We start from the raw sequence: 546,650 nt of genomic DNA on the forward strand, positions 1-546,650 counted from the left end.
ACATCACTCTCTTGCATTACGCCCACGATATTATTCAACCGCGTGGCGCGTTAAACTGTCAAAAATTGTCTCCAATTTTTTTTATTGCTCCAAAATAATAAATACAATATTTTTTAACTTACTTAAACTCCAATTAAATTTATTGCACGCGTTATTTATAAACTTGTGATCAAACTGGATTACTCTTAGTTTTAAGTTAATAGTTACGTAAAAAAGTGCAAGTGATAATTTTATAATCAATAAATTAATATTATGAATTTAAATTCATTTTAATTTAATTATTATTTTTTTTTAATCATTTTTAATAATTAAAAAAATGTCTAAGGGTTTTAATTTATTAAAATGTGCCGGGAGTGGATTTTATCGTGAAGATTTTAATTTTAAAAGTTGAAAAAAACAAGAAAAAAATTTTTTTTTATTTAAAAAATTAAATTATAAAAATTTAATTAGTTTTTATATTTAAAGTAATATTATTAAGTAATAATGGAAGCGGCTAAAGAAGCATTTGCATCTCGCAATTACGGCCTGGCGGTAGAAATGTACGAACGAAGTATTAAGCAGCATACGAATACTCCAAATCTGGAGCTCCTGATTGGATACGGCGACTCGCTGGCGCGATCTGGCCGGACAAGGGATGCTGTGGACGTGTTCGCGAGGTGTATGACCCTGGCGCCCTTGCCGATAGAGCGATTAAAGCACCTGACCTCCGCGCTACTGGAGGATCTCGCGGGAGGCGCTGCAATATCCCCCGCTTTGCCCTCGGGGAATAATAATAAGTCCTTCTCCTGTCCCACGTGTGAAGGGGCTTTGAGTCACCCCGTCACCGGAGGGTGCGGACACACGTACTGCAGGAGCTGCTACGAGATAGGGAAGCCTTGTCGCGCTTGCGGACAAAAGCTCGGCCCCCTCGCGGAGACCAATGTTCTGGTGCAGAGACTCGTCGAGAAGTGGTGGCCTAGAGAGACCGAGGCCTCCAGGGCGAGGCACGAAGGTGATGTCCTTTTGAAGGATGGACATCCTGCTGAGGCACTTGAACGTTATGATCTTGCTATTCGACTTGGTGAATATTTTCTTTGATTTTTTTATTTTATTTAGGAGCATAATTTTTTTTTAATTATTTTTAATCGTGAGACTAATTTTTAAGATTATTTATTATTTAAAAATTATCAAATTTTTTATTTTTTATTTTTTATTATTAAAATTTAGCCAGTAATTGCAAAGGATACTTCAGAAGTATAAAAAAAAATTATTTCTAATTTATTTAATGGAAATTCTGGTTAAATGATAAAACTTATTAAAAATTAGACAATAAGCCTTTTGTAAAAAAATTAAATTTTTTGATTTTTATTTTCTACGTTTTAATCAAATTTGAATTAATTCAAATATTATAAATTATATTATTCAAAAATTATCAAGTTAAAAATAGGAAATTTTTATTTTTTATTATTAAAATTTAGCCAGTAATTGCAAAAGATACTTCAGAAGTATAAAAAAAAATTATTTCTAATTTATTTAATGAAAATTCTGGTTAAATAATAAGAAATATTAAAAATTAGGCAATAAATCTTTTGTAAAAAAATTAAAATTCATTACTCGATTTTTATTTTCTACGTTTTAATCAAATTTTAATTAATTCAAATATTACAAATTATATTATTCAAAAATTATCAAGTTAAAAATAGAAAATTTTTATTTTTTATTATCAAAATTTAGCCAGTAATTACAAAAGATACTTTAGAAGTATAAAAAAAATTATTTCTTGTTTATTTAATGAAAATTCTGGATAAAAATTAATAAAAATTTGACAATAAGCCTTTTGTAAAAAAATTAGAATTAATTTTTCGATTTTTTTTATAACTTATAAACAAAAAATATAAGAAAGTAAGAAAATGAATAAATTTAGTTTCAATAACACCATTCAAGAATAAAATAATAATCTACTCAATAAATTTAAATAATAACAATAATAAAGTCAATCAAAAATATATCGCATATCTCATCAGTCCGAAAAAAGTTATTTCAATGTCAAGAGCATCGAGATATTTATTTTAGTGTGTATAAAAATACATAAATAATATTAAAGAAAACAAAAAAAAAAGAGGAAAAATAAAAAAGACTGACAATAAAATTTAAATGTTATTTTTTATACGTCTGATTAATTCGAGGCCGTTAGGCCAGTGTTTTTTGCATCGCGGAGGTCGTGGACCTCGATGCACAACCTATCGTTCTTTGTCTTAGTATAACTCGTCTTATACTACTTACTCTAATCGGGCGTCCACTATATACTACTTGCCGCTGACACTAACTGCAAATTGCAATTTCAATACCTCGGTATTATATTGCAAGTCGGGGACAAGTTAAGCCCGTCGTGGTCTGCGAAGTGAATTAAAGAAAATAAAAAAATACTTTACTCAGAGTTAAGTAGGAATTTTAAATAAAATAAGAGCAATCAAGTTGACCAGTGACGTTTAATATGCGCATGGGCAGTAAACCACGTGGATATGTCATTTAGATAGACAATCACTGCGCACTCCATACAATTTAAATTATTTTATTCATTTAATATTATTGTTAATATTGATGTTTTGCATCTTTGTATCTTATCGTGACAAATAAATTACATATACACTCTTATTTATTTATTAATTTATCGAGACATTGCGTCGTAATCTATATTAATGAAAGCGCATTTTATTATTCTGATATCGCAAATTTTAAGTATTCAATTTATTTAATTATGCTATTTATTCTTTCTGAATTTTACTCACGCATTTTAGTTTATTTAAATAATACTAATTTAAAAAAAGTTCCGCAAATTTTTAGATTTTTTTGATAACTTGCTGGTACTTTAATTTTCTTTTTAATTACCAAAAAAATTTTTTTTATCAATGTACGACACTAAATGAATTTTAATAAAAAAGCGACTTTATATTTTTAATTTTCTTCAACTGTTGATAAATAAATGAAAAAAAAAAAAAAAAAATAAATAAATAAATAAAACATAGTAGCGTGTAAAGCAAGTTCAACGTACTTGCAATATTCATCTGATAATCGTTAAACTCCTATTAATAAATAAACCGCACGGTGCATAGTGTAAAATACGAAAAGTTCCACTGCTGACACATTACGGAAAATTTATTTTTGTTTAAAAATATCGTGTTGAATAAAAGATTATTTTGTTAAAAAAAAAACGTCCCAATAGTTCATTATCATTTCGACACTCATGGTTTCAAATAGAATTTTTTTTAATTAATCAGTTTTTAATTAATCACGTATCAACAAATCGATAAGGATTATTTGTTGAAAAATTAACCTACACTACTTTATTTAACTGTAGTATAAATTGAACGCAATAAATCAACTGAAGGTAAATAAGCGATTGTAAAATACCTCGAGTTTTGCGCTTGAGTGTGCAATAGAGTCATTAGAGTCTAATTAAGTATTTTCATAAATTTTTTTCTCTTTCTAATTTCAGCTTTATCTATTTTTTAATAAAAAAAAAATTTAAAAACTTCTTTGTCTTATTTGTCAACCGAGATTATTAAAAATTCACGCAAATTCCTTGTCTAAAACGAAACCCATGCAATAAATCTTTTATAATGGATTTTTTTAATATTCTAAAAAGCATCCGAAGGAATGTCGAAGAAAAATTTCTCTCTGGAGCCGAGACGGGTTCGAATACAAAAAAAGTTAAAAGAAGCTAAATGCCGGATTGCAATCCCGTCTTCTGAAATAGTGCAGCCGCCGAAAATATAGCTCCGTAATTTAGTGTCGAGCGTTGTTCAGGTTTGTAGTATAAAAAGAATGCGTGTGTAAGTTTAAGTATGGGGATAAAAATAAAAATAAGGGCAAAAAGCAGAACTGAGCAAAAGAGAAAAATAAAAGGGCTGCAGCTGCTCTTAGCGTCGTTCGGTCGGCGCTTAAGTTCACGGCCAGTCTGACTAGCGAGCCAGTCTTATATTATGTAACTTGACGGGAGACGGGAGAGACTACATACTATACAGCATAAGCAATACACCAGCTACGTATAAAGCACAATACACACATACAACCTTACAACCGGACAGGATAGAGTTTATATTATTATTATTTTGATATTATGGAAGTACAGTATTCCGTGTTCTGTACTCTGCAGTATACCATTAACATTATATATATATATATATATATATATATATATATATATATATATATATATATATATATATATATATATATATATATATATATATATATATAGATTAAAGTAGAGAGTATAAGACCGGATAGTAAGCGAGAGATGAAACTTTTGATTGTATCCCCAATTTAATCCCCAATCCTCGATCCCTTTTATGTTCAACATAACAGAGAGACGTTTCACAGTCACAAATTTTAACTTAACTTTTATTATTATTTGTTGGATAGTATTAACTGCAATGTGTATGTACATTACGCTACATTGTAATAAGACACGGTTGGTCGCGCACCAAAGAACAAAGAGGCTCGTACAACGAACTCGTTATTTTCTTGTATTGTCTTTACTTGCTGAGAATTCATTTATCGCAGTATGTGTTTGTGTAATTGTAATTAATTATTGCATTACTATTGATGGTTGATGCTGATGTCTGATGCTGAAACAATAGATGTCACGCGTTAATGCATCTGTTACATAAATTTTTATTCACGAAATTTGTAATGTGTCTGAAATTATTTTTAATAATCACTTCACCTGTACACAGAAAAAAAGGTTCACTTGAGCCAAGAAAATATTTTTCTTCCTAATTATTTTCTTGAGAAAAAAAAATTTTTTTTGATAAGAAATTTCACTTATTCCAACAAAATTAATTCTCTTGCTTCAAGAAATACGTATCTTGATCCAAGAAAAATTTTTTTCTCAGCTGAAGTAGGTGACACTGCTTCCCTAAAGTATCTAAAAATCTTGATCAAGTATAAAAATTTATTGTATCAAGTATTTATGACAATTTTAATTAAGAAAAAATGACTTTCACCAAGAATAGAATTTCTAGAAAAATTTTTACTTCGGCCTTCCTTCAGGCACACTAAAATTTTCTTGAGCCAAGAATTTTGTTCTCCAGTCAAGAAATTTTTCTTTCTGTGTATCATCGCCTTTTTTTGCCATTGAGTCATTTTCACTTTGATTAATCGGTTATTATTGTATTAAAAGTTTTACAACTGAGTCATTGGGTTTAAATTTTACTTTTATTTATGCATGATTGCAATGTAAAGTCTTATTTTTATAGACTCGGGTTTTTTAGTGAATATTTAAAAAATAATTCTTATTTTTTACGATTTAAAAATTTTTTTTATAAGAAACTAAGTAAAAAAAAAATGTCTTCATAAAAATTGGAGAAATTAAAATTAAAATATATTTTTTATGAATTTTTAAGAATTTATTTCAAAATATAAAAGATTAATAATCAGAGAATCAAATATAAAAATGATAAAAATTCTTTCTAACCAATAATAGAAAAAATGTCTCACAGTATACCCAGGATAACGGATTGCTCATTAGTATGACGTTTCGCGTCATCGTCCTCTATCGTTTATCATTTTCTCAGAAGTAAATCTAGTGACTCGGCATTAATAAAAATTAAAAGGAGGTAAAATTATCAGCATTCTCTATAAATAATAATTAACTAATAAATAACGGAATATAAATATTAATATTTAATAAAATCCTTGAATAACAATATGTTAAATAAATAACTAATAACTTATATCAAATCGACCTTTTTAACAATCAGGGCATTTAATTAACCTACTTTGTTTCATAACAAACTTAACGTGACCTTCGAATACCCGATTATATCACTAGTTTCTTTTATTATTATTAAAAATTTTTTCTTCAATTTTAATATTATATCACACACATCTTCGTCGATTCTTTTCATCTCGAGTCATGTAACTCTTTACGTTACACCGCTGACCACGTTAAAAGTTACATAATCGCCTTTTCTCTCTCTCTTTTCTTCACTTCGTCATAGTACACTTTCTGATGTACATTACACATATTTAGCCATAAAAAATATTCAGAAAAACACAAAGGGTTTGAATTTAAAAAGCATTATTACATAACAGGTATTTAAAAAAAAATTACCGGCATCTGCATGAAAGTTTCGTCAAAAAACCACCTGCGCTCATGTAACCGAAATTAATTTATTGCGTACGAATATACTAATAGTTAAATTAATTACTCATGTAATTTCAAACAATAAAATGAATTATATTTATTAAGTAATAACTGCGTGATGTTCGATAATTGTTGTGTAAAGTAAATTAAACGAAAAATTCATTATTATTACATGATTTGATTATGATTATATTACATAAAAGAGAGCAAATTTAAAAAGATACTTCAAACATTTGCAATTGTGATATAAATACCGGTCTGTTGTCTCTAAGTGCCGTCGGAATGCCTTCGATTACAATGTATACGGATATAATTAGCCTGGTGCAAGAAATAAAATATACTCGACTTTTGATTATGATGACAAAGAAAATTAACTGATGATTCATGCTTTGTTTTATTTCTATGCATATTTATTGTTTGATAGAATTTTTAACCAACTAAACAAATGCACTGCTCAGTATTTCATTTCTTTGTTGTTACATAATTAAATTTATCGTGGGGTCCATATGCAAGATTACATATCTTTAATTGCGACTTTGTTACGTAGGATGTTACGAAAAAAATCGCAACCTTGATTTAGGATCGATATTTAATTAAATATTTAATGGCTTGCATAATATCCTTTATGCATTTATTTATTTTTTTTACTAAGTTTGTGTAAAAAAATTAAATTAAAAAAATTATTTTTTAATTTCGAGGAAAGTTATAAATTATAACGCGTGTTTATCAAGATCTTGTTTGAAACGCACAATAATTTTCAATTTCAAAATATTAGTGTTAATTTTTTTCTTAAAAAATTTCTTTTTAATTATTACTATTGTTAAATTTATACTTAAAAAATTTTCTACGAATTTCTTAATTTTTTTAACAAAAAATTTTTAATTTAAATAATTTCTATTGCCACAAAATTAATTTATTTATTAAAAAAAAAATAAAAGTTTAAGCGTCACATTTCCATTTAAAATTTAACAACCCTGCAGATAAATCCAACAGAGTACTAGTATACATTACATGTCTTGGAAGTAATAACACACATATAAATACATAACAGTGGTAGTGTTTCGGAAATAAAAACATGGAGAAGGAGAATAACCAGGAGGTTTAAATCGCGAGGAGAACGAGAGCAACGTGTCATGGCCACAAAAACAGAGGCGGAGGTCATTTTGTTGTATTTTTTTTATTATTATATTTAAATCCCGCATCATTAACTTCAATGAATTTACAGTAGACACATATATTGCTGCGTAAAAATATTATAATCAATAAAAAAAAAAATTAAAAATTCCGTGACTTGTTAAGTATAAATATAATTGTCGACCTAGATATTTTTATTGAATAGTGTGCGCTAAGAAAGCTTCCGTATCTCATTTAACTGCGTTTGTTTAATTTCTTGCAGTAAGCATGGAACTTAACTGTATAGACGAGGTATAAACATGAACTGACCTACTAGTCTCAGTCCAACTGGGTTTAATCTACCGCAACAATTAATCAAAACGTGTATAATACCATCGCCAATTTACCGCATTTTTACACTTGTTTTTTAATCGCCTCGCGTTGGCATTTTTATTTCCTTAGCTTCTTTATTTTGTAACGCGATTTATTGCCCAACTTTATTATATTTATATTTATATTTAATAATTCACAATCAATTATCACGTATCCTAATCCACGGGTTAATTAATAGAGCCTGTGATTAAGATCATAAATTTAATTTATATTTCAGTCATAAAGCATGACATTAAGTATCAGAATGTTAACGTGACAGTTGTTAACAGATTGAATCTTAATCCGAGGAATCCCCAGCGAGCAAATTCGCAGTTGCTTTATTTATCTGTGAAAATTACGTAAGAAAATAACCGAAACAAATTCTGATGGTTTTATGGACGACACAATCCATGTCACGGCGAAAAAAAACCTTACCTCGGACCCGCTTTTGCGCAAAATCCATTCCGCCCCTCAACTTCAGGACTTTGGATCAAGGACAACGTCTACATTCTGTGAAATCAATGAGCCATGTTCGAAGGCCATTTACACATTTGTTTAACTAAATAAATATTAGAAATATAATTTATTAATTATTAGATTAAAAAAAAAATAAACATTTTTATTAATTAAATTTCTTAATCCTTGACGATTCAAGTAAAAATTTTTCTATTAGTTATAATTATAATTTAAATAATAATAATAATAATTATTATTATTATTATTATTATTAAAATAATAATAATTATTATAATTTCAGAAAAAAAAAAATTACTTAGAATAAAAATAATTTTCATAAAAAAATTTCTTAAACAAAATAAAATTTTATTATTATTATTATTTAAATTATAATTACAAATAACAGAAAAAATTATTTCTTTATCACTTAAAAGTTTTTTGAATAAGAAAAAAAATTTTTTCTATTATAAAAATTTTATAACATAAAAAAATTTATTGATGAATTTTTGATGAAATTATTTATGAGTAAGGTTGACGTAAAAGCTTATCGGCAAAACTTGAAAGTAAATCCAAACGGTACATAAAATATTTATTTTACCAGAATTGTTTATTATTTAACATTTATATTTTTCCTTTTAGTAGTTTCTGAGAATGTGAATAATGTTCTTTAAAATAAATCACCAAATTTTATTTTATAGCATATTGTTATAAAGTTACCTGGCAAATTGCCAATAAGAGCAGTTTTAATAGCATGTAATAAATAAAATATTTGTAATGACAGAAGAGTTAGCGTCTGAGAAATACCGTATTATTTACCGACTACAAAGTAACACTATTTTTTTCCATATACCGAAATAATTAACCACGTAATTTCGTTATTGATAATTACCAGTGTTATAATCATCAATTATAATTAACATTAAAATTATCATAAATAAAAATGATGTAATAAAATTATTTCAATAAATATTACGTATAAATTCATTGAAGGACATGTAATAATTACGAAATTATCAATACGTAACTCCGTCTGAGAAAAGTAACACACATAAAAATTACCTAAAATATTTATATAAATAAATATATATTTGTAAATTCGGCATATAAAATAATACATTAGATTTTATATCTAATTATATAAAAATAAACTACAAATTACTTTGATAAACTGTATCGGGTTATATAAATGACACTTGAATTCACATGAGCCCTAATTGATTCAATCGATATGAGATGTGACTTAAGCTTATATTAATATGAGGTAGATATTAAAATCGAACCGTGGTATGGGTACATGATTATCAATGTTTATGTATATATGTACATAATATTGATATATGTGTGTATATTTAATATAATACACGCAAGATTATAAATGAAAAGTAACTTTGCGTTAATGCAGATAAGATAAGACAGTCACGTGTTTCTTATACTCACTGTCAAACTCTGTTATGTAAACTATGTTAGATCCTGGCGAAATGCCATCTATCACACTAAGATCTAGTTCCTTCTTACGCTTTATCTAATATACTAATATACACTTTTTATTATTAATTACCGAGTTTTGTTGATACAAGACAATTTGAAATCTGTAAGCAAATGCCAAAGTAAATTTCCGGTTGCTCGGAAGTTTCAAATTATATTTTTTTTTTTTCATAACTAAAAATTCAATTTTTGAGCAAACTACTAATTTTTCCAATAATTTTCTTATTTAATAAAAAATTATTTTAAATCGTAATTTTTAAGATAAATAATTCTCAACATAAATTACTATAATTTTTAATGAAAAAATTCAAAATAAACAAAATCAATAATAAATTTCTTTTTATATAAAAAAAAATAAAGTCTTTAATTTAAAATAATTTTTACTTATCAATCATAAACTTAATTTAATGTTATTTTATTTAAAATATTTTAATAAATTAAAATAAAATAATTTTTACTTATCAATCATAAACTTAATGAAATAAAATAATTATTTCTATTTAATTAGAAGACAATAATCATAATAAAGAATAAAAATTGAATCATACGAGCAAGTACAATGAAATGTAAGCTATCAATTGCGATTAATACAGTAGAGAGACCATAATAGTATATACACATTACACCGACGAATGACGGAGATTAATACCGTGTACAAAAGAGAGTGATAAAGCCAAGTGAGATGAAAATAATAAAACACACATGCACTAATGGACATGATCCACACTCTTAAATCTGTCAGTATCTACGTATGATCCTACATATGATATATGCTAACTCCTAGCTAAGTTATACCTATACACATATACACCTATTAACAAGATGCGAATATAAAAGTAATTCGGTGTGCGTGAAATTGAATTTAAGCTGGATATATAATAAGTTGATGTGACTCGAGTCGAGATTGTATAAATGGCGAGTATGCTATACCACCGAGACTCCGGCCTTATGAATCATACTCCAATCATTCTCGATTCAGTTATGCAATCTCTTACTCTGCCTATTTATATCCTATCCCGCTTTATTATAGTTTCAATTGTTATTGTTAATTTATTATTAAACACATAGACATTCCTACCCTCGGACACAAGCCTTTTATACATCATACATCTTATATTAATTGTCAAAAAGCTACTGGACTCGATACAGTCGCCAATAATTGTACTTTTTCACTATTTTCACCAGACAATCCAATTAAATCCCGAATTACCGCGACCAAAAAGCAAATCTTTGCTATCTCTTTCTAGTTATCGTTTTACAGCATAAATTTATATATGTATATGTATATATTGCGTAATGATAGATTTATATAAATGGTTACGTTGACACTAAAGTCCCAGCCGAGCGAATAGAAGCGCGTGCTGAGTAGTTACTCGTCCACGCCGCTCTGCTATGCTTGTTATTATCTAATGAAACATCCACGAAACTAAAATTTAGGAATTAAATAAAAAATTTATTTAATTAATTGGCTGGTAACGTTTTGTTTTAAATATTGCGGGAATTATCCGTTCAATAATTGTCATTAATTAATTTGAATAAATTAAATTTTTATTAAATAACAAAATTATTAAATTAAATTTTTAAGAGAAGAAAGTATGAGGAAAAATAGTTTTTAGGTAGATAAGTGTTGGGCAATAGTTCCCGGTAAATTTTGCCCACTAAACGGTCCTCCGAATGGCCCGCATTGGTCGCCGTTGTCTCAATTACATAATAAAAACGCTTATGTAAGATTAGAGAAGTATAGAAGTATAGTTTATATCTATAGAGTTAACTGTTGTATTGAATAATATAAAGAGTCTAGTATAGGGTATATAATACACCAGAATAGTACATAGCAGAATGTTAGGTATATAAAATATATAATAGCGTAGAGGAGGCAAACGTCGCCACGCATGAACGTGGTGGCCGGTGGCCCGTAACTACAACTCGTCACTTGGATAAACATTTGATCTATTATGTTATGTTACACATTGAATTCGTCACTTGTACGCGTCAATTCACTGTTAAAATATACTTTCAATAATATTTACCTAATTTTTTTTTTTTTTGGTAATTTATTTATAATACTTTTTGGTAAAGAATTAATTTTATGAGATTGATCATTTTTATTCCACAAATAATTTAATTTCTAATACAAAAATTAAATTGTAGATTTAAATAATTTATTTGTGTAAATATTAATTTAATTTACTACTTGTGATAAAAAAAATTTGTAATTTAGATTTTTAAAATCGGTAATATATTTTTATTCCTTCAAAAAAACAATTTTAAGTTTTTGTTATTATGATTTTTTAAACTGAAAAAAAATTACGAAATTTTTTTTAGTAAAAGTAAATTAAGTAATTTAAGTTTTTTTAATTAAATTATCTAAAAAAAAAAAACTAGGCTATAACAATATAATCATGTAACAATGAGTAATGATATAACGTACCATTAAAATTCAGGTATTCGAATTTGACGAGCCAAAACATTAAGTAGGAAGTCAATGGACTTGAATAAAGTGTTCTATAATAGCAGTATAATTAAACCAAGAATTAAGTACTTGAATAATAAATTTTCCTTATTCTTTGTATTATTTTAATTCGAATTATTTATTAATCTCAATCTTGTTACTTAGTATATAATTTGTTTTTTTTTTTACGAGTGGAAAAAACTTGAGATTGAGACGTATAAAATAAAAGAGAATCGATTGAGTCGGTATCAAGGGAACTAAATATATTTATACTTTTAATTCGTGATACAAAAAAACCAAGCAAATAATACCGCCTGAAAGAAAGAAACTTGAACGAGATTCGAGAATATTGAGGTCAAGGAGTAGACGAGTGTCATCGAGAAAGCTGGTGGACGTGCTCGTGAGTAGAATAGATCAACGAGTGGGGCCTTCATAGAACTAAGGCTGAGGTACTTGACCGTGAAAAAAAAATCATGACTAAACAAAGCTAGCCTCTGGTTTTTATACCATCATCTGATTAAATTTTATTCGATATCATTTTTAGTTTAAAAATAAAAATAAGACATTTATGACTAATTATTTAATTCATTTATTTTTTAATTGCTGTTGTTGTTATTAATTAGATTTATGTTAAGTTTTATTTAAAGAATGTCGTTGTTTTTATTTAACCACGTCCGGTTTCCTGCTGTGATAACTCCGTATGTCAATAGAATGCGACAAAAGGAGGCAAAAATAGTTTAATATAATAATAATAAACTCTAACCGCGTATGGAGATTAGTTTTACTTCTAGGACATATTTTTTTTTCCAGTTTGTAACATTTATAAAAACTAGGTAATGGGATTTTTGCAATTTAAATTTTTTATAAAAAAAATAAAAATGTTCTTTGCAGTCGGGGTTAAATGGAGTAGAGTATTATTTTAATTTGCATTTTATGCAGTCTCTAAAAAATATTTTAATCAGATTTTATAATTAAAAAATAAAAAATTCTAGTGTTTTAGTAATTTGAAAAATATTTAAAAGGTAAGAAAAAAATGAATAGTAAAGTTATTGCAGCTGCAATGATACAGATCGCATCGTGATTCTATGTAAGTGCATGTGGAAGAAGCATATATAGTATCATATAATATAAATACTTATAATAGTATACGAGAGTACAAACTAAACAGACTAACGTTACGTAAAGGTCGGTTACCCGCGGCCACGTACATTCTGATGGCATGCCTACTCTTCTCACTTGCTCATCCAATCGTTCTCTACACTTTATTACTCTTCACGTATAATAATGATAATAATAATAATGACGATACTAATAATAATGATCCTCCATATATAATACCACTTCAGTTGAGGTTCAGTGTAATGTAGACGATCCCTTTATTGCAAATTACTGGGCCGTTAACTCGAGCTCTGGGATTCTTAGCCGACGAAGGTCGATTTAGTTGTACTTTTGTACAATGTATGACAGCAAAAATACTTCAAAGATCGTATAGTACTAAAATGTAAGGCTTTACTGCATTATTTTCTGTTACCACTTAACTATATACTATAAGAGCTTCTGCTTTTCTTTAGATTTATGATATCGTAACTTGACAAATAAATCTTTATTCTTGAGACATAATTTAGTTAGTTATTTCACTTTTAAGACACGGGAATTTGTTTTAATTGACATAAATTTTTCTTTTAATTATTTGTTTGTCATTTATTTTTTTTGGGGTTAATTTTAAAAAAATTATTTATTTTACAAAAAAAAAAATAATTTTCTTAAATCTGATAAAAATTTATTATTATTATTATTTTATAAACAATAAAGAATTTTTTTTTCTCGGGGTTAATTTTTAAAAAATTATTTATTTTACATAAAAAAAATAATAATTTTCTCAAATATGATAAAAAATTATTATTATTATTTTATAAACAATAAAGAATTTTTTTTTATTTGCATATAAATATGAGGTAATAAATAAATATATGTTTAAGCAAGATGTCTAATGATACAACACTATAAAATTAACTAGCGAATAGTATACATATATATTGTACTAAAAGAGTATAAAATAATGACACGTATAATTTGCACGAGAACGTCAATTTAACGCTTCGATAATATCGACCTCGACATTCGCTTGAAAGCTACTTAAGTTCGATGTACTCGGTGTCAATGTAATTTAAACTTCACTATTTCTCACAATCTCTTTTATTATATTGGCAAACACAAATTTAAAAAAATAAAATATTCGGGTATCATATATATATATATATATATATATAAATAAAGATTTATTGCTAAATTAATACCAACCCAGACTTAAATAAATTTCGAACAATTAGATTTAATGAAATCCTAATAGTTTATGACGAAATATTGTGATTGGTATATAACAGTTAATGTAATTGGTAACCAGTTATATATTAGTAGATAAAAGTATCTTGTGAAATACCTGGACCAGTGGAACGATAAGTAACAGTTTGTTACGCAAAGTTACAAGAGATATTATGAAAGTTGGTTTACTATTAAAACCGAACAGGATAATAATAAAACAATGCATTGTATCGCCCCCATCAATTCGTTTTATTGCAGCATTGTTTAATTTTCATTTTTATTTAATATGTTTTTTTTTTTTTTTTTTCAATAAAAACTAAAATTTCTGCAATAGCTATTAAATAAATAAAATGTATGTTTAATAAATCTTATAAATATGTTAATTATGCTGAAAAATTTCTATCATTTCCCAGTGACATTTCAAATCATAAACTTTATTTTATTTTATATTAATTAACAGTGTAAATATTTATTAACAGTTAGATTAATTGAGCAATATATCTAAGTAATTAATTTTATTTCTTCAACTACTTAAAAATTTTACCTACAAATTTTTCAAGAAAAAAAAACGACTATTAAAAACCAATTAATCAATTACTAAAGAGATTTGTTTCTGCTATCAAAACCAGAAGCTAAATCCCACACAATTATAATTACCATAATAATAATATTGAAAACAAATGACTGCATTAACGAGGACTAATTAATTTCCGTAATTACGTTCTAGCACCAAACAGCCCACTTCACTTTAGCAATCGAGCTAACGTTCTGCTCATCCTAAACAGGCCGCAGGCATCATTGAACGATGCCGATCACGCTGTGCGCCTACGACCCGACTGGGGAAAGGTAATTAAAACTTGGCATTACATTATATTATTTATAATCATAAATAAAACTAAACACTATCACACCCTCAACGAAATTCTAATCCTCAAAATTAAACTAAAGTCCTTAAATATTTATGTCTTTAATATTTATGACAGAATTAAAGATATCCGGTTTTATAACAGTTATACAACTTCCGTCATCATAATCAGTACTGGGTAACCTTAGTCATACTCTATTGACGCGATTAATTTGAAGCTGTACGTGTAATTGAAGATATTTATTGCCGTATGAATAAACTATTTATCAAGCATGTTGATTCAATATTTTATAACTCAATTCCAATCCATAACTTTGTTTCAACCTCAAAATGTTCACCTCATAAATTCATTCCTTATATTCTTAACTTAGTTATAAGTTTAGTTATATTATATCCATGCAATAGAAGGCGTGCAATATTTTTTTTTTGCTTCAAAAAGTCTTCCCACAGATAAATTATCATTTTGCATTTATACCCCCGATTCAGTATCTGCGAAATAGTTGGTGAAAAATTTTATTAAATTGCTCTTTCATCATCTAAATCGTTACTCACTCAAGATAAAAATCAATAAATGACGTAATGAGTATGCATAAAGCAATAACATTCGCGTGGTAACGACAATAGTCTACTGTACAACATATTACGTACATGTATATCAACTAACAACACACAATTCTATGCTATATATCGTTGCTCCATATTTTATCAACATTACAGTAAAAAAAAATCTAGATTGTAAGAGACATTTTAAATGCATTAATAATTAATTTTTTTTTTGTATATTTAATCAAATATAGGGTCATTACAGAAGAGGTGTAGCTCTGTCAGCTCTAGGAAGACATGAAGAAGCTTTTGTAGCTTTTTGTACTAGTGTAGCAATTGATAAAAATACTCAAAATATTCGCCATGAATTAACCAGAGTGAGTTTTATTTCTTATTAATCATTTTTGTTTTTAAAATTGAAATTCATTGGGAAAAAAAAATAGTTTTGTTAAGAAAAATTAATTGAATTATTAAGAATATTTTTTTTTTTTTTGAAGAATTGATTTAAATATTTTTTAATTAATTTAAAAAAATGTAATGAAGATTTTTATTTATTTATTTATTTATTTATTTATTTATAGGTACTACATCGTGTGTTATTAAATTTACGACGAAGTACAGTATCGCGAGGACCATACGTTTTTACTGAAAGCAATGTAAGATTAAGAAGAACCCGTGACCATCATCATAATCATCACTATCATTACCGCGCATCACGGATTTTGAATTCAAGTCAACGACACCGACGTCCGGCCCTTAATTCATCAGACTGCGAAGATAATAGTAGTAGCGAAGAAGAATTTACCCAGGTAATAATAAATTACAAGTTACAAAACATAACTAACAACAAATAGATCAATAAAATAACATCTATGATTAAATAATTGATAACCAGGTAAACAATTAAAATTCATGTCAATGATTAATAAAGTTAAGTCTCGTGCGCGGCTGCGAGATTATCGATTTCAGTAGAGTATACCGTGTCACATTATTCTGTCTCTCTTTATTTTTTGCTCTCTGATATCAATCACCATTTCGTCCGACTACATGTTTTTTTTTTATTATTATTTATAATTTATAATATGGTAATAATTGTTGTATTTTTATTTTACAGGCAATATGCCGGAGGGTGAGCAACAATGTACCTCAAGGCAATGTTAAATTACATATTTTACTAGACCGTATTTATCAGGAAGTTGAAAAATTAAAAAGTAAGATTCGATGCTTTTAATTGTTGATAAAAAAATGAATTTAAATAAAAGAAAATTAATAATGATTTTTTTATTTTGTTTTTTAAATAGGAGTTGAACGAATGCCAGCTGAAATTCTACTTCCGCCATTGTCAGGAAGTAGTACCGTAGCTACAGGTGATTTGGATTGCATTTTGTGTTGCCGTTTATTATGGAAACCTGTTACAACACCTTGCGGACATACGTATTGTTGGATGTGTTTAGATCGCTGTCTCGATTACTCATCAGCATGTCCACTTTGTGTTACATCTCTCGCTGATGTAATATTTACTCATTAATTGATTTTTAATTGTGGCTTGTATTGTGTTATGTGAAAAATTTATGGTCTCTATTTTTAATTATTTGGAGCAAAAATTATTAATTTAAAAAAATTTACCAAAAAAAAATTAGAGTTGGTAAAATTGATAAAGCATTACACGGGAAAAAGTAAACTGTAAATTCACTTGGATTTCGGTTAATTATTGTAGTTTCAAACAGTACAGCGGACATCGGGGTGGGACAAATCTAAATATTACAAAACAATGTAGAAAGAGTAAAAGCCACAATTTATAATTTAATATCGAAAATGTAATTAGTAGCTGTTACTATAGTAAATAACAACTCTCTCATCTTAAAAAATTACAGTTTCAAACAGTTAAAATTGCCGTTTTAATATACAGTCTATACTATTCTCCTATGAGGAGAAGGGGAAGGTCTCACACTCGAAGAATTTAATATTTGAAACAGTATAAATTCTACTCTTAAAATATATATTTTACCAGTCCAAGCAAATCAATAATTATAGTTTGATTTTTAGCGTTGTGTTTAAAATTTATCATTTTACTTTGTAAATATTGACGTTGCTTGTATAGAAATTTAGTAACTGTAGTTTATATTTTTTACATATCATGCGATCATTTTTTAGGTACCAAATGATAAATATCAAAGTCAAAATTCTTAATTATTATACTTTAACATTTTCGACTTTTACATAGCGAATATTACTGTTTGAAATAGTATTTTCTTCCATGTAAATAATAAATAGTAGCATTTAAATAATAAATATTATAATGTGATTGTTAAAATCACGATTTTATTGTTTGAAATGGTAATTTTTTCCAGTTGATCATTACTTATTATAAATCGAATATTATTTAATACAGTTTACTTTTTTCCGTGTAATTATAAAAGTTTTAAATTTAAACTCTGGGTTAAATATTCAAGATATAAAAAAATCATATCGGCGGTCTAATTAGCAATTTGTCTGACTCCTTATTTTTTAAAGGATGATTTTTTAACATTTTGATGTAGCAATAATCCAATTATAAATTATTTAAATGATTCAAACCTAAATATTATATCTCTATTAGATAATAATGATATTAAATGGTTTTTTAAAGTAATAATAAATTTTTAACTAATTATTTTTTTCGTACAAATAGAAGATTCTCTAGAATGGAGTTAGACAATTTGCTAATTAGAACGTCGATATGATAAATTTTTTTGTAAAAAATTAAATTTCCTACAAAAAAAAAATCTTATCACTTTTTCCGTATCTCTTATCATTTAACCAGAATTTTAATTTAATTAAAAAAAAAATGAATTGAAAATTTTACATATAATTTTTCACAACAAAGTGCTGATTTTTGTAATCGTGTATTAATTGGATTAAAATTTAATAATTGCAGTACTTGGCAAGTAATCAAAAAACGGTAACCGAATTTGTGGAGAAAGCACTCAAGACTATAGCACCGACGGAGTACTCATCGCGAGCAACAAATCACCGACTCGAGCTAATCCAGGGTTCAGGACTTTTGGGAAATAATCAGCACAACATCGCGGTATTCGTGTGTACGACGGCGTTCCCCTGTGTCGCATGCCCGCTGTTTGTTTACGAGCCGCGATACAGGCTGATGGTACGCCGTTGTGTTGAGAGTGGGGTCAGGCACTTTGGCATTGCCGCTTGCCTCAATCGCGAAGCCACAGGTAGCAAAAGGTCAGTGATTATTTTTAACTCTTTTATTTTATTATAAGACTTGCTACTTGTTTAATTGCTTCTTTGTCTAGCTAGTTTTTTTTTTTTTTAATTTCAAGTAATTTTTATCATTAATTAAATTAATTGGCACGAAAATTTTTGGTTTAATAAATTTTTTATTTTATTTTGCAGATACGCGGAATACGGGACCGTTTTGGAGATAAGAGATAGAGTTTTAATGAAAGATGGATGTAGTATTTTAAGCACCGTGGGTGGTAGAAGATTCCGAGTGCTCTCTGGCGGTGAAAGAGACGGTTATGATACTGCGGAAGTTGAACTTATTCGTGATTCACCGATTCCATTAGAATGTTTGTCAACTGTTAGAGAACTTCATGACAAGGTTCGTTAATTTTTTTTTAGTGGGAAAAAATTGATCTGTATTAAAAAAAAATACAATCAATTGAAAAAAAAAACTAATTTTTTAAAAATTAAATTTAAAAGATTTTTATCAATAATTATTATTGGTGTGAAAAATATTTAAAATTTTGAATTTTATAGAGAAAAATTAAAAAAATGGATAAAAAATAATGAAATTAATTAAAAATATAACAAATATATATATATATATATATATATATATATATATATATATATATATATATATATATATATATATATATATATAATCAATTGAAGAAAAATTAATATTTAAAAAATTAAATTTAAAAGATTGTTATTAATAATTATTATTGGTATGAAAAATATTTAAAATTTTGAATTTTATAGAAGAAAATTAAGAAAATGAATAAAAAATAATTAAATTAATTAAAAAAAAAAAAATATAATCAATTGAAGGAAAACTAATTTTTTTAAAATCAAATTTAAAAGATTGTTATCAATAATTATTATTGGTGTAATAAATATTTAAAATTTTGAATTTTATAGAGAAAAATTAAAAAAATGGATAAAAAATAATGAAATTAATTAAAAAAAAATTGTAGGTATGGTCAAAAGGTAAAAAGTGGTGGTCAAGTGTATCACCAATCCAACAAGAAGAAATAGAGCGAGTATTTGGCGAAATGCCAACGCCGGAAGAAGACTGGATCCGTTTACCAGACGGTCCCTCGTGGACGTGGTGGATTCTCGCGATATTACCTCTCGGACCACAACTGCAGGTCGGGATTTTGGGGACCACCAGCCTGGAAAAACGTCTCAGGGCCATTGAAAAGACTTTGAACCACATGGAAAAGCGGCAGCTGACGATAACGGCAGCCCCTGCCGAAGATACGACCACGTCCTCGAGCATTTGCCAAGACGACAATGATCTTACTCACTCTTCCGTTTCAGTCATGCACTCATAATCTACCACCATATTAATATTTAATCACTCTCACAATCATTACTTTTAATAAGAAAAAAAAATTAGATATGTAATTAATTAATAATTATTGATTATATGTTATAAATTATAATACTTCATTCTGTCACCGACCAGCAGAATCCATTTTTTGTCACAATATTTACAAGCGATAATCAGACTGACAATAGCTTCGATATTGAATTAAAATTTACTATTTACTATTTAATATTATCTATCGCCATAAACAATAAGGACTAATATTTTACTCTCTTTAATATTAATTAATAATAATTAATAATTAATTAAAGAAATTGAACTGCTATCTATCATAAATTTTTCATACTCGAAAAACAATAATATATTTATTATTATATTAAATGTTTTAAAAATAAATTAAATCGCGCGACAATTGTTGATAATTAAAGCGTTAATTAATTAATAAGATTAATAAAAAAAATTATGAGAATTAATAAGTGGATGGTACAAATATAGTGAAACATATCGAAAGTAATAATTTATTTTTAAAACATTTAATATATAAAAAAAAATAATAATAATAAAGTAAACTGCTAATGCAATGTGCAAATCTGTTCTTCCATAATTAAATATTTACATTTACAATTTATTACTATACTCAATAATAATATCTTTATTATGTCTTTAAGATTATAAATAAATAATAATAATATTTAAAATTATTATTATTAATTTTATTATTGCTATTAAATTTATGCATACAAGTACTTGCGCTTGTGACCATTAAAATCAATAATTTTCATTTTCAATTATAAATAAATATATATAGATAGATACATATAAATTTATTTTTAATAATGACATTCGATGAAAGTTTTAGATTTAAAGTGACTAAATAATTTTTTACTTTATTTAACGGCTAGTTTATTAAAAAGTGAACAAATAAAATAATTTAATAAGACTTATGGTTCGTTTAAAAAAAAAAAAAAAATAAAGCCAGTAATTAATGTCTACTATTAAAAAAATTTTTTTTAAATTAAAAATGAATGAAAATGATAAATAATTCCATCGAGATACAACGATATGCTTAAAGAGCATTTTAATTTTTATTAATTAATAAATAAGTGATTAAATATTTTATATTCGATTAAAAAATAATTCCATCAATAAGACTTTGCATGTACACTAGTGCATACTATTTATTCTTCATTTTCATTACTATTGTTATTGTCAATCACTAGCACGCCTAGACATCATATCAATTAATTTAAACGTGCAATTTTAAAATTGTTTTTTACTAAAATAAAATTAGAAAAAAAACTGCAATGTCTTTAAATAAATAAAATAAATTGCACATTAAAAATACCAATGTGCATTCGTCCATTTGTTTGCCAAATATTTTTACTCTGCAATTTTTAATAAAACAATACTTTTTCACGTTTAATAAATAATTGTAGACGCACTTGACATTTTCATACTGTTTAAAAACAACAAACCAATTTACAAAGTTACGAATCATGCATTGTGATATTACTCTATAGCCTTCCTTGTATATTGTTACAACTATTATTATTATTACTACTATATTATATGATAAAATTATATTATATTATATAATATTATATATACATGTATATTAATATTAATTATTAATTATTATTATTATATGATGCCATCTGACTTTCCATTTTTACTTCGAAAACATTTATATATTTATCTTCATCTTCATATCGATTGAAATAAAATATGTGAAGCCAACTTTCTTTTGTTTATTTAAAAAAATTGATGCTTATTTTTTTTTTTTTTAATTAATTAATTATATAATAATCACTATCAAACCTAATGTCTATTTATTTAGAAATATATACTGTTGCTCCTGCACCTTCCAGGGATTACTACGGTATTAAAGTTTTAAACGACGAGGTACTGCTATTATATTTTTTAATTATTGATAATTTTTTTTGTATTATTATTTAAGATTAAAATTTTTCATTGGAAAATTTCTAATGGACCACATAAATATCCAGGAGTAATAAGTATTAATTTTAGCGAGTGGAGTGAAAAGTCTAGAGATATTAGATTTATTTTTGGTAATTGTTATTTTTTTTTACCTTAGACGTGATTCATAATTTTCTCATAAATGTATGAAAATTAATTTAGCCGACATCTAAAAATTTTTATTATTTTTTTTATCAAAGAATTATTACAAAAAAATAAAAAAACAATTTTCATTTGTTAAAAACTTCAAAAACTATTAGTGCAATTTTTTGAAAATATTTTTAGTTATAATTTAATAAATTAAGCAAAATAAAAAAATCAAAAATGTCGGCTAACTTTATTATTATTGAAAATTAAGTTAGCCGACATCTAAAAATTTTTAGAATTTTTTTTTATTAAAAAAATTATTACAAAAAAATAATAAAAAATTTTATTTGTAAAAAACTGTAAGTGCAATTTTAAAAAAACATTTTTTTTTTCTAATTTAATTATTAAAAAAAAATTAAGAACGTCGGCTAACTTTAGTATTGTCATAAATGTTTAAAAATTTATTTATTTATTTTTGTGCTAAATTAATTTTTTATAAATTAAATTTCAGGTGAATCAACAGTAGACTGTATTGATAAAATAGTAAATAAAAAATACCTATTAACATTGCCAATAAATTTTATAAATAATTTACTCAAGTATCTGTCGATAAATGATTTAAAAAATTTTTGTTTAGTATCACGAGCTGCTTATCAGGTAATTTTTTAAATTAATTAATTTGATTTATTATTAAAATAATTTAATGAAAAATATTTTTAACCAGATAATAAAAAATCAAGTAGTCAAAGAATTGATAATTAAAAAATTAAGACCCAGTCTTAAAAATAAAACCAATAAATTTAATAAAAAAAATATGGCATATAATTGGAACGGATTATCGAAAGAAACTAATGATATTGATAAGCGATTGCAAATAAACCAAAAGATTATAGGATCGAGTGATAAAAATTCTTATCAAAAATCATTGAAGCTTCAATTGGAACCAGCGCGATCAGTGAATTGGAATAAAAATATCAGAAGCTCAGTATCTGATAATTCTATAAAAAATAAACCGACAAAACGAGTTAATGTCATAAATGTACCTTCCCTCGAAGAAATAATGAGTAAAAATATTTTGACTAATGTTAGCAAAGAACCTGATCAAGAAACGCTTAAATTGAGGAACAAGGTGAAGATTAAAAGCCAAGATGTTAAATTTTTAAGGAGCAATAGAAATATTACTCCTGATTTGACTTCTGATTTATCGAGATTGAAGGCTAACGACATTGACCTGGATGCTTTGGTTCGAAAAACTATGGATGAATACGCAAAATCTAAAGAGTTGATAGACAGCAAGTTTAACTGGACCAATGACTTGGAAACTCCTAGGTTTCTAAAAAACAGGCCTGATACGCGTGATTTGACTGGGAGTTTGGATCAAAGATCAACGTCGAGATCTTCAACTTCGGTGGATTTTATGATGGATCAATTAATGTCGACAATTAATACTGAAGATAAGGTTGATAAAATTACACCCTGGGAGCGGGTTAAATTACGTGGGTTTAAATCACGCGAAGGGAAGCTAAGAAGCGAGACGAAATCTAAATTTGATCTTAGACGTGAAATTAATTGAATTATACTCGGTAATTAATGATTCAATAAAATGAATTATTTTGAAAAATTTTGTGATTTTTTTTTATCAAGAAATATATTTTTTCCTTGGAAATATTAATTAAAAAATTGATCGGATAGAAATATTAATGAATCAAGGTAAAAAAAATTAATGAAAATTAAATTAACCGGCATCTGAAAATTTTTATAATTTTTTTTAATGAAAAAATTATTACAAAAAAAATTTCACATGTAGAAGATTGGAAAAATGATGCGTGCAATTTGCTTTAAGTATATTTTTACTTGCAATTAAATTGTTTAAAAAAAAAATAAAAATTATTGAACGTCGGCTAATTTTAGTATTATAAAAAATTAATGAAAATATTTTAGGACTCACCACCTGAAGCATCAGCATCAGCATCTGAAAACTTCTAACTTGCTGTAATCTTGAAAAAAAAAAAAAAAATATAAATTTATTATTAATTAATTGTACCTGTAGTGAAAATATAATTATATTTTAAAATTTACCTTTGATGAGAGCTTGGAATTGATCTTTAGCGCAGGAACCAGCACCACTTTCATTTTTATCATCACACTAACTATAAACATATTCCTACACTACTAACACTGGCTAAACTAGACACTACTTATATCATTACTGATGAGCTATGAACTATCCTGATATCTAGACTTTTAAAACTTGAAAACTATCATTATGAACTGTTAAACATCATTACACTAATTATACTGGCTACTAGACATGAATAATTAAAACTGATTAACTATTATAATACTTGGAGTACGAAAAAAAAAAATTGTTTTTTTGTTAAAGACTTGGAAGATATTTAAAAATGACTCGCGGAACCGAGATGAAAACTTAGACTGACATCAAGCTCGAGTACAGTAAATTTTGATGAAAATTAATTTAGTAGATATTTAATAATTTTAAAAATTTTTGTAACAAATAAATTATGACCCGAAAAAAATTATTAAAAAAATTGGTTTGTAGAAATTAAAAAAATTAAAAATGCAATTTTTTTTAAATAATTTTTCGGAACAAATTTGTCTGTTAAAAAAAAAATTGAAAAATTGTTTAGTGGCTGTTAACTTCAATATCATAAATAAAATAATTTATCTAAATTAAATTAGCTAACATCTGAATATTTTTTTATTAAAAAAATTGACGTATAGAAAATTTTATTAATTTGAAGTGCAACTTTTAAAAAATATTTTTTTTCTCATAATTTTTATTCAAAAAATCAAAAACTGTCAAATGTCTGCTTTTAAATCATGACAGCTAATTTTAATGTCATTAAATTTTGTATTTACTAGTTAAATTATTTAAAATAATTGATAATTTATTTATTTAGATGCTTGATAAAAAAAAATTGACTATTTATAATAGAAATATTTATACACGAGCTTGATTGATAAATAATTGACAGATTTGACTGCAAAATGTCACTGAAGTATGACCTTAGATCATTTATTCTTATTTAAATATATAGACATGAAATAATTAATCAAATTTGCTATTTAACTCGATACTTACGATCCTTGGAACAATAATTATGCTTAAATAAATTATTAATTATCATAATATACATTTATAAAATATAAAAGAGCCAAAAGTTGCCGCGGGACAGTACCGTGCCAGAGCTGGAGCCGGTCTAAGGTGTGTCGTGTGCAAAACCGCGGGAACGGGTGGCGTTATTTGCGCGCGCATAGTTTTACCACTGCGCAACTTTCCGCGCAGCAACCGTCGGAGTTTGAATTTCCGGGATTAATTTTTATATTTTCTTAATAATAATTAATTATAAAATTAATTAATTTTATTATTATTACGAATTAATTAATTTAATAAAATTGATAAAAAGTTTTTTAATAATAAATAATAAAAGATTTTTGTTGAGAGAAAATTCGGCGCGAACTTGGTGCGCGGAAGTCAGCGGGGGTTCGCTTCGAGGTCGTTCGTGTTTGCAAACATCCAACCATAACATGGCCGGTCGCGGTGGACAATGGAAGTGAATAATCCGATGATATGAGGGGTTTGTAATTGTTATTTTAGTTTTTTTGACATAACACGGAGGTAATCAATAAAAAAAGTAAATAAATGCGTACTGAATAATATTAAAAGATATTTTTAATAGAAAATTATTAAATTAAATGTCGATAGAATGGAAATGAAGCTATATAGCAGACATTTAATTATTCTGTTGGACATTTTAAATAATTTTCATTCTCGTTTTTTGTAATTATTTATTTAAAATACAGTTTTTTTTTCTCTGAAGTATTGCGATAGAAATAAAAAAATTTTTCAGTCTGCTATTTTCAATATTATAAATTTAATAATTTTTTTAATATACAAAATTAATTCGTATAAGAAAAATAATACTAAATTTAGCCGGCATTGTTAATTTTTTTTAGTTCTTTTTTAATTACTAAACTAAAACTAAATATTATTTTCAAAAAATTGCACTTATAATTTTTCAAGTTTTTTACAAATGATATTTTGAAAAAATTTTTTTATAATAATTTTTTTAATAAAAAAAATTCTAAAAATTTTTAGATGTCGGCTAACTTAATTTTCATATAAGAAAATTAAGCGAAAAGTTGATGACAATTATTTTTAGGAGTACTTTAAGTATGAAAACCAAGTTAACCGACATCTAAAAATTTTTATAATTTTTCTTATTGAAAAAATTATTAAAAACAAAAATTCATTTGTAAAAAACTTGGAAAATTTTAAGTGCAATTAAAAAAAAATTTTTTTGTTCCAATTTAATAAATAAAAAAAATTAGAAACGTCGGCTAATTTTAGTATCATCTTTAAATCAGTATTTATATCAATAAATATATAAATGAAGTGATTAAAGTGGTAGGAATAAGCATGAAGTGTATTTATGGTGTAGTAAAGATTATTTCATAAAAAATTTTAGCTTGAAGTGGTGAAAATTAAATTAGCTGAGATTTGAAAATTTTTGTAATTTATTTTATTGAAAAATAATTTTTAAAAAATTAAAACAAAAATTTTCATCTGTAGAAAATTTTAAAAGTTATACGTCGAATTTTTTAAAAATAGTTTTTTAGTTCTAATTTTTAATTAATAAAAAAAATCAAAAATTGTTGAGTGTCGGCTAACTTAATTTTCATTTTGAAGTGATGTGAAAAGTGAAGTGATGAATTTTATAATAGTGAAAAGTGAGGGGTGGGTTGATTGTGAATAATGAAAAAAGCAGATGAACAATGACTTTTACATAAAATCAATGTTGATGAAGAAAAAATAGTCAACCTAAGGACTGACAAGGTAAAGAGACAAATTATTTATGGTTAAATTATTTTTATAAGAAAGATTGAATTTTTTAATTAATTAATTTTATTATTTTTTAGGAGTAGCAGAAGCTGAGCATCCTGACGTTCATCCTGGTGAGTGGAAATTAAATACCATGCTTGTATTTCGGCTGCTCATAATTTCAAAATTCAGTAACTGACAATTTTAAGATTTTAAAAAATTCTTCTTATTAAAATTTGCGCTCCAAATTGATAAAAAATTGAATTTATTAATAGAAAATACTTGAATATAAATATTTTTAAGAAAAATTAAGATCTAAAAGCTATAAAAAATGCAGCAATATTGAAAAAAATCAACTATAAAAATTTTGCAGTTACTTTGTTTTAAAATTGGGCAGCCGATTTTTTTTTCAAGATTTTCATAATTTCAAAATTTTTTTTCTTATGTATTTCCCGATAATTCAAATTGAATTTTCAAACAATTTCTCCTCCTCACCGAGATATTCGCGACATTTATTTTCCGCGTTTGTCCTTGATAAGATTCGCAACTGCGCTGTAAGTAATTTCTCGAACAGCGTAGCTGACGTCAAGGTCTATATATACCCAGGCGTATTGTGACCGCGACTCGGCAAAAAAGCGCATACCGTGTTAAGTAATAGTAAGAGTAAAAGTAACTGGTGTATCTAGTGATTTTGGTGCTCCAAAAATTTCACCAACCCAGTCTACAAGCATAGAATCTAAAAATATACAAATAAATACATTCCAACATCTAACAAGTGTCTTGGCAATAAGTACTTTTTTTACTAGCCATTAATTTGTCGGTATTCCTTGCCATTGCATCATTAAAATTGCGTCAGTAGTGCACGCCGTCTGACCGGATAAAATTTAACTTCTTCTATTTGAAAGCTTCTATACAAGCAAACATTCATGTATTTATTGGCTATACACACATGTACTGATTATATACAACACGGTGGTGATAATGTGACGAAAAAAAAATAATCACACGTAAATATTGAATTATGTAATGGTTGTAAACAAAAAGTTAACAATCAAGTGCTCTAGTGAGGTCTATAACTAATTACAAATACAAATAATAACTAATACAATAATCTAAATTGTGTGTAACATAACTGCCGCCATTAGGCGTATTTTAATATAATTACGCAAGTACTGTGTTATTAAAAAAAGCAACAATGGCTAGTTATGTCACTATGAGTTCAACAGGACAATCAGAGTAAGTATTACCTAAGTTTACTATTTTATTTAATCGTTTATTATTAAAAATATTTATTTTGTTATTTTTCAACTACTATCGTTCATTCAATTCAATTATTTCTTGAATTATTCCATAATTTTGTCGCGATTATTGATTGACGTAATCATTTTCTGTTTACTTTTCATTTTTAATTAATTAATCTTCTAGTCAATCGCTACTAAATTCAAGTAACTCAATGTTAAAATTAAAAAAAAAACTTTCATTTGTCTGAAAATTTTTAAAAGATATTATTACTAGACTTTCAAAAGATCCACGTGACTGACAAGTGTCAGTAATAATAAACATGCGCGCGTTTTTACTCCTTATTCAGAATTATATTTTCTACTTTTAAAATTAGTAGTTTAAAAAATTCAATTTATTTTTTTTTTCTTTAGTGAAACTATGGACGATGATATTGATGACAAAGATGACACAAAGAGGTGAGTCATATTTTGTAAATTAATTCTTCAAATGGGCTGATTGTTTTAATTAATCGAAATTTCTCGAATTTTCTTTTTTAGATGTAAATAAAAATTGCTTTTTCATATAAATTTTTTTTTTTTTTTTTTTTTTTTCAGAAAATCAAGAAATTTAAGTGAGAAAAAAAGACGAGATCAATTTAATATGCTGGTCAATGAGTTGGGCAGTATGGTCAGTACCAACACACGTAAAATGGATAAATCCACGGTATTAAAATCGACAATATCGTTTTTAAAAAATCATAATGGTAATTATCATAACTGATTATTTAAAAATTATAATCTATGTTATTAAGAGAATAATTAAGAAATTACCTTGTATCTCGTGAACTATTGACATTTTTAAAGATATAAGCTCATCTCGATGTTACACTTATCAAGACCTTTCATTTGATTACCCACATCAATTTTTCATATATTTATATATATATTATAAATGAAAGCTCTTGATGAGTGTAACATTGGGATGAGCTTACATCTTTAAAAATATCGATAATTAAGAAATGACTTTGTATCTTGTGAACTATTGACATTTTTAAAGATATAAGCTCATCCCGTTATTACATTCATCAAGAGCTTTCATTTGAGTACCCACATGCATTTTGATGTATTTTTCATGTATACATATATATAAATATTATATTATATCTTTAAAAATATTATATTATATCTTTAAAAATATCAATAATTAAGAAATGATGTTATATCTTGTGAATTATTGACATTTTAAAAGATATAAGCTCATTCCGATGTTACACTCATCGAAATCTTTCATTTGAGTACCCACATCAATTTTTCATATATTTATATATATGTATACATGAAAAATATATCAAAAATGCATGTGGGTACTCAAATGAAAGCATTTGATGAGTATAATATCAGGATGAGCTTATATCTTTAAAAACGTCAATAGTTAAGAAAGTACCTTAAAAAAATTTCCAGAGTCATCAGTACGATCTCGCGTCCACGAGATCCAAGAAGACTGGAAACCGTCCTTCCTTTCCAACGAAGAATTCACGCATCTAATCCTCGAAGCTTTGGACGGTTTTATAATGATCTTCTCCTCAAATGGTCGCATTTATTACGCATCTGAGAGCGTGACTTCCCTATTGGGCTACCTTCCCAGCGAGCTGGCCAACTCGACAATCTACGAGATAACTTACGAAGAAGACCAATCTCTTCTTTACAACGTCCTCCTCAACCCCAGTCCAATTATAGACCACCAACAAATCAAAGAAGAGCACCAAGTCTCCTTCACTTGCCACATAAAACGTGGTAACCTCAATCTCCAAGAAGAACCTACCTACGAACTGATCCGCTTCGTCGGATACTTTCGTTCCAGCTCTGACATCGAGTCTCTTTTGCCCAGCAGCCGTTATTCCACAAACCCCAGCGACTCTAAAGTAATTTTCATTGGCACTGGTCGCCTCCTAACTCCCCATCTAATCCAATATATGTCATTAATCGACAACACCAAGCTAGAGTTCACTTCTCGTCACAGTTTGGAGTGGAAATTTCTCTTCCTGGACCACCGAGCGCCTCCAATAATCGGGTACTTACCTTTTGAGGTTCTTGGAACTTCTGGATACGATTACTACCACGTAGACGACCTGGACAAAGTTGTCTCTTGCCACGAATCTCTGATGCAAAAAGGCGAAGGGACTTCTTGCCACTACAGATTTCTCACCAAAGGACAACAATGGATCTGGCTTCAAACGCGATTTTATATTGATTACAACCAATGGAATTCTAAACCGGAATTCATCGCTTGCACTCACAAAGTCGTCAGCTACGCTGAAGTTTTGAAGCAGTTGAAGAAACTGAAGGATCTTCCGAGCCAAGAAGCTGCTGAGTCGACAACTGCACCAATTATTGCACCCTCTACAAGACAAACAAGATCAACTTGGTCTCCAAAATCTGGAAGAAATAAAATTTCACAGAATATTTATAGAGGGACTGAATCAGATACTACTTCTCTGTCTGTTGGGTCTCAGAGTTCTAGACAATCGGTTTCGACGTCTCATAGCCCGAAAACTAAAATTCCACTTACTGCTAAGATTACGCTGCTTAATGATCAAGGATCTGGAATGGTTAGTGGACAAGGACCTGGACCTGGACCAGGACCTGGACCTGGTCAAGGACAAAGAAAGCAAGCTCCTGGAATTGGAGTTAATTCTGTTAACTCTGGAAGGCAAGGCGTAGAATTAAGAAGAGAAGACATGAGCAATAATTATATTGAACCTCATTATGTGGAACCGATGATTTCTGTGCTACCTACGACGAGTTTCGTAACACCGGCGCCGGTAACAGTGACTTTACCCAGCGCGATGATAGTCGACCCTCAGTCAATAAATTCGACGATATCGCAGAATCAAATGCAGACAGAGTTGCAGAGGAAACATGAAGAGCTTCAGCAGCTGATAGTACATCAGCAGGAAGAACTGAGGCGAGTTTCCGAGCAATTGTTGATCGCTAGATACGGAATTTTGTCCCCGTTGATCAATGTTAGTGTATCGGCTTACAACGCGGTCGGTGGGGTAGGGAGTGTTAATGTGAGTGGTGGTTCTTGTCAAGTTGAAGAAGAAAGAACTGAGGATACTGGTGTTCTCGATGTGAGCATGAATGTTCTTCCGGTACCGGTTAGTGTACCAGTTCCTATTCTACCGATGACGACTTTTCCCCACTCACCGGCAGTGATACCCGTCGCGCCGATTGTTATTCCCTCCCAGGTACCAGAAGCAGCAGGTAGGCCCTTTATTGGTCAACAAAAAACGCAAAGACAAGAAGGAATCCCTCAAACGCAAACTCAAGGCCTGACTGATACTGAAATGATGAATTTTTCGATTCAGCCGGATATTATTTATAATAATGTTGAGCCGAGAAGTTCTCATAGGTCTATGATTAATCAATGATTTTAATTATTATTTTAAGTGGTTTATTGAATTTATGGCCAAATTTTTTGGAGACTGTGGCCTTAGTCAAGAACAAAAATGATAAATTTTTAAAGACTATTTTTGAAGATAATTAATTTTTTTTATAATTCATAAATCATTTTGAATTTAAAGTATTTCAATTGGGACCAAAATATTGAGATAAATTTTTTATTTACTTAAGGAAATTATTTTAAGTAAAATAAATATTATTTTTGTATGTGAATGTGTGGTAATCGGTAACCGGGCTCTATATTCGCGGACAAAAAATCCCCGACAAAATATCCTTAAGAGAAAAAATCCGCGGGATAAAATATCCATGGATAAAAAATACGCAGACAAAATATTTTTAAGTTCAATAATATTTTGAATATTAAAAATGAGTTAAAATAACCTTCAATTATTTATTAAAAATCTGCTAAATTTACCCCCTCAATTATTTATTAAATATCTGTTAAATTGACCCCCTTAATTATTTATTCAAAATCTGTCAAATTGAACTCCTTAATCATTTTTTAAGAATGTGTTGAATTGATTAGTGTCCGGTCCATTTTGTCGGGAATATTTTGTCCGTGGATATAGAGTCATAGAACTGTGGTAATCCATGGTATAGAGATAAATTAGTACAAAGTATATTCAATGTGATCTCTGATATTTAGAGTAGTTTTAACAAATATATGTATAGATTGTATAAGTATATATTTATCTATAAGTATTTATGTATTTTAAACTTTATACTACACTCGTATTATATCTAACTAAAATTGTTACCATTATTTTTGAAATGTTTATATTTTATTTGTAAATAATTTATGTATAAGTTTATTTAATAATATTATTATAATTTGCAATTAATGATAATTAATAACATATGAATATATATATATATATATATATATATATATATATATATATATATATATATATATATATATATAAAATAAATTCATAAACAATGAAAAAATGTATTTCTTTTGTTACTGTACCACCAACAATATTGAATTTTGTATTATATATTATTTATGGTAAAAAATTATTGTACTCTTGGAAAAGTCCTCAAAATAATGCTTTATTTTAATATTAATTAATAATTTATAGTAAAAAAAAACTTGATCAATTTTTCAATTTTTTAAACGCGTCCATCAGAATTTCCATTTCTTGATTGACGTTGATTATCAGCTCTTCAATCTGATATTTGCTGTCAATGATGTTGATGCTCTGAGTGTATGGGTCGTATCGTACTCCGAATTTTTTGGGAATTGTCTGCGCGAATTTCCTAAAAATTTTAATTGGATTATTCAGTGAGCCTTAAAATTATAAATACTTGAAAATAAAAAAAAATTTTAGAATGAATATAAAATACTTACAACATTTTTTCTTTGCCATCCTCGAAGTCTTCAGCCACAAAATAAACAGGCTGATATTCGGTTATTGGATATTTCTGTAGTCCAGTTTTAGCGGGATCAAAAGTTCGGAGCTCCGGTTTCCCACTGAGAGCATACTCGAGTTCGCCAAAGGAAGAGAGAAGACCAGCCCCGTAAGCTTTTAGTTCTCCGTGTTGTCGGCACAGCCCAAATTCAACCGTGAACCAGAAGCACTGTCAACAGTGCGACAACAAATATAATTACATTAATGAATTAAATATTTGCTATTAACACTACTATTATTTTTCTTATCACTAGCAACCTTGCAGACATTATGTAACTGCCGTGACTTGTGAACTAAATTCAAATTTTGTTTTATTAAATAATGAATTTTGTTAAATTTCACTGTACTTTCTTGAATATTGACATTTTTTAAGATATAAGTTCATCCCGATGATATACTCATCAAGAGCTTTCATTTGAGTACCCACATGGCATTTTGATATATTTTTCATATATACATATATATATAATATATATATGAATATATGAAAAATTGATGTGAGTACTCAAATGAAAGGTCTCGATGAGTCTAACATCGGGATGAGCTTATATCTTTGAAAATGTCAATATTTCACAAGATAAATGGTAATTTCTTAATTATTTAAATTTTTAAAGATGTAAGCTCATTCTGATGTAACGCTCATCAAGAGCTTTCATTTGAGTACCCACATCAATTTTTCATATATTTTATATATTTATATATTTCACAAATACCATATATATAGAATATATAAAAAATCCCATGTGGATACTCAAATGAAAGGTCTCGATGAGTGTAACAACGGGATGAGCTTATATCTTTACAAATGTCAATAATAAACCAAGTAAAGGACATTTTAACAATTATCTTGTCAATTATTGACATTTTTGAAGATTTAAGCTCACCCCGACATTACACTTATCAATACTTTTCATTTGAGTACCCACATCAATTTTTCATATATTTTATATATTTATATATTTCACAAATACCATATATATAAAATAAATAAAAAATTCTATGTGGGTACTCAAATGAAAGGTCTCGATAAGTATAACATCGGGATGAGCTTATATCTTAAAAAACGTCATAATTAAGAAAGTACAGTGCAATTTAACAAAATTCATTATTTAATAAAGCAAAATTTTAATTTTTTTTTAGTTCACAAGTCAAGGCAGTCACAAAGTGACTGCAAGGTTGCTAGTGATTATTATTATTATTATAATTAATCAAATTTAAAAATTTAAAAATACTTAAAAAAAAAAGATATGTCCATAATTTTCCAAATGATCTTCATAAATCCGCTATAATGAAGAATAAAATGAAAAAAAAAAAATTAATCAAGATTTTCTACGGTCAAAATCTGTAGACCTCTCAATCTAAGCAACTACCGATCAATTTTTCTGTCAGTGACACCCATAGAAAAAATGTTGTCTTCTATAATTTTCTTTTAATCATAATTTATCCAAGAAAAAAAAATAAACAATTGATTATGTTTTAAAAGAAGCACCCGAATGTTTATGTTTGCGCTTGAAGATATAAAATCACAAGCTTGCGGTTCAAAGATCACAAATATAAAAGTATAAAAAGTAATTATCACTTGTAAATAATAAATCATTTAAAAAACTAGTTGCTGGTCGCTTAGCTCGGTTGCAACGAAAACAGATAACAACTTTGTTGACATCTAAAGAGGGGAGAGTAATAAACAGAATGTAATATAACAAAATAATCGATGACTTACAGTGGCAAGTTTTTCAATGTACTCATCTGGAGCTCCGAGAGATGCCAATCCAATAACTTGAGAAAATTGAGCAAATGCCGGATCAGCGAGCATCGGTACGTGACCTAGAACTTCATGACAGACGTCGGGCTCCGGTGTGTACAATGGTTTACTGCTGTGTCTGATATATTGAGTACTATGGAACACTCTGAATGCTAGTCCGGCTAAAAAGTCACGTGAGGACAATAATCCAGCTACTGGTCGTAAAGAAAATCCGGTGCAATCTATATTTAAAAAACAACAACAATACATAAATAAATCCGGCGTCCGTATTGCTATCAAGCATTTTATAACTACTAAACCCACTTTAATATTATTTTTAACCACCCTGTTTTATATTCATCCGAGTCATTAAACACCAGGTGAAATTAAAGAGTTATTAATAAAAAAGGCGGGTGAAAATAATCAATGTTCAGCTAAAAAATGATTTCGTTACAAACTTTGATGAAATTGTCAGTCACAATTTAATTTAATTTATTAGTTCATAGTTTAAGTCAAAGTTCTTAGGCAAAATAAATTAATTACCTTTCAAGAAACGAGATATGTCTTCAAGCTGCGGTATATTGTCGGCTCGGTACGCGCAATTTTCAATCAACAATGGAAATACGTGATTGTGTTCGCGACACGCGTATTTTGGGTACAATTCAGTTAGTTTGTTAAACACAACACCCCAAGTGGCGATTTCCTCCTCTGTGTATTCCACTCGTGGAATAGGTTCTCCGCTGTAATTGTGAGATATAATTATTATTAACTTTTGCTATAAAGAATTAACCCAAATATGTACAAACTTCAATGAAGAATTTTACACTAATAAAATAAATTAACTTCACGGAAAAAAGAAAACTCGAAAAATTACAATATATAATGCAACGTGGCGCTTCGTGATGAAAACTGGAAAAATTACAGTTTCAGATTGTAATTATTACAGGTTTTATAAGAATTACATTGTAAAATTTAATGTTTACATTGAAAGCTCTGAATATTAAATTAAAAAATTGAATTTAGAAAAATGTTATTTCAAACTGTCATTTTTCTAGTTTTGATTACGACGAGACCGATTTTACATTTTATAAGATGTTACAATTTTATAAGATTTAAGAAGAAAAATTTTAATTTTTTCAAGTTAAATTCTCATTATTTAGTCATCAGTTTATCAAAATAATTAATAGGATGATTGGGTTAATCACTTTTTAAGTGCTTGATAATAAAAATTTATTTCTCGTCATAAAAAAATGATTTATTTTATGTAAGGAATTTTTTAAATATACTTCATTAATTTATAAAAATTTTTGGTTAGGGTAAATAATTGTTTTAAGTGTGTATAATTAAGAAATATCAAGTTACTAACCACTTATCAGTGTGATTAAAGTATTAGGTAAAAAAAACTCACTGTTTGTAATTATAAGCAATGTCTGCAAAATACTTTCTCCTTGCACGGTAAACGGGGTCCGTAAAACCGGGATGATCGGCATCTAATTCAGCCCCATAAGTCAATATTTGATTGGCAAATTTATCGAGATCGCGAATTCTTCGCGGAAACCAGGGCACTGAGTCCATATTATTCTTATGATTCCTTCGAAAAAAAGAAAAAATTTAATCAGCGACAGTAATCTTCTATTAAAAAATAAAAAAGATAAAAATTCTATTGAATATTAAATTTATAGATTAAAAAATTAAAATTACTTTGCTTCACTGATAGAAGGATTTATTTGTATTAAAAAATATTTGTTAATAGTTAACAAATCATTTATTAGAGACCACTTTTTATTATTAAACAAATATTTCTTAGTATTTAAAATGATTTGTTTGTATTTAATAAATCTGATATTCATTTATTAAATATTAATAAATCTTTTTAAATGCTAAGAAATATTTATCAAGGACTAAAAAGTGGTCTCTAATAAATTATTTGTTAAATATTAACAAATATTTTTAACTATAAACAAATCTTTCTATCAGTATTAGTAATATTTTACTCCAATAAATTCACATTAAAAATTGAACCTTGGTATATTTTTTTATTAAAAATAACACTTATTTAGAATCAATTCGAGTATCAAAATTTGTTTATTTATTTTTAAAACTATCGATATTTTTTAAAGTACCTGGATATGATGGAAAAATAACTGCATTGTGCCTTGACAGCTTCGATAGCAGCTCCAAGATTTCCCCCAGGTGCACACTCGACCACAAATTCATACCCGTTAACTTTTCGTAAAGAGCTACGTGATTCAATATACAGCAGATTAACTTTATGTTCCTGTAAATATTTGCCATTAATCATTTAGCGGTACGTCTATCGGTAGATAGATAAAATTGCAAGTAGCGAGCGATGAAGCGTCAAAAACAAGTGATAATATTTCGAAGTTCGATACTGAGGTTTGTATGAAAAAGGTTTAATTAATTACAGAAACATTTTAATTAGCGAAAAATTCAATTAAACGGGAATAAAATAAAATAAATAAAATACATATTGAAAAAGTAGAGTAAAAAATGCCGCGGGGCTTAAATCCGCAGAGATGATGGATAGAATGCATACAAATAAAAAGAATATATATATGCGTATGTATACAAATAAAGTCTGCATTAAATATTTATAGAGTGCAATACTTACACTGAATATCTGTAGATATTTCCCAAGAGCACCGACTTCGTCTTCTTCATTCGGTGAAAATATTAAACACGTACTACGAGCTGAATCTCGTCCTTCTTTTATATAATTGCCTCCTTCCATTAGCTTTGGCTATAAATTTTATTGTTATTTAATAATAATAATAACAATAATAACAATAGTAATAATTAAATTGAAAAATTTTCTTTACGTTATAAAATAATATAACTTATTAATTAATATAAAAACTTATAATTTTATTTATTTTTTAAATATTTTCCTAAATTTTTTAATTTTATAAATTTAATTCAAAGTTCCGGTAGTGTCTCGCGCCAATTATACGTTAAATTTATCAATTATAATATTTTTAAAAATTTTTAGCTATAAAAATAGTTGAGTAATTAGAAAATAATCTATAAGTCACTTTAGACCTTGAAAGTAACACTTAAAATTTCTAAAATATTCCAAACATTTTCAAATTTTCAAACTTTCGAAATCCCAATTTCATAAAAAGTAAAACTACTTATAATCATTATCTCTACAATTATTTAGTTACAGTAAAAATTTCTTACTTCTACGGCCATCAGTTGCCAAAAGTAATCACACAAATTCAATTGATAAAAAAACTTTAGCACTAAATTTCAATAACCACCTACTCAAGCACCAAAACTTGTCATTCTTATCGTTTATTTCCAAAGTAAAAAGTCAAATAAACTCTATTTTTATTACAATTGAAATCTTTATAAAGATAAATATTGAAACTAATCTTACAATCACGGTTACCCGGCTAATTTATAGATCAATATCCCTACCAATATTATCGGTGCCCACTCTACAAACTCTTTTCCCACTTGTCACTCTATTTTCCACATACTTACACTTATATCCACACTATATATTGACTCTGTATAAATAATATACTGCGCTGACTTTCATCAGCTTATTTTCGACATCTGAGATTGATATGTATCATTAAAACATAACATCTCTGCATTTACAAACATATTATCCTTCTTAGTAAGGAAAATAATCAAGGTTATCTTGACTCGCTATTTTAAACCAACAGGAAAAACTTGCTATTATTTATTCATTTATTCGGTTAAAAAAATAATTCAATTTACCGATACTAAATTCTGTCGTAATTTTACCTAAAGTAATTATATGACCTTCATATTTATCTTTTTATGTTATTTTTTAAGAGAAATCTGCTGATGTAATTTTACAATTTTATTGAATCAGAAAAATTGAGTTTGCTTATAAAGAATTTTTTTTAATCACACTGGCAGAAGGATTTATTTATAGTTAAAAATATTTGTTAATATTAATTTAACAAATCAATTATTAGAAACCACTTTTTAGTCCTTAACAAATATTTCTTAGTATTTAAAAAGATTTATTAATATTTAATAAATTAATATCAGACTTATTAAATACAAAAAAATCATTTTAAATACTAAGAAATATTTTTTTAATATTAAAAAACGAATAAATGATTTGTTAACTATTAAGAAATATTTTTAGATACAAATAAATCCTTCTATAAGTGCACTTATTTTAAAACAAAAAATTTATTTTTATTTTTATAATGTTTTGATTATTAAAAAAAAAAAATATTAAAGTGATTAAAATTATTCTTTGAATAAGGAAAATATAAAGTGGGAATTTATTAAATTTATTGCGTCTAAACATCTATAATGTTTTCTATTTTATAATAAAAATATTCATTGAATCGATAATAAGTCATAAATAATTACAATAACAACAACAATACAAATATAAACTCACTTTATCAGGTGGTGAACTACTGAGTATTTCCTCATCATTTTCACGTTCCCTAGGTCGAATGTTAATCGGGTTATTCATTTTAACCCGTTAAATTAAAATAATCACGAAAAAAAAAATATAATTTTCAGTAATTAAAATTTTGCGTGTGACTTCGATGTGAATTCAATATAAACTAATTCCGTTCACTGGCCGGTCATTTATTTTATCCATTGCAAAAAAACAAAAAAAATTGTCAAAAAATTATGAAATTCGATATCGTATCGTGCGTAATAACAAATAAAGTAATACATATAATAATATGTTACGTTATGAGGTTAAAGATACATTATTAAAGTTATCAAGTATTATTAAAACTAAAACGAAAGCTAAAAAATTTTTTTCATTTAATTAAATGAGTTGACAATTTAGTAAAAACAAAAAGCTCTTGATAATTATTTTTTTAATTAAAAAAACATAATCTGTGGGAGTGTATTTTTAATGTTTAAAATATATGTGTGTTAAAATATTAAATGAATGCTCGGGGTTGTTGTGTCAGAAGATGAGAAGTGGAGCAGAAGGAGAAGCTGTTGTTGACCAGGAAGTGGATGTTCCTAGTACAGATACTACGCTGCTGGAGAAGGGACGATATGAGCATTGAGCAGGCGCCTGGAATACCAACAAATATATTTATGTAGATATATTGTGTATATATATGTCGTAGACTCTACTCGTTGCTGGAAAACTATCCCGAGATTCTAAACCATTCAGAGCCACGCGAGTGGCCGCGCGATACGTTTCGCGATCTTTCTACACTTTATCATTCGTTGTTAAGTAATTGTAATGATTAATAATTAATTACTGATTATTGATAATATGGGAATTTATTTTTAGACGTGATTTCAATTTTTTAAAATGGTTATCAAAAATTTACGAAATTTCTTCAGGATTTATTTATTATTATTCTTTATTCTACTTGTATTTTTCATTACCTGTGGTAAGTTTTAATATTAATTTTTTATAGATTAATTTTTATTATGATTCATTGATAATAAACTTCTATTGTTAATTTTTGTGAATTTATTATTGGAAATAAAATTTAATTGATTTTTTTTATAGTATTAAAAATATTTATAATTAAATAATTATTAGCGATAAAATTATTTTAGTTGGAATATTTATTTTTCCAAATAAATATTTTATTTATTTATTTATAAATAAATATTGAGGAATTTTAATTATAAAAATACATTTTTTTTAATTATAATTATTTAAATAATATTTTATAAAATCAAAAGAGATTATTTTATTTCCTGAAATAAATTTTGAAAATAAAAACTTTTTGCTTGATTAAAAATAAATTCAATTAGGAATAAAAATAAATTTTTTTGTGAAGTTGTGCACCGAAAAATTCTTGCTTGAAATATGCGTATAATATATAAAATTAAAAATTTTTCAAAGCATATTTTGTTCAGTAAAAATAATTCAATATAAAATTCAAAGAAATTTTTTATGTATAATTAAATATCGATAAAAAAATAAATTATTGCACTCGGTTGCATAAAAGACAAGATATTGATATTAAATAATACTTTAATAAAGTAAAAAATAAAAAACAAAAGTAGAGTATCAAGATAATATTTAATTACAGTAATTAAATTGATTGAATGAAAAAAAAAAAGTTTTATTTAAACTACAATTGAATGGTTCATCAATTAATTAAATTCAACTTTTAAAAGTAAAAACTTAACAATTAAATTCAACAAAAGATAGTTGAGTTTTAGTTTTTAGTTTTCAGTTTTAAAAATTTTTTTAGTCAGCGAATAAAATAAAATAAATAGTAGACAAAAGGTTTTTAATGAAGTTCGGAGGATTATTCCAGGGAATAAAATGAGGGAGTTTAGTCTTTGTCATTAAAGTTAAAATGGACTTAACCAGTATAGGACGGGTTATATCAGGACAATATATACATAATAGTCAAAAAGTCCGGCGCCAGTTAGCGTGCGAATGTGTGGTTGGTGTTGAGAAAGAGACTAGACAGATAAGAGAGAGAGAGAGAGAGAGCATAACAGGTAGACAATTGAAGGTGTAGGTAGCAAAAGTCGATGGGGATGGGGTTGAGCTGGTAAGGGAGCATCGGGGCCAAGAATAAGAGAAGGGTAAGGGTGAAATGCACTTGGCGTGAAACGAGCACTTTATATCAAGTTTACACGTGCAACGGTGCATCACCAATGTCCGGTGCAGAAGCACCTAAGGCTAAGCATATTCCGAATTCTAAAGTATCGGACAACGTCTGGATGAGTTTACCCATTATTGAATACACAAAAAGGGCATTTTTATCTAAATGGGCGGTGCGGTAAATCTTCTTCTTGGATAGATTCAAAGCGCTCTTTATGTTATAAAAAAAAATATATAAATTACTGAAGACATATGCAATATAAATATGAATATAATAAAGCTCGCGTTTGTATATATTTTCCATGAATATTAAAATTTTAAAAGCAGTCAGAGCATACAAATGACGAAGAATACGGTTTATAGACTGCATATATTATAATACATAAATAAAAATATAAAATAAAATTTATATAATAATGCATCGGTGGAAAAATTTAATTTAATGGAAAATAATTATTCTGAGGATGTCTTGAAGATTCTGAAAATAGAAAAGTAAAATGAATTGTGTCCACAAAAAATAATATTACGGAAATTTCCATCTAATTATTCTGCAACATTTTCAGAGAATTTAAACATTATTGAATTTGTTTTTTTTTTCTTTTGGTAAAAATTTATTTTTCGTTAAAACAGCAGAATTATTACACAGAAAGAAAAATTTCTTGACTGGAGAACAAAATTCTTGGCTCAAGAAAGTTTTCGGGTGCCTGAAGGAAGACCGAAATTATGTTGGCTGAAGTAAAAATTTTTTTTGAAATTCTATTCTTGGTGGAAGTAATTTTTTCTTAATTCAAATTATCGTAAATACTTGATACAGTATATTTTTATATTTGATCGAGATTTTTAGATACTTTAGGGAAGCAGCGCTGCTTACTTCAGCTAAGAAAAAAATTTTCTCACCTTGAGAAAATTTTTCTTCTGAATATTTGATACCCATTTTATATTATTTTAGCATGCAATTATACATATTGAAAGAAAAAAAATGATGAAATATTATTTGATCTTCCCATTTGACATGTTAATCAATAAAAATATTAATGTAAATTTACTTCTATCTTTATATTTAATTTTTTGGAGCAAGAGAGAAATTTTCTCAAGACAAGAAAATTAACTTATATCAAGAACTAAATTTTTTGGAGCAAGAGGCTGAATTTTCTCAAAACAACAAGATTTTTTTGACTTAAATAAATTTTTGTGGATCAAGATATGTATTTCTTAAAGCAAGAGAATTGATTTTGTTGGAATAAGTGAAATTTCTTGTGTCAAAAAAAAATTTTTTTTTCGCTCAAGAAAATAATTATGAAGAAAAATATTTCCTTGGCTCAAGAGAACCTTTTTTTCTGCGTAAGTAAGTTTCTAAAAAAAATGAGATTGATGCTCAACTCCATAAATTCCTTCAGAATGAATAAAAAAAAAAAAAATATTTTTAATTCGATTTTTCGCGGTGAATTTGATTGATAAAGCAACAATATATATCTGAGCCCGCGGTTGTAAACCATCAAGTTTAATGTTACGACAGCTGCACTTTACAGCAGTAATTTCGGCTCGCGATTTAATGTACAAAATTTTACTGCGTTATTTAATGTTTATTTAGGGCAGATATTTTTATCACAACTTGAAATATTTTAGGATGAGGTAAAATAATAATGATTGTTTATTTATTTATTTCTATCAATATTTTAGTGGAGATTGTGACTGTTATTGTTATTTAAGATTTGTGTACATTTACACATGACAAAATTCAACCAAAACCACAAAGAGAATGATGGAACATGGAATTGAGAAGATGAAGGCAATTTCTAAATCCACCGGAACAATCTAAACTAGAATACTACGATATACCGTTGTATATGGATGTATATAGAAGATATAGACATTTAGCAGTACATAAAGGTCCCACGGTAGTGCAGTTGTAGTTATCACCTCCGGAGAATAAATATCGGAGATTGAATCGTGGATTACAAGTACTGTCGTTAACTCAACTGAAAGCGCTCACTTGAATAAAATTACTCTGCTACTGGACCAAGATCACGTAACACAATAGATCTACATAATAAATTTCTGCATGAATAAATTTCATTTTACATTTTATATAAAACCGTGGGATGATATTTATCACTCTACTTTTTTATTTTAATATCCAACATTTATTAACGATAAATTACGCTTTCGGTGGATTCATTAGTGAAATCTTATTTATGAAATCTGTCGATAAGGTTAGATATCATTTTTATAAATTCTGACAATTTTTATATATTGATAATATTTGATAAATTTTTCCATCGAAATTTAAAATATAAAAAAAAATTAGAAAAACGGTTGACCCTGAAGGCCATCCCTGCAACTTTCCGCCAATTCTATACCTAAACGCTTGAAATTGCACTTATGACGTTTTTGAGCTTATAAATACAATTTGTGTATTTTTTGAGCTCGGAGAGCTTTTGTATGCTTTTGAGCTCTTTGAGCTCAAAAGTTTGATAGAAATTTGATAAAACACTATTTTTTGAATTTTCAAATCGCAATAACTTTTGAATGAATGAACCGATTTTCACGCGGTTGGTGGCATTCGACGCAGATTAAATTGATAGAGCAAAAAATTTCGGAGTAATTCCGAAAAAACACCTTTTTCGGTTTTCTTTCGTCAACGATAACTCACGAACGAATCATCCGATTTTGACCGGACTGGTGGCGATCGACGTGGTTTTTTGATGTTAAGAGGTGATTAGTTTTTGGAATTGATCGGTAAAGCCGTTTAAAAGTTATTCCAAAAAAACCACTTTTGAAACATTTTTTTTTTGTAGTTTTTTGCGATTTCTCAAAATACACCGGTCCGAATCGTTCCAAAGTATATTCAAAATCTAAGTTTGGTCAAGCCCTTTCGAATGGCACCAACCGTGATCAAATCGGTCAAGCCGTTCAAAAGTTATGAGAGGTTTACATACATCTACACACACACACACACACACACACACACACACACACACACACACACACACACACACACACACACCATCGCGGGAATAGTCAGGGAAGCTTCCTAGGACTTCGAAACGTCGAGATTCGATAAAAACTAAATTTTCGTAAAACGGGGTGAAAACAATAACTTCCCGATTTTTGAAAATCTTCGATTTTCTTAGCGGGAAGTTAAAAAATTTTTTTTTTGAATTAGGGGAAAAAATTTTTTTGAGTTTAAGAAAATTTGACTCAATAGATTTAATTCAATAATCTTTTACTAGCAACCCGGCAGTCACTATGTGACTGTCGTGACTTCTGAACTATAAATAAATAAAATTTTGCTTTATTAAATAATGACATTTGTTAAATTGCACTATACTTTCTTAATTACTGACGTTTTTAATGATATAAGCTCATCCCGATGTTACACTCATCAAGAGCTTTCATTTGAGTACCCACATGCATATTTATATATTTTTCATATATACATATATGTAATATATATAAATATATGAAAAATTGATGTGGGTACTCAAATGAAAGGTCTTGATAAGTGTAACATCGGGATGAGCTTATATCTTTGAAAATGTCATTATTTGACACGATACAATGTCATTTCTTAAATATTGACATTTTTAAAGATATAAGCTCATCCCGATGATACACTCATCAAGAGCTTTCATTTGAATACCCACATACATTTTTTATATATTTTTCATATATACATATATGTAATATATATATAAATATATGAAAAATTGATGTGGGTACTGAAATGAAAGGTCTTGATGAGTTTAACATCGGGATGAGCTTATATCTTTAAAAATGTCATTATTTGACACGATACAATATCATTTTATCATCTAATGATCTAATCTAATGAATGAATCATCTAATGAATGAATCATCTAATGAATAAAATCATTCTAATGATTATGATCTAATTCATTAGAATGATTTTATTGATTAAAGATTTTGGCCCTTGAGTCAGTTTAATTTTTTTTCAGTATAAAAAAAATTCAGGAAATATTTTTATGTGATAAATTTTAAGAACATTTTTTTGGCAAATCTTAGAAATTTTATAAAGAAAACAATAGATAATAAAATAAAATTAAACTTAATTTTTATGGATATCACCTCGGTGTAAAAAAATATTCATAAGACGTCCTACGACCTCGTGATTTATCGGAGTACTTGAGTGTTTTTTTTTTCTAGGATAATATATTCAAGTATAATAGAAAAATTCTCAAAGCGCTGTCTATTGAATTAAAATGAAAAGTTTGTTTAATTGTTCTGATTTTGTATAAAAGAATTTGATAAGATCGTTTATCTGAATGGGAAAAGTCTTTTCAATTAAAATAAAAGTTTATTAAAAGCGTCGAGAGCAAACTTAAGTTAAATTCATTTTTTTTCCTCTTTGTGTTGTTATTATTATTTTTTAAAGTATTATATAAGTGCATTGAGATTTAATGATGACACTTGATAGCATAAAATTAAATACTTTTTATTATAAACGGAAGTTATTACCGAACAGATGTTTAATTACTTTCTATTCTAATTATGCTAGGTTGATTTGCGGAAGAAATTATTCACTATAAACCGATAAAAATTTTCGAAAGTTTGATTGTAGAAATTATCATTACCATCATCATCATGAAATTTCGTAATTATGTGAAAATGTTCATAACAAATAATCAGTTTGTTTTTGCAACGGGTTGAGTTGTAATAAAATCGTGAAATTAGTAATAAAGACACGCCGGGAGGGATTTCTTTGAAGACAAATTCCTTTTCTAAAGATCAAAACTCTGAATTTCAAGAATCTCTGTGTGATGTGATGAAGTAGTACTATGAAGGTACCCTATAAAATTTTTTTACAGACAAAAGCCACAAAATAAAATGACTACGATTCAAATTTCAGATTAACTTTATTTAAAGTACAAACTCGCAAGCTAAAATACAAATTATAGCTTTTATTCAAGCTCTCTGTGAAAATCGATCTCATGAAATCTGACTCATAACTAACTTCAATCCACAAAAATGTAAATTCTCTTTAAACGCATTATAACAAGTAAACATTCAACCAAATCAAATAAACATTCATTTAAACCGAATGTATTCTATTTCACTCAACAAATTATTCACTCAATTCCATAAAATAACTTACTCCATAAAATATTTAATTGAATCCAATAATATTTACTCTATTCCCGCAAAAGGTTGCTCAATAATAAAACTCATCGGGTTCGTTTTCATCAAAGATTCCCGTTTTACGTCAAACCATAAATTACAACCTCGAGTATTTCCAAAAGAATTAATCTCAAGTCGAGAAAGTCAATCTTAGAATATCAGAGCTTTCATTCCATCTCGATCAAATCTGATCGTTAAATAAGAACCCTCGCTACGCATTTGATTCCTTTCATCCAAAAAATCCCTTGAGCTTTACATCTATTCCACTCTACTCTACATCTTTCACTTTTACGCTCAAATAAACTTCTGTCAAAATTACAAACCTAAACTAAAAAGCATTTAACTGTATCTGCTTTCAAAAACAAACACACTGCAGTATTTTAAATAAAATTACCATTGCTGAGTTAACAAGTGTCCTCAGTTAGTGTTTAAAATTACACAATCGATAAACCACATTTGTTAACTTAGTACATTTGAATTGAGCAAAGCTAATGTGTCGATCTTTCCGGGGTAGTTCAAAACCACTCTCAAATGTTACATACATCGTCACCAGACCATGCCGGGTTTGTATTCTATGCATCTATATGTAGATAGATATGGATGTATATCTGTAGTGTTTCTACACTATCCTCGTGTGGTTTATCGATTTATTCAACATTGTAACCAACCTCCTCAGAGAGTTGCCATCAGTGCAATCCTCCAACAAAACATTATACTTTATTTCACATCTTAACATAAATAAATATACAAGAGTAAAGCCTGCAGCAAGACGACTGTACTTTTAACTGAAATTACAGCCAAAGCCAGATAACTCCAAAAATAAATAAAAAGTTAATTGAGCGACAAGTAATTTAGAATATACATTATAATACAGGATTTATCAAAAAAGGGTTGCAAAAAAAAAGGCTGGACTAAAAAATGTTTTTCTTAGTAAAATAATGAAAGAGAAAAATAGTTTACGTTCAGACGCATGAAAAGCACCAATGAGATAACAGAAACACGGATAAACGACTTAGTTTTCATGTGGAAAAAAGATCTTGATGGAAAAGTTCCATTATGTGTTGTCAACCCATTATTTTTATTATTTTTGATAAAGTATATTTTTCACATCTATTTTTACATTTTTTTTCCAGTGTTTACTGTTGCTTAATTTGATTGAAATTTTTTGCTCTAATTTATGTTTTTTTACTTGAGATTTTTAGGCTTTAAAAAGTCGATGAACTAGTATATATGTACTAATAATCACAGTCATAAATCGAGGAATTATTGGTCTGAAGTGAATATAGTAGCTTTTGTCTTCTTTTGTAGCTCACGAAAATATATTGGAAAAAGATACAATAATTTATAAGTAAACGATACAGTGGAGTCGTTATTTTGGAATATAAGTCGATAAGCTCAAATGTTTTCGATCTCGTTGCTCTCTGGTTCTGCGCTGTTGCTGTTACTACCACTCATGATTGACTGCTCGAATAGACACATGTCTATCGCGCTGCTATCACTTTTTTATTCCTCCCAAAAACATTTGTTATTTTTTTATCCGAACGACAAGAGACTGATAAAAATATTGCTTCGGGTTTTCCGCTAAAAAATATTGTTTCAAGGGGCTATTACATTTCCAATGACATTTGAAATTTTTTTTTTAATCTTGTTCAAAATGTAGTTTTAGATTTCCATGCAATCAACTTTCGATATTTAGATATTTTATTTTTGATACTTATAATATTTTTTTCTTAGTGATAGATGAAATTTTTTTTTGATAGTTTAGTTATTTTTATAAGCATAAAAAATGTTTAATAGTCTAGTCAAATTTTTAAAAATTTAATTATTTCTCCTAGTTTTAATTTACCTAAAAAATATCTATTTATTAATTAAGAAAGGTAAAATCCTAGAAAAATAAATCAGAATTTGAAAGAGAATAATGTCAAGTGATGTAAAAAAGGTCGGTGACTAAAAGGAGGATAAACTAAACCACTAGATTTTTTTTACAGCATTAAAATGCTTAAAAAGTCATGCTTTTAACAGAGCTTAAAACTATTCGTCGAAAGTTTATCCTTCAGGGCGGCGTGTGTTAAAGAGGAAACCCGTTTTATAAGAAAAATTGCCTCGTTAGTAAAAAGAAAATCCTAAAAAAAAAGTAAATAATTGTAAGAAAGAAAAGAAAGGACACGGTAACAAGAAAGAAGGAACTAAACTAGAGAGTAAAAACTAAAAAACATAATACTTTGTTAGTTAAAAGAAATTACTATACGTGTCTTTTATAATTCTAAAAGTATTTTTTATTTCATCTTAGTCTTAACCGGGGAAAAAATACATGATCATGTATAAGTATGTGTTCAGATGTAAAAAAATATTCCTACGATATGTTGATTCATGGAAGCAAACATATTAATTATATTTATAATTTATGTTGATAAGTATTTAGGCTGTATTCGAAAATGCTCTATCTCTATAGATACATAACTAAGAAATGACCTTGTATCTTGAGAACTATTTTCGTTTTTAAAGATATAAGCTCATCCTGATGTTACACTCATCGAGACCTTTCATTTGAGTACCCACATCAATTTTTCATATATTTCATATATTTATATATATATATGAATACACAGTAAAAAATTTTTCGTCATTGTGTAAAGTGTAAAAATGTTTGTGTAGAATTTAACATGTTACTGTGTAGAATTTAACATTTTAGTATGTTGATTCAACACAAATTGTGTAAAAAAAGTCATCAACACAAATTTTTGTGTTAAATTTGACGAAAAATTTTTTACTGTGTATGTGTATATAAACTCAAATGAAAGCTCTTGACGAGTGTAACATCGGGATGAGCTTATATCTTTGAAAACATCAATAGTTAAAAAAATACAGTGCAATTTAACCACTTATTACTTAATAAAGAAAATTTTTATTTATTTATAGTTCACAAATCCCGGCAGTCACATAGTGCAAGGTTGCTAGTTTCAAATAATTTTATTGTCTTGAATAATTAAAAAAAATTGCTTCCAAATAATTTTCTCGATTCAAGATTTTTCTTTGGATCAATTTAATGTTTTTATTACCGTTTATTTAGTTTATCTGTCATACATGATTCATATATGAATATGTAATAATATATTTTTGCCTTAGTCTAATTTAAAAATCTTACTATAACATAACTCGTTGGCTATTATTCACGGTTCGCTTTCGACAATTGCTAAACTTTTAAATGATATTGATCTTAATGAGACTCTGACTAGAAATTTAGTCCTCGTCCTGCAAAATTACACCGTGACACAGTTAATCTCCAGTTGGATCTTTTTTAAATCTGCATTGCATCACTAAATTAACTTGTGTATATAAAATCCAATAATGAAAAGTTTGGTATCAAGTTTAACGAGACCCGGAGTGAATAAACTGGTGTTATATATCACAGATCTACTTCATCGTCTACTTTTCTATTAACTATAAAAGGTGTTTTACGTCATAGTCGCGATGACAAGCCTTACAGAATTCAATGGTTATAATATCGAGATTCTATTCTCTCGAATCGAACGAGCTTGCGAAACTTAAACTTGCAACTTACGGAATGTACCAAAACTTGTACGACGAGCGATCAACGATGAACGACGGAACAGGATCTAACCGGGGAAAATCACGACCAAGAGCAAGACCAATTCTCGAAGAACAAGTTCAGTTGAGGAGAAGCGCAAGAGGAAGAGGAAAATAACTAAATGAAAGATGAAAAGTTTCACGAATTGTTGTCAAGCAGGATCTTGAATACCCTGTCAGTAGTCGCTAGTTTTAAAGATTTTTCATCCCTTTTTATCTTCTATTTTTTATTCTAATTCACCCGACTCTCCTTCTTGATACCAGGGGCGGTGATCACTTAGGAATAAGTAGTATATAAAAGAACAAATCAACTTATTTTTATCTTGCTTTATTTGACTTGTTTTTCCTTTATTTTCCAGGGCTCACTCAACAGCCGGAGTACCATGATCGTGATAGCATTTCAACTGAGAAGTTTAAGCGCCTCGAAGATTTCGATGAACCGACGTAAGAATTTTATGTTTTTTGTTGTATACTTTTTTGGCTGGATTATATTGTTATCACGTGCTTGTATGTTATTATACTTGAGAAAATTATTTTTTTAATCGGTAACTAGACTCGCTGCTAAAAAAGTTTCTCGGAATTACTGTTCGGAAAAACTTTGATAATCTTCTGATGTTCTCTTGCTAGAAATCACGAACAGATTAATGTTTTTGTAGTATATAAAAAAAAAATAGAGTACACAGAAAGAAAAATTTATTGGCTGGAGAACGAAATTCTTGGCTCAAGAAAATTTTCGGGTGCCTGAAGGAAGACCGAAGTTGTGTTGGCCGAAGTAAAAATTTTTCGAGAAATTCTATTCTTGGTGGAAGTCATTTTTTCTTAATTCAAATTATCATAAATATTTGATACAATAAATTTTTATATTTGATCGAGATTTTTAGATAATTTAGGGAAGCAGCGCTGCTTACTTCAGCTGAGAAAAAAATTTTCTCACATTGAGAAAATTTTTCTTCTGAATATTTGATACCCATTTTATATTATTTTAGCATGCAATTATACATATTGAAAGAAAAAAAATGATGAAATATTATTTGATCTTTCCATTTGACATGTTAGCCAATAAAAATATTAATGAAAATTTACTTCTATCTTTATAATTAATTTTTTGGAGCAAGAGAGAAATTTTCTCAAGACAAGAAAATTTACTTCTATCAAGAACTTAATTTTTTTGAGCAAGAGGCTGAATTTTCTCAAAACAACAAGATTTTCTTGACAAATAAATTTTCTTGGATCAAAATACGTATTTCTTAAAGCAAGAGAATTAATTTTGTTGAAATTTCTTGTGTCAAAAAAATTTTTTTTTCGCTCACGAAAATAATTAGGAAGAAAAACATTTTTTTGGCTCAAGTGAACCTTTTTTTCTGTGTATTATTGACGGATTTTATTTTGATAGGGAAATTTTTAAGTTTGCCAATTTAAAAATTTTTTGTTTTAATTCAAGAGGTCTAAAAATTATTGTTTCCCTCAAAAATTCTCCCTTTTAATCCAAGTTAATTTTGTTTTTTTAGTGTAAAATTTTAGGGAATTAATTAAACTATTTGGTATGATAATATTTTAATAGTAGTATGTTACTCAGACTTAGAGCTTCTATGGTATAATTACTGCTGCAATTATTCTAACAATCGTATGCTAATTTTTAGTAGTTTTCTGCTTTGAGTAATAAAATGTTTGAAAGCAATTTTTGATAAATTACTTTTACTAAATGCAATCAATTACTATAAATGATTGTAAATAAATTTTTAATTACAGTATTTTAAAATTGCAATAAAAAAAAATTTTTTTGATATTTTTTTAAATTACCAATTAAAAAAATTTTTCTGCTTTACTAAAATCATAAATATTTTAAAATTAATTTTTTCAGTTAAAGATTTTTTTCCTTTGAGTAATTTTAATTTTTTTATCAGTGTAAATTGTAATTAAAACTATTATTTTCTCTCCGTATTAAATTCAATATAATTTTAAAATAAATAATCTAAATATTGTAGATGGAAGTTAATTCTGTCAGACGAAAAGAGAATAAAGCTAAAAAATGACACTAATAAATACATAGACGTAGTAATTAAAAATTATACGGTAACACCTCGGAAAATAATAATAATGGACAGGATCCAGCCGGGTGAGTGCATAATTTATGTATTTAGTTATTTTTATATCTGAAAGTAAATTAAAAACATAATGAAAATTGGGTTTAGTCGGTTCAGAAGCACAAGACAAGATCAAAAAGAAGTCTCGAATGAGAAATCATAAAAAATCCCGGGGGAAAATCCGGCGTTTGAAGAAGGGTAGGAAAAAAATCTACTCTGATGAATTGAAAAGGAAAAACTACCAGAGGATTTTCAAATCCGTCGATATTAAAAATTACGATGATGAAAATTTCGAGCAGCAACTGCTTAAGAATTTGCACCTGCAAGTTATCAATTCCAGGAGCTCTATCATATCTAATTACGATCAATTAAAAAATAATACTTATGATGATAATTTAAATGGTGATAATAATATTGATATTAATGTTAATAAGTCGATGATTAAAAGTGAAACTTTAGCGAATAATTCAAATGGGGACGTATCCTGTATGGAAGGTAAATTTATTCCAGCGCCAGTTGTTCCTCACGCTCTTATTAAATATGTTAAGTAAGTTTTTAATTAATATTCGGCAGTATGTTTATAATTTATTAGTAATAAATAATTAATAAGTTATTGTAATTAAAACACTGTCCGATAACAAAGGTCGTCAAAACCACACGCGGAATATTTGGAGGCAAATTATGAGTGCGCTGAGGGCTTTTTGTTGTCGTCAAATACAACAAGACTGTTGTGCAAAAACCGACAATGGATCGGAGCCTCGGCACCTTCATGTACACCCAAGAATAATAATAACTACCGTGAAATATGCTCCCGTTCATCTTGTGATCAGATTTGCAAGCAAGTCGACAATAAACCTACTTGTTTTTGTTACGAGGGCTTTTATCTTCAGGACAATAAGTGCATTGGTACGGATGCCTTTTACCTAAAACACTATATTTATTTTTTTATTTTACTCTTCGTACACTTTTTTATTTATCAATTGTCTTATTAATTCAAAATTTTTTTTTTTTATTATACTGGCGAATTTTTTTTTCGTTATATTTTAGATAAAATTTTTTATTTCTTCTAATTCTTAATTATTGCACGCCTCATAAGCGAAGCAGACGAGGTTGTGCTCTACACTCGCCTTACAAAAATCAAGCGATTTCTTGAACTAAAATTGTCTCTATTTATTTTCTATCGCACTTGTAGAACAATATTTACATATAAATGTAATGGAAAAAAACTAGTTTCAACACTTATGACATTTTTAAAAGACATTTTGCTTTTTAAATAAATAAAAAAAATGTTTAAAAAAATTATTCCGTGAACATCCGGCTGTCAAATGTATATATGAAAACTGGCGTGGTCACGATAACTGCCAAAAAACTTAACTGATCAAGTCCATTTATTTTTTATACGCTTCAGTATGATTTAAAACTAATTCCTTTCGAAGATCGCGGTCTAATTCAATGTAATTTATTTATAATTAGCAATAAACTAAAAATCCACTAATCGTTTGGATATCTATATCTATGTAAATAAGGTTCGTTTACAATTTCTTTTCTTTTCTGGGTGGACAATGGCGCAAAAGACTTAAAAGTATTTTTTGTATTTTATTTTAATTAATTTTATTATGGAAAATGAGAATATGAGGCGTGCATTTTTAGATTTTCCAAACTTTTTTTATTTTCAGTCAATGAAAAAAATTTAAGAATCCTTCACGGAGTTTTTTTTTCGTTAATAATATACATAAAATTTATCTCGGAGTTAATTTTACTACAGAGTAATTAAATCAATTGAAAATTACTCTAGATTAACTTAAGAAAATTTTTTACAGTGCAATTATCAGCAAGACATTAAATTTTTATTTATTAAAAATAAATTTCTTTAAAAAATAATTTTATTTTTACGGTATGTTTTTTTTTATAAGTATTTAATTTATTAAAAAAAATTAATTATTTTTAAATTAAAATTGTTTAATGGACTCATCACAGAGCAAAATAAAATTTTTAGATATTAACGAATGTGAAAACGCGAATGGAGACTGTCAATACGAGTGTGTGAATACTCCAGGTAGTTATCGATGCGAGTGTCCGCAAGGGATGAAATATGCACGAGACAAGTCTCACTGTGAAGGTAAAACAATTTTAATCCCCGAATTTTGAAGGAAACAAGAGAAGAGAAAGAGAATTGTACATATTTTATTGGGGTGATAAATTATTTAAAGATTTGAATGAGTGCTTGGAGAACAACGGACGGGGGCCGTGTCAAGATAGCTGTCAAAACTTGGAGCCAGGATACTCGTGTGGGTGCGAAGGCCTGCCGGGCACGATCCTTTCAACTGACAATCATACGTGCGGTAATGCGAGTCCTTGCGCGATAAACAATGCAGGATGCTCTCATACTTGTCTTTCAACAAAGGGAAGAGTTTTTTGTCTTTGTCCCGATGGATTTATGTTGCAAGACGACTGGAAAACTTGTCAAGGTTATTTACTATTTATTTTATTCTATTTCAATAAAAATGTTACAATTTTTTTGTATAAATTTGTAATTATGTATTGAAAGTCTGAAATTTATGTCCTCTAATTATTTATAAGAGGTTTAAATTTGTTGCAGACATTGATGAGTGCGCGGTTCCGGATCTGCAAAACGAAGTTTGCAAATTCGGGTGCATAAATACACCAGGCTCTTACCGGTGCGCTCAACAGGACGAACTTAATGATCAGCCAGCTGATGAGAAAATTGATCCGTGTCCCAAAGGGTATCATGAATCTACGAGATCAACCTGTGTTGGTAAATTTATTTCAGGCCAATGATTATATTAATTTTTTAATTATAAACTTTTGATATTTATTTTGTATTTCCTATCTTTTGAAATATTACTTTGAATCTTTAATTAAATTTTATTCATCAATTTTAATTGTTATTTTATTATTTCAGATTATAATTACTACAATTAAACTTCTGTTGGTACATTAACCTCTGGTTCAAATGACAAAGTATTGATTTTTTTTATTATTTTATTAATTTAAAGTATTGAAACATTTCTAATAATAGTTATAAAAAAAAATTAATTATCCCGTTGATTAAAATTTAATGCTTATTTTTTTTCCTATCAAACTCCAAAAATATATAGAAAAAATATTATTATTATTATTATTATTATTATTATTATTATTATTTATTATTATTATTATTATTATTACAGAGCATTATTATTGTAAGCCAACTTTCCCGATCCAAATGATAGTAGACTAATTCAATTTTCATTTATTAACTATTTTTACCACACTATTATCGGTATGAGCACTCATACCATCCTCGGGTGAATATATCCAATAATTAAAAATTTTTTTAAGACAATTTTAGTTAAGATTAAGTAAAGATAATATTTTGTTACTCAGTGAAACTTTTCGGTTACCGAAAAAATAATTCGGAACGCTCAGACCAGGGCTCGAACTTGGATTATTATTATTATTATTATTATTATTATTATTATTATTATTATTATTTTTATTATTATTATTATGATGATAAAAATTTGTTTTTAATTTAACAGGCGAGACCATCTTTTTCTCGCTTTGCTCTCACGGAGTTCAACGGAACTATCTCTGTCGCACTCCCAACAGCAGAGCAATTGCAGTTTCAATTGGTTTCACGAAACGAATGAAATTTTTGAAAAAAACGCTTTGTGGTAAAATAGTTTATTAAATTATCTATTATCTCTAAAAACGTTTTTTCAAAATTTCCATTCGTTTCGCTAAGCCGATTGAAACTGCAATCACTGGTCTCGGCTGTTAAACTAAGGAAATTTCTACACGGAAAAAAGTAAGCTGCAATAAACAATAGTCGATTTATAAAAAATAATGATCAAGTGGAAAAAATTACCATTTCAAACAGTAAAATCGTGATTTTAACAATCACTTTATAATATTTATTATTTAAATGCTACAATTTATTATTTACATGGAAGAAAATACTATTTCAAACAGAAATATTCGCTATGTAAAAGTCGAAAATGTTAAAGTATAATAATTAAGAATTTTGACTTTGATATTTATCATTTCGTACCTAAAAAATGATCGCATGATATGTAAAAAATATAAACTACAGTTACTAAATTTCTATACAAGCAACGTCAATATTTACACAGTAAAATGGTAAATTTTAAAAGCAACACTAAAAATCAAACTATAATTATTGATTTGCTTGGACTGGTAAAATATATATTTTAAGAGTAGAATTTTTACTGTTTCAAATGTTAAATTCTCCGAGTGCGAGACTTTCCCCTTTTCCTCATAGTATAGACTATATATTAAAACGGCAATTTTTACTGTTTGAAACTGTAATTTTTTAAGATGAGAAAGTCGTTATTCACTATAGTGACAGCTACTAATCACATTTTCGATATTAAATTGTAGCTTTTACACTTTCTACATTAAGTTTTGTAATATTTACATTTGTGCAACCCGGATGTCCGCTGTACTGTTTAAAACCATAAAAAATTAACCGGAATCCGAGTGAATGTTAGTTTACTTTTTTCCGTGTGCGTGAAATATTTTAAGGCCCAATATTCTCCGTCAGTACTTACCTTTCCCAAAGCACCCCCACTTGACAAGGGTAGCGTAATTTCAAGCGAACAGAAGGTATTCCAACAAAACCCTTCGACCTAACATCACGTGGTTTTGACAAGTCTTTTTGTTCCAACCCTTCTCCCAAAAATTTAATTATAATTATTATTTATGCTGATACTCTCTCATACGCTCACTTATTAAATTCAGGACTATTAAAAATTTTTTCTCCTCACAGCTCGACGAAAAATAAATTACATATAATTTCATTAAAATTCACAAAAAATCAAGTTTATTTCTTTAATTAAATTCCTACATCAGAAAAAAAATTTTTTTAATTGACCGTTCTTAAAAGCAATTTTTTTCCGTCATATTTTTTTGACAAAAAAACATTTATTACAGAGTTTATAGTGGATTAAATAGACTTTTTTATTTATTTAATGTTTATAAGAGAAAAAATTTTCGATAGCAAGAAAATTCAAGTGATTTATGATGTAATAATGGAGAGCCTAGAGTTGAGGTTTGTTGAGAAATTGAACAAAGATTATTGTAGCTGATGGTTAGACGACTAAGCGTCGAATGTAATAATGGGGAAGAAGAAAAATCAGTTGTGTGGAAAAAGCTTTGTCAGAAAATTCGGTTGTTATTTTTACTTTATTTTATTCCATTTCTTTTTATTCGCGAGTCTGCCGACGATTACAGTGACAGTAACAGTTTGTATTGGAAGAGATTCAATTGAAAGCCGGTTAAATAAAATAAAATAAAATAAAGAATTTAATTTAGCACCAAAAAATGGTGAAAGTATTTAAATGAATAGACAAACAAATAGATAAATAAAATGTAAATAAAAATAAAATTAACTAAATCTTTTGTTTAGACGTAAACGAATAGAATGAGCAAGAGGCGGGTGAAAAAATTTAATTAACGGTGAATCTTTTGTTTAGATGTAAACGAGTGCGAGGACAACAACGGAGGATGCAGTGAAGTCTGTGAGAACACCAATGGCAGTTATTTTTGCGCCTGCAACGGTGATGAACGGATTTTATCGCCTGATGGAAAATCGTGCACGGGTAAGTGCCCTCCTGGCTAGTCTGCTGCCCGAACGTGAAGGTTATTACGAGCACAAATTATTTTAATAGTCTCTCCAGTAACTGCATTAAACAGATTGTCTTCAAATACGCTTTCGATGATACACTTGATAATTTAATTCCCTTTTAATTTCTATTTTACCCCAATTATTCCATAAATTTATCGTCCAGCGCGATCTTTTTTTATATTATTAAATTTTTACTTTATACGGGAAATTTTAATTTATATGGAAAATTTAATTGAAAGAATTTGTTTGAAATTCCAATGAAATTTGATTATTTTTTGGTGAAACAAATTTTTTTTTATTCAAAAATTACGTCAAAGGCAAAAAGTTTTATTAAAAATAAATACTTTGTCAGTGCGATGGAAAAATTTGAATTATTCATTATTAACAATTTATTTATATTTAATTTTTTTATTTTTTTTTTTTTTTTTTTAAGTGTAACTTTTTAAATTTACACAATTTTGCGACAATAATAAAGGATAAAAACTAAAATTAGTTGATTTAGAATTTTTATGATCATTGATGTGAAATTAGTTTTAAAACGCGATTTTTTTCAGCAAAAGCCGCCTTTTTTCATTCTCTAAACTAAACGATCAATAAAATCGGAACAAATTGATGCCGAGAGATTAGAAAAAAAAAAGTTTGAGTAAAGAGTAAGCTTTTAAATTAAATGATCTCATAGAAGCTATAAAATTTTTTACCGCTGATGAAACTTACTCCAAAGAAAATGAAATTCTGTAAATTACCTTTCCGAAAATTCGTCTATTTATTGTAAAAAACAAGTCTGACAGTGTTGAAATACGGTCGCTGTCCTTGGGACGAAACCAATTTGTTTACCGCAAATAGTCCACCTGAAATAGTGTTTTAAAGTAGATTAATAGTCATTGAAACTTGAAGAGCATAAAAAGTTTAAACTTTTCGTCCCAATACTTAAGATTTTTTAAATTATCTATATTATTAAGAGAGTAAGAAAAATTTTGTGTCCCGGATAGTCATATGATAAAATCGGTTTTTTTAGTGAAATTTAGTGTCATTGCAAAGGTCTTGATTTTAATTTATGCCTTTTCAAGGTTTCATATCATTCTCACCGATAGTCAATTTATTATGATAAGTAATTAGGCTACATTTGAAAATGCTCTATCTCTAGATACATAATTAAAAAATGACCTTGTATCTTTAGAACTATTGACATTTTTAAAGATATAAGCTCATCCCGATGTTACACTCATCGAGACCTTTCATTTGAGTACCCACATCAATTTTTCATATATTTTATATATGTATATATGAAAATATATAAAAAATGCATGTGGGTATTCAAATGAAAGCTCTTGATGAGTGTAACATCTGGATGAGCTTATAATTTTTAAAATGTCAATAATTAAGAAATGGCAATGTATCGTATCAACTAATGACATTTTTAAAAATATAAGCTCACCCCGACATTACACTCATCGAGACCTTTCATTTGAGTACCCACATCAATTTTTCATATATTTTATATATTTATATATATGTATATATGAAAAATATTTTAAAATGCATGTAGGTACTCAAATGAAAGGTCTTGATTATTGTAACATCGGGATGAGCTTATATCTTTAAAAATGTCAATAATTAAGAACTGACCTTGTATCTTGTGAACTATTGACATTTTTAAAGATATAAGCTCATCCAGATGTTACACTCATCAAAAGCTTTCATTTGAGTACCTACATGCATTTTAAAATATTTTTCATATATACATATATATAAATATATAAAATATATGAAAAATATATCAAAATGCGTGTGGGTACTCAAATGAAAGCTCTTGATGAATGTACCATCGGAATGAGCTTATATCTTTAAAAATGTCAATATTTAAGAAATTATTGTGCAATTTAACAAAAGTCATTATTTAGTGACTGCAAGGTCGCTAGTTTTCTTTAAATTGCTACTAAAATAAATAAAAATATTTTTTTGCAGACATAAACGAAGTATCGTGCTCGTCTTTGGATGTACCAAAAAGAGGATCGTTAATCTGTTCACGTCAGTCATCCCATAGTGTGTGGTCAGCACACAAAGCACTTAATAATCTGCCGGGTACTAAATGCTCCTTGAGATGTCCACGAGGGTATTATATCCTCGGAGAATACGAGCTCACGTGTCGTCAAAATGGAAACTGGGACGGCATTAAGACCGGGCAGTGTACCAGTAAGTGTCTAGTCGCTTTGCACCAACTTCTTCATTTAATTACCACTTCTCTTATATTAATACTTGTACTTATCCTTGTACTTATTACTTTTACTATACTATATAATAGCCTTGCTATTAATTATAAAGAAAAAAAAATAAGATCTTGACTAATATAAGTGATTAAATTTCTAGAGTGCCCGACCGACATAAGGACAATCGAAGAAGAAATGTTCATAAAAATAAACCAGCCGACAACGAGCGTGGTGTTTAATCAGCAAATACAACCGCAGAAACAGAAGCGAGTGCGTTTAGCTGTAAATTTGGACCGCGGGCTTCACAAAATAATTTTCTTTAAAAATCCGTCTTCATCTTTGGCTTCCTCTTCATCGACTACCAACGTATACTCAAACTGTTCAATCCACACAAATATTAAAGGTTAACTAAACATGAATATTGAAACTTTAGTAATTTACATCAATTTAACGTTTAATTAAAACATTCCATCTCAGTACAATTTAATTCTGCTCAACTTGGTCACAAACTGCTTCTAATTACATCCTCTATATTTCTCATTTTACAAATTTGATATATAAATATATGATGGAGTATTTATTTACTTAAGAAGGTAATTCGAGATTAGGAGTCCACTTAATTTGAAATGATTGAATTACTAATTCAATTATTATTATTTCTAGCAACTTTGTCACTATGTGACTGCCGTAACTCGTGAACTATAAATAAATAAAATTTTGCTTTATTAAATGATGACTTTAGTTAAATTGAACTGTACTTTTTTAACTACTGTCGTTTCTAAAGATATAAGCTCATTTCGATGTTACACTCAACAAGAGCTTTCATTTGAGTACCCACATGCATTTTGATATATTTTTCATATATTTATATATATATAAATATATAAAATATATGAAAAATTGATGTGGGTACTCAAATGAAAGGTCTCGAAGAGTGTAACATCGGGATGAGCTTATACCTTTAAAAATGTCATTAATTAAAAAATTATATTGTATTTTGTCAACTGATGATATATTTTTAAAGAATAAGCTCATCATGATGTTACACTCATCAAGAGCTTTCATTTGAGTACCCACATGCATTTTGATATATTTTTCATATATACATATATATATAATATTTATAAATATATGATGTATATGAAAAATTGATGTGGGTACTCAAATGAAAGGTCTCGATGAGTGTAACATCGGGATGAGCTTATATCTTTAAAAATGTCATTAATTAAAAAATTATATTGTATTTTGTCAACTTATGATATATTTTTAAAAATATAAGCTCATCATGATGTTATACTCATCGAGACCTTTCATTTGAGTACCCACATGACATTTTTTTATATATTTTATATATATATGGTATTTGTGAAATATATAAATATATAAAATATATGAAAAATTGATGTGGGTACTCAAATGAAAGGTCTTGATGAGTGTAACATCGGGACGAGCTTATATCGTAAAAAATGTCAATAGTTCACAAGATACAAGATCATTTCTTAATTACGTATCTAGAGATAGAGCATTTCCGGATTATTATTATTTTGTTTTAATAAAAAAAATTAACTAATATAAAATTATTGATTAATAATTATACTGGTATTTTTGACTATATTTATGTTCCAGATGGCGAGTCACCAAAAATATATAATTGCCCTAACAATAACAACAGTCCATTAATGAAATGGAGCAAAGAAGTATCCGCAGATAGTATTGAAATCACTTACATCAATAATGAGGTAATGTAAATTCACTATATCACATTTTATATATTTAAATTTATATTCATCATTAACTCCGATAATAACAACAGTAATAGCGGAAATTAATTTCGATAATGAAATAAAGAAAAAAAAATGATAAATTTACCTGGCGGAAATTACGCGCGATAAATTTTCTTAGCAAAAAAATAAACACCCGTCAAGTTTATCGACATGAAAAAGCTTTTTTCGCTTTCAATGTATTTATGTATATATAGATATATTTATAATATTTATTTGTTCGCTTAGTATAATAGAATAAAAATAATTAATATGCTAGCGGGATTTATGTTGTTATCGAGCGTTTCACCCGGGAGTTATTCAGTTATTTAATTACGCGACCGTTAAATAGAATGGCATTTGTGTTCCCGGTGATGTATATCCATATCCATAAATTAATAGCTAAGATCGATCTATATATAGATATACCATGTTGTGAGCAATAAATGTTCCAAATTAATGAGCATTTCTCTAATGCCCACAGAGCCTTGATGAAAGGTCCTTTGATATTGACTGGAATACCACTTACAAGCCAATTGACGAGGATACTTGGTCATCTAATTGCACCTTTAATGTTATTATTAGTACTGAATAGTTTTCATTTTCTTAAATTTAATTACTGATAATAATTTGATAATTATTAATTTAAAAAATGGCTTTGTTCATTACAATTTTTTTTTTTATAATTCAATAATTTCTACATTTTAATTTTTTTAAATTGAAAGATCTATTGAATTAAAATACATGATCAAGAGTAAAAAAATGGAACTTGATTCTGTATTGAAGATATTAATTACCGTCGAACAATTGATGCGCATGCGCATTAAAAAATTTTGTTTTATCTTAAAAACTCGAGCGATATGTTCAATGATAAAGATTATTATTAATTCTATAAAAATATAAGAATTTTAATTAAAAATTTTTAATTACTCATAATTAAAATCAATAACTGGCAAATTAAAAATACTTATGATATATTGCCTTATTAATGCAAAAAAAACATATGAAAACTATTTCAATTTTATTTCACAAATTTCTGACTAAAATTTGAAAAAAAAAATCAAAATGTCAAAATTAACAACAAAAAAAATTTTCTTAACCAGAAATTCAAAGGTTCAATTTTTTTTTTAACGAAAAGTTAGAAAATTGAAATAAAAAATTTTTTTTTCATTTTTTCTACGGATGTATTCACTATAAAAATATAAGAATTTTAATTGAAAACTTTAATTACTTAAAATTAAAATTAATAACTGCCAAATTGAAAATAATTATGGTATACCGCTTTATTAATACAAAAAGAAGATATGAAACAAATATCAATTTTATTTCCCAAATTTCTGACTATAAAATTAAAAAAAAAATCAAAACGTCAAAATTGATAAAAAAAAATTTTATAAAAATCTAACTGAACTCAATACTTTTTCTAATTATCCAAAATTTTAATTTTCTTAACCAGAAATTCAAAAGTTCAATTTTTTAAACAAAAAGTCAGAAAATTTGAATAAAAAATTTTTTTTCTTAGCCAAAAAAAGAGTGTAAGACAGAAAAAAAATTTTTTTTATTTTTTCTACGGATTTATACACTTCACATTTTCAATTTGATCAGAAAAAAAATTTATATGCACTTTTTTGGCATTAAAAACGCGATAAAATCCTTAATTATTGAACCAGTATTAAATAAAAAAAAAAAAAGGCCATTTACTTCAAGAAATTTCAAAAATAGAAACTAAAATTCAAAATGAATAAATACAAGACAAAATATTGCTTACCCTGGCAATATATATCTGCACACTCTGTCTTGTGGAGCGAGAAATTGATCACGAATTAATCTGTGGTATCAGCAATCGCCCGACGCAATTAGCAACAGGTGTAATTGATTAAATTCAAACCCGACATCCGATAGATTGTAATAAAAGAGCAAAGAGAAGAGCGAAGAGGCCACCAGAGATTAATGAAAAACAAAAATAATTCTACCAGCTTGTTTTTATTTCTTCTTTATATTTTTTAATTTGAGTAATTTGATTCAGTTGAACTCTTGAATTGTTCGTGCGAGCGCCAGCAATTATTTGGACTCTCAACTCGTTTGCTGGGATCAAATATTACAAGATTACGGATGTAACTCAAAGAGATTTAAATTTGATGAGTCTGTTTTCGTGTTTTTGCCTTTTTCATCCGGACAAAGCGAATGAGCTGGCGCTCTAATATAATACGAACCTCGTCAGTCTTTAGTCCGCTAGACAGAGTGGACTGGAATGAGCTGATTGGTAATTAACGGAGCTATTTCGTTAATTCGGAAACTCTGGCAGTATTAACGTCATTCGATCGACTGATTCTCGGCATCAATTATTAACCGAGGCTCTAATCGATAATTTCAAATCACCGATTCTCTTTGATAACATTTTATTTAGCTTTAGATTTATTTTTATATTTATATCAACTTAATTGTTTATTAAAATTGTAATTAATATTTATTATTAATAAATAATGATAATAATAATAATAATATAGAGTTAGAATAAAATAGTAGACTATAAATGAATAATGCTTTATAAATAAATGTGTAAAATAAAATAAAATAAGAATAAAAAAATAGAAAGACTGGAAATAATAAAAAAAAAGTAGCAATTGAATTTCCTCGCCCACACATTACATTACATGTAATCCAATAATTCATGACGGAAGGAGAGAAGAAAAATAAAAGAACGTCAGCAAAAAATATACCCAGCACTTATGTGATTATTGCTCTCAAACTAAAACTCGAATTCGTATCAGGCTATTTTTAACGCTGCTTCACTTTTTTGGACACTTTACAGCGCTAATATCACTCGGACTTTGCTGATCATTTGTTATATACTTCTCATCCTCATATAATAATAATTGCTTCTTATTCTTATTTTTATAAATAAGATATATAAATTGCTTTTATCTTAAGATTAATAGAGTATATAGAAATTTATACTTGTCAAGTGGAATTTCATGGATGATAAAATTTAATATTGAATTATGAGACGGGTGTTGAGTGGGTGTTAAGTATTAAATATTGCCTCGGACAAAAAGTATTTTAACTTTCCACTTTGAAAAGCAATGATTTTTAAAAATCGGGAACATGCTCAAAAAAAAAATATTAAAAATTTTTAAATTAAATTAAATTTATTTTTTTATTTTAATAAAAATCAAATTTTTTTCTATAAGTTTTACCAAAAATAGAATTTGAGAAAATTTTTCTAAATATTAATTTTTCGAATTTTTTATCCTAAAAAAACATAAAATAATAACCGTGAAGTTAAAAAATTCTCTTAAAAATACTAAATTTTTTTTTAAATCCATTACAATTAAAAAAAATTTTCCACACAAAAAAAACAACTTTAAAAAATATTTAAAATTTTTAAATTAAATTTATTTTTAGTATTTTAAAACTTTTTTAAACAATTAGATTTTTTCTTCAGTTTACCAAAAATTAAAAAAAAAAGTTTCTAAATATTAATTTTTCGATTTTCTTATCAAAAAAAAAAAAATAAAAAGTAACCTTGAAGTTAGAAAATTATCTCTCAAAAGTATTAAACTTTTTTTTTAAATTCATTACAATTAAAAAAAATTCCAAACAAAAAAACAATTTTAAAAATTACTTTATTAATAAAAATTCCAAAAGCTTCTACTTTTTACTCTTAAATTTAGTAACTTTCAACACAGAGTACCTCCCAGACCTGGACCTTAAAAAAGGTTTCTTCTGAAGCAAACTATCTTGAGGACCTTGACAAATTTTCTCACTCTTCCCTTTCTTCCCTCCTTTAATCTTGCTCTTGCCCTTCTTATCCCTAGACCCACTGCCAGAATCCGATTGATTTTCACCAAAGCCCGGATGCTTAAGTTCCAATGGCCGATTTTGGTCTTCTTTCCCCCCAACTAAACACTCTTCATCCAGCAAATCCACAGGAACATCATAAGTCAGATCAATAATACTCTCTAGTACGGGTAAAACCGGGTCCGATTTCTTCCTAAAGAACTGTGGGTTCGCCGACCTGGGTCTCTTCAACCCCGTGGGAGTCCCTGGTTTCTTACTTTCATCCTTGCTTCTGTTTATCTTCTCCTCATTATCATCCGACCAAACTTTCCCCGAGATATCTGGAACTTCCCACGCGAACCCGCCTCCAGAAGATCGCGGTCTGGAGTTTACCTTCGGCGACAAATGCTTGAAAGCTCTTGAAAGTACTCCGCTGGATGTGTTGGGTCGCGATTGCTTTTCAACCTTTAAAGCTTCTCCCCTGGAACTCCCGTAACTTTTTGAAACCACGTCGCTCATTTTCGCCAGACATTTTTCCGCCTCGGCTTTTATTTCTTCTTTAAATTTACAATCCAAATTTTCACTTTCTCCGCATAATTTATCTTTGCTTAAAATATTTTTATCAACAATATTTTCCTCTATAAAATTATTTTTCGGCGAATTTAACTCAACAGTCGCAGAACTTATTTTTTTATTAACTTCTATTTCTTCTTCCGGCTTCAAATTTTCTCCTTCTTTATTTTTATCATCAATTATCAACGAATCGTACTTTATATCCCTAACCTCACTCAATTTCTCCTTAACCTTTAAATTCATTTTAATCTTAGATTTTCTTTCCTTTATTTTCTTAACCGGACTTCCGGGTCTTGATTTAATAATTTCATTTTTACAAATTTCTTCTTTCTTATCCAAAATTTTAGACTCTAAATTTGGATCATAAATTTCTGTCCCCTTTTCCGTAATTTCGCTCTTAACTTCCGGAATTTCGTAAATTTCTCTGTTCTTAAAAGGACTTACCGGCCGAGAATTATCAAAAGAGTCAATTTTTACCTTAAATATTTTAACATTATCACTAGAAGACTTGTCCTTTTTAATCCTAGTTTTTCTTCGGGGTAAAGAAGTTATTTTTTCCTTCAACTCGATTTCTTCTTCTTCCTTAAAATTGTGACTAACATTGCTAATAAACAAAGTCTCCGTAGACTTGTCGGCAGACTCGTACCTTCGGCTGCCCTTTCTTAAAAAATGGTCCCGAGGGTGGATGAGGGTGATCAGTTGGTCGCGCTCCTGATTGTGGTCGGAATTGGGAGCTAGCTCGAAGATACTGTGGTTGTATTTTTCGCTGAGCCTAAGACCTGTTGCGGAGTCGATGGAACTGAGATGAAGGGAATTTAGGACGACATTACCTGGGGGTTGGCTTCCGTAGTGCCGCTTTAGGTTACTTTCTATTAACTTATGGCGGTAGTACCCATAATCGTAGGCCACGGAGAAAGGGTACTCCGTGTTATGGTTGTAAGAAGAACTTATGTCCATGGTGAAGGGGCTGCCATTTATAATATCACTTTCAGTGAGGTAGGAATTTTTGAAATTCGGGGAGGAATTCACGTGGCGGACTGGAAAGAGGGTAAGACTTTCATTGGAGCCTGATGTTGAAGAAGATATTTGACGGCGCCGGGGATTTAAAAAGTTGAAGGATATCAAAGGTTCTTCTGTATAACCCTGCAAATATTTTTAGTTATTAATTAATAACCAATAGTCAATTTATGATGATAAGTATTTAGGCTGCATTCGAAAATGATCTCTAGATACGTAATTGAGAAATGACTTTGTATCTTGTGATCTATTGACATTTTTTAAGATATAAGCTCATCCCGATGTTACACTCATCAAGACCTTTCATTTGAGTACCCACATCAATTTTTCATATATTTCATATATTTATATATATGTATATATGAAAAATATATCAAAATGCATGTGGGTACGCAAATCAAAGCTCTTGATGCGTGTAACATCGAGATGAGCTTATATCTCTAAAAAATGTCAATAATTAAGAAATGACCTTTTATCTTGTGAACTATTGACATTTTTTAAGATATAAGCCCATCCCGATGTTACACTCATCAAGACCTTTCATTTGAGTACCCACATCAATTTTATATATATTTTATATATTTATATATATGAATATATGAAAAATATATCAAAATGCATGTGGGTACTCAAATGAAAGCTCGTGATGAGCTTTACATCAGGATGAGCTTATATCTTCAAAAATATCAATAGTTCACAAGATACAATATCATTTCTTAATTATTGACATTTTTAAAAATATAAGCTTATCCCGATGTTACACTCATCAAGAGCTTTCATTTGAGTACCCACATGCATTTTTGATATATTTTTCATATATACATATATATATAATATATATAAATATATAAAATATATGAAAAATTGATGTGGGTACTCAAATGAAAGGTCTCAATGAGTGTAACATCGGGATGAGCGTATATCTTTAAAAATGTCAATAGTTCACAAGATACAAGGTGATTTATTAATTATGTATCTAGAGGTAGAGTATTTTTAAATGTAGCCTAAATAGTTTTCATAATAGTATAGATTAATTTTTTTTAAGACACTGAAATCTATTTTTTAAATTTAAACTTGTAAATTGTTTTTATAAAAATTAAAAAATTGTTAATTTTAGTATCATTTTTTGAAATTAAATTAATTATTTATATAATTAAAAAGAAATTATTATGTATGATTTTTGTAAAAGTTATGGGCCCAGGCTGACTTATTATTAAAAATTGATGTAATGTTGATCTATGTATTATTAAATAAATTTTTATATATTTTTTTTTCATTACAAAGAAGTAAATAAATAATTATTAGATTTTTTAATAATTGTTGTTAATTTATTAAATTTAATGGATACTTACAAGGAAATATTGAAGTCTGGTGACCAAAGGAATTGCCAATAGTAAAGCTATTGTAATTGCAAGGACAATTTCAAGAAGAAATGGAGGCGAAGATTGGAGTGTCAGGACTATTTGCTTTGGTACTGAGTTCAACATCCCGGAATTTTATCAATTGCAATAGATTTAATAGTAGGATAAATACTGGCTTCATAATCATTATGGTTCACATTTAATTTTTGATGTTTTTTTTTATGAAGAGGTTACAGATAATTTTTATATAAATAAATTAATAGTTTGCGTGACAATTGTCTTTTGTTTTTAAGTATATAAAAAAAATTGAAATTTTTTTTAAATGACAAGAATATTTTAATATTAAAAAAATTAGCTGGAAACCTTTTTAAGTTTAAAAAAAATATAAAATAGAATACAAAAATATTAATAGATTTAAGTAATGAATAATTAATTAAAAAAATTATAAAATAAGAAAAATGAAAATAAAATTAATGTATGAACCTAAAAATAGTAATTTTTTTTTTAAATCCAAGTTTATTCTGACATTTTCAGGATGTATGGACAATTATTACATAATTTGAATATAATGAGAGATTTATTCATTTTTATTTTAATAATTTATTTATCATTATTATTATTCTTAATGTTACTTTGTAAGAGTCGTGTTTTAATTCAACATTTATTTATTTTTTTCTTCTCTTTTAAAATTCTTACACAACACTCTTTCACAAAAAATAAAATGAGACCAAAAAAAAATTATTTTCCAATTAATAATAATAATAAAAATAATAATAATATTGATCATCATCATTATCATTATTATAAATCAATAATAAAATGCGTGCGCTCCTGATTTATCATAATCAATTAAACATTTATTTTTAATATTACGATCATCATTATATTATTATCATTAATCATTATCCATTAATTATTACAATTAAAATTACGATATAACGCTATAATTTTTTCATTATTATTAATCATCATTTTTTTTTTCATTTTTTTTATTTTTTTTTTAAATATTAATATTATTATTATAATTACTTTAATTACTGATTTAATTGTTTTTTTTTTTTTTTTTATTTTTTTCATTCATTTATGATAGAAAGTACATTATGATGCAGAGTATGGGCGAATATTTATTCACAAAAAAAGGTTTTTAATTAAAATAGTTTTTAATAAAATTGAACACCGCGTGAGACGTAAGTCTTTGTAATATTAATTAAAAATTATTATTTTAAATTAAAAAAAATAATTATGTGGCAAAAAAATAAAATAATAGACCCGGAATGTTTAAAACTATTGCAAAAAAATTAGTGAATGCTTTTTGAAATATTAATTAATATTTATCGACTGCAATTAATATTTGGAATGCTGTTATAATTTTAATTTAAAATGGAAGCATACAATTATATTATTAATAGCAAATATTTGATAAATTTTGTTTACTAAACATTCAAAATAACAATATTAATTATAGTAATTAATTGCACAATTGAGTATCACAACAATTGTGCCGATATAATAATTTGTACATTTAAAATAAAAATATTGAAAGGCTGTGCGTTAATGGTATGCGTGTATTATTATGTGACTAGATTAAAATTCAATAGTTATAAAAAATAATAAATGTTAGATGGATATTTATTTTTTTTTAACTATAATATGAAGTAATTAAAATTAACAATTAAAATTAATAATACTAATTTTTTTTTAGACAACAAAAATTTTTTCAGTTAAGAATGTTTTGTGAAATGCACTTATGGCATTTTTATTACGAAATATTAATGTGAAAATGTCACGTAAAATTGACGTTAATGTTATAAATAATTATAAAATTATGAGATAATAATAAAATTTGTACGTAAATGCTTTATAAAGTTCGTCTGCAATTCAAACATAATGGTAACTGATTGTAAATTAAAAAATTAATTACATGGTAACTTTAAATGAAATAATTAGACTAGACATCAAAAGCATTTGTGTAATAATTAACGTCAATTTCAAAATTGATATTTTTAAATTAAAGTTGCTGTTTTAAAACTTTTTAAATAATAAAAACAAAATTTATTAATTTTTTAAATAAAAAAAAAAATAATTTTTTTAATAAAAAAAATTTAATAATTTAAAAAAAAAAGTTCAATAATTTTTTAAATAAAAAAATTATTTAATCATTTTTTAAAGAAAAAATTTTTAATAATTTTTAAATAAAAAATTATTCAATAATTTTTTAAATAAAAAAATTATTTAATCATTTTTTAAAGAAAAAATTTTTAATAATTTTTAAAATAAATTAAATTTTTAAATAAAATTTTAATAATTTTTTAAATAAAAAAAAAATTAATAGTTTTCTAAATAAAAAAAAAAATTTTCAAGCGACTGAATTTTACAACAAATAAATTTTAAAGCCGGCGATACTCGACGATTTAACAGACTTACGACTCGTATGGACGCGAAAAAACGTAAACAATTACATATAATGATAATATAAATAATAACGAATCCTCTCCACCGATCTAGCAAATGATGACACATGTACATCGCACACTTAAATAATCACTCATACATTTACAAGTTAAACTAGTTAATCAATTAATTAATAATATATTTTTTCTCATGTATACAGAGACCACACTCAATTATCTTTCAATATTAATTAATCAATTAATTATATATTTATATATATATAATATTTATATATTTATATATAAGTAAATAACGCAATGATCGGTAGATTCTTACAAATATATTTTTATACTTCGCCTGTTACAATTATTTATTTTGAAACAACGTATTTATTAATCGGATCCAAATCTTTCTTAAAAATGCAGGCTTTTTATTTTAATTATTATTATTGTTTTTATTTTATATTCTTTTAAGAGTTACCGTAAGTCTAAATTTCGGTAAATCGTCAAGCGTGGCAGTTGTCTATTTAAATAAACAGATTAACCAAGAAATAATTATTTAAATTTTCAGCCTGCACTCAAAATAATTCAGTTCGCTTTAATAATAATTTTATTAAAGTGCATTTTAATATTGTGCTTTTCAAGCTTTAGTTAACCGACAACCGAGTTTATTTGTACGTTTGTTCAATTAATATTGTAGAAATTATTTTAAATATTTTAGATAAAGGATTTAACGTACAATTTAATAATAATAATTTCATGCTCGTTGGCACGTATTTGGTTCATTCTTTATCACATTGTGTTTAAAGAAAATTATTATTATTATTTTATTTTAAAATAATTCAATGCCTATTAAATTTGTGCATTATGTGCGTTGATAATAAAAATATTAATTATAATGAAAATTAAGTTAGCCGACATCTAAAAATTTTTAGAATTTATTTTCGTTGAAAAAATCAATTATAAAAAATCAAAAATCATCACAAAAAAATGTTTAAAAAAATTTCATTTGTAAAAAATTTTAAAAACTATAAGTGCATTTTTTAAAAAATATTTTTTAGTTCTAATTTTACAAATAAAAAATGATCAAAAAATTAAAAACGTCGGCTAACTTTAGTATTATTAATTATGAATATAAAGTTAGCCGACATTTAAAAATTTTTATAATTTTTCTTATTAAAGAATTATTACAAAAAAATGAAAAAAAAATTTTTTCATTTATTAAAAACTTCAAAAACTATAAGTGCAATTTTTTAAAAATATTTTTTAGTTATAATTTAATAAATTAAGCAAAATAAAAAAATCAAAAATGTCGGCTGACTATTATTACTTATTAATTATAATAATCATGAAGTTAGCCGACGATTTTAATTTTTTGACTATTTTTCATTTATTAATTTAGAACTAAAAAATATTTTTAAAAAATTGCACTTATAGTTTTTCAAATTTTTTACAAATGAAAATTTTTTTTTATTTTTTTGTAGTAATTTTTTTTAATAAAACAAAATTCTAAAAATTTTTATAAGTCAGCTAACTTAATTTTCATTTAATTATAAATAAATAATTAAAAAAATAATAAAGTAAATAATAAAATTATTAATAAAAAAAAAAACTCGGTGTCAGTATATCCTTTAATGGATTAATTAGCGTTCGCTTGACAAGGATAACAAATTTATCCATTACGATTGGATCAGAAGGCGTGTATCTTATTATTTTTTTTTGTTTTAATAAAATAATTTACTCCGTATAAAGCGACGGTAAAACTCGGCTCCGATAAATCAATAATAATGCGATTGTCCTGTATATTAATTAATAGTTTTATAAATTAAAAATATAAATAATTTATTTAAAGCATTTAATAAAAGTTGTTAGTTAAATCCTTTTTCATTTTTTTAAATATTATTATTATTATTATTATTATTATTATTATTTATTATTATTATTATTATCATTATTATTATTAATTAATAATTTTAGTCACGGAGAAAAGAAGCACGAGTTACACGTGTGCATACTGTTCGGGAGCAATCCGGCTAATTACTCACGTGATGACAATTAATCGATTAGCACTGAGATAAACCGTAGCTGCTTGACGATCGATGCTTTTGTTAAAAAAAAAAAAACACTCGTCGAGTTTTTCGCGGTTAAAAGTTTTAGTACGAAATAATAGTGATAGGTATAGTTGTGGTTGTTTTAATAGTAATAGCAATAATAAAAATAATATTAATATTAATGTTAATATTAATTTTAGTATTAGTATTAGTATTAGTATTAGTATTAGTATTAGTATTAATAATAATATTAATATTAATAATAAAATTCTAATAAAGACCGCAACCGCGAAGATTATTGGCGATGATCACGTCTGTTACTGCGTCAAACACAAATTGAATGTTGTTTGTGTCCGTGGCGCAAGTCATGTGGCAGTAGATCTCCTTTGTGGTCGACTTATTTTTCGCTTCAAATTGCGCCTGTATGTACGCGGCTGCTTCACTGTACTCTTGAGCGCCTGTTATTAAAAAAGTTATTATTATTTGAATTTGTGCATTTTCGAGATTTGCTCTATCTCTAGATACATAATTAAGAAATGACCTTGTATCTTGAGAACTAATGATATTATTGAAGATATAAGCTCATCCCGACATTACACTCATCGAGACCTTTCATTTGAGTACCCACATCAATTTTTCATATATTTTATATATCTATATATTTCACAAATATCATATATATAAAATATATAAAAATTGTCATGTGGGTACTTAAATGAAAGGTCTCGATGAATGTAACATCGGAATGAGCTTATATCTTAAAAAAATGTCAATAATTAAGAAATGACCTTGTGTCTTGAGAACTATTGACATTTTTAAAGATATTAGCTCATCCCGACATTACACTAATCGAGATCTTTCGTTTGAGTACCCACATCAATTTTTCATATATTTATATATTTCACAAATACCATATATATATAATATATAAAAATTGCCATGTAGGTACTTAAATGAAAGGTCTCGATGAGTGTGACATCGGAATGAGCTTACATCTTTAAAAATGTCTATAATTAAGAAATGACCTTGTATCTTGAGAACTATTGACATTTTTAAAAATATAAGCTCATCTCAATGTTACATTCATTGAGACCTTTCACTTGAGTACCCACATCAATTCTTCATATATTTATATATATTATATATTTGTATATATGAAAAATATATCAAAATGCATGTGGGTACTCAAATGAAAGCTCTTGATGAGTGTAACATCGGGATGAGCTTATATCTTTAAAAACATCAAAAAAGTACAGTGCAATTTAACAAAAGTCATTATTTAATAATGCTAATTTTTTATTAATTGTTCACAAGTTACGGCAGTCACAAAGTGATTCCAAGGTTCTAGTTATTATTATTATTATTATTATTATTATTATTATTATTATTATTATTATTATTATTATTGTAATAATTTATAAAATATTGAATAAAAAGTAAAACGTACCATTGTATTCGGGGAAACAGATAGTGAGCGATGACTTACGAATCTTCTCTTCAAACAAATCTTTTTTGTTTAAAAATAAAATTATCGAAGTGTCCGTGAACCATTTGTTATTGCATATTGAGTCGAATAATTTAAGACTCTCTTGCATCCGATTCTAAAATCAATATTACAGATAAAACATTCTCTTTAAAATAAATATTTTCATTGAACAAGTATTTATAATTTCTGATCTCAACAAAAAATTATTTAAAAGTTACATGACTCTTCTGAACTTATTTTACTAACAAAAAGACTGTTTATTCTCTTAAATTAAAAGTTAATTATTTAAATTACATACTTAAGATTATTTTATAAAAATAAATATTTAATTTATCTGGCTGTAAATAAAAAGTTATTAAACTCTTTCGCAAGTAAATAATTACCCGACTTAAAATAATGTTGAGATTTAAAAAAAAAACTGTTGCCATTATTTTGCGGGGTGATAATAATTGCTTACAATTATACTCTTAAGAATTTTTGTTACTGTTTATAATTTACTTTTTTAAGATTATTTGATTTAATAAAATTACAAAAAATTTTTTTAATAAAAAATTATTTTCTCAATTGAAAAAATTAATTAAATATTATACATTTAAAAAATAAATTGTATGATAATTAATTTTTTTTAGCAGTTTAAAAAAATGTCTCTTGATTTATTACAACAGAAAAATATAAATAAACTTTATTAAAATGAACAATGATTTGATAATCAATCGAATATTTGTGACTTGACATTTAGACATGACACCAATTACAATTTCGAATCACCCCGAGTAAAAAATGAACGAAAAAAAAATTTACAGTGATAGCAATATCCATAAATAATTGACGGTTGATAATTGATAATAAACGTCTCAGCGGGCTGTTAAGTTACGTAACACCCAAATCAACGTTTACTACTTTATCATGTCTACTGACAGAGCCCATAATTAACTCTATCAGCGTATAATTGGCTCATAAATATAAAAGCTGAATGAAAATGGTCAATTACGGCTTAGAGCGAGCAACTGCGACTGACTTAACTGCTAACAGCTACAAGTAACATCTAATGTATAATGCTGTCAATTGATAAACTGACACCGCGTTACGTGGATTTTATCCGTGAATGAAAGTCTTCCCACACGATATGACCCGGCTGATTGATCCCTTCATTACGATTCATTTTGCTCACTCTCATTCTCCTACGTCTCACCACCTTATTTTTATTAACATCATTAAACATAAACATAATAATATTAATAACGATAATCCAGCGAATTAATTTTAAATTATCCCGATAAATTATTTACAGCCAGTAAATTCATTCATTTTTAATATTATCGACGTGTTTCACTTTTTGTAAAAGACAAATTTAGCTCTTAAGTAAAGTATGGGATCCATTGCTTGGAAAAGTGTCTCATTATTTGCAGACTATAATGTAAATTTTTTCAGATGTATAAAAAGAAAGGAAAAGTAGTAGAGTAAATCCAGAGGCATTTGCAACCTACTTTTTATCATTTATAAAAAAGACTATGGATAGTCTCTAGACAATGACGTATATCTGAGTATATAAGCCCTAATTGCTCAGAAATATTTATATTCTTAAATATAAAATCAATTTTAGATTTAATAATAAATTACCGTAGTCTCATCTTCGTGTAAAACTTGATCGTATTCAGACATAGCCACACAAAAGATAATTGCCGTGACGTCTTCAAAGCAATGTATCCATTTTTTACGCTCACTTCGTTGACCGCCCACATCAAATAATCTGGAGACAAAATAATTATTTTATTATTATTATTATTATATGTATTAAAGCCCTACTAACTAGCGTGCATACCAAACAAATTTATTAAGTAACCAATTATTCTATCTTATTTTTTATTATTCTTATACTTATACTACTTTTATATTTTATATACATAAGCAAATATTTTAATTCAGTTTCTTTCAAAGTTCTACGCGACTTTTCGGTATAAATAATTAATGAATTAATTTTTTTAAATTAAAAACTAAATTATTAAGACAATAAGAAAAATTTTGTTTCTAGGATAGTCATATGATAAAATCGGTTTTTTAGTGAAATTTAGTGTCATTGCAAAGGCCTTGATTTAAATTTGTGCCTTGTCGAGGTTTCTTATTATTTTCACCGATAGTCGATTTATTATGATAAGTATTTAGGCTGCATTCGAAAATTCTCTATCTCTAGATACATAATTAAGAAATGACCTAATATCTTATGAATTATTGACATTTTTAAAGATATAAACTCATCCCGATGTTACACTCATCGAGACCTTTCAATTGAGTACCCACATCATTTTTTCATATATTTTATATATTTATATATATATGAATATATGAAAAATATATCAAAATGCATATGGGAACTCAATTGAAAGGTCTCAATGAGTGTAACATTGGAATGAGCTTATATCTTTAAAAATGTCAATAATTAAGAAATGACCGTGTCAATTATTAACATTTTTAAAGATATAAGCTCATCCCGATGTTACGCTCATCGAGACCTTTCATTTGAGTACCCACATCAATTTTTTATATATTTATATATATTACATATATGTATATATGAAAAATATATGAAAAATTGATGTGGGTATTCAAATGAAAGCTCTTGATGAGTGTAACATCGGGATGAGCTTATATCTTTAAAAATGTCAATATTCAAGAAAGTACAGTGCAATTCAACATATCACTATTTAATAAAGCAAAATTTTGTTTATTTATAGTTCACAAGTCACAGAAGTCACATAGTGACTGCAAGGTGGTAGTTAAAATTAAAATTTTTCTTGGTAAAATCTATTAAATAAATTACCATTTACATTTTCTCTTAAATTTTTTAATAAACTAATGGATAGAAGTAATTAAAAATTTTTTTATAAGTGTCAATTACAATGTTTTTTACGAATTAATTTTTCAAAAATAATATCTTTCTTTTTCTAACACAGTAAAATACAATAGAGAGATGGCCCTTCATCAGTTCAATATATACAAAATCAATAATCATAATTATTTATTCTATCTATTGCGTACCAAATTTTTTTCCCCAAAAAAATGAAATCTAAACGATCTTAAAAGCCCCGATAACTTTCTCAAGTATGTAGATTTATACGCTCAATAAAAACTACTTAAAAAGTAAATATATACTCACTTAAAGTTAAGGTTTTTAAATGAAAAGTGTACTTCAACGATTCCTGTTGTTTTGACCCGAGTCCTCAAAATATCTTGCTCCGTTGGTTGATAATCTTTAGCCCCTAATCGATCTAAGTCATCCAGGAAACTGAAAAAAAAGTAACGTTAAACACCACTCGAAACTTTAATAATAACTTTTTAGCAAACAGGGAATCTCTTCAACAAAACTCATTCTGAAAATTTATATCCCTGAGAAGAAATAAATAAATTAAACCTCGGGTTTAAAAATTCTGAGTGAAAGTTAATCGATAAGACGACTTCAAACAATTGTTAAATTAAACAACACTTAAGTGTGATAGTCCTTAATAATAAATATGAATTTTTAAGAAGGAAAGCGCACATAATTGTTTGAAAATTTGGACAACTTTAATGAAGATCAAAATGTTTTTTTCATCAGCTAAAAAATTCGGTAAATATTTACGATTTTAATTTTAACTTTTTTGAACAAAATTTCTATTTGATTTTATTGATATTTTTTTTTAAATACATAAAAACATGAACAATTTAAAAAAAAATAGATTGTCACAATTTTAACAAATTTTGTACAAAAAAAAAAATATATCAAAAACAAGATAAATTACAAATTTTATCCAAAAATATGAGCCAAAATTTTTTCCAACTTTCAGAAATGATTTTTTAATTAAAATATTAATTTTTTGATATTTTAAATATCACCACCATAAATCCGGCGTAAAAACAAAGTTAAAAAAAAAAATTATGATGATCCATAAATTCATCTATTTTTTATGGCCAAAAATAGTTTTGACCCCACTTATAAAAATAATTACCAAAAATTCTTTAATTTAACAAGAGACTGAATCGCCGAAAATAAACCTACAATCCAATAATGTCATCGTGAAAAATCTAGAGTCTAAACTCTGGAGTGTTGAGTGAGCCTCAAACAGCAAGTAGAGCCTAAAACTCAGATATCCATGTTTGATATTATTTATCAGGATCAAAAAAGCATCAGCCGAAGAAAAAAAGGCCAGAACCCAAAGGGTAGGGCGGCGCCAGCATCAGTAACTTAACCACCACGTGACACGGGCGTGGCGTGACGTCATTCCAGATCAATACAACAGACTCCTATCCACAGTGGTGAACTCTCAACTCGTGTATATATATATGATATCATGGCTACATATACATATATCCATGGACGTAACTTAAACTACACGCTCGACATTTGTACGTGTACATGGAATATCACGGCTGTCGTTCCTCTCTTTTCACTTTATTTTATCCCGCACCTTGATCCTATCTTGGTCTTTATCCCTTGATATAATACCCCGGCACCCACACCTTCGCCTACACGAATGCTCCACATCCACCATCGGCATCTACTCAAGTAATATCTCCTCACCTCCAACTACAACTACGACTACGACTACGGCTAGTGTAGCGTAAAGTTAGTAGTACACAGTAGTGTAGCAATAGCACTTTATAGCTCAACCGTTTCTCTCACTCGAGAAGAATATTCATGTCGCACGGGATTTACCCTACTCTCCTTCCTCCAAGAGCTACATCAGCTTCAAGGGAACAAGGCCAACAAAATCCCTTGATCAACTCCTGCTACAATTCATTTATGCACCGAAAGAACAATTTCTTGACTGGAGAACAAAATTCTTGGCTCAAGAAAATTTTCGGGTGCCTGAAGGAAGACCGAAGTTGTGTTGGCTGAAGTAAAAATTTTTCGAGAAATTCTATTCATGGTGGAAGTCATTTTTTCTTAATTCAAATTATCATAAATACTTGATACAATAAATTTTTATATTTGATCAAGATTTTTAGATACTTTAGGAAAGCAGCGCTATCTACTTCAACTGAGAAAAAAATTTTCTCACCTTGAGATAATTTTTCTCTTGAATATTTGATACCCATTTTATATTATTTTGGCGTGCAATTATACATATTGAATGAAAAAAAATGATAAAATATTATTTGATCTTCCCATTTGACATGTTAATCAATAAAAATATTTATGAAAATTTATTTCTATCTTTATATTTAATTTTTTGGAGCAAGAGAGAAATTTTCTCAAGACAAGAAAATTTACTTGTATCAAGAACTAAATTTTTTGGAGCTTCGAGGCTGAATTTTCTCAAAACAACAAGATTTTCTTGACTTAAATAAATTTTCTTGGATCAAGATACGTTTTTCTTGAAATTCTATTCTTGGTGGAAGTAATTTTTTCTTAATTCAAATTATCATAAATACTTGATACAATAAATTTTTATATTTGATCAAGATTTTTAGATACTTTAGGGAAGCAGCGCCACTTACTTCAGCTGAGAAAATTTTTCTCTTGAATATTTGATACCCATTTTATATTATTTTACCGTGCAATTATAAATATTTAATGAAAAAAAATGATGCAATATTATTTGATCTTCACATTTGACATGTTAATTAATAAAAATATTAATGAAAATTTACTTCTATCTTTATATTTAATTTTTTGGAGCAAGAGGCTGAATTTTCTCAAAACAACAAGATTTTCTTGACTTAAATAAATTTTCTTGGATCAAGATACGTATTTTTTAAAGCAAGAGAATTAATTTTGTTGGAATAAGTGAAATTTCTTGTGTCAAAAAAAAATTTTTTTTCGCTCAAGAAAATAATTAGGAAGAAAAATATTTTCTTGGCTCAAGTGAACCTTTATTTCTGTGTACATATAAATATACAAATATAAATATAAATATACAAAAATATATCTCATAAATCCCAAACAGAATTCAAAAATCAAAAAATTCATAATCATAAATTAAAATTTACATTTTAATATTATAATTAATTATTCGATTGAATATATTCTTGTATCTTCTTATTTATTTTGTACCTTTATATATTTTTAAGTAATCATTGTAATAATTTGATGTATACTTATATTCATACACATTTAAAATGTAATTTAAATGCCTTGCCTGTGCCTTGGCATTAATTATTAATAAATAAATAAATAATATACTTCAAATCTATTTTTTTAAGTTAAAAGCTTTCACACATGGAGCTCATGGACCAAATTAAACCCATACATGACCTTCATGTTTATTATAAAAATAAAAAAAAATAATAATAATAATTATACGTACTATTTAGCAGAATCGTTTAATTGATATTCATTACTTCTTCCAAAACATTCTTGCACTCCATTATCAGCCCACAGCCTTTTCATAGCCGCTAATAATTCTTCGCTAAATGGTTCAGTGTCTTCCATTCGTTGAATAACGTCGAATACCATTTTACCATCAGTCTGAAAAAATATATTTCAATTAATAAATTATAATAATAATATAAATATTTTTTTTCCCCGCGATTTGATAAGTGCCTTTATTATTTTAAACTTAATCTCCCGCATGAATCCCCGTCATACGACCCAAGTGTATGTGCACTTGTATACCCACACTAAGCGGTAATTCTGTAATGTATGTATATATACATATATATATGATTGAATTGAATGCTTCATTCATAAGTTAAGATAATCGTTGGAGCGTGGCAAACCACATCCACAACGGTACTCAATGTCTTGACTCTTAGCGCCGCAATGAGTAATCATTGTAATGTGTTTTTATATAAGATTTATTCCGGTAAAAACTATTATTTTTATTCGCATTAATTTATTAAATAAAATTACTTAACAAGCTAAATTTTGACAATTTTTTAAAGACTTAAAAAATGAAACTAAAATTATTAAATAATTAATTCATTAAATTATTATAAATAAATTGAACTAAAAGCTAATAAATATTAATCATTAATAATTATAATATTATTAATATTAATAATAATATTGATTTTTTATTCATACGGATTAATTTAGCAAATTAATCTGACTTAAATATAAAGTATCAATTGATAATTAAAAGCAAACCAAAAAAATTAAAATTTTATTTATTCTATTTGTCGTATATTTTGAAATATATTTTTAAATGGTCATAGACCTTTATAACCTCGGCCATGTACTTGTTAAAGTTAATTATTTCTTCACCTGTTGCAATTACACGCTTTACTCTAATCAAATCAATTTAATTGATTTATTATTAATAAACTTTGTATTTAAATTAGAGTATTTATAAATATTTATAGTAGGATCTCCGCGACAAATTGTCGTATTAAGCTAAATAAAAAATGCAATTTAAGCTAAATAAACAAGCTATCTGTTCTATAAGGTCGCTTTGTGTGAAAAAATTTTTCACTCCCGTAGAGCGAAAAAAAAAGATAAAAAATTTCAATAATTTTTTTTTTTCGCTCTATCATGTCAAAACCGTAATTTCTAAAAAATTTTGACCTCAAGATTCAAAAACAACAGTTTTGAAGCTTTAGAATGCATTTTTTATTTTTGCTATACGATCATTTTCCGCTGAAATACAGCCCGTTAAAAATCTGATAAAAATTTGCATTTTTTTTTATTCTCTTAATTTTTGTGAGTAGTGTATTAATTTTTTATTTATTCATTCTTTATATTTATTTATTTATATTTAGTTATTTATTCTTCAAATTATAAGATATTAATTATAAATTTTTTAAATCTGAAAATTTTGGCTCGAAAATTATACACAGATAGATTTATTTGGCGATGCCAGGAGAAAATTGAAAAAAAAAAAATTCAGAGTTTAAAACAATTAACGGTGTAATTAATAATATTGCAATATATCTTTCTTGAGATTACAGCGGAAAGCCTGTATTAATTACAATAATAAAAAATAAATTGTAATTAATATTTTCAGTCTATAAAACAAAAAATTTATTTGTGTAATTTTATATAAAAAAATAATTAATAAACAAATAATTCTTCTGAGATAATTTAAGATATTATCCATTGTACTCATTACAATATCAATTCTTAGAACGCGAATGTAACATAAGCCTGAATTTTTTTAGCAAACAATTCCGCGAATTAATTTAATACAAGCTAATAAAGTAAATTATCGATTATACTAGACGATAATAAAAAAAAATCACCTGTCGTTCATTAGATGAGTAATTAATTTCCAAATTTGGCATTGCTCTTAAAATAGCGACTAATGATTGTATCGTATTGCTGTACACAACAGGCCTGTACTGCTTGAAGTCTTCTGGTGTAAATCCACTCTCGTGAATGATTCTATTAAAAAAAGAAAAAAAAATGTCAGCTTAAGTTAAGATTATTTTAAAAATAGTTGTTGAAAAAAGTTTGAGAGATTAGTCGTTAGTCATAAGTTATAACTCATAACCGATAAGTAATATGTAATGAGTATTAATAGATGGCAATTGACATTAAAAGTCATAAGTGATGTACTTAACTCGCGTGTAAAAAGTAGTAAAGACATGTAGTGACAAGAATGTTTTATAATAACGTTAGTCGAAAAATATTATTGTCGCGTGTCTCAGTACAAGCATGCTTCACTGAAACTGCTCACTACACCTCAAGTGCCAGTCTATGTCTATGCTTATATTGTAACTAAACGTGTTAATATCGATTTCTTCTTTATATTGTGATAATACTAAGAGGATGATAGAGGATGAGTCCGCAACAGTTTGTTCGTTTATTACTTCCTCTATTATCTAATATTTATTTACACTGATGAAAAAATTAATTTGGCTCCATTAATTAAGAGCCAAAATCTTGAACTAAGAATACCATTTTTAAGAACATGATTTTTTTGAGTCGAGAGAATAAATTATTGAGACAAGAAAAATTTACTTAAATCAAGAATAATTTTTTCTTAAATAAAATTACCAAACAAGCTAAATTTTGATAATTGTTTAAAGATTTTAAAAATGAAACTAAAATTATTAAATAATTAATTAATTAAATTATCTATATTATTGAAAGAATAAGCAAAATTTGTTAGGCAATATAAAGAGTTGTGCCTTTTCAAGGTTTCATATCATTCTCACCAATAGTAAATTTATGATGATAAGTATTTAGGCTGCATTTAAAAATGCTCTATCTCTAAATTCATAACTAAGAAATGATCCTGTATCTCGTGAACTATTGACATTTTTAAAGATATAAGCTCATCCCGATGTTACACTCATCAAGACCTTTCATTTGAGTACCCACATCAATTTTTCATATATTTATATATATTATATATATGTATATATGAAAAATATATCAAAAATGCATGTGGGTACTCAAATGAAAGCTCTTGATGAGTGTAACATCGGGATGGGCTTATATCTTTAAAAATGTCAATAATTAAGAAATGACCTTGTATCTTGTGAACTGTTGACATTTTTAAAGATATAAACTCATCCCGATGTTACACTCATCAAGACCTTTCATTTGAGTACCCACATCAATTTTTCATATATTTATATATATTATATATATGTATATATGAAAAATATATAAAAATACATGTGGGTACTCAAATGAAAGCTCTTGATGAGTGTAACATCGGGATGAGCTCATATCTTTAAAAATGTCAATATTTAAGAAAATACAGTGCAATTTAACAGAATTCACTATTTAATAAAGCAAAATTTTCTTTTTTTTTAGTTCACAAGTCATGGCAGTCACATAGTGACTGCAAGGCTGCTAGTTAAAAATTATTGTAAAAATTAAAAGAAACAGAGCTAATAAATATCAAGCATCAATATTGATTTTTTATCCACACGGATTAATTTCACAAGTTAATCTGACTTAAATCAAGAATAATTTTTTGACTCAAGAAAATCTTTTTTTTCATTATAGTATTCTTGGTTCAAGATTTTGGCTCTTGAGTCGTCAATTTTTTTATCAGTGCCTAAATTTTAAATCTTAAACTTTTTTTTTAATTAATAGTTTAAAAAAAAAATAAATTACTTCATCTGTTTCACGATCGTACTTTTCCCAGACTCTCCAGCTCCTAAAAAAATAAATAATCATTCATTATATGACATTCCGCCAGTATAAAAAATAAGGAAAAAAAAGTATGAATTTAAAAAAATAAATAAAAAATTCATTACTACTAGAATGTATTTTATAGGCGGATATGACGTAGAAGCGGAACTTGCTTTCCTGCTCACCGCAGTCTCCCTTTTTTTTTATTTAAAAAAGCTTGCAGTTAAGTTGCCTTCTGTAATACCCGTCTATAGATCCACCGACTTAACTATGACTATTATATGTATATGTATATAAATACATAATACATTAAGCAATATTTATCAGAGCAGTGAATCCCCAGAAATATATATATTTTTATTTTTAATTTTAATACACAATAAATTTAAACTTCATAAAAATAAAATCTAAACACGTAAACATTAAATATAAAATATGCTTTTTTTTTTCGTGTTAAAATTTATCGTCATTGTTATATTTTCATCAGTGACCTTCATAAGACTTTAATTTAGAATTAAAATTTCTATTCTTTTGCGTTTACTTGAAAATCTTCATTTTCACTTAAAAAAAATTTTTTTACCCCAATAAAAAAAAATAAAAATGATATTAATAAAAATAAATACTAGATGAGTTAACTATATGATGACAACGAAAACGAGACAACGTCGACGTCAAATAGTGTACGTCGACACATGGCAACAGCATGTTATGTATTTAAGTTTACAATTTTTTTCCCTTATTTTAAATAGTCTTTACAATTCTCGCATAATAGCTTCATACTTTCAATACCTATAGTCTATTGATAATAATGGTGAAAAAAATTTTTTTTTTAAATAAATACAAATGTAGATCATTAAAAAAACAGGACAGTCTATTGTTAAAAATTTTTCCCCAAAATATAATAATAATCTTTGTTCATTTTGAGAATAAAGACTCAATAATAATTAAGTAAAAATTCTTAATGGTTACGTTGAATACTTTTATGCATTTGAATCAATAATTAAATAATTTAATTAATAATAATTCATTAATAAATAAATATAATATTAAAGTAAGCAGTGACTAGAAAATTATTGAATTTTTTTGAACAAACAAATTTGTTCAAAAAAATTATTTTAAATAATTGCATTTTTTATTTTTTAATAATAATCTTTGCTCAATTTGAGAATAAAGACTTAATAATAATTAGGTAAAAATTTTTAAAAATTCTTAATAGTCGCGTTGAATACTTTACTGCATTTAAATCAATAATTTAATAATTAATATAATTTAATTAACAATATTTTATTAATAAATAAATATGACATTAAAGTAAAAGCAACCACTAGAGAATTTTTTAATTTTTTGTAACAAAATAATTTGTTCCAAAAAATTATTTTTAATAAATTGCATTTTTAATTTTTTAAAATTACTTCATGTCAATTTTTTTGCCATAATTTATTTGTTAAAAAAAATTCTAAAAATTATTAACTATCTAAAATTATTATCATTAAATAAATTATTAATAATTTATTTATTTATTTATTTATACTAAATTATAAAAAGTATCAGGGAAAAATTCGAGTGATTAATTAATTAAATTGTTACAAAAAAAAAAAAAAAAAAAAAAAAATTAAAAAAATCAGACCTGAATTTTTTGGCTTTTTTAAAAAAATAAAATATTTTTTAAAAATCTCATTAATTTTTTTTTTTTATTTTCTTAACACTGATTTATTTTTAACCAACCCAAAAAATGGTGAGCTATCTGTTAGATTGGGTATGATAAAAACTGATGAAAAACAGATCAATAAAATAATAAAAGTAGCAATGATAATAATAATAAATATAAAAAATACCGAGGAGTAAAAGTTTAATATCCTTGGCAGCTTGCAATCCATCTTCCTTGAGATTTTTTTCAATCTGTTTGCTGCGGGCCAAAGCGGCCCGCTCTTCAGCAGACATAGCACAGCCCATTTTACTACACGTTGCCTTCACAAACGCCACCCCCGTCTCTTTTTATTTTCACCCCTATCGCGGGACGGCAAAGCCCCCGCCACTACGTATTCCTAGTAACACCACACCACCACTATTTTATTTATTATATTATATATTATGTACTATGTACTGTATTTGATTAGATTTAGTTGTATTTATATACTTTTATATTGTATTATATCAAATGTGTGTTTTTATACTATTATTATGATAATAATATTTAATATATATACAAGACACAATATAATGAAGAATAATACAATCGCGCACGCACCTACTACACCTAACACCCGTGCTCCTTATATTACCACCCTATTCAATATATATTTATGTGTATATATATATATATATATTTTATATTATATACGTATAGTGCACCTGATTCACACTAAAATACTTGTTCAAACAATCATTTAATCACCCTTATATTTATTGATCTGCAACAAAAAAAAAATTTCATTAATTTTTATTAATTTATACTAACATTAATAAAAATAATAATGAAAATAATAATAATTTTTAATTTTTCATTGTTAATTTTATTATTATTATTATTAAAACAAAATATTATTATTTAATAAAATTAAAATAAAAAAAAGTAAATAAAAATTTTAACTTGATAATAATAATAATAATAAATTTATAATTGAAAATTATTATTTATATTATTATTATCAGGTTTTAATTTTTTTTTTTACTTTTTTTTAATTTTAATTTTATTAAATATTATTATTATTATTATTATTATTATTATTATTATTGTTTATTAATAAAATTAAAATAAAAAAAAGTAAAAAAAATTTTTAACTTAATAATAATAATAATAATTTTTAATCATAAATTTGTTATTATTATTATTATCGTTGCAATTTTTTTTATTTTAGTTTTATTAAATAATAATATTTTGTTTTAATAATAAAATTAATAATTAAAAATTATTATGATTTTTTTTTTTTTTTTTAATAAAATTAAAATACGAAAAATATTAAAATTAAAACTTGTTGCGACTTTTTAAAAAAATAAAAAAATTAACTTGAAAAAAAAATTAAAATAACCTTACGACTGTCAAAAAAATGTACTTAAACGTCTGCGTACTGTGAAATGACCTCTTGTATTCTTAAAAAAAAAAATTACTAAAATAAAAAAAGATAGTAATGGAAAAAATATAATAAGAAAGAAAGAAAGAGAAATGGTATTTAGTGCGCATGAATGCAGTCAGCGACAGTAGAACCAAGCGGAAGAAAATAAAAGAAATATATATATATATATATATATATATAGATATAAATTACACCTATATACTTAAATTTCCACGCAATGAAAATATCTTTACAATAGATGAATAAATAATAACAATAATATACCGCCTAAGTAATTAAGCTTAACAATTACAACGCAAACTTAAACCAAATTAAAACTCACTTGATAAAATCATTGGCAAGTTGGATTGGTCCACGAAACACCCTTAAAATGTCACTCAATAAAATACATTTGTACGTAGATTTAAATACACACTGCACTACTAATAAGTAATTACCGCTAGTGGTAATTATTTTTTATTATTAATAATAAAAATATAAATCGACAGCGGTGGTTTTAAACTCGGTGGTTAGTGTGCTGTATTTGATCGATAATTCAGAGGAAACTCCGGACCGGCACAGCCCCTTGACGTTTTCTCTCTTCTATCACCAATCGCTTGAATTATCTTGTGTAAACTAAAATTTATTATTAATTATTACTCAAAAAAAAAAAAAAAAATATTATTTTTAGAAAAAAGGAAGAATAAATTTTTAAACTCACGCGTAACTTTAAATGAAGAAAACTAAAACATCTCACACCGTTTCCCCACACTTGGTGATCTGATAAGCTTATCCATTTATTTATGAAGAATATATTAATATAAATATTAATATTTATGAGCGAGTTGGGTGGGTGTGTGTCGAATATTATATTTTACACCAACTTCTAGTACACTCACAAGATAAATGATACTGTACTGGTGGTTGCTGCGGTTTTGATCAGAGAATTAATAAAATTTATTATATTTCTTCTGTTGCTACGTTATTTAACAGATAATTATATTTATTATCATTACTAATAATTATTATTAGTAAAATTTATTTTTTAAACTGTGTAATTTTAAAAATGTTAATTTATAATTATTGTTGCGGGGAAACGGTAGGATATGATACAATAGGAGATAAAAAATCGACTCTTAAACTTTTGACAGCAGCAGTTGCAGCAACACCAGCAGCTAGTGCTAGACGCGTATATTCACTGGAGATCCCTCGACTGGAGCGACCTCTTACCCCACCCCACCCAGACCCCCGCTCCTGAGTACATACTCATACATTTTAAATTTAATACATGCGCACACTTCCACCGGGCTTTTGTGTAAGAGTGTGCAGATGTTCGATCACACCACTGCTTTTCTCGACGTATATATATTAATCTTGGGATTGTGTGGGTAATATTATTGTGAGCTGTGCGTGTGTCATCCCGACAACGCGGCGACGACATCGATCGATCCCCAGCCAACCCCTGTGACTAACCATCTCATGTTAGATTGGTGAACTCAATTCACTCACTCTGCTTGTGTTGGGTATATATAGATCAGTCTATATGGACATGTACGCGTGGGAGAGTATGGAAAATTTATAAACATGTAGACGAAATAGTTTTCAATAGTCAGGGCTATTTTTAGATTTTGCGGGAAATTTTTCGTTTGAATTCAAATTTACCGCGGTTTTATTTCTTCTCTAGCTGATGTTGGTAAGGAAGAAATAATTCAAACTAGTAACCTTGCAGTCACTATGTGACTGCCGGGATTTGTGAATTATAAATAAATAAAATTTTGGTTTATTAAATAATGACTTTTGTTAAATTGCACTGTACTTTTTTAACTATTGAAATTTTTAAAGATATAAGCTCATCATGATGTTACACTCATCAAGAGCTTTCATTTGAGTACCCACATGCATTTTTATATATTTTTCATATATACATATATATAATAAATATAAAATATATGAAAAATTGATGTGGGTACTCAAATGAAAGGTCTCGATGAGTGTAACATCGGGATGAGCTTATATCTTTAAAAATGTCAATAGTTCACGAAATACAATGTCATTTCTTAATTATTGACATTGTTAAAGATATAAGCTCATTCCGATGTTATACGCATTGAGACCTTTCATTTAAGTACCCACATGGCAATTTTGATATATTTTATATATATGGTATTTGTGAAATATATAAACATATAAAATATATGAAAAATTGATGTGGGTACTCAAATGAAAGGTCTCGATGAGTGTAATGACAGGATGAGCTTGTATCTTTAAAAATGTCAGTAACTGACAAGATACAAGGTCATTTCTTAATTATTGATATTTTTAAAGATTAAGCTCATCCTGATGTAACGCTCATCAAGTGCTTTCATTTGAGTACCCACATGGCAATTTTGATATATTTTATATATATGGTATTTGTGAAATATATAAACATATAAAATATATGAAAAATTGATGTGGGTATTCAAATGAAAGGTTTTGATGAGTGTAACATCAGGATAAGCTTATATCTTTAAAAATAGTCCACGAGATACAAGGTCATTTCTTGATTATGTATCTAAAGATAGAGTATTCGAATGCAGCCTAAATACTTATCATCATAAATTGACTATTTTTTTAAAATTCATTCTATTAAAAAATTGTTTTTAACAAATTAAAATAAAAAATTTAAAAATAATTTGTATATTCAATTAACAAATATAATATAAATTAAAAAAAAGTATAAACAGAAGTCTAAAAATTTAATAAAACTAAAAACTTAAAAGTTTATTTTATTTTATTTATTAAATAACTATGTACAATTATTAAATATGAATAATTTAATAATTAAATATGGCATTAACAATTTAAATATTTAAAACTTAACAATGTATGATTATTATAAAAATATGATCTTAAGATCATATTTTATTAGTATGACTGTAGTAATAAATTAGTAATGCGAATAGGATATTGAAAACAGCAGTTATCTAATTACTTTATTATAATTATAAAAAATCTATTAAATTTTATTAATTAGACGGCTGCTGTTTTCGTTATCAAAATTATTTACTTCAATAAATAAATAAATAGTTTTAGATAAAATTACACCTGAGCTTCTTCACCACACTGTGGTCAGTGATTAATTAATAAATTGTTTAATCAATCACATTTTTTTAAATAGTTCAATTAAATCCTATAATTAAGCTACTATTTACATGGATGGGTTGATCATGTATTCCTGACTTTTTCTGTCGTAATCTGATTTTTGGTCTTTTATTTCGTTCTCTTCATTTGGTTCTTCTATATCATTGCTGTCTTTTCTAAAAAAAGTATCATTAATTATTTATTCATTAATATATTAATCATAAAATAATATAAAAAATTATTACAATATTTTAAATTTTGATCCAATATCTCAAATATTAATTATTAAAATTATTAAAAATAATTAATGAGAAAAAAATAAATAATTTAATAAAATAAAAAAAAATCATAGTAAATTTAATAAAATTGATATTGAATAAAAAAAAATTATAAACTTGAGAGAAAATTAATTAAATATTTAAGTCAATTATCAATAACAATAATAATAAAAAAAAATTATAAAAATGAACTTACGTATATCGATTAGTCGAAGGTAAAAACAATGATTTAGGACAATTTTTATAATAAGGCCAGCACTCTCCGTGAATTTTTCCACGATTTTCAGCTTCTACATACTCATTCAGTAGCTCAGCAAACGGCGATTTACTTGCCCTATAAATAATTATTTTATTTATTGAACTATCCAAGTGATGTTAGAAAAGAAAATTTGCGATTGCTGGTACTTATTATAGGAAGAAAAATAAATAAAATAATACGTACGTGAAAAATAGTTTAAGCATTTCACCGACAAGCCCAAAATTACTGAGCGGGTGGCCTTGAACTTCGCAAATAGCGCGCAATAAGCAAGCCTTGCCGTCCATACCCAGCGTGGAGAGCATTTCCTCCGCGGTTACGTACAATAATGCGCGTTCTCCTCCGTGAAATGCATTTTTAGGTGGTGCTTCCTCTAAATCACGTTTATGTAATCGTCGTTTTATGAAGGAGGCTATGAAATCGGCCATCATTATACCGGCTTTTCTACTTTCCATTCCGCGGCCAAACACCGGCGGTAATGCTCCGTAAGGATTTTCGTTGTCTGTTAATCCTAATTTGTCGAAGTCAACTGAAATTAAATATTTATTTATTTAGAACAATTCATTTATACTTTTTATTATTTAATTTAAATAAAAAATTACAAATTTTTGTCCAATTTAAACCAGAGAAAAATTAATGCTTAGATTATAATAATTGCAAAATTTTATGACTAATTTTTAGAAATTTTATCAAAAAAAAAATTTAAAAAATTAACTTATTAATTTATTTTTTTAATTTTGATGAACTTATGAATTTATTATCATGAATAAATTTATGAAAAATTAGAATAAAATTTTTCTATATTTCGCTTAATTTTTATGAAAATTTAATTAAAATTTTTTTTTTTTTTTTTTTTTTTTTTTTTTTTTTATTAAGTTTATTTTAAGTCGCTATGACATCTTAGGTCCTCTGCGACTACTTTAAGTACATTATCAGGTTATTAGGTTTAAACAAAAAATGTAATACATAGATAAGGAAAAGAAAAGGGATGTTGAAATGTTGTTAATGCTTACACAAAAAATTTTTTTTTTATCTAATTATTTTAAAAAGAATTAAAAAAAAAAGACGTTTGTAAATTTTAGCTATGAAAAATCCGGAAAACACGTTTTATTTATTTTTTATAAAATCCGAAAAACAATGAGATCCATATTAGAACCTCGTAGCGCCGTAAAACCCGTAGTTTTGCCAATGACGACTTTCACTCTTCAAAAATTAACATTTCAAACAGTAAAAAGCGCCAAGTCAATAATCATAATTTTATTTTTATTATTAATATTAAAATTTACTATTTTTTATTATAAATGTTGACGTCGGCTTCATAAAAATCTAAAATTCTTCTTATAAAAATTAAAAAAACCTTTTTTTTTAACATAGTTCTTATTTGTTTATTTTATTAATCGTTTTATAGTTTGTTATAAATTATAAATATTGTGTTTATCAAATCGCTAATTGGTAATCGTAATGAAAATTATATTAACAAAAGATCGTGGATGTATTTATTTTAATTTGACAATCGTTTAGACATTCGGCTGCCCAATTTTAAAACACAGTAACTCACAATTCTAAGATTTTTCAAAATTTTTCTTATTAAAAAAGAGTTTGCCCACCAAATTGATGAAAAATTTGATTTATGAATAGAAAATACTTAAATGTAAATTTTTTTTAACCCTTCAGCACTCTCGCAAAACGATTTACAATCATTACTCGCGCGATGAAAAAAACTCTCACGCCTTTTGTGGAAGCGCACGCATGTTTATAGCCCCTTTAATTTAAAAAATCTCAAACAAGATAAATTTTTTAAAACAAAAAAAAATTGACTTATTTAATAATAATACATCCAAACGTAAATGCACTCTTACGGGAACCTCCGAACTGTACCGATCAGACCCGATTTTTTAAATTCTGACCCCCCTACTTTACTATTGCGATGAGAAAATATCTCACAGAGTTAGTAAAATTTATTTTATTTTTTTATAGTATAGAACAATTAAAATAATTATATTGCAATCTGAAATAATATTAATTTTTTGGCAGATAGAAAAAAAATCACATAGTCATTCCATTTGAAATTTGAAAGAAAATTTGAGTTATTGATGAGCGTGAGAGAAAATCTTATAGCGAGAGTGCTGAAGGGTTAAGAAAAAATACTTGAAATTAAGGTCTAAAAGTTATAAGAAATGCAGCAATACTAAAAAAAAAAAAAATCAGGCATAAAAATTTTGCAGTTACTGTGTTTTAAAATTGGGCGGCCACATTGTTGAGGCTACACTAATAGAAGGATTTATTTATATTAAAAAATATTTGTTTGGATGGAATTATAGAAAATGATCATCGATAGAAAATTTATAAAGTAGTAATATAAATTCACAAAATCATGATATGTTGATTAATTAATTACCAACTTCTTAAAGTTTCTCAAGAAAATCCGGAAATATCCTGGAAAAAATTTCGCGGAACTTAAAAAATATTTTGTTAATAGTTAATAAATCATTTATTAGAGACCACTTTTTAGTATTAAACAAATATTTCTTAGTATTTAAAATGATTTGTTTGTATTTAATAAATCTAATATTCATTTATTAAATATTAATAAATCTTTTTAAATACTAAGAAATATTTGTTAAGGACTAAAAAGTGGTCTTTAATAAATGATTTGTTAAATATTAACAAATATTTTTAACAATAAGCAAATTCTCTTATTAGTGTAATTATTTTAATAAAATATTATTATTTATCTGTCATGTTGATTAGATTTTACAAATGTTGTTAATTATTATATTATTCTCTCGAACATTTATAAAGTCTTAAAAATAAAGACAAAACGTTAAAGCAAATCAACTATTATTTAAATAGATTTAACTGTGTTTTCTAATCACCCGTAATCTTGATCGTATTGTTATTTATTTATCTGGAATTGAAACGTATTAAAAATGAATAGTTCTTATTAATAAAACAGAAATTATCAGATATCAGAAAATTTTATATAAATTTCTTAGTGAAAAAAAATTCTACATAGAAAATAAAAAAAATCTGTAATTAAAAATTTTTTAAGAACATTTTTTTCTATTTCTGATAATTTATTTAATCAATAAATACGAATTTCAGTGTTACTATTATGTTTATAGATCTAATAAAAAATACATACTTGTAAAAGGAAGACTTATAGTCATATTACTGAGAAATCCATGAGGTGGATAACGTACGAAAGGTAAAGCAATTGTAGGAGTAATGGTCAATATAGTACCAGGTGGTAGAGCTATTCTGCCATCATTGGTAATCCAAAATACTCGTTTCTGCCGATGATGCGGCTCATTTGTACTATCGGTATTTCCATTCACTCGGCAGCTCGTCAGAAGCGCTATCAATATAAATCTTAACATGATTCTGCAAAATAAAAACACCCGTATTTGTAAATAATAAATAATAAGAGAAGATATGCGCATTCTATTAAATAAAATAAAATAAAATAAAGGAAACAGGTTGTGCTCATGAGGTTGGTGGGTCGAGTCGTACGCGCCATAGTAATGATACACATGATAGGCCTACGCATGATCTTGTCACCGTCATCATCATCATCATCAAGATCGTGGTCCGGCAGTATAGGGTCTACCGGTCACGGTACTCGCGCCAATGACCAGTTTTATTTTCTTGTATCTTGTATCGTATCGATTCACCGTAACAGTTTATATACTTATATATTTATATAAACTGTAAAAGTTCGGTACACATAAAAAGCTCATCAATGAAAAAAATACTTAACTTTATAACATAACACGTGACCTCTTAATTATATTTCAATTTTATGTTTCAACTTTGTTAGTTTTTTTTTTATTTGATATTTTTATCATTATTAATTTTTTAAAAATTTTATTATTATTATTATTAATTAAAAAATTTTAATTAAATTTAAAATGACAATTTTTAATTTGTTATTTTTATCATTGTTAATTTTTTTTTTATTTTATTATTATTATTATTATTAATTAAAAAATTTTGATTAAATTAAAAATGACAATTTTTTGTCATCAAGTAAACAATTTAAAAAGTATTTAAAAATTTCTTTAAATTAATAATTTTATGTGATAAAAAAAATTAACAGGCACATTATTCTTTACTTTAATTAAAAAAAAAAAAAAATTTTTTTATTAAATAATTTTATTGAAATTTTTTTTTCTTAATTTTTCCATCTAAGATTTGCTGTTTATATAAAAAAATCTCTATTTTAAATTTTAGTATTATTATTATTTAATATAAAAATTTTGATTAAATTTGAAATGAAAATTTTTTCCAATCATATAAATAATTAAAAAAATTTTTAGAAATTTCTTTAAATTAATAGTTTTATATGATAAAAAAAATTAAAAAACACAATCTTTACTTTAATTAAAGAAAAAAATTTTTTTTTAATTTTTTCATTATAAAAACTTGTTTATATAAAAAAAAATTTATATTTTAAATTTTATTATTAAAAAAAAATTTTTTGATTAAATTTAAAGTCACAATTTTTTTTTCAACCAAATAAACAATTAAAAAAAATTTTTACAAATTTATATTTTATATGATAAAAAAATTAAGATACGATAATTTTTTATTTTAATTAAAAAAAAAAATTTTTTTTAATTTTTCCATCTAAAATTTCCTTTATAAAAACTTGTTTAAAAAAAATTATCTGATACCTCAATAATATTTTTTCATTTTTCAACCAATATTTAAATAAAAAAAACATAATCCGAAGCTGACTATGTAGAATATCTCACTATCATTACAGAATTCAATGGATAGGATATTGTTAATAATAAAGATTTGTTTAATAACCCAAAAAAAGGGAATAAATTTCTAAGATGAATCAACTGCATCCCGCAACGGCACTGTGAGATTTTTCCGATCCGTTACTACAGAGTACAGGCCAGTCCGGCGTTTTCAGAAAATTAGCCATGTGATATAACACGTAACCGTTAGTTGCTGCCGCGACTGGTTGTTTAATAGCTGTTGAATATCATGTTGAATATCAGGGACTAAAAACTCTTTTAGCCCATCACCCGTCACATTATCATGGCATTCATTTTTATGGCATTCAAATTTTGACACCAAATTGAGCTGGATAATTTTTAAATTAATTTTAAACCAGAACCTGGGCCACTGGGCAATGAGACATTTAATCTCTGCAAACTCTGCTTACTAAACTAGTTTTTTTTTTTTTTTTTTTTTTTTTTTTTTTTTTTTTCCAATACATTGCGTACGTAATCTGAAAAATTAAGCGTCTGATAATTCGGTAAGGTCATAAATGGTGACCTATTTGCCGAATTTATTTATTATAATTACTACTACTAGTAACTTCGTAAGCTTTATTAAATTTATTGTTAATTAATATGTAATATCGAATACTGGCGTCACTTTTTAATGACCGATAAAGAAAATTAAAGACTCGAATTTAATAAAATGCAAATAAGATCCGTTAGGCTTTTTAATTTATTCGAGATTCCATTTTACAATTGGGAGCGACATTTGGTATTCCCAAGTGCAACGGCACTGTCTTCACAGTCAGTATACTGTACTGTCGACGATTACGATTCGAAAAATGAGAATAAATAAGAATAAATTGATCCTTTGGTGAATAAATATTTTTTTGTGGCAAGTGCAAACTGCAGAGTATCATTTAAATAGAGGTGTTGCTAATTTAACAATTCCTATTTACTATTACTGAATTAACGAGGCTGCATATTGCCAATATAAATAAGTACGACAATTGAATTTAATTATAGTGTGTCAATTGCTGCGAGAATACTGATTATTGTCCCGTTTTTTATTCACATTTTTTTACTAGACTACTTTTTTTTTTTTTTAATCATAATATCGTAATTATTGCAATACTTGTATTGGTACCGATTTTCGGTCAGATATACATAATAAGAAATTATTATGCTTAATCCACTATTTGTCAGGATCTGTCCCACTTTTTTGTAATCCGTGTTTATGGCGGATGTTAAATAATAAAATGCTCAAATTGATTGTCGGCATTTAATTAACCGTTTACATTATACAGTAAAGTGACTTGATTTATTTTTGTCATTAAATTGCTATTAATTTTCTGCTCGCGTGCCAATTATTTTAATTTTTTTTTGCTCATTCCTTCATTTCTTTACTCTGAGATTTTTTAATAACTGTTTTAAAATTATTTAACTCATTTTTTGTATGCAATATTTTTGAATTACGAATTTATATTTTTTTTTAAAGCTCAATTTTTTTGATTTTACGTTTCATTTTTTTACTTCAAAATTTTTTCATTGAAATTAATCCAATCTAATTTTTTTTTATTTCTTATCTAAAATTCTTTTAAATAATTTGTATTAAATATTTTTTGGTTGAAATTTTTTATAAAAATGTCAATTATCTTTAAATTTTTAATTTCTGATGATAAGTATTCAGACTGCATTCGAAAATGCTTTATCTTTAGATACATAATTAAGAAATGACCTTGTATCTCGTGAACTATTGACATTTTTAAAGATATAAGCTCATCACGATGTTCCACTTATCAAGAGCTTTTATTTGAGTACTCACATCAATTTTTCATATATTTTATATATTAATATATATGAATATATATAAATATATGAAAAATTGATGTGGGTACTCAAATGAAAGCTTTTGATGAGTGAAACATCGTGATGAGCTTATATCTTTAAAAATGTCAATAGTTAAAAAATGACCTTGTATCTTGTGAACTGTTGACATTTTTAAAGATATAAGCTCATCCTAATGTTACACTTATCAAGAGCTTTCATTTGAGTACCCACATCAATTTTTCATATATTTATACATATTATATATATATATATATATATATATATATATATATATATATATATATATATATTTATACATATATATATATATATATATATATATATATATATATATATATATATATATATGTATATATGAAAAATATATAAAAAATGCATGTGGGTACTCAAATGAAAGCTCTTGATGAGTGGAATATCGAGATGAGCTTATATCTTTAAAATTGTCAATATTTAAGAAATGACATTGTATCGTGTCAACTAATGACATTTTTAAAGATACAAGCTCACCCCGACATTACACTCATCGAGACCTTTTATTTGAGTACCCACATCAATTTTTCATATATTTCATATATTTGTATATATTATATATACGTATATATGAAATATGTATCAAAAATGCATGTGGGTACTCAAATGAAAGCTCTTGAAGAGCATATCATCACGATGAGCTTATATTTTTAAAAATGTCAATATTTAAGAAAGTACAGTGCAATTTAACAAAAGTCATTATTTAATAACACAAAATTTTAATTTTATCAAAAATTTTCTCATTGCGTTAAAAGTGATTAAAAACTTTTTTTTTTAATTAAAAAAGAATTATTCTCATACATTAGTAACAAAAATAATAAAAATTACACTAATAATCACCGATAGTACATAACGAGTAAACACGTAACGCTTCTATTGGTACAGTATAGGGTGTAGAAAGTTATAAACACTCTCGATGCGCTCATACTTAACTAATTAATTCATTTCCTTGCACGTAAATCATTCTTACATATTTATATCTATAAACATAGAAGCATAAGAAAGTAACCGAAAGTCGATGTGACATTAAATCGGATAGAAATTAGTCAGGTCATTTACCTACTAACCGATTAAAAAAATCATGCCCGGACTGTATTCAAATTTTCAATGAATTATCCAAATAAAATTCCAGTCAACACACATCATTTAATAAATAATTAATAAGAAATAAATAATTAAAACAATTCACTTGAAACAATTAAGTACCAATTAACAAACTAACATAAAAAATAACAGTAAACGTGACTTAATCTTGATTATGCATTAAAATAAAATTACCACTAATATTCTTCTTGTATTTTATAATTTTTTCTTGACGCCTCGATGCATTTACAAATTTTATATCGTTATAAAATGCTACAAATGCTTAAAATTCCTGACCCAGTGACTCTTTTACAATCGATTATTTTAGCTAACGGACGTAACAACCACATCAAAATTTTTTTTACACTCAACTCCAAATATATACTCACTACAAAATTTAACCAAGTCTCTGAACTTTATAACGTGCAAGATTTATATATTATATATATTGTTGGAGGAACAGAAAATAAAAAAACGGTTTTGGTCAAGTTATAAAACTTTTGCCCGCTATAAAACAGGTCACAATTATTCATTGAAACGTGCTCTGCAAACTGATCAATGCAATAGTATCATTATTATTGTCGTTGTTATAATTATATTGAATATAAAATTTTTTTTTAATAAAAAAATAAATACTTTTATTGTCATATTTTATTTAATGTATAAAAAAGAGTTTTCTTCTTTGAAAAAAATTTTTTTTCAATCTTTCTATTGAAAAAAAATATAATTTTTTCTAAATCAAATTTTCTTGATAATTTTTTAAAGTAAATAATTTTTTTTTTAATCATAAATTAATATAATAAATATAATTTTAAATTAAAAATTAATTCTTAATCAATTTTTCAAAAAAAAAAAAAATTTTTAGTAATTTTTAATTTTATTTTTTTTTAGCTTAGTAAAATTATTATTGTCATTGTTATAATTATATTGTACGTAAAGATTTGTTTTTTTTTTTTTTTTTTTTTAATAAAAAATTAAATACTTTTATTTTCATATTTTATTTAATGTATAAAAAAAGAGTTTTCTTTGAAAAAAATTTTTTTTCAATCTTTCTATTGAAAAAAAATATAATTTTTTTTTGGTAATTTTTTAAAGTAAATAATTTTTTTTTGAATCATAAATTAATACGATAAAGTTAAAAATTACTAAAAAATATTTTTTTTGATTAAAAAATAATTTGTAATTTAAATAGAAAGATTGAAAAAAAAAAAATTTTTTTCAAAAAAGAAAACTCTTTTTTATAAATTAAATAAAATATGAAAATAAAAGTATTTACTTTTTTATTAAAAAAATGAATCTAGATTCAATATAATTATAACAATGATAATAATAATTTTACTAAGCTAAAAAAATAAAATTAAAAATTACTAAAAAAATTTTTTTTGTTTGAAAAATTGATTAAAAAATAATTCTATCTATCTACTCTTATTGTCATATTTTATTCAGTTTATAAAAAGGAGTTTTCTTCTTTGAAAAAAAAATTTTTTTTTTCCCATTGAAAAAAAATATAATTTTTTCTAGACAAAATTTTGTAAAGTAAGTAATTTTTTTTTAATTATAAATGAATATAATAAATGTCATTTTAAATAAAAAATTATTTTTTAATCAATTTTTCAAACAAAAAAAATTGTATAAAAAATTTATTAAAGATTTTTAAGAAATAAAAATAAATGTAAAGATAAAATTAAACATAACAATTGTAACGGTAAAACAAAATGATGATATATAAAGATAATAATAAAATGATTTCAATAGACAATAAAAAATCCAAAATAATATTGAATAAAACGAGTGAAATAAGTATTGAAGATGATAAAAAATAAAGTATATGATTAACGGTGATAGGACGTAGACAGAAGTTGGATATTGCATCTTAGCATAACGATGCCGGTTAAATTATTTTCTCGCCACTGGCATAGGATGTAATCCAAGTACCATTTAATAATACACTTACATACTCTTTCATCTCACACATATCTTCACATTCATATTATACATTAAATTCATCTATACATACATTAGCCTTTGTTAATAAATTACAAATAACCTTGACACAGGTCACCATTAATCAGAAAAATTATTAATCAATCTACCTGTTAAATGAAGAATCTAAATAACGGATTAGTTAATGTAATTAGTCTCTTCCTCATTAATATTCAACAAATCTGTCAATAATTATTTAAAATTGAATAGTTATAAAACTTACCGGGATATGTTTTGTTATTTCTTAGCGTGAAGAAATGAATGAGAATTAGTGCAGCGACTATGACGATCTAATATTTTTTTATACACCGTAGTTAACGAAGCTTTGCCATAATTACTTGCTTTTCATCTGTAGCTCACACTTCCTTGGTTTGTTTATTGCTATTTTTTTAACAAATTTACTTTTTTTTTATAAAAGTTTGCTCCGGCCACTTAGTTGACGGACTTTTGGATTTTTTAGGGTAGGAAAACCAAAACAGGTCAACTATTGAGAAGACATATCGGAATATGAAATTTATTTAATTATTTAATGAATAATAAAATAGAATGGTAATACTGTGATTGAAGTAACGATGAGGAGTGTAACTTGAAGACTGACCGCGTCTGATTCATGTTCATGTTACTATCTTACTCCACTGGGTTTCCCCCTTCTCTTTTTACCTTTTATGTATTATATCTTTATATGTGATCGTAAGTACCTTGTTTGGTGTAATAAAGTCATGTTTTGTTGATAATTTGTTTTATTACTCTTGTTTACTCAATGATTGTTTATTTTTTCTTAGATTCATTTGTAAAAAATTCAATTTCTTTGATTAATTTTTTTTAGGATGTAAAATCAATATTTCTTCTTTAAAATTTTTTTTTATCAGCAATTTAAAAGTTATAATTAAAGTAATATTATATTACTTTATTATTTCATTGTTAAAATTAATTAATTATCTAATTTAATTATTATTATTAGTATTATTTTTTTAGGATGTGAAATTAATATTTCTTCTTTAAAAAAATTTTTTATGTGCAATTTAAAGGTTGAAATTGAAGTAACATTGTATTATTTTATTTTTGAAATTAATTATCAAATTTAGCTTTATTAAATAATGACTTTTATTAAATTGCACTGTACTTTCTTAAATATTGACTTTTTAAAAGTTATAAGCTCATCCCGATGTTACACTCATCAAGAGCTTTTATTTGAGTACCCACATGCATTCTCATATATTTTACATATATACATATATATTAGAGTGGTCCAAAAAAAAAAAGTTTTTTGCCTATCATCTTAAAAGCTTCTCTAAGGTATAAAAAAAATTCCCTTCAAAGCGCAGCTTGATATCTCAATTCTTCATGAAGCTCAATGAATTTTTATTTTCCCATTTAAATAACACGTAAAAAAATTTTATTTACGTTTTTATCCGGCAATAATACGAAAAAAAATTTTTTTGTATTTTTCGTCAATTATTCTTGTAGGAAATTTAATTCTCTACAAAAAAGTACTGAGGTAGTTTCTTCGTAATCTTAACGAGTAAAAAGTTATTGAGCTTTAAATACTTGCACAAAAAAAATTTGAACGAAGATAGTTTCAAAGCAACTTTTCGAAAACTTTTCGGTAACTGCATGTATTTATTTCAAAATTTATCAAACTAGACTGTTTCTAATATAATTAACACATGTCTTTTGGTGAAGTATTAACTGTGAATGATGAATAATTTCTCTCATTACAATTTGGATATTTTTTCCTATGAGCAGTGATTTATTAAAATTGAACTTGAATTTCATTACGGAATCTGAATCAAGAGCAAGCTAGTACTTCCGGATGTATACCGAATTTAATTTTTTTATTTAAGAAGATGTAGGACAGGTAGAACAGGTGAATATTTAAATTTTGAACATGATGCTGGGACGCTTTTTGACCGAATGAAAAATCACGAAACTTTGCAGGAGTACGTAAATAGAAGTCCTTCGTGAATTGATTCTTTTATTTTTAAATTTAATCATTGAAAAAAAAAAAATGATAAATAAACAGGTAGAGTTAGTGCGGAAAACTGCCTTATCTCAGGAGTCATCACATATTTAAGTAAATAAGCTTGACTATAAAAAAATTGCTAATAAACATACAACCAATATAATCTTTGAGACTGATTTAATTTTTTGGTTATTTCTTATTTTAGTTTATATGACTTATAAGACATAATTATTAAAATGCAGCTAGGTTGAGGTAAAAAACTAATTGTCAACAAAAAATTTAATTTACTATATATCTTCATGTAGGCCGCAAGAGAGTGCTAAAAGTAAATTATCTAGTTTAATTTTTTTAAGCAGTGGTTAGAGTATTTACAAAGTCTGGTAATCTCCTTCGGTGCATTTAACATGTGGTTCAAATAAACAAACCGATATATTGAATTGTCATTTGTTATCACTGGTCCAGACTGAATGACCGATATCAGACTGTATACTATGTTTTTAAGAAAAAAATATAAATTACTTAATCAAATACTTTAAAACAGAAAATGTGATACAACATGGATTCTAAAATCATATCTGATTAAATTTTCTTTTATTGCGAGTATTTAAAGCTTAATAACTTTTTACTTGTTAGGATTACGAAAAAACTACCTTAGTACTTTTTTATAGAGAATTAAATTTCCTACAAGAATAATTGACGAAAAATACAAAAAAAAATTTTTTTCGTAGTTTTACCGGATGAAAACGTAAATAAAATTTTTTGATGTGTTATTTAAATGGGAAAATAAAAATTCATTGAGCTTCATGAACAATTGAGATATCAAGCTGCGCTTTGGAGAGAATTTTTTTTATACCTTAGAGAAGTTTTTGAAACAGCAGCACTTGAAAAAAAAAATAAAAATGTTTTTTTTGGACCACTCTAATATATATATAATATATATATAAATATATGAAAAATTGATGTGAGTACTCAAATGAAAGGTCTTGATGAGTGTGACATCAGGGTGAGTTTATATCTTGAAAAATGTCAATAGTTCACGAGACACAACGTCATTTCTTAATTATTGACATTTTTGAAGATATAAGCTCACTCCGATGTTACACTCATCAAGAGCTTTCATTTGAGTACCCACATGCATTTTTACATATTTTTCATATATACATATATATAATATATATAAATATAAAAAATATATTAAAAATTGATGTGGGTATTCAAATGAAAGGTCTCGATGAGCGTAACATCAGGATGAGCTTATATTTTAGAAAATGTCAATATTTTACAAGATATTTGTTAAAATGCCCTGTACTTTCTTAAATATTGACGTTTTTAAAGATATAAGCTCATTTCGATGTTACACTCATCAAGAGCTTTCATTTGAGTTCCCACATGCATTTTTGATATATTTTTCATATATACATATATATAATATATATAAATATATGAAAAATTGATGTGGGTACTCAAATGAAAGGTCTTGATGAGTGTTACATCGGGATGAGCTTATATCTTTAATAATGTCAATAGTTCACGAGACACAACGTCATTTCTTAATTATTGACATTTTTGAAGATATAAGCTCACTCCGATGTTACACTCATCAAGAGCTTTCATTTGAGTACCCACATGCATTTTTACATATTTTTCATATATACATATATATAATATATATAAATATAAAAAATATATTAAAAATTGATGTGGGTATTCAAATGAAAGGTCTCGATGAGCGTAACATCAGGATGAGCTTATATTTTAGAAAATGTCAATATTTTACAAGATATTTGTTAAAATGCCCTGTACTTTCTTAAATATTGACGTTTTTAAAGATATAAGCTCATTTCGATGTTACACTCATCAAGAGCTTTCATTTGAGTTCCCACATGCATTTTTGATATATTTTTCATATATACATATATATAATATATATAAATATATGAAAAATTGATGTGGGTACTCAAATGAAAGGTCTTGATGAGTGTTACATCGGGATGAGCTTATATCTTTAATAATGTCAATAGTTTACGAAATACAAGGTCATTTCTTAATTATGTATCTAGAGATAAAGCATTTCCGAATGCAGCCTAAATACTTATCATCATAAATTGACTATCGCTGAGAATGATATGAAACCTTGAAAAGGCACAACTTCAGGTCAAGACCTTTCTAATGATACAAAATTTAACCATAAAAACCCATTTTAACATATAAATACCCTAGCTACTAAATTTTTTTTATTCTCTTAATAATACAGATTAAGTACTTTATTATTTAATTTTTACAACTAATTAATTACCAAATTTGGCTATGTTTCTTCTTGTCGGCACAAAAAATATTTGCCTTCTGAAGAAAATATTTTTAGATTTCATCACTAAAAAATAACAGAGGATTCAATTTAAAAATACCTACAGTAAAAAGTGAATTTTATTCAATAAAGAACTACGTATAGTCCAATGTTTTCACTTATTAATTTTTATTCAAAAAGCGGTATTTGATAAATAAAAAAAAATACTAAAATAAAAAACTTAAAAACAATTATTTCATTTAAATAAACTTTTACTTAAAAATAAATTTACGGTCGAATAATTTCAATATAGAAACCGGTGGTAATAAATTAAAATTTTAAACATATCCAGTCATTTAATCACTACCTTTTTTAATTTATGGCTTCTTGAGAAGACTGGATTTTTCGTAATATTTCTTTTAAACATATAATATAGCTACAAATAATTTTTCTTCTCAATTTAATCGTCTTCAATACTTAAAAAAAATTTTCATCAATTTTATTCTTCATTAAAGCTATATAAAAAATTTATTTTTATTTCTTCTGAACACAGTAAAAAAAAATAAAAATAAAAATAAAATTCACATGCTTTATTGCAAATTCTAAACTAGCCTATTACAAACATAAAAAAAAAATAAAAAAAAAAAACATTAGTTCACTCCATAAACATTTTTTATTTAACTAAAGTCAATGAATTATTGTCACATAACAATTAAAAAACTTCATCGCTGGATACATAACAAAGTTTTCGTATAAGAAAAGAAATAATAATCTTAAGAGAAAAAAAAAAAAAAACAAATTATCCGTAAACTTAAAATGTAAAAATGAAATATTAATAATAATAATATTAATTAAATTTTTATAATCTACTATTTTTATTGAACTCAAACATTTCTCTTTCATTTAATTAATTAATTCTATAACTCATTCATACATTATATGGCACCTGTACATATATATCTGTCAACTACTCAAGCTCATCCCAAATAAATTTTAATCATACTCTTATTTTCTATTAATTACACACTAGTTGAAAAATGTAACTTCTGTAAATTTAAATCTAACATCTTATTATTAAATAATTGAGCGCAGTTCCGTGACACAATTCGTCGTATTTTATTATTTTTCCTAAAGACTATTATTAATTGCGTAAATCCGCGATATTAATAATAAAACTGCATTGTTCAATGCATTGCAATTTAACGTGAACGTTATTATAATTTTAGCCACGATAAAATATAATGCTTTAGTTTAGATAAATATTTTTTTTTTGTTAAAGTTTTATTTAAAAAAAAAAATTACGTATAAAAGGCATCGCCAAACTGTAACGACTTATTTCTATTTATTATTATTATTATTATTTTAGTCAGAGCATTTTGGTAAATAGAAAATTAAGACGACTAAAGGCACCGCGCATTAACTTAATTTTTTAATTATTTATATACTTATTATTAATTAATTATTGATAATTAAAGTATAAACGATTGAACGAAATTGGAAGCTCTAAATCATCTAAGAATTTTTTCTCTTTTATCATTAGACTAAAAAATTCTAATACAAATCCCACTGCCCCTTCAATAGTCCGGCACTTACTTTAATATCACTTTACATTTTAACGAAAAAAAAAATTTTTTTTTTTAAATATTTATAAATTAAAAAAATTAATAACTTATAAAATATTTTTTACGTATTAAAAATCATTACTATTATTATTACAATAATAATTAATAATTTATAAATGACAATTAAGTTTTAAGACACTTCGGACTTGTGGCAGTGAGTCTGGTTGTCTGCTATCGTGGAATTAATATAAATCCATAATTATAGCAACCTTTTTCACACTTTGTACAAATATTTATCATACTATTGATCCTTTCTTTTCATACATTACATTATTTCTTATATTCACCATACCAATAATTAACAATATTTTTTTTTTAATTTAAACTTGCCCAATATTAACAACAGTAACGAAAAAAAAATTTTTTTTTGTAAGAAAAAACAAAATACTTATTTTTAAAAATTCGCCTATTTATTTTTTTTAAGTCCTGCTTTTAGGCTTTATTATTAATTAATGGCAACTTTTGTTATTGTTTAACAAATTTAAGAGTGAATATTAATTTATGTTGAAAGAAAAAATATTTCTCACTCGTAGGCATAACTGATAAGTATTCCAATCTATAAAACACATCAGGTACTAAATTTTTATCTAAAAATTATTATTTTTATTTTTTTTTCTTGTTTGTATTAATTATATTGAGACACTCGTATTTAAATTTGTATTTAATTAAACAAAATATTGCAATAATTTTGAGTATTTAAATTATTGAATATTACACGGAAAAAATATGCCACTGGATATTATCTCAGATTAAACTCATTATAATCTGGGACTATACTGAGTATAATCTGGGATTATACACAGTACAATCTGGGATTATACACAGTATAATCTGGAATTATACTCATTATAATCTGGAATTATACTCATTATAATCTTGTTTTTTTTTTTTTCGTGTAATTAAAATAAAATTTTATTGCTTTTTTATAAAAAAAAAAATAAATCAAATTTAAACATCAGTGTCTATAAATTTGTTGCAATTGCAATAATTTTGTCGCTTATTTAATCCTAAGTGGAACCAGCACCTGATAATGTTGCATTATAATTATTAATAATCATTTAGCTCAATTGTTTAATTACTCACACATCATTTAATAATTATTATTCAAACAGTTAAGCGCCAAACATAATCTCGAGTATTTTTAGAAACTCAGACAGATACAGAACTAAAGAAATTACTCTGTAAATTTAAATAATTTGTACATTGACTTAATTATTTTTTTTTTTTCTGTATCAATAATCCGTAATGTAAAACAATCATCGTTATAAAAAAGTAGTTCGCTTGCTATTTAATAAATGTGAAGATCTATTTTATAATTGCTTGTAAGCTTATTTGTTTTATAAAGTCTTTGGTGTTTGTACCAATTTTTCCATGATATTCAGCAGTGTTAGTTTTATAAATTATTTATTTATTTTTTTTTTAGGCTCAAAATACTAAATAGAAAAATTTTAATATTTTTAACCAATTTATATGCTAAATTTTATTATTTTTTTTGTCCTTATAATTTAATTAAAGAATTATTAATTTTATAATTAAATTATATAATTTAAAAGAATTAAATTACACAATAATATAATAATTCAGGGGGAACCACTGTGACCACTGTGACGGTAGAAAAAAAAAGGTGAATTTTTCTTTATTTTATTAAGGGTACATTAAAGAATATTGCCCTAAATTTTTATTAAAAAATATTTATTAAAGTTATTATCAATATCTAAGAGCACTAGAAAAAATTTCCGCCTCCATGGTCGCAATGATAACTCAAAAACGAATTTGAAAATAAAAATCCAAATTGCTTTTTAATCAATAAGGATGTAGTTATTGTTGCAAATACGGAATTTTAAAAATTTTGATTTTAAAGATTTTTTTTAGCCGGATTAAAACAAAAAAAAATAAAAATAATGAGAAAATTTTCAATCAGTCGGCATTTTTTTAAAAATTGAAATTTTAAAAATTTTGATTTTAAATATTTTTTAAGCCGGGTTACAACAAAAAAAAAAAAACAGTAAAAATATTGAGAAATTTTTCAATCAGTCGGCAATTTTTTGAAAATTTTTCGTTTTGAAGATTTTCAAAATTTTTAAGTTTTGAAAATTTTTTTAATTTTCAAAATTTTTCGTTTTGAAAATTTTTTAAGTTTTGAAGATTTTCAAAATTGTTTAAGTTTTGAAAATTTTTAAAAATTTCAAAATTTGGATTTCAAATATTTTTTGAGCTAGGTTATTAAAAAAAAAAAAAAAAAAAAAAAAAAAAAAAAAAAAAAACAACAGTACAAATAATGAGAAAATTTTCAATGATTGCGCATTTTTTGGAAAATTAAAATTTTCAAAATTCTGTACGTGCAACGATAACTACATCCTTACAAATTAAAAAGCAATTTAGATTTTTATTTTCCAATGATCTGTTTTTGAGTTATCGATGCGACCATGGAGTGGGAAATTTTTTCTAGTACTCTTAGAGATTATCAATAACTCTGTAATAATAAAATATTTTTTAATAAAAATTTAAGGTAATAATCTTCAATATACCCTTAATAAAATAAAAAAAATCCCATCCCCAAATTTCTTTATTTTCCCTGTCAAAAAAATTCACCTTTTTTTCAATCCTCACAGTGCTGTTCCTCCTTAATTTTAACAATAAAAAAAGCGAAACAATTGTACTTATACTATCTTAATGGTAAATTTAAGAAAAACCCTATTCTACTTAAATAATTATGAATATAATGATAACAATAAATTGATAATCGTAATGGAAGAAAAATATAAAATCAGGGTAAGGTACAAGGAAGTTTTCTATAAGTTGAGCATACTTTCGAATTTGATTGCGAGTTTTAAAAATTACTTATGACTCAAAAAAAAAAATAATAACTTGAACACTCTTGAACATTACTTTTCAGCAATGATATAAATAAACGTATCGAATTATAATTTAATATGTTAAATATTAATATAGTAACAAAAATGCTTGAGCCATAAATAATTATTTAAACTTCTCGCTGGATACTAACATAAACATCACAAAACTATAAATATTAAAAAAAAAATTATTGTAACAACTAATTACTTAAATACGGCATTTTTTTTTTTTTATAAGAACAATTAAAAAAAAAAATACTAACAAAATAACGCTAAAAAATATTCTATCCTATTTTTAACTTATGCTTGTAATATTTATTATTATAATTGTAATTATAATTATAATCAATTGTTCATATAATTGTAATGATAAGAGCCGTGTATTACATTATACTATTTAAATTTACACACGTGCAAAGACATTTTTTTTTGCTATATATATATATTTATATCTTTGCTGACTTATTAAATTACCTTCAATTTATAAGTATATATATATATAAATGTATAATGTCAATTTTAAGATAATATAATAATATTGTATTGTATTAATTTAAAAACATTTAGGCACGTTAACGAGGACCGTGACTAAGTTACAATAATCTAATTGACGTACAAAAGGCACACGTATCGTTAATTCGTGACTGATTATTATTTTTTATTCAGATTATTGTTCTCTATCGTCTCGAATCTACATTAGCATTTTTTATGGTCATTTCTAATAATAATAATAATAATAATAATGAGATATAATAGAAATTGATAAATATTAATTAATCATACCGAAAGAGAACAATTGTTTCGGTAGGTTTGAATCGGTAAAAAAAATATTTTTACTTAATAAAAAAATGAAGTGATATTTGATATTAATTGGTTAAAAATAATCTTTTTAATGAATTTACTGAGCAGAGTTAACTTGATTTTCCCACTTATCAAGAGCAATAGCTGTGTTCACCAGCAGTACTAAGCTCGATGTCGGGATGTCTTGTGCGTACGGACCCTTGTTGTCTTTATTAGGGACCCATCCTGTCACGCTTTGGCAAATCAATTTGTCATTTATCTCGTTGAGCGAGTAAAATTTGTTATTACTGGAACTGCTTCCACAGGGCTCTCCTTGCCGTTCTGAGGATAAGTGCGCTCGCGGTGCGCTCCAGTATCCTGGTTTGTTGTCTTGACATTCCTCTCTGAAAAATTTATTAATATTTAGTATGAAAAATTTTTATGGTTGGATTATTAATTACAAAATTTTGGCTTAATGATTTTTTACACACGGTATATAGTTTGGGTACTTTTTAAATAAATTTTTGGAATAATAGAGCTATCAGTGGGTCAATTACGAATAATTTAATGGACAAATGTGATGGAACAAATTTATAGAACCAAGAGATTATTAGAAACTTGACATAAAAAATATATAAAACCAAAAGGCACTAATTCTTATTAAGACTTTTTTAATGATACCAAATAATACTATAATAATTCCTTTAAAAATAACTAGCAACTTTGCAGTCACTATGTGACTTCCGGGACTTGTGAACTATAAATAAATAAAATTTTGCTTGAATAAATTAATGACTTTTGTTAAATTGCACAGTAATTTCTTAAATATTGACATTTTTAAAGATATAAGCTCATTCCGATGGTACACTCATCAAAAGCTTTCATTTAAGTACCCACATGCATTTTTGATATATTTTTCATATATACATATATATATATATAATATACATAAATATATGAAAAATTGATGTGGGTACTCAAATTAAAAGTCTCGATGAGTGCAACATCAGAATGAGCTTATATCTTTATAAATGTTAATAATTCAGAAATTATATTATATTTTGTCAATTTATGATGTTTTTAAAGATATAAGCTCATCCCGATGTTATACTCTTCAAGAGCTTTCATTTGAGTACCCAGATGCATTTTTGTATATTTCTCATATATTTATGTATATAATATATATAAATATATGAAAAATTGATGTAGGTACTCAAATGAAAGGTCTCGATGAGTATAACATCGGGGTGAGCTTGTATCTTTAAAAATGTCAATAATTCACAAGATATTCGTTGATGTCCTGTACTTTCTTAACTATTGACATTTTTTTAAGACTTTTCCAATGATACTAAATTTAATTTAAAAAACTCATTTTTTCATATAAATATACCGGTTAAAAAATTTTCTTCATTCTCTCTTATTATATAGAGAGTGATTAAAAAAAATTTTATTTTTTTAGGTCTCTTTTTTTCCAGATATCTCGAAAATTCATATTTAATTTGACGCTAGATAAGTAAACTTCCTCAAATTTTATGTAACCTTGAAATAAAATCAGGAAATTAATATAGTTTTATGATAAAAAAAATTAAAAAAAAAAAAATTAATATTTAAATCTATTTTTAAAAAAACCTAAAAAAATGAAAATTTTGTTCAAAGTACTCTACAATTTATATTTACAGGTATATTAGCTACCGATATCGCGAAATCAGTATTGGGTAATTGAATAGAATAAAAAAAATAGAATGATAAAAAAAACAATATTTGAAGTCAAACAAAAGATAGTTGGCGCCCGAAATATTTAAAAAAAAAAAAAATCACTCTTATCGTAACTATTACGCAATTGGTTAAAAAATTCTTTCTGTTATCTAAGATATAATATTAAGTAATTGTAATTCAAAGTAGGGTTGAGTATTAATAGAATCGAATATTATTAATAACAATAAAGATAATAATTATTAAATAAATAAATAAAAAAAAAAAAAAAAATGTCCAAGCTTTCAAAAAGAGTTGAGAATAAATCTTACCCTCGTCGTGCAGGGTAATTTATTGCCTCGTCGTAATTTAATTCATTTGACGGCTCAACTTTAGTCTCTGAATATGGATATACGATAACACTTGGCCATTGTGATGATGGACGTTCTTCTTCACTATGAGAACTACTTTCATAATCATTTGGACTGTCTTCCTCACTTCTAAAATATAAAAATATATTTATATGTTTTTTTTTTTATGATTCTATTTTTTTATTCTTTCATTAAAGATACTTATTTACTTATCGTTAATTATAATATCTGATTAAGAATTGTGATTATAAATTATCAATAAAATTAGTATTGACAGCTGTCGATCTATAGCAATTAATTATTTAAATTAAAACTAATTAGAAATAGTTTGTTAGTTTGCATAATTGAGATTACTATCAGTCACTTATCAGTCAGATAACTGTGATCAAAATAATTATTTAAATTTTATTAATAAAGCAAATGAGAGCAAGTATATATATATATATATATATATATATATATATATATATATATATATATATATATATATATATTTTTTTTTTTTATATTAATAAAGAGATTTTTAAAGGAAGAAGTGAAATTATATTAAATGTGGTAATTTTTATTGGGGACTCGAGAATTGAGTATTATTATACGTATTGAAAAAGCTCACCTGTACATAACGTGATCCTCATAATCACGGCTGCGTCTGCGTGCTGTAGAGGGACTGTTAGACATTGTTGTATCCCAGCCGCGACTCGCATTGGGACTTAAACCAGCCGCCTGCTGGTGATGATGATTTCCACCTGGCATCTTTTTGCCGCGACGTGAAATTGTGTATTGCAGAGGATCCTGACCCTCACGTCTTATTATTTCCGGAAGAATACGACGCCTCGCGTTTATAAACCAGTTACACACCTGTATATAATAATTATTATTATAATAATAATTATCATTATAAATATTTTAATAAATAATTAATAATAAATAGAAATTTTGCAGTCACTACGTGACTGTCGTGATTTGTAAACTAAATAAAAAAAAATTTGTTTTATTAAATAATGAATCTTGTTAAATTGCACTGTACTTTCTTAAATATTGAAGTTTTTGAAGATATAAGCTCATCCCGATGTTAGACTCATCAAGAGCTTTCATTTGAGTACCCACATGAATTTTCATATATTTTTCATATAAACATATGTATAATATATATATAAATATATGAAAAATTGATGTGGGTACTTAAATGAAAGGTCTCGACGAGTTTAACATCGGGATGAGCTTATATCTTTAAAAATGTCAATATTTCACAAGATACAAGGTCATTTCTTAATTATATATCTAAAAATAAAACATTTTCGAATGCAACCTAAATACTTATCATAATAAATTGACTATCTTTAAATTTTATTGAAAATTTTTAACCATAATATTTTAACTACAAATTTTTTTTTTTTGTTAAATTATCAAATAAATTATAATGTAAAAACTATTCTTATACTTCACAGTCAATTTACATGATGAATTTTATAATGAATTTAACAAAAATTAAAAATATTATTGCTAAAATAATTTTATTTAAAATTTTCGATAAAAAGAAAAAAATCGTAAAATAAAAAAGATTTAATATTAAATAATTATTATTTATACATGTCGATCAAATTAATTTTTTTTCATGAAAAAAACTATTATTTTACTTATAAAATTTTTCAATAAATCAATACTAAATATTTTACCATCTACTAAGCTCAATGTTTTCTTTCCAACTAAAAATTGATTTTATTTATTAAAACAATTTTTAAAAAAATAAATTTGATAACCATAGAAAATAAAATAATATATAATTAGTAGCATACCTGAAGATTAGTCAATTTAGCTTCTTTGCTGAGGTATGTTTTTTCATTGTCACTTGGATAGGCGTTGTAACGATGCTCATACAGCCATCGCTTCAAAATTTTAACAGATTGTTTAGGTAAGTTGCCACGACGTTTACGCACTCCGTGCGCGACGGAGTGAAGCAATATTCTTTGTTTTCGACCGCGGAGTGATGAATTTTCGTGATCTATATCCGATCCACTTTGGTCGTCATCGGTGCTGCCCGAGGATTGGAATCGACCTCTCGCTGTAACATTAATGAGAAATATACATTTATTAGTTTTATGTAGTTTATAAATTACAAATTACTAATTACATAAATATTAATAAATAATAGATACAGTTGACTTAAACATTAAGTAATTAATCATTATATGTTTTATTTTTTTTGTTGATTGAGTGATTGCAAATCGTTTTGTTTGTTAAGCAATAACATGCCAATCGCATTTTATATCAGGTCAATAGTACCAACGGATCTATAGTTCAAAGCTCTGTGTTATAATTGCATCATTTTGTGTAAATAATTAATAATAATAATAACTAGTAACCTTGCAGTCACTATGTGACTGCCGTGACTTGTAAACTATAAATAAACAAAATTTTGCTTCATTAAATAATGAATTTTATTAAATTGCACTGTAATTTTTCAACTATCGACATTTTTAAAGATATAAGCTCATTCCGATATTATACTCACCAAGAGCTTTCATTTGAGTACCCACATGCATTTTTATATATTTTTCATATATTTATATATATGATATATATAAATATATGAAAAACTGATGTGGGTATTCAAATGAAAAGTCTTGATGAGTGTAACATCGAAATAAGCTTATATCTTCAAAAATATCAATAATTCTCAAGATACAAGGTCATTTTTTAATTATTGATATTTTTAAAGATATAAGCTCATCCCGATATTACACTCATCAAGAGCTTTCATTTGAGTATTCACATGCATTTTGATATATTTTTCATATATTTATATATGATATATATAAATATATGAAAAATTGATGTGGGTACTCAAATAAAAGGTCTTGATGAGTGCAACATTGGGATGAGCTTATATCTTTAAAAATGTCAATAATCCACAAGATACAAGGTCATTTCTTAATTATTGACATTTTTAAAGACATAAGCTCATCCCGATGTTACACTCATCAAGAGCTTTTATTTGATTACCCACATGCATTTTGATATATTTTTCATATATTCATATATATAGATATATAAAATATATGAAAAATTGATGTGGGTACTCAAATGAAAGGTCTTGATGAGTGTAACATCGGGGTGAGCTTATATTTTAAAAAATGTCAATAATCCACAAAATACAAGGCTATTTATTAATTATATCCTGGAAACAAAATTTTTCTTATTTTTCTAATAATATAGATAATAGTAAATTGATATAAAGATCTAAAAAAGAACCGCTTATTATTATTATTTTTTGTCTAATTTACTTAGAAGGCTAAAAATAAATTAATCTATAAAAAACTGACGTGATTTTTTTATTTCAGAATGTTTATAAAAAAAAAAAGACGATATTAGAATATTTTAATATTGAGATTTAAAGATTTTGTAAATAAAATAAAGGCGAATTTAATAATTTAAAAAAAAATTATTAAAAACCTCATAAATCATAATTATTCGTTTTTTATTCCACAATTACAGATCAACTATTTATTGAAATCCAAATATTAGTTCAAATTCACTAAATAAAATTAACAGATAATTAAAAGATAACTTGTGAAGTTATTCTTCAAATAAAGTAAATCCTAAGCCATTATTTTCTAATTTTTCACACAAATTATCAAACAAAATAGTTAAAATATTTGAAGTCGATAAGAAAAAAAAAAAAAAATAATAATTGTCTTATTTCTTCCCAGAAACTAAAAAAACAACTATTTGTTTTACAACATGTCACAAAAGAATTATGATTTATATATGACGTGTTATATATGCAATATTTAAGAATTTGAAAGAAAAACTGGAGTAGTGTGTATAGCTAGAGGGAATTTCGGTCAAAGATTAACATAAAGAGACGGTAATTTGAATACGAATCACCGAAGAGCTGTAAAAAATGAGCATTAGTCTAATACTTATATTCCGTGCGATAATGACAGAATTAACTAATGTCAGTAATAAAAATTCTTAGACTATTGGTTCAGCTAAACAAATACGTGAGAAAATATTGCCTGAGGTTAACTATTAAATAAAAATTAATAGTTTTTCAAATTTAACGTTTTGTTAAGGTGTATAAATAATTTCCTAATGTATTTTATTGTATAAATATATACATATATAGCTAGATATATTACTACATATCCATTTTTTAGAGTCAAAGTTAAGTACTCTACCTTAAGTACTCTCTCATTACGACATGGTTAAATTTAAATACCAAGGAAACAAAGTTGATAAAATATACATTTATATTTTGGAAACACGATACCTAGATAAAATTAAGTGTAAGTTTTTCCGGGAAGAGAATAAGTGGCATATATATTAAATTAAAGCTTTGACAATGAAAATTTAAATATAAATTTTTCGGCGTTTACACACAGATGAATAGAATTAATAATGAAGGCATGAATAAATTACCGTTTACCTGCTTCATCAAAAATTAACTCAACCATTCTCATTTATTGCTTTACCTTTTTGTCTATTTCTATCTATCTATCTATCTATTTTTTTTTTTTTTTTTTTTTTTTTTTTTATACATAGTAATAGATAGTATAGTATATCTATGTAGTATCTGGACCCGATGTATTAGATATTTTTCTATTTCTATTCATTTTATAGTGGAGCAACTAAATAGAGCCCGTTCTACGCCCTTGTGTATCTTGTATTCCTTTCTATTCTCTGTACCCGAAATTCTTTATTATGTCTAAAAATAAAATAAAACTACCATAGGGGAATTTTTTAGATCTTCAGGACTCTAAGGACTACTCGGAATATCCGTACAAATACTTTCTCTTGATCTACTTTTTAAATTCAATTGACTCTACTTTTTTTTAAATTAATATCTTTTCTATTTTATATTGTAATTGCAGATTGGTATTATTTTTAACTATTATAAAATAAGTGAAATTATAATTTGAGATTGGATAGTTTAAATTAATTTTCCCAAGAGTTTCTTTGTCAAAAATCTATTAATTCCAGATGTTTTAGAAGTTTCTATTTAATAAATTGTGTCAAAAGTGTCAGATGTCTGTTAAGTTAATTCCAGTATCATTAAATTACTTATCTGTCTCTATAGTTTTTTACAGTTTTTGATCTATACCGCATTTGTACGGAAATCATAAATTTTCAGGGGTTTCTTTTTTAAAGTGTAATTTCAAGATTTGAAAATTTATTTATTTTATATATTTTTTGTACTAAATCCAACAGATTTTACAAAAAAAAAAAAAATTCTCACAATGATAATAATTTTAAATAAGATAAAAATTTATTATTAATGAATTTTTGAATTCAACCTATATTAATAAGAGAATAAGAAAAATTTTGTGTCCAGGATAGTCATGTGACAAAATCGGTTTTTTTTTTAGTGAAATTTAGTGTCATTGCAAAGGTCTTGCTTTGAATTTGTGCCTTTTCAAGGTTTCATCTCATCCTCACTGATAGTCAATTTATTATGATGAGAATTTAGGCTGTATTCGAAAATTCTTTAGATACATAATTAAGAAATGACCTTGTATCTCGTGAACTATTGACATTTTTAAGGATATAAGCTCATCCTGATGTTACACTCATCAAGACCTTTCATTTGAGTACCCACGTCAATTTTTCATATATTTTATATATTTATATATTTCACAAACACCATATGTATAAAATATATAAAAAATGCCATGTGGGTACTCAAATGAAAGGTCTCGATGAGTGTAACATCGGGATGAGCTTATATTCTTAAAAACGTCAATAATTAAGAAATGACCTTTTATCTTGTGAAATATTGACATTTTTAAAGATATAAGCTCATTCCGATGTTACACTCATCAAGACCTTTCATTTGAGTACCCACATCAATATTTCACATATTTTATATATTTCACAAATACCATATATATAAAATATGTAAAAAATGCTATGTGGGTACTCAAATGAAAGCTCTCGATGAGTGTAACTTCAGGATGAGCTCATATCTTCAAAAATGTCAATAATTAAGAACTGACCTTGTATCTTGTCAATTAGTGACATTTTTAAAGATAACCTCATCCTGATATTACACTCATCGAGACCTTTCATTTGAGTACCCACATCAATTTTTCATATATTTATATATATATTATATATATGTATATATGAAAAATATATCAAAAATGCATGTGGGTACTCAAATGAAAGCTCTTGATGAATCTAACATCAGAATGAGCTTATATCTTTAAAAATGTCAATAATTAAAAAAGTACAGTGCAATTTAATGAAATTCATTATTTAATAAATTAAAATTTCATTTATTTACAGTTCACAGGTCACGGCAGTCACATAGTGACTGCAAGGTTGCTAGTTCTTATTAAAAAAATTAAATATATATAAGTAAAAAAAAAAGTAAATAAATGAAATTTGTAGTGACTTTAATTGCAACAGATGTAACGGCACGTGTACCGGATATTAAAACCTGATTTTCATTTATTTACAAAATACTGTTATTAAATAAAATAAACAACAATATTTATCCATTTAATTTAAAAAAAAAAAAAAAAAAAAAAAAAAAAAAAAACTACAGCTAAAATCAAACTATGGATGAATTAAAATGTTAATGAGAACGAAGAAAGAAATCACGGAACAGCCGGAACCGGGAGTTCTTGACATTTGACCTGATTAGAAACCGTTTCCTAAACTTTACGATTTAAAATAAATATGGTCTTATTTCTGAGATAAAAAAGAGTTCACTGAATTGTAAATAATTATTATAGTTTATAGTGTTGATATTAAAAGTACTGATATCACTTTTACTGGTCCACAAATGCTTGATTTATTTTTTATTCATTGATTTTATCGAATTATAGTAAACAAAGCGTACAGAAAATAAAGAAACTAAAAATAAAAATAAACGCGTTGAGTTGTAATATAAATATATATATATATATATATATATATATATATATATATATATATATATATATATATATATATATATATATATATATATTTTAAGTGAATTAAAATAAAAAGTATTTCATATGGTGGTGAATAAATTTACATCAGATATTGTCTTTCGTAATACCAAAAAAAGATGACGCCCGGTCTCTCTCGATCGTAAGGTAAAGACCTTGGTTCACATATAATACACGTGGGTCTCTTCTCTAATGTGTGTGACGTTTTGGTCGAGTTATATTTATTAATAAATATATATATTATATTATAATGTATATTTAACTTTGGTAAATTAAATAAAATTTGGTATAACAATATTAATATGCTACTATACTAAGTACATGTCACTTGTCGGGTGTAACTAATAAAAATTCAAATGTCTGACACCTTTTAATAATCTAATATTTACTCTACTCAATATAATTTTGTTTAAAAAAATTTATTATTATTTTTATTATTAATATTATCATCATCATCTTTAGTTACAAGAATAAGAAGCTATTGATTATTTTTTATCAATACTTTACACGTGTACGACATTATCAGATATAAATATTTGCAACTATCTTCGAAATAAGATTACCCAGAATTAACAAAAAAATTGGAATATAAATAAATAAACGAAATTCATAAAGTGCTCAAGATTTAAAAAAGTTCGAGAGTTTATCAGACTCGGATAACAATTTATCGTGGTGCTATAGACGTCTCTCTAAAACGATCTAGCTAAAAGTCTAAAGTTTTTGGCAAACATCCCAAGTGTCATTACACTCTTTTAAATTTATTTCATTCTTTTTTTTTTTAATATATTAATTCTGTGACTCAATAAATGTATAATTAAATTTATACTCGGATTTCTTAATATCGATTCTATAAAAAAGTTCCGAAAATAACTTGCAAGTTTTATTTAGCTGAGACGAATCTTTGTCAGCTTTATTGTCGATTACGGTGATTGAAATTGATAAACATTAATTAAACGGAAATTTAGGAAGTTTTTTTAATTTATTAATGATTTTTTTTTTGGATATTGGAGATTGATTTTTTTTTGTTTGAAATTTAATAAATTTTTTAAATAAATATAAATTTTTTTTATTGATAAAAATTAATTTTGAGTTTTTAAAAATATCAAAATTTGAAAAATAAAAATTTTAATTTTATATTGCAAATTTTGAAATAAATTTCAATGTATAAAAATTATAAAAAAAAAAATTTTCTAATTGTATTTTTGTCAATAAATTTTTTCCTGAATTCCAAAAAAAACCTCAAAATTAAAAAAATAAAATTTTGAACAAAATTTGGAAAATAAAAATATTTATAAATTTTAATTTTTGATTATAAATTTTGAAATAAATTTAAATGTATAAAAATTATTAAAATTATAAAAAAAAATTTTTTGTCAATAATAAATTTTTTTCTGAACTCCAAAAAAAAAAAATCTCAAAAATTCCAAAAATAAAATTCTAAACAAAAAAAATGGATTCTTAAAATAAATATCAATGATTTTTTTTTGATAAAAATAATTTAAAAATAAATTTTGATTTTCTAAAAATATCAAAATTTGAAAAATAAAATTTTTTATAAATTTTAATTTTTTATTTCAAATTTTGAAATAAATTTAAATGTCTAGAAATTAAAAAAAAAAAAATTATTTTTGTCATTAATAAATTTTTTTCTAAATTCTAAGCAAAAATTCTTAATAAATTTCATTCTGATCAATTTTTTAAATTATCCCATAGAAAAAAAGAACCTCCAAAAAAAAAAATAGAAAAAAAAGCAAGATATTGTTTAGAGTGTGTCACGTGCTTCCGGCACGTCTTTCAACAGAATCTACATACTGTTAGCCATTGGTGTGACAACAGACAGTAGACACAAGACATGAGCCATCAGTTGAGTAGACAGGAGCACAGTCAGAAGAGAATGTGTGTTATAAATACCTGGACAGTCCAGCAAAGTAATGTCCCAGTCTTGTAAAATGTTATTATATGCTATGTTGAGCAGTAGTACCAACTTCTATCGAGATGAGCATGAGCATGAGACTAGACCAGACTAGACTTTGACTTAAGCTAAAGCAAAACTCATTAGAGGCAGACAGTCTTGGAGCCAGGACAGTGCTGATCATTTTTTCAGCCGAGGGTGTACGCTAATGTGTCCGTCCAAGTCTACGTAAATATAAACGCGAAAGAAGAGTCAGGTTCGCTCTTTCCTCTCCTACTCGTTCCTCAGTGACCAACATAGACAGATAATGTCGCAAATACTAATATAAGAACACTAGTACATTAAAGATAGAGTCAAGTTAGAAATTACACAGGACCGAAATAAACTTACGCCGCTGCTACTCGTTGTTCCGTATTTAGTCCGGGATACATAACATGGAGATCTGTCTATAGACCTTTCATTACGTTCCTCGACCACGTAGTTGGTCACCAGTTTTGTTTAAAAAATTTTATATATTTATATTAAACACAACTGTCATAGGAAATAAGAATCGTTTGATGTCGATGGCCCTAAGCGATTTTTTACGTCAAATATAGCTAGCTAGTTTAATTACTCACTAATCTTAATCTCACCACCTGATATAATTAATACTCCGATATAACCGCGGGCTCTTTATTACTTTAACGGTTCTTTCAATGTCATTTTTTTATTAAACCTATCAGCACTATTCTATTATTTGATTTATTGGATTTTTTGTGATTATTGTCAGAAAATTGGAGTTAAAAATTTTTTTTTGGGTTTTTATTGCTGAAAAATTAATTAAAGATTTATCGGGCTAATTTTAAAAAATAATTTTTAAGAATTAGATTATTCTTAGATTAAGAAGAAAAATTATTTAATTGATTAGAATTTTTTTTTTGTTTTTATTGTCAATAAATTTAATATTTTTTTTTAATTTATACTAAAAAAAAATTGTTTTAATTTAAGAAAAAAAATTTTTTGATTAAAATTTTATTAACAATTTTTTTATTGTTTTTATTGTCAATAAATTTAATTTTTTTTTAATTTAAAAATTTTGAATTTATATTAAAAAAAAAATATTGTTTTAATTAGAAAAAAAATTTTTTGAGCCAATAAAATAATTTTATAACGATTAAAAAAAGATTTTAAATCCAATAATTCATTAAAAAATAAAAAAAAAATTTTTTTAATTTAAGAAGGAAAATTATTTGATTAAAATTTTATTAAGAATTTTTTTTTTTTTTTATTGTTAATAAATTTAATCTAATATTTTTTTTAATTTAAAAATTTGGAATTTATAATAAAAAATATTGTTTTAATTAAAAAAAAAAAATTTTTTTTGAGCCAATAAAATAATTTTATAACGATTAAAAAAAGATTTTAAATCCAATAATTCATTAAAAAATTAAAAAAAAATTTTTTTAATTTAAGAAGGAAAATTATTTGATTAAAATATTATTCAGAATTTTTTTTTGTTTTTATTGGCAATAAATTTAATATTTTTTTTAAATTTAAAAATTTTGAATTTAAAAAAGATTCATTAAAAAATTAAAAAAAAATTTTTTTTTCAATTTAATTAACAAGTTAAATATTAATGAAGCTAAAAATTGCTTAATGTCTAATATTTTCAGTATAGTAACATAAATTTTTTTCAATGAAACTATATTTGGCTGCATTCATCATTCAGACCCATTTAACTATAACAATTATGCACTGTAGTACTCAAAGTAATATCTCTTTGCCAAATAATAATAATAATAATAATAATAATAATAATAATAAAAAAAAAAAAAAAAAAAAATAATCATTGCCAATAAACCAAAATAAAAAATATCAAATTCATTGAATTAAACTAATTATCAAGTGAGGTAATTGTCCAAGATAATGTGATAAAAATAAATTTTTTCAATGAAATAATTTTTAGATAAAAATTCAATTTATCCGTAATTAGCGGCAAGTATACATTAAAAAAAAAAATTTGTAAATATTTATAAGTCCGGAATAATTACAGGGGAAGAAGTGTAAAAGTATTTACAAATAAAAATAATTGGGTGTAGCTTGAACAAAGACGGTTTTTATGTATGAGGCCAGGAAGTTCCTCGAGTATCAGACGGCGCCTGTGTGCGAAAAATTACGTAAGGTCCAGTAACCCTCCTGGGGTAAATTTAGTCACTAAGCTAAAGCTGTAAGCTCTCTAAGCAAGTTGCTGCCGAGCGACCGGGCAAAGCGGCTAAACCGCATCACATATGATATAAATGTATACGTACACCTAGTAACACACGTGTGCGGTTGCTGACACACTGCTGGCTGCTAAATCATACTCATACTCAATACAACTGTGGAATAACTAACACGTTTGTTGTCTACAGTCGGCATCACCAGCAAAAGCCAGTTACATCCGTCATATTCACGAGTGTCGCGTTTCGACTGACCTAAATGTTGCGTGCTAACTGTCAACGATCAATAATATATCCATACATTCACATCTATATCCATATCCATATCCATATCCATATCCATACATGTCCTAGTACTAATAATAATGGACATATTTTACTACTAAACTCTCCACCTGTATCAACTCTCTCCATCTTCCTAAAAATTCACTTATTTCTATTTTTTATTTTTAAATTAATGAGTCTAGGTTTGGATTTACAAAAAATTTATTCTTTTCAAGAGAGGAAATTTTTAATTTTTGATTAAAAAATTTTTCTCTTCAATTAAATTATTTTTTTTATGGTGCTGAAGTTAGCTGACAACTTTTAATTTTTATTACTAATAAATTACAGTAAAAAAAAATTTTTTAAACATTTCTAATGCAAGTAAACTTTTTTTTTTAGATCTAAATTTTCAAAACCAAGATTTTTAATTTTTAAGTAAAATTGAAATTTTGCTTTATTAAATAATGACTTTTGATAAATTGCACTGTACTTTCTTAAATATTGATGTTTTTAAAGATATAAGCTCATCTTGATGATATACTCATCAAGAGCTTTCATTTGAGTACCCAGATGAATTTTGATATATTTTTCATATATTCATATATATATATATATATATATATATATAAAATTGATGTGGGTACTCAAATGAAAGCTCTTGATGAGTGTAATGTCGGGGTGAGCTGATATTTTTAAAAATATCAAAAGTTCACAAGTTATTTGTTAAATTGCACTGTACTTCCTTGAATATTGACATTTTCAAAGACAAAAGCTCATCTCGATGTTACACTCATCAAGAGCTTTTATTTGAGTACCCACATGCATTTTGATATATTTTTCATATATTCATATATATAATATATATAAATAAATGAAAAATTGATGTGGGTACTCAAATGAAAGATCTTGATGAGCGTAATATCAGAATGAGCTTATATCTTTAAAAATGTCAATATTTCACAAGATAAAAGGCAATTTATTACTAATGTAATAATGAAAAATTATCATCTTTTCCCCGCGTAAATTTTAAAATTATACGAAGTAATTATTATGCGGTGAATAATTAAAATCTTACTAATAAAATATCTTTACATTGTAAAAATAAACTCATCTTTTTTTTTTCCTTATGCGAAATTATCCGCGTTAGCAGTTCTAGGAAAAAATAAAGTTAATAGTTAATATACAAGACTTTATACAAAACTTTTGAAAATCACAGATATAATTTATAATTTAATTTCGTAATTTCAAGTCAAAATTTCGTAGAAAAAATAACAGATAGAAAAAAATTGAAAGGGATTTTTTTTTTTAATTAAATTCTTTATAAAAAAAGGTCTGATATTATTTTTGGGTATTTTTAATATTTGAATTAAAAGTTTGTCCTATTTTGCAGCTAATAATTTCATTGAAAAAAATTTTTTCTCAGAGTATTGAGATTAAGCTAATTAATTAATAAAACAAATTAGGGAATCTAAAAATATCTTCATGAGAACATCAACATCTTAATTTAAAAAATTAAATTTTTTTTATTAGTATATAAATAACCTAATTCACAAATTTTCCCGCGAAATAATTTTATTATCTCATTAGAATTTATTCAATAAAAAATGGGAATATTTATAGAGAAAATAAAATTTATAAATTTATCACGCCCTAATTAAATTATTCAAATTATATTAAAACGATAAGACGAGCTTAAAGTGCAATTAGATATATTGCACATTAAATAATAATAACAAAAATAACAGAGTAGCAATAAAATGATTTAAAAAGAGTATAAACTTACTGGCATTTATCTTATAACAGCAAATAAAAATACTATAACGTACATTCTGAGTATTTAAGTTAAGTGCATACAGAGTTACGGGCACATAAAAACCCAACTATTTTTTTCCCGCCAGTTATTATATATACACACTGCAGTGTGCATTTGATAAGTGTCAAAGCGATAATAATTCTGGAGGCTCGATAATCGCCCTGTCATTCTCAACGTCACTTACGTCTCTTATTACCTTTACTTAAAATATACATATATGCAACGCGATGCATAACGTTCGACATTGCGTTTATTTGTGTAATAAAAATAGACCAGGGAAAAATAATTTCCCACATTTTTTTACATCCCATTATTTTTATCTTTTTTGAATAATAGTTCTCGATTTTTTTAATATTTCACTTGTATTGATAATTCTCAGGAAATAGACTAACGATTAGATAATTAGACTCTTAAATTAATTCTAATTTTCAATGTTACTTTTACTTTTTTTTTAATTTATTTTTGGCATTGACACTAATGAGAAAACTTTCGATTATCATTAATTAACTTGAGAAAATTTATTGATTATTCATTTGAATGAATTTATCGAAAATTTTAATCAATTATTTAGATAAAAGGTTTGTTTTTAACGATCGGAGATTATTCTTAGGAAATAAAATTAATCGTTTTAGTTATGTAAATGAGAATGTGTTAAAAATAATTTTTTTTTAATTTATATTATTAAGAGAATAAGAAAATTTTTCTTCCAGGATCGTCATATGATAAAATCGAATTTTTTAGTGTCATTTTAATGGTCTCGATTTGAATTTGTGCCCTTTCAAGGTTTCATTTCATTCTCACCGATAGTCAATTTATTATGATAGGTATTTAGACTGCATTCGAAAATGCTTTATCTCTAGATACATAATTAAGAAATGACCTGGTATCTCGTGAACTATTGACATTTTTAAAGATATAAGCTCATCCCGATGTTACACTCATCGAGACCTTTCATTTGAGTACCCACATCAATTTTTCATATATTTCATATATTTATATATATATGAATATATACAAAATATATCAAAATTCATGTAGGTACTCAAATGAAAGGTCTTGATGAGTTTAAAATCGGGATGAGCTTATATCTTTAAAAATGTCAATAATTAAGAAATGACCTTTTATCTTGTGAAATATTGACATTTTTAAACATATAAGCTCATTCTGATGTTACACTCATCGAGACCTTTTATTTGAGTACCCACATCAATTTTTCATATATTTTATATATTTATATATAATATATATGTATATATGAAAAATATATAAAAATGCATATGGGTACTCAAATGAAAGCTCTTAAAGAATGTAACATCGGGATGAGCTTATATCTTTAAAAATGTCAATAATTAAGAAATTACCTTTTATCTTGTGAAATATTGACATTTTAAAATATATAAGCTCATCCCGATGTTAGACTCATCAAGACCTTTCATTTGAGTACCCACATCAATTTTTCATATATTTTATATCTATATATATAAAAGAGGATGTTTGTATATATGTCATCGATAAACTCAGAAACTATTTGACCGATCATTATGAAAATTGGTATGCTTATGTATTTTATCACGGAGAAGGTTTATATGCTATGCCCATTGATGTAACTCGCCACCAGGCGGCGCTGTCAAGTATCGACTTCCGCCCCGTTCAACCGATTGTCATAAAAATTGGCATGACCATGTATTTTTCTATGAAGAAAACGAACATGCTATGTCCATTGATGTAACTCGCCACCAGGCGGCGATGTCAAGTATCGACTTCCGCCCAGTTCAACCGATTGTCATAAAAATTGGCATGACCATGTATTTTTCTATGAAGAAAACGAACATGCTATGTCCATTGATGTAACTCGCCACCAGGCGGCGCTGTCAAGTATCGACTTCCGCCCCGTTCAACCGATTGTCATAAAAATTGGCATGACCATGTATTTTACCGCAGAGAAAGTAAATATGATGTCCATGTTATTAAATATCACCATCATATAGCGCTTAAATGCATTAAGTTCTATAGCGATCAACTGATTTAAAATTTTATATGCGGCAATGAATGCAATAAAATGTTTTCTCATTAAATTCAATGAGTTATTTTACAACTTATCTATATATATATAAAAGAGGATGTTTGTATATATGACATCGATAAAATCAGAATCTATTTGACCGATCATTATGAAAATTGGTATGTTTATGTATTTTTTCACGGAAAAGGTTTATATGATATGCCCATTGATGTAACTCACCACCAGGCGGCGCTGTAAAGTATCGACTACCACACCGTTCAACCGATTGTCATAAAAATTGGTATGACCATGTATTTTTCCACGGAGAAAGTAAATATGATGTCCATGTCATTAAATATTACCATCAGATAGCGCTTCAATGCATTAAGTTCTATAGCGATCAACTGATTTAAAATTTTATTTGCGGCAATGAAGGCAATAAAATGTTTTCTCATTAAATTCAGTGAGTTATTTTACAACTTATATTAAATAAGAAAATGAGAGAAGTAACTAATCTTTATTTGTAAACAAAAAAATATAATTTATTTAAAAAGCAAATCAGCTAACTTCAAATAAGGTACCGGCGGGTAATAAGGCCTAGCTAAGGGAGATTTTGAAAAAAATCGAAAATATTGCATTTAATTATTGAAATGTATCATCGATTTTTATATTAATACATTAGCCATAAAATATAATGGAATAATGGTAATTTTCACCATAAACAAACAAAATTAAATGTTTTCAAAAACCTTGCGAATAGGCTTTATTTTACTACGGTAGGGTAATAAAGCCTGCGGGTTAAACATACTAGAAATAGTTATACTATACTTAATAAAATTGATATTAGAGATCAATCATCACTTAAATTTAGTAACAATACTTTCTAAGATGTTGATAAAAATTAGAACAATGATTTTAAATTATTAAATATAAAATTATAAAAAATGTTTACCATTTACCCAAACCGTTTTTTAGGAATTCTCCTGCGCTACTTTAGTATATGACGGATGATGAAATATAGATGACAGGAAACGTTGTATCGGGACTCTATAAAATTGTAGCGAAATTTCTATGCTAGACGCTTCTACTAGAGAAGTCTTTAGCGGAAGCGGTGATTTTAAATATCATTTCTATCACTTAGGCTTATTACCCGCGGGTACCTTATATCATTTGTTATTTAACATCAATATTTATCTGTCAAAACTAAACATAATTTTTAACTTCCCGCTAAAAAAAATTGAAAATTTTTTGAAATTCGGGAAGTTATTGGTTTTACCCCGTTTTGCGAAAATCGAGTTTTTATCCGATTTCGGCGTTTTAAGGTCACAAGAAGCTTCCCTGACTATTCCCGCGATGGTGTCTGTGCGGCTGTATGTATGTATGTTTTTTTTTTTTATTTTTTTTTTTTTTTTATAGAGGAGGTAAAATACATTTACGTATGCCAGAACTTGGTGCTGGTGCCAGGACTAGGTGTTGGTGCCTGGGTATATAGGACTCAGAAGTCAATATTATTTTGCAACAATACCGACTAAACATCCTCCTCTCTCCTTTCCCCATAGATGTTACAGGGAAGACTGGATCGAGACCGCGTTAGCATTACTTCGATCCAGTCCATGTTGTGTCTCACGAAACCTACTTCATGTCACTACTGGTTTCTAATCCCTTTCTGCGATTTTTTCGTTTAAAAGGCGCTGCGCGTAGGCTGCGACAGCTGACCAGTTTTCTTCTTTTGTGATCATGCAGGTTACCAAGCTCTCAGGGGAGAGCGTTGTGCCTATTGTTTCTTCGGTGCTGATTCTGTCGTCCTTCCACCGATCACACTCGAAAAACGTGTGCTCGGCGTTGTCAATTTTGTCTGGGCAGTATTTGCACGTAATAATTACCGTAACTCCTATACTTTCCCGCTTCACAGCATTATTTATATTTGTGAAAATTCTTACCGTAAGATGGACGGTGTGGCTTAATGTATATAGAATAAGCAAAAGGAAATTTAGTATAGACCGGATAGCTCAAATGGTAGAGTAGCCGACATGTCTTCGGAAGGTTCTGGGTTCGAATCCCAGTCCGAGCTATCTAATAATTTTTTCTCGCATACTCTATAAACTCACATTAAGATGATCCTCTCCACATTCCTTTCTCAATCCTTTCCTCCCAATACCCTGTTACGTGAATGTGGAACGCTTCACGTAATAATTACCGTAACTCCTATTCTTCCCTGTTTGACAGCATTATTTATATTTATATTTGTAAATGGTGTGCTGTGCAAATCTATCTTGAAAAGATAGGCATGTATGTGTGTGTGTGTGTGTGTGATGTGTGTGTGTGTGTGGGTGTGTAAACCTCTTATAACTTTTGAACGGCTTGACTGATCGGATCGAAATAGGTGGCGATCGAAAGAGTATCATTGCCATTAAATTTCGTGAAAATTTGAATCGATTCGGTTCGCTAGATTTTGAGAAATCTCAAAAATAAAATTTTCAAAAAATCGTTTTTTTGGAATAACCTAAACTGCTTTACCGATCAATTCCAAAAACTAATTAGCTCTTAAGTTTAAAAAATCACGTCGATTGCCACCAGTCCCGTCAAAATCGGTTGATTCGTTCGAGAGTTATCGAAAACGAAAAATTTCGAAAAAAGTGTTTTTTTCAAATAACTTCGACATTTCTTTTTGGATCGTTTTTGATGAAATAAAATAATTATTAGAGCCTAAAAAATCACGTCAATTGCCACCAAGAACGTGAAAATCGGTTGATTGGTTCGTGAATTATCGTTGTCGAAAAAATTCGGAATAAGTGAATTTTTCAAATTTCTCTAAGATTTTCGGTTTGATCAGTTTGTGTTTACAAGTATATCATAGATTTTGAAAAACTGCGTGGAACTCTGCCAACCGCGTGAAAATCGATTCATTCATTCAAAAATTATTGCAGTTTAAAAATTCAAAAAATACTGTTTTATTAAACTCTTATCAGACTTTTGAGCTCGAAGACTTCAAAAGCTTAGAACAGCTAACTCTATGAGCTTGGAGAGCTCGAAATAAAATAAATTATATTTTTAAGCTCGAAGAGCTCAAAAACGCCATAAGTGCAATTTTAAGACCTTATTTATAGAATTAGCGGGAAGTTCCAGGGATGGCCTTTAGGGTCAACCGTTTTCCAAATTTTTTTTATACCTGAACAAGATTTGCTGGAGTAATTTCAAATATAATTGGCTTAAGAACATCCGGAAACACAAATTATTTTATGTTTACCGTCGAGAAAAATAATGTGAACTACTTGATGATGTTAAAGGAGTATCGTGAGCTGTTCATTCTAAAATTTTATGAACATCAGGAAGAATATAAGTGAATTCGATATATTGCATACAAAGTTATAATTATAACTATAGAAAATACAAATTTGCAATCAATAACAACAATTTAAAAATTATTATCTCTTTTTTTTCTTAATTGATACGATTTTGAGGTTATCCACATTTACAACGCTCAAGCCTTGCGTCGTACTTTGATCGTCGATTTTGAGATGAGCCCGATATTTTTTTATATAGATCACAAAGTGGATGTTACACTAACTGATATGTTTATGAGTTTGGTTAGCAATTTTCACCCGCAAGAGACAAAGCTTGAAGGAAAATGAATTCGAAGATGAATGATGGTTGACATATTGCGACAATAGAATTTATTATTTACAATGTATTGAAATATATGTACTTTGTTCAATACACTAAGCTTTAGCCCGACGAAGCGGGCTGGGTTCGCTAGTATTTATATATATAAATATATGAAAAATATATGAAAATGCATGTGGGTACTCAAATGAAAGCTCTTGATGAGTATAACATCGGGATGAGCTTATATCTTCAAAAACGTCAATATTTAAGAAAGTACAGTGCAATTTAACAAGTTATTATTAAATAAAGCAAAATTTTATTTATAGATCACAAGTCACGGCAGTCACATGGTGACTGCGAGGTTGCTAATTATTATTATTATTATTAATAAGTTTTATAAATTAAAAAAAAAGTAATTCAAGGTACAATAAAAAAAAATATTTTTATAGCCCAACATTAGACATAATTTAAAATGATAGTGTTTCTACTATCAGAAACATCCTAAAGTAAAATATGTAAGAATGAAATATTTTATAAAAATTTAATCAAAGCGGATGAGAGTACAGTAACACATTTCTATCTATATGTATATATATTTGTACATAATAAAGATAGCAAGACACAAGTTAAATAACTTCCGTAGTAACCTTGCCAATTCAATGAAAAATTATTGAATGATCTCGTAAAGTATCTATACACATAATTTACCTCTTTACGTCTCCTGGCACCTCAGCAAGGCGTTATATTTTGAATCTATTACACTTTACGAAGCAACATTTGATATTAAAATAAATCACGAGACCCGCAAGTTTAACCAGTCACAAGACCGAGCAAGATTATGTCACGTAATAAAAAAAAACTAACAATAATAAAAATAAAATAAAATAACTTGAACCCGAAATTTAAGCTAACAATAAAAATTGTTTAATTAATTAAATTCATCTTTTTTTTTTTTTTCTCGAGTACTATATAAGCGTTATGTTATTAATAGTGGAATGTTATGAGTAGAGGCGAACATATTATCCATCAAAGACCTCGAGAAAGTAATTGAACTTAGTTGACTCAATAATCGCCGCTAAAGTCCAGCAATTCTATTACATTAAATTCATAAAATAATTCTTGTACTTGTGAAATAAATATTTTTTTTGACAATTCGTCATCTAATGGCTTAATCTTCCGCAGTTAATTAATAAAATAACAATTATCAAATAAACTAACCGCTTTATTTTAGTTTTTTTAATAATAAAATTAATCTCGGAAACTAGAGGTAAGATAAAAAACCTTTTGCGTTTAGTTTGTCTTTGTTGATCCAACTAAAACTTTAATTAAAGATTAAATCTTGTTTAATAACAATGACAACAAAGTACAATAACAATAAAACAAATGTGTCCAATGAAAACCGATTCTACTGACACGTATACACTAACCTCCTTGACATCTGCTTGCGCACGCGGTTAATGTTTTGCATTGAATATAACGCGGATGACATTACAACCTTAAATGTGAATGGATATGCGCTATATACATTAATCATTCGACTATTACTCTTTTTCTTAATGGACTCTTTACAATTAATAAAATAATAATAATAAAAAAAAAAATTATTATTATTATTAGCAACTTTGCAGTCATTATGAGGCTGCCGTAATTTGTGACCTATAAATAAATAAAATTTTGTTTTATTTAATAATTACATTTATTAAATTACACTGTACTTTCTTGAATATTGACATTTTTAAAGATATAAGCTCATCCCGGTCTTACACTCATAAAGAGCTTTCATTTGAGTACCCACATGCATTTTTGATATATTTTTCATATATACATATATATAATATATATTTTGAAGATATGCTCATCCCGATGTTACACTCATCAAGAGCTTTCATTTGAGTACCTACATGCATTTTTGATATATTTTTCATATATTTATATATATAATATATAAAATATATGAAAAATTGATGTGGGTACTCAAATAAAAGGTCTCGTTGAGTGTAACATCGGGATGAATTTAGATTTTTAAAAATATCATAAGTTGACAAAATACAATATAATTTCTTCATTATTGACATTTTTAAAGATATAAGCTCATCCCGATGTTACATTCATCAAGAGCTTTTATTTGAGTACCCACATGCATTTTGACATATTTTTCATATATTTATATATATAAAATATATTCATATATAAAATATATGAAAAATTGATGTGGGTACTCAAATGAAAGGTCTCGATGGGTGTAACATCAAAATGAGCTTATATCTTTACAAATGTCAATATTTTACAAGATACAGGTAATTTCTCAATCCTGTATCTAGAGATCATTTTCGAATGCAGCCTAAATACTTACAATAAATTAACTATCGGCGAGAATAAAATGAAACCTTTAAAAGGCGAAAATTCAAATCTAGACCTTTGCAATGACACTAAAAAAAACCGATTTTATCATAAATTTTTCTTATTCTCTAAATAATATAGATTATTATTATTATTATTATTATAAAAATAGTTTTTTCCAACAAAAAAAACCCAAGTGATTATTGATAAAATTTACTCCAATAGTTAAAATTGAAGTTCCATAATTTTATTAGCTATTAGCCCATTAAATTAATATATAAAATAAAAATGTCTGTAAAAGATAAATTACTTTAATGACAAATGATAAACATGTGCATCGACATACATATGTTACTACACATGTATGTATACATTAAACAATATGTGTAAAGAGTTTTAAAAATCTCAATCAACATATGTAACTTATGTCCAAATTATAACTTGTCTTCTTTAAAATACTTGAACATTTGTGTTTGTATTTTATTTTACCAAGACACAAATACGTATGAAGACATAAATACATGTGAGAGTGTATAATCGACAAGTTTAAAATTTGAATTTTCTCATGCTATCACCACGTGGCGAACGTCTGGATTTTGCCGCTGCTGGTTAGGTTCTCTACGGGGTCCACATCGGGAGTCACACGGCTCATATATATATATATATACATATATATTACACTGGTAACCAGTACGTATACATATATATGTATACATACTGGTTACCAGTGTAATGTCTCAGATCTCAGACGACTAGTAAGAGAGTATATACATGTACAACACGTACGGGCGATCCAACGGCGAATAGAACGCGCTTTTCACCACGCGGTCACGCGTTTCTCGCATCACATCGCGACCACTCTAAATTCAAACATCCTTATCTTCTATTTCTACATCTATTTTTGCTAAAATAACATCATCTACATTCTTCAGACAGTATTTATATTTATATTTTAAACTTTAAATAAAAAAATAAAAATAAATATCCTGAACTATTTCGGAGGTTTAATTACCAAGACAAATTTATCGCAAATGTCAGAATGACATTTGTCAAAACAATTGTTGCACTGATAGAAGAATTTTTTTATATTTAATAAACTTTATTAATTTTTAATAAATGATTGTTTTAAAATCAGAGAATTTAATAAATATTTATTAAATGTTAATAAATATTTATTAAGTTAACAAATATTTATTTACAATTTATTAACTGTTATTAAATATTTATTAATGGTTAATAAATATTTGTTAATTGTTAACAAATATTTATTTAAAATTAAAAGCAAAAATAGAAATTTTCTTTTGACACTTTTTATAACTTTATAGTTAATATTTAAAAATAATAAAATTTAAAAATTTATTATTTTTATTTTTAAATTTAAAATTTAAAAATAATAAAATAACTAATAGTTAAAAATATAAAAGAAAACTATTAATAAATGTACTTTCTCCCAAATAAATATTTATTGAATGTTAAAAACTATTTATTAAAATTTAATAAATTAAATTATTAATAATTAATAAATATGACACTGAAGTTAGCTAAAAATTTTTGATTTTTTTTTATTAATTAAATTACAACTAAAAAAAAATTTCTAAAAAATTGCACTTATTGTTTAATTAAAATTTTTTCAATAAAAAAATTTTGAAATGTCGGCTAACTTTATTTTCATTAATATGAAAATTAAGTTAGCCGGCATCTAAAAACATTTAGAATATTTTTTTATTGAAAAAATGATTAAAAAAAAATATTCATTTGTAAAAAACTTTAAAAACTGTAAGGGCAATTTAAAAAAAATATTTTTTTGTTCTAATTTGATTATTAAAAACGTCGGCTAACTTTAGTATTATTTATTTTAATTAATAAATCCTTTTGTGTATAATTTTAACTCTCGAAATTATCCAATTGTTTTATAAAAAAAAAAATTAATGAAAGTTAAATTCCTGATGACTGTCCTGTTTATTTTTTGCGCGGAAGTGACTGCATGCGAGTAATCTCTCTTAAAAAAAAAAAAAATACTAAAAAAAAAAAGAACCTTGCCGGGCAGAGAGAACTTTTTTTTGTCTAGGTCCGGATAAGACGTTCCCTTAGATTTTTCTTATGCAAACAGAGATAACAAAATTTTATTTATGTAAATATAGACTTATATAGATATAAATGTTATATTAAGGTATGAGTATTTTATTTATATAACTGAAGTGTGAAGTGCAAGATTACGCGGCGCTTTATCCTAGCTTGGAAAACATAGACAATTAATTATTTATTCGAGGCCGTTAAAATGTTTACTGTTTTCCGGAAAAAATTCATTTCGTATGATAATGATAAGTTATTTAAATAAGCCATGAGTTTCAGCTATTCACTATTCATTATAGTGTACTGTAATAACTATATAAAATATAAAAAGCGGTATGGGTCTAAATAAATTATACGGGCTCAAGGAATGCTCGCACATCTGTACTGGAGAACCTTCGACTTTGTATTGCTCTTAGGTAGCGAGTAAATTCGAGCTAAGTGAAGTTTACATAAGTTGAGTAAGAAGAGTATGTTGAGTCGATTTGAAGTAATGCTAAACTTGACTCAGGTGTTAATGTCATGTGAAGTCAGACCTTTAATAAAAAAAGATTCGTTAATAAACGATTACCAATAAGTGTATTATAATATCAAGACACTTTACTTTTATTTATACTTTATATACACTGTTATGTATTAAGTGTTGCCCAATCCAGTCACACGATCCTATCTACATCTATGTGTACATATCTCCCGTATTCCACGGACTAGTACGCGTCCAGGAACCGAGCTTTTTTATTTGTTATTTCATTTTTGACCGTTTCATCATAGTGCGATAAAATGTGATACTGAAAATAGCAAACATCCGATGATTTTTTTTGTAAATAAGTTATATAATAAAAATAGTTATAATAATTATTATTATTATTAATTTTTCAATTATTTTTTTTTATTGAAGAAAATTTAAAATTCCCGCTATTTTTAGTTTGCGCGAAAAATTTATGAAACAATTAAATTTATGAAAATTAAGTTAGCTGACGTTTAAAAATTTTTTATTGAAAAAATGATTTCAAAAAAAATTTTTTTTTAAATTACAGTTTTGAAAAATTGGAAAAACTATAAGTGCAATTAAAAAAAAATCTTTTTAGTTTTAATTTAATAAATTAAACAAAATCAAAAAATAAAAAATGTCGGCTAACTTTATTACTATCAATTAAATTTATGAAAATTAAGTTAGCTGGCATTCAAAAATTTTTAGAATTTTCTTTTTTAATTATTGAAAAAAAATTTTTGTTTGTAAAAAATCTTTAAAAAATGTAAGCGCAATTTTCAATAATATTCTTTTGATCTTATTTAACAATTAAAAAAAAAAAAATTAAAATTAAAATAATTACTATTAATTTTAAATTATTGTTTTATATTGTAAAAAAACTAAAGTGCCCGCTCTTTTCAGTTTGTGCGACAAAATTCCAGCGGAAAGAATTAAATTTATAAAAATTAACCCTTTAATGTTCTGGAAGCGCAATGAATCTCAGTGTGAGCTGTTAGGGGAGAGAGCCAATCATAGTCTGTTATGAGGTTGTGTGAAAGATGGTTTAGTTGTAGTAGTGTGTCCATGCGTCCCCTTCTACTACTTTTCTGGCCCCCTCTCTACGAAAAAGACTATAGCTCTCTCACTTAAAGAAAAAGATATATGACTCGAATTAAGAGTGGGGATTCAAGGCCGAACATTAAAGGGTTAAGTTAGCTGACGTTTAAAAATTTTTAGAATGTTTTTTTATTAAAAAAAATTATTAAAAAAATCTTTAAAAACTGTAAGGTAAAAGCCCCAATATATGATCATGTACCAGTCTATGATCATATATTGGGGCTTTTACCTTAAGTGCAATTTTGAAAAAATATTTTTTTGTTCTAATTTAATAATTAAAAAAAAATAAAAATAGTAATAATAATTATTTTTATTAATTTTAAATTACTTTTTTATATTTTAAAAAATCTAAAATTCCCGCTATTTTCAGTTTGCGCGACAAATTTCCAGCGGAAAAACTACAGTCGACGCTCTCTGTATTTGACCACATTCTTCCTCTGTATTTGACGATTTTACACAGCTCTTATGGACAAGGACGAGCCAAATACAGAGAATGGTCCTGTACGGGTGAGTCAAATACAGAGAGCGTTGACTGTATTAAATTTATGAAAATTAAGTTAGCTGATATTTAAAAATTCTTAGAATTTTTTTTTTATGGAATAAATTATTAAGAGCGGTTGATAGTTGATTTTCAAACGAGTTTTGCTCATGAATAAGATAAAATTTTGAAAAAAACGCTTCGCTCTTTTTTAGAAAATTTTCATTTATTTATGCATAAAATGCGTTTTAAGATTCCCTAAGTTGTACAAGTATGACAGAGATACTTTCGTTTGTCCAATAGAGGGCGAGAGAGAGAAAAAATGTAAACCCTTCTTAAAAAAAAAATTTTTATTTGTAAAAAACTTGAAACTATAAGTGCAATTTTTTAAAAATATTTTTTTTCCTAATTTAATAATTAAAAAAATTAAAATGTCGGCTAAATTTACTTTCAAATTAAATTATAAAAAAGTTATGAATGTGAATTTAGCAGAAATCTGATAATTTTTTAATAATTTATAAACAATTTATTTGTTACAGAAGAAATAGTATATAAAAATTCATATTAAAACTATTAAGTTAAAATAAATCTACAAATTCTGAAAAATTAGCTGTGAATTCACCGTCAATAAAAAGATAGCTGACATTTATAATTTTTTTTTTTTTAAATTTTTATTTATAAAAAACTGTAAATGCAATTTTTAAAAATATTATTTAGTCGAAATTTAATAATTAAAAAAAAATCAAAAAAATCGGTTAACTTAATTTTAAATTAAATTAATGATAATCAGCGTGCCGAGAGAAATTCTCAGTCAATGTGCATCATATAATCCATCGAATATTCTATAAAAAATAACGAGCTCTCAACTGTACGGGAAATTCGGATAAAAAACAATAAAAAATAAAAAAGCATCATGACAGCTGCGCGCGAGATGTGCGCACTTAAAAAAGGAAGTTAAAAAGAGGGGGTAAAACACACACCGAGTTTGGCGAGTCGTCAACGTTATACCTGCAATTTTTTTCCAGACGCTATTAACAAAATCTCTAAGCGTAATTACTCATTTGTCATTAAAACTGACGATCTATGTCTACAACATAATCAACATAACAGTCTTACCTAAAAATCAAATGAAAAATAAATTAGCGCCATTTTTCAGAATAATCATTCATCAATAATCATAATCATCACAATTAATGTTAAAATAAAAAATGGAAAAAAAAATAGACATACCTGTCCGATCCATGGCTATCCTCTGGTCAGTGTTAACAGCTGCAGACGCCAGCATAGTAGTATTATATCGATAAATAAAATAAAATGTATTATATTTATTTGAGAGAATCGGCAACCGAATTTAGTCCCACCAACACTCTCTTACTCTTGTCGCTGTGGATTTACGAAATCGTGACCGTTTTATTTCTTTGTCAGGTAGACAGCAACTTCAAGGACGCTTGGTGGGCCCTCACAACCACTTTTAACAATCACAAAAACTATTATTAATTTATTAATATAAATAAATATTCAAATAATTATTTAAACAACAGTAATTGTTATTATTAATTTTAAAACGCGCGTTAAATTAACCTCGAACGCGTGGCCGGACTCACGTGCTGTCACTTTCGTTTAAAAAAAATTATTTTGTTGAAAAAAATTTATTTATAAGTCAATAAATAATATTGCAGTCACTTGAGAACTGAAATCCGAACTGACAATGTGAAAAGCTAGAAAAATTTAAAACAAATTCACTTTGACACGGCAACACGCGGTAAAATGACGTCGGCGTCCGCTTGGCTGATAAGCGACGCAGTGTTTGACAGAACCGCACTGTTATTATTTCTCTACCACTTTTTTTAAGGTATGTTTTTTTTTAATTATTTTTATTCAGTTTTAACAAACTTAAATAATTATTATTATTTATTTTTTTAGCCAAGATATTAATATTTATTTATTTTATTTAATAAAAACTAACCGGGAAATTCACTGTCTTGAGAATAAATATCAAGAGCTAGCTAGCTGACTGACTGACTGACTGACTGACTGGGTGAACATTGAACAACAAAAAGAAATAAATAATAAAATAGTTGGTGAGGTTGTGAAACGAATGCCGAATTGCGACTGAAGCTCGAGTCTGCTCAGAGGTAGCACGCCGACGCCGGTTGACAGTAAAGCTAAAGACGACGCTGAATTGAAGCCCCCCTACTCCGCTCGGCTCTGACAGAACAGCTTATCCCTACCAATTGGAGCAGCCATTGCCAGTTGGCGGGAAAATTTATCCTATGACAGCTGCCGAGTGTACTAACACACCCAAGCTCATGTCGCCCTACTCTGTGTCAACGTAAGTACTTACAAGAGTATTATATCTTATTTCTTATTTAACTTATAATAATAATAATAATGAAAATCAAGTTAGCCGACATTGAAAAATTTTTAGAATTTTTTTTTATTGAAATAATTAAAAAAAATTTCACTTGTAAAACACTTTAAAAACTTTAAGTGCAATTTTTAAAAAATATTTTTTTGTTCTAATTTAATTATTAAAAGAAAAATCAAAAAATTTAAATCGTCGACTAACTTTATTATTGTATAATAATAATAATAAAGTTAGTTGACATTTTTGATTTTTTTATTAGACTTAATTAGTTAATTTATAACTAAAAAATATTTTTTAAAAATTGCACTTATAGTTTTTCAAGTTTTTAACAAATGAAAAAAATTTTTTTTGTAGTCATTTTTTCAATAAAAAAATTCTTTTTAATTTTTCATTTTCGGCTAACTTAATTTTCATATAATAATAAACTTAGCCGACATTTTTAATTTTTTTATTTTACTTAATTTATTAAATTATAACTAAAAAATATTTTTAAAAAATTGCACATAGTTTTTGAAGTTTTGAACAAATGACAATTTTTTTTTGTAGTAATTTTTTCAATAAAAAAATTCTTTTTAATTTTTTTATTTTATTTAATTTATTAAATTATAACTAAAAAAAAATTTTTTAAAAATTGTACTTATAGTTTTTGAAGTTATTAATAAATGAAAAAATTTATTTTTTATTTTTTTGTAACAATTCTTTATTTAAAAAAATCATAAAAATTTTAAGATGTCGGCTAACTTTATTTTCATATTTAACTTATATATATATTATATTGTCTCTATACTGTACTTATATTATGTTTGTGACACGTCTAAACTAGTTTGCCGATTTACAATTTACTTTTACTCATTACTGGGTGAAGACACTTGGCTAATTTCAGAGGACTGAATCGCCTAAGTCCTTTGTCCAGGTTAAAAGAAATTTTCGGCTTTGATGAACCTAACAAAAGGTTAATATGTTATTCCGAGAAAATCTTTTAACTATCCGGATTGTATTTTGTAGGGAAGGTAATTACTATTCTCATTTATTCGTACACTTTTATGCATCACTAGGGATTTTAAAGTTTTGGATTTAATTTATTGCACTTCGGCTTTTTTTTTTTTTTTTTCAATTGTTCTCAGGAATTTTAATTGTTAGTTAGGTAGGAGATTAGTTATTGTTTGAAGATAAGAAGGTGGATACCTAAATTAGGAAAATTTAAATGTCATTGCGTATTTTTATGAAATTGTGAAAAAGAAGAAGAGTATATAATAGTAATAACACATTCATTTTATTTCTTAAGTTTTAACAATAGAATTTGAAAATGAAATATAATAGTAAAGTTATTATGAAAATTTTAACTCTCAGAACTCTTAAATCTTAAATCTATCTTCTCTTTACAGATGTTATTTATTGTATATACTATTTGTGCTATATATTTTACTTATTGTACATTACTAAACATTCTACACATAAAATTGTAATATTTGCTTGTAAATTACCGAGGGCGTTTCTTTACAAATTAATAAATAAATAAAATTAAGTTAAACGACATCTAAAAATTTTGAGAATTTTTTTTATTGAAAAAATTATTACAAAAAAATAAAAAAAAATTCATTTGTAAAATAAAATTGAAAAACTATAAGTGCAATTATTAAAAACTATTTTTTTACTTATTTTATTTATTTATAGTTTAATGCCAAGGCAATGGTTAAATAGCCAAGTATAAACTTACTTGTATTAAGGTACACGTAATTTAGTAAAATATGAATTTAGATTATTTTATAATTTTTTTAGTTCTAATTTAATTATTAAAAAATAATCAAAAAATTAAAAACGTCGGCTAACTTTAGTATTATAGTTAGCCAAAATTGTTAATTTTTTGAGTTTTTTTTTAATTATTAAATTAGAATTAATATTTTTAAAAAATTTCACTTATAGTTTTTAGTTTTTTAAAATTGAATTTTTTTTTTAATAAAAAAAATTCTAAAAAATTTTAGATTGCTAACTTAATTTTCATAAATTAATAATAGTAAAAGTTATCCGTAATTGTTAATTTTTCGAGTTATTTTTCAATTATTAAATTAAAATTAATATTTTTAAAAAATTGCACTTATAGTTTTTAGTTTTTTAAAATTGAATTTTTTGAATAAAAAAAATTCTTAATAATTTTAGATGAAGAATTAACTTAATTTTTATAAATTAATTTAGCAGATATTTGATAATTTTTGTAACAAATAAATTATCACCCAAAAAAAATTGACATGTAGAAATAAAAAATGCAATTTTTAAAAAATAATTTTTGGGAAAAAATTTTTTTTAAATAAAATAAAAAAATTGTCAAGTGACAGCTAACTTTAATGTGATCAATAAAATTTTAAATAAAAGGGATTACTGTAAATTGAGATTGACAATAACTTTTGTCGTGATTAAATTATGCTGGGTATATATATGAGCACAATGCAAGTACTGTGTAATCATAATGTAGTTGACAATATTACAATGTAGATAATTTATAGCTAGAGACGAAATTTCAAGATCGATAAGTAACTACTTGGAACAAAATTATAATATTTTATTTTAAAAATTAATTTTTAACTTCCCGCTAAAAAAATTGAAAATTTTAAAAAATCGGGAAGTTGTTGGTTTTACCCCGTTTTTCGAAAATCGAGTTTTCATCAGATCTCGACGTTTTGAGGTTCTAGGAAGCTTTCCTGACTATTCCCGCGATGGTGTCTGTATGTCTGTATGTATGTATGTATGTATGTATGTATGTGTGTGTGTGTGTGTGTGTGGATGTATGTAAACCTCTCATAACTTTTGAAGGGCTTGATCGATTTGATCGCGGTTGGTGCCATTCGAAAGGACTTGACCAAACTTAGATTTTGAATATACTTTGAAACGATTCGGAATGATAGATTTTGAGAAATCGCAAAAAAACTACAAAAAAAAATTTTTTCAAAAGTGGTTTGTTTGGAATAACTTTTAAACGGCTTTACCGATCAATTCCAAAAAATAATCAGCTCTTAACATAAAAAAACCACGTCGATCGCCGCCAGTCCAGTCAAAATCGGTTTATTCGTTCGTGAGTTATCGTTGACGAATGAAAAGCGAAAAAAGTGTTTTTTCGTAATTACTCTAAAATTTTTCGCTCTATCAATTTAAACTTGAAGATTCTTCATGAAGCTTAAAAAACTGCGTCGAATGCCATCAACCGCGTGAAAATCGGTTCATTCATTCAAAAGTTATTGCGATTTGAAAATTCAAAAAATAGTGTTTTATCAAACTTCTATCAAGCTTTTGAGCTCGACGAGCTCAAAAGCATACAAAAGCTATTTTTTGAGCTCGGAGAGCTAAAAATAATACTCAAATTGTATTTATGAGCTCGAAGAGCTCAAAAACGTCATAAGTGCAATTTCAAGCGTTTAGGTATAGAATTGGCGGGAAGTTGCAGGGATGGCCTTCAGGGTCAACCGTTTTCCTAATTTTTTTTTTAAATTTGTTTCGTTATTTTTGATCACTGTGATTAGATATATTTAAGTTAAAAATATTGAAATAATCTTAAAGTATTAAAAGTTTACTTAAATTTTTAAAGTTAAGTTTCTAGTAACTAAAAGGCTCAACTTCACTTAAGTGCATTTTAATAGCTTCAGCGATAAGAACTTCAATTTCCTTTTTTTTAAACTTTTTTAATGGCCTTAAACATTAATTAACGTTTCGCAATTTATAAATTAACTGAGGATTTCAATGGATAAGTAAAGTTTAATTGAAGTTTGATTTTTATCTGTCAAAGTAAAAAGTATATACTTAAAAATTATAATAATGTGTCAAACAAAATCGAATGACACTTGTCTTATTGTCAATGATAATCGTTTAATTTAAAATATAATAATTAGGGTACAAAAAATAAGGGAGCGATAGACTTTTGACCGTTGTGCAATGTTGGTTACGCAACTAGAGATATGGTAAACGCAAATGGGTAATAACCCCTTCCTCGGATAATATCTATTCATACATCGAAAGTAACTAAGCATATTTAGCATCAGCGTAACTAAAGTTAGTTGAAAAAAGTAATATATGGTGACATATTAAAGAGTACGTTAGATCGAATGGAACCCTTGGGCAAAGCTGCGAGGGTCTGCATTCCCAAGTTCCCGACAGTCTCAAGAATTTTCTCCTCAGTGGGGGTCTGTCACATGTTTTACGCTAAAAAAAAAACATAATAAGTATAAATATAAATAATAAATTTTAGCAAGAAAAAAAACGTTTAATGAAGAGGAAATAAACTTTCTCATCTTTTAATTTTTTCATTGCCCGATGCGATATGATAGCAAGTCTTGTCTAGTTGAGCTCAGAAGATTAACTCATGTCCGCTTTAATGTCGATTATGTCCTTGTGGTGCACAAAGCCGTAACGTAATTTACACGCTACGTAATACTTGTTTATATGTAAGTATGTAGAAAAAAATTAGACATATGTATATGTATATTGAATCGTCTAGGCTCTAGTCTGTCCAACACCAGTATGATCCCGCGTACGCTGGAAAGTAGCGTTTTATGAATGGAGCACGCCCACGAAGCGCCGGAAGCCACTTGTTTTCCACGTTAGTCCTCTTATAGTATATAGACATGTATTTGTAAGTATATACATGTATATTAACTACTGACAAGAACCTTAGCATCGAATACAAAGCACCTCTGATCTGTTAACATAAACTCTTTTTTTTTTCATTATTTTATTTTTATTATTATTGTTATTTTTATTTTTATTTTTTATCTCACGTTTTAAACATTAGGATTAACATATTTTAGCAATTCTCGTTATTATTATTATTATTATTATTATTATTATTATTATTATTATTATTATGAGGTTAAAATTTTTTTTTATTTTTTTTTAACTTAAATTTTATTAAAAAATAGTATTGTGTTTTAATAATAACAACAATAATAATAATAATAATAATGATAATAATATTAATTTTTAATTATTAAAAATAATAATTTTATTTTATTATTATTTATTTTATTATTAACAGATTATTATTATCATTATTATTGTTGTTATTATTATTATTATTAAAACAAAATATTATTTTTTAATAAAAATTTTTTTATTTTTTTTTAAATTTTAATTTTATTAAAAAATAATATTTTGTTTTAATAACAATAACAATATATTAATAATAAAATAAAATAATTATTTTTAATAATTAGAAATTATTATTATTTTTATTTTGATTGTTGTTGTTGTTAATATTATTATTATTATTTTATATTGTCTAAGTTCATATCACGTGCGACGTAACTCATGTAACAACGACCTGTTCGGTCCTTGATTGTGTATGAAGAAATTGAGGTTACTAAGGTCATAACATCGACATCCGGACGATATTAATAATAATAATAATAATAATTTACAAATAGTACATATAAATAAAAAATAAAAGAGAAATAGAGAGGAAAAATAATAAAAATGACTGTAGCAAATTCATTTTATAAATTCAAGTACAATCATACCAATTATTTTAATTCGTGTCCTACATAAGTTTATTATTATCGCATCCTCTTACGTTAACTGTTAGGAAATTTATAAATATATTTATATGGAGAAATAAAAAAAACTAGGAGTGATAAAAATATAGAGTGAATTACCGCGAGGGAGAGAAATAAAATTGAGAGTTAATATATGAATGATTAAAATTAAAAAGGTTGGGTTTATCGTAGGTCGGCAATCGAGTTGACCTTATAAAAAAAACCTTTAGCTAAGATTGTTTAAACATTAACTATTTATATTTATATTTACTCTAATATTAACATACAACTCTTTTATCTTAATGACGTAGATTATCGCGTTGATACTCGAGCAATTTTACAAAAGAAGAAATAATAAGTTGTATACTAAATTGTACTGTAAATTATCTAAGATATTTTTTAAATTTACTTTTTTTTTAAATAGTTATCTGATAGTACACAATACTCATCTTAAACGTACGGCAAATATTGTATGTGTGTTATAACTTAAGACACTTCGTGTTCCGAATGATGAATATTGAATTTTTTTAATACACAGGTCATTACTCTTTGATATCGTTTTATCATAACTTATAGCAACATTTTTGGCCGTCTGTTCATTTAATGTACATATGTTTTTTCTACTTATATGTATTTTAATGTAGATACGTATGTAAATCTACTTGTATTGTGTGTCTTGTGTGAAGACATTCAAGAGTGAGAGAGATTAGAGAATTTTAGAAAAATTTATGAATGATTTTTTTTGCTCTGATAAAAAAATCTTCTGATATGATAGGATTCTTATTAAGACTCTGATTTTTAGAGATGGGAAAATATTAAATAGATTTTTTTTACTTTTATTATCTTATCATCAGCAAGCTGTCGTGGGATCGTATATTTCATATATTAATTTAGTACAAGACGTAGCAGAAACGTGAGTATCTTGACGATAAGATGATATACTTAACCCTCTGACAAAAAAAAATTTTTATTTATTATTTTTGTTATTTTAATATCGATATAAATATTTCAATAATTCTATTTCTTCTTTTTTATAACTTCAAAAAATTTTTTTCTACAAAATTTTTTTCCCAGGCATTAAATTTATGACTTATAGTCAGTATAGGTAATTTTTATTTTTACGGTATATTCAAGACGTTCAATAAAAGTACTAGCAAAAGTTTTTAGTATTTTAAAACGTCAAACCATCTGTCAATTTAAGTGTACTCAAAAAAAAGATTATTTGACATTTAAATTTTTTTTCAGCTGAACAACGTTCTCTTCACATTTTTTTTCTGATACAATTTTTAAATTTAAAAATAAATTGTACACAAAAAGAAAAAATTCTTGGCTCAAGAAAATTTTTGGGTGCCTGAAGAAGATCGAAGTTGTGTTGGCCGAAGTAAAAATTTTTTTTGAAATTCTATTCTTGTTGGAAGTCATTTTTTCTTAATTCAAATTATCATAAATACTTGATACAATAAATTTTTATATTTGATCAAGATTTTTAGATACTTTAGGGAAGCAGCAACACCTTTTTCAGCTGAGAAAAAAATTTTCTCACCTTGAGAAAATTTTTCTCGAGAATATTTGATACCCATTTTATATTATTTTAGCGTGCAATTATACATATTGAATGAAAAAAATGATGAAATATTATTTGATCTTCCCATTTGACATGTTAATCAATAAAAATATTAATGAAAATTTACTTCTATCTTTATATTTAATTTTTTGGAGCAAGAGAGAAATTTTCTCTAGACAAGAAAATTTACTTCTATCAAGAACTAAATTTTTTGGATCAAGAGGCTGAATTTTCTCAAAACAACAAGATTTTCTTGACTTAAATAAATTTTCTTGGATCAAGATACGTATTTCTTAAAGCAAGAGAATTAATTTTGTTGGAATAAGTGAAATTTCTTGTGTCAAAATAAAATTTTTTTTTCGCTTAAAAAAATAATTACACAGAAAGAAAAATTTCTTGACTGGAGAATAAAGTTCTTGGCTCAATAAAATTTTCGGGTGCCTAAAGGATGACCGAAGTTGTGTTGGCCGAAGTAAAAATTTTTCTTGAAATTCTATTATTGGTGGAAGTCATTTTTTCTTAATTCTATCATAAATACTTGATACAATAAATTTTTATATTTGATCAAGATTTTTAGATACTTTAGGGAAGCAGCGCCACCTACTTCAGCTGAGAAAAAAATTTTCTCACCTTGAGAAAATTTTTCTCTTGAATATTTGATACTCATTTTGTATTATTTTAGCGTGCAATCATACATATTGAATGAAAAAAAATGATGAAGTATTATTTGATCTCCCCATTTAACATGTTAATCAATAAAGATATATTTACTTCTATCAAGAACTAAATTTTTTGGAGCAAGATGCTCAATTTTCTTAAAACAACAAGATTTTCTTGACTTAAATAAATTTTCTTGAATAAAGATACTTATTTCTTAAAGCAAGAGAATTAATTTTGTTGGAATAAATGAAATTTCTCGTCAAAAAAAATTTTTTTTCTTAAGAAAATAATTAGGAAAAAAATATTTTCTTGGCTCTTGAACCTTTTTTCCTGTGCACACTGATAGAAGGATTTATTACCAAAAAATATTTCTTAATAGTAAACAAATCATTTATCAGAGACCACTTTTTAGTATTAAACAAATATTTCTTAGTATTTAAAATGACTTGTTTGTATTTAATAAATTTAATATTCATTTATTAAATATTAATATATCTTTTTAAATACTACGAAATATTTATTAAGGACTAAAAAGTGATCTCTAATATTATTTATTGTCGTGTTTTATTTGCATAACTTTACAGTTTTATACAAGTTTTTTTTTTATAATATATAAATATTAGATAGATGTTAGAAATTAACATTTTTAAGTTTTTTTTTAAAAGGTAATAATTATTGAATAAATATTAAATATTTCAAAGATTTTATAACTATTTTATTTATTTAAAAATATTATTTGTTGATAACACTTAATTTATCCTTTGGTATCCACTTTTTCCATTTTATTGCCAATCTTAAAAGTGATCTCTAATAAATGATTTGTTAAATATTAACAAATCATCTTAACTATAAACAAATCCTTCTATCACAGAGCAAGCCACGTGAAACAGATTTTTCTACAGCCAGAAAAAAAGATTGGTACATTCGACCTTACGACACTCAATAAAAGTGAAACTATAATTACCATAATTAAAAAGCTGGATGATTAAAAAGTAATCCTAGCAATCAATAAATTTTTATCACTCGAAAGAGTGTCATGACCTCATCTTAAAAATAATTTCTCGCTATCAGTGGCGTTAAAACTAAACGTGAGGTCTAAAGCAAAAGCAAGTTTATGCAAACTAGCGTTTTCGCTGAGACAAAGCAACAATTGGCTACAAAACGCTACGCGGGATAAATAAAGGAAGAAAAAAAAAAGAGAAAACAAGAAGCAGGTTAATAAATATGACAATAGTACGTAATAAGAAAAGGTATTGAATTAAATGAAATGGCGCCGGTGTCTTGGCATCAGGAGTTGTTGAATGCATCTACCAGCACAGTGTAGAGTGTCTCTAGCCTGCAGGCGTCGTCTATGTTTAGCATTCAAGCAAAAGCATTCGTAAGTCTAATTGAACAAGTGTATGTCTACATACATTTATACATAAGTGCATACATGTAATAGCTATGCCGCACCTCTTTCATTTAATTCTTTTTGTATGGTCGGTAACCGCGACCTGCATTACGCACTCGACGAGCACGTACTAATGTTTCGTTGTACTAAAGTACACCACTAAAATACGTACGTACAACAAGTACATACTGATACCCACAAGTATATTTATGTACAATACAAAAACAATGTTCGAGTAGTAACGCAAGATGAAGGAACAAAAATAGTTGCAACCTGCTAACTCTTGCCAATACAATTCATCCAAATGACTCATGTTTGGTCTGCTCATAAACTCTAAACATTTTTGTCTTACATTATTCACTCTTGGACTACTTTTTATTATTATATTATTATTCAATTACATGGAGATGTATTTCATAAAATGCTTTCGATTCATGTGCGTCTGATAAATTTTGCGTCTGAAACAAAATTGAAATTACTTTGCACAGTAAAAAATTTTGTGTTAAAAATTTTTATGTTAAATATTTAATACTTTTTTGTGTAGATTTAACAGAATAAATGTTAAATTTACACGTGAAAGTGTAAAATATTTAACACAAAAATTTTTAACACCAAGTTGTTTGACGCAAAATTTATTACTATATGAGAGAAATAATTTCTTTCGAAAAAAGTGAGGAATTTTGTGATAAAAAAATTTACTTATTCAAAATTTTCATTTCCTAGCTGAAGAAATTAAAAATTTTCCCACAGTAATTTTCTTGGGTAATTATTTACAAGTGGGATCCATATTTTTGGCCATAACTAGGTGAAAAATTAACATTTGAAAATTTTTTTTTATTCTGCTTGTTCTTACGGCGTATTTATGATAAAAAATGTCGTGAAAGAAAAAAAATAAAGATTTTGATAGATTTTTTGCATTTAAAAGTTGGAAAAAATTTTGGCTTTTATATTTTTGGATAAAATTTCTATTTTATCTTTTTTTGATGTTTTTGATATATTTTTTTTTGAAAAGTACATAAAAAAAAAATTTATAAATTTTTTTTTAAATTTGTTAAAATTGTGATAGTCAAATTTTTTTTTTAATTGTTCATTTTTTTATATTTTTCAAAAAAAAATCAATAAAATCAAATAAAAATTTCGTTAAAAAAAATAAAAATTAAAAGTGGTTGACCTCACTTGTAAATAATTACCTTTTCTTGTTGAAAAAAAATTTTTTTATTTTTAAGAAAAAAAAGTTTTTGATAAAAATTCAAAATTTGTTTTCAAAATTATTTTTTTCCAATTCAAAAATTGATTTTTTCTCTGTGTATTAACTATTTACGTCTTTTATTTTGTTTCATCGATCTTTATTAAAGTGAAATGAAAAATTTACCTTCAAGTGCCGGAGTTTAATTAGTACGTCAATACTAATTAGGCTTTAGAAAATTTTTTAAGTCTTTCAGCAAATTGTCAGTTATAAACGGGGAGAGTTTGCGTGCTTGTTAGTCCATTCGCGTCAAGTGGTTTCACGTTGAGTGTCGAGTATTTTTCTTTACTCTTACCACTGTCTGCAAATGGTAACAAGGACGAAAAAAATTTATCTATAGATTAGTACCGTCTCTCAACTTTAGAGAAATTTATTTATCTGTGCATATGTATATATTTATCATTATTATTACACATTGCTCTAGTCCTGGCCCGCTTAAAAATAGTGAACCAAACTAACATTTACTTTTAATTTAACGCTTTTAAACCGATCAAAGTTCATTTTAATTATATTTACGCGGTAACTTTCTAAAAAATTAACTATCATAAAGACAATTTAATTGACTATTGTTATTTTTAGCTACTAAAATTATTTTATAAAAAATAAATAATATCCACATACACACAGAAAGTGGAAGTAATTTTTTCTCAATTCAAATTATCCAAAATACTTGATACAATAAATTCTTATATTTGATTAAGATTTTTAGATACTTTAAGAAGCAGCGCTGCTTACTTCAGCTGAGAAAAAAATTTTTTCACTTTGAGAAAATTTTTCTCTTGAATATTTGATACCCATTTTATATTATTTTATCGTGCAATTATACATATTGAATGAAAAAAAATGATGAAATATTATTTGATCTCTCCATTTGACATGTTGACCAATAAAAATATTAATGAAAATTTACTTCTGTCTTTATATTCAATTTTTTGGAGCAAGAGAGAAATTTTCTCAAGACAAGAAAATTTACTTCTATCAAGAACTAAATTTTTTGGAGCAAGAGGCTGAATTTTCTCAAAACAACAAGATTTTTTTGACTTAAATAAATTTTCTTGGATCAAGATATGTTTTTCTTGAAATTCTATTCTTGGTGAAAGTCATTTTTTCTTTATTCAAATTATCATAAATACTTGATACAATAAATTTTTATATTTGATTAAGATTTTTAGATACTTTAAGAAGCAGCGCTGCTTACTTCAGCTGAGAAAAAAATTTTTTCACTTTGAGAAAATTTTTCTCTTGAATATTTGATACCCATTTTATATTATTTTATCGTGCAATTATACATATTGAATGAAAAAAAATGATGAAATATTATTTGATCTTCCCATTTGACATGTTAGTCAATAAAAATGTTAATGAAAATTTACTTCTGTCTTTATATTCAATTTTTTGGAGCAAGAGAGAAATTTTCTCAAGACAAGAAAATTTACTTCTATCAAGAACTAAATTTTTTGGAGCAAGAGGCTGAATTTTCTCAAAACAACAAGATTTTTTTGACTTAAATAAATTTTCTTGGATCAAGATATGTTTTTCTTGAAATTCTATTCTTGGTGGAAGTCATTTTTTCTTTATTCAAATTATCATAAATACTTGATACAATAAATTTTTATATTTGATCAAGATTTTTAGATACTTTAGGGAAGCAGCGCTGCCTACTTCAGCTGAGAAAAAAATTTTCTCACCTTGAGAAAATTTTTCTCTTGAATATTTGATACCCATTTTATATTATTTTAGCGTGCAATTATACATATTGATTGAAAAAAAAATGATGAAATAGTATTTGATCTTCCCATTTGACATGTTAATCAATAAAAATATTAATGAAAATTTACTTCTATCAAGAACTAAATTTTTTGGAGCAAGAGGCTGAATTTTCTCAAAACAAGATTTTCTTGACTTAAATAAATTTTCTTGGATCAAGATACGTATTTCTTGAAGCAAGAGAATTTGTTGGAATAAGTGAAATTTCTCGTCAAAAAATATTTTTTTTTTCTCAAGAAAATAATTAGTTAAAAAATATTTTCTTGACTCAAGTGAACCTTTTTTTCTGTCCATATACCTTCTTTGTTTATCTTTAACTGTTTTTTACGGCAAATACTTTTTATGAACTAATATTGTCATTTGAGATATCGTAAGTTCTCATAACAAAGTTTACACAAAAACATCCGTAACTTTATAAATATATTTTATATATATATATATATGACGGGCAAACGAACCCTTATGAGATATCGTTGTCAAGTGTTGTACCTGAGAATTTACCAAGATATTTATTTTTATTTGTTTATGTTTGTCAACACTCACAGAAATATATGAAAAGATACTGAAAGAAAAAAAAAAAAAAAAAAAAAAAAAAAAACTTTAGTTAGTAAGAAAATAAATAAGAAAATAAAAAAACTTAGATATAATTTTTTATTTGCACTGAAATCAGTACAAGTTCACTTAGTGCATAAAAAGTGAAAGCGTATACATATTAACACATTTATGGGGAGAGATAAAAAAAAAATAAAAAGGTTTTACGCGTAAATTAAAAACCGGAAGTTGTAATTTTATTAAAATTTAAAAATAAAGTCATTTTTATTTAAATTTATATTTTAATAAAAATGTCTTGGTTGGGTAAGTCTAATTAAATAAGGCAAAAACAAAGAATTAAGACAGCCAGAGGAATATAAAAGTTTAAGTACGAAAGTGGCGTCGACGATCGTGTTGAATATTTTTTTGGACGACTAGATAAAACAATCGGGACGGAAATCAAAGGTCATGGCATTCCTGATCGGTCAGGACAATTTTAGCTAACGGCCTGCTCGTCATTCGACGTACTTAAAACTTGTTCTAACTCCCGACTTGAGACAGATTTAAAATTGTAAAATAAAATAGAGTTGAATAAAAAAAAAAAAAAATTTCTACACCGTCAATCAGAAAATAAATCACTTTTAACCTTTCTATCACTGTTTAAGATATTTCAGGCATTTAGGTATTAAATTTTTATTTGTGATAATATATATTATATATATTTTATCACAAACTATTTACATATTTTTCTACCTACATTACACATAACATCTAAACTCACTGTTTATCGTATTACCATCTGTCAGCGTGTCACTTGTAATATAATTCTACTCTTATTTTTTTTTAGTTTAAATATTTTATGATGTACTCACTGATTCTGATCCAAGGATTCATTTTCTGTTTAAATATTTTTTTTTATTTATTTATTCATTAATTAATTAATTAATTAATTAATTTATTAATTAATTTATTAATTAATTTTTTTATTTATTTATTAATTAATTTTTTTATTAATTAATTAACTAATTTATTAATTAATTAATTAATTTTTTTATTTATTTATTTACACACTAAATAATTATTTTTAATTACTTTTTTTTTTTTTAACTGTATAAACGTCAAACAATTCTAGTTCTGGTTACGTTCTGATGCCAAATGACAGCCAAACGTCTTCTTGACGTTTGTTTTATTTTTATTATCCCGCTATATAAAGCGGGAAATTTAAAAAAAAAAACATATGAGTACTTTAATAATAATAATAAATATTTTAATTATAAACAAAAAAAATTAGCCAACATTCAGCGATATTCAAGGAGCCGAAAATGTCAGCTGTCAAAAAAATAAATTAAATAGTAATTTATTTTAAAAAGTGTATTTATTATCTTAATTAATAACTACTTATTTAATCGGCTAGTAATAAATTAACGATGTCTTTCGCCGAGTATGGATCAAGTATTTTTTTCATGGGAAAAAAACCGCTGGACCAAGGAGATGGCTTGGCTAATAATAATGATAAGTACTTTGGATGTAGATTAAAAATGATTGACTCTTGCAATGATTTACGAGCCTGGAGTTCAGATCCTTTTGAAAATTTTCGATATTTTCGGGAAATTACGGAAAATGGAGATGTATGTATTTTTTAAATCAAACTATTTTCATGGTTTATTTCTTTTTTTAATATTTTTTGGGGCTATGGAATTCAGTGTTAAGTTAGCTGTCGACAGATGAGACATCTTAAAAATTTGTAGTTAAAATTCTTCACTAATTTCTTCTTTAATAAATTTTTTTTATCCAAGTGACAAGTGTAAATTAGTTTTAGAAATTTTTATTTTAATTGTGTTGTTAATTACTAAATTAATCATTTTTTTTTTAACAATTATTATAGTGAAAGAAAAAAATTTATGACATTAAAGTAAGCAAACTAAAAGTTAGCAAATTAAAATTAGCAATTTTTAATTAAAATTTCTACATGTCAATTTTTTTTGCCATCATTTATTTGTTAAAAAATTCTTAAAATTATTAAATATCTGTTAAATTAATTTTCATGAAAATTATTTATGACTTTAAAAGCAGACATTTGACAGTTTTTAATAAAAATTATGAGAAAAAAAATATTTTTTAAAAATTGCACTTAAAATTAATAAAATTTTCTACATGTTAATTTTTTTTAATAAAAAAATTTATGATATTAAATTTAGCTGTCACTTGACAAAGTTTTAACTTTTTTAACATATAAATTTGCTCCAAAAAATTATTTTAAAAAAATTGCATTTTAAATTTCATAAAATTTCTACACGTCAATTTTTTTTTCTAATTTTTTTTTAAATTATTAAATATCTGCTAAATTAATTTTCATAATAATATGACATTAAAATTAGCAGTTTTCACCAGTTTTTAATTTTATATTAACAAAAAAATTTATTTTGAAAAATTACTTTAGAAAAAATTGCATTTTTAATTAAAATTTCTACATGTTAATTTTTTTTTCTAATTTTTTTTTGCCATAATTTATAATTAAAAAATTCTTACAATTATAAAATATCTGCTAAATTAATTTTCACAAAAATTACTCATTTTAAAAGCAGAAATTTGACAATTTTTGATTTTTAGAATAAAAATTATGAAAAAAAAAAATATTTTTTAGAAATTGCACTTAAAATTAATAAAATTTTCTACATGTCAATTTTTTTTAATAAAAAAATTTAGCTGTCACTTGACAATTATTTATTTTTTTTAACACATAAATTTGTTCCAAAAAATTATTTTTTAATTTTTTCAACACATAAATTTGCTCCAAAAAATAATTTAAAAAAAATTGCATTTTTATTCTTTCAAAATTTCTAAATGTCAATTTTTTTATAATTTATTTTTTAGAAAAATTCTTTAAATTATCAACAATCTGCTAAATAAATTTTCATAAAAACTATTCAGATGGCTAATTTAATTTTAATAAAACATTTTATTCTTATAATTTAATTTTTGTCACAGATATCTTTTTTTATCAAGTCAAGAAACTGAGATTCGCCAAAAATAAGTTAGGTCATATTTCTAACCTATGAATAGATTAATTGAGAGAATTTTTTAATTTTAGCAAGTCAAGACTAGAGAAATGGTTCCACATTTACCAGGAGGAATGAGTGTAGAAGATGTCAATAGAGTAAAAGAGTTAGAATTTTTGAGACGCGAATTAGCTAAATATAAAGCACTTAAATTAACTCCCGAACAAAAAAAACAATTAGGACAACCGGTAACTATAAATAATTATAATTTATATATTTAGTTGATTGATTAATTAATGTGTTAGGATTTCGGTGAAGAATTCTCAAAAGGAGACTGGACAATTTTTAATTTCTTCTCAAACCAACTAGACAGATTAACTAATTACGGAGGAACACTTCTGGGTACTTCTAGTCCAACTAAAATAGAAGAAATAAATAATAAAGATTTGCCGTCAGCTCGGTCAAAGCCACTAAAAAGTAAAAGTAAAAAAAAAAATATTAAACGAAAGTCCAGCACTGATATTTCGTGCTCTATTCCCAAAGACTCAACCAGCCAGTCCACTTCTTCTCAAGTAAATTTAATAATTTTTTTTTTTAACAATTTATTGTTAAATCAAATAAACAAAACATTTTTAATACTTAGTGCGGAATTGCTGATGAATGTGAAAGTGATTCAAGCTCTGGATCCAGTCGCGGTTATAATTATCAGTTTAATAAAAGAAAAGTTAATCGTAATTGTACTTATGATGATGAAAGTGAAACATCAACAGACTCGAATCGATCGTATATAATTAAATCAGAATCAATAATTATTTCATTAGAAAATGAATTGAAGGTTGTTATTTAATAATATTTTATATTGATTATTATTGAAATTAAATTTATTTTTATTTATTTATTTTTTTTTAGGCGAAAGAGTCAGAAGTCGACGAGCTGAAGAGCCTGAGCCGGGATTTAAAATACTCATTGCAGAATCGTGATATGCAGATTAAAAATCTTAAAGAAAGTCTCGCGGTAATAAATAATAAAGTTTATTGGCAAGTGCTAGAAGTAGTATGAACTTTAAATAATTTTCTTGTAGAAAACTCAATTAAATCTACAAAATACAATAGACCAGCGCAATAATGAGTTAGATGAATGGCGACAGAAATTAGAAAACAGTAGGAATTTAATAGAATTAATGAATCGTAAACTAGAGGAAAAAAGACATCAGTGTTACGAGTTAGTCCAAGAAATAAATCACCTGAAACAAGATAATAATTTGCAAGGACTGCGTACTGAACGTGATTCTTTAGCTGTATGTATTAATGAATTCATCTATTTTATTAAGAAGAAATTACCTTGTATCTTGTAAATTATTGACATTTCTAAAGATATAAGCTCATCATGATGTTCCTCTCATCGAGACCTTTCATTTGAGTACCCACATCAATTTTTCATATATTTATATATATATTATATATATGAATATATGAAAAATATATCAAAATGCATGGGTGTACTCAAATGAAAGGTCTCGATGAGTGTAACATCGGAATGAGCTTATATCTTCAAAATATGTATTATAGATACATAGATAAGAAATTACATTGTATCTCGTGAACTATTAACATTTTTAAAGATATAAGCTCATCCCGATGTTCCTCTCATCAAGACCTTTCATTTGAGTACTCACATCAATTTTTCATATATTTTATATATTTATATATTTTACAAATACCATAGATATAAAATATATGAAAAATTAATGTGGGTACTCAAATGAAAGGTCTCGATGAGTGTAACATCGGGATGATGAGCTTATATCTTTAATAAATGTCGATAATTAAGAAATGACATTGTATCTTGTTAACTAATGATATTTTTCAATATATAAGCTCACCCCGTCATTACACTCATCGAGACCTTTCATTTGAGTACCCACATGGCATTTTTCATATATTTTATATATATGGTATTTGTGAAATATATAAACATATAAAATATATGAAAAATTGATGTGGGTACTCAAATGAAAGGTCTCGTTGAGTGTAACATCGGGATGAGCTTATATCTTTAAAAATGTCAATAATTAAGAAATGACATTGTATCGTGTCAACTAATGATATTTTTAAATATATAAGCTCACCCCCACATTACACTCATTGAGACCTTTCATTTGAGTACCCACATCAATTTTTCATATATTTTATATATTTATATAAATTATAAATATGTATATATGAAAAATATACCAAAAATGCTTGTGGGTACTCAAATGAAAGCTCTTGATGAGTGTAACATCAGGAGGAATTTATATTTTTAAAAATGTCAATAGTTAAAAAAGTAAAGTGCAATTTAATAAAAGTCATTATTTAATAAAGCAAAATTTTATTTATTTATAGTTCACTAGTCACGGCAGTCACACAGTGACTGCAAGATTGCTAGTAAATTATCATTGATTTATAACGTGAATTTTCAAATTATGTTTTGATAATGAAATTGTGACCGGAGAATTGGAGTAAGAGATATTGACTCATTTTTTTTCTTACAGAAAAAATTGGACGAAGTAGCAAAACTTGTAAAAAATGCAGGAAATTATGGGGCTGGTATAGAAGGAATGAAAGCATTGATCCGCGAACGGAATGACTTGATTGAATGGAAACGGCAGTTCGAGGTGCATTACAGCGACCAGGAGTATGAAATCGATCGTCTGAATAAATTAATAAACCGTATCGAAGAAGAACGCGAGACTCAACGACTAGAAATGTCAAGAATAACCGAGGAATTGGAGGAAGAGCTCAGAAATAAGTCCGATGAAATTGATTATTATCAAGAACAAATTAATCATTACAAAGAACACACGAAACAGTTAAAGAGGGAATTAGAGAAAAATAATGAAGCCAAAGAAAAAGACTCCATGAGTGACAGAGATCTTGATAGCACCTTTGCGATGTACTTGAAAAAATCTAGCGAACAAATTGACCAGCTGTCTACTGCTCTTCATGGTAATTTATTTCCTCAAGGTCGTCAATTTAATTATTCATTTTATTAATTTTTTTTTCTAGGTGCGGGTAATGATGTTGAGAAAAGCCAAAAAGAGATAGATATTTTAAAGAAACAGATTTCACAGAGTTTGTACAATGAAAAGTTGTATCAGTCACAGTGGGAGGAATGTCAGAAGCAAATCGATAGTCAGATAAATGAAATTGAAAAATTACGCCAATATAATGATAAATTAAATAAAGATATTCAGAATAATGTTAATTTGAAGTATGAACTCAATGAAATGACGTCAAAGTAAGTTAAAAAAAATTTTTAACTTCCCGCTACACAGAAAAAAAGGTTCACTTGAGCCAAAAAAATATTTTTCTTCCTAATTATTTTCTTGAGCGAAAAAAAAAATTTTTTTTTTATAAGAAATTTCACTTATTCCAACAAAATTAATTCTCTTGCTTTAAGAAATACGTATCTTGATCCAAGAAAATTTATTTAAGTCAAGAAAATGTTGTTTTGAGAAAATTCAGCCTCTTGCTCCAAAAAATTTAGTTCTTGATAGAAGTAAATTTTCTTGTCTTGAGAAAATTTTTCTCTTGCTCCAAAAAATTGAATATAAAGACAGAAGTAAATTTTCATTAATATTTTTATTGGTCAACATGTCAAATGGAGAGATCAAATAATATTTCATCATTTTTTTTTCATTCAATATGTATAATTGCACGCTAAAATAATATAAAATGGGTATCAAATATTCAAGAGAAAAATTTTCTCAAGGTGAGAAAATTTTTTTTTCAGCTAAAGTACTTCCCTAAAGTATCTAAAAATCTTGATCAAATATAAAAATTTATTGTATCAAGTATTTATGATAATTTGAATTAAGAAAAAATTATTTCCACCATGAATAGAATTTAAAGAAATATTTTTACTTCGACCAACACAACTTCGGTCTTCCTTCGGGTACCCGAAAATTTTCTTGAACCAAGAATTTTATTCTCCAGTCAAAAAATTTTTCTTTCTGTGCCACTGTTAGAAGGATTTCTTAGCATTTAAGAAGATTTCTTTGTATATAAGAAACTATTTCTTAATCATCATTTCTTAGTATTTAAAAAATATTTTTTAGTATTTAAAAAATATTTCTTAAATACTAAGAAATACTATAAATATTAAGAAATATTTTTTAAATACTAAGAAATGATGTTTAAGAAATGATTTCTTAAATACAAAGAAATCTTCTTAAATACTAAGAAATCCTTCTATCAGTGTGTAAGAAAATTGAAAATTTTCCACTAAAAAAATTGAATTTTTATGTTTTTTTAAAATAACTTTAAAGCATGTAGAATAATCATAATAAAACCATGTATAAATTTTTTGTGCTTGAAAATCTGCGTCGAATGCATTTTCGGAAATTAAAATCGAACGACGCAATCAAAAGTTATAGCTCGAAGAGCTCAAAATCTAAAAAATGTTGTTTTGAGCTTGAAAAGCTCAAATATTAATCAAAAAACACATTTTAAGGCGCTTAAAATTCAAACTTAGCGGAAATTTCTAGGGTTGGCCTCTGCAGTTAACCGATTTCCAGATTTTTTTTAGGGAAAATAATAATTAAATTGATTTTTTTTAGAGTTGCTTCACTCCAAAAAGAACACTCGAATTTGACAAATAAATTAAAACATCTGAACGAATGTTTAAAGGCAAAAAACTACGAAGTAATTTCTCTGCAAGAGGAAAAACAAAATTTAGAAAAAAAAATCGCTAGTATTCTTGCTGAGTTGGAGGAAAAAAATAGTAAAATAAATTTACTGGAGCAAGAAAACTCCGAGATTTATAAAAAATTACAAGACACTGAGAAAGATGTGAAGGAAGTGTCTGAAGAGATACAGTCTATCAAATATAATGATGAAAAAATATTACAGATAAAGATGTTGGAGCAACAATTGATAAAACGTTCTAAAGAAAAATCTAAGCTGGAAGATGCCGTAAAAGATTTGCGGAAAGAATATACTGAGTGTAAGAATTTAAATAAACAGCTTGAAGATAACTTGACAAATAAGTCTAATCAAATAATAATTATCAAACGAGATATTAAACGATTGACTAGTGACTTAAGCGATAACATTTATTCTGATGGTAGTATTATTAAATTCCCGGATAAATTCCACGAGAGCTTGAGTATTCTGATGAAACATGACGAGTTGGACAGTTGTAATGAAAAAGGCTCCACTGATTTTAATGATATTGACTGTGATAACATCAAAGATAGAGAAGATAGTACCTCTAAGGCGTTAAATAATTCAGATACTGATCAATTAATAAACTCAATTGTGCGTGAAAATAAGGACTCGGCTATGAAAGACGACCGTGCTATGCTTGAAGAGATAAAGCAAAATTACAAAGCGGCTTTGAAGCCGATGCTAAAAAATTTATCTAGTTGCGTAGCCAAAAAATTTGATCCTCAATTATTTGACAATGAGAGTGGATTTATAAGTGAGGGTATTTCGTCAATAAAATCTCCTAATGATATCAATAATTATCATCATCATCAATTAGATAGTATACCTACTTATTTAAATACAATTAAATTAAATCAAGCTAATCAACCGGATTTTAACAATGATTTGTCCGATAATCAAAGCAAAAATAAACACGATGATAATCGACACAACATTTTATCTAAATACAATAATGATAAATCACGACAAAGGTATTTATTTATTTGTTTTAAATATCTAAAACATTTTTATAATTATTATTATTATTATTATTTATATTATTATAAATATTTAGGCTGCTTTCGAAAATTCTCTATCTCTACATAATTAAGAAATGATCCTGTATCTCGTGAACTATTGACATTTTTAAAGATATAAGCTCATCCCGATGTTATACTCATCGAGACCTTTAATTTGAGTACCCACATCAATTTTTCATATATTTTATATATTTATAAATATCATATATATGTAGATATGAAAAATATATCAAAAATGCATGGGGGTACTCAAATGAAAGCTTTTGATGAGTGTAACATCAAGATGAGCTTATATCTTTAAAAATGTCAATAATTAAGAAATGACATTGTATTTTGTCAACTTATGACATTTTTAAAGATATAAGCTCATCCTGATGTTATACTCATCAAGACCTTTCATTGGAGTACCCACATCAATTTTTCATATTTTTATATATATTATATATATGTGTATATGAAAAATATATGAAAATGCATGTGGGTACTCAAATGAAAGCTCTTGATGAGTGTTAGATCAAGATGAGCTTACATCTTAAAAAATGTCAATAATTAAAAAATTACATTTTATCTTGTGAACTATTGACATTTTTAAAGATATAAGCTCATCTCGATGTTACACTCATCAAGACCTTTCATTTGAGTACCCACATCAATTTTTCATATATTTATATATATTATATATATGTATATATGAAAAAAATATCAAAAATGCATGTGGGTACTCAAATGAAAGCTTTTGATGAGTGTACCACCGGGATGAGCTAATATTTTTAAAAACGTCAATATTTAAGAAAGTACAGTGCAATTTAACAAAAGTCATTATTTAATAAAGTTATTATTTTATTAATTATTTTTTTCAGAAACATTCAATTTATTAACAGCTGTTGCAGACGTTTAAACAAAAAGTATTGACGAATTATTGAACCGAATAATTGATAAATAAAATTATTAAGTAATATTTTAAATAAAAAATGAATTAAACACAGTAATAATTAAAACTGAGTATTTATCTGAAAGTGGTGGTATCTAGAGTCAAGCGCGTAAATCACATGGTTAAATAAAACTCTTGGTAAGTACCGACACTCTTTTCACTTAATATCTGACATTATCTCAATTTATTTACATAATTTACATGCTTATTTATTTAAGTACAACAATAATAGTATAAATAAATAAATAAATAAATGAATACAAGCAGTGTTCACTCCAGCACTGGCTAATACTGAATTGTCCATTAATTATTTTAATTAAAATATAAATATAAATAAAAGCCGGGATTTATTATTGAATTTTGGAGGATTTATTATTAATCTTTCGTAAAAAGATCTAATGCGTGGTCCCTGTCTTCAGAAGCCGCTCGAGGCGGAACAATAACGTCAATAGCTGTAAAACTCTCCAAATCTGGTGAACTACTGGTCTGAGGAATAATATCAGCAGGTGAGGGCACGCAGTCAGTAGTTTTGCGTCTGGATTGGGTTGAATCCAGCGGACGCTTCCACCGGAATATTTTTCTCTTCTTGCTGCTGCTGACCGAGCTCTGTCGTCTGACCAAAAATCTCGTCCGTGATTTTTTGGACTTTGAAGCGGCTGCAAAGTTAGACTCCTCGGAAGCTTGCTGCTTTAGAGACTTGTCAGTGTCTGGAAGATGTTCTTGGGAGAACGCCGAGTTGAAGAACCCTTGGAGGTCGTCATTAGGCTCGTCTGAGCCACAACTGACGCTAATGGAAGGTGGAGGACTCTGTAGCGACGAAGATTTGGGTGTTTCGTAGGACAAAGTACTTTCTTGGAGATTCGTTGCACTGGGCCAGGGCTGGACGCTCACTCGGCTCAGCTTTGCTAAAGGAATGAACCGCTTTCGGTTTAGCTCCAGCCACTGGAGCGACCGGGAATTTCTTTTCACCGCCCCTGTAGTATGCTGGCTCCGATCGATTGACAGCTCTGATGCCAGAGACTCTACGGGTTCTGGATTATCCAGCTGAATAATTGTTTCGGTAGTGCTTTCAGTCTTCTTTGGAGTCGCTGAAGGTGACCCAATGATCTGGCTAAAACAAGTGTTTTTAATTTTATTATTTATTATAGTTTAAATCGTTGATATATTGCCATAATATATCATGTTTATGTATTTTTTAGTTTGCCATTGGCATAAATCTTGATTAATCTATATTATTAAGATGTGCCTTTTCAAGGTTTAATATCATTCTTACCAATAGTCAATTTATAATGATAAGTATTTAGGCTGCATTCGAAAATGCTCTATCTCTAGATATATAATTAAGAAATGACCTTGTATCTTGAGAACTATTGATATTTTTAAAGATATAAGCTCATTCCGGTGTTACACTCATCAAGACCTTTCATTTGAGTACCTACATCAATTTTTCATATATTTTATATATTTATATATATTATATATATGTAAATATGAAAAATATATCAAAATGCATGTGGGTACTCAAATGAAAGCTCTTGATCAGTGTAACATCGGGATGAGCTTATATCTTTAAAAATGTCAATAATTAAGAAATGACCTTGTATCTTGTGAACTTTGTGATATTTTTTTAAATATAAGCTCACCCTGACATTACACTCCCTAAGACCTTTCATTTGAATACCCACATCAATTTTTCATATATTTTATATATTTATGTATATGAACATATGAAAAATATATCAAAATGCATGTGGGTACTCAAATGAAAGCTCTTGATGAGTGTAACATCGGGATGAGCTTATATCTTTAAAAATGTCAATAATTAAGAAATAACCTTGTATGTTGTGAACTATTAACATTTTAAAAGATATAAGCTCATCCTGATGTTGCGCTCATCGAAACCTTTCATTTGAGTACCCACATCAATTTTTCATATATTTATATATATTATATATATGTATATATGAAAAATATATAAAAATGCATGTGGGTACTCAAATGAAAGCTCTTGATGAGTGTAATGTCTCGATAAGCTTATATTTTTAACAACGCCAATAGTTAAAATAGTACAGTGCAATTTAACAAAAGTTGAATAAAAACAAATATTTAACATCGTACTGATGCTTACCGCTTATTTGTACCAGGACTTTCATTAGAATTAGTTGCTAAACTAACGGATGATGTTTTAGGTGTCGCGGGATGGGAAGTTTCATCTTCTTCTTCGATAATATCCGGTAAAAACATTGTCTGCTTCTCTTCAGGAACTCTAATTAAATAACAACATACTTATTTATTGCTAATAACTTATTTTTAAAATTATATTTCAGGTCGAAAAAAAAAAAATAAAAAATATTTACGTCATATTGGCAACACTTCCACGATAAGTTTTACGCTTGTAAGCAGCGGCAGCTTCAGTGTAAGGCAAAACAATATTTTCCGAGTCGAAATAAAAATCTTTAACAAGAGGCGGGCACCGGTTCATCAGAGTATCAACTCCCAAGTAAGACACTTTTGTATGACGGTCAATCAGCCAGTTTAGCTCAAAGTCTTCATCATCATCGCCAAAAGGATTTATCAACTGTTCAGCCACCTTTAAAATAAATTATTAATTTAAAGTTAATTATTTATTGCAATAGAATTAAAATTTAAATAAGTTGATACATACTTTAAGCAGGCCCATGTAGAAAAAAAATTGTAGGATGGTAAAAATAGGCAAGTAAGCGTCCAGAGCCATTTGAAAAGGCTTCTTGGAGCCTTCGATGTACTGGCGACCCACTAGAGCCACTACGAAGAAACTGTAGGTCGCGAGAGTCACCACCTGGGTGTAAACGAGGGGTATAGAGACCCAGTCGTAGCTCCAGAGCAACCCGCATTTAGATCTGAACTCGTTGAACTCCTCCATTATTATCTTGAGGCCCTGCGGGTCTGGTAGTCTGTGAGTCCGACGCGATTCTTTCAACAGGTTTATAAACCACGTGCAGGGAATCCAGTAAGTGTTGAATTCCAGACTCGGCACTGACTGAAAGAGCTCTAGTTCAAGAGCAGTCATGAAACCCGAGTCGACGACATGATCCAGGGTCGGGAACCGGCGCTTCACTGCTGAACTTATAGATCGTAACACTAGGATCAATGACAGGTTGAGGTATCGCATCAATGACCTACGTAACATACGCCCGTATTCATCGTTGCCTGTCACGTATAATGCTACCAAGTGCATCACCCTGAAAAAATTATTATTTTGTTAATTTTATTATTCGAAGAATTAAAAAAAAAATTTATTTGAAATTTTTTAAGAAGAAATAAAAATTTTTTTTCAGTGAATTTATTGTTAGAAAAAAATTTTCTAGATTTATAGAATAAAATTTAGAATTTATAATTAAGAAATGATCTTATATCTCGAGAACTATTGAAATTTTTTAAGATATAAGCTCATCCCGATGTTACACTCATTAAGATCTTTCATTTGAGTACCCACATCAATTTTTCATATATTTTATATATTTATGTATATGTATATATGAAAAATATATCAAAAATGCATGTGGGTACTCAAATGAAAGCTTTTAATGAGTGCAACATCAAGATGAGCTTATATCTTTAAAAATGTCAATAATTAAGAATGTATCTGGTATCTTGTGAACTATTGACATTTTTGAAGATATAAGCTCATTCTGATGTTACACTCATTAAGACCTTTCATTTGAGTACCCACATCAATTTTTCATATATTTTATATATTTATGTATATGTATATATGAAAAATATATCAAAAATGCATGTGGGTACTCAAATGAAAGCTTTTAATGAGTGCAACATCAAGATGAGCTTATATCTTTAAAAATGTCAATAATTAAGAATGTATCTGGATCTTGTGAACTATTGACATTTTTGAAGATATAATCTCATTCTGATGTTACACTCATTAAGACCTTTCATTTGAGTACCCACATCAATTCTTCATATATTTTATATATTTATATATATGAATATATGAAAAATATATGAAAATGCATGTGGGTACTCAAATGAAATCTCTTGATGAGTGTAATATCGAGATGAGCTTATATCTTATAAAATGTCAATAATTAAGAAATGACCTTGTATTTTTTAAAATATTGACATTTTTGAAGATATAAGCTCATCCTGACGTTTTACTTACCGAGACCTTTCATTTGAGTACCCACATCAATTTTTCATATATTTTATATATATATATATTATATATATGTATATATGAAAAATATATCAAAAATGTATGTGGGTACTTAAATGAAAGCTCTTGACGAGTGTAACATCGGGATGAGCTTATATTTTTAAAAACGTCAATATTTAAGAAAGTACATTGAAATTTAACAAGTCATTATTTAATAAAGCAAAATTTCATTTATTTAGAGTTCACAAATCGCGGCAGTGACATAGTGACTGCAAAGTTGCTAGTTTTAATAATTTTTTCGTTTATTTTCCATCGATTTACTCAAAAAAAAATATCAATATATAATTTAAAAAAGCATCAAGCATTAAACTGATTTATGTTCAATTTTAATCTATAAAAAAATTTTCTACTCACTTATCAGGCCAAGGAATAGCCATATATTGTTGCCACCATCGTCCAGCAACATAAGCAACATAAAATCCCAGGACGAAACTCAGCGGTATAAGACTAACGAATGTATCACAATAAATAACGATTCTCTCGAAGGCTCTAAAAAAAAAAAAAAAAAAAAAAAAAACCAACATTAGAAACTTTAAAACCAAAGAAAAAATAAAAAAACAAAGTTACCTTTTATGAGCTGTGGTTAAAGCATGTCTATAAATAACAGAAATAATCCCGAAGACAACTAAAAAGAGTAATAACTCTCGATAAATTAATTTGTAAAGAGATCCCCGCCACATAAAAAGAAGCCTGGTGAATCCACCGCTCGTCGAGCTTGCGACCTCGTACTGATACGAAACCGTCATTATTTACAATTATTAATTCTTCTTCACATGATTTATTTTTTCCATCAGAAATAATCCCGAGTTTGGATACTTGGCTCATCGTGCCATTTAATTTAGATTTTTTATTTACACCCCTTGTTGATCCATTTAAATATTAAAATACCCCCCTAACAATTATTTTAATATTATTCTATTTAATAACAATCTATAAGTTTTCTTCTTTTAATATTTTTTACTATTATTTTTGCATAAATATCGCAAACTCTTTGAGCTTTTGTAAAATACAAAACCAAGTGGGAGTCGCTGATATCACGTCATTGTCCTCCTCATCGAGTTTCATTTTCAACCCACTTTTATTCATCAACAAGTAAAACACATAATATCGTTAATATATACCGTCTATAATAACTAGAGTACATATATTTAGCCACTAAATAAATCAATTCACTTGTTCATTTACTATTTTTCACTTAAAAAAAATTTTTTTAACTCCATAAAATAATTATTATTTTAATTAAATAATCACAAGGTTAGTATAATTGCTTTAAAATAGTTGAAGGTTTTTAAAGAGGTAATTTGGCCCAGGCATCAAGAAGAAATACATATATGTATGTATAAATATAAAAAGAGACGAGACTCTCATTAAAGATCAGCCAATGTCGTATTTTTTATTTATTTAAATAAAAATTCAAACCATGTATTTGCCAAAGCACGTGTTGACACAAGAATGCCTGAAGAAATATTTCTTCTTAACTTTTCAAGCAAATAAACAAATAAATAACTAATAATTATTAAAGAAGAAATCTTGATCTTGATCTTTAATTAATAATAAAATTTTTTAATTTTATTTTTTATCCTAGATTAAGGATTGAAAGTATGTAATACAAGGCTTGGCAATCACGCCAGTATTCACACGCTGATAAATATAGCCAGAGGTGCAGACACTGTCTAAGTCTCTAATATAAATATATAAATATAAAAATAAATTATACTGTTGCATATCACACAAATAATAAATAAATATATATGTCAATTTCTGAAGAAACAAGAATTCACTTGCACTTAAATATTATGAGAAGAAATTTTAATAATAAATTTTTAACATTTGTTATGACATTTATGCCAATGTAACTGTTGCTGCTTTAAATATTATTAAATTGAGGAAATTGTTGAGGTATGAAATAATACATTTATCAATCATTTTCAAGTTTACAATAATAAATAGCGATCATTTTTAAATTCCAAATCTAGATCACTGATTTCTTCTTTTAAACTTTTTTTTCATATATGAGTTTTTTAATCACTTAAAATTTGTTTTAAATTGTTAATTTTTGTTATTTATTTCAGGTTTAAATTTAAATATATATTGCAGTGAATAAGTAGAAGACTGTGCAGCGGAGTATTCAAACAACAACTGTCTCCTTCGGGTTTCGATCACTTACCACCTCTCATGATCGTTTTAATCTTTATTCTACATTACATACTCTGCACTATATATTATTACTTACGCTAAGAACACTAGACTTCTCTGGTTAACTAGCAAGTACTTGCTCTATCTCCTATATCTTCTTAGTTAACTGTCGGATGGCAAAATCCCAAAAGTATAAATGTCAAGCTCAAATGGACATCGTGGGTGTCGCAGACTTATGCTAGAAAATAAACAAACAAAGACTACTTTTGCTTTATTGTACTTAATATTTGTCATTAATCATTTTTTATTAATTGTTTATTGTTGGGTAATATCCAATTTGGAAATTCTTATTTTAGAAGGTAATTATAAGTCGATTTTTTAAGCGATTATTGTTACTGGAAGCGAACAATCGCTCCGAGCGGTTTGATTTACTTTGCAAAGGTAATTAAAAGTTGATAAACTTTCATACGAGTTATATTATACTTCTATATTTATATATATGTATATACAGGTAAAGTAGTAAAAATTGATTGGTAAACTCGGGTTTATTCGCTTTTAAAAAAATTTTATATTCAAGATTAATCAATCAAAATTTAATAAGCCGACGGCTGAAATTTTTTTACTTTTTTTTTATTGAAAAAATATACAGATAATTTTTTATAAGTATTTTTTTTACATATTATAATTTTTTTTACATATAATAAGCCGGCGTCTGAATTTTTTATATTTTTTTTTTATTGAAAAAATATACAGATCATTTTTTATAAGTATTTTTTTACATATTGATAAAGTTAGCCGACATTTTTAATTTTTTGATTTTGTTTAATTTATTAAATTAGAACTAAAAAATATTTTTAAAAAATTGCACTTATAGTTTTTAAAGTTTTTTACAAATAAAAAAAATTTTTTTTCATTTTTTTGTAATAATTTTTTATGAAAATAAAGTTAGTCGACATCTAAAAATTTTTTTGATTTTTTTTATTAAAGAATTATTACAAAAAAATTTTTTTCATTTGTTAAAAACTTCAAAAACTACAAGTGCAATTTTTTAAAAATATTTTTTAGTTATAATTTAATAAATTAAGCAAAATAAAAAAATAAAAAATGTCGGCTATATTATTATTGATTAATTTTTTTCATAAAAAAAATTATAAAAATTTTTAGATGTCGGCTAACTTTATTTTCAATCTTTTTACTTGTAATTTAATTGTTGAAAAAATGAAGAAATATTTTTTTTTTTTAATTAATACAAAATTACATGATATTAAAGTTAGCTGTCACTTGACCATTTAAAAATTTTTTTTTAACAAACAAATTTGTTCCGAAAAGTCATTTTTAAAAAATTGCATTTTTAATTTATTAAATTTTTTAAATGTCAATTTTTTATTTAGTAATTTATTCATTAGAAGAATTATTAAAATTATTAAATATCTGTTAAATTAATTTTCGTTAAAATTAATAGTAAATTAAATAGTTAATAAATTTTTTATAACAAAATTGATAATTTTTTTTACAAAAGTGATTTTAAATATTTAATGCTAAAAATGTAAATTTAAATTTTCGCGGGCTTTTGAATTTATTCTTTAGGCCACCAGAGCGCAGAATAGTCGATTGTTATTATTATCATTATTTTTAACCGCACTTGGCACTCGGTTGGCTAGAAATAATAACAAAGAGGTTATTTGATGATTTGTTTATTCAATAAATTCCAAAAATAATATAAGGAATTAATATTACGAAGGTTGAAATATTTAAGTGTCGGTTGTTGTCATCAAGCAATAATTATTGAAAATGAACGAAGACAAGTCCATTGAAATCCAAAAACAAGTGCGCGACAATTCATCTGATTTAAGGACTGAATTTTTGGATATGAAATATTGGGAAGAAAAAATGAAAAAAGCTGAAGCTGAATTAACAAACACCGCTGATGATTCTCACCAGGTAATTTAATTTATGGCATTAAAGTTAGCAGTCACAATCATTTTTTACCAACAAATTATTTTTAAAAAGTTGCATTTTTTATTTTTTAAAATTTCTACATGTCAATTTTTTCTCTTATTATTTTTTACAATAATTTAATTGTTTGAAAAATTATTTAAATTATAAAATACCTGCTAATTTAATTTTAATCTTTTTTTTTAATAATAAATTAAGTTTAGAAAATTATTTTTAAAAAATTATTCTTATAATTTTTTATAGCCTCTAAAGTTAGAAATTTTAAATAAATATTTCTTGCTATAATTTATTAATTAAAAAATTACTATAATAATAGTAATAATTTTAATAAATCAAAGATAGTTAATATTATAAACCAGCTACCCGATCCAAATTGTTGGAGAATGACTAATTTTTCATTATTAATTGTTCACCATAATATTTTATCGGTATGAAGTCTCAATACCGTCAGAGAAAATTTAGGTGACGATAATAATTAAAATTTGTTTAGACAATTATTATTAGAGAAAGATGTTATTTTTTACTCAGTGCAACTTTTTTCAGTGACTGAAAAAATAATTCGGACAGCCCAGACCAGGACTCGAACCTGGATCTTTTGGTTACGCGGCAAATGCTCTACATCTTTCTTTCATCTACATCTTTCATCCAAAAATTACATCTTTCTCTAATAATAATTGTCTAAAAAAATTTTAATTATTATCGTCACCTAAATTTTCTCTGATGGTATTGAGACTTCATACCGATAAAATATTATGGTGAACAATTAATAATGAAAAATTAGTCATTCTCCAACAATTTGGATCGGGTAGCTGGCTTATAATATTAACTATCTTTGATTTAATAAATTTAAAACAAAATAATAATAATAATAATAAAATTATTTAATTACAATTTAATGTTACAGATTTTGCCACCGGTAAGAAAGAAGAAAAGTTCTAGAATAAAATCTAAGACTAAAGAAAATGGAACTAAAGCTAAAAGAATAAAATCTTATGATTATTCTGCTTGGGATAATTTTGACGCGGTAATTATTTTATTTATTTATTAATCAACATACGCCTATCGGCAATATACATCAATAAAGAGTATTTAAAATTAAATAACATTAATTTAAGAGAGAAATTAATTAGAATTTAAAAAGTCTTTGTAATTTATATACAAATGAGCAATTTTTTTTTTTATATTTGACATATATATTATTTTATAAATAATAAATAATAATTATTTTATTTGTAAAATATTCAAATTAAATTTTTTATTTATGGCAATTATTTAGGACAAAGCTTGTGAAGAAATAGAAAAAGAGAATGAATCTGAAGATTCTGGAGATGAAAATCTTAGCAAAGAAGAATTGGAAAAAAAATACGATGAAGCTCTTGTTCAAAAAGTACTTGGGAATAAATATGTTACTGAAAAAAAATGGGATAAAGCAATGGCTTGTTACAATGAAGCTATCAAAATATTTCCTTATGACGCTGTTTTTTATTCCAATCGTGCTCTTTGTCACCTAAAGATGGACAAGTAAATAATATATTATTTATTATTTATTTTATTTGTTACAATGTATGGCATTGGTGACTGCCCTTTACATTTTTTTCTTATATAGATAGATAGATAGATAGATAATAATTTTATTGGATTCTGGAGCCTAGGCTCCCTCAGAACCATCATCAAATATACATTTATAATTAGTGTATGAAGTACAGAGTTTTAGATACATAAAAATAAAATCAAAATAAATATAGTAAATAACAGTAATAACATGTTAATCATGCTTATAAATAATACTTGTGTTATACAAAGCTCAACAACCTTCAATAGCAGTAATAAACGTTCAATATAGCAGATCAATAATTTTGGAAATAATAATCATAGCACAGTCTACGGAATATACTATTAGATATATTAACTGCTTATTTAGCTGACATTTTAATTAATTTTTAAACTGCACTTTTTAGTTTTAACTTTTAATAAAATAAATTTATCAAGTAAATAATATATTTATTTTAAAAATAAGGTAGATAGATAAGAGTTTTATTTGTATCACATTTATGTGTTTTACAAAGCATTAACAGTTAATTAACTTTAAAATTATTTTTGAATATTTTTTAAATATTATAAATAGTATTAAAGTTATCAGTCACTTGACCATTTTTTAATTTTTTTTAATAAATAAATTTACTCCAAAAAATTATTTTAAAAAAATTTGATTTTTAATTTTCTAAAAGTCAATTTTTTTTCTTATTTTCTTTGACTTAATTTATTTCTGAAAAATTATTTTTAAAAATTTGCATTTATAATTTTTAAAAATTTCTACATGTCAATATTTTTTTCTCATTCTTTTTGCCATAATTTATTTGTTAAAAAAAATTCTTAAAATTATAAAATATCTGCTGAATTAATTTTCATATATTATAAACATTATAATTATTTTTCCTTACAAGCTACAGATACAATTTCACTTATTATTATTCTTAAAATATTAGGTATTAGTCTTTGGTAACACATCAATTTTGTGAAAAGATTTTTTTCTGTCTGTCCAGCTTTTTATGTTATTTTAATAATTATTTAATTTTTTTAAATGGGTATACTTAATATATAAAAATGATCATTATTTATTTTTTTTAGCTTGTATTCAGCAGAATCGGATTGTACAGCAGCATTACAGCATGACGAGCATTACGTCAAGGCGTATCATAGACGTGCGACAGCCAGGATGGCCTTAAAACAGTATAAAGAAGCTATAAGTGATTTGGAAAAATTGTTGACGCTGGAAAAAGATAACAAGGAAGTTAAAAAAATGCTTGAGACGGCACGAAAGTATCTTAATAAGTCTGATGTTTCTTTGATGGCTGAAGTCTCTTCGTTAGATAAAAAAAATGACGTTGAGAAAAAAGAAAAAAATAATAAAATTACTGAAAAAACATTTAAAGCTGAAAAAGAAGTCAAAAATAAAATTGAAGAAATTAAAGAAAATAAAATTGAAGTAAAAAAAGAAAATAAAATTGAAGAAAAAAAAGTGCCTGAATCTAAGTCAGTAATTAAATACCGTGAATGGTTACCAATAATTGACAAAGATGTAGATATAATTAAACCTATCAACAAACTACCTCATCAAAGAATAAAAAAACCACTTAAATCTATACCGATAAATATTACCGATTTTACTAAATGGTCTGATGGTAAAGAGTCTTCTCAATCTTCAAAAGTATCTACAGATACAGAGTCATTGAACAAAGTAGTTAATAAAAATAATGAGGCTGAAAATAAAAATATTAAAAATGAAAATAAAATCGAAGTGATTCCTGCAGTCCCACGTACTTCTGTTCAATTCTGCGTCGCTTGGCGGAAGCATAAATCACCAGAGTTTCGCTATAAGTATTTGAAACAATTATCCGCTGACAGTATTCCCACGTTATTTCAAGACTCCATGGAATCTGATACATTCAGTGAAATATTGACCATCTTAAAAACACATTTCATTGATCACGGTGATCCTGTTTATGGTTACTTGAAGTACTTGAGTGAAATAAAGCGGTTCAGAACTCTGATAATGTTTTTGGGAAAAAAAGAAAAAGAAGGTGAGTTATTTATTTATTTAATTAAAAATATACAGAAAGAAAAATTTATTGACTGGAGAGAAAAATTCTTGGTTCATGAAAAAATTCTATTCTTGGTGGAAGTAATTTTGTCTTGATTCAAATTATCATAAATATTTGATACAATACATTTTTATATTTGATCAAGATTTTTAGATACTTTAGGGAACCAGTGCCACTTATTTCAGCTGATAAAAAAATTTTCTCACCTTGAGAAAATTTTTTTCTTAATTATTTGATACTCATTTTATATTATTTTAGCGTGCAATTATACATATTGAATGAAAAAAAAATGATGAAATATTATTTGATCTTCCCATTTGACATGTTAATCAATAAAAATATTAATGAAAATTTACTTCTATCTTTATATTTAATTTTTTGGAGTAAGAGAGAAATTTTCTCAAGACAAGAAAATTTACTTCTATCAAGAACTAAATTTTTTGGAGCAAGAGGCTGAATTTTCTCAAAACAACAAGATTTTCTTGACTTAAATAAATTTTCTTGGATCAAGATACGTATTTCTTAGGGCCAGTTTTTCAATCCGAGATAAAAGTACTGCCAATATAATAATAAAAATAAATAATTCAGCACAGTGATATTGCATACGAGTAGTTCTTCCTGAATTCAGTCACTTATTTTTAATTAAAATAAATAAACATTAGCCGCATGTCATAGAAATATTAATCTCCAACTGTGACAACTTGCTGATTGTAAATAAATAAAATAAAAATTAGGAAAACGGATGACCCTGAAGGCCATCCCTGCAACTTTCCGCTAATTCCATATATAAGTGCTTGAAATTTCACTTGTAACGTTATCGAGCTCTTCGAGCTCCAAATTACAATTTATGTGTTATTTTGAGCTCTTCGAGCTCATATCTTGCGTTTGACATATCTATTATTAATCTATAATTGTGTTAATTAATTTAAAATAATTTAAATGACACAATAAGACATTATTATTATTTTTATGATATGTATATTTATTTTTTATTTAAATAAATGACCAAATTCATGGAGAACTAACTGAGAGCAATATCACGTCGCTAAATTATTTATTTATTTATTTTTTTATTATATTGACAGTACTTTTATCTCGGATAAAATTTTATCCCGGATTGAAAAACTGGCCCTTAAAGCAAGATAATTAATTTTGTTAAAATAAGTAAAATTTCTTGTCAAAAAAAAATTTTTTTTTTTCTCAAGAAAACAATTAGAAAAAAAATATTTTCTTGGCTCAAATGAACCTTTTTTTCTGCGCACACTGATAGAAGGATTTATTTGTACCAAAAAATATTTTTTAATAGTTAACAAATCATTTATCAGAGACCACTTTTTAGTGGTAAACAAATATTTCTTAGTATTTAAAATAATTTGTTGGTATTTAATAAATCTGATATTTATTTATTAAATATTAATAAATCTTTTTGAATACTAAGAAATATTTATTAAGAACTAAAAAGTGATCTCTAATATTATTTATTATTGTGTTTTATTTGCATAACTTTACAGTTTTATACAAGTTTCTTTGTTTTATAATATATAAATATTAGTTAGATGTTAGAAATTAACATTTAAAAATTTTTTTTTAAAAGGTAATAATTATTAAATAAATATTAAATATTTCAAAGATTTTTTAACTATTTTAAACATTTAAAAATATTATTTGTTGATAACACTTAATTTATCCACTTTTCTCATTTTATTTCCAATCTTAAAAGTGATTTCTAATAAATGATTTGTTAAATATTATCAAGAAAATAATTAGGAAATAAATATTTTCTTGGTTCAAATGAATTTTTTTTTCCGTAATTAAAAAATACTAATTTTTTTTCAGTTTTAACAGCTCTATTTGATTACTGCAAATCATCCGAAGGTCGAAGCAACGAGACAATTACTGACCTGCGTAAAAAATACGAACTCTAATATACCTCAACATAAAAAAAAATTTTTTTTCTTTAACAACATTATCTTTGATTTTTTTTTTTTTTACAATTCAATTTAAAAAGATTATTTTCATCATTTATATTTTCAGTTTAAAACACACACAAGTTAAAATAATATTGAACAATTGAGCTGATAAGTATTTAAATTAATTATCAAGTTAAATTATAAGAGTACGAAAGCGCATGTGCAGTGTATATGGTGTTACTGAGTCATTGGTATCTTGAAGCACATTATCGCAGCATTCCTCAAATAAACTACTAATTTAAATAAATTTATCAGTATATATTTAATTTATCTATAAAATTGTGTAAAGTTTAATTATTTTTTATCTTGTATTTTGTAATATTATTATATAGCTGAGCTTAATTATTTTATTCGCCGCATAGAGTCAGGTGGAAAGCTGTTATGTACTAGAGTATTAGTGGGGTGTCCAATAGTAGTAATGTGTAATATATATTTTTTATTACTACTTCGCGGCGTTTAAAGACACTAGTGTAAGTGCAAGTGTTTATCTCTTGACAAGGCGCGTACTCTCATTTACTTCGAATACTCCGAGTGGTAAACACTGATTTAATTGATGTTTTTTTTTTAATTATTTTATTTAAATAACAATGAAATATATTGTCGCACTTGATGTCGGCACTACGACTATTAGGTGTCATATTTTAGATAATAAAGCTGTTACAATTGCTTCTGCTGCTGAAAAGGTATTAAATTTTTTTATTCTATTTATTTTTATACTTAATTGATAAATTATTTATGAAAATAAAATCAGCCAACAGCTGATTATTTTCAGAATTTTTTTTTTTAATTAAATTATTACAAAAAAATTAAAAGAAAAAATTACACATGCAAAAAATTTGAAAAACTATACGTGCAATTTTTTTTAAATATTTTTTTATTTCTTATTCAATTAATAAAAAAAAAATTAAATTTTTTCACTGTCGGCTAATTTTAGTTTCATAATTATTTATTTTTTTATATATTTGAAAATTTTGACTATTTATTTGATTGAAAAATAATTTTTAAAAAATTAAAACAAAAATTTTCATACGTAGAAAATTTTTTAAATTATCTGTGGAATTTTTTAAAAATAGTTTTTTAGTTGTAATTTTTAATTTAAAAAACAATCAAAAATTTTTGAGTGTCGGTTAATTTAATTTTCAAAGTTAGCCGACGTTTTTAATTTTTTGATTTTTTCACATATAGTTCTTTAAATTTTCTACATGTGAAATTTTCTCTTTAAATTTTTTTAAAAATAATTTTCCAATAAAATAAATTACAGAAATTTTCAACTTAATTTTCATAATTAGCCGACATTTTTAATTTTTTTGAATAATTAAATTAGAACAAAAAAATATTTTTTAAAAATTGCACTTACAGTTTTTAAAGTTTTTTAAAAGTGAAAATTTTTTTTTATTTTTTTGTAATGATTTTTTCAATAAAAAAAATTCTAAAAATTTTTAATTGTTTAATTATTTATTTAAAAATTAAACTGCTGAATAATATTATTTTTTGATATCAAAATTTTATTTAAATTATTTAGTGACTTTTTTTTTTTTTTTGCAGAAGTTACAAAATAAAAATGAGTAATCGAAGCAATAAAACGTAACTGTTAAAATTGCTGTTATTACGACATAACAACAATAATAATATTTTTTACCTGTAATTTAAAATTATTAATGAATTTTTTATGTTAAAGGTCGAGTTACTTTATCCAAAAGCCGCGTACGTTGAAATAAATCCGGATCAGCTCTGGGAGTCAATTATTAAAGTTTTAAAAGATGCTGTTGATGGTAATTAAAATTATTTTTTAATAAAAATTTTTATTTTTATTTTTCAATATTTAATTTTTTTTTTTCATTTTAAAATTTTTATTTGCATTTATAATTTGATAAATAAATATAATTATAAAATTTTGCAATACAGATTTTTTTAAATTGATAAGAAATTTTATTGATATTAAAAAAAATCATTTATGATCCATAGTTACATAAACATAGATAATAAATGATAATACTGTACAATCATAATTAATTGGGATCATTATAAATTGCAGCGAGTAAAATAGACGTGAAATTAATAGCGTGTCTTGGAATATCAACCCAACGTAGCAGTTTTATCTCGTGGAACTTTGAAACGGGGAAAAATTACCACAGGTAATTTACACAATATATTATTACGACTTTTTTTTTTTAATAATAATAATAAATTATGAAACAGAATAATAAATAAATAAATATTTGAATTTTACCCAAATTTGTATTAAAAAATTAAAATTAATTGTACGTATTTCATTAGAATAATAACATGGAAGGACTTGAGAGCAGACTCAATGGTACGTGAATGGAATTCATCATTAACAATGAAGAGTTTAAGAATGGGTGCTCATATTCTCTATACATTGTCACGCAATAAAAGATTTCTCGCTGGCAGCGTATTAAAATTGATGAATACTCAGGTATATATTGTTAATTTATTTATTATTTATAATTTATAATAATCATTAGTCACTAAATTTTATTACGCAATAAAAAATCCAGAGCACTAATAAATTCTTAAATTAGTCTTGTAAAAAAAATTATTGAGGTAAAATTAATAAAATTTTACATGAATAAATGAATTAATAAAAATTAACTTAATTAATATTTCAATTTTCAGACGACCTTGCGCTTGATGTGGGTCTTGCAAAATATTCCTGGACTAAGAGAAGCTGCTCAGAGTGGAAAAGCTGTTTTTGGAGGCGTTGATTGCTGGCTTCTTTATAAATTAACTGGTTAATAAATTTTTTAATAATCTATATTATTAAGAGAATAAGAAAAATTTTGTGGTCAGTGTATTTATATGATAAAATAGGTTTTTATGATTGAATTTTGTATCATTAGAAAGGTCTTGTACTTGCGATGCATTCGAAAATGCTCTATCTCTAGATACATAATTAAGAAATTACCTTGTATCTCGTGAACTATTGACATTTTTAAAGATATGAGATCATCCCGATGTTACGCTCATCAAGACCTTTCATTTAAGTACCCACATCAATTTTTCATATATTTATATACATTATATATATATATATATATATATATATATATATATATATATATATATATATATATATATATATATATATATATGTATGAAAAATATATAAAAATGCATGTGGGTACTCAAATGAAAGCTCTTGATGAGTGTAACATCGGGATGAGCTTATATCTTTAAAAATGTCAATAGTTCACGAGATACAAGGTCATTTCTTAATTATTGACATTTTTAAAGATATAAGCTCATCCCGATGTTACACTCATCCAGACCTTTCATTTGAGTACCACATCAATTTTTCATATATATATATATATAAATATATATATATATATATATATATATATATATATATATATATATATATATATATATATATACATATATATTATACATGTATATTTTTCATATATACATATATATATATATATATATATATATATATATATATATATATATATATATATATATATGTATATATATATATATATATATATGTATATATGTATATATGAAAAATATATAAAAATGCATGTGGGTACTCAAATGAAAGCTCTTGATGAGTGTAACATCGGGATGAGCTTATATTTTTTAAAATGTCAATAATTAAGAAATGACCTTGTATCTCGTGAACTATTGACATTTTTAAAGATATTAGCTCATCCCGATGTTACACTCATCGAGACCTTTCATTTGAGTACCCACATCAATTTTTCATATATTTATATATATTATATATGTATATATGTATATATGTATATATGAAAAATATATAAAAATGCATGTGGGTACTCAAATGAAAGCTCTTGATGAGTGTAACATCGGGATGAGCTTATATCTTTAAAAACGTCATTACATTAAATTAAATATTTAATGTAATTACTTTATATTAAATATTTAATGAACTAATTTAATAAATTTTAGGCAAACACATAACCGATGTATCAAACGCCTCAGCAACGGGACTGTACGACCCATTTACGATGAGCTGGGCGCAATGGGCGATGAATTTATTTAAAATACCCTCGACGATGTTCCCAAAAGTCGTTGACAATGCAGGAGATTTCGGTACTATTCCAAAAGATATTTTAGGTGTATCAATACCTATTCGATGTTGTGTATGTATTATTTATCAGAATTATTCAGAAGATAATTTACTCAGTTATTGTTTATTGCAGATGGCTGACCAAGCGGCTTCGTTATTCGGGTCAACTTGTTTCGAGCCAGGTGATCTTAAAGTAACTATGGGAACCGGTAGTTTTTTAAATGTCAATACCGGCAAAGAGCCTCACGCGTCAGTTGCTGGGCTGTATCCTCTGGTGGCCTGGAAAATAAATTCTGAGATTGTTTATATGGCTGAGGGGGCTTCCAGTGATACTGGAACTGTTATCGAATGGATTAAATCGATAGGTAATTACTAATTAGCTTATATAATTACTAATTAGCTTATATAATTTATTTTCGTGAATTTACATTATTTAATATTTCATACAGGCATTATTAAGGATCCAAGTGAAATGTCTGAGTTGGCAAATTCTATTGAAGGTTCTGATATTTATTTTGTACCTGCATTTAGTGGATTACAAGTGAGTTATTTTTGAAAATAATTAAAAAATAAATTTGATTAGTTAATAAATAAACTAGCAACCTTTCAGTCCTAGCAACCTAGTAATTAATTTACTAATTTATCAAAATTTTATTAATTGAATACTAGCAAGCTTGTAGTCATTATTTGACTGTCGTGACTTGTGAACTATAAAAAAATTAAATTTTGCTTTATTAAATAATGAATTTTGTTAAATTGCATTGTACTTTTTTAAATATTGACGTTTTTAAAGATATAAGCTCATTTCGATGTTACACTTATCAAGAGCTTTCATTTGAGTACCTACATGCATTTTGACGTACTTGTCATAGATTTGCGCTCTTAAATGACTTTTATAATTTGCCTTAAATTTTACCAAAACAATCTTGTTACTAATTATCAAATAATTATTTACACCTGGTGCTGTCAAACTAACTTAGTGGCTGTATAACAGCATCACTTGGCAAAATATCAACTTAATAGTGTTAATTATGTGCAATTGCTACAACTTTTATAATTATTATTAATATTATTATTTTTTCTTTTTAATTTTATCAATTACTATTTTTTTTATTATATTTTTTACCAAATGTACAGTCTGTTCTACAAACTTTGTTACATTTTTGTTTATATAGACAATCTCATATACTTATCAAGAACTCAATAAGGGATTTATCAATTACTATTATTTTTTTTTATGGTTTGCAATTGCTAACACATCAATGGTCTACTTTTTTAGCAATCTATCTATTAAATTTATAATTAATATTAATATTTATAATATAGAATATTTATAATTAATACTAATATTAATATTCTATTAAATATGAAATCACTATGCTAGCTATAAGTCATTTTGTTATAAATCAAAATTTTTTTTTTTTTTTTTTATCTACTAACTGTTGTATTATTAACCCTGTTAATGACCCCTAGGCTGTTGGGTTTGTTTATTTAAATAAATAAATATATACATATATATAAATATATAAAATATATGAAAAATGATGTGAGTACTCAAATAAAAGGTCTCGTTAAGTTTAACATCGGGGTGAGCTTATATCTTTAAAAATTTCAATAGTTCTCAAGATACAAGGTCATTTCTTAATTATGTATTTAGAGATAGAGTATTTTTGAATGCAGCTTAAATACTTAATAATATAGATTATTAAATTATTTTTTACATTATAATAGGCACCAATAAATGACCAAGCAGCGGCTACAGGGCTAATTGGGCTAAAACCAACTTCAGGACGTGCTCATATTGTACGATCAGTACTGGAAGGCTTAGTATTTCGTATTCTACTTTTGTACGATTCATTATGCACAGAAACTAGTCGTAACTACAATAGCATTAGGTAAAAATATATTTTTGTAACTTGAATGAATTATCAGAAATAATGAGGTTGACAAACTAACGTTAGTATCAAAACAACATTTAAATTCTCATTGTTTTTAATTTATTCAGATCTTTTATTTATAGACTATAAATTATTATTTTTTTATTCAGGGTAGATGGAGGAGTATCCCAGAGTGATTTTATATTACAATTATTGGCTGACCTCACTGGTTTGCCTGTCGAGCGGGCGATGAGTCCCGAAATGTCTATACTCGGCGTTGCTTTTCTTTCCGGTCTTCAGTGTGGTAACTGTCTTTAAATTATTTTTATTTTTATTTTTATCTAGATGTTTACCTTGGTATATTTATTTTTTTTAGGTATTTGGGAGACTCGCGAAGAAGTGTGTAAATTAAGACAAGTTGATAGGGTTTTTCAGCCAGATATAAAACGAGGCAAGAATTATTTATCAGTAGTTCATCAATGGAAACTTGCTGTACAGCGATTCAAAAATTGGTATTAATTTTTGCGATCCATTTTTAAGTTTCTTTATTTTTTTAAAATAATTTTTTATAATTAATTGTTATTCATAGTCGTTAGTTTTTTATTTTGCTTATTTTTGGTCATAAAAAAATTTTTTTTTTATTTATAAATTTTTTTAAACTTTAGAAATTACATTTTTTTTATCTACAATTATAATTAATATTTAAATATATATTCATCATCCAAATATGCAGATTTTTTAATTTTCAAATATCAAAATAAAAAATTTTTATATGAAAAAAAAAATATTGAAAAAAATAATTTAAAAATTTTTATGTAAAAAAAAATATATACCAAAATTTTTATATAAAAAAAAAAATACATTAAGATTTTTATATAAAAAAAAAAAACATTAAAAAAATATATTAAAATTTTTTTATAAAAAAAAAAAACATTAAAAAAAATATTAAAATTTTTATATAGAAAAAAATATTGAAAAAAATAATTTTTTAATTTTTATATAAAAAATAATATTAAAATTATTGTTTAAAAAATAATATTTTAAACTTCTTATAAAAAAAAAAAAATATTGAAAAAAATAATTTTTAAAATTTTTATACAAAAAATAATATTAAAATTATTGTTTAAAAAAAAATATTTTAAACTTTTTATATTAACAAAAAAAAGTGACCAAAAATATTTAAAGTTGCCAAATATGATCCTTTAAAAATAAATAAAAATTCCATAATAATTAATTAAAAAAAATGGATCGTAAAAATAAAAAATAACGATAAAGTACCTGGTTAAAAAAGAATTGACCCAGGTGGTCTATATAATGTGTAATTTAAATAACAAATTTATATATTTATACACAACAAACATATATATATTTTTCAATAATTTTTACAATGTGATTTTCAGTGCCTTAAAGCAATAAGATTGACTCAAAGCTAGAATAAGATTTAAAGCGAAGAAATAAATTATTAAAAAATAATCAGTATAGTTATTTTAAGGTAAAAAAAAAATTAAAAAAATATCTAAGATCGATTAATGAGCCGAAGGTATGAGTAGTAATTAAATCAAAACACTGAGACCGGTACTCATTATACTTTACTTGGAGGATAATCAAGTGAATTGATATGTGTAAAATATATATATAACACCACCACAAAGAAATAATGTAAATAACGATGGCAACGATGAAGTTGCTGTTTTAATATTTAATATTATTAGAAATCAATTCATTGTTGCCGCGACACGCAACGACGTAATAGTGATAGTGATAGAGGCTGTGATGTGATATAATTTAACTATTTAATGGTTTGTTACATTTACTGTGCACTTCCTGGTCTTGCCTGACCGGTCTCTAAGTGCTTAAATTCATAGAATCGTTAATAAATACACCATTACTCAAAGAAAGCGAAATCAGAGTTACTTTTGGTGTGACAGAGTCTAGTTTTACAGGTTTTAGCTAACTGAAAAATCGCTGACACAAAATGGTATGTAACATTTTATTTCCGAGTGCATGAGACATGTCCCATAAGTACTACAGATATATTTTTTTTATTATTATATCTTATTGCATCTCCCTACCAACTGGTTTTTGTGGTCCAGCGGCCTTCAATCTTTTCTTCTTCTCTACTCTCTTCATATTCATTCTGTGCTTCTCTGGTTGGCTACACCAGAAATACTTGCTGTGTTTTTATTTAAATTAAAATAATTCATTTTCAAGTCCGGAAATTTTTATTTCTCAATTTTATTTTACTTAATTATTTTTTTATTGTAATTTATAATTTGTTGAAAGGTTTTTTTGGGATTTTAAAATGTCTAACTACTTGAATATTTTTAGTAATTACTTAACATGTTACAAGTTTATTGTTTATGTGATTCATTTTATATTGATCTGTGATTTTTTTTTAGGCGACTGAAATTGTGGTAGATATGGTCGCCGACCAAGAGCCGGATAATAAAGTTGATCATCCTGTGGATGATAAAGTTTCTCAAGTGAATATTAATATTGAAGAAGATACCAGTACTGCCAGTAAGTATTTTTTTATTTATTTATTTATTTATTTAATCAAACGCCAATCGGCTTTATACATTAGGTTTACATCAATTAAATTTAGTTTTAGGTGAAAAAAGAAAATAAAAAAAAAAAAGCATTAACATTTCGTTAGAATTAAACAATAATAAAGTTAGCCGAAATTTTTGATTTTTTGATTTTGCTTAATTTATTAAATTATAACAAAAATATATTTTTTTAAAATTGCACTTATGGTTTTTGAAGTTTTTAACAAATGAAAAAATTTTTTTGTAATAATTCTTTAGTAAATAAAACCATAAAAATTTTTTGATGTCGGCTAACTTTATTTTCATTAGAATTAAGTATAAATTAAATCAATTTCATTTACTTTATAAGTTTAAATTATTAAAATTATAGAAAAATGTCTTTGATTAATTATTTCAAGACGAAAAATTGCACTTTTCAAGAGACTAGTGGTCCTACTGAGGTCAAATTTAAAGATAAGCCAAATCTGTCGGTTTAGAATTGAGAGCAATTAAAAAATTTTCAAAAATCGCAAAAATTTTATGAAAATTAAGTTAGCTGACACTCAAAAATTTTTTATTTTTTTTTTTTAATTAAAAATTAGAACTAAAAAACTATTTTTTAAAAATTCCACGGATAATTTTTAAAATTTTCTACATGTGAAAATTCTTGTTTTATTTTTTTAAAAATTATTTTTCAATAAAATAAATTATCAAAATTTTCAAATGTCGGCTATTTTAATTTTCATAAAATTTTTACTTTTACTTTTAATAAGCTTCAATTTGCATACTTATTAATTTTTTTAAATTTAAAAGTTTAGGAATAACAGCAATTCAAAAATTTTCACTTTTATCGTACTTATTTCCGCGCAATAACAATTAAATACGATATTATATTAATTTTCTGTAAATTGCATCTGAAAGCTTATTTAATAAGCTTCAATTTGCATACTTAGATATTTTTTTACATTAAATATTTTAAGAATTACAAAAATTTGAATTCTTAAAAATCCTTAAAAATTGGCAATTTTACTGTTTCTTTGCAAAATAACTAATGAATGCAATAACTTGTGAAATTTTTGTAAATTGCATCTGAAAGCTCATTAAATAAACTTTAATTTGCATACCTCATTATCAGTCTAGGTCAAAAATTATCTGCTTTCTCAGACAAATTTAATGAAATTTTACTTTGGCATTCATTTTGATGTCATTTTTTTATTATAACAGAAGTTGTATATTATTATTAATATTATTTCATAAAAAATATGTTTTTTTTTTATTCAAGAAATCTACTTCCATTTCGGTTGTCGAATGGTCTTTTTTTTTTTTAATTAATTTATTTAGAAGTTAAATAAATTATTTTTTAAATTTTTAACGAAAAATTGTAAAAAAAAAAAATTTTTTTTAAATCATTTCTAAAATTTTTTATTAACTTTAAACTAAAAAAATTATTTTATGTAAGTAAATAAATTTTAATTGAAATTAAGATACAGAAATAAAATTATACTAACATTTACTTAATTTAATTTTAAGTAAAATATTTATCAGGATAATAATGATAAAAATTAATCAATAAGGTCATTAAAATTTTCTTATCATAAACAAAATTGAGTCGTAAATGATCTTTTATAATTACACTTGGATATACGTGTAATTATTTTGTCTTTTAATAATTATTAACTATCAACTATTCTAAAAAATAGGTACGTATTAAAAATTAAAAAGTATTAATTATTTTAATAAACAAACAAGGAAGTAATGTGAGGCATTTTTAAAAAGTCAATTAAATTATTGATTGTCAAGGGTGATTATTTATTGATACTCTTGTTACGTTAACTGGATAATCAATGCTAAGTAGTTAAGTGACACTTTACTTTAAGTTCTTCGCTGTTAAAATATTTAGGAATTGTCACCTTTTTATAAGAAGTAATTATACATCTGGTAGAAAATCCTTCAACAAGTTACTGCTAACTAGGAGTATCATTAAATTAAGTCAATAGTTTTTTACTCGTACATGCATAAAAATAATACCAATGTACATTGATTTATATGTTCTTCATCAAGGGTAATTGTGAAGAAATAACTTTTTTTTATTACCGTTTAACAGACGTTTGTTGATTCCCGGCGAGTTGAGTCCGCTAAACTCCGAATTTTTATTTAGTTTTTTAAGTTTTAATTCGTCAGCAAAAATGTCGAATGTTATTGCAATTGACGTTGAACCCTCAGACAAAGTAATCATCAACAATAAAATAAATGGTAACAAAATTTCATTATAGTTTTGTTTTACATTTTATGAATTATTTATTAGACATTAATTATAAAAATTAATGCAAGCTTAAAAAAAAGTAATTACACTCTGTTTAATGAGATAAATTATATAATTTTTTTTATTGGGTTATTAACAATTTATCTAGCAAGTAGTTTTCTATTACGTAAATTTTTTTTATGAGAAAAGTATTTTTTTTTTCAAACGGGTAAATTATTAGAAAAAACAATATTTTTATAAAATTGGACTTGAAATTTTTTTGAAGTGTCAGGTGATTTTAAATTTCAATGTTAATTACAATAGAATAAATTGTAATTAATTTTTAATGATTAAAAGATTAGTCATAACTATTATTACAACTTTATTAGGATGTAATTGGGAAGATCAAGGTTTTATTCCTGGCTTGGTTACATTTTTTTATATTTTTTTGAGATGTGAATTTTCGTCTTCGGTATGAATGACTAAAATATCTAAATAATTTATTAAATATAATTATCTTACAAGTAATAGACATCTGTCATTTTTTTTTGAATTTTTTCAATAAATAAATTGCTATTAAGAAGATATTTTTTTAAAAAATTATAACGATAACTTTTTGACATATTTACAAGTGGAATTTTTCAGAAAATTTTTTTAAAATTAATATTAGCAGTCACTTGATCATTTTTTAATTTTATTTCTTTACAAATTTGTTTCGGAAAATTATTTTTAAAAAAATGATACTGAAGTTAGCTGACAGCTGTCAATTTTTTAAATTCTTATAACAAATTAATTACATTACTAAAAGCGCTTCTAAAAATTTTCACTGATAATTTTCTTTAATTTTTACATGTGGAATTTTTTTATTAAATTTTTTTCATAACAATTTAATTGTTATATAATTCTAAAAAAATTTCTAATATCTTTCAACTTCAGTGTTATTTAAAAAATTACATTTTTAATTATTAAAACTTCAATTTTCATAATTTTTTTTGTAATATTTTGTTTTTTTAAAAAAAACATCAGCTAACTTCAGTATCAGTAACAATAAAGTTAGCAGTCACTTGAAAATTTTTTAATTTTACTTAATAAACAAATTTTTTCTAAAAAATTATTTTTAAAAATTTGCATTTATAATTTTTAAAAATTTCTACATGTCAATATTTTTTTCTTATTCTTTTTGCCGTAATTTATTTGTTAAAAAAAATTATTAAATATCTGCTAAATTAATTATCAATCAGTATCATATTTGAACAAAAAAAAAAAAATTGCAAAAATTCTCAAGTACTATTAATTCTAAGTACAATTAAAAAAAAATTTTTTTCTCTTATGAATTTATTTTTTAAAAACAACAAAAAATTTGACAGCTGTCAGCTGATTTCAGCTTCACTATTTCTCAACAATAGAATTTAGCTATAGTTATTAAATTAATAATAAGTTATTATAAGTAACTAAACTTAACAAATCACAGTTTATTACAAAAAAATTTCCGCAAAAAAAATTTATTACTCTATCTAATAACACAATGCCTCGAAAGCGCCAACTGTCATCAGTTAGCAATATTAAATTACATAAAACTAAAATAATAACAATTAACATTTGCATAAACTCGTGAATTACATGTATGAGGATTGTAATGAAACGAGAAAGTAAACTCCAGTGAAAACGACCGTATAAATTATTATTTTATTTTATTTTTCATTATTTCAAACAAAATAAGTGAATTAAGTGAAAGTAAAATTACACACGATACTAGTGCGACCTCTCGGTGTGTTTTAGAAATATCTCATTCTGTCACACATATATATATATATATATATATATATATATATATATATATATATATATATATATATATATATATATGTAATATATATCCATATATATGCATATATATGTAATATATATCTATATATGCATATATATGTAATATATATCTATATATGTAATATATATCCATATATATGTACATATATTTAGTGGGAGAACTCCTACTCTTTAATTTCCACCAATAAAAATATAAATTATTTCTAAATATATATATATATATAAGTTGTTATGAAACACGTAGTTTTTTTGTTATTATTTTTCATTATTTCTCCAAGTTAGATCTTGTCACTCTTCAGAGTAACATTTACATACAAGACGAGTAGGTACAGTATTTTATTCTCTATTGAATTGACAAACAAGTAAAAAATATTTTCAATTGGTTATTTTTTTAATAATAATAAAAAAGGATATTACATATTATCAACAATAGGTTGTGTCATTTTGACAGCCAGTTAATTCATACGGTATGTACTTTTTAAAAATTATCAAAAATGATTCATATTTATTTTTATCAGAGTTGTTATCTTAAGCCGAGTTGTTTTTGGGTCCAACGTCTGAGTCAGTAGTCAGAAGTGATTAAATATTTAACAGTTTCTAATAGCGAGTCTTCACAGTTTATTAAAATTTATATTAAATATTAAAAATAAAAAATACAATAATTAAAAATTATCTTTTTTTTTTTTTAGCTACCATGAACGGAAAACCTGTTTCGATAAATCATGCTGATGTAAGTGTTTATCTTATTATTTAATAAATTTTTTTATGTCAATTACTATGATAATAAACAGTGACAGTTTTTATTACAAATTATAAAAAATTTTCACTTGTAATTATTTATGAAAATTAATTTAGCAGACATTTGTTAATTTTTAGAATTTTTGTAACAAATAAATAATAGCAAAAAAAATTGACAAGTAGAAATTTATAATAATTAAAAATGCAATTTTTTTTAAATAATTTTTTTGAACAAAATTGTTTGTTAAAAAAAATTTAAAAATGACCATATAATTTTTTAATTAAAATTTTTTGATAATTAAGTTTTTAGAAAAATTAAAAAATTTTCAGCTTTTAATTTTAGTATAGTTAATTATTCATATTTTTTATGACAAAAAAAATATTTGACATCTAAAAATCTGTTTATTTTTAATGAAAATTAAGTTAGCTGACATTTAAAAATTTTTAAAACTTTTTTTTTATTAAAAAAATTATTACAAAATAATAAAAAAATTTTTATTTGTAAAAAACTCAATTTTAAAAAAGTATTTTTTAGTTCTAATTTAATAATTTAATAATTAAAAACGTCGGCTAACTTTAGTGTTATTTTTTTTAGGTATATTTTGTTAGAAATCTAACTATTGCATTAGTTCTCATGGTGGAATTTTCACCTGATTTTGCTATCATATATCATAATTAGTCAAATAAGTTCCAAAAACACCATTGGTTAAAAAAATATATATATATATATATATATATATATATATATATGCTATATATATATATATATATATATATATAAAATATATATATATTTGTCTGATATATTTTTTATCTGATCAATTCACGGTTTAAAATTCATCATAGAATTCAAAAAAACTGCATCGACTGTTGTTAACTACGTGATAATCGGTTAACTCGTTTAAAAGTTATTGCGGATTGAAAATTTAAAAATTACATAAACATTTTTTATTCAACAAATTAAATAACATGAATAAAGAAAATCTTATATTACATGAAATCTACCTTCCATTTGGGGTGAGACCGAATGGCATTTTTTTTATATTAAAATTGATTTTGTAAAAAAAAAAAATATTTATCTGAAATTTTAATACTATATTAATTTAATGTATAAATATATATTAATTTTTTTTTATTTTTTTTTATTTATTTAATTTATATGCCAAGGCAATAAGCCTAATGGCAAATACAAAAATGTAACAGTTTTATTTAATCATGTAAGTATTATAATGTATATTTAGAACATTAGGAAAATAATTCTATGTTAAGTGAACAGAAGAAGAAATAACGTAATACATAAAGGTACATAATCTAAACGATATTATGCAAGGTTAATATTAATTTATACAGATTAATAATAGGATATGTAATATTCAAACATAATAAATTGTCAAGAGTTTGCTTCTTTATTCATAAAAAATTCATATGCTTTATTTTTGAAAATTTGAAGTGACGATGAATTTGTAATTTCTGTTGGTAATAATTAAATTTTTAATATTTGTAAAATCATTAAAAAAAAAAAAAAAAAACGAAGTCGGTAATAAATAATAATTATTATGAAATATTTATCTAGTTGTATTTGCTTTCAGCTTGTTCAAAAAACGAGAGACGCATATTTCAGCGGTAAAACTCGGCCTTTGAAATGGAGAATTCATCAAATAAAACAGCTGAAAAGAATGTTGGAGGAAAACACAGAACAATTTCACTCTGCGCTCAAGTCGGATTTAAGAAGGGTATTTTATTATTATTTTTTTTTTCTACAAATTATTTACACATATAATATCAGATTTAATTAATTAAATTTCTCAATTTAATTTTTATTTAAAACTTTTAAGTAAAATTATTTCACAATAAATTTTTAAAGTATTAAAAAAAAAAATTATTAATCATTAATAAAAATAAAAAAAAAATTTGCGTTAATAAAATGTTACCTAAAAATTATAAATTAAAATCAATAGTTATAAGTCAATAAATTTTTAAAGTATTAAAAAAAATAATTTTAAAAAAATAATTTTAAAAGATTATTAATCAATAATAATAAGAATAAAAAACAATTAAAAAAAAAATTTTCGTTAATGAAATGTTACTCAAAAATTATAAATTAAAATCAATAGTTATAAGTCAAGGTCTCAAAGATAAATTTAAAAAATAATAATAAATATAATAAATTTAAATTTCAGAGTAAATTTGAAAACTGCTGCCTTGAAATAGATTACACACTGAATGAGATCATATCGATGCTCAGGAATATAAAAGAGTGGTCATCTGTCGAGAAGGTAAAAAAAAAATTTTAATATCCATTCACATAAATATAAATGACACCTTTAAACTCGCTATTATAATTATAATTATAAATATAAATATAAATATATATATATATATATATATTATCAATACTACTGTACCAACTTGTGAAATAACTTCGGAAGAAAAATAATTTAAAATTATAATTTTTAGCCTCCAAAAGATTTAGTGAACATACTAGACTCTCCAGAAATTCACAAAGACCCTTACGGAGTAGTGTTGATAATCGGATCTTGGAACTATCCTTTACAATTACTGCTTGCACCAGCTCTGGGGGCCATTGCCGCGGGCAATTGCGTCATTATGAAACCATCCGAAGTATCTCCAGCGACTGCTGATACAATCGCTCGTTTAGTACCCAAATATTTAGATACAGTACGTTTGTAATTTATATTTAACGATTACTAGGTGATTGATGACTCGACACCTTATAAAAATGCTTTTTCAAGGTCCACTTTATATTCATTAGTTAAATTTATCTTACAGGAATGCTATCATGTTGTAACCGGCGGGATTGCCGAGACTACCGAGTTATTGAAGCAGAGGTTCGATTATATTTTTTATACTGGGTCTGGTAATGTTGGAAAAATAATTCGCGAGGCTGCTAATAAATATCTTACTCCAGTGACTCTTGAGCTTGGTGGTAAAAGGTAAATATTTTGAACAAAATCTAGAAATTGGTTGACCGCGCAGATCAACTCTAGAACTTCCTGCTAAGTTTGAATTTTAAGCGTCTTAAAAAATGTTTTTTGGTTAATTTTTGAAATTTTCAAGCTCAAAGCACCGTTTTTCACATTTTGAGCTCTTCGAGCTCAAAATGTATTTATTAATGATCTATAACTTTTGAATGTGTCCCCGTGCAAAAAAAATTCTGATTCAAAATGAATTTAAGAGATCAATCCAAATTTGAAATTAATTTGTAAATATAAATAAGCATGCCTGTAGAACTTTCGATCCTGCTTCAGAATTTTAATAAATACTTAAGAATATTTTATATATAAAATTTATCCTAAATATTCTTGTCTTTATTAAAATTCTGAAGCAGGATCGAAAGTTCTACAGGCGTACTAATTTCTATCTACAAATCAATCGCAAATTTGGATTGATCTCAAAACTAATTCATATTTGTGTCAAAATATGAATTTCAATCTTAAATTCATTTTGAATCAGAATTTTTTTTTGCACGGGTTGTTCGATTTTCTTCTTTAAAGAAGCATTCAACGCAGTTTTTTAAGCACAAAAAATGTTGACATGGTTTTATTATGATTTTTTTGCACGCTTTAAATTTATTTTAAATAACATAAAAATCAATTTTTTTTTTGGTTTTTTTTTTTTTTTTAATTTCTTCGGAATGACTAGATGGATTAATTAATATTGCACTGTACTTTCTTAAATATTGACATTTTTAAACATATGAGCTCATTTGGATGTTACACTCATCAAGAGCTTTCATTTGAGTACCCACATGCATTTTGTTATATTTTTCATATATACATATATAAAATATATATAAATATATAAAATATATGAAAAATTGATGTGGGTACTCAAATAAAAGGTCTTGATGAGTGTAACATCGGAGTGATCTTATATCTTTAAAAATGTCAATAGTTCACAAGATATTGATTAAAAAGCCCTGTACTTTTTTAGCTATTGACATTTTTTAAGATATAAGCTCATCCCGGTGTCACACTCATCAAGAGCTTTCTTTTAAGTACCCACATGCATTTTCATATATTTTTCATATATACATATATAAAATATATATAAATATATAAAATATATGAAAAATTGATGTGGGTACTCAAATGAAAGGTCTTGATGAATGTAACATCGGAGTGATCTTATATCTTTAAAAATGTCAATAGTTCACAAGATATTGATTAAAAAGCCCTGTACTTTCTTAACTATTGACATTTTTCAAGATATAAGCTCATACCGGTGTTACACTCATCAAGACCTTTCATTTGAGTACCCACATCAATTTTTGATAGATTTTTCATATATAATTCTCAAATCTAATCAAATCTAAGTTTTGATAAACCCTTTTAAATGACGTTTCGTAGAATTAAATCGGTTGATTCGTTTTTGAGAAACTGTACGACAAAAATTTATTTAAAAACAAACACACGGCCGGACAGCTTGACGAGAATAGTCAGAATGGCTTCCTGGGACCTCAAAACGTGAAGATCCGATGAAAACTCGATTTTCAAAAATTGGACCGAAATCAATAACTTCCCTTTAGTAAAAAATTTTTAATTTTCTTAGCGGGAAGTTAAAAAAATTGATAGTATGAATTTATAAAATAAATTTTTATATTACAGTCCAGTGTGGATTGATAACACAGCAGATCTGGACTTGGCAGCAAAACGCATCCTCTGGGGTAAATTTCTCAATGCTGGACAGACTTGTATTGCACCGGATTATATATTGTGTACAAAAGAAGTAGAAAATAAATTTGTTGAACGAGCTAAAATATTAATTAAACAATGGTATGGAGATAATCCGAAATTAAGTACTGATTTTTGTCGTATTGTTAATCAAAATCATTACCAGTAAGTGTTTTTATTTATACAAAAAAATAAATTAATTTTAATCAAGTAAATAATTTTTAAGAACTTCATCTTTTTGATTTGAGTAAAAAAATTGTTAAATTAAAAAAATTTTCTTAATTTAAGTTAATTTTTTTTTGGTAATTATTTGCAAGTGTGGTCCAACATTTTAATTTTATTTTTTTTTTGATTTTGATAAATTTTTTTTTTTGAAAAATACGTAAAAAAATGAACAATTAAAAAAAAAATTGATTATTACAATTTTAAAAAATTAAAAAAAAAATTTATAAATTTTAACTTTTTTTTCTTTTAAATTGTTCTTTTTTTTTATGTAATTTTCAAAAAAAAAAATATATATATATATAAAAAAAGATAAAATAGAAATTTTATCCAAAAACATGAGTGCCAAAATTTTTTCCAACTTTTGAAGGCAAAAAAGTTATCGAAATTTTTATTTTTTTCTTTCACGATATTTTTGTTCATAAATGCGCCGTATAACCGAGCAGAATAACAAAAAATTTTTAACTGTTAATTTTTCACCTAGATATGGCCAAAAATAGGGTGTACCCCACTTGTAAATAATTACCGTTTTTTTTTGGTAATTTTACTGATTTAATTTTTTTTTAATTATAGACGATTGGCAAACCTGTTAATTAATAGCGGTAAAATAGCCGTAGGCGGTGATTTAGATCCCCAAGATAATTATATATCACCAACAATCCTTGTGGATGTTAAACCAAGTGACCCAATAATGCAACAAGAAATATTTGGTCCAATATTACCTATTGTTAATGTATCAAATGCATACGAAGCGATCAAGTTTATTAATGAACGGTGAATATATAAGCGTATTAATTAGGTCATTGTCATCAAACATTTAAATTACCGTGAAATTTACCTCCACTTAAAATATAAAATTAAATAACTTATTAATTTAATTTAGAAAAAATTTTTTTACTTTATAATTCACAGTTAATTTTTTTTTAATACGAACTTTAAGAAATTACTAACAATTTATTACGAAAATAATTTCCGCGTATAAAATTAATTAAGTGAACTAGATTAAAGAAATTAAAATTAATTGTTAGCTATATAATACATAAACTGACACAATAATTTGTACATACAGCGACTGCCCCCTAGTATTGTATATATTTTCCAAGGATCGAGAAACACGCGATCTGTTTATAAATCAAACGCACAGTGGTGCCATATGCTGCAATGACACAATAATGCAATATGCCGGTGAGTCTTTGATCTTAAACGGTGGAAGATTTATACTTTTGATAAAAACTTTTGTATATACAACCCGAAAAATTCATTTTTCATCTCATTAATTCATTTTAATTATTACTATTACTATTATTAATATTTGTTATAACCATAATTAATCATTTTTATTTTAAATACAAATTTATCTAAACCAGGGAGAAACCTCTAGCTTTACATTTATTTGGGACTAATCGTAAAAATTTAGAATTAGTAACTGCTTGTACATCTAGCGGTGGCGTAATACATAACGACACTTTTTTACATGCTACAGGTGATTTATTTTAATTTATATATTTTTTTCAGCTATATAAAATTTTTTTTTTTTTTGTATAGTAATCATAAGTTTTATTTATTTTTTTTAATTATTTAGAATTATGTTTTATGTGTACAGTTCATTATTTTACTCATAAATACTGTACTTATCGCTTATCACTTGCACGCTTAGTTTACTTTTTTTTTCTCATGCATTTTTTATTAATTTAAGTTATTTATTATTCACATATCACTCCATATTTAGAGAGCAAATGAATAATTAAATAAAATAATTTTTCTCAGCAATTAATTCACTAATTTATCAAAATTCAATTAATTAAATACTAACGAGCTTGTATTCACTATTTGACTGTCGTAATTTCTGAACTCTAAATAATTAAAATTTGGCGTTATTAAATAATGAATTTTGTTAAATTCCACTGTACTTTCTTAAATATTGACATTTTTAAAGATATAAGCTCATCCCGATGTTACACTTATTAAGAGCTTTCATTTGAGTACCTACATGCATTTTGATATATTTTTCATATATACATATATATAATATATATAAATATATAAATATATGAAAAATTGATGTGGGTACTTAAATGACAGGTCTCGATGAGTGTAACATCAGGGTGAGCTTATATCTTTAAAAATGTCAACAGTTCACAAAATACAAGGTCATTTCTTAATTATTGACATTTTTAAAGATAAAAGCTCATCTCGATGTTACACTCATTAAGAGCTTTCTTTTGAGTACTCACATGCATTTTCGATATATTTTTCATATATACATATATATAATATATATAAATATATAAAATATATGAAAAATTGATATGGGTACTCAAATGAAAGGTCTCGATGAGTATAATGTTCGGGTGAGCTTATATTTTAAAAAATGTCAATAGTTCACAAGATACAAGGTCATTTCTTAATTATTGATATTTTAAAAGATATAAGCTCATCCCGATGTTACACTCATTAAGAGCTTTTATTTGAGTACCCACATGCATTTTTATATATTTTTCATATATTTTATTTTCTTTATTGCATATAACCTAACAGCCTTTTAAGGCCAATAAAAAGGTTACAAAAAGATACATATAGTGATTCTGATTTGCACAAGTAGCCAAAATACAATAATATATATAAAACATTACGTTTGATATTATAAATATGTAAATTATATAAGATACAATAGTATAAAATTAAATATATATATATATATATATATGAAAAATTGATGTGGGTACTTAAATGAAAGGTCTTGATCAGTGGAACATCGGGATGAGCTTATATCTTTAAAAATGTCAATAGTTCACGAGATATTTGTTAAAATGCTCTGTATTTTCTTAAATATTGATGTTTCTAATAATATAAGCTCATCCCGTTATTACGCTCATCAAGAGCTTTCATTTGAGTACCCATTTGCATTTTTGATATATTTTTCATATATACATATATATAAATATATAAAATATATGAAAAATTGATGTGGGTACTCAAATGAAAGGTCTTGATGAGTGTAACATCGGGGTGAGCTTATACTTTTAAAAATGTCTACACTTCACAAGCTACAAGGTCATTTCTTAATTATGTGTCCACTAATTTTCACTAAAAAAAAAACAATTTTATCATATGACTCTCCTGGACACAAAATTTTTCTTATTCTCTTAATAATAAAGATTAACATATTTTTTAATAAAAAAATTTAGTTGACAATTTACCATTCGGCGGAGTTGGAGCCTCTGGAATGGGAGCTTATCACGGTAGATTGACCTACGACACATTTGCACACAAGAAAAGTGTCCTTGTGAGAGACACCAGTTCTATGGGAGAATTACTTGCGTCGTAAGTTTAATTTAATATTAAAAATTCATCTAAATTTGGAAAATTAATTATTGTTTTAATTTTCCATCAGAGGAAGGTACCCGCCGTACAGCGACAAAAAATTGAAATTCTTGTCTCTTTTGCTGGCTAAGAGACCCGACATCCCCGGAATTAAGTACCTGCCGCACTTGATAATGTTTGGGTTGGGAGTACTGGCCACTGTGGGTGTCAGGGCTGCTTTGAAGGTACAAAAATCAGCACACTAGGTTTCTCTTCGTGATCATTTTTTGCTTATTTTAATAGTTTTATCAACTTAACGCACTAACTGGACTTGGGTATTTTATACTGATTCTGATAATAATCGTAAAAAATTAGCAATAATTATTATTATCAGTATTGATTGAGTTCGGTGACTTTTTATAATCTTTCGTTAAAATTTGATTGTGAATTTATATTTTTTATATCATTTTTTATTATCACTCGTTACACTTTATTGATATAATAATTAATAATGTAATAATAAGTACAATAAATAATAAAATATAGTGCAAAATTTAGATTAAATAATTTAAACACCCATTTTTTATTATTTTAAGTCAATTTTTGTAAAAAATTTTTTTTCACTAGAATTTTTTTATTTAATTTAAATATTTTGAGACAGTCAAAAATTATAAAATAAATTTTTTTTTTTTTTAGAAAAATAATTAAAAAAATAATTTTTATTTTTTTTTAATATTTTTTGTACAGAAAAATTCTTTTTTCACTTTGTAGAATTTTTTTATTTAATTTAAATATTTTAGACAGTCAAAAATTATAAAATAATTGATATTAAATTTTTTTTTTTTAAAAATAATTTTTTATACAGAAAAAAAATTGTTTTTTACTATTTTATAATCGAGGTCTTTTTTTTAATACATTATAATTTATTATAAATTATAAATAATGCGATAAAAATGATGCATTACATTTTATATAATAAAGAATTATTAGTATGAAAATTTTTCAACTAGTGATAACAGAAAATAAATATTTTACAGGAGTATGGATCACCAGACGAGCAAATATAAAGTGATTTAGTAGCAGTACACTGAATAAAATAATTTGACACATAAAAAAAAATCAAAAAAATAAACAACGGACCACCGGATTTTTACATACATAGTACAACTAGTAAACAAATTATATAAAACTAAAATATTATTATTGTTTAGTTATCAATGTGTATAATACTTCAATTACAATTGTTTACTTTTATAAGATTAAAAATTTATTTTCAGTTACACATTACCGACTTTTTATTTCTGTTATTTTAATTCTTATCAATTACGTGACCAGGAAGTAACAATCAATTAAATGAAGAGCGAAACGTTTGTTGAATTCTCGCGTTGCTTTTTTTTGATAGCAATTAAAAAATAAGATAATGTAATAATAACAAGACAATGAGATAGAGATTCAAAAATATATAAAGCGAGAAATTTATCGAAATTTTTGTTATAAAGAAGAAATGAGTCGATTAATAACGTGCAATTTTAAAATGAAATTATTGGTAATTATTTTTTTTTTAAATTCAGCTTTTTCAAGTGAAAATATATCGTTGGAAAAACTTCCTAAAAATATATCAATATTATTGAAAAATGAACGATTATTTGATCAATATATTAATTGTATTTTTGATCGTGGTCCTTGTACTTCTTACGGCAAAAGAATTAAAGGTAATTATTTATTATTATTTTATTATAATTATTACTTACTGTTTTGGTAAATATTTACAAGTGAGGTCAAGCATTTTAATTCTCATTTTTTTTAACGAGATTTTGGTATATTTTACACAAGAATTGCAGCGAAATTTAATAACATTCTTTTAAAAATGCCAAATTTTTCGACTACAATCTACGAGAATTCATTTGTAATCTCTGCAATTCGACTCTGGAAAGAGCTACCCACTGAAGTCATAGAATCACTCAGCCTAGACTCCTTCAAAAATAAAGCTTTTGAATTTTTTGTGAAACTAGAACGAGACAATGTACTATAAATGTCAAACAGGTTATTTGAAAAATTTAAAAATTGAAAATCAAAAATTTGCATTCTAAATTACTAAAATATTATAACATGTTACCATCCCTCGCGGTTTTTGAAATACCGTAAATTTTCGGTATTGATGCGTTTACCATAAATTAACCGTTGTAATTCTGAAAAAGTTTGGAAAATCCAAAAGTGCACGCCTCATAACGCTCATTCATTTTTTAAGAAAACAATTAATTGTGTAATTGATTAAAAGAAAAAAAAAAAAAAAAAAAATTATAATTAAGTAATTTCTTACAGAGTATTTTTTATTTTTTTTTTAAACATCGGCGCCCTTTTTTCTTGTCATATGCGCACGCAGTCTAAAAAAATCTAACTTGATCAAGTGGCGCCATAGTTTTCACGTGACAAATAAGAAAAGTTCGTTTGGCTTTGTACGATTGTATCGTAGTGAATTTTAATAAAAATTCAATAAAAAAAAAAATACGTAAACTAGGCCACTGATATGAAATACGGACCCAGTTCATCGAATTCTTAAACTAATAAAAAAGGTCCGGTCTTGAAATATCAATTTGTTCGGGAGTAATCGTTGGTACATCCAAAATGAGGTGACATCCGGACGTCCACGTAAAATTTTTTTCAAAACGTTTTTTTTTTTCAAAATAGCAACTTAAAATGATTTTAGAAATTAAAAGATGGTTTAATTTAAGTGTTTTTTCGGTGTACATCTACTTATATCATTGTATAAGTGTAGTATGCTTGTGATAGAGGCATTTAAAGATCACAAAATTGCTTGAACTTGACGAGTCGAGTATAAAGCACAACCTCACGCGCTTCGCGCTATGAGGCGTGCAATAATACGGTATTTCTGTGGTTATTTTGGCCAGTTTTTTTACTATAGTTATACAGCATTTCTACCGTACTTTTGCTGCAAAGTTCAGAAATAATACGATAAATTTACCGTAAAACTCTAGAACTTTTACTGTAAAAAATTTATGTATTAACTATAATATTACTATAATTTTACAATAATAAAATGGTATTTCTACTGTAAAAATACTAAAGATATACTGCAATTTTACCGCGTTTATACTGATATAATTAAAGATATAATGCTTTCTACCGTAAGATAGACGGTTGTGTTCATTACTCGGTGAGTCTTATTAGGTGACTGAGTAAATAGATACGGATAGTGTCTCTGATAGCTTAACTGGTAGAGCCTTTGGCGCGTAACTAGATGATTCGGGTTCGAATCCCGGTCTGGACTAAATAAATGATAATAATAATAAAATCAGAGAAATTAATTTATCAACCTCTTAAAAATTATTCGTGATAATTTATAATATTATAAAAAAAATTTTTATGCTATTGAAAAATAGTAGTAAAAAGCATATTTTTGGTATTTTGCCGGTAATAGAAAATAGGAATCTTCTTTTCCGGTTTTATGCTGCAATAGTGCCGCAGATATACAGTAAATATGCGGTACATTTACGGTTTAAATGCTGTTAATCTACCGTAATTTTCTATTGTATTGTCGTAAATAAATATCTATACTTTTGAACACCTAAACTGATCGAACCGAAAATCTCAGAGAAATTTGAAAAATTCACTTTTTCCTAATTTTTTCGACAACGATAACTCACGAACCAATCAACCAATTTTCACGTTCTTGGTGACGATCGACGTGATTTTTTAGGCTCTAATAATTATTCCATTTCGTCAAAAATGATCCAAAAAGAAATCTCGATGTTATATGAAAAAAACACTTTTTTCGAAATTTTTCGTTTTCGATAACTCTCGAACGAATCAACTGATTTTGATGGGACTGGTGGCAATCGATGTGGTTTTTTAAGCTTAAGAGCTGATTAGTTTTTGGAATTGATCGGTCAAGCCGTTTAGAAGTTATTCAAAAAAAAGATTTTTTTAAAATTTTATTTTTGAGATTTCTCAAAATCTAGCGAACCGAATCGATTCAAATTTTCACGAAATTTAATGGCAATGATACTCTTTGGATCGCCACCTATTTCGATCCGATCGGCCGAGCCGTTCAAAAGTTATAAGAGATTTACACACACACACACACACACACACACACACACACACACACACACACACACACACACACACACACACACACACACACACACACACACACACACACAAAGCCGCACGGACACCATCGCGGGAATAGTCAGGGAAGTTTCCTAGGACCTCAAAACGGCGAGATCTGATGAAAACTCGATTTTCGAAAAAACGGGGTAAAAACAATAACTTCCCAATTTTTGAAAATTTTCAATTTTCTTAGCGGGAAGTTAAAAATTAATTATCGTAATTTTAAAAAATTTATAAATTTTTTAGAAAATTGTGATATTCTATTTTTGTTTTTTAAATTGTTCGTTCTTTTATGTACTTTTAAAAAATAAATATATATCAAAAACACCAAAAAAAGATAAAATAGAAATTTTATCCAAAAATATAAGAGCCAACAATTTTTCCAACTTTTTAAGGCAATAAAGCTATCGAAATCTTAATTTTTTTTTTCACATTTTTTATCATAAATGCGCCGTAAAAAAGAGCAGAATTAAAAAAAAAAATTGAAAATATTAATTTTTTACCTAATTATGGTCTTAAATGGAGTTGACCCCACTTGTAAATAATTACCATTGTTTTTTTTTTATTAATAATTGACTTTTAAAATATATTTTTTAGAAATTTTATCAGATTTCTTCAAAACCGATTGTTCAAACTGTTCTGAAAAGGAAAAAGATTTGATTAAGCAAACCCTACTCTTCATTAAAGAAAATAAACCAAATGTTTACAAGGAGATAAATCAAAAATTTAAACCTCCAAAACAACCTAAATCATTTTTCGAAGCAATATTTGGATTTTAATCTTCGGGACTTTGAAGAAAAAATTAAAACACAAATTTATCGATAATATATATAACAAAACTTATTATACAAAATTGTATAACAAAAATTAACTTATATATAACAAAAATATATTAATCTAGTTCTTCTTGGTGAATTTTTTGAGCGCTAATTCAACAAGGGCATTGTACTTGTCCAATTCGTGTGTTGTGTACCAGTCTGTGAGCTTATCGAAGTTTTCCAGTTGCTTTTGAGTACATTTTTTGCAGTTTGTAATGATTGCTTCTGGGAAACGATCTGTAAATAACATAAATTTATATTGAAGTCACTTTTTATTGTATAGTAATCATAAAAATTGTTCTTTAAATATATATATGAGATATTTTTTATAAATTACTAATTTAATGACGTTTTAATCTATACAAGTCCGCTATTTTGAAAACTCGCCAGTTCCAAATTTATAAATTTTATTTCCTCAAATAATTTATTGATATTAATTCATTGAAATTTTTTTCTAAATCTGTAAAACGGCAAAATTGTAAATATATTATACTTTAAATAATTAAATTATTAAAAAATTAAGCGTTGAAATTTTTAGTTTCTTTATTAATGATACAGTAAAGGGCGGAGCTTAATCTCCAAAAATATCATTAGTTGACAAGATAGCAAAGTCATTTCTTAATTATTGACATTTTTTAAGGTATAAGCTCATCCCGATGTTACACTCATCAATAGCTTTCATTTGAGTACCCACATCAATTTTAATATATTTTTCATTTATACATATATATACATAAATAAATATATGAAAAATTAATGTGGGTACTCAAATGAAAGGTCTCGTTAATTGTAAAGTCAGGGTGAGCTTATATTTTATAAAATGTCAATAGTTCACAAGATATAAGGTCATTTCTTAATTATTGACATTTTTAAAGATATAAGCTCATCCTGATGTTACACTTATTAAGAGCTTTCATTTAAGTACCCACATGTATTTTGATATATTTTTCATATGTACATATATATAATATATATAAATATATGAAAAATTGATGTGGGTACTCAAATGAAAGGTCTTGATGAGTGTAACATCGGGATGAGCTTATGTCTTTAAAAATGTCAATAATTCACAAGATATCTGTTAAATTGCCCTCTACTTTCTTGAATATTGACATTTATTAAGATATAAGCTCATCTCGATGTTACACTCATTAAGAGCTTTCATTTGAGTACCCACATGCATTTTGATATATTTTTCATATGTTCATATATATAATATATATAAATATATGAAATATTGATGTGGGTACTCAAATGAAAGGTCTTGATGTGTGTAACATCAGAATGAGCTTATATCTTTAAAAATGTCAGTAGTTCACAAGATATTTGTCAAAATGTTTTGTACTTTGTTACCCACATGCATTTTCATATATTTTTCATATACACATATATATCTATATGATATATATCTATATAATATAGAAATATATAAAATATATGAAAAATTGATGTGGGTATTTAAATGAAAGGTCTCGATAAGTGTAACATTGGGATGAGCTTATATCTTTAAAAATATCATTAGTTTACAAGATACAAGGTCATTTCTTAATTATTGTCATTTTTAAAGATGTAAACTCATCTTGATGTTACACTCATTAAGAGTTTTCATTTTACTACCCACATAATACAGATAAATAAAAATAAATACCACGGAAAAATTTAGCGTCGGCAGTTTTACAACGGTCCATCTCAGTGAAGCAATTGTAATAGCTATCCCGTTGCCTCGGGTTCCTCAAAATAGCGTCGACATTAATGTAATCGTACTTGTCGGAGTATTTTTCTTCAGCAAATCCAATGCCGGCGCACAAAATAACAAGGATAAATACTTTGAAGTACATGTTCATTGATTATTATTTAATTTATAAAATAAAATAAAATAAAAAATAATATTTTATTTAACAAAACTTCGGCAACAACGGATGTGAATCTGGATAGCACCCAAGATTTCGGACGTATTTATACCGATTCCTTAATGACGGCCTTTTTAAGAGACCCTGTGGCCATGAACAACTTCTCCGACAACGCGTTTTTGTTTCTTTTATTACCGAGATATATGATATAAAATAATAAAAAAGATGATCTATTTAACGCTTTATTTTTCCCACTGACGTCCCCCGAAGGACGACCGACCGGCAGACTATTTAGTAGTTCGTTAATTATAAGCTATAAGTCAAGGGTAATTGAAAATTTCTTTTTTCTCTTTTAAATTCTCCCTGACATTACAAATAAATTTTAGCAATCTATTGACTGCCGATTTATTAATTAATTCATAAAAAATAGACTTACCTTGAATTTTTAGTGTAAGCGCCTCTGCCGTATAATGGATATTAAAATTTATTTATTTATTTTTTTGGTTTATTTTTAATGCTCTTGAGATCTGTTGGCTTATCTTTGCTGTTGAAGGATAACCGGATGAGTTTAATGCCTTCGTTATTGTTTTTTATTTTATGCAGTTCAATGGTAATTTATTATTTTACTTAGGATTAAAATTTACTTCCTACTCAGATAAAAAAGTTAACTTAAGTAAAAAAAAAAAAAAAACAATTATTTCGAAGAGATTTTCTTAATGTAAAAAATGATTTTAAAATTAATTTTTAATTTTAGTTTTTAATAATTTAATTTTTAATATTGCACGCCTCATAGCGCGAAGCGCGTGAGGTTGTGCTTTATACTCGACTCGTCAAGGTCAAGCAATTTTGTGATCTTTAAATGTCTCTATCACAACCATATTACACTTATACAATAATATAAGTAGATGTACACCGAGAAAACACTTAAATTAAACCATCTTTTACTTTCTAAAATCATTTCATATAGCTATTTTGAAAAAAAAAACGTTTTGAAAAAAATTTTACGTGGACGTCCGGATGTCACCCCATTTTGGATGTACCAACGATTACTCCCGAACAAATTGATATTTCAAGACCGGACTTTTTTTATTAGTTTTAGAATGCGATGAACTGGGTCCGTATTTCATATCAGTAGCCTAGTTTACGTATTTATTTTTTAAATTGAATTTTTATTAAAATTCATTACGATACAATCGTACAAAGACAAACAAATTTTTCTTATTTGTCACGTGAAAACTATGGCGCTATTTGATCAAGCTAGATTTTTTTAGATTGCGTGCGCATATGACAAAAAAAAAGGGCGCTGATATTTAAAAAAAAAAATACTCTGTAAGAAATTACTTAATTATAATTTTTTTTTTTTTTTAATCAATTACACAATTTTTTTTTCTTAAAAAAGGATGAGCGTTATGAGGCGTGCACTTTTGGACTTTCAAAACTTTTTTAATTTTTAATTAAATTAATTTTTAACTTCCTGCTAAGAAAATTGAAAATTTTCAAAAGTCGGGAAGTTATTGGTTTTACCCTGTTTTTCGAAAATCGAGTTTTCATCAGATCTCGACGTTTTGAGGTCCTAGGAAGCTTTCCTGACTATTCCCGCGAGGGTGTCACTATGTCTGTATGTATGTATGTATGTATGTATGTATGTGTGTGTGTGTGTGTGTGTGTGTGTGTGTGTAAGTATGTAAACCTCTTATAACTTTTGAACGGTTGAACCGATTTGATCGCGGTTGGTGCCATTCGAAAGAGCTTCGCCAAACTTAGATTTCCTGTTAATTTGAACCGATTCAGACCGATAGATTTTGAGAAATTTGGAGAAATCTAAAAAAAAATAGGAAAAAAAATTTTTTTAAAAGTGGTTTTTTTGGGATAACTTTTAAACGGCTCTACCGATCGATTCCAGAAACTAATCAGCTCTCAACCTTGAAAAACCACGCCGATCGCCGCCAATCCGGTCAAAATCGGTTGATTCGTTCGAGAGATATTCTGAGCAAGGCCTCGTGACGTTGTCAAAATTATTTGGCAACGCAGGTAAGCTCAAAGATTCGGGGACTAGATTAGACAGACGAACGAACGAGACTCTTGTAAGGGGGGATAAGTGTTATGGCTCAAACAGGTCTTACGGCTATACCTCCCCGCATGGGCCCCGCTGGTAACTGGTCGGGTTGTCATTATATTACCGACCCGGCTAACGCAGTCGTTAAATGGGTTGATATAGTTAACTGAGAACGAGGACAGATTGACATTAAATTCAACTCAATTCACATCTGTCCTATGATAGCGTAAATGCTTGAGGGCAGGGTTTTTCCTTGCTAGCAAACTTGGCTGTGTATTTCCTATGTGAGGGTAGGATAGATATCCGTGCGTGTATAGCTCTTTTGAGCCCAGGAAACGGCCTCTTCGGAGGTAGGCGAAAGCCTCGCCATATATTCTTCGTTCGAGAGATATCGTGAACGAAAGAAAACCGAAAAAAGTGTTTTTTCGGAGTTACTCCGAAATTTCGAGTTTTTTATGAGGCTTAAAAAACTGCGTAGAATGCCGCTAACCGCGTAAAAATCGGTTCATTCATTCAAAAGTTATTGCGGTTTGAAAATTCAAAAAATAGTATTCCATTAAACTTCTATCAGACTTTTGAGCTTAAAGAGCTCAAAAGCATAGAAAAGGTATCTTTTTGAGCTCGGAGAGCTCAAAACAACACACAGATTGTGTTTTTGAGCTCGAAGAGCTCAAAAAAAGCGGCCAGGTATTAATAGAATTAGCGGGAAGTTGCAGGGATGGCCTTTAGGGTCAACCGTTTTCCTAATTTTTTTTGTTTTAATTTATGTAATAAAAATAATAAATGTAATTTTTTTTAAAGGTTTTTATTAACATTCTCTGACAAATTCAATACAATGCGCCGGTTTTATAATAATAAAAATGATAATAATTGTTAACTAATAAATTAAAAAATATTGAATAGTTATTTGCGGTCTTCAATATTTCTGGCTTTAGCTTCTTGCAGCATTTTGTCGATCAACGAATTCCAGTTGTCTGGTTGGTGCGAAGAATACCAGTCTGCGATTTTATCGAATGTGACTTTCTGCCATTCGGTACATTTCCTACAGTTTGTTACGACCGCTTCGGGAAAATTACCTGTTGTAATAATAATAATGAAAAATTTTATATCTATCCTTTTCTGAAATATTGGATTTTTTTATAAGCTTAAATGTGCGCGTGTGATGATTATAAATTAATATTAGAGATTATTAATTTATAAAAAAATATAATTTATTAATTAATAATTAGAGAAATTAATTACGAATAGAGAATAAATTATTTGGATTTTATAAAACATCAGTCAAGAAATAATAGTTTAAGAAATTATAAGATAAATTAATCTAAGAAGAAATTTCAAGTTAAATTAAAAATAGATAAAAAATTACTTTGATATTAATTTTTTAATGGTATTTATTTTAAAAAGTTTAATTATCAAAATATTTTTAATTTTTATTTAAATTGTAAACTATTTAAAACTTTTTTAAATTGTTTATTAGATTTTTTTTAAACTACTATAATTTAATTATTAAAAATTTTTTTAACTACCATAAGTGTTAAATTGTAATATTTTAGTTAATTAAAAAGAAAATATTTATTATTATGTCTAATAATAAGAATTTTTAATGAAAATCAAAATTAAAAAGTATTTTTATATTTTTTTTTTATGATTAATTAAATTCATAAAATTACGCCTACAAAACAAAAAAAATCAGTTTATTATAAGATTATGTAAAAATATTAATTCAGAAAAAGAAGAAATAATTCAAAAAAATGAACCATTTTTTCAAATAATTTAGCAATTTTAATAAATTTGACTTAAAAAAAAAATATTTTTTTCAAAAAATTAAAAAGAAAATATTATAGAATAAAAGTTATCTAAGCTATTTGTTAATAAATTAAAAAAAAAATTTTTTATATCCCAAAAGAAGAAATCTAAAATTGTAATTTTAGAATTTTTCCATACAAATATAATAATCATAAATAATAGTTGATAATAATAATCAAACCTTTCCAATAACCAGCATCTTCAGGACAAGGACCTTGATCCATAAAGCAATTGTAGTAGGTATCTCTCAGTTCGTCATGAGCAAGAACTTCTTCGACATTCAAAACATCGTACTTATCAGAATACAATTCTTCACAACTAACCGCTGCAAGAACAATTCCTACTACAATAATTCCGTAGTACTTCATGTTAATAAATTTTTACAAGTAATAATATAGTTTTCTTTTCCTTTTACTGCGAGTAAAACTAACAACTTACTTTTTGAGAGCGAGTATTTATAAGGAAACTTATTAAAGGCAACCTTGATCGCGCGGATGTTGATATTTTCAGTAATTATACAGTGTTACTGTTGGTTTATTGGAAAATATAGCGTCTTATCCAGGTGATACAAAATTGTATATCATCAAAATCGGAAATGTGTGAGTCATGGCACTAAATACGAAGAGATTGTTTGTTTTGAGATATTAGATTGTCTCAATTGTTGTTTGGTAATTTATGCTTCTTATGATTATGAGTGAGGTATGATTTTACTTCCAGGTTTTTTAATAGCTGTTAAATAATAATACACCGTCATTGCAAAAATAAACAAATTTTATTTGATAGGGATTTAATTATAATTATATTTAAAAATAAATTATGAAAAATTTTTTTTAAAATACTAATTTATATGTAATTATAATTTATAATTTATTTAGACCGATAAATTTTTTAAAAAAGAATATTGAGTAAAATATTATAGATTGACTTGATTTTTTTATTCATTATTTTAACAGATAACGTTTTTGGTACTCGTGTGTGAGCGCACACACTTTGCTCGTTGCGTCAACCTCACTCAACGTCGAAAGCCGCATTAATTAATTTAATCACATAGTTGAATTATGCGATTATTATCAAAAGAAAGCAATAAATTTTTTTATAGAGTTTATTTTATTTATTTTTTATAAAAAAATTTTTCTTTTCATATTTTTTGTCAATAGCATGAAATTTAAGCTTTAAAATTGTTTTTAAATTTTTGAGCTTGGTAAATAACAATTTTGAACAAAAAAAAATCAATACGAAGAATTTTTAGAGAAAGAAAAATTTGTTAATTTAAAAATTTTTCTACTTAAATTAAAACAATAAAATTTTTTAAAAGTATTTTCTTGATTTAAAATAATTTTATTTTCTTTTTAAAAAACTTATTTTTATAAATAAGATATATAAAAAATATTACAATTCAATAGATAAAAATTGTAGTTTTTATAGTATATATATAATGAAGTTCAGGTTAAAAAAAATTGGTTATTTTTAAATTTATTTTAATTAATTTAATATTTGTAAATTATGGATCTAAATACAAGTAATTATTTTTATAAAATGACTGATAGAAAAAATTTAAAAGAAAAAAAAAAATTAGAAATAAAATTTTTAAAAATTTCAAAAAAATTTATTTTTTGTCACAAAAATGTTTATTTTTTTTTAAATAATTTTTTTTTTCAGGGTGAATTTTTTTATTTATGTTATTATGTAAAAATACTGAATAATAAATCTCTGCAGGTGTATTATTCATAGATCTGAATTTTTTTACTGATAAAAATAATTATAAAAATAGAGTAGTAAAGTATAACATTTAAATCCAAGCAAAGTACTAATTTACAAAATTAGATATAAATGATAACGCTAACCAATATCACCGGACATTCTATCAAACTATAAACCTTGCAATTACATGAATTGCTATCTCGGATTCTCCGATAGGGGAGCTTAACGGTAGCACTAATATTATTAACTAACGATCGATTTAATGATAGTCTTACTACACCAGCAATTTAGCATTAAGTTGAAACCTGTGGTTGTAAAGCCGATTTAAATTCGCGGATGGTAATCACCAGTTTTAACTTTAAAGCCGATAATTGAGGGCTTTAAATTTCCACTTTATACTTCTCAAGGGGTTGTCGCTAAAGTAAAGCAAACCGAAACCTCACTTGTAAACGGAACCTTCCCCGAATAAGATGAAGTCGCGGCTTTCGGTGTACTGGTTGTTTATAATTTTATTAACTTTGTCACTTTCGACGAGCAAAGGGCATGAAATTCTTGCTAAATTCACGCGGGATTACTTTAGAAATTTGTATATTAACCAGATTGTTGTTTTTGGATGCTGGGATAAATATGGTAAGTTTGTAATTTATTTATAAATTATTATTAATTTAACTAGCATTGTAATTTTATTTAGACAGTTTAAAATTCAGCAAATCGATAATTATGGATCCGGAGATAAAATTAATTTACGAAAGTATTGATGACAACATTGACTTGGACAAATTATTGCATGTAGATTATTGGAAGTTAGGAATTGTTTTAGATTTGGATTGTCAACGCAGTAAAATTATTTTTGACCAGGTAATTTTATTCCGTACTCAAAAAAAAAAAAAATTGTATCAAGAGAAAGATATTTTATTCAAAAAATAATTTTAAATCAAGTAAAATTTCGTAAGTTAAGTATTGAAAATTAATTTAACAGATATTTGATAAATTTAAGAATTTTTTAACAAATAAATTATGACAAAAAAATTATAAAAAAAAATTGACATGTAGAAATTTTTAAAAATAAAAAATGCAATTTTTTAAAAAAATTTTTTCGGAAAAAATCTATTTGTTAATAAAAAAATCATAATTATTTATTTGTATTAAAATTCAAAAATTTTGTTGAGTTTTTGCCTTTACTTTTTCTTCTTTAAAAAATAGACTCATCACTGTAGCTTATTTTCATTGCGAAATTAAATTTAATTTTTCTTTAATAAATATAAAAAATTCCAGTTTACGAAACAACATTTACGACATAACGAGTCTTATTTTTGGTTGATGCCAACGACCGGTGAAAAAATACCAGATTACTTTTACAACCTTCCATTAACGATCGCTAATGAAATGACGCTAGCAATGCGCAGAAATGATAATTTACATGATGAAAATAATACGGATAACAATAATAAAAGAATATACGAACTTTATGACGTGTACAATCCCAGTTATCGCCATGGTGGGAAGCTTAATATCACTTACATGGGTCATTGGAGTTTGAATGATCGCAATGAAGGTTGTTAAATTGAATAATTAGCTTATGACTGACTTCTAATCCATTATTTGACACACAAGGATTTGATTATCGTTATCCGACTCCTAGTAGCTTACGCAGTAGAGCTATTAATATGTAACCAGACTGGACTGGGTTCGATTCCCGGCTTGGTTCCCAGTCTCTATAATTTTTTTAAAATAATTTTTACACTGAAAAAAAAAATTAATTTAGTCAAGAAAAAAATTCTTGAACTAAAATAATAAAAGAAAAAATTTTTATTTGAGTAAAATTTGTCAGTTTAAGATTTCTTTTACATTAATCAAGATAATGAAGCTCTTGAAAATCATTTTTTTGGTCCAAGAATTTTTTTCTTTTGAATCAAATTAATTTTTTTTTTTTTTCAATGGAGTTTTAGAGGTAAATTTTCAATGATTAGGATTTATTTTCTATTAAAAAAATCGGAATGTATCTTGTAGAAATCAAAAACATCAACTTTGTGTTTCAAATAACGGATTAGAAGTAATAGATAAGATAATTTACAATTATAGCTTAAAATTAAACATGTTTTAGGAGTTTTGAAAATTATTTTGACGCAATACAAGTACAAAAGACGTGGAGATCTTCAGGGACTTGTACTAAATGCGTCAATAGTCGTAAGAATCCCTAAAAATTTTATTTTTAATAAATTTATACCAAAAAAACTTGATAAATTCTGTTTCAAAAACAAAAAAAAAAAGATTTATTTTTTTGCAGATTGATTTTCCAGCGGTACCTGATTATGATACATATATCCACAACCCAATAAATCCTCATTTGGACACAATGCACCGTTATAATTACGCTCTGACACTTCAAATGCGCGATTATTACAATTTCACGTTAGTTTGATAGAAAATTGAGTCGCGCTTTTTGAAACAGTATTTTTAAAATAATTTTTCTACTAGAATGAATCTTCAGAGAGGAAAAACCTGGGGTTATTTGGTGAACGGATCGTTCAATGGAATAATTGGAGATATGTTAAAAGGCTTGGTAGATTTTGGAGCGACTCCTTTTCAGTACAAGCCCGAAAGATTGGACGCGATTGAATACACCGTCCAGACATGGGTAGCAAGACCTTGCTTTATTTTCAGACACCCTTCGACTAACAACCTGAGCAACCCTTTTTTGAAGCCCTTTGAGAACCAAGTTTGGTATTACATTGCGCTTTTTGGCGCAGTTAACTGGATCTTTTTGTACACTTCCGTGAAACTTGAGCACTGGTTGGTCATGAAGAAGCCTCAAATGACTCTTGATACCTATCCGGCTTCTGAAATTTTGATGATTGTCACGTCTGCTATGGCTCAACAAGGTATATCTTTATTTTTTTGGACCCACAGCGATTATGATAAATATTTTTAGGATTGAGCGACGGTCCACGATTTTACGCGGGGCGAATCGTTTTCATATTTCTCTTCATCGGGGGCTTTCTTCTTTACCAATTTTACTCCGCAAGTGTCGTAGGGTCCTTGTTGGCCAAAAAACCGAGGTGGATTAACACCCTTCAGGACCTTGCTGACAGTAATTTGGAAGTCGGTATCGAAGATATTGCCTATAATTACGACTTTTTTGCAGTAAGTTGTCTACAGTATTCATAATCAGCAGTTTTTTAATTATTTTACTGTTTTTAGACGACCACGGATCCTGTAGCTCTGCAATTGTATCGCGATAAAGTTGCGGTTAATAAAAAACGAAAAAGAGAACCTTATTATTCAATTGAGGATGGTCTAAAATTGATGCAAAAAGGAGGGTTTGCTTTTCACGTCGATGTTGCAACTGCATATAAAATAATAGAAGTAATTATTTACGTCAATTTTTTTACAGAAATTGTATTTTTTATTTATTATTATACTAGCAACTTTGCAGTCACGACGTGACTGCCGTGACTTGTGGACTATTAATAAATAAAAATTTGTTTTATTAAATAATGACTTTTGTTAAATTGCACTGTACTTTTTTAAATATTGACATTTTTAAAGATATAAGCTTATCTCGATGTTACACTGTAACGGGGTGGTTAGCCCGGTCCAATTGGTCACCCCGTTCCTCTTTTGAAAAGGACGCCACTGGGATTTTATACACAGTGTCCCAGAAACCGGGGTAGCATGAGAAGGGAAAGATCGGGTCGTGAGAAGCTTGAGAGAGAGGGCTGTAAATTAATGCTGATGAACAATTATTAACAATAACAAAATTATAATTATTTATTCCAATTAAACAATTTAAAATTAACAAATTTTCTTAACAATATTACCCTTAAAATTAACCTAATAATTACTAAATTATGAGAACCTCTCACCTACGCAGGCACTCGCCAAAATCTTACAAACTAAATATCGTCTAACTCTTTATAATCATAGACCATTACGCATCCATACTAAATGAACTCATTATTAGCTACGCCAACCTGACAATAATTAACAAAAGTTTATTTCAACTACCAGAACTAATTTCACATAAAACAACCTTGTCTACCTGACGGAATACCATATTATCTTACTAATTTCTATATAAAATCATCCACCGGACGTTAACTTAATTTCCCAAAATTCTCAATTTATTCATACATCTTAATTACCAATAAAACTGAATCTCAAAACTACGCATTCTCCAAAATTACCAAAATTACGCCTAACAATTACTTAACACGAAATTCCGACCTTCGATTTTAATTCATTAATACATCTTCTTAACTAAATTCATTTTCAATTTACTTAACCAAATTTTCTACTAAAGTTATCAATCAATTTATTCTACTAAACCCACTGATTTATTTCATTTCTTGATCTCCACTAAATAATCTTTAACAATGTTCACTACATAATTTTCTTAACAAGTTCAGTAATCATTTTCTAAATTCACTAAATTTCTCAATAAATACATTCGCTAAATTAACTAAATTAATTAAATTTAGCCCACTGGCCTAAATTTAATTTACCACAATTTTTTAAATTCAACTACTGTAATTCTAAAGCGTCTCAACAAGATTTACAACCACAGAACATTATAGAATGACCTTCACTAACTTAATTACGCAAATTTTGTCTTGAAAATTCCTAACTAAAATTAACTTATTATAGCCAACAGGCCTATAATAAATTACTAATAAATTTTCTACCAATAAATTAATAATTAATCAATTAAATTTAATTTTCAATATAAAAGTTCAACGACAAAACTAACTAATTTACCTTGACAATAAATAACTAAGGTACGAACTCGCTAATATAAAAATGGCCGCTCGAGAAATTAATTTTAATTATTTCAGCCTCTTAATTAAATAAATAGTCTAATCTGGCCTAAAATAATTGAAAATACCTGGAGGCTCAATTATTGTTTTATCCAACGACGACTAATACTCCGGTCCAACTTTGCGGGCTCAGCTGCTTGGCGTCTTGTCGTCTCGAACCAGGGTGCTGACCTGTCAGGGTTGTCCAATTCCAAAAATGCCCCGATAACTTCCTCTGCAGTTGCTCTTTATTCTCGACGTCCAAATTTGCACTCTATTGACTTAAACTGATCTTAACAAGGTCACTGATTCACAAAGGCAAAAGGCCACTGGCTTCCAGAAGGGAAAAAAGCCTCGATATCTTTCTTGCTGGCTCTTTTATAACCCTCGAACTCCGGTTCTCGAACTTTCTTATTGTTCTGCCCCGTTTCATTTTTCGGGGACAGTAGTGGGGACTTTCGATTAGCACGCCCGGTGACAAGTCGAAACTACTTGTCAAAAATCGAAAAGTAAAGGAAAGCCCTTACCTACCGTGCGTTAATTAAGTGGTCGATAATGACCCAGGGAAGTTCGATTTTACCTGTTACAACACTCATCAAAAGCTTTCATTTGAGTACTCACAAGCAATTTTGATATATTTTTCATATATAGTATAGATCTGTTCTAACAAACATATCTGGTAACCTTCAACAGAGGCTACAGAGAAAGTTTAATGCCTGCATAAGATTCATTTATGGTGTTCCGCGATTTGATCACATTACTCCTTACAGACGGCAGCTTGGATGGTTGACACTGCATAGTAGACGCGAATTTTTGATAACTTGTATGATTTATAAGATGTTGCATTTGCAACATTATAATTTGTTGTGTGACGGTTTTCGTATTTTGCTCTCAGTTAGAAATCGTGCAGAGCGTAGAAATGATGTGTTTCATCAACCAAATTGCCGTACAGTGACTTTTGAGCGTTCATTTCTGTTAACAGCCATAAAGACTTGGAATCGGCTCCCGTCTGATATTGTTGCATTAGGCACATTTGAAGAGTTTAGAGTAGCGTGTTTTAATTGGCATTTTGATAGAAATATATAAAACTGTGCAAAGAATTGTTGCGAAGAATCAAGAACAATAACAATAACATTTTTGTCATTATTATATTCATTAACACTTATTATATTATGTTATTTATCATTTTACTTATCATGTTATAATTTCTATAATTAATCTATTATATTCTATTATCCTAATATTACATTAATTTATATGTACTCATTATGTAATGTACTTAATAATGATGGTCCTTAGGGAGCACTTGCTCTAGGATCAAAATTTAATAAATAAATAAATAAATAAATAAATAGGGTGTCCTCACGGACGCCATTGTAGCATCTGATGAAAAAAATAATTCTGAGACGAAGTCCTTAGCCATTTTTCAATTAACCGCATAGATAATTAATTATTAATTAAAAATAACGTCTCTTTATTTGTTAGAGAGAGAGCGCCAGTGTCCAGTAAAGTATGTGTCAAACAAAGACACAACTAACTGTATGACTAACTAGTTTCTATAGCTACGTAGTCACACATATTTACTTACACATTCACACGTGCAAGCGTCTTCGTTGGAACGCACTTGACTTGACACTAGTGCTCTCTCTCTAACGCATAAAAGGACGTTATTTTAATTAATAATTAATTATCTATGCGTCTGATTAAAAAATTGCTAAGGACTTTTCGTCTCAGAATTATTTTGTTTATCAGATGCTACAATGGCGTCCGTTACTTCTGGGACACTCTGTATACATATATGTAATATATATTTTGAAGATATAAGGTCATCCCGATGTTACACTCATCAAGAGCTTTCATTTGAGTACCCACATGCATTTTTATATATTTTTCATATATACATATATATAATATATATAAATATATGAAAAATTGATGTGGGTACTCAAATGAAAGGTCTCGATGAGTGTAATATCGGGATGAGCTTATATCTTTAAAAATGTCAATAGTTCTCAAGATATAAGGTCTTTTCTTGATTATGTATCTAAAGATAAAGAATTTTCGAATGCAGCCTAAATACTTATCATGAATTGACTATCGTTGAGAACGATATGAAATCTTGAAAAGGCACAAATTTAAATCAAGATCTTTGCAATGATACTAAATTTAACTAAAAAAACCCTATGACTTTTCTGGAAACAAAATTTTTCTTATATAAGAATATATATTCTCTTAATAATAGAGATTTATAAAATTTTTTGTTCTCAATACACATTATTTTATTATTTATTATAATAGTCAATTTTTAAGTATATATATTGACTTTTTGATATATGTATTTTTAAACTTTGTAAATTTCTGTAACAGTAATAATCATTAATCGTTAATATTAAATACAATAACTGAAGAAATAATAATTATTTTAAAGTGATTAAAAAATTTATTTGATTTTTTTGTTTAAAAATATTCAATTAAAATTCGTAATTTTTCATTCTAAAAGATAATTCTATTTTCCTTTTACCAGGAAACATTCAATACCGGTGAAATATGTGACTTAGTTGAAATCCAATTATTTCCTCCAAAGCACACGGCGACAGCAACGGCCAGATTTTCGCCTTTCAAAAAAATGCTTACTTATGGGTGAATATTTTAAAATATTTTTGATAGCAGTAGTTTTGTTTGTAGTTAACCAAAATTATTATTTTTTGGTTTTAATTAATAAAAATCAATAAAATTGATATTAATAAAAATTAATAAAATTGATATTAATAAAAATTAATGAAATTGATATAAATAAAAAAATAATAAAATTGATATTAATAAAAATTAATGAAATTGATATAAATAAAAAAATAATAAAATTGATATTAATAAAAATTAATGAAATTGATATAAATAAAAAAATAATAAAATTGATATTAATAAAAATTAATGAAATTGATATAAATAAAAATTATTGAAATTGATATTAATAAAAATTAATGAAATTGATATAAATAAAAATTAATCAAATTGATAATATTTAACAGAATGAGGCAAATAGTTGAGCACGGAATGGCTCGCAGATTGAGAAACGTTTGGATGCACCGAAAACCAGAGTGTCCAGAAAGTCACAAAAGTGATCCAGTTCCTGTAATGATCCCAGAATTCAGTCCCGCGTTATTTCTTCTGGCATTTGGATTCTTTGTGGCGTTTTGTTTTGTTATAGGCGAGAAAATAATCATGAGGCATGAAAAAATTAGAAACATCAACGACGATGATAATGATGATTCAATATCGGATCAGAAAACAGGCTCGACAAATTCAGCCATTAGCGAAAAACAGGAAGAATTAAATTCAGATAAAATTGATATTTAGTTTAACAAGTTTTATATTTTCAAGATAAATATATTTCTAGTAAAGCATTAATTGTTTAATTTTTTTTTTCAGAAGTTGGAACAGTAATAGAAATTAATTCATTCAATTAATTTTACTTTAAATCATTTTTCAAAAAAATGAAGCTAAAAAAATCTTTTTTCTTGTACAAAGAAAGTTTTATTTGATTTTTTATCATTTATGAAGTATTATTAGAATTTAACAGAAGATTAAATGTTTCCAAAAGCGCTATATAAATATCTGGTCTTTTACGCCTGAAAAATATTATCATTAATATCTAATTAAAAATTTGTTATCCTTAAAAATATTTACTTTAAATATTCAACAGTGGTGTCGTATGCTTTTTTTTGATCCATAGTACATCTTCCACAGTGAGTTTTAAGCATGTGTGGAAAAAGTTCTAAAAAATGAGATCAAATTCAATGATATTATATAAAATTATTGCTCAAGCTCCCTGATAGCCACAGTTTTAGACCAACCAAGTTGGTGTCAGATAGTTGCCACCAACTTAGCGACAACTTGCGGTCAACTTCCGAATTTGTAACTGTTGGCGGCAAGTTGGCTACAAGTTTCTGAGAAAAAAGAGACCAATCTACTGCCGCAATATGTCGCCAAATTTCTTAAGAAACTTATCGTCAACTTGGTGTGAAAAAGTTTCAGAGCAACTTTTGCCGACAACTTGGTGACAACTTGGTGAACAAGTTGACACCAACCGAGTTACTTTCCAAGAGTTGCCGCCAAGTTGGTGACAAGTTGCGGCAGTAGATTGACAGAAAGTTGCGGCCAACTTGGCTATCAGGGCTATCACGGAAAGAACAATAACCAACCAACTGCACATACTCGTATAGTATAAGGTAAAAGCCCCAATAGATGATCATGTACCAGTATATGATCACTCCATGTATTTGTATACCTATATTTGTGAATATAGATATACAAATACATGGAGTGATCATATACTGGTACGTGATCATCTATTGGGGCTTTTACCTTACTCCGTGATATCTATAGTGAAAAAAAATTTCAGACTATAGTCAATATCCTTGAAAGTATACTAAATTATTTTTGGACTGTACTCAGTGAAGTCTTCGATTTAATCGAATAATTTTTCCGGTTATATCGCGTAAAATTTCACGTGATATAATCTGAAAAATTATTTCGTGTAAATTAAGGTAGTTCTTTCCCAAGCTATAGTTTATGCTACTGCTGTCTCTTTCATTCACTAGTGTCGCCTCTCTTACGGGCTATCGCTCACTTACTTCCATGTATGACTTTATTTGCTTACTTCACTAGTTTATCAATGACTTCTCAATAACTATGTGGTAGGGAATTCCAGAATTTTGTAGGGTAATTATACATGTATTAATCTAAGTAATATTAGTTTTTTGTGAAATTCTTAAAATTTCTTCAATACAAAAATAATAAAACTTGGCGGTTTTCTCTCTCTTTTCCCATACCGTCTGTGTAAAAATGTCATTTTCAATTGCAATTATCTTCGGTTAGACGTGGTAAATCGTCTCTAAATTTTAACAGCGTTTGTATTATGTATTTAAATACTTCTATACGGAGTTTGGGAGATTTCTTGAATTTTTGCTTTTTGGGCCTAACTACCTTAATGCTCCTTAAATGTTTTTAATGTATGTAATAATTATTTAAAACAATATTTGACTAACCTAATATTTAAAATACATAATAGATATGATAATGCTAAGTGCGCAGGCGCTAGAAAAAAAATTGGCGGAGTCACCGTGGGCATAATCCAAATTTCAACCGAGTATAATTTAATTTACACGAAATTATTTTTCTGGTTATATCCCGTGAAATTTTACGCGATATAACCAGAAAAATTAATCACTGAGTACAGTCCAAAAATAATTTAGTATACTTTCAAGGATATTGACTATAGTCTGAAATTTTTTTTCACTACAGATATCACGGAGTATACTATACGAGTATCCGCAGTTGGTTATTGTTCTTTTCGTTATGAAATTAAAAGATTTAAAAAATCTTTTAAAGTAAAATAAATCTTTACATTACCTTTAAATACTTTTGCACGTTCGGGGCATCTTAATTTTCCCAATAAACAACTAGAGTATCTATCCACTATACGGCGATTCTCTAAAATATCGATAATATCGAATCCCACAAATAAATTATTATAATAATTATCAAGTTTTTCTTCTTCTTCATTGGCGCTTCCAAAATAAGCTATTATTGCAATTATTAAAAAAGTAATCAACTCAAGCTGAGCCAACTTCATTTTTTTTTTAAGACTAATATCTCTTTAATTGAACCCGTCTTTTTATATCGTTTATCTAACAATTTTTGACGTAAATGAACGTTTTAAATTCGATGTGTTGGAGCTATCGTGACACCACCGGATACGAGAATTATTATTAACAATTTATTGATCTTAAAAGACTAAAATTTAAGTAATAAATTTGATTAATTTATTTTTTTTTTATTCTATTTAAAAAAAAATAAACTGAGTATTAAGAAAATATTTCTGAATAATTTCATTTCTAGTTTTTTTTTAATTTTCTCATTTGAAATTTTTTACTAAAAAAAATCTGAAGTTAATTTTCGAGTTTAAATTTCTAAAAATAAATTTTTATTTTAAAAAAATTTTATTTTTAATATTACTGCGTTTTATTTAAATAAACATTATTTTAGTGTTGAAAAAATTAATTTTTGTATTGCAATTTTTATGATTTATTAACAAATAAATTATTATAAAAAAAATTCATCAAAAAATGTTAGTTGTAAAAATAAAAAAAAATTATTTATCATATTTTTTTAAATTCTTAAATACGCTTTTTTAATTTTTGAACTTAAAGCGATTATCAATTTTTATTACTGATTATTTTATACTTGTTATATTTTTATTTAAAAAATTTTTTTTATTACAGTGTATGATAAATTATTGGCTAGAAAAATTTTTAAAATTATCGACGTCAAAATAAATATAAACATATTTATTTACTATTAATTAATAATGAAGAATTGTTCTTTAACGTTTGTCGGTTTGAATTTATCATCAGTAGATAAGTTACCACAACAAATAATTAATTACCGTAAATTTTTATAAATCAAAATTTTATTTTTATACTTGAGTTTTTTGTAAAAAATTTTTCAAGAAAAATTTTTATGAAAATCCAATCGATTATTATCGAGGGCAAAAAGCAAATAAGGCCAGGGAAGAAAGTAGGTCGGAAATGATAGCGAGATCTGTGTATTTAACGCTGAATACTTTTGCAGGTTTTGTTGTTTTCTAACGGTACCAAACATGCATTTGCCATCACCAATACATTATTATTAACCATTAAAACAACAATAGGTCATTATTTTTTCCACGGGCATACAATTAAGTAATTAACTTAGAACTTACAATGGAGTTTTCCACGAACAGAAAAAAGAAGATAATTTGTAACTTTTAACTTCAACAATCCTTAATATTTTAATATTTTTTCTGTTCATAAATATTATTGCATATTGTTAAATCTTTTTAATAACATTTAATATAAATATATTTAATTAAAAGTTACCTTAAAACCGGGAAGCTGAAAACAATCAAAGTGTAATTTCCTCAGCGAGGTCGCGTCACCGTTAATTGCGTTTATTGTCAGGAAAGTTATTATCACAATCAGGATCTTCACTCCTACAAGACTATTACATCTCGTTCAAGTTGTTACTGGTGTTGTTATTGCGCAACATAAAGATCATTTCATCTGCTAATACACTACATTTATTTATATTTTTATTATCTGATAATATTTACATCTTCTTAAAGAGTAACATAAGAAAAAATCATCTACCATTAAAAATATAAATATATATTACTTGTTTAAAAATTAATTTATTATTTAAGAAAATAATTTTCTAATTTTTTAAAGAATACAATTATTTTGTATTTTAAATTTGGCGCGCTTCCCACCGCGCCATCTATGTACGTCATTTCTCGTATTGGCAACATGAAAGCACAACCATTTTGTTCTCTTGTTAGTTTTTTGACCGATCATTGTTTAAATCAATTGATATTAATGAAAATTTAAGGAGATCCATGCGAAGTAGTCAAATTTTTAAAACTTCCTGAAAATTTGTAAATACAATCTACGTTGCCTAATAATTAATAAAAAAATTAAAAAACAGTAGGTTTCCGGGATATTTAATCATATAATTAGGTTTGAAAATTGTAATTTTTACATGTAGGCAAATGGAGATTCCACCGGCCGTGTATTTGGTTAAGAATTTAATGCAATTAACGATTTAAAAAAAATTTCATTTTCATTGAATTTGATTGAAAAAATAATAAGCTTTCGATTAAAACAATAAAAAAAAGTAGCTTTTCGAACGTATTACGGAGGTATTTTATATTTTTTAATGAAAAATCACTCGGAACTTCCGTTCTTTAAAGTCTTGTATTTGACTTGGCAACACCGCTTGCGCAGTTACCCGGCGCATATGTAACTGCGGTTTTTTAATGCTAGAAGATCTTAGTCATTTTAGTTACACAGTAAACATAAATAAATTTGAAGATTAGGGAACTCTTGCAGTGTTGTCAAGTGTATACCGGTAATTCAGAGTGCTTTATTTTTTAATAGTCAATTAAATGTTAATAATTATTTAATGAGTATATTTTTCGGAAATTTCCTCAAAAATGTTATTAATTAATTTAAAAATTAATTTTAAGATGCTTGACAAAAGTATTTCTACGTATTATTTTTTTATAGACTTTTTTTACACTAGGATCTCCTTAAAATCAATTTATATTAATAAAAATACACTATTATAGTTATAAAATAAAATTTAATCAATAAAATTAGCAAAAAAATGTAAAATTTTGAAGAAACTTTAATTTCTTCTTGAAAAAATTGAAATCGTCAATTTTAACAAATATTTATTTGTTAATTAATAATATTTGTTAAAAAAAAATATTTATTACTAAAATATGGTTTTATTGATATTAAAATTTCAAATTTAAGACAATGCATTCATTAATCGCTTTAATTGTAATAAATATTTGTTTAATTTTCGATAGAGGTTCAACAAATCTCGTTTATTATTCCCAAACCATCCTGCATTGATAATGATGTTATGTAAATTTATTTGTGTCGAATGTTTTAAAACATTCTACCGAGTAATATTTACATTTAATTGCAAGTACCGATAGGATGATTATAGATAATTAAACAATCCAGTTGCCTGGAGGAAAATAATCGGTATTGAAGTAAAATGAAAAAATAGTTGTCTGTGTGCAGTAATCGATGGATGCTCGTGCCGGTATAAATGCGCCCGCGAACCACGGGATCGGTTTACTCGTTCGGGAAATGCATCCCAGGTTGGTGGGTATCTTTTGGTGTCACTGTGCGGTCATGCACACCTCCGTTATTTTACTGTTAGTTGTGTGTGCATCGCATTGTTACCAGCCGCCTCCAGCGGAGGCTTACATGACCAGGTGGGACAAGCTCAATTTGGACCTCGTTTTGGAGAACAAAAAGCTGCTCCATCATTACTACAATTGTTTGATGAACAAGGGACCTTGTCCTCCTGATGGCCGCGAATTGAAGCGTAAGCATTTTTTATACTTAAATATTTATTAGTTTTTTATTAAAAAATTTTAAAATTCATTTTTTTATTTTCATTTCAATTTAAAAATTTTATATAATTAAATTTATATTATTATAGTAGTTTTTTTTTAATTCCCAAAAATCGCCATTTTTTTAGGCTGTCACACAAGGTGTGCCCCTTAAGAAATGACCTTGTATCTTGTGAACTATTGACATTTTTGAAGATATAATCTCATCCCGATGTTACACTCATCGAGACCTTTCATTTGAGTACTCACATCAATTTTTCATATATTTTATATATTTATATATTTCACAAATACCATATATATAAAACATATAAAAAAATGCCATGTGGGTACTCAAATGAAAGGTCTTGACGAGTGTAACATCAGGATGAGCTTATATCTTTAAAAATATCAATAATTAAGAAATGACCTTGTATCTTGTCAACTATTGACATTTTTAAAGATATAAGCTTACCCCGATATTACACTCATCGAGACCTTTCATTTGAGTACTCACATCAATTTTTCATATATTTTATATATTTATATATTTCACAAATACCATATATATAAAACATATAAAAAAATGCCATGTGGGTACTCAAATGAAAGGTCTTGACGAGTGTAACATCAGGATGAGCTTATATCTTTAAAAATATCAATAATTAAGAAATTACCTTGTATCTTGTCAACTATTGACATTTTTTAAGATATAAGCTTACCCCGACATTACACTCATCGAGACCTTTCATTTGAGTACTCACATCAATTTTTCATATATTTTATATATTTATATATTTCACAAATACCATATATATAAAACATATAAAAAAATGCCATGTGGGTACTCAAATGAAAGGTCTTGACGAGTGTAACATCAGTATGAGCTTATATCTTTAAAAATGTCAATATTTAAGAAAGTACAGTGCAATTTAACTAAAGTCATCAATTTATACAGCAAAATTTTATTTATTTATAATTCACAAATTTTATGAAATTTTATTTTTGTTCTAATTTACTTTCAGGAGCTTTGCCGGAAGCATTGAGTACTGAGTGTGCAAAGTGTTCCAAGAGCCAAAAGGAAGGCGCGATTAAAATTATCAAGTACTTGAGGTAATATTTATTGTTTTTACTTAAAAACTTTTGAACTGTGAATTGAAATCGCGTTAAGTACTCAGAAGTTAATAAATAAAAATTTTATTTTTATCCTAGACGGATAAATTATTTTTTTTTATTCATAATAAATTAACAGGTTATTATTGTTATTGTTATTTATTCATGAGTTATTCAGCAAGTAATTACAATAATTAGTAAAGTTTTATTTATTTTTTTTCATTGATTTATTCATAGTAATTTGTCATTTTAATCATAAAAATTTCTGCGAATAATTTTAAAAATTCAATGAAAGTTTTTAAAATACTCTTTACTATTTTGACTTTAAATTTTATTAAAAATAATTTGATGTTTTTTTTAATTCAAATTGATTGAAAAAAATTTAATAAATTTTTGGTATTGCCGAACATATAATATATTAAATCACATGACCTACAATCACAAAAGTACTATCGGTAACAAACAAGCGTGAACAAGCAACTTTATTATTAATAAAAAAAATGTTCCAGGTCGACGGATTCAAAACAAAATTTTATTGAAAGAAGTAAATAAATAATTCAAAAAATAAAAATTCATATTTAAAAAAATAAGGGCAGAAACTTGTTCTTAAAAAAATTTATTTTCTAAAAAAAAAAAAAATTAATTCTTGTAAAATTAATAAAATTATTATTAATATTATTTACAGAGAATACAAACCGAAAGAATTTGGAATACTTGCCAACAAATATGATCCTGACGGAGTGTATCGTAGAAAATATTTTGCATCAAAAGATACCAATAATTTGACGTAATTACAGGAAAAAAGAAATTAAAAAAAAATTGTAAGAAGAACTACAATTATAGTCTACTCCAATGAAAAAAAATAGAAAAAAATACATGTCAAGATACATAAAAAATATATTTTAAATATATAAATATATATGAATTATGTAAAGTAAATATATTTTTAATAACTAACTTTTGGCCGATTTTCATATATATTTTATATATTTCAAATATATTTTTTTTTTTATTTTTAGCTATATATTTTTTAGGTATTTTAATATATATCTTGGATATATAATATATATTTAAAATATATATGAAAATCGACCAAAAGTTAGTTATTAAAAATATATTTACTACATACATTTTTTTTATATTTATAAATTTTTTATAGATTTTGACATACATTTTTTTTTCATGGGGGTAATAATTGTAATTTTTCCTAAAATTTTTTGTGTATTTTTTAATTTTGAAGAGAATTTTGTACTATTTTATTTATATTGTTATTGTTATTATTGTTATAAAAAAAAAATATATTTTATATTGTTACCTACGAGCGACTTTATATTTCTTTATTTATTTATGATAGATTGAATTAATGGAAACTTGAAGCTGTCGAGTGCAGTCATCGAACTTTTGAACTACTTGGAGGCAAGCCAATATAAATATACAAATTGGAAGGTATTATTCACGAGATTCATAATACACAATATATTATGTGTACCGTATAATGTGCATAAGGATAGTGTATTAAATAAAATGACAGGGTTACTGATTAGACCCTCAAATGTATGATTTTGCGAGTCACGAAATCTCAGGATCGATTAATTTAATAACACTTATAAAGAGCTAATAATTCGCTATTTGCATAAGTTATTGCCAAAGTTTAAATTACCAGGCGAAATTTAGCTTACGTGGTTTTACTCAAACTCCGTCACCGCTCGATTAAACTTATGTCTTTGTCTCATTGTCAGTCGTAACAGCCCCGCTCACTATTAGCGGCACTCGCTCCTCGTATCATCACTAAGAGCTTTGTTTTCACTTTCGAGTAAGATGGATTTACGAAAAGGGATTTTTCTTCTGCCTTTGCTCATCCGATTCATTAAGGGTGATCAATTTTTGGAGAACTTCACCCGCGATTACTTCGACAGCATTCACGTTTATCAGTTGATTGTTTTTGGCTGCTGGAACCTTCAAGGTATTTGCAAAAGCTTGTTCAAAAAAATATTTTTTATTGAAATTCAAAAGAATTTATTTACAGAAGCTCATAATTTTGCTAAAAATGTAATGAGACAAGAAGCTAAAGTTTCTTACAACGAAATAAGCGACAATATTAATTTGGAAAGTACATTAAGACTTAATGCTCAAACTCTTGGTGTAATACTCGACCATGATTGTCCAGGCAGCGACTTGATATTAGATCAGGTACATTTATTATTATTAATAATAATGATAATAATAATAATAATTAGCATCCTGTACTAAGTAATTGCCAAAAATTACATTTTTATGAAAAAAATTTGGAATTAATGATTTTTGAGGTTTTTAATTACAATGTATATAATTTGAGTATTTTTTTAAACAATTAAAATTAAAATAATATTGCTATTTTAGGATTATTTACTGGAATTTTAAGGAAAAATATTACGGAACTGAATTATAGAATTAACAATCTATTTAAAATGTGCTTCAAAAACTTATAAAAAATTTAATATAAAAAAAAAAAATATTTAAATTGTGAAAAGACAAAAATTCCGGTCAAGACCTTGCATTTTAAATAAAAATATTTTTTTTTATTATTTAGATAATAAATTGACTATCAATAAAAAAAAATCAAATTATTACTTTTTAAGTAAATTAAGTCAATTTTATAATAAAAATATACTCGGAAAAAAATTATTGCTTATTCTGTTAATTAATATAGATAAATATTTAACATATTTAAATGTCAAAATTTTTTAAAAATTATTAAATCATTTTAAATATTAAATAATTAAAATATTAAATTAAAAAATATTAAATAAATTTTTAAAAAATAATATTTTTTTAAATATTTTAAAAAAATACCTATATTATTGAGTACACAGTAAAAAATTTTGCGTCATTGCGTCAAAAAACTTAGTGTTAAAAATTTTTGTGTTAAATATTCAGCACTTTCATGTGTAAATATGACATTTATTTTATTAAATTAACACAAAAAAGTGTTAAATATTTAACATAGTAATTTTTAACACAAAATTTTTTGACCCCAATTTTTTTACTGTGTAAATACTTTGTAGAAAAAATTTTTAATTTACTCTTTTAATTACATAAATTATTATCACAAAAAGGCAAATTGAAATAAAAATGAATACAGAAAAAAATAAACGAATATATACAAGGGTAATTTGATTGAACAAACCAAATTGTTAACAATTCGAGCAGTTTTCCAGGCAACTGGAGTTCAATGAATCTTATCGGTGGGTTCTGCTAACCGAGTCATTAGAATTCCCGACACCACCGCTGAAAGATCTTCCCCTGACGGTTGCGAGCGAAATGACCGTAGCGATTCGACAGAACAACACTTACAAACTCTACGATGTGTACAACCCGAGTTATCTTCACGGAGGTGTAATTAATGTAACTCTCATGGGCTACTGGACCCCTGAGCATAAACTGGTTAATAATTTTAACCACCAATTCAAGTATCACCGCCGTCAGAATTTTAATTTATTACCGCTAAACGTTTCAATCGTCGTAAGCAGACTTATTTTTCTTTGATTCAATTACTTGCTAGTATTCAATTCCTTTTACTGTTTCAGTTGGTAAATGACCCGAAACCTGACTTGGAAACTTATCTAACGACCCCCATAGACACCCATCTCGATACTATGAGTCGGTTTACTTATCAAATAGTGTTGCAATTGAAGGAATACTACAATTTTTCGTAAGTTGTTTGAGTAACTTGCTGTATAGGTATTATTTTTTGGCTTAAGAATTTTTTCTCTTGATTGAAGGTAATTGCACGCCTCATAAGCGAAGCGGATGAGGTTGTGCTCTACACTCGCCTTACAAAAATCAAGTGATTTCTTGAACTGAAATTGTCTCTATTTATTTTCTATCGCACTTGTAGAACAATACTTACATATAAATGTAATGGAAAAACACTAATGTCAACGCTTATGACATTTTTAAAAGGCATTTTGCTTTTTAAATAAATAAAAAAAATGTTTAAAAAAATTATTCCGTGGACGTCCGGCTGTCAAATGTATGTATGAAAATTGGCGTGGTCACGATAACTGCCGAAAAACTTAACTGATCAAGTCCATTTATTTTTTATACGCTTCAGTATGATTTAAAACTAAGTCCTTTCGAAGATCACGGTCTAATTCAATGTAGTTTATTTATAATTAGCAATAAACTAAAAATCCACTAATCGTTTGTATATCTATATCTATGTAAATAAGGTTCGTTTACAATACATGCGCAGTACCTTTTCTTTTCTGGGTGGACAATGGCGCGAAAGATTTAAAAGTATTTGTATTTTATTTTAATCAATTTTATTATGGAAAATGAGATTATGAGGCGTGCACTTTTGGATTTTCCAAAATTTTTTACTATTTTTACTGTCAATAAATTGAAGATTATCCCCAAAGCAATCAATAACAATATGACGTTTTAATAAATAGAAATCTTCCTTATCATCTCGAGCAAAAAGTCTCAATAATTATCTCCTACAAACCCTGATAGATGGCGTTTAGAATTTTTTCCTATCTTTTTATCCCCGTGAAAATACTTGTTTTATATCGTTAGAAATTTTTCTAAAAATTTTAATCAATTTTATTATCGAAAATGAGATTATGAGGGGTGCACTTTTGGATTTTCCAAAATTTTTCAAATTGAAATCGATTAAATTCCTAAGAAAATATTTTCAATTATGGTTGACTTGTTCACCAATACAAGGAATTAGTTATTAATTAAGTAACTTATTTTTGAAAGTATTAACATGAAACGAGACATAAGCTGGGGATACAAATTAAACGGAACCTTCGACGGAATAATCGGCGACATGGAGAAAGGCATTGTTGACATAAGTTCGACGCCATTTCAAATTAAACGTGATCGTTTGGAAGTTATTGACTATACTGTACACGTAATGACTATCAGGTAAAATTTTAAATAAATTTTCTGGTGATTCTTCTTTTTATTTTTTGAAATTTGATGTTCCTTGAAGGACAGTATTCTTCTTTCGGCATCCCAAGAAAAATGACATGCAAAATGGATTCTTGAAACCATTTGACAGCAGCTTGTGGTACATTGTCTTCGGAGTGGCTGGTGTTTATTGGTTAATTCTTTTCGTAACAACCAAAGCCGAATCTCATGTGAAGAATATTAAAGTTCCCGACAATTCTTTGATGTCATTACCGGCAACAGAAACCAGTCTTATAACTATGGCTGCTTTGTTCCAGCAAGGTAATATAATTATTGTCCTTATTTTTTTTGACCTCTTGAATCTTAAAATTAATTCAATTAATCTATTAACAATTGTTAAAATAAAATAGGAGCAAATGATAGTCCGCGTCTTATTTCTGGACGAATCGCTTTTTTGTCATTATTTGTTTGGACGCTTCTTCTCTTTCAATTCTATTCAGCGACGGTTGTTGGGTTCTTACTAGCGCCACCTGCGTTCTGGATTACTACATTGAAAAATTTGACTGACAGTAGTTTGAGCTGCGGAATGGAGGACATGGATTACTACAGAGATTTTTATGCGGTAAGTATTAAATTATGTTATTATTTCATACTTAAATTTTTCGCATCAGTCTTACAAACAGGATAAAACACTTTTATTTGTTTATCAAACAATGAACCCGACAGCATGGCCAATAACAAGGTTCCATACAAAATAAAAGTGTACATAGTATGTCTTTTATAAGACAAATATGTCTTAATATTATATGTAATATCTGTATTCTAATCTGGTTTAATAAAAAAAAATATACAAATAAATTATAGGAGGGTAGCTTATGATTTAATAAAATTTATATGGAAATTTTTAGACGACGTACTTAGAAACAGCTATTGAAATGCACGAGAAGAAAATAAAGCCAACCAAGAAGCTACCAAGGGGATCCTATTTTCCGGCTGTTGAAGGACTCCTCAAAGTTCGGGATGAACCGTTCGCTTTTCACATTGAAGACACTACGGCTTATCGGATTATTGAAGTATACATTCAATATTAAAAATTCAAGTTTTATTTAATTTTACTAGAAATTTTAATAGCACGCCTTAATTTTGATCAATGATGAATCATACACGAAAAGAAAATTATGGGAACTATTCCTATACCATTATGGGAATGGTTCCCATAATGCTATAGGAATAATTCCTATACTATTATAGAAACTATTCCTATATCATTATGGGAACTAATCCCATAATATTATGGGAACTATTCCTATAATATTATGGGAATGGTTCCCATAATGCTATAGGAATAATTCCTATACTATTATAGGAATGGTTTCCATAATTTATGGGAACCATTCCCACAATAATATAGGAATGGTTCCCACAACATAAAAGTTTAAATCCTACATGGAAAAAAAAAAAAAAATTGGGGCTGCCGCATAATACATTCCTGTGGAAGATACATGACTTTCATATGACAGCAACATGATTTTCATGTGGCAGGCAATAATAGTTAAAAATAATAATAATAATAATTTATATTATTAAGAGAATAAGAACAATTTTGTCTCCTGGATAGCCACATGATGAAATCGATTTTTTAGTGAAATTTAGTGTCATTGCAAAGGACTTGTCATGAATTTGTGCCTTTTCAAGGTTACATATCATTCTCGTCGATAGTCAATTTATGATGACAGTCAATTTATACAAGATATTTAGGTTGCATTCGAAAATGCTCTATCTCTAAATATATAATTGAGAAATGACCTTGTATCTTGTGAACTATTGACATTTTTAAAGATATAAGCTCATATTGATGTTACACTCATCGAGACCTTTCATTTGAGTACCCACATCAATTTTTCATATATTTTATATATTTATATATATTATATATGTATATATGAAAAATATATCAAAAATGCATGTGGGTACTCAAATGAAAGCTCTTGATAAGTGTAACATCGGGATGAGCTTATATCTTCAAAAATGTCAATAGTTTACCAGATACAAAGTCATTTCTTCATTATGTATCTGGACACAGAGCATTTTCGAATGCAGCCTAAATTCTTATTATAATAAATTGACTATTGGTGAGAATGATATGAAACCTTGAAAAGGCACAACTCCAAGGAAAAACCCATTTTATCACATAAATACACTGGCCACAAAATTTTCCTTATTCTCTTAATAATATCGATTATTATTATGATTATTATTATTTAATTAGTATTGTTGTTTGAACTATTATTGCCTACAACATGAAAACCATGTGGCTGCCCCAATTTTTTTTTCCGTGTATATATTATAGGAATCATTTCGAACTCACTCCGCACGAAGATTTTATCTTTATTTTATTTTGAGAATGATTCCCATAATGGTATAGGAATGATTCCTATAATATTCTAGGAATCCTTCCTATACCATTATGGGAATAGTTCCCATAATGATATAGGAACCATTACTATATCATTATGGGAATATTTCCCATAATATTATGGGAATGGTTCCTATAATTGTATAGGAATCATTCCTATAATTATAGAAACCATTCCTATACCATTATGGGAACCATTCCCATCATTATGGGAAATTTTCCCATAATTCTGGGAAAATTTCTTATAAATATGGGAACAGTTCCCATAATTCATGGGAACAGTTTCCATAATTCATAGGAACAGTTCCTATAATTGCCTGGGAACTGTTCCCATAAAATTATGGGAATAGTTCCCATATTTTTCTTTCCGTGTATCCTGTTTTTTTTTGAGATTCGACTATTGACTAACTTCAAATTCTCATGAATTTTTATTTTTTGGATTATTAAAATAGCTTTGAAAAATTTTAATTAGTTTTAAAGTTCAAATTTTGATTTAATAAAATTTTCTAATCTGCAAATTTTATTTAAAAAAGATTACTTTTATTCAAATGTTACTAATAAGTATTTTTAATTTTAAAATTTTGTAGCTTGATAACAAATCACTTCACTAGGATGATCAAAGAATTTTTTATAAAATTTTGAATAAAAATTTCTGCTTGTTTAGAATTAAGTAAAAAATTTGAAATAATAAATTTTTTTTAGTTAATTTTATTTTCTACGGAAAATTTATAGAGGCTTTAAATTTTTAAGGAGAAGAATACAAAATTCTATTATTGAGATTTTTAAATGAAATTAAATGATAATATTTTTTGTAACAGGATTTATTTACGGAAGATCAAATTTGTGAACTTCAAGAAATCCCTATTCGGGCACCGCGGGAAGTTTATATTGGAGTTCCAAGACATTCTCCATTTAAAGAAATGATCACTTATGGGTGAATTTGATTATGTTTTTTTTTTTTTTCATTTAAATTTAAGTAAAGTCAAAATATTTTAATAAAAACTAGATCATTAATATTGATAATTGCTAATTAAACTTTTGCAGGTCTAGAAAAGCAGTAGAACACGGACTAGCCAATCGTCTAAGAAAACATTGGCGTTACAAAAAGCCACCGTGTCCAGAAAGTCACAGTTCAAAACCAATGCCAGTGATGATGAAAGAATTTGCCCCCTCATTGATGTTTCTCTTGTTTGGTTTTGGCTTATCTGTGTTTATTTTATTCGCAGAGTGCATTTATCACGCAAAATTCAATCGCGACTCGAACGAATCCGACAACCAATCAATCACTCCGGTACAATCGGCAGGAACGGCAGAGCAAGATATTGAAGAAAAGTTTGATCATGATAAAACAGTATCACAATTTAGCGCATAGAAAAATACGATGATTCAAATATTGAAGTAGATACATAAATATATTATTCATGGCAATTATTGTTCAGAATGTTTTAGAACGTTAAAGTAGTAATTTATTTTATGTTTGTTCTTCATAAATCATAATACTGAGTAAAGTTTATTGACTGTTAATTTGTAAGCAATAAATAGAATGAAATTGAATTAAGATAAAATTATTTGGATGGTGATAAACAATATAAGTATTTAGGCTGCATTCAAAAGTGCTCTATCTCTAGATACATAATTAAGAAATTACCTTATCTCGTGAAATGTTGACATTTTTAAAGATATAAGCTCATCCCGATGTTACACTCATCAAGACCTTTCATTTGAGTACCCACATTAATTTTTCATATATATATATATATATATATATATATATATATATATATATATATATATATATATATATATATATATATATATGTTATATATATGTATATATGAAAAATATATAAAAACGCATGTGGGTACTCAAATGAAAGCTCTTGATGAGTGTAACATCAAGATGAGCTTATATCTTTAAAAATGTTAATAATTAAGAAATTAATTTTTATCTTGTGAAATATTGAACTTTTTAAAGATATAAGCTTATCCTGACATTACACTCATCGAGACCTTTTATTTGAGTACCTACATCAATTTTTCATATATTTATATATATTACATATATGTATATATGAAAAATATATAAAAATGCATGTGGGTACTCAAATGAAAGCTCTTGATGAGTGTAACATCAGGATGAGCTTACATTTTTAAAAATATCAATAATTAAGAACTGACTTTGCTATCTTGTCAACTAATGATATTTTTCGAGATATAAGCTCACCTTGACATTACACTCATCGAGACCTTTCATTTGAGTACCTACATCAATTTTTCATATATTTATATATATTACATATATGTATATATGAAAAATATATAAAAATGCATGTGGGTACTCAAATGAAAGCTCTTGATGAGTGCAACATCGGGATGAGCTTATAGCTTTGAAAACGTCAATAGTTAAGAAAGTACAGTGCAATTTAACAAATATCTTGAGAATTATTGACATTTTTAACGATTTAAGCTCACCCTGACATTATTCTCATTGAGATCTTTCATTTGAGTACCCACATCAATTCTTCATATATTTATATATATATTACATATATGTATATATGAAAAATTCATGTGGGTACTCAAATGAAAGCTCTTGATAAATGTAACATCGGGATGAGCTTATATTTTTAAAAACGTCAATATTCAAGAAAGTGTAGTGCAATTTAACAAAAGTCATTGTTTAATAAAGCAAAATTTTATTTATTTATAGTTCATAAGTCACGGCAGTGACTGCAAGGTTGCTAGTTTTATATATTAAAAATGTAATTTTTCAGAAAATCACAGTTGAAACCGACGCTTGTTATTATGAAGGAATTTCCTCCTCATTGATGTTCCTCTCATTTGGCTTCGGGTTTTCTGTGTTAGTTTCGCTCGCAGAGTGCATCTATCACGCTAAATTTGATCTTGACTCGAACGAACCCGACAACCAATCAATCACTCGGGTACAATCGGCAGAAACGATAGAACAAGAAGCCGAGAACAAGTTTGGTGATGATGAAACAGCAACACACTCTAGCGCTTGAATAATAAAATTATGGATGACTTGACATCTATCAGCTGAGCACTTTTGCGGGTGAATGTTATCAAAGGAACAATTGTTGATTTATATAAATGAAAGCACGTCGAGCGAGCTCATCTGCAGTTCATTAAACTAGATCTGCATAATCCGTTTGTAAGGCATTCAACAACCAATAATTGAAAATAGATGCGCTGTTAAAACAAAGGATTATCTTTTGAATTTCCACCCATTCAAAGGAACATCAACTATACAAATAGACATATAATAATAATAATTAATAATATAGATCACATAAGATACATAAATGGTGTGTTACCGATTTACAAAGCACTTAACGTAGCAAACTTATTAAAAGCCTATCTAAGCGTCTAACGCCATATAAAATGTAAACGGTGTTAAAAATAATAAATTAGCAGTAAAGCTTACGGTTTTCTTTTTCTAATTATTTATAAAATATATGAGAAAGCGTAACAATGAGCCATGACCTGATACCGCCGCTCGATAATCGATGTCACTTTTTTATTTTAAAATATGCAGACTAATCTGTCTTGATTAATCTTTAAATGTATATGTGCACATGTCAGAAAAAGGAAAATTCCGTTTTCATAACTCCCACACGGAAAACATATCCGATTATTATTTTTAAATTTATTAGCGCTCTCAGCTGAGAAGATTAAACTGAGATCTTTATCAATAAATTTCCCGATTCATTTTTCGGAGCTATTTTATTGGTAATGATCAAATTTTTTATCGATTAAGCTTATTTTTACAGAGTTTATGGATCCGATATCGCAAATTGTACATTTTGTATTGGTTTTATTTCAAGATTAATGTGTCGCGGTTCGGTAAATTAATAATGCATTTGATTTCATCAAACCAGAAAAATAAATCGTCATTGATTTTTGGTTAATTTAAAACATGTAACTTTAATCTTCATTTTATTTTTGATAACATTTTTATTAATTGTTTTTTCAAATTTTCACTTTTTGATATTTTTTTGTGTTTTAGAATTTTTCAGGAGACTCTTTAAAACATTTATAAAAATAAGTTATACATACTAACAGTATTTTACTGATAGATTTTTGAAATGTTATTTTTTGTCAAAAAAATTATTTTATTTTTTTTTTAATTAAAAAAATTTTAGCCAAAATTGGGTAAAAATATTTTGATATGACTTAATATGCTCATATATAATTTTTGAATCAAAAGTAGTTTTAAAAATCTCCGATAGGCGGCGCATGATCGCTAATCTGTCTCTATATTAGAAAGTTAAGTGCAAGATTTATAATTCGCTTGTAGTAAAATTAATTATTGAACTAATTTTTATTTTACACGCTTTATATGAGCTTCACTTGTATGTCAGTTTGTCAGTATGTCAGTAACTCTCCGTGGGTAATCTGCGCGCCTGCGGCCTTCCTTGGTTCTGGTAGCCGTTTCTCAGGCTCGCTCTCCGAAATCGAACTCTGATTCCCCGTATTTATAATATTTATAAATAATTATTTTTTTTATTAGCTTCACTTGTATGTCAGTATGTCAGTATGTCAGTATGTAACTCTCCGTGGGTAATTTGCGCGCCTGAATATTTTTGATAATCAACAAATAATAGTTTAAAAAAACTAAAAAATCACGCTTTTATAAATAAACCAAACTAAAAAGTAAAAAATAAATAATAGTTTAAAAAAACTAAAAACACGCTTTTTATAGAAAACCAAACTAAAAATAGAAAATAAATTTAAATTAAGAATAGTGTTAAAAATTTCAATAAATATAAATTAATAATAGTGTAAATAAAAAAAATGTATTTTATTTTGAAAAAAGCGTGGGGTGCTTTTTAAGATATTATCAAAATGATAATCACTCTACTCATATCTGTCAATAAAATATTTATAACTATTGACACCATGCACCTCACGCTTTTTTTAAAATAAAATACATTTTTTTTATTTACACTATTATTAATTTATATTTATTGAAATTTTTAACACTATTCTTAATTTAAATTTATTTTCTATTTTTTAGTTTGGTTTTCTATAAAAAGCGTGTTTTTAGTTTTTTTAAACTATTATTTATTAAATAAAATAATTGATGCATATATCTAAAAATATATAAATGAATAAATAGATTAAGCCTTATTAGTTCTAATATGAAAATTGGCCTTTAATGTGAAAATTTACACAGATAAATAATCGCACGCCTCATAAGCGAAGTGTTGAGGTAGTCCTCTACTCTCAACATTTCAAAAAAAGCAGTTTTCTCGAAACTGAAATTGATTTTTTTTATTTATATCGCATTTATAGGTTAATCTGAGTGTACTAATATCAAGCAAAATAATTTGTCAGGCACATAAAATATATTTCAATAACAATTATTTTGTTCAGTATAGTAAATAATAACATTGAAAAGAATCTTTTATGGACGTCCGTGTGTTTGTGTTTATGGATTGGTGTATGTGGCAGGGAAATTGCTCGAAAAAATGATCGTACCGGAATAATTTTTTTTTTATTATCTAAAGTGACACACGACGGACATTCTTAATTAATATGAGCGTTCAAATCACTGTCGTTAAATTATTATTTATAAAAAACAAATATATGACTGTTTATTTTTTTGTATATCTATCTAAACATTTTATTAAAGTATTTTTTTTCCTCACCTTAGAATTATGGCACAACTAAACCATAGCAGAGTTTTCTGCTTTTTATATTTTATTTTTATCAATTTTATTGTGAAAAATGAGATTATGAGGCGTGCACTTTTGGTTTTTCAAACTTTTTTTAATTATAACTTATAACCTACTGGAGCTTTTTGTAAAAATTCTACATTTCTTTTTATTATTTGATAATTTATCGAAAACTCTATAAAACATAATCAAAAAAAGAACTTTAAAAAAATAATACATTAAAATAAAACCCAATTGATGAAAACTAATGCTGGAAATAGTTTTTAACCTCAATAATTACTACTTAACAGCTATTTTCAGTCGAATACAAAATTTATATTATCAATTAACATGCTAAAGTTAAAACTATCAGCTGAAGAAAATAGCCAAGTAATTATATAAAAAAAAAAAAAAAAAAAAAAAAACGAGAAGAAATTAATTGTGCATTTAAATTGAAATATTATGCAATTATATGGATCAGCTACAGAAATAATTAGCAAGAATATCGTCTTAAATAGCTTTCTTGAAAGAAGAATTCATAGAGCTGCATTTGATTCTGCTCTATTCATTTCTGCAATTTTTTCCGCAACTCACTTTTTACTTCTTTTTTTTTTTGTATGCGAGACCCACTTAAATCTGTTCTTCAGAAATTTATTTTCATGCACAGAGTATTTATATTTTTATTTAAATTTAAATTTAAAGTGAGAATTAAAAATAATTAGATGACAATTTGTTTTTATTTGAAAAAACCAATGAAGTTTTTTTAATTTCCGTGGATTTTTTATTCTCTGAAGAGTTAGAGCTCTGTTTTAAATTGAATCCACCAGAATAAGCATGATATGTGTGAAGAATTGCTAAAAGAGTCACGTATTTGATGTAATGGGTGAAAAATATAGAGGAAAAGAGCATCGGGAAGAAGTAAACGTGAGAGAGATGCTTACGACAGCCCATTGAAAGTCACTGTGGACTCAAAGACCCGGACAATAGACTTATTGATGTTTCGAGTGCAACATGTCGTCTCTAATGCCGCTCTATTGATACATTGATGCTTCAAAGTATTTCTGCCAGTGGCTCAACTCTGGGCTCTCGAAAAACAGCAACAAAAAATATACAGTAAAAACACCGAAAAGCAATGAATTGAAATGTTTTGTAAAACGGTTGATTCCACTCCCGGAGACCTTTTGTCTGCTGGAAAATCACACGTCGTCATTTACGGCTATTTTTTTTTACGGCGTATAAAAATCACATAAACTTCTATATGTTCACTTTGCAAACAATCACAAAAAATTTTATGCAATAGATTCTTATTTTAAGACAAACTGATAATTATTTAATTAATTTATTTTAATTATTTAAATTTTTATCGAATTATTGACTTGTGATTAAAAGATAAAAAATAATATTTTGAGATGTTAAAAATTTTTAGAAAAATTTTTAACCATATAAAACAAGTATTTCTACGGGTATAAAGAGATAGCAAAAATTCTAAACGCCATCTATCAGGATTTTTAGGAAATAATTATTTATACTTTTCGCTCGAGTTGGTAAGGAAGATTTCTATTTATTAAAACGCCAGAAATTATTGTTAAATATATTATTAAAACCTTTAATATTTAATTAAAAATATTTAATATTTAATATTTTATTAAAAATATTTAATATATTATTAAAATCACGAGAAAAAATTGTAAAAATTTTTGGAAAATCCAAAAGTGCACGCCTCATAATCTCATTTTCCATAATAAAATTGATTAAAATAAAATACAAATACTTTTAAATCTTTCGCGCATTATTCACCCAGAAAAGAAAGATACTGCGTATATATTGTAAACGAACCTTATTTACATAGATATAGATATACAAACGGTTAGTGGATTTTTAGTTTATTGCTAATTATAAATAAAGTACATTGAATTAGATCGTGATCTTCGAAAGGACTTAGTTTTGAATTATACCGAAGCGTATAAAAAATAAATGAACTTGATCAGTTAAGTTTTTCGGCAGTTATCGTGACCACGCCAGTTTTCATACATACACTGATAGAAAAACAATCTTGATTCAAGAAACTTTTTTTCTTCAAAACTTGAACTCTTGAAACTAGATATAGATATATTTCTTTCAAGAATTTTTGTCTCTTGGTTCAAAATAGGCGATAACATTGATTGAAGATGTTACCGACTTGTGTTAAGAATGGCTTTTTTTGAGTCATTAATCTACTTATTTCCAAGAAATAATTTTTTTTTTGGTATACCAATTAAAGACTTTAATTTTTGAAATATACTTTGATGAATTATTTTAAGTTTTTTAAACGATAATGTTATTTTGATTGAAAAACTTAAATGTATCGATTGAAGATAATGTAGCTCTTAAGCCAAGAAAATCTAAATCAAGACAAGAAATTCTTAAAGTAAAATAATCATTTGTCTTCCAAAATAAATTCTTAGATCAAGAAAATATCTCTTGAGTCAACATAAATTTTCTATTAGTGTACATTTGACAGCCGGACGTCCACGGAATAATTTTTTAAACATTTTTTTTATTTATTTTAAAAGCAAAATGTCTTTTAAAAATGTCACAAGTGTTGAAACTAGTGTTTTTCCATCACATTTATATGTAAATATTGTTCTACAAGTGCGATAGAAAATAAATAGAGTCAACTTTAGTTCAAGAAATCGCTTGATTTTTGTAAGGCGAGTGTAGAGCTCAACATCATCCTTCGCTTATGAGGCGTGCAATTGTAAAATTTTTACAAAAAAATTGTGGGAATAAAAATAAATATTAATCTAAATGATTAGATATTTTTAGTTCTTTTGTAAAAATACATTTTCGAGGATGTGAATTTTACCTATCATAAAAAAATATTCCCTCTCATTGTATTCTCTTAATTGACACCCTTCAAATTAGTTCTAATTTTTTCCCGTCAAAAAGTAAAATATCATCGTCAAAATATTTATATTTTTAAATAACACAATCCTACTGTCCCATTAGTATTTGAAGATTAAAATATATAAGGGAATAACTTTGTTAGAAGCTTATTTATATGTGTCACGGATTATATATTTTTTGGACAAGCTAATCGAAAACAGATGTCCGTGAGGATAAGAGTAATTACCCATGACTGAGCTTATTACCGTTGATTTACATCGGTATCGAGGGTCGAAAAGTAACTGGGGTGTAAAGTATATATCAGTTTATATTTATCCGTTAATTATGTATATGTAAGCTCGTAAAACTAAAAACTGGTGGTAAAATAAAATAGCAGGACAAAAAGGAGGTGAGTAACAGGTTGAAATTTTTCGTCATTGTCGTTGCAATTAAATAGTAAGTATATCGCGTGACTAATGCAAAAAGGGCGCATAATTTTTTTTTTATCACCAATTGACTAGTTGACATATTCTTCGTCGAAAAATCAAGCATTGATTTCCTAAAGCTAAAAGGGCGTATGTCTCTAATTATGCGCCCTATTAGCTTTAGGAATTTGAAAATTTTATGACCTAAAGCTAAAAGGGGTTATAAATTTATTTTTTAAATAATTCATTAAAATGCTCATTTTTAGCCTAAAAATAAAAAAAAAAAAACGTTAGATTCACATGAAAGAGGCGTATTCTAACTCAACATACACTCTTTTAAAGTTACAATTAAAAATATTTTTAAAAAATTGCAATATCTTCGTGATTGTATTAATTTATTTTTTATTTGAAAATTATTTCAATCCCATTAGTTTTCGATTAATTTAATTATCCATTGCTTGTATAAAAGTAGTTAAAAATTATTATTTTTTCAATATTGTTTATGTACTTAAAAACAGCCGATTCCCTCTTTTTCTCGCGTCGCACTCACTTCAAGAAACGGTACTATCCTCGGTACATTCATGAGTATAAAGCTATTGAAGTTTTATGTTTTTCTTTTAAAAAAATGAGAATTTTGAAAAAAAACACCCTGACGAAATAAATAATTAAAAAATCTATTACGTAGCAGAGCGTTTTTTTCAAAATTCTTCCTTGTCTAGAAGAGAAATACAAAGCTGCAATCGTACGCGAAAAGAACAAGATGACACTGGATATCATCCCGGATTATATTGAGTAAAAACAAATTTCAGATAGTAGTTGGTATAATCCAGATTACAATGAGTATTATCCAGATATCACGCAGTATAATCTGGATTTTTCTAGCTACTATCTGAAATTTTTTTTCACCACAGATATCACTGAGTATAATCTGGGATGATACCCAGTGTAATCTTGTTCTTTCCGTGTAGGGACCGGCTGTTAGGAAATTTTTTTTTTTTTCATTAAACTTTTTTATTTGATGTCTTGTGAAGCTATTTATCAAAATTTTTTATAAAAACTTAAATTTTTTTTATGTGCCCTCTTAGCTTTAGGCACTACTTTTCTAAAAGTTAAAAGGGCGCATGTCTTGAGTTACGCCCTTTTAGCTTTAGGATACTCGAATTTTTTTTTACAGATCTTTGGGTTTCGAGTAATTTCAAGAAGAATGACAAAAAAAAATTTTTTTATGCGCCCTTTTAGCATGGATCCCTACTAACGTGTAGCTATGCGCCCTTTTTGCATTAGTCACGCGATATTGTTTAAATTCCAGTTGGAGCAAGCTGGAGTAACAAATCGAATAACAAATACAAATACTCTGCAATGAATACCAAAAAGGATAATTATTTATAAATTTTTTTTTAAATTTGTATTTATAAGTGAAAGTGCCGAGTGTTAATCGGTAAAAGACGGAGAACTGTGCTCAGTTGTAGGAGAGAGAAAGAAAACCAGAAGCTAAAGCTACATCCCCTTCGATCAATACCACGGAGTCCGTGACGCGGAGATGACGTAGTTGGAGCACTGGTGTACGATATTCGCGGCACGCGTGGGCATGCTGAGAGAATAGAGATTTGCATACATATTTATGTGTTCATACGTTTATGCAGTACGCAGTCTGGTCTGTGTACGGCGAGCTTTTCACGATGGATTGCAATTCCTGAGGAAGGGGAGGATCTACAGATCGGGCAGTAGGTAAGTGGTAAGTTCTGCGATTAACAAGGGGATTAAATCCACGTCGTTGAAAACTACTGATTTTAAAGTTTCACGTTATTTATGGCGGACATATCCGCGGTTAACAGCTAATTCGCTGGTACTTAACTCTGCTACACTTTTTGGGGAATAACAGCGCAGTTGAGAGATAAGAGAAATTCTTTTTTTTTTTGAATTTTTTTCTGGGTGGGTGGTGGAATTAGCGCGTGATTTGTTAGTTTGTTGCGGGACAAAGTTAACCAGATGTATGCAGGTCGATGGGTTATGTCGAGTAAATATGCTAATTTTTGGGTTTTACTTTGAAGTAAGGATGTGAGATTTTAGATAGAAAGTTGTTTGCGTTGAAGTTTTTACGGTTGAGATATTGGTTTTAATTATTTTTAAAACTGCGATTTTACACGGGGAAAAAAAATTACTTGAATTAAGAAAATAATTTTGAAGGAAATAATTTTTTTCCTCATTCAAGTTCATTTTTTTTTTCACTAGTACAAAAAAAATTACTTTATAAATAGTAATAAGTGTCCGGTCGGATTCAAAACTAGAAAAATTACAGTTCGAAATAACATTTTTCTAAGTTCAAACTTTGAATGTTAATTTTAAGAGCTTTCAATGTGAATATTAAATTCTACAATGTTATTCTTATAAAATCTGTAATAATTACAATTTGAAACTGCACAGAAAAAAAAAACTTCTTGCACCAAGAAAATTTTAAGGAATACAAAAGTTATTTTGGCGCAAGAAGAAATTCTCTGGACTCGAGAAAAGTTGACTTTGTTTAAGAAACTTTGATTTCATTCGAGAAATTTTCAATCTTCCTCAATATTTTCTTGAGCTAAGAAAATTCACCTTCCAGTCAAGGGTTTTTTTTCAGTGTGTAATTTTTTCAGTTTTCTTTTCTCCGTGTATATAACTATAAATTGTTTTTTTTCTCTGTGTGATTATGATACTGTATCACTGTATAAATTTCCAAGCGTTTTTTTACGATAAAAAATGAAACGACAGTAAAGTATGATTTCCAAATATAATTTAGATTTCCAAAGCATGAATGAAAAGTACCGGATATGAATTTTCCAAGTAGCGGTGACTCGTCCCTTTGCATGGTTATTACAAAATGTGAATAGTGGATTTAAGGAAATGATGCAGTCATGATTCAAGTGATTATTCTTCATACTTTTAGCGCTAGTTGTGATTAGTTTTGAAAAGTTATTTATCATTCGAAAGTTTTTTTATTTCCAAGTTGGCGTTTATCGGAAGTTCTGATTTGTTGCCGTTTTTATCAGCTCGCATATCACACTGAAAACATTAACCGCTTTTCAAAAATCGATACATTGACCCTCAATAACTGTATTGTAAATATGATGATCATTGTCATCATGATCATCAAATATATATAAATAATGTAATGATATTTACTAATTAATTGATGTTTAAATTAAAACAAAAATTTTGTTTAAATATTAAAGTAGTATGTTATGCAACGAACAGCGATTAATTATTCCCCAGAAATGTACACTCAATTAATGTAATTGTTTCGAAATAGCTGCTATTCAGTAATTAAATCACGTTGTTTTTTTTTAATGATATTTGTTGGTATGATAATTAAATATTTTAATTATAAATTAATTAATCAATAAAAAAGTAATAACAACTACCTTGCAGTCACTATGTGATTGCCGTGACTTGTGAACTGTAAATTAATAAAATTTTGCTTTATTATATAGTGACTTTTGTTAAATTGCATTGTACTTTTTTAACTATTGACATTTTTAAAGATATAAGCTCATCCCGATGTTACACTCATCAAGTGCTTTCATTTGAGTACCTACATGCATTTATATATATTTTTCATATATTAATATATATAAATATATAAAATATATGAAAAATTGATGTGAGTACTCAAATGAAAGGTCTTGATGAGTGTAACATCGGAATGAGTTTATATCTTTGAAGGTGTTAATGATTCAAAAGAAATATGTTAAATTGCACTGTACTTTCTTAACTATTGACGTTTTTAAAGATATAAGCTCATTCTGAAGTTACACTCATCAAGAGCTTTCATTTGAGTACCCACATGAATTTTTATATATTTTTCATATATTAATACATATAAATATATAAAATATATGAAAAATTGATGTGGGTACTCAAATGAAAAGTGTCGATGAGTGTAATGTCGTGGTGAGCTTATATTTCTAAAAATATCATTACTTGACAAGATAGCAAAGTCAGATCTTAATTATTGACATTTTTTAAGATACAAGCTCATCCTGATGTTACACTTATCAAGAGCTTTCATTTGAGTACCCACATGCATTTTTATATATTTTTATATATATACATATATATAAAATGTATAAATATATGAAAAATTGATGTGGGTACTCAAATGCAAGGTCTTCATGAGTGTAACATCGGGATGAGCTTATATCTTTCAAAATGTCATTAGTTGACAGATACAATGTCATTTCTTAATTATTGACATTTTTAAAGATATAAGCTCATCCTGATGTTACACTCATCAAGAGCTTTCATTTGAGTACCCACATGAATTTTGATATATTTTTTATATATACATATATATAAAATATATAAACATATGAAAAATTGATGTGGGTACTCAACTAAAAGGTCTTGATGACTGTAACATCGATATGAGCTTATATCTTTAAAAATGTCAATAGTTCACAAAATACAAGGTCATTTCTTAATTATGTATCTAGAGATAGAGCATTTTTAATGCAGCCTAAATACTTATCATCATAAATTGACTATTGGTGAGAATGATGTGAAATCATAAATTAATTCGATGTAAAATAATAACTTCTGACCTAAAGTCCTGTTTTAAAAAGCTTTTTTCAACAGTTAATTTATTCAGCGACATAAGAACCCTTTACATGACTCGACATTCGCAGTTAGCTTTAAAAAAATATTCGGTTGACTCCTCGGCAGTTGCTTAAGAATAAAAAAAAAAGTTAACACAAAAGGTAATTTCTCTTTTTTTTGAAAATAATTCCCTGTTTTAAATCTTTGTCTTGAAAAGAGTGTAAAGAATAAAGGAGTGAAAACTCACTCGAAAGTTTTCTTTGAATAATCTACCCTTGCGCATTAAAAAAATATAAAACTCGTAGAAGAGAGAAAGAATAGAGAATGGTTGAGAAGCTTCTTGTTGATATTCGGCTGGCTCATCAGATAAGTACGCGCTCTGAAGACTCCAGATTAACACTTTCCCCGATCTGATATGAAATTGAAATTATTCTTTCGACAGAAATTCGACAGTAGCACCGCTGGCTTCCATCACCCGAAACTATTATTATATATATAGATTTAGATGTAGCTCATCTCCATACTTCGAAACCAAAGTTGGTATATACTCTGCTTAACCAGTGGCGTTATATATTGACGGCTGGCAAACTCCGTAGACATCATCCATCCACACCGGGAAAGTTTGTATTAAACTATCCAGCAGTTTATCTTTCATACTCTATATCTCTATACCCCTCCTATTATCATTAGTATTATTTACTTACATTTTATCTCATTCTGATCGTTATTTACGTCCCGAGAGTATCCTCAAATTTCACTGGGAAAATATATAAACTTGACATGAATATCGAATTTTGAAATATTGCTTGGAAAAATATTAAGTTTGTTATTATTGGTAAATATATTATTTGATATATTTTTTTTCGGATCTAGTATTTATATTCAAAAGTTTAATTTTCTGCTGTGTAAACTTCAATTCAACCCGTTTCTGTATTCGTATTATGAATAATGTATTAATATTCAAATTTTGTAAATGATAACATGAATTTCTTGAATAAAAAATTCAATTGTTCAAATGTGTACTTAATTAACATATTTCATTACTCAAAAATAGGTTTACTAGTAGATAAGACTAAAAATTATTATCAGCTAAGTTCTGATATTTTTTTTTTTTTATTTTATAGCGTTTCAAACTTAACTCTCTTATAAGGAGAAGATTTAGCGATCATGCGCCATCTGTATGGCCAATTTTGATACTAAAAAATTTTTTTTGAGCGTGTTACTGTCTAATTGTCTTATCTGTAGTTATTAAAATTAAAATTTAATTTATAGTGTGATAGAACCACAAAATTTAAAGTTTAAAAAATACTATATATAAAAAATAAATTACATATACAAAAAAAAAAGGTTTACTTGAACCAAGAAAATATTTTTCTTCCTAATTATTTTCTTGAGCGAAAAAAAAATTTTTTTTTGACACAAGAAACGTCACTTATTCCAACAAAATTAATTCTCTTGCTTTAAGAAATAAGTATCTTGATCCAAGAAAATTTATTTAGGTCAATAAAATCTTGTTATTTTTTTGAGAAAATTCAGCCTCTTGCTCCAAAAAATTTAGTTCTTGATAGAAGTAAATTTTCTTGTTTTGAGAAAATTTTTCTCTTGCTCCAAAAAATTAAATATAAAGATAGAAGTAAATTATCATTAATATTTTTATTGATTAACTTGTTAAATGGGAAGATCAAATAATATTGAATCATTTTTGTTCATTCAATATCTATAATTGTACGCTAAAATAATATAAAATGGGTATCAAATATTCTCGAGAAAAATTTTCTCAAAGTGAGAAAATTTTTTTCTCGGCTGAAGTAGGTGGCGTTGTTTACCTAAAGTATCTGAAAATCTTGATCAAATATAAAAATTTATTGTATCAAGTATTTATGATAATTTGAATTAAGAAAAAATTACTTCCACCAAGAATAGAATTTCAAGAAAAACGTATCTTGATCCAAGAAAATTTAGTTCTTGATGGAAGTTAATTTTCTTGTCTTGAGAAAATTTCTCTCTTGCTCCAAAAAATTAAATATAAAGATAGAAGTAAATTATCATTAATATTTTTATTGATTAACTTGTCAAATGAGAAGATCAAATAATATTGAATCATTTTTGTTCATTCAATATGTATAATTGCACGCTAAAATAATATAAAATGGGTATCAAATATTCAAGAGAAAAATTTTCTCAAGGTAAGAAAATTTTTTTCTCAGCTGAAGTAGGTAGCGCTGCTTTCCTTAAGTATCTAAAAATCTTGATCAAATATAAAAACTTATTGTACCAAGTATTTATGATAATAAGAAAAATTTCCTTCACCAAGAATAGAATTTCAAAAAAATTTTTACTTCGGCCAACACAACTTCGATCTTTCTTCAGGCACTTGAAAATTTTCTTGAGCCAATAATTTTGTTCTCCAGTCAAGAAATTTTTCTTTCTGTGTACTTATTGAGAAATAATCTATTAATATTTAATAAATAATATTCATCATAAATTTATAAATGTTTTTAAACAATTTAAAAAATTAAATATTTTTGATTCAAGAATCTCTTTCTTAAATCAAATTAATTTTTGTATTAGTGTACAAACTCCTGAATTATAAAATCATCCTCAAAATTTTAAGTTTAATTTGCTTTTACGAATATAATTTTAAAAAATATTTGAAGAATTATTAACTATTAAAAAATATTCAGTGAAAAATATTAGCTAACAAGTAATGTACAGTATATTAAAAAAAAAAATGTTTAAATTCCCTTATTTATTTTCCTCTCCTATTGTATCTCACTGGAAAAAATAAATTACATAGCCAAAATAATTCTCTAAATTTTTGTGTCAAAAAAACATTAATCAACAAATTTCTCAATAAAAAACCAACCAGGATAATTCCCAGCAATCATCAACTCCATAAATCAAACCAAAATTCCCAAACACGTCTTCAAATTTCTTTTAAAATCCCTGTAATTTTTCATCGTCAATTACCGTAAGTCCTAAGAACCAACGGAATGCATAATAAGCCAAGATCATCAAAGGACAAAGAGCTAAAAGAAAAAACAACAGTACAAGGGTGATGAAAAAACACAAGATCCAAAGAGTACCTCGTAAAGATAAAGATGTTTGAAGAGTACATCGACCTAGCAACCTTTTTACTATTTCTCAAGGATCTTTTTTATTCACTTATTGTTTTACGTTTCCATAAATGTAAGCAATGAAAGCATTTTCATCCGCTTTTACATCTCTGTCTCCTTTCTCAGCTCCCTTGTCGACACTGACAATGACAACATAAACAATAATAAATTAAAAAGATAACACAAGCTGTGGACTTGAAGAGAGCCCCGAGCTGCTGCCTCCTGGTGGCCGGTCTCCCGGGTCTTCAGTCGCCTCAGTGTCTCCAGGAGCTAGACGATCACTGCAGGGCACTGGGTTTCCAGTCCACAGATGGCTGACGGCTGATATGATGGGCACGATGGCGTTGGTAGCGAAGCAGTCTTGAGCTCAGACCAGAAATAGTTATTATTATCATTATTATTATACCTATAAAGGTGACTCTTTACTCGGTCACAGGGGTTAGTTTCGAGAGCTGTGTGCAGGTGGGTGGTGTGTCACTTTTTTACTCTCTCCGGTGTGTCTATAGTCTATATATTCCCCCCTGGAACGTCGTCTACGTTCAATACGCGCGCGCGCCTACGGAATCGCCTGGTCGACCGTCGAACAGTGCCGCCAGAGCTCTCGAAAGGGACACCCGTGGTTTTACATCCCCCCGACAACAATCAACCAAAAATAAACACCCCAATATCTTGAATCTCAATCTTAAATCGCGAATTAACGTCCATTGCTAAAAAATCTGGATATTCGTGCCTATAAAATTCGGTTAAAGTGGTGGAATAAAAATACACGAGGACCGGGTGGCGTTATCAAAGCAAATCCGTCTGTTTATCGGTACCGGAACTCGAGTCAAAGGTCACTGGGTAACTGGTGGCAAGCGTTTGCAGTTACCAGTGATAATAAACCATCGTCCTGTTAGGGTGAACAAACCTAACCATCTTTTCGGGGATGAAACTCAATATTCGAGTCTGTTAAAGTGTCTCGTGATTAACTTCCGTTTGGATACTCCCGATTATGTTGGGAGGGTCATGGTATCCCAGGAAGGTCTCTTATCACTTACACCCTCGGTTGTCTTGATGGTTTTAGCGACCCTCTGGATTATAACAACAACACCAACAACTTAAAATCTGGACAAGATCATTGTTGGGAATGTTGATGTTGATGTGGATGTTAATGATGACGGAAGTAACAGTAGGGGCAACTCGGGGAGGTGTAACTAAGTGGGATGATATAGAGAAACACTTGGGGTGATGAAGAATAATTGGGTGAATATTCATTAAATTGGATGGAGGATACTTGTGAGATAACAACCCAAAATAATATTATTAAAAAAATAAATATTATATAATGATTAAAAGTTTTAACAGAAACATATTAGTGTATATATCGTTATTATTTGAGTTGTTTTGTTATAATTATTACTATAATTAATAAATATTATGCTCATCCGATGACTGTGACTAGTTAGCGCGGAATCGAACAGTATCTCCGCCTTATTTTAAGTATATCATGATAATAGAGGTAAAATATATTAAATATTAATGTTAAATGTTAAATGTTAGATAGACAACTGTTAATCGGTGGGATTAGCTACGTGTAAAATTGTGTGGCTCGCCAGCTGATGTCGGGATCGTTAAGCGGGCGGCAAGCACCAACTGAGCCACCGGGTCACGATGATCGCGTGTCTAATGACTCCGTGAATCACCATGAGCAGATCTGACTGCCAGGGGAGTTTACAATCGCCAAGAATGCGAGCATTGATACCAATAATTGTCTTTTTAGTGATGACCATTATAATGATGATGATGATGATACAAGTGAGGAAAATGACAATCCCGGTGGTGAAAACGGTTAAGCAGGAGTCAAACGGATGGATGACGACGAGCCAATGACATCTCGACGAGCCGGGGGGGAGGGCAGAGCTCCTCCAAGTCCCTCGAGCAGCGGGTCCGAGGACAACGGGTTTTCAACCCGTCCGAGAGTAGTCGGTGTTTATGTTAAGAATCTGAGCCGTCAGGAGCTCGACACCTTCGTTCAGGAGGACATCTACGGGGTCACTCCGACGACTTCTCGCGGCAAGGAGGAGGCTCCTCCAGTTTCTCAGTCTCAGTCCCAGTCCTCGTCCTCCTCGACTTCGCCTTCCTCGACGACCTACTCGATTTCCACGAGGACCTCGCTGTCAGGAAGAAGGGACAGGGCTCCTGGATCCTCCAGGGATTTGAGGCGCCGGAGGCAGGAGGAGGGAAGGCCTCGTAGGACTCCCGAACCTGGTGATGACCCCCGGAGAACGGAACCTGAGCCCGAGCCCGAGATGGAGAAAGACGGCAACCTTGGGAGGTCCTCCAGGAACAGCAACGAGGACAAGAACTCGGAAGACGACTCCTCCAGGCTCTCTCCTAGCGGGTATGAGGTCTTTGATCAGGAGGACTCCTCCGAGAGGACCATTCGTCAGTACGCCGACGACTCCGAGCCGGAAGTAGTCCTGGAGGTCGACGACAGGGAGCGTGGGAGAGCCTCCAGGGAGGGCCAGGAGGTATCCCAGTTTGAGGACATGTTCCCCAGGTGCTTCGCCAGGAGCCAGACTCAGAACACCGAGGAGGTTCGGGAGGAGGACAGGGAGGTCAGGGTCACCTCCAGGTTCCGGTCTCAGGATAGTATGAGACTGAGACCTCCTTTGGTTGGAACCGCGGGCACTTCTGCGGATTCTGGGACCGGGGACTCGGCCAGTGCGGAGATCCAGGTCGAGGCTCTGGGGAGCTTGACGCAGACCCCCGGGGACAATGAGGAGGACAATGAGGAGGAGGATAATGAGGACGAGTACGATAATTTGAAGCGCGAGTATGACAATACGCCTGGTGAGGAGCAGGGCCAGGGTGGAATCAGTGGTGGTGATGGTGCTGGTGGTTTTTGTGGTAGTGCTAGTGGTACTGGTGCCAGTGGGTTCGGGTACAGTGGCCCTAGATCTGGGAAACAAACTGTTAAACCCTTTACTAAGGAGAGCCTCGACAGACTCGAGAGCAGGACTGTTCAGCTAGTCAGGGAGTACGGGTTCCAGCCGAGGAGGAAAACTTCGGTAGAGGACGGCGCCGTGCTTCCGAATAAGTTCGAGCCTTTTCCGTCCGGGCTTTACGGCAGGCCGCTTGAGGAGATTGATAATTTTATCTACGATGAGGTGAGATATTTTTTTTATTTGGGTTAGGTGATATTTGTGATTGTGAGGTGTGAGGGGAAAGGTGGATTGGTTTTTCGGGTTTATGGTTGCGAAGTTGGAAGGTGCGGTTGTGGTTTGAATTTTGCGGGTGAATTTGGATTTTCAGATACATATGTTCGTATTATTGGAAGGGTGTTTTACAATTGTTGGGGGAGTTTTGGTAAAGGCTTGGGAAATTTTTTTTAGGCTTGGAATTTAGTTGAATTGATAAAAGAGGATTGTGTGGAAAAATTTAAGTTTTGATTTAAAATTTTGGTTAAATATTTTATGAATAAAAGTGAAGTAAAATAGAATAATATTGAAAGGGATAAATGAGTACAGGCTAAATTAAAATTTTTTAATTTAAGGAAATTTTTTTTTTCTTTGAAATATTTTTTTTGAATCTCGGAAAAAATAGACCCGTAAAAAAGTTATGAAAAATTCATATTATTTCGTTAAAATTGTTATAAAATGAAAATTATAATAATAATAATAATATTTTTTTTTTGTGACAAAAAATGGAGTGATCATTATGGGAGTGTTTGTTTTTCAGGAAAATTGTGGGTGTGCTACAATTATTATTATTATAATTTTTATTTTATAACAATTTTAATGAAATAATATACATTTTTCATAACTTTAAAATTCTTTCCAGGACTATTTTTTCCGGTCTATTTTTTTCGATTACCATTTTTTTTAGAGAACGAAAGTGAATTTTTAAATTGAAAAAAATTTTTTTTTTCATATTTATGGATCAAGTTAAAAAGTAAATTGGTAAAAAAAAATTAGAATACCCTTATGGCTTTAAATAACACATTTTTTTAATTTTCAAAGTCAAAAGGGCGTAAAATTTGAAAAATACGCCCTTATAGCTTTAGAAATTTATTTTTCTATTTTTAAACTTGGAATATATACAATAGATATATATCTAACAGTCGATTAGCAAGGGAAAAAAGGTCTTTTTGATTTAAAAAGTCAAAAGGGCGCATCAATTGATATACACCCTTGTAGTATGTGGAACGCGACTTAGTTTTAGTTTTTTTTTTTTTTTTTTTTTTAATTTTTTAATGTAAATTGTTGTTATAATATGAAGAAAATTGTCGGATGGCTGCAATTTTCAGGCTCATATTTTTTCAGCAGTGTAATTAAAGGCGAGTATTTAAAAAAGCGGTGTTTTTCTAGTAAAATTTATTAGTAGAGCTGGTTATTATTTTAATGAGTAATTCTGAGTGTGTAAATTTATTTGAATAATTTCATAAAGCAGAAAACTTGGCATGAAAAAATTATTTAAGTTCTTTTCCACGGTAGAAATGTTAAATTTTAATAAAGCAACTTTATTTAAGCTTGGAATTATTTTTTAAAAAATGTTTCAGCTAAGTAAACAGTAATTTGTTATATTAGTCTGTTCAAATAAAAAAAAAAAAACTCTATAAAAAGAATTTAAAAATTTTGAAATAAATCAAGAAAAAAGTTTCAAGGCATATTATTTCATCTAGACTAAATAAAAATTATATTCACTACAATAAATAACGAAAAAGCCTTCCAACTGCAGTTTGCTCGGAATCGCGGAACAAAAATTAATAAAATAAATGAAAGCCCGTGTAAAAAAGCACGTAAGCTTTTTCGCGAGTGAAAAATGTGTACTGAAAAGTGGTTAAGCTTCTTAGCAACTTAAAAATGTATATATAAATAAAAAGATAACAAGTGTCTCATAAAATGTGTAAGCGATGAAGCGTCTAATCAAGTAACTCAGAAGTTCTCCAAAAACAGGCGCTTAATTCGTTTTCTTTAAAAATAAAACTAAAGCTGCTCATTTCTCTATAGCACCACACGAAGATTGCTCAATTTTTCATCCGCGACTCCATTGTCCGTCGCGAGTTTTCATATTTTTCACCACTAGCAACTGCTACCAACAAAAGAAGAGAGATAAAAAAATAATAATGAAACCCTTTTGCTACTGAAGAGAATAGAGTGGAAATAGCGGTATCATTTAACGAGTATCCAGATTCTTTACTCCAATATCATTGTCCCAATTTCGACGATCTACGATCCGAGATTCACGATATTCATTTCATGCAAACAGTAATGATGCATTAACTTAAGCTACCAGTATTATTTTCATTTGATCTCTTCATTTATCTAGCTTTAATATTGCGTTAAACTCGATTTTCTCTCTGAATAAATTCACCACCGACTCTATGCATATATATTTATATTATGTGGGAATTAAGAGTACACGGAAAAAAGTAAACTGTAAAATTCACTAGGATTCCGGTTAATTTTTATAGTTTCGTACAGTACAGCGGACATCGGGGTGGCACAAATGTAAATATTACAAAACATAATGTAGAAAGTGTAAAAGCCACAATTTATAATTTAATATCGAAATTGTGATTAGTTGCTCTCACTATAGTAAATAACGACTTTCTCATCTTAAAAAATTACAGATTCAAACAGTAAAAATTGCCGTTTCAATATATAGTCTATACTATGAGAAGGGGAAGGTCTCACACTCGGAGAATTTAACATTTGAAACAGTCAAAATTCTACTCTTAAAATATATATTTTACCAGTCCAAGCAAATCAATAATTATGGTTTGATTTTTAGCGTTACGTTTAATATTTACCATTTTACTTTGTAAATGTTGACGATGCTTGTATAGAAATTAAGTAACTGTAGTTTATATTTTTTACATATCATACGATCATTTTTTAAATACGAAATGATAAATATCAAAATCAAAATTCTTAATTATTATACTTCAACATTTTGGACTTTCTTATAGCGAATGTTACTATTTGAAATAGTATTTTCTTCCATGTAAATAATAAATTGTAGAATTTAAATGATAAATATTATAAAGTGATTGTTAAATCACGATTTTACTGTTTGAAATGGTAATTTTTTCCAGTTGATTATTACTTATAATAAATCGATTACTATTTATTACAGTTTACTTTTTTCCGTACACAGAAAACTGTAAAATTTACTCGAATTCTAGTTAATTTTTATAGTTTCAAACAGTACAACGGACATCGGGGTGGCACAAATGTAAATATTACAAAACTTAATGTAGAAAGTGTAAAAGCCACAATTTATAATTTAATATCGAAATTGTGATTAGTTGCTCTCACTATAGTAAATAACGACTTTCTCATCTTAAAAAATTACAGTTTCAAACAGTAAAAATTGCCGTTTCAATATATAGTCTATACTATGAGAAGGGGAAGGTCTCACACTCGGAGAATTTAACATTTGAAACAGTCAAAATTCTACTCTTAAAATATATATTTTACCAGTCCAAGCAAATCAATAATTATAGTTTGATTTTTAGCGTTACGTTTAATATTTACCATTTTACTTTGTAAATGTTGACGATGCTTGTATAGAAATTAAGTAACTGTAGTTTATATTTTTTACATATCATACGATCATTTTTTAGATACGAAATGATAAATATCAAAATCAAAATTCTTAATTATTATACTTCAACATTTTGGACTTTCTTATAGCGAATATTACTATTTGAAATAGTATTTTCTTCCATGTTAACAATAAACTGTAGAATTTAAATGATAAATATTATAAAGTGATTGTTAAATCACGATTTTACTGTTTGAAATAGTAATTTTTTCCAGTTGATAATTACTTATTATAAATCGACTAATATTTATTACAGTTTACTTTTTTCTGTGTATCATATTTTACGCTTAAAATTTTCTGCAGTGAGCCGAAGCGCTGCAGTTAAGATCATTGCAGCATTCACACAGAAACAGAAAAGTCGACTTTTAGCAGCTGGATTGAAAAAAAAAAACTATACATATTTCACAGGCGTTATATAGCCTATTGAAGAAATCGCGTCGGAAACGCGTGTGAAAAGACTCAGTAGCTGTGGATTTTCATACTTTTAGCTATATATATATATATATATATATATATATATGCATTGAGATGAATAAGTGAAGCGAACATATTTGAATTCTGCATTCATGTATCGCCAGGCCAATAATACATCCAATGGTTTAGTTGTGTGTACATATGTGTCAGATATAGATGCATAAATGTATAAATAAAATCCCAGCACCTTGACTCTGGCCACGGGCACCATTTTATTGACGCGAGTCACGAATGTTCGTCCATTTTGCGAAGATTACGATACTAGTTAAATGATCTCCCGGTATCTGCCACTAAAGGGATTAAATTAGATTAGATTAGATTTTACAAATTATTTCTCCATTTATTTTTTACGGATCGGCTACTGCGGCTCCTTTAATAAAAAAGTGTCAATGTAGATTTGTGTGGATAATAAATGTATGCATCAAAGGTGTGCGGTTTTATCAAATTGCTGACAATATAATATGTGAAATAAATCTGGTATTTCATTCCGCAATAAATCCGCGATGTTTCTACTCGGATGAGAGTGTCATAGATGTTTTATATTGGTATTTAGGGTGAATGTGTGTTAGTGTGTAGGTGTGCAGTCGAAATGGCGAGAAAATGTTAGCGGAAATATGTCACTTCCCATTTGGTAAATTGTATATCTTTTTTTAAATAGCAAATTGACTGTTTTGTGATTACTTATTTATTTTATTATTATTATTATTATTATTTTTTTTTTTTTTTTTAGATAATAATAATAATTTCGGAAACTAATTATTTAATATTGAAGCTTTTTCAATTACAACGTTTTAGCTACAATTTTTTATAGTTTGGTGATTTTTGTTGAATTATTAATTAAAGTTATAATGTACATTAATTCAAAAATTTTTTTTAAGTTCTTGTATTTTTCAGTAAATTTACATTATAACTTTCATTGTTTATTTAACAAAAATTAATAAAATGGTGAAATTTTCATTAATAGATTATTGAAAAATGAAGGTTGAAAAAGGCTTTAATATTACAACTTAAAATTTAGTCATCAATTTTCACTAATAGTCGTAATGGAGTTTTTTTTTTTTTTTTTTCTTTATTAGATCATTGAAATCCCATTATTAGTTAAAAAATGAATTATCGTAATATTGAAAATTCATTAAAAACAAAGAATGACTTCGAATAAAAATGGGGCTTCGGACGTTAGCCGGGAATTGAACCCGGATCTCTCTGATTACGCGTCAAGAGCTCTAACATTCAAGCTACCGGAACTTAACCTAATTTGGCGTAAAATTAAGCAGTAAATAATAATAATAATAATAACTAGCAACCTTGCAGTCACTATGTGACTGCCGTGACTTGTGAACTATAAATAAATAAAATTTTGTTTTATTAAATAGTAAATTTTGTTAAATTGCACTGTACTTTTTTAAATATTGACCTTTTTAAAGATATAAGCTCATCCCGATGTTACGCTCATCAAGAGCTTTCATTTGAGTACCCACATGCATTTTTGATATATTTTTCATATATACATATATATAATATATATTTTAAAGATATAAGCTCATCCTGATGTTACACTCATCAAAAGCTTTCATTTGAGTACCCACATGCATTTTTGATATATTTTTCATATATATCTGTATATATATAAATATATAAAATATATGAAAAAATTGATGTGGGTACTCAAATGAAAGGTCTTGACGAGTGTAACATCGGGATGAGATACAAGGTAATTTCTTAATTATGTATTTACACTGAGAGACAATTTTATTTAATAGTAATAAAATTTTATTACTATTTAATAAAACGTTTATTTGGCTAATAAAGGGGAAGGGGAAATAAACAAGTAGGTTAGGTTAGGATGTCTCGTTGAAACATCTTTATACTATTTATTTATTAAACGATTTGACTGTGAAAATATATTTGAGTATATTATAATTAATTGATGAATATTAATTTTTTTTAAAAATAATTTGTTTCTATGACTTAATATTCGTATTAAAAACACATAGTATTTAAGAAAATTTTATTAAATACTGATAAAATTTTATTCATATGGAATATAATTTTATTACTATTAAATTAAGTTTTTTTTCAAGTCCAAATAAACTTTTTTATTACTATTAAATAAAATTGTCTCTCAGTGTAGAGATAGAGCATTTTTGAATGCAGCCTAAATACTTATCATAATAAATTGACTATTGGTAAGAATGATATAAAACCATGAAAAGGCACAACTTCAGTTCAACAGTTTTCCAACGATACCAAATTTAACCATAAAAACCCATTTTATCATATAAAAACACTGGCTACAAAATTTTGCTTATTCTCTTAATAATATAGACAATAATAATATTCTTTACAGTTCTTGATTTTCCGCGAATTGATATTGTAATTTTCAATAATCTCACCCAACGATAAAACGGTCCATCTCGAATAGATGTGATCGATATCAATTGTTGGCTTGAAAATTAGACTTATAATTAATTCAATATTTTCATAAAAAAATAATAATAATCATAATGTTTGGCTGATCAATTAACGGCTATTGACTACCACAAAATTCATATGTACATAAATGGGCAATAGAGTGTACTTTCATAAAGAGTATTGATTATCTCAAGTACCGTTTTATACTGGGGTAAATTTTTTACTATCATCAATTTTCCCGCATGTAAAGTTACCAGCCAAATAAAATTACTAATGTAAGTGTGTATGCACTGTCGTGAACATCACATACTACATACTACAAAGTAGCGTATGTTGGAGCTTACAGTCTGTATAAATAACTGTAAGATATTATACTGGAGAAACAAATACCGTGACTTAACTTTTCCTTGCCAACACTCATCCACTTTACTCGTATCTATATCGTTTGTTCTCTATGTTTTACCGTTATGAAATTTTAAATTCTACAAGTCTGCTTATAGATTGGCTATCGCCTATAAAACATTTGTGATATATTGTTATTACCTATCGCTACTTTATTTTTACTTTTATTCGCCTCAATTATTCATCTGTCCGTCTGGTTTTTTTTTTTTTATTTATTTTATTTGAAAAAGTATTTCAAATTTCTTCAGAAAATTATTACTGTCAAAAACACTCAACTCTTATCTTTGAAATATTAATAATATATAATAACTAATAATCTTTAATAATTACATAACTAACATAGTACAGAAATTTCGTGACCCGACATTGAGTGGAACAAAAACTTTGGCGATTTACAAGCTATTTTTTATCGATTCATCCGCCCGAAAAAAGTGAGTTTCTCAGGAAATCGATGGAAAAACTCACGGCAAATTAAACGATAAATTATATTTTCTAGTGAGTCGGCAAAAAATTCAAACTAGAATCAAACTTAAAGATGAAGAATTTTTTCTATAATAATTTCCGGCAATTGTTAAACTCTGTTATTTATTTTCAAATAGTTTAACAAAATTTATGCCTGAATCTGACCTCACGATGTAAATTACGGATGATTGAAATAGTATTAATATGGCTATTAATTATGTACAAAATGTTTCTGACAGTTTTAGAGTTTCCCAAGTGTTTGTGGTCTTGAAATTTTATGAAAGCTTGTCAACTTGTTTTAAAATTTTAGTCACATGTTTTTGAAGCTTGAAAAATTTCTTTTAACTCATTTTACTTTAAATTATAATAATAATAATAACAATAATAATTTATGCATTAAATTCTATTACTTAATTGGAAATTTATTTTAAACTATTATAAAAAATTTTTAGCGCTTTTATAATTATAATTATCATTATTATTGTTATTACTATTATCTATATTATTAAGAGAATAAGAAAAATTTTGTGTCCAGGATAGTCATATGATAAAATCGGTTTTTTTTTTTTTAGTGAAATTTAATGTCATTGCAAAAGTCTTGACTTGAATTTGTGCATTTTCAAGGTTTCATATCATTCTCACCGATAGTCAATTTATTATGACAGTTATTTAGGCTACATTCGAAAATGCTCTCTAGATATATAATTAAGAAATTATCTTGTATCTTGTGAAACATTGACATTTTTAAAGATATAAGCTCATCCCGATGTTACACTCATTGAGACCTATCATTTGAGTACCCACATCAATTTTTCATATATTTTATATATGAATATATGAAAAATATATGAAAACGCATGTGGGTACTCAAATGAAAGCTCTTGATGAGTGTAACATCAGGATGAACTTATATCTTAAAAAATGTCAAGAATTAAGAACTGACTTTACTATCTCGTTAACTAATGATATTTTTAAAGATATAAGCTCATCCCGATGTCACATTCGTCAAGACCTTTCATTTGAGTACCCACATCAATTTTTCATATATTTATATATGTATATATGAAAAATATATCAAAATTCATGTGGGTACTCAAATGAAAGCTCTTGATGAGTGTAACATCGGGATGAGCTTATATCTTCAAAAATATCAATAATTAAGAATCTACCTTTTATCCTGTGAAATATTGACATTTTTAAAGAAATAAGCTCATCTCGACATTACACTTATCGAGACCTTTTATTTGAGTACCTACATCAATTTTTCATATATTTATATATATTATATGTATGTATTAATAATTAATCTATAAATAAGATCTATAATAAGATTATATACTTAGATTATAAATATACCTAAGTAAATATATCTAAGACCTACTCTCTATAAATAAGTACAATTACATATAACAGCCAATAAATTATGGCTCTTTACCGTAAGATGGACGGTGGTGTTTATTACTCGGTAGGTCTTATTAGGTGACGGAATGGTAGTTACGGACAATGTCTCGGATAGCTTAACTGGTAGAGCCTTTGGCGCGTAACCAAATGATCCGGGTTCGAGTCCCGGTCTGGGCTGTCTGAATTATTTTTTCGGTAACCGAAAAATTCCTACTGAGTAAGGTCCCTCCTCCCCCCTTTATCCTTTATTTCCCCAGTTCCCAAATTTGTCTTTAATGACAAATTTAGCTATAAATTATGGCTAAAGATTAATTATTAGATTAATTATAGATATATTATGACAAATATATCAAAATGCATGTGGGTACTCAAATAAAAGCTCTTGATGAGTGTAGCATCGGGATGAGCTTATATCTTTAAAAACGTCAATATTTAAAAAAGTACAGTGCAATTTAACAAAAGCCATTATTTAATAAAGCAAAATTTTTTTTTATTTTATAAGTCACGGCAGTCACGTAGTGACTGCAAGGTTGCAGATTATTATTATTATTATTATTATTATTATTATTATTATTATATGATGTACATAATAACCAAAAATGATGATGTTGAATAGCAAATATGTGTACCGTCAGGAAGTAAAATCGTGCGTGTTACCGCAGTGCGTCTACCTCTGCATTTACAGTATAGTAGCAGTGACACATTAGTTTACTCGCGGGATTATAATACACATCTAAAACACGTAACCCGGCAAAGGTCACCAATAGTTCACTATTTCCGTATTTCTTTCTCTTTCTCCCCCTACCTCTCTCTAACAAAAAAAAAAAACTTTTATCACCCTTTCATTTCTTGATTCAGCGGAAACTTATTTCACACGTTTACATTAAGCTCGAGACGACACTCGGCAAACATCGTAGATAAAAGCTTCTCTGAATATTTAACGGAGTCCGTGGCCTGCTTTTTTCATCACTATCAAAGTTCGCACAATTTAAAACTACCGCGGTTAAATAAATAAAATAACTTGATAGAAAACAAATGAAAATAAATAATCGAGAAATATAAATTTTATCCAGTAAATTTTATATTTAATATTTAATATTATATATTATATCGAATAAAGTAATAAGGACTTGTTGACTGTCCCATTGAATCAGATTGTCCTTGTTGCCTTTGAGACGGGAATAGTGAATCCCCAAGTGGGTCAGGTTGCGCGGGCGTAATACAACTTTGCTTGCTGCCGATTGAGACATTTTCTCTGGGTCTGCCCCTAGCACACATCTTCACATCTTATATTATAGCTAAATGTGTTACTGTGTATGTAGAAGTGTAAGTGTAATTGTAAGAGCAATAGCAATAGCAAGTACAGGCTCTGTTTCAGCTGCCGCTGATTGGAATTGATCTGTTACTTGAAAACAAGTTAGAGAATGCAAAAGGGGACAGAGAACGCGGAGCTCACAAAGCTCGATGATGACCCAATAATGCTCGACACAGTTTCCGGAGCGTTCGTGCGAGCACCAGGTGATGGATAGCTCGGAAAAGTTTTATATGTGGGACGTTATACTGTCTGGTCTGGTGTATGTGTAATGCACAATGTTTATGTTAATGCTGATGGTAGTATTAATATTAATATTAAAGTACTAATACTACCAGCACGACTTCAAATATGTACATTAGATTTTAATTTAATGTCAGTGTACTATTACTACACTATGCATGTATGTGTACTTGCTCATGTCGTGCACACTAACTTGATACAAATGGACTTTTAAAGCCCGTATCGATTAATTGATCTGTTAAAAGATTTACCCAATTTCCTGGTGCCAATTGAACTCGCGATATTACTGTCTATTTACTCTCGAAACAAGTCGAAGATTAATATACCAGTTGATTTATCTCCGAGTACGGGATATTAAGTGTTGACCTCCTGTCGGGGACCAGGTCACCCCAATATGCTTTTTGGACTAATTTTTTTTACCTTGCATTTATGACCATCTATCATGCACCAACCTTTTAATTTCGGGAAAACTAACACTTTATTTGAGCGAAGGAAAATTTTTATCGATATTTATTTATTTTTTTTTTATTTATTTATTTTTGGTACTCAAATTAAAATCCATTCAAAGTTATAGACACAAAATTATTATTAAGTATCATATAAAATATAATTACATAAAAATAAAGTAATTATTTACAAGCATTTTCAATTTTTTACTGGAAAATGCATAAAAAAATGAACGATATAAAAAAAAAAGTTAATTATCACAATTTTACAAATTTTCAAGAAAATTTATAAATTTTTTAGAAAATTGTGATATTCAACTTTTTTTTTTAAATTGATTGTTTTTTTTATGTACTTTTCAAAAAAAAAAAAAAATTCAAAAACATCAAAACAAGATAAAATGGAAATTTTATCCAAAAACATGAATGCCAAAATTTTTTCTAATTTTTGGAGGCAAAAAAGCTATCAAAATCTTTATTTTTTTTTTCACGATATTTTTTATCTTAAATGCGTCGTAAAAACAAGCAGAATAAAAAAAAATGTTAATTTTTCTTCTAGATATGGCCAAAAATAGGGTGGACCCCACTTGGAAATAATTACCAAAAATAAAATAATTTAAAATAAAAGAAAAATAGATAAAGTAGTTCCATATCTTTCTTTATCTTTAATCATTTTTCAGTGAAAAATTTCCGGAACAAAAATAAATTTTCGCTTAAATTTTCTCATAAAACCATGATTTATTTAGTATTTTATCTGGAGGCTTTATAAAAAAATTATATATGCACATATATGTCCTAATATGGCGAATTTTCTTATCAGAACATCAAAAAATTTTTTTACGAAAGATATATAGGTTGATTTCATTATATTTTTAATTTAGATTATTTATTGAAACATTAAAAAATTTTAAGATATACTTTCAAAAACATTGAAATTAAAATAGCAATTAAATTATGAAAAAAAATTTTTAACAATGTATAAATTATTTAATTATTATGATACAATTAATTTATTTAATTTAGATCGTCAAACAATGATAAAAAACTAACTTGGTTTGAGAGAAAAATTTTTTGACCAATAAAAGAATTTTTAAGACTTTAAATTATGAATTAAAAATAAAAAAAAATATCTTCAATTCTTAACAATTGGATTCGAGTATTTTTTTTTTTTTTCTTGTAAAGTAATTTTAATTTAATTTGTCGAATTGGGATTTGGGATTAGTTGATCGAATACCGATAAGTCTAATCTAGTGTATAAAATACCTTTCCTTGGATAGAAAGTAAGAAAGTTATTTTCCCGTGACTCGTGACATGGAGATACGGATGTAGACGGAATGAATGTAGTGTAACGTGGGCACAGAAGTATGGTATATTTAGTGGGCTGCGATAACAATATATATATTTGGGTGAATTATGGATGGATGAAAAATAAAAATAAATTAGGGTAGAGAGCTAGAGTTGTGTTGTGGACTCTATGTAGTGCATATAGAGAAAGAGTGAAAAAGATGGGCGCTGGGGTTTTTTAATAATTTAAGGTGAAGAAGAAGGTGCGCAGCAATCTTGAGCTCGGGACTAGACCTGCGTCTTCCAGGAGCTATTTCAGAAGAGGGTGGGGGATACGCTGCTTTTAAAATTGCTGTTGCTGCACGAGGTGGCAAGCCCGGTAGAGACTGAAACTCGGGTAAATCCACTGGGTATCATGTACTTTTCATAGATTATTTACAGCTCTGGACTACGCTAACCTACTGTAGGATTACAATCTCTTGATTTTCTGATGGGGTTATCAGTTTTTACTATTTTGGGTCAATTGTTTGCAAGATTCGGATGAAGGTTAATCATAAGTGTCAACGCGTTTTGATTATAAGATATTTTTGTTTATATTTTTTTCTTGGAAATTTATTTTGAATTTTAATGATAACGAGCAGCCTTGCAGTCACTATGTGACTGCCGTGACGTGAACTATAAATAAATAAAATTTTGCTTTATTAAATAATGACTTTTGTTAAATTGTACTGTACGTTTTTTACTATTGACGTTTTTACAGATATAAGCTCATCCCGATATTACACTCATCAAGAGCTTTTATTTGAGTACCCACATGCATTTTATATATATATATATATATATATATATATATATATATATATATATATATATATATATATATATAAATATATAAAATATATGAAAAATTGATGTGGGTACTCAAATGAAAGGTCTTGATTAGTATAACATCGAGATTAGCTTATATCTTTATAATGTCAATAGTTCACAAGATACAAGGTCATTTCTTAATTATGTATCTATAGATAGATTAAATAAATAGCTAAATTAAATAAACATAAAATAAATAATAATAACTAGCAACCATGCAGTCACTATGTGACTACCGAGACTTGTAAACTATAAATAAATAAAATTTTGCTTCATTAAATAATGACTTTGGTTAAATTATTGCGCTGTAATTTTTTAACTATTGACATTTTGAAAGATATAAGCTCATCCCGATGTTACACTCATCAAGAGCTTTCATTTGAGTACCGACATGCATTTTAATATATTTTTCATATATACATATATATAATATATATAAATATATGAACAAATGATGTGGGTACTCAAATGAAAAGTCTTGATGTGTGTAACATCGGGATGAGCTTATATCTTTCAAAATGTCAATAGTTCACGAGATACAAGGTCATTTCTTAATTATCTATCTAGAGATGGAGTATTTTCGAATGCAGCCTAAATACTTATCATAATAAATTGACTATCGGTGAGAATGATATGAAACCATGAAAAGGCCCAACTCCAAGTCGACTTTCTCAATGATACCAAATTTACTAAAAACAAAAAAATGGCCATAAAATTTTGTTTATTCTCTTAATAATATAGATAATAATAATTATAATAATGTTATTATTATAGGTATTTCTGCAGGTTGATCTGTTATTCAATTTTGTTATTACAATTGCTTGATTGTTATGTTAAGCCCGAGGTTATTATAAAAGTGGACAAAATATTGTAATCAATTATTTGCAAATAAAATTCATTTGCGGTTTTTTTATTCTCTTGAATAATTAAATTAATTTCAAAATAATAAATAATATATATTACAACCTACTAAAATTTTTTTATGATTATTTAAAATAAATTTCCAATCATTATAAAAATAATATTAACGCTTTCATAAAAAAATTTTTATAGTTAATAATTACGATTATAAAATAAAATATATTCATATATATTACAATTGTATTAATATTAAATGTAAATAACCATGGGCTAATAAAATAAATGTTTATTACCCTTATTATTTTTATTTTTATCAAAATCAGAATAAAAATAAAAAAAAAAATAGCAATAAACAAATAATAAAAAAAAAAAATAATGACGAGAGTTTATGCAGCAGCAACACTTGGGTTTCTGAGGTCACGTCGCAAGCTCGCGCAAGGGAAAAATATCGATGTTTTATAGAGGCAAACACGAGTACGCGTGCGGACATGACGTCATGATATCGTGCCGCATCAAGCGGCATATACACTTTACTTTCGTAGCTATTCGCTCAGCTCAACTCGGCTATACAGTACATACAACACTGTACATACAACGACTAAACACTCCACACTACACCAGAATTCAGCACACTGAGCATTAAGCACAGCGCATTATTATACGCCGGTGTCCTTGCACCTTTTTGATTTCTTTATTTATTTTTTTTTCAACTCATAGAGTACATTAATGCATAAGGCATAAATAAACTATTAAAACTTTCAATACCGACCTACCCCGACAATTATTTATATTTATGTTGCATATTATAAATTATAAATAGTGACACTAATGCTATTACGGTAAAGGGTAGTAAACACTTATAGCTAGCTGGTGACTATTGTAATAAGCCGTGTTTGCAAACTTGTCACACAAATCGACAAGCTGCGCTAATAAAACACCACCCGTGCACACTTAAGGTGAATAACACCTCAGCCTCACCCCGACGATTATGCAAATCGTCCCCTATTAGCTTACGAGAATTCTACCTAACCAGATAGAGCTTAAAGCTAATCAAGAACTCAGGAGGGAGCTAGCTTCCTCTCCCTCTTTCTCTTCCTGAGCTTGTCAACTGTTAACACCAACACACAAAATTTGTGTAAATGCTAACTAATTCCATCTCCGTTTCTCGCTTACTTCTGATAAGTCAGCCAGCACGTGTCGTTTGCGATTCGACAAATCACTGCTTGCTAGCACTTTAACCAGTGCCTTAATGGTTATTACTAATTGCAATCGTGATCAGAACCGTCATTGATAATTAAGTGGGTTTTTAAAGCACGTTTGTAAGACTAAAGAGTTGTCAGCATTATTAAAATACCATCTCGGAGGTTTATAATAATTCAGATAAATATCAATTAGATACATAGATTTGTTACATTGTACAGCAGTAAGAACTGCCTTTTACAATTTTTTCATCACAATTGTACTGCCTCTCTCTACACTGAGAAAACAGTTTGTTTGGCTCAAATGCGCAGATTTATTTGAAATAAATTAAAAATATATATTTAATGTTAACAAATTTCTTTTATTCAAATATATATTACTTTGAATCAAATACTACCTCGTTTTGGATTATTTAACTGAATCGACTCATTTATTTCATTTAAATAAAGATTTGTTAACTATTAACAAATCTCACTTTAAGTAAATTACGCTTGGTGTCGCTACGGTCGCCACTGTTATTTCTCGACGTGATTTGTAAAAAAAAATCTACATTCTGCAGTTCTAAATGTTCAATAGTTACCCTGTAGATTTTTTATTTATACAGTGAAAAAAAAATTAACTAGATTCAAGAGAAAAATTCTTGAATCAAGTAAAATTTCCTTAAATTGAGAAAAATTATAAGCGAAGCGTTGAGATAGTGCTCTACTCTCGACATTTCAAAAAAAGCAGTTTTCTCGAAACTGAAATTGATTTTTTTTATTTATATCGCACTTACAGGTTAACCTGAGTGTACTTATATCAAGTCAAATAATTTGTCAGGCACATAAAATATATTTCAATAACAATTATTTTGTTTAACATAGTAAATAATAACAATTATTTTTTTCATTGACCCATTATGTATAGATAAATTAAAGTTTTTCATGCCTACTGGTCAAGTGACTAGTGAACCTTATTTAAGCCAAGCGATGGACATTCCATCTGCACTATTGGTCGAGAGACATTCTCTCTTTGCATTAGTTCTATGGGGTCCATCGAACTTGAATACTAGTAAAGCTGGAAGTTTTGCGGTATCTGTTCGAGTTGTGAAGATGTTAAACAAATGAAAGAAAATGAAAGAAACTACATGAGAGCAAAGATAAACTTTGAAAAAATAAATGGGGTAGGTTACCAAGCCAGGAATCGAACCTGGATCTCCCTGATAACATTTCAGGAGCTCTACCAGTTAAGCTACCGGGCCCCTAAAGTAAATAATAACATTAAAAATAATCTTTTCTGGTCGTTCATGTGTCTGTGTTTATGGATTGGTGTATGTGGCAGGGAAATTGCTCGAAAAAATGATCGTACCGGAATAATTTTTTTTTTATTATCTAAAGTAACACACTTAGGACTTTCTCAATTAATATGAGCGTTCAATTCACTGTCGTCAAATTATTATTTATAAAAAACTAATATATGGCTGTATATTTTTTTGTATATCTATCTATACATTTTATTATAGCATTTTTTTTCCTCACCTTAGAATTATGGTGCCACTAAACCATAGCAAAGTTTTCCGTTTTTTGTTATTTTGCTTTTTATATTTTATTTTAATCAATTATATTGTGAAAAATGAGATTATGAGGCGTGCACTTTTGGATTTTCCAAATTTTTTTATATTTACTAGTCTTGGAATTTTATTGACTCAAATCTTATTACATAGTAATAGTTATCATCCGGTATACTCGAAAAACTAGAATATTCTTTTAAAAATAAATATTTTAAAAATTCAACTCTTGCTTCAAGATATTTAATTTAGTTTTCTCAAAGTTTGGATAAAAATCAACAGTAATAGATTTTTGTCGACACGGAAAAATACTCCAGTATAATAGTGAAGTTTCTTAGAACTTGACTTACAATGAATTCAATTTCCTGAGGGCCATAGTTCTAAATAGTTTGTTATCGAGTAGAGAAAGAGTGTAATTTTTTAGTCTGACAGGTGAAACTCAGCAAACTATTGTACGGGCGCTCTGAAAGCGCAAGTTAAAGAGGATGAATTAATTTGAAGGCTCTTTCGAAGAAACTCGCGGGAGGAATTCATCTACGTCTAAGTCTCAGACGTGAGCTCGGGTTACTTCTCGAGATGTTTTGCGGATAAATATTTAATTAGACGTCACTTTTTGGCTTTATCTTATTCTACATTCTGTTAAAAGTTTATTCTGTTGTTTTCATTAATATTATTAAATTTTATTGCTTGAATAAAAGTTTATTTAAATTATTTTTTGGGGTTTGCCAAAACACTGAGCTTAGAAACTCCATAAATTCCAGACAAACGCCAGAGGGTACTCACTTAATCATCAAAGGTTACAAACCTACATGAGTTTGCAAACTCTGGAATAACATTTCGTCCATCTTACGGTATTAAATTCACTAAATATAATCGTAGACAAAAATCAAATTATGAAACATTGTTAATATTTCTAGTGATGCAATTTTCAAAAATTTTAGAAGCAGAGATAAATAATATTTGCGTAACATTCTCAATAAATTTTTGTCACTTTTATTTGAGTAGATAGATATATTCATAGACAATATATAAACATGCAAATGAAATTGCAAATAGTTCTACAAACCGATTATCCAATTGAAAGCGAGATGCATTGCGTGCCGTCGGTAGCTGTCCACGGTATCATGAATACCCTATTCAATTTACTGTGAGACTAGTCTACTATCATTTGCATTCTTAATTCTTAAATTTTTAAAGATGCCAAGAATATGATTTAATTAATAAGTTTAAAAAATCTTGGGAAAATTTTATTTTTTAATAATTATACACTGTTAGAAGTAGTTAGGAATTAATGAATTTGTTAACATTCCTTCATTGATAAAAAAAGTTTTACTTAATGATAATAAATTTACTTATTGAGAAATAATTTATTAATATTTATTAAAAATCAATAAATATTTTTAAACAATTTAAAAAATTAAAATATTAAAAAAATTAAAATATTTAAAAAATGAAAATATTTAAAAAATTAAATATTTTGGGTTTAAGAATTTCTTTCTTAAGTCAAGTTAATTTTTTTATTAGTGTTAAAAATTCCTAAATAATAAAATTATCCTCGAAAATAAAAGTTTAATTTGCTTTAACAAATATAATTTGTAAAAATATGTGAGTAATTGCCTATATTACTGAAAGAATAAGAAAAATTTTGTGTCTAGGATAGTCATATGATAAAACCGATTTTTTTAGTGAAATTTAGTGTCATTGCAAAGGTCTTGACCTGAATTTCTGCCTTTTCAAGGTTCCATATCATTCTCACCGATAGTCAATTTATTATGATAAATAAGGCTGCATTCGAAAATTCTCTATATCTAGATAAATAATCAAGAAATGATCTTATATCTTGAGAACTATTGACATTTTTAAAGATATAAGCTCATCCCGATGTTATGCTCATCGAGACCTTTCGTTTGAGTACCCATATCAATTTTTCATATATTTACATATATTATATATATGTATATATGAAAAATATATCAAAAATGCATGTGGGTACTCAAATGAAAGCTCTTGATGAGTGTAACATCGGGATGAGCTTATATCTTTAAAAATATCATAAATTGACAAAATACAATATAATTTCTTAATTATTGACATTTTTAAAGATATAAGCTCATCCCGATGTTACATTCATCGAGATCTTTTATTTGAGTACCCACATCATTTTTTCATATATTTATATATATTATATATATGAATATATGAAAAATATATAAAAAATGCATGTGGGTACTCAAATAAAAGCTCTTGATGAGTGTATCATCGGAATGAGCTTATATCTTTAAAAACGTCAATATTTAAGAAAGTACAGTGCAATTTAACAATAGTCATTAATTTAATAAACCAAAATTTTATTTATTTACAGTTCACAAGTCACGGCAGTCACTATGTGACTGCAAGGTTGCTAGTTAATTATTAAAAAATATTAGCTAACAATTTATAGTATATTAAAAAGAAATGTTTAAATCCCCTTATTCTATCAGTTTACTACACAAAAAGTTAATTAACATTAATTTAATCCTCTAAATAATACAATTTTGACTTGAACTGAAGCAAAAACTCTCAAAGGTACAAATCAACGAATTAGAGAGGCAAAAAAGTACAAAGTTTTGTTCCCAAGTCTGACCGAGGGTAAACCAGGACTACTTTTAGCTTTCAGTGAAAGCGGGCGGTCGGATGAAATAATACAGCGATACAAACAGAGGAAGCTGATGATGCTGGCTGTGCTCAAAGTTGTACAGATGCAAGCTGAACATTGTGTTGAGGGCTGAAGCTCTGTTTTGTGACAAATATATATCTATGTTCGGTAGGTTTCTGTGTAAAGAGACCGCAGAAGAGGCAAACTGAAAATTTTTGCCGTGATTGCAGACTACAGAGATACCGGAGTCGAGTAGACTGGCGACTTGCCAGCACCGATAACGTTTTGTGAATCTACATATGCTCCCGGTTTTATCCTGTGAACATCCGGTACATGTTTGCACTCGTGTATATCAACTACTACTCCCGTCGGTTTTACTACAACTTTTACAGCGACTACTGCACTCGTGACACTCGTCAGCTTCCTGCTCTCTTAGATACCGATCTCAATGGACTTTTCTTGTCCGAAGTTAATACTTTGGAAGCTTTTTGTTTCTGCTTTTATTTTTATTTATTTATTTATCTGATTTACTGATGCTACAGATTTTTATTATTAACCCGCTGCCGCATTGCTGCGTCAGCGTTTTTACTACCCGAGCTTTCAAGGAATTAATGTCAAGCTGTAATTAGTAAATGCCCGAACAGTACGCAAAATTTATTATTTGTTTTTTATTTTAAACTTAAATTACTTTTATTAGGAGACATAAATTTTTGTTAAAAGTAGTGTCTTATTAACGTTTGTACTACTGAATTTTTAATGTTGAACGTTTTAATGGTACTCATTTAAATTTGCATCGATAAAAATTTTTTTAAGAGCTAAAACAAATGTTTGTATTGTAAAATAAAAAATTATTTATATTGAAAAAATATTATTTAACTAGTTTGGAAATTTTTATGATAGTTGAAAATAAATTTATAATATTTAAAAATATTTTTTAATAAATAATTAAATTTTTCAGTTCTCAATATGGACGAAAGACCCTCTAGTCGTAAAATAAAATTTTTCATAAAAAGTAAATAAAAAAAAAAAGTTTTATTTGTTTTTACGGTTTTCGGGTTGACGGCGTAACTATTTTGCCGTATAAAAATCCTGAATAAAAAAAATAGGGAGTTTTTGTTTCAGTATATGATGAAAAAATATATCAAAGCGTGAACGAATAAAATGAAAAATTTTATTATGAATGACTCTGATGATATTTTTTGCCAAAACTAGTTTTCATTGAAATGGCAAAAAATTTATTAAAATTTTTTTTGTATTCAACCGATTTGATTTGATTGGTAACGTTAATTTAAACAATAAATTATCATCTCATGAATAATTATTATTATCTCGGAAATTATAAACATGTTTACAATATATAGAAATAATAATAATAACTAGCAACCTTGCAATTACTATGAGACTGCCGTGACTTGTGGATTATAAATAAATAAAATTTTGGTTTATTAAATTAATGACTTTTGTTAAATTGCACTGTACTTTTTTAACTATTGACGTTTTTAAAAATGTAAGCTCATCCTGATGTTACACTCATCAAGAGCTTTCATTTGAGTACCCACATCAATTTTTCATATATTTTATATATTTATATATTTATAATATATATATATATATATATATATATAAGCAGTATATATATATATATATATATATATATATATATATATATATAAATATATAAAATATATGAAAAATTGATGTGGGTACTCAAATGAAAGGTCTCGATGAGAGGAACATCGGGATGAGTTTATATCTTTAAAAATGTCAATATTTCACAAGATACAAGGTGATTTCTTAATTACTGTCATTTTTAAAGATATAATCTCATCCCGGTGTTACACTTATCAAGAGCTTTTATTTGAGTACTCACATCAATTTTTCATATATTTATATATAAATATATGAAAAAATGATGTAGGTACTTAAATGAAAGGTCTTGATGAGTGTAACATCAAGATGAGCTTATATCTTTAAAAATGTAAATAGTTCACGAGAATCAAGGTCATTTCTTAATTATTGACATTTTTAAAGATATAAGCTGATCCCGATGTTACACGCATTAAGAGCTTTCATTTGAGTACCCACATGCATTTTCATATATTTTTCATATATACATATATATATATAATATATATAAATATATGAAAAATTGATGTGGGTACTTAAATGAAAGGTCTTGATGAGTGTAACATCAGGATGAGCTTATATCTTTAAAAATGTCAATAGTTCACGAGATACAAGGTCATTTCTTAATTATGGACCTAGAGATAAATAATTTTTGAATGCAGCCTAAATACTTATCATCATAAATTAACTATTGGTGAGAATGATATGAAACCTTGAAAATATTAGATTATAATAAATTATATCAATGCATCCTTTAATTTAAGTAAACATAAGTCCATCAATAACAAACTATAACCAACTATCGATTAATCTATTTGAACACTAACCAATTTAACATCAAACCCAATTATTTAGTAAACTGTCATCATTAATATTCCGAGGTTCGTAACCTAATCGAGCTAAAAAGATGTCACAAATTATTAAAATTTTCATTGATATACTACCACCCATATTATCAAGTATGAACTATGAAATATGGCGGAATTATACAGTCATACACAAAATATAATCCATAAATCTAAATCGGGAGCTTGACAAATCAATATCAACACGTCATTCACGTGGAACAATCAGCAAGTATTACCGTCCGTTAAAATATTATTGTTTGCATGCATATGTATTTTTTTTGTATACAAATATACAAATACATAATACACGTATAGTTAAAATCCCCCGCCAGTAATACCCGGTAACATTTGGACTTGTTGCTCTTCTTGACTTTTTGCAACAGGTTCCACTCGAGAATTACGATTCGGTCATGGTTAAACCACAAACAACCTTCTTGACATTATCATTGGCCTTCATCTAAATGGATAGCTATATACATATATATAGATACACTTACCTATACATTTATTTATATAGTATGTTTTATGTGTGTAAGTGTAAATTCATAAATGTCAATTTACAATTTAGTTCATGAAGGCAATGACGATGGTGTGATACTGATGCGGCGTAATCACAATATGGTATTATTATTCACTTCACTTCATTTCGTTCGACAATGGACGGGCGTAAAGAATAAATCGTCGTTGTAGTTGTAGTCATACAGTGACTATTACAGAACAGTACAGCACAGTTTCTGGTGGCTGATATCTCGCGGCATTTTGTCCTCTGGTACCAACAATAACCAGAGCTTCATTCGTTACACAGTCGGAACATAACGGAACACTGTAAAGCACAACACGTGCCTCATTTTCGACTTTGAGCTGAAAAAAGAAATTAAAAACGACTGAGCAAAGAGAAAAGGAAACTTTTTAAAAGCAACAATGCAAGTGACAAAACCCAGATGTCGATGATGACTATGATGATGAATATGATATCAGTTCTTTAATGGTCTCAATCATTGTCATTGATATTGATGTTTAAAGATCGATATGTCATCTATCGCGGGAAGAAATGTGCATGTGTTTCGGGGAAGGTGTCGGAAGGCCTATTGCAGGGCCAAGATGTTCTACGGGCTGACTCAGGTTCGAGATAGTTGGGTTGACGACAAACGTGATCTTTGGTGGGTTTACATCGAGCGGATTGACGATGATGGGCTTCTGGCTTCTGCTACCGGTTCCTCTTCCAACCCCGAGAGGAAATTGGATAGCTTCAAAATGTTCAATTGGGAGGATATTGTGCTCCCGGGTGTAAGTGTCTTTTCTTGGTTTGTAAAGAAGGATGTGATTACTTTCGATAATTTTGAAATGGATTCAAGTTTGATGCTTTTGTTCACTTTTTTTAATTTATGATACCAATATTGTAGAATTGAGCGATGGATATTAGAATTGTAGGAAAAATTATCAGTTTGATCGTTTGATGGTTTTTCCATTGTACGAGTGAGTCAGTTATAGTTTACACTGAAAAAAAAATTAACTTGAATCAAGAGTAAAATTCTTGAATCAAGAAATTAATGTTGAAGAAGCTCATTGTATTGAATCAAGACAAAAAATTCTTAAATCAAATAAAATGTACTTAAGGTAGTACTACCGTTACCACAGTCAAATCCCAAAACCTAACCTTATTTAATTAACGTAGTAGATTTCCATATACTAAATCACGTTGGAGAAAGAGAGACAGAGATAAATTTTGAATGTTTCTTATTAATAAATATTCTCATATTCTTGGAAACCATACTGATTGTTATTAAATATGTTCTAGATGTTATTTTCTCTCGTTGTCTCGATTTTTGTAAGAATCTGAACGTCCAGTTTTGTGAAATAAAGTAAAGTCTGTGATTTTCCATAAGGATCAATGGTAAAAGCAAAAATATGTAGATATTAATATCTTTTTTTCAGGACTTGCTAGGCTTCCAAAAATTTTACTGCTTAATTATGATATTATAAAGTACCAATATGCCTAATTTCATTAAATTCTAAACGTCAATTCTAAAACCGGTAGTACTACCTTAAACCAAGTGAAATTTCTTAATTTAAGAATTTTTCAACTCAAACCAAGAAGAAGAAATTCTTCAAAATTATTTACTTGATTCAAATAAATTTTTTTTTTCTGTGTAGGGGTATAGTCTGTCAATGTGCTCTCTTTTGTTTATTTTCTCAGCCGCTCCCATTTATATTTTTTAAACTTCTTATCTTTTTTTTATAAATGTGTACGTTAATTAATACGATTCTTTAATCAAAAATTGAATTAGAAGTTAATTAAGCTAAAAATCAATAACAGATAAGCTTTTTAAGTCCAAAAAAATTATTTTTACCTTGTAACTTAATATTGCGAACTTAACTCTCTAGTAAGGAGAAGATTTAGCGACCATGCGCCATCTGTAGGAATTTTTTAATACTAAGTTTGGTCAAAAAATCATATATAGGCAAATCATCCATATCAGAATTTTTTTTTACGATTTTTCAGTGTTTTAAAAAAAAAAAAAAAAAAAAAAAAAAAAACATTAATGCTTACAATTTTCTTTAATTTGATTTTTGTTCAAAAATTTTCAAAGGTTTTCATACTCTTCTCTTTGGTGTATATTTCGAGACAAAACAAAAGAGGAAACAACTTTATAACAGTAAATTGCTGTGTATTCGATCTTCATTATAACTTGGGATAACAAGTCCTTTATCGTTCTGTGACAGCTGCCTTCTCACTTCATCCTTTTAGATTAACTACAACGTCTCTTTTATATTAGACATGTATGTATGTATGTATTGATCGCTATACCAGCATACAAACTCAACTGGCGGATTGTTATTTAGTAACTCTATTTCCTCAAGTGAAAGTAGGGCACGTGCTAATAAAAAGGTTCTTTCAGTCATAAAACGACAACTATCAACTATCCAAGACATAAGTCATATTCTAGCTGTAATACATACTTGTAAATGAACATGTTAAACATGCAGTCTTGACCTTTTGCGTTTAAATTTTCATCATTATTAATATCTTTCTTCTATCATTGAATAAACAAATTTTTCAAGTATTTTTTAATCTCACAATCATTTTTTCTTTTATTTTTAAGCGAAAGTCATGATTATTAATTGAAATTTTACTTTTTGATTTAATTCCCGAGATAACAGAGATTATTTTGATGAGAAAAAATAATTTTTTTTTTCATTAAAACTCTTAATAAAAAAAATTATTCAGTGTATTTAAATCCACACACGGCGAATTATTTTTCCAGGCAACGTTCATTTCTCCAAGCTATTGTAATAAATGTTTTGTAATTAAAAAATGCTGGTAAAACTATTTTATTTCGCTGTAATTTCGTAGAATTTTTAAATTCCAGGATTAATATAAAGGAAATTAATAATTCATGTTTTTTAAACACTTCCGGGGATGAATTGTTTGTAAAAAGAGTAGTTAAATGTTAGTTTACATTACGAGAGTGTCCTTGAATTAAATTATTATTAAATATTGTTAAACTTTCCGCTTAAAAAATTAATTATTTTAAAAAGTTTTGGTCCAGTTTTGAGAGAACAAATTTTTATGTACAAAATTTTGGCCTGCGGTTAAGGAGATCCACGTAAAGTAGTCAAATTTTTAAAACTTCCTGAAAATTTGTAAATTTAATCTACGCAGCCTAATAATTAATTATAAAATAAAAAAAAAAGTAGGTTTCCGGGATATTTAATCAAATAATTAGGTTTGAAAATTGTAATTTTTACAAGAAGGTAAATGGAGATTCCACCAACCGTGTATTTGGTTAAGAATTTAATGCAATTAACAATTTAAACAAAGTTTTATTTTCATTGAATTTGATTGAAAAAAACAATAAGCTTTCGATTAAAACAATAAAAAAGTAGCTTTCCGAACGTATTACGGAGATATTTTATATTTTTTATGAAAAATCATTCGGAACTTGCGTTCTTTAAAGTCTTGTATTTGACTTGGCAACACCGCTTGCGCAGTTACCCGGCGCATAAGTAACCGCAGTTTTTAAAATGCTAGAAGATCTTAGTAATTTTAGTTAGACAGTAAACATAAATAAATTTGAAGGTTAGGGAACTCTTGCGGTGTCGTCAAGTGTATACCGGTAATTCAGAGTTCTATATTTTTTATTAGTCAATTAAATGTTAATAATTATTTAATGAGTAAATTTTTCGGAAATTTTTACAAAAATGTTATTAATTAATTTAAAAATTAATTTTAAGATGCATAACAAAAGTATTTCTCCGTATTGTACGACTCATGATGCGAAGCATCAGAGAGTGCTTTACGATCGAAAAATTTTTTTCGCCTTATTTTAGCAACTATTTATAGTATTATAGCCTTGTTAGTTCTTGAAATCAAGATATTTTGCATACTATTGTCGAGATAATTTAATGGAGATTATTTCCATACTTTATAAAAATTGATTTTCTGCAATAGAAACGGAAAAAAACATCAAAATAGGTCAAAAAATTTTCCTGTCCGTCATGTATGAAACCCCGGAAACACTGTAACTTGTGAAAAAATCAATTATTTGAGTTAAATTTTTTTTTTTTAATTCTAATCGACGATTGTAGGTCACTGAATGCGAATGGTTAATTAATTCAGTGTCGTTTAATTACAATTAATAAAAAACGTAAACTACAAGACTGTATATCTATATATCTGAGTAGGTCCCCCCCTTTCCCCTATCCGTTCTTTCCCAACTCCCTTAAAATTTGCTTTGATATGGCTCTTTACCGTAAGATGGACGGTGGCGTTGTTTGCTCGGTGGGTCTTATATACGTGACTGAATAAAGTAGTCAGTACTTATCTCGGATAGCTTAACTGGTAGAGCCCTTGGCGCGTAACCGAGAGATCTGGGTTCGATTCCCAGTCTGGGCTGTCTGATTATTTTTTCAATTACGGAAAAATTCCCACTGAGTAGGTCCCCCCTTTCCCCTATCCGTTCTTTCCCAACTCCCTTAAAATTTGCTTTGATATATCCATGTAAAATTAACATGGATGGTGATATATCTATGTCTATAGATATTATGTACATTTTATTCCACCAGGGGCGCTTGTGCAGTACCTTCCTACTACAGCTGTTTTTTCGGCAATTAATTTTGAACGACTTAAGTTTTTTTTTTTTTTTTTTTTTATATTTCATAATTAAATGAGCATTATGAGTCGTGCACTTTTGGATTTTCCAAACTTTTATTTTTTTATAGAGATTCTTTACACTAGCAGGGTACTTGGATTTCCTTAAGAAGTTTTTTTGTAATCCAAATTTAAAGCCTGTTCATCTGTCGATTTCTAACCAAACAGCTTTATTTCTAAAATTGGCTTTATTTGTCCGACAGTTCGACAGTCTGTCAGATTTTTGCATCCCAAGTAGGTTACTCGTCAATAAGATGCCTAAGACGGAAAATAAGGGTGGAAAAAAGGAATAGAGAAAAGGACACTCGAATATTCGCGAAAATGGGTCGATTTAACAACTCACAGACGGGGAACAAATCGCGTGTCCTCAATCTCGAGGAATCGCTTTCCACTCTCGTATGAATCCGGACAACGAGATGCTTCTGAAAGAACAAGTAAAGTGAAGAACTGTGTGAGGAGAAAAATAGTCGAGAGGTGAAAGACGATGGGCGCAAGCGGATACCCGATGAAGGCCGAGTACGAGGAAGAAAGAGTTTAATATGTTGATTCGAGGAGAGATTTATTTTCGCGTCCTAGAAGATCAACTTGTTCGACTCGAGCATTACTTTTTGTTCTATGGAAGATCTTAAGCTTTAGTATCCATCAAATGTGTTATCAAGATGATGCAACTTTCAGTAATAAATTTTTTAAAGCATTACGAGATTGAAAGTAGAAAAAACTACGGAAATTTATATACCTTTCGATATAAGTCTTTCTTTTTTATATTGTGTGAAATTTTAATTATCGATAAATCTTAAGGTAGTACGAGCGCTATAGACGGGGTGGGGATTGGTATTGACTCTAGCGCGGTAAGGGAAGAGCAGTAACCATATAATTTTTCTCAATATATAGATATATTTGTGATTTCAGCAATACGTCTCTGGCAAAAACTACCAGTAGATGTATTAGACGCGAGTTCCTTAGAAATGTTTAAAAAGAACATGTTTGAGTATCTATTATCTAATGATTTCTAACATAATTGTTAATTTGACGTCTCTACCTTACCTGAGCAATATATGTATTTTAATTGAATCTATGGAATTTTAAATCTTAATTTATAAGTTTACGATATAGTTTATTTCAAATCATTCTAACTCAAGAGCCTTAAAAGCGTATTCTTATTATAATTGGCCTTGTTTAAATCTCAGTGTTTAAATTTTATTAACTAAATTCTATTATCTAAATCATATTAATAAATCTAAATTTTAGTATACCAAAAAATTAAAAAATCTCAATATTTAAATATTCATAAGTATAAACCAAAACTTATATCCAAATATTACAATTAATTATTCGACTGAATATTTTAATGTAGCCTCTTATCTATCTATATTTTGTATTTTATAAAATTTTAAGTAACTTTGTAAATAATCTAATGTATACTTATATTCATACACATTTCAAATGTAATTTAAATACCTTGCCATTCGGCCTGTGCCTTGGCAGTTATCATGAATAAATAAATAAATAAATATACATTTAACATTGGCTAATGGCAAGTGTTAATTTTTTTGAATTAAATTTATCACTAATATATTTACTTTCATTCATAAATTTTTTAAAAATATTCACCGACAGTTTTACGAGAAAAATACAGAAATTTATCAATGTTTGGAGGTTACCCTATAAGACCAATTTTAAGTTATTCAATTTCAAAGTTAATTATTTATTCAAACAATCGGGCAATCTTCAAATTTTTGGAATTTATTTAGACATATTTAAACTTCTTATTCAAAAATAAATCGAACCTTTAATCAAAAGTTGCCTTGGTGCTCGTACTACCTTAATTGAATAAGGACCAAAATCAAAGAAAGTGTCAGTAATGGGATCCCCGCCACTAATGGGATCTTTTACCCAACTTGATTTTAAATTTATAGAGTCCAAAGTTCGAATCCCGGTCAAGTTAAATAAGATACCTAAATTCTGTTAATAAATTTTCAAGCCAAAATTTCATGATTATTATTTAATTCTATAAAATTTATAAATTTTTAAATGAATAAATAACAAGAGAGATAATGGAAAAAAAATATTCACCGACAGTTTTACGAGAAAAATACAGAATTTTATCAATGTTTGGAGGATACCCCATAAGACCAATGTTAAATTGTTCAACTTCAAAGTTAATTATTTATTTATTTAAATAATCGGGGAATTTCCTTCAAATTTTTGGAATTTATTTAGACATATTTAAGCTTCATATTAAAAAAGAAAAGCCTTTTATCAATAGTTGCCTTAATAAAAAATTCATTGTTATTTTTTTCACTGAAAAATTTATTTTTATAATTAATATTTATTTAACGTTCTTTAAAATATTTGGGATAAATTAAAATTTATGTAGGCAATTATTTTATGTATCTCATAATTAAATTCGAGGTAGATTCAATTTTTGTCACTTTGCCACACATCATTTTTTTTTTTTTTTTTTTTCATTTATTATTCCAACAAAAAAACCAATTAGATTATTGAAATACGGATTAAAAATGATTTAAAAAATATTGTGGACTAAAATATTGAATTTTGCGGTTTTATGGTTCATATAATGACTGTATAAAATCTGATTAAACTTCAAGCCAATTGACGATAATTAATGCTTTAAATTTATTCAACGAAACGGTAAATTTTCAAATACTTCCAGAATTTTTCCAGAGATTTATTTTGGTATTTTGCAATAAATTTATGGGTGAAGATAAGCATTATATACTCGAGAAAAACGTTCATTTAACGTAAGCCTGTGAAAGTTTTGTAAAACAGTGGAGTTAACAGGCGAAGATAAATAAGTGTAATCTGTTTATCTCCTTGGCGACGTACTGCCTAGTTGGAGCTTGTAATTTAGCGTACCTTTTCCCGGTAAATCCTTTTTGTAAATAAAATAAAAATGAGAATAAAAGAAAACCGGCTTAACTTTACCCGACGTGATATGAATATTCAAAACTCGCGAGCTCGATTATTGAGTTACGCTTATTCTTTTCTATTCCATTCGATTCTTTTATATTTCCCTTCTCTTCCGTTCTCCTTTTCGAGTGGATGGTACGATTCTTATGGAAATATTTCTACCGAATTGATTAATGAATACTGACAACTGACGACTAACGACTTCTTTAATCTTTTCACGTGTGCGAGAGTGCTCTAAAAAGCTTTGTCTGGATTTAATATCTCTGATAACGAGTATGGTTAGGAAATGATAATTCTTTTGTTGGGAATCGTTATTCATAAGTCAATAGATAACTTCTGTTTATTAAGTTCAGGCTTTCTACTTTCTTTCTTTTTTTTTCAGTATAAATTATAATTAATCAAAAAAAAAAAAAAAAATCAAACATGAAAAATTCTGTTGAAATGGATCTCTAGATTTTTTTTTTATATCAATTTAGATTTTTATTAAATAAAATGTGTATAGAATTTATTGAAATTATTTAGAAGAAATTAATGAATTAAAAATTTTTTCAAAAAATTTTTAAACTTAAAATTTTACGATTTTTTGTTTCAATATAGTTTTTTTTTTTTATAATTGAATAGAAAATTAAATTTTTTGTGTAAAAAAATCCAATAATTTTTCTGTATTTCTTATTTTTTGGACGAAATTCAAAAATTAAAGAGAAAATTAATCATATTCATAAAAGATAAAATAAGAAAAATTCGTATAAAAATTTTTTTGAAAGACTTCTACATCTTTTTAATTTATTATTTTTTTTTAATAATGTTAAAAATAAAAATAAGTATTAAATAAGCTCCTTAAACGAGTAAAAAATTAATTTTTATTTTAAAACTTAAAATCTCAAAATTAACTCTCTTATTAGGAGACTATTTACCGGTCATGCGCCTTCTATCGGAAATTTTTAACACTATTTTTGATCAAAAAATTATAAATATGATAAACAATATATCGACGTTCTAATTAGCAAATTGTCTAACTCCACTTTAGAAAATCTTATATTTATACGAAAAAAACAATTATTTAAAAATTTATTATCACATTAAAAAACCATTTAATATTATTAATATCTAATAGAGATATAATATTTAGGTTTAAATCATTCAAATAATTTATAATTGGATTATCACTACATCAAAATGTTAAAAAAATGTTTAAAACTTACAATCTCAAAATTAACTTTCTTATTAGGAGACTATTTACCGATCATGCGCCTTCTATCGGAAATTTTTAACACTATTTATGATCAAAAAATTATAAATATGATAAACAATATATCGACGTTCAATTAGCAAATTTTCTAACTTCATTTTAGAAAATCTTGTATTTATACGAAAAAAACAATTAGTTAAAAATTTATTATCACATTAAAAAACCATTTAATATTATTAATATCTAATAGAGATATAATATTTAGGTTTGAATCATTCAAATAATTTATGATTGGATTATTACTACATCAAAATGTTAAAAAATCGTCCTTTAAAAAATAAGGAGTTAAATTGCTAATTAGACCGTCGATATGGCTAATTTATCAAATTTTCTCTTGTGACCATATCAGAAAATTTTTTCACTGAAAGAAATAAAAATAATAATATTTTTTTAAATAAAAATAAAATTATTCTTTTAAATAAAAATAAAATTATTTCTTTAAATAAAAATAAAAATATTTTTTTAAAAGTTTTATTTAAAAAATATTTTTTTAAATAAAAATAAAAATATTTTTTTAAAAGTCTAACATTAAGAAAATCAATGAATGAAATTCTTTAATGTAAAATTTTCCTGAGATAATAATACCAATGGCCCGCGAAACGAACCTTTAAGTTTAAACTTACAATTAGAAAGTTTTTTAATTTAAAAGTCGATTGAAAAGTATCGAGAGCGTGATTAAAAGCACGGTTGTCCGGCGATGAGTAAACGCAAACATTAACATTATTTTTTTTTTTTTGTTATTTGTATATGTATATCTTCAAGTCCGACAATATTTCAGTAATTCAAAATAACTGATGTGAAAGTTTCCTCATTTGCATGTTGATTTCAAGCTTGTACAAATTTTCTTTGTTTCGAAGGCCTTTATATTATCCTGGCATTATTATATACTATGCACTAGGCATTGCATATGTATTAGGTGGATTTAAAGCGAAGAAAAAAAAAATTAAAGAAATTTTTAGTTCCTTTTTGTTTGGTAAAAAGAAAGCAAACCAGGACTTTGACTTTGTTGCCCAACAACTGACAACGCAATAAGACAGTCGCGCTTTGTTTTTTCTAAAATGTTTTTCTGAGTGTGTCTGTAGGGCGGGAGCTTCTGAAGCTGAGGGAGTGAGGGAAAAACAAGAGGACAACGAGCTCCTACAGACTCTGTGACCCAGATAACTGAAGAAGAGATAGATATGCTTCCCTTTGGTGTCCTCTCTATATTTCCTTCCCCCGAACTCTCTTTAAAGAATCATTTTCGCTGTAATGCATCGGTTTGCTGATGTTAAAGTTATAACGGGGTGAGGGTGGCAAGTTGACGTGAAACCGAGTGCTAAAAGAAATAAAATATTCCTCTCACACTCTTTTCTTTCTTATATTGCCTCTTTCAGCTTCGCTCCTTCCCGGTCCTTCCACCATCTAGACTTTCTATCGTTCGAACAATCTTGTCAGGACGGTTAACGTGCTTGATATGCCCTCGAGCTTTCATTCAATTCCTATTTAATTTTCATATCATCTTTACTTTTTACTAACCGGAAATTTTAAATACGCTGTTCACAATAATGCTGAATTGTATTTTTTTATTGTGATTTAATTATTTCTTCGGAATAATAATGGGGAAATTTTTTTTAAGATTTTTAATTTAAGGTAAAATTCAATAATACATAATAATAAAGTTAGCCGACGTTTTTAATTTTTTGATTTTTTTTAATAATTAAATAAGAACAAAAAAAATATTTATAAAAAATTACACCTTCAATTTTTAAAGATTTTTACAAATTAAATTTTTTTATAATAATTTTTTCAATATAAAAATCCTTCTAAAAATTTTTACTTGTGATTTTTATTAATTTTCAAATGTGAAATTTTTTATTTACATTTTTTCTATAATAATTTAATTGCCATAAAATTCTAAGAATATTTTTTTGTCTGTCAACTTCAGTGTCATAAAATTCATTCGTTATAAAAATTTTTATGGAAAAAATTTATTGTTTAAATTAATTTGATTCAAAAAAAAAAGTTTAATTATAAAAATTAATTTTTTTAAAAACAATTTTAGTTTTTTAAAAAATTAAAATAAAATTTATGAAAAAATTTTTACTTGAATTATATTGATGTTTTTACATTTTTATTTTGTACGCATACGTATAAAAGTCGAATATAAAGAAAATTCACCCTAACCCGATTCCTTTTCCCTCAATCTAAAAGCCCGAGGAACAAATTTGTCCAAAAAAATATCAATTCTCTTAATTGACACGAACACTAAAGATTTTAACTGAGATATTTACATAATTTTTTTAGGGAATGAAATTCACACGAATATATTTGGGTCACGCACACGTTCTACTTTTTCTGGCCCATATAAAAAATTTTTATAATTACTCTTGGAAAAATAGGCCAAGATAATTAATGAATTTTCTTCAATTAAAATTAATATAAATAATAACCAAGAAAATTTTTAAGTAATTAAGATATAATAATAATAATTTTCAATATTTTTGATTACAGACGTTTTGCGTAGTGTCCAAAAGATTTCGCAAGAACTACATCCACCGATTTACAGCAACCAACAGTTGGTTTTTATTTTCGCCTTGGAATTCAATTCGACGTTGCTGCATCTTCCTAAGTACCAACCAGTTTTTTGATTACATGGTTATGCTGACCATTGTACTTAATTGTGTCTTCCTCGGCATGACCGAGCCGATCGAAGAAGCTGAGTAAGAATTTTAATAATAAAATTTTGCTTTATTAAATAATGACTTTCGTTGAATTGCTCTGTACTTTTTTAACTATTGACGCTTTTAACGATATAAGCTCATCCCGATGTTACATTCATCAAGAGCTTTCATTTGAGTACCCACATGTATTTTTATATATTTTTCATATATAAATATATATAAAATATATAAATATATGAAAAATTGATGTGGGTACTCAAATGAAAAGTCTTGATGAGTGTAACATCAGGATGAGCTTATATCTTTAAAAATGTCAATAGTTCACAAGATACAAGGTCATTTCTTAATTATTGACATTTTTAATAATATAAGCTCATCCCGATGTTACAATAATCAAGACCTTTCATTTGAGTATCTACATGCATTTTAAAATATTTTTCATATATACATATATATAAATATATAAAATATATGAAAAATTGATGTGGGTACTCAAATGAAAGGTCTCGATGAGTGTAATGTCGGGGTGAGCTTATATTTTTAAAAATGTCATTAGTTGATACGATACATTGCCATTTCTTAATTATTGACATTTTAAAAATTATAAGCTCATCCAGATGTTACACTCATCAAGAGCTTTCGTTTGAGTACCCACATGCATTTTCATATATTTTTCATATATTCATATATATAAATATGTAAAATATATGAAAAATTGATGTGGGTATTCAAATGAAAGGTTTCGATGAGTATAACATCAGGATGAGCTTATATCTTTAAAAATGTCAATAATTAAGAAATTATATTGTATTTTGTCAACTCATGATATTTTTAAAGATATAAGCTTATCCCAAGCTTACACTCATCACGAGCTTTTATTTGAATACCCACATGCATTTTGGTATATTTCTCATATATACATATATAAAATATATGAAAAAATGATGTGGGTACTCTAATAAAAGATCTCAATGAGTATAATGTCGGAATGAGCTCATATCTTTAATAATATCATCAGTTGACAAGATACAACGTAATTTATTAATTATTGACGTTTTTAAAGATACAAGCTGATAAAAACCCATTTTATCATACACGGAAAAAAAAATTTCGTTCTGGTAACGTAACTGTAGAGTTACCACAACTATACACAGTTTACTGTTCGTTGTAGAGTTACAGTAACAAAATGTTATTTAGTTCTGATAACTCAATGTTGTTGAGCACTCAGAGCTCTACGGGATTGTTCTCAGAGCCAAACGGTATAGTTGGGAGCGCTCTACGTTACGCAGTAGTGGAGTGCGCTGACATATTTTATAACCTTCTAAAATGCCAAACATAATTATTTTGTTACTAATCTATATTATTAAAAATATATGACAATTAAGTTCCCAATTTATTTATTTAAGGAAATAGGTTTTTTTTTGTCAAATTGAATTTCGTTAGAACAGTTTTGTATTTATGGTTTTTCAAGGTTCATTTGCAGTGACTGTTAATTTAATTTATTAGTTGAATATATTGTGATAAGTGATGTTATCGGAATACATTAAAAAGACCCCATTTAACACAAAATAAAATTTGTTTTCGATTATTTATCTTTTCTCGTGCATATACGGTAGTGATTTTATGTCCAATATTTATTGATATAATTAAGAAAATAAGATAATTTTGTGACGACCATATTTTTATTTTACAAATAATTTTTATTTGTAATATAAGTTCTATTATTATTTTATTTCTATTATAATACTATTCTTATTTGCCATATACAATTATTGTTGGCAATATAAATTCATTCTGCCGCATGTATTTATTAAATTATCAATGCTAAATCGTAAAAAAAAAAATTATTGAGCAGACTTCCAAAAATTTGTTATAGTCTCAGAACGATCCTGTAGAGCTGTGAGAGGTAAATAACGTTTAGCTCTCAGAGCTCAACGATGTAGAGTTGCAGGAGCTAAACGGTATTGTTACTATAAGAATACGTTAACCTACTGGAACTTTTTACAACTAACTAACTACTATAGAGTTCCTATAGCAAAATTTTTTTCTCCGTGTATAAATACACTGGCCACAAAATATTGCGTATTCTCTTAATAATATAGATAATATAGATAATAATAATAATAATAATAATAATAATAATAATAATAATAATAATAAATTTTTCAATTAATTCCCAAACATTAAAAGTTTGAATCAATTGCGTGACAATTTAATCTATTGACATAACAATTAGCATAGAATAAAACAAAACATACTTAATTTAACAACAAAATAATAACAAATAATCGGTGAAAAGACGAAATGTAAGCCGACCTTTGTATGTCACGGGCACAAGAAAGAAAAGAACAGTTGTTACTTGCGTGTCAGGCTAGCTAGTCCCCAAGTGAACATTCAACTAGCGTGATATGATCATGGTGACCAGAATTACCCTCACATACCACATAGAGCATAGAGCATGTATATATAGATTATTATACACACTTAATTCATATCACAACTTGAAGCGTGCAGTCCAAGAATATGTTACGATCACGATTTCTTTATCACTCTTGTTCTTATTTTATAATGATAATGATAGTGATAATGGTTAAATTTTTAACTTCCCGCTAAGAAAATCTCAAATTTTCAAAAATCGGGAAGTTATTGGTTTTACCCCGTTTTACAAAAATCGAGTTTTCATCAGATCTCGACGTTCGAGGGTCACAGGAAGCTTCCCTGACTATCCCCGTGAGGGTGTCACTATGTCTGTATGTGTGTGTGTGTGTGTGTGTGTGTGTGTGTGTGTGTGTGTGTGTGTGTGTGTATGTGTGTAAGTATGTAAACCTCTCATAACTATTGAATGGCTCCACCGATTCGATTGCGGTTGGCGCCATTCGAAAGGGCTTGTCCAAACTTAGATTTTGGATACAATTTGGATCTATTCGGACCGATATATTTCGAAAAATCTGAAAAAAACTAAAAAAAAAAATTTTTTCATTAAGGTTTTTTTGAAATAACTTTCGAAAATAACTTTCAAAAACTAATCAGCTCTTAACCTTGAAAAACCAAGTCGATCGCCGCTAATCCGGTCAAAATCGGTTTATTCGTTCGAGAGATATCGTGCAGGAAAGAAAACCCAAAAAAGTGTTTTTTCGGAATTACTCCGAAATTTCTAGTTTGATCAATATAAACTTGAAAATTTTTCATAAGACTTAAAAAACTACGTCGAATGCCGCCAACCGCGTGAAAATCGGTTCATTCATTCAAAAGTTATTGCGGTTTGAAAACTTAAAAAATAATGTTTTATCAACCTTCTATCAAACTTTTAAGCTTGAAAAGCTCAAAAGCATAGAAAAGTTATCTTTTTGAGCTCGAAGAGCTTAAAACAACATCTTAATTGTATTTTTGAGCTCGAAGAGCTCAAAAACGTCGTAAATGCAATTTTAATCGCCCAGGTATGGAATTAGCGTTATGATTATGATTATCTCCACCCTCGGATTCGTGCGATAAACATATCTATCAAGCGTTATCGTGATAACAAGAACAATAAATTTCTTAATCCATTAACTCTTCGTTGGTCGCGCTTTTTTTAGTTTCTCGCTCGCACTATAGTGAGTCTCTATAGGTTGAGTAGTTGTTAGGCGGCGATTTGCTCATAGCGCGACCAACGAAGGGTTAAGCGGGAAAAATAGGGGACAAACGAAATTTAAACACTAGTTGAAATGTGTTTGTTTTTCATGTTTATTCGTGTCACGGAAAAATGGGGCAGTTTTACCCTAGATATTTTTATTTTTACTTTAACATTTAATTTTAGTGAAATATTATTATTATTTTTTTACAGTCTGTCAAGAAATTAACGCAATTTTAAAAAGATAAATTTTTTTGTTTGAAAGTAATGAACCGTAAACATATTATAACGTCAATAAAAAGCACACAAATTTATAAAAAAAAGAGAAAAGAAAAAATTTACGGCTTAAGTTTCAATTTTAATTTTAATAAAAAAAAATAATTAAAAGCTTTAAAGTAATAAAGAAATTTTTTTAAAAAGAAAAAACCGAAATTTCAATGATATCTTTCTTTTTTTGTTCGAAGGTAATGAACTGTAAGCATATTTTCAAGTCAATAAAAAAGCGGACAGATTGAAACAAAACAAAAACGAGGAACATAAACCAGTTCATAGCTTAGAAGTTTCAATTTTAATTTTGATTCCTTACAAGTTTTAATTAAAAAAGGTTCATTCTGGTGAAAGAAAATATTTTTCAAGAGAAAAAAAATTTTTATGATATAAATTTTCTTTTTGTTTGAAGAAGAGAAACTGTTAATGTGTCTTTAATAAAAATTGAGCAAAGAAATATTAATTCTAATTATTGATAATTTTTTTTTGAAAAATTAATTTTAATAAAAGACAATTTTTATAAAAAAAAAAAGCTAAATTTCATTTTGTTTGAAGGTAAGGAACAGTAAACATATCTTCAATTCAATAAAAAGCGTATAAATTTTTTACCCTTATTGTTTATTACATATTACCCTTTTTTTATTATTGATCTTTATTGTTATTCTGAGCATTTCTGGTTTTTAAATAAAATCAATACTCGTAAATTCTTAACCGGAGAACAAAACAGTAGCTTAGATACAGATATGTATCTTTAATGGTTGACTTGACCGGATACTGAGTTAGAACATTATCCAGTATATATACCAAATACTAAAGCAATGGGATGGGATAGGATAGATGTAACATGAATTTGGCAGTCTTGTATTACTGAATTTTTTATACCCGTCTCAAGCATCTTCGCCGGGATTTTCCTGGTTTAAACCTCCTCTGCGGTAGTATCGACTTTTTATTTCATCATCTTTTCGCTGCTCTCATATTCGAGCTTCGAGCTTCACCGCGTTTGTTTCGAGAGCCGGATTATATTCGATACAAGATTTTAAAGGCACGAATAAAAATTATCCCCTCGTAAATTTATTAGAAACTGATTAAACCTTTTTTTTTTTTTTTATGACTTATGAGGAAGTAATTGAGGTGAATGGAGACTTAAATTCTATAAAATTACAACTTTATTTTATGTATACTTAGATCTTTTATCGGTAATTTAATTAATTACTTCATTTTATAGAACTTTAAATGTTTCTTAGTGCACTATAAAAATTATTTTATTTAATTTCATCAAAAAAATTAATTTCGTTATTAAATAAATTGTATAATAGTTTTTTTTTTTTATGTTTTTACAAACTGAATTTTTTGATAAATTTTTTTTATAATAATTTATTTGTTAAGAAATTAAAAAATTACAATTTTTCAATTAATTGTAGTAACATTTAAGTAATTAATTTTATTTAATTAAATTTAGTAATGATAAAATTTATTATATTTTAATCTTTTAATTAATATTTAAAAATTTTAATTATTTTCGATTTTTTACAATGTGGATTTAGCAATTCAAACGTTTGAATAAATTTATATAAAAAATAAAAAACTTCGAACAAATTTGAAGGATTAAAAAAAAGGTAAAAGCTCCAATTATTGACACTATTAGAGACAAAGTTATGATTTGATTTTTTTTAAGCAATCAAATGTCATAATCATTAAATTTTGTTTGTAGTAGTGTCTCAAGTAATGTTTTTACTAATAAATTTCTTTTTTTAAAATGATAATCAGTGATATTTACTAATTAATTTTAAATAATTATTGACACCTATACTGCGCATGCGTCGAATCATCTGCTTATTATTATTTATCGAAACTCATTATTAAGTAATCAATTTTATTGAAATTTATTAATAATAATTTTTATAAATAATTAGTTTTAAAAATATAAAAATTAATTTAAAAATAATTTATTGAATCAGAAGAGTTCAAACTCTTACAGTAAATTTTTTAGGTTTAAGTAAAAAAAAGGCGTCAGCGCTGTCGACTGAAAATATGAGATTCAACTTAAAAATTATCAACTAATTATTGACACCCATTATTTAAATATTATAAAGCATACAATTAATTTCGATTATTTAATTTTATAAATTTTTCATATTTTGTTAATTAAAAAAACAAAAAGATCATATTATTAGATGAAGAAATTAATTTAAACTCGGGATTTAAAAAAAAATGCTTTTATGTAAGCTAGTTTGATGAACTGGTGCTAACTTTATTTTTTTTTTAATAATTAATATTTAATATTTTGAACTGACGGTAACTTTTTTCAATTTTTTAATTAATTAGAATTTAATAAAAATTTATATGATAGTTATTCTAATTACTTTACACAAATAGCTAATATATAACAATATTTCAGGATCTTCAAATTCTTTAAATTTTATAAATTTTTGATAAAATTCTCTTTTCTGTCATTTCTCTTTCTCTTTTCATTATATTTTAAATTTTAATTATTTATACCCCGTACAAAAATGGATTGATCACTCATTGATCACTGACTGACCAATTATTGATTACGGATTGATCAACAACTCATCGTTAATTGATCAATAATTGATCAGTCAGTAATCAACCATAGATCAATGAGAGATCACTTAAAGATCAATACCTGATCACTCTGAGGAGAATAATCTGATAGTGATCAATCAGAGATCAGTTAGAGATCACCCAGTGATCAATCAGCGACAACCTATAGATCATTCGGAAATCGCATAAAAATCGTCCAGTGTTTAAATGAAAATCACACAGTGGCCATTTAATTATCAAGAAAAGATTGGCCCTTTATAAAGTAATCATTACTGAATATATAACTATAAATATAATAAATAAATACAAAAGTAATAGCTGAAATAAAAAAAAAATATTATCAAGAATACTTTAAATAAATTTTATTTTCAGTATCAAGCAATTTTTATCCCATCACTGGACAATTTTTATAATATCTCCGAGTGATCTGTAGATTGTCGCTGATTGATTACTGGGTGATCTCTAACTGATCTTTGATTGATCACTATCAGATTATTCTCCTCAGAGTGATCAGTTATTGATCTTTAAGTGATCTCTTATTGATCTGTGGTTGATTACTGACTGATCAATTATTGATCAATTAACGATGAGTTGTTGATCAATCCGTGATCGATGATTGATCAGTCAGTGATCGATAAGTAATCAATCCATTTTTGTACGGGACGCTATGTTTCTCACTATTATACAAAGATGTAAATTGTTTCAATATATTACTTACGCTATGTTTCTCACTACTATACAAAGATGTAAATTGTTTCGATATGTTACTTACGTGTACCATTTCTAATACTGTAATTTATAACATTTGTCATTCGGCTCTTAGCCTTGGCATTTAAATATAAAATAAATAAAAATAAAATAAATAATTACAGATGATTAAATATATTTAAAAATAATTTAGGGTGTCAATATTTATACCCCTGTCAATAATTGGGGCTTTTATTTTAATTAATAAGATTAAAAATAAAAATAAAATTTCTGAGACTTTGATTAAAGAGAAAAAATGTTGAATCAAGTGGAAAAATTGAGTCTAAGAAATTATTCTCGATTCAAATGAATTTTACTTGATTTAAGAATTTTTCTACTTGATTCAAAATAATCAAACTCTTCAAAAAATGTTCTTGGTTAAAGATTCTTGTTCGTGAATCAAGTCGAAATATTTTTCTAAAAAAAAATCAGTAATTAACATTAGGATTGCCAAATCCTACTTTAGTGAATACTTTGGCACTTAAAACCAACCCGGCCATAAGATCAATTAACCCGAACATTCAGATAATTTATCACCGCTCCTTAAGCTCACTTCAACCGATAACCATCAATTTTCTTCCGCATAAACTAGGCAGAAAACTAAATTTACTTTCTCCAAAAATCGGGAAATGCGTCGCGTAAATTTTTCCATTTCTCTTTTAAAATATGCGCTTGTGGTTCTGGCGCCGAGTGCCTACTTCATCCCCAGAGAAATAAATTTCCATAAAATCTAATTTTTAATTATCAGGAGAACTCCGGTGATATTGATAAAAATACTCTGTACTGTATTATGCATGACCCGAAACTGTTGAACTAAGTTCTGCGAAAAGGATCCTTGATATCGTAATAAATGATTAAGCTAAGGCTTAAACGCGATTAGAATTAGTTGATGAGAAACGATACGCGAGGTAGAAGTAGAAGTGTATGTGTGTGTAGTATATGAGAGAGATTTACCTAGGAATTTTACTCTTCTCTCGTCTAGCCAGAGAAAATTCCCGGTGAAATTTGTATGTCTTCATTTTCTGGGTAGATGACGACGTAGACGACTTAACGAACAAGATCCGGATGAAAGTATTACTCTCGAATTTCCCCGGGGTCATGTGAAAATACTAAACCTACATCATCCTATAATAGTATATATATGTTTAGAAGTATATACGATACATAAAATATATATTTATAGTCAAATATTTGTTTATTACTTTTTATATGTTTGTTTAAATATTGATTGTAAAATTAAAATTTTTTGTGTAAAAAAAATTGAAAATAATTAAAAAAAAAAAAAAAACATTTTTAAAAAAATTATCTTGGAATTTATTTCGGCTCAAGAAATTTTTTTTTGTTTAAAATTAGTAAAATAATTAATTTAAATTGAGAAAAAACATTTTAAAAAATTTGATAATTTTTATTTAATTGAATAAAATAATTTTTAAAGTAAAAAATTGCTAATTATTGTAAAATTAAAATTTTTTGTATTAAAAAAAATTGAAAATAATATAAACAAAAAAAAAACATTTTTAAAATGTTCAAAAAAAATATCTTGGAATTTTTTTCACCTCAAAAAAATTTTTTTTTGTATAAAATTATTAAAAAAATTAACTTAAATTGAGAAAAAACATTTTAAAAAATTTGATAATTTTTTTTAATTGAATAAAATAATTTTTGAGGTAAAAAATTTCTGATTATTGTAAAATTAAAATTTTTCTTTTAAAAAAAATTGAAAATAATATAAACAAAAAAAAACATTTTTAAAGTGTTTAAAAAAAATATCTTGGAATTTTTTTACCTTAAGAAAATTTTTTTTGCATAAAATTAGTAAAAAATTCAACTTAAATCGGGAAAAAACATTTTATAAAGTTAGATAATTTTTTTTTTAATTCAATAAAATAATTTTTGAAGTAAAAAATAGTTCTAAATAAATTTAACTCGATTAAAAAAATTTTCTGCTTCATTTAAAATAATTAAATTCTTCAAAATTAGTATTTTGTTAAAAAATTTTTTTGTCGGTGAAAAAAATTTTCGGTCTAAAGATTTTTATCGTTAAAAATTTACTTTGTCCGTTTATGCGTAAAAAAAAACACTAAAAAAAATTTTCCATTCAAGAAAAAAATTATTTTTTTGTTGCAAGAATTTTTTTCTGAGATAAAACATTTTTTTTCAGTGTATAATATATAAATTTTAACAAATAAATGTAAAAAAAAAATAATTTTTGTCAACAGATATATCTTCCTAGCAATCTACACCCTGGAAATGGTGATAAAGTCAATAGCAAAGGGTTTTATACTCAATAAATATACCTATCTAAGGAATCCGTGGAATTGGCTGGACTTTGTCGTGATAACAAGTGGTTACGCGACTATTGGAATGGAAGTCGGTAATTTAGCGGGTTTGAGAACATTCCGGGTGCTCAGGGCGCTAAAGACCGTCTCTATTATGCCTGGTAAGTCTACTTTCAAACAGCTATTTTTTATCCAATTAAATCCCCCAAAATTAAACATTCCTAAATCTTATCAGAAACTATTCCGATAATCCCAGTTCGCGTGCTCACACAAAAAGAATTAACAATCAAAACTAATTGAAGCAAATTTACAATTCGATAAAAAAAATTAAATTATGCTCAGGCGTAGAAAAGAATATTTCGGGTATTAGCAACAGATCAATGGACATTATATTATTCACAGCGATAAATTTTGATAATAATTGCGATAATGATAATAATATCGCGTGTATATTATATAGTGTAGTCAGCAAACGAGTAATTGATTAAATCATTACTATCCCATTTGTCTTGGTAAGTAGCCATATAGCTTACAGTTAATTTGATTCGGCAATTGGATTAATTACAAGGACGAAAAACTGTGGGTGGAACACAGAGTTAAGCTACAAATAGTAATCTATAACGCAGGGCTATCTGTTATTCCACACTTACCCGAAGGACTTCCGCTCCTCCTCTTTCTCGCATAAAGGACGATCAATTGTCCACCCCCGTCGTCTAATTGAGATGGATTTATAATGTTTGCCTCTTCTCTTCCTCGGTTTTTCTTCCTGTCACAAACATTACACCCTAATTATTCGCTAAAAATACATATATTACTCTCCATAACTCAATTATAACTTTCATTTATAAAATTCATACACTCCAATGTGAGTTGAAGAGTAATTGGATTTTTTTATAATTCAATTACAAGCTCCCGTTGCGTTTTAAACGATGAATATTTGCCTTTTATAAGTGAATTTGATACTTTTGTTATTTAATTCGTTTTTATTTTAATTCAGTGTTTACTTCATGATACTTTGGTTGGGTGTGTTAAATTTATCTCTGATTTACTTACGGAGCAATGACCTTAAAATTTCATTTTTTTTAATTAGCGTTAAAAAAATTTTTTTACACAGAAAGAATAATTTCTTGACTGGAGAATAAAATTCTTGGCTCAAGAAAATTTTCGGGTGCCTGAAAGGAGACCGAAGTTGTGTTGGCCAACGTAAAAATTTTTCTTGAAATTCTATTCTTGGCGGAAGTAATTTTTTCTTAATTCAAATTATCATAAATATTTGATACAATAAATTTTTATATTTGATAAAGATTTTTAGATACTTTAGGGAAGCAGCGCCACCTACTTCAGCTGAGAAAAAAATTTTCTCACCTTGAGAAAATTTTTCTCTTGAATATTTGATACCCATTTTATATTATTTTAGCGTGCAATTATACATATTGAATGAAAAAAAAATGATGAAATATTATTTGATCTTCCCATTTGGCATGTTAATCAATAAAAATATTAATGAAAATTTACTTCTATCTTTATATTTAATTTTTTGGAGCAAGAGAGAAATTTTCTCAAGACAAGAAAATTAACTTCTATCAAGAATTAAATTTTTTGAAGCAAGAGGCTGAATTTTCTCAAAATAACGAAATTTTCTTGACTTAAATAAATTTTCTTGGATCAAGATACGTATTTCTTAAAGCAAGAAAATTAATTTTGTTGGAGTAAGTGAAATTTCTTGTCAAAAAAAAAATTTTTTTTTCTCAAGAAAATAATTAGGAAGAAAAATATTTTCTTGGCTCAAGTGAACCTTTTTTTCTGTGTAAACAAAGTTTGATTTATTAAACAGTGTTCATTAATCTTTTGATGTATGAATTTTTAAAAGAGCCGGGACATTTTAATCTCATTTTTATAAAATCATAGACAAGAAAAATACAATTAAAAAGCTTATTTTTGTAGACAATATTATAAAAATCAAGATTAAAATCCAACAATTTGCTTTAAAATGCATGTTACCTGATAATGATGATAAATAGCTCATGAATAAATAAAAACAGTGTGAAGAGAGAATAAATTGAGACATTACCTTATTACCCATGAAATATTGTACCTAATTTTTAAAATTTCTACCATAAAAAAGAGTATCACAAAAAAAGATGTAAAAAAATTTACAAATTAAGACTAATTTTTTTCATTAAATTAATTGAAATAATTCTACTGTCGGTAATTTAGGAATTTGAATGAATTTAAAGCTTCAATTCGCTTTGAAGTCTATAAAAAATGTTAAATAAATTAAAATAATATATTTCCCCCTCAAAGACAATCATGAGTATTAAGAAAAAGCTTTGCTAGATTTAAAAATAGCTAAACCTCAAGCTCAAGAGTTGATACAATTAATTACCGACACGTGCGCGGGAAATTAAGTAAGAAAAAAAAGCTTTGTGTTCGCTCCGTGAAAGAGAACGCGTGAGCTTTGAACCAACAGAAAAAACGCGTAATATATTTGTAAATATGTAAAAGATAGATAAATATATGTATTAGCCTCCGGTAATGAAAGTTGCCCGTGAAAGTTTGAAAAAAAGTATTTACTCTTAAGTACGGATGTAAATGTAGGCAACTTATTGCATTAGCATATGCATGAGTATGAAGAAGAGCAGGCAGGGGTCTACTGTGACTGGAGTGTAGAGGTCAGTGTTGGAGATGAGAGAAACTAATAGCAAACTGGCAATGAGGATCATGAGTATGAGGTCTACTACGTGACATATCATTGGCATAGAGCAATTACACGCGAGCTGTGTCAACGTCGATTTGTACCCTCGAGACTGATTTAATTTATATATATATATAGTATAGAGAAGACACACGCTGATGTCGGAGTTCAAAACCAGGCGTTAGACCGCTTCGCTATCATACTGGTCACTGTAATATAAGCGTATGATAATATTGAAAATTAACCTTCCAATTTCGCATGTACGCAACTCAAACACATTTATTCTGATTACCACACGTTTAATTAAATCCTCAATAACCGATCGCCATTTATAGTCACGGTAATTTATAATTTAATTATTGTCGTCAACTAAATCCATACTTAGAAAATATTGTTGCTGATAATTATACGCTTTAATTTTGTTTTGTTTGAAACAATTGACCCCTTTTTTTTATATTACTTTATGGTAATATTTTTATCTATTATTAACATTTTTATGTGCTACTTTTTCTTGTGATTATTACAATTTTTTATTAAAGATTGAATAGTAATTTTTTTTTCACGGAATTATTAAATTTAGAATTAAAAAAAAATGAAATTCAATTTTTTTTGAAATTATTAAAAAAATTATTTCAATATAATTTTTCCATTTCGTGCATAGAAAAAAATAGAAAAAATTGAGCCAAGAAAATATTTTTCTTCCTAATTATTTTCTTGAGAAAAAAAAATTTTTTTTTGACCAGAAATTTTACTTATTCCAACAAAATTAATTCTCTTATTTTAAGAAACACGTATCTTGATCGAAGAAAATTTATTTAAGTCAAGAAAATCTTGTTAGTTTAAGAAAATTCAGCCTTTTGCTCCAAAAAATTAAATATAAAGATAGAAGTAAATTTTCATTAATATTTTTATTGATTAACATGTCAAATGGGAAGATCAAATAATAATGAATCATTTTTTTTCATTCAATATGTATAATTGCACGGTAAAATAATATAAAATGGGTATCAAATACTAAAGAGAAAAATTTTCTCAAGGTGAGAAAATTTTTTTCTCAGCTGAAGTAAGTGGCGCTGCTTCCCTCAAGTATCTAAAAATTTTGATCAAATATAAAAATTTATTGTATCAAGCATTTATGATAATTTGAATTAAGAAAAAATGACTGCCACCAAGAATAGAATTTCAAGAAAAATTTTTACTTCAGCCAACACATCTTCGATCTTCCTTCAGGCACCCGAAAATTTTCTTGAACCAAGAATTTTGTTCTCCAGTCAATAAATTTTTCTTTCTGTGTACTTTTCAATAATTCAAGTCAAAAATTTTAACGAAAATGAAATAAATGAAACTGCGACATAAAAACCTATTTTTTAATTTTTAAGTTCTTCATTAGATTATTTTGATGGAAAAAATTTAGATTGCCTCCATAAGTTGAGATTGCGAATTAGAAAAAAAGAAATGAAGGATCAGCGAAGCGAGAAGGTTTATCGCCAACTGAAACATAACTAACAGCAACTAAAAATAAATAAATTCAAAGTACAAGGGATGAAATCCGCCGATAGATAGATAGACAGATATTTATCCATATATAGCCATAGAGCGGCTCGTCATCAGGCTGAAACAATACGTCATAGAATTCGATCTTTCTTTAGGCATCAGCACGACGACTATAGGTATAGGTGGAGGTACCACTCGAAAAGATCCCGGCGAATGAATAGTCTTCTAATGACTCGCTCAAGTACCCACACACTCGAGGAAATAAAAAAAATTTAAAAGAAGAAATAAAAGTAGTAGGTCAATAGGACATTTGAGTGTGTTATAACATGGCATGTACTACAAACAACGCGGTGAAAAATACTTCGAATCAGAATTGCCATTCGAGATCTTTATTCAACATTCTATATTCTTCAAAGATCACGATGAGTTTACTTGTCTCTTTGAATGCTCTCGTAAATATAAATCGCGAATGAGTCTTAAACTCGAAGAACTTGCAAACTTCAGCGTAGAGAATATAATACGTCTACTTTGTTTCAGGCCTCAAGACCATCATCAATGCCCTCTTGCACAGTTTCAAGCAACTCGCGGAAGTCATGACCCTTACCATTTTCTGTTTGATGGTTTTCGCGCTTTTTGCTCTTCAAGTTTACATGGGTGAGCTGCGTAACAAGTGTGTCAGGCATCAGGATCCTAATGACACTACTGTCGACTGGCATGTGTAAGTTTTTTTTTTTTTTAAGCTGCATATGTGCAAACGCACTCAAGAAAATTATTTTTAAAAGAGTTTTATTGTTTTGAAAAAATTTTTGAATCAAGTAAAATTTACTTAAAAATTTTTTTAATTCAAATCAAGAAGATCAATTTCTTCAAAATTATTTACTTGATTCAAGTAAATCTTTTTTTTGTATATAAAAACTTTTATAGACTTTAAATGACTTTACAAGTCTAAGATTACAGCGCATTTAAAAAAAATGATTACTTGCCATAGAGACAAGTAGAGCAATCTTTTTTTTATAAAAACCTATTATAAATATGAAGTTGCATTCAGAACATTTTATGTGGCTTAATATTGTTCATTCATTGCTGTATAGAATTTTTTAATAAAAAATAGTGTTGAGAATCTCCGAAAGATGGCGTATAGTCGCTAAGGCGTCTCTTTACAGGAGAGTTTATTACTAATATATGGTTTTTTTGGTGACCGTCTCTTATTTCTTATGCAATATTTTCTCAAGGCAAAAATATCTTTGAATATATTTTCTGAGACCAAAATTTCTCATAAGCTTACACGGAAAAAAGAAAACTCGAAAAATTACAGTATATAATGCAACGTGGCGCTTCGTGATGAAAACTAGAAAAATTACAGTTTCAGATTGTAATTATTACAGATTTTATAATAATTACATTGTAGAATGTAATATTTACATTGAAAGCTCTGAATATTAAATTAAAAAATTGAATTTAGAAAAATGTTATTTCAAACTGTAATTTTTTTAGTTTTGATTACGACGGGGCTGATTTTACATTTTATACTGTAATTTTTCGAGTTTTCTTTTTTCCGTGTATTATATACCTTATACATTGTTATTGTTTCTCCTTCTCTTTATTATATTTTAATGATATAATAGGCCCTTACTTATTATCACTCTGCCCTGTCATGACAAAACGACGTATCTTGAGATACGCTGTTTTGTCGTAACAAAGCTAAAAAGGTTTTTTTTAGTGTCACTTAATGATAGGGTATCATCAAAATTTTACTAATTTAATTAGTTATGCCAATAATATTGATTAAATGTGCGTATAAAAGAACTGAAAAAAACGTATCTTATTCACAGCATTATTTATATTTGTAAAAATGTGGAACGCTTCACGATTTTGCGTGTCATCCTTGCGCAGGGGCCATGCTAATCTACAAATATAAATAATACTGTGAAGCGGGAAAGAATAGGAGTTACGGTAATTATAACGTGAAGCGTTCCACATTCACGTAACAGGATATTGGTAGGAAAGGATTGAGAAAGGAATGTGGAGAGGATCATCTTAATGTGAGTTTATATAACATGCGAGAAAAAATTATTAGATAGGTCGGACTGGGATTCGAACCCAGAATCTTCCGAAGACATGTCGGCTACTCTACCATTTGAGCTATCCGGTCCGAGGAGCTATCCCCATCTCGGCCCATCAAATTAGTTTCTTAAGATAAAAAAACGTATCTCGAGTTACAACGTTTTGTCATGACAAAAATGAATTTTTCTGTTAAATTGTACTCAAATTCTGTGAAAACTGTATACGCTATTTTCTCGAAACTATAATTTTCGAGATACGTCGTTTTGTCATGGCAGGGCAGCACTACATTTAAATCGTTAGTTCATTTACATCAAGCGTATGAGTTGGTCTAATTTCAAATAAACACACACAAAAACCATGATTAAAGGGCCATTTTATTATTGAAGATATATAAGCATTTTCGTAAATGGTGATTAATTTTCGTCAGATTAATTTATGTAGTGATAAATTTTGGTTTGAGAAATTTTGACATGGGTAATTTTTGCGGATTAATGAAGGCGAGGAGCCGGTTTATTTTTTTAATGTCAAACTGAGAAAAATAAAAACATAAAAGATTATTTTTTAATTATAAATAAAATCTAATATAGCGATATCATAAGTTTTGTTTTCAAATATTATAATTTTGATCTTTGTAAAAAATTTGGGCGGTGAAAAACAAATTTTATAAACATATCTCTAGAATTTTCTTTACTTTGTACTTGTTTTAGTTGGATAAGTACTTCTTGATGGTAATTTATGTACACGGGAAATGGATGTAACGTATGTGCGCGAAAAAGAAAAATGTTGAATAAATTTCCGTATGTTTGCGATTTAAATTTTATGGATGTTATAACATTTATGTCAATTATAAATAATACATTACATATGCAGCATGGTTTACTTTAAAGAATAAAATTTTCAGAGGAAAAGTTTCTAAAAGATTGAATTAAAAAATTTACAATTTTCGGGTTTTAATAAAAAAAAAAAAAAAAAAAAGAGCTAAATATTCCGAATTTTTAGCGTGGAAAAAAAAACAATTCTAACGTATTCAGTTTACGAAAATAATGGAATGCGGGAGGCTTATTGTGTCCCGGTGGACCGATTTAGCGATTTATTTCTCTGGTATTATTTTTTAGTGTTGTTTTGTGACAAACTGTTTGTTTAGTTGTTGGATAATCGATTGCCTGTGCCTGGATAATTTATTTGTTTTCGGTTATAGAATGTTTTAACATACATCGGAAAGTTTTTCAAGCGTATCGGGAACTAAGCAACATAATTTAAACATTCACGAAAAGTTTAACCAAGTGTTAGTTTGATACAAAAAGAGACACATAGACACAGACACAGATATAAGTAAAGTCAAGTAAAGAAAAGAGTGTAAAGTATAAAAGCTAGTAGCTAGTACAAGAGTATACGTGCAAAGTGTTTGGGTCACTGCGGTTGATATTCATGAGGCAGCTCTTTTGCTATTACCCAAACGGTCACTGAGTCTTGCGTCTGCCGCTTACGCTTCTATACGGGATGGATACTATATGCTGGCCAGCACTTTTTTTCTACTCCTTTTTTTTTCGCTGTGGCCATTATCTCGGTGGGCTCGCTTTTCGAATATTAAAACTTACATTCGAGACCTATTGCTGGGTTTTTCAGGCTTCTACAGTCCTATACGCCGGCACCACTGCCAGACTAGACACAATTTGTGCTATGTTGGTATCGCTGTACCAACTTTTATTGTTTGTTTCTATTTGCCACGCTTTTTTTAAACCTGGTTTGGGTTATTTATTTATTTTTTTTTTTTTTTTTAGTTTGCAGTAACCTACTAACGCCGAGATAATTATAATTTACCGAACAATGGAAAAGAAAAATAGACGAAAGAGAAAAAGTCTCATTGCATACTGCATGTCCCGTTTAATTGGGATTCCCCGTGTTCATTAAGAGGTCACCTGGAAACTTTTTTCACACGCAGAAGTAGAGAAATAATATTTTTTTTTTTTTTTATACAAGACTTACGCATTAGATTATTTCATTATTTTTTATTAATTAATTACGGTTGTTTATATTATTAACATATTTAAGAGAAATAATAATAACTAGCAACCTTGCAGTCACTATGTGACTGCTGTGACTTGTAAAATATAAATAAATAAAATTTTGCTTTATTAAATCATGACTTTTGTTAAATAGTACTGTACTTTTTTAACTATTGGCGTTTTTAAAGATATAAGCTCGTTTTGATGTTACACTCATCAAGAGCTTTCATTTGAGTACCCACATGCATTTTTATATATTTTTCATATATACATATATATATATATATATATAATATATATAAATATATGAAAAATTGATGTGGGTACTCGAATGAAAGGTCTTGATAAGTATAACGTCGAGATGAGCTTATATCTTTAAAAATGTCAATAATTGAGAAATTATATTGTATTTTATCAACTTATGATATTTTTAAAAATATAAGCTCATCTCGATGTTACACTTATCAAAAGCTTTCATTTGAGTACCCACATGCATTTTTATATATTTTTCATGTATAAATATATATAATATATATAAATATATGAAAAATTGATGTGGGTGCTCAAATGAAAGGTATCGATGAGTGTAACATCGGGATGATCTTATTTCTTTAAAAATGTCAATAGTTCACAAGATAAGTTCATTTTGTAATTAATGACATTTTTAAGGATATAAGCTTATCCTGATGTTACACTCATCGAGACCTTTCATTTGAGTACCCACATCAATTTTTCATATATTTATATATATTATATATATGTATATATGAAAAATATATCAAAATGCATGTGGGTACTCAAATGAAAGCTCTTGATGAGTGAAACATCGGAATGAGCTTATATTTCTAAGAACGTTAATAGTACACAAGGTACAAGGTCATTTCTTAATTATGAATCTAGAAATACAGCATTTTCGAATGCAGCCCAAATATTTATCATCATAAATTGACTTTTGGTGAGAATAATATGAAACCTTGAAAAAGCCAAATTTGATCATAAAAACCCATTTTATCATATAAATACACTGGCCAAAAAATTTTTCGTATTCTTTTAATAATATAAATAATAATAAAATTTTAATGTGTATGGATTATTATTTAACTCCCTGTAAAAATAAATGAAAATAAAATAATCATAAATGTAATTTATTTCTCACATTTCTCACTAATAGATAATAAAAAGCACGAGAATAACTTTCTCGGATTACCAATTAAATAATCCTTACAAAAAAAAAGAAACGAACAAAATTAAACGAGATTAAAAAATATGTATTTGACCATCTTAAAAATGTAGCACAGAATAATTTATTCAAAAGGTCGTTCAGTAGGTTATATATACTTTTTTCACTGGAGTTTTATTTTATAAGAAACGAATACTAGTTAGAAGTTGATGAGTTCTGTCTCGATCGTTAATGTTAACCGATAGTTTAAGAATACTGCTACGATAGAGGATATAAGATAGAATATATATCGATTCGTATTTATCCTCTAAACTCGACGTTAAAAGTTATCTTTTATCAAGATACTTTCTTGACTTTCATAGCAATATAAACGTCTTATGTGAGTAAATTTTTATCATCTCCGTTGAAAAAAAAAAAAAAAAAAAAAAAGGTAATCTCACTGGAGCGTGAAAAAATACGTCTGCCAGAAATAGAAATCTAATAAAAATATTTCTCAAGTACATGTAGAACAAACGAAGATTTTTCTTTTCTATTCCATTCAAGCTCAAGTAACTTGTCCACATATATATACCAACTTTTATGTACTTACATCCTTACTGTTTGCACATATTTATATGTATATATGATATATCTATCTGTCTATGTGCTTACATAACAATATTGATCTATAAAATTGTAAGAAAGATTTATACTCTTCTCTGCCAACAGGTGGGCTTGGAATTCGTCCAATTGGGCATTCGGCGAGGACGAGAATCCTATCATCTGTGGGAATGTCACCGGCGCCAGGTTTTATTTTTTCTTATTTAGAACCATAATAAGACTATTCAAACAGGACGTGGGGTTAAGACTAATAAATTTCATTTTACAACTCAACTTATTATTAGAAAATTTGTTTTTCAACACGGAAAAATGTAAACTGTAAAATTCACTCGGATTCCGGATAATTTTTATAGTTTCAGAAAGTACAGCGGACATTGGGGTGGCACAAGTGTAAATATTACAAAACTTAATGTAGAAAGTGTAAAAGCTACAATTCATAATTTAATATCGAAAATGTGATTAGTAGCTGTCACTATAGTAAATACCGAATTTCTCATCTTAAAAAATTACTGTTTCAAACAGTAAAAATTGCCGTTTCAATATATAGAATATACTATGAGGAGAAAGGGAAGGTCTCACACTTGAAAAATTTAACATTTGAAACAGTAAAAATTCTACTCTTAAAATATATATTTTACCAGTCCAAGCAAATCAATAATTATAGTTTGATTTTTAGCGCTGCGTTTAAAATTTACAATTTTACTTTTTAAATATTGAAGTGGCTTGTATAGAAATTTAGTAACTGTAGTTTACATTTTTTACATATCATGCGATCATTTTTTAGGTACGAAATGATAAATATCAAATTCAAAATTCTCAATTATTATACTTTAACATTCTGGACTTTCACATAGCAAATATTACTGTTTGAAATAGTATTTTCTTCCATGTAAATAATAAATTGTACCATTTAAATGATAAATATTATAAAGTGATTGTTAAAATCACGAGTTTACTGTTTGAAATGGTAATTTTTTCCAAGTGATCATTGCTTATTATAAATCAATTATAATTGATCACAGTTTACTTTTTTCCGTGAATAATTTAATTTAAAATATTTTTTCATGATCCAAAAATCGAACTTCTTAAAATAATATTAAAATAAAATTTATCATCTAAAAATTCACAACCAATTCAATAAAAAAGTAATTAACGCACAATTATTTAAACGACTCAATAAATCGACTCATAAAAATCCCATTACAGGAAAAAAAAAAAGAAGCAGAACCGAGAAACAATAGTGAAAGAAAAATAATAGGGTCGTATTTGCTTTGACATCGCTCTACCTTAATTCCTTCATTTTGTATTCCGCGGGGCAAATGAAATGGCGGCGATGAAGCGCGAAATAGTTACTAGGATTGAGAACGACACTTATCTAAACCGGATTTACGTTTAATATATATATTTATTTGTAAAGAACTTTGTAACATTTGTATATCTGTAGATATAAAGTATAGAAAATCTCTATCCTGGTTCTCGACCGTTTCCGAACACTTGGGATTTTTCAACGAGCTAAACTTTAAGCTTACGGTTCATCGGACCGCAGCTGCTGCTAAAAAAAATATATATATATATATATATATATATATATATATATATATATATATATATATATATATACTTATTTTCTGCAAACTCAACTAACAGAGAATCGCTCTGCCGCTTTCAAGATTGATCTTTATATTTATCAGAAAAACCCAAATAAAATAAAATAAACCAAATATATAAAAAGTAAAAAAAAGTATTTTACAACAAAACTGTGACGTGAATAATAGGTGTGAACTGAATTCTTTTTCAGGGATTAATTTTGCTAGAGAAATCAAGTTTAAATTGAATCAAAAACAATTAAGAGAACCACTCACTCGCGGCCGGTTGAAAAATCGATTTTTCTTTCTATTAAACTCTTCTTTTATTTCAATGCCCATTAAATTGGATAATAATAACAATCTAAGCTATTTTTTGAGTTCCAAAAATTTTTAATTGATTTAAATGCTCAGTAATTGGATAAAATAAAAATGAATAAATCGCGTGTTTAAAATGAAAATTATTGAGTGTTAAATTTTATCGCGGTTGGTAATTTTATTATGTGACTTTTATGGCCGGGCCGTTAAACTAAATTAATAACGTAAAGTGGTAAGGTAATATAATGTCAGACGGTTTATGCTCTGATTTGCAGGCACTGCAAAGAGAACTACACTTGTCTGTGCGTGGGACCGAACCCGAACCACGGGTACACGAATTTTGATAGCTTTCTGTGGTCAATGCTCACTACTTTTCAATTAATTACTCTCGACTACTGGGAGGATGTTTACAATAAGGTTTGTTGAGTTATTTATTTATATGTTTAGTGGGTCTTTAGTATTTAGTTTCCGTTGGTCATTGGTGCGGAATTTAATGATGTATAATCAACCCTCGGATTTCGTATTTACTGTTAGTGTTGGCTCTAGTAATTTAGGTAATTATTGGCACTAGAGTCTGACTGTTTTTAGATATATTAATAAATAATAATATAATTAATTTCAATTTAATTTAATAAATTTTAATTTATTAAATTTAATGAGATAATTACCAAAAAATTTTACGAAGTATAAAAGTGATTAAAAGTAACTTCCTGTTATCTAACTCTTTAGAATAAATAAAATTTTTTATCAATAAAAATATAATTAATATACAACTTAAATTAATTAATTCCAATTTACTTTAACAAATTTAAATCTAAATTTTTTAAGAAAATTATTATAATTAAAATCAATAATATAAAAAATAAACTCATGAGATAATTACCAAAAAATTTCATTAAGTATAAAAGTAATTAAAAATAATTTTCTGTTATCTAACTCTTTAGAATAAATAAAATTTTTTATCAATAAATATATAATTAGTTAATTTCAATTAAATAAATTTGAATCAAAATTTTTTTAAGAAAATTATTACAATTAAAAATTAATCGAAATCAATAATATAAAAAATAAACTCATGAGATAATTACCAAAAAATTCCATTAAGTATAAATGTAATTAAAAATCACTTCCTGTTATTTAATTCTTTAGAATAAATAAAATTTTTTATAAATAAAAATATAATTTATATAAAACTTTAATTAATGAATTTAATAAATTAAAATCCAAATTTTTTTAAGAAAATTATTACGATTAAAAATTAAGTATAAAAGCAATTAAAAATAACTTTCTGTTATCTAATTATTTAAAATAAATAAAATTTTTTATAAATAAAAATATAATTAATACAAAAGCTTAAGTTATTTAATTTCAATTTAATTTAAACACTTTAAATCCAAATTTTTTTAAGAAAATTATTACAGTTAAAATCAATAATATAAAAAATAAATTCATAAGATAATTACCAAAAGATTCCACTAAGTATAAAACTAATTAAAAATAACTTTCTGTTATCTAATTCTTTAGAAAAAAATAAAAATATAATTAACTTCAATTCAATTTAATAAATTTGAATCTAAATTTTTCTAAGAAAATTATTATAATTAAAAACTATTCAAAATAAATAATATAAAAAATAAACTCATAAGATAATTACCAAAAAATTTCCTTAAGTATAAAACTAATTAAAAATAACTTCCCGTTATCTAATTCTTTATAATAAAAAGTTCGATAAGAATTAATTAACCAGGAAAAGGTTAATTAAAAATAAAAAAAAAATTTCCAAGTAATTTCCTTGGGACAAAGATAGAGTAATTTTGATAAAGAAAACTCAAGCTCAAACTCTCACCCCTATATACCTCTACAATATGTAAAAGCTTATAAGGTAATTTATAAAGTACCGGGTAAAATATGATGATGTATTACGATAGGAAAAAAGATTTTAGATAATGGATGAGAGAACTTCCAGACAGAGTAGAGAATGGAGACTTGCGAAGCTATCGAGGTTAGCGTATATATATCCATGTGGGTTTGAAAAATGATATGCCTATTAACCAAAACAGGTGTTGTCGGCGTGCGGGCCTATCAGCGTCACGTTTTTCACGGTGGTCGTGTTCTTCGGGTCGTTCTACCTCATCAATTTGATGCTTGCCGTCGTGGCCTTGAGCTACGAGGAAGAAGCTGAAATTACTAACGAGGTAACACTTTCATTGGCTTCCTTCTTCCTTCCCGCTTTTAGGCTAGTCTGAAGATATTTAAGTGATTAATTTGTCGACTAAGCGACCGAAGGATTCATTAATTAATTATCTTGAGATTGATTGATTGATTAATAATAATTTTTATTTAATTTAAATATTAACGTTGATTGACAGGAAAGAAAAAAAGACCTGACTGACCATCGCGAAGACTCGACGTTTAGTTTCGACCCGACGAAGATCAACATCAAAACCCTAACGAAGGAGAAGCAGAAAAAAATAGATGCGCGCAAGGGCGTTCTGCTGAGCAGCTACACCAGGAAAAAAACTCGAAGAAGAAAACGAGGAAGAAGCTCCGCTGGCCAGGAAAAAAACGGGGGAGCCAGGAGCAGGTCCTTGATTAAAAAACGCGATCAGTAGGATCATCCTCAAATCTTTTAACCTTCACGAGTCCTTTCCACCCTGCAACCCACGCCACTTGTTTTTAATTGTTGTTATTTGGGATTAATTGTCGTGCTGAAAAGATCAGACATCTGGAATTTTTTTTCCATACAAAAAAAATGTTCTTGAATTAAGGATATAATTTTGAAGAACTTAATATTCTTGATTTGAGGAGAAAAATTCTTGATTTAAAGAAATTTTTCTTGATTTAAGAAAATTTCATTCAAGAATTTTTCATCTTGATTAGAGACAATTATATTCTTGGTTCAAGAATTTTTCTCTTGAATCAAGTTAATTGTTTTTTCAGTGTAGGGACAAAATAATTTTTTATGAAATTTTGCAGTAGAAAAAAAAGGTGTGCTTTGTCAATCATTAAAAAGCAAAAACACGCTCATTTTCACCAAGGTTTATGTTATAATGCACTTACAATATCAAAAGTACTGTACTTTATTATAAAAACACTTAATGCACTGTAATTGTTATTCAAAAGTGTTTAGGTTAGATAATCATGCATTTTATAATGAAAAAAAAAAAATTCCTCTATAGAAAATTTATTCAATGAATATATATAAAATTTGAATTAAATATTAATTATCAATATCGAACTTTTGATTGGTCTTCGTAAATATTTTAGTTGTAATTGACGTACATTCAAAATATCAAAGGCACTTTAACGTGACCTCGTAGCTCAATTTTACAACTATATTTGGTGCTTTTTGAATTATTAAAAAAATAAAGTAAAATTTTCTTTAAATACATCGAAGAATAATTGAACTTTCGTAAAAAATTATGAATATTTAAAAATTATTCTTTTAATTATTTAAGATTTATTTAAACCAAAAAAAATTTCTCTAAAAAATATTCTCAAATTTGAAAATTAAAAAAAAATTATTCTTAGTTTAAAATATATTTTTATTTATGTATTTAAAGATTTATTTTAAATCTGATTCAATTATACTTAAAATACAAAAAAAAAAAGATAAAAATTGACCAAAAATTCGATACTGAATTTTTTATTTCAAAATTTATATATTTAACAATTTTTAACATTATTTTTTTTTCAAAGTAAAGTTAAATAAATAAAACTAATAAATCTTCTAAACAGTTAAAAAACATATTTTTTAATTTTTCAAAATAAAAATTATTAATTAAAAAACTTCAATATAAATTGACTTCTAATTTCTATTAAAAAAAACAATTAAAAAGAAAAAAAAATTCTCAGATGTCTGAAACTTAAAGACCCACGATTAATCGACTAATTAAATGCTGAAAGAATTTATCTAAAAAGCAGGTCAGCGACACCGAGCCCGAGTCCGAGTCCAAGGCACTCAAATGTCCGGCCATCAAATCTACCTCTCCAGGTGGCGCCACCCCGGCCACCGGACCCAATCCACCGACTGGCCCCGCACCGAGGAATGCTTCACTCGCGCCAAGCCAGCAACAACAGCAACCAGCAGTCTTCGCTGGATGACTCGGGTGTCGTTGATGATCACGATGGCGATGACGTGACCTCGGCTGAAGAGCACGAACGGCGAGAGCATCACCATCGTGAGCACAAGCACCGCGAGCCCCGTCTCGAACGACAAGAAAGGATGCAGATGGTGACCACCACCACTGGCGAACGCACCCTTCTTCCCATCGCCCCGGTTACTGTTTCCGTCAGGAGCAAAAGCCGGGAGATTCGGGTCCTCAAATGCAACGGGGTCAAAACTAAGAAACAAATGTACACTCTGCCTCCTGAGTATTTGTCCCATATTGTTGTCATTGGTAAGAATTTTAGAATTATAAAATACAGTAGACTTTTTCTAAAGGTTGCCCTGAGTCTTAAATTAATTAATTAATTTATTTATTTATTTAATAATTTAGACCCTAAAGCCAAAGCTCCCTAAGGGCCTTACACTAGTTATACAAATAATCTTAACATTTATGTACTCCACATGAGTACATGTATCCTATTTTTATTGAATTGAGAGATTTAGCGCGTGTTTTATAATATACTATTGTTTAATTCAAGTGAAAACTTTGTTTTTTAATTCGCATTGAAGAATAAGGATGTATGTCGAGGATCAAGAGAAAAAGCGCCTTTAGAAGGAGTTGTGAATTAATAAATCGAAAAAGATATTCAAAAATGTTCCATTTGTTTTAGATGATCTTCCTGACAGAAATTGCGACAAATGTATTCAATGTTGTGTTGATTACGAGGGCTGGTTGCGTTTTCAAAATTGTTTATATAAGGTATTTTTAATCCATTTCAAACACAGTAACTGCAGAATTTTAAACCTGATTTTTTTCGATATTGTTCATCTTATATTTTTTTTGCTTTTGTTAAGATATCTACTAGGGTAAAAGACCCCATTACTGACACTTTCTTTGATTTTGGTAGTTATTCAATTAACCCGTTGAGGACACATGGGGTCCAGTGGACCCCAGGCGAACTTGAGGCGAACGTGAGGCAATTTTAAATTTAGAAGGAGATTTATAAATGAGACTTAGTCTCATTTACGACTTATTTCATTGATATTCTTGAAGATATTTCTATTTTTTTATTGTAATATTAATAATTAAAAAGTTTTATGACAAAAAACTAAATCTTTCTGTATTATTTTGCATGTTTAAATGTCTTATTCTCATTTTAAGCAACTGACCGAAATTCGTATTTCGGTATTTTTAAATTATTATAAATTAAAAATAACTAGTAAGATATTTAGAGGGAATGTTATATTAAAATTTGGTGCCAATTATAAGTCAATACATCACATAGGAAACGAATTAGAACTGTTTTTCTGAGTGGGGTCCACTGGACCCCGTGTGTCCTTAACATAATTTTTTCGAGGTGTGTCCTCAACGGGTTAATGAAATCATTACTTTCAATAATGAATATATTATCAAAAAAATTTTTAATTTTTATTCCAAGTAGAACATTTTTTCGTTGAAAGAAAAAGTGCCACTAATAGGAGTTAAAGGTGCCACTAATGGGGTCTTTTACCTTATGTTTCAATCAAAATTTTCAAGTTTGAAGTATCAACCTTTTTTTTACACTAAAAAAAAAAATTAATATTATTTATAAAATTTTCTCAACATAAGAACATATGTTCTTAAAAATTATTGAGAATATATTTCTTTATCTAAAAAGATTGGTTGAATTGATTGAAGTAATTTATACTCAATTCAAATATTTTTTAATGAAGAAAAATATTGATTCTTTGTCAAAATATTGATAAATTTAGATGGTTCGCTTGAATAAATTTCAGAACCAAGAAATCATTTTTTTACAATAATTTTCGTTTTTGTTAGTGTACAAGACTCATTTGATAAAATTTAAAAAACATCATTTACTGTGTTTTAAAATAAGATAACCGAATAATTATCAACAATTTCCCTTCATAATTAAGCTCTCACCTAATGATCAAACAGGTTTTCCCATAAAATATATCCATCCTTCTTAATCCTCATCAAAAAACAAACTAAATGAACCGACTAATAAAAAACCATTAAAACTTCTCCAGGTGGTCCGCGACCCATTATTTGAGCTAACGATAACCCTGTGCATAGTCCTAAACACGGGTTTTCTAGCAATGGAGCACCACGGAATGAGCGAGAACGTCCGTCAAGCTTTGAACATCGGCAACAAAGTCTTCACAAGTATCTTCACGTTCGAGTGCTTCCTAAAGTTGCTCGCACTGAGCAAAGACTTTTTCAACAACGGGTGGAACAACTTTGACCTGATAATCGTATCGGCGTCCCTGATCGACCTGACATTCGAATTAGTGGACGGTCTATCAGTATTACGAGGCCTGCGACTTTTGCGAGTTCTCAAGCTTGCGCAGTCCTGGACCACGATGAAGGTCCTGCTCAGCATCATAATCTCCAGTATCGAAGCTTTGGGAAACCTGACACTGGTGTTGGTGATCGTGATCTACATATTCGCCGTGATAGGCATGCAATTGTTCAGCAAGGACTACACACCAGATAAATTCTACCCGGACCCAGTTCCACGGTGGAACTTCAACGACTTCTTCCACTCTTTTATGATGATCTTCCGGATCCTCTGCGGAGAGTGGATCGAGCCGCTTTGGGACTGTATGCGTGCGGAAAAAGACGAGGGTCCGGAAACTTGTTTTGCGATATTTCTTCCAGCACTGGTGATGGGCAATTTCATGGTTCTGAACCTCTTCTTGGCCTTGTTGCTCAACAGCTTCAACTCGGAGGAGTTGAAGCAAAAAAAACAGGAAGTGGGTGAGGATTCAAAATTAGCGCGGTCATTTGACCGGATCAGATCTATCGTCAGGAAAAAACGCTACAGAAAAGAACGGACCGAGAATGAGAAGAACACCAGGTTGGAACAAATTGTCCGTGAAGTTATGGACAAGTCTGATAAAGAAAAATACGCGATTCAAGAAACCGTTTTGAGCTTGCCCAAGGACAACATTTACAATCGGTCTTATCAAGAAAGCTTGAACCAGCCGGTGTTTACCTACGAGCCGATCTACCACCGTCAGGCCACTGTCACTACTTACAGCCACAGTAGCCAAGAAACTGTGAGACCTGCGGGAAAGTTGGACGAGGGCAAGGGCGATAGCAATGAGACCAATCCTGAGGAAAGTATCGAGATGGAGATTCTCAAAGATTCTGGCAGAACTCCTGAAGATGAAGAAAGATTAGCGATGCTTCCACGTCCGCAAAAGGACAAAGATAAGGAAAAGGAGAAGGAGAAAGAGAAGGAGAAGGAGAAGGCGGAGACCAATGAGTCGATGATGATGATGTCCTCGGTTACGATGATGACGACAATGAGGCAAGACGAACTGCAGCAGCAAGCCGCGGCCAAGCAGAAAAGACCTTGGCACGCGCTCGTTAGCTACGTCGACGAGCTCACTGTCGGTGGAAGGCGCGATAGCAAAGGACGTTACATCGACGGCATGGGCTCCTTTCCAGGCTTTGGCAGAAATAAGCAAAACAGGGTACCTCAGGATTGCTTTCCTCAGCATTGCTATCAAAAGTAAGTTTTTTTTTGCTGGTTTTCGCCGCGGGTTTTTTAGGGGGAAAATAAAAGGTACTTAAGAGTTTGGGAGGTGGTTTAATTATGGAAGATTGTTTTAGGTTTAAAGCAACACGGAAGATCTAGCAGTCAATTTTTAAGCTAGGGCTTTTATTGGCTTTTTTTTTAGAATTTGATTTACTTTTTTGGATTCTTCATTAATAAGGGAAGATTATGACGAATTCCTTTATGAAGAAGTTTTGATGTAGTTTATTTTGTAACTAGTGGATTAAAGTAGTCAGCACTATTTTAGAATGTGTCATAGGCACTTTATATTTATTTAGTACGACCTGTCAATGCAAAGATAAGTCTTATGGTTTTTTGAAGAAGTACTGTCGGTATAAATTACAGATTAAGAGCATGTAATAATTACTACTAATAAAAAATAAACTATTAAGTTATCTGTCTTTCTTTTTCTGACGTAAAAATAAATTGGTAAATCTTCTATAGTAATAAATGGAGAGCCGATTTTTTTGTCCAGTTATACTGCAAAAACTACTGAACCGATCGGAATAATACTAATCCCATAAGATGCAGCGTGTTTCGGAGAAGATTTTAGTATATGATATATTGGTGATTACTTATCCGGAACCTATATTTTTTTGGCTAATAAATAATGAATTTTTATTGCAACTAAATTTATGCTATTCGATTGTCATTTGTTTAAAATAAATTTTTTAGTTCTATTGGTTATGTTTATATACTAGGCAAATTTCTTCACTTATGAGACCTGCAATTTTTTTAACTGAAACTTTCAATGCTCATTACAAATTTTTTTTTTTCATATCAATTTTTATTCATTTTTGTAAGAAAGACACGGGAATGTTATAATGATAGCACATTGAAAGTTACAACTACTATTAGCTAGAATAATTACATGGATAAAAGGTACATGCCAATTCGACAGAATTTGGAATCTGTGCAAGTCAAAACAATACTCTAATTAAATTTCAAGTCTAGATCTAAAAATGCAATTCTATAAACCGTTCAGCAGAGCGGGCGAGTAACAGCTAGTGTACTATATAAATCTAACGAGACTTTGCATTATTTCTTGTATTATCGACAGTACTACCCACTAATTAAAATATACTTTAATTACGTTTGAACAACGTTCGTTAATAATTAATTATTCAAATTTTAGGAAAAATTTTATCATGTAAATAATATCGGCATTTAATTTTTCCAAAATTTGAATAATTATTTACAATATTAATGATACAAGCAAAAATATAACGAATTAATCATGTTCAAAACAAAAATATCAAATTCTCTAACCATTCGGCTTTCAGTTGCTTTGCAGGCAGACAAAACGCGTTTAGAAAACTTGAGCTAAAAGATTCGAGCCCATAACCTGTTGAAATGATCTAATTTTGTTGCGAGAAAATCTGGGTGAAGCAAATGATGAATAATACCTAATAATTGTTTATTTAATAGATGTAGTTGTATTAATCAATGTATCGCCACGGATCTGGGGCACAAATGGACAAACTTACGCATAGTTGTATTGTCGATTGTCGACACCCCGGGCTTTGAATGGATGATCCTGGCATTTATATTTGCCTCGTCTGTCACCCTTTGTTTCGAGGACATATATCTCGACGACAATCCATTCCTGAAGGGCATTCTCTACTGGACAAACCTGGGATTCTGCCTGCTATTCACCGTCGAAATGGTGCTTAAGTGGATCGCGCTCGGATTCTGTAAATACTTTACAAGTTTCTGGACAATCTTGGATTTTATCATTGTTTTCGTAAGTTATCACCCTTCATAGCTATTATATTACGATAATCTGTGCTACTACTATTACCATCATAATAACAATACATGTGTGTATTAATATCGTTACACTGTTCTCAACTTTATTTTTTTTTTATTTTATTTTGTACTTCATGTCTCTATAACACGCTACAAACTAACGGCTATTGTGTTATTGTCGCATGAGATGACAAATTATTATTAGTTCAACGGGCTTAAGAACATCATTTTACGTTTTTTAATTACATTCCGAAACAAGTGTTAGATAAAGATATAGCGTATGTAAGTGTCTTTAAAAAAGAAAAAAAAAAATTGTATTACACTAAAAACGAAAGAGAATTCCTTTTGAATGTTCAAATTTTTTTATTTCTATATGTATTATCTATATGTTTTATGTGTCGCTTCATGGACCCAGGTACGTTAATATTCTCAGAATCAATCCTAATCCTTTTTAAACCCTCATTAATTATTAAAGGAACTGCTTGCTTTTAAAACTCGGAAAATCGAGCCACAATTCTCTCTATAATTAATCAAGTTGAATAAATTAACCGTTGATGGAAACTCCGAATAATATTGATCATTGTATTTTTAACGCTCGTTAAGTTCCGTCAGACAATTTAGTTTCGTTTGATAAACTTTATCGCTGATTTATGCTACCATTTGTGAGAAGTATTGTTCAATTGCGCCATCTAGCGGATTAAATTAGTAGCTCCGATAGGATTTGAATTTTTTGTTTGATTTTAAAAGAAAAATTTATGTTATGAGTTTAATCTTTATTGATAATTTTTAATTTTTTTTCTTTATTTAAAAATTGATTAAAAAAAATTTTCACAGAAATTTGATAGAAGTTTAATAAATTTAAATTATACAAAAAAATTTGGTAAAATCAGTAATTACTTTATTAATTTTTTTTTAAATCTTAGTTATTTTTTTTGAATTTAACTTAATTAATTTTCTTGAATTTTACTTAATTAATTAATTTATGTGAATTTTTAGTCTTTAATAATTTTTAATAAAAAAGAAAAATCTTTAAAAGTCAGCAGTTTCCTTAAAAAAAATCCAAAAACTCCAAAAAATTAATCATCAGTAGATTGATCGTGTATTGTACGATGATTTGAAATTAAAAATTTTAAGTCTGACGATAAAATTTTTAATTTTTTGTCATCTGTTAAAAAAAATATTTGTGCTAAAAAAACATTCTTATCTTCACAGCTACACAATTGTATGGATAGATCAGTGTACTTGCATGCTATCTGTTCAAAAAATATGTATAGCGATTTCATATCCATACCTATGTATAAATATATCTATATCTATAACTATAGAACAACATATAGTGTAGTTATAAATATAAGTATAAATATAAACAAAGAGCGAGCAGCTCGATACTAGTTAGTAGGTTAAAAAAAAATTACAATCGATAAAATAAAGTGATTTGTTCAACAGGTTTCGATGTTTAGTCTTTTGATCGAAGAAAATGAAAACCTCAAAGTACTGAGGTCGTTGAGAACTCTCAGGGCATTGAGGCCACTCAGGGCAATCTCAAGATGGCAAGGCATGAGGGTAAGATCTATTAAAAGCATCTTCTCTTAATTACTTTTTTATAGATAAACGAGTGTATTAAGTATAAATAAATAAACTTGTTTTCTTAGAGATTTATTGGCTAAAACACTTTACCGGCTGTAAATTCAAGGGTCATAAGTACTGACAATTATTGTGTAGAGAGTTTTACTACACCGATTTTTATTTATCTATAATATCTATAATAGCTCAGTTTGTTCCTGGCATGAATGGCCGGTGATTTATTGAATTTTTCTACGCGCTATTGTCGAAAATAATTTATGATGAAATTATTTGTTAGATCATTAATCTATAACTAGCAACCTTGCAGTCAGTGTGTGACTGCCGTGACTTGTGAACTATAAATAAATAAAATTTTGCTTTATTAAATAATGACTTTTGTTAAATTGCATTGTACTTTCTTAAATATTGACAATTTTAAAGATATAAGCTCATCCTGATGTTACACTCATCAAGAGCTTTCATTTGAGTACTCACATGCATTTTTATATATTTTTCATGTATTCATATATATAAATATATAAAATATATGAAAAATTGATGTGGGTACTCAAATGAAAGGTCTTGATGAGTGTAATGACGGAGTGAGCTTATATCTTTAAAAATGTCAATAATTAAAAAATGACCTTGTATCTCGTGAACTATTGACATTTTTAAAGATATAAGCTTATCCCGATGTTACATTTATCAAAAGCTTTTATTTGAGTACCCACATGCATTTTGATATATTTTTCATGTATTCATATATATAAATATATAAAATATATGAAAAATTGATGTGGGTACTCAAATGAAAGGTCTTGATGAGTGTAATGTCGGAGTGAGCTTATATCTTTAAAAATGTCAATAATTAAGAAATGACCTTGTATCTCGTGAACTATTGACATTTTTAAAGATATAAGCTTATCCCGATGTTATATTTATCAAAAGCTTTTATTTGAGTACCCACATGCATTTTGATATATTTTTCATATATTCATATATATAAATATATAAAATATATGAAAAATTGATGTGGGTACTCAAACGAAAGGTCTCGATGAGTGTAACATCGGGATGAGCTTATATCTTTAAAAATGTCAATAGTTCACAAGATAAAAGGTCATTTGTTAACTATGTATCTAGAGATAGAGCATTTTTGAATGCAGCCTAAATACTTATCATAATAAATTGACTATTGTCGAGAATGGTAAGCGAGAAACCTTGAAAAGGCACAAATTCAAATCAAGACCTTTGCATTGACACTAAATTTCATTAAAAAAACCGATTTTATCATATGACTATCCTGGACACAAAATTTTTCTTATTCTCTTAATAATATAGATAATTAAAAAAATTTAATGTATTAATTAAAAATCACATTTTAGTGGTAGTTTGTAATTTAAATTTAAAAAGTTTGAAGAAATATTTTGATACTTTTTAATAACTACCATTGTACTTTTTAAATTAATTTCTTTCTATCATAAAGCATTGAGCTTACTGTGAATTTATTGGAAGATATTTATGATGGATAATAATAAAATTGATTGAAATGAAATCGAATGAAAGTCGTCGATATGAAAAAATTTATTTATTTATTATTTGAATTAAATGGATTGATTTTTAAGCATTGATAAATATATGAATAAGCGACAAATCAATTGAAATTACAGATTGTAGTGAACGCGTTGATGTACGCCATACCTAGTATTTTCAACGTGCTCCTCGTCTGTCTCGTGTTTTGGCTCATTTTTTCTATAATGGGAGTTCAATTTTTCGGAGGAAAGTTCTTCAAATGTCTAGACGAGAGCGGCGAATTGCTAGACATTTCGGTGAGTAAAGTACCAAAAAAAAGAAATAAATGTTAAAAAAATAAAAAAAGAATGTAAACTCTCTTGTAAGTTATTTTTAAAGCTCTCTTGAACAAGTCGTTGCAGATAAACCTCCTTAATCCATAGTCTAGAGTATTTTAGAATTTCGAGGGATTTTTCTTAAAGTGATTCCGTGTCTCTCTGTTGATATAGATAGTAAACACGAAGAACGATTGCCTGAATCTAAATTACACTTGGGAGAACAGCAAGATAACATTCGATCACGTTGGTGTTGCTTATCTGGCGTTGTTCCAAGTCGCGACCTTCGAGGGCTGGATGGAAGTAATGGAAGACGCGGTTGATGCAAGGGGCGTTGACCTTCAACCTCAAAGGGAAGCTAATCTATGGGCTTACGTATACTTTGTTATTTTCATCGTATGCGGCTCATTCTTTACTCTTAATCTATTCATCGGAGTTATCATTGATAATTTTAATATGCTTAAAAAAAAGGTACGTCAAATTATCAATTGCAATTCATTTTTCTTCTAAATTAAATTCACACTTTACAATTAAAAATAAGCCCTGAAAATTATTAAAAATGTCCCAAAAAATAATTGCATTATTTCGACTTTAATTTTTATGAAAACTATTTAAAATTGAACGAATTAAAAACTCCTTCAACAGGTTTTCGTTTTAATTCATTCTCAAAATAATTTGATTACAAAAAATTAACCCGTTTTATTTTTCATTGACTTATACCCAGTTAGAATAAAAAAGAAAAGAGATTTTAGGTAATTTTTTGATTGATTAATCTAAAAATTAATATACATATATCAGTCACATTTTACTTTATTAATAAGTGCTTTTTTTGCCGAATAATAATTTTTCTAGTTCTTGTAATAGATATTCGAAAGATCCTTTAAAAAAATGTGTCACGATGAGTACGATATCTCAATTTGATTAAGGAGATCCAAGTATCCTGCTAGTGTAAAGAATGTCTATAAAAAAATAATACGTAGAAATACTTTTGTTATGCATCTTAAAATTAATTAATAACATTTTTGAGGAAATTTCCGAAACATTTACTCATTAAATAATTATTAACATTCAATTGACTAATAAAAAATATAGCACTCTGAATTACCGGTATACACTTGACAACACCGCAAGAGTTCCCTAACCTTCAAATTTATTTATGTTTACTGTCTAACTAAAATTACTAAGATCTTCTAGCTTTTAAAAAACCGCGGTTACTTATGCGCCGAGTAACTGCGCAAGCGGTGTTGCCAAGTCAAATACAAGACTTTAAAAAACGCAAGTTCCGAGTGATTTTTCATAAAAAATATAAAATTCCTCCGTAATACGTTCAGAAAGCTACTTTTTTATTGTTTTAATCGAAAGCTTATCATTTTTTCAATCAAATTCAATGAAAATAAAATTTTTTTTAAATCGTTAATTGCATTAAATTCTTAACCAAATACACGGCTGGTGGAATTTCCATTTACTTACATGTAAAAATTACAATTTTCAAACCTAATTATTTGATTAAATATCCCGGAACCCTACTGTTTTTTAATTTTTTTATTAATTATTAGGCTATGTAGATTGAATTTACAAATTTTCGGGAAGTTTTAAAAATTTTACTTTGCGTGGATCTCCTTAATAAATATTCAACAATTAAAAAGTAGCAAAATTTTGAACCAACAAAAAATTCCGACTTAAAATTCAAAAATACAAAAAAATTTCGTAATATCAGACATTATCTAAAGATTAATCAAAAGAATTATCTAAAGATTTGTTCTTAATAAAATGAAGGGTTCATAAAAAACTTTTCTTTTTTCGATGAAAACTACACGCTTGAATTGTTCATAAAAATATCAAATATATACCAGAATTATTATATTTCAATTTCACTTTTCTCTACATCATATTTCAACGAGCAAAAAGCGCTCCGGTCCCATCCTAAAGCCGGATTAATTCATAATCAACAACAGCATCAAATTATTACAATAAATATTCATTAGCCATGATAATCAGTGATTAAAACTAAATATGTAGTACAAATACCGAGAATATTAAACTCAAATAAACCGTGAAAAGTGATGATGATGACTTGAACTCCCAAATCCATATTCATGAATCTAGTATCCAATTGGAAGTATTAATAAATCAATTTCCAATTTAAAGTCATCAGTAGAATGAGTATTAATTTTGTCAGAGCACTAATTCAACGTATTTAATATCCTGAGGGAAGTATGTCCTCTTTGCTTCATTTATTTGGCATGTTTTCAAAGCTATTTTACGATTCTTGGATAAATTCGATTTAACTTGGCCGCTGTTTGCTCTATTTGGTTACATTCAATAGAATTCTTTATTCTTCTGAAACGAACCGAAATTTAATATCGACTAAAACGAGTTTAAAGTAATAGAACCTAAAACCCGATGAATTTAAAATGGTGACGGTGAAAAGATTCAACAAGTAAATGATTATTTAAACTTTTAAGCCCTTTAGTTTAATATAAACCCATTAAATTGCGGACTTTCAAATTCTTTGTCAATTATTCACAAGGGCTTGAGGTCTGGGCTACAGCTTCCCAGATAGCAAAATGACGTATTAAGTTATTCCGAACGAGCTCAGATTTCTGATTTGGACGTCAGAGTCTACGTCTAAAAGACGTCTTTAAGACCTTCTGAAGAGGTCGAATGTGCCGCTTATTGTAGACTTTAAGAACTCATCAAAACGAGCTCTTTTTTCTGAACTCGCACAAATGAATGATTTTTTATCTCTATACGCTATTATAATGATAACAATAATAAAAACACAACAAAAATAATATTAATAATAATAATAATAATAAAAGTAAATTATGAAAAATATTTCAGAGTCTCATGAAGCACCGATGCTGATTTCGAATGTTTATTATTTTAGTTAGACCCAATATTGTCGGTTTAAAGGAAGAAAGTGAAAATCGCAATTGCTGTAACTAAGATTCGAACCCGAGTCGCGCGCGTGCTAGATCGATACCTAACCCCCTACGCTGTTCAAACGATATGTCGTTACACATCTCATTATTCTTATAAGCTAAGTTTATATAGTGATGAAATGTTGCGATCATTGTCTATATTATTTATTCTATTTGATACTGTGTATCGATAGAGAAAAAGTAACTTTTACGAATATTTATATACTAAAAAATATTCAAAAGTCTACCTGTAATATTTTTTTGAATAGTCTATATAAATTTTGTTTACTTTTCACAATATAAAATCTAATAGATAAATTAATGAATATTAAAAATTTAACAATAATTAATAAGTATATAGTTATAAGATATCGTTAAATTCGAATAAAATGTTTAAAATTAATACATGCAAAGTACTCCTTAAATGTAAAAAGTTCACATAATTTTTTCAGATTAGAATCCAATTTTATTATTTTATCTAAATTAGTTTGATTACGAACCAGATTTTAACATTATTGCCTATTACTTCATAATATAATTTAAAATTTTTAAAAAATTTAATTAACCTGGATTAAGAGAAATGAGTTAACCTATGCCAAGTGTATATCTATATATTAATCTATTCAAATTGTTTTAAATCATTTAATTCAAATTATTTTTAATCATTTTCAATTTAATTTCTCAATCAGGAAAGTAATAAATGAAAAATGAATAAGATTTTGACAGCTTTATATTAAAAAGAAATTTGTGTTTTTGTTTATAATGTCTATAAGCTCATTATACGCAACTCAAAAAGAAGTCCAAAAAAGGGACTCAGTTAGATGTCAGAAAATTGACTCCAAACTTATGATTTCATTAAGAGCTCTTAGTTCTGACCTCGTAAAAAAGAGCTCCTTAAGACGTCACATTAGGACTTCTATAAGAAGTTTTTTAAAAGACTTCATACTGAAATATTTCTGACTTGGATGCTGACTGGGTTGCTGTTAGCTAATTCGATTGTTATCACACTGAGTATTTATCACACCTCCACTGTGTATATATTTATAAAAAAATAAAAACAAAATATGTCTAAAGTCTTTAAAGAGTTTTCGCAGATATGTTGTCTGAATAATAGATCAAAAGTGTTTGTTTGAAGTAGGTTTATTGTTTTTTATCTGACAGTAAAAGGAGTTTATTACACGGTAGCATACATGCCCCCAAATTACCCAATAAATGTTAAAATTTATTATTATAACGTTGTTTTGTAATCTTTATGTTTATAGTACGAAGGTGGCGTGCTAGAAATGTTTCTGACCGAAAGTCAGAAGCACTACTACACAGCCATGAAAAAACTAGGCCGTAAAAAGCCTCAAAAAGTAATAAAACGTCCGATGAATCAATTCCTCGCCATGTTCTACGACTTGTCCAACTCCAGGAGGTAATAAAATTCAAAAGATAGTTGATTACTTATTACTTTTATTTGTGTTTGTTTAGAGAACCGTCTATACGTCTATACGTCTATTCTGACTTTTTTAGAGAGCATAATTGTGCTGTTAAATTTAATTGAAAAACAGAATCACTGGGAAAAACACAACATAGATGCATTTTAAATAAATTATTATGATTAAATTGAAAATTTAATTTTTTTAATTTTATTCTAAACTTACTGTAGTATTTTTTTTTATATTATTAATTTTAAAAAATTATTTAGTAAATTTGATTATAATTCAAACATTTTTAATATATGTTTAGATCAACGATTTTGCATCGAAAATAATTTACAATAAAAAGTAAACAAGTATTTTTACGGGTATAAAAAGAGAATAAAAAATTCTAAACGCCATCTATCAGAATTTTCAGGAAATAATTATTGAGACTTTTTGCACGAGTTGGTAGGGAAGATTTCTATTTATTAAAACGCCATATTTGTATTGATTATTTTGGCGATAATCTTCAATTCATTAACAGTAAAAATACGAGAAAAAATTGTAAAAAAGTTTGGAAAATCCAAAATTGCACGCCTCATAAACTCATTTTCCATAATAAAATTAATTAAAATAAAATACAAATACTTTTAAATCTTTCGCGCCATTGTCCACCCAGAAAAAAAAGCTACTGCGCATGTATTGTAAACGAACCTTATTTACATAGATATAGATATACAAACGATTAGTGGATTTTTAGTTTATTGCTAATTATAAATAAACTACATTGAATTAAACCGTGATCTTCGAAAGGACTTAGTTTTAAATCATACTGAAGCGTATAAAAAATAAATGGACTTGATCAGTTAAGTTTTTCAGCAGTTATCGTGACCACGCCAGTTTTCATACATACATTTGCCAGCCGTACGTCCACGGAATAATTTTTTTAAACATTTTTTTTGTTTATTTAAAAAGCAAAATGTCATAAGTGTTGAAACTAATGTTTTTCCATTATATTTATGTGTAAATATTGTCCTACAAGTGCGATAGAAAATAAATAGAGACAATTTTAGTTCAAGAAATCGCTTGATTTTTGTAAGGCGAGTGTAGAGCACAACCTCATCCGCTTCGCTTATGAGGCGTGCAATATTTGATTAGTCGTTTTCAAACTCTAATTTTGAATTAAAATTCTATCTAAAAAAATAAAAATTTCTAAAAGAACTTTAAAAAAAAATTACATTCCCTTTAAAAAAATTATCTTACAATTTTTTTTATATCTTCAATATTTAACCAAAAAATTCAAATTTTCCCAAAAAATCATAACCAACATTGTGAATAAAAATAAAATTGATACTTTTTACCAATAAAATAAGCCGATAAAATTCTATTTAAATAATAAAAGTCAAAAAAATTTCTAAAAGTACTTTTTTAAAAAAATAAAATTACATTCCCTTTAAAAAAATTATCTTACAATTTTTTTTATATCTTTAATAATTAACCAAAAAATTCAAATTTTTCCAAAAAATCATAATTAACATTGAGAATAAAAATAAAATTGATACTTTTTATCAATAAAATAAGCCGATGAATTTTTTAATTTTCCCAGTGGTGTTTTTATTGCTCGCCATAAAACCGCTCTAACGCGAGTCGAAAAAATAAAAACAAAAACTAATACCTAATTTATGTACACAGGTTTGAAATAGCAATATTCGTACTGATATTTTTGAATATGCTGACGATGGGTATCGAACATTACAACCAGCCGCACCCGGTGTTCTTTATTTTGGAAGTGTCGAACGCATTTTTTACGACAGTGTTTGGGCTGGAAGCTATCGTTAAAATAATAGGTCTGCGGTACCACTACTTCACGGTGCCATGGAACCTGTTCGACTTTATACTGGTGCTGGCGTCGATCCTCGGAATCCTCATGGAGGACATAATGATAGACTTTCCCGTGTCACCGACGCTCCTGCGGGTCGTGAGGGTGTTCAGAATCGGAAGGATACTGCGGCTTATCAAGGCTGCCAAGGGTATTCGGAAACTGCTGTTTGCGCTGGTCGTTAGTTTACCGGCGCTGTTTAACATCGGTGCTTTGCTCGCACTTATTACGTTTATTTATGCAATTATCGGCATGTCGGTCTTTGGACACGTTCGCAAGCAGGGTGCTCTCGATGACATGGTTAGTATAATTTATTTATCGATTTATTCTCTTAATCATTTTAATTGCGCATCTCAAAGCTCATTCCCCTAAAAATTTATTATATCGCCGTTAAATTATTTCAATGTCAGGATAATGTAATGCCATTAATTATGTTGACATTCAATGCGATAGAGAGCCCGATTTCACTCGCGGAAATTCAACTATTGACAGCTCAGTGATAAATTAAGGGAGAAAAACGGAAAAATTCTTACTCAAGATGTCACTTTAGAGAGTTGATAAAAAAATATTTATGCTTTTTCATTTATTTTTTGAAAGTTAATTTAAGGATTATTTTCTGCTGAATTTATATCCAAATTTTTTTTTGGAGAAAAATTCCGAATTTATACACGGAGAAAGTTAAATAGTAAAAATTATTATCATTGCAGAAATTTTTTAATTTACCTCGACAAAAATTAATACTGTAGTTTAAGGAGATCCAAACACCCTGCTAGTGTAAAGAATGTCTATAAAAAAATAATACGTAGAAATACTTTTGTTAAGCATATTAAAATTAATTTTTAAATTAATTAATAACATTTTTGTAAAAATTTCCGAAAAACTTACTCATTAAATAATTATTAACATTTAATTGACTAATAAAAAATATAGCACTCTGAACTGCCGGTATACACTTGACAACACCGCAAGAGTTCCCTGACCTTCAAATTTATTTATGTTTACTGTCTAACTAAAATTACTAAGATCTTCTAGCATTTAAAAAACCGCGGTTACTTATGCGCCGAGTAACTGCGCAAGCGGTGTTGCCAAGTCAAATACAAGACTTTAAAAAACGCAAGTTCCGAGTGATTTTTCATAAAAAATATAAAATATCTCCGTAATACGTTCGGAAAGCTACTTTTTTATTGTTTTAATCGAAAGCTTATTATTTTTTCAATCAAATTCAATGAAAATAAAATTTTTTTTAAATCGTTAATTGCATTAAATTCTTAATTAAATACACGGCTGGTGGAATTTCCATTTACCTACTGGTAAAAATTACAATTTTTAAACCTAATTATTTGATTTAATATCCCGGAAACCTACTATTTTTTAATTTTTTTATTAATTATTAGGCTATGTAGATTGAATTTACAATTTTTTAGGAAGTTTTAAAAATTTGACTACTTCGCGTGGATCTCCTTAAAGAGATCCAAGTACCTTCTTAGTGTAATGAATGTCTATAAAAAAATAATACGTAGAAATACTTTTGTTATGCATCGTAAAAATAATTTTTAAATTAATTAATAACATTTTTGAGGAAATTTTCGAAAAATTTACTCATTAAATAATTATTAACATTTAATTGAATAATAAAAAATATAGCACTCTGAAGTGCCGGTATACACTTGACAACACCGCAACAGTTCCCTGACCTTCAAATTTATTTATGTTTACTGTCTAACTAAAATTACTAAGATCTTCTAGCATTTAAAAAACCGCGGTTACTTATGCGCCGAGTAACTGCGCAAGCGGTGTTGCCAAGTCAAATACAAGACTTTAAAGAACGCAAGTTCCGAGTGATTTTTCATAAAAAATATAAAATATCTCCGTAATACGTTCGGAAAGCTACTTTTTTATTGTTTTAATCGAAAGCTTATTATTTTTTCAATCAAATTCAATGAAAATAAAATTTTTTTTAAATCGTTAATTGCATTAATTTCTTAACCAAATACACGGCTGGTGGAGTTTTCATTTACCTACATGTAAAAATTACAATTGTTAAACCTAATTATTCGATTAAATATCCCGGAAACTTACTGTTTTTTAATTTTTTTATTAATTATTATTAGGCTACGTAGATTGAATTCACAAATTTTCAGGAAGTTTTAAAAATTTGATTACTTCGTGTGGATCTCCTTAATAATTTTTCAACAATTAAAAAGTTGTGAATAACAAAATTTCGAACCAATTAAAAATTTCAAATAATTTTTTCTAAAAAAAATTTAACACTACTAGTAACATAAAAGAATTATAATTTATTAATATAAAAATGAAATAATTTATAAACTATTCTACGACTGATAAAAAAAAATTATTCATTTAATATTAGATATAAAATTTCTAGATGAAATTTAATTATCTCTGCGGGAACAGAAATAATAAAGTCATGAATTAATATTAAATGGTTTAGAAACATATTCAACTATTAACGGCATTAGAGGAAGAATTGCATTAGCAGTGTATTTAAAATTACTCTATAACAATGACCTTAATACAATTGGTTAGCATTATGCAAACAGCGGGAGTATCCAAAAGAACAAGTATAAACTTTAATGCGAGTATTAACTGAAAGCCGGGCTAGAGCATGGAGGTGTGCAATATTTAATAAAAAGTTGGATAGAAATGAACAAACTGAAACTAAAAAGCTAAAAAAAACTAAAAGGTGAACTTCGAGACCTTTGGTCGGAGCATGCAGCTGTTGTTTCGCTTGATGACGTCGGCAGGATGGAACGACGTCCTGGAGTCTCTGATGGTTCAACCGCCGTTGTGTGACCCTACCCCAACCGCCCGGCAGTTGAACGGAGACTGCGGGTTACCCCTCCTAGCCATTACGTACTTCACGTCCTTCATCATCATCAGCTACATGATAGTCATCAACATGTACATCGCTATTATCCTGGAAAACTTTAACCAGGCGCACCAAGAAGAAGAGATCGGCATTGTCGAGGATGATCTTGAGATGTTTTACATCAGATGGTCAAAGTAATTTGCACTTTTTAATTAATTATTTAAAAGTTCACTCAGAGAAATCTGATATTTCACTGATAGAAGGATTTATTAACTATTAATAATTTAATTTATTTTAAGACAATTATTTAGTTTATTAAATTTTAATAAACATTTTTTTACATTCAATAAATATTTATTAATAGTTAACAAATATTTATTAACAGTTAATAAATATGGCTGGCAATATCATGTAATATGAAGATTGTTTATAAACAAAAATTATCTTTATAAATTATTTGCATTAATTATTTTACATTATAATAATGTTTATTGTAAAATACCAAATTCTATCACAGCTCATAATTATATTTTATATTTTTAAATACTAAAAACGTTAATTTATTTAGTAAATTTAATTACAGTAAAGGCTCTTAAAAGTTACCCAGGTTGTCTTTCTTGCTCTTATTAGTGTTTTATGAGAAATTGAGACAGAACTACGGTAACTTTTAACAGCTTTCACTGTATAGAGTTATAAAAAGTTTGGAAAATCCAAAAGTGCACGCCTCATAACGCTCATTCATTTCTTAAGAAAAAAATTAATTGTGTAATTGATTAAAAAAAAAAAATTATAATTAAGTAATTTCTTACAGAGTATTTTTCATTTTTTTTTTAAATATCGGCGCCCTTTTTTCTTGTCATATGCGCACGCAGTCTAAAAAAATCTAGCTTGATCAAGTGGCGCCATAGTTTTCACGTGACAAATAAGAAAAGTTAATTTGGCTTTGTACGGTTGTATCGTAGTGAATTTTAATAAAAATTCAATTTAAAAAAAAAATACGTAAACTAGGCCACTGATATGAAATACGGACCCAGTTCATTGAATTCTTAAACTAATAAAAAAGGTCTGGTCTTGAAATATCAATTTGTTCGGGAGTAATCGTTGGTACATCCAAAATGGGGTGACATCCGGACGTCCACGTAAAATTTTTTTCAAAACGTTTTTTTTTTTTTTCAAAATAGCAACATGAAATTTTAGAAAGTAAAAGATGGTTTAATTTAAGTGTTTTTTCGGTGTACATCTACTTATATCATTGCATAAGTGTAATATGGTTGTGATAGAGTCATTTAAAGATCATAAAAAGGCCATTCGGCAGCCGAAATGGAAGTAGATTTCATGATGAATAATAAAAATACTACTAGGGTTACATACGAAAAAAAAAAAAAAATAAATTTCTGTCTGATTAAACAACAATGACGTCAAAACGAATGCAAAAGTAAAATTTCATTAAATCTGTCTGAGAAAGTAGGTGATTTTTGGCCTAGACTGATAATGAGGTACACAAATTAAAGCTTATTTAATAAGCTTTCAGATACCATTTATAGAATTTTGATAAGATATCGCGTTCAATTGTAATTGCACGAAAATACGGTAAAAGTGAAAATTTTTGCGATTTTTGAAAATTTTTGAATTGCTATTATTCCTAAACTATTTAATTTGGAGAAATAAATAAGTAGACAAATTGAAGCTTATTAAATAAGCTTTCAAATGCAATTTACAGAAATCCGATAGGATGTCGCGTTCCATTGTTATTGCACGGAAATACGGTAAAAGTGAAAATTTTTTTCGATTTTTAAAAATTTCTAATTGCTCTCATTTCTAAACTAATCGACAGATTTGGCTCATCTTAGAACTTAACCTCGGAAATCGTCCTAAGAATAAGTATGTTACGTTTTATTGAGATCCGTATAGAATTACGAGAGTTAGAGAAGAGACAATGCCGATTATATCGTATATATATATATATATATATATATATATATATATATATATATATATATATATATATATATATATATATATATATATATATAAATACATACATATATAAACTTTTAAACCATATGCATTTTCTGAATCCGCTTGACGAGCTGAGTCGAAATATAGCAAAATTTTTCAAAAGTTCCGTCATGAGGACCAATGCAATAGTTAGATTTCTATGAAATCTACTAAAAATTGCTTGACCTTGACAAATCGAGTATAAAGCACAACCTCACGCGCTTCGCGCTATGAGGTGTGCAAAAGTATTAAAAGAAAATTGCTGTTTTTGATTTTTATTTTAAATAAATATTTGTTAACAGTTAACAAATACTCATTAACCATTAATAAGGTAAAAGACTCAGTTATTGGCACTGGCTTAGTTGATTAATACTTGCAATTTTATTTTAATTAAAAAAATAAAATTGTTCTCAAAAAACTAATTATCTTAAAATTTATATTTATTAATTTGTTAGAGTCGATTTTTTTTATTTAATTAAAATAAATATTTAAATATTTATTAACAGTTAATAAATTGTATTTAATAAATTATTTATTAACTGTTAATAAATATCTGGATAATAAATAATTTATTGACTGTTAATAAATATCTATTAAATCCTATGAAATTAAAAAATCATTTATTAACAGTTAATAAAGTTTATTAAATATAAACAAATCCTTCTATCAGTGTACAAAAAAAGGTCTGATATGATTTTTTCGTATCTTCAATATTTACCTCAAAATTAAAATTTAAAAATTTTACTTATCAAAAGTCCGATATTTCAATCAAACCTTCTTAGTTTAGGTTTAAATTGATATTCTAGCTAAAAAGTGAGATGCGGAAAAATTGATAAGAACTTTTTTAAAAGAAAATTTAATTTTCTATAAAAAAGATCTCCTATCATATTTTTGTACATTCAATTTACCCAGAATTTAACTTTCAACTTTTCCGTAAAATTTAAAAATTGATCTGAGTGATTATAAACGAATTTCAGTATTTTTCTCTATTGATTTTTGATTGACATTCGATACCTAACCAACTGTACTAACTAATAATTGAACGATCAATAGATACGACCCTCATGCAACGCAATTCATCCGGTTTTCACAACTGAGCGACTTCATAGCGAGCTTAGACCCTCCGTTAGGAATTTCAAAGCCCAATGTCGTAGCATTGGTGAGCTTTAATCTTCCTATCGCCAAAGGAAACAAAATACACTGTCTGGACATCCTACACGCACTTGTCAAGCACGTCCTTGGACACGTCGAGGAGTCTGAAGACTTTAGAAAACTCCAGGAGCAAATGGACGTTAAGTTCAAGAAACAGTTCCCTACGAGGAAGGAGTTGGAGATCGTGTCGTCCACGAGGATCTGGAAGAGGCAGGACAAAGCTGCCAGACTTATTCAACGCACTTTCCGCGAATATATCACGTAAATATTCACTAATATTCATTTATTTCTTCCTTTTTACTCTTTTTGGGTGTCTAATGTTTCTGTAGTCTAATTATTGGATTTACTGTAATTTTGCAATATTTAACCCGCATTGAAGTCGTTTATAACTTTTCAATTATTTAATTAAAAATCAAACTTTTTATAAATTATCTAAAATAATAATTTATTCTGATAGTATAAAAAGTTTGATTTTTTATTTGATAAGATCTAATATACCTACGCATGAATTTCGTTCAGTAAAAAATTAATCCATGTTTCAGTTTCGAGTAGCGTACTCGAGCATGCCGCCATTCTGTTGAACTATTCCATTTCATCAAACATAACTTCAAATTTTTTATTAACAATACTTTTCGATTTTTTGTTTACGCAAATAAACGCAAAACATTTTTCAGCCAACGATTCATTCGATCAGTTCAAAAATTTTAACTATTATTTAGAGTTCTGCACTGTAAAAAATTTTTGGACCGGATAATTATTAAATAATTTTATTTTTTCAAAGTGAAATTCACTCTAAGGAGAATTTCATATCTATTATTTATAAAAAAAATTCCACGGAGTGAATTTTTAATTTTTTTTATTAAATAATAACAAAAAATATTTGTTTGTAAATTACAAAATCCTTAATTGGAAATTTTGAAATTTTATGTTGAAAATTTGTTAAGATTTTCTCAAAATTTTAATTTGTTAATTAATTGTAGTAATATTAAAGTAATTAATTTTAATAAATTAAACGTTGTAACAACCCGTGTAAAAAAAAATCGTCTTAAAATTTTCGTTTGTTTAATATCTTAAACGTGACACAAAACAAGACTTTTTTAAGACGCCAAAAAAAAAAAAAAAAAAAAAATTCCAAGAGCAGATTTTTAAAATTAGGTTCTCGAATTTATTACGAAAATTTATTTTTAGACATTTTTTAGACGATTTTGCGAGTTTTTAACCGCAACATTTTTAAATACGCTCTTTTCAAATTGAATTTTAAATTGTTGAAAAATTATTATCTGACAATTTTAAGACTTTTTTAAGACGCTCCATTTTAATATTCCGGAATTTTGTCGCTGTGAACTCATTTTAAAATAGTCTCTAAATTTTTTTTTAAGATTTTTTTAAAGAAACTTGCAAAATCATCTAAAAATTAATTTTCATAACAAATTCAAAAACCAAATTTAAAAAATCTGCTCTTGGAATTTTTTTTTCTTTGGCATCTTAAAAAAGTCTTGCTGTGTCACGTTTAAGATCTTAAACAAACGACAATTTTAAGACACTTTTGAGACGATTTTTTTTACACGAAAATAATTGATTATATTTTGTTTTTTACAATAAAATTTCTCAACAAGACTTAAGAAAAGATTATATTTATGAAAATTTGGTTCAATTTTTCATTCAAATTTTTATAAAAATTTACAATCTTAAGCTTGAGATAAATTTTTGAAGTATTTTAAAATAATTTGACACATAAAATTTTTTACATTAAAATAAAAATCACTCAGATTATTTAAAAATTCACTCCATTGAAAAAAAATCTAAATTAATTCCGCACGCGAGTGATAAAATTGAAAATTAACTCCCATATTTTTTACAGTGTAATATTTTTTTAATTTCCTAAAACAGTCCGTAAAAATAATGAAAATAAAATGATCCCATAAATAATAAATAGCAATTCAAATAAAACTTTTTTGAAGTGAACTATAGTTTGCAGTTGAATATCGCGTTAAAAATAATCCCGACCAATGAGCGTTGACGCGGAGTCCCGTTAGACACCCTAAAATTCAATGCCAATGATAATAACAATAATAATAATAAATAATGAATAATAATAATGATTATATATTGAAATAAAATCTAGAATGAAAAAAGAACGTGAAAGAATAGCACACGAGGTAGATTCGCAAACCCAAACATCGAGTCCGGGTGGCATGGGCAGCGAAGGCAGAGGCGGTGGGTGGGGTGGTAAGTTATCGGCCCTTCTCCACGTACACCGGGGAAGTAGGGCCAGTAGCCGCAAGTCCTCCAGGGCCAGCGACGCCAGCGATCTTAGCGAGCTAGGGACAGCATCGGCTTGGTTATTCCCAAATTTACCTTTGCTGCTTCTCTCCGGCGCCACCGGGACCCACGAGGACCTGCAGCCACCCTCCTTGACCGTGTCCCGTCCCTCGCCCACCATGGAACAGCCCTCGGCTACCTCCAGCTCCGGCTCCGACTCTCACGTTACTGTCAGGTACGATATCTTCTCCATCTTATCACAAAACTTGTTATTTTTTATTTAAATATTTATTTCACCTCACCCTCTTCTCAAAATTTACTGTATCGCACATTAATTTTAACTTGTACTTAACTTTATATAAATTTTAAAATTTTCATTTTATTTATTTACTGATATTTTTTCTTTCAATTTTAACCGAAGCCAGTTGATGCTATAGGTAAACAAGTATTAAAAAAAAACGAAGTACTGTTGACGGCTGTCGTTTATTCTTCACTCGATAACGATATTATAGATGTGACATCAACTTTTATACGTAGAAACTTTTTAGCGCGACTAGAATTTATTTTTCTCTAAGGCGACTGTTGGCTTTTTTGTAGTTTCAAAAATTATTTTATGGTTGCAATCGACTTTTATTTTACTTTACAGTTTTTTCATTATTTTAAGCTGTTATACGTGCACGAAAAAAAGTAAACCGTAATAAATAATAGTCGATTTATAATAAGTAATGATCAATTGGAAAAAATTATCATTTTAAACAGTAAAATCGTGATTTTAACAATCACTTTTCAATATTTATCATTTAAATGATTCACAGGAAAAAAAAAAAATTAAATTGAATCAACAGAAAAATTCTTAAACCAAGAAAATAATTTTTAAGAGTTTCATTATTTTGGATCAAAACGAAAAATTCTTGAATCAAGTAAAATTTACTTAAAACAAGAAAAATTTCTTAGTTTAAGAATTTTTCTACTCAAATCAAGAAGTTAAAATTCTTCAAAATTATTTACTTGATTCAAGTAAATTTTTTTTTCTGTGTAGGATTTATTATTTATATGGAAGAAAATACTATTTCAAACAGTAATATTTGCCATGTGAAAGTCGAAAATGTTAAAGTATAATAATTAAGAATTTTGACTTTGATATTTATCATTTTGTACCTAAAAAATGATCGCATGATAGGTAAAAAATATAAACTACAGCTATTAAATTTCTATACAAGCAACGTCAATATTTACAAAGTAAAATGGTAAATTTTAAACGCAACGCTAAAAATCAAACTATAATTATTGATTTGCTTGGACTGGTAAAATATATATTTTAAGAGTAGAATTTTTACTGTTTCAAATGTTAAATTCTCCGAGTGTGAGACCTTCCCTTTCTCCTTATAGTATAGACTATATATTGAAACGGCAATTTTTACAGTTTGAAACAGTAATTTTTTAAGATGAAAAAGTCGGTATTTACTATAGTGACAGTTACTAATCACATTTTCGATATTAAATTGTAAATTGTAGCTTTTACACTTTCTACATTAAGTTTTGTAATATTTACACTTGTGCCACCCCGATGTCCGCTGTACTGTTTGAAACTATAAAAATTAACCAGAATCCGAGTGAATTTTAAAGTTTACTTTTAAAAATTTTTTTGTGTTCAAATATAATTTTTTTCAAGTTCTAATATGAAAATTCGCTATTTTTTACTTGATATGACTTAACCAGATCATTTATAATTTTTTAATTAAAATTACCAAAAAAATCCGACAGGTGGCGCATAAGCGTTTAAATATCTCACTATAGAAAAGTTAAATTTAAATTCTCAAATAAAGATAATTTTTTTTAAGGTATCAAGTGATTTTATAAATTTTTTCATTTATACTATTTTAAATAAAGACAAAAAATATAAATCAACATGACATGTTTTAATTTGTATAATCTAAAACTCAAATAAAATATTTTTTATTTAAAAAATATGGCTAGATGTGATCAGACAAAACTTATACATAAAATTTATTTTTATAAAATTATAAACTAACTCTAAAAAAGTTAAAAATAGTAAACAAACCCCTAAAAACAAAAATAACAAAGTTTGGTTCCATTTACAAAGTAAATAAATTCTTCATAAACTTTAAACCCTAGAGGAAGTCACTTGGTATTAAAGTTTGGTAGGAAAGTGAGCCAGAGGTTGGCAAAATATTTAGTCTAACAAATTTAATTGCATATTAAATCTCGTCTGTTTATCGCCAGGCTAACAAACATTAAAACAACTTCTCGCTCGTATTTATCATTATCAAAACACCTGGTCGGACAAACAAACTAAAATTTAAGTTAAAAGCCACCAGTCGCCTTTCTTTCCGAGTTCTTAATCTGTATCTTCTGTAACTGCTTTTTGTATCTTAATCTAGCTTAGTCAAAAAATTGTTAATATTACTAACTGGCAATTAATTGGTAAATTCTTATGATTAATTAATTAATTAATTAATAATCGCTTAGTAATTTTTTTTGCCTAAGGATGACAATATTAGACTAGCCTAGAAAATTAATCAGTATTTAAAATATTTTTAAATTGTGTGATATAATTGGCTTTATTTCGACGATTAACATATCCTAAAATTATAGATCCTCTGGAGCGACACTTGGGCGGCAGGACGCGGTGGAATCGTATCCCGACGAGGACGTCCTGAGTCCACCGACCTCAAAACGGAGCTCAATAAGGCCGAGTGGGACCGCATTGTCGCTGAATATTCTTCAGCGTGACATAAAAGAAGCAATAACCCGTCGGTGTGGAAGCTTAAGGGGCAAAAGAAGTGTTCCTATCGTGGAACCAGCGCCACTGCGCATTCCCGACGCTAGCGACGTCAGTATTTTGGTAACAGAACCAAGTCCCGAGACCACAATACCGCCCGTAAGGCCGCCATTGCTTCGCCAGCAGTCCGAAGCAACGGTCGTCCATGTTCTTGTTCACCGCGAGAGTGAAGAGTATCAGGACGGTCATGACAACAGCTGATCTTAGTTTGATCAAACGTTCATAATAAAAATTAATATCTTTCCTCCATTGGTCGTTTTATGACCTCTAAGTAATTAATTAATTAATTAATTAATTAATTAATGATAATTTATTCCTTTATCAGACGCAAGTCTTCCGTGAAATGCAATACTAATATAAAAAATAGGCAATGATTTAATTTTTATTATGCATCTGTAGTCATGATCTATCTCTTGATCTCATCTTACCTCATTTCATTACCGATAATTATAATTATTAAAATTAATATTAATAATAAAAGTTAATCACGCCGATTAATCGGCAGTAGAAGCCTGAAGATGATGTACTGCCTCGTAAGTAGAAACAAGTAGAAACAAGCACGCGTATCAGATCGATTTACATTCGAAAATTCGCCATTTTGTTTTTAGAATTAGGATTAATAAATATTAATAATTAAAAATATTCGTCAGTATTTATTACTTTGGATGAATTTTTGAAACCTTTTCTATCGAAAAATAATTTAGAAATTGTCATTTCGATCTGATACGACCCACTTAGTTAATTAGATAAGTGTTTATTGTAATAAATGCGATAATTTATCAGAAAAACCGTCACACGGACAAAAATATTTGTAATATCAACTTTTCGTTGGATTTAATGTTATTAGACGCAGTTAGATCTTTGCTTTGGACGATTTTTCGTTTTATTCGCCCTACTGTATGCGAGAAGACTAGATCGAAGGCCATCTAGCGGTGATTTGAGAAACTATTGCTATTATTTGTGTTACTGACGATTGTGGTCGAGTTTTAGGGACAAATAATCTTACTTTTTGTCGTTTTAAAGTTAAATTGTTTGCTGACTATGCATCCGGAGGAAATAGAAGCGTTTTTATATTTAATTTTGGATTTTTTGAGAGGAAAAATATAGCAGGCATCTTACAATTATTGTTTTTGTAGATAAATTAAAAATAAAAAGCACAAGAAAATTTTGTATAATTTTTTACAGAATTTTTTCAAATTTCTATCCAATAAATATTTATTTTTGTTGTTATAAAAAAATGTCAGACGTCTGCTAAATTTTTTTTGTCAAAAATAATGAATTATAATTATTTCAATGGATGTTAAGATTTTAGTGGATAAAGTAAGTTTTATTCGGGATAATATTTTTATTATTCAAGTGTCCTGCCAGCTGGCAACTATTTTAAATTTAATATAATCCGACAATATTTTCTTTAAAATTTAAATTTCACTATTTAAATATTATATTGTTTGTTCTTTCGTATTTTCTGTTTAAACTTTCAACGCACTAAAACACAGTTGCGCAACATTATCTATCAAAAAGACTTAGTTATATACTTGGGGGAAAGTTTCTTTAGTATCCCTAAAGAGATTTTGGGTAAAGTTTGCCGAAACGGTGATCGATTGACAGCCGAATGGGAATTCTTAACCGGGATTACTAAACTTGGAAAATTTTTACTCTGCTTGCATAGTCAACTTTTTTTTTTTTTTTTTATTTAAACTTATATTAGCGAATTATTAAGTACGATAAAATTAATTAGTTTCATAAAATGACAATTTAAAACAACGAAATTTATTTATTATTATTGTTTATTTTCGTTCGACCGTCATTTTATGAAATTAATTAACTACGTGTAAGTCAATTAATCTTAATCCTGGGTCGAATAATAATTAACTTCTCAGATTATAAATAATTAAATAAAAAAAAATTGAAATCTAAACCAAAAAAAAAAAAAAGTGAGAAACTGTACAATCATGCGAGGGTACTTTTTTGCATCACCCGTATTAGTCGATTATAGATAATTATAATTAAAAAATAAACTAATTACCGAGTCGCGAGTGCTTTAAAAGCGCCAGGTAGTTTATTAATTAATGGGGAAAAAAATTAATAAATAAAATACGCGCGTTTAGTTGAAATTAATATTATGTATTAATTAATGAATAAGTAGTCTTAAATAAATTCGATAAAATACATTAAAAAAATTAAAAAAAAAATAAACTATCGCGCTATTTATTTAGAATAGAAAAAAATGAATGAAAAAAATATAAATTCGTTGCGTGGAGGTTAATTAATAATTTTCCAAAGCGAATACAAACTTTCTCTTTATAAAAAAGTTTTAAAAAATCTAAAAAAAATCTTTTCGACTTGCTTGATCTTTTACTAATTTAAAAAAATTTATTATATTATCTTCACTATATCTATTTTACTGATATCCAAATATTAATATTAATTAATTATTAAAAGTAGAAATAAATGTTTATTTAAAAATAATGTCAGTTTAAATTTTGTACGTGACACGTTTCTGAAGTGTATTAACAACAAATTCTCAGGCAGACGGTTCGTGAAATCTTACTATCACACACAATGAGCTTTGAATTACTACTTAAAATACGTATACATATATACAGATATATACATACATATATTATACATATTTAATGATTAGTGATTAATAATTAATTATTAAATGAGTTATAAGTTGATTTAAGATTATGATACGGATTTAGTGTGTTGGTTTTTCTGTACATAAATTTTGTTCATTAATTGATAATGATCAAGTTAATTTAAGCGTATATGCTATACGTTAAAATTAAGCAGGGCAATCTAAAAAATAGATTAATAATAATAATAATAAATTAAGGGAATTATTGATTTTTTAGATGTATCTGTATAGCATATCAACGAAGACGTGAAAATTATTAATAACAATTATTTATATTTATTATTATAAATATTGTTATTGATATTATGATATACATATATATGATAATAATTATTACAGTTGAAATTATCGAAAGCACCGCGTTGTTTGATTCATTGCACAAATATTTTATTATAATTAATCGCTCGTATTTTAAATTTCATATTTATTGATCTTGTTTATTCATTTTATTATTTTAATGGAATTGTTTTTTTTTTCTTACCAATAAAACTAATTAAAATTATTAATTTTCTTTGAATAAGGTAAAAGATCCTGTTAGTGGCACTTTTTCTTTAAATTAAAAAATGTTCTACTTGGAATAAAAATTAAAAATTTTTTTGAAAATGAAATTAGCCATTTCAAAATTTTTAGAAATTTTTTATTGAAAAAATTTTAATTAAACAATTAAAAAAAAAAAATTTCACATGTAAAAAAATTGAAAAACTATAAGTGCAATTTTTGAGAAATTTCTTTTTAGTTGTAATTTAATTAAAAAAAAAAAAAAAAAATCAAAAATTTTTAGACGTCTGCTAACTTCAGGGTCATAAATTTTTTTGATCTAAAGATCTTAAAGATTAGAAATAATATATTCATAATAGAAATTAATGATTTCATTATTTGAATAAGTAAATAATTGAATAATCCCCGCCACTACACAGAAAGAAAAATTCTTGACTATAGAACAAAATTCTTGACTCAAGAAAATTTTCGGGTGCCTAAAGGAAGACCGAAATTGTGTTGGTTGAAGTAAAAATTTTTCGAGAAATTCTATTCTTGCTGGAAGTCATTTTTTCTTAATTCAAATTTTCATAAATACTTGATACAATAAATTTTTATATTTGATCAAGATTTTTAGATACTTTAGAGAAGCAGCGCCACCTACTTCAGCTGAGAAAAAAACTTTCTCACCTTGAGAAAATTTTTCTCTTGAATATTTGATACCCATTTTATATTACTAGTATACGTTGCGCGCGCAAGCGCGCGTGTGAATGTTGGTATGGAATTATCTATATTTTCATGCTTATGATATATTTGACCAATCACGTTACGAATAGTTTGCTTACATGATATATTTTCATATTTTTCATCTAAATTATAAGAGTGGATTAATGAAAATTTACTTCTATTTTTATGTTTAATTTTTTGGAGCAAGAGAGAAATTTTTTCAAGACAAGAAAATTTACTTCTATCAAGAACTTAATTTTTTGGAGCAAGAGGCTGAATTTCTTTAAAACAAGATTTTCTTGACTTAAATAAATTTTCTTGGATCAAGATACGTATTTCTTAAAGCAAGAAAATTAATTTAGTTAAAATGAGTAAAATTTCTCGGCAAAAAAAAATTTTTTTTTCTCAAGAAAATAATTAGGAAGAAAAATATTTTCTTGGCTCAAGCGAACCTTTTTTTCTGTGCAAAGGGGTCTTTTATCCTATTCGATTTTAAATTTATAGAGTCCAAAATTTAAATCCCGGTCAAGTTAAATAACCCGAATTCTATTAAAAAATTTTCTAGTCAATTTTTTAATTAAGAAAAAAAAAGTAATTATAATTTAATTCTATACAATTTATAAATTTTTAAATGAATAAATAACAAGAGAGATAATGGAAAAAATTTTCCCTAATTTGCTATTAAAAAATTCTTTTATAAAGTTTTATCATTATCTAAAAATATAATTTAAACCTCCAATTATTTTTAATTAAAATAGTTGGCCTTTACAAAAAAAAAAAATAAAAATAAAAAATAAAAAAACAATCGGCGCATTTATATTTCGCTTGTAATCAAGGGAACTCTACTAATGAATAAATAAATAAATAAATAATAAAACTCTGAGCTTTTCTATCGAGCTAGTAGAACATGACTAAACTAGTCAGCCTTAAGTATATATAAATATACATAACTATAAATATATACACACATTATACTAAAAAAAAAGTTATTTAAAAATCATTTCTCTTTTTGAACACTTTTTTGCTCCCACGAGTAACACAGTTCCCTTGATAAAAAAAAATCGTCATTGACAATATTAATCGCTCGAAGTGTAAATTAAAATTAATAATATATAAGACCAATGTATCGGGTGGATTAACGTCTATAAAACTAAATAAAGGAATATAATTACTATTATTAAAAATATTATTTGATAAAACGTAATCACCCAGTACATCGCGATCTACAATCAATGGCCTATGTAATACGTTAGTGGATGTAAAAGTGTGGCGTTAATTAATGTCTTCAATAATATTAATTAACCTTTATATATAAATATATATATAATTAATAATTAATTAATTAAATAATAATAAGTAGCCTTTTAAAAAATATTTTTAAATTCATCCGCTAATTATTGAAAATATTTAATTAGCGATCCGTATAAAAATGCATTGTCAAAATGCGAATGACAGTGCGATTATTATTTAAATGAAATTATTTAAATATACCGTATTAAGCGGGACTCAAATTTGGTAATTAAGTATTTAACGTAATAGTTAACTAAATAAATAAGGGTATTAATTATTAATTATTATTAATAAAATAAAAATAATAAACGAGTGAGTTAAATTATTGTAAAAATGAGGTGACGATTAGTTTTATTATACTTTACTGTTTTAATATTATTAATTAATAAACACTTGGTCGTCATCGTGAGAGTGTTTTAAATATTTGTAACACGCTGTTTTTTTTCTGTCACTAATAAATATATATGTTAACAAAACGTACATCAGTGCGCGAATTAATCTGATATTTTTTTTAGTCCGATTTGTTTGCTTCCTCTTAAGTGAGATGGCGACGCGCGACAGCCGTAAGTTTTCTATCGCGGGCGGCCGGGGTTCGATTCCCGGCTCGGGTAAAATGTATCACAATTTTTTTTTTTTTTTTTTATCTATATAATTTACATTCATCAAATTTGTGTACATACGATTGAAATTGTGCATGCACAATTTGTAATAAAAGAATTAGCTCAAGCATGTGTAGATAAACTATTAAAAGTAAATAAATAATGATTCTTGTTGGCTTGTGATATATATTTAATACTCAATCGGTAACGGACAGAAAAAACGTGCATTCTACAAGCCTTCCTCTAATAAAATCCTTAAAAACAAAAAAATGAATGATTAAATAAATAAAAAATTAGTTAATGGATTGATTAATTAATTATTGATATAAATAAATGATAAACATATTTAATTATTAAATATTAGATACAATATACTATGGAATACTGAAATGAACATAATATATATGTATAAAAAAAATATATATTGTCCTTGTTATTGTTGATGGCGAGTGAATGCACAAGTTTGTCTGTGATTCGCGTGATAAATAAATCCGATGGATTTAAAGGAAACAAAAACATAATTTGTTGTTAGCGGACTATTATTAATTATTATTATTGTTTTGCTTTTTTGGTTTATTTGTGATTCAGCTTCTTGTCACATTTTTATTTAAAAATAAAATTTTGGTGTTTTGAGAAACGAATAATAAATAAATCAGCAATACTATGCGCAGTAGTTAATATTAATATTAATATTAATGAATCACTGTACTTATACTTTAATAATTGTGTAAGAGTGCAACTTCGATGCGAAAATATTATTATGTAATTATTAATGATGATTATTATTAATATTATAATGAAAAATATATAAATGAGATTGATGAGATTTATTGATCTAGAAAAAAGATATTGTCGTCTTTGCTTAATAGTTTTCTTTATTAAATTTTAAGAATAATTAGTTATGGATATTCATTGTCATCTTCATCCGTTCATTGTTATCTCATAGTTATTATTTAATATATTATAAAAAAAAATAATGAATAAATAAATAAAAGAATGGAAAATTTTACTTTTTCTTCTTTTACTAATTAATTTTTTATTCACGTTTAATTTAAAGTTTTGGAATAAAACATTTAAGAATATTTAATTTTATTTTTTTATCAATTAAAAATCTGAATTTCGCGCTAAATTTATTCTAAATAATTCATGCTACAAGCTTTAGATGTCGTTAGTTATTTCAAAAAATGTTTGACTGAATAAAAATCCGGAAAAAAAATTACTAATTTACTTTTCATCAAAAGTTGGATTTAAATTTGAGTTTTCTTGAATTTTTAGAGTAAAAAAATAAATAGAAGCAATTTTTGAGCTTAAAAAAATAAATCAACAAAAAAGTCAACTTTTGAGAGAATAAAACCCTTTTTTTTATGAAACATATATTAATATTTATAAATAATTTTTTAATTCTAAATTAAAAATAAATATCTAGAGAACTTCATCAAAAAAATTAGGATTTAATATTAAAAAAAATCTAATTCGGAAATTAATAATTTTTAATTAAAACAACAAAAATAGGAATGAGGAATAAGACAAAAAAGAAAAAATTCCAACCCCATTATTCGATCCTATTAATAATTAATAACATAATAGCTCACCAAATTATTAACAGTCACCAGAGACACAGACACTCTAAGCTAAGATGAAAAACCTTACCTGTAAGTCCTAACTTACCAGTAATGAAACTATAATATAGCAACCTAATAAACAATAAATCACTGTTCCAAAGCAGCTTCTGTTGATCCGACTCCTAACTAAGTACCTAGTCCTGAATAATTAATTGACAAAATGTTTTCCTCCACAGGCAAAGTACTATTACGGTTATTATAAATACTTAATAGACATTATTTATTAACCAGTACACTACGATTTATTATTCTCCTTATTAATATTTTAATATAATTACATTAACAAACTCAGAACCTGACTCCTATCCTTTATTTAGTTGTTACCCGTGTACGTTTGTCCCACGAAAAGTTGGCGCCGTACGAGCGAGGCTTTGGATCATCAACATTTGGCTTTTGAACAAAGTAGTCCCACTTCATTTTTTTACAATGGTCTATGGCTTCCTCTACCGAGGCGAAATCTACTTTCAGGTTTGACATTGGATCTCCACTGATCAATCAATTTATTTATTTATTTATTTATTTATAATCATGCGATTTTATTTCCTAATTTTTATTAATAAGTACACAGTAAAAAATATTTTGGAATTTTTTACAGTGTAATTAAACGATACTAAAATCAACAAATATCCGAAAATTTTTTTAATTTTTACAATAATTAATTTTAAAATATTTTTTTTTCATTTAATTTCAATAATTAATTTTAAAATAATTTTTTTTCATTTAATTTCAATAATTAATTTTAAAATAATTTTTTTTCATTTAATTTCAATAATTAATTTTAAAATAATTTTTTTTCATTTAATTGCAATAATTAATTTTAAAATAATTTTTTTTCATTTAATTGCAATAATTAATTTTAAAATAATTTTTTTTCATTTAATTGCAATAATTAATTTTAAAATAATTTTTTTTCATTTAATTGCAATAATTAATTTTAAAATAATTTTTTTTCATTTAATTGCAATAATTAATTTTAAAATAATTTTTTTACATTTAATTTCAATAATTAATTTTACAATAATTAAATTACTATAAAAAATATTTTTATTAAATTTATTTTCTATAAGAATTGTTAGATAGCTGATTTTAATATCGTAAATAATTAAAAAAAAATAAATAAAATAAAAACTCACGTTGACGACCAGCCCATCAAAGTGTTCTCCCAGCGTTCTCGGGTGTCGAAGTCAATCTGCCAGTAGTTGATGTTGTTAGTACCAGACTGCATCGCATTCTTGGCAGGCATGTAGATTCTGACCGTACGAGTTTTGATGTGCTCTTCTGGAACTCCCGACAAAACTGCAACATCGTCTGGCTCGTCGATAGTTATCAGCTGACGACGGTTAGCCTTTCTGACTTCCTCGGCTTCTGGGCTTGTCATTAAGTTGTGGGTGTCATGGGGTATGTGAGCTGGTTGTTTTACTTCATCAGCTAATTTTACGCTACTCAGTGACAGAGCTCTTGTACACCTGAAAAATATAATTTTTGTAGTAAAAATTTAAATGATTCTAATGATACTAAAGTTAGCTGACGATTAAAAATTTTTCTATTTTTTTCAACAATTAAATTGCAAGTAAAAAAATACTTAAAAAAAATTGCACGTATAATTTTTCAAATTTTCTCCATGTGAAATTTTTTCGTTTAATTTTTTTGTAACAATTTTTTCAATAAAAATAATTATCAAAATTTTCAGATGTCGGCTAATTTAATTCTCATAAAATTTAATCATCTTAAAAAAATATAATAACTGAAATCAGCTGACAACTGTCAATTTTTTTAATTTTTATTACAAATCAATTACAAAAAAAAATCTTTGAAAAATTTTAACTGATAATTTTTTTTTCTAATTTTCAGATGCAGAATTTTTTTTGCTATAAAATTATAAAAAAATTGATGACATTAAAGTTAGCAGTTACTTGATCATTCTTTAATTTTATTTAACAAAAAAATTTGTTCCAAAAAATTATTTTAAAAAAATTGCATTTTTAGTTTTTTTAAAATTTCTAAATGTCAATTTTTTTAATCACTTTCTTTTTATTATAATTTATTCATTCAAAAAATTCTTAAAATTATCAACTATCTGCTAAGTTAATTTTCATAAAAATTTCTAATGTTAGTTAGTGTCTTAAAAATAATTTATAAAAAAAAATTACAAAAATTGTAAAAGTAAATAAAAAAAAAATTTTTTTTTTTAATAAAAAAAATTTTTACTGTCCAAAAGTCACAACGGATTTTATTTTTAATAGTTTGTAATTATAAAAAATTTAAGAATGCAAAATCATGAATATTTATTTTGAAAAAAAAATAATTATTCTTATATTTTGACAGTTCTTTAGTGTCAATCTAGAATTTATCAATGAAATTGTAAATAAATCTGTAAAAACTTACGTAAGTTAGGTTATAATTGTAAAATAATAAAATAAAAAAATGAGATAAAAAAAATGTCATTGATTTATTTATCAAAGTGATTTTGTCATAGCACTTACTCGCAGCCCGCTAATTTGGTGATACAATTTTTTAGGAGTGCTACGGAATTCATTTTTCTTTCAATATGTAAACCGTAGCGAATAATAACAGAAGTAGCCATTGTTAGTGTTACTGCTGTTGCGTCGGAACTCAGAGTGGTACGGTGCGCAGGCGCAGATACTGCGATTTGCGCGCCAGATTTTTAAGGCGCGAAAGTGAGAAAATTTAAATTTTTTAATTGGCGGGAAATTTGAGTTTTTTTTATTTTTATTTTATTTTATAATTTTTAATTATCAATTTTTTAGTTAATTAATTAATTCTATAAATGGAAAAATTAATAATAATAATAATAATTAACATTATTTTTAAAGTAAATTTTAAAACAAAATCTCTAAATTAAAAAATTTGTTTAATATAAAAAAAAAAATATTAAAAAATTGAGATGAAGAAATTTAAAAAATTAACTTAAAATGTTATTTTTTTTTATTTATTAAATAAGAACAAAAATTGAACAGGTGTCCGCTAATTTCAATATCATAATTATTAATGCAAATTCTATAAAAAATTTCAAGGTATAAATATCATACAAGGTAATTAAAAATTGTCGATTATGAGAATATGAATATAAATATTAATATGAATATCAATACGCATGCCCGTATCCTTCGACTTTTTCGCGAGACTTTAAACTTTTCTCCCGATATAAATAATTCGACGCAGTTTAGCTGTGAGAAGATTTATAGAGAAAAAAAATCTAAAAACAAGAGTGGAAAACATTCGGTGCAGTATATAGTGCATTTTTTGAGCATATATATTGGAAGTACAAAGACCAGAGATTATTTGTCAGGTGGGTTTAATGTGAGAGCTGGATAACAAATGTTATCGCACAAGGACAAGGAGTTTGCGCTATAAAGGATTAGGTATGGCGGATAGAGTAAGTGATATAACATGTATTATATATATTAATCAATATATTTTTGCTTATTATTTATTACTCATTATCTATTATCTCCGATTCGTGTATATATGAATTCGATTTTTTCGTTCCAGGATGCACTTCCCAGACGATTATTGCTCTTATTTGTTTTACTACTAGCCGTTAACTCGATAAAATCACGGCATACTATTACGAAAAGAAATTACAGCGATCAAAGTGTCAAAGGATATTTAGCAGAAGTAATTATCTATGTTACTAAGAGAATAAAAAAAATTTTGTGTCCAGGATAGTCATATGATAAAATCGGTTTTTTTAATGAAATTTAGTGTCATTGCAAAGGTCTTGATTTGAATTTGTGCCTTTTCAAGGTTTTATACCATTCTCGACAATAGTCAATTTATTATGATAAGTATTTAGGCTGCATTCAAAAATGCTCTATCTCTAGATACATAATTAACAAATGACCTTTTATCTTGAGAACTATTGACATTTTTAATGATATAAGCTCATCCCGATGTTACACTCATCGAGACCTTTCATTTGAATACCCACATAATTTTTCATATATTTTATATATTTATATATTTCACAAATACCATATATATAAAATATATAAAAAATACCATGTGGGTACTCAAATGAAAGGTCTCGATGAGTGTAATGTCGGGATGAGCTTATATTTTAAAAAATTTCAATAATTAAGAAATTATATTTTATTTTGTCAGCTTATGATATTTTTAAAGATATAAGCTCATCCCGATGTTACACTCATCGAGACTTTTCATTTGAGTACCCACATAAATTTTTCATATATTTTATATATTTATATATATTATATATATGTATATATGAAAAATATATCAAAATGTTTGTGGGTACTCAAATGAAAGGTCTTGATCAGTGTAACATCGGGATGAGCTTATATCTTTAAAAATGTCAATATTTAAGAAAGTACAAATGTAAATAATTAAGAAATGACCTTTTATCTTGTAAACTATTGACATTTTTAAAGATATAAGCTCATCCCGATGTTATACTCACCAAGACCTTTCATTTGAGTACCCACATCAATTTTTCATGTATTTATATATTCTATATATATGTATATATGAAAAATATATCAAAATGCATGTGGGTACTCAAATGAAAGCTCTTGATGAGTGTAACATCGGGATAAGCTTATATCTTCAAAAATGTCAATATTTGAGAAAGTACAGTACAATTTAACAAAAGTCACTATTTAATAAAGCAAAATTTTATTTATTTATAGATCACAAGTCACAGCAGTTACATAGTGACTGCAAGGTCGCTAGTTTTTTATTAAATATCATTTATTTTGTGTAATTTTAAATACCTACTTCAATTAATTTCTTGCTTTTACTTAAATTTCACAGAATAGTTATTAAAATTTTTATGTAAACAACTTTTTATTAAAAAAAAATTATTTTTCTTAGGTAAAAAATTTAATTATCAAAATTATCAATGAAATTTTTTTTCTTTAGATTTTGGAAAAATTTCAAAAAGATTATTTATAATAATTTAACAAATTCTTAAGAATTATTCATTATTAGCATTAAATAGTAAATTTTATTCTGTGTTTTATTTTAAATTTAATTTTCCATAAACTAGAAGAAATATTATGACAAGAAAAAATAAACAAATAATGATTATTGATTGCTTATTCTAATAAATAATAATAATTTATACGTATATTTATATCTAGAGAACATGTTGGTGGAACGAAGTTTGCAAAGAAGAGTTTCATAGTAAATTCCGGTGTCGCTGTCCTAGATGGTCTTACTGCCGAGCACCAGGAAAATATTATGACGCTCATTGCAGCATAACACGTACCGGGTACATCTGGACCCAGCCCGAAATGTCTCTTGCCACCGAGGCTGAAAAATGAAATATTTTATAATATAATATATTATATGCATCGTTCGAAAATCAAAAGCTACATAATTACCAAAATTATACGCCGTTTACTAATTACTGTCAACTGCCCTGTCTTTCAAACTTGAACAATATTTAAATATTTAATCATTAATTATTATTATTGTTTTAAAAATGCTTACAAGTACGGATTTTTAACGTACACTGCCTGTGATTTCTCCGAAAATTCAGCATGTTAAATATTTATTAAATCGTCTATTGTTATGTAATAAATGATAATAAAATTAATTATTTACTCGTCGAGTTATATTTATTGTTAATTATACAAATGTAAGAGTTAAATAAAAATTCATCGAAAATTATTCATTTATTTCTTTAAAAATCCTTTTTCTTGATTTTCAATATTTATTTTTTGTAATGGTCATTTTTTTTTCAATAATTATTATTATTAAAGCAATGATGGACGTTTACTACTTATGACTTAATTATAAAAAATTTTTACGATAACTTAAGCTTGAAAAACAATAATTAAATTCTGTAGTAAATTAAGATATAAAATTTTTTAATAATCAAATTTAATTTTAGAAATTTTATTAATTATTATTTTTTGTGACTTCAATAATTAATTTTAACATAATTTTGTGTACTCTAAAATGTCACTATATTTACAAAATTTTTTTACAGTGTGCAATTTATTAATAATATAACAAAAAGTATCATTTTAAAATTTACTAGCAATAAAAAAGTTTGAAAATGAAAAAATTTACTATTTAAAGCATTAAAAATTAAAAATTACCTGATTGTATTTTACAATTTAATTTTTTCAATTAAAAAAAAATTTCATAATTAATTTTTATCATAAAAATCTTATTAATTCGATTCTGGACAGAACTACCACATGGTATTATAAATTCCCAGAGTTTAAGCATTTTTAAAAGTAAAGTATTCGACTTTTTTATGTTACGTGAGATTGAAGGAAAACAGTAATTTAATTCTGATTTTATTTTATGATTTTTGTATTGAGACTAATTATATTTTTTGTCATTTCTGTGCTTTTCTTAGATACTATTCTGATTAGACAAAAAAAATAAAATATGCTACTTAAATTCTAAATTCTAGAAATGTGAATTTATTTATTAAACAATACTACACGGAGAAAAATTAATTATACTATTTACTATACAAAAATATTAACTCCTACTATCTGAAATGGTAATAAAATTAATTAGTCACAAATTAATAGGTGGTATAATTGACAATTGTAATAGTTACTATTAATAATGGTAACGATTACTATCGAAAATGATAATTGTAATTATTAAAAATTATAACTGCTATAATCGTAGATGGTAACTGTAACCATCTCAGATTATAAAAATTCTAAAAAAAAAAAATAATATATATTTATTTAATTAAATTCTTTATTTGCATCCATATTTTAGTTATGTACATTTTTTCTTTTAAATTATTAAAACAAGTAATAACACAATTGTTTAAATCCATATATGATAAAAATTTTCAAATATTAGAGCTGTTATTGATTACTTTGAATGATATAATTTTTGAAAATTATGTTTTTTAAAAATTTTTTGTAAGATTTAAAATTTTTTTTTGAAATTTCAATTTTTTTTTAAATTTGAATTTCATTGAAAATTTTGATTTTTTTGGAAATTTCAAATTTTTTTTTTTAATTTGGCGTTAAAACTTGTTTTAAACAACTAAAAATTTAAATATAAATTCAATCCGAATTTAATCCCGATTTTTTGTGCACTACACTGCGCTACAACTGCTTTTAGTTAATTCAGAAATGCATCCACGCTAACGTAGATTCTTAATTGTTTAAATATTTTTTACTAGCTTAGATAGTAACTATTATTATTACTGATGGTCACTGTAACAATCAGGTTATATTAGGAATTACGATTTTGATAATAGTACACGCAGAAAAAAATTTTGTTAAAATAACTTAAGATATGTTCTAGTAACAAATGCATTAGTTAACATAGGGATAACAAATTATATGTTAAAATAACAAAATTTAGGTTATAGCAAGTTATTAATATGTTATAACAACAAAACAATTTGGTTACTATAGCAAAATCTTTAAGTAGATTCGACCAAATAATTCAGTTAGTATAACAAATTTTTTTGTTGAAACAGCAAAATTATTCTATTAAAATAACAAATAAATTTACATTAAATGTTACATTAAATTTTATAAGAATCCATAATTTAAAAATATGCTATAATCAGTGATATCTGATTTGGAAAATATTTTAGCAACAAATTAGTTTTGTTATTGCAATAAAATAATTTCGTTAGGACAACAAATTGATTTGGTGATTTAACAGACTGGTTTGTTAGTACAACTTGAAACATTTTGTTAATGCGATTAATGGATTTGTTACTATAACTAAACTCATTTGTTACCAGAACATATTTTTTAGCTATCCCGTCTTTTGTTATTTCAACAAAATCATTTTTATGCGTGTAGTAACTAGTTGAAATAATAAATGCTATTTTGTTAATTTGCCATTCGACTTATGAGGCCTTGGCATAACTTTATGATAAATAAATAAATAAATAAAATAAATAATTTTCAAGTTTAATTAAAAAAAAAAAACAATCATCAAGAATTAATCTAAATTAATAAATCAAACCCCTTAAAAAGCAGCAGGGACACGAAAGTTATTTCTAGATCTTAAGAGCTCTATTGATCGCCTCAGCGTCCTTGAAAAGACCTGGACGTGAGCCAAGTGCACCAAATAGTGTGACCGAGTGCTTTTTGCCCTTCTACCTTTCACACATACCCTAATTAAATAATTGCCTCTTCTACTACCCCAATTCTAATTTTCACCCTAAAAAATTCTCTATTTAGCCTCAAAACCTTATTTTAATTTAACATTAATTATTAATCAACAATCTTAATAGGAAAAAAAAAATAAAAATATGAAGAAGAAATAGGATAAAATATTGTGAGGCGGAATACTCCTGCGCGCAAGTATCGATTAAACTAGTGCGACACGATTTTGCGGAGGAAACAACGGCTTGGTGGGCTGCATCTGATTCTGGACCAAGTGCAGTTGGTCACGAACAATCCATGGCGCAGTTTGTTCTCCAGCTGCCATTCTAAGTTCTTTAAATTCTTATTTCTTTTAAATTTAAATTTCAATTCTAATTTTTAACATTTAAAACTAAATTATTATTAATTATTCAAAACTTTCCTAGTTTGTTTAATTTTTATTTTTTTTCAAAAAAATTAAAGTGACTTTTTTCTAAAATCAGACTTTTAATTTATTTAAATAATTATTTTTTCTTCCGTGAATTCGTAAGTTGATTAATTTTATTAATAAAAATTATAATAATTAATAAAAATAAAAACTACCTCTCTTAATAATCATTGAGCTTAAGAAGAAAAAGATCGCCATGGATATCTTAGTCTTCTTGAGAGCAATGTCTGCGCCACTAAAATCTTCTCGTTAATTAATTAATTAAACCACCCGGAAAATAATTAATTTATTTATTTCCAAAAATTTAAAAATAAATCTCCATAAAATAATAATAATAAAAAAAATATAATTAATTTTGTGATTAAATTAATTTTTAAAATTCCTTTTTAAAATTAATTGTGATTAATTAATTTTTAAAATTCCTTTCTTGAGTCGCATTTATTAAAACTGTCTAAATAAAATTAAACAATAAATAATAGTAATAAAAAAAAAAAAAGAAATAAATCAACGAAAGAAGAAAAGGAGAAGATAGCTTTGTAATTGAGCGCCTGCGTGCGTTATTGATCGACTAGTCCTTTAATAAAAGCTATTTGCGTCATAGAAGATCCGACTCCCATTGATCAGACCCTGGGAGTTGTCACCTCAACAGTTACTAGTCACCAGTTGCTGGCGAACTTTCATTTGATAACACAATGCTACTGATAACAAGCCCAAGGAAAGGAAAAAGCGCTTCTATGGGGTGCTTTTTTCTGCTCCTTGGAATGGCATCTGGTTATGTAATCAATCCGTATGTCGATTCTGAGCTCCTGCCGGAGAATGTCGTCGATGAATTACTGGACCTGATAACTGTAAGATTTTTCATTTATTTATTCATTATTTAATATTATTTATTTATTTTATAAATAAATAAAAATAATAAAAATTAATTAATTTAATATTATTTTTTTTAATTGTGTCTACACGGAAAAAATAAGATGACACTGGATATCATCTCAGATTATACTGAGTGAAAAAAAATTTCAGATAGTAGCTAGTATAATCCAGATTACAATGAATATAATCCAGATTACAATGAGTATAATCCAGATTACAATGAGTATAATCCAGATATCACGCAGTATCATCTGGATTTTTTTAGCTACTATCTGAATTGTTTTTTCACCACAGATATCATTGAGTATAATCTGGGATGATATCCAGTGTCATCTTATTCTTTCCGTGTATGCACAGAAAAAAATTAATTTGGATCAAGAAAATAATTTTGAGTATAAAAATTCTTAAACTAAGAAATTTTACTCGATTTAAAAATTTTTTGTCTTTTTTTAAGACAATTAAAATCTTTAATATTGTTTTTTTGGGTCAATAATTTTTAAGTTAATTTTTTTTTCAGTGTATTGATAAAATATTTGCGATGATTTTTCAGGATAAAGGAAGAAAGATCAGTCACCAGAACCAGCAGTTGTATCCTGTCGAAAATTCCATCTGGCGAACTCCGAAAGATCTGGGACAAATCACTGGAGTTGGAGTTGATCCTGCGGGTAATCCTGTAATTTTTCACCGTGCAGACAGAACTTGGGATTATAGGTGAGATTTTTTTTAATTTTTAATTTAGAATTTTTTTAGGTAATTTTTTATTAGAAATTCATCCATAATTAATTAATAAATTTTTTATTATAACTTATAACAATTATTATTACTTTTTTAACTTCCCGCTAAGAAAATTGATAATTTTCCACTAAAGAGAAGTTATTGATTTCGGTCCGATATTTTTTTCAAAAAAAAAATTTTAATAAATTCAGTAAAAATTAGTTAAAAAAATTTTTTTTCTTAATTTTAAGATCATATTTTACTTAATTACTTAATTACTTAATTAATTAAGTCATATGTTTACTAATGAAAGTATTTTTTTTATTAATTATTTGTTAAGGAGCTTCGACGATACGTTTAAATTCCGCGAAATATTCAGAGGACCTATAAATCAAGACACTGTCCTCACTTTGAACCCTCAAAACGGCGCGGTGGAGAGTTCATGGGGCTCGAATATGTTCTATTTACCCCATGGACTCCACATCGATGCTCGCGGTAATGTGTGGTTAACTGACGTTGCACTGCATCAAGTATTCAAAGTAAGTTTTGTTCAATTAAATTTTAAATTATTATCGAAATTTTATGAATGTAAAATAACATAAAATTCAATTTTTATTTTCTTAAATTCTAGTTCCAAATTTATGTACTATTTGTTTTTTTAAACAATTTTAAAAAAATCTAAGAAATCTCAATTGCAGTGTTTTGAAGTAATACATCCGTACTTTAATGAGTCACAAGACAAAAATTTCTAAAAAGTCCTTGTTAAAAAGATTAAAGATAAGAATACCTTTCTCCGGTCTTATTTATGACTTTTTTTATCCAAATTTCAGCTTTCTTATCTTCTAAAAATTTTTCTAAAAAGAAAAAAAATTTTTTTCGGTAACAGTCGCTCATTTATCAAGGTAAAATTTCTTAGGTCATAATTTCTCAGTAATAAATAATCAGTTAAACATTTATCAACAATATAATTAATTTTTGCCAAAATTAATCCTACAATACTAATATATTTTTGTTTCATGAGAAGTTTTAGTAAAGATTTCTTTCAGTTTGAGAAATTATCGCTCTGGATATATTGTTAAATTATAAATTATTGCATGAGAAATGATTACTGATAAAAATAGACATAAAACTATTTTTTTCTACCCTAAAAAATTCCAAAAAATACAATTTTTTTTTTTCAATAAATCAGAACAAATAATTATCATTATTTCTTATTTTTTTAATAGTTCACTCCCGGCTCAACAAATCCCGATTTAATCTTAGGCGAAGCATTAACCCCCGGCTCAGACAATGATCATTTTTGCCAACCAACATCTGTCGCTGTTGCTAGTACCGGAGAAATTGTAGTGGCTGATGGCTACTGTAATAATAGAATTATTGTTCTTGACCCATTTGGAAATATTATTAACATCATACCGCAACCTGGAGGTAATTTACACTCCAATTACAAATAAAAATTAATAAAATTTTAGAAAATCCAAAAGTGCACGACTCATAGGGGACGGACGGGCAAGACGGAGAGGGCGGGTAAAATGAATAATCGTTTTAAATCGCTGGTCGGTCGATAGAAACATTTTAGACAGCAATCTATCAATCTATTATGTAACTACACTTACCGTTATCGATAAAGCATTGGTTTTGCATACTTGTGGGAATTTTTTTTATAAATATTGAAATTTAGGAAAAAAAAAAAATTTTAAATCGTAAGTATACAGTACTTAGTTTAATGTTGTTAAGGACGATGCGGATTTTGTTTTTTTTCTTCATATTCAGGACGCGGTTGATATTTTTGCGACGATTGTTTTGATTGAAATGTATTTTCCAATCAGTATTCGTTTTACGCGACCTGAGTATTCATTTTGCCCGCCCTGGTAGGGCAAAACGGATAATGTTGACTTTTTTTTTTTTTTTTTTAATTTCGAAGAAGAATTTCTTTGTTATTATTTTTATTTTACTTTAATTATAAACTTCAATTACCCAAAAAATTATTAGCCAAAGTTAAGAATGGATATGATTGTAATATATATGTCGGAGATGAGAATAGCTGGGTTCTTCCTTGACGGACAGTTTGGTGCAATATGACCCTCTTTATGGCACTTAAAGCAGGTTACTTTTATCGCGGTGGATGGTCGACTTCCTTCTGGACTATGGAAATTTTTCTTCTTCTCCAGAAATAACTTCTTGCGACATTCGGATATTTTGTGGCCAGGAATACCGCAAAAAAGACATTTAATCCGTGTCTCCGTTGGCTTGAAGCGTTTCGGGTCTGAACTTGACGAGTTCTCGGACGATTGCAACGGTCGCTTCTTTGCGTACGAGTAAGCCCTCATTTCATTAAGAAATTGGTCTTCCGTTTTTACCTCACTCGTAAGCGCTGTGCGTTCGACCCGGTGATCTTGCGATGTTAATCGATAGAGAACAGCGCCGTTGATAATCTCCGCCATACTCAAATTTTCCCACCTCGCCTTGAGAAGAGAGCGTAAACGAATCCCAAAAGCTCCAGTTGTCTCGTCTTTTAACGGTTGTTCGTTAAAAATCTTCATAAGGGCAGAAGCTGCGGTTTCTCTTCCACCAAAACGGGAAATAAAAAGTTCCTTGAATCGAGACCAAGTAATAGTTCCTCCAACCATAATTTGAGTCAACCACTGTGCAGCGGAACCCTCTAAGGCGCTACTAAGCGCGGAAAATAGTGCACTGCCTTGCAATGGATTTTCTTCCATCATAATGCTAACAGCTGAACTCCATGCAGCCGGATCAGAGCCAGAGGTTTCTGGGTTAAAACGTGGTAGTGTAAACTTCCTGGAATTTGTGTCAGGTTTTTGGGCAATTGATTGAATCAGCTCACGTAAAATAGCCATATGCTCTTGCATTGATATACTCGGCGTCGATCCCACTTCTGATGTCGGATTAGCGTTGGGTTGAGAAGGGCGCATACTATTATTATTATCTTGAGACATTTTATTATTTAATCACAATATCTAGATGACACAAATATCGTACAACTTTATTAATACACAATTATAGTTTCTTGTAACAATGTTTTACTTAAGCGTAGCACACACACACACATACACACACAATGTTATCTAGTCACTACACTAAAAGTATAATTTAATATTATTATTTAATTATTAACAATTATAATTTATTTAATACACTGAACTAGCAATATGAACAATATTAACAAATAAGATATCGTTAATGTTAAACGTTAGAAATAATAAAATGACGACAGACTTGGATAAGAGAACGAATCCACGGTCAGAAGGACAGCAATCAGTTATCGCTCACTGTTCAGAGAGAACTGCCTCTTCTCAAAACTTATTTTTCAATCCGTAGCTCCTTCAGGTAATTATTCTGAAAAAAATGTACAAGCTACGTTTTGCAATTGTACATTCCGAAGATGTACACTTGGGTATTGCTGTCCCTTGACCGTGGCTACGTTAGACCCGCAGATGTGATCTTTCGAACCCGAGCCTACCGTCATAAAAGACTTAAGGAAAGTTTAACTAAAATTTCCTTAGCGGATTAAGTCGTAAAAATTAAAATTCTAAGTTTTATTTTCTAGCTATAAACTAAAAGTGCTTAGGATTTTCCCATCCCTTGGGAAGAACCCAGCTATTCTCATCTCCGACATATATTTGTTATTTCATTTTCAAATTAACATATCCGTTTTGCCCGTCCTTCCCCTAGCGCTCATTTAATTATAGAATATTAATAAAAAATATTTTTCGATCGTAAAGCACTCTCTGATGCTTCGCATCATGAGTCGTGCAAAATAAATAAGTGAATAATTTTTCTGAATTATCACAGAATTTGTAGCTCTACGAGTACCACATGCCTTAACAATCCTCGAGCAGGGTGACGTCTGCGCAGCAGATCGTGAGAACATGAGAGTAATTTGTATGTCACTCCGCGAAGGTTTTCCACCAGATAACGAGCAAGATAAGCGCGGACCACCCTTAACGCTTCATGCACCTGATCTCGGCAGAGTTTTTGCCGTCGCTTCTTATGGTACGCATACAATTATTCTTAATCTTACTCTAAGTCCTGCATCCATCTAGCTCATTTTAGTCTTTCGGGCTTTAATGCAGGCGTTAAACCCTGAAACCATTAAAGCAAACAATATTAATGCCCTCATTTATCATTTTTTTTTCTTTTCTGTAACAGGTAACACTCTTTATGCAGTAAATGGACCTACTTCGCCTATGATTCCGGTCAGAGGGTTTATTATGGATCCTAACAGTGAAACCGTTTTTGGACATTGGGCCCCTACATCAGGGGTAAATATTACTATTATTTATTTTTCATTTTTTAAAAAATATTGACCTTTTTTAAGAAATTTGAAATATTACAGCTGTATTTTTATTTTTTAACTGAACTTACATGAACTGATAGAAGGATTTGTTTATAGTTAAAAATATTTGTTAATATTTAACAAATCATTTATTAGAGGCCACTTTTTAGTCCTTAAAAAATCTTTCTTAGTATTTAAAAAGATTTATTAATATTTAATAAATGAATATCAGATTTATTAAATACAAATAAATCATTTTAAATACTAAGAAATATTTGTTTAATACTAAAAAGTGGTCTGTAATAAATGATTTGTTAACTATTAATAAATATTTTTTAATACAAATAAATCCTTCTATCAGTGTGCTGATAAAAAAATTAATTTGATTCAAGAAAAAAAATTTTTGAAGAATGTTATTTTGTAATTTTTTTTTTTTTAAGGGAAGAAATACGTGTACAGCCTTAAAAAAATTCAATTTTTTTGTTTTTTTATAAATCGCTTGTAAAACTATTCAAAAATATAGATATAAAATTTCAAGTCAAAATTCCTATTCGTTCAAAAGTTATAATCGATTTATTAATTACTTTAATACTATTTTACATTAACTTTTTCTGTCACGTTTTTTTTTTCAAACTCAAAGAGTTTTAAGCCAATCATCTTGTGATATAGCTTATAATTTTCTTTATACAATTACCTTGAATATGAACCTCAATCGGAAGTGATATTTTTATTTAAACTATTTTTTTTTTTAATAAACAATCTATGAAAAAGTGGTAAAAAATCACGACTTGATTTCATAGCCCTCTAAAAAATGCAAATTTTTACTTTTTTTTTGGAATTGAGGTTCATATGGAAGATACACATATAAATGAAGTAATTTTTCTGTGCCATTGATTTCAAATAAAAATTGTGGCTTCCATACTGCACACAGACTACTAAGTCGGATGACAACTTACGATGTGTATCAGCTGATATCTCCGCTATTTGTTAACTTATATTGTTGTTTAATAAAAAAAAATACTTATAAATATATGTATAAAATACCCGGATAGTTTCAATAAATAATATTAATTTTTTGTACCTTAAAAAATGAATGAAAATCAGCATGAAAACGGCCTTCTACACGTATTTCCCCCCTTAAGAGGGTATTCTGGTCTAGAAGCATAAAATTTCAAGTAATTTTTGAAGTGCTGTAAAAAAAAGGCAATAAATATTTTTGATATCCTTTTTTTTATAAATTATTTATTAACATTATAAAAATACAGAAAAAAATAAAAAAATTCAAAGAATTGAAAATTCAAAAAAATTAGCAGCTAAAAAATAAAAAAGATTATTAAACTAAAGTAATGTCGCTATGGTTGAAACTACAGTCATTCCAAAATTTTAATTTTTACTATTTTTTAAAAATTCGAAAAAATCAAAAAAAACGGTAAAAAAAATTTTTTTTTTTTTCAAGCAGTCGGCATTTTGAAAAAAATTTTTTTTTCAACTTTTTTCGTAGTTCTAATCATAGTGGCACTACTCTAGATTAATAATCTTTTTTATTTTTTTGTTTCCGATAACTAGGAGGGTAGGAATCGTCGGTATAGTCACGTGTAAATGGATAATAAAAATATTGATTGCCTTTTTTTTTTATGACACTTAAAAATTACCTAAAATTTCATGCTTCTAGACCAGAATACCCCCTTACTAATGAAAATTTGAGAAAAAAATTAAAACGATTGATTTCAATTAAAAAAAAAATTTTTTTGAATAATTTTTTTTAGTTAAAAATTTTTTATATAAAATTAAATAAAATTTTTTTTATAATTTTTGACGCTCAAAAAAATATTTTTGAATAATTAATTAATAAAATAAAAATATTTTCAGATGTTCACACAACCTCACGCAATGGCAATTTCACCAAACGCTACAGAACTTTACGTAACCGAAATAGGACCGAACCGCATTTGGAAATTTGACCTCGTTAAAAATTCATTACACCAGGAGACGCCTCTAGAATAATTAAAATATTAATAAAAACAATATAATTTAAAGAAAATACAACAATTAAATATTTTGGATCATAATTTTTGATTTTTCTCGATTGATATTACGCATTTACATCTCACTGAACTCAGGAAAATATTATTAAATTATTATTATATATAAATATACTTAAAAATTACGTCTAATTATAATAAAAAAAAAAAACAGGTGCTAAAACTAATATATTTGATTAAAATTACTATGAATTATAAAAAAAAAAAAATTACTAGCATTATTATAATTATTATTTTTTTTTTTTAATTGTAATGAGTGAAAGTATGAACTCTGGGGTTAATTATATATATTTGAGCATGTTATGTGATATAAGTATAGAAAATTAAAAATCTTTAATTAACATAAGAAAGTATAATAATTATAAAAATAACTATAATAATAATAATATTAATAACTATAATTGTAATTTTTGCGGGCGCTTAGCGAAGAAGAAATATCGCAAGAGTTTTGAACACAAAATGGCTGCCATTTTGTGATCACCACTCTTGTAGCTTACTTTATCACGCTAAGTGTCTGTTTATTTTTATTAAAATATTATTTTTAAATTAAAATGGTGCTTCAATAATAATTAAAGTAACAGATTAAAATTAACAATAATTAAAAAATTATTAAATGGAAAATTAAAAAATTAACAGAGGTCGCTGTTTAAAAACTTGATGCAGAATACGTCGGAAAAAAATAACAGAACATATCAAGTAATTAAAGTCCAATGAAAAATTGAGTACGTACTGTGTCAGTTAAATCTGACGCGGTCGTGAAGCCGATAAAAAAAAATAACAATGAAAAAAAAACCAAAAAAAAAAATTTTTAGTTATCAAAAAAATTTCTTTTGATTTTTAAAATAGAAGTGGTTTTTTTTTTAATTAAAAAAAAAATTTTTCTTAAAAAAAATTAGGGAAAAGCTGCTTAATTGGGTGGAAAATTAATTAATTATTGAGTAAAAATTTTCTGAGTAATTAATTAATTTTTGGAAAAAAAACCCCGATTTTTTCTTCCAGCAGCTTTAAAAATTTCGAAAGGGCATTAAACCACTTCCGGAAGCTTAATAAATGGTCAGTTCAAAAAATTGTGTTTTACATAATTTTTTGCGCTACATAAAAAATTGATTGCAATTGACGTTAATGTGCTTTACTGTTTGTTAAGTAAAGAAATAATTAAATTAATAGAAGCGAAGATTGACAACTACACGCACACTTATCGCACACGATAGTCACGTGACGCTTGCAAATTTTGTTTTCTATAAGCTAAAATTGCAAGCTTCGCGCGCGCGTTAACGCACAGAAGACAAAAGTTTACGTATTTAGCTATTTTTATTGTTAAAATTTTTCGTTCAAAAAATTCGCTTCAGGTTATTTTTGATGTTTTTTAAGTACCAAAAACTAAAACTAAAGAACAATATTTAATAATAATAAATTTGAAAAATTCAGAAGACGCTTTAATAATAAAAATAATAAGATAATAAAAAACAGACAACAATAATAAAAGTATTAAATTCTTCAATAAAATATGGCTTGAAATCTTCCATTCTAGACAATAAATCTAATATAAAGTCATGCATTTAAAATACCTAAATTACCAGTTTAAAATAAAACAAATCAATAAATGGAAAAATTATGTGCCAATTTTAAATAAACCGGTACTTTTACGATAAAAAATAATAAATTGTTATTAAAAAATTACACAATAATTGTCAAATTAAAAAAAAAATTTTTTTCGATAAATTTTCCAAAAAAAAAAATTTATTTCTTAAAATAAGCAGAAAATTTTTTAATAAAACTCAATTTTATTTCTCTGGGTCATTTTTTTAACCGTAATTAATTCCCAATTGTTTAAAAATAACACTGATTAAATTTGGCAAATTTTTTTTCTGATAATTCAGTTTGTGATCATAAGAATATATATTTTTGACCCACAAAATAGAGTTTTAATCTCAAAATTAAAGTTCTCAAAAAAAACTTTTGCTAACAAAGAAGCAGTTTGCGCGAATTGCGTAATAATTTTGACAGAAGAAAGAGATAATAACACATAATAGACACAAGTAAAAAAGTCGCATGATCTAATTCGTGTGACTTGAAAAATGAACTGATAAAAAATTTATTTCGATCATATTAATGAAAATAACAAATGATTTAAATACATTACACTTTAAAAAAATTCTAAAATGAGTAAAAAAATTAATTAAAAAATATTTTTAAATTGATTTGCAAAAATACGGTTTCTTTATTTTTTTCTTTACATTCTATTTGACTAATTCCGTTTTTATTATCATTGATTGAATATATTTTATAACAATATTATACAATAAATTAAAATTCGAAATTTCGTTAATTCCTTCCAAGATTTAAGCTCTTAAAATTAAAATTAGATCATTTTTTAAATTTATTTCGTGACAGAAATTAAATAAAAAATTTATCAATTAATTTATTTTGTTTTATCTTTACATAATTTTTAAGTCGTAAAAAAAAACTACAGTTAAATTTATTTTAAAGTTTACACAATTTTCTTCAATATAAGCTATTATTTCTCGATTTTTAATAATAATTTTAATTTATTTCATAATTTCGCCTTAAATTAAGCTCATATTTTAAAACAATAAAATTTTGTCAACTTATAAACATTAAAAATATATTTTCATAATATAAAAATAATTTTTTTTTTCAAATAGATTTTATAGAAATCTATTTATTGGATTTGTTTTCCTAATGGAACTTTTAAATAATTTTTCTATTATATAATAGCGAGTAAAAAATGTTTGTTGTAAATAAAAATTTTTACTAAAATTTGTAAAACAAAAAATTAAGTGTACTACGTGTCTATGTGTTGTTCAGAAAAACTATTGAAAATTTTGTATACATGGTTAGATATTATTCAATGATAATAACTTTTATAATCACAATATATATATTCCATTTAAAAAAATAAGAAATGAGTGTAATAGCGTTTAAAAAAAAAGTAACTAAGAAAAAAAATCTTTGATTTTCTCAAAGCAGGAAGTTCCAAATTTTAAAAACTAAATCTAAGGGTCACATTGAGCTGAATAGTTTCCATAATTGTGTAAATATGTATATAGTAGTAAATATTCTCAAGAAAACACGTTAAAGTTAGCTATAATATGTTCTTTTACATAAATTTAATCTGAAACCAAATTTAACGCGCGCGCACAAGCACGCGCCTGAATGTTAGTACGGAATCGCATATTTTTCATGTTTATGATATATTTGACTAATCACAGGGGTTCTCGCGTATATATCATCTCAATTTTATGTTAAGACAACTTCAAACATTGACCAGTTTATCTGTACAACTTTCTAACAGATGAGCGCAAGCCAAAAAATATTTTCTCACTGAAGAAAAGTGAAAAATTTGATCAATAAATGGTTATATAGTCTCGTGTATATTACTCACAATTACACAAATAATGTTACTTTATCGCTCGTAGAATCGATTAATTTCATGAGACTAAATAACTAATTTATAAATCAAGAATGCGATAAAATTTGGGCTTTTATAAAAATGAAAAATTTGATTAATAAATGGTTATATAGTCTCGTGTATATTACTCACAATTACACAAATTAATGTTGCTTGATCTCTCGTAGAATCGATTAATTTCATGAGACTAAATAACTAATTTATAAATCAAGAATGCGATAAAATTTGGGCTTTTATAAAAATGAAAAATTTGATTAATAAATGGTTATATAGTCTCGTGTATATTACTCACAATTACACAAATAATGTTACTTTATCGCTCGTAGAATCGATTAATTTCATGAGACTAAATAACTAATTTATAAATCAAGAATGCGATAAAATTTGGGCTTTTATAAAAATGAAAAATTTGATTAATAAATGGTTATATAGTCTCGTGTATATTACTCACAATTACACAAATAATGTTACTTTATCGCTCGTAGAATCGATTAATTTCATGAGACTAAATAACTAATTTATAAATCAGCTATATAAAGTTTGAGCTTTTATAAAAAAAAAAAAAATGGAACATTTAATTGAAAAATCCCAAAAAACATCTAGGATAATTTTTCAATTAAATGCAGAACGAAAATTTTTGTTCAAAACTTTAAATTCAAATTTTGTCAAGCACTTATCTTAGTTATGGTAATTTCAAAAATTGTAGATCTTTTAATAACCATAATTGTATGATTAATTGGTAACTTCAAAAAATACCTGCAGAAAAAATACCCGAACATTAATTTCAGCAATTAATTATCGCATAAAAAATTAAAAGGTGATTTTAAAAACAAAAATAAATTATCTAGGATTGTTTTTTGAAGAAAAAATTTTTTTTACATCATCGCGGGTATTTTTTCTGCGAGATTTTTGATTAATTAAAAGTAAATTATTTAAAACAAATATTATTTGAATTAATGTTAAAATTAAAATATTAATTTATATTTTTGAATGATTATAAATAATGAGTATTATTTGTAATTTGGGTTGAAAAAAAAAATAAATTATTTTTTTTTTTACTTACAAGTTTTTTTAATGCACCCTGAGCCTGTTATTAAGACTTCATGGAAGATCTTAAATAAAAGTCAAACTGGGTATTCATCGAAGTTATTATACATTTTTCAGGTACTTGAGTTCTCACCTGGCACCTGGCAGCCACGGTCGCGGATGTGAATGAGGATCTTCTCGCGCAATACAAGAACAAGACGGAACCCTTGAAAGGTTACTTGGAGAAAAAGCGGCTTGGTAAAAAGCCGATTCGACGCGTCTTCAAGGCAATTGTATCCGCTGAACCAAAGACCGCTACAAAAAGCTAAATAACCGTGGAAAGTAACGCTTCTATTCACTAAAACTCTATGAGTATAAAACCAACCGTTCCTCTATAATTTCTCATTGGTTCCGAACAAAAGGAAATTAGTTTCTTGCAACCGAAAAAAATTGCAACCAAGTTACGTTGGATCAAAGTATAAATATAAATAAACGATTTTGTATCTTTTTTTATATATAATAAATTCAATTTTATTTTACAAGATTACTATAATAATATATAAGTAATTATATTTACAAAAAGTATCATGCATGAGTAAATATGATATAAAATCAGATATGATGCCACATATATCATGCCACGCATGATCAATGATCATATATGATATCAGGTACGAGTGAACATGGTCACATATCATGACATGCATGACTAAACATGATCAATGATCACATATGATCAAACATGATAATTATGATCACGTGTGATATCAGGTACTAGTGAACATGGTCACATATCTTGTCATGCATGACTAAACATGATCAATGATCACATATGATACTGTGCATAAGCAAACATGATGATAAATGATATTTCATATGAATAAACATGATCAATGATCACATGAAAGTAAACATCATAGAATATCATGTCATATATGAACAAAAATTATCACATATGAGCAAACATAATAATTAAAATTACGTACGATATCAGGTACAAGTGAACATGGTCACATATAATTTCATGCATGACTAAACATGATCAATGATCATATACGACGTCATATATGATCAAACATGATGATTATGATCATGTATGATATCAATTCCGAGTAAACATGGTCAATTATCATGGCATACATGAGTAAATATTATCAATGATCACATATGGTACCATGTATAATCAAATATCATAACAAATGATATTTCATATGAACAAACATGATCAATGACCATTTATGACGTCACATATGATTAAACATGATGATTATGATCATGTATGATATCAATTCCGAGTAAACATGGTCAATTATCATGACATACATGAGTAAACAGGATCAATGATCACATATGATACCATGTATGATCAAACATGATGACGAATGATATTTTATATGAATAAACATGATCAATTGTCACATTCCTATATCAGTAAACGTGATGAATGATCACATACAAGTAAACATCGTAGAATATGATGTCATACATGAATTAAAATGATCACATATGACGTCATACATGATCTAATATTCAAAATCATTTCTATACCTACTAAAAACTATTAAAACCTGAAATATCCACCTGAAATCTGATAAACTAAAAATATATGCGATTGCATAATAAAATAAAACGAAAAGCTTATGATTATCATTATCATAATAAATAAAATGAAAAACCGTCAACATCAATAAGACATCATTGTCAGTGCTGCTTAGCCCATAAAAAAGTGTCGGTGTATACTCATGTAAATTACAAAGCGTGCGAGGACAGACAGACGCTGTATGCTCTTGGTGATCTTAACCGACCAGAAAACCAACACACCCAACACAACAAAAGTACCCCCTGCATGTTTATGTTGTGTACGGGTAAATATATATATATATAAGTATTTTCTCTTGATTCAATCCTCTCCATACCGTGCATACACATACACGTATTCTTCAGTCTCCAGTCGCGCCATTACATTGACGTGACCGGGATGCTGGACTAATGAAGACGTGCTGAACCAGTCTTGGACCTCTCTCTCTCTCCCCCCTTCATCCGGAGTCCTCTCTGTTCCTCTTAATCTCTACCCATACCCGTACTCTGCCACCACAAACAATATCTCCGTCACTCCATTGCTCATTTCCGTTTTAAACCAACAGAATGCATCCCGCGCCGCTACGCTCTACTCATCAAACTTTAAATCTTAACCCTTTTCTTGCCTCCATATATATGTGTACTATAACTATAGTACTAAAACACAGCCCTCGAGTTTCTTATATTACTCGAAATACTTAAAACAGGTTCTCATTTTATTTCTACCAGCTGTCTATGTTATGTAGCATACTCAGCTGAATAAAATACAAGAAATATTGCTGCTGAAAAAAACATTTTTTTAAAGTAAAAATTTTCAAAATTAAAATTCTGGGAAAATTTTAAAAGAGCTTACAAAAATGAACTTTTAAACTTTTAAATTTTATATTTTATTGAAAAATTATGCAAAATAATTATATTATGACTTTTCAGAGGATAATTATTGGAGCGGGCAAATAAATTAATACTTTTTGTTTATCGCAACGTTTCGCAATATTTTATTACTTTTAAACAAAAAGTATTAATTTATTTGCCCGCTCCAATAATTATCCTCTGAAAAGTCGTAATATTTATAAATGAGGAGCTGATACAACAACATGATGCAAAATAATTATCTAATAATTTTTTTTAAAGAAATTTGTGATAAATCTATTCATTTAAAAGTTATCAAGTGTCAAAAGTAGAAGTATAAAAATTTTAAACTTTTATATTTAAGCCAAGAAAATATTTTTCTTCCTAATTATTTTCTTGAGCGAAAAAAAAAATTTTTTTTTGACAAGAAATTTCACTTATTCCAACAAAATTAATTCTCTTGCGTTAAAAAATACGTATCTTGATCCAAGAAAATTTATTTAAGTCAAGAAAATCTTGTTGTTTTGAGAAAATTCAGCCTCTTGCTCCAAAAAATTTAGTTCTTGATAGAAGTAAATTTTCTTGTCTTGAGAAAATTTCTCTCTTGCTCCAAAAAATTAAATATAAAGATAGAAGTAAATTTTCATTAATATTTTTATTGATTAACATGTCAAATGGGAAGATCAAATAATATTTTATCATTTTTTTTCATTCAATATGTATAATTGCACGCTAAAATAATATAAAATGGGTATCAAATATTCAAGAAAAAAATTTTCTCAAGGTGAGAAAATTTTTTTCTCAGCTGAAGTAGGTGGCGCTGCTTCCCTAAAGTATCTAAAAATCTTAATCAAATATAAAAATTTATTGTATCAAGTATTTATGATAGAATTAAGAAAAAAGACTCACCAAGAATAGAATTTAAAGAAAAATTTTTACTTCGGCCCACACAACTTCGGTCTTCCTTTAGGCACCCGAAAATTTTCTTGAGCCAAGAATTTTGTTCTCCAGCAAGAAATTTTCTTTCTGTGTAAATAAAATTATTTAAGAAAGTCTTCATTTAATTTTTCTTCTAAATTCGGCCGTATGTATACAAATACAAAATATAAAAATTTCTAGCTTAATTTCAGGCACTAAAAAAATTTTTTTGACATTAAAATAAATAAATACATAATTTTTATGAACGTCCTTTAGCGATTTAGCTGTATCCCCACCACAGCCCGTTCTTTCTATCGCCTGAAATTAAGTTGTTAAGATGCTGCCTCAGGCGAAGCAGAGTCGGGGATGCTGAAAAAAAAAAAATAATAAAATAAAAAGTACTGTGGAGGATAATGGCGGCTGGTATTATGTGGGTATACTTTCTTCTCTCTTTGGTTGGTATTCTACACATTCATACTCCCGACAAACACACATGAAGGGAATGCTCTATATACGTGAGTGAGACACTTGAAAGATCCAACAGACCGAGAAAAAACTTAAGATGATTGTATATACATTGCGAACGGATGGAAATAAAACAGAGAAGAAATATTTGGTTTGGTAAAAATTTTAATAACTCTGTTAGGGATTGCAGGTAAGTGGTTAATGGAGCAAATCTTGCATTGTACATTGCATTGATAAATTATCTTCTTAGAAACGTTGCTCCTTAATTAACCCAAGGTAAGTAAAGGTAATTATGACATGACGTGACATTTTTTTTCTGCCGGCTGGTCAGATAATTGCAGCAGGAAGTGAGAGAAATAAAGCTGCCAGTTGTAGAAGGAGATAAACTGTAAGGGGAAAGAAATTAGAGATCCACAGTTTTGTTCTTCATTTTGTTGTGTTTTATCTGTACTGAGAAGTAAACATAACGGGTGTCGTCTGAGTATTTTATTTTGCTTTGTTTAATATTTTATTGAAGAGATTTATTAATATTCTGCAATAAAAATTGTTGATTACTGCGAAGAAAAAATTTTTCGATCGTGAAAAAATTAAATTTGAAAAAAATTGGGTTTTAAAATTTTATTAATGTCAAAATTTAGTTATATTAATAAGAGAATAAAAAAAATTTTGTTTCCAGGACAGTCATATGATAAAATCGGTTTTTTTAGTGAAATTTAGTGTCATTACAAAAGTCTTGACTTGAATTTGTGCCTTTTAAAAGTTTCATATCATTCTCACCTATAGTCAATTTATGATTATATATTTAGGCTTCATTCGAAAATACTCTCGAAATACATAATTAAGAAATTACCTTGTATCTTGTGAATTATTGACATTTTTAAAGATATAAGCTCATCCCGATGTTACACTCATGAAAAGCTTTTATTTAAGTACCCACATGCATTTTCATATATTTTTCATATATACATATATATATATAACATATATAAATATATGAAAAATTGATGTGGGTACTCAAATGAAAGGTCTCGATGAGTGTAATGTCAGGGTGAGCTTATATATTTAAAAATGTCAATAGTTCACAAGATACAAGGTCATTTCTTAATTATTGACATTTTTTAAGATATAAAATCATTCCGATGTTACACTCATGAAAAGCTTTCATTTAAGTACCACATGCATTTTCATATATTTTTCATATATACATATATATATAACATATATAAATATATGAAAAATTGATGTGGGTACTCAAATGAAAGGTCTCGATGAGTGTAATGTCAGGGTGAGCTTATATATTTAAAAATGTCAATAGTTCACACGATACTAGGTCATTTCTTAATTATTGACATTTTTTAAGATATAAAATTATTCCGATGTTACACTCATCAAGAGCTTTCATTTGAGTACCCACATGGATTTTTTATATATTTTCCATATATACATATATATAATATATATAAATATATGAAAAATTGATGAGGGTACTCAAATGAAAGGTCTCGATGAGTATAATGGCAGAGTGAGCTTATATATTTAAAAATGTCAATATTTCACAAGATACAAGGTCATTTCTTAATTATTGACATTTTTTAAGATATAAAATTATTCCGATGTTACACTCATCAAGAGCTTTCATTTGAGTACCCACACGGATTTTTTATATATTTTTCATATATACATATATATAATATATATAAATATATGAAAAATTGATGTGGGTACTCAAATGAAAGCTCGTGATGAGTGTAACATCGATATGAGCTTATATCTTTAAAAATGTCAATAGTTCACAAGATACAAGGTCATTTTTTAATTATGTATCTAGAGATAGATCATTTTAAAATGCAGCTTAAATACTTATTATAATAAATTGTCTATCAGTGAGAATGATATGAAACCTTTAAAAGGCACAAATTCAAATCAAGACCTTTGCAATGACACTAAATTTCACTAAAAAAACCGATTTTATCATATGACTATCCTGGACACAAAATTTTTCTTGTTCTCTTAATAATATAGATGAATCCAAGGATATCTTAAGCTTCAAAACTCTCGATAAATTTATTTCTAATGATTATTACACACTAATCGAATTGTTTTCGTAATTCCTACAAGGTTTTTAGGTTAAAAAGTTAATTAATTTTTTATTTTTCTTTTAATATTAAATTTTCTTAGCAGGAAACTAAAAAAAAATTATGAAATCGTTGCTTTAAATTAGACTTTGGCAAAAAAACATACTGCCCATAAATTAATTCTTCATATCTAGTAAATGTCTCTCCATACAGCCATAAATGCATACATACATAATTTACCCGTAACGATTGTTTCCTAGCAGGTGGTCTGTGACAAAAATTAGCTCCTTGGATCTCCTTAAAAAATCATCTCGGCCTTAATCACCAGTTATCTCTTCATTGCTCCTGCTCCCATTTTAATACATCAACATACATACATAATAACCAGACAATGAATACTAATCTCGTGATCATGATCACGAATAATATAACTAGGCCGGAATTTGAATAATTTATTAATGACATGCTAATAGGCTAGTCCTAAATAATTACCCAAAAACAAAATAAGAAAAATAAAAATAAATTTAATTTAAAAAAACTCTACAATTATTTTGTCCATGTATAATTACAAACTTTAAATCTATAATTTTTTTTTCAATATTTATGAATAATTTGAACTCGCCCTCTCGCGGCAGCAAGGATAAAAGGAGGCGCGTGTATAAAAGTAAATAAAAAAGGATTTGGAGGCAGTTACGAGGAATCGAGAAGGCATTAACCGGGTTGCCGAGCAAAGTCACGATTATGCTCAGTAAAAACCCTCGAACGGCTCTTGCTGTTGCTCTGTACATCGACTCTTGCTCCATCTCCAGCATCTCCTGGCCGAGGTTCAGGTTCAGGTTCAGGTTAAGCTCCACTTCCAGCTCCAGCTTAAGCGTCACTTCATACAAGCATAAGCATAATCATAACATAAGCATTGAAGCAAATGGAGGACGGAGGAGAGTTTAGCCGAGAGTTGGAGCACGAAAGTTAGATCGTGGATAAGGACACGGTGCACGCGGACCTCGTCTCTCTGGCACGTAGTCTACTGACAGATACATCTTTATTGTTGCCTGACTTGTTCTCTTTCTTCTTCTTCTCCTCTGCTTCGCTTGGTACTTTTTATTTTATTCTTATTCTCCTTATTCTGCTGGCCAACTAAATAAAACCAACTCACCAATTCGTGTACGTATTTTTTAATGGGCTTTTTTTTACCTCCATCACCTTACCTTTAATGACTCGGTACGATAAAAGAGAGACCGACCTCTAGGTATTTATTATTCGGTTTATATTATATTAAAAATAAAAATAATTGTTTTATTTATTTCGTTAATTATTGAGGGAGTTTTTAATCATTTTTTGAGGCGGAAAAATATTTTTTTCCCTCATGAAACATATTTTAGAAAATTCTCAAATTTTTTTATCATTGTAATTAAAAATTACATTGAAAAAATTGATTTTTTAGTAACTATAATAAATTTTAGTTTCCTCAAAAAATGTATTAAAAAAAAAACAAGTAAAATTTAATGATTTTTTTTATGTCTTAAATTCCAGATTCTGAATTATGATATTTTTGATTTTTTATTAGTCTAACTGGATTAAATAGCAGCATTTTTTTGTGTCCAATCAAAATTTTACTTACATATCGAAGGTCTAATTAGCAATTTGTCTAACTCCTTATTTTTTAGAGGGTGATTTTTTAACATTTTGATGTAGCAATAATCCAATTATGAATTATTTGAATGATTCAAACCAAAATATTATACCTCTATTAGATATTAAATGGCTTTTTAAAGTGATAATAAATTTTGAACTATTTTTTTTTCGTACAAATGGAAGATTCTGTAAAATGGAGTTAGACAATTTGCTAATTAAAACGTCGATATAAATGTTTTGTTTAAATTATTTTTAATTTTAAATTTTAGTTCAATTTTTTTATAATTTTTATAAAAAAATTCAATTTGTTTAATACCAAATTTTAAGTCATAATTATTCTAAAATCTAAATTTGATATAAAATTCATAAATAATTAAATTTTTTCATCCATAATTTTTTATAATAATAAAAAACATAAATTTAATAAAAAAAAAAATGATTCAATAAAATAATTTTGATCATCTAAAATCGCAATAAAAAACTCTTAATTTTTCGTAAATTTTACTTGAATCAATAATTTTTGTCTTATCAAAAACAATATCAAATTCTTCAATAAATTGAAGATTTTTTTCAAAAATTTTCTCTTTAATTACCTTATAATTTTACTAGTAATATAAAAATTAAAAAATGTTAAACATTTTTTCTCTGTTATAAACAAAATTCCCAAAAATCTTCAAAAAATTACATAAAAAAAAAAAATTTACTTGAATCGAGTAAATAATTTTGAAGAACTTCATCTTCTTAATTTGAATAGAAAAATTCTTAAACTAATAAATTTTTCTTGGTTTAAGTAAATTTAACTTGATTTAAGAAATTTTGATCTTAATTAAAGACAATGAACCTTTTAAAAATAATTTTCTTGGTTCAAGAATTTTTCTCTTAATTTTTTTTTCAGTGTATTAAATGAAATAGTTTGAACCAAAGTGATCCAAAGTGAAGAAAGCAAATACCAACATCCTCACAGATATTAATCTTAATAAAGGTTAACTCTTCTCAATTAGACCAACAGTTAGGCGCTATAAATTAATTTATAACTTCTGGCTCCAATTGTCTTATTACACACAATACATTACATTACATCAACCGGGTCCCAGATTACTTATTCTTATTACTCTCCCCCAGTGATTCTCCCATAAGAAAAGCGAGTAAAGCGAGGGTTAACATGCACTCGATCAGAGCCACGGGCGTGTTTCGCGCCAAGATCGACCCGATAGAGCACTTTGGTACACGAGTAGCGGCGCCGGTATCGACCCCGGAGCATCTCTTTCTCTGTACTGGAGAAAATCCAGATAAACCTCCTTGCGAACCAAGACGAAGACAGAGAACAAGAAAAGATGTAACAAGAAAAATAAGACGTGGAGAACCCTTTGGTTACCTGCGGCATGTGTTAACCAGCGGCGCCGACGCATCGATTCGACACATCCTGTTTGTTTCACCGCGCAAGCAATAACTCTTGGACGTGGACACATACCTTATACTATACCTTATACCTTATATCTTAGTGCTTTTACTTATTCCGCCCCTCTACTGTCTCTTCAGACTTCTCTCGAACATTTAAGAAGATCCACGCGAAGGAGTTAAATTTTTTAAACTTTCTGAAAATTTGTGAAAGAGTAACATAAGAAAAAATCATCTAACATTAAAAATATCTTCTTCTTAATGCTAAAAAAAAATTTATTTATTATTTAAGAAAAGAATTTTCTAATTTTTTAAAAGATACAATTTTTAATTTTTAAATATTTTAAATAGTGCGCGCTTCCCTCCGCGTCATCTATGTACGTCATTTCCCGTATTGGCAACATGAAAGCACAACCATTTTGTTCTCCCGTTAGTTTCTTGACCGATCATTATTAAAATCAATTTATATTGATGAAAATACACTATTATAGTTATAAAAATAAAATTTAAAGAGATCTACGCGAAGTAGTCAAATTTTTAAAACTTTTTGGAAATTTGTAAATTCAATCTACGTAGCCTAATAATTAATAAAAAAAATTAAAAACCAGTAGGTTTCCGGGATATTTAATAATAATTAGGTTTGAAAATTGTAATTTTTATATGTAGTTAAATGGAGGTTCCACTAGCTGTGTATTTAGTTAAGAATTTAATGCAATTAACGATTTAAAAAAAAATTTATTTTCATTGAATTTGATTGAAAAAAAAAATAAGCTTTCGATTAAAACAATAAAAAAAGTAGCTTTCCGAACGTATTACGGAGATATTTTATATTTTTTATGGAAAATCACTCGGAACTTGCGTTTTTTAAAGTCTTATATTTGACTTGGCAACACCGCTTGCGCAATTACTCGGCGCATAAGTAACCGCGGTTTTTTAAATGCTAGAAGATCTTAGTAATTTTAGATAGACAGTAAACATAAATAAATTTGAAGGTTAGGGAACTCTTGCAGTGTTGTCAAGTGTATACCGGTAATTCAGAGTGCTTTATTTTTTATCCGTAAATTAAATGTTAATAATTATTTAATGAGTAAATTTATCGGAAATTTCCTAAAAAATGTTATTAATTAATTTAAAAATTAATTTTAAGATGCATAACAAAAGTATTTCTACGTTTTAATTTTTTATAGACATTCTTTACACTAGGAGAGTACTTGGATCTCCTTAAACAAGGACGGACAGAATTGTGGGATTAAGATTAACAGATGATATTTCTATTTTAAAAATAAAAGATACGGTCCCACTCCCTCGGATACCTGCGCCACTGTCCCCAGCGTGAAACTTGTCACTGGGTAAACGAAATAAAACCCGTGTGTTAACTTTCTTGGGCCTCTATATAATACTCTATACCCACACGTGTATACATCAGCGCGAAACTAACATAACAGAATAAAAGTACAATCCAAATACAAATAAAAGGTGTCTCAAGACCGAGCAGAGATCCAAGATGGCCGTGGAGGGACTTAGACTGTGGGTGTTGAAAACCCGGCTCCGAAGGCCGTTTGTTATGTATATGCATACATATACATCTTATTATATATGTGTTCTGTGGCAGAGCGCTCTTTTAAATCCCGATGAATAACGCCCGCATTATTGTTCATCGTTATTCTCTTTGCTTTACATTAGTGAAGGGACTGCTTTTTCGCGAGCAGATTGTTCCATGTCAAGGCATCGAATAAAGAAACGTTTAGGACACACTCGCTGGAAATTCACTTTTTTGTTTGCTCCAGGGGATAGTCAAAGGAGACTCACTCATAATGGATCTATTATGAGTTGTAAGGTGGGATGAAAAGTCTTTCGTGCAAGGTTTCTTTCAGAATACGATTGTTAAATCGCAGGGTCGGGCTCTGGGGGGTAGAAGTGTCATGTGTCACTTTTCAGGATTTTTCGTGGGAGAAATTAGGTCCTGTAAAATTTATCATTGTTGAAAAGTTTTTGGAAACTTGGGATGTCATTCTTGGGCTTGAGTTTTTTAAAATTGCAAGGATTCAAATTTGTAATTTTTTTTTTTTTCAAAGGAAGCATGTGGAAAATTTTCATGGTAAGTATGAAAATTTATGATTATTTTTTTTTTCCAATTTGTTATCGGAACAATAGGCACGCGAGCATGTAGAAATCAAAATTCTGAATTTCTCAAAAAACAATAGATTAATCAACTGTTGAGTATCAAAACCTTGTAGAGGATTCAAAAACGATTCGATTGGTACATAATGATTATTGGAAAAAAATTTATCGAGAGTTTTAAACACTTAACTAGTTTACCCTTAGTTAAGAAGGGTTTACATTTTTTCTCTCTCTCGCCCTCTATTGGACAAACGAAAGTATCTCTGTCATACTTGTACAACAAATGGAATCTTAAAACGCATTTTATGCATAAATAAATGAAAATTTTTTAAAAAAGCGCTTCGCTCTTCGATAGATAATTAAATTATCTAAATTTTTCTAAATTTTATCACATACATGAGAAAAACACGTTTGAAAATCAACTATCAACCGCTCTTAAACTTACTAAAACTAGGCACGCGGGCATGTAAAAACGAAAATTCTGAATTTCTCAAAAAATAATAGCTTAATCAACTTTTGAGTCTTAAAACCTTGTAGAGGATTCAAAAACAATTCGATTGGTAACGTAAAAGCCCCAATAGATGATCATGTACCAGTATATGATCACTCCATGTATTTGTATACCTATATCTATATATATATATAGGGAAAGTGGGTTTCGTAGACCGTCAATCACGCAAAAACTACTGAACATATTGACATGGGACTAGGACCATTCGACGCGGAATGAATTGTAGATGGTTATAGGCTACTTATTTTTCGAATTCCATCAATCCTTCACCATTTTATTTCTATTTAACTTAGATAAACATATTTCCCGCCGATAAAAACAAAAGACAAGCATTTTTCTTCAATTTATTTGTTCTTTTTATCGGCATAAAAGGAAATAATTTTTATTACGTTACTTTTTTGAGAATTTAGTTCCATATATACCTACGCGTGGGCGAATGCGTGGGTGGAAAATATACATATATAACGAAATAGGGTTCCTTTGATAAAAATTGACGTCAAAACTACTGAAGCTATCGGGATGGGACTGCTACCTTTTGACGCAGAATTTTTCATATATGGTTACAGGCTACTTATTTTTGGATTTTATCAACCCTTTCTCATTTTTTTTACGATTAATTTTTATATACATTTTTTCCCGCTAATAAAAACAAAAGACTCATTTTCCATTCATTTGTTTTTAATACGATTTTCTTTTGTTTTTATTACATAACCTTAATATTTGATTGATTTCACGTCATTTAAAAAAAAAGTTAAAGAAAGAAGCTAATTATGTCTGGTGAACTAAGTGTTGAAAATTTATATTTATATGCTGATCGTATGTTTGGTTATGGTAAAATTGGTTTCAAGAATTAAAATAGTTAGATATCTATGAAATCTACTGAAAATGTTGTTGTTTATCAACTAGGACTTTTGAAACATAAAATTTAGACCCTGTCTATTGAGTTTCAATAACATTTGCTAAAAATTTCCCTTGCAACAAACGTCTCTTTACCAGCGGGAAAAAGTCATTGTAAGGTTTCCAAAACTTAACATTACACGGTGAGAAATTTCCATTATTTTTTATTCTGCATGGAATTTAGATATTACAATGGTGCATATTACTAGTGAACCTTATTGACTCAGAATAAAATTTTACAATGGCCCATAGTAATTTCAGAAACAAATGAAATCAGACATAGTAAATGGTAGAAATTGAAATGTACCATAGTAAAATGAAATATGCAATAATTTAAATTTCCGAATGTACTATAGCAAAAAAAATAAGAAAACGTTTGTAAAAAATAAAAAATTTTAGAGTAAAAATTGTTTTTAGCAATCAAAAAAAATATCAAACCAAACAAGATTTCTTTTGTTTGCAATAATTTTTAAAAATATTTTTTTAAAATATAGTTTTTTTTATTTTTTTTTTTCATTTTTAACAATGAACGTAGGATTTATTTTGGCAGTTAATTTTATTATGAATAATTATAAACACAATATATAACTTTTAAATTATTTTTTATTATTATTAGAAGTGTCGGTTGCAGGTTAACCATCAAATGTGTGTTTTATTATTTTAATTTTTCACGGTAAATTATTAAATATTTTTATTATTTATGAATCTTACAAATTTTCATTAACTATTCATGTGTTGATGGATTTATAAACTAATATTTATTTAAAAACTTAATGTTTATTGCAATTTTCATAACACCGTTAACCACTACTAATAGCGTCTGTACACTTATGTTGACAAAACAAAGCAGCACGAAAAATGAAAGAGCGCGCGTCGCGACTGACGCGCATACGTTTACTATGGGACATTTGACAATTTCATAGTCACAATTTTAAATTTAAACCGAGTACACGTGACTAAATGTGAAACTTTTTTCTAGTTTTTTATTATCGACTTCGCAACAGAAAGTTTCCTTTGGAACTATATTGAAAAAGATTAAGCACACTAACAGTTTTTGTTCTGTCAGTTTACGAAAATTTTTTATATATGTTTATAGAACAGTTGCATGGTCAAATTTACTATGGTCCCTAGTAAATATTGATTGGTACAATATGATATTCTTAAATTTTTATGGTAATATTTTGAATTGAGTCATTAAGGTTCAGTCTTATTATGTATGCATAGTAAATTTCTACAGAAATTTCTCACCGTGTATATGTAGTAATTCGGTCAACGAACTTAGAATTTTACATACATGTTATTTTTGCTGATTACATAACTTATAAATTGTTCTTATTACGGGATCGAGGGAATGTTACTGATTAAAATGAATGCATTTTCCAAACACTGGGTATGTAAAAAACGTGTTAAGTTTATTTTCTATGAAAAATTGATGTCGCTGAGAAAATTTTAAATGACAAAAAAATTCTTCGCACTTGAAGCTAGACAGACTTCAATTTTACTTATGAGACTTGCAATGACATTAACTAAAACTTTCAATACTCATTTGGAATCTGTGCAAGTCAGAACAATACTCTAATTAAATTTCAAGTCTAGATCTAAAAATGCAATTCTATAAAGCGCCCAGCGAAGCGGGCGAGTAACAGCTAGTTTATGAATATAGATAATAGAGTGATCATATACTGGTACGTGATCATCTATTGGGACTTTTACCTTACATAATGATTATTGGAAAAAAATTATCGAGAGTTCTAAACCCTAAACTAGTTTACCCTTAGTTAAACTTACTAAAACTAGGCACGTGAGCATGTAAAAATGAAAATTCCGAATTTTTCACGTGTAGGTACATTACAAGTTTACTCCTTCTATCAGTGTACATTCCACCTATATCATTAATTTCTATAGCGGGTAGTTAAAAATAATTGGATACAGTCATAAATTAATATAATTTTCTATATTATAAATTTCAGCGAAATTCCTTCATAAATTTTTTAAATATTAAACACCTTTTAAAATAGTTAAAAAATTTATTAAAAAATTAAAAGTAAATCAGAACCGAGCAGCTGCTTATAAAAAATGAAGCAAACAATCTCGGATTTGAATTCCGCTCTCCAGCTAATATAAGCTCGGCATAATAAACAGCGGAGCTAGAATTCTCTTAAGCATTACATCGGCTCGTGGTATCTTGACATTAACAAACCTGGTGATGACGTTAACAAGTCACTAATGAGGAGCTACATACCAACTAGCTTTTTAAATATCAGTCCTGGCAACATATATTAGCATTAGCATTAGCCTCTATCCAGCACTCACCCGGAAGTGAATTACTTATGATTATATATCACATCAGATACTTCGTAGCTAGTATCTGGTACCTAGTGCCTCGTACCTCGTCTAACCGGGTTCTAATTATTGGCGAGTCGCTGCGGGCTCACTTGGCCCACGCTTCTCTACTTCTTGCTGCGCTCATGTCTTACCGATCTCTCCATTCCAGTCAACTCGTGCATATACAATCCTCGATCCTTGATCACACATGCTCGCATCTACCATAAACATCGTCTTACTTGCGTAGGCTGTAAACACAACCAACAACCAGATCAGGTATTACTTTGCTATAAAAACAAATCCCCTTAGGATCTCCATGCTTGTACTCACACTCGTGTATTTTCTAATTATTCAATATTTTTATTAATATGTTTAATTTAATAAATTTTTCATATTGACGAATTCTAAAAAATTATTAATTTTATTCTTAAAATTATTTTGAATTTTGAGGAGAAAAATTTCTGTGCTTTCTTTTTTTTTATTTAAATTTTCAGAAAAAATTCAAAAAATAATTATTATTTTTTTTTAATTATTTTTAATTTTAAGGAAAAAAATTTTCTGTATATTTTAACTTAAAAATTTAAATACTTTGTTATAGCTCATTTTTTTTCTATATTAACAAAAAATGTATAAAAAATTTTCTTATGTGGAAATTAATAATAAAATTATCATCTAGATTTTGTAGAATTTTTTTTAATTTATCGCGATAAAAATTAATATTACTAAGGTTATTAAATAAACACCTCAATTGGATTATCTATACCGACTGTATAATTAATTTTATAATTGTTAATATTAATGTGAGGTGACAAATTTTATTTTCAAATTTTATAAAATTAGTAAGCCACACGTGGTTGAATTTACAATTTTTCATGTAAAACACTAAAATCTCATCGTTAAAAATACATTATCCTCTGTAGTTCCGGCAATTTGCCCAAAAACTACCATCTGGGCCACCTACGTTGACATGGAAGTAAGTACCACTTGCAATCCAAGCTAAAATTCTTTGAAAATGTATCAATTTATATTTTCCTTCTGCATTTTGGTTTCGATTTCCATTTGTCGTCTGCAGCCCACACCCATTGCTGTTCTCCAATAAAACTTTTAAACATTTTTAGTAGCTAAATGTCATAAATTTCGGGCCACAAAAAAAAAATCTATTGTTATTACTTATTCTTATTAGACATCTTCCTTGGTGCAATATAGACGCGTGGTCAAAGGAGCAAAGTTTTGACACTATATCACTCGGTATTAGCTTCTTTGAAAAGTGCAGCATTTTAAAACTAATAATAGTCCCGATTATATTATAGATAAAAGTGAGCACAACAAAAGAAAAAATCTGGAAAACTATTGACGCTACTATACTAAAGCTTCCTGCTGTTTATCACATTATTCCCCTGGTCATTCTTTTTAAGCTTACAATAATCTCCTATTACTTGGTCTATTATTTGGATACGCCTATTATTCTTAAATTCTCCGAATTTGGTATTTATTTCCAACTCTAGATCCCCCATGGAATAAATATAAATTTATGGACAAAAACTGTAAAATTTTTTTTTATGGCTGATTGTCATATCTAATCATATTTATTTACACTAGCAGCCTTGCAGTCACTATGTGACTGCCGTGACTTATGAACTATAGATAAATAAAATTTTGCTTTATTAAATAATGACTTTTGTTAAATTGCACTGTACTTTTTTAACTATTGGCGTTTTTAAAGATATAAGCTCATCCCGATGTTACACTCATCAAGACCTTTCATTTGAGTACCCACATACATTTTGATATATTTTTCATATATACATATATATATAATATATATAAATATATGAAAAATTGATGTGGGTACTCAAATGAAAGATCTCGATGAGTGTAACATCGGGATGAGCTTATATCTTTAAAAATATCATAAGTTGACTAAATACAATATAATTTCTTAATTATTGATATTTTTTAAGATATAAAATCAACCTGATGTTACACTCATCGAGACCTTTCATTTGAGTACCCACATGGCATTTTTTATATATTTTATATATATGGTATTTGTGAAATATATAAATATATAAAATATATGAAAAATTGATGTGAGTACTCAAATGAAAGGTCTCGACGAGTGTAACATCAGGATGAGCTTACATTTTTAAAAATATCAGTCATTAAGAAATGACCTTGTATCTTGCCAACTATTGACATTTTTAAAGATAATAAGCTCATCCTGATGTTACACTCATCGAGACCTTTCATTTGAGTACCCACATGCATTTTTATATATTTTTCATATATACATATATATAATATATATAAATATATAAAAAATGTCATGTTGGTATTCAAATGAAAGGTCTTGATGAGTGTAACATCGGGATGAGCTTATAACTAAAAAAATGTCAATAGTTCACAAGATACAAGGTCATTTCTTAATTATTTATCTAGAAATAGAGCATTTTCGAATGCAGCCTAAATACTTATTATCATAAACTAACTATTGGTGAGAATAATATGAAACCATGAAAAGGCACAGCTCTTTTTCAAGACTTTTCCAACGATACCAAATTTAACCATAAAAAACCCATTTTATTATATAAATATTTAAAAATTAATTTTTTTTTTAATATTTTAAAATTTTCAAACCAATTTTTTAATTCTTCTCACTAAATATATTTTTATATTTTTGTTCTTGGTATCAAAAAATCAACATAATTCGCTGAATTTATGTTACTTTATTAACTAAAATATTCCCAATTAAAAGAAGAAAAAAAAAAGGCTTACAATAATTTCATAATCTCATGAATAACAGTTAAACCGAAACTATCGTAAAATTTATTTTGAAGTAGCCTCATTAAACTTAAGTTATTAGAATACTCAAATACAGCCTTTAAAAAAAACTTCTACTTCTTTTTCTCAGCTTCTTCTTCATCTTCTTCTTTCAGCAGCTTCTGGTTTTTTTAATTACATAATAAATATCAAAACATCTATATGCAATGTAATTTTTAACACATACGAAACACGTTTTACTTGTCAACCCGATAATTATCTGATGTTCGAATGAAGTGGAAGTTAATGCCAAAGAAATAAAAGTAAAAATAAAAGTTAAATAATTCTTAAATAAAAGGAAGATTATTCGGCAATGCGGTGCAGTTGGAAGCGAGTTGCCTCCCCTTTCCCCACACCAATCCAGTGCCCGAAGTGGGTACGCATTACATATTATATAAAATAAAGAACGCGCAATTCCTGCTGGGAAAGGTGTGCCGATAAATCCTGGCTAATTGGCCGCATCCTTAAAAAACTCTCGGGTGATTGGTAACCAGCAAAGAGATGAAAAAAAAATTTTAAACGCACATAATGCCTTACTTCGCTCGAGGTATTAACGCGGCTTTAATCTTCATCGTAAAAAATTTCTCCGAACTAAAAATTTATTATTATCATTATTTATTTTTTTATAGTCAATCTATGGACGTATTTATTATAATAATGTTTTTTACGGAGTGGGCGTGACGAAAATCGAGCTAGGATTCGAGGTTTGATTGCCGATCTGGTGATAAATTTGCCGAGTCATTCACTCTACTGAGCGTTCCTTCATATATTATATATTATGTATGCGTACATTTTGTTTTTTAACGAGAATCATTCGATCCGAGCTGCACAATCTTAGGAATGATCGAGTCAGCTGAGGAGCAACCACGTTAATGCTGATGACAAGCTGTTTCTAATGTAACATAATGTAATTTTATCAAATAAGACATACAAATCGTTTTGTGGATCTTATTATTATCATGGGCTCGAAAAGATCTGACAATTCAAGCAGCAGTTTGATGAATCATGTCCTTTAAGCAGATTTAATTCGCTCATGAATATTAGTTTGATGTTTTTTTAATAGTAACTTGTATCGATAAGAAAATTTATTTTATTTAAAAAAAATACATTAAATTCTCGAGAAAATTATTTTTTATGATTATTTTGTTTTTTTTTTATGTTAAAAAAATTTTTTTAACTGTAAAAATATTAATTTGAATATTAAAAAAATTTTTTTTTAATTAATTTTAAAAACATTACAAAAAAATAATTTGAAAAAAATTACGAAAAAATTAATTTAAAAAAAATTTTTTTAAAATTACAAAAAAATTCATGTTAAAAAAAAAAGAAAATTAAAGAAAAGTTTACCTTAAAAGCGGTATTTAAAAAGTCTTAAAAAAATTAGTACCGACGCTGCCGCTAGATGGCCAGAATTAGTTCAACGCTCTCACAAGTGACGCACGCTACCGAGTAGATGACTTCGATTTCCAAAATTGCAAATTATGGAACAAGCAACCCATCATTTTGTTTCATATTTTATCTCTAGAACGTCTTGCTTTTTTTATCTACTGTTTCTGATAGAATTCTGTACAATGTGTCCCTTCCTTAAACTCGCTTCGATTGTGTACGCATTCGTGTACATGATGATATTTGCTGGACTTTGACACTTATGGATACAATATCGACGTTCTAATTAGCAATTTGTCTAACTCCTTATTTTTTAGAGGGTAATTTTTTAATATTTTGATGAAGCCATAATCGAATTATAAATTATTTAAGTGATTCAAACCTAAATATTTTATCTCTATTAGATAATAATGATATTAAATGGTTTATTAAAGTGATAATAAATTTTGAACTTCTGATTCTCTAAAATGGAGTTAGACAATTTGCTAATTAGAACGTCGATATAGAACATCTTCTTTGACATATTTTCAAAATTTATTAGATAAAAAATAATATTTTGAAATTTAAGAGTCACTTACATACCTAGGCGCTTAAAATTGCACTAATAATTGCTCTTCGAGTTCAAAAAAACTACTTATGTCTTATTTTGAGCTCTCCAAGCTCAAAGAGATAGTCTTTCTATACTTTTGACATAGAATTTAATTTCACATAACTTCACACTAATAGATTTCTTTATAGTTAAAAAGATTTGTTAATATTTAACAAATCATTTATTAGAAGCCATTTGTTAGGCCTTAACAAATATTTCTTAGTATTTAAAAAGATTTATTAATACTTAATAAATGAATATCAGATTTATTGAATACAAACAAATCATTTTGAATACTAAGAAATATTTATTTAACATTAAAAAATGGTCTCTAATAAATGATTTGTTAGCTATTAACAAATATTATTTAATACTAATAAATCCTTCTATCAGTGCAGTCAATTCGTTCAAGAGATATCATAAACGAAAGAAAACCGAAAAGTGTTTTCTGCACATAACTTCACATAATTTCACATAATTTCACATAATTTCACATAATTTCAGTCGATTCGTTCAAGAGAAATCATGAACGAAAGAAAACCGAAAAGTGCATTCTGCACATAACTTCACATAATTTGACATAATTTCACATAATTTCAGTCGATTCATTCAAGAGATAACTTCACATAATTTCAATCAATTCGTTCAAGTGTTTTTTCCACATAACTTCACATAACTTTACATAATTTTGCATAAGTTCACATAACATTTCTTTTCGGATCGTTTTTGATGAGATAGTATAATTTTTAGACTTTTGAGCTCGAAGAAGCATAGAAAAGCTATCTCTCCAAGCTCGGAGAGCTCAAAATAATACATAAATCGATCCAAAAAAAATTAGGAAAACGGTTGACCCTAAAGGCCATCCCTACAACTTCCCGCTAATTTCATACTTAGGCGCTTAAAATCGCACCAATGACGTTTTTGAGCTCTTCGAGCTCAAAAATACAATTTATGGGTTATTTTGAGCTCTCCGAGCTCAAAGAGATTGCTTTCCTATCCTTTAAAGCTCTTCGAGCTCAAAAGTCTGATAGAGATTTGATAAGACACTATTTTTTGAATTTTTAAACCACAATAACTTTTGAATGAATAAACCGATTTTTACGCGGTTAGAAGCATTCGACGCAGTTTTTCAAGCCTCACAAAGAATCTCAAATTTTGAATTGATCGCGCTAGGAATTTTGGAGTTATTCCGAAAAAACACTTTTTTCGGTTTTCTTTCGTTCACGATATCTCTCGAATGAATCAACCGATTTTGACCGGACTGGTGGCGATCGACGTGGTTTTTTGAGGTTAAGAGCTGATTAGTTTTTGGAATTGAACTATTAAGCCGTTTAAAAGTTATTCCAAAAAAACCACATTTGAAAAAATTTTTTTTTTCAGTTTTTTGAAGATTTCTCAAAATCTATTGATCTGAATCGGTCCAAATAGTTTTCAAAATCTAAGTTTGGTCAAGCCCTTTCGAATGGCACCAACCGCGATGAAATCGGTCAAGCCGTTCAAAAGTTATAAGCGGTTCACATACTTTCACACACACACACACACACACACACATACAGACGCCGTGACAATCTCGCGGGGATAGTCAGGGAAGCTTCCTGTGACCTTCAAACGTCGAGATCTGATGAAAACTCGATTTTTGCAAAACGGGGTGAAAACAATAACTTCCCGATTTTTGAAAATCTTCGATTTTCGTAGCGGGAAGTTAAAAATAAATAATTATAAAAATTTTCAAACTAAAATAAAAATCACCCAAATTTAGTAAAAAATTTCTGCTTTATTTATCCCATGATAAAAACAATGGGGATTTAATTTAATCGCAAGCAGAATCACAAAGTAAAGGTAAGCCTGAGGTCGACTACTCAGCTGAGAGCTGGTCCTAATGAAGCAATCATGCCTCTTGTTTCCCGGCACTTCAACCCGCGATAGACCTTACGGATAAAAGGACGGAGATAGTCGCAGACAAAGTTATCAAGATTGCGATTGAGCGAGACGAAGATAACCGAAGATCAGAAGCAACTTATAACTATACATCCTGAGAATAATCGCGATCTTGGTCAGGATTGGGTCGGTCGAGAGGCGTTGATGGGGCGTGGTCATAAACTCCTTTACTTATAATAAATCCTCAATACTTCTCTTCTTACATTATTGTACATACTATATACTACATACTTGATCCAGGTTTACTTGCCACTACAGACCGATAAAATATATTAGAAGATAATATAATACTCAATACTTATCCAGACTAGCCATCGAAAGCACAACAATCTCCAGTCATCGGCAATAATTTAAACCGGATGCGGTTACGATTCTCTGAACGGGAGATAATATTTTTATTTAAATTTATACATCGGATTTTTTTTACGGGTTTTTTTTATATTTTTTTTTTACCTGCTAGTGGATGTATAGAGAGTAGAGCCGACTATGAGTATCAGGCCGATGATGAGTTCGTTGAAAGAGCCAGTTTACAACGTCGCACGCTGATCCAGTCCAGAATTAATGAGACGATTAAACGCGAGAGTCATGTAACTTCCACGAGCTGGCGTAGAAATAAAACGCAGGTTGATTTTTTTTATTGTTAATTTATTTTGTTTTGTTGTTTATTTATATGCGCTTGAGAGGACAGAGACGGAAATTCATTTTTGGGCAGAATATGTGAAGAAATAAAAATTATCTATTGTTATTACTTGAATTTTATTAATATTGCTATTAATTTTATAATATTAGAAAATAGGAGATAAAAATTAATGATATAGTAAGTTCTATGGAAATTATTTTAATGAAGGTAGAAGTACCGTTTTTGGCCACCTTAGCACCGTTTTTGGCCAGTTAACATTTGAATTAATTTATATAAAATTATCATTTTATAACCATATTTTTGTTATAAAAGTTTTAAAAAATTTGTATTAAGGTAAAAGACCCAGTTATTGACACTTGAAATTTTATTTGAATTAAATAAAACAAATCGACTCTAATAAGTTAATAAATATAATTTTTGAATTACAAATTTTAAGATAATTAGTTTTTTGATAACATTTTATTTTTTTAAATGAGAATAAAATTGTAAGTGTCAATCAACTAAGCCAGTGTCAATAACTGGGTCTTTTACCTTAAAACAAATTGAGTTTGTAATGGTTTATTAATATAAATTCATTTCTATCGTTTGTTTGAACAATAAATGGCCACAAAGGGTACAATGGCCAGAAACAGTACTTTTACCCTATAATGATTAAATAAAGGATGTTCAATTTATATTGTGAAAATAAGATTAATATTGCACGCCTCATAAGCAAAGCAGATGAGGTTGTGCTCTACACTTGCCGTACGAAAATCAAGCGATTTCTTGATCTAAAATTGTCTCTATTTATTTTCTATCGCACTTGTAGAACAATATTTACATAAAAATGTAATGGAAAAACACTAGTTTCAACACTTATGACATTTTTAAAAGACACTTTGCTTTTTAAATAAATAAAAAAAAATGTTTAAAAAAATTATTCCGTGGACGTCCGGCTGTCAAATGTATGTATGAAAACTGGCGTGGTCACGATAACGGCCGAAAAACTTAACTGATCAAGTTTATTTATTTTTTATACGCTTCAGTATGATTTAAAACTAAGTCCTTTCGAAGATCACGGTCTAATTCAATGTAGTTTATTTATAATTAGCAATAAACTAAAAATCCCCTAATCGTTTGTATATCTATATCTATGTAAATAAGGTTCGTTTACAATACATGCGCAGTACCTTTCTTTTCTGGGTGGACAATGGCGCGAAAGATTTAAAAGTATTTGTATTTTATTTTAATCAATTTTATTACGAAAAATGAGATTATGAGGCGTGCACTTTTGGATTTTCCAAACTTTTTGTTATTACTCCAAACAAAAATACATTTTTCAACATTATAACATAATAATTAGTTTTTTTTTACATTGTTGAATCAAATGTAATATTTATTTATACATGAATTTAATTGATAAAGTTTTTGGCGCTCGAGTTTTAGCACACATGCTCTGCTCGTTGAATTAACTCATAAAAATTATATTTTCTATTAATTTCTAGACAAGAAACTTTATACATTTTTTGTTAATAGAGAAAAAATGAGCTATAACAAAGTATTTAAATTTTTAAGTTAAAATATATAGAAATTTTTTTGTAAAATCTAAAATAATTAAAAGAACTTTTGGATTTTCCAAACTTTTTAGTAATTTTTATAGATAATGATTTTTTTGTTATTTAAACCAAAAATCAAAAAAAATTACTAATTTTGGCTTTTTTTTTATTCAATAAATTTTTTAGATTGTCCATTTTTTTTTATAATACAAATTTTTTTTAATCTTTGTAATAAAAAAAGAAAGCTTCTTATATACTGAAACATAAATCAGTACTTGCGAGAAGCGCGCCGCCATCTAGCGGCATTCCGCGAACTATTAAACTCAAATTTTCATTTATTTTCTCCTAAAAATCATTGAATATATTTTTTAAGTGGTTTTTTTAATTATTTACTAAAAAATATTGTATTGAAGCCAAATTTCAGTCCTTTTATTATCTCTTCAAATCTAACAGTAAAAAATTCGCACATAAACTTAAAAAATTAATTGTACAGTTCACGGCCGCGAATAAAGTTATTGAACGGCAGAAATAAGATTTGAGTAGCAATAAAAAAAAATATGTAAATCACCAGAAAAAATACCTATATATTTCTCCATATGTATATATGTGTACATATATACGTATATTGGTTATTTGATATAATACTAAAAACGCTGAAGCGTCGGAGGTGTAGGAAGGTATAATTTCGATCGGCACGTTGTAATTTCGATCCATAAATCTTGCCGTCCAGGAATCCATCGGTGTAATTGAGACATAAAAGCGTGGCTTGTGCCATTACGCAATTATGGATGTGAGGGGATTGCACGTGTAGCCTCTGCTACAGAGATACTAACTAAAAAACTAAAATAACCCAAGAGTAAGAGTAAGAGTTTCGAGATAAAACCACAAGCAGGAACAAGTTAATCAACTTTGGATAAAGAATCATCATATTACATTTATTCCAAGTAGACTTAGACTGAAATTCCGCATTACCATTACTATGACTATCCCACAAATGAATGATTAATTACAAACAATATATCCGAGAACTGATTGGGCAACTTTATGCCCATCAATCAATAACTCCCCGTTAAGTTTAGACAAAAGATATCTCTTTCTTTTTTTCTTGTTTCATTTACATTTACATTACATTATTGAACACTATAGCTCGATGTTTAGTATAAAGACGTGTCCTTATTCGTTGAAGACACAGAAAATAATTACTGTAGGATTTAAATGTACTTATTAAAAAAAATTATGTTGAAAAATCAAAAAAATAAATAAATTACATGAAATATATTTTTAAGAACAAATTTTTGATGAAATAAATTTTGATAAAAAATATTTTGAACTATTTAAAAATAATATAAGTAAGAAAATATTTTATAGTTTAAACGAAATTTTTTCGTGCATTTATCCTCTGTATTTTGTAGGTTTATTTTTTTTTTTTTCGTATGAAAAAAAAAGAAACAGGACAAAGATTTGAAGATTTTCCGCCCCTCCGGTTTCACTAGCGCTGGAAAATGGAAATGAAAATTCCTGGAAAGGCCACGTGTTAGGTTTGGGTTTTGTCGGCTCAAAACTTGTTTTCAACAGATGTCGGTCTTCCTCTCGTACCCAGCTAAGATCTAGCACAGTAAATAAGTGAGAGCAGATAATATTATATAAGTCCTCAGAAATTTTTGACTATTTTTAGTAGGACGACGCTCGCTAATGCGGATGTCTGTAAAAACGTGTGATGAATTTTTTTAAGCACCACCAGACTTCAATAAATCTTTCTAGATCAGAGTCTGAGGGGTTATCAAGGCCTAGATCTATACTGTCACTTTTATATCAAACAAGCCGTTTGTGAGAAATAATAAATTTTAATTACAAAATTATACTTCGGGTTGTTAAGAAACTACTGGGCTAATTAACGTTGACTTTAATTTTTAATTCAGTTTTGGGAATTAACACCGACTTTCTCCCGCGAATTTATTCAAATCTCAGATTTATTACGGATGCAAGGATTTAAAAAATTAATCTGAATGTTTTTTAAATAACTCTTAATCTTCTTGTCTGGAGAAATATCTATTTCTTTATTTTTTTAAACAACAAAATTTAATTTTCTTCTGGATGAATTAAGTGAAAATTTTTCGCTGCAATAAATAACTTCATAGACGTTCATCTGACAATAATTAAATTGTCTCGACGATTATTATTTGACAAGTAATTTATCATTCTTGAAAAAAGTACAATTTGAGTTTGAAGATCGATAAATCAGCAAAAAATCACAGAACTACCTTTTACAAAGTCTTACTTCGGAAGAAAAGAAGCTATTCGGGCAAAGAGGTCTTAAACTTTCTTGCTTATTTTTTTCTTAGTCATTATTGTTGAAAAATTGATGCCTAAAAATTTTAGGTTTTACAATTTAAATTTCCTAGTAATTTTTATTAATTACAAAAGTAGAAAAATTTTTCTTGTAAAATATTTAAAACTTTTATGTTAATATCAAATTAAATGTTTAATAATTTTATATGTTTAATTTTTAACACTTCTCTACTAAATATTTAATGCAAAAGTCTAAAAAATTGAATCTAAAATTTTTTAACTAAGGTAAAAGCCCTAATTATTGACGCTATAAGAGACGAAGTTATGATTTCATTTTTTTCAAGCAATCAAATATAAAAATCGTTGAATTTTGTCTGTGGTAATGTCTTAAGTAATGTTTTAACTAATCAATTTCTTTTTTTAGAATGATAATCAGTAATATTAACTAATTAATTTTAAATAATTAAATAGATGATCTGGATACACCAATTATTGACGGGTTGAAAAACTGATTGATCTAAATATTGACGTACCGTAACCCCAATTATTGACGCCCCTACTGCGCATGCGTCGAATCATTTGGTTATATTATCATTTATCAAAACTTGATATAAAGTAATCAATATTATTAAAGTTAATTAATAATAATTTCCATGATAATTAATTACTATTAAAAATATAACAATTTATTCAAAAACTTATTCAACACCAAAACACGCCGAGTTATTTGACAATTAAAAACCTTGTATATATAATATAATCGCGTAACGTATTTTATACTAAAAAATAATAGTTTAAAAAAACTAAAAACACGCTTTTTATAGAAAACCAAACTAAAAAATAGAAAATAAATTTAAATTAAGAATAGTGTTAAAAATTTCAATAAATATAAATTAATAATAGTGTAAATAAAAAAAATGTATCCTAATATTCCTAATATAAAATTGAGATGAAATGTATGTGGCATCAAACTATTCGTAACGTGATTGGTCGAATATATCATAAGCATGAAAATATATGCAAATGCTATAGTCAGGCGCGCGCTTGCGCGCGCAAATTCAAATTCTAGTTTTATTTTAAAAAAAGCGTGAGGTGCATGGTGTCAATAGTTATAAATATTTTATTGACAGATATGAGTAGAGTGATTATCATTTTGATAATATCTTAAAAAGCACCCCACGCTTTTTTTAAAATAAAATACATTTTTTTATTTACACTATTATTAATTTATATTTATTGAAATTTTTAACACTATTCTTAATTTAAATTTATTTTCTATTTTTAGTTTGGTTTTCTATAAAAAGCGTGTTTTTAGTTTTTAAACTATTATTTATTTTTACTTTTTAGTTTGGTTTATTTATAAAAGCGTGATTTTTAGTTTTTAAACTATTATTTGTTGATTATCAAAAATATTCAGGCGCGCAAATTACCCACGGAGAGTTACATACTGACATACTGACATACTGACATACAAGTGAAGCTAATAAAAAATAATTATTTATAAATATTATAAATACGGGGAATCAGAGTTCGATTTCGGAGAGCGAGCCTGAGAAACGGCTACCAGAACCAAGGAAGGCCGCAGGCGCGCAGATTACCCACGGAGAGTTACATACTGACATACTGACAAACTGACAAACAAACTGACATACAAGTGAAGCTAATATAAAGCGTGTAAAAAAAAAGGCGTCATAGCGCTGTTGACTAGCTGTCAATATGGGATTCACCATAAAAATTATGAACTAATTATTGACTCCCATTATTTAAATATTATAAAGCATACAATTAATTTCGATTATTTAAGTTTATAAATATTTTATATATTGCTAATTAAAAAAAAAATAGATCATATAATTACATGAAAAAATTAATTTAAACTCGGCAGTTAGAAAAAATGCTTTTCTAACCAAAATTATTAAGAAAATAGACGCTCGTAAGCTGATTTGATGAATTGGTGCTAACTTTATTTTTTTTAATAATTAATATTTAATATTTTGAACTGAAAGTGATTTTTTTCAATTTTTTAATTAATTAAAATTTAATAAAAATTTATTTGATCGTTATTCTTATTACAGATAATTAAATATATTTAAAAATAATTTAGGGTGTCAATATTTAGACCCCCGTCAATAATTGGGGCTTTTACCTTATATAATTAAAAAGAAAATAACTTTTCACCTATAAAATCAAAAATTTTCAATAAACGCGTAAAACAATTTTTGTGTTAAATATTTAACATAAAAATAAAAAAATAAATTTTTTTTACGCATTGACACAATTTTTTACTGTGTAAAAATTTCAAATTTCACCATACTTATTCTAACATTAATATTTTAATTTTTTTCTACACAGAAAAAAAATCAGCTTGAATTAAGTAAATAATTTTGAAGAACTTAATCTTGTTGATTTGAGTAGAAAAATTCTTAAACTAAGAAATTTTTCTTGGTTTAAATAAATTTTACTTGATTCAAGAATTTTTTGTCTTGATTTAAGACAGTGAAACTTTCCAAAATTATTTTCTTGGATCAAGAATTTTTCACTTGATTTAAATTAATTATTTTTTCTGTTTACCATATAGATACGCTTATTACCACAAGCATAAATATGCAAGATGAAGTATGTCTCCATATATATAATACACATGGAGTAATCTTGTGAAGAAAGATCCTTACTAACCATTATTTCGTCGGTACATCTTTCTTTTATCTTCTTGGATCCAAGGCTGTGTAAATAAAAGGGATTACACGGATAGGAGTGTGCGTCATATTACAAGAGGACACCGTAAACTTTGACCCCCTAAGGCGAGTCGTATTTGACAGCAGCCACTGCAAACTGTACTGTGAATCTTCTTCGGTGAGATTATTAAACTGAGTCTTCATATATCAAAGGAGGAGAGTATGAAGCTATGTATGTACTGAAGTATAAGTTTCATACGTACACTGTACATAGAGAGAGATACTGGACTGGATATAGATAGTATATAATATATAGTATATTGTATAGTAGGATAGTACAGAATAATAAGAATAAGGAGAACCAGCGAGTACAATATCTCGGAACAAGGAGGGAGGAACCCCCGTCGCGTTATAGCATTTGTCAGAAGGTGTTCGCGATACAACTGAACGTCCCTCTCCAGATCTCCAGACCTCCAGTTCCAGAGTAGAGGCCTCTATACTATGTTTTACTTGTATTGGGTTCTCGGTACCTTTTCTCATGGCCGCTCTCTCACGTTTAGTTCACCTTCTCGTTTTGTCTTATTTATTCTTTTATCTTCGTAAGGATTGCAAGATAGGGAAGAAAGGAGAAAAGAAGAGTATTTGTTGAGTACATGCACGGTCTATACAATGTGGAGCGACTTACCACGGTTAGGAGCCATTAATCCTCGCGGCACCAAATACCGATCAAATATAAATATATCTGTAGTTTCTTACACAGAAAGAAAAATTTCTTGACTGGAGAACAAAATTCTTGGCTCAAGAAAATTTTCGGGTGCCTGAAGGAAGATCGAAGTTGTGTTGGCCGAAGTAAAAATTTTTCGAGAAATTCTACTCTAGGTGGAAGTTATTTTTTCTTAATTCAAATTATCATAAATACTTGATAAGGTAAAAGCCCCAATATATGATCATGTACCAATATATGATCACTCCATGTATTTGTATACCTATATTTGTGAATATAGATATACAAATACATGGAGTGATCATATACTGGTACGTGATCATCTATTGGGGCTTTTACCTTTCAATAAATTTTTATATTTGATCAAGATTTTTAGATACTTTAGGGAAGCAACGTCACTTACTTCAGCTGAGAAAAAAATTTTTTCACCTTGAAAAAACTTTTCTCTTGAATATTTGATATCCATTTTATATTACTTCTATCAAGAACTAAATTTTTTGGAGAAAGAGGCTGAATTTTCTCAAAACAAGATTTTTTTGACTAAAATAAATTTTCTTGGATCAAGATATGTTTTTCTTGAAATTCTACTCTTGGTGGAAATAATTTTTTCTTAATTCAAATTATCATAAATATTTGATACAATAAATTTTTATATTTGATCAAGATTTTTAGATACTTTAGGGAAGCAGCGTCACCTAATTCAGTGAGAAAAAAATTTTCTCACCTTGAGAAAATTTTTCTCTTAAATATTTGATACCCATTTTATATTATTTTAGCGTGCAATTATACATATTGAATGAAAAAAAATGATGAAATATTATTTGATCTTCCCATTTGACATGTTAATCAATAAAAATATTAATGAAAATTTACTTCTATCGTTATATTTAATTTTTTGGAGCAAAAGAGAAATTTATTCAAGACAAGAAAATTTACTTCTATCAAGAACTAAATTTTTTGGAGCAAGAGGCTGAATTTTCTCAAAACAAGATTTTTTTGACTAAAATAAATTTTCTTGGATCAAGATATGTTTTTCTTGAAATTCTACTCTTGGTGGAAGGAATTTTTCTTAATTCAAATTATCATAAATACTTGATACAATAAATTTTTAAATTTGATCAAGATTTTTAGATACTTTAGGGAAGCAGCACCACCTACCAGCTAAGAAAAATTTTCTCTCAATCTTGAGAAAATTTTTCTCTTAAATATTTGATACCCATTTTATATTATTTTAGCGTGCAATTATACATATTGAATGAAAAAAAATGATGAAATATTATTTGATCTTCCCATTTGACATGTTAATCAATAAAAATATTAATGAAAATTTACTTCTATCGTTATATTTAATTTTTTGGAGCAAAAGAGAAATTTATTCAAGACAAGAAAATTTACTTCTATCAAGAACTAAATTTTTTGGAGCAAGAGGCTGAATTTTCTCAAAACAACAAGATTTTTTTGACTTAAATAAATTTTCTTGGATCAAGATATGTTTTTCTTGAAATTCTACTCTTGGTGGAAGTCATTTTTTCTTAATTCAAATTATTATAAAGACTTGACACAATAAATTTTTATATTTGATAAGAATTTTTAGATACTTTAGGGAAGCAGCACCACCTACTTCAGTTAAGAAAAAAATTTTCTCACCTTGAGAAAATTTTTTTCTTGAATATTTGATACCCACTTTATATTATTTTAGCGTACATATTGAATGAAAAAAAATGATGAAATATTATTTGACATGTTAATCAATAAAAATATTAATGAAAATTTACTTCTATCTTTATGTTTAATTTCTTGGAGCAAGAGAGAAAAATTCTCAAGACAAGAAAATTTACTTCTATCAAGAACAAAATTTTTTGGAGCAAGAGGCTGAATTTTCTCAAAACAACAAGATTTTCTTGACTTAAATAAATTTTCTTGGATCAAGTTACGTATTTCTTAAAGCAAGAGAATTAATTTTGTTGGAATAAGTGAAATTTCTTGTCAAAAAAAAATTTTTTTTTCGCTCAAGAAAATAATTAGCAAGAAAAATATTTTCTTGTCTCAAGTGAACCTTTTTTTCTGTATAAATAAATTTAAATTCTTCAATAAAAAAATTTGCTTGACCCCAGATTATTTTCTTTTAATTTTCTAAAATAAAGTAAAATTTTTTTCAAAGTATATTTTTGATACTTTTGCTTTGAAAATAAAAAAAAATGTATAAAGAATGAAAAGAATACTCTTTCCGACTAGACAACCGATTAAGCTTCGCTACGAATTCTAATTACCGGCGTTTATTTGCATGGTTAAACTTACAAGACGTCAAGCTGAGCTAACGAATCGTCACGTATCCCCTTGAATTTTTTTTATTTTAATTTATCCTCCATCACTGTTACATACATCCTCCGGCAATAAACATTGCATACATACATAGCTCAGTGTAGTGCTGGCGTCTCATTCAAAATATTCTTGACACGAACAACGTAAAGTTGATGCGCCAGCACAGCACAGGCACCAAGAATAAACCGTGTGGGAGCATGCCAATCAGTCGACGGCGTCTATCTATTTAGCATTTAGACTCCTCTTTAGCACGCGTATCCAAAAACCTCCCACACAATTTTCAGTCCGTGACTCACTCATATCACTAATTTCATTTTTCTCCATATCTGGATGGTTTTGTATCGATAATAGACCGACAAACGTGTCCAAGTGATCGCAAAATTATCTTATATATTACAATAACAGGTATTAGATTACAAGGGATAGAGTTATCCTCCGATTGATCTTTTCATTTCCATGCCTGTTTGATTTATATTACTCTGATCCGATGACATCTACGATCAGCCACCCATGGACGACACATCGCGATAACGCGGCTTTTAATACACCATTCGATAAATTTATTGTCTTGATTTTAGATTTAGAAATAAAAAAATTTTAATGGTTAAAAGATTAGTTTATTTCAGAGAAAATTTTATCATTAAAAATTTTAAAATTAAGAAAATTTCAATTTTAAATTAGAAAAATTTTTTTTTGGGCTCAAAAATAATATAATTATCTTCTTTAAAATAAATGATAAATTTGACTTTAAAAAAAATTTTTTCTTTACTAAAATTTTGTTCTTAAATCAAAAAACTTTATTGTGAATAAATAATTTCATTTTGTACTTAAAAATCATCCAGTTAATTCCTTAATTTTCCCAAAAGAAAATTTATTATTTTCTATATTATTAAGAGAATAAGCGAAATTTTGTAGTAAATGCTCTATCTCTAGATACATAATTAAGAAATGACCTTATATATCGTGAACTATTGACATTTTTAAAGATATAAGCTCACCCCGATGTTATACTCATCAAGACCTTTCATTAAAGTACCCACATCAATTTTTCATATATTTATATATATTATATATATATGTATATATGAAAAATATATCAAAATGCATGTGAGTACTCAAATGAAAGCTCTTGATGAGTGTAACATCGGAATGAGCTTATATCTTTAAGATATATATTATATTTATGTATAGATGAAAAATATGTCATTAATTATGTAAATATATACATAATTAAGAAATGACCCTGTATCTCATGAACTATTGACATTCTTAAAGATATAAGCTCATCCTGATGTTACACTCATCAAGACCTTTCATTTAAGTACCCACATCAATTTTTCATATATTTATATATATACCATATATATGTATATATGAAAAATATATCAAAATGCATGTGGGTACTCAAATAAAAGCTCTTGAAGAGTGTAACATCGAGATGAGCTTATATCTTTAAAATATATATTATATATATGTATATATGAAAAATATATCAAAAATGCATGTGGGTACTCAAATGAAAGCTCTTGAAGAGTGTAACATCAGGATGAGCTTATATCTTTAAAATTATCAATAGTTAAAATAGTACAGCGCAATTTAACAAAAGTCAAAATTCCTATTCATTATTATTACAATTATTATTATACCAAAAAAATTTATTTTTAATTAAAAAAAAAATTTTATCTTTATCCATTAAATTTTCCGCTTCAAAAATAATCACACCCAAACAGCTCTTCAATAGCAACCCACACTCTACTTATCAAAACTCTCGACACATTAAAACCAATTAAAAAAAAAAGCAATTATTATGCGTATAAGTAAAGTAAACAAAGTAAACAAACCAACGGTGTTTATTCAATGAGGATTGAGAGCCACGGTGATACCAAATGAACAAGAGAAGGAAGAGCCATCTCTACTCAGTGAGTCTCTCTTCATCTTATTTTATTTTATTTTATTTTATTTCTTCTCCGAAAGAAAAGGAAGCTAAGTATAAGCAAAAGGCGCGCAAATACAAAGGGGCCTTCTATATAGTATAAATACAAGTAACCCAAGTTGGGCCTTACTCACCTTGTCTTCTTATTCTATTCGCCGGGAAGAATAGCGCAGTGTAGGTGTACCTACACCATACAACTTGCAACTTACAGGTATACATATATATAATATAAGGGTATGTACATATAAACTACAGGTAGTATAGTATATAGTACATAGGGCCGAGTTAAGTATAAACGTAGTATAGTGTTGTTGGGGCCTGGTGGATGGTGGATGGTATCTCAATCAGCCGGGCCGCAGGTTGGGCTGCCCTGGACCCCTGCGGTCGTAGTGGTGGGGGCAGAGAGGCCTTCGCCCGAAGGAGCCGTCACAACTCAATCTAGTTCCTCGGAGGCTGCGAAACCGAGCGTGTGTCTGTGCTTAATTTCTTATTTCTTCCCGAAGTTTGCCGCTTATTTTTGTTGTTTATTTCTCCCTAAAGTTGCTATCCAACGAGAATATTAAATTAACAATATAAAATTTTTAAATTTCCCGCGTAAAATACGTGTGAAGAAGTGAAGTTACAAGGAATTGATTGTGAATCATGTGATTTGAAACTTAGGATCAAAAAGCGGTAAGATTTTTTTTTGATTAGGTTTTTATTTATTTATTTATTTATTTATTTCTTCGGTTTGTTATTAAGTATCTCTAAAGTAACCGATCAGTCAACGTCACTTATTAAAGGATTGTATTCGAGCTCCGAGCATTTAGCTGTCTGGCATCGATCAACAACCCTTCATCTCTGTTATTTATTGACATGCACATTTATGAGCTTAGTATATGTACAATTTTTTTTAAGAAATATTCACGAACCGATTTATGAAATTTACTTTGGAGTTATGGAAAGGTTTTTATAAAAATTATGGCTATGATTTTTATTCAGAAGAAATGTTTACTTTTTTTTTAACAGTAAAAAATTTTACGTCAAAAAACAGTGTTTAAATTTTTGTGTTAAATATTTAATACTTTTATGTGAAAATTTAACAATTATTATGTTTAATCAACACAAAAAAGTGTTAAATATTTAACACAAAAATTTTTAATACAAAATTTTTTTACTAGTTAGTTCAGTAATTTTATTATTTAAATACAGTAAAATATAAAAAATAAAAAATCCAACAAATTTTTTAATTATTGAAAAAAAAATTTCACTTTAATTTAAATAAATTTTTTTGTAAATTAAATTTGATTTATTAAAAATTTATTAAATTTTTTTCATAAAAAAATCTCTAATATATTTTTTACATTAAATATAAAATTCCATAAAGAAGATAAATTAATTTTTTTTTAATCGAGCTGTCTGCAAGTCATCACAATTTAATAAATAATGATATAATAATAATTATAATATTCCAATAAATATCTTAAATATTTTTTTCACTTAAAAAATCATCTTGATTTTTAAAATTTAATTTATAAAAATTCATGCTGAAAAATTACTGATAATTTTCTAAATAAAAAAAAAAATAATTTTTTTTAACAATAATAAAAAAAAATTTAATGGGCTCAAAAATAATATTATTATCTATTAATTTTTTTTTTTTACAATAAATGATAAATTTGACTTTCAAAAGAAAATTTTGTTCTTAAATTAAAAATCTTCATTATGAATAAATAATTTTTTTTATACTAAAAAATCATCCAGATTTTTAATTCCTTAATTTTCTTAAAAAAATTTATCATTATTTATATTATTAAAGAAAAAAAAAATTATTTTTTTTTAACAATAATAAAAATTTATGAAGCTGTCTGCAGTCGATTTTTAATCCTCAAACAATGAATAATAAATAATAAATACTGTAGTTGATTAAAAAATGAGCCTTACTTTTGATCGAAAATGGCGCAATGCATAAGAGCGATATATCATCTTCGATGTATGAGTTATATATATTAACGTGAATAAATGAAGTAAGAAGAATGAGATGATTTGGATGGAGAGAAAAGAGGCTACATATATATAATATAATACTGATATCTATATGTACGTTCTGATACTTATACTTATACCTGGGACTTGGGCTTGTTAGCGTAGACTACGATACCACGCTGTGGATTTATGTGTTTCTTCACTAATGAACTCGTGGCACCGAAAGGACATCGGTGGACCTCGTGACCAGGGATATATGTTGTACCTCGAATAATCAGGCTGTCTGTTGGTTAGGTTACTGTCTCCGGGTTTCCTCTCACTCTTCAGTTCGACGGATAAAAATGTACATGTTATAGTATTTCTTCATATGTGTCTGCATGTACATTGTACAATCCACACACACACATAGATTTATAAATGTATAGACTGCTTTGAATAATCAACGCGGGAAAAATTTAAGTTTATGTAGCAGTAAAAGTTTTTATCGTGACCGGCGAGTGCAGTCTTGCATTAACGGATCACGTTCGCCGAGTTAGCACGCTTAAACCCGGAAGTAATTGATTTTGATCTATGAATTCAGATTTTTACAAGGGGTACTTTTTTTAAGAAAGTTGGTCATTTTTTTAGTAGATTTTATAAAAATCTAACATTTTTACAAATATAAATAATGCTGAGAAGCGGGAAAGAATAGGAGTTACGGTAATTATTACGTGAAGCTTTCCACATTCACGTAACAGGATATTGGTAGGAAAGGATTGAGAAAAGAATGTGGAGAGGATCATCTTAATGTGAGTTTATAGAATATGCGAGAAAAAATTATTAGATAGCTCGGACTGGGATTCGAACCCAGAACCTTCCGACGACATGTCGGCTACTCTACCATTTGAGCTGTCTGGTCTATACTAAATTTCCTTTCGCTTATTCTATATACATTAAGCCACACCGTTCATCTTACGGCAAGCATTTTTACGAATATAAATAATGCTGTGAAGCGGGAAAGAATAGGAGTTACGGTAATTGCAGTAGTCTTTATCATAGAATTTTTGCTCAAAAGTTTGTATATTTATATACGATATAACCAGCCTTGTCTTTTCTCTAACTCCCGCAATTCTCTATAGATCTCAATAAAACGTAGCATAAAAATAATTTTGAAGAGGGTAATTTTTTTTATTCAAGACGAAAAATTCTTGAATCAAGTAAAATTTCCTTAAATCAAGAATTTTTATACTTAAATTAAGAAGATTAAGTTCTTCAAAATTACACAGTAAAAAATTTTTCATCATTGTGTAAAGTGTAAAAATGTTTGTGTAAAATTTAACATTTTAGTGTGTAGAATTTAACATTTTAGTATGTTGATTCAACACAATAGAGTGTTGATTCAATACAAATTGTGTAAAAAAAAATCATCAACACAAATTTTTGTGTTAAATTTGACGAAAAATTTTTTACTGTGTATATACTTGATTCAAGAACTTTTTTTTTCTCTGTATACTCATTCTTTGAACGGTTTCCGAGACTAAGTTTGAAAATGAGCCAAATCGGTCAATTAGTTTAGAAATGACAGCAATTCAAAAATTTAAAATAATTGAACGTTATATTCTATCACATTTCTGTGAATATTGAATCTGAAAGCTTATAAAATAAGCTTTAATTTCCATATTTATTTTTTTTTTTTTAATTAAATAGTTTAGGCTAAATAATTTACAGCAATTAAAAAATTCCTAAAAATAGCAAAGAATTTTGACTTTTACTGTTATTTCATGCATTAAGATTTGAACGCGATGTCCTATTAAATTTTTGTAAATTGCATTTGAAAGCTTATTAAATAAGCTTTAATTTTCATGCTTACTTTTTTTTCTAAATTAAATTAAAAATTCTCAAAAATTTGTACTGCTGTTTTTTTGCAAAATAACATTGATAAATTGTTAAATTTTTGTAAATTGCATCTGAAAGCTTATTAAATAAACTTTAATTAGCATACCTAAACATCAGTTTAAGCCAAAAATTTAATTCTTCAAAATTTTTTAGGGCAACATTTGGTCTACACATTTCTGTCCTTGCGAGGAATTTGTTTTATTATATCTTTGAAATATGCAGGCCTTAATATCAACTGCTATGCATAAAAAGACCAAATGTTACTGCGGGAGGCATAAGTCTCTGTTGAGATAATATATGGGTACTTTTCAGTCCTGACTTTTTTCTTTTGTTTGGATTAGATGCTAAGTTTAGTTGGATTTTCAATGTGGACCAGAAAAGGCAAAACTGCTAGAAGAAAAAAGGTTTATTTGAAATTTTAATGAGGACTGGAGTTTTCTTGAATTAGAAAGTCTAACTTTTGGAGGGAAACTTTGCTAAAGTATTTTTTTTTCTTTTTAAAGAAAAATTTTTGTCTAAAAATTGAATTAAATATTTTTGAAATATTGGCGGAAAATTAAAAAATGTTTAAAAATTTTCGTTTATTTTAATTTTAATAGAAAAATATTCTAATAAATTTTTTTTTAATTTTGACGTAGAAAAAATTAATATAATAATTATTATTAATTTAAGTAGAATTAAATTATCTAAATTTTAATTATTAATGAAGAAAATTAAACCTAAAATCAATAAAAAATTTTATAAACTTAAGAAAAAAAAAATTATTTTTACTTCAAAATAATTTTTAGTCTTTCTTAAAATTAAAATAATCCAAATAAATTTTTTTTCTGCTCTGTAAAAAGGATAAAAGACAATTTTAACTGTAAAAATCTAAAACACTGAACAGTAAAACTGTCTATCGAATTATCCGTCAAAACGTCAAAAAAATTTTGAGCTTCCACACAATCAAACACTAGATATAATACACGATCGAATAAAAAGATAAAAGCAAACTTTTTCCATGTGAATGCACAGACGATTGTAAAGTCAACCCGAATTCTACCTTGAAATAATTAAAAATAAAAGTGAATGGACTGAAAAAAGGGTTAAATATATATCTATATATATAAATATAAGACTAGAAGGCATAAAAGATTTGTTGGATAAAAAAAGGCAAACCTTATACTATTATACAGCGTGCCACCTGCTCTTCTTAGCTTCTTGCTTTTATTTTTCTTAAACTCAAAAGCAAGGGCCACTTATCCCAGCAACAGCAGCCTCCTTGTTCCACATCTTCATCTCTTCATACTTATAAATATATATGTATACACACAATAAAGTATCTCTGTTTTTAAAATCTTCGTATCGAGACACTGGCCAACATAAATGTAAATATAAATATATAAATATCTTAGCGCTTATATCTGGTAAATGTTTTACTTACGGTCAATTGCCCAACGCTGCTACCGATTAATTATCCAGATTATCGCGGTACCATTATATTATATATTATACATTATACATATGCATACACATATGTTTAATGCTTGTATACATGCCCTCCACTTCATATCAACCAATGTTGAAGAATTAAGTAGATCCTCAGCAGGAGAGACTGCGGTCGATCTAAACAGACGACAATTCAAACAGTCGCTGTAAAAGATACTTTTTTTTTACTTTACATTAGTTTAATTTTTTTTTGTTAGTTATAATTTTTTAAAAATAATTTAGTTTTTTTATTAATATCAATCATACATTTTAAATAAAATTATTAGACCATATTTATTTAAGACAAATTTTTTCACAAATAAATTCAATAAAATAAAAAATTCATTCATAGAATTGTACTTTCCTGAATATTGATGTTTTTAAAGATATAAGCTCATCCCGAGGTTACACTCATCGAGACCTTTCATTTGAGTACCCACATGGAATTTTTTATATATTTTATATATATGGTATTTGTGAAATATATTAATATATAAAATATATGCAAAATTGATGTGGGTACTCAAATGAAAGGTCTCGATGAGTGTAATGTCGGGGTGAGCTTATATCTTGAAAGATATCATTAGTTGACAAGATACAATGTCATTTCTTAATTATTGGCGTTTTTAAAAATATAAGCTCATCCCGATGTAACACTCATCGAGACCTTTCATTTGAGTACCCACATGGAATTTTTTATATATTATATATATATGATATTTGTGTAATATATAAATATATAAAATATATGAAAAATTGATGTGGGTACTCAAATGAAAGGTCTCGATGAGTGTAACGTCGGGATGAGCTCGTATCTTTAAAAATGTCAATAGTTCACAAGATACAAGGTCGTTTCTTAATTATGTATCTAGAGATAAGTATCTAGAAAATTTTCAAATGCAGCCAAAATACTTATCATAATAAATTGACACAATAATATAGATGATTTTTCTGTATCAAGTTTAAATTTTTAATACTATTATTATAAAATAAAAATTTATTATATGATAAAAAAATATATTTTCAACGAATTAATTATCAAGCCATAAAAAATTCTTAATTTAAGAATTTTTCTCAATCAAAAGTTCTTAAAAATAATTTTCTCAATTAAACTTAATTTTTTTTTGTGTAAAAAAAAATCATAGCAAACTCTAGTACACTACAGTAATAGTACAAGCAGAAGGTACTTTCTCGAGGATGAATGAATGAATGAGTTGTTTGTTTAACCGTCATCACTCACTTGAGGACACACTTGTTAATCTTGATCGGTATTTGTTTAGTTATTTAAAAAGGAATAGAATCTTTCTTCTATCTCTAGCAGAAGAATTCTGCTACCGGGTTTATCTCGGGATGAGTCGCCGGAGGGTTCAGCTACATTGTGTAAATATTGGTCCTGCGTGTAAGCAAGAAGCCAAAGTAAATCCGGGAGAAATTATCTGCTCAAACTCGAATAAATATGTATGTATATTCTTCTCAGTTGGTCTCATGTAATGTGTGCTGTGTATATTTACCATACGGTGTTATATTATGAGCAGTGGTAGTCGCGGCACGAGTGGGTACCGATGGGCTGATTGGATGGCAAACAAATCGTTTAAAGCCGTCTTGCTCCTCCACATTACATCCACACTCCAATATGTGGATAATATTTATCCTTTTTTTTCCTCTCTCTCTCTCTCTCTCTCTCTCTCTCTCTCTCTCTCTCTCTCTCTCTCTCGCTTTCTCTCTTGCACTATATTCTTCTTAATACTTACACACTTATACTTATACTAACTAATATTAACTTAACGTATAGTATCTCATTTGATTCCTCTTGTTTGGCTTTCCGGTTTCGTGATGCCCACTTTGCTGATGGCGTGCCAGCACGCGTCTGTCTGCTTACCCGGCTCCAAGCCGAACCAACGACCAACTCGAGAATCTTCCAAACAACCCGGTACTGATTTAGATTTGGATACATTCTATTCATAAAAACTGATAGCTACACAGAAAAATAGGTTCACCTGAGCCAAGAAAATATTTTTCTTGCTAATTATTTTCTTGAGCGAAAAAAAAATTTTTAACTTCCCGCTAAGAAAATTGAAAATTTTCAAAAATCGGGAAGTTATTGGTTTTACCCCGTTTTTCGAAAATCGAGTTTTCATCGGATCTCGACGTTTCGAGGTCCTAGGAAGCTTTCCTGACTATTTTCACGATGATGTCCGTACGTCTGTATGTGTGTGTGTGTGTGTGTGTGTAAACCTCTCGTAACTTTTGAACGGCTTGATCGATTTCATCGCGGTTCGTGTCATTCAAAAGGACTTCGCCAAACTTAGATTTCCTGTAAGTTGGAACCGATTCAGACCAGTAGATTTCGAGAAAGTGCACAAAATGACAAAAAAAGTTGTTTTTTTTTTTTTTTTCATTTTTTTTAAATATCTCCGAATTGGCTGAACCGATCAACTTAAAAAACTAATCGACTCTTAACTTTAAAAACCCGCATTGATCGCCACATAGAGCGTCAGAATCGGTTGATGCGTTCGTGAGATATCGTTGTCGAAAAAAATCGAAAAAAGTGTTTTTTTGTAATAACTCCGAAATTTTTCATCAGATCAATTTTTTTGTTCAAAATTATTTATAGAGCTCAAAAAACCACATCGATCGCTGCCTACCGCGTCAAAATCGGTTGATTTATTAAAAAGTTACAGCAGTTTGAAAATTAGAAAAATCGTGTTTCATCGAATTTTGATAAGACTTTTGAGCTCGAAGAGCTCAAAAGCATAGAAAAGGTATCTTTTTGAGCTCGGAGAGCTTAAAACAACACACAGATTGTACTTTTGAGCTCGAAGTGCAATTTTAAGCGCCTAGTTATGGAATTAGCGGGAAGTTGCAGGGATGGCCTTCAGGGTCAACCGTTTTTCTATTTTTTTTTGACAAGACCACTATCTACTTTTTTGACTTTTTTGACAATTTCACTTATTCCAACAAAATTAATTATCTTACCTTAAGAAATACGAATCTTAAGAAAATTATTTTGAAGAATTCCTGATTTGAAAAAAATTCTTAAATTAAGAATTTTTATTTTTTTGGCTTGTGGAAAATATATTTTTTTATAATTAAGTATGAAATTTTTTTAGTAATCAATTTTTATTTTATAATACATAATTAAGAAATGACCTTGTATCTTGTGAACTATTGACAAATGATCAATTATGAATTGATAAATTTCAATAAATATTGAAAAATGATCAATTTAGATCAAGAAAATATTTTTAAATAATCTTGTAAACTTAGTGAGTTAATAATTCACTATAAAAAAAACGGAAAATTTTGCTATTAAATTGTAAAATAATATACGAAAAAAATTGAAATGAGAAATTATAAACAAAGTTGTTCTTTTAGTTTGAAAAATATTTTTATTTTATATTTACGCCAGCCTCCACCATAATAATGTATGAAATTACTACTATTTACAGAAAAATGATGAGTGAAAACAAGAAAATATTCATTTATAAAATTTTTAAATTAATAAATAATTCGGAATACTAGAAAATTGTAAGCTGATATAAAGAAAAAATTTGTAAAGACAAATTTTAATAATAATATTGTAAGTGAAATTATCACAATTATATTCCAAAGTTTAAATAAATATTTTCTTGACTCTTAAGTATTAAAACTCATCTTTATAAGGGTCAAAAGAATTGGTAGAATTTCTACCATATATTCCATATTGCTCAAATAACTCCCTAAGATCAGGAAAGACCAAAAAAATCAATTCGTACATGGCAAACCATATTTTTTTAAGTTCAAAAACGGGCATTTCAAAGGGTGCCGCCATTTTCTAGAATTATAGTAGGAACAGTAGATAGAATAAAAAATCAGCAAGACGTCCTAAAGAAAGAATATGAAACAAAATGATGGATTGTTTATTCCATACCATTCGAATTTGAGAATCGAACTTATCTACTCGGCAACGTGCATCACTTGTGAAAGTGTCGTACTAACTCTGGCCATCTAGCGGCAGCGTTGGTACTATTTTCTCTCGACCATTTAAATATTGCCTATGAGGTAAACTTTTCTTTAATTTTGCTTTTTTTTTAAGTTAAATTTTTTTGCAACTTTTTTAATATTTAAATTAATTTTTTTCATAGTCAAAATTTTTAACATAAGAAACTTTGCTTGGTTCAAGTGAATTTTACCATTAAAAAATTTCCTGAATGATTAAATACAAACAAATAATTTTCTAGATAGTTTAATGTATTTTTTTTTTTTTTAATAAATTTTCTTATTAATGTACACACAGAAAAAAAGGTTCACTTGAGCCAAGAAAAAGATTTTTATTCAAAGAAGAAATGAATTTATTGAGTTAATTTCGTTAAAGTAAACATTAATTTACAACATGAAGATGATAATGACAGATTGTTTGAAGCGAGAGGCTGATGATGTGATCAGCTACTGGTTTTAGCCATCACTGAATTATTTAAAAATAAAAACCGAAGCGCTCTGTAAGATAACTGTGTAATTGGAGAACCGAGCTACTGGGTAAAAATTATTAAGAGCCGCTTGACTGCTGGTGTTTTATTTGCCCGTACCTCTTTCTTAAATCTGATGATCTTCTTCACATACAAGATAGGGGTCCGTACCTCGTACTCATCCTCATCCTCAGCGTCTTTTGAATTTTATACTTACATTTTACTTTGCTGGTTTATGGGATAGGGTGAACCTCAAGCTCGAGCACTTTGTATTGGAGCATGTTACACAGTAGTCGGGGAGCAGAGTGCGTGGATCGCACAAAAAAGTTTAAATTTTCTTCATCTCATCTCATCTTTATATTACGTGGTATGGCATCTTCAAGACAGATGGTTGCTGTGCTTTTTTCTTATCGCTAACTTCTCAATTATTTTGAGATTAGTCCCATCCTCTGACATTTTTTTTATATTTTATTATTATTATTATTATTATATTAGTTAATAATAATGGACTCTTTACAATTAATATAAATAAAAAGTCATTATGTGACTGCCATGACTTGTGCACAGAAAAAAAAATTCATTCAAAATCAAGTAAAAAATTATGAACAATTTCTTCTTCTTGGTTTAAGTTGAAAAATTCTTAAACTAAGAAATTTTACTTGATTCAAGAGTTTTTCGTCTTGATTCAAGACAAGGAGCTTCTTCGAAATTATTTTCTTGGTTCAAGAATTTTACTCTTGATCCAAGTTAATTTTTTTTTCAGTGAGAACTATAAATAAAGTTTTGCTTTATTAAATAATGCCTTTGGTTAAATTGCACTGTACTTGCTTAAATATTGACGTTTTTTAAGATATAAGCTCATTCTGATGTTACACTCATCAAGAGCTTTCATTTGAATACCCACATGCATTTTGATATATTTCTCATATATATAATATACATAAATATATCAAATATATAAAAAATTGATGTGGGTACTTAAACGAAAGGTCTCGATGAGTGTAATGTCGAGATGAGCTTATGTCTTTAAAAATATCATTAGTTGACAAGATACAATGTAATTTCTTCATTATTGACGTTTTTAAAGATATAAGCTCATCCCGATGTTACACTCATCGAGGCCTTTCATTTAAGTACCCACATAGCAGTTTTTACATATTTCATATATATATATATATATATATATATATATATATATATATATATATATATATATATATATATATATATATATATATATATATGGTATTTGTGAAACATATAAATATATAAAATATATGAAAAATTGATGTGGGTACTGAAATGAAAGGTCTCGATGAGTGTAATGTTGGGGTAGGCTTATATCTTTAAAAATGTCAATAGTTCACAAGACACAAGGTTATTTCTTAATAATATAGATAATTTAAGTTGAAATTTTATTATTATTTTTTTTTTTATATTTATTATTAGTATTCAAAAATTTTGAATAAGTTAGATATAAAATTTAAGACAAGCAGCGATGTAAATAAAATAGTTGTTTGAAATAAAATTGATGATAAAGATAATGATAATGATGATAATGATGATGATGAAGATGATGGTGGCTGCGGTTGTACGCAATTTACTAGCACGTGCTTATTTATGGTCAACTTAGTACGGTCGATTGAACGGCAACACGATCGACCACATGGTTGTTCGGTGACTGGTATATGCTGTATATTTGATCTTCTGACGTATCAAAGAACATACCTCAAGACATTTAATCCATTCATCAACGGATAGGAGCTATCGTAATATTAATATATAATATATATTATTATTATTATTATTATTATTATATCGTGGTCGCTTTCATTAATAAGACTTTTGCGAACCCGGATGTTTCGTTACATTAGTTTACAGATACACTTTGCTTTTGTTACTGTTACTGATTAGTTACAACACATATGTGTTTATTTGTCATTCTGATTAATGATTAATGACACTCCCATTGACATAATATACAACGCGATTCGCCGAACTCATTGAAATTTAAATACTATGTTTACAATAATTTTATCATGTTGTAACGTTGTCCTATTGCAAGGTCGTGGTGATTGATATTTTATAATCAAAGAATTTTATTTGTTTAAATTTTCTTTTACTGATATCAATTTTATACTTAAACATGCCTTTGATTAAATTATTAATTTACTGATTAAAAAATTAACTTTTGATTTATCGTTGACTGATGATCGTTGACGAAAGAAAACCAAAAAAAGTGTTTTTTCGGAATTACTCCGAAGTTTTCTACTCTGTCAATATAAACTTAGAGATTTTTCATGAAGCTTAAAAAACTGCGTCGAATGCCACCAACCGCGTGAAAATCGGTTCATTCATTCAAAAGTTATCGCGATTTAAAAATTAAAAAAATAGAGTTTTATCAAATATCTATCAAACTTTTGAGCTCAAAGAGCTCAAAAGCATACAAAAGATATTTTTTGAGCTCGGAGAGCTCAAAATAATATACAAATTGTATTTATGAGCTCGAAGAGCTCTAAAACGTCATAAGTGCAATTTCAAGTGTTTAGGTATAGAATTGGCGGGAAGTTGCAGGGATGGCCTTCAGGGTCAACCGTTTTCTTAATTTTCTTATTAATGTACGCATTTAAAAAATTAATCCTGTAAATTTAAATTTATTATTTTTTACACTGATAAAAAAATTAACTTGATTTAAGAGAAAAAAAAAATAATTTTTAAGATTTTTATCATTAAAAAATCAAAGAAAAAAATTATTTTCTTTCTTATACTAATTTTTTTTCATGAAAATAAAGTTAGCCGACATTTAAAAAATTTTATGATTTTTTTTATTAGAGAATTATTATAAAAAAATTTTTTTCATTTTTTAAAAACTCCAAAAACTATAAGTGCAATTTTTCAAAAATATTTTTTAGTTATAATTTAATTAATTAAGCAAATTAAAAAAATCAAAAATGTCGGCTAACTTTATTATTATTCTTTTTTCTTATGAAGTTATAGTTTACCATAAAAATATTAAAATATAATCCGCATTTTTTTTTATAGGAATTTAAATTTTTAATTAAAAAATCAGAATATTTTTATACTGTAATAAAATAATAATCCTTAAAATATATTTCCAGAAAGAAGAATGAATTCCGCAACGCATTGGGTGTGTATAGTAGCCGTGCTGGGGTTCACTGCAAAAACAGATGCGTCAATAGCAAACGATACTCATAGAGTAATATCTTGCGATGAGGCTAAATTGAAGTGTGGATACAGAAAAGGATGTGGCGGTGCTTTGCAGCGGTATTTAACGAGCTGCGCTGGTATTTATCAAGACGAAGAAGACAGGAATTGTCCTGAGCAATGTCAGCTAGACCTTATTTCGCTCACCAGCACGGACGAGGGTAAAGACCTCATGAATGTACGTACTTTTTTTTTAATTTTTTTTTATGTTTAATTTTAAATAATCAAATTTCTAAAAAAATTTTTTGGACTTTCAGTGTCGATGTACCAAAGAGGATTTTATGTGTATAGACTCCAAGCAGAGAGTTGAGGTCTGCAGGGAATCAATTAATAGACTAATGAATAATACAAGACTTAGTTGTAAAATAGCCACTGGCATTTGTAATGCCGATACACTTTGTTTTACTGCACTGCAATATTACCACAAACATTGTAAACATATGTTCAATGGAAGAAGATGTACGCATCGGTAAGTTATTTATTGTTTTTTTTTTTTTTTTTATTTATATTTTTCTTTTAATTAAAGAAGAAAAATGAGAAAAATTACATTATACAATAATAATTATTCAGATTGTAATTTGTACAGATTTTGTAGAAATTAAATTATAAAATTTAATTATTTTATTTAAAGCTGTAAAAATTAATATTCAAAATTTTTAAAATTTGATTTTATTGATTTTTTTAGTTTTAAATTTAAAGCGACGCTTATAACTATTTATAATGTAATTTTTTCAGTGTATATTTATTATTTTTTCTCCAATTTAAATATCTTCTTTTTAAGTATTCATTAATTTTCTTTAATTAAAAATAAAATAATTAAATATCGTTTATTAATGCCACAATTTTAATTGATTTATTTATATTAATTTTCACAAAAAGAAAATAATAAATTGAAAAATTTCTCTTTAATCTTATAATTGAAATTTTAATTAATAAATTATTCATATATTCTTCATCAATAAAAAAATTTTAATAAAACATTTAATTACATTCAAAGCGACACTTATTATTATTTATAATGTGATTTTTTTTTTCCAATTTAAGTATCTTCTTTTTAAGTATTCATTAGTTTTTTTTAATTAAAAATAAAATAATTAAATATCGTTTATTAATGTAACAATGTTAATAAATTTATTTATATTAATTTGTAAAAATAGAAAATAATAAATTAAAAAATTTTTCTTTAATGTAATTAAAAATTTAAATTGATAACAAATTATTCATGTATTCTTCACTAATAAAAAAATGTTAATAATTTTTAATAAAACATTTAATTAAATGTTTAAATAATTATAAAATAAAAAATTCAGTTCCATAAAATTAATTGCAAAAAAAAATTACTAAAAAAAAAAAAGTACTAAAGAAGAACTAATAAAGACTAAAATGTATTATTCCAGGTGTAGAAATTCGTTGAATATCCTCCTGAGACAGGATAAAGCTGCGAGTTTAAAAACGTGTGTGTGTGACGGCCGTGAGGATTACGATTGCCGTGGCGTACATCGTAATATGCACATACTGTGTTTTAACAAAACAGAAGAAGAATACTCACAAATACTGCTAGAGCAATATCCAGACACGTATACTAACGAAGTCGGAGGAGACGTTAATTCCGGCGAGTCGATTTACTTTAGAGCAACTTACATTATTCTAATTGCTCTTTTAATCCTCTTAAAAGGTAAATATCATACATATCTTCATTTTATAATTTTACACATAAAAAATTCTATTGAATAAAATTTAAGACTTTTTATTTATTTTTGAAAAAAAATAAATAAATAAATAAATAAACACGTGACACTGAAGACAAAGTTTTAAGAACTAAGACACTGCTTTCATAAGTTTAAAAATAAATTCTCCGTTAGATCCTCTCTCTTTCTTTGTCCCTTTATTTTTTTAAGCGTTTTTCTGATCTTAAAATGTCTTTACACCATTATGGACAAAAATAAACCCGACAACGTTTTTCCTCCGCCTCTTTGTCTGTCTGCATGATTTTTACCCGAAAATTAATACACAAAAAATTTTTATAAAATTATCATTATCATAATAAACAAACATACTAATTAAAATAAAAAAATCAAAGTTTACTTCTGTTACAGACTGATGATTCACTGCAATGATAAGAAAGCAAAGAAGAAAAAAAATACAAACAGTATTCAGTACGTGAATGACCAAAGATCCTAAATATTTTTAAAAATCCGTGGATATATTGTGGGCTGTAAGCTGTAACAGACCGGAAAATAAATAATATAATGAAAAATTTTAATGAAATAAAATAAAAAAGCTGATTAGATAGATTTCTTTTTTTTTTTTTAAGCTAAATCTATCTTGGACGACGATCAAATTTATCTATAAAAGTATAGGAGTAAGGTTTTAAATAAATTGATATTATAATTTTATTTTGAAATTAGCTGACTCGGATTATAAAGAAGAAATGTATAATCCGAGTTATTAGAGAACAGAGTTATTATAGAGAAAATTGTTGAATTTAAGACATTATTTTAGATTGTGGGAAGAAATAAAGATTTTAAATAGCTTGTTCATTCTGTAAATTAAGTGTATGATAGTATAGCCATCATTTAATATTTGTTTTTATTTATAATATATTAATATGAATGTGTAACGCGTTTAAGGGTGTGTAAATAAACGGGTTTATTATTATTTTCAATTAATAATAAATTATCAATAAATAATTAATTTTGAAATAATTGTTGTAAGTAATTTTTTTTATTTATTATTATTATTAATAATTAAGAAATGACCTTGTATTTCGTGAACTATTGACATTTTTAAAGATATAAGCTCACCCCGACATTACGGTCATCGAAACCTTTTATTTGAGTACCCACATCATTTTTTCATATATTTATATATATATATTATATATATGTATATATGAAATACATATCAAAAAATGCATGTGGGTACTCAAATGAAAGCTCTTGATGAGTGTAACATCAAGATGAGCTTAAATCTTTAAAAATATCATTAAATTAAGAAATGACCTTGTATCTTGTAAACTATTAGCATTTTTAAAGATATAAGCTCATCCCGATGTTACACTCTTCAAGACCTTTAATTTGAGTACCCACATCAATTTTTCATATATTTACATTTTATATATATATATATATATATATATATATATATATATATATATATATATATATATATATATATATATATATATAAAAATGCATGTTATGGTATTTTTTTAATGTGTTATTAATTGCACAGCAAAAAAATTACTCGAGTCGGGAATCATTTCTAGTGAATCATGTTGACCTTACTAAATGTTGACTTTACTAAATTTATCGGTAAGTAGACTTATGTTTGAATCGTTCTATACCAAATAACCAAATTTTAGAAATTATATTTTTTTTTTTTATATATATATATCAAAAGCTGCTCATCTGTAAATTTTTAGCGCTTAATCTCCAAAAGTTTAAGATATTAATAAAATCTTAAAAAATCAATTTTATAGTCTAGTCTCCATACAATAAAATGTAAAAAATACAGCTAAATTAAAAAATATCATTTTATACAGTTTGCTGAGTTGGTATGGAACAACAGGTTTACATTTACCAAATATCAATAATCAAACACCAAATATGGTACGCCGAACACATCCTGTACTATTTTGTACATTATGAGAAACGCCCTCCGAAAATTAAACGACATTTGGAATTTTCTCAATTATACTACGCCAGTTTGTTAGACTCAACTGTACGTTGCTCATCAAAACAATTATTTTTGTGGTTTGAGTTAGAAAAAAAGTGATAAAAAAATGTACAAAGAAGCAATAATTTGTATAATCGGTACTTTTTGTATTTTGGTAAGACAAAAAAATTATAACAATAAATAATTCAATTTTTTTGAGGAGATTTGATATGTTGACACAAATATAAATTAGTTTTGAGATCAATCCAAATTTGAAATTGATTTGTAAATAGAAATGAGCACGCCTGTAGAACTTTCGATCCTGCTTAAGAATTTTAATAAAGACTTAAAAATATTTTATGTATAAAATTTATCCTTAATATTCTTAAATCTTTATTAGAATTCTGAAGCAGGATCGAAAGTTCAATAGACATGCTAATTTCTAACTACAAAATAATTTCAAATTTTAATTGATCTCAAAATTAATTAAATCATATAAATTAAAAATTATTTCATATTTGTATCAAAATATGAATTTCAATTTTAAATTCATTTTGAATCAGAATTTTTTTGCACGGGTTGAGTCAAACTAACTATAACAAGTTAGAGAAAAATGCTGTTGAAAAAAAAAAATTGTTCATCGTAAAATTAGCACCTGAGCCTTAAGAGTACGACAACCAACTCAGGAAAAAATATTTTATGAATATTAAAATAATTAATTTGATGGTCATAGTATTTTACGTACTCTGTAGTAACTAAAAATTTGTATTACTCATGCGGGAAAAGTAGTATCTTGGCGCTCGCGCTGTTGCGGTTGAAAAAGAACTGTTTGCCCATTTTTTTAAATTACGCACGAGTTTTTTCATAAATGAAATTGTTATTTGAGTGCGACAAGTTTACTTGTCGCACGCAAATTATTTTTGGCACACTCAAACTATCCTTGTCGCACGCAATTGACTGTGAAAACTGCTAAAATTAAAATAAATAACAAAAAAAAACACAATCTAACTGTCAATATTAAAGAAGTGAGGTTGACATTGCAAAGTTCATATTTTTAACGAAAGTAAAAATAATTAATTAATATTGAACTGTGTAATTTTGATATAAATTAATTTAGCAAAAATTTGAAAATTTTAATAATTTTTGTAAAAAATAAATTATGACAAAAAAAAATTTTTTTTAAATTGACATGTAGGAATTTTATAAAATAAAAAATCCAATTTTTTATGAATAGATTTTTAGAACAAATTTGTTTGTTAAAGAAAATTAAAAAATTGTAGTGACAGCTAAATTTAATGTTATCTTATTTTATGTGTTGATTGCTTCAACGAGTAAATTTATATTTTGTTAATTAATGTTAGTTACTTTGCATTTATTATCTAAAATATATTTGTTTTTTTTTTTTTTTTAACTTTTTATTTGTTTTTAAGGACTGGGGCTCCGCCTCCCCCTGCCGGGGCTTTGCCCCTGGACCCCACTGGGGCTCCGCCCCTCGACCCCGATTTTGTGCCCAGATCTAACGCCGCATTTATAATACAAAATAGTATATTGTGCAACTCGTGCGCAACTCGCTTCGCTCGTGCGTTCAACTTCGCTTTCGTGGGCAATCGACAACTTATCGCACTTGTTGCACAATATACTATTAACGATATTTATCAATTGGCTGTCTACGCACACATATACTTATTAACAAGTAAGTGTGTATTGTGTATAAGTTAGGGAAAAAAAATGATCAATACAATTTTAGGGGACGCCGACTGCATGCTTGTGCACATAGTATCGGGACACACTAGACTTAAAATGAAATATTTTTGAATATTCGACACTGCGATCGCAGCGCTATCTGTCGGATCCAATGTAAAACATTCCAACCTCAACAACAATTTGTAAATTAAAAATAAATTAATTAATTAATAATAATAATAAAATAAATGGCGCTGCAAACTTCGTAAGTTTTTCAAAATTACTATCTTTAGAAAAAAAAAATGATTTAAAACATCTAATAATTTTTAATCCTTTACAGAATCAAACAGATAAACTTGTCCAAGATTTTCACCAGGAAGAACAGCATATTCTCATTATAAGACTTTGGAATTCCGATGTAATAATACCGTGTTACTAATGACGATTGTTATGAAAAGATGACGATATAACTGTACCGCTGGCGAGAAATCACCTGCTGACAATTCCATAAATTACTTACCCAATACAAGTAGTTTCTATTCTTCGACAATTAGAAATTTACGCATAACCAAATTAAAAATTACGGCGTTAGTTATTACAGAACATGTTATGCTTGATTCTAAAAATCACTAAGAGAAATCTCTCGTTATAATCTTATTTTCTTCTTATTCATGAATAAAGAAGCTTCCGCAAACTTCAGTTTAAAAATAAATTTTTATGTATTTCTATATATGTCGTAAATTAGAGTAATCATTATTATTTCATTCTTGAACAATACATCACAATTTTTTGAAGAGAAAAGTACATTTTTTATAAAGTACCTTAATATTAATATTAATATTAATATTAAAGGCCTCGACCCAGGCGTTTAAAGATTTTCCCTTAAAAAAACACAGAAACTTTGATTATTTTATGTTTAAATTTCTATAGCTCAATGGCATTTCATAGCATTGCTTTGACCATGGACGAGTTTTTTTCAAAATTGAATGCTCTACAAAAGTATCCATTGCGGCTAAGCCGTAACTCGAACCGGCGAGGTAGTACAGGCCTCTATACTTGATTTTTCCATGAAATTCGCGTTTTTACGCGTTTATCTCGAGAATGACAAGAGCTACAGAAAAAATGGAAACGACAAACCGGTAGAAAATTCAATTTCCTACAAAAAAGGTTCTGATCACCAAGTCGCTAAAGTCAAAATTTTCAGAGTTGGTATGGAACGACATGTTTATATTTACCAAATATCAATAATCAAACACCAAATATGGTACGCCAAACACATCCTTATGGAGACTATACACAGGAGACCGAACTTGGGCTAAGCAAAACGGGAAAAAAATGAAGTTCGTCGCTACAGTCAACGCTCTTTGTATTTGACTCGCCCGTACAGGACCATTCTCTGTATTTGACTCGTCCTTGTCCATAAGAGCTGTGTAAAATCGTCAAATACAGAGGAAGAATGTGGTCAAATACAGAGAGCGGTCAAATACAGAGAGGTCCAATACAGAGAGCGTCGAATGTAACTCTTGTTCTCGCCAGTGATGGCGCTTTAGAGGAGGCACGGTACTATAAAAAAATGCGCTGAAGGGAAAGCAGTAAAACAGATTCTTACTGACCTAGAGTGGTTCTATAGTTTAGTAGGCACAAGACTATTGATGCGTGAGGGTGTATTTCGTTGGTAAAAAAAAGTTTCGAAACAATCAAATAAAAGAGTAAGTATATTTAATTAAATGATATAAATATTTTAATGATCTGTACTCTAATATAGTAACAATATGATGATTTTTTACTCTATAAGATTTAATAATATTTAACATTGTACATTTCAGACTATGGTTAACACTAAAATAACGCCGTTAGTCTTATATTAAACGAAACTCGATTAAAGGGCCAGCGAGTGAGTAAGTCATCTAAAAGTCTCGAAGGCCAACACCTTACGATTGAAAAAGCAAAAAAAAATTTTAAAAATTATGATTCTTTATTAACCGAAAATGTAGGGTTAAAGAAAAAATCAAAAAAAATCAAAGTAAATCTATACGTCGTAATCCTATTACACAAAACTCTATATATGCAGATATAGTTGAAAATATTGATAAAATATCTCTTCCATCCGATAAATGGCATTTTATTAAATTTAATACTTATATTGGAGAATGTAATCGAATCCGAAGAAAATGGAAACGAGGAATATGTACTAAAGGAAATGGAAAGTCCAGTTCATGAAGACATAAGTTATTCTGTCGTGTATGTAGCTGGCTACGTTCTCAGAAAAATTCCCAAACAAAGTAAATTTAAATTCAATGAATGTGAACCAACTATTAAAGTAAATCTGGAAGAGCTCCATAAAAATTTATATGAAACAATTAATTTACTAAATGAGGGTGGTCTTATGTATCCATCAAACAGATTGATTATTTTATTAAATTCAATAGAGAAACATATTCTAAAAGTGACAGAAAGTAATCGAATAACGAAAGACACATTATTTCAGATTAGCTATTCTGCTCTTGACAAATATGAACCGGCTCATTTAGTTAGTTGCAAAGAACATTCGAGAAAATTGACAACATCTATATTAAACTACTATTTCATATTGTGGATGCATTTTATAGCGAGAAAATTCAATTCTGAGAACAAAGCTTCAAAAGATGAATCAAGAAAGCATCGTAAATTAGCAAAGTTGCAATAAATTTTTGTGTATGTTATCGGTGTAAATTTTATTATATAGATTATTTATTTAATAATTTCATGTAAGGTAAAAGCCCCAATATATGATCATGTACCAGTATATGATCACTCCATGTATTTGTATACCTATATTTGTGAATATAGATATACAAATACATGAAGTGATCATATACTGGTACGTGATCATCTATTGGGGCTTTTACCTTATCTGTTACCAATAAAAAATCATAAAAAACATCGTTGTTTTTTAATAATCTATCTATTTCTTGATAACTCAGAAATGTGAGGGAGAATACATATCTGTTAAAAATGTTCTACAGTTTTCTGTTTGATTGTGCTACAATACTTCACAATTCAAAGAAATTGGTAAATTTTTCACGGAGGGCACTACCTCCAATAGTCTTACTCGTAACGAAAGCTCCATCTGAACGAATTATTTTTCGTTGCTGAACAAGCATGAGAGACATCTTCAGGCCTTCAGAAAACTAGCAACGGGAAACGTTTTTGTCACGGATTTGAGTTGCTTAGACCGTAAGACTTCGGTCTCCTGTGTATAGTCTCAATACACATCCTGTACTATTTTTTACACTATGGAAAACGCCCTCCTAAAAATAAACGACATTTGGAATTTTCTGAATTATACTACGCCAGTTTGTTAGACTCAACTGTACGTTGCTGATCGAAACAACCATTTTTGTGGTTTTAGTTATAAAAAATGAAAAAAGAAACAATAATTTATATAATCGGTACGTTTTGTATTTTGGTAAGTCAAAAAAATTATATCAATAAACAATTAAATTTTTTTGAGGAGATTTAATGACTGCCTTTAAATCAAGTAAAATATAATAATTAACAAACAAAATTTTTTTAATGAATCAAACTAACTTTAACAATAACTCTAAAAATCGTTCATCGTAAAATTAGCATCTCTGGGCCTTAAGAGTAAGACAACTAACTCAAGAAAAAAAATTTTATGAATATTAAAATAATTAATTTAATAGTCATAGTATTTAACGTACTCTGTAGTAATTAAAAATTGAACGATATTTATCAATTGGCTAGGTACGCACACATATACTTATTAAGTAAGTAAGGGTGTATTGTGTATAAGTTAGGGAAAAAAAATGATCAATACAATTTTAGGGGACGCCGACTGCATGCTTATGTGTCAATTAATATTCATTTTTGGAAGAAAGACACAGGAATGTTATAGTGATTGCACATTGAAAGTTACAATGAATTTTAGCTAGAATAATCACATGGATAAAAAATACAGGCCAATCCGATGGAATTTGGAATCTGTGCAAGTCAAAACAATAAGGTAAAAGCCCCAATTATTGACGCTATAAGAGACAAAGTTATGATTTGATTTTTTTTAAGCAATCAAATATAAATATCGTTGAATTTTGTTTGTGGTAATGTCTTAAGTAATGTTTTAACTAATCAATTTCTTTTTTTAAAATGATAATCAGTGATATTTACTAATTAATTTTAAATAATTAAATAGATAATCTGGATACACCAATTATCCTAATATAAAATTGAGATGAAATGTATGTGGCATCAAACTATTCGTAACGTGATTGGTTGAATATATCATAAGCATGAAAATATATGCAAATGCTACAGTCAGGCGCGCGCAAATTCAAATTCTAGTTGACGGGTTAAAAAACTGATTGATCTAAATATTGACGTACCCTAACCCCAATTATTGACGCCCCTACTGCGCATGCGTCGAATTATTTGGTTATATTTTTATTTATCAAAACTTGATATAAAGTAATCAATATTATTAAAGTTAATTAATAATAATTTCTATGAATGATTAATTATTATTAAAAATATAACAATTTATTCAAAAACTTATTTAACACCAAAACACGCCGAGTTATTTGACAGTTAAAAGCCTTGTATATAATCGCGTAACGTATTTTATACTTAAAAAAAAAGGCGTCATAGCGCTGTTGACTGGCTGTCAATATGGGATTCACCATAAAAATTATGAACTAGTTATTGACTCCCATTATTTAAATATTATAAAGCATACAATTAATTTCGATTATTCAATTTTATAAATATTTTATGTACTGTTAATTAAAAAAAAAATAGGTCATATAATTACATAAAAAAATGAATTTAAGGTAGTTGTAGCGTGATAGGCATTTCAACAGAAAATTATGAAATTTTTTCTGCCCTCCGGCCGGAAAGTGGCAACTTTCTGGCCGCTGCGCTAAACAAAGTTGCCACATTCCAGCTACGTCAAGCAGAAAAATAGTATACACACCTTGGCCAGTAAATAAGAAAGCCTCAGATTACATGTTTGTCAACCTCGGCTTCGCCTCGGCCAACAATTACATGTGATCTGAGACTTTTTTTATTTTACTGGCCTAGGTATGTAATATGCTATTTATTGAAAGATAAATATATTAATAATTCACTACCAAAATTTCAGATCAATTGACAGCACCGTTGTTGAGTAATTAATTTCCGAAATTGTATCTTTTACACGTAGAGGTATAGAGAGATGGTAAAGTTAGTATGAAATCTTCCATACCACTCGAGTGGGCCAAAGATTTCATACTAACTTTATCATCTCTCTATACCGCTACGTGTAAAAGATGCAATTTCAAAAATTAATTACTCAAAAACGGTGCGGTCAATTGATCTGAAACTTTGGTAGTGAATTATTAATATATTTATCTTTCAATAAAAAAAATTTCATAATTTTCTGTTGAAATGCCTATCACGCTACAACTACCTTAAACTCGGCAGTTAAAAAAAATGCTTTTCTAACCAAAGTTGTTAAGAAAATAGACGCTTGTAAGCTGATTTGATGAACTGGTGGTAACTTTATTTTTTTTTAATAATTAATATTTAATATTTTAAACTGAAAGTGATTTTTTTTTTCAATTTTTTAATTAATTAGAATTTAATAAAAATTTATTTGATCGTTATTCTTATTACAGATAATTTAATATATTTAAAGATAATTTAGGGTGTCAATATTTAGACCCCCGTCAATAATTGGGGCTTTTACCTTACTCTAATTAAATTTCAAGTCTAGATCTAAAAATACAATTCTATAGTGCCCAGCGGAGCGGGCGGGTAACAGCTAGTTATTTAATATTTACTATTTGATATCAACAGTGATTAAAGCTCCTCAATAATCAATAGTTAAGCATCGCATTATGATTTTTTAAAATCATTTTATTAATTCTACTTATATCAATCACAGCAAATAGTTGATTCGCATCCTGAAATTGCATCAAATAGTTTCGATTCAAAAAATGAAGCTCAGGATATAAAATATATTGGTTATCCTGAGAGTCATGGTGAATCGAAATTGTGTTTTCAACCATTAAGAATGGCGGATAATTCATCTGTGCCGTTCGTGGAATTAAGAATTGATAGCTTTGCAGTATTCGTAAGTTTTCAATAACCATTCACTTATCATGATCATCTAATCACCTATTTTCCATTCACAGGATCGATCAAAACAATCTTCTGAAATTTTAGCACTGGAAGGAATTTTTCTTTACGTAGTAGAGCCATCGTATTTAGAATATGCACGTGAAGAATTGAGACTGATCAAATTAGGCTTAAACTTTTGCGACTCTAATGTGAAACCATTTTTAAACACAATAGCTATGGTGGTTATTTTAATTTTCTACGGTGTGAGCAATCTGTATTTATTATACAAATGGAAGTCCATTAATAAAACCCTCCAAAAACTTCCAAAGAAAAGTCACAAAGAAAAGATAAAATTAGTAATAATGTTGCTACTCGTTCCTGTTGGTTCCATTTTGGTAAGTCGAAAAATATACTCAAACGATATCTAAAAAAAAATATTTTGATTCAAAAGAAAGTGAAGCAAAATTTTTCCTGCTTTATTTAAAATGATTGAGCTTGAAATCATGTCCATGGTTTCAAATTTTTTTTTTCTTTAATAAAATAGTTCATAATTATTCCATTAATAATATTTTATGTTTGTTTTTTAAATATCATTCTTTTCAATTACAGTTATCATTTCTTTTATATCTAGTATTCAATCTTCCTTCCGAAGATATCGATTTATTCTATGAACAAAAAGTTCGCTTTGACCTGGATCAAGGATCAAAATTATGTTTAACACCACAACAATTCGCAAAAAAATTGGCTACAATTTTATCTGAAAAGAAAATAAATGACATTGCAAACTTCGTAAGTTTTTCAAAATTACCATTTTCAGAAAAAAAAATTAGGAAAACGGTTGACTCTGAAGGCCATCTCTGCAACTTCCTGCTAATTCGATACGTGGGCGCTTAAAATGGAACTTATGCTGTTGTAAATTGCATTTATGTGTTGTTTTGAGCTCTTCGAGCTCAAAAGTTTGATAAAACACTATTTTTTGAATTTTCAAACTGCAATAACTTTTGAATGAATCAACCGATTTTCACGTCGTTGGCGGCATTCGACGCAGTTTTTTAAGCCTCCTATAGAATCTTCGAGTTTGAATTGATCGAACTGAAAATTCCGGAGTAATTTCGAAAAAACACTATTTTTGGTTTTCTTTCCTTCACGATATCTCTTGAACGAATCAATTGATTTTAACCGGATTAACGGCAATCGACGTGGTTTTTCATGGGTTAAAGCTGATTAGTTTTTTAAGTTGATCGATAGAGTCGTTTAAAAGTTATTAAAAAAAAAAAAAACTCTTTAAAAAAATTTTTTTTCACAGTTTTTTGAGATTTCTCGAAATCTATCGGTCTGAATTGCATTCAAAATCCAAGTTTTGTCAAGACTTTTTGAATGGCACTAACCGCGATGAAATCGGTTAAACCATTCAAAAGTTATAAGAGATTTACATACTTACTTACTTACTTACTTACATACAAACACACACACACACATAGTGGCACCCTCGCGGGGATAGTCAGGGAAGCTTTCTGTGACCTTCAAACGTCAAGGTCTGATAAGAACTCGATTTTTGCAAAACAGGGTAAAACCAATAACTTCACGATTTTTGAAAATCTTTGATTTTATTAGCAGGAAGTTAAAAATGATTTAAAACATCTAATAATTTTTAATAATTTTACAGAATCAAGCAGATAAACTTGTCCAAGATTTTAACCAGGAAGAACAGCATATTATCATTATAAGACAAACGAATTTAAGTCAAAGGGATTCAATTATTATAATTGGCGATAATTTTTGGCATAGAAGGCGAGTCGACTCGTTCTTGAAGGACGAATATTTACTGTTATTGATCTTCAGTCTGATCCCCATACCTATGGTGATAGTCATTATTTTATTAATTTGTTTCATAAAGCTTCTTGTAAAGTGGACTTATGTGTTACTGGATCGTGTTTCTGACATGAAAAAAGAATTTGATTCTAAAGTTATAGTTACACCAGTATTAACTCTAGAATCTAATCTCGAGGGTAGTGTGACTTCAGAATTATGCACAGAAAAAAAGTGATTATGATTTTGTATAACGGTGATGCAGCTTTTGGCACAATAATACAATAAGTGCCTTAATACGGTAAGTGTATAGAATTTAATACATTAGGCACAAGTTCAGAATTACTTTTTTTTCTGTGAAGGTACAAATTTTTTTAACAATTTCTTGATTGAACATAATTCTTAATAAAAAGGTTTTATAATTTACTCTGTTTTTATTTATTACCCAGCTTGTAAACATTTTTTGACATTAACCATCATCCAGTGCATTACGCACTGTGTTATTTTGCCTAGGGACGGGGAACTTTTTATCCACAATCGGGTTGCACTGCGGCATCATCTCACTTCTACTAATTTCTTAGTAGGATTTCCGATGTAATAATACCGTGTTACTGATGACCATTGTTATTGAAAGATGACGATATAACTGTATCGCTGGCGAGAAATCACCTGCTGACAATTCCATAAATTACTTACCCAATACAAGTAGTTTATATTCTTCGGCAATTAGAAATTTACGCATAATTAAATTAAAAATCACGGCGTTATTTATTACAGAACATGTTATGTTTGATTTTAAAAATCACTAAGAGAAATCTCTCGTTATAATCTTTTTTTTTCTTATTCATGAATAAAGAAGCTTCCGCAAACTTGAGTTTAAAAATAAATTTTTATGTATTTACATGTATATATTTAGAAATTTTCAATAAACATATTACACATAAAACATATTTATATACTTTTGAACAATTACTGCCGTTCAATAACTTACGATCCGATTACGGGGATCCTAATTGACGATCATTATTACGTCAGCTCATTCATGATTATACCAACCTTACACATTATCATTATTACTATTCTCAATATATATATTTACATGTATTATGTTTACGTATATGAAATGTGTATGTAAATTTTGTCAAAAGGGACTTACGTCATTTATAGATAGTCAATGTACAATATTGCTGATCAGATGAACGATCCTGTTTGGTCTTCATGTTTTCATCGTAACTGTCGCTCGCCAAATAACTCGGTATCCTTTAATTATATTTGCGTAATATTATCATTTTTCTTTATTATTGTCACACACGTTTATATTCGCTAATCTAGCAGTAATTGTATAAAAAAAAAAACAGCAACAATTATTTTATTCAAAGTCCGGAAAATAAACAAATTATGAAATCGTTTACTTGAATTTTGTTTTAAGAAATACGATTTACAATAAAATTTAATTTCACGCCAGACAATTTTATTTGTGCAATTACTTTTGGACGCAATCACTTGAACCCAAGCGTCATACACTGATAGAAGGATTTATTTGTATTAAAAAAATATTTGTTAATAGTTAACAAATCATTTATTAGAGACCATTTTTTAGTATCAAACAAATATTTCTTAGTATTTAAAATGATTTGTTTGTATTTAATAAATCAGATATTCATTTATTAAATACTAAGAAATATTTGTTAAGGACTAAAAAGTGGTCTCTAATAAATGATTTGTTAAATATTAACAAATATTTTTAACTATAAACAAATCCTTCTATCAGTGTACTATATTTAAGTATTACTAATAACATAAAATGTGAGATAAATCACTGCATAGAATAGATAATGATAACAATAAATAAATTGTAATTAATAAAAATTATTTGGCAAGACAAAAATAATAATTGAATACCCTAGCGGTATCGACGACTCAGAGTAAACTCGGAGTTTACGCGGAGTTACTATGGAGTATACTCCCTCTTGGAGTTTAATCGGGGTATAAGCGGAGTTTACGCGGAGTTTTAGAGGTGTATGCAAGGAGTATTGTGTGCAGTTACGACACGGAGTCACAAAAGTGTATTATTGGAGTTTTCGAGAAGTTTTTGACGAGTTTTTTCGGAGTCGCTATAGAGTTTTTGTCGAATATTTTCGGAGTTGCAGTGGAGTTTTTTTGGCGTTTTCGTCGAGTTTTTGTTGAGTATTTTCGGAGTTGCTCGGGAGTTTTTGTCGAGTTTTTTTTCAATGTTTTGCGGAGCTTTATAAGAGTTTCGCTGGTGATTTTTCGGAGTTTTGGTAGTGTTATTGTGGAGTTTACTCGCAATTAATAATACTTCACGGCATGAAAATTAATTTTAATTTCACAAAGATGACTATAAATAAATCATTTTTCAATTACGGTGTACTTTTTATTAATTAATTTATTTATTTACAAGTTGAAATATATTTATCTACATAGAATATGTTATTTAATAAATATATTATGAAGTTTATAAGTAAAATATATGATATATAAAAAATATGACATCATAAAGAAATTGTCAAAAGTTTACAGTTGTTACACTGAATCAATATTATCATAACTAAAATTAGAATTTTATCAATACATAAAGCGATTCAAAACTTTTTCGGTTTCCGTAAGATAGACAGTGTTGTTTATTACTTGGTGGGTCTTATTATGTGACTAAATAGTTAATACTGATAATGTCTAAGATAGCTTGACCGATTGATCCCTTGGCTAGAAATCAAATAGTCCGGGTTCGAGTCCCGGTCTGTACGAATTATTTTTTTCGGTTTTTCATTCATTATCCATCAAAAACTCCGATGAAACTCGCAAAATACTCTTGGAAAGCTCCACAAAAGCTCGGTAACGACGCTGACTAAACTCGACAGAAAACCCGTAAAAACACTGATAAAACTCAGGGAAAACTTCATGAAAACACCAGCAAAATTCTAACCAAACTCCGTAACGATCTCAATTAAACACCTATTAACCACTATCGTCTTTATGTGTCACAACTGCACACAATACTCCGAGTTTACTCCCCATATGCGCTGACTATACTCCGTCGTTACGCTGAGTTTCGGACGAATTTCTACAGAGTTTTATCGGTGGCACTGAAACCGCTAGGGTAGAGTGAGAATTGATTATACTGGCGTATTGATTGTAAATACCAATTACGATAAAATTTTGAAAGGAAAATCGATAAGTAAGTTAAATAAATCGAGTAGCACTAAATAGAAACAGAGATAGATTCAGATTTAGATTCACTTTTATTTCTGTCAAAGTCTAAAGGCCAGATGACAATTTTCGAGTGCAAAAAACATAAAAAATACAGAGTACAATTATTCAATACATTAGAATTATAATGGAGTAAGATGTACTGCAATGAGAAACTGCATAGTAAATTTACAATCTAGATGAGATCATAATAGAGATCAACAATTATAGTATCTTATAAAATAAGTAAACTAAAATACAAGACCTACTATTTTACAATAGTAGTTTAAATTAACGCGATTTGACTAAGAATTTATACAAAAGCTCATTAAGGATCCAAATTAAACAAGTAATCAAAGAGTTTATTTTTGAAAATTAAAAAAGTTCATCAGTTAACTAATAAACTTATTCAGATAGAGATAGAGAGTAAGTTAAAAAATTTTGCTTCAAATTTTTTTTAACGCAATTACGCAAATTTTTTTAGACTATCTAGACTCTGATTGCTGTCGGTACTCCTATTTCTATTATTATATTTTATTATATGTATTTTACATTTGCTTACATTAGAGTAGTTAACTTTAATTCAACAGGAGATGCGTCAAATAAAAATGGTAAAGAAGGTGGATGACAATGATGAGGACGTTGTTTGTTGTGAAGAGTGCTCATCGCTCTATACAACCTTTTCTATTGAGCATCAGCTGTTATTGTGGACCAACTATACGGATGCAACACACAACGTGGTTTCTTGTGACCACACACGTCGGCCCACAAACGTCGTCTTTTTCTCTCTTATTTTCTTACTCTCGCCTGTAGGCTATCCGTAATATTACTACATAACATTCACGGTTATATATACATAAATATATATATCTGAGTAAATATGTGTACACAATCTCTGTAGATTGTGTTAATACATCAATAATTTTTGATGATATGATGAGCATCCATTTCACTTCTTTCAAATTTATCAATTTCTTTACTATTAATTGTATTTTTGAGTCAATTATTCAAAAAATTTTTTTATTAGTAGATTTCATAAAAATCTAACTATTGTATTTGTCCTCATGACGTAATTTTCCGTAAATTTTACTATATATTTCGACCTAACTCGATGATCTGAGTCAGAAAATACATGTAGTTCAAAAGTTTATATATATATATATATATATATATATATATATACGATCGATATAACACGGCTTGTCACGACGATAGCGTGGAGAATTCTCAAGGGATCTGAACTAAACTCAACATACTTATTCTATAGACTATTAGGAAGGTCAAGTTCAAATATGAGCTTAATCGGTTAAATAGTTTAGAAATTACAGCATTTCAAAATTCTGAAATTTTGAAAATTTGATACTTCCACTACTTTTTCTTCAAATAACTTTTGAATGCGTCGAGATATTCGATTTCTGTAAAAATGCATCTGAAAGCTGAGAAATTAAGCTTCAATTTATGTGCATTCATTTTTTTCTAAAACAAAAAATATCCATCTTATGATCATTTTTAAGAAATTTTACTCTTGCAGTCGTTTTGTCTATATATAAAACTGATTGAAAAGTATTGAAGTACAATAATTCTTTCCCTTTTTTTTTTTATTTAACAGTAAAATCTGAGAGATAAAAACGTTCTGAAAGCAAATTTAATAGTAGAAAAAAACTATCTGAGTATAAAATAAAGTTATAATAAATTTTATATAATAACTGTGTAAACTTTGAGTCTAATGATTACAAAAAGAAATCTACTTCCATTTCGGCTGCCGAATGGCACTTTTTGAATTTAAAGCTAACAAAATGTTCTTAAATGTGGTTCGAAAACTTCAGCGCTGTTATACTTCAATACAACTTTTCTTTCCTTTAAAAAATTTTTCTAAATTTTGTTTTTATCTTCTTTTCTTCCCGACCCCCAGAGTTAAGTGTCGAATTTTCTGTTTTTAAGATAAGAAGTTTGACCCATCTTTCTCAAAATTATCAAGCGTTTAATTTCGTATTCGGCGTATGTGGAGGACGAAGACTGAGAACCGACGACCTTGTTCATTATTTCGTTTTCACAAAGCATGACGAATTAAATGGCCGAAAACTTGTCCATAGACCTTCAAGGTTGTTCCGGTTAGCAGTAAAATCCCATCCCATTAAAAACGGAAACGTAGTTTTTATTTTATTTTATCTTTTGGGATTTTTGCATTGTATTAAGGATCTATTCTTCATCTGGATAATAGTGTAGGATAAGAACACTATCCAGAAGTCAAGATTTGGAATATGGAAATAAATACAAGTTTATTTACATTGTAATTTGAACTACTGTCTTATCTAATAAAACAATAAATAGGAATTAATTATAACAAGATTAGTTTTGATTAATTAAAATTGTTTTTTTCTAAGCAAAGAAGAAATACAAATGTTATTTCATTATTTTTTATAAAAGTATCAACAAACAAAATTATAAATTAGAATTAATTATAAGATGAGTTTTTGCTTATTATAATTTATTTTCTTTATTATTTAATAATTTTAATTGATTATTTAACAAATAAAAGAATTTTTAATTAATGAAAATTTATCTTTTTAGTACAAAAAAAAAGTAAAAATTTTTAAATATATTTTCTTTCTAAATATCAGAATGTAAATTGATTAATTAAAATTTATTATAATTTATTTTTTTTTTTTTGAGCAAAGAAGAAATAAAATTATTATTTAATAATTTTAATTGATAATTTAACGAACAAAATAAATTTTAATTAATTAAAATTTATCTTTTTAGTCCAAAGAAGAAATAAAAATATTTAAATATATTTTTTTTCTAAATATCAAAAAGTAAAATAATTAGTTAAAATTTATTTTTTTTTTTGGGCAAAGAAGAAATAAAATTATCATTTAATAATTTTAATTGATAATTTAACAAACAAAATAAATTTTAATTACTTATAATTTATCCTTTTAGTAAAAAAAAGAAATAAATTTACTGTTTAACTATATTTCTTTTTTAAATATCAAAAAGTAAAATGATTAATTAAAATTTATTTTTTCGCGCAAAGAAGAAATAAAATTATTATTTAATAATTTTAATTGATAATTTAACAAACAAAATAAATTTCAATTAATTATAATTTATCCTTTTAGTAAAAAGAAGAAATAAAAATATTATTTAAATTAGTAATTTTTCTAAATATCAACTAGTAAAGAAGAAATAAATTAATTCTTAATAATATTTTCTGATAATTCCAAAAATATTTTTCATCTAAATTAGCTCTTGAATTATCCAGTCCACAATCTAGATCAACCACGGAGAGAAAGTTAGAAAATGAACAGTTATACTACTTTTCTTCTTTTCATCTATTTAAAACTTATTCAAATCTCAATCCCGGTGACATCGGAAGAACTGACCACGTGGTAGGACCATAAAAGAGACCCAGGAGAGTTTTTAGCTTAGTTTGGTTGAGCAAGGGCCTGGAGATCCATAATATTAGCTGGAGCTGAAGCAGATGAAGCTGAAGCTTATGCCAGCTCGTGGATGTGGAGTAGAACTCCAGTATCTGGCGGCCTTATATACGTCGTACGTTATACATAAGAGAAAAGTAGATGTAGAAGAATATCTGGCTGTGCTCCGGTAGTCTTCTGAAGAAGAGGGAGCGAGGTGTGGCTAGCAACCAGCGCCAGAGCGAGAGAGCTGCGGGAAGAAGAAGGGAGAAGGGCTGCGCTCTGATCGAGGAAGAGAGAGCGAGTGGTGTTGGCCACACACGTAGCAGAAGAAGACGAGACTCCAGTGGTCCAAGAGAGAAGAAAGAGCTGAGGATGCTGGTCGGTGGATGCTGTCTTCAACGGGACTGAGCAGGACGGAGATGCAAGAGGCAAGGAGACGAGGAAAGGGAGGACCCGCAGGCTCCGTGCCGTGGACCACCCACCTTGCCTCGGAGGCTCTCTACTCAGCCTCAGCCGAGTTCTCTTTACTCACCAACTTCTGCCATCCACCATTCGAAACTCGACGTCTCTCCTGCTACATACCTTCTGCTCTCTGGTTTAGTGTCTCTGTACCTACACTGGGCTCTACTCTCGAGTCTAATCGTCTCTCTGGAGGTTTAGTTACCGTTCTGTTAAATAAATTATTTTTCTCATAATTATTCCTCCCAAAATCATGTTTGCTTACACAGAAAAAAAAATTTCTTGACTGGAGAACAAAATTCTTGGCTCAAGAAAACTTTCGGGTGCCTGAAGGAAAACTGAAGTTGTGTTTGCCGAAGTAAAAATTTTTCGAGAAATTCTATTCTTGGTGAAAGTAATTTTTTCTTAATTCAAATTATCAGAAATACTTGATACAATAAATTTTTATATTTGATCAAGATTTTTAGATACTTTAGGAAAGCAGCGCCACCTACTTCAGCTGAGAAAAAAATTTTTTCATTTTATATTATTTTAGCGTGCAATTATACATATTGAATGAAAAAAAAAGTGATGAAATATTATTTGATCTTCCCATTTAACATGTCAATCAATAAAAATATTAATGAAAATTTACTTCTATCTTTATATTTAATTTTTTGGTGCAAGAGAGAAATTTTCTCAAGACAAGAAAATTAACTTCTATCAAGAACTAAATTTTTTGGAGCAAGGCTGAATTTTCTCAAAACAACAAAATTTTTTTGACAAATAAATTTTCTTGGATCGAGATACGTACTTCTTAAAGGAAGAGAATTATTTTTGTTGGAATAAGTGAAATTTCTTGTGTTAAAAAAAAAATTTTTTTTTGCTCAAGAAAATAATTAGGAAGAAAAATATTTTCTTGGCTCAAGTGAACCTTTTTTTCTGTGTGTACATTAATAAGAAAATGTATTAAAAAAAAAAAATACATTACAACTATCTAGAAAATTATTTGTTTGTTTTTAATCATTTAGAAAATTTTTTTAACGGTAAAATTCACTTGAATCAAGCAAAGTATCTTATGTCAAAAATGAATTTGAATATTAAAAAAGTTACAAAAAAATTCATCTTAAAAAAAAAGCAAAATTAAAGAAAAGTTTGCCTTGTAGGCAATATTCAAATGGTCGAGAGAAAGTAGTACCGACGCTGCCGCTAGATGGCTAGAGTTAGTGCGACACTTTCACAAGTGACCCGCGCTGCCGAGTATATATATAATATTCCATTTTTTTTTTGTTTTCAGGACGTTTTTCTTGCTGTTTTTTATTCGATCTAATTTTCCTAATATAATTCTGTAAAACGGTGGAGGATTTATTTGATTTATTTATTTCGCTTTTGGACTGGTTTCTTTATATTTCTGTTGTGATACCTTCGCAGATTTCTTTATTCATATTCGCTTTGGTTGCATGGGTGTTTTTTGCTCTTAAGAAGTTATGTGAGCAACACGATATCCATTTTTGGAATAATTATACAAAAAGTTTTAAGTCTGATAATTATGAACTTTAATATTTAAGAGTCAAGACAATATTTATTAAAACGAACTTGTTTTGGATAAAGTAAAAGGAAGTTTACTTAGTCCAAAACGATTTGACTGAATATTTTATGACTCCAATAATTTCTTTCTAATAATAATTAAATGATTTCTTTTATATAAATAGTATTAATTTCATATATTATGGTGGAGGTCAACATAAATATAAAATTAAAATATTTTCCAATCAAAAAATTTTTCAAACTAAAAAAAAACAACTTTGTTTATAATTTCTCATTTTATTTTTTTTCGTATATTATTTTATAATTTAATAGCAAAATTTTCCGTTTTTTTTTATTGTGAATTATTTATTAACTTACTAAGTTTTTAAGATAATTTAAAAATATTTTCTTAATCTAAATTGATCATTTTTCAATATTGATTGAAATTTATCAATTCATAATTGATCATTTGTCAATAGTTCACAAGATACAAAGTCATTTCTTAATTATGTATCTAGAGATAGAAAATTTTCGAATGCAGCCTAAATACATCATAATAAATTGACACAATAATATTAATGATTTTTCTATATAAATTTTTAATTTTTAATATTATTATTATAAAATAAAAATTAATTACGAAAAAAATTTCATACTTAATTATAAAAAAATATTTTCTTGGCTCAAATGAACCTTTTTTTCTGTGTACAATTAAATAGTGAAGAAGTAACTTCACTATATTTACTCTAATTTACACGAATATCACTCAAAAGCAGCAGTGTAAATTACAACGCAAGTTAAATGCTTGTGTACGTTTTATTTTTAAAATCAGTAGATTTGAGCACATAACACCTTACTATAATAAACTCGGGTGGCTCACGTTGAAAATGCGAAGAAACTACTTTCTCTCATGCATACTGTACAAAGCTATTAATTTCGATCAATGTCAATTATTCCGTAATGAATTAATTTTTCTGCAACCGATGTTGCGCAGAGGAGATATCCGCCGTCCATATTTAAGGCTTCCAGCTAGCCATCTTGCTTTTTATGATAAGTCATTTATAGTATCAGCAATACGCGTTTGGAACACATTACCAGCAAATCTTACAAATCTTGATACTTTTAATGAATTTCGTAGTGCTGCATTCAACTATTTTCATAGTCTAGAATCGATTAATTAAGATACTATGTAGTTGTTTCTGATCTGAACGGATTAAAATTAATTTAATTTAATGTAACTTAAATTTATATTCTATATTTGTACTAAAATCAATACTATGTATTAAACCAATGTAAAAAATGTAATTTTCTCTTATGTATGGCCACAAGGGATTACGATCTCATGGTCAAATAAATAATATATCTATCTATCTATCTATATAGTACAATAATTAGTATAGATTTTTAATTAATCAATAAAAAAAACAAAGTGTTATTCTTCCGGACTAAAGCTGAAAAATTCCACGTCAACTAGCCCGTGTAAAAATCGTCTTAAAATTGTCTTATATTTGTCGTTCGTTTAAGATCTTAAACGTGACACAAACCAAGACTATTTTAAGACGCCAAAAATCCGAGAGCAGATTTTTGAAAATTTGGTTTTCGAATTTGTTGTGAAAATTAATTTTTAGACGATTTTACGACTTTCTAACCGCAATATTTTTGAGTAAGATGTTTTAAATTGAATTTAAAATTATTATCTGACAATTTTAAGACTTTTTTAAGACGTTCCGTTTTAATGTTCCGGGGCTCTGTCGCTGTTAGCCCATCTTAAAATAGTCTAAATTTTTTTTTAAGATTTTTTTAAGACTAATTTAAGATAATTTTAAGACAATTTAAAGACGTTCCATAATAATTTTCTGGAGCTGTCACTGTGATATCATCTTAAAATAGCCTAAAAATTTTTTAATAATTTTTTTAAGACTATTTTAAGATTTTTTCAAGACGATTTTAAGACTATTTTAAGATTTAAGTCTTAAAATAATTTTTAAATTAGTCTTAAAAAAATCTTAAAAAAAGATTTAGAGACTATTTTGAAATGAGCAAACAGCGACAGAGCCCTGGAACATTAAAACAGAACGTCTTAAAAAAGTCTTAAAATTGTCAGATAATAATTTTTTAACAATTTTAAATTCAATTTAAAAACATCTTACTCAAAAATATTGCGGTTAGAAAGTCGTAAAATCGTCTAAAAATTAATTTTCACAAAAAATTCGAAAAGCAAATTTTCAAAAATCTGCTCTCGGATTTTTTTTTGGCGTCTTAAAAGTCTTAAAATAGTCTTGGTTTGTGTCACGTTTAAGATCTTAAACGAACGACAATTTTAAGACGAATTTTTACACGGGAGGGTGCACCGTTTTTTTTAGTCCTCACTTCACTGGCCTGTAATTCAACGAATTTTTGATTTTTTTTTATTAAAATTTTTTTTTTATATTCTTAAAATGTCAATAAACATCATATAAAAAAATGTATAGTAAAAATGTTTTTCATTTTTTTTTATCTTAGTTTGAAAATATCTAAAATTTAGGCTTTTAGACCAAAATATCCTCTCAAAGGAGAAATTTTAATCAATTATTTTTATTCAAAGAATTTTTTGATGTAGATGTTCAAAAGTAATTGGACAAAGAAGACTATCATGTAATTTTAGATATTATTCAGTCTTTAGGTTCTGAAAAATATATATTATAAATAAAAATTTAATTGAAACTTAAATTTAAGTAAATTAAAAAATCTACTAAAAAAAACATTAAGTAAACAATCGAAATATTTTATTTTAAGTAGTACAAAAAATATTTTACAATTGAAGTAACAATTAGATACCCAGTTGCTTTCAATATAGTTAAAACTACAGTACTGAGTCGATGAGATGTATGGATTACAATGGTTGAATTTACATAAATAATTAAGCTACGTTGTGTATTAATAAATTTGTCGAGGTAAAAAGTCGATAACAATACTCCTTTTATTTTATACCCATAGCTAATTAAAATGTCCTTTTGTTATGGTAGGCTCAGAGAATTACGAAAGTAAAGAAGACTGGGTCAAATACAAACGAGAATAGCTTCTATGGTTATTAAAATTTTATAATAGTAAACAAAATCTAAACAAATATTTAATTTCAAGAAAAAAAAATTTTTTAAAAATGTCAATTTAATAAATAAAAATAAAAAAAAATTTTTTTTACAAATTTTCATGATAAAAAAAATTATTTTCCAAAATTAAAATTATTAACAAAACAAAAAAAAACTAAAAACCGATAATTAAGTCATTAAAATAAACATGTTAGTAAAATATTAACATAAATTAAAACTATTACGACCTGTAATTAAATAATAATTTTATCTTTATAGTCACGATAATAAAAATCATTTTATCGGAAATTATACCGTAGAAAGTTTCAGTAACCCTAGTTCAATACACGAAGATACATATTAAAAAAAAAAAAGTAATATATACACGGCAATAAAAAAAGTAAATTATTTTCTGCAGCTGAACAATTGGTAATAATGACGCGGCAACAGAGAGCTCACGTTAAAACGTTTTATAGTTCATAAATAAGCGGTTTGGTGGACGAAGTACACAGGATGACGGGTAAGGCAAGCGTAATTACGGGGCTGTTTGCCGACGGGTAAAGCCAACCGGCTACGGTTTAAACTCTCTTACTCCGTTAATCTTGATTTGATGATCAATGAATACTCAGCTACAGCCCTCTTGCCTGCTCCGTATTTTATCTTTATTTGTATCCTCGCTGGTAATTTTGTCAGTTGTTTATATTATGTTTGCTGTTTGCATAGCGACAACAAAGCCGCAGATAAGTCATACAGGAAGTTTTATACCAGGTGCAGCCCTCGCCCTCAACTGGTGATGATCTACGATCATCTGTTTGTATCTGAGCTACCATCAAGTGTGATTTGATAATCTACCTGATATCAAATGTGTACCTTAAGCTAGAATAGAACCAATGATTCTGTCACTTTAGATATAATAGATGTAATGAGGATCTGCGGCCACCGGGAAACCGGAAACTCCCTGTAAAGTTTACTCCTAATGACCGCTACGCGTAGCCATAGACCTCCCAGTCTGTACAGCAGCAGTATTCATCACGTCTCTTCCTCTAAAAACTCTCATTCAAGGTTCATTTATTTTATCGCTAGTAATAGTAATTACTTAAAATCAATACAGCATCACTTATATCACTTGTTTTTAAATTTATCTACGCATATTTGATTTATAATGTATAATTTCTGATTACAGTAATTTAAATAGTCAATGATTCTCGTAAAAATATATAATTCTATTTAAAGGTTTAATAATATGCAATTAAAATTAAAAGGTAAGTAATAAATGGTTGAAATAATAAATAATCAGTTATTAATGAGGGGTTACCACGTCGTGCATAGCGTATTTCCAGGTCCAGGCTCTCGCTACCTCTTCAAATCTCTCACGGTCATTAGTATACATATCACCGAGCTCCGGCTCCATGCAAACCTGACAGTAAGGATCTGTGAGCAAGCTCTGGACGCTTATCAACACTTTAGATATCGTAAGAGCCAGCGACCAGTTGTGTTGGATTGAGTCGATACCGACGTCCCCGTGCCTTGATACGTTCGGGTGGAGAATCTTTGTCAGGAATCTTACTACCGGTGGACACATTGGGTAACTAAAATAAATACAAGTAATTATTTTTTTCATTTTTAAATTATATTCTGTCTTTTAAATTCAACATAATTTTTTTTATGTATTTTTCAAAAAAAATATATCAATAAAATCAAATAGAAATTTCGTTCAAAAAATGAAAATTAAAATGGTCAACCCCCACTTGTAAATATTTACCATCATAATTTTCAGGCTGATTAAAATTTATCCGTACTAATTTTTGAAAATAATTTTAAAATCAAGTAATAAATCAACTAGCAACCTTGCAGTCATTATGTGACTGCCGGGACTTGTAAACTATAAAAAATTACAATTTTGCTTTATTAAATAATGATTTTTGTTAAATTGCACTGTACTTTTTTAACTATTGACGTTTTTAAAGATATAAGCTCATCCTGATGTTACACTCATCAAGAGCTTTCAATTGAGTACCCACATGCATTTTCATATATTTTTTGTATATTCATATATATAAATATATAAAATATATAAAAAATTGATGTGGGTACTCAAATGCAAGGTCTCGATTAGTGTAATGTCGAAGTGAGCTTATATCTTTAAAAATATCAACAGTTCACAAGCTACAAGGTCATTTCTTAATTATTGATATTTTTAAAGATGTAAGCTTATCCCGATGTTACACTCATCGAGAGCTTTCAATTGAGTACCCACATGCATTTTCATATATTTTTTATATATTCATATATATAAATATATAAAATATATAAAAAAATTGATGTGGGTACTCAAATGCAAGGTCTCGATGAGTGTAATGTCGAAGTGAGCTTATATCTTTAAAAATGTCAATAGTTGACAAAACACAAGGTCATTTCTTAATTATTGACGTTTTTAAAGATATACGCTCATCCCGATGTTACACTCATCGAGAGCTTTCATTTGAGTACCCACATGAATTTTTGATATACTTTTCATATATACATCTATATTATGTATAAATATATAAAATATATGAAAAATTGATGTGGGTACTCAAATGAAAGGTCTTGATGAGTGTAACATAGGATGAGCTTATATCTTTAAAAATATCAACAGTTCACAAGCTACAAGGTCATTTCTTAATTATTGATATTTTTAAAGATGTAAGCTTATCCCGATGTTACACTCATCGAGAGCTTTCAATTGAGTACCCACATGCATTTTCATATATTTTTTATATATTCATATATATAAATATATAAAATATATAAAAAAATTGATGTGGGTACTCAAATGCAAGGTCTCGATGAGTGTAATGTCGAAGTGAGCTTATATCTTTAAAAATGTCAATAGTTGACAAAACACAAGGTCATTTCTTAATTATTGACGTTTTTAAAGATATACGCTCATCCCGATGTTACACTCATCGAGAGCTTTCATTTGAGTACCCACATGAATTTTTGATATATTTTTCATATATACATATATATTATGTATAAATATATAAAATATATGAAAAATTGATGTGGGTACTCAAATGAAAGGTCTTGATGAGTGTAACATTGGGAAGAGCTTATATCTTTAAAAATACCAACAGTTCACAAGCTACAAGGTCATTTGTTAATTATTGATATTTTTAAAGATGTAAGCTTATCCCGATGTTACACTCATCGAGACCTTTAATTTGAGTACCCACATGGCATTTTTTATATATTTTATATATATAGTATTTGTCAAATATATAAATATATAAAATATATGAAAAATTGATGTGGGTACTCAAATGAAAGGTCTTGATGAGTGTATCATCGGAATGAGCTTATATCTTTAAAAGTCCCAATATTTCACAAGATACAGGGTCATTTCTCAAATATGTATCTAGAGATAATTTTCAAATGCAGCCTAAATTCTTATAAATACTCTGGCCACAAAATTTTTCTTATTCTCTTAATAATATAGATTAAATTACCTGTAAGGCACCTGGAGATACAAATAAAACAGCCCACCTTCATAAGGACTACCAATAGGTCCAGTAATAGTAGCCTGCCAATGACAAGACATGGCATCTAAAGGAGTAGCCTCGATACCTTCTGGCGGGTCGATCCTCAAACTTTTCAACTCCATACGGAGTCTGTTCCTTCTCCAGGAGTTTTCCTCCATAGTAGCGGGCTTCGAACGCAGACACATCTGAGCCAGACAAGTTCTGCAGGGCATTGACGAGGCCAGTTGGTCGTAGACTTTGTACCAGTTCTCAACATGTCCAATGGCCTTGTAAAGAGGCCAGCGGTGCTTCACATGTTGCTGCCATTGCTGAGGAGGAACGTGGGTCAACAGCAATCCGTTCCATCGACGGCAAACATTTGCAGCTGACCAGAGACTCACGTCATCCAGGTGAGAGAAAACTGCAAGAAGTACTTCTGGAGGAAGTCGCTCAACTAGGCCTGGCTCGTTTATCGGCTCGTGTTCATGGTGACGGTGGTTGCTCAGCACTTCTACTCGCTCTGCAAGAGTTCGAGGCTTTATCGCGTCGATTATATTGTGCAGAGACAACGCTGAGAGGTCCAGAGAGTTGGGGTCGTTCGAGGTCGAAACGTCTTCTGAGCGGTACAATTTTATCGCCTCGAAAACACGGTTAGAAGGTCCCGGACCGTGCAAGTGGTTGAAAATCTCTGGGTCTATTGAAACCTTCAGGAGAGCTTTTTCCTGGTTGTCTGAACTTGAGTGAGCTTCGGAGCGCGCACGTTGGGGCTGACTTACTCGACGCTCAGGATTGTAGAATAAATCTGTTGGCTCATCGTTGCCCGAATCTTCATCGTCGGTTTTCTAAAATTGTTTTTTTATATTATTAGAATTTAAATTTTTTATTAATTATAAAAAAAAAAAAAAATTAGTCAAAGGAAAATTTTTTAGAATTTAATGATAAATAAATTTTAGCAATAAAATTATTAAAAAAATTCCACATGTAAAAATTGTAAAAAAATATATGTGCAATTTTTTATAATTAATTTTTTTTAACTTCCCGCTAAGAGAATTGAAAATTTTTGTTTATTTTTTCATTAATTAAATTAGAGCTTAAAAAATAATTTTTTTTTAAGAGACATTAGATAATTTTTTAGAATTTTATGATAAATAAATTTTAGCAATAAAAAATTATAAAAAAAATTTCATATGTGAGGTAACAGACCCAGTTATTGACACTGGCCTAGTTATTAACACTTTGAATTTTATTTCAATTAAAAAAAATCAAATCATCTTCAATAAATTGATAAATATAATTTTTCAGTAATAAATTTTAAGAAAATTGGTTTTTTGAGAATATTTAATTTCTTTAATTAGAATAAAACTAAAAAACAATTTTTTTTTAATGCATTTATAGTTTTTCAAATTTTCTACATATCAAATTTTTATTTTTATTTTTTTCTATTGTTTTTTTTTTTTATTAAGAAAAATCCTAAAAATAATTTTTATTTTATTAGAATTACAATTTTTGATTTATTATGATTCTATAATTTACAGACATTAGGTAATTTTTTAGAATTTGATGATAAATAAATTTTAGCAATAATAAAACTATAAAAAAAAATTCTACATGTAAAAATTGTAAAAAACGCTATAAGTGCAATTTTTTTTTTTTTTAATAAATCTGCTAATTCATGACACTAAACTCAGCAAACATTAAAAATTTTTTATTTTTTCATTAATTAAATTAGAACTAAAAAAAATATTTTTTTTTTTTTAATTGCATTTATGGTTTTTTAAATTTTCTACATATAAAATGGTTTTTTTTTTTGTGAAAAAAAAATCCTAAAATCTGTCAGATATCTGCTAATTTTATTATCATACTAATTTTAGACTTGTAATTTATTAAACCTTGTAGTTTTAATATTTAAAATCAATAAATAATAATTAATATTTAAAAATAAAAAAATACCTCACTGAATACTGGAACTGGTCGAATTCCAATTTCATCGGGAAACAAGAATGCGTGACAAGTAGCACAAACAGGTTCTTCAAAGCTCGGTCCATAGTACCCATTGCAGATATAACAAGCCAGAGTCTAAATAAATAATTAACTCCAATAAGTAAAATTAAAAATAAAAAATAAATTATAATTGACACTTACAGAAAACTGAAACTCAGGACAATTAATTTCCACCGGGTCCAGCAACTCGTCATCATTTGGGTACAAACAGCAGTCCAATTTTTCCGGTTTTTCATGATTGTCAAAGCCTCGGGGGTCTTCAATGTTGTCACCTGCCATTATCATCTTAATTAACAGGGACGTAAATATAATTAAATAAAATTATCGTCCGTCAATTCGTCCCACGAGTTTAGTTATCTACGTGAGTTTAACGCTGAATACTTCACATTGGCATTGACGTGTAATGGCTATTGTATGCTAATTGTTTTATGCAATGTAAATTTTATGATAAATGACACTTTTAATACAAGTACACAGTTATATTAATAATATTTATCACCATTAATAATATGACATGGAGAAAAGACTCCAGAATCCCGAGTGGCTATTGACACGATTTGACATGGTGTTAAATCACTAGAAATCACTGAAAAATTACTAGACTAGTAACGTTATCCGTGACTTTAAAAAATGACAGTGAAACACGGAGTTTTAGCACCAACAATATTTATATTTAAAAATTCAAACAAAAACAGTTTCACTGTAAAAAAATCGCGCCAAGTCCACGTTCATAAGATCATTAATAAAAAAAAATTTTTTTCTTTACAAAAAGATATAAAATAAAAAAATTAAAAAATCCAAGTAACCGATATGATTGTATATGATTTTCGGAAATTAAAAAAAAATTTTGTTGTAAATTTAAAAATTAAAAAAAAATTTTGGAACGTATTTAGTGTGCGTGATTGCAAAATATTTTACTTTTAATGAAATTCGTAAAATCTATTTACTAGGACTTTTTTTTTTACTAGAAAAAATTGAAATACACTATGACGCACACCAATTTTGAGCTCGAAGAGCTCAAAAGCATAGGAAAGCAATCTCTTTGAGCTCGGAGAGCTCAAAATAACCCATAAATTGTATTTTTAAGCTCGAAGAGCTCAAAAACGTCATTGGTGCAATTTTAAGTGCTTAACAGCCGAGACCAGTGATTGCAGTTTCAATCGGCTTAGCGAAACGAATGGAAATTTTGAAAAACGTTTTTAGAGATAATAGATAATTTAATAAACTATTTCACCACAAAGCGTTTTTTCAAAAATTTCATTCGTTTCGTGAAACCAATCGAAACTGCAATTGCTCTGCTGTTGGGAGTGCGACAGAGATAGTTCCGTTGAACTCCGTGAGAGCAAAGCGAGAAAAAGATGGTCTCGCCTGTTAAGGTAGTTGTAGCGTGATAGGCATTTCAACAGAAAATTATAAAATTTTTTTTTTTGCCCTCTGGGCGGAAAGTGGCAACTTTGGTCTCACTGCGCTAAACAAAGTTGCCGCTTTCCTCCTTCCTCGGACAAAAAATATTATACAGCCCTTGGGAAGTAAAAAAGAAAACCTCAGATCACATGTTTGTTGACCTCGGCTTCGCCTCGGCCAACAATTACATGTGATCTGAAGCTTTTCTTATTTTCCTTCCCAAGGGGTGTAATATACTATTATCGAAAGATAAATAAATTAATAATTCACTACCAAAATTTCAGATCAATTGACCGCACTGTTTTTAAGTAATTAATTTTCGAAATTGCGTCTTTTACACGTAGAGGTATAGAGAGATGGTAAAGTTAGTATGAAATCTTTGGCCCGCTCGAGTGGTACGAAAGATTTCATACTAACTTTACCATCTCTCTATACCTCTACGTGTAAAAGATGCAATTTCGAAAATTAATTACTTAAAAACGGTGCGGTCAATTGATCTGAAATTTTGGTAGTGAATTATTAACAGCCGAGACCAGTGATTGCAGTTTCAATCGGCTTAGCGAAACGAATGGAAATTTTGAAAAAACGTTTTTAGAGATAATAGATAATTTAATAAACTATTTCACCACAAAGCGGTTTTTTCAAAAATTTCATTTGCTTCGTCAAACTAATCGAAACTGCAATTGCTCTGCTGTTAGGAGTGCGACAGAGATAGTTCCGTTGAACTCCGTGAGAGCAAAGCGAGAAAAAGATGGTCTCGCCTGTTAATATATTTATCTTTCAATAAAAAAAATTTCATAATTTTCTGTTGAAATGCCTATCACGCTACAACTACCTTAAGTATGGAATTAGCGGGAAGTTGCAGGGATGGCCTTCAGGGTCAACCGTTTTTTACACGCTTTATATTAGCTTCACTTGTATGTCAGTTTGTTTGTCAGTTTGTATGTCAGTTTGTCAGTATGTCAGTAACTCTCCGTGGGTAATCTGCGCGCCTGCGGCCTTCCTTGGTTCCGGTAGCCGTTTCTCAGGCTCGCTCTCCGAAATCGAACTCTGATTCCCCGTATTTATAATATTTATAAATAATTATTTTTTATTAGCTTCACTTGTATGTCAGTATGTCAGTATGTCAGTATGTAACTCTCCGTGGGTAATTTGCGCGCCTGAATATTTTTGATAATCAACAAATAATAGTTTAAAAAACTAAAAATCACGCTTTTATAAATAAACCAAACTAAAAGTAAAAATAAATAATAGTTTAAAAAACTAAAAACACGCTTTTTATAGAAAACCAAACTAAAAATAGAAAATAAATTTAAATTAAGAATAGTGTTAAAAATTTCAATAAATATAAATTAATAATAGTGTAAATAAAAAAATGCATTTTATTTTAAAAAAGCGTGAGGTGCATGGTGTCAATAGTTATAAATATTTTATTGACAGATATGAGTAGAGTGATTATCATTTTGATAATATCTTAAAAAGCACCTCACGCTTTTTTTAAAATAAAATACATTTTTTTTATTTACATTATTATTAATTTATATTTATTGAAATTTTTAACACTATTCTTAATTTAAATTTATTTTCTGTTTTTAGTTTGGTTTTCTATAAAAGCGTGTTTTTAGTTTTTAAACTATTATTTATTCTAATTTTTTCTGTGTAAGAAACTTGCCCCAGCTTAGGTTTTCATTAACAGTCAAAAGCCACTTAGAAACCCATATATTTTATTTGTTTCTAAGTGGCTTTTGTCGCTTTTGATGGGATCCTATTGAGATTTTCAACAGGGTGGGTTCACCCGAGTTTAGAAGCTTGAACATAAAGCAAGCTAAAGCGTAAAGTCTTTTGGATTTAATTGTGAGCCAATTTAATTTATGCCTGTAAGGAGTGATATGTTCATCACGTCTAAGATTGAATATGAATCTGATAGTGTTATTCACGAGACGCTGCAGTTTGTAGTCTAACTTTTTTGGTGAATCAAGAAAGACTAATGAACAATATTCAATAATTGGGATGATAGTGGACATGACTAAGAGCTTGCGAGTGGACGTAGAGAGAATATTTCTCCTATATTTCAGGCAATTAATGGAAATTTAATTAATGGAAATTTTTCAAAGATTTTTTTTATTGTAATTGATTCGTTAAAAAAAATTTTAAAAATTGACAGCTGTCAGCTGACTTCAGTATTATCATTTATTATTATTATTAGCATTATTAATTATTATCATTATTTATTATTTATTATTATTATTATTCTAATTTTTAATAAAAATTAAAAACTTGCATATAAAAGTAAATAAAAACTTTGAAATATTAAAATAAAAAAAATACACCAGCTGTCATTTTTTATTTTTTTTTTTATTTTTTTAGCGCATGCTCTGTTTTATCGCAAGTAGACAAAAAATTTAAAACTTTCCAGGAAACCCCCAGCAGTGACACGCAGCGCTGACGATAAAAAACAATTATTAAACTGAGCGGTTGACGCCAATCAAATAAACCTCGCACTCCTGGCACTTCCTTCCTCACTGCTCACTGCAGAACTTTTCCATCAAACACTTCACCGATGCGATATTTTAATCAACGAAGTAGCTGTGAATAAATACGCAGCGTTTTATAAGGATACAACAAACAACACAATTTATAAAAAGGTATTTTTTTTAGAGAAGATATAAAGCTTAAAAAAGTGTCGGGCACAAAGTGCCTCTAGGTATCAAAAAATAAAGATAATACGTCGGAATAAAAAAGATAATATAATTTATTTAAATAGTGACTATCAGCAGCAAAATGGCAGCGGCCGACTCATCAACCGACGACAGTCTTTATCCAATAGCCGTTTTAATTGACGAACTGAAGAATGAGGATGTACAGGTACTTATATTGTACTATTATAATTATAATTAATTTTAATTTAATTGATTAACTTGAATTGACATTTATTTTTTTAGTTTTTAAAAACAATCACACAATAGGTTACGGTAGTCGGTGTGAAAAAAAATAATTACACTGTCAATATTAATTTTTATTATTTATTATTAAATTTTTTACATTAATAATAATTTATTTTTTTATTTTTAGTTGCGTTTAAATTCAATAAAAAAACTTTCAACAATAGCATTGGCACTTGGAGCTGAAAGAACTCGCAGTGAGTTAATGCCATTTCTTACTGAAACTATTTACGATGAAGATGAAGTATTACTAGCACTTGCTGAGCAACTTGGATCATTCACACCACTTGTTGGTGGTCCTGATTATGTTCATTGTCTTTTGGTAATTATTTAAAATTAATTATAATAGTAATTAATAAAAGTAAAATTAGCAAATGATATTAAAGTTAAAAGTCATTTGATGGTTTTTTAATTTTATTTAACAAGCAAATTTTTTCTGATAAATTATTTTTAAAAAATTGCAATTCTAATTTTCTAAAATTTCTACATATCAATTTTTTTTTCAAAATTGATTTATTATAATAATTTAAAAAATTATTAAATATCTGCTGAGTTAATTTTCATAATTAGCAAACATCTGAAGATTTTCAAAATTTTTTTTTATTAAAAAAAAATAAGAAAAATTTGATATTAGTGTAATAAATAATGTATATTATTAAGAGAATAAAAAAAATTTTATATCCGGGATAGCTACATAATAAAATCAATTTTTTTTAGTTAGATTTAGTGTCATTGCAAAGGTCTTGACTTGAATTTGTGCCTTTTCAAGGTTTCATATCATTCTCGTCGATAGTCAATTTATTATGATAAGTATTTAGGCTGCATTCGAAAATGCTCTATCTCCAGATACATAATTAGAAAATGACCTTATATCTTGAGGACCATTGACATTTTTAAAGATATAAGTCCATCCCGATGTTAGACTCATCAAAACCTTTCATTTGAATACCCACATCAATTTTTCATATATTTTATATATTTATATATTCCAGAAATAGCATATATATAAAAAATATGAAAAATACCATGTGGGTACTCAAATGAAAGGACTCGATGAGTGTAACATCGGGATGAGCTTATATCTTTAAAAACGTCAATAATTAAGAAATGACGATGTATCTTGTCAACTATTGACATTTTTAAAGATATAAGCTCATCTCAACATTACACTAATCGAGACCTTTCATTTGAATACCCACATCAATTTTTCATATATTTTATATATTTATAAATTCCACAAATATCATATATATAAAATATATAAAAAATTCCATGTGGGTACTAAAATGAAAGGTCTCGATGAGTGTAACATCGGGATGAGCTTATATCTTTAAAAACGTCAATAATTAAGAAATGACGATGTATCTTGTCAACTATTGACATTTTTAAAGATATAAGCTCATCTCGACATTACACTAATCGAGACCTTTACTTTGAGTACCCACATCAATTTTTCATATATTTTGTATATTTATATTATATTATATATATGTATATATGAAAAATATATAAAAAATTCATGTGGGTACTCAAATAAAAGCTCTTGATAAGTGTAACATCAGGATGAATTCATATCTTTAAAAACGTCAATAATTAAGAAATGACGATGTATCTTGTCAACTATTGACATTTTTAAAGATATAAGCTCATCTCGACATTACACTAATCGAGACCTTTACTTTGAGTACCCACATCAATTTTTCATATATTTTGTATATTTATATTATACTATATATATATGTATATATGAAAAATATATAAAAAATTTATGTGGGTACTCAAATGAAAGCTCTTGATAAGTGTAACATCAGGATGAATTCATATCTTAAAAAACGTCAATATTTAAGAAAGTACAGTGCAATTTATCAAAAGTCATTATTTAATAAACCAAAATTTTATTTATTTATATTTCACAAGTCACATAGTGACTAGATTGCTCGTTATTATTAATAATAAATTATAAAAATAATTTTTCAGCCACCATTAGAAGCACTAGCAGCAGTAGAAGAGACAGTAGTGCGCGACAAAGCCGTCGAATCACTCCGAAACATTGCAAGCCAGCACAGCCCGACGTACTTGGAAGACCATTTCGTCCCATTGGTCCAGCGTCTCGCTTCTGGAGACTGGTTCACGTCTAGAACCTCAGCTTGTGGATTGATAAGTGTGTGTTACCCACGAGTGAGTCCAGCGACGAAAGCAGAGCTGAGGAATCATTTCCGCAACTTGTGTCAAGATGACACTCCGATGGTACGTCGTTCAGCGGCTTCCAAACTCGGGGAGTTCGCTAAAGTCGTCGAGATTGAGTATCTAAAGGCGGATTTGATTCCAATGTTTGTTGTTTTGGCGCAAGATGAGCAGGTAATTTTTTTTACATTTAATCTTTGATTTTAATTTTTTTCAATTTTAAATCAATTTTTTAAATCAGTTTTTGATTTTTTAAATCAATTTTTTTTTCTTTCAATTTTATTAATAATATTTATTTTTCAGGATTCAGTACGCTTGCTAGCTGTTGACGCCTGTGTTAGCATTGCTTCTCTCCTCCAACAGGAAGACGTCGAGCAGTTGGTAATGCCAACACTACGTCAATGTGCCGGTGATCAGTCGTGGCGAGTTCGTTACATGGTTGCTGATAAATTTACTGATGTAATTATTGATTAATTTTTTTTTTTTATTTAATTTTATTATCCAAGTTTATATTTAATGTCATAATGAAATTTTTTTACAGCTCCAGAAAGCAGTAGGCCCAGAAATAACAAAATCTGATCTAGTTCCAGCATTCCAAGTTCTTTTAAAAGACACAGAAGCTGAAGTTAGAGCAGCAGCTGCTGAAAAAGTCAGAGAATTCTGTCAAAATCTCGATCAGTTTAATCAAGAAAATATTATTATGACAAATATATTACCTTTTATAAAAGAACTCGTGGCTGACCTTAATCAACATGTTAAATCTGCGTTAGCTGGTGTTATTATGGGACTTAGTCCTATTTTAGGCAAACATAAGTAAGTAAAATTACTAAAAAATTACTAGTTTGAAAAATGACTAAAATTACTAATATTAAAAGTTACTAAAGTTACTAGACGGAAAGAACAAGATGACACTAGATATTATTCTAGATTATACTCAGTGATATCTGTGGTAAAAAAAAATTTTAGATAGTAGCTAAAAAAAAATCCAGATTATACTGCGTGATATCTGGATTATACTCATTATAATCTGGATTATACTAGCTACTATCTGAAATTTTTTTTCACTCAGTATAATCTGGGATGATATTCAGTATCATCTTGTTCTTTCCGTGTAATTTAAAAAATTACTGAAATTACTCGTTTTTATAAATTTTTTTAACAGTGACTAATGAACTATTTTATTTCAGTACTATTGAACATTTGCTACCACTTTTCCTGATGCAACTTAAAGACGAATGCCCAGAAGTACGTCTTAATATTATCAGTAACCTAGACTGTGTAAATGAGGTGATTGGTATCCAACAACTGTCCCAGTCACTTTTACCGGCGATAGTCGAACTCGCTGAGGACAGCAAATGGCGAGTACGTCTCGCGATAATCGAGTATATGCCGCTGCTAGCTGGACAATTGGGTGTCGAATTCTTTGATGAAAAACTAAACTCTCTGTCAATGAACTGGCTTGTTGATCACGTCTACGCGATCAGAGAAGCTGCTACGCTTAATTTAAAGAAGCTGGTCGAGAAATTTGGTCCCGAGTGGGCTTCTAATACTATTATTCCAAAAGTTTTAAACATGTCACGTGACCAAAATTATTTACATCGTATGACGTGCTTATTCTGTATCAATGTAAGGATATTATTACTATTATCATTATTATTATTTTTTTTTATTATCATTATTATTACTATTATATATTATTAAGAGAGTAGGCGAAATTTTGTGACCAGTGTATTTATAGAATCTTTGTAAGAAATGACTTTGTATCTTGAGAAGTATTGACATTTTTAAAGATATAAGCTCATCCCGGTGTTACAATCATCAAGACCTTTCATTTGAGTACCCACATCAATTTTTCATATATTTTATATATTTATATATATGTTTATATGAAAATGCATGTGGGTACTCAAATGAAAGCTCTTGATGAGTGTAACACCGGGATGAGCTTATATTTTGAAAAATGTCAATAATTAAGAAATGACCTTGTATCTTGTGAACTATTGACATATTTAAAGATATAAGCTCACTCTGACATTACACTCGTCGAGACCTTTCATTTGAGTAGCCACATCAATTTTTCATATATTTTATATATTTATATATATTATATATATGTATGTATGAAAAATATATCAAAAATGCATGTGGGTACTCAAATGAAAGCTCTTGATGAGTGTAACACCGGGATGAACTTATATTTTGAAAAATGTCAATAATTAAGAAATGACCTTGTATCTTGTGAACTATTGACATTTTTAAAGATATAAGCTCAATCTGACATTACACTCATCGAGACCTTTCATTTGAGTAGCCACATCAATTTTTCATATATTTTATATATTTATATATATTATATATATGTATGTATGAAAAATTTATCAAAAATGCATGTGGGTACTCAAATGAAAGCTCTTGATGAGTGTGACATCGGGATGAGCTTATATTTTAAAAAATGTCAATAATTGAGAAATGATCTTGTATCTCGTGAACTATTGACATTTTTAAAGATATAAGCTCACTCTGACATTACACTCATCGAGACCTTTCATTTGAGTAGCCACATCAATTTTTCATATATTTTATATATTTATATATATTATATACTAGCTGATACCCACCCGCTTCGCTGGGCATACAATAAAATTTTATGTTGTAACCTAGATGAAAAATATAAACAAAATGATTAATTTCAAAAAGATAATTAATATAAATTTTGAATTAGAGAAAAGTGATTGTTTATGATAACCGGTGTTAGCGAGTATTAAATATATGAGAAAAGTATTTTATTATTAATAATCAATCAATCAATGGGTCAGTTAGTCAGTAAATCTGTCATTAGACAGATTTCCGCATCACCATGACGTACTGTGTAGTGAGATGCGTTCCCATTATAATAATGTTATCCTAAACATTTAGTCTAGACCGGATAGGTCAAATGGTAGAGTAGCCGACATGTCACCGGAAGGTTCTGGGTTCTGGAATCCTGTCCGAGCTATCTGAATTTTTCTCGCATATTCTGTAAACTCTTATTAAGAAGGTCCTTCCTATTTCTTTCTCAATCTCTTCCTCCTCCAATTATTCTGTTACGTGAATGTTGGAACGATTCACGTAATAATTATCCGTAACTCCTATTCTTTTCCGCTTCATAGTATTATTTAATTTTAAAAATGTCAATAATTTTTAATTTTAAAAAATGTTAATAATAAAATACTTTCTCATATATTTAATACTGCTAACACCGGTCATCACAAACAATCACTTTTCTCTAATTCAAAATTTATATTCATTATCTTTTTGAAATTAACCATTTTGTTTATATTTTTCATCTAGGTTACACCATAAAAAATTTATTGTATTCCTATCGAAGCGGGCGGGTATCAGCTAGTTATTAATAAATTCATAACAAATTAAGTGGTATTAAAAATATATTTATTATTACTCATTTTATTAGAAATTATCTTAAATCGACCGTTTTTTATAATAATTTAACGATATCGTTGTAAAATTTTAGAGAAGACGCATCAGACACAATTTACCATTTTAATTTTAATCATTAAAATCAGTATAATCATTTAACAATAATATCAACTTGATAATATTTATGTTTAATTTATCTGTGTTATGATATAATCGAGTTCATCCTTCATGATTATTCCAATACATATAAGTTATTTCAGTTATTAATGATTTAGCTATTCTTTCTTAAAAACGTATGATTATGAATTCCTACTGTCCCAACAGTCAATCGATAAAATTTAAAATCAATCATTTTGACAGGTGTTATAGCAACGGTAACCATGATAACGGTAACCATGGTAACGGCAACCATGGTAACGGTAACCATGGCAACAGTAACCACGGCAACGGTAACCATAGCAACGGTAACCATGGCAACGATAACCATGACAATGGTAACCATGGCAAAGGTTGATTAGCGTGGGTGGTTGTAGGGGGGTTGAGTTCGATAATTTACGGGTGCCACTGATGGTTTCTTAGATTAGAGGGTCAAAATGATATTTCGCTCCTAAAAAAACACCGAGATATAGGGAAGGGGAAAAATCATAGGGCACGGGAGGGAGGAGAAGAATGAGAGGGAGGGGAGGGGAGGGCATATGTGATGGTAGACGAAAAATTCATTTTGGCTAGGAATTGCGTAAAATCCGTTCTTAGTGAGCGTCTACATCACGAATGGAGTAACTATGCTTAAATTTCAAGTCAATCGGGCGAATAGTTTCGGAGATCTCGTGATGAGTGAGTGGTATTTCGCTTATATATATGTATGTATGACAAATATATCAAAAATGCATGTGGGTACTCAAATGAAAGCTCTCGATGAGTGTAACATTGGGATGAGCTTATATCTTCAAAAACGTCAATCGTTAAAAACGTACAGTGCAATTTAACAAAAGTCATCATTTAATATAGCAAAATTTTATTTATAGTTCACAAGTCACTGCAGTCACGCAGTGACTGCAGATTGCTAGTTATTATTATGATTCTTATGATTATTATTATCATTGTTATTGTTATTGTTACTAACTTTTAATGTTATTTACTAACTATTTTAATTAATGCATTTGCTTGTTTTTTTATTTAGGTATTGGCTGAAGTATGTGGTCCAGATATAACAACAAAAGTAATGCTCCCAACAGTTGTTGCAATGGCTAATGACAATGTAGCAAATGTAAGATTTAACGTAGCAAAAACATTACAACGTATCGGGCCTTATCTAGAACCAAGTGCAGTGCAGACGCAAGTCAAACCAGTACTTGATAAACTTAATACAGATTCAGATGTTGACGTTAAATATTTCGCTTCCGAAGCTATTGCAGGAATCGCAGGTAATTTTATCGCTTCTTTATAATTATTTTTAATTTATTTTTCATATATAAACAATGTTAATTACAATTTTATTTTTTCGCAGCGTAGGTTAATCACATCTCCTAAGCGCATTTATCTCTAATCCATACGCCAGAAAACTACGTATAAAAAATTAACATTAAAAAAAGAAATAAAGATCAAGAAAATAAATTTTTCACAGAAAAAATAAAATAATAAAATCAACAATAAATAACGTATCAATACCGGTCTCTTTTCCACAAGACGTAGATAAATATTGTGAAGATGCACCTAATGTAGAATTATACTAAAAAAAAAAAATAAATAATCTGGAATTATCAGTTAATTAAAACTGGAGTATAAAAAATAAAATAAAATTTCAACTGTATTTGTATATCTTTAGCAATTGTACTAAGTATTGAACTATTGAGTTTTTAAATTAAGGTCATATTATTATTAATATTAATATTATTATTATACATATTGGTATTAATTAAGTAATGTTTTAAGAGTAAATTAACTATTAGGTGAATGAACAAGAGGAATCATTCTCTATAAATGATATAAAAATAAAAAAAAGGATCATGTCATTTGGTTATTACTCGAATAAAATATTAAATCAACATTTATTTTCTACATATTTTATTATCGACAAAAATTCGAATATACATTAGTCCTGAAAGCAAAACAACAAAACAACCCAATAATTATTATTTATAATCATTAATCATTTTTTTTCTCTTATTACAAAACAAACACATTTGATTTTATTCTTCCGCTCCGTTTATAAATAACATATCACGGCCTACTATCCTCTCATTATTATTATAAACATTAATATTATTATTATTATTTTTGTCTATATTATTAAGAGAAATAAGCAAAATTTTGTGGTCAGGGTATTTATATGATAAAATCGGTTTTTATGGTTAAAATACTCTATCTTAGTATCTTCGTAAATATCTCTAGATAGATAATTAAGAAATGACCCTTTATCTTGTGAACTATTGACAGTTTTAAAGATATAAGCTCACCCCGATGTTACACTCATCAAGGCCTTTCATTTGAGTACCCACATCAATTTTTCATATATTTTATATATTTATATATTTCACAAATACCATATATATAAAATATATAAAAAATGTCATGTGGGTACTCAAATGAAAGGTCTCGATGACTGTAACATCAGGATGAGCTTATATCTTTAAAAATGTCAATAATTAAGAAATGACATTCTATCTTGTAAACTATTGACATTTTTAAAGATATAAGCTCATCCCGATGTTACACTCATCAAGACCTTTCATTTGAGTACCCACATCAATTTTTCATATATTTTATATATTTATATATTTCACAAATACCATATATATAAAATATATAAAAAATGTCATGTGGGTACTCAAATGAAAGATCTTGATGAGTGTAACATCGGGATGAGCTTATATCTTTAAAAAAAACAATAATTAAGAAATGACATTGTATCTTGTGAACTATTGACATTTTTAAAGATATAAGCTCACTCCAGCATTATACTCATCGAGACGTTTCATTTGAGTACCCACATCAATTTTTCATATATTTATATATATTATATATATATGTATATATGAAAAATATATCAAAATGCATGTGGGTACTCAAATGAAAGCTCTTGATGAGTGTATCATCGGGATGAGCTTATATCTTTAAAAACGTCAATAATTTAAAAAGTACAGTGCAATTTAACAAAAGTAATTATTTAATAAATCAAAATTTTATTTATTTATAGTTCACATATCACAGCAGTCACATAGTAACTGCAAGGTTGCTAGTTATTATTATTATTATCATCATCATCATTATTATTATATATATTGGTATTAATTGAGTAATGTTTTAAAAAAGTAAATTAATTATTAGGCAAATGATATAAAAATAAACAGGATGATGTCATTCGGTTATTACTCAAATAAAATATTAAATCAACATTTATTTTCTACATATTTTATTATCGACAAAAATTCGAATATACATTATTCCTGAAAGCAAAACAACAAAACAACCCAATAATTATTAATCATTTTTTTTCTTATCACAAAACGCAAACACATTTGATTTTATTTTTCCGCTCCGTTTATACATAACATATCACAGCTTACTATCCTCTCTCATTATTATTATTCTTATTATTATTATTATTGTTTTTTTTCTTACATTAGTACGATAAAGTGTAAGTGATGTACGCAGTGAAGAAATAAAAATAATTAATAATGGTTTATTACACTTGAATCATTCTGTAGATAATAATTACTATCATATAATTATTATTATTATTATTATTATTATTATTATTATTATTATTATTATTAATGACATTAACGATAAAAACAGAAAAACAAGCTGGCTTTTTAAGCACCAGACACTTATATATTGCCATTAACAATTAATCAATCGATTAACTAATTTAACAGTATTAATTAATAACTTGACACAGATTATATTATGAAATGATTACTTTATATATCGATATCAGACTTTAAAATATTTTAAACTATTTCATAGTACGAGTTTTTAACATTTATATTGCTAATTTATTTTTAATGATTATAATTGACAAATAAAAAAAATTATCAACTAAATCTAATGGCATATCAAAATTAGTATAAAAATATTGCAATGACTTTTAAACAATTTTTAATTGTTTTTTTTTTTTTTTGTTATTTATATAAACATAATAAAATAAATCAAATTTTAAATTACCAAAAAAATTTTTCCAATTATTAAAACTAAGGTAAAAGACCCAGTTATTGACACTTGTAATGTTTTTTTAATTAAAAAAAAAAATTATCTCTGAAAAATTGATAAATATAATTTTTGAATTGTAAATTTGAAAAAAATTGGTTTTTTAAAAAAATTTAATTTCTTGAAATTATGTATCTTGGGGAATTTTGACATTTTTAAAGATATAAGCTCATCCTGATGTTACACTCATCAAGACCTTTTATTTGAATACCCACATCAATTTTTCATATATTTTATATATTTATATATATAGATATATGAAAAATATATAAAAATGCATGTGGGTACTCAAATGAAAGCACTTGATGAGTGTAACATCAGAACGAGCTTATATCTTTGAAAATGTCAATAATTAAAAAATTACCTTGTATTTTGTCAACTATTGGCATTTTTAAAGACATAAGCTCATTCCGATGTTATACTCATCGAGACCTTTCATTTGAGTACCCACATCAATTTTTCATATATTTTATATATTTATATATATTATATATATGTATACATGAAAAATATATCAAAAATGCATGTGGGTACTCAAATGAAAGCTCTTGATGAGTGTAACTTCGGGATGAGCTTATATCTTTAAAAACATCAATAGTTAAAAAAGTACAGTACAATTTAACAAAATTCATTATTCAAGAAAGCAAAATTTTATTTATTTATAACTCACAAGTCACATAGTGACTGTATGTTGCTAGTTATTATTAGAAGTTAATAATAATGGACTCTTTACAATTAATAAAATAATAATAATAATAATTTAGGTTGAGATTTTATTATTATTATTGTTATTGTTACTAATTTTTAATTTTATTTATTAATTATTTTAATTAATGCACTTATTTATTTTTTATTTAGATATTGGCTGAATTTTAATTAGAATAAAATTGCAAGTGTCAAATAATTAGATCAGTGTCAATAACTGGGTCTTTTACTTTATAGAAATAATTATTAAGTCATTTGAATATTTTTTTACTCACAAAAAAATTAAATAATTATGACTTTATAGCTTATATTTACGGCTAAATTTATTCCCATAAAATTAATGCCTTTTAATTAAAAAAAAAAAAAAATTGGCCTCCCATTATTAATACTGCAAACAAATAATCATTGCGTAAATTACACATAATTTATTTTTTTTCCGAATTTTTTTTCAGAGGCCTCATTTTTTTTTTTTATATTTAAAATTCTCGATTAATTAAATTGAATTAAAAAACAGTCAGGTATACAAAGTAAGTAATATAATTAATAATAAAAAGTACATTAAACATTTGGAAGATAATTGGGATAATTTATCTAAATCTACTCCTATTTTAATATATTTAATTATTAATTATGATTATACTTAATATTAAAATCTTAATATTATACTAATTACAACTTTAACTTTAACTTAAAGTTAAACACACTCCTCATCACTTTCCGTAATAATTATTATAAAAAACAAACTACCAATTTAGGTCGATCGCGTGTCATTTAATAAGTATGTAAAGAAAAATTACAAGGACAAGTCCTTGGAATGAAAGTAAAAACAACTAATGACATCAATCAATAATTATCAAGTAAAGAAAACTTAGTAATTATTATTAATTAAAAAAAAATACCGTCAGTTTATTATAAAATTTGTTTGATTTAAAAAATAATTTTTCCGTCTGTTTAACTTAAAATTTTTCAATGATAAATAATTTTTAGTCGGGTATTAATTTAGGATTTTCGTGGTATTTTTCCACATGTTTGTACCGATCAGGGGAAGGACTATCATCATTCTTATAATTATTCACACTGTAGTAGGATCTGTTTTGGGCAGGTTTAGTGCTACTGTATTGCTGACGGTGTTAACCGGTTCCCCTTTAGTGTTACCGCAATCAGAACTTACGATGTTTAATGCTGATATTTTAGCGCGCTGATAAGCCACTACTGTATTGAGACTTAGAAATCTAGAAAAATAAAATCTATATTATTAAGAGAATAAGCAAAATTTTTTGGCTGGTGTATTTATATAATAAAATGGGTTTTTATGGTTAAATTTGGTATCGTTGGAACAGTCTTGAACTGGAGTTGTGCCTTTCATGGTGTTGTATCTTGTGAAATATGGACATTTTTAAAGATATAAGCTCATCCCGATATTTCACTCATCGAGACCTTTCATTTGAGTACCCACATGCATTTTTATATATTTTTCATATATAAATTTATATAATATATATAAATATATAAAATATATGAATAATTGATGTGGGTACTCAAATGAAAGGTCTCGATGAGTGTAATATCAGGGTGAGCTTATATCTTTAAAAATGTCAATAGTTGACAAGATACAAGGCCATTTTTTAATTATTGACATTTTTAAAGATATAAGCTCATCCAGATGTTACACTCATCGAGACCTTTCATTTGAGTACCCACATCAATTATTCATATATTTTATATATTTATATATTTCACAAATACCATATATATAATATATATATAAAATATCATGTGGGTACTCAAATGAAAGGTCTCAATGAGTGTAACATCGGGATGAGCTTGTACCTTCAAAAATGTCAATAGTTGACAAGATATAAGGTTATTTCTTAATTGTTGACATTTTTAAAGATATAAGCTCATCCTGACATTACACTCATCGAGACCTTTCATTTGAGTACCCACATCAATTTTTCATATATTTTATATATTTATATACTTCACAAATACCATTTATATAAAATATATAAAAAATGTCATATGGGTACTCTAATGAAAGGTCTCGATGAGTGTAACATCGGGATGAGCTTATATCTTTAAAATCGTCAATAATTAAGAAATTACATTGTATCTTATCAACTAATGATATTTTTAAAGATATAAGCTCATCCCGATGTTACACTCATCAAGTCCTTTCATTTCAGTACCCACATCAATTTTTTATATATTTATATATATTATATATATATGTATATATGAAAAATATATGAAAAATTGATGTGGGTACTCAAATGAAAGCTCTTAATGAGTGTAACATCGGGTTGAACTTATATCTTTAAAAACATCAATATTTAATAAAGTACAGTGCAATTTAACAAAATTAATTAATTTAATAAAGAAAAATATTATTGATTTATAGTTCACAAGTCACGGAAGTCACATAGTGACTGCAAGGTTGCTACTAATTATTTATTTCAATTATAATTCGACGCGGGCATCTTTAGAGTGGTATAACTTCCTTTCTTAAGATTTTTATTTGAAATTTGTTCAACATAATTTTAAAATAATAATAAATAATAAAAAATTTTTTTAATTTCTAAAAAACCAGAGAAGCTCCTTAAAAAAATTTAAACTTCTGTTGAAATCGCTTAACTTTAAAATTTAGTAAAAATTTTTAAATTTTGTGCCTAGTATATTATGCTAAATATTATTCATCTCCATAATCTTCGTCTAAAATAAACAGGTTTTTTTTCATACAGTTCAGAGTTACGTATTCCTCTAAATACACTGAATTATCTTACAAATGAGAGTTATAATATAATGATAGTCAATAAAAAATAGAATTTTATCTGGCTTATCGGGTTTATCATTTTTAAATAAACTCTAAAAATAAAAATATTAATTACCTTATACAGACATACATAACCAGCAGAGCAGCACCAGCAGCAAGCATACGTATGATTGGACTTTCGACAAATTGAATAAGTATCCAAGCAGCCGCAAATGATCCGCACATTGCTGTTACCGTAGCAATTGTTGTAATCCAATGACGCGGCGTCATGCTATTTTGCCAATCCAATTTAGTGGCATGTTCAACATTGTACTTGCTACCGCAGACTTTGCACGTCAAACTATCTGCATTCATTGAGCTCTGCAAGTAAAAAAGTATGCGTTAACAAATATAATAAAATAGATAATAGGAAGTAGTTAAATAAAATAACGTACCTCAACTAGCCATCGACGCAGGCAATCATGATGAACAGTACTAACATCACCCCGACACTGACACGGCTGTATCAACGGGCCAGCATCCTGTGTCTCGCTGTCATAGCAGATCCAACAATCTTTACTGCTGACAGATGCATTATCAGTGAGCAATTTAGTGTCAACTGAGCAACGCTTTTCCTGGAGCTCTCCTTCTTTCGGATACTTTGATTGGTCCAAATCCAAGTGTTTTAAAATTCTTTTTGGGTTTAGTATCCACAAACGTTCCGGGCTGAAATAAATTTTTTTATTTTTAGTAATGACATTTTAATTAATTAATTATTTAGATAAATTACCTCATACAGTTCCAAAGCACACAAGGGAACCAGAGAGCTACACCAACTTCAATTATACGAAAAACAACATTGTGGTAATTACGACTGACTAATGGAACCCTAAGAAAAAAAGTAATTAATAATTATCATTTATTTGAAAAAAAAAAAAATTATTTAATAATTAAAATAACTTACTTGGTTTTCCAAAATTCACTCAATGTTTCACTAAACAAAAATGCTATTACGATGAATAACATAAATGCCTGTGACAGGATTCCAAATCGTGACTGATTCAATTGCGATGTGTTCACATAATGAGAAACATTAATAGGTTCTGCGGAAGTCGATGGCGTTGGCTCAAATAATTTAGCGGTTGTTGGTTCCTCATTATTTTTATCTTCACCCGGAGTACGGACATTTGTTGCAATCGATATTTCTTGATATTTAACAATAAAACCACCACGAATCTAAATTTATAAATATTTTAAGTTAAGGGGGTATTCTGGTCTAGAAGCATGAAATTTCAGGTAATTTTCAAAGTGCCGTAAAAAAAAGGCAATCAATATTTTTACCATGCATTTTTTTATAAGTTATTTATTAACATTATAAGAATACAGAAAAAAATTAAAAAATTAAAAAAGTTGAAAATTCAAAAAATTAGCAGCTGATGAAGTGGCGGTGTCTCAAAAAATTGGCACGTGACGATACCCACGATTCCAACCCTCCTAGCAAATGGAAACAAAAAAATAAGAAAGATTATTAATCTAGAGTAATGTTGCTATGGTCGGAACTACGGAAAAAATTTAAAAAAAATTTTTTACAAAATGGCGACTGCCTGAAAAAAAAATTTTTTTTTACCACTTTTTTTGACTTTTTCGAATCTTTTAAAAATAGTAAAAATTGAAACTTGGGGATGACCGTAGTTCCGACCATAGCAACATTACTCTAGATTAATAATCTTTCTTATTTTTTTGTTTCCATTTGCTAGGAGGGTTGGAATCGTGGGTATCGTCACGTGCCAATTTTTTGAGACACCCCCACTTCATCAGCTGCTAATTTTTTGAATTTTCAACTTTTTTAATTTTTTTATTTTTTTCTGTATTCTTATAATGTTAATAAATAACTTATAAAAAAATGTATAGTAAAAATATTGATTGCCTTTTTTTTTACGGCACTTTAAAAATTACCTGAAATTTCATGCTTCTAAACCTAAATACCCCCTTAATTATTTTATTAATTGCAAAAAGTCTATTTTTTTATTTAATTAATAATAATAATAATAATAAAATTCCAATCCAAATTATTATTACTATTATTATTATTATTATTATTATTATTATTATTATTATTATTAATTTATTTTAATTTACTTCTTTGTATTACGTGATATATTTTTATTTTATTAAAATTTAAAATTAAATTTAATTGTAAACCTTTAATTAATTAATTAATTTCGCAGATGTACCTATAATTACTTTTTGAGTGTGGATAGGTCATAAGCCATTGTGCAATTGATATTTGATATCTAAGTTGATTTGACATTTTACTATAGTTTGAAATCTTGTCTATCGCATTATATTATTAGATTATTACATTACATTATATTATTAGTTGAATTTTCGTTACATGCAATTTGCAAGGAGGTTGAGTGATCTACGTTGATTGAACTGTTCGATTATAATTTGACTTTATTAACATATTTAATATTTAAATTTAATTTTACATCTACTTTTTATTCTTATTGTTTTCATAAAATGCTATACCATGTATTATTTTGTATTAATGGACGGCCGCAAGAAGTTTCGACTTCATGGTCGATGAATAAAGAAATAATAATAATAATAGTAATAATAATAATAATAATAATAATAATTAATTTTATACTGAATTATATAATATAAAAATGCAAACCGATGTAAGACAATGTATTAAATATTGATGGCTCTGAGGGAGCTTAGGTTCTAGAGTCAAATAAAATTTTTTATCTATCTATTTATTATTATATTAATTCTAAGGAGTTCATTATTATTATTTTTAATAATTAAATAATAATAATTATTATTATTAATAGTAATAATTATTATTATTAATAGTAATAATTATTATTATTTATTAATAATTATTATTAATAAATAATAATAATTATTATTATTAAATAATAATAATAATAATAATAATTAATATAATTATTGAAAATAATATTAATACCTTGAAAAATACTTCAACGCCGTAAATCAAATAAAAAACAACGACAATAAATAGCAGTACAGCATAACAACCATTGAAAACATTTGTATAGAAGCTCTGGTCGACTTCCGATTTCATCTGGGACGTGATAAACTCAGCGAGCAGTAAAGAGTAATTTATGATATTGAAAACGACGAATGCTAAGAAAGATTTTGATAAGAAAAGTGGTTTCTCTGTGCGGATATCCGGGACATGAAATACTTCTGCCCAGAAACAAACTATTAAAGATGATCCGCTTAGTAACAGTGGGTAGTAGGTTGATGATAGTGTTCTCGACCAGCCCTCTGCGAATGCAGTCTGTTAAATAATTAATAACATTGTTATCAATTAAAAAAAAATTTTTAATTAATTATTGGGCCTTTAAATAATCGCAGGAAAATTTTTTAAACTACATGATAAAAAAAATTTAAGTTACTAATAAATAATTTTATTTCCTAAAAAAAAAAATTTTATCTTTTGGACTCGGGTCAGAAGAGTATTTATATGATAGCGGATATGACGTCGATAACGCGAATAATTATTAAACTTACTGGGCAAGTAAAGTAAGCTCCTCGTACAGCAGTTGCTAGAAAGACAATAAAGTACAGCACTTTCTGGGTAGTTACTCTGCAAGCGCGCAAAAATGAGGGTGCTTTCATTTTCTGCCACTCAGCAACAATGCACATCACCAGTTGCGTTAGACAAACAAACGCAAGTATGAAAAACATTGTCGCAAATGCTATGTAGTAGCTCGAATTCGGGACATGGCAATCGCTGCCATCAAATTGTATCTAAAAAAAAGTCATTTAATTACTATCATTGTTACAGCAACGTACGACGTGATTAAATTAAGTCAATTAAAGTTAAAATTGTGAGTTTAGTTATCAAGAAGAATAGTTAAATAATTTATCTCAAATACCAGAGAAGGTCATTAATAATTAATGTAATTTACCTCACATAAACAAGTCCCGTTATGACACTCTCCATGGCCAGAACAATTATCATTGCAAGTACTATTCCAGGCCATCATTCCGAATTTCATTAGCAATGACAGTGGATTTTGAGTGCTCAATGCAATCATTTGATCCATCGTATCTCAAAGACGCCACGAACTGCCCAGCAGTTCACTGTTTAAAAACAAACATATCACCCGTTTATTATTATACATAATATTTATATTTATATTATATGACATTACAATTGGAGTTATTAAATACAACTTTCACAATTTATGACATTTAAGTTAAATCACTTTGTCGCAGGAATTTTATTCCTGTGTGCGTCTCTCCCTGCGCCTAGTCCCTGATAGCCACCTTAACTAAAACTTTTATTCAATCTACTGCCGAAATTTGTAGCCAACTTGATGAAAAAAGTTGCAAACCAAACGTTTTTACTTAAGTTGTCTACAAATTACACTGCAATTTGACGTCAAGACTTGCAGTACAAGTATTTTATTCAAGTTGTAGTAAAATTGTAGTAGAATTTAACCAAAAGTTGGGTGTTAACTTGTATTCAAATTAGGGCTGTAGATTTTAGTCAATTTGTGTACAACTGTTGTACTGTAAAAATTTACGGCAAACTTGATGTCAAGTTAACTGTAACTGCTGAAATTCAACTACTTTTAATCAAAGCGTGGCTATCAGGGGTGTTGGCAACAGATCCACACTCGGTGTGTCTCATAATTTTACTATTTTTGTATTAATATTATTAATTTATATACTGTATATCATTTATCACTATTTATATTTGACAATTTATCCATTATTATTATTAGTTCTTAAGGAGATCCACGCGAAGTAGTCAAGTTTTTAAAACTTTCTGAAAATTTGTAAATTTAATCTACATAGCCTAATAATCAATAAAAAAAATTAAAAAACAGTACGTTTCCGGGATATTTAATGAAATAATTAGGTTTGAAAATAGTAATTTTTATATGTAGTTAAATGGAGGTTCCACTAGCTGTGTATTTAGTTAAGAATTTAATGCAGTTAACGATTTAAAAAAAATTTTTTTTTCATTGAATTTGATAGAAAATTTAATAAGCTTTTGATTAAAACAATAAAAAAAGTAGGTTTTCGAACGCTTTACGGAGATATTTTATATTTTTTATGAGAAATCACAAGGAACTTCCGTTCTTTAAATTCTTGTATTTGACTTGGCAACACCGCTTGCGCAGTTACTCGGCGCATAAGTAACCGCGGTTTTTTAAATGCTAGAAAATCTTAGTCATTTTAGTTAGACAGTAAACATATATTTTTTTTTTTTTTTTTTTTAAAGTAAGTTAAAAATACAAAGATACTTACAATTCAAAGTTGAAAATAATTTAATCGATGAGTAAAGAATATAATTTAATTAACAGGATTATATAAATAAAATTATAAATTTCTTTATAAAAAAATATACATTTGTATGAAATTTAAATATTAATTATTAATTAACAATAAAAATTTTCAAACAAATAATGAAAAATGAGAACACAATTATTTTATTTTTTTTTCGCGCTCATCAAGTCTATTGACAATTGCCTTGATAATTTTAATAAAACGTGTAGAAAATTTTCCAAAATGCCCTTGCAAATTATGCCGGTTTATCTGAGACATGTTTACAAATAAATAAATTTCAAGGTTAGGGAACTGTTGCGGTGTTGTCAAGTGTTTACCGGTAATTCAGAGTGCTATATTTTTTTTAGTCAATTAAATAATTATTAAATGTTAATAATTATTTAATGCGTAAATTTTTCGGAAATTTCCTCAAAAATGTTATTAATTAATTAAAAAATTAATTTTAAGATGGATAACAAAAGTATTTCTACGCATTATTTTTTTTTAGACATTCTTTACACTAGCAGGGTACTTGGATTTCCTTAAGGTAGTTGTAGCGTGATAGGCATTTCAACAGAAAATTATGAAATTTTTTTTATTGAAAGATAAATATATTAATAATTCACTACCAAAATTTTAGATCAATTGACCGCACCGTTTTTGAGTAATTAATTTTTTAAATTGCATCTTTTACACGTACCCTGATAGCCAAGTTGGCCGCAACTTTCTGTCAATCTACTGCCGCAACTTGTCACCAACTTGGCGGCAACTCTTGGAAAGTAACTCGGTTGGTGTCAACTTGTTCACCAAGTTGTCACCAAGTTGTCGGCAAAAGTTGCTCTGAAACTTTTTCACACCAAGTTGACGATAAGTTTCTCAAGAAATTTGGCGACATATTGCGGCAGTAGATTGGTCTCTTTTTTCTCAGAAACTTGTAGCCAACTTGGCGCCAACAGTTACAAATTCGGAAGTTGACCGCAAGTTGTCGCTAAGTTGGTGGCAACTATCTGACACCAACTTGGTTGGTCTGAAACTGTGGCTATCAGGGTGATAAAGTTAGTATGAAATCTTTGGCCCACTCGAGTGGTACGGAAGATTTCATACTAACTTTACCATCTCTCTATACCTCTACGTGTAAAAGACGCAATTTCGAAAATTAATTACTTAAAAACGGTGCGGTCAATTGATCTGAAATTTTGGTAGTGAATTATTAATTTATTTATCTTTCGATAAAAAAAAATTTATAATTTTCTGTTGAAATGCCTATCACGCTACAACTACCTTAAGTATTAATTTTGACATTTATTTCAGAAAATTGTATTGGAATATTTACCCCGATAGCCACAGTTTCAGACCAACCAAATTGGTGTCAGATAGTTGCCACCAATTTAGCGACAACTTGCGGTCAACTTCCGAATTTGTAACTGTTGGTGTCAAGTTGGCTATAAGTTTCTGAGAAAAACAAGACCAATCTACTGCCGCAATATGTCGCCAAATTTCTTGAGAAACTTGTCGTCAACTTGATGCGAAAGAGTTTCGAAAGCAATTTTTGCCGACAACTTGGTGAACAACCGAGTTCATTTCCAAGACTTGCCGTCAACTTGGTGACAAGTTGCGGCAGTAAATCGACGGAAAGTTGCGACCAACTTGGCTATCAGGGTATAATTTTATTATTTCATTGCCCTGATAGCCACAGTTTCAGACCAACCAAGTTGGTGTCAGATAGTTGCCACCAACTTAGCGACAACTTGCGGTCAACTTCCGAATTTGTAACTGTTGGCGCCAAGTTGGCTACAAGTTTCTGAGAAAAAAGAGACCAATCTACTGCCGCAATATGTCGCCAAATTTCTTGAGAAACTTATCGTCAACTTGGTGTGAAAAAGTTTCAGAGCAACTTTTGCCGACAACTTGGTGAACAAGTTGACACCAACCGAGTTACTTTCCAAGAGTTGCCGCCAAGTTGGTGACAAGTTGCGGCAGTAGATTGACAGAAAGTTGCGGCCAACTTGGCTATCAGGGACCCCTGATAGCCAAGTTGGTCGCAACTTTCCGTCGATTTACTGCCGCAACTTGTCACCAAGTTGACGGCAAGTCTTGGAAATGAACTCGGTTGTTCACCAAGTTGTCGGCAAAAATTGCTTTCGAAACTCTTTCGCACCAAGTTGACGACAAGTTTCTCAAGAAATTTGGCGACATATTGCGGCAGTAGATTGGTCTTGTTTTTCTCAGAAACTTGTAGCCAACTTGACGCCAACAGTTACAAATTCGGAAGTTGACCGCAAGTTGTCGCTAAGTTGGTGTCAACTATCTGACACCAACTTGGTTGGTCTGAAACTGTGGCTATCAGGGACTTGAGAGACCCTCGTGATCGGACACGAGGTCTCGGAGTTTTTGGTAAAATAAAAATCGGGAGACACGCGGTAACCTGCAAAGTGTTCAAAGTCTAAGGAGTGTAGATCTGGCACCTTCGTTCGAGTTCCCTTTTTTTCGCGAGTACTCACAAGTTGAGCCATTTTATTAATCACGCACCGCGTTGTCTCCTGGCGAACAAATTGGTATTAAAAGTCGGTATTAATTATTTGAGTCAGCCAGTATTTATTTATTTTTTTATTATCTTTTGTCGAGATAACCCGACCGGGGATTTCGGGTATATCTCTGCTCAATATTATTAGATACTAGAAATTATAATAGCGCGCTACGCGCGCGCCTAAATTTTAACCAATAATGAATCGTGGCCCGTTTTTTGCGAGTTTCGACTTTTGACTAACTTCAAGACTTTCATGTATTTTAATTTAGAGGATAATAATTTCTATTTTGTAATCAACGTCGTCGTAAATAAACGGTCTACTCAGGATTTAGACTAATAATTAATAATTGTATGCGGCAAGATTATTATTATTGTTATATAGTTCATCCGGCTAAGGAATTCAGCTCTGGACTTAGTTTTAAGTAATTTCTGGTCCTTTTGAATAAATAGTTTATTTGTGTTATTATTAATATTTGCTGATTTATTAATAATTTAATTTACGTAAATTACTTCCTCCTTTCTTTCCTAATATTAGCATATTATTTATCTTTCCCTGGAATACCTGCAGATCGGCCCTGAAAATCAAAGGGTTTGTTGTTTCCCTACACTGATAAAAGGATTTGTTTATAGTTAAAAATATTTGTTAATATTTAACAAATCATTTATTAGAGACCACTTTTTAGTCCTTAACAAATATTTCTTAGTATTTAAAAAGATTTATTAATATTTAATAAATGAATATCAGATTTATTAAATACAAACAAATCATTTTAAATACTAAGAAATATTTGTTTGATACTAAAAAATGGTCTCTAATAAATGATTTGTTAACTATTAACAAATATTTTTTTAATACAAATAAATCCTTCTATCAGTGTAGGTAAAAGAACAACTGGCGTCCAAATCGTGCACTAACCCAGCCTGAGGAAAAGCTGCGGGTTGCTTGGGAGGCGAAGGGTTACCTCCCAAGTCATTTTTTTGTTTATTTAGTTTTTTTTTTTTTTTATAAAATATTGGGCGACTAAAATATAAACCTGGACAAAATTACGTGTCCACTGATCACTCCACTGTCAGTTAGAGCGGGATTTTTGTTACAACTTTAACATTTTAAAAATTATTTTCAAACAATTTATTGAAAAAAAATTGCATTTTCAATTTTTTTAAATTTCTATGAATTTAAATTTAGCTGTCACCTCAAAATTTTTTAATTTTCTTTAACAAACACATGTGTTCCAAAAAATTATTTTTAAAAAATTGCATTTTTAATTTTTAAAAATTTCTAGATGTCAATTTCTTTTTTAATTTTTTTTGCCATGATTTATTGATTGAAAAAATTCCAAAAATTATCAAATATATGCTAAATTAATTTTATAAAATTTCTTCGTCAATTTTTTTTTCTATAATTTTTTATTTGTCAAAAAAATATCTGCTAAATTAATTTTCATTCACAATTTACTCTACTCGTGACAGTTAGCAATCACTTGACAATTTTTTAATTTTATTTAACAAAAAGATTTGTTCGAAAAAAATTATTTTTAAAAAATTGCATTTTTTATTTTGATTAATTTCTAGATGTCAATTTGTTTTTTTTAATTTTTTTTACCATAATTTATTTATTATAAAATTTTGAAAATTTATTAAATATATGCTACATTAATTTATAAAAATTAAGTTAGCTGACATTTAAAAATTTATGACATTAAAGTTAGCAGTCGCTTGACAATTTTTTAATAAATAAATTTGCTCCGGAAAATCACTTCTAAAAAAATTGGATTTTTTATTTTTCTAATTTTCTAAATGTCAATTTTTTTTCTCATTTTCTTTGAAATAATTTATTTGTTAAAAAAAATTCTTAAAATTGTAAAATATCTGTTAAATTAATTTTCATAAAAATTTTTAGAATTTTTTTTTTTATTGAAAAAAACTAAAAGAAAAACTTAATTTATAAAAAATTGAAAAACTGTGAGTGCAATTTTAAAAAAATATTTTTTTGTTCTAATTGAACTATTTAAAAAAAACTAAAAAATTAAAAACGTTGATTAACTTTAGTATTATCATTAATTTTCATATGATATTAAAGTTAGCAGTCGCTTGACAATTTTTTAATTTTTTTTAATAAATAAACTTGCTCCGAAAAATTATTTCTAAAAAATAGGATTTTTAATTTTCTAAATGTCAATTTTTTTCCTCATTTTCTTTGACATAATTTATTTGTTAAAAAAATTATAAAATTAAAATTATTAAATTTTAAAAATAATTGACAACTTATTATAATAACAAGTAACAAAGATAAAAATAAAAAATTATAGAAATTTAGATAATTAAAATTTAGACTAAAATTTCTTAATGATAATGACAGCGATAGTGATTACGATAATAACTATGTACTTAGGTCTCAAGAACAAAGAAGCGTGACTGAACACATAAAATGCGCTCGCATGCGTTGTAGTCTAGTAAATAATTGTAAAAAAAATTTTAAACTAGATTATATTGTATCAAACATACATACTTAAATATCATAGAATTAATTATAATACTAAAGTTAGCCGAAATCTTCAATTTTTTAATTATTTTTTATTTATTAAATAAAAACTAAAAAATATTTTTAAAAAATTGCACTGATAGTTTTTCAAGTTTTTTACAAGTGAAATTTTTTATTTTCTTCTTTTTGTGATAATTTTTCAATAAAAAAAATTCTGAAAGTTTTTAGATGTCGGCTAACTTAATTTTCATAATTAATTAGTTGAATTATTTAGATGATGATGATGATGATGACGTACCGTTTTGACGTTGTTGCACAATTAAGTTGAATGAAAGTCCCAATTCTAGTACAAGAATATAAATATATACTTGTAATAATTTACACGTATGTATATTATTTATACATATATATTTAGCGACGTTATGAAGATTACGATGATGATGATGATGATGACAATGATAAGGTCACCAGCACTCAGACTCAAGCTAAAGAAACTACACTTGTCACAAATAAATACCGAGCGTCAGTACACCTGCACTCAATATGTACTCTGGCAATCGGACGAACTGGTCAACATGACGCTTCAATAATTAATAACAATAATCATTATAGCACAACAAACATTATGACGATGATTGATACTCTGCAATGATTAACGGACACTAATTTTTAACAGTACTTGGGCGCAATAGACAATCAATGAGTGTTTTGTTAGTTACAATTAAAAAAAAGTAATTAGTTGTACCTTTATAACTTTGATAATTTTCATCGCGACCAATCACTGGGTTGCGAACGGCCAATCACTGAACACTGAATAACTGAATGTGTGTCGGGTATATTTGTGATCTTTCTGTGCACTGAGTAGAGTGAGCTCTAGAGGCGAAACTGTCGCTGTCTTTTTAGTCGACACTAAAATTAACAGACATTATAAATTTTTTTAGAAGTTTTTTTCAATTAAAAAATTTGCACAAGTGAAAATTAATAAAAATTACAAGTGAAAATTTTTAGAAGCATTTTTTTATTGTAATTGATTTGTTAAAAATATTTTAAAATTGACAGCTCACAGCTAACTTCAGTGTTATCTTTTTAGCTGGTATTCTAGGAATTTATATTGTCAACTCTATACTTTTGTTCGGAATATATATTCTACATTTTGTACCACGTACCCTGATAGCCATCTTAACTTAAACTTTTATTCAATCTACTGCCGAAATTTGTAGCCAACTTGATGAAAAAAGTTGCAAACCAAACGTTTTTACTTAAGTTGTCTACAAGTTACAGTGCAATTTGACGTCAAGACTTGCAGTACAAGTATTTTATTCAAGTTGTAGTAAAATTGTAGTACAATTTAACTAAAAGTTCGGTGTTAATTTGTATTCAAATTGGGGCTGTAGATTGTATTCAATTTGTTTACAACTATTGTACTATAAAAATTTACGGCAAACTTGATGTCAAGTTAACTGTAACTGCTGAAATGCAACTACTTTTAATCAAAGCGTGGCTATCAGGGTACACGGCTCGTCACATCACGTAAATTTTTATCCACTTTTATAATTTAGATGAAAAATATGAAAATATATCATGTAAGCAAACTATTCGTAACGTGATTGGTCGAATATATCATAAGCATGAAAATATATGCAAACTCTATAGTCAGGCGCGCGCTTGCGCGCGCAAATTTAAATTCTAGTGATACTAGAATTCAAATTAGCGCGCGCAAGCGCGCGCCTCATATTTATGGTCATAATATATTTATGTGTAGTTTATGTATATTATATTCACAGATTCGGTAGAATCTGGCGCCAAGTTCCGTTCAAATCCGTTGTAAACGGAGCGCCAGACTACCGACTATGTTTACTGTAAGCAGAACGGTTTTTTGAGGCTGCGAAATTTTATTTAATTCTACGGTACTTTTTTTTACCCAATTTGTTTATCATAACAGTAATTCATAATTTATTTCACCGTATTAATTAATTATATTTACTTATAACAATTTATTTACTTGAAATTATTAAATTTTATCAGCACATACTATAGCTCGCTCACAAATTTCGATCCTGACTTTTTTTTGATGGAGAAAGGTCAGCGCCACAGACTATATAAAATAAAAATGTGTAGTAATCCTCCTATAGATAAGCAACTACAGTTAAAAAAAGTAATTCACAGCTTACATTTACAGCCGCCAGGGTGCACTGGAATTACATCTACATAAACTGTAGCTTCAAGGGGATAGTTTGCAGTAAAAAATGCAGTCAACACGAGATTTAAGTTGTTATCAATTGTAAATTTTCATTATAATTACAAAAATACTAAAATCCGAACAAAAACAGTTTCACTGTAAAAAGTCGCACCAAGTCACGCTCATAAGACTATTAGGAAAAAAAAAATTTTTTTCTTTACAAAATACAAAATAAAAAATTAAAAATTCAAGTAACCGATATGATTGTTTATGATTTTCGGAAATTAAAAAATTTTATTGTAAATTTAAAAATAAAAAAAATTTTAGAACGTACTTGGTTGTGCGTCATTGTGTATTTCAATTTTTAAAGTCCTAGTAAATAGATTTTACGAATTTCATCAAAAGTAAAATATTTTGCAACCACGCACACTAAATACGTTCTAAAATTTTTTTTTTAATTTTTAAATTTACAATAAAATTTTTTTTAATTTCCGAAAATCATAAACAATCATATCGGTTACTTGAATTTTTTAATTTTTTTATTTTGTATGTTTTTGTAAAGAAAAAAAAAATTTTTTTTTTCCTAATAGTCTTATGAACGTGGACTTGGTGCGACTTTTTTTACAGTGAAACTGTTTTTGTTCGGATTCACTTTCAACCAATCAGAATGAGAATAAATATTTTCAACCAATCACATCACGAATAAATTGGTTTCACATACATTTCATCTCAATTTTATTATGGGACTGAAATTGAAAGATATCTGGTAATTTTACGAAATTAAAGTTAGCTGTCACTTGACAAACTTTTAATTTTATTTAACAATTAAATTATTTTTAAAAAATTGCATTTTTAATTTTTTTAAATTTCTACATGTCAATTTTTTTTTCTTATTTTTTTTGCCATAATTTATTTGTTAACAAAAGTTCTAAAAATTATTAAATATTTGCTAAATTAATTTTCATGATAATTTTTGGAATTTTTTTAACTAACAAATTATAACAAGAAACTTTTATTTAAAAACTTCATCTTTAAAAGCTCTGAAAAATTATAAATGAGATTATTATAAATAATTTTCTATGTCTAGTTTATTTTTAAAGGATCAAAAAATTGTCAAGTGTCTGTTAATTTCAGTTTCATAAATTTTTTATAAAAATTAATTTAGCATGACATTAAAGTTAGCATTTAACAATTTTTTAATTTTATCTATCAAAAAAATTTGTTCCAAAAAATGATTTAAAAAAATTGCATTTTTTAGTTTTTAAAATTTCTACATGTTACTTTTTTTGCTATAATTTATTTGCTATAAAATTTTTAAAAATATTAATTTTCATTAATTTAGCAGATATTTAAAAATTTTAAGAATTTTTTTAATAAATAAATTACTGCATAAAAGAAAATCAGAAAAAAATTGACATTTAGAAAATTTACTAAATTAATAATGCAATTTTTAAAAAATAATTTTTCGGAACAAATTTTTTTGTTAAATAAAATTAAAAAATGATCAAGTGACAGCTAACTTTAATATCATAAATTTTTTACTCATAAAATATTATAAAAAAAATTTCACAAGTTAAAATTAATAAAAATTACAATTGAAAATTTTTAGAAGCATTTTTTTATTGCAATTTATTTGTTATAAAATTTTTAAAATTGACAGCTGACGGCTAACTTCAGTATTATCTTTTTAGCTGGTAATCTAGGAATTTATATTGTCAACTCTATACTTTTCTTCCGGATAAAATAATATTCTACACTCTACACTTTGTACCACGACTCGTCACATCACGTAAAACTCTCGTAATATTCCAAGAGGTTTATTACAATCGCCATTCGCCAATAAGTAATAACAAAAAGCATCAAGGTAAGCTTGAGAACCAAAAACTTACATCAGAGAATCCACATCATCAAATTTTTGTGTCAATTGTTACGTAACAGCCTTTTCAATTTACTAATTATGTGATTTTTTCAGATGTCAATCGCCAAGCCTGTAATGCGTGGATTGTATGCTAAGAAAATAAAAATCCATTTGCTAGGAGCTACCCTTACGAGTATTACTGCTGGACTCTTGTGGAAGACCTTTTACATGGACAGACGTAAACGCGAATACGACGCGTACTGGAAGTAATTACTTTCTTTTTTAATTTTCTGGACTAAATATAGATATTTTTTTAATAATTAAGGCTATTTTTAGACTCTTTTTTGATAAATTTTATTTTTTTTTCAATTTTTTTGATGAAAATTAATGAAAATAAAGTTAGCCGACATCTAAAAATTTTTATAATTTTTTTTATTAAAAAAATTATTACAAAAAAATAAAAAAATTTTTCAATTGTAAGTAAGTGCAATTTTTTTAAAATATTTTTTGGTTCTAATTTAATAAATTAAGCAAAAATGTCGGCTAACTCAATTATAATTGAAAATTAAATTAGCCATCTCAAAATTTTGTTAATTTTTTTTTATTGAAAAAATTAAAATAAAAAATTTCACATGTAGAAAATTTGAAAAGTTTTCACTTGTAATTTAATTGATGAAAAAAATGAACGTCAGCTAATTTTAACATTATTTTTATTGATAATTTTTTTAATACATACTTTTCTAATTTAAAAATTATCACGCACAATTTTAATTATTTAAAATAACGGCTTATAAATTCAATTTCAATTGTAACTTTTTTTATTATTTTATTAACACAGTAATATGGTTAAAAAATAAATTAAATGATATTACTAAAAAATTAGAGTACATTAATCATATAGTATTAATAAAATAAATTGTATGTACCTAGAGGATGTTTATTTAACATGTAATTTGTTGATAAGATCCATAAAATTTACGGGAATTTATTATTTTTAATATGATATTTCTTGGATAGTAAAAAAGAAGTAATAATAAGTAACAAATGAACTAATTATTGTAAATTATTTTCAGATACTACGATGCTGAAATCCACGAGAGAATAATGGAGGAAAATGGTCTTCTTCAGTCATGTCCTCAGTAGAAATCTCCAAATAAAAAATTCATATAAAATTGTTAGGTATCATGTAAATTAACTGAATAAAAAACTATAATAAATTAGTATGTGATGTAAAAACCACTATAAAGATGTAATGATGCAAATAATGATTATTATAATGGATGAATAAACATTAAAAGAAGTAAATAAATAAATAAATGTAAGATAAGTAAAAAATATAAAGAAAGGTTAAGTTGCTGGTGGAGTTGGTGGATACCAAAATGGTAGATGTCAGTAATGTTGATATCCCATAGTGCTTCGCGCGATTGATTTGCGCATGTCAGTTGGCTGCATTGCAAATGGCGGCTCCTTGTTATTGTTCATGGCGTTTTATGACTTGTCCCTTTATATCTGCCGATTATGACGAGTTTTTAAGTGATTAACACGACACACTGTGTCCAGTGGATGAATTTATTATTGTACAGTGTTATTTAAATACAATACTATTGTAATAATAAGTGGAGAGCTAGTTGTTATTGTAATTATCAGGAACAACTCTGAGCAGTAATATTCGTTACTCCAGAAGCAGAAGTGTGCTTAAGAATTGGCTAGTTTTCAGGAGAAATGGGGTAACGTTGTTCAACATTATCTTTTTCATTCATACGGTACAAATCACCCTGGATTTATTATTATTATTTATTCTAAATAATTATATACACAATAATGCCCTACAGTTTATGTTAAATAACAAATGTCTGATAACTCTGGTGGGTAAAAAAACAATATTTCGGTGGGATTGTCGATGAAAAAATAAAGTACATCAAATTAAATCGTGCGGTTGACGGGGCTATCGTGAGCATGCTTGAGCCCACTTCACGTTCGCCTCCCCCGACGGACAAAATGGTGGCCCCCCCGATTATTATATATTACCAATGCTTTTTTGACGCCTTTTTTATAATTATTTATTTGTTATTTACCTTTATTAACCAAATAATTACCTATCAATAATACTATATATTATTATCAAAGTATATATCATTACTCCAATTTTTTTTTTTATTTATTATTTCTTAATCATATTTATTGTATAACCTATTTTATTTGTAATGATAATTATAAAGCCGCCTTTTTAATTTTGTTATAAATTTTTTTTTTTTTTTATTTAATATTTTTATTTTCCAACGGAGATACAATTTATTTAGCCTCCAAAAAACATTTCTTATTTTTGCTTTATTTATTGTTTATATTATGCCTTTATACACATCGGTAATTGATAATTAATTGTTATTACTCTATTAACTCATTATAAAGTACCCAAACGATTTTTTAATTCATTTTTTATTTTTGTTATTGTTGAGGGCGTGACAATTTTTATTCTAAAGATCGATTGTTTAAATTCAGTGTTTATTTTATTTTTATTTTTATTTATTATTTAATAAAGTGGTTAATTAATAAGTGATTAATAGTGATTGTTTGATTTTAGGTTTATAAATTAAACAACCAAGCCTGGCGTGGATTTTAAGTCAGCTTGTGAAAGCCAGGCAAATAAAAAAAAATACCCAGACCTATCCAGGCTTCTTGGGTAGTTATGTGATTAATGATTGGTAATTTTTTATTAATTTTATTTATTAAAATTGTTTATTTATTGAAATTATTTAAATTTAATTTATAATTACAGTCATGGCGGCTGATAGTGATGGTGATCTGATTGAGACAGTGGTAACCTGTGAAGGTGACTTAGGAGATCCTGAATTTCCAAATAAATTTAAAATAATTGTTGATCGTTTGAAGTACCTGTTATCAAAGGGTATGTTTATTTTAATTAATTAATTAATTTAGTATTTTTTTAAGAGAGATAGCGACTGTGCACTGAGAAAAAAAAGCACTATTGAGAAAATTTTCTCGTCATAAGAATATATATTTTTGATGAAAATTAAGTTAGCCGAAATTTAAAAGTTTTTAGAATCTTTTTTTATTGAAAAAATCATTACAAAAAAATAAAAAAAAAAATTCACGTGTAAAAAACTTTAAAAACTGTAAGTGCAATTTTTAAAAAATGTTTTTTTGTTCTAATTATGTTATTAAAAAAAAAAAAATTTAATTTAAAAACGTCGGCTAACTTGAGTATTATATATTCTTGATAATTTTCAAGAATATATTTTCTTGTCTCAAAAATTGATCGAATTAATCGAACTATTTTTTGATTAATTCCAGTGAACCTATTAGTTTGTTAATCTATCAAAATTAATCCCAACATTTTATTATCATGATAGATATTGATATTCTTTTTTCAATAAACCAAAATTCATTTTAAACGATTCCTGAGCCAAGAAATTTTATTCTGGACAAAAAAAATTTTTTTTTCAGTGTGAGCATTGAAAAAATAGCTGATTTTCGGGAATTTTTTTCACTGGGATAATAAAGGAATTTCGGGGTCGGTTTTTTTTTTATTTATAAAGTATACATTAAAGATGATTCTTCTAAATTTTTATTAAAAAATATCATTTTATCACAAAGTTATAAGGATTTTTGTGGAGCACCAAAAAAATTTCCCCTACCACGGTGGGATCTCAAAAACGGATTATTTAAAACAAAAAAACCAAACTGCGTTGTAATCTGCATGCATGTGATCGTTCCACGTAGGGGATTTTTAAAATTTGTATTTAAAAAAAAAAATGGCGACATTAAAAATTTTTTCGTTTTTTTTTTCTCATTTTTTTAAATTCTAACAGCCCTAAAAAATCTTAAATATCAAAATTTTCAAAATCCCCTACGTGCAACTAAAGCTACTGAATAAACGAATATGGAAAAAAATAAAATTGTGAATCGGTTCATATTTATGAAAATTACAGATCCCACTAGTTCAAAAAAAAAAGTAGTTTCGAGATAAACGCATTTTCGTCAGAGCGCACTGATAGAAGAATTTATCTGTACCACAAAATGTTTGTTAATAGTTAACAAATCATTTATTAGAGACCACTTTTTAGTATTAAACAAATATTTCTTAGTATTTAAAATGATTTATTTGTATTTGATAAATCTAATATTAATTTATTAAATATTAATAAATCTTTTCAAATATTAAGAAATATTTATTAAGGACTAAAAAATAGTCTCTAATAAATTATTTGTTAAATATTAACAAATATTTTTAACTATAAACAAATCCTTCTATCAGTGCGCCGCGCGTGCAATGTTCATTTGACATGCTGTCACAAAAATTACTATAACTCGAAAAATATTCAGAATTTTTATATAAAACTCTAGATAAGGTAAAAGACCCAATTATTGACATTGGCCTAGTTGTTTGACACTTGCAATTTTATTCTAATTAAAAAAATTAAATCTTCTCAAAAAACCAATTTTTTTTTTTTTTTTTAATTAAAATAAAATTGCAAGTGTTAGTAACTGGGTCTTTCACCTTACATATTTTTGAATGTATAAATTTTGATTAAAAAAAAAAAAATTTTTTTTTGAAATTTCACAGTGGCTATCCTCATTCCCCTTAAGGACATTTAGTATTTTTTTTTATTTTTATCAAAGCCCTAAAAAATAAATAATAAATTTTAATATTTTTCCAGAAAAAGGCGAAGATTTAAGAGTAAACAAAGTAGAACCATGGAATTCAGTCCGAGTAACATTTTCAATACCGCGCGAGGCAGCGTTGCGACTGCGAGAGCTAGCGAGCGAGGGCTCAGCGACACTAACCCAACTGGGAATATTATCAGTGCAAGTGGAAGGCGACCAAGTGATATCCTTGCGAATAGCGAGTCGTTTCGGGGAAGAAACTCAAGAAATCGTGTTACACTCTGGTGGCCCACAAGACACAAGTAAATCACGAAGTGATACAAGCAACGGTGCATCATCCTCAAGCGACAGCAGTGATGCCTTGATGTCACTACCGGGTCCCAGTAGTGCGTGTAACATCTCCACAATGATCCGAGACGTGGCTCAGTTGATAGGAGCTGAAGGTACTGCTGAAAAACCACCACAATTTCGCTCGCCGAACGTTGTTGCGCCGACAGACTGTGATCCAATCCCAACATTTCTCGCAAAAACCGTTCAATCATCTTCTAACGTCATCAGTACTAATATCACCAGCAATCAATCGTTAGCGGCTAATTCAAATGCCTCACCGCGAAATAATTACAATGGACCATTCCCGTTTGCCAGCATGACACATGCTGCCCAAGCGATCCATAATCGAGAGTCGCAACAGCAACAACAACAACAACAACAACAACAACAACAACAACAACAACAACAACAACAACAACAACAACAACAACAACAACAGCAACAGCAACAACAACAACAACAACAACAACAACAACAACAAGCTGGTACAATTAAAGCTACTCAACAATTTAAACCACATCACACTCAACCACCTCCGCCTTATCCAGCCACAGATGTCCTGGCAACCTCCCACGTGCTCCCAATCACCACCGGACAAACTACTACTCAGTCTCCAGCTATTCCTCAAACTGTTCCTCCCAATCAAGTCGTCGGACAATTCAAGACAAACTTACCCTCGACGTCTAGTAACACGTCAAACGGCAACCAAGTTGCGCTCTCCAGTCCTTTGCTTGTTAATTTACTACAAAATGACGGAGGCTCGCATCCTAATAATATAACAATATCCCAAAAAATGCAGCCCCCGGCTTTAGTCGACGCTGCTGGTATGAGTCGCATGAAGCCGACTAAAAAGCCAACAGGTCGAAGGAAAGACATGCCAATGGCCAGTGAATCGCCTCCTAATTTAGACTCTCTAAGACCGGAAGATTTAATTGGGGGTACTGCGGGAGCTATTGGTAATTTAGCTTCCACCGGGCCTTCGGCTTTCGCTACTGTAAATGTTAATCAACCTATGACATTACCCCAACAACAGCAACCGGTAAATGTATCGACGTTGCATACACAAGTACAAATTCAACAAAAATTTCCTGTGAGACAAGAACTGGCTTATCGGCAAAACCAGGTTATGCATAATCAAATTACTGTAAGACATCCGGTTAACGGTCAGCAGATTAGAACGCCCTTACAGCAGCGACAACTGCTTCTTCAACAGCAGCAGTTACTAGCAGCTCAGTCGCAAAATGTAACCAATAATCCGGTGTTGCAACAACAACAACAACATCAACAACAACAACAACAACAACAACAACAACAACAACAACAGCAACAGCAGCAGCCAGTTCAACAGCAATCTGTACCCTTGCAATCCGTCCCAACGAACGCCCAGTTTATTTCGCAGCCTCAGACAGTTGGGTTGAATGTCGCTCAGCAGAGACTAGGCTACTTGAGTAACAGTCCAAGACAGCCTACTCCTCCGCCGTATCCTAGACAAGCTCCCGCGACTGTTACTTCTACCGCGACTCAGCAGCCTCAGCCGCAGCAAGTCCAAAATTTAAATGTCCAACAGCAGTTACATCACAATCAGCTTAAAAATGTTAATATAAATACCAGTGCGACGAATGATTTTCGTTATGGTCAAAGTCAAAATATCCTTAGTAGAAATTATGCTGGTAATAATTCACCAGGCGCAAATGGGACCACTTCTTGGAATCAGCCGACTGCAACTTCTTTACCGCAAATAAATACAAATACTATTGGTAGTAATAGTAGTGTAATAAATACAAATATAAATACTAATAATAATACTAATACTAATCAACAACGTCTAGCAGCAGTTACAAGCCAGACAATTACAGCTCCAGGTGCCTTTACACAACAAAATATTACACGCGTTAATCACGCGACAGCTAATAATCCGATAAGTTCAAATACTAATTTAAATATTCCGCAAGAGTTACCTATTACTGATACGAATAAAGTCAGTGCGGGTGATAATAATACTTCGGTGGTTAATACTTGTGAAAGTATTGAAGAAGTAAAGGAAGATCCTGAACCGGAGTATACTTCGTCTGGTAAAATCCGTCAGTTTTTAATTAATCCGCTTACTGGGCATTTGGAGCCAATGCCCAGTGAAAGTTCCGATTCCGAGCCTGAGAGCGCTGTTGACAATCAGGATGATTTTTTTTCGTTTCCATCACCATCAAATGACCGCTCTAATTCAATATTCTCGGACGATGACGCTGATAGCAATATTTCACGGAGAAATGACACTACGACGAACACTGACCAGTCGGATTCGGAAAACACCGGCAAGTCTACGGGCAGTGAAGGAAGTCTTAAACACGGAAGATTAAAGTCGGCGAGAGACAGTCCGATGCCGGGGGAAAAAATAAAATTAAGGTTGAAGCTGGAAAAGTCTGAGCCGGTTACTCCTGCGTACAAGGTTGATGTGTCGTTTGTTAACACGCCGCCTATGAGAAAAGCTGACAAGTCGGTCAGTAAAATTTTTACTAATTCTGCGGCGAATTCCGCTGGAGCGGGAGCTGCTGGTGGAGCTAGTGCTGGCTCCGGTGGTAACAGTGGGAACAGTGGAGGTGATGAACCTCGAGTACCCCCGCTACATATTTCTTTAAGGGGGCGAAATGCTTCTGTGGTGCAAATTAGGAAGAAAGAGAAGAAATCACTGCGTGAAGATGATGATTCTGCTAATGTTAAGAGGCGCGGGAAGTTAAAGAAGATGAAGGAGACCACGGATGGGACTAAACTGTTGCAGAAAAAATCATTGAATATGATTATTGCTGGCGGTGCGACTTCCGGGAGTAAATTGCCCTTGAGCAACTCCGTGGTGGTTAATACGGCCAGTGCGAAGGTTAATAATTCCCTGCAGGTCGGACTGGCTAAACCCAATGCCTTGAAGGATACTACCCAGGATCCCTCGGTGAGGCTTCAAGTTTCGGGGGCGAGTAGCAAGCCCAGCTCGAGTAAGAGCAGTGATGTTGATGATATTCCACTTAATAGTAGGATACCCTCGCCTTTGAAACATAAGACTATTATTACGCAGGCTAATACGCAGGGTTTGAATAAGAGTCAGGGGGATGATGTTCAGAATCATACTAATGAACATAAAATTGGTGGAGGTGAGATTTTTTTATTTTATTAAATTAAGGGATTTATTTACTGAAAATTGAGGTTTTTTTTTTATTAAAATTTATATTATAGAACTATATAAAATAAAATTTTTTTAAAGGCTGGACATTTTTATACATAAAAAAAATTAAATTGAATCAAGAGAAAAATTCTTGTACCAAGAAAATAATTTTAGAAAGTTTAATTAAATCAAGACGAAAAATTATTTAATCAAGTAAAATTTATTTGAATTAAAAAAAATTTCTTAGTTTAAGAAATTTTTTACTTAAATCAAGAAAATGAACTTCAAAATTATTTACACGGAAAAAAAGGTTCACTTGAGCCAAGAAAATATTTTTCTTTCTAATTATTTTCTTGAGCGAAAAAAAAAAATTTTTTTTGACACAAGAAATTTCACATTCGAAAATTAATTCTCTTGCTTTAAGAAATACGTATCTTGATCCAAGAAAATTTATTTCTTGATAGAAGTTAATTTTCTTATCTTGAGAAAATTTCTCTCTTGCTCCAAAAAATTAAATATAAAGATAGAAGTTTTCATTGATATTTTTATTGATTAACATGTCAAATGAGAAAATCTAATAATATTTCATCATTTTTTTTCATTCAATATGTATAATTGCACGCTAAAATAATATAAAATGGGTATTCAATATTCAAGAGAAAATTTTATTCTCAGCTGAAATAGGATGCGCTGCTTCCCTAAAGTATCTAAAAATCTTGATCAAATATAAAAATTTATTATATCAAGTATTTATGATAATTTGAATTAAGAAAAAATGACTTCTACCAAGAATAGAATTTTAAGAAAAATTTTTATTTCGGCCAATACAACTTCGGTCTTCTTTCAAGCACTCGAAAATTTTCTTGAGCCAAGAATTTTGTTCTCCTTAAAAACATAATATAAATTTCTGACAAAGTTTTGTATTTATTCAATTTTTTTTTTTTTTCTTTTTTTTTTGTGGCAGGTAAAACAAAGAGAAGAGACTCGAAAAAGAAAAGTGAATCCGGTGAAGGTCCGCATCGTGAACAAAATTTACTATCTGGCGGTAGAATACTGGACAATCAAACTAAATGGAGGAAACTTGGTTACAAAGGCGATGCTGGTCAGCCCGTTAATAAAAAAGCGGCTGCTGCAAACCCTGAAATGCATCCTAATGATACGGGAACAATTAAAAGAGTCGGAGAAGTGAGACGTACGAGTGACGGTGATGTAACTACGAAGACCGCGGACAAAGGGAACGCTCTGAGTGGCGTTACGTCGCGTGTTGGTGAGGTCAATGGTGTCAGGAAGGATCTTATTAATCAGGAAAAGAGACGAAGATTGAGTTTAATTGAAGAAAAAGACTTTCATTCAACAGGTAAATTATTTTATTGCATTTATTACAAAAATAAAATGATAAATTAAAATTAAATATAACTAGCACTATGTGACTGCCGGGACTCGTGAACTGTAAATAAATAAAATTTTGCTTTATTAAATAATGAATTTTGTTAAATTGCACTGTACTTTTTTAACTATTGACCTCTTTAAAGATATAAGCTCATCCCGATGTTACATTAATCGAGAGCTTTCATTTGAGTACCCACATGGCATTTTGATATATTTTTCATATATACATATATATAATATATGAAAAATTGATGTGGGTACTCAAATGAAAGGTCTTGATGAGTGTAACATCGGGATGAGCTTATATCTTTAAAAATGTCAATATTTCATAAGATAAAAGGTCATTTCTTAATTATGATGACCTTTCTAATGATACCAAATTTAACCATAAGAACCCATTTTATCATATAAATAAACTGGCCACAAAATTTTTCTTATTCTCTTAATAATATAGATAAATAAACTTATTTAATAAAGAAAAAAAAATATTTTTTATTACAGAATCTCAAAATACAGAGACGACACACAAGTCAGACTCTTCACACCCGTCAAATTCATCGTCATTGGACAATGACAGTTTAACTGTAAAGAGTACGAGTTTGCCGAGCCAAAGTACAGCTCAAAGTCAATCACTGAGGAAACATGAAGTTGTAAAAACAACTCCAGCATCTTCCTCTGGTACGCCTTCTTCGCCTTCTGTCCAGCTCGACCCAACAAAGACAAATTTAATAGTAAATAAAATAATTCCCAGTAAAAGTAAAACCGAGCTAGTGGATATTAAATCAAACGCAATTGTTAAATCCCAAAGCGTGTTACAGAAGGTAAATAAAAACCATTCGCTACTAAAGAGCAGTGAAGTAACATTAAGCAAACATAAACTCGAGCATCCGAGTCACAAAAAAGTAACCCAGAATCACGTAATAAAGTTTACTGATCGGACTGTTGCGGCTAAATTAGACCAGAAGAGCTTACTAAAAAGCTCCCAAGTCGAAGTATCCAGGCCCTCGAGCGTGGATTCACCACCCACAACCAACAAACCTCAACCACAGCAGAGTCCTAGTCTTCCAGAGGCGGCAGCCGACCGTGAAAAAGCTAAACCAAAGCTACCGGACACGGTAGTAGTGCCCATTGGATTAATTGAGTCCACCGCAGAGCGCGTTGGCAATGGCGGTGGGAATGCCAATGCTGGTGAAGATTCGGGCATCGAGTCAATGGACGCGCTTTCTGAAAAATCACCTAATCAGGGTGAATCTCCTCTTCATCGACCAGTCACCGAGTCATCGGTTGCTCAGAGCTCCAGCGCAGTTGGAGTTGCTCAAAAAAGTTTACCTATTACAGCAATAACCGGTGATCAATCTTCAATATCCAGTAATAAATCTAACAACGTGCCTTCCTCGACTAGCAGTGATATGTGTTCAAATACGGAACTTTTAAAGTCCAATGATCCTAAGACATTGAGTCCTGTGTCGGTTGATAATTATCTTGACACTCAATTAACTAGTGCTGATTCTTCTGAGTCACAAAAATCTTGTGAACAATCTTTAACATCACGAACTAATTTAAATAGTAACAACAGCAACAACAATAATAATAATAATAACAACAATAATAATAACAACAACAATAATAATAACAACAACAATAATAATAATAATAACAATAACAATAATAATAATAATGATAATGATAATGGAAGTAGTAGTAGTAATAATAATAATAATAATACTAGTGATAGTAGTAGTAGTGGTAATAATAATAATAATAACAATAATGATAATTCTAATAATAATAATGATAATGGTAATAATAATAATAATAATAATGATAATGATAATAATAACACTAGTAATAGTAATAATGATAATGATAAAAATAATGATAATAGTAGTGGTGGTAGTAAAAGTGATGATACTGAAACTAATAATGATAAATTAAATGCAAGTGATAATAATAAAAATGATACCGGTAATGACGATAAAAAAAATGTAAGTCCATTGATAACTGCTGCTACTACTGTAGCTTACAGCGATAATTGTGATGACCGATTATTGCAGTGTGTTAAGACAGTCTCTGGTTCAACTAGTACTGTGAGTATGACTGAAGAAACTGGTACCAGGAGCGAGGACACCACTTGTCTTGCTGAAGTAGAAAAAATTAAAGAAGAGGTTGATAAGCCAGAAGAGATGAGTAAGAGTGTGGACAAGCTTGAGGAGGTCAAGGATATTAAAGTTGAGAAAGAGATACATCAAAATAATATTCCAGAAGTTGAGGATGAAATTATTCCAAAGCCAGGTAGTCCGGATAAGCTTGGTGATTTTGATAAAGATGAGCATTTAGAGGGGAAAGTTAAGACTGAAGAGCATGACACTAGGCAGGAAAATGTTGGTGAGGTTAAGAGTGAGCTGGCTCAGGATGTGGTTCAAGGTTCTACGCAGCAAGTTAAAAAAGAGCTGGTTAAAATTGAAGAGGGGAGTAAAAAAGTGGAAGAAAGTTTGCCCTCGCCGCTTGGAGATGATCCGCAGCCGATAAGAATTACACCGCCGCTTTATACTTATTCTAATCCGGTTGTGCTGAGGGATGACACTCCGAGTCCGGCTGCTCAGGTGGATGATAGTTCGAGTGAGGTTGAAAATATGAAGAGAAAGAGGAGGAGAAAACAGGAGTTGGAAGGTCGGCAGGATGTTATTTGCATTGAGGATAATGAGGAGACACATTTTGTTGATAGGCTTAATAATCCGACGATAAACACTGAGGATTTTGTGAAGCGACCGCCGCCAAAGTCGCTGCTGGAACAATTGTTGATTGAGATACCCAATGACAGTAATGAAAAACGGTCTCTGAGGACGCGGTCGCAGAAGCTCAACAGTCCGGATATCGCCAAGACACCTAAAAGTAGTCCGCATGGAATCGGCACGGCTGGAAGGGCCGAAGAGCGACGCAGTATTTCGCCCTACGCGAAAGCTAGTCCGAAATTGGGGGTTCCTAAATTGTCACCCAACTCTGCTAATCCCAGCACGCCTGCTGTAACTGGAACTGTTAATAAAAATAAACGACGGAGGCTGGAGAGCGAAAGTTCGGTTGCGTCCAGTGCTGATGAACCGCCTCAGAAACTTGGTAAGAGAAAATCTTCGGAAAATGCTGCGGAGTTGATCAAAGTTTATATGGGTGTTGAGGAAACTGGGAATATTAAAAAACAACTCCATAAAGATGAACATTCGAAGAAGGGTTACAGCATACTTACCAAGGCTAAGAAAGGTAATTCGTGGTTTTAATATAGGTGGAGAGTAATAAGCAATAATTAAGGGAAAGAAAGTCGGATTTTTAAACTGGATTTATGGCAAGACTTAAATTTGAAACATTGTTGCTTATTACTGTCCATCAAGTTATTTTTTTTTTGGTAATTATTTTTAAGTAGGGTTAATTTATTTTGGGCCATAACTAGGAAAAAATTAACATTTTCAAAATTTTTTTTGCTTGTTTTTACGGCGAGTTTATGATAAATGTCGTGAAAAAAAAATAAAGATCTCGATAGCTTTTTTGCCTTCAAAAGTTGGAAAAAATTTTGGCTCATGTTTTTGGATAAAATTTCTATTTTATATTTTTGATATTTTTTTTTTGAAAAGTACATAAAAAAAAAACGAACAAAAAAAAAAGTTGAATATAATTTTCTAAAAAATTTATACATTTTTGTGAGAATTTGTTAAAAAACATTTTCGAATTCTTTTTTATTCTGCTTGTTTTTACGGCGAATTTATGATAAATGTCGTGAAAAAAAATAAAGATTTCGATGGCTTTTTGTGACATTCAAGTTGGCTGTCATTTCATAATTTTTTAATTTTATTTAACAAAAAGATTTGTTCCAAAAAATTATTTTTGGATAATTGCATTTTTTATTTTTTTTAATTTCTAGATGTCAATTTTTTTTTTGACATAATTTATTTGTAATAAAATTTTTTAAATTATTAAATTTGTGCTACATTAATTTTCATTGGCTTTTTTGACTTCAAAAGTTGGTAAGATTTTGGCTCTCATGTTTTTGGATAAAATTTCTATTTTATATTTTTGATATATTTTTTTTAAAAATTACATAAAAAAATTAACAATTAAAAAAAAGTTGAATATCAATTTTTTAAAAAATTTATAAATTTTTTTGAAAATTTGTAAACTTGTGAAAATCAATTTTTTTTTAATTGTTCATTTTTTTCATTTATTTTTCCAAAAAAATGTATCAATAAAATGAAATAAAAATTCCGTTAAAAAAAATTAATATTAAAATTCTGGACCCCACTTGTAAATATTTACCAATTTTTTTAATAATTTTTTTTATTGCTAAAATTTATCTCACAAAATTCTAAAAAATTATCTAATTTCTCTCAATTTTAGAATCATAATAATTCAAATATTCTAATTCTAACAAAATAAAAATTAATTTCAGAATTTTTCTTATCAAAAAAAAAAAAAAAAGAAAAACAAAAATTTGACAAGTAGAAAATTTGAAAAACTATAAATGCATTTAAAAAAAAATTTTTTTTAGTTCTAATTTAATTAATGAAAAAATGAATAAAAATTTTGTTTAAATTTTATTAAAAAAAAATTTATTACTTGTAAATATTTACCGTTTTTTTTTTTTTTTTTTATTTAAGGAAAAAAAAACTAATTATGATTTATTGTTTATTATTATATCAGGTCCAATTTTAGTCGACGTGGAATCGTCAGATGATGAACCTCTTATAGACATGGCGGCAAAAGCGAGAATGCGGCTGACTGATGAAACTGCGTCGTCAAAGCTCAAAGAACAAAAGTAAATTTAATTTATTTTTTATTCGACAGTACTTTGTAGGTCAATAGTTTAACTTTTTTTTTTTTTTTTGTTAATTATTAAAATTAATTATTAATATAAGATCAAGAATGATGATGCAGATGATAATAATAATAATTATTGATTGTTAAAATTTCTAGATCAACACTGAGTACTCCAGTGGGAGGTCAATTAAACTCAAGTAACGTATCGAATTTTAATGCAACACGTGTTCAAAGGGAGAGTAGACTATTAACGACAAAGCAACCGGGCAATGTTAATTCACTGTCAGTGGGGAAAGAACGGCTGCGTGGTACATCTGTGTCCAGCAATGAATCCGTTGGTGAGGTTCCGACCCGCAGGTCTGTAAGACAAAGCGCGGTTTCACCTCTAGCAACCCCGGCCAGCAACACTAGAGGCGCGACTAGGACCATAGTGGAAGACGTTAACAGAAGAAAAACGCGGAGTGGTGCTGGTAAGCTTCATACGTAATAATAACTTTTATTTTTTTTTTTGTTATGTTATTTATGTAATATTGTCATACTGTAAAAAATTTTGATTTTTTAAGAAAAATTATTGTTAAGTAATTAATTCAATTAATTAATTAAAGAGCAAAGTATTTATATTTTGTTTGAAAAAATAATCGTAGATTATTTTGTTATCTAATTTTGTTTATTATTTTTTCAATGTTATTATTATTATCATTATTATTATTATTTTTTTTTATTTTTATTAATGAGGATTTTTATTATTTTTAAGCCATCTTATCTGATCTACTTGGAGACTAATCAATTTTTTTATTTATTAATTATTTTTTCTGGTGAATATATAATAATAATTAAAACTTTTTTATTTTAAGACAATTTTAATTAAATAAAAATGGCACCCAGGGACCATAAAAATGTTATTTTTTTTTTCAATTCCAAAAAAATTTTTAGTATGGAAAAAAAATTTTTTTTTGCATTTTTACACGTTTCATTAAAAAATAAATTGATTACCGAAAAAAAAATTTTTTATACGCCCTTATGGCTCCCGGGACCCATAAGGGCGTATAAAAAAAATCTTTTTTGGGGAACCGACGTATTTTTAAATGAAACATGCAGAAATGCAAAAATAAATTTTTCTACAAACTAAAAATTTTTTTTGGACATCTTTATATACTCTTAATTAAAAATGAAAATTAAGTTAGCCGACATTTAAAAATTTTTAGAATTTTTTTTTATTGAAAAAATTATTACAAAAGAATAAAAAAAAAATATTCTTCTGTTCTAATTAAATCATTGAAAAAAAAAAAAAACAAGAAATTAAAAACGTCGGCTAACTTTAGTATTATTAATTAAAATTGTTTTAAAATAAAAAAATTTTAATTATTATATAATATACTCATACCGAAAATATTGTGGTGAAATAATTAATAAATAAAAAAAAATTGATTACTCTCCAAGTGAATCAGGTAAGATGGCTTAAAAATAAATTAATAAATCCTCTTTAATAAGTAAAATCACCGATCTTAATAATATATTTCTATTATTATTATTATTATCATTATTTATAATTATTAATGTTAATTTGTTATTAAAATGGATAAAATGGTACAGTGGGAACGTTATTTTAGTGACAGCTGAGACAGCAGAACAGGCGAAACGGAGACGAATATCCCGAGAAAACAAATGACCTTCGGGAAGCGACCTTGACAGTGATTAGCTATCGTCGCTCGTCAAGGCATTTATTGTCTGGTTATTTGTCTAGTGCCAACGGTTATTTGATATCGCCGTGTGGCTGGACCCCACCTGGTGAATAATCCCATGTACGTGTCAAATTGCGCACAACTTATTATTATTATTATTAAATTAAATTAAATAGCATTAAATTAATAATTATATTGAATTGCATATTACCATAAACTATTTCATGATCCAAAATCAGTCTCAAATAGATAAAAATAAATAAATAAATAATTAAATTCATGTCCGGAGTAAAGCGCACGGACGTGTTATGACACTTGATCTCAATGTGTTATGTGTTATTAATTATTAATTTAAAATTTGCATAAGCATTTAATGCTTCCGTGAGCTTTGAGCTCCGCTTTCGTTTTACTATACTGTCGCTTAACGAATGTGCTCTTTACTTTAAGACCTAACGTAACAGTTTTAAACTGCCGAGTTGTTGAAATATATTTATTAATATTAATAAATAATTACAAATCCCTGTTATATTCTTATTACAATTAAAATAGTTGCGATCTGTGGTCGTGTTCAGAGATAATTATTGATAATAATAAATAATAATAATAATAAATAATAATAATAATAACAATAACAATATATAATAGATAATCATCATGAAAGTTTGATAAATATTTCGCAATTTAAATAATAATATTTATATTTCACTATAATCGTATGTCCGTAATTATTCGTGGATTATTTTTTGTACAAAAAAAAATAATTATTATTAATAATTAAAAAAACGACATGTAGACTGGGTCAAAGAGCTACGGAAAAAATTTTTTAATTAATTTAATAAATTACACTGAGAAAAAAAAAATTACTACTCTTGAGAAAATTTTCTTGTCTCAAAAATTAATCGAAGTATTTTTTGTTTAATTCAAGTTAACCTATTCGTTTGTTAATCTAAGGTAGAAGACCCAATTATTGACACTCGCCTAGTTATTGACACTTGCAAATTTATTTTAATTAAAAAAAAAAACAAATCAACTCTACACGGAAAGAACAAGATAACACTGGATATAATCCCAGATTATACTGAGTGAAAAAAAATTTCAGATAGTAGCTCGTATAATCCAGATTACAATGAATATAATCCAGATATCACTCAGTATAATCTAGATTATACTAGCTACTATCTGAAATTTTTTTCACCACACATATCACTGAGTATAATCTGGGATGATATCCAGTGTCATCTTGTTTTCTCCGTGTAATAAATTAATAAATATAATTTTTGAATTATAAATTTAAAAAAAATTGATTTTTTGAGAACATTTAATTTTTTTAATTAAAATAAAATTGAAAGTGTCTAACAACTAGGCCAGTGTCAATAACTGGGTCTGTTACCTTATCAAAATTAATCCCAACATTTTATTATCATGATATTCTTTTGTCAAAAAGCCAAAATTTATTTTTAACGATTTTTGAGTCAAGAAATTTTTTTCTAAACAAAAATTTTTTTTTCTCAGTGTACGCGCCATAATCTGACCGTACTGCCGTTGTTAATATCAAATACCAAATTATTATGCGCTCTTGACGAAGCGATTTTATTGCAAAATCCAAAAAAAATTTATTAAAAATAGGAAAATTTATACTGATAATTAAAATAAAAAAAAAAAAATTACATCACATTTTTTACTGAAAGATTTTGTTTTTTTTTTCTCATATTTGACTAAAAAATTTTTAATTTTTTTTTGTCTCAAAAAAATATTTGCTAATTTAAAATCAATAATTAAACACAACCTTTCAGTAATAAAAATGTCAGAAGATAATAAGAAAAAAAATTTAGGATTAAATATGACAAATAAATGATTTATTTTATTTATAAAAAACAAATAACGTTGGAGTAACTTGCATAAATATAATAATTAAAAAAATTTAATTATTAAGTATAAAAAAGAAGTAATACAAAACAATTGATACAATGTTAATTTGATAGCTAATATATGGATAACTATATTTTGTAAATAATTTCTTGTAAAAAAAAAAAAAAAAAAAAAAAAACCAATATTAATGATAATAATAATAAATAATAACACAAGCACTTGACACTGTAAATACAAAGCAACATAAATGAAAAATGTTTAAATTTCTATCTATTATAAATACAAATATAAATATGAAAAATATAAATATATCTATATATATTATTACTATTAATTTAGTTATTAAAAAAATAATGTGCAACTTTATTAACTAGCTAAGTATTTTTCACTCTTAAATTTTCATAAAATTACAATAAAAAAAAAAATTCCTCTAGCACACATCTTCCTTTTTAGCACACATCAAAAAGATAATTAAAAATAATAGTAATAATAATAATGATAGTTAAAAATAGAACTAGAAATTAAGATATTAAAAAATAAATAATAATAATGAATAATAATAATAAATATAAAGAATGAATAATTATTAAAAATACTTATGTATATTTATACATCAGTAAAAATTGTGTCGATGGTTTATTGTTTCACTCGCGGTCAGAGAATCTAGTTTTCTATTGTATAAATATGTAAATTATACAGTTAAGAATTTAAATGTTTAAAAAATAATAACAATAACCGCTTTTTTTAACCATCGATCTAATTATAATAATAATTGTTTTAAATATTATTTACTTATTTATAAATTTTTTTTATTTGTAGTAAAATATATATAATTATAATAATAATAAAAAAAAAAATTATATTGCAGTAATAATAATAATATCAGGCGATGGAGGAATTAAAAAAAAAACTGCAATTAATGAATAGAATTATTTTTTTTTAATTAATAATTGTTTAAGTTATTTAATACTTAAAAATGTTGCTTGTTTTTTAATTATACTGTATATAAAGCATGCATATTTTTTAATTCATTCATTAATCAGTTTAATTCTTCATAATAATGTATATAATTGTAACTGTTAAATTTAATTTTTGTTTTGTTTTTTTTTTTTCTATTTTTATTGTGTATAATTAATTAATTAATTAATGTAGTTGCAATTTTTTATAATTATTCATTGCATTGTAATTTTTTTATGTAAAATATTTTTTTTGACACTAGGGTAGTTTGATGTTTATATATGTTATCAATTACTATTATTATTAATTATTAATTAATTAATTATGAGTAATTGTATAAAAAAAAAATTAGAGATATAAATGCTTAATTTGTAAATATATCATTTTCTTTGTAAGTAATTTTAAGAACAGTCACACATTATCAAGGGGCTGTATAAAATTTTTTTTTTTGTACAATAATTTTTTTCTGTTGATTTTTTTTTTTCATTCGAAATTGTATATAAATTTAATTCGAATACTTGATTTAAAATTGAGTTTAATTTATTTAATAAATTAACATTAAAAAAAAAATTTCAAGTGTCTTACATCTAAATACGTTTGAATGTAACAAAATGCGTAATTAATTATAATTATTAAATAATTAAATAAAGTATAAATTAAAAATATAAAAATGTGTAAGAGCCCCTTAATTATGTAGGCTAAAAAAATAAGATGTAAAAATGGGATAAGTTTCAAAATAACTTTAGTAATATTTTGAAACCTTTGTGCAAAAAATAAAATAAAATAAAATAATTTGTATTTTTAGTATTTTAAATAAAATAAGTGAGATGAAAGTGCATAGTGAGGACAATGTGTGGAAAAATATACGGTGTAATGAGAATATAGTTAACAAATTAGATATTGATATTATATTTGTAGAAAAATTAAAAATGAAAAAAAATCAACCACGTGAATAATTAACGCTGATGATTTAATAATAAAGTTTACAAATAAATAAATAAATAACTTTATTATATTAATTAATAATTATTATTATTCTTATTATTATTATCATTATTATTATTACTATGCAAAAGCGAATACACGATATAGTAATTTGCTAATTGTACCTTTTAATAATTACTGATGTAGAAAAAACATGGATGAAGAACGTTTTTTTTTCTTGTTATCGATTAATTACCGTAGACCTATCAACAAAATGAAAAAATGTGTTAATAAAAAAAAAATATTTAATTTACCTGTTTTTTCATTTTTCCTTCCAAGTTTTTTATTCATTTATTGTCGAATATTTTTTTTTTTTATCATACGTGAGTTTCTTTTTAAGGTGCTTTTTTGGAGGTATTTAAGTAGTGTCACCAAATTATTTTTTTTAATTAAATATTTATTTGACAGGTTGTAGATGGATTGACAGTAATTGTAGTACTTTTATAAATTATCTTTAATTCTTCTACACATCTTCTTTATGGAAATATTCAATTTGTATTCTAAAAACAAAAAAGCTTACTCATTTTCATTAGTTAAAATTTACATTAAGGGCCAGTTTTTCAATCCAAGATAAAATTTTATCCATGATAAAATTATTATTGCCAGTGTATTTATATATATATATGAAATAAATAGATATATTTTATCATTAGATAAAAATTTATCCTGGATTGAAAAACTGACCCTAAATTTAATAAATAATTATAACTTTTTCTTAAGTTACAATAAAAATAATCTTGAATTATAATAAAAAAATGCTTCTAAAAATTTTCACTTATAATTTTTATTAATTTTCATAAGTGGAATTTTTTTTAATAATAATTTAATTGCTATAAAATTCTAAAAAAATTTCTAATGTCTGTAACTTCAGTAACATCTATAACAATAGAATATTTAAAAATAAAAAAGATAATTTATTTGTTATAAAATTATTGAATATATGCTAAATTAATTTTCTTAAAAAAATAAGAAAAAAATTGATATTTAGAAATTAAAAAAATTAATAATTTCATTTTTAAAAAATAGTTTTTTAGAACAAAAATTTTTTATAATAATAAAGTCAGCCGACGTTTTTATTTTTTTTTTTAATTATTAAATTAGAATTAAAAAATATTTTTTAAAAATTGTACTTTCAGTTTTTCGAGTTTTTTACAACTGAAAATTTTTTTAAATTATTTTGTAATAGTTTTTTTAATAAAAAAAAATTCTAAAAATTTTTAGATGTCGGCTAACTTAATGTTCATAAATTTTTTGTTAAATAAAATAAAAAAAACAGTCAAGTGACAGCTTCTTAACTTTAATTTCATAATAATTCTCTATAATTAATTTATCTGTCAAAATGTCATCTAATTTTAAGGACATAAAAAATCGTGACACAAGTTGACATTAGAAATTTTTTTATAATTTTATAACAATTAAAATATTGTGAAAAAAAATTTAGAAGGATTTTTTAATAGTAATTAATTTGTTAAAAAAATTTTAAAAATTAACAGCTGACGGCTAACTTCAGTATAAAAATTCAAAAAAATTGACAGCTGTCAGCATGAAAATTAATTTAGCAGATATTTTGTAATTTTAAGAATTTTTTGACATTAAAGCTAGCAGTCATTAGAGAATTCTTTAATTTTTTTTAACAAATAAATTAGTTCCAAAAAATCATTTTTTATTTTTTCAAATTTCTACATGGCAATTTTTTTTCTTATTTTTTTTGCCATAATTTATTTGTTAAAAAAAATTCTAAAAATTATTTAATATCTGCTAAATTTATTTTGATGAATTTTTTTAACAAATAAATTATGTGAAAGAAAATGAGAAAAAAAAATTGACATTTAGAAAATTAGAAAAATAAAAAATCCAATTTTTTAGAAATGATTTTTCGGAGCAAATTTATTTATTAAAGAAAATTAAAAAATTGTCACGCGACTGCTAACTTTAATGTCATGCTGTCAGCTGACTTGAGTTTCTTAAAAAAATGTCATTAAGTCATTAATAATATTATCAAAAATAATAAAAACAAAATAAATTTTGTCTAAAAAATAATCACTCTATTTTATCATCAGAGTAATCAACAATGCTCACAAATAAAATGTCCACGATGACAATAGAATCCCCTTCTCACTATTTTTTAGTGTCTTAAAAAAACTACCATTGAAACGAGGACTGTCAGATCGCCTAAACCAACTTAACTGTGAAGTTGTGCGTAGACAAAACTAATTCTTAACTATTTCTCACAAATACCACAATATACTATTATTATTATTATTATTTATTGCCATCTCCACCTCCTGAGCCCCGTAGGTAGACCTAGACCTAACCATAATTTTTAAATTACACGTTAAATAAAATAGTACATTAAATATTTCTGGGAAATAAGCCAAGTACTTAAAACGTCAATATTTATATTTAAAATTCACGACAAATTGTTTATCAAAAAAAAAAAAATAAACAAATAAGTTACCTGATTAATTTTATTTAAAAATGATTTAAAAAATTTCATTACCTTGCACAACACAATCGACTAATAGGTATGTTCATTATTTATTATTGTTAATTATTTTATTAACTATTGACCTACTTTATTATTATTATTTTATCTTTAACAAAACTTTATTATTTTTTTTTAAATTTATATTAAAATTTGCAGTCAAAAATTTTTTAATTTTATTTAACAAATTTATTTTTAAAAATTATTTATAAAACAATTGCAATTTTAATTTTTTTTAATTTTTACAAGTTAATTTTTTTTTCTATAATTTATTTATTAAGAAAAAATTATAATAAAATTTTTTGGAATTTTCTCGGCACAAAAATAATTATTTATATTTTTATTATCAATTTTTTGCAACTAATTACTGTTATTGTTTACTTGAAAATGTTGCAGAAAAATAATCTGTCAATAAAAAAAAAAAAAAAAAAAAAAATAATAATCTCAGTTAAGATAAATATTTAATTTATAATGATATTATCAGCTGTTATAAAATCTGCGATTGGAAAATAAAATTTCATCAATAAAATCCAAAGGTTAATTGGTTGCATCACACATTAATATTCAGTGTATTTACTCGCAGTAATTACGTTTAAATAGACGATGATTTGCTGAAAGTGTCATTAAAATTTTTCATTTTGTTTCAGGTGCACAAAAATATATATATTTGTTTTATAATTTATATATATAATATAAATATTTTTATGATAAAGCACAAAGTGAATTTTATTTTGGAGTGAAGATTAATTAAAAGTGTTGATAGAAAATATAATTAAAAAATGGGAGTGCTGGAATCGTTGAAGAAGTCTTCGTTTGTACACTTGCTATTTGCAATAACATTTTTTACCTCTGGTATAATTATTAATATACTCCAAAGTATTTTGTACCTCGGATTGAAGCCATTCTCAAAGTATTATTATCGAAAAATAAATTACTATCTTTGTTATTCGTTTTATTGTCGTAAGTATCTTAATAGTGATTTCAATACTTATATGTATGTTTATCAGGCACCAGGCTCGTATATTACATGATGCAAGATTTGCGCTCTTAAATGACTTTTATAATTTTATTTTTCTTTATTATAATTATAATTATAATTTTGCTTTAATTTGAACAAAACAATCTTGTTACTAACTATGAAATAATTATTTAGACCTGGTGCTGTCAAACTAACTTAGTGGCTGTATAACAGCATCACTTGGTAAATTATCAACTTAATGGTGTTAATTATGTGCAATTGCTACAATTTTTATAATAATAATAATTATTATTAATATTATTATTTTTTCTTTTTATTTTATCAATTACTATTATTTTTTGTTTTTGTTTGCAATTGCTAACACATCAATGGTCTACTCATTTAGCAATCTATCTATTAAATTTATAATTAATATTAATATTTATAATTAATATTAATATTAATATTCTATTAAATATGAAATCACTATGCTAGCTGTAAGTCATCTTGTTATAAATCAAAAATTGTTTTTTTATATACTAACTGTTGTATTATTAACCCTGTTAATGGCCCCTTGGCTGTTGGGTTTGTTTATTTAAATAAAATAATAGGTTTTTTTTATCATCTTAAATTTGTTTTTGATAAGAATTATTAATTATTTATGATATAGTAATTAGTTAGATATTTATCATTAATTATATAAGTTATTTTTTATTTGAATTTATCAGTGATCAATTTATAGGAAACATTTTTACTTATATAATTTTTTTTTTTTTACAGAATTAGTTTTTATGGCTGAATGGTGGTCAGGTACGGAATTAACTATTTACATTGACAAAAATGATTTTGATAAATATTATGGCAAAGAGCATGGTTATTTATTGATGAACCATAGTTATGAAATTGATTGGCTGATTGGATGGATGTTCTGTGATAGAATAAAAATGTTGGGGGTAAGATGAATTTTAATAATCAATTGTTTCTTTTTTTATTATCAATAATAATTTTTAATATTGAATATTTTGAGTAGTTGCACGTGTATAGATAGCGAAATCTAAATTAAATAAATAATAATAACTAGCAACCTTGCAGTCACTATGTGACTTGTGAACTATAAATAAGTAAAATTTTGCTTTATTAAATAATGATTTTTGTTAAATTGCACTGTACTTTCTTAAATATTGACGTTTTTAAAGATATAAGCCCATGTCGATGTTACATTCATCAAGAGCTTTCATTTGAGTACCCACATGCATTTTCATATATTTTTCATATATACATATATATAATATATATAAATATATGAAAAATTGATGTAGGTACTCAAATGAAAGGTCTCGTTGAGTGTAACATCAGAGTGAGCTTATATCTTTAAAAATGTCAATAGTTGACAAAATACAATTTCATTTCTCAATTATTGACATTTTTAAAGATATAAGCTCATCCTAATATTACACTCATCAAGACCTTTCATTTGAGTACCCACATGGAATTTTTTATATATTTTATATATATATATGGTATTTGTAAAATATATAGATATATAAAATATATGAAAAATTGATGTGGGTACTCAAATGAAAGGTCTTGAAGAGTGTAACATCGAAGTGAGCTTATATCTTTAAAAATGTCAATAGTTGACAAAACACAATTTCATTTCTTAATTATTGACATTTTTAAAGATATAAGCTCATCCTGATGTTACACTCGTCGAGACCTTTCATTCGAGTACCCACATGCATTTTTGATATATTTTTCATATATACATATATATAATATATATAAATATATAAAATATATAAAAAATTGATGTAGGTACTCAAATGAAAGGTCTCGATGAGTGTAACATCAGGATGAGCTTATATCTTTAAAAATATTATTAGCTGACAAGATACAATGTCATTTCTTAATTATTGATAATTTTAAAGATATAAGCTCATCCTGATGTTACAGTTATCGAGACCTTTCATTTAAGTACCCACATGTAATTTTTCATATATTTTATATATCTGGTATTTGTGAAATATATAAATATATAAAATATATGAAAAATTGATGTGGGTACTCAAATGAAAGGTCTCGATGAGTATAACATCAAGATGAGCTTATATCTTTATAAATGTTGATAGTTTACAACATGCAAAGTCATTTCTTAATCATTACTAAATTTCATTAAAAAAAACCGATTTTATCAATTTTTCTTATTTTGATAATCCAGATTATTATTATTATTTTTTTTTTAGAATTTTTAGATAAGATACGTTTTTTTATAGAAAATTAAATTCTCTATAAAAAAGTTTCTAACTAATTTTTTTTTATCTTTGATCTTTTAGATAAAATAATTTAGATTTAGATAAAAAATAAAAAAAAATGTCTATTATTATTATTATTTTGTTTATTTTATGTATAGTAGCACTTGTATAAATAACAAGATCTAAATTAAATAAATATTACATAACAATATAAAAATTAATATAATAAAATTTCTAATTAAACAGAATTGCAAAGCATACGCTAAAAAATCAATCCAATACATCCCAACACTAGGCTGGGCATGGAAATTTGCAGAAAGTGTATTTTTAGAACGAAGTTGGGATAAAGATAAAGAAACAATTGGCCAGCAAATTAGTGAGCTGGGTGATTACCCTGATACAATGTGGGTAAGTGGTGGTTGTTAAACCAAATCTGATCCAATTCAATCCAATAGAACGGTTTGAAAATTCTTGGCCTCCACAAGAAAGACGTTGACCTTAGATGCTTAACGAACTGAATAATGACTGGTATTTTTATCATTACAGTTATTGCTGTATGCAGAAGGTACCCGGTTCACCGCTGAGAAGCTAGAGCTCAGCCAGAAGTTCGCTAAAGAAAAAGGCCTGCCGATTTTAAAGCACCATTTAACGCCACGCACAAAAGGCTTCACCGCAAGTATTCCTCATTTGAGAGGCAAGGTTGATGCCCTCTACGACATTCAATTAGCATTCAACCCGAAAGCCGCTATTAAACCTACTATGACTAATTTACTGCGCGGCGAAAAGGTTGAAGCGCACATGTACATCAAGAGAATACCTATCAAAGATATTTCTGATGATGAACAGGCCGCTGCTGCATGGCTGCACAAGAAATATGAAGAAAAAGTATTTTTTTATTACTATTTTTTTTTTTTTAAGAGCGGTTTATAGTTGATTTTCAAACGTGTTTTTCTCATGTATGTGATAAAATTTTGAAAAAAAATGCTTCGCTCTTCGATAGATAATTAAATTATCTATCGAAGAGCGAAGCGCTTTTTTGGAAAATTTTCATTTATTTATGCATAAAATGCGTTTTAAGATTCCATTTGTTGTACAAGTATGACAGAGATACTTTCGTTTGTCCAATAGAGGGCGAGAGAGAGAAAAAATGTAAACCCTTCTTAAGCTATATTTAATATATTTTTTGTTTAAGGACCGATTAGCTGAAAGTTTTATTGAGACTGGTGATTTCTTCGCAACAAGTGGCGTACCTAAAACTGATAAATTCAAATTAGAGAGACGATATTATTCATTAATAAATACTATTTTTTGGGCAATTATTGTATTAGTACCAATGCTTTATTATCTTGTTAAATTATTTATCTCTGGGTCAACAATTGCTTTTACATTTGGCGTTGGAATTATTGTTTTATGTAAGTATTTTTGGTAAATATTTACAAGTGAGGTCAACCATTATAATTTTCATTTTTTTTAACGATATTTCTATTTGATTTTATTGATATTTTTTTTTTTTTAAATCTATAAAAAAATGAACGTTTAAAAAAAAACCTTCAACTTCCCAGACACACTCCATGAAAGTCTAAATAAATCCGATCAAATATCTAAAAACAGAATTCCTAAAGACAACAAAACTATTTAATTCCATTTAACTGACTATTAAATAAATAAAATGTTAAACATTATTCCTAAGATCGGTAATTTTACTTATTAAAGAGCATTTATTATTGTAAGCCAACTTTCCCGATCCAGTTTGATGGTAGACTATGTAAATTTTTATCTATTAATGATTACACCACAATATTGTCGGTATGAGCACTCATACCATCGTCGAGTGAATATATAATAATTAAAAATTTATTGGATTTTTTAAGACAATTTTCATTAGAATTATATTAAGATGTTATTTTCTTACTCAGAGACTCTTTTTCGGCAACCGAAAAAATAATTCGGAACTCTCAGACCAGGATTCGAACCTGGAGCTTTTGGTTACGGTATGAGAGCTCATACCGACAATATTGTGGTGCAATAATTAATAAATAAAAATTTACATTGTCTACTATCAAACTAGATTGGAAAAGTTGGCTTACAATAATAAATACTCTTTAATAAGTAAAAATTAATGTAAAGTATTGCGGTCGCTAAAAACCTAGAAGTTAAAGCGACCTTAATTTTAAATTAAAAAAAAAAAAATAATTTAATTATCACAATTTTAAAAAATTCTCAAAAAAATTTATAAATTTCTTGGAAAATTGTGATATTTTTTTTTGTTCGTTTTTTATATACTTAAAAAAAAAAAAAAATATCAAAAAAAGATAAAATAGAAATTTTGTCAAAAAACATGAGAGCCAAAATTTTTTCCAACTTTTGAAGGTAAAAAAGCTATCGAAATCTTTATTTTTTCCTTTCACGACATTTTTTATCATAAATGCGCCGTAAAAACAAGCAGAATAAAAAAAAATTTGAAAATGTTAATTTTTCATCTAATTATGGCCTAAAATGGAGTTGACCTTACTTGTAAATAATTATCGTATTTTTTAAAATTAATTAACTAAAAAATATAATAAGTATGTCTCAAAAATTGAAAAAAAAAATTTTATCACTAAATAAGGTAAAAGACCCCATTAGTGGCACTTTTTCTTTCAATGAAAAAATGTTCTACTTGAAATATAAAAATTAAAAATTTTTTTGATCTAAAAGTCTTAAAAATTAGAAATAATATATTCATTATTGAAATTAATAATTTCATTGATTGAATAAGTACCAAAATCAAAGACAGTGTCAGCAAAGGGGTCCCCGCCACTAATGGGGTCTTTTACCCTAGTAATAAGCTATAAAAAATTAATTACTCAATAAAATATAATAATAATTGAATTTTACAGTTTTCTTACTAATGTACAAAACAATTGGAATGTCTGAAATAAGCAAAAGTTCATCTTACGGAGCCGCGACGTCTAAGAAAACAAATTGAAGCCAATTATAATAATTAAAAAAAATACCTAAGTATTAACAAACACACACAAAACTAATTATAAATGAACTAAAGAATTTAAAGAGAGAATTAATAACAAAGCTAATTAACTGAGTTAACTATAAATAATCTCAAATATATTTCTGTATAGAATATATACTAAAGTAAATGAATTTTAGATAAAGAAAAATTAGTTAAATAAAAATATAGCTATATAATTAAATGTCACAAATGTAAAAATATTAATTTTTAATTTTTTTTTCATCGCAATCATGTATACGCATATTTGATATTATAAATATTTGTATAAAAATTAAGCGCATCACCATCTCACCTTTTTTTTGTAATTACTACTTTTTTTTTGTTATTCGTTTAAATAAAACAATTTACAAATCACTTAACGGTAATATAGCACATGTTTACAATATTCTTTAAATTATAAGTTAATAAAATTTGTGAGTTGTGAGTTGTGATAAATATTTGTTTTTTAAAATAAATAACTATCGAGTTTTTGAAATTAATCAACAGTATCGTTGTTTTTATTGTGTATTAATTGTTGTTGGTAACCTGTTGATGCATCTGAATTGTAATGAATTTTACGGAGTTTACCCATAGGATCGTAATAACCATAGTAGCCAGTAACTGTACCGTTTCCATGTTTTTCTTCCAGTCGAAATTGTCGACTTTTTCTGTTTAAAAAATTAGACATTAATCATTTTCTAAAATATTAATAAATATAATAAAGCAAGAAGAGATGATAAAAAAATTATAATTTCATATCATTCTCACCGATAGTCAATTTATTATAAGTATGTAGGCTACATTCGAAAATTCTCTATCTCTAGATACATAATTAAGAAAAGACCTTGCATCTTGTGAATTATTGGCATTTTTAAAGATATAAGCTCATCCCGATGTTACACTCATCAAGACCTTTCATTTGAGTACCCACATCAATTTTTCATATATTTTACATATTTATAAATATATATGCATATATAAAAAATACCATGTGGGTACTCAAATGAAAGGTCTCGATGAGTGTAACATAGGGATGAGCTTATATCTTTAAAAATGTCAATAATTAAGAAATGACCTTGTATCTTGTGAACTATTGACATTTTTAAAGATATAAGCTCATTCCGATGTTACACTCATCGAGACCTTTCATTTGAGTACCCACATGGCATTTTCTATATATTTTATATATATGGTATTTGTGAAATATATAATATATATAAATATATGAAAAATTGATGTGGGTACTCAAATAAAAGGTCTCGATGAGTGTAACATCGGGATGAGCTTATATCTTTAAAAATATGAATGATTAAGAAATGACCTTGTATCTTGTCAACTATTGACATTTTTAAAGAATAAGTTCACCCCGACATTACACTTATCGAGACCTTTCATTTGAGTACCCACATCAATTTTTCATATATTTTATATATTTATAAATATATATGCATATATAAAAAATACCATGTGGGTACTCAAATGAAAGGTCTCGATGAGTGTAACATCGGGATGAGCTTATATCTTTAAAAATATGAATGATTAAGAAATGACCTTGTATCTTGTCAACTATTGACATTTTTAAAGATATAAGCTCATTCCGACATTACACTTATCGAGACCTTTCATTTGAGTACCCACATCAATTTTTTTATATATTTATATATATTTCTTTATATGTATATATGAAAAATATATAAAAATGCATGTGGGTACTCAAATGAAAGCTCTTGACGAGTGTAACATCAGGATGAGCTTGTAACTTTAAAAACGTTAATAGTTAAAAAAATACAGTGCAATTTAACAAAAATCATTATTCGATAAAGTAAAATTTTATTTATTTATAGTTCACAAGTCACGGCAAATGGCGAATTATTTTGTCTAAAAATTTCACTATCATCTTCTGGCTTTTGATAAAATTTTTTTCCAAGTTTAAAATATTTTTGCTAATTAATTAACAAAAAAATATGATTAAAATAAAAAAATAATTTTACCCTTTTCCTGTATCAAAACCAAAGATATAAGAATCCGGTCCCTGATGTCCATGAACATGAAAATCAACTCTATCTTCATCAGACCCTTTCAACTTTTCTTCTATATAATCATCACTATCATCATACTCAGCAGTATCATCTTTAACCTCTTCAATTGTCTCCTGAGCTGGATCATGATCTCTGATATATTCTTCTTCTCTTGAGTTATCTTCATTGGAATTCTCCTTAGAAGAATCTCTGGGTTTTTGAGGTACTTTCTGTTTGTTAGACTTGAAACCTCTATTCCGATGTTTCTTTATTTGCGGCGGCCTGAGAAAAACCGCGGGGATTCCCGGTCTGCGCTTCCTCAAAAATCCGTAAGGTTTCCCAGCCAATCGGTAGCGAGGGCGCGAAGAATAAGGAACCGCGTACGGATACGAACGATGCTCGATATTATTTTTGCGGTCTTCGTTTATGAACAGAGGAAATTTTTGATAGTTTTTCACTCGAGTCGTCGGTTTGTGACTTTGAACTTGTGCTTTCCAGCTCGCTTGAACCTCCAGAACAATTATTGCACTTATTATCCACTTTACAGACATAGAAAAAAAATTAATACTTTTAATTTATTAAATTGAAACTAAAAAATATTTTTTAAAATTGCACTTATAGTTTTTCAATTTTTTTACAAGTTAAAATTATTTTGTAAGAATTTTTGAAATTCAAAAAAATTTTTTTAAATTTTCATTATTAATAATAATAATAAAATAGAAAAAGGGTAAAATACTTACTGTAGGCTTGACAAACATGTCGCTACCTCAAGATGATAACAAATAAATAGACAATTGATCTAAAGTTCCGGTCCAGTAAATAAACTTTCTATAAATCCCGCTTGTTCCTTGATTTTATAAATATATACATAAATAATTAAATTATTAGGCTATTGAGATTTTTTGTCTCACGAACGTGTTTGGTCTACATTTTCCGGTTCACTGAACTCACTTAAAAAATTTATGTATTTTCTTTTTTAAGTCTTTCAATTAAATTTATTGTATTGAAAAATTTTTATTTTATTTTTATCTTCATAATTTATATTACTAAAATTAAAAATAAAAAAAATTAAATAATAAATAATAAAAATAAATAAAAATTTTAATTATGTAAAATATAAAATATACTATTTTTTAATGACCAAAATTAAAAATAAAAAATAAAAATAAAAATAAATAATAAATAATAAAAATAAAAATAAATAATAAATAATAAAAATAAATAAAAATTTAATTATGTAAAATATAAAATATATTATTTTTTAATGACCAAAATTAAAAATAAAAAATAAAAAATGAAAAAATAAAATTAAAAAAAATAAATGAAGATTTTAATTATGTAAAATATAAAATATATTATTTTTTAATGACCCAAATTAAAAATTAAAAATTAAAAATAAAATAAAAAAAAATTTTAATTATGTAAAATATAAAATAAAGTTCATCCGGTTTTTTTTATTACATCAAATACAATTCACTAATAAAAACTGTCAGTCAAAATGATCCTAATTTTGACAGTGACAGACAATAATAATTATTTCCTCCATACTACTGCTTATAAATAAACTCACAATGAATAAAAAAATTATTTGTGCAAAATGAAGACAACCTGTTTGATTATTTTAATGTTATTCTTAACTTTATATCAAACTCAAGTAAGTAAATTTATTTAAATTAATTTATCAATACTTAATTAATTAACTAATTAATAATTTTGTAATAAAATATTTTCAAGGCCCTAAGATGCCGGTCAGGAAACCAAAAACTGAGCGACGATATCCGAAAAGTGATGCAAAAATGCAAGCGGCGATCAAATTCCAATAAATCCGATGACTCTAACGATTCGAGCAGTGAAAATTCTGACGGAGATTCTTCATCCGACAGCGATATCTTCGACGAAGATTTTTTTAACTCCAGAAGAGATGACAGCAACTCGAAGACTCGGATGATTAGGTCCAGACACCAAGAGTACAAGCAAGAAGAAGTCAGGCCTTATTACATGAAAAATCATACCCACAAACAAGACAGGATGTCTGATGACAATTATTACAGCAGCAATAATAATAACAATAATAATAACAATCACAATAAAAACAGAGATAAAGATTCAAGAGACGGTTTCTCTGATAGAAACAAAAATCAAGATGAACAATCCGTAACTAATTTAGTTTTTACCTATCTATAAATAACTATTTCGTAACTAAATTGATTAACAATTACAATTATTAATTGTAATCGATAATTGATAAGTAACAATTATAATTGATAATTAATGAAAATGAAGTTAGCCGACATTTCAAAATTTTTAGAAATTTTTTAGTGAAAAAATTTCAATTAAACAATTAAAAAAAATTTTTTCAAATGAAAAACTATAAGTGTAATTTTTTAGAAATATTTTTTTAGTTGTAATTTAATTAATAAAAAAAATCAAAAATTTTTAGACGTCTGCTAACTTTAGTGTTATAATAATTATCAATGATACTAAAGTTAGCCGACGCTTTTAATTATTTGATTTTTTTTTTTAATAATTAAATTAAAACAAAAAAATATTTTTAAAAAATATCACTTACAGTTTTTCAAGTTTTTTACAAGTGACATTTTTTAAAAATTTTTTTGTAATAATTTTTTCAATAAAAAAAAGTACTTACTAAAAATTTTTAAATGTCGGCTAACTTAATTTTCATTAATTATCAATATTATTTTTTTTTTTTAGTGTGTGACTCAATGCTTCTTCGATGAACTAAAGTTAACCAACAGACAAGGATTTCCAGACCGTACTTCGGTGATAAATATGATGCTCCAGGGAATTCATGACCCCATGGTACGAGATTTTATCGAGCAGTCTATTATCGAGTGTTTTCATTTTGTCTATGGCTTGCATTTGGATAAATGCACATTTTCAAAAAATTTGTTGTCTTGTTTTGCTGATAAAGCCCGAGAGGTAGTTTTTATTTTTATATTAATTTACCTGAAAAAAATGACATTTAATTAAATTAGTAGGCATGGAAAATTTTTACCTTTTTTATTAATAATAAACCAAGTCTAGAAAATTATTTTAAAAAAATTGCATTTATAATTTTTTAGAGCTTCTAAATATGGAATTTTTTCAAATAAATTTTTCTTACTATAACTTATTTGTTAAAAAATTCTAAAAATTATCAGATGTCCCTCACTTTATAATATTTAAATTAGTCGACACTCAACAATTTTTGATTTTTTTTTAATTAATTAAAATAGAACTAAAAATAAATTTTTTTTAATTGCACGTATAATTTTTAAAATTTTCTGCATGTGAATATTTTTATTTTAATTTTCTAAAAATTATTTTTTAATAAAATAAATAATAAAAATTTTTAAATGTCGGCTAATTTAACTTTCACCTCACTTTCAGTATGATTGAAAAAAAAAAAATAATTAATTAATTAATTTTCTTTTAGCGATGCGAGGATTGGGACGATTGAATAAAATTTTCTTGACAATTCACAAAAGAAAAAATATTTCTTCATCTACTTAAAAAGTAATTAAAATAATGAACTTTAATTGATAGTAATTTTTAATTTGACTACAACTATTTAAAGTATAACAAAATTATGTAATGGAAGCTAAATATATAGATATATATATATTTAATAAAAAGTAGTAAAGATAATTAATAGCTTTGCTTATAATTATGTCTGTACACTTCCTATATACATTTTTGTTTAATAGCAGATAATTAGCCCGTGTGTTTATAATTTTAAAAAATATTATTGATAAAAAGGCACTAACATAAAAGCAAAAAAAAAAAAAAAAATAAGTGTTACAATACTTGGATACGTATGTAATTTAAAGTTAATATTCAATAAAAAATATTTTATGGTGAGTTTGATTTTTTCTGTTTTTTTTTCCGGTGAAATTACTTTCGCTTTTTCAAATCCTCGAAGCGCTTCATCAGATCGTCGAAATCGATGTCATCATTGTTCCCACCAGCTCCGTCTGGTGATGTGTTGTCAGTGGGAACTGTCGGAAGTTCAGGCATCTGGAAATCGTTGGGCATTTTTGATCGCGGTTGAGGCTTTGGGGTGTTGTCTGATTGTTTGTTCAAATCTGGTGGAAATGAACAGTATGGAGGTGGTAAATCATCTTCCTAAAAATGTTAATAATTGAAAAATAACCTTGTATTTCGTGAACTATTGACATTTTTAAAGATACAAGCTCACCCTGACATTACACTCATCAAGACCTTTCATTTAAGTACCCACATAAATTTTTATATATATTATATATATTTCACAAATACGATATATATAAAATATATAAAAAAATTTCATGTGGGTACTCAAATGAAAGGTCTCGATGACTGTAACATCAGGATGAGCTTATATCTTTAAAAATGTCAATAATTAAGAAATGACTTTGTATCTCGTGAACTATTTACATTTTTAAAGATATAAGCTCATACCGATGTTACACTCTTCAAGACCTTTCACTTAAGTACCCACATAAATTTTTATATATATTTATATATTTCATAAATACGATATATATAAAATATATAAAAAAATTTCATGTGGGTACTCAAATGAAAGGTCTCGATGACTGTAACATCAGGATGAGCTTATATCTTTAAAAATGTCAATAATTAAGAAATGACCTTGTATCTCGTGAACTATTTACATTTTTAAAGATATAAGCTCACCTCGATGTTACACTCTTCGAGACCTTTCATTTGAGTACCTACATCAATTTTTCATATATTTATATATATTATATAAATGTAAATATGAAAAATATATAAAAATGCATGTGGGTACTCAAATGAAAGCTCTTGATGAGTGTAACATTATGATGAGCTTATACCTTTAAAAATGTAAATAATAAAGAAATCGCCTTGTATCTCGTGAACTATTTACATTTTTAAAGATATAAGCTCACCTCGATGTTACACTCTTCGAGACCTTTCATTTGAGTATCCACATCAATTTTTCATATATATATATATGTATATATTATATATATGTATATATGAAAAATATATAAAAATGCATGTGGGTACTCAAATGAAAGCTCTTGATAAGTGTAACATCGAGATGAGCTTATATCTTAGAATATGTCAATAGTTAAAAAAGTACAGTACAATTTAACAAAATTCATTATTTAATAAAGCAAAGTTATATTCATTTATAGTTCACAAGTCACGGCAGTCACATAGTGACTGCAAGGTTGCTATTATATATTAATAAAAAAAAATTACAGCCTGATTAATTTCAAGTTTAAAATCAGTCAAATAAATAAACAATAGAAAATAACTTACTGGTTTATTGCTATTAGCATTATCCAACGGAATATTATAAGACAACGCTGAAGGATTGAACGGAACATTTTGATCCTTTTCTGGCATCAACGGAGCTCCAGGAGATACAAAACCCATCGCTGGTACGGTATTTTTCTCTCCAGAGCCCTAACATAAAAAAATTCATAAAAATTACTATAAAAATACGATAGAACATTAAAATAATAAATAATAATTACAAAAGCGTTGATATTGGAAGGAACACCAGGTAGCAATGGAGCCTGTGGGAATCCAATGAAACCCACAGGCTGAGGTCCTCCACCGGCTACGTCTAGATTGTTAGATCCATCAGCATTGACGTCTATGAGCACAGCATCCTGTCCCTCAGCCATCACCTGGGGATCTGGCTCATACTCGATGTTGTAATTCTTGGCGATTTCGATCAAATATTTCTCCACCAGCAGCTTTGATGGCGACTGGATGCTCATCTTGTGTTTAAGTTTCTCGGAAATAGAAGAGACCTGTTCGTCTCTGCATGCTTCCATGTACTGTCGTCCATACTTGGAGGTCAATATGTCTGCAATTACTTTCATTTCTTGGACGTCTGTCTGCATCCGTGGTGCTGCCCAGAGGATTGTTGATATCGCTTCTGCTAAGCCGTCATCTAGGTTTCTGATTATCAATATTATTAATTAATTAATTATTATTATTATAGTGCAATTAAAAAATTTGTCAATTTTTTGTATTCTTATAACAAATAAATTATTATAAAAAAATTTCAGATAGAAATTTAAAAAAATTACAAGTGCAAATTTTTATTAAGTTTTTGTCATAATTTAATTTGAAAATTAATTTAGCAGATACTCAATAATTTTAAGAATTTTTCTTAACAAATAAATTATGGCAAAAAAAATTGACATAGAAATTTAAAAAAATAAAAAATGCAATTTTTTAAAAATAATTTTTTGGAACAAAATTGTTTGTTAAAAAAAAAATTAAAAAATGGTCGACTGTTAATTTTAATGAAAATAAATTTAGAAGGTATTTAATCATTTTTATAATTTTTTTTAACAAATAAATTATGGAAAAAAAAAATTGACAGAAATTAAAAAAAATAAAAATTGCAATTTTTTAAAAATTATTTTTCAAAACAAATTTGTTTCTAAAAAAAATTGAAAAATGGTTAAGATTGTTAGTTTTATTTAAAATAAATTTAGAAGATATTTGATCATTTTTATATTTTTTTTTATCAAATAAATTATAGCAATAAAAATTGATATGTAGAAATTAAAAAAAATAAAAAGTGCAATTTTTTAAAAATAATTTTTTGGAACAAAATTGTTTGTTAAAAAAAAAATTAAAAAATGGTCGACTGTTAATTTTAATGAAAATAAATTTAGAAGGTATTTAATCATTTTTATAATTTTTTTTAATAAATAAATTATGGAAAAAAAAATTGACATAGAAATTAAAAAAAATAAAAATTGCAATTTTTTAAAAATAATTTTTTGGAACAAAATTGTTTGTTAAAAAAAAAATTAAAAAATGGTCAAGACTGTTAATTTTGATGAAAATAAATTTAGAAGATATTTAATCATTTTTATATTTTTTTTTAAGAAATAAATTATAGCAATAAAAATTGATATGTAGAAATTAAAAAAAATAAAAAGTGCAATTTTTTAAAAATAATTTCTTGGAACAAAATTGTTTGTTGAAAAAAAATTAAAAAATTATTTAGTGACTACTAATTTTAATGTCATTAAGTTATTAATTGGCTTAAATAATAATTACTTACTTCATTTGCTGAATAAGTCCAAATCTAGCTAGCAGCAAGTCGCAGTACATCTCCAGGAGTTCCATGGCCTCGACCATGTAGTCCTCGCGGATAATATGCTCGACTCTGATCTTGGCTCTCTCGACCTTGCCACCAGCTATGTAATCAGCGATTTCTTTCCTGGCTTTCTGAGTCAGCTCGGTTTTCTTCTTCTCCAGCAGCTTTAACCTGTTTATCGCCAACCGCAAGTGGGTTTTCAGCTTCGTGTAGTTAGGACCACTCGAGAACATTTTACTCGCTGTTTATATAAACAAGTTATTAATTATTTGTAACAAAATCTGTCAACTGGAATTAACAATGGCACTTTTTGGCTATTTAATGGAGATTTGTCACTCGACACTATACAACATTCACGTAATTAAAATTAATTATGTGGATTACAGAAGCTATTTTACCGTGATATTTTTACTTACTCTTTATCTATAATATTTAACGGTTTAGTCATACTTTATTATGACATGACGACATATTGTATATATATATATACACAGAAGATTTCTAGGTTATCGAAGGCAGAAAATGGCGGAAGCACAGTCAAGAGGTACGAGTGCAATGAGTGCGCATTTTCTTTTCATTTGTAAGTCATAAAGAATTTCAACTTGTCAAAGACAAAAATTAAATAATCTTATTTATCGTTTTTTATATAAATATAAATTAGAAGACAGCTGAGAATAAATAGGATTTTTCTTATTGGAAAAGTTATTACAAAGAAATAAAAGAAAAATTTTACATGAAGACGACTTCGAAAACTGTGAGTTTAATTTTTTATTAAAATTAATTTAACAGATATTTAATTTTTTAAAGAATTCTTTTAACATTAAATTATGAAAAAAAAAAAAATTAACACGTACAAATTTTAAAAATAAAAAAATGGAATTTTTTTAAAATAATTTTTTGAAAAAAATTTGTTTGTTAGAGAAAATTAAACAACTTGGAAGTGACAGCTAAATTTATGATGATTATTTAAGCTGCATACGAAAATGCTCTATCTCTAGATACATAATTAAGAAATGACTTTGTATCTTGTGAAATACTGACATTTTTAAAGATATAAGCTAATCCCGATGTTACACTCATCAAGACCTTTCATTTGAGTACCCGCATCAATTTTTCATATATTTCATATATTTATATATTTCACAAATACCATGTATATAAAATATATAAAAAATTCCATGTGGGTACTCAAATGAAAGGTCTCGATGAGTGTAACATCGGGATGAGCTTATATCTTTTAAAATGATCAATAATTAAGAAATGACATTGTATCTTGTCAGCTAATAATATTTTCAAAGATATAAGCTCATCCCGATGTTACACTCATCAAGACCTTTCGTTTGAGTACCCACATCAATTTTTCATATATTTATATATATGTATATATGTATATATGAAAAATATATGAAAATGCATGTGGGTACTCAAATGAAAGCTCTTGATTAATGTAACATCGGAATGAGCTTATATCTTTAAAAATGTCAATAATTAGTAAATTAGATTGTATCTCGTGAACTATTTACATTTTTAAAGATATAAGCTCATACCGATGTTACACTCTTCAAGACCTTTCAGTTGAGTATCCACATTAATTTTTCATATATTTATATATATGTATATATGTATATATGAAAAATATATGAAAATGCATGTGGGTGCTCAAATGAAAGCTCTTGATGACTGTAACATCGGGATGAGCTTATATCTTTAAAATATATATTATATATATGTATATATGAAAAATATATGAAAATGCATGTGGGTACTCAAATGAAAGCTCTTGATTAATGTAACATCGGAATAAGCTTATATCTTCAAAAATGTCAATAATTAGTAAATTACATTGTATCTCGTGAACTATTTACATTTTTAAAGATATAAGCCCATACCAATGTTACACTCTTCAAGACCTTTCAGTTGAGTATCCACATCAATTTTTCATATATTTATATATATGTATATATGAAAAATATATGAAAATGCATGTGGGTACTCAAATGAAAGCTCTTGATAACTGTAACATCGGGATGAGCTTATATGTTTAAAATATATATTATATATATGTATATATGAAAAATATATGAAAATGCATGTGGGTACTCAAATGAAAGCTCTTGATGAGTGTAGCATCGAGATGAGCTTATATCTCTAAAAACCTCAATATTTAAGAAAGTACAGTGCAATTTAACAAAATTCATTATTTAATAAAGCAAAATTCTATTTATTTATAGTTCACAAGTCACGGTAATCACATAGTGACTGCAAGGTTGCTAGTTAATATTATATTATTATCATTATTATTAAAAATCAAACATGCAATTAATAAAACCCAAAAAAATATGGCTAAGATAAAAAATTAATAAACAAAAAATTGAGCATAGGCGAAAATTTAATAAAAGTTTAAATTGCTCAAGAGGGTAATGATGCGTATTCGAGGACACAGTTCACTTGTGTTTAACATTTTATCTATCTCGTTGAAGGTTATCAATGACACTTGCTGACTCAGTAACGGCGTAGTGCGGCATCTTCAAAGTTTAATATCCGAACAACCGCGTCACTCAGTTCACCCGACTCAAGTATATTATATCATACTTGGTACTCGGTAGCCACCTACCCCTATCCGCCTTATACTTTTACTAAATTCTCTTTTCTTCACCACAAAAAGGGTACAAAAATAAATAAATAATTTTTTTTCCGTGTAAAATTAAATGAATTGCTTTGACTGCACAGGAAAAGTCAAATTGAAATGCGTAGTGCGTACATGGATGGACGGATTAAATTTATTTAACTTCCCCTTCCTATTCAATAGGAACAACTTAGTATTAAGGTAATTTTAATTATGGGTTAGTTCAGAGTATGCCGATTTGCGGGACTGCCGTGGGGTGTGCAAGTGGTTAGTGATGAACCAGTAGAGAGTGAGGGTGTAACAATGTATTATATGCCATCCCGCACAACCTGACAACCCCTACTGTAAAACCGCAAACCCCTTTCCTATTCATCCCCAACAATTTGTTAACTACTATATCAAATTCACTTCTACTGGTATTACTTCATGCTTTTATCATTTCTCTATATATGTATTTATGTTACTATATATGTCGGGGAAAATGGACATGACAAAAATGATCAAAAAACTCTTAATTGATTTTTTTTAAAAAAAAAAAGAGAAATTTTTTCTTGTTAAATTTTTTAATAATAAAATATTAAAAAATTTTTTTTTTAGCTTTTTAACAATATTAATGAACAAAAAAAAGATTTTTGCATAATTGAAATTTTTTTTGAATAGAAATAAAGCTTGAAGATGAAAAATAATAATAAAATTTTTCTTATTAAATTTTTTGATTGATAATAAAACATAAAAACAATTTTTTTTTAACCTTTTAAAAATATTAATAAAGAAAAAAAAGATTATTATATAATTGAAATTTTTTTTGAATAAAAATAAAGCTTAAAGATAAAAAATAATAATAAATTTAAATATTGATCGTATTAATTGAAGTAAAAAATTTATTTGTGTTGGCTTAAGAAAATTTTCGGGTGCCTGAAGGAAGGCCGAAGTTGTGTTGGCCGAAGTAAAAATTTTTCGAGAAATTCTATTCTTGGCGGAAGTAACTTTTTCTTAATTCAAATTATTATAAATACTTGATATAATAAATTTTTATATTTGTTCAAGATTTTTAGATACTTTAGGGAAGCAGCGCCGCCTACTTCAGCTGAGAAAAAAATTTTCTCACCTTGAGAAAATTTTTCTCTTGAGTATTTAATACCCATTTTATATTATTTTAGCGTGCAATTATACATATTGAATGAAAAATAAATGATGAAATATTATTTGATCTTCCCATTTGACATGTTAATCAATAAAAATATTAATAAAAATTTACTTTTATCTTTATATTTAATTTTTTGGAGCAAAAGAAAAATTTTCTCAAGACAAGAAAATTAACTTCTATCAAGAACTAAATTTTTTGAAGCAAGAGGCTGAATTTTCTCAAAATAACAAGATTTTCTTGACTTAAATAAATTTTCTTGGATCAAGATACGTATTTCTTACAGCAAGAGAATTAATTTTGTTGGAATAAGTGAAATTTTTTATCAAAAAAGAATTTTTTTTTCTTAAGAAAATAATTAGGAAGAAAAATATTTTCTTGGCTCAAGTGAACTTTTTCTTCTGTGTGACAAAGTACAGAAAAAAAAGTCGAAATTAAATTTTCCAAGCGATAACAAAGCGATTGAATAATAAATCTTTAAAAAAATGTAAAAACAAAGAAGATAAATAAATAAATAAAAATAGGAGACATATTTGAGGGATGATTAGGAAGATTGATAGGCATAAAAGGCAAAAAGATCTTACTTATCGTAAGTATGTGACGTATATTGTATATCCCTCGTGGCAATTTGTTCACCCCTCATATATATCCGTTGATAGACTCAAGAAGCAGCGGCGAGGAACCTCGGCGAGGGGGCTCTGGCTCGGAACGTAGCGAATTGTTTAAAAGTATCCACCAACTCCTTCTTTTTTCTCTTAATATTTTTTACACCGCACGCTTTGGCAAGTGGGAAAAAAGTAAAGTTATAGATATAATATAAAGAGGTTTTTTCCGGGGATTTGTATTATATCATAGCGGGAATATGCCCTGTGTATCATAGGGGTCGAAACAGGTTCTAGACTTCAGGCACCCGGATCTTACTATAGATATGTATTTGTCGGTGGTAAGAGACGATTGACTCAGAAGTGAGGGGTTAGATCGTCTGATCGCAACTCTCGAGAGTCTTTGCCACATTTCGCGGCACATTGAGTCTACATGGATTTTAAAATACCCCTAGTTCCTTTACTTAGTTGGTTAAATCTCTGACCCCATCAATCCGCAGTGTCTTAAATTATTTTATTGCTTAAATCTCATCATTTCATTTTTTAGACCCCTTTATATTTTTTATCTCATATTTTTTGATTGAATTTTTTCGTTTTGAGTAATCACATATATCGTCATATGTGACGCATGATTATATATGACAATATACGAAAAAACCCAAGTTTTTTTTTTAGTAAAAGCTTACTTGTTACTTATTGATCAGAAATGAATCAAACTCAATCATATTTGATCGTATGAAAATTAGACAAACTATGTATGATCAGTAATTATTTATATTTTTTGTTTAATTCAATTAGGTGGAGTTTTTTCGCTGAAATAAATAGTTCAAATGTCAAATATGTGATCATGATAATATATGCATTTAATAAAATACTTTAATAATTTAATTGTCTTAAATTAAGCAACAAATTTTTTTGAACTAATAAATTTTTCTTGGTTTGAGTAAATTTTACTTGTCCCAATGATTATTTTCCTTAATTAAAGACATTAAAATTTTTTTAATCAATTTTACTTCACTGATAAAAAAATAAACGTAATTAAAAAAAAAAATTTCTAAGAATATCATTTTAAAAGAATTATTTTCAATTAAGCAGAAAAATTCTTAAATCAAGTCTAATTTATTTGAACCAAGGAAATAATTTTATTGGTTGAAAATTTTTTTCTCTTGAGTTAAGTTAATTTTTTATTAGTGCTGATTAAATCTACTAAATCTACATAGATCACTATGTAACTGCCGTGACTTGTGAACTATGAAAAAATAAAATTTTGCTTTATTAAATAACGACTTTTGTTAAATTGCACTATACTTTCTTAAATTTTGACGCTTTTAAAGATATAAACTCATCCCTACACGGAGAAAATTTTATAGTAGAGTTTATTATCTAGTTATGTTAAAATCTATTAACTGAATTCAATAGTAGTAAATATTATTTAAATAATTAAGCAAACCATCTGAATTGTAGTATTTACCATCTTGATGGTAACTACTACTATTATGATGGTAATCAGTAATAATAACTATTATTATTTTAATTAGTTACTACGATTATCAAAATCGTAATTCCTAATATAACCTGATGGTTGCAGTTACTATCAGTAATAATAATAACTACTATCTAAGCTAGTACAAAATATTAAAAAAATTAAGAATCTGCGTTACCGTGGATGCATTTCTAAATAAACTAAAAGCAGCTGTAGTGCAGTGTAGTGCATAAAAAATCGGGATTAAATTCGGATTGAATTTATATTTAAATTTTTATTTCTCTAAAACAAGTTTCAATGCCAAATTTTTCAAAAAAAATTAGAAATTTCCAAAAAAATCAAAATTTTCAATAAAATTCAAATTGAAAAAAAAATTAAAATTTCAAAAAAAAAAATTTGAAATCTTCAAAAAAATCAAATTTTCAAAAAAAAATTTTGAAGAGAATTTAAAATATTTTAATATTTCAAAGAAAAAAATGTACATTAGCTAAAATATGGATGTAAATAAAGAATTTCATTAAGTAAACTTATATTATTTTTTCTTTCAGAATTTTTACAATCTGAGATGGTTACAGTTACCATCTTCGATTGTAACAGTTATAATTTATAATAATTACACGTATTATTATTTTCGATAGTAATCGTTACCATTATTAATAGTAACTATTACAGTCGTCAATGATACCACCTATTATTTTGTTACTAATTAATTTTATTACCATTTTAGATAGTAGGAGTTACCATTTTTGTATAGTAGGTAGTATAATTAATTTTTCTCCGTGTATCTTACAGCCACCAAGAGCTTTCACTTAATTCCCCAACGCATTTTGATATATTTTTCATATATACATATATATAATATAAATAAATATATGAAAAATTGATGTGGGTACTCAAATGAAAGGTCTCGATGAGGGTAACATCGGGATGAGCTTATATCTTTAAAAATATCATTAGTTGACAAAATACAATGTCATTTCTTAATTATTGACGTTTTTAAAGATAGAAGCTCATCCCGATGTTACACTCATCGAGACATATCATTTGAGTACCCACATGGCATTTTTTATATATTTTATATATATGTAGTATTTGTGAAATATATAAATATATAAAATATATGAAAAATTGATGTGGGTATTCAAATGAAAGGTCTCGATGAGTGTAACATCGGGATGAGCTTATGTCTTTAAAAATGTCAATAGTTCAGAAGACACAAGGTCATTTCTTATTTATGTATCTAGAGATAGAGAATTTTCGAATGCAGCCTAAATACTTATCATAATAAATTGACTATTGGTGAGAATGATATATATCATATGAAACCTTGAAAAGGCTTAAATTCAAATTAAAACTTTTGCAGAGACACTAAATTTCATTGAAAAAACCGATTTTATCATGTGACTGTCCTAGACACAAAATTTTTCTTATAGATAACACATATAGAACCAAAAAAATAATAACTATCCTAATTTTTTTGTGTCATGTATCGGACACAATCAAATACGACCAGATTGTTCATATATGGCTGATACGGCCTGTAACTTCTCAGGCCTGTAAGACAATAAAGAACCGTGACACGTCTTAACACGATGGTGAAGCGATCAGCGGATTGAGGATTGACGGAACTCAATCGAAACATATGGGGTGTCTTGCACGTTCACGTTATGGAGATTGGTTTTGCCGGACGAATACTAAACCACTACACAAAAGATACACCTTGCACCTACTTTTATTTCCTATTTCCTCTTTAGAATCCATCGTCCACCATAAAAACATTACGCATCCGTCCATACTCATTTTATTAAGATTGACATGCACAACCCTCTACTTTATTATTTCTTCTTTCTTGTTCCTTCTAAACATCGGAAAAAAATAAAATATATTTCCCCATTCGCTCCCTCATAAATTATAACAATTTAATCTATAAATATTCTATCCACGCTGTGACATTTCACGCATAATTTAACATCCGATTCAGAGTCACAGCCCGCGAATATTTTTCACCTAAAAAATTTTTTTTATAAATAAATTCTTTCTTCAATGAAATAAATTATAAATTATAAATATTCTAGGTATTTAAATAATTACAGCAGTGTATCGGAAGTCAGTAATAAATTCCATGTCCATCGTAGTGTCCAGTCACCCTAAATTTTTATGCTCTGGACTCATATATATACGTTATACGTTACAGCTTCCAGCAAAATAGGGTGAACTCGTCGGTGATATACGTCTTTCCTATAACAGTTAGAATCAAAACAGCATATAAGAGTTTAGGATAAAGGGGAGGAATAGAAAAGAAACAAGAAAACCGGCATCCAAAACGATCGCCGATGGACCTACCGATTGATCCTGTTTCTCGAAGAAATAAAAATAGTCTGATATCTCTGGCTAGTTAAACGAAAAATAAAAGTGAAATTTAACTATATCCTCGGCAGCAAAGGAAATATTAAACTTATCCTTCGAGCTCAAAAGTCTGATAGAAGTTTGATAAAACACTATTTTTTTAATTTTCAAACCACAATAACTTTTGAATGAACGAACCGATTTTTACGAGGTTGGTGGCATTCGACGCAGTTTTTGAAACCTCATAACAAATTTTTAAGTTTAAATGGATCGAACGAGGAATTTCGAAGTAATTCCAAAACAACATTTTTTTTGAAATTTTTCGTTTTCGATAACTCTCGAACGAATCAACCGATTTTGACGGGACTGGTGGCAATCGACGTGGTTTTCCAAACTTAAAAGCGGAATAGTTTTTGGAATTGATCGGTGCAATTGTTTAGAAGTTATTCCAAAAAAACGATTTTTTGAAAATTTTATTTTTAAGATTTCTCAAAATTCAGCGAACCGAATTGTTTTAAATTTTCACGAAATTTAATGGCAATGATACTCTTTGGATCGCCACCTATTTCGATCCGATCGGTCAAGCCGTTCAAAAGTTATAAGAAGTTTACACACACACACACACGCGCGCGCGCGCACGCGCGCGCGCACACATACATACATTCATACTATGTATGTGTTTATTCTTTCCCGCATCACAGCATTATTTATATTTGTAAAAAAATGCTTGCCGTAAGATGGACGGTGTGACTTAATGTATATAGAATAAGCGAAAGGAAATTTAGTATAGACCGGATAGCTCAAATGGTAGAGTAGCCGACATGTCTTCGGAAGGTTCTGGGTTCGAATCCCAGTCCGAGCTATCTAATAATTTTTTCTCGCATATTCTATAAACTCACATTAAGATGATCTTCTCCACATTCCTTTCTCAATCCTTTCCTACCAATATCCTGTTACGTGAATGTGGAACGCTTCACGTAATAATTACCGTAACTCCTATTCTTTCCCGCTTCACCGCATTATTTATATTTATATTTGTAAAAATGTGGTACAAATATAAATAATGCTGTGAAGCAGGAAAGAATAGGAGTTACGGTAATTATTACGTGAAGCGTTCCACATTTTTATAAATATAAATAATGCTGTGAAGCGGGAAAGAATAGGAGTTACGGTAATTATTACGTGAAGCGTTCCACATTCACGTAACAGGATATTGGTAGGGAAGGATTGAGAAAGGAATGTGGAGAGGATCATCTTAATGTGAGTTTATAGAATATGCGAGAAAAAAATTATTAGATAGCTTGGACTGGGATTCGAACCCAGAACCTTCCGAAGACATGTCGGCTACTCTACCATTTGAGCTATCCGGTCTATACTAAATTTCTTTTCGCTTATTCTATATACACACACACATACATACAGCCGCACGGACACCATCGCGGGAATAGTCAGGAAAGCTTCCTAGGACCTCGAAACGTCGAGATCCGATGAAAACTCGATTTTCGAAAAACGGGGTAAAAACAATAACTTCCCGAATTTTGAAAATCTTCGATTTTCTTAGTGGGAAGTTAAAAATTATTTTTAAAATTGTTGATAAATGATTTAAGGAACATTAAGAAGAATATCCAAAAATATAAAACGGTTAATCACAGATAGAAGTTTTAATTTGATTGTGAAGCTTAAAGCCCTTAAAAAATGTATTTGACTTGTTTTACTGCGTTGAAAACAAACAAGAGCGGTATTACGATTATGATTATGAATTATAATATATAAATAAGTGGACTCATTGTATAGAATGGACTCCGTTGTATGGAGAACACAACGTGCTGTATCAGGCGTTGAGGGTGTCACACGATGTGGATACAGCGTAGATTAGACCTTGGCTGGGGGTGGCGAAGTGGACGATGGTCACTTTGCTGCTCCAGATTACAATATCATAAACAAAATTTCCTACGGGGTTTTAAACAAGAAGGATAGAAGGTACGTGTTTAACCTCTTTTATTATGTCTACTCGCCGGCATAATGTCCTCCCTGCAGCAAGAAAACTATCCAGGGTGTCTGCAGCCTACCCCTATTCTCTATTCTCTATTCCACATTCTATATTCCATATTCTACAGTCTCTACTCTGTGTTCCCGGTTCGGTACTTGTGTTACCGTGTTTACTCTTGAATATTCATTCTTCCTGATATAACTCGACGCTCTTTTCTCCCCGACTCTCCACTTTTAGCTTCACAGTCCCACAAAAGTCTACATATTAATGATCGAACAAGGTCTTTGTTGCTGACCAGCAACGCCAATTTTTTTTATTATGACTGTTGGAATTTTATTTAAGTTTTTAGTTAAAAAAAAAGCTTTCTTTACAAAATTTTGATAAAAATAATACAAATTTTCGATAAATAAATAACCATGGCGGTAAAAATTACTAAGATTTTAATAACTATTTAAAAATAATATGTTGTCACAAAAAAATCTAAAATTTTTAATAAATGAAACGCCATAATTAAACAAAATAAATTTTTGTAATGTAAAATACAAATTTTGATAAAAATATTCTAAATGTTTGATTATTTTGAACGTCATGATTTTAAAAAATGATTTTTTTTTCACAGATATCAAATTTTAAGTATAAAAAATTAAAAAAATTGACAATTTGTGTTAAAAATTCTAAAATTTTAATAATAATACTCCAAATTTTGAACAAATACGACTTTATAATTTTTTTTTACATAAATTCAAATTGCAATAAAAAAATCTCTCTATTTTTTGATAAATTTATTACTTTAGCTTAAAAAAAAATTTTTTTTTGTTTAAAAAATAAAAAAATTATGATAAATAAATAAATATGACTCTATATCTTAAAAAATAATTTTCTGCAATAAAAATTTCAAATCTTAATAAAGAATCTTTCAAATTTCACATAAATTAAACGCTATAACTTCAAAAAAGATTTTTTATTATAAAAATTCCAAGATTTTGAAAATAATACTCAAAATTTTGAACAAATACGACTGTATAATTTAAAAAATAATTTTTTTTTACTAAAATCTCAAATTTGACTAAAAATTTCTCTGGTTCTGAATAAATTAATCACTTTAGCTTTAAAAAAATTATTTTTTGTTTAAAAAATTAAAAAATTATGATAAATAAATAAATGATACACTATAACTTAAAAAATTATTTTTTGCAACAAAAACTTCAAGTTTTAATAAAGAATCTTTCAAATTTGAAATAAATAAAACGCTATAACTTCATAAAAGATTTTTTATTATAAAAATTCCGAGATTTTGAAAATAATACTCAAAATTTTGAACAAATACGACTTTATAATTTAAAAAATAATTATTTTTTGTTTCAAAAATTTAAAAATTATGATGAATAAATAAATACGACTCAATATCTTAAAAAATGATTTTTTGCAATAAAAATTTCAAATTTTAACAAAGAATCTTTCAAATTTTAAATAAATAAATTTCTATAGCTTCAAAAACAATTTTTTATTATAAAAATTCCAAGATTTTGAAAGAAATAGCCTAAAGTTGGAATAAATAAAAAACTATGACTAGTTTAACTCTCCTTAGTCTTTAGTAGCATCAAAGAAGCTTCCCTCGATGAATTCTACAGGTTATGGGCCATGGGCAATGGTCTAGGGGTTTGATTTTTGGGTAGTTGTCTTAGTTGGCCCTCTCTTTCGCCCTGTGTGGCTATAAATACAGAAAAGGAGGCACACACGCTATCTCGGGGACAATAAAAATAGATTTGCTCTGGTACCCGCGCAGTGCAGGATTGCTTGCCGCAAGTTACGATTAAAAGATCGAACGGTTTGATCCGCCCATACTGTGTACGATCTTGAACATACGTGGATTAGTTTTGTTTATATTTCTTATATATAAATGTAACTTTATATTTCTCCTTCTTATTATTGTTTTTATTGTTATGGTTTTTACTTTTTAGTCTACTGAGCAATGGGCTCTGTAGTATGTGTAATAGAAATATTCAATGAATCGCGATGTCTTGATAACGGAAAGAGAAATAAAGAGAGGGGACCCTTTACTTGGACTGTACGATTAGGAATATAGTCTGACGATAAAACCTCCTTTGCGTGGATTAGTTCGCTCAATCAGGAAATATATTCGATGCCCTCATAAAGTATTTCCCCTTACGTACGAGCCCCTATGTGCGCTCTTCCATGTACCACCCACACCCGCCACCCTCAACCCTCTAACATTCATATACTTTCTTTTTATCCTATAGCCTTCTCACTCTATCTGCAATTCATCGATTTAACTTTTATCATTTTTTTATATTTATTTAATATCCGAGAAATAAATTTTTAAGAATTTTTATTAAAAGTTTAAATTTTTTTGATAATTTTTAATGCACTGAAAAAAAGTCTTAAATCAAGAGAAAAATTCTTGAACCAGGAAAATAATTTTGAAAAATTATTGAACCATGTAAAATTATTTTAGTTTAAGAATTTTTTCAAATTTTATCAAATCAAGATAATGAAATTCTTAAAAATTATTTATTTGATTCAAGTTATTCTTTTTTGTGTGGATAAAAAATAATTTTTCAAAAAATATTGATATAAATTTGTAGACTAAAATGAAGAAAAATTTTGAATTAAAAATTCTTGATAAAATTTTTAGTAAACGAATTATATTTAAAAATTTGAAATATGGATTTATCAAAAATTATTTTTATTTAAAAAAATTATTGATTTATATATCAATAAAATATTTTAAATCACTCTGACATTAAATTTTTATTAATGTTAGAAGTTTATTGATTTTTTCTAATGGAAAAAAATTTTTTTTTTCAAAATTTATTGATATTAATTTGTAGACTGAAATGAAAATTTTGAATTAGAAATTATTGATAAATTTTTTAGTAAAAGAATTATATTTAAAAATTTGAAGTATGATTTATCAAAAATTATTTTTATTTAAAAAAAAATGATTGATTTATAAATCAATAAATTATTTTAAATTACTCTGACATTAAATTTTTATTAATGATTATTTTAAATGGAAAAATTTTTTTTTTTTTAATTTTACTGATATTAATTTGTGGATTAAAATGAAGAAAAATTTTGAATGTCAAAATTATTTATAAATTTATTTGTAAAATCGGAATTATACTTGAAAATATTAAGTGTTGGGTTAGAAAAAAATTATTTTAAATTAGTTTGAATTTTTATAAAGTTGAACTGTAATTTTTAATGAATGAGAAAAAATTTTCTAAAATATTAATATAAATTTTTGAATGATATGGAAAAAGAATTTAATTAAAATGAATCAAAATTAATGAAAAATTATTTTTCTTCTATCTTTATACTGACCTCCACCACAAAATAAGAAATTACTGAATTATTCATGTGAAAAGAAAAATTTATTAGACTCAAGAAAATATTTAAGGTAAAATTGTCGACTAAAATAAAAGTTTTTGAAAGAAAATATTTATTTTCTCCGTCAAATTTATTTTTCAAAAATATTTTCTTTAGACTTAAATATTTTTGTCTTTTTTATCATTAGATTTAAAGAAACTTGAAAAATAAGTTAAAGGCGTCACTCCTCTGATCCACAATATTAACATTAGTACAGTTAGAAAAGCGTAGGCGAGTGCAGCGATGCATAAAGTTACTATAATTAACCATAGAACGACAGGGTTTGACATTTTGCAGAATTTTGACAAAAGAAAACTTTCCTATACAAAAAATATGAAACAAATTGATGGATTGGTTGTTCCATACCTCAGAATTTCCTAAATCGAACTTATCTACTCGGTAGCGCGCATCACTTGTGAGAACGTTAAACTTACTAGCCATCTAGCGGCAGCTTTGGTACTAAATTATCTCAAATTTTGACCTTTTAAATATCTTTTTTCTAATTTAACTTATTGTTTTTTTTTTTATAAATCTTTTAATTAATTTCTTTTATAATGAAAAAAGCGGTAATTATTTACATGAAAGTAAATATTCGGCAAAGTCGTGTCATATATGTACATGTATATATAAATTCTCAATAAATCCACCCTCGTACACACATCTCTCCTCATGTAAACCCCAAAACTCCACCCAGAAATTCATTAGCGGTATCAGATACTTCTAGTGGGTGCTTCGCGCCGGAATAAATCATACCGAACCGGGCCATGAAACATTTACAAAACCACTTTAATTCCTTTTTGTTTTTCCTTCTGTACCGTGTAATAAATAAATATTATTTTGACTCAGTTTCGGTTAAATCTGATCGAAAATATAAATACCTAAATAAAATATAAGTATTTTTTCGTCTTTATCTACATTCCAAGTTCTATTTATATTTTGAAGATGGAAACTGCTCGCAGATAGAATGTTACTCTGTCTAAGTTGTCCAAAATCTCGTCTTACTGCATTGAAATCCACCCGAGCGTGCGGCATGTCTTGGAAATTTGAAATTAATTTCGCTAAGACTCGGATAACGTCTCTGAAGACCTCCGAGTCTCAAAACTCAATTTAATATAACGATGACCACTTGAAACTCCGGTTGTACACTTTTCAATCGAATATCTCATCAAAGTAATCTGTGTTCAATTATTAAATAAAATTTTATTATTATTTTCATGATTAATATTTTATCACTAACGATAAGAATATTTTTTTGTTAAAATTAATATTTTATCTAAAAAATTACAAATATGAAAAAATTTTTGAGAATCTTTCTTATAAAAGATTTAATTTTTTAGTTTTTTATAAAAATGCTCTCATATTATTTATTCATTTGAAATAATGATAATAATACAATCTTAAAAAATACAAAAAAAAACCTTGCAGTCACTATGTGACTGCCGAGACTTGTGAACTATAAGTAAATAAAATTTTGCTTTATTAAATAATGAATTTTGTTAAATTACACTGTACTTTCTTCAATATTGACGTTTTCAAAGATATAAGCTCATCCCGATGTTACACTCATCAAGAGCTTTCATTTGAGTACCCACATGCACTTTGATATATTTTTCATATATACATATATATATATAATATATATAAATATAAGAAAAATTGATGTGGGTACTCAAATGAAAGGTCTTGATGAGTGTAATGTCGAGATGAGCTTATATCTTTAAAAATATCATTAGTTGACAAGATACAGTGTAATTTCTTAATTATTGACATTTTTAAAGATATAAGCTCATCCTAATGTTACACTCATCAAGAGCTTTCATTTGAGTACCCACATGCATTTTGATATATTTTTCATATATTCATATATATAATATATATATATATATATATATATATATATATATATATATAGTATATATATATATATATATATATATATAATATATAAAATATATGAAAAATTTATGTGGGTACTCAAATGAAAGCTCTTAATGAGCTTAACATCGAGATGAGCTTATATCTTCAAAAATGTCAATATTTCACAAGATAAAAGGTCATTTCTTAATTATTCTCTTAATAATATAGACTAATATGATTATTATTTAATTTAATTAATTTTTTTTTATTATTAGCTTCAAAATTTATCGATAAAAATAAAAAATTGACAGCAATAATTTAATGGATAATAAAATCAAAACCAATGGATTCAAAAATGTAAAAGTCATTGATGAATCACGCCTAAGGGTGAAAGCATACGTGATCACTCGCTAGTGGGGCTGCAAGTTAAACTAGCCTTGTTGCTTGGAATCCCTTGTATTTTTTCGAATCAGGCTTCTTTCTTTCTTTTTACATTTTTCTTCCGCGTCATATATTTATAATGTTAAAATATACCCTTCATGCACTGTCGCCCTTAACTCAACTTTCGTAAACTGACCCAACTAAACCAATCGCCGCGTGTGTTGAAGCGTGACAAATCACTTGAAAATTTTTCCAAGGAAAAACTGGTATAAAAAAATGAAATAAATTTTATAATAATTTAGTCACAGTTAATATATATAACATTGTTCATATTCACTCTCGGCGAGGCAGTTCACCCGCAATTAACGTGCCCTATGATTTAGAGCTCACCCGTTATAGGGCAACCCCGTCGGTTTGATTTACTAGTACGTATAACCGGGAAATTAATTCGAATTGGATGATTTATGGGAAATTTGTGTACGCAAGTGCATCCAACCACTCAGTTACAGTTATAACTATATTAACTTTGTTAATAATAATAATAATAATAATAATAATAATAATGTAAAAATTTATACAAAAAAATTTTTTGTTTAACTCAAGAAATTTTTCCCTTAAATTAAATTAATTTTTTAATTAGACATAAAATTATCCAATAAATAAAATATTAGATATTACATGTGAGAGATAATAACTCAACGTATGATAGGCCATAAAAAGAAAAACGGGTTGGTACACAAGTTTAGTAGTAAGTACAGTAGTTGTCGATTGTGGATCGTGGAGGTTAAGACACGTGAAGAAGGTCGCTCGATTGTCGTCAGATAGTATAAGTATTCCCGAAGGCGAGGGGCAATTTGTCCCGGTCATTTGGCGAGTCCAGTGGGACTCCCTGACTGTAATCCAATCACCAGCCACACTCTTCTTCCCTCGAATACACCAATTTTATTTTTTCCTCTCACTCATGCACACTCTTACCCTCATTCACTCAATAGTCCAACTAAAGATCTGAGATCCACGCAGTGTCTTTATATTACCCGGAATGTACACGTAACTACCAGTATTGTCTCTTGCTCGTCTTCTTCTGACCTATCGATAACCGTGATGATGATACCGAGAACCGAGCACAGTAGAATGAGATAGAAGTTGAAGAAACGAACCGAGCTAATGTTGAGACTATCCACACCGGTCATCTGTACTATTTGTCCTCATACTTATATGTTATACTTATATAGACACTGGCTACTATATACTATATACTATGTACTATACAGGCGTTTTATAAGATTCTCACGATTTGTATTCGGTACACTTTCCCTTGGAGCTCGGACTGTCTACTCTCCCCAAAGGCAACTGATTCCATGTATGTATCTATGTCTATGTCTATAATATAGGAGGTGCCAACCCTAGTGAAGGTTCACCAGCTACTCTTTGCTTTAACCCCTGGAAAAATAGTCATCGAGCCATGGCAATCGTGACCGAGTGCGACGAACAGTCATATTTACTTATATACTAGCACTGATTGTCTTACTTTGAATTTATTTTTTTAAATATTATATTAAAGAGTTAAATAGAAGGAATATAACATAAAATATTAATAAAAAAAAATATTGATATTTCTTTTTCTATTATTATCGTAACAATCATCTTATATAAATAAATAAATAAAATTTTGTTTTATTAAATAATGACTTTTGTTAAATTGCACTGTAATTTCTTAAATAATGACGTTTTTAAAGATATAAGCTCATCCCGATGTTACACTCATCAAGAGCTTTCATTTGAGTACCCACAAGCATTTTTATATATTTTTCATATATCCATATGTATAATATATATAAAAATATGAAAAATTTATGTGGGTACTCGAATGAAAGGTCTCGATGAGTGTAACATCGGAGTGAGCTTATATCTTGAAAAATGTCAATTGTTGACAAGATACAAGGTCATTTCTTAATTATTGATATTTATAAAGATATAAGCTCATCCTGATGTTACACTCATCAAGAGCTTTCATTTGAGTACCCACATGCATTTTGATATATTTTTCATATATAAATATATATAATATATATAAATATATGAAAAATTGATGTGGGTACTTAAATGAAAGGCCTTAATGAGTGTAACATTAGAATGAGCTTATATCTTCAAAAATATCATTAGTTGACAAGATAGCAAAGCAAAGTCATTTCTTAATTATTGATATTTTTAAAGATGTAAGCTCACCTTGATGTTACACTCATCAAGAGCTTTCATTTGAGTACCCACATGCATTTTGATATATTTTTTATATATACATATATATTTATAAATATATAAAATATATAAAAAATTGATGTGGGTACTCAAATGAAAGGTCTTGATGAGTGTAACATCGGAGTGAGCTTATATCTTGAAAAATGTCAATTGTTGACAAGATACAAGGTCATTTCTTAATTATTGATATTTATAAAGATATAAGCTCATCCTGATGTTATACTCATCAAGAGCTTTCATTTAAGTACCCACATGCATTTTGATATATTTTTTATATATACATATATATTTATAAATATATAAAATATATAAAAAATTGATGTGGGTACTCAAATGAAAGGTCTTGATGAGTGTAACATCGGGATGAGCTTATATCTTCAAAAATGCCAATAATTCACAAGATACAAGGTCTTTTCTTAATTATGTATCTAGAGATAGAGCCTTTTCAAATGCAGCCTAAATACTTATCATAATAAATTGACTATTGGTGAGAATGATATGAAACCTTGAAAAGAGACAAATTCAACTCAAGCCCTTTGCAATGACACTAAATTTAACCATAAAAACCCATTTTATCATACAAATACACTGGCCACAAAATTTCGCTTATTCTCTTAATAATAAAGATTTTGGATAATAGCCCGCGTGATTCGTTAGTGAATTTGTTGGGCCATACAGCGAAGAAATAGCCGTAAGTTGGGCTCTCGAAAAGTTAAGCGCTAACTTTGGGCAATCAGATCGTCTGTTGGGACAACAGATAGTCGCGTTTCGGATTCTATCACTCCGTGTTTTCCGATCGTCTTTATATTATATCACCGTTTCAAGTCTCAAGTCTGAGAATGTGGAGCAAGAACTTATTTATCGGGAAACTTCTGCGAAGGTTAAAGAGCACTAAATCGACCCTCGGAGATACAGAAACAGGAAACAGGCTTAATTGTCCGAGCACTTTCTCTCCCCTTATCATTCGGGGGGTAATTACTCTAATCGGTACCTATTAATTCATTATGTTATTGTGAGATCTTTCTAATTTTATTTATTTGAGTAAACTTACAAGTCACTAGACGGAGATTTCAACAGATGATATTATGAACTACCATGTCTAGTCGGGGAAAGAAATGACAAAGAGGGAAAAGACAGATACAGACGATAGCGATCCTTTCACATATCCGCATATATACTGCTATAAGTTATATGGTGTATGCCAAGGGGGAAAGTAAGAAGAGAACGACCAACGACTAGGACCAATGGACCATGCGCTATTCTTTACGGATCTAATTGACCGGGGAGATAACACTGCCGATTCCCGCTGGGTAATAACGTTTTCTCGCTCGATTTTAATGGCCGAACTAATCGCCGGTTTTCACGAATCGAGGCTGCATGTCATGCTGGTATTTTGATTGTTTTTCGTTTTTTACTTTAAAGGTGTCAATATTTTTTATTTATTATTATTATTTTAAGGATTTAAATAATAAGAATCTAACAGAAAAATATTAATAAAAAAATATTGATATATTTTTTTTTATTATTATCGTAATAATCATTTTATATACAGTTTAATAGCAAAAGCTTAGTGTTGGGATGTATTAAATTTATTTTTTAACGTATGCTTTGCAATTCTGTTTAATTATAAATTTTATTATATTAATTTTAATATTTATTTAGCTTTTTTTATTTATACAAGTGCTACTATACATAAAACAAAAAAAAAAATAATAATAATAGAAATAATTTCTTATCTAAATCAGTTATTTTGTCTTAAAGATGAAAGATAAAAATTTTATAGTACTTTCAAAATTGATGGATGAAAAATTTTCTACGAAAAAAAAACAAAAAAAATATTGAATAAATAAATAAATTCGTTGTGAAGAAAAAATTTTAATGACTAAATTTTTGTGTAGAAAAAGAAAAACTTAAGGAAAAAAAATATTATTGTGATGAGAATTTAAGCGGTCGCGAATATTGTAATAAAATAAAAAATAAAAGTATGAGATTAAAGATAGAGGATAGGGATTGAGGGCTTTCGTAGTTCGTAGATATGATAGAGTTTTGACAAAAGCGCAATACACTTGACGACAATGATAGTGTATTGTGGCTGAAGAACTCAACACGTATTGAACGTGGACATGAAGGTCTACTTGATCACGATCGACGCTCGAGGAGAGGCCTCCACCGATAATATGTCCATTGGAAATTCATAAGGCGTTGTTCGAGACCCCCGTCCACATCCAGAGGCACCTCTTTAATGCTAAAACTATCGCTCAGTCCAATCGCTCCGCTTTTCGACTACCATTGTCTCTTATACTTTCATCTACTTTACTCTACTCAACTCTTGTACACTTACTCTGTGCTATATGTACTTTACCGACTACCGACTACCCCCCAACCCTGTCCCGCTATGCTCGCGAAATCTCAGATTGCGGAAAAGAAACGATCGATGCCCGCAGGCACAAGCGTAGACGCTATGTTACTTTTAGTTCAAACATTTTAATAATAACTAGTAATTCTGCAGTCACCATGTGACTGCTGTGACTTGTGAGCTATAAATTAATAAAATATTGCTTTATTAAATAATGACTTTTGTTAAATTGCACTGTACTTTTTTAACTATTAACATTTTTAAAGATATAAGCTCATCTCGATGTTACACTCATCGAGACCTTTCATTTGAGTACCCACATGAATTTTATATATTTTTCATATATTTATATATGATAATATATATAATACATAATATATATAAATATATGAAAAAATGATGTGGGTACTTAAATAAAAGGTCTTAATGAGTGTAACATCAGGATGAGCTTATATCTTCAAAAATATCATTAGTTGACAAGATAGCAAAGTCAGTTCTTAATTATTGACATTTTTAAAGATATAAGCTCATTTCGATGTTACACTGATCAAGAGCTTTCATTTGAGTACCCACATGCATTTTGATATATTTTTCATATATAAATATATATAATATATATAAATATATGAAAAATTTATGTGGGTACTTAAATGAAAGGCCTTAATGAGTGTAACATTAGAATGAGCTTATATCTTCAAAAATATCATTAGTTGACAAGATAGCAAAGCAAAGTCATTTCTTTATTATTGATATTTTTAAAGATATAAGCTCATCCTGATGTTACACTCATCAAGAGCTTTCATTTAAGTACCCACATGCATTTTGATATATTTTTTATATATACATATATATTTATAAATATATAAAATATATAAAAAATTGATGTGGGTACTCAAATGAAAGGTCTTGATGAGTGTAATGTCGGGGTGAGCTTATATCTCTAAAAATGTCAATATTTCACGAGATACTAGATCATTTCTTCATTATTGACATTTTTAAAGATATAAGCTCATCCCGATCTTACACTCATCAAGAGCTTTCATTTGAGTACCAACATGCATTTTCATATATATTATATATATACATATATATATAATATATATAAATATATGAAAAATTGATGTGGGTACTTAAATGAAAGGTCTCGATGAGTATAACATTTGGATGAGCTTATATCTTTAAAAATGTCAATATTTCTCAAGATACAAGGCCATTTATTAATTATTGATATTTTTAAAGATGTAAGCTATTAAAATTTTTATTTAAACAAAATCAAACCCAGGTAAGAATTACTTATCAAAATATTCATAGTAACTATTAAAAAAAAAAAAAAAAAAAAAAATGATTGTCATTGCGACGATAAAGAAAATAAGGGTAAAATACCGTGAGGTGGAGTACCAGTGCCAAAGGCTGATAATAATAATCGAGGTTTGAATCCACCCGCAGCCATAGTTGACACAGAGTCTTGATTCTTTCTTATTTTATTTTATTTTATATCTACTAGCTATTTCTTTTCTTTTTCTTCTTATCGAAGACTCTCGATTTCCCTGAGCGTTCTCCCCAAGGAGTAACTAACTGAACGACAAGTAAGCCAGTGACTGAGTGAGTCGATGGACTGTAGGGTGTTAAGGTAATGCCCCATTAGTATGTGGCCCCCGTCCTAACATGAGTAACACACTAACATGAGTCCATACCGCAAATGTGTGATCGAATCCCGCAGTATCCGGTTTAGGTTCTTCGATAACCACAAGAGACGTTTTCTCTTTTATTTTTATTTTTATTTTATTTTTCTTGCCTCCAACTAACCGCTGGACACTCAACACGACTCTATCCACGCATAAACCACTCTGTACCTATACATATAAATCCACACACTCAATCTGGTCGTACACGCTTAGTATTACACCTAACGTGACAATGATCAACTTAACCAATGGGAAATCCTTCTACCCTTATTTGCTCGCCGAGAAACGGGAACGGGGACCTCACGCCACACCGCAATCTCTTTAACTAAAAATTTTATTTTATTTTACTTTACTTGAATTATTATTTTATTTATAATTCTCAAAAGTTCCTCAAGATGACTATTAAGTTATCTCTTAAAGAAGACGCCAGTCATTGATGCCGAACTAGGATATTCGGGTAGCTGAGATAGGAAGACGTTGATGTGAATTAATGGCAGCTTAGTTGTTATATTGCCTCATATATATAAATATATAAACTGTTACCAACCGATGAAAGTCGAGTACTGTTAAAGAACTCCTGTATTTTGTGGTATTAATTAAAGCGACCCTCAAAATCTCGAGTCTTAACCCCCTGACACTTATACTATGAGACACTCTATCATTTTAGGGGTTGTTATGCATAATAGCCAAATTAATACTGTCATTTTTTATTTTTATTTTTTTTTAAATTGAGATTTTATTTTATTTAATAACTGAGAATTTTTTTTAAGTGAATATTCTTGAGCCAAGACTAATACAAGGAAAACAATTAATTTTTTAGAAAAAGAAAAAAATTTTTTTTTGAGCCTAGAAAATTATTAGAAAATTTTTACTTTTGAGTCAAGCTAATATTTATTTCTGTGTGGGAGTATTGAATTTTTATAACAGTAAAATTACTGTAATAAAATTAAGTAAAAGAATTTTATACGTAGAAAAAAAAGAAAAATTATTAAAAGAATTGATTGATCAAGCTTCTGAAGTTTAAAAAAGAAATTTTCTTGATTTGATTGATTTGAATTTGTGCCTTTTCAAGGTTTCATATCATTCTCACCGATTGTCAATTTATTATGATAAGTATTTAGGCTGCATTCGACAATGCTCTATCTCTAAATACATAACTAAGAAATGATCTTGTATCTTGTGAACTATTGACATTTTTAAAGATATAAGCTCATCTCGATGTTACATGGATCGAGACCTTTCATTTGAGTACCCACATCAATTTTTTATGTATTTTATATATCTTTTATATATTTTTTATATCTTTTATATCTGTTATATATATTTTATATATTTTATATATCTAAGGCCTAATTGCATTTTATGAACTGTCCAAAAATTTTAGCCGCTTTGTGTAACTGATCGACCATTACACGATCTGGCTGCAGTTCATAAACTGTCTAGAAGTGCTTAGACGGTTCACGAACTGTCTAATTTCACGATCTGTCTACGACATATGTATGAATATATGAAAAATATATCAAAATGCATGTGAGTACTCAAATGAAAGCTCTTTATGAGTGTAACATCGGGATGAGCTTATATCTTTAAAAATGTTAATATTTAAGAAAGTAAAAATGTAAATAATTAAGAAATGACCTTGTATCTTGTGAACTAATGACATTTTTAAAGATATAAGCTCATCCCGATTTTATACTCATCGAGACCTTTCATTAGAGTACCCACATCAGTTTTTCATATATTTTATATATTTATATATATATGAATATATGAAAAATATATCAAAATATGTGTGGGTACTCAAATGAAAGCTCTTGATGAGTGCAACATCAGGATGAGCTTATATCTTTAAAAATGTTCATATTTAAGAAAATACAAATGTAAATAATTAAGAAATGACCTTGTATCTTGTGAACTATTAACATTTTTAAAGATATAAGCTCACACCGACATTACATTCATCGAGATCTTTCATTTAAGTACCCACATCAATTTTTTTTATATTTTATATATTACATATATATGTATATATGAAAAATATATAAAAATGCATGTGGGTACTCAAATGAAAGCTCTTGATGAGAATAACATCAGGATAAGCTTATATCTTTAAAAACGTCATTATTTAAGAAAGTACAGTGCAATTTAACAAAAGTCATTATTTAATAAAGCAAAAATTTATTCTATTTTAACTCATAATTTTATTAAAAAATCTTTTCTCACTGAATAAATTAGTGAAGTAAAGTATCTAAATAATTTTTAAGCAGATAATGAAATAAAAGAAGAAAATGAGCAATATCTGGAATGCATCGATGTTTTACATGCAATACGGCACCAAACAGCAGGTGGACCGAACAGCCTAGCAGTAGAATTTTATGGTCTTGACCGCGATCTGTAGTAAAAGTAAAAAAGCTAAAGCAATTTTGGTCCCTAGGACCCCTGTGAGTAGAGTGTTCGGACCAAAATATATGAATAAATGCTTATGTACACATTTATATGACGTGTAAAAGAAACGCTAAATCATTTTCTCTTTCTCGGCTAATTTTTTTATTATTTATAAAAGACAAAAAAAACCGGGAGAAAAAATTAATAAAACGCGTAAAGACTTTATGCGAGGATTAGGAGAGCGATCATAGATCATCGATCGGGGATAAAAATAATGTTGCTTAGATATCTGTCCCTTACGTGGGATTTATGGGGGTAGTTTATTGAAATGGCCGGTTTTAGCTACCCCTTCCACGCAGTAACTCCAGAAGAAGACTCCCAGGTAACTGACGGCCTACACTTTAGATTTATCAGCCCTCCGCTGCATGGGCACTTAAATTTTTTACTGTTGTCCAACAAAAGTTGCAGCAAGTTGTAGTTTACTGGGGTGCGGTGCGGTGTGCGTGTGCTAAATCTTTAATATTCCATTTAATATCTGGAGCTTCTGGAGCGTCTGTCGTATCATCCGTGCTCCCTATACTTATTTTCTTCTTCTTCTTCTATTTCCGACGAGAGTAGAGAGTAGAGCGTCGTCCTGGTCTATATAAATCAAAGGAGAGATATTGGCCGTTTTTGCGCGTCCAGGCGCAAACCTTCTCCATTCTACAGGACTTTCTGACTCTTCCGAGACATAATTGTTTTCATGGATTATAAATTTTATACCCTTTTTACAGAGTTATAAACTCAATGAAACTTTTAACTTTTTACTTTGACTAAATTTTTTAAATTGAATTTTTTTTTTTATAATTTATTCGCTGTCAATTTATGGGCTTGAATTTAAATTTGTTTATTTTATTTTTTTAGCCTTTAAAAAAAAAATAAATGTTTAAAAAATAAGGAATTAAATTTTCTTTTAATTATAAAAAAATTCTGATTTTTTAATTAGAATTTTTTTTTATTAAAAAAAAAAAATACTTGGGTAGAAAATAAAAAATTTTAAATATTTTTATTAAACTTGAAAATTTTAATTTTTTTTTAAATTACGGTATTAAAATTTCTTGTAATGTTTAAAAAATTAATTTTTTATTTTGAAAAAAAAAAAAATACTTAGGTAGAAAATAAAAAAATTTAAGCATTTTTGTGAAACTTGAAAATTTTAATCTTTTAAAAATTACAGTATTAAAATTTTTTTTAATTTTTAAAAAACTAATTTTTTAATTTAAAAAAAATTTAACATTTTTATCAAACTTAGAAAATTTAAATTTTAAAAAAATTGGTCTTAAAATTTTTCAAAAAAATATTTATAGATTTAAATATCTATTTTTTTTTGAAAAAATTAAAAATTTTTTAATTAAAATAAAAATTTTATAATTATTATAAAATCCTAGGATGAAAATTTATAAAAAAAGCTTTCAAATATTTAAAAATAATTTTTGTTTTGAATAAATTACAATTAAAAAGAATAAATTTAAAATAAAAATTTCTAATTTCTTTGGTATAAATTTGAGATATTTAAAATTTTAATAATTTAGTAGAGATAAATGTTTATTTTTATAAAAGATATTGTGTTGTTATTATATATTATATCATTATATGGTATAGAATACTTGGTAGTATGTGCTCTGGTTGTACAAAATACAATACACGTGAGATATAATACCGTCGGGAGGGTGGATGAATAACCGGTAGCAAGAACCGAGAAACACTGTAGCCAACCCTTAACGAGGCTAATACACTTGTCACACGTCAACCCGGAAATCCATGACGTGCTATTAACGTCGGTCCTAAGCTCCAGAACAACTGTTGAACGTCATTGTTAATTTTAACGGGTAAATTATATACTCATCTAATGTGAACGCTCCCTCACCCCTATGACATAACCCGCAAGCTATTTCACACAAATTTACTTTATAAATTATAAATTGTAAACAATTAATACTTATAAAAATTAATTTATTTTCAATAATTAATAAATATTTTTATATTGATAAAAAAATTGACTGGGACCAAAAAATTTAATTATTTTCAATAGAAAAAAAATATCTTAATTGAATTTTTTATTGTCGATAAAAAATTTTTCGTTTAAAAAAATTTAATTAAATATAACATTTTTTATTTAATTTAAATTTGAGATCAAACAATTTAAAATTATATTTTTGGTTCTTTTAAATAAAAATAATTTTTTATTCAAAAAAGGGGAGAATAATATTTAATTTAAATAACTAACTTAATTTAAAATTAATTTTTTTATCAATAAACTTTCTTTTACGTCAGAATTTTTTTTCCAACTATACCCCAAATAATTTTTACACACTGATAAAAGGATTTCTTAAAATTTAAGAAGATTTTTTTGTATTTAAGACATCATTTTTTAAACATCATTTTTTAGTACTTAAAAAATTTTTTTGGGTAATTAAGAAATATTTCTTATTATTTAAAAATAATTTTTTAACATTTAATAAATTATTTCTTTCTAGTTAATAAACAATTTTTAATATTAAACAATCATTTTTTGATAATTAATAATTATATATCAATAGATAATTATTAACTATCAAAAAATTATTGTTTAATATTAAAAATTGTTTATTGATTAGAAAAAAAATATTTATTAAATGTTAATAAATCATTTCTTAAATAATCAAAAATATTTCTTAAATACTAAGAAATCCTTCTATCAGCAATAACTATAATTTAAACTTAAAAACTTTCATTAAAAAAGAAAAAAAATAATTTAAAGGTCTATATAATCTAGGAGCGTCCAGTTTAGTCTGAGAAAGATCCAAAGGTATATTATATATAGATGATACTGCTCTTTAGCATTTTTATGTGAGCTGCTGGTGACAGTTTATTTTATTATATCACCAAAAAGCCAATGTCCGGCAGAATAAAATAATTTTCCAGTTAATGTTTGGAATTTATTTCTAATGATTTCTTCTTAAGCTTCAAATCACCAGTAAAAAAATAAATTCAAGTACTTAAAGTCTGTCAATAAAGAGGAGTTTAAAAAAATAAATGAAAATGTATAACAGATGCAGAGACAAACAAATTCGTAGGACATAATATTACACAAGGGAGGCTGTATATAATACAACTGAGAGAAGAATGAGAATGACAGACTTGTTGGCTCGTAGTATAGGTACATACTCGCGTTTCATCCCACGGCTCATATATATCTGATATATACATGTATAAGCCACCATAAAATCCGATTTGTCTTGTGTTTTTTGTCGACAAGTCCACAAAATCTTGAATCGCTTCCATGTATATCCAGCTTGTGCTCTTTTATTTTATTTGTCCATTGCACTGGTACTTGTGATGGTGTGTTCGTTTTCGACTCGCTCCTGAGGGGCGTAAGGGGTGGAATAAAGCAATAGTAGTTGTCTGTGGGGTGAAGAAATAAAGAAAAAGAAGAAAAGTCGGTGGTGATGCACAGATCGAGTGTAGTGATGGTGATGCGACTTTGTATTTGCTCGGATTTCAGATTGGGTGTAACGTAGGCACATACGATTAGCATGACAACGCTTTGGGGGTAGAACGATAGTTTGTTACAGATGCCTGGACCGAGCACTGTCGGATAGGAGTACGAGGGTCGGCTGCGACCTTACGAGTCTTACCCACTATTTTTTATCTAGTCACGGTCAACTGGCTTACCAGAACTTACCGCCTATTATTAGCGCGACAGACTTACGATGACCGGATAACTACTCTCCGTGGTATATAAACTATACAGTAAATGTATTTATTTAATTTTTTGGTTTAACACGCAGTAAAAAAATTTTTGTAAGATATTTCGCGTAACAAATTCCAAAAGGGTGTAAAAAAATTTTTTTTCAAATTACTTTGCAAACACATTTTGATTTATTTTTTTATAGAAAATTATCTATATTATAAATAGAATAAGAAGAATTTTGTTTCCAGGATATTCATATGATAAAATTGATTTTTTTTAGTGAAATTTAGTGTCATTGCAAAGGTCTTGACTTGAATTTGTACCTTTTCAAGAATTTAATTCATTCTACTGATGGTCAATTTATTATAATAAGTATTTAGGCTACATTCTAAAATGCTCTATCTCTAGATACATTATTAAGGAATGATTTTATATCTTGGAAAATATTGACATTTTTGAAGATATAAGCTCATCCCGATGTTACACTCATCAAGACTTTTCATTTGAGTACCCACATCAATTTTTCATATATATTATATATTTATATATTTCACAAATACCATATATATATAAAATAAATAAAAAATGCAATGTGGGTACTCAAATGAAAGGTCTCGATAAGTGTAACATCGGGATGAGCTTATATCTTTAAAAATGTCAATAATTAAGAAATGACCTTGTATCTTGTGAGTTATTGACATTTTTAAAGATATAAGCTCATCCCGACGTTACACTCGTCAAGACCTTTCATTTGAGTACCCACATCAATTTTTTATATATTTTATATATTTATATATATGAATATATGAAAAATATATCAAAAATGCATGTGAGTATTCAAATGAAAACTCTTGACGAGTGTAACATCGGGATGAGCTTATATCTTTAAAAATGTCAATAATTAAGAAATTACCTTGTATCTTGTGAAATAGTGACATTGCTAAGGATATAAGCTCATCCCGATGTTACACTCATCGAGACCTTTCATTTGAGTATCCACATCAATTTTTCATATATTTATATATATTATATACAGTGTAAACTCTATATAACGTCACTCTATATAACGACAAACTCCTTAAAGCGTCAAAATCACTTGTCTTTGGTTGGTTTAGCTTGTCTTTCATACAATGATACACTCTATATAGCATTATACTCACTCTCAATAGCGACAACAATTAAGTGGCATCATGCATTCCGAACTTTCTAAGAAATTCAACTAAATTATTAGATAAATATCTCCTTTATGACCAAGATCCCTCAATATCGCAAGATATGAAAAAAATATCGACGTTCTAATTAACAAATTGTCTAACTCCATTTTCCATAGACAATCTTTCATTTGTTCGAAGAAAAAATTTGTGAAAATTTTATTATCACTTAAAAAAACCATTTAATATCTAATAGAGGTATAATATTTTGGTTTGGATCATTCAAATAATTTATAATTGGACTATTGCTACATTAAAATGTTAAAAAATTACCCTCTACAAAATAAGGAGTTAGACCAATTGATAATTAGACCGTCGATATGTAAAAAAATACAACAAAATTATTGGAGCAGCAAAAGACGTCAGACAAAAATAACAGAATATACGCAATAGGGCTGTTAATAAATAAATAAATAAAATTGCTTTCTATGCACATAACTACAATAAAAATATGGTCTAAAGTAAACTTTTTTTTTTCTTATTCTAATTTTTCTTCTCTCTATTTAACATCAACTCTCTATAACGTCATAAAATTCACGGTCCCTTTAGTTGTCGTTATATAGAATTTACACTGTATATGAAATTCATTTATATATTACATATATATGTATATATGAAAAATATATAAAAATGCATGTGGGTACTCAAATAAAAGCTCTTGATGAGTGTAACATCAGAATGAGCTAATATCTTTAAAAACGTCAATATTTAAGAAAGTACAGTATAATTTCACAAAAATCATTATTCAATAAAGTAAGACTTAATTATTTATTATTCACAAGTCACGACAGTCACATAGTGTCTGCAAAATTGCTAGTTATAATTAAAAATTTTTTTATTAAGAAAAAAAAAGTTTACGTAAGAAAGTTTTGTGTCAAATAATTATTATTATTTTTTTTTTTTAAGAGCACTTTTAATAGTTTTGTAATAAGAGTATTAATGAATTGACTTTAATTAAGCAATCGTTAAATTGACAAACAATTATTGTTAAAAATACAAACTAATAATAACAAGAACAGGTCATTGATCGAGTCAATGGCCCTAAACAGAAAGATATATTTATAATTTACAATTTGCAACGTTTTTAATTATTTTATTTCACTGACTCAACAATTTATTTATAAGCATTCCAAAGATATGAGTGACACTTAATACTAAATAATAAATATTAAATGAAAAAATAAAACAGTGTCGAGGAATTTTATTATAAATGAACTTATAAATGAGAGATAATTTTAATCTTTTGCTTAGTGGATTAAATTTTCTCCCTATGTAATTCACACTACCCCGAATCTAAGCACTGTCGACAACGAAAAATGAATTTTAATAAAACTCAAATGTTAAATATAAAAAGTAGGTGTGTTAAAGAGTAGAAAATAAAAGTTAAAAGGATTTTTGGGGATAAAGGTCCAGAAGTGACTAACAAGATCATCACAGTAGATCGCACGCGCCTCGGAGAACTAAAGCGTTTAGTTATAACGACATCACTCGTCAATCACGCTGATGACTCTGGTGAGCTGTCGGGTAAAGTTAACCGTTGGAAAATCAAATAAAAGACTTTAACTGAAAAATATAAAAGCTGAAAGAAGAAAAAAATTGCGTGGTGTAATACCGCGAAACTTTATAAAATCTCTTTCATCCTGTTGGGCGCTCACGCATCGATGAAAAACAATTCAATAAGGATTTTCTCTTCTCTCATTCTCATTTTAGATCTCTGGAATAATAATCTCAATCCTTGGCGCACTGATTTTATTCGAACAGGTTTTATTTGATGATCTTATTACCTAGAATATTTTTTTTTTCACTACAAAGAAAGGAAAATTTCTTGACTGGAGAACACAATTCTTGGTTCAAAAAAATTTTCGGGTGTCTGAAGAAGATCGAAAGTGGAAGTAATTTTTTCTTAATTCAAATTATCATAAATACTTGATACAATAAATTTTTATATTTGATCAAGATTTTTAGATACTTTAGCGAAGCAGCGCCACCTATTTCAGCTGAGAAAAAAATTTTCTCACCTTGAGAAAATTTTTCTCTTGAATATTTGATAGCCATTTTATATTATTTTAGCGTGCAATTATACATATTGAATGAAAAAAAATGATGAAATATTATTTGATCTTCCCATTTGACATGTTAATCAATAAAAATCTTAATGAAAATTTACTTCTATCTTTATATTTAATTTTTTGGAACAAGAGAGAAATTTTCTCAAGACAAGAAAATTTACTTCTATCAAGAACTAAATTTTTTGGAGCAAAAGGCTGAATTTTCTCAATACAACAAGATTTTCTTGACTTAAATAAATTTTCTTGGGTCAAGATACGTATTTCTTAAAGCAAGAAAATTATTTTTGTTGGGATAAATAAAATTTCTTGTCAAAAAAAAATTTTCTTTCTCAAGAAAATAATTAGGAAGAAAAATATTTTCTTGGCTCAAGTGAACCTTTTTTTCTGTGTAAGAATGTAATAGTAAATTTTTTTAATTATTTATAGAAAAATAAAAATATCCCGGGTATATTTGTCAATGCAAAAAGGTGAAATAAAAGGGGGCAGTAAATGTGGGGTAATAAAAGAGAGAGAAGTACGTATGAAGTAAAGCTGAGTCAAGCTTTATTGTCAAGTCACGAAACTACCGTGGCCTATCTTTATCTTCTCTCGTGTCACCCTTTCGTGTGTAACAAAAGCTTAAGTATTTTACAATATTCTGGGAATTTTATTAAACATTCGATGTGAGATGCGAGCTAAAAAAAGTTACGGTCAATAATATAATAATAAATTTATATTTAAATTCGTTCTATTTAGAGGTAATGGAATTTTTTTTTAACCGGTGATTGAGATATTTATTTCTGTTTTTGGAAAAAATTACGAGCAAGAAACTTTTGGCGGCGACTGAATTAAGAAATACGAGGACCGAAGAGGAAGTCAAAAAAAGAGAAAATAGAGGAAAAAGTTATCGAAGAACGAGGATAAGAATGAGGAGGAATAGGATTGCAGTAAAAATAGTGTGGGTCTCTCTTGGTAGGACGTTGGAATCGCCTGGAATTGAAAACGAGATCCGGTATTTGGAATGAGGGAGAACGCCGATGAGAAGACGAATGATGTCCGCTTTAGTTTTCGGATGTCTTGACCCCTGGTCAACGGATTACTTATTATTATGAAAATATACATTTTCAGAGTTTTCATGAGATCCGACTAGTCTTAAAATATTCCGTTTGAATTACATTAAATTACTTTTTTTTTTTTTTTCACAAAATGCTAATTTTAGTTGAAATTAATTTGGAATTTTTCAACAAATTATTATTAAGAGAATAAGCAAAATTTTGTGGTCAGTGTATTTATATGATAAAATGGGTTTTTATAGTTAAATTTGGTATCGTTGGAAAAATCTTGACCTAGAGCTGTGCCTTTTCATGGTTTCATATCATTCTCATCATTAATCAATTTATAGTGATAAGTATTTAGGCTGCATTCGAAAGTACTCTATCTTTAGATACATAATTAAGAAAAGACCTTGTATCTTGTAAACTATTGACATTTCTAAAGATATAAGCTCATCCCGATGTTACACTGATCGAGACCTTTCATTTGAGTACCCGCATCAATTTTTCATATATTTTATATATATATATATATATATGAATATATGAAAAATATATAAAAATGCATGTGGGTACTCAAATGAAAGGTCTCGATAAATGTAACATAAGGATGAGCTTATATCTTCAAAAATGTCAATAATTAAGAAATGACCTTGTATATTGAGAATCATTGACATTTTTTAAGATATTTTATAAGCTCATCCCGATGTTACATTTATCAAGACCTTTCATTTGAATACCCGCATCAATTTTTCATATATTTTATATATTTATATATATATATGAATATTTGAAAAATATATCAAAATGCATGTGAGTACTCAAATGAAAGGTCTCGATGAGTGTAACATCAGGATGAGCTTATATCTTTAAAAATGTCAATAATTAAGAAATGACCTTGTATCTTGTGGTATTTACATGGCATTTATTGTATATTTCATATATATGGTATTTGTGAAGTATATAAATATATAAAATATATGAAAAATTGATGTGGGTACTCAAATGAAAGCTCTTGATGAGTCTAACATCGAGATGAGCTTATATCATTAAAAATATCAATAGTAAAAAAAAGTACAGTGCAATTTAAAAAAGTCATTATTTAATAAAGCAAAATTTTATTTATTTATAGTTCACAAGTCACGGCAGTCACATAGTGCTATTTATTAATATTTTAGGGATTTAAATAAAAGGAATATAATATAAAAATATTATTCAAAAACAAAATATTATTTCTTTTTTTTTTTTTATTATTATAGTAATAATCATCTTATATACAGATTAACAGGAAAAACATTTTTAACATAGCGCAATTTCTTACAATGAATTAACAGAAAAAAATTAATTAAAATTTTATTAAAAATAAATTTGGCCTTTATGTAATACTCATGATTTTTCAACAATACAAAACAAAAATTAATTCCGAAAACTAGTGCTGTAAAAATATATTTAAATTCGTATACTTCTGTCATTGAAATTACAAATTTTCTCTCTATTTAATCTGCATTAAAATACTTTATCATAATATTTTATTATATAAAATTAAACTGTAATAAACTGAGCTTTTCTATTTATTTATTATATAACTTATAAAATAAAATAAAAAATAAAATAAACACGGCCAAATTTCGCTTCATAAATTTTGGTAAGAATATAAATTCAATAATTTTACAAACAATTACTTACTCTAGTTGATATTTCGTTTACAATAACAATAAATAAACGGAAGACAGGCAAAATGGCTCATTAAAACTTTTATTCACAATATCATATTAAAAAAAATAAATTTTTGAGCTTTTAGAAAGCCGAATGTTAAAAATAGTCAGTGAATAATAACAAAAGATGTGAATCAAAAGACAAGTTTATATTTTTCGAGTATTTTGATAGAGATATTTGTCAAACGACGATCCAAGCAAAGTTCAAAGAAATATCGCTCAGCAAAAATTTTCCAAGCATTATGATGGTTTTTTATAATTATCTCGTGCTGAAAATAATTTTCCAATCAAATCAATGCTAAGAAAACTTAAAATTATTTCTCCAAAATAATCTGAA

The 546,650-nt window shown here is 27.3% G+C and overlaps 30 protein-coding genes, 1 long non-coding RNA gene and 1 pseudogene across 67 annotated transcripts; 18 read left to right on the forward strand and 14 right to left on the reverse strand.

Moving 5' to 3' along the window:
* Positions 1-375: 375 nt before the first annotated feature.
* LOC123259915 (LON peptidase N-terminal domain and RING finger protein 3) lies at positions 376-20,354 on the forward strand. Its single transcript, XM_044720732.1, has 9 exons — positions 376-1,060; positions 15,058-15,176; positions 15,993-16,115; positions 16,320-16,547; positions 16,853-16,949; positions 17,040-17,248; positions 18,656-18,963; positions 19,135-19,342; positions 19,944-20,354. The coding sequence occupies exons 1-9, from the start codon at positions 484-486 to the stop codon at positions 20,301-20,303; spliced, it is 2,229 nt and encodes a 742-aa protein (XP_044576667.1). The 5' UTR covers positions 376-483; the 3' UTR covers positions 20,304-20,354.
* Positions 20,355-27,314: 6,960 nt separating this feature from the next.
* Positions 27,315-62,686, forward strand: LOC123259165 (matrilin-2). 2 transcript variants are annotated; one of them, XM_044719463.1, is made up of 13 exons: positions 27,315-27,340; positions 50,699-50,783; positions 52,325-52,455; positions 52,532-52,970; positions 53,067-53,329; positions 54,420-54,542; positions 54,634-54,891; positions 55,023-55,199; positions 57,922-58,047; positions 60,039-60,266; positions 60,441-60,683; positions 61,907-62,019; positions 62,525-62,686. In XM_044719463.1, exons 3-13 carry the CDS (start codon positions 52,437-52,439, stop codon positions 62,633-62,635), a joined length of 2,100 nt encoding a protein of 699 aa, XP_044575398.1. In that variant the 5' UTR covers positions 27,315-27,340; positions 50,699-50,783; positions 52,325-52,436; the 3' UTR covers positions 62,636-62,686. The 2 variants fall into 2 exon arrangements, with proteins under 2 accessions (XP_044575398.1, XP_044575397.1); XM_044719462.1 differs by lacking the exon at positions 27,315-27,340 and adding an exon at positions 40,181-40,431.
* Positions 27,817-32,287, forward strand: LOC123259166 (circadian locomoter output cycles protein kaput). The gene is made up of 4 exons (XM_044719464.1): positions 27,817-28,442; positions 28,859-28,903; positions 29,042-29,190; positions 29,888-32,287. The coding sequence occupies exons 1-4, from the start codon at positions 28,402-28,404 to the stop codon at positions 31,855-31,857; spliced, it is 2,205 nt and encodes a 734-aa protein (XP_044575399.1). The 5' UTR covers positions 27,817-28,401; the 3' UTR covers positions 31,858-32,287.
* On the reverse strand, positions 32,930-39,608 carry LOC123259184 (protein henna). Of its 2 annotated transcripts, none has more exons than XM_044719508.1 (8): positions 39,459-39,608; positions 37,677-37,805; positions 37,168-37,322; positions 36,453-36,635; positions 35,588-35,784; positions 35,024-35,286; positions 33,243-33,472; positions 32,930-33,151 (listed from the first exon to the last, which is right to left on the reverse strand). In XM_044719508.1, exons 1-8 carry the CDS (start codon positions 39,534-39,536, stop codon positions 32,989-32,991), a joined length of 1,398 nt encoding a protein of 465 aa, XP_044575443.1. In that variant the 5' UTR covers positions 39,537-39,608; the 3' UTR covers positions 32,930-32,988. The 2 variants fall into 2 exon arrangements, with proteins under 2 accessions (XP_044575443.1, XP_044575444.1); XM_044719509.1 differs by lacking the exon at positions 39,459-39,608 and adding an exon at positions 38,246-38,448.
* A 2,962-nt stretch (positions 62,687-65,648) lies between the features above and the next one.
* Positions 65,649-74,195, reverse strand: LOC123259168. Of its 2 annotated transcripts, none has more exons than XM_044719471.1 (2): positions 74,190-74,195; positions 65,649-67,360 (listed from the first exon to the last, which is right to left on the reverse strand). In XM_044719471.1, exon 2 carries the CDS (start codon positions 67,348-67,350, stop codon positions 65,692-65,694), a length of 1,659 nt encoding a protein of 552 aa, XP_044575406.1. In that variant the 5' UTR covers positions 67,351-67,360; positions 74,190-74,195; the 3' UTR covers positions 65,649-65,691. The 2 variants fall into 2 exon arrangements, with proteins under 2 accessions (XP_044575406.1, XP_044575405.1); XM_044719470.1 differs by lacking the exon at positions 74,190-74,195 and adding an exon at positions 68,763-69,032 and having other exon boundaries at positions 65,649-67,536.
* On the reverse strand, positions 72,874-88,969 carry LOC123259193 (guanine nucleotide-binding protein G(o) subunit alpha). Of its 3 annotated transcripts, none has more exons than XM_044719528.1 (11): positions 88,479-88,969; positions 88,101-88,393; positions 87,739-87,794; positions 86,540-87,115; positions 84,687-84,729; positions 82,856-82,997; positions 80,983-81,143; positions 77,853-77,981; positions 76,319-76,448; positions 74,660-74,813; positions 72,874-73,670 (listed from the first exon to the last, which is right to left on the reverse strand). In XM_044719528.1, exons 4-11 carry the CDS (start codon positions 86,655-86,657, stop codon positions 73,483-73,485), a joined length of 1,065 nt encoding a protein of 354 aa, XP_044575463.1. In that variant the 5' UTR covers positions 86,658-87,115; positions 87,739-87,794; positions 88,101-88,393; positions 88,479-88,969; the 3' UTR covers positions 72,874-73,482. The 3 variants fall into 3 exon arrangements, with proteins under 3 accessions (XP_044575463.1, XP_044575462.1, XP_044575461.1); XM_044719527.1 differs by having other exon boundaries at positions 87,734-87,794; XM_044719526.1 differs by lacking the exon at positions 87,739-87,794.
* Positions 88,970-90,559: 1,590 nt separating this feature from the next.
* On the reverse strand, positions 90,560-101,696 carry LOC123259200. Its single transcript, XM_044719538.1, has 5 exons — positions 101,321-101,696; positions 94,560-94,798; positions 91,601-91,943; positions 91,355-91,492; positions 90,560-91,056 (listed from the first exon to the last, which is right to left on the reverse strand). The coding sequence occupies exons 2-5, from the start codon at positions 94,792-94,794 to the stop codon at positions 90,948-90,950; spliced, it is 825 nt and encodes a 274-aa protein (XP_044575473.1). The 5' UTR covers positions 94,795-94,798; positions 101,321-101,696; the 3' UTR covers positions 90,560-90,947.
* An 8,786-nt stretch (positions 101,697-110,482) lies between these two features.
* LOC123259196 (homeobox protein TGIF2LY-like) lies at positions 110,483-139,792 on the reverse strand. 2 transcript variants are annotated; one of them, XM_044719531.1, is made up of 5 exons: positions 139,107-139,789; positions 114,461-114,726; positions 113,278-113,522; positions 112,626-112,793; positions 110,483-111,005 (listed from the first exon to the last, which is right to left on the reverse strand). In XM_044719531.1, exons 1-5 carry the CDS (start codon positions 139,159-139,161, stop codon positions 110,720-110,722), a joined length of 1,020 nt encoding a protein of 339 aa, XP_044575466.1. In that variant the 5' UTR covers positions 139,162-139,789; the 3' UTR covers positions 110,483-110,719. The 2 variants fall into 2 exon arrangements, with proteins under 2 accessions (XP_044575466.1, XP_044575468.1); XM_044719533.1 differs by lacking the exon at positions 112,626-112,793 and having other exon boundaries at positions 139,107-139,792.
* Positions 139,793-139,846: 54 nt separating this feature from the next.
* LOC123259160 (putative leucine-rich repeat-containing protein DDB_G0290503) lies at positions 139,847-164,838 on the forward strand. 2 transcript variants are annotated; one of them, XM_044719452.1, is made up of 11 exons: positions 139,847-140,208; positions 156,010-156,165; positions 156,223-156,489; positions 156,561-156,752; positions 156,827-156,931; positions 156,999-157,214; positions 158,451-158,904; positions 158,965-159,196; positions 160,518-161,597; positions 162,506-162,714; positions 164,766-164,838. In XM_044719452.1, the coding sequence occupies exons 2-10, from the start codon at positions 156,028-156,030 to the stop codon at positions 162,555-162,557; spliced, it is 2,736 nt and encodes a 911-aa protein (XP_044575387.1). In that variant the 5' UTR covers positions 139,847-140,208; positions 156,010-156,027; the 3' UTR covers positions 162,558-162,714; positions 164,766-164,838. The 2 variants fall into 2 exon arrangements, with proteins under 2 accessions (XP_044575387.1, XP_044575386.1); XM_044719451.1 differs by lacking the exon at positions 139,847-140,208 and adding an exon at positions 154,239-154,546.
* On the reverse strand, positions 162,731-168,784 carry LOC123259169 (bestrophin-4-like). The gene is made up of 6 exons (XM_044719472.1): positions 167,357-168,784; positions 167,144-167,278; positions 165,242-165,797; positions 164,934-165,166; positions 164,705-164,842; positions 162,731-163,687 (listed from the first exon to the last, which is right to left on the reverse strand). The coding sequence occupies exons 1-6, from the start codon at positions 167,533-167,535 to the stop codon at positions 162,952-162,954; spliced, it is 1,977 nt and encodes a 658-aa protein (XP_044575407.1). The 5' UTR covers positions 167,536-168,784; the 3' UTR covers positions 162,731-162,951.
* A 1,772-nt stretch (positions 168,785-170,556) lies between these two features.
* On the forward strand, positions 170,557-176,700 carry LOC123259179 (RNA polymerase II-associated protein 3). Its single transcript, XM_044719502.1, has 5 exons — positions 170,557-170,866; positions 171,786-171,905; positions 172,158-172,402; positions 173,510-174,462; positions 176,320-176,700. Exons 1-5 carry the CDS (start codon positions 170,717-170,719, stop codon positions 176,406-176,408), a joined length of 1,557 nt encoding a protein of 518 aa, XP_044575437.1. The 5' UTR covers positions 170,557-170,716; the 3' UTR covers positions 176,409-176,700.
* Positions 176,701-176,745: 45 nt separating this feature from the next.
* LOC123259180 (putative glycerol kinase 5) lies at positions 176,746-183,866 on the forward strand. The gene is made up of 12 exons (XM_044719503.1): positions 176,746-177,136; positions 178,132-178,225; positions 178,489-178,588; positions 178,731-178,890; positions 179,091-179,205; positions 180,396-180,589; positions 180,650-180,881; positions 180,966-181,057; positions 182,248-182,411; positions 182,564-182,697; positions 182,770-182,905; positions 183,794-183,866. Exons 1-12 carry the CDS (start codon positions 177,041-177,043, stop codon positions 183,807-183,809), a joined length of 1,533 nt encoding a protein of 510 aa, XP_044575438.1. The 5' UTR covers positions 176,746-177,040; the 3' UTR covers positions 183,810-183,866.
* A 244-nt stretch (positions 183,867-184,110) lies between these two features.
* On the forward strand, positions 184,111-199,056 carry LOC123259178 (aldehyde dehydrogenase, dimeric NADP-preferring). 9 transcript variants are annotated; one of them, XM_044719494.1, is made up of 13 exons: positions 184,111-184,371; positions 184,793-184,913; positions 189,680-189,720; positions 191,318-191,461; positions 191,909-192,004; positions 192,186-192,407; positions 192,519-192,682; positions 194,357-194,587; positions 195,218-195,418; positions 196,012-196,127; positions 197,833-197,968; positions 198,039-198,192; positions 198,985-199,056. In XM_044719494.1, exons 1-13 carry the CDS (start codon positions 184,369-184,371, stop codon positions 199,012-199,014), a joined length of 1,659 nt encoding a protein of 552 aa, XP_044575429.1. In that variant the 5' UTR covers positions 184,111-184,368; the 3' UTR covers positions 199,015-199,056. The 9 variants fall into 9 exon arrangements, with proteins under 9 accessions (XP_044575429.1, XP_044575428.1, XP_044575430.1 ...); XM_044719493.1 differs by lacking the exon at positions 196,012-196,127 and adding an exon at positions 195,714-195,829 and having other exon boundaries at positions 184,115-184,371; XM_044719495.1 differs by lacking the exons at positions 184,111-184,371; positions 196,012-196,127 and adding exons at positions 184,705-184,720; positions 195,714-195,829.
* Positions 199,057-202,977: 3,921 nt separating this feature from the next.
* LOC123260101 lies at positions 202,978-209,050 on the reverse strand. Its single transcript, XM_044721044.1, has 4 exons — positions 208,793-209,050; positions 207,712-207,881; positions 204,548-204,746; positions 202,978-203,136 (listed from the first exon to the last, which is right to left on the reverse strand). Exons 1-4 carry the CDS (start codon positions 208,977-208,979, stop codon positions 202,979-202,981), a joined length of 714 nt encoding a protein of 237 aa, XP_044576979.1. The 5' UTR covers positions 208,980-209,050; the 3' UTR covers position 202,978.
* A 1,401-nt stretch (positions 209,051-210,451) lies between these two features.
* On the forward strand, positions 210,452-235,927 carry LOC123260102. The gene is made up of 26 exons (XM_044721046.1): positions 210,452-210,942; positions 211,004-211,170; positions 211,588-211,867; positions 212,417-212,499; positions 212,600-212,724; positions 212,791-213,194; positions 213,245-213,456; positions 213,514-213,678; positions 217,633-217,748; positions 218,138-218,464; positions 218,812-218,854; positions 223,910-224,051; positions 225,084-225,171; positions 225,857-225,958; positions 226,835-226,853; positions 226,936-227,134; positions 227,198-227,361; positions 228,361-228,672; positions 228,738-228,862; positions 229,915-230,082; positions 230,150-230,388; positions 230,478-230,689; positions 230,976-231,140; positions 233,302-233,417; positions 233,528-234,010; positions 235,258-235,927. The coding sequence occupies exons 1-25, from the start codon at positions 210,783-210,785 to the stop codon at positions 233,853-233,855; spliced, it is 4,461 nt and encodes a 1,486-aa protein (XP_044576981.1). The 5' UTR covers positions 210,452-210,782; the 3' UTR covers positions 233,856-234,010; positions 235,258-235,927.
* Positions 218,675-222,274, reverse strand: LOC123259216. Its single transcript, XR_006508188.1, has 3 exons — positions 222,029-222,274; positions 218,796-218,883; positions 218,675-218,737 (listed from the first exon to the last, which is right to left on the reverse strand). It is a non-coding gene; the product is annotated as an uncharacterized LOC123259216 (long non-coding RNA).
* LOC123259209 (ejaculatory bulb-specific protein 3-like) lies at positions 223,618-225,966 on the forward strand. Its single transcript, XM_044719550.1, has 3 exons — positions 223,618-224,051; positions 225,084-225,171; positions 225,857-225,966. Exons 1-3 carry the CDS (start codon positions 223,748-223,750, stop codon positions 225,960-225,962), a joined length of 498 nt encoding a protein of 165 aa, XP_044575485.1. The 5' UTR covers positions 223,618-223,747; the 3' UTR covers positions 225,963-225,966.
* Positions 235,928-249,647: 13,720 nt separating the features above from the next.
* On the forward strand, positions 249,648-339,125 carry LOC123259157 (sodium channel protein 60E-like). 6 transcript variants are annotated; one of them, XM_044719437.1, is made up of 22 exons: positions 249,649-252,288; positions 285,572-285,780; positions 295,150-295,370; positions 299,936-300,116; positions 305,357-305,434; positions 307,425-307,566; positions 309,210-309,344; positions 309,519-309,757; positions 311,071-311,549; positions 311,929-312,017; positions 313,289-314,778; positions 316,252-316,567; positions 318,019-318,135; positions 319,806-319,964; positions 320,157-320,453; positions 324,169-324,323; positions 326,002-326,488; positions 328,893-329,212; positions 332,070-332,429; positions 334,294-334,665; positions 334,852-334,867; positions 337,047-337,179. In XM_044719437.1, exons 1-21 carry the CDS (start codon positions 250,987-250,989, stop codon positions 334,865-334,867), a joined length of 7,164 nt encoding a protein of 2,387 aa, XP_044575372.1. In that variant the 5' UTR covers positions 249,649-250,986; the 3' UTR covers positions 337,047-337,179. The 6 variants fall into 6 exon arrangements, with proteins under 6 accessions (XP_044575373.1, XP_044575372.1, XP_044575369.1 ...); XM_044719434.1 differs by lacking the exon at positions 334,852-334,867 and having other exon boundaries at positions 249,654-252,288; positions 337,047-339,125; XM_044719435.1 differs by lacking the exon at positions 334,852-334,867 and having other exon boundaries at positions 249,655-252,288; positions 311,074-311,549; positions 337,047-339,125.
* On the reverse strand, positions 301,247-301,341 carry LOC123260238 (annotated as a pseudogene).
* Positions 339,126-344,807: 5,682 nt separating the features above from the next.
* Positions 344,808-347,223, reverse strand: LOC123259207 (NADH dehydrogenase [ubiquinone] iron-sulfur protein 4, mitochondrial). Its single transcript, XM_044719547.1, has 3 exons — positions 347,072-347,223; positions 345,722-346,054; positions 344,808-345,075 (listed from the first exon to the last, which is right to left on the reverse strand). Exons 1-3 carry the CDS (start codon positions 347,170-347,172, stop codon positions 344,898-344,900), a joined length of 612 nt encoding a protein of 203 aa, XP_044575482.1. The 5' UTR covers positions 347,173-347,223; the 3' UTR covers positions 344,808-344,897.
* Positions 347,224-347,708: 485 nt separating this feature from the next.
* On the forward strand, positions 347,709-349,899 carry LOC123259214. Its single transcript, XM_044719555.1, has 3 exons — positions 347,709-347,985; positions 348,102-348,227; positions 349,712-349,899. The coding sequence occupies exons 1-3, from the start codon at positions 347,974-347,976 to the stop codon at positions 349,892-349,894; spliced, it is 321 nt and encodes a 106-aa protein (XP_044575490.1). The 5' UTR covers positions 347,709-347,973; the 3' UTR covers positions 349,895-349,899.
* A 3,630-nt stretch (positions 349,900-353,529) lies between these two features.
* LOC123259187 (peptidyl-alpha-hydroxyglycine alpha-amidating lyase 2-like) lies at positions 353,530-361,963 on the forward strand. The gene is made up of 7 exons (XM_044719517.1): positions 353,530-353,959; positions 354,535-354,695; positions 355,039-355,237; positions 355,925-356,126; positions 358,512-358,712; positions 358,869-358,981; positions 360,865-361,963. Exons 1-7 carry the CDS (start codon positions 353,804-353,806, stop codon positions 360,997-360,999), a joined length of 1,167 nt encoding a protein of 388 aa, XP_044575452.1. The 5' UTR covers positions 353,530-353,803; the 3' UTR covers positions 361,000-361,963.
* Positions 361,964-399,552: 37,589 nt separating this feature from the next.
* On the forward strand, positions 399,553-414,366 carry LOC123259198 (growth arrest-specific protein 1-like). 2 transcript variants are annotated; one of them, XM_044719535.1, is made up of 5 exons: positions 399,553-399,788; positions 411,988-412,271; positions 412,351-412,562; positions 413,491-413,768; positions 414,174-414,366. In XM_044719535.1, exons 2-5 carry the CDS (start codon positions 411,996-411,998, stop codon positions 414,272-414,274), a joined length of 867 nt encoding a protein of 288 aa, XP_044575470.1. In that variant the 5' UTR covers positions 399,553-399,788; positions 411,988-411,995; the 3' UTR covers positions 414,275-414,366. The 2 variants fall into 2 exon arrangements, with proteins under 2 accessions (XP_044575470.1, XP_044575471.1); XM_044719536.1 differs by having other exon boundaries at positions 414,190-414,366.
* Positions 414,367-415,779: 1,413 nt separating this feature from the next.
* On the forward strand, positions 415,780-426,141 carry LOC123259191. 4 transcript variants are annotated; one of them, XM_044719520.1, is made up of 7 exons: positions 419,047-419,142; positions 419,260-420,127; positions 420,397-420,881; positions 423,354-423,542; positions 423,604-423,924; positions 424,139-424,318; positions 425,196-426,136. In XM_044719520.1, exons 3-7 carry the CDS (start codon positions 420,834-420,836, stop codon positions 425,574-425,576), a joined length of 1,119 nt encoding a protein of 372 aa, XP_044575455.1. In that variant the 5' UTR covers positions 419,047-419,142; positions 419,260-420,127; positions 420,397-420,833; the 3' UTR covers positions 425,577-426,136. The 4 variants fall into 4 exon arrangements, with proteins under 4 accessions (XP_044575457.1, XP_044575458.1, XP_044575455.1 ...); XM_044719523.1 differs by lacking the exon at positions 424,139-424,318 and having other exon boundaries at positions 419,046-419,142; positions 425,196-426,141; XM_044719522.1 differs by lacking the exons at positions 419,047-419,142; positions 419,260-420,127; positions 420,397-420,881 and adding an exon at positions 415,780-415,925 and having other exon boundaries at positions 425,196-426,137.
* Positions 426,142-437,661: 11,520 nt separating this feature from the next.
* Positions 437,662-443,064, reverse strand: LOC123259183. The gene is made up of 4 exons (XM_044719507.1): positions 442,646-443,064; positions 442,454-442,579; positions 440,492-441,345; positions 437,662-438,589 (listed from the first exon to the last, which is right to left on the reverse strand). The coding sequence occupies exons 1-4, from the start codon at positions 442,787-442,789 to the stop codon at positions 438,301-438,303; spliced, it is 1,413 nt and encodes a 470-aa protein (XP_044575442.1). The 5' UTR covers positions 442,790-443,064; the 3' UTR covers positions 437,662-438,300.
* A 3,326-nt stretch (positions 443,065-446,390) lies between these two features.
* LOC123259173 (serine/threonine-protein phosphatase 2A 65 kDa regulatory subunit A alpha isoform) lies at positions 446,391-454,496 on the forward strand. 2 transcript variants are annotated; one of them, XM_044719485.1, is made up of 9 exons: positions 446,391-446,553; positions 446,673-446,773; positions 446,981-447,172; positions 448,828-449,208; positions 449,338-449,493; positions 449,576-449,847; positions 450,222-450,660; positions 453,632-453,875; positions 453,959-454,496. In XM_044719485.1, the coding sequence occupies exons 2-9, from the start codon at positions 446,690-446,692 to the stop codon at positions 453,961-453,963; spliced, it is 1,773 nt and encodes a 590-aa protein (XP_044575420.1). In that variant the 5' UTR covers positions 446,391-446,553; positions 446,673-446,689; the 3' UTR covers positions 453,964-454,496. The 2 variants fall into 2 exon arrangements, with proteins under 2 accessions (XP_044575420.1, XP_044575419.1); XM_044719484.1 differs by having other exon boundaries at positions 453,964-454,496.
* Positions 454,497-458,398: 3,902 nt separating this feature from the next.
* On the reverse strand, positions 458,399-471,331 carry LOC123259174. 4 transcript variants are annotated; one of them, XM_044719489.1, is made up of 10 exons: positions 471,188-471,202; positions 470,741-470,785; positions 464,065-464,239; positions 463,664-463,903; positions 463,095-463,430; positions 461,082-461,353; positions 460,908-461,006; positions 460,573-460,843; positions 460,254-460,498; positions 458,399-458,597 (listed from the first exon to the last, which is right to left on the reverse strand). In XM_044719489.1, exons 3-10 carry the CDS (start codon positions 464,200-464,202, stop codon positions 458,438-458,440), a joined length of 1,761 nt encoding a protein of 586 aa, XP_044575424.1. In that variant the 5' UTR covers positions 464,203-464,239; positions 470,741-470,785; positions 471,188-471,202; the 3' UTR covers positions 458,399-458,437. The 4 variants fall into 4 exon arrangements, with proteins under 4 accessions (XP_044575424.1, XP_044575422.1, XP_044575421.1 ...); XM_044719487.1 differs by lacking the exon at positions 470,741-470,785 and having other exon boundaries at positions 471,188-471,331; XM_044719486.1 differs by having other exon boundaries at positions 470,741-471,259.
* A 4,309-nt stretch (positions 471,332-475,640) lies between these two features.
* Positions 475,641-491,298, forward strand: LOC123259159 (putative mediator of RNA polymerase II transcription subunit 26). Of its 9 annotated transcripts, none has more exons than XM_044719443.1 (10): positions 475,641-476,206; positions 477,061-477,181; positions 477,256-477,384; positions 479,159-480,723; positions 480,766-482,572; positions 483,548-483,940; positions 484,474-487,227; positions 488,659-488,773; positions 488,932-489,245; positions 490,386-491,298. In XM_044719443.1, the coding sequence occupies exons 2-10, from the start codon at positions 477,175-477,177 to the stop codon at positions 490,442-490,444; spliced, it is 7,143 nt and encodes a 2,380-aa protein (XP_044575378.1). In that variant the 5' UTR covers positions 475,641-476,206; positions 477,061-477,174; the 3' UTR covers positions 490,445-491,298. The 9 variants fall into 9 exon arrangements, with proteins under 9 accessions (XP_044575378.1, XP_044575380.1, XP_044575382.1 ...); XM_044719445.1 differs by having other exon boundaries at positions 479,159-480,698; positions 480,765-482,572; XM_044719447.1 differs by having other exon boundaries at positions 479,159-480,465; positions 480,718-482,572.
* A 6,205-nt stretch (positions 491,299-497,503) lies between these two features.
* Positions 497,504-503,040, forward strand: LOC123259188 (1-acyl-sn-glycerol-3-phosphate acyltransferase gamma-like). Its single transcript, XM_044719518.1, has 6 exons — positions 497,504-497,712; positions 498,491-498,663; positions 500,209-500,370; positions 500,509-500,847; positions 501,155-501,374; positions 502,842-503,040. Exons 1-6 carry the CDS (start codon positions 497,532-497,534, stop codon positions 502,928-502,930), a joined length of 1,164 nt encoding a protein of 387 aa, XP_044575453.1. The 5' UTR covers positions 497,504-497,531; the 3' UTR covers positions 502,931-503,040.
* LOC123259201 lies at positions 502,842-505,949 on the reverse strand. The gene is made up of 3 exons (XM_044719539.1): positions 505,710-505,949; positions 504,943-505,508; positions 502,842-503,619 (listed from the first exon to the last, which is right to left on the reverse strand). Exons 1-3 carry the CDS (start codon positions 505,725-505,727, stop codon positions 503,448-503,450), a joined length of 756 nt encoding a protein of 251 aa, XP_044575474.1. The 5' UTR covers positions 505,728-505,949; the 3' UTR covers positions 502,842-503,447.
* Positions 505,950-506,515: 566 nt separating this feature from the next.
* LOC123259203 (general odorant-binding protein 71) lies at positions 506,516-508,834 on the forward strand. Its single transcript, XM_044719543.1, has 4 exons — positions 506,516-506,623; positions 506,704-507,123; positions 507,682-507,909; positions 508,406-508,834. Exons 1-4 carry the CDS (start codon positions 506,567-506,569, stop codon positions 508,427-508,429), a joined length of 729 nt encoding a protein of 242 aa, XP_044575478.1. The 5' UTR covers positions 506,516-506,566; the 3' UTR covers positions 508,430-508,834.
* Positions 508,835-508,855: 21 nt separating this feature from the next.
* Positions 508,856-512,524, reverse strand: LOC123259192 (IST1 homolog). The gene is made up of 4 exons (XM_044719525.1): positions 512,036-512,524; positions 510,480-510,912; positions 510,262-510,408; positions 508,856-509,094 (listed from the first exon to the last, which is right to left on the reverse strand). Exons 1-4 carry the CDS (start codon positions 512,302-512,304, stop codon positions 508,864-508,866), a joined length of 1,080 nt encoding a protein of 359 aa, XP_044575460.1. The 5' UTR covers positions 512,305-512,524; the 3' UTR covers positions 508,856-508,863.
* Between the last annotated feature and the right edge of the window lie 34,126 nt (positions 512,525-546,650).

The sequence above is a fragment of the Cotesia glomerata genome, linkage group LG2, assembly GCF_020080835.1.
Source record: "Cotesia glomerata isolate CgM1 linkage group LG2, MPM_Cglom_v2.3, whole genome shotgun sequence".
Classification (NCBI taxonomy): domain Eukaryota; kingdom Metazoa; phylum Arthropoda; class Insecta; order Hymenoptera; family Braconidae; genus Cotesia; species Cotesia glomerata.

Coding starts and splice junctions, on each gene's coding strand:
- LOC123259174 (XM_044719487.1), bottom strand. CDS start 464,202: ATGGATCAAATGATTGCATTGAGCACTCAAAATCCACTGTCATTGCTA. Junction 463,431..463,663: donor GAGCTTACTTTACTTGCCCA/GTAAGTTTAATA, acceptor ATTATTTAACAG/ACTGCATTCGCAGAGGGCTG. Junction 458,598..460,253: donor GTTATGTATGTCTGTATAAG/GTAATTAATATT, acceptor TTATTTTTCTAG/ATTTCTAAGTCTCAATACAG.
- LOC123259184 (XM_044719508.1), bottom strand. CDS start 39,536: ATGAATAACCCGATTAACATTCGACCTAGGGAACGTGAAAATGATGAG. Junction 37,806..39,458: donor GTAGTTCACCACCTGATAAA/GTGAGTTTATAT, acceptor TAAAATTTATAG/CCAAAGCTAATGGAAGGAGG. Junction 35,287..35,587: donor CATATCTCGTTTCTTGAAAG/GTAATTAATTTA, acceptor TTTTAAATATAG/ATTGCACCGGATTTTCTTTA.
- LOC123259200 (XM_044719538.1), bottom strand. CDS start 94,794: ATGTTAAGATTTATATTGATAGCGCTTCTGACGAGCTGCCGAGTGAAT. Junction 91,944..94,559: donor TATAAGTCTTCCTTTTACAA/GTATGTATTTTT, acceptor ATTTAATTTCAG/TTGACTTCGACAAATTAGGA. Junction 91,493..91,600: donor ATGCTTAAACTATTTTTCAC/GTACGTATTATT, acceptor AATTATTTATAG/GGCAAGTAAATCGCCGTTTG.
- LOC123259183 (XM_044719507.1), bottom strand. CDS start 442,789: ATGATAATGGCAGGTGACAACATTGAAGACCCCCGAGGCTTTGACAAT. Junction 442,580..442,645: donor GTCCTGAGTTTCAGTTTTCT/GTAAGTGTCAAT, acceptor TTATTTATTTAG/ACTCTGGCTTGTTATATCTG. Junction 438,590..440,491: donor TATCTCCAGGTGCCTTACAG/GTAATTTAATCT, acceptor TATTTATTTTAG/TTACCCAATGTGTCCACCGG.
- LOC123259187 (XM_044719517.1), top strand. CDS start 353,804: ATGCTACTGATAACAAGCCCAAGGAAAGGAAAAAGCGCTTCTATGGGG. Junction 355,238..355,924: donor CACTGCATCAAGTATTCAAA/GTAAGTTTTGTT, acceptor TTTTTTTAATAG/TTCACTCCCGGCTCAACAAA. Junction 356,127..358,511: donor CATCATACCGCAACCTGGAG/GTAATTTACACT, acceptor GAATTATCACAG/AATTTGTAGCTCTACGAGTA.
- LOC123260102 (XM_044721046.1), top strand. CDS start 210,783: ATGAAGTCGCGGCTTTCGGTGTACTGGTTGTTTATAATTTTATTAACT. Junction 228,673..228,737: donor CGCTAAACGTTTCAATCGTC/GTAAGCAGACTT, acceptor TTACTGTTTCAG/TTGGTAAATGACCCGAAACC. Junction 231,141..233,301: donor CGGCTTATCGGATTATTGAA/GTATACATTCAA, acceptor TTTTTGTAACAG/GATTTATTTACGGAAGATCA.
- LOC123259157 (XM_044719434.1), top strand. CDS start 250,987: ATGGATGACGACGAGCCAATGACATCTCGACGAGCCGGGGGGGAGGGC. Junction 326,489..328,892: donor AGGGTGCTCTCGATGACATG/GTTAGTATAATT, acceptor AAAAACTAAAAG/GTGAACTTCGAGACCTTTGG. Junction 334,666..337,046: donor GACTCTCACGTTACTGTCAG/GTACGATATCTT, acceptor CTAAAATTATAG/ATCCTCTGGAGCGACACTTG.
- LOC123259201 (XM_044719539.1), bottom strand. Junction 503,620..504,942: donor GGTTTTGATACAGGAAAAGG/GTAAAATTATTT, acceptor TTTTTTAAACAG/AAAAAGTCGACAATTTCGAC.
- LOC123259169 (XM_044719472.1), bottom strand. CDS start 167,535: ATGACGGTTTCGTATCAGTACGAGGTCGCAAGCTCGACGAGCGGTGGA. Junction 167,279..167,356: donor TTAACCACAGCTCATAAAAG/GTAACTTTGTTT, acceptor TTTTTTTTTTAG/AGCCTTCGAGAGAATCGTTA. Junction 165,798..167,143: donor GCTATTCCTTGGCCTGATAA/GTGAGTAGAAAA, acceptor TAATTTTTTCAG/GGTGATGCACTTGGTAGCAT.
- LOC123259196 (XM_044719531.1), bottom strand. CDS start 139,161: ATGCTGGCGTCTGCAGCTGTTAACACTGACCAGAGGATAGCCATGGAT. Junction 113,523..114,460: donor CTAAATTGACTAATCTTCAG/GTATGCTACTAA, acceptor TATTATATACAG/GTGTGTAACTGGTTTATAAA. Junction 111,006..112,625: donor AATTACCCTGCACGACGAGG/GTAAGATTTATT, acceptor TAAATTTTTCAG/AGAGGAATGTCAAGACAACA.
- LOC123259160 (XM_044719451.1), top strand. CDS start 154,346: ATGTCTTTCGCCGAGTATGGATCAAGTATTTTTTTCATGGGAAAAAAA. Junction 156,166..156,222: donor AAAAACAATTAGGACAACCG/GTAACTATAAAT, acceptor TTAATGTGTTAG/GATTTCGGTGAAGAATTCTC. Junction 156,932..156,998: donor ATCTTAAAGAAAGTCTCGCG/GTAATAAATAAT, acceptor ATTTTCTTGTAG/AAAACTCAATTAAATCTACA.
- LOC123259178 (XM_044719494.1), top strand. Junction 192,683..194,356: donor CTTGAGCTTGGTGGTAAAAG/GTAAATATTTTG, acceptor TTTATATTACAG/TCCAGTGTGGATTGATAACA. Junction 196,128..197,832: donor CACTTTTTTACATGCTACAG/GTGATTTATTTT, acceptor AAAAAAATTTAG/TTGACAATTTACCATTCGGC.
- LOC123259191 (XM_044719522.1), top strand. CDS start 415,878: ATGTACAAAGAAGCAATAATTTGTATAATCGGTACTTTTTGTATTTTG. Junction 415,926..423,353: donor TCGGTACTTTTTGTATTTTG/GTAAGACAAAAA, acceptor TATCAATCACAG/CAAATAGTTGATTCGCATCC. Junction 423,925..424,138: donor TTCCTGTTGGTTCCATTTTG/GTAAGTCGAAAA, acceptor TTTCAATTACAG/TTATCATTTCTTTTATATCT.
- LOC123259188 (XM_044719518.1), top strand. CDS start 497,532: ATGGGAGTGCTGGAATCGTTGAAGAAGTCTTCGTTTGTACACTTGCTA. Junction 500,848..501,154: donor ACAAGAAATATGAAGAAAAA/GTATTTTTTTAT, acceptor TTTTTGTTTAAG/GACCGATTAGCTGAAAGTTT. Junction 501,375..502,841: donor CGTTGGAATTATTGTTTTAT/GTAAGTATTTTT, acceptor TGAATTTTACAG/TTTTCTTACTAATGTACAAA.
- LOC123259173 (XM_044719485.1), top strand. CDS start 446,690: ATGGCAGCGGCCGACTCATCAACCGACGACAGTCTTTATCCAATAGCC. Junction 449,848..450,221: donor CCTATTTTAGGCAAACATAA/GTAAGTAAAATT, acceptor ATTTTATTTCAG/TACTATTGAACATTTGCTAC. Junction 450,661..453,631: donor CGTGCTTATTCTGTATCAAT/GTAAGGATATTA, acceptor TTTTTTATTTAG/GTATTGGCTGAAGTATGTGG.
- LOC123259168 (XM_044719470.1), bottom strand. CDS start 68,897: ATGTTGAACTCAGTACCAAAGCAAATAGTCCTGACACTCCAATCTTCG. Junction 67,537..68,762: donor CCAGACTTCAATATTTCCTT/GTAAGTATCCAT, acceptor AAATATTTGCAG/GGTTATACAGAAGAACCTTT.
- LOC123259209 (XM_044719550.1), top strand. CDS start 223,748: ATGGATGCTCGTGCCGGTATAAATGCGCCCGCGAACCACGGGATCGGT. Junction 224,052..225,083: donor TGATGGCCGCGAATTGAAGC/GTAAGCATTTTT, acceptor ATTTACTTTCAG/GAGCTTTGCCGGAAGCATTG. Junction 225,172..225,856: donor AAAATTATCAAGTACTTGAG/GTAATATTTATT, acceptor TATTATTTACAG/AGAATACAAACCGAAAGAAT.
- LOC123259203 (XM_044719543.1), top strand. CDS start 506,567: ATGAAGACAACCTGTTTGATTATTTTAATGTTATTCTTAACTTTATAT. Junction 506,624..506,703: donor TAACTTTATATCAAACTCAA/GTAAGTAAATTT, acceptor AATATTTTCAAG/GCCCTAAGATGCCGGTCAGG. Junction 507,124..507,681: donor AAAATCAAGATGAACAATCC/GTAACTAATTTA, acceptor TTTTTTTTTTAG/TGTGTGACTCAATGCTTCTT.
- LOC123259915 (XM_044720732.1), top strand. CDS start 484: ATGGAAGCGGCTAAAGAAGCATTTGCATCTCGCAATTACGGCCTGGCG. Junction 16,548..16,852: donor GCGAAGAAGAATTTACCCAG/GTAATAATAAAT, acceptor TTTATTTTACAG/GCAATATGCCGGAGGGTGAG. Junction 16,950..17,039: donor GGAAGTTGAAAAATTAAAAA/GTAAGATTCGAT, acceptor TTTTTTAAATAG/GAGTTGAACGAATGCCAGCT.
- LOC123259192 (XM_044719525.1), bottom strand. CDS start 512,304: ATGTTCTCGAGTGGTCCTAACTACACGAAGCTGAAAACCCACTTGCGG. Junction 510,913..512,035: donor GGACTTATTCAGCAAATGAA/GTAAGTAATTAT, acceptor ATTGATAATCAG/AAACCTAGATGACGGCTTAG. Junction 510,409..510,479: donor CTTCCAATATCAACGCTTTT/GTAATTATTATT, acceptor TTTTTATGTTAG/GGCTCTGGAGAGAAAAATAC.
- LOC123259179 (XM_044719502.1), top strand. CDS start 170,717: ATGAACGAAGACAAGTCCATTGAAATCCAAAAACAAGTGCGCGACAAT. Junction 171,906..172,157: donor CTTGGGATAATTTTGACGCG/GTAATTATTTTA, acceptor GCAATTATTTAG/GACAAAGCTTGTGAAGAAAT. Junction 174,463..176,319: donor GGGAAAAAAAGAAAAAGAAG/GTGAGTTATTTA, acceptor ATTTTTTTTCAG/TTTTAACAGCTCTATTTGAT.
- LOC123259214 (XM_044719555.1), top strand. Junction 348,228..349,711: donor TCAAAGGATATTTAGCAGAA/GTAATTATCTAT, acceptor ATTTATATCTAG/AGAACATGTTGGTGGAACGA.
- LOC123260101 (XM_044721044.1), bottom strand. CDS start 208,979: ATGAAGTACTACGGAATTATTGTAGTAGGAATTGTTCTTGCAGCGGTT. Junction 204,747..207,711: donor GAAATATTGAAGACCGCAAA/TAACTATTCAAT, acceptor ATTAAATAATAA/TCAATGAACATGTACTTCAA. Junction 203,137..204,547: donor CGACGCTAAATTTTTCCGTG/GTATTTATTTTT, acceptor TGTTATTTACAG/ATCGTTTCCCAGAAGCAATC.
- LOC123259198 (XM_044719535.1), top strand. CDS start 411,996: ATGAATTCCGCAACGCATTGGGTGTGTATAGTAGCCGTGCTGGGGTTC. Junction 412,272..412,350: donor AGGGTAAAGACCTCATGAAT/GTACGTACTTTT, acceptor TTGGACTTTCAG/TGTCGATGTACCAAAGAGGA. Junction 413,769..414,173: donor TCTTTTAATCCTCTTAAAAG/GTAAATATCATA, acceptor AAAAAATCAAAG/TTTACTTCTGTTACAGACTG.
- LOC123259165 (XM_044719462.1), top strand. CDS start 40,350: ATGGTTATCAAAAATTTACGAAATTTCTTCAGGATTTATTTATTATTA. Junction 52,971..53,066: donor GCTCTTATTAAATATGTTAA/GTAAGTTTTTAA, acceptor CCGATAACAAAG/GTCGTCAAAACCACACGCGG. Junction 53,330..54,419: donor TCAGGACAATAAGTGCATTG/GTACGGATGCCT, acceptor TAAAATTTTTAG/ATATTAACGAATGTGAAAAC.
- LOC123259193 (XM_044719526.1), bottom strand. CDS start 86,657: ATGGGCTGTGCTATGTCTGCTGAAGAGCGGGCCGCTTTGGCCCGCAGC. Junction 81,144..82,855: donor ACTCATCTAATGAACGACAG/GTGATTTTTTTT, acceptor ATATTTTTTCAG/ACTGATGGTAAAATGGTATT. Junction 74,814..76,318: donor TACACGAAGATGAGACTACG/GTAATTTATTAT, acceptor TATTGATTTTAG/AATCGGATGCAAGAGAGTCT.
- LOC123259180 (XM_044719503.1), top strand. CDS start 177,041: ATGAAATATATTGTCGCACTTGATGTCGGCACTACGACTATTAGGTGT. Junction 180,590..180,649: donor CAATACCTATTCGATGTTGT/GTATGTATTATT, acceptor TGTTTATTGCAG/ATGGCTGACCAAGCGGCTTC. Junction 181,058..182,247: donor CTGCATTTAGTGGATTACAA/GTGAGTTATTTT, acceptor ACATTATAATAG/GCACCAATAAATGACCAAGC.
- LOC123259207 (XM_044719547.1), bottom strand. CDS start 347,172: ATGGCTACTTCTGTTATTATTCGCTACGGTTTACATATTGAAAGAAAA. Junction 346,055..347,071: donor ACCAAATTAGCGGGCTGCGA/GTAAGTGCTATG, acceptor TATATTTTTCAG/GTGTACAAGAGCTCTGTCAC. Junction 345,076..345,721: donor TTGATGGGCTGGTCGTCAAC/GTGAGTTTTTAT, acceptor TTGATTGATCAG/TGGAGATCCAATGTCAAACC.
- LOC123259166 (XM_044719464.1), top strand. CDS start 28,402: ATGGCTAGTTATGTCACTATGAGTTCAACAGGACAATCAGA. Junction 28,904..29,041: donor GACAAAGATGACACAAAGAG/GTGAGTCATATT, acceptor TTTTTTTTTCAG/AAAATCAAGAAATTTAAGTG. Junction 29,191..29,887: donor GTTTTTAAAAAATCATAATG/GTAATTATCATA, acceptor AAAAATTTCCAG/AGTCATCAGTACGATCTCGC.
- LOC123259159 (XM_044719442.1), top strand. Junction 477,385..479,158: donor GAAGTACCTGTTATCAAAGG/GTATGTTTATTT, acceptor ATATTTTTCCAG/AAAAAGGCGAAGATTTAAGA. Junction 482,573..483,547: donor TGAACATAAAATTGGTGGAG/GTGAGATTTTTT, acceptor TTTTTGTGGCAG/GTAAAACAAAGAGAAGAGAC.